Source organism: Ptiloglossa arizonensis, chromosome 9 (genome assembly GCF_051014685.1).
Source record: "Ptiloglossa arizonensis isolate GNS036 chromosome 9, iyPtiAriz1_principal, whole genome shotgun sequence".
Classification (NCBI taxonomy): Eukaryota; Metazoa; Arthropoda; class Insecta; order Hymenoptera; family Colletidae; genus Ptiloglossa; species Ptiloglossa arizonensis.
This window is the reverse complement of record NC_135056.1, coordinates 22,155,737-22,700,266: the sequence shown is the minus strand read 5'-3', so window position 1 is coordinate 22,700,266 and position 544,530 is coordinate 22,155,737. Positions and strand designations below refer to the sequence as shown.

At 47.6% G+C, this 544,530-nt stretch overlaps 64 protein-coding genes and 6 long non-coding RNA genes across 148 annotated transcripts in view; 49 read left to right on the top strand and 21 right to left on the bottom strand.

Annotated features, from left to right (window-relative positions):
- LOC143151689 (cell adhesion molecule Dscam2) overlaps nucleotides 1-39,699 on the top strand; it is a 65,032-nt gene extending 25,333 nt beyond the window's left edge. Inside the window, exons 3-26 of one of the 4 annotated variants that reach the window (XM_076321041.1) lie at nucleotides 4,105-4,425; nucleotides 4,794-4,955; nucleotides 7,613-7,762; nucleotides 11,991-12,316; nucleotides 15,779-16,028; nucleotides 20,122-20,266; nucleotides 21,109-21,371; nucleotides 21,980-22,141; nucleotides 25,892-26,233; nucleotides 29,300-29,605; nucleotides 29,820-30,119; nucleotides 30,463-30,594; nucleotides 30,881-31,020; nucleotides 31,167-31,330; nucleotides 31,693-31,907; nucleotides 32,852-33,445; nucleotides 33,524-33,793; nucleotides 33,879-34,333; nucleotides 34,693-34,966; nucleotides 35,035-35,181; nucleotides 35,270-35,424; nucleotides 37,580-37,799; nucleotides 38,195-38,285; nucleotides 38,484-39,699. In XM_076321041.1, the coding sequence (XP_076177156.1) occupies nucleotides 4,105-4,425; nucleotides 4,794-4,955; nucleotides 7,613-7,762; nucleotides 11,991-12,316; nucleotides 15,779-16,028; nucleotides 20,122-20,266; nucleotides 21,109-21,371; nucleotides 21,980-22,141; nucleotides 25,892-26,233; nucleotides 29,300-29,605; nucleotides 29,820-30,119; nucleotides 30,463-30,594; nucleotides 30,881-31,020; nucleotides 31,167-31,330; nucleotides 31,693-31,907; nucleotides 32,852-33,445; nucleotides 33,524-33,793; nucleotides 33,879-34,333; nucleotides 34,693-34,966; nucleotides 35,035-35,181; nucleotides 35,270-35,424; nucleotides 37,580-37,799; nucleotides 38,195-38,285; nucleotides 38,484-38,748 (5,849 nt within the window). In that variant the 3' untranslated portion in view covers nucleotides 38,749-39,699. Of the gene's footprint in view, nucleotides 1-4,104; nucleotides 4,426-4,793; nucleotides 4,956-7,612; nucleotides 7,763-11,990; nucleotides 12,317-15,778; nucleotides 16,029-20,121; nucleotides 20,267-21,108; nucleotides 21,372-21,979; nucleotides 22,142-25,891; nucleotides 26,234-29,299; nucleotides 29,606-29,819; nucleotides 30,120-30,462; nucleotides 30,595-30,880; nucleotides 31,021-31,166; nucleotides 31,331-31,680; nucleotides 31,908-32,851; nucleotides 33,446-33,523; nucleotides 33,794-33,878; nucleotides 34,334-34,692; nucleotides 34,967-35,034; nucleotides 35,182-35,269; nucleotides 35,425-37,579; nucleotides 37,800-38,194; nucleotides 38,286-38,483 lie in introns of all 4 variants that reach the window. The other 3 variants (XM_076321040.1, XM_076321042.1, XM_076321043.1) reach the window with 3 other exon arrangements.
- Nucleotides 39,700-40,677: 978 nt separating this feature from the next.
- On the top strand, nucleotides 40,678-43,948 carry LOC143151701 (actin-like protein 6B). The gene is given in 7 exon segments (XM_076321060.1): nucleotides 40,678-40,922; nucleotides 40,925-40,964; nucleotides 41,053-41,247; nucleotides 41,929-42,366; nucleotides 43,151-43,491; nucleotides 43,560-43,655; nucleotides 43,738-43,948. Coding segments are annotated over 7 exon segments (1,446 nt in total). The 5' UTR covers nucleotides 40,678-40,751; the 3' UTR covers nucleotides 43,903-43,948.
- A 329-nt stretch (nucleotides 43,949-44,277) lies between these two features.
- Cln3 (CLN3 lysosomal/endosomal transmembrane protein, battenin) lies at nucleotides 44,278-49,203 on the bottom strand. The gene is made up of 8 exons (XM_076321046.1): nucleotides 49,021-49,203; nucleotides 48,227-48,961; nucleotides 47,624-47,808; nucleotides 47,026-47,184; nucleotides 46,251-46,587; nucleotides 45,901-46,050; nucleotides 45,672-45,812; nucleotides 44,278-45,589 (listed from the first exon to the last, which is right to left on the bottom strand). The coding sequence occupies exons 2-8, from the start codon at nucleotides 48,416-48,418 to the stop codon at nucleotides 45,449-45,451; spliced, it is 1,305 nt and encodes a 434-aa protein (XP_076177161.1). The 5' UTR covers nucleotides 48,419-48,961; nucleotides 49,021-49,203; the 3' UTR covers nucleotides 44,278-45,448.
- Nucleotides 49,204-53,215: 4,012 nt separating this feature from the next.
- Nucleotides 53,216-54,936, top strand: Trm7-32 (tRNA methyltransferase 7-32). 2 transcript variants are annotated; one of them, XM_076320394.1, is made up of 5 exons: nucleotides 53,216-53,584; nucleotides 53,652-53,711; nucleotides 53,808-54,007; nucleotides 54,078-54,472; nucleotides 54,545-54,936. In XM_076320394.1, the coding sequence occupies exons 1-5, from the start codon at nucleotides 53,568-53,570 to the stop codon at nucleotides 54,854-54,856; spliced, it is 984 nt and encodes a 327-aa protein (XP_076176509.1). In that variant the 5' UTR covers nucleotides 53,216-53,567; the 3' UTR covers nucleotides 54,857-54,936. The 2 variants fall into 2 exon arrangements, with proteins under 2 accessions (XP_076176509.1, XP_076176508.1); XM_076320393.1 differs by having other exon boundaries at nucleotides 53,217-53,584; nucleotides 53,652-53,721.
- Nucleotides 54,929-57,836, top strand: LOC143151344 (uncharacterized). Of its 4 annotated transcripts, none has more exons than XM_076320391.1 (4): nucleotides 54,929-55,201; nucleotides 55,290-55,506; nucleotides 55,595-56,719; nucleotides 57,106-57,836. In XM_076320391.1, exons 1-4 carry the CDS (start codon nucleotides 55,142-55,144, stop codon nucleotides 57,513-57,515), a joined length of 1,812 nt encoding a protein of 603 aa, XP_076176506.1. In that variant the 5' UTR covers nucleotides 54,929-55,141; the 3' UTR covers nucleotides 57,516-57,836. The 4 variants fall into 4 exon arrangements, with proteins under 4 accessions (XP_076176506.1, XP_076176507.1, XP_076176504.1 ...); XM_076320392.1 differs by having other exon boundaries at nucleotides 55,290-55,530; nucleotides 57,228-57,466; XM_076320389.1 differs by having other exon boundaries at nucleotides 54,941-55,201; nucleotides 55,290-55,530.
- A 121-nt stretch (nucleotides 57,837-57,957) lies between these two features.
- On the top strand, nucleotides 57,958-59,042 carry LOC143151366 (putative U3 small nucleolar RNA-associated protein 11). Of its 2 annotated transcripts, none has more exons than XM_076320439.1 (2): nucleotides 57,958-58,046; nucleotides 58,204-59,042. In XM_076320439.1, the coding sequence occupies exon 2, from the start codon at nucleotides 58,212-58,214 to the stop codon at nucleotides 58,971-58,973; it is 762 nt and encodes a 253-aa protein (XP_076176554.1). In that variant the 5' UTR covers nucleotides 57,958-58,046; nucleotides 58,204-58,211; the 3' UTR covers nucleotides 58,974-59,042. The 2 variants fall into 2 exon arrangements, with proteins under 2 accessions (XP_076176554.1, XP_076176555.1); XM_076320440.1 differs by having other exon boundaries at nucleotides 57,965-58,038.
- On the bottom strand, nucleotides 59,037-60,508 carry LOC143151369 (uncharacterized). Its single transcript, XM_076320442.1, has 6 exons — nucleotides 60,370-60,508; nucleotides 60,014-60,248; nucleotides 59,802-59,936; nucleotides 59,642-59,728; nucleotides 59,482-59,572; nucleotides 59,037-59,379 (listed from the first exon to the last, which is right to left on the bottom strand). Exons 2-6 carry the CDS (start codon nucleotides 60,093-60,095, stop codon nucleotides 59,091-59,093), a joined length of 684 nt encoding a protein of 227 aa, XP_076176557.1. The 5' UTR covers nucleotides 60,096-60,248; nucleotides 60,370-60,508; the 3' UTR covers nucleotides 59,037-59,090.
- A 2-nt stretch (nucleotides 60,509-60,510) lies between these two features.
- Nucleotides 60,511-61,407, bottom strand: LOC143151370 (uncharacterized). The gene is made up of 3 exons (XM_076320443.1): nucleotides 61,161-61,407; nucleotides 60,909-61,057; nucleotides 60,511-60,749 (listed from the first exon to the last, which is right to left on the bottom strand). Exons 1-3 carry the CDS (start codon nucleotides 61,402-61,404, stop codon nucleotides 60,543-60,545), a joined length of 600 nt encoding a protein of 199 aa, XP_076176558.1. The 5' UTR covers nucleotides 61,405-61,407; the 3' UTR covers nucleotides 60,511-60,542.
- LOC143151371 (uncharacterized) lies at nucleotides 61,152-62,173 on the top strand. The gene is made up of 3 exons (XR_012993304.1): nucleotides 61,152-61,638; nucleotides 61,727-61,854; nucleotides 62,038-62,173. It is a non-coding gene; the product is annotated as an uncharacterized LOC143151371 (long non-coding RNA).
- Nucleotides 62,174-62,321: 148 nt separating this feature from the next.
- On the bottom strand, nucleotides 62,322-63,543 carry LOC143151368 (uncharacterized). Its single transcript, XM_076320441.1, has 3 exons — nucleotides 63,471-63,543; nucleotides 63,076-63,363; nucleotides 62,322-62,719 (listed from the first exon to the last, which is right to left on the bottom strand). The coding sequence occupies exons 1-3, from the start codon at nucleotides 63,541-63,543 to the stop codon at nucleotides 62,322-62,324; spliced, it is 759 nt and encodes a 252-aa protein (XP_076176556.1).
- A 528-nt stretch (nucleotides 63,544-64,071) lies between these two features.
- On the bottom strand, nucleotides 64,072-69,055 carry LOC143151365 (uncharacterized). Its single transcript, XM_076320438.1, has 6 exons — nucleotides 68,958-69,055; nucleotides 67,457-67,545; nucleotides 67,086-67,271; nucleotides 66,856-66,945; nucleotides 66,057-66,225; nucleotides 64,072-65,646 (listed from the first exon to the last, which is right to left on the bottom strand). Exons 2-6 carry the CDS (start codon nucleotides 67,530-67,532, stop codon nucleotides 64,527-64,529), a joined length of 1,641 nt encoding a protein of 546 aa, XP_076176553.1. The 5' UTR covers nucleotides 67,533-67,545; nucleotides 68,958-69,055; the 3' UTR covers nucleotides 64,072-64,526.
- Nucleotides 69,056-70,008: 953 nt separating this feature from the next.
- Nucleotides 70,009-75,827, top strand: LOC143151694 (uncharacterized). The gene is made up of 5 exons (XM_076321049.1): nucleotides 70,009-70,184; nucleotides 72,142-72,311; nucleotides 73,059-73,286; nucleotides 73,773-73,977; nucleotides 74,300-75,827. Exons 1-5 carry the CDS (start codon nucleotides 70,108-70,110, stop codon nucleotides 74,802-74,804), a joined length of 1,185 nt encoding a protein of 394 aa, XP_076177164.1. The 5' UTR covers nucleotides 70,009-70,107; the 3' UTR covers nucleotides 74,805-75,827.
- On the bottom strand, nucleotides 75,400-99,017 carry LOC143151690 (uncharacterized). 2 transcript variants are annotated; one of them, XM_076321044.1, is made up of 7 exons: nucleotides 98,563-99,017; nucleotides 97,630-97,834; nucleotides 94,689-96,082; nucleotides 79,855-80,091; nucleotides 78,851-79,779; nucleotides 78,486-78,768; nucleotides 75,400-78,138 (listed from the first exon to the last, which is right to left on the bottom strand). In XM_076321044.1, the coding sequence occupies exons 3-7, from the start codon at nucleotides 95,989-95,991 to the stop codon at nucleotides 77,951-77,953; spliced, it is 2,940 nt and encodes a 979-aa protein (XP_076177159.1). In that variant the 5' UTR covers nucleotides 95,992-96,082; nucleotides 97,630-97,834; nucleotides 98,563-99,017; the 3' UTR covers nucleotides 75,400-77,950. The 2 variants fall into 2 exon arrangements, with proteins under 2 accessions (XP_076177159.1, XP_076177160.1); XM_076321045.1 differs by having other exon boundaries at nucleotides 78,866-79,779; nucleotides 98,563-99,014.
- LOC143151699 (uncharacterized) lies at nucleotides 83,383-85,188 on the top strand. 2 transcript variants are annotated; one of them, XR_012993408.1, is made up of 3 exons: nucleotides 83,383-83,556; nucleotides 83,677-83,989; nucleotides 85,081-85,188. It is a non-coding gene; the product is annotated as an uncharacterized LOC143151699 (long non-coding RNA). The 2 variants fall into 2 exon arrangements; XR_012993407.1 differs by lacking the exon at nucleotides 85,081-85,188 and having other exon boundaries at nucleotides 83,677-84,594.
- On the top strand, nucleotides 85,186-93,218 carry LOC143151697 (uncharacterized). Its single transcript, XM_076321055.1, has 2 exons — nucleotides 85,186-87,925; nucleotides 91,865-93,218. The coding sequence occupies exons 1-2, from the start codon at nucleotides 87,721-87,723 to the stop codon at nucleotides 92,218-92,220; spliced, it is 561 nt and encodes a 186-aa protein (XP_076177170.1). The 5' UTR covers nucleotides 85,186-87,720; the 3' UTR covers nucleotides 92,221-93,218.
- Nucleotides 97,434-100,913, top strand: LOC143151702 (uncharacterized). Its single transcript, XR_012993409.1, has 2 exons — nucleotides 97,434-100,368; nucleotides 100,483-100,913. It is a non-coding gene; the product is annotated as an uncharacterized LOC143151702 (long non-coding RNA).
- A 141-nt stretch (nucleotides 100,914-101,054) lies between these two features.
- Nucleotides 101,055-109,308, bottom strand: LOC143151685 (uncharacterized). Its single transcript, XM_076321036.1, has 17 exons — nucleotides 109,011-109,308; nucleotides 108,411-108,928; nucleotides 108,008-108,334; nucleotides 107,754-107,919; nucleotides 107,273-107,481; nucleotides 107,028-107,117; nucleotides 106,734-106,906; nucleotides 106,441-106,640; nucleotides 106,385-106,391; nucleotides 105,597-106,030; nucleotides 104,776-105,272; nucleotides 104,202-104,528; nucleotides 103,195-103,351; nucleotides 102,919-103,127; nucleotides 102,763-102,852; nucleotides 102,538-102,695; nucleotides 101,055-102,464 (listed from the first exon to the last, which is right to left on the bottom strand). The coding sequence occupies exons 1-17, from the start codon at nucleotides 109,189-109,191 to the stop codon at nucleotides 102,134-102,136; spliced, it is 4,074 nt and encodes a 1,357-aa protein (XP_076177151.1). The 5' UTR covers nucleotides 109,192-109,308; the 3' UTR covers nucleotides 101,055-102,133.
- Nucleotides 109,309-110,353: 1,045 nt separating this feature from the next.
- Ref(2)p (refractory to sigma P) lies at nucleotides 110,354-112,668 on the top strand. 2 transcript variants are annotated; one of them, XM_076321048.1, is made up of 4 exons: nucleotides 110,354-110,936; nucleotides 111,026-111,867; nucleotides 111,938-112,227; nucleotides 112,390-112,668. In XM_076321048.1, the coding sequence occupies exons 1-3, from the start codon at nucleotides 110,765-110,767 to the stop codon at nucleotides 112,214-112,216; spliced, it is 1,293 nt and encodes a 430-aa protein (XP_076177163.1). In that variant the 5' UTR covers nucleotides 110,354-110,764; the 3' UTR covers nucleotides 112,217-112,227; nucleotides 112,390-112,668. The 2 variants fall into 2 exon arrangements, with proteins under 2 accessions (XP_076177163.1, XP_076177162.1); XM_076321047.1 differs by lacking the exon at nucleotides 112,390-112,668 and having other exon boundaries at nucleotides 111,938-112,323.
- Nucleotides 112,331-114,112, bottom strand: Mrps29 (mitochondrial ribosomal protein S29). Its single transcript, XM_076321050.1, has 6 exons — nucleotides 113,958-114,112; nucleotides 113,487-113,810; nucleotides 113,311-113,403; nucleotides 113,103-113,239; nucleotides 112,684-113,031; nucleotides 112,331-112,618 (listed from the first exon to the last, which is right to left on the bottom strand). Exons 1-6 carry the CDS (start codon nucleotides 113,968-113,970, stop codon nucleotides 112,382-112,384), a joined length of 1,152 nt encoding a protein of 383 aa, XP_076177165.1. The 5' UTR covers nucleotides 113,971-114,112; the 3' UTR covers nucleotides 112,331-112,381.
- Nucleotides 114,113-117,738: 3,626 nt separating this feature from the next.
- On the bottom strand, nucleotides 117,739-120,894 carry LOC143151684 (uncharacterized). Its single transcript, XM_076321035.1, has 10 exons — nucleotides 120,805-120,894; nucleotides 120,713-120,760; nucleotides 120,318-120,605; nucleotides 120,042-120,226; nucleotides 119,946-119,996; nucleotides 119,864-119,900; nucleotides 119,471-119,801; nucleotides 119,185-119,375; nucleotides 118,520-118,918; nucleotides 117,739-118,431 (listed from the first exon to the last, which is right to left on the bottom strand). The coding sequence occupies exons 1-10, from the start codon at nucleotides 120,892-120,894 to the stop codon at nucleotides 117,856-117,858; spliced, it is 2,196 nt and encodes a 731-aa protein (XP_076177150.1). The 3' UTR covers nucleotides 117,739-117,855.
- On the bottom strand, nucleotides 119,776-150,394 carry LOC143151698 (uncharacterized). Of its 4 annotated transcripts, none has more exons than XM_076321058.1 (5): nucleotides 149,898-150,335; nucleotides 149,041-149,160; nucleotides 148,116-148,381; nucleotides 121,035-126,067; nucleotides 119,776-120,951 (listed from the first exon to the last, which is right to left on the bottom strand). In XM_076321058.1, the coding sequence occupies exons 4-5, from the start codon at nucleotides 121,167-121,169 to the stop codon at nucleotides 120,907-120,909; spliced, it is 180 nt and encodes a 59-aa protein (XP_076177173.1). In that variant the 5' UTR covers nucleotides 121,170-126,067; nucleotides 148,116-148,381; nucleotides 149,041-149,160; nucleotides 149,898-150,335; the 3' UTR covers nucleotides 119,776-120,906. The 4 variants fall into 4 exon arrangements, 3 of the variants coding, with proteins under 3 accessions (XP_076177173.1, XP_076177172.1, XP_076177171.1); XR_012993406.1 differs by lacking the exon at nucleotides 119,776-120,951 and having other exon boundaries at nucleotides 121,767-121,813; nucleotides 122,917-126,067; nucleotides 149,898-150,338; XM_076321057.1 differs by lacking the exon at nucleotides 119,776-120,951 and having other exon boundaries at nucleotides 121,767-126,067; nucleotides 149,898-150,338.
- On the top strand, nucleotides 128,659-137,077 carry Pde8 (phosphodiesterase 8). The gene is made up of 20 exons (XM_076321034.1): nucleotides 128,659-128,670; nucleotides 128,742-128,772; nucleotides 128,881-128,966; nucleotides 132,260-132,319; nucleotides 132,448-132,638; nucleotides 132,726-132,785; nucleotides 132,884-132,950; nucleotides 133,073-133,240; nucleotides 133,365-133,579; nucleotides 133,656-133,819; nucleotides 134,365-134,495; nucleotides 134,638-134,742; nucleotides 134,823-135,025; nucleotides 135,135-135,413; nucleotides 135,477-135,603; nucleotides 135,700-135,840; nucleotides 136,104-136,265; nucleotides 136,323-136,452; nucleotides 136,635-136,702; nucleotides 136,829-137,077. Exons 1-20 carry the CDS (start codon nucleotides 128,659-128,661, stop codon nucleotides 136,904-136,906), a joined length of 2,478 nt encoding a protein of 825 aa, XP_076177149.1. The 3' UTR covers nucleotides 136,907-137,077.
- Nucleotides 140,890-149,464, top strand: LOC143151696 (protein lethal(2)essential for life). Of its 3 annotated transcripts, none has more exons than XM_076321053.1 (4): nucleotides 140,890-141,050; nucleotides 142,924-143,175; nucleotides 147,943-148,164; nucleotides 149,247-149,464. In XM_076321053.1, exons 2-4 carry the CDS (start codon nucleotides 142,924-142,926, stop codon nucleotides 149,337-149,339), a joined length of 567 nt encoding a protein of 188 aa, XP_076177168.1. In that variant the 5' UTR covers nucleotides 140,890-141,050; the 3' UTR covers nucleotides 149,340-149,464. The 3 variants fall into 3 exon arrangements, with proteins under 3 accessions (XP_076177168.1, XP_076177169.1, XP_076177167.1); XM_076321054.1 differs by having other exon boundaries at nucleotides 140,991-141,190; XM_076321052.1 differs by lacking the exon at nucleotides 140,890-141,050 and having other exon boundaries at nucleotides 142,905-143,175.
- A 3,935-nt stretch (nucleotides 150,395-154,329) lies between the features above and the next one.
- LOC143151208 (aquaporin AQPAn.G) lies at nucleotides 154,330-156,589 on the bottom strand. The gene is made up of 6 exons (XM_076320118.1): nucleotides 156,513-156,589; nucleotides 156,278-156,450; nucleotides 155,770-155,913; nucleotides 155,465-155,698; nucleotides 155,274-155,354; nucleotides 154,330-154,993 (listed from the first exon to the last, which is right to left on the bottom strand). Exons 1-6 carry the CDS (start codon nucleotides 156,529-156,531, stop codon nucleotides 154,787-154,789), a joined length of 858 nt encoding a protein of 285 aa, XP_076176233.1. The 5' UTR covers nucleotides 156,532-156,589; the 3' UTR covers nucleotides 154,330-154,786.
- A 730-nt stretch (nucleotides 156,590-157,319) lies between these two features.
- LOC143151245 (odorant receptor 82a-like) lies at nucleotides 157,320-159,102 on the top strand. The gene is made up of 5 exons (XM_076320201.1): nucleotides 157,320-158,113; nucleotides 158,366-158,465; nucleotides 158,540-158,650; nucleotides 158,742-158,897; nucleotides 158,970-159,102. Exons 1-5 carry the CDS (start codon nucleotides 157,320-157,322, stop codon nucleotides 159,021-159,023), a joined length of 1,215 nt encoding a protein of 404 aa, XP_076176316.1. The 3' UTR covers nucleotides 159,024-159,102.
- Nucleotides 159,103-160,931: 1,829 nt separating this feature from the next.
- LOC143151682 (uncharacterized) lies at nucleotides 160,932-165,718 on the top strand. Its single transcript, XM_076321033.1, has 16 exons — nucleotides 160,932-161,728; nucleotides 161,987-162,086; nucleotides 162,162-162,272; nucleotides 162,368-162,523; nucleotides 162,595-162,642; nucleotides 162,775-162,790; nucleotides 162,965-163,098; nucleotides 163,185-163,273; nucleotides 163,539-163,620; nucleotides 163,762-163,870; nucleotides 163,942-164,024; nucleotides 164,102-164,907; nucleotides 165,061-165,160; nucleotides 165,240-165,350; nucleotides 165,439-165,594; nucleotides 165,665-165,718. The coding sequence occupies exons 1-16, from the start codon at nucleotides 160,932-160,934 to the stop codon at nucleotides 165,716-165,718; spliced, it is 2,952 nt and encodes a 983-aa protein (XP_076177148.1).
- Nucleotides 165,719-167,435: 1,717 nt separating this feature from the next.
- Nucleotides 167,436-173,492, top strand: LOC143151681 (uncharacterized). Its single transcript, XM_076321032.1, has 9 exons — nucleotides 167,436-168,238; nucleotides 168,467-168,566; nucleotides 168,669-168,779; nucleotides 169,601-169,756; nucleotides 171,248-171,444; nucleotides 171,708-171,807; nucleotides 171,910-172,020; nucleotides 172,916-173,071; nucleotides 173,143-173,492. Exons 1-9 carry the CDS (start codon nucleotides 167,436-167,438, stop codon nucleotides 173,191-173,193), a joined length of 1,785 nt encoding a protein of 594 aa, XP_076177147.1. The 3' UTR covers nucleotides 173,194-173,492.
- A 789-nt stretch (nucleotides 173,493-174,281) lies between these two features.
- Nucleotides 174,282-176,760, top strand: LOC143151387 (odorant receptor 4-like). The gene is made up of 5 exons (XM_076320469.1): nucleotides 174,282-175,099; nucleotides 175,361-175,460; nucleotides 175,563-175,673; nucleotides 176,483-176,638; nucleotides 176,710-176,760. Exons 1-5 carry the CDS (start codon nucleotides 174,282-174,284, stop codon nucleotides 176,758-176,760), a joined length of 1,236 nt encoding a protein of 411 aa, XP_076176584.1.
- A 523-nt stretch (nucleotides 176,761-177,283) lies between these two features.
- On the top strand, nucleotides 177,284-179,665 carry LOC143151241 (odorant receptor 82a-like). The gene is made up of 5 exons (XM_076320192.1): nucleotides 177,284-178,373; nucleotides 178,638-178,737; nucleotides 178,829-178,939; nucleotides 179,172-179,327; nucleotides 179,400-179,665. The coding sequence occupies exons 1-5, from the start codon at nucleotides 177,388-177,390 to the stop codon at nucleotides 179,448-179,450; spliced, it is 1,404 nt and encodes a 467-aa protein (XP_076176307.1). The 5' UTR covers nucleotides 177,284-177,387; the 3' UTR covers nucleotides 179,451-179,665.
- Nucleotides 179,666-180,574: 909 nt separating this feature from the next.
- Nucleotides 180,575-182,401, top strand: LOC143151680 (odorant receptor 10-like). The gene is made up of 5 exons (XM_076321030.1): nucleotides 180,575-181,392; nucleotides 181,620-181,719; nucleotides 181,796-181,906; nucleotides 182,085-182,276; nucleotides 182,351-182,401. Exons 1-5 carry the CDS (start codon nucleotides 180,575-180,577, stop codon nucleotides 182,399-182,401), a joined length of 1,272 nt encoding a protein of 423 aa, XP_076177145.1.
- A 1,132-nt stretch (nucleotides 182,402-183,533) lies between these two features.
- Nucleotides 183,534-185,381, top strand: LOC143151227 (odorant receptor 10-like). The gene is made up of 5 exons (XM_076320154.1): nucleotides 183,534-184,351; nucleotides 184,581-184,680; nucleotides 184,774-184,884; nucleotides 185,108-185,263; nucleotides 185,331-185,381. The coding sequence occupies exons 1-5, from the start codon at nucleotides 183,534-183,536 to the stop codon at nucleotides 185,379-185,381; spliced, it is 1,236 nt and encodes a 411-aa protein (XP_076176269.1).
- An 875-nt stretch (nucleotides 185,382-186,256) lies between these two features.
- On the top strand, nucleotides 186,257-188,113 carry LOC143151679 (odorant receptor 82a-like). The gene is made up of 5 exons (XM_076321029.1): nucleotides 186,257-187,083; nucleotides 187,306-187,405; nucleotides 187,482-187,592; nucleotides 187,836-187,991; nucleotides 188,063-188,113. Exons 1-5 carry the CDS (start codon nucleotides 186,257-186,259, stop codon nucleotides 188,111-188,113), a joined length of 1,245 nt encoding a protein of 414 aa, XP_076177144.1.
- A 1,598-nt stretch (nucleotides 188,114-189,711) lies between these two features.
- Nucleotides 189,712-192,006, top strand: LOC143151000 (odorant receptor 82a-like). Its single transcript, XM_076319700.1, has 5 exons — nucleotides 189,712-190,529; nucleotides 191,016-191,115; nucleotides 191,199-191,309; nucleotides 191,727-191,882; nucleotides 191,956-192,006. The coding sequence occupies exons 1-5, from the start codon at nucleotides 189,712-189,714 to the stop codon at nucleotides 192,004-192,006; spliced, it is 1,236 nt and encodes a 411-aa protein (XP_076175815.1).
- Nucleotides 192,007-192,711: 705 nt separating this feature from the next.
- On the top strand, nucleotides 192,712-195,483 carry Or26 (odorant receptor 26). The gene is made up of 5 exons (XM_076321028.1): nucleotides 192,712-193,517; nucleotides 194,453-194,552; nucleotides 194,934-195,035; nucleotides 195,138-195,293; nucleotides 195,355-195,483. Exons 1-5 carry the CDS (start codon nucleotides 192,712-192,714, stop codon nucleotides 195,406-195,408), a joined length of 1,218 nt encoding a protein of 405 aa, XP_076177143.1. The 3' UTR covers nucleotides 195,409-195,483.
- Nucleotides 195,484-195,728: 245 nt separating this feature from the next.
- Nucleotides 195,729-197,862, top strand: LOC143151233 (uncharacterized). Its single transcript, XM_076320161.1, has 5 exons — nucleotides 195,729-196,531; nucleotides 196,633-196,732; nucleotides 197,365-197,475; nucleotides 197,556-197,711; nucleotides 197,792-197,862. Exons 1-5 carry the CDS (start codon nucleotides 195,729-195,731, stop codon nucleotides 197,840-197,842), a joined length of 1,221 nt encoding a protein of 406 aa, XP_076176276.1. The 3' UTR covers nucleotides 197,843-197,862.
- A 455-nt stretch (nucleotides 197,863-198,317) lies between these two features.
- Nucleotides 198,318-200,567, top strand: LOC143151218 (odorant receptor 82a-like). Its single transcript, XM_076320131.1, has 5 exons — nucleotides 198,318-199,120; nucleotides 199,223-199,322; nucleotides 199,947-200,057; nucleotides 200,132-200,287; nucleotides 200,369-200,567. Exons 1-5 carry the CDS (start codon nucleotides 198,318-198,320, stop codon nucleotides 200,417-200,419), a joined length of 1,221 nt encoding a protein of 406 aa, XP_076176246.1. The 3' UTR covers nucleotides 200,420-200,567.
- Nucleotides 200,568-200,968: 401 nt separating this feature from the next.
- LOC143151677 (odorant receptor 2a-like) lies at nucleotides 200,969-202,814 on the top strand. Its single transcript, XM_076321027.1, has 5 exons — nucleotides 200,969-201,771; nucleotides 201,864-201,963; nucleotides 202,356-202,466; nucleotides 202,536-202,691; nucleotides 202,764-202,814. The coding sequence occupies exons 1-5, from the start codon at nucleotides 200,969-200,971 to the stop codon at nucleotides 202,812-202,814; spliced, it is 1,221 nt and encodes a 406-aa protein (XP_076177142.1).
- A 942-nt stretch (nucleotides 202,815-203,756) lies between these two features.
- Nucleotides 203,757-205,352, top strand: Or35 (odorant receptor 35). The gene is made up of 5 exons (XM_076321026.1): nucleotides 203,757-204,568; nucleotides 204,681-204,780; nucleotides 204,872-204,982; nucleotides 205,075-205,230; nucleotides 205,296-205,352. The coding sequence occupies exons 1-5, from the start codon at nucleotides 203,757-203,759 to the stop codon at nucleotides 205,350-205,352; spliced, it is 1,236 nt and encodes a 411-aa protein (XP_076177141.1).
- Nucleotides 205,353-205,439: 87 nt separating this feature from the next.
- Nucleotides 205,440-213,156, top strand: LOC143151675 (uncharacterized). The gene is made up of 19 exons (XM_076321025.1): nucleotides 205,440-205,459; nucleotides 205,581-205,743; nucleotides 205,823-206,664; nucleotides 206,762-206,861; nucleotides 207,118-207,228; nucleotides 207,374-207,533; nucleotides 207,601-207,837; nucleotides 207,990-208,070; nucleotides 208,142-208,233; nucleotides 210,043-210,063; nucleotides 210,123-210,138; nucleotides 210,187-210,197; nucleotides 210,545-210,635; nucleotides 210,809-210,897; nucleotides 211,257-212,095; nucleotides 212,192-212,291; nucleotides 212,625-212,780; nucleotides 212,849-212,901; nucleotides 212,975-213,156. Coding segments are annotated over exons 1-19 (3,183 nt in total). The 3' UTR covers nucleotides 212,976-213,156.
- Nucleotides 208,307-209,974, top strand: LOC143151231 (odorant receptor 10-like). Its single transcript, XM_076320160.1, has 5 exons — nucleotides 208,307-209,129; nucleotides 209,229-209,328; nucleotides 209,435-209,545; nucleotides 209,686-209,841; nucleotides 209,918-209,974. Exons 1-5 carry the CDS (start codon nucleotides 208,318-208,320, stop codon nucleotides 209,972-209,974), a joined length of 1,236 nt encoding a protein of 411 aa, XP_076176275.1. The 5' UTR covers nucleotides 208,307-208,317.
- LOC143151230 (uncharacterized) lies at nucleotides 210,045-211,157 on the top strand. 3 transcript variants are annotated; one of them, XR_012993264.1, is made up of 4 exons: nucleotides 210,045-210,111; nucleotides 210,187-210,274; nucleotides 210,391-210,635; nucleotides 210,716-211,157. It is a non-coding gene; the product is annotated as an uncharacterized LOC143151230 (long non-coding RNA). The 3 variants fall into 3 exon arrangements; XR_012993265.1 differs by having other exon boundaries at nucleotides 210,045-210,122; XR_012993266.1 differs by lacking the exon at nucleotides 210,716-211,157 and having other exon boundaries at nucleotides 210,391-210,704.
- Nucleotides 213,157-220,245: 7,089 nt separating the features above from the next.
- On the top strand, nucleotides 220,246-221,813 carry LOC143151229 (odorant receptor 10-like). The gene is made up of 5 exons (XM_076320158.1): nucleotides 220,246-221,119; nucleotides 221,177-221,276; nucleotides 221,345-221,455; nucleotides 221,532-221,687; nucleotides 221,760-221,813. The coding sequence occupies exons 1-5, from the start codon at nucleotides 220,314-220,316 to the stop codon at nucleotides 221,811-221,813; spliced, it is 1,227 nt and encodes a 408-aa protein (XP_076176273.1). The 5' UTR covers nucleotides 220,246-220,313.
- A 1,547-nt stretch (nucleotides 221,814-223,360) lies between these two features.
- LOC143151311 (odorant receptor 10-like) lies at nucleotides 223,361-224,941 on the top strand. The gene is made up of 5 exons (XM_076320332.1): nucleotides 223,361-224,169; nucleotides 224,245-224,344; nucleotides 224,423-224,527; nucleotides 224,660-224,815; nucleotides 224,888-224,941. The coding sequence occupies exons 1-5, from the start codon at nucleotides 223,361-223,363 to the stop codon at nucleotides 224,939-224,941; spliced, it is 1,224 nt and encodes a 407-aa protein (XP_076176447.1).
- A 1,121-nt stretch (nucleotides 224,942-226,062) lies between these two features.
- On the top strand, nucleotides 226,063-227,949 carry LOC143151674 (odorant receptor 13a-like). Its single transcript, XM_076321023.1, has 5 exons — nucleotides 226,063-226,874; nucleotides 227,200-227,299; nucleotides 227,400-227,510; nucleotides 227,664-227,819; nucleotides 227,896-227,949. The coding sequence occupies exons 1-5, from the start codon at nucleotides 226,063-226,065 to the stop codon at nucleotides 227,947-227,949; spliced, it is 1,233 nt and encodes a 410-aa protein (XP_076177138.1).
- A 1,188-nt stretch (nucleotides 227,950-229,137) lies between these two features.
- Nucleotides 229,138-231,821, top strand: LOC143151185 (odorant receptor 4-like). The gene is made up of 6 exons (XM_076320078.1): nucleotides 229,138-229,521; nucleotides 230,167-230,600; nucleotides 230,670-230,769; nucleotides 231,074-231,184; nucleotides 231,300-231,455; nucleotides 231,549-231,821. Exons 1-6 carry the CDS (start codon nucleotides 229,147-229,149, stop codon nucleotides 231,600-231,602), a joined length of 1,230 nt encoding a protein of 409 aa, XP_076176193.1. The 5' UTR covers nucleotides 229,138-229,146; the 3' UTR covers nucleotides 231,603-231,821.
- Nucleotides 231,822-231,897: 76 nt separating this feature from the next.
- On the top strand, nucleotides 231,898-234,225 carry LOC143151179 (odorant receptor 4). The gene is made up of 6 exons (XM_076320074.1): nucleotides 231,898-232,321; nucleotides 232,831-233,264; nucleotides 233,365-233,464; nucleotides 233,634-233,744; nucleotides 233,856-234,011; nucleotides 234,102-234,225. The coding sequence occupies exons 1-6, from the start codon at nucleotides 231,953-231,955 to the stop codon at nucleotides 234,153-234,155; spliced, it is 1,224 nt and encodes a 407-aa protein (XP_076176189.1). The 5' UTR covers nucleotides 231,898-231,952; the 3' UTR covers nucleotides 234,156-234,225.
- A 388-nt stretch (nucleotides 234,226-234,613) lies between these two features.
- Spg11 (spatacsin) lies at nucleotides 234,614-242,399 on the top strand. 5 transcript variants are annotated; one of them, XM_076320067.1, is made up of 23 exons: nucleotides 234,614-235,048; nucleotides 235,131-235,449; nucleotides 235,521-235,687; nucleotides 235,752-236,108; nucleotides 236,200-237,003; nucleotides 237,083-237,255; nucleotides 237,329-237,603; nucleotides 237,677-237,829; nucleotides 237,913-238,140; nucleotides 238,242-238,433; nucleotides 238,493-238,612; nucleotides 238,687-238,861; nucleotides 238,955-239,178; nucleotides 239,254-239,414; nucleotides 239,477-239,795; nucleotides 239,889-240,057; nucleotides 240,136-240,489; nucleotides 240,555-240,710; nucleotides 240,788-240,936; nucleotides 241,009-241,116; nucleotides 241,249-241,539; nucleotides 241,611-241,930; nucleotides 242,031-242,399. In XM_076320067.1, exons 2-23 carry the CDS (start codon nucleotides 235,171-235,173, stop codon nucleotides 242,230-242,232), a joined length of 5,376 nt encoding a protein of 1,791 aa, XP_076176182.1. In that variant the 5' UTR covers nucleotides 234,614-235,048; nucleotides 235,131-235,170; the 3' UTR covers nucleotides 242,233-242,399. The 5 variants fall into 5 exon arrangements, with proteins under 5 accessions (XP_076176182.1, XP_076176180.1, XP_076176178.1 ...); XM_076320065.1 differs by having other exon boundaries at nucleotides 234,615-235,007; nucleotides 235,085-235,449; nucleotides 240,133-240,489; XM_076320063.1 differs by having other exon boundaries at nucleotides 234,615-235,048; nucleotides 240,133-240,489.
- LOC143151184 (uncharacterized) lies at nucleotides 237,926-395,434 on the bottom strand. The gene is made up of 2 exons (XR_012993256.1): nucleotides 394,658-395,434; nucleotides 237,926-238,130 (listed from the first exon to the last, which is right to left on the bottom strand). It is a non-coding gene; the product is annotated as an uncharacterized LOC143151184 (long non-coding RNA).
- On the top strand, nucleotides 242,532-243,025 carry LOC143151186 (uncharacterized). Its single transcript, XM_076320079.1, has 2 exons — nucleotides 242,532-242,800; nucleotides 242,865-243,025. The coding sequence occupies exons 1-2, from the start codon at nucleotides 242,584-242,586 to the stop codon at nucleotides 243,023-243,025; spliced, it is 378 nt and encodes a 125-aa protein (XP_076176194.1). The 5' UTR covers nucleotides 242,532-242,583.
- Nucleotides 246,488-317,964, top strand: Retn (retained). 2 transcript variants are annotated; one of them, XM_076320054.1, is made up of 9 exons: nucleotides 246,488-247,859; nucleotides 272,368-272,571; nucleotides 272,898-273,248; nucleotides 296,062-296,134; nucleotides 309,835-310,018; nucleotides 312,762-313,147; nucleotides 313,914-314,250; nucleotides 314,337-314,533; nucleotides 314,603-317,964. In XM_076320054.1, the coding sequence occupies exons 1-9, from the start codon at nucleotides 247,755-247,757 to the stop codon at nucleotides 314,785-314,787; spliced, it is 2,022 nt and encodes a 673-aa protein (XP_076176169.1). In that variant the 5' UTR covers nucleotides 246,488-247,754; the 3' UTR covers nucleotides 314,788-317,964. The 2 variants fall into 2 exon arrangements, with proteins under 2 accessions (XP_076176169.1, XP_076176168.1); XM_076320053.1 differs by having other exon boundaries at nucleotides 272,898-273,257.
- Ada (adenosine deaminase-like protein) lies at nucleotides 316,967-320,084 on the bottom strand. Of its 5 annotated transcripts, none has more exons than XM_076320055.1 (7): nucleotides 319,882-320,079; nucleotides 319,621-319,751; nucleotides 319,324-319,515; nucleotides 319,003-319,240; nucleotides 318,793-318,928; nucleotides 318,440-318,540; nucleotides 316,967-318,351 (listed from the first exon to the last, which is right to left on the bottom strand). In XM_076320055.1, the coding sequence occupies exons 1-7, from the start codon at nucleotides 319,918-319,920 to the stop codon at nucleotides 318,160-318,162; spliced, it is 1,029 nt and encodes a 342-aa protein (XP_076176170.1). In that variant the 5' UTR covers nucleotides 319,921-320,079; the 3' UTR covers nucleotides 316,967-318,159. The 5 variants fall into 5 exon arrangements, with proteins under 5 accessions (XP_076176170.1, XP_076176174.1, XP_076176173.1 ...); XM_076320056.1 differs by having other exon boundaries at nucleotides 318,161-318,347; nucleotides 319,882-320,084; XM_076320057.1 differs by having other exon boundaries at nucleotides 318,235-318,370; nucleotides 319,882-320,083.
- Nucleotides 321,955-324,860, top strand: LOC143151006 (maspardin). Its single transcript, XM_076319709.1, has 8 exons — nucleotides 321,955-322,165; nucleotides 322,347-322,516; nucleotides 323,037-323,171; nucleotides 323,245-323,350; nucleotides 323,451-323,571; nucleotides 323,755-323,863; nucleotides 323,940-324,188; nucleotides 324,260-324,860. Exons 2-8 carry the CDS (start codon nucleotides 322,418-322,420, stop codon nucleotides 324,338-324,340), a joined length of 900 nt encoding a protein of 299 aa, XP_076175824.1. The 5' UTR covers nucleotides 321,955-322,165; nucleotides 322,347-322,417; the 3' UTR covers nucleotides 324,341-324,860.
- On the top strand, nucleotides 326,146-329,235 carry LOC143151395 (major facilitator superfamily domain-containing protein 12). The gene is made up of 7 exons (XM_076320489.1): nucleotides 326,146-326,588; nucleotides 327,259-327,583; nucleotides 327,652-327,934; nucleotides 328,000-328,114; nucleotides 328,180-328,548; nucleotides 328,608-328,861; nucleotides 328,943-329,235. The coding sequence occupies exons 2-7, from the start codon at nucleotides 327,397-327,399 to the stop codon at nucleotides 329,061-329,063; spliced, it is 1,329 nt and encodes a 442-aa protein (XP_076176604.1). The 5' UTR covers nucleotides 326,146-326,588; nucleotides 327,259-327,396; the 3' UTR covers nucleotides 329,064-329,235.
- Nucleotides 340,779-349,879, top strand: LOC143151423 (uncharacterized). The gene is made up of 3 exons (XM_076320523.1): nucleotides 340,779-341,020; nucleotides 341,063-341,719; nucleotides 349,594-349,879. Exons 1-3 carry the CDS (start codon nucleotides 340,779-340,781, stop codon nucleotides 349,877-349,879), a joined length of 1,185 nt encoding a protein of 394 aa, XP_076176638.1.
- On the top strand, nucleotides 349,788-371,596 carry Inr-2 (insulin-like receptor-like). Of its 3 annotated transcripts, XM_076320848.1 has the most exons (11): nucleotides 349,789-351,078; nucleotides 359,624-359,798; nucleotides 360,079-360,325; nucleotides 362,438-362,543; nucleotides 363,255-364,652; nucleotides 364,721-365,040; nucleotides 365,110-365,475; nucleotides 365,544-366,079; nucleotides 366,151-366,646; nucleotides 366,754-366,998; nucleotides 367,062-371,596. In XM_076320848.1, the coding sequence occupies exons 1-11, from the start codon at nucleotides 350,376-350,378 to the stop codon at nucleotides 367,711-367,713; spliced, it is 5,244 nt and encodes a 1,747-aa protein (XP_076176963.1). In that variant the 5' UTR covers nucleotides 349,789-350,375; the 3' UTR covers nucleotides 367,714-371,596. The 3 variants fall into 3 exon arrangements, with proteins under 3 accessions (XP_076176962.1, XP_076176963.1, XP_076176964.1); XM_076320847.1 differs by having other exon boundaries at nucleotides 349,788-351,078; nucleotides 364,721-365,475; XM_076320849.1 differs by lacking the exon at nucleotides 349,789-351,078 and adding an exon at nucleotides 353,698-354,035 and having other exon boundaries at nucleotides 364,721-365,475.
- Bbg (PDZ domain-containing protein big bang) lies at nucleotides 379,013-414,650 on the top strand. Of its 2 annotated transcripts, none has more exons than XM_076320061.1 (11): nucleotides 379,013-379,431; nucleotides 384,630-385,070; nucleotides 385,141-385,593; nucleotides 385,659-387,334; nucleotides 388,026-388,120; nucleotides 401,803-401,874; nucleotides 408,860-409,450; nucleotides 409,522-410,369; nucleotides 410,452-412,870; nucleotides 413,012-413,167; nucleotides 413,396-414,650. In XM_076320061.1, exons 1-11 carry the CDS (start codon nucleotides 379,429-379,431, stop codon nucleotides 413,563-413,565), a joined length of 6,924 nt encoding a protein of 2,307 aa, XP_076176176.1. In that variant the 5' UTR covers nucleotides 379,013-379,428; the 3' UTR covers nucleotides 413,566-414,650. The 2 variants fall into 2 exon arrangements, with proteins under 2 accessions (XP_076176176.1, XP_076176177.1); XM_076320062.1 differs by lacking the exon at nucleotides 379,013-379,431 and adding an exon at nucleotides 384,534-384,550.
- Nucleotides 414,470-416,483, bottom strand: Mrpl24 (mitochondrial ribosomal protein L24). The gene is made up of 5 exons (XM_076320077.1): nucleotides 416,057-416,483; nucleotides 415,790-415,975; nucleotides 415,518-415,720; nucleotides 415,247-415,433; nucleotides 414,470-415,169 (listed from the first exon to the last, which is right to left on the bottom strand). Exons 1-5 carry the CDS (start codon nucleotides 416,150-416,152, stop codon nucleotides 415,083-415,085), a joined length of 759 nt encoding a protein of 252 aa, XP_076176192.1. The 5' UTR covers nucleotides 416,153-416,483; the 3' UTR covers nucleotides 414,470-415,082.
- On the top strand, nucleotides 416,333-418,384 carry Fibp (acidic fibroblast growth factor intracellular-binding protein). The gene is made up of 6 exons (XM_076320075.1): nucleotides 416,333-416,839; nucleotides 416,947-417,148; nucleotides 417,247-417,474; nucleotides 417,549-417,776; nucleotides 417,879-418,133; nucleotides 418,209-418,384. Exons 1-6 carry the CDS (start codon nucleotides 416,755-416,757, stop codon nucleotides 418,285-418,287), a joined length of 1,077 nt encoding a protein of 358 aa, XP_076176190.1. The 5' UTR covers nucleotides 416,333-416,754; the 3' UTR covers nucleotides 418,288-418,384.
- Pdhb (Pyruvate dehydrogenase E1 beta subunit) lies at nucleotides 418,380-421,231 on the bottom strand. Its single transcript, XM_076320076.1, has 5 exons — nucleotides 420,917-421,231; nucleotides 420,733-420,795; nucleotides 420,130-420,336; nucleotides 419,386-420,016; nucleotides 418,380-419,293 (listed from the first exon to the last, which is right to left on the bottom strand). Exons 1-5 carry the CDS (start codon nucleotides 420,923-420,925, stop codon nucleotides 419,142-419,144), a joined length of 1,062 nt encoding a protein of 353 aa, XP_076176191.1. The 5' UTR covers nucleotides 420,926-421,231; the 3' UTR covers nucleotides 418,380-419,141.
- Nucleotides 421,232-424,960: 3,729 nt separating this feature from the next.
- Cadps (calcium-dependent secretion activator 1) lies at nucleotides 424,961-436,861 on the bottom strand. 6 transcript variants are annotated; one of them, XM_076320073.1, is made up of 17 exons: nucleotides 436,432-436,861; nucleotides 436,312-436,353; nucleotides 434,339-434,682; nucleotides 430,946-431,425; nucleotides 430,722-430,889; nucleotides 429,947-430,438; nucleotides 429,448-429,860; nucleotides 428,913-429,374; nucleotides 428,372-428,731; nucleotides 428,010-428,249; nucleotides 427,404-427,882; nucleotides 427,007-427,174; nucleotides 426,476-426,927; nucleotides 426,243-426,401; nucleotides 426,049-426,165; nucleotides 425,739-425,977; nucleotides 424,961-425,636 (listed from the first exon to the last, which is right to left on the bottom strand). In XM_076320073.1, the coding sequence occupies exons 4-17, from the start codon at nucleotides 431,360-431,362 to the stop codon at nucleotides 425,432-425,434; spliced, it is 4,371 nt and encodes a 1,456-aa protein (XP_076176188.1). In that variant the 5' UTR covers nucleotides 431,363-431,425; nucleotides 434,339-434,682; nucleotides 436,312-436,353; nucleotides 436,432-436,861; the 3' UTR covers nucleotides 424,961-425,431. The 6 variants fall into 6 exon arrangements, with proteins under 6 accessions (XP_076176188.1, XP_076176186.1, XP_076176183.1 ...); XM_076320071.1 differs by having other exon boundaries at nucleotides 427,007-427,163; nucleotides 427,579-427,882; nucleotides 436,432-436,860; XM_076320068.1 differs by having other exon boundaries at nucleotides 427,007-427,173; nucleotides 427,580-427,882; nucleotides 436,432-436,860.
- Nucleotides 436,862-437,079: 218 nt separating this feature from the next.
- Nucleotides 437,080-442,334, top strand: LOC143150881 (beta-1,3-galactosyltransferase 5). 3 transcript variants are annotated; one of them, XM_076319434.1, is made up of 3 exons: nucleotides 437,080-437,260; nucleotides 437,489-437,886; nucleotides 438,001-442,334. In XM_076319434.1, exons 2-3 carry the CDS (start codon nucleotides 437,754-437,756, stop codon nucleotides 439,110-439,112), a joined length of 1,245 nt encoding a protein of 414 aa, XP_076175549.1. In that variant the 5' UTR covers nucleotides 437,080-437,260; nucleotides 437,489-437,753; the 3' UTR covers nucleotides 439,113-442,334. The 3 variants fall into 3 exon arrangements, with proteins under 3 accessions (XP_076175549.1, XP_076175547.1, XP_076175546.1); XM_076319432.1 differs by having other exon boundaries at nucleotides 437,080-437,420; XM_076319431.1 differs by having other exon boundaries at nucleotides 437,080-437,886.
- Nucleotides 442,335-443,119: 785 nt separating this feature from the next.
- On the top strand, nucleotides 443,120-444,964 carry Rpn7 (regulatory particle non-ATPase 7). The gene is made up of 5 exons (XM_076319435.1): nucleotides 443,120-443,367; nucleotides 443,681-444,032; nucleotides 444,114-444,442; nucleotides 444,515-444,683; nucleotides 444,751-444,964. The coding sequence occupies exons 1-5, from the start codon at nucleotides 443,223-443,225 to the stop codon at nucleotides 444,923-444,925; spliced, it is 1,170 nt and encodes a 389-aa protein (XP_076175550.1). The 5' UTR covers nucleotides 443,120-443,222; the 3' UTR covers nucleotides 444,926-444,964.
- A 152-nt stretch (nucleotides 444,965-445,116) lies between these two features.
- On the top strand, nucleotides 445,117-446,320 carry LOC143150884 (transcription elongation factor 1 homolog). The gene is made up of 3 exons (XM_076319437.1): nucleotides 445,117-445,449; nucleotides 445,569-445,711; nucleotides 445,791-446,320. Exons 2-3 carry the CDS (start codon nucleotides 445,596-445,598, stop codon nucleotides 445,921-445,923), a joined length of 249 nt encoding a protein of 82 aa, XP_076175552.1. The 5' UTR covers nucleotides 445,117-445,449; nucleotides 445,569-445,595; the 3' UTR covers nucleotides 445,924-446,320.
- Nucleotides 446,321-446,398: 78 nt separating this feature from the next.
- Nucleotides 446,399-448,660, top strand: Jwa (PRA1 family protein Jwa). Its single transcript, XM_076319436.1, has 4 exons — nucleotides 446,399-446,921; nucleotides 447,008-447,228; nucleotides 447,346-447,456; nucleotides 448,334-448,660. Exons 1-4 carry the CDS (start codon nucleotides 446,722-446,724, stop codon nucleotides 448,447-448,449), a joined length of 648 nt encoding a protein of 215 aa, XP_076175551.1. The 5' UTR covers nucleotides 446,399-446,721; the 3' UTR covers nucleotides 448,450-448,660.
- Nucleotides 448,661-448,996: 336 nt separating this feature from the next.
- On the bottom strand, nucleotides 448,997-453,591 carry LOC143151525 (uncharacterized). Of its 3 annotated transcripts, XM_076320776.1 has the most exons (11): nucleotides 452,913-453,591; nucleotides 452,430-452,666; nucleotides 452,298-452,354; nucleotides 452,080-452,240; nucleotides 451,732-452,004; nucleotides 451,593-451,653; nucleotides 451,129-451,520; nucleotides 451,011-451,044; nucleotides 450,847-450,929; nucleotides 450,603-450,772; nucleotides 448,997-450,500 (listed from the first exon to the last, which is right to left on the bottom strand). In XM_076320776.1, the coding sequence occupies exons 1-10, from the start codon at nucleotides 452,950-452,952 to the stop codon at nucleotides 450,614-450,616; spliced, it is 1,497 nt and encodes a 498-aa protein (XP_076176891.1). In that variant the 5' UTR covers nucleotides 452,953-453,591; the 3' UTR covers nucleotides 448,997-450,500; nucleotides 450,603-450,613. The 3 variants fall into 3 exon arrangements, with proteins under 3 accessions (XP_076176891.1, XP_076176890.1, XP_076176889.1); XM_076320775.1 differs by having other exon boundaries at nucleotides 448,997-450,534; nucleotides 452,080-452,354; nucleotides 452,913-453,588; XM_076320774.1 differs by having other exon boundaries at nucleotides 452,080-452,354; nucleotides 452,913-453,585.
- A 185-nt stretch (nucleotides 453,592-453,776) lies between these two features.
- On the top strand, nucleotides 453,777-456,009 carry LOC143151527 (uncharacterized). Of its 3 annotated transcripts, none has more exons than XM_076320780.1 (6): nucleotides 453,777-453,956; nucleotides 454,312-454,731; nucleotides 454,798-454,999; nucleotides 455,060-455,290; nucleotides 455,359-455,565; nucleotides 455,660-456,009. In XM_076320780.1, exons 1-6 carry the CDS (start codon nucleotides 453,921-453,923, stop codon nucleotides 455,968-455,970), a joined length of 1,407 nt encoding a protein of 468 aa, XP_076176895.1. In that variant the 5' UTR covers nucleotides 453,777-453,920; the 3' UTR covers nucleotides 455,971-456,009. The 3 variants fall into 3 exon arrangements, with proteins under 3 accessions (XP_076176895.1, XP_076176892.1, XP_076176893.1); XM_076320777.1 differs by lacking the exon at nucleotides 453,777-453,956 and adding an exon at nucleotides 453,957-454,231; XM_076320778.1 differs by lacking the exon at nucleotides 453,777-453,956 and adding an exon at nucleotides 453,970-454,108.
- A 110-nt stretch (nucleotides 456,010-456,119) lies between these two features.
- Bent (projectin protein bent) lies at nucleotides 456,120-524,060 on the bottom strand. 36 transcript variants are annotated; one of them, XM_076320736.1, is made up of 109 exons: nucleotides 523,666-524,060; nucleotides 517,992-518,553; nucleotides 517,677-517,698; nucleotides 515,220-515,382; nucleotides 514,947-515,088; nucleotides 512,894-513,029; nucleotides 512,444-512,647; nucleotides 511,809-512,110; nucleotides 510,936-511,153; nucleotides 510,450-510,855; nucleotides 510,189-510,361; nucleotides 509,936-510,106; nucleotides 509,783-509,862; nucleotides 509,526-509,691; nucleotides 509,130-509,288; nucleotides 508,430-508,480; nucleotides 508,098-508,115; nucleotides 507,354-507,398; nucleotides 507,226-507,261; nucleotides 507,094-507,147; nucleotides 506,952-507,008; nucleotides 506,775-506,822; nucleotides 506,586-506,657; nucleotides 501,380-501,430; nucleotides 501,229-501,267; nucleotides 501,080-501,133; nucleotides 500,918-500,974; nucleotides 500,756-500,812; nucleotides 500,572-500,628; nucleotides 500,418-500,474; nucleotides 500,032-500,076; nucleotides 499,908-499,949; nucleotides 499,577-499,732; nucleotides 498,604-498,786; nucleotides 498,317-498,331; nucleotides 496,882-497,061; nucleotides 495,371-495,415; nucleotides 492,995-493,036; nucleotides 492,195-492,233; nucleotides 489,505-489,652; nucleotides 489,158-489,394; nucleotides 488,924-489,060; nucleotides 485,331-485,456; nucleotides 485,108-485,252; nucleotides 484,886-485,025; nucleotides 484,663-484,807; nucleotides 484,435-484,576; nucleotides 484,243-484,367; nucleotides 483,813-484,166; nucleotides 483,528-483,734; nucleotides 483,135-483,443; nucleotides 482,433-483,023; nucleotides 482,038-482,343; nucleotides 481,651-481,953; nucleotides 481,122-481,406; nucleotides 480,731-481,042; nucleotides 480,279-480,581; nucleotides 479,899-480,180; nucleotides 479,500-479,799; nucleotides 479,083-479,385; nucleotides 478,421-479,008; nucleotides 478,040-478,342; nucleotides 477,671-477,972; nucleotides 477,300-477,579; nucleotides 476,910-477,215; nucleotides 476,555-476,829; nucleotides 476,179-476,485; nucleotides 475,210-476,091; nucleotides 474,829-475,128; nucleotides 474,453-474,734; nucleotides 474,070-474,369; nucleotides 473,678-473,980; nucleotides 472,935-473,393; nucleotides 472,723-472,845; nucleotides 471,750-472,637; nucleotides 471,374-471,676; nucleotides 470,393-471,274; nucleotides 470,046-470,301; nucleotides 469,626-469,951; nucleotides 469,231-469,533; nucleotides 468,776-469,160; nucleotides 468,338-468,543; nucleotides 467,791-468,251; nucleotides 467,174-467,708; nucleotides 466,868-467,062; nucleotides 466,285-466,768; nucleotides 465,816-466,068; nucleotides 465,391-465,725; nucleotides 465,173-465,288; nucleotides 464,815-465,099; nucleotides 464,596-464,735; nucleotides 464,258-464,521; nucleotides 463,576-464,192; nucleotides 461,120-463,444; nucleotides 460,924-461,057; nucleotides 460,643-460,850; nucleotides 460,422-460,574; nucleotides 459,968-460,194; nucleotides 459,582-459,872; nucleotides 459,139-459,510; nucleotides 458,960-459,016; nucleotides 458,436-458,605; nucleotides 458,252-458,351; nucleotides 457,986-458,128; nucleotides 457,749-457,905; nucleotides 457,356-457,673; nucleotides 457,164-457,277; nucleotides 456,828-457,078; nucleotides 456,120-456,727 (listed from the first exon to the last, which is right to left on the bottom strand). In XM_076320736.1, the coding sequence occupies exons 2-108, from the start codon at nucleotides 518,302-518,304 to the stop codon at nucleotides 456,876-456,878; spliced, it is 26,571 nt and encodes an 8,856-aa protein (XP_076176851.1). In that variant the 5' UTR covers nucleotides 518,305-518,553; nucleotides 523,666-524,060; the 3' UTR covers nucleotides 456,120-456,727; nucleotides 456,828-456,875. The 36 variants fall into 36 exon arrangements, with proteins under 36 accessions (XP_076176851.1, XP_076176850.1, XP_076176886.1 ...); XM_076320735.1 differs by having other exon boundaries at nucleotides 456,834-457,078; XM_076320771.1 differs by lacking the exon at nucleotides 492,995-493,036 and adding an exon at nucleotides 508,696-508,854 and having other exon boundaries at nucleotides 456,120-457,078.
- Nucleotides 501,562-506,377, bottom strand: LOC143151422 (uncharacterized). The gene is made up of 34 exons (XM_076320522.1): nucleotides 506,369-506,377; nucleotides 506,232-506,288; nucleotides 506,121-506,174; nucleotides 505,936-506,034; nucleotides 505,834-505,890; nucleotides 505,699-505,755; nucleotides 505,562-505,618; nucleotides 505,417-505,479; nucleotides 505,220-505,321; nucleotides 505,118-505,174; nucleotides 504,975-505,031; nucleotides 504,842-504,898; nucleotides 504,713-504,769; nucleotides 504,576-504,632; nucleotides 504,442-504,498; nucleotides 504,319-504,375; nucleotides 504,189-504,245; nucleotides 504,044-504,100; nucleotides 503,905-503,961; nucleotides 503,759-503,815; nucleotides 503,633-503,686; nucleotides 503,483-503,539; nucleotides 503,325-503,390; nucleotides 503,182-503,238; nucleotides 503,053-503,109; nucleotides 502,903-502,959; nucleotides 502,767-502,823; nucleotides 502,632-502,685; nucleotides 502,500-502,553; nucleotides 502,296-502,394; nucleotides 502,169-502,222; nucleotides 502,007-502,060; nucleotides 501,839-501,895; nucleotides 501,562-501,715 (listed from the first exon to the last, which is right to left on the bottom strand). Exons 1-34 carry the CDS (start codon nucleotides 506,375-506,377, stop codon nucleotides 501,596-501,598), a joined length of 2,079 nt encoding a protein of 692 aa, XP_076176637.1. The 3' UTR covers nucleotides 501,562-501,595.
- Nucleotides 524,061-532,847: 8,787 nt separating the features above from the next.
- Nucleotides 532,848-542,828, bottom strand: LOC143151528 (Na(+)/H(+) exchange regulatory cofactor NHE-RF3). The gene is made up of 2 exons (XM_076320781.1): nucleotides 541,380-542,828; nucleotides 532,848-535,699 (listed from the first exon to the last, which is right to left on the bottom strand). Exons 1-2 carry the CDS (start codon nucleotides 541,806-541,808, stop codon nucleotides 535,346-535,348), a joined length of 783 nt encoding a protein of 260 aa, XP_076176896.1. The 5' UTR covers nucleotides 541,809-542,828; the 3' UTR covers nucleotides 532,848-535,345.
- LOC143151529 (uncharacterized) lies at nucleotides 535,720-541,360 on the bottom strand. 3 transcript variants are annotated; one of them, XR_012993356.1, is made up of 2 exons: nucleotides 541,115-541,360; nucleotides 535,720-536,428 (listed from the first exon to the last, which is right to left on the bottom strand). It is a non-coding gene; the product is annotated as an uncharacterized LOC143151529 (long non-coding RNA). The 3 variants fall into 3 exon arrangements; XR_012993354.1 differs by lacking the exon at nucleotides 541,115-541,360 and adding an exon at nucleotides 539,373-540,724; XR_012993355.1 differs by lacking the exon at nucleotides 541,115-541,360 and adding an exon at nucleotides 539,723-540,724.
- Nucleotides 542,829-544,530: the final 1,702 nt, after the last annotated feature.

Below are 544,530 nucleotides of genomic sequence, written 5' to 3'. Positions count from 1 at the left end.
CGCGAACGATCGCGAAAACACCGGGAGCGGAAATTTTGAAATCGAACCAACGGGTGCGCGGCTCGCCGACGGAGTTTCGAGTCGAATCGCCATCGATAAACGTCTTGCCCGTTTCTGGATTCGCGCGGGTTTCAGCGACGCGACGGAAAAGCGGGAAAATTGCGAGAAAATTGCGGGAAAATTGTGGGAAAAAGCGCGGCCAAAGGGGCAACGAAACAATTCAGCCCGAACCGCGGCTCCGCTCGCCCCTTCCGCTCTCGGTCCCTCTTCAACGGTCACCCCAGTTTCCCCTTTAATTGTATTCGGAGTAATTAACGATGGATAGCGTACAACGAACAATATCTACGGCCAGACTGTATTTACGGCACGGCAGCGCGACGGTGGTACTTTGTACGCGGACCATACTTTATCTCGCGATTGAAAATAATTTACGATTCGCGTTGCGACGCAGCTTGTAATTAGAATGCAAAATGAGGCGGAACGACGCGGCGCGCGAAACTGGGGAAACCCGGAAAACTCGGGAACGGCGACGCGGTTCCGGGTCGAAACGATTATGGGAGTGGCGCGCAAATTGCCAAATTGACGGCTCGCGGCCACTTTTTATCGCGATCGCGAGCAGCTTTTCGCGCATCGAAGGCAGATTTGGCCCACCGGTTTCGCTCGAACGAGGGATACTCGTGATTCGCGCGTCGAGCCGACCCCGACACCGACACCGACACCGACACCGACACCGACCCCTCGCGGAACTCCCTCCGCGTCCGGTTTTAACGGCGTCTGATTCGAAACGACGCGAAATTTTCACACGTCCGCGCGCGTAATTTTTATTAGCGGACTCGCGTCGCGAAACGTTAAGTGAAGAAATTAGCCGTATTTTAACTAGGCGCGACGCGGTGCGGCCTCGCGAACAGCAGACGGTTCTTAATAGGACCGCGTACGCGCTCGTTTGTCGGAGAACGGGGAGAACCGGGAGAACCGGGAGAACCGGGAGAAAAAGGTGGAAAAATTTCACGAGGAAAGCGCAACGATTATTCGTCGCGCGTAATTTTCTTTTCTTCGATTCGTCGTGTTCGTTGAAGCGAGGAGCGTTCTTTTTACGCGGGTTTTCCGCGCCCGTGGCCCCGCAACCGTGATTTTATTTTCTCCCCGTGCCGAGTAGGGAATTATTTTCGGATCGCGTAACCCTCTCCTTGGCGACGCGACTCAGCGAGGGTCGGGGTTCGGGGTTCGGGGGTCGGGGTTCGGGGGTCGGGGGGGATCGGTGGTTTTGTTTCGTTCTTTCGGCCCCACCGCGTGTTTTGGCTTTTTCTCTTTAGCGCGTCGAGGGTCGCGTCGTTTCGTCGTCCGCACCTCCGGCGAGACTGGCTTGCCGTTTCGATCGATATTCCATTGTATCGGAGCGTTCGAGTATCCCGAAGAATTTCACCGTCTCGTAACGACACCGATGGTATTATGCTAATTCAGCGCGTCGACGGTACGCGCGATGCCGGCGAGCGATAAGCTACGTACACCGGGTGGCTGGCGAGGGTAACGGGACGGTGGCCGTTCACCGCTTTGAAAAATCTCTCCAAGGGGTCGGTCGAAGTCGCCGCGCTCGTAACGCGTTTCTTTCGATGGCCGCGCGCGTTTCGCAAACAGGAAAGGTACCGACGTTCGCGACCTTTCGATCGTCCGGAAGAGGAATTTCTCGAGCATCGGGCCAACGAGGCATTAATCGCGGAGATTAACTCCGCCGAGGAGAGGATTAAGAAAGTAACTCTCGCAGGGAAGAAACTCGACGGCCACTATCCACTGTTAAACGGTTTACGGAGGAGCGACACCGCGAGTTCGTCGAAGGCTTTCTTCCCCGTACTTTTTCGTCGCTTCTCGTTAAACGGTCCTTTCTTCGCAGCTGAGAATCGCGAGCGAGGTTCGACCGTGTCGCCTTTCCCCGGTTTAGTTTCCCGTTCACTGTTGCGATTATCCGGTAGCTCTGGAAATTGCATTTCGCGCTTGCTTTTTCGACGCGAGGATTCTTTTGGTCGCGAGGGACTTTCCTTTCGCGATCGAGGGGCGAACGACGGTCGGTCTTCGAACTCGTCGAAAGACGAAAGAAACCGTCGAAAGTTTGTACGGGGTTCGATGCTCGAAATTCGATATTTCGGTAAGGGCGTCCGGTTCGAAAGGAAAACAAGTCGCGCGCTCGAAAGATCCGGCAAAGCTGGTCGTAAGCCGCTTACGATAACGATCGGTTCGGCGGGCGGACTCGACTCCTTCCCCGAGGTCTCGAGGGGAGAGGGTCAGGAGACGGCCGCGTGCACATTCCTACCGTATTGCGATCCATTTGCGCGGTGCTCGACGATATTGGAAATCGACGAGGAATCGATTTCGCGCGATAACGCGAAAGACCGTGGGTCGGTCGCGCGTAGGCTCGCACGTACGAGAATGCGAAAGGCACGAATCCGTGGAATTGTCAGCCGTCCTAGACTCCGGGGATCGACTCGGCGAGGAACGCGGTCTTTCCTCGCGTTCTCTCCCTTTTCCCGCTTCGTTCGCATTTCCACCATTTTCTCTCCTCGTCCCGCGTCGTGCCGAGGGCGAACCACCCGCAGTAATTTTCTCCATTTTGCGATTCGATTTCCACCGATATTGCTCCCGTCTCGGTAGATTCTTCCATTCGATGGGACGAAGACGTCGCGTCGAGCCTCGAACCTCTCTCTCGAGAGAGAGGAAGAAAGGCTCTCGCGAGGCCGACGACTAATTTCATCGTCGATTTCTCCCCATTTCTTTCCCCGAATCGACTCGTGGTTCGAAACACGGAGCAAAAGCTCTCGTTCCTCGTACGATATCGCGCGTTCTCCGGCGCGCGCGTACCTGCGGAGGGACGATCGGACCGCGCGACCGCAATCGGTTGGACATTGCGCGGCACGACCGACGGAGAAATTAACCGCGATCCGGATCGAACGATCGTAACGATGCGCGCGACGCGACGTCGAGCGACGCCAAGCGACGCCGGTATCGCGCTGCTGCATTGCGGCTAACTTTGGGATTCGAGTATGGGAAATATATTCGTATTTATGTAGGCGCTTAAGTCGGATTAGCCGAGCGAAACGCGGGGATAATCGCGGTCGGTGGTATCGATCTCGACGAGCCGACGTTGTTCGGACCGACGCGATTCGACGAAAGGAATTTCGCGATCGTCGCGATTTTCCCGCTCGCGAACGGTTCCTCTGGTCCGCGTCCGATGAGAAAACGCGCTCGCGAACGGTTCCGTCGTCGACGGGTTCGCGAGGCCGACGCCAATTTCGTGCAGCGAACGACGATATCGGGTCGCGACGGAGCGTCGCGGCGTCGCAGCGGCACAGCGGCACAGCGGCACAGCGCCACAACGCCAGAGCGGCGCTGCACCGTAACGCAGCGTGCTCTGTAATTAATCAGGAACGCGAGGTGCGACGCGAGAACACAGGGCTGCTCCCTGCAACGCGGCGCAACGTTTACACACGCTCGATGCACCGGGCTGAAATACGCGCGCGATCCAACCGTCGGATACCGGCCGTACCCTGGGACCCCGGGAAACGGAGAGGGCCGCCGAGCCCGTAAACGCCCCGTAAACACCCTCGAGGTATAATCGCGAACGCGAACTCTGGCGCGCGATTATCGGGGGAAAAGGGTGAAGAAGAATCGTACGGGTTTCGAGGAACGACGGGAGAAAGAGTACGGCCGTCGAGCCGAAAAACGCTCCTAAACGGTGCTCGCCGACGTCGAACCGATCTCTCGAGTACGCCTCCGTTTTACCTACGCGGGCTACCTACGGCCGATCCCCGAGAAACGACCGCTCCGAGAACTTTTCTCTCCAAGGAGAGAGATACCGCATTGTTCGGGTATCTCGCCGACCTCGTTGTTTCGTCCCTTCCTTTCGTCGGCGTCCTTTCTTCGCGGCGTCGCGTCGCGTCGCAGCTTCGGACTCCGCGATAACCGAACGAACAAAGATCGAGCGCGATCGATCTCGGCGTTGTTCTCCGTTTCGGCGACGATTCGAAACTTGTCCGCGAACGTAGATATAGATACGGTTCCGAGGGCGTAACGTTACGGTCGTGATCGCGGTCGTGGTCGTTTTTCGTGTTACAGGACGAGGAGTGGTGCTGGACAGTCAGGGTCCGGTGTTGATCTCGGAGCCCCGCTCGTCGATCGAATTCTCCAACCAGACCGGAACGATGATCCATTGCTCGGCCCAGGGTAGTCCATCGCCGAGGATCGATTGGCTGATGGGAGACGGGTCGCCGGTGCTCCCTATACCGCACATCCGCGAGATGCTGGTGAACGGCTCGATGTACTTTTTGCCGTTCGGAGCGGAGAGCTACCGACACGACGTCCATTCGGCCGTCTACAAGTGTCAAGCCTCGAACAGCGTCGGGAAGGTGTTGGGCCGTGAAATTACGGTAAAGGCCGGTGAGTAGTTTCCCCAGTTTCCCTCGTTTGGTCTCCTTTGTCGTCGAATCGATGCGAGATTCCCTTTCGCCGAGAGGGAAACCGAAGGAACGCGCGTCGGGACTCTCGTTTTTACCGGAGCGAATTCGTTCCCGCGGGCCGGAATCGGGACGAGGGAGAAACAGCGGAAGAGGAATATTTTCCACCTCGCCGCCCAAAAATCGTACAATACCGCGGGTATCTCGTCGCTCGTGAACGCGATCGGCCGTTCGAAATCGCGCCCCGACGAACGCATTTTCGCGAACGCACGCGCGCGCGCGCGACGACAAAGACCTTTCGCTTTTCTCTCGGTAGCTCCCTCGACCGAACGATCCCAATTTTCTTTCCAGTGGTCCATCAGAAGTACGAGGTCCAAGTGCGAGACGTTTACGTCCTGGCGGGCAACACCGGTGTGCTCAGGTGCGAAATACCGACGTTCGTTAAGGAATACGTGGCGGTCACGTCCTGGATTCAGGATTCCGTCTTCAACATCTTCCCCACACCGAAGAGCGGTGAGTGATTCGCAGACCCGTCGAGCGCCCGGAAATCGCGACATTGCCGGATTCGTTCGCGAAGTCAAAGTCTTTCTACTTCGACGCGGTGAAAACTTTCCTCGAATGGCCGAAGAATAACGCGAAGATGCGAGAGGAAAGGAAAAAAAGAAACGGACACCGCGAAGAACGAACGCCGCGTCGCCCGATAACGACGGATATCGATTTATCGTTCTTGCGAGGACGAATGGAAGTTTGCCGACGGTTTTCAACGACGTTGTTCGTATCGTCGGTAGTTTGCGGCACCTTTTGCGCTAAAATACGGTTTCTCGCTCGTCGTCCGGAGGAAAGCGAGGAAAGTTGGAAAAATTCCTTCGAAGAGGTCGCGCTCGCGATCGCTCGTTGTTGGAAATTTCGCTAAACGCGTTCGTAGAAAATAACGCTTCGTTCCGTCGATCGATTCGGTAGTACCGTTCCGCCCTCGACTCGAGCGAAACGAGCGTCGCCGGATTCGGCGCTCCCCGTCGAAAAACGAAATTTGACAACTTTTGCTTTCGTCGTTACCCTCCTCCGGTTCCTCCTAGGGCGGAGTTTCGAAAACGATCGAAAATCGCGTTTCGTCGCGTTGCACCCTCGTTCGTTTACCGGAACCGGACGCACGGTCGTCGCGAAGGGTTCGCGACGCGTGCCAAACCCGATCGATTATCGGCGCAACGCGAACGCGACTCGACGAATCGGGAACGACGCGACGATCGCGCATCGAGCGTCCGCGCGAAAATAAACAACGATTGCCGCCGGTGCGTCGATACGGGGATCCAATTGTCCGCGAGACTCGGACGAAACGTCGAGAAAAGAAATACTCGGAATCGTATCTTATGGCACGTTAACGCGAACGCGAACGACGATACGCGGTGGCGTTCGGCGTCGGTACGCGGCGGCCTATGCGCCTCTAATACCGAAACAATACGCGGCGTTCGGGCGGTGTTTCCGTCGGAATGAAATGCTCGAGAGACCGAAAGCGCGGTACGCGCGCTATTCGCTCGCCCATCCGTCCGTCGTTGTACTCTCGATTTCGCGTCCCAGGCTGAAAAAATAGACGGCCGGCGCGGTACGAACGAGTCCCGGTGCTTTCAAAATTATTACACCCGGGTAAATGGCATTTCGGCTCGTTAATGGGTATTAAAAAATGTTTCGTTCGACCCTGCCGGAAATTCGCTATCTCCATTCATCCGTATTTTCATTCCGCGAGAGCGCCGGCACGTCCCGAGTCGGGGAACGGGCGCGATCCACCGAGTCTTGCAGCGAGATTAAATCCCGCGTAATCGGTTGCCCTCTCCCTGTCTATGGCGTCCCTTTTCGGGCAAAGAGCACTCGGTACCATGGCGCAGCCAGGCTCCTATTCTGCCGGTCTGCACACTGCGGCTTATTCGAGCATATTATTCCGCGTGTACGTGCAAAAATATTCGCGCGGCCGAACGTTGGTTAAATCCTGCGCCATCGGCCAAATAGACGTCTGTCGTTTTCCCTGGCGCTGTTACCGGTGCGTTTCCAGAGCCCTCCGCCGCAGTCCATTACACTTATTAGCGCGAAACTTCCAATCGCGCGGTTGCGATCGACTTTTCCTCTCGATCGATGGAAAGAAATCTCCCCGCGAGTTCGCGCTCGTTCGTTCGTTTGGGTCCGATTTGTACGAGTCGAGAACGTTTCGCGATTCCTGCGTTCCCCGCGGGACAATTCGATCGGACGCGTCGCGGCGCGGATTATCGGCTTTTTGGATCGTTCGCGGTCATTATTCGTGGCACGCGGTCGGGAAAGTTTCTTCCCCGGGTGCGTAACGTACCGTACCGCGCGTTGGATCGATCGCCGCGCGGACCGACGAGCTCCCGAGTAAATCGTTGCCAGACTTTTTATCGCTCGCGGACCTCGAGCAACCGGCGCTCGATATTTTGCCAGTGAACGCGTCACCGACGAAGACCGATCCGAGGAAGGAACCAGCGGGACGTTTTCTCGAGAATCGCGCGCAACGGACGGGCCTGCAAAAACCGAACGAAGAGAGTTTACGCAAAATACGTATCGCGTTGGCCGGGAAACGAGAAACGCGTCGCGTCGCGTCGCGTCGCGTTTCTCTTTCGTCGATCGACTCGGGTCCCGGTGAATCCGCGACCTTCTCGGATCGTTGGGACGCGTCGAGGACCGAACGAGCGCACGGAATTGACCGGTTGGCCGGCAGCGAGCTTCGAGGTCCCGAGCTTCGAAGCCCGGTCGTCCAGCCGGTGCCCGGAGGACGGCAGCGTTCGTCGCTCGAATTTTCATTTTACGGGTCCGTTTAACGGCGCCGTCGTTAACGGCGAAGCCCAGTTTCCAAATCATTTTCCGCGAACCTTTCGGTGTTCGTCGATTTACGACGCGCGCAGCGGCGCCGCGGACAACGGGGAGAATTTCCCATTAAAGAAATTTGCATATTAATGGAAGCGCATCGCGCGGTCCACGGTACCGGAACGAGCGCGATCGAGTCGGAATTTCGATTAAAAAAAGGGGGATCGATGGATGCGTGCACGCGCGGCACCCCGAGAGGGAGGGAGTGAGGGAGGGAGGGAGGGAGGGAGGGAGGGAGGGAGGGAGGAGCATGCGCGCGTATCGGGCGCATCGCGGAATCCGTGATACGGATCTGCTTTCAGATGGGAAATATCATATGCTGCCGACCGGAGAGCTTCTGGTTTTCTCGATGACATCGGCCGATGCGAAATCCAGTTATCGGTGCCGGACCGTGCACCACGTCACCGGCGAAACCGTCGAAAGTTCCTCCCACGCCCGACTCGTGATGAGTGGTAAGTTTCGGACATCCAACGCCCTCGCGAACCCTCCAACTTTCCCTCCAACGATCCGTGTTTCGCGCCGATCGAGTTCCGACCGCCCCTCTCCTCCCGGAAATTTCCAACCTCGACGCCGTCCCCGAACAGAGGGAGAAATCGCCCTCGGAGGCGTCGGCTGCGTCGGCACTTTAACGCCGACGAAAGAGCGCGAACAACCCCCGTTCCTATCGAGCCTTTCTCGAGGATAATCCAGGGAACGTTTCGCGCATCTACTTAAACGCGAGCGTTTATACAACGATCTCGCGCATACCTTTTGCATAATAAATCGTAATGCATTGTTGCGCGTTTCCCGTGGCAGCGGGCACCCTTACACGCACCCGTACACGCGACCGTACACGCGACCGTACACGCGACCGTACACGCGCTCGCGCCCTGTCTTCTTCCTGAATAAATCACGAGCGTCCGAAATGCTAATGGCCGAAACGTCCGCGCTCTCTCCCGGTCGTCGGTGTTTCCGCACCGCGACCAAGTGCTTCCAGTCGTAAACAAAATCTACCGACGTCGGTGAAAATACAAACCGATTCGGAGTGGCTCTCGGCTTTGCCCGGCTCCTCTATACATCCACCGTCTCCGTGGTTCGCGAGCCCAAACTTTTATTCGGAGCGCGGTTCGTGCAAACACGAATCGAAAGGCAAACGTTTCGCGAGGTCCGAGGAATCGCGATCCCGATCGCGATCGAGGCTTCGCTCGACGATCCTGGCCGCGAACGCGATGGCTCCTCGGCGCACCGGATCCGACTCGTAAGACGCAAAATGGGTCGAACGCGGATGAGCGAGCTTGGAACAATGGGCCGACTAACGACCAAAGTGCAACCCGAGATGCTTCGCTCTTGGCCGGTTGCGACGGAGAAGCCACCGAATCGAACGCGAGACGACCATATTGTTCGTTGCTCGCGAACGACGAAATCAGGGACCGTTGTTCGAGAAAGTCGAGACGAATTTGCGCGAAACGGAGATTGCGAGAAACGCGAGGTTTTCTTTCAACGGGCCGCTCGGATACGACGACGACGACGACGACGACGACTCGAAGATTCGATGGAAACCCTGCGAGCGGTTCCTCTCGTTCTCCCAGTCGTCGCCATTATCCACCCTAGCGTTTATTCGCGCCCTCCTCGCCACCGGCGCGTTTTAGGTAGACCCTGCGCTTTTTAAGCCAGGTGTCCATTAAAGAGCACGGCCGCCGAATGGACCGCGAATCGTTTAAAAACCGCTATTTCTCGAGCCGGAACGCGACGGTGCATCGCGGTCTAATGGACCGACCCCTCCACGCGAGATACACACCGCGCGCGTTTCCCTTTTCGATTTCCGAACGAACGTTTTCCTTCCGCGTACCGACGAACATTTCTCTCTCTTTCTCTCTCTCTCTCTCTCTCTCTCGGTCGACGGACCGGGAAAACGTTCAACGTTCGTAAATTCGCGAAACGAGGCGAGCAATCCCTTGGTTCGCGCGCGTTTTACGATACCCTGGTGGGCTTTTTGCCGGTCAACGACGGAGACGGGAAAGAAAGGGTCGTCGGAGCGACAAAGGTGCGAGCGACCGCGGCGAGGAGAAGGCAAACGGGCCGAGGAAAGGGGACGTAGCTCCGTCGAAGCTTGGAGGAAAACGCAAAGTACGATCGACGGTGCCAGGCCGCGGTCTCCTCCGATCTCGTCGAGCCTAACCGATTTCCTTTTCGATTTCGCGGTTCGACGCCGCGATCCGTCGATACCGAAAACACCCATCGGTGTTCTCGAGCCTGTTTTCTCGCCAACGGTTTGTTTACTCGGTCGTACCTTTTTCTCCGGCGCGTCGCGCTCGTTCACCGCGACGAATACGGGTGCGCAAGGAGGGAGGAGCGAGTAAATATGTACCTTCGGTCGCGAAGAACAAACGACGAGTGCCGCGGCGCCCGACGACCGACGCTCGCCGTATTACGTTTACGCGCGGACCGCTGCGAGTCGAATTCCGGGGCAAAGTACACCGAGCGGGCCTTTTTCGCTCTTCGAACTCGCGGATCTTCACCGAGAGCCTCCGGACTCCTCGCGGTATACGCGAAACGACGCCCAGGATTTAATCTCGACCGGGCCGAAAGGAATCGGGTTTCTCCCTGGCCGCTATTCCCTACGAATCGTGGATACGATTGTACCGAATTGCGGCCGGCCGATACGCACCGAGGCCGAGGCCGAGGCACGTGTACACCTTGCGCGCAAATTGCGCCCGTGTACCGCGAGTTGCGACCCGAATTCGGAAGCAATCACCGGCTGGCGTTAAATTACGCGCGTCCTCCGTCTGCCGTCTTGTCGACCGATCGACGAACCTCGAACGATGTTTCCTCCTCGGTATTTCCGTTTCGTCCGCATTTTGGCAACGGAAACGCCTCGCCTCGCCTCGCCTCGCCTCGCCTTGCGTCGCCTTGCCTCGCGCGATATACATTGTACGGCTAATTAGCGACAACTTTGTCACGGGGAAGTTGCTTGTTCCGAGTAAATACGCGAGAAAGACCGGAGCCATTTGAAATTCTCTTTGCCGGCGACACACGCGCCCGGTGTATATTTAATAGAGTCTTAATTGGAGTCGACGGCTCGAAAGGTTTAATTGGACATCGTTCCGTCGCGGTTTCCGCTCCCTTCGGACGCGTTTTTCCCCTCGTTCCGGGCCGAGTCGGGCCGGCTCGCGTTTCGCGTGCCCTCCCTCTCGTGGATCGAGTGCCGCGAGAAAGGGCGAAGCCTTTGGATTACGCAGTCAACGACCGATGATTCAAAGGATACGAAGATGTTCGTTCGAGCACTCGGTCCGTTCGGTCGCTGTTCCGCTTAAACGTCGCGCTCGTGCACCGGCCGAGTACTCTTCCTCGATACCGGTCGAGTTCGCGTACTTGGAGATCGCTCGTCGCTGTCGCTTATTAATTAAACTTCTCTCTTCGCTGTTTAACTTTTTAACTACCGTCGCGGGAAGAGCGTTCTCGGGGGGAACGGTTTTCGAATTTTTCGACCGGGCTTTCGAGTTTTCTCTCTTCTTCTCGACTTTCGTTCGCTGCTTTCCAAGAAATTTTTACGCCTTCGAGAGGAATATCCGCTCTCGAAGCGGCACCGTCGACGATCTCTTGGAGGATCGCGAGCTCTAGCCGAGTCGCGAAAGTTTGTCGTCGCGCGACGGCGACGGCGACGGCGACACAGGGTCGTCGCAGGTTCGCTTCGCGTTGCGAATTATTTCCGTCTACTCTGCTCGCGAACGACCCTTCTCCCGACCAGCAAACGGACCTTAACGATCCGACCTCGCGAATCCTCGAAAGAGATCAAAGAGTCGACGGTCATCGACGCGCCACCGAACGATCGCTCCTCGAAGCGATTCTTTCGATTCGAATATCGACCGACCGACCAACCGGATGCGCGCGCGCGCGTGTCCCCGTGTTTTTCGCCGGACGAACATCCACGCGAACGATACCGACGCCGACGTCGAGCTGCGTAAGTCGGATGCCAATGGCGTAAAAAGTTTTCGAGCCACGTATACGTCCACGAGCCGCTGGAACCAACGCGAGTACGAACAAGGGTGTGGTGGCGGGGCGTTGCTGGAATATGGCAACTGGAATTGCACACTGGGACGCGTGCAACAGAGAGAGAGAGAGAGAGAGAGAGAGAGAGAGAAACAGCGCGGGCGAGAGCGCGAGAGACGGTTCGAGAGTCAGCGAGAGAAGCAACGAGGAGGAAGAGAGACCGAGACAGAGGCGAGCGACGATCAATACGCCATCGGCTTAAATTACAATAATAACGCCGACCGGACAAAGCGAGCGCGCCATTATAAAACACCGGAACCGTAAAAAACTCTAGCGTCGCAAGGTCCCACTGTTCGACAAACTGCATCCGGTGTTTAAGCGTCGTCGAATCGCAAATAAAATCGCCGTTACTTCGGATCGTCCTCGGGGCCCGAGATTACGACGCGCGGGACTCGAGAAAGAGCGCCGTTTCGACGACCGATTACCCGACGATAATTGAAACCCGACTGGAACCACACCCCACGCGAGGAGTTTGCGTTTTCTCTCCGCGAAAAGAACGTCCCTTCTGCAAAGAAACGTTGCGGTCCTTCGACGAAGGGACTCCGGAACGACGTATCGTTCTCGACGTTTCGCGTTTCGCGTTGCGCGTTTACGTCCCGTTCGATAATTTGGACAAAGCGAAACAAGGTTCTCTCCCGTTCTACTTTTCAGATCAACGAAAACCGGTACCACCGCGATTCAACGAACGAGTCAGTCCAGCGCCGATACGGACCGGGGAAACGATCGTACTGTCCTGCATCTCTCAAGGAATACCGCCTCCGATGTACCTCTGGTTTCGCGAGTCCGTATCGGGCACCGCGATGATCTTCAATTCGGAGCGAATTCACGCCAGGGCGGGTGTGCTGGTGCTGCAACCGGCCAGAGCCGAGGACGCCGGACGCTACGTCTGTCACGCCAACAATACGGCCGGTTCCGAGAGGGTCGAATTGGAAGTCTCGATTATAAGTAGCCTCTCCATTCACCTGGCGCCTCAACAGGTTAGTTCTCGGTATCGTCGTTCCGTCGACGCGGCCACGTTGGCTCTCGCTCGTCGAGAATAGTGGCTCGCCTCGTCCTCGAACGACGTTGCTTCGATCCTTGCTTCCTTTCTTCCGTATTTTCAGCCAACGGGAGGACCGAGGTCTTCGAAAGCGCGTACGAACGCGCGAACCGCGCGAGACTCCGCGATCGATCGGGCGCTGGAAAATCCAGCAACTCCTCGAAAAAATTCGCTCGCTCTCTCGTTCTCCTCTCCGTCGATTCGACGCCTCAACAGGTTAGCATCCTGTTCCCCGACGATCGGATCTCGGAAACGAATCGAGCGATTCCGGAGCCTCGGTGCTCCACCCTCGATAATCCTCTCTCGTCCTTGGCGAAATCTCCGAGTTCTCTCTGTCTACACCGTCGGAGGTTCTCGATCGTTTGTTCCCGATTTGCTCGCCGGGATGGTTTCGCGCGATGGTACGGCATCGAGCCGGGGACTCCCGATTCTCGGACGTCGTGGGAAATAAATTCGCGAAGGACGCGGTCGTTTCCACGGCGACGCGAAAGGGTCGAGGTTCTCGACGATAAGTAGCTTCTCTTCGTCCACCCGATACCTCAACAGGTTAGCGTTCCTTTATTCTATTTTGTAAACAACTCGAGAGGTTCTTCTTCTCCTCCGACGGTGAGTTTTTCTTCGCGGCGGTCCGTCTCGGCTCCCGGGTCGCGAGGCTGGCGAAACCGAGACTTCTCGACGAGCGTCGATTCCGTTTCCAACGATTCCGCGAGCTGCGTCGCTTCGAGACTTTCTCGAGTCGAGGAGAACTCCTGCCGCTTCGACGAGCGAGACGGACCTCTTCGAACGAATAACGCGAGATCGCCCCGGAACGACCGTGCACCGAGATCGGTGCTACCCTTCGAGGACTCGTTCGATCCCTCCGAGAGAAGAGAACGGGGATCGGAGAACATAGTCGATGGAACGACGTTCGTTCACCGGAAGCTCCTCGCGCAACTTTTCCCAGTAATCGGCAAAGAAACGCTTATCGCGGCCGGACGGATTCTATCCGCGTATTGGCTGCCGTTCGCGTCCGACAATTTCCTTCCATTAACGCGTTCCACTTGCTCGATGCTATTCCTTGAAAGCATCCAACGCGCCTTTTCGATGCGCGACGCTTTTAAACGATTCCTCCTCGGAACAAATTTTCGATCGACCGTTTTAACGGAATCAACTTCGCAGGTGGAAAAAGTTACCCGGAACGGGTATCGGCCGACCGTGGAAATTTGCTGGATATTGTATTCGCGGCGGTGCGCGATGTAACCAAACATCGACGACGACGCCACCGATTCGTCCGTATTCCCCGGCACCCGGTACCGAGAATTACGCGCGACTCGTCGCCGCGTTTCGGAGCACGATCTTGCCGCGATTGCTCGCGCGCTAATTTTTTCGTCCGAAATTCGATCGATGACCCCTCTTGGGCGTATCGACGCGCCTAGCGAGAGATAGACGAGCCCGTAAAGAGAAAGGGATCGAGGTGAAACCCGACAACGCCTTCGATTGTCCTTTTTTTTTCTCTCTTCGCGCGACGCTTCTCCTTTGGCCGCCTCCGAAGGCGCCAACCCGCGCGTCTTACTTTCCATTCCTTCTTCTTCCGTTGAATACCGTATCAAAGGATATTTAAAACCGTCTTCGGCTTAAAAGAAACTTTTCTTCGGTGCCGTGGAATAAAAGCGGCCAGAAACGAAGCAGCGCGACGCGACGCATCGCGACGATATTTAATAGTCGCGTGAATTCGATTCGACGAATTTTTCTCGACTCGTCGCTCGTTCCGCGGCTAATTCCGGCCAGGTGCGAATCGGTTCTCGCGGTATTCCAATTCGGTTTATCCGGTGGCTCGATCCGATCGGTTATTGCGACCCTTCCGGCCGTGTAAGAAGACCGTGTCCTCCTTCCTCGGTGGTTGGAACACGCTCGATATGCCCGAGGAATCTCCGGCGATCCTTTGACGTTCGAAACGCTTTCGAAATTCATAGCCGAAGGGCGCAGAGCGCAGAGCGCAACGCGAACCTGGCCAGAGTACACGGAGCAGCCGAATGCGGCTCCACGTCCATCGATATATCGGTGGTAATCAGGGCGCAGAATCGTAGTTTCCGTATCGCGCGTCTCGCTCCTCGGGCCAAAGCTTCCGCGTCAATTCCGGTCGAAGGAACCTCTTCGATAATAGCTACGATCGAGGGGGGATTAACTCGCTCGAGAGGTATATATTGAAATGCAGTGCCGGTAGGGCGTTCCGTTTATCGCTGCGAGGTAAGACGGGTCCGACCGGTTCGAGCCTTTTCTACTCGTCGCTCTACGAATCGAGGGGCGAACCTTCCTCTCCGTCGATGCATCGATCCTACGAGCCGAACAACGTCGCGACTGCCGTATTCCTCGCGTCGTTTCCAACCGACCTGCGTGTATCTCGTTCGGACGTCTCGGCCGCGGAACCGTTCTCCGTTAACTCTCGCAGGAATCTCGGAGACGCGGTAGAGACTCGCTCGAACGGTTCGCTCGCGTTCCGTTCACGATTCTCGTCACCGAGCCGATCGAAGGGAGACGACCGACCGACTCGAAAGCAATCGAGCTTTCGACGCTGGACCAAGAAACACTCGGCGAACCGTTCGATTCGCCGCCCGTGTTCTCGCGTACGCGTTTCCTCCGAGCGATTCTACTCGTTAAAAGCGAAGATTTTTGCGATCCGTCGGCGACGCGAGGGAAATCGAAACGCTGCGTCGTTATTCGATGGAAATGCCGTTCGTCTCTCGCGACAGGTCTACTTATCGCGTTCCGCGCAACGAGTAACGATCCCGTCGATCCATTTCCGTAGCTGCGAAACGGAATTCGACGCGGAGTTTCGAGTTTCTCGACGGAGGCATCGCTGGACGCGTCGATCCCTCGAACCCAGCATCGAGAACGAGACGCACCGGGTCGAAGGAGCTACGTTCGCTGGCTCGTTAACGCGTTTACGTCTCGAGCGAGAACAGAAGGAAAATTGTTCGAAAAGAGGGAAAAGCTGGTGGGTAATATTAGCCAGGTTCGTTACTGTGGGGTGCCGAGTGGCTGGAAAGCCGAGGATCGTTTCGTTGGAATTGTAGGGGTTTCGGCGGTACCGGGAAATTAACCGATGCTCGGTCAACACCGGGACTCGGCTCCTAACTTTTTACAACGCGCCCTCCGATGCGCCCTCGGATCCATCGATTCGACGAGTTTCGAGCGTTTCGAGCGTTTCGAGCGTTTCGTGCGTTCCTCGGTCTCGAAACAACTTTCGACTGGCCTCGCCTCGCCTCGCGGGTAAAATATCAAAGCGCGTTCGCGTTCTTCTTCTCGGTAAAAGGGATTTCCTCGCCTCGAGAGAGGAAAGAACCGTGCCGGGGGATTAAAAGCGACGTTTACGGTCGAACGTGCGCCGGATATACCCGTGACGAATCGATATTTGTTGCAGGTCACCGTCGACTTGGGGAAAGACGCCGAATTTCAGTGCTCCGTCACCGGGCAGCCGGTTCCGGTCATCTCTTGGACGAAAGACGGTCTTCCGGTGAGAGAGGGGGCTTCCGGTAGGAGCAAGATCACGGGAAACGACGGCTCGACGTTGCGTATATCCTCGATCGCGAGGGACGACAAGGGCATGTACCAGTGTTTCGCGAAGAACGACTACGAGATGGTTCAAGCGACCGCGGAGCTTCGTCTTGGGGGTGAGCGCGCATTTTGAATACTCGTTGATGTTTCGTTCGGTGCGTGGACGGTGGGAGGAAAGTGGCGCGAAAGTTGCCGCCGCGAACGGACCCCGCCCCTGCGAAATTAGCTTTACCCGGAGCTAAAAATTTCAGGTCAATGAAAACGCGCTAGTTACCCGAGGAACTTTTCGAGCGTAACGCGTAACACGGCGACGTACTAAAATCGCCACGACGCGACGGGGACACCGACGACGACGACGACGACGACGACGACGACGACAACGACGACGACGACGACGACGACGACGACGACGACAACGACGACGACGACGACGACGACGACGATGGCGAGGGCAACGGCGACAGCGACGGCAACGGCGACGACGGGAGTCAAGACGGATTAGTATACCTAAGCGCTCGTAACCCGGTTGCGCAACTTTTGCCAACTTGTATAAAAGTTTCGTCGGAAAATAATAAGGCTAAATTAAAGCTATTACCGGGTACGCTGTTAACCAAGGGCCGGGGACTGTATCGCGAAACTTTCGCGACTGGCTGCAGTTTTTATCGGTCGTTGCGAAATCGAGTCCGTTAAACGCGATAAAAATATACGCGTTACGAGCAGCTTTTATCCCGCGGGGTCCTTCGAACGAGTTTGAATATTTTTAATTAAGGGGAAAGTTCGGATTCGGTCGATTCGACGTTCGATCTCGTCTTCGGCGATTTCCCATTCTCCGTCGCGACGAAAGACGTCGGGAACGGTGAAATATCGAGCCGAGTGGGAAATTCCCCGCACCTTTGGCTCTCGTTCCGAATTTCACCTGGAACTTCTCTCTTCGTCGCCGGGCCGCACTGGATCGCAACGGATCGCAACGGATCGCACCGAATCGCACCGAGTCTCACCTGTCCTCGGAATATCTCCGTCGAAGAGACGCGGAACCGAATTCTATCGTCGATCTCTTCGTCTCGCGCGGATAGATCTCGTCTGTTCTCGCGCGCAGCCGCGATTCGAACTCCTCGAGGGGAAAGGCGAGAGACGCAACCGCGACGAAAAAAACTCCAGACAAGGGAAATAATAAGAGCTCGCCGGGGAGAGGAACGAGGAGAAGAAGGAAGAGAGCAGGAGGCGGAGGAGCCGGTGGCGGTGACGGAGCTGGCAGAAGAGGAGACGAAGACGAAGACGAAGAGGAAGGAGACGGATAGCGCGAGGCCCGATCGGGAGGGTTCCGAGTGGAGGAGAAACGAGGGAAAAAGAAAGAGCCGGGGAGAAGCGACGAAATGAAGAAAAAAAACTGCTTAACGAGGGCGATGCATAATGGAGAAAGGAGAAATCCACTGGCTGGCGTGCCGTGAAATAAATACATACCATTTGTCTTAGTCACGAGAGTGGGAAGCCCGGCGAGGCGGCTGCTAGCTCGCGGAATGAAAGAAACTCGACGCTGGCGTCGGGGCGTGGAGTATGGACGGTGGTTCGGTAAAAGTGTTGGTGCCGCTCGAAATTCCCGCGCAAAAACCACGGGCTAGGATGAATGGCGCTTCGAGCGAATACTTCCGTTGCCGTCTTTAAAACCGTGGAACGAAAACGCTGCTTCCACGTGACATAATCCATTACCTTAAACGACCCTGTCGGTGGACCGTCTTGAGTGCGCGTACCTACCGACGCCCGTTTACGTCCTAGCCTCCTCGCGTACGCGTCGCCCCGAACCATCGAGAAACCTTTCTCACCCGTTGGATGCCCCGACCACCGACGACGGCTCTTCGTTTACCATCGACCGCCCTTTCCTCGTTCTCGTTCTCGCTCTCGCTCTCGTTCTCGCTCTCGTTCTCGCTCTCGCTCTCGTCCCTCGTTACTCTCGACCGACCGTGGCCCCAAAATTTACAAATTTCACGCTCACGGAAACGAATCGAACGAACGACGATCGAAACGGTCCCCTCCGCTCCGCCGAAAACTATCGCGATCGGTCGACACCCGCGCTACGTCGATACTTTCCCAATGTACAAATGCTCCCGACGGGTCGATAATTACTTTCGACGATTTCGAGTCGAAAGCGTCGAAAGCGTTGCTCGCTCTCGAACCGAGCTAGGAAAAATCGAACGAGCGCGTACCTCTTTGCCCCTCCGTTCGAGTTCGTTTCTCGGTCGAACGGTCGCGTTGCGTGGAAATATTTAAACGTCGAAGACGCGCGCGTTGCGCTCGTTGTTTCGTATATTTTTCAAGGCCGATCAGTCGCGAGAAACGTCGGTGCTCCGTTCGAAACCAACCTTTTAAATAATTCATGCGTGCGCCGAACGGGATTCGAAAACGTCGAAATCGCTCCGAATGCCTATCGCTTTGCGAAACTCGAAATAATTGGAAACGGACTAATCCCCCGGCGTAACAAAGGGAAGGAATCAAAGCGGCAAACTTTTGTAACGATGCCGGGCCGAGGGAGGACGGATGTACGCGCGTAACGTAAACCGTTTCTATCCGGTATTTTTCCCGTTTACCTTTTTTCCCCATTTATACGTCCGGGAGAGCGGAATCGTTTACGAAACGTTTACGAAACCCGCGTACGACGAGAGCAAAGAATTCGAAAAAAATTTGTCGAGTTTCGGCCGGGGCTAAAATTATTCGGGAACGCTTTCCGTCCGAGTTGCGCGATAATTTCGCGGAATGAAAAATCTCCGTTCGGTTATATCCGCATCGGTTCGGTAGGTAAATTATCTCGCGTAAAAAGTGTAAACCGGTTCGGTTCGCGAGCAGAGGGATGCGAGTAGCGTGGACGATATATCGGGCAGCCGGTAAAGTTTTCGGTAACCGTGGTGCGGGAGGAACAACGACAACGAGCAGCCGGCGCGCGTACAATAATACGAGATTCGTAAAACGGGGCGTGGCCTTCGGCAATACGGGATCCTGATTTACGCCGCGTACAAACAGCCGCGCAGCTCCCAGCCTCGGTTATTGTCGGCTCTATAATTTGGGGTTAATTCACTAGGCGGCACTCGAGTTCAGGCGTCAAACCACAGATCGATAGTTCTGTCCGCGTGCAGGGCTTGTCGTGTAAATGTTGCGTGCGTAATAGCTCGCCTTGCGGCGACCCAGGATCGTTTCCACGGTACCTCGGACCGCTCCTGGTGCGCCCACCTGAGCCTGCAGCTGCACCGCTCCAGGATTTCGAAATTCTCCCCACTGGTATCCCATCGGTCGCCGTGCCGTACGAATTTGCGGCTCGTGCTCGCGGCCCGTGCTCGCGGCTCGTGCTCGCGGCCGGCCATTGGCGAGACAAAAACGAAATTCCGCATCGCGACGTTTCACCGTAAAAACCGACCGTTCGGTAGCTCTGAACGCGTTACCCGTATACATACCAAACGAGGCGAAAGCGCGATTTCGAGCCGGAAGCCATCGATGTCTCGGCGTTTGCCAAGTGGTTGCGTCCCGAGCATCGATCTTCGGCCGTTGGGTGTCTCGTTCGATCGCGTCCAAGGGGTATCCTTTCTTCCGAAGCGGGAGGACGCGTTCGATTCGAGGAGAACCGCGTACCGCTGCGTACCGGATAAGCGAAAAAGGTACGTACGTTCGAGAACAAGTCGAGAGAGCGCTTTCGAGACTTTCCTCGAATACTGAGTAGCACGAGATGACACGGGCTTCCGTGTCGCGGCAGCTTCGATTCGAAATTTCTCGCATCTAGGAAGGGGAATACCCGATCGCGAATCCTCGCGAATAACGTGCGCGCGAATTTACCCGTTTATACCTACCGTATACCCACGCAGCATTGAATCGTTTCGAAGTAACGATGGATTCTGGGTGAATTCCAGCGCGATCGATTTTCCGGGTGAAATTGAAACACGCTGGGCCGGCGTAACGTTACCGGAAACATCATTTAATTATCGGTCCACGGTGTATCGGTCTCGCTGGAGATACCAACCGCGCGGAGCTATCGGGAATTACGCTTTCGTCCGTTTACGAAAGGACAATGGAGAAACGCAACTCTTCGTTTTCGAAACGGTTCCGTTACGATGCCGTCACGTTCCGAAATTGAAACGTAAACGTAAACGCGGGGAATATCGTTCGTCGCAGGGAAACGTTTCGACGACGATTACGTTCGAGTTTAATCCGTAACGGTACGTATTTCAGACGCCGCGCCCCAGCTTCTCTACAAATTCATCGAACAAACCATCCAACCCGGTCCTTCGGTCTCGCTGAAGTGCATCGCCACGGGAAACCCGACGCCGCATTTCTCCTGGACCCTCGATGGATTTCCTCTTCCGCAAAACGACAGGTAAGAGAAGACGATGTCTCTTTCCGCTTGCCGGGAACGGGTGGGAAACGTTAAGAATCGAGAGGGTGCGCGCGTACGTGCGTGCGTGCCTGCGTTCGTTGCGTTCCGCGAGGAACGTTTCCGAGCTCAAAAATCGATGGATGGTGTGTACACAATTATTTTCGGTTATTAAACCGGAGGTATTACCATCGACGGAAAATCAGACCGGCTCCCCGTTATAACGCGGCCCCCGTGGGAACGGATACACCTCCCCGCGGGCTTCGATTCTCTGAACCAATTGAGGGGAAAATTACCAATCAACCGGTCTCGGTCTAAACTTTTTCGAGCCGCTCGATTTAGAACGATAGATTCGACGAGGCTGTACACGCGTCGCTCGATGATCGACCATCGCGGTCGCGCGTTCTTTTCCTTTTTATTCGTCTTTTCGATCGCCCGATAAACCGGATAACTTGGAAGAAAGCGGCGAACGAGAAAGACGCGAAAGAAGGTAGAGTTAGGCGCGCAACGACGATACGTAGCTGCGAGGCTGTCTCGAGACGCAACGAACGTCGGCAATAATTCCAACTACCGGAACCTCGATTATTCGCGTCTGTTCGATTTCCCGTGCCTCGCGAGTACTCGCGCCCGTTTTCCGTCGTCGCTCCTCCCTCGGTGGAGTATCTCTCGACGTCCTCGAAGACCGAAGGTTCGCTCGCGAACGCATCCGGCCGGTGGATGCTGCTACTCTCCGGCTGTTTCCGAGCACGCTCGAACAACGACGCCACCCCTTTTCGATGCCGAGCCGATCGAAACTAACGCGGAGCGTACGCGTCGTTTTCTCAGCCCCGTTCGTTCGCTCGCAGGTTCATGATAGGTCAGTACGTGACGGTGCACGGTGACGTAATATCGCACGTGAATATAAGCGTGGTGCACGTGGAGGATGGCGGGGAATACCGCTGCTCGGCGACGAATCGGGTGGCGAGGGTCCACCATTCGGCTCGTCTCAACATTTACGGTCTGCCCCATGTACGACCGATGGGGAACTATGCCGCGGTGGCCGGCGAAACCACCGTCATCAAATGTCCGGTGGCCGGTTTCCCGATCACGAGCATCACGTGGGAGAAAGGTCAGTGATCGTGGAAAGCGTTAAAGCCGACGCGTTCGAGTCCGCGTCGATCCTTTCTCGACCGTTCTCGTTTTCCCGACGACCCCGTTGCAAAGTACACCACCGCGACCTCTCGAATCGCCCGCCGCTCGATTTAACGGAAACCGAGTCGAACGAAACCACGCCGCGCGAGGATACCGATGAAATTTCACACAAGAAACCGAAAGTATCGACCGAGCGAACCCATCGATGCCGATCCCTACGGTGCTCGAAGCTTTCGGCACCGATACCCTCGGATTTCGTATTTTCCTTTCCTCGAAGGAGAGAAAACTCCACGTTTTCTCGAGCGTTTTCTCTCTCGAACTTTTCGAAAGTTTCGAACGGCACCGGCCGTGTAACGTTCTCGAGGCGCGAGACACCGTCGCGCGTCGATTTACTCGAGCCCGGGCTCGAACGGAGAATCGAATTTATCCTTCTCTCGATCGAACCGGGCAAACGTTGGACGTCGTTCCCGTACTCGGAGAAGAAACACTCTTTTCTACTCCACTAGTACTTCCATTGTTCGGACTCGGTGCGTCCAGAGATCGGTCCAACGAACTGAGAAACGTTTCTTCTTCTTGGAATCGCAGACGGCAAAGTGTTGCCGACGAGTCGACGTCAGGAAGTATCCCCGAACGGAACCCTGGTGCTTCATCGCGTCGACAGCAGCACCGATCACGGTGCGTACACCTGCACGGCGAAGAACAAGCAAGGTCGTTCCGATTCTCAGACGGTTCACATCGAAGTGAAAGGTAAAGTTTACCGTTCTCTGTCTTTTCTTACGTTTTACCGTACGCCCTCCGCTTCGATTGGAACAGCAGCGCCTCCGTATTGTTCGCGTTTCGATGGAACGTCGTTGTCGATTTTCTCAACCGGTACGGCCTGTTGTTCCAACCGAGCGAAACGAAACGAAACGAAACGAAACGAAACGAAACGAAACATATTTGTCGCGTAACCGATTCTTTTGGTATCCAGTTGTAACGCGTCGACTCGATACGCAACCGTGAAATTTTTGTTGGATCGATAACGGTTTCGGATCGACGATTTTTACGCAGGGATCGCGCCGAGCGGTTTTCACAGGTCACGTACAGGCCGCACGAAACGCGTGGTCGAGCTTAACGAACGCCACGAGTAGGTACGTACGATCCAGAGGACTGTGAAATTGCCCGTATACCTACGCGTCGTACGCTCTACGCTTCCGTATTGCGATTCCGCTCGAGAGTCGAGAGGACAACGCTCGCGTCCCGGCGAGCGAGGAAAACGCCGGAAAGGAAAAAGAAATACGCGTAATGGTAATCGGTTTAAAGGGATTTGGAAACGGAGGAGATCGGAAACGTCGCTCGAAATCGCTCGACTCGCGAACAAAAAAAAGAAAGGAAAAGAAACGGGGTAAGAAAAGTTCGGTGGTCGAGCGCGCGCGCGCAACGATTTTCGTTTCCGCGACGATCGTATCGATCGATTCGAGGGAGAAAGTTTCCTCGGCAAAGCCCCCGGCCCACGAGCCGAGACTCCTCGACGGTGAAACCGAGAGAGAGAGGACGAGCAGCAGGTTGTCCGGCGGACCGTGTTCAAATAAAATGTCTCGTGATTCCTGTAATTTTCAGTACCGCCTAAAATCGATCCGTTTAGCTTTCCTGACAATGTTCAAGAAGGCACGCGGGTACACGTGACCTGCGTGGTCAGCGAGGGCGATTCACCGCTGAAGATCACCTGGCTGAAGGACGGCAGGCCGTTGAGGCACGGAGAGGCGAGCACCCATCAGATCGGCGAGTTCGATCTCGCATTGAGGATACAACCCGCGTCCACGGCGCATAACGGCAACTATACGTGCGTTGCGAGCAACGACGCCGCCAAAACGTCTCGCACGGCATCGCTATTGGTCCACGGTACGCAGGGACGAGCACGATTTCCGCAGGAACGGTTTCTACGTCCCGACGATTTTTCTCGATTCGACGACGCGTATCCTGTACCTTGGCCGCGACGATACCGGCGAGCTCGTTATCGCCGGTCCATCCCGGTCCTCTCTCGATTCAACCCGCTGCCTCACGATCCCTTGGACGACTCTGCGGGCCGTACCCGTTCGCATCGATCGGCCATTATTTCTCTCGATGGGCCCGCGAACCCGGTCTTTTCCCGCGCGCAACACCCGATGGAATTTCAACGGACGCCCTCCATCCGTCCCGTCGCTTCCCTTCCGCTCGTACCTATTGCTCGCGAGTCGATCGCGAGTAAATTCGTATCGCGCGCGACGCGATTCCCCGTTTACGGGGGAACGAACGGCTGCGAAACGGACAGGAGAAACGAAGGAAAAAAGTGTCCGGGGATCGTCGATATTAATCATCGCGCGGCACTCGACAGGACCTCTCGACCGGTGGAAACTCCCCGTGTAAAGCGCGGAAGATCAATCGTCGGTGCTCTCCGTCCTCGGGCGAGGACTCTGCGAATCGCGGAGCTCCTCTTTCTCCTGCTCTCGCGTCGCTCTTTTCACGCTCGTTTGCACACACGTGTACACGCGCGCGTCCCTACGCCCCTGCGCCCCTCTACCCACGCTCGAATCTTTTTTTCTCCGTCTCGCCGGGACGGCCAGAGTCGCGCGTCGCTTTTCCTGATTTTCGTTTCTGTCGTGCGACGGTGAGACGGGGTAGCGGGGCGACGGGGCGACGGGACGCTCGGCATTAAAAATCATTCCCTCTTCTCTAGACGAACAAATCAGCGCGAGCGGAACGAACGAAACTGTTGCCTGCGCGGGGAACCTACCCACTATCTACGTACGTACGAAACGAACGGCCTAAGGGTGATTTTAACGCGTTGCGCCGTGACGAGCGGCGAACCGAAACAGCATCCTCGGTTACGCGCGTCTCCGCGCGGACGCGCAGCACGAGTCGTCGCGATCATCGTCCGATTCTTTTCTACGGAAACATTGAAATCGTCTTTCGAATCCTTGGGCTATCGAAACGAGCTCCCTTTCTCTTTCGAAACGCGAATGCTTACCTCTTTGAAGGTTATTCGCGTACGCGCCTTATCCCTCGTACGGTTTCTCGATTATTCTCGAACAACCGGCGCGTTCTTTTCCAATAGCTACGGGGCACTAAATGTCCCGTCGGAGCGCGTATCCGTCGTTGGAACCAACCGGGCGAGTCGTTATTATCGTTCGTGTCGGCGAACGTCACGGCGGTAGCGACGGTTCCGCTCGAAAAATTGTTCGGAAGTGGAAAAGAATCGACGAAGCGATCGATTCCCCGAAGCAGCGATAAATATTATCGACGAGAAATTCGAGGAAATCGACGACAACGTCCAGCTCGACGGAAACGAAACGGAGAGATATTCGGGATTAAATGCGCGACGCTCGGAGCTGTTGCAAAAGGGATATCGAATCTTTCGACAACGTTCATCGTCGAAAGCGAGTTCTTTGTTGCGTCGGTGGATCGTTATTCGTCGGCGAGATAACCGCGTCGAAACTGGTTGCGACTCGGTCGATGTTAATACGATCCTATTCGTCGAACGATGCCCGCGTAACGACGCGCACGGCCGAGTCGATAAGCACCAGCGTCGATGTTATCGCGTTACGTTGGCCCGCGGTCCATTACGGGAAACGTAATGCGAGGACCGCGTCCGACCGAGGACCCCCGTAATCTTCGATAACCCGGACGCGTCCGAAGCGATTCGATCCCTCCAAGAAGAGGACGCTGGTTCGGATCGTCGCGTTCCACCTACGCGCTTAAAGCGAAAATACGCGAAATTGCGCGCAGGCACGCTTTCGTTTATTCCCGGATAGGATACGTAGCGACATTTTCGTTTCTGTTTGTTCGTTAACGGAAATCCGGTTCAATCGTAACGTTATACGCGCGTCGTGTCCCACGGGTGAATACTTCGATTCGTCAAGGTGTACCGTGTGCGCGTGTGTGTGTGTGTGTGTGAGTGGGTGTGCGTGCGTGCGTGCGTGCGTGCGTGCGTGCGTGCGTGCGTGCGTGCTTGCGTGGCAACAGTGTGTACGCGCAACGGAAGCTGTGCGCGTTGCGTTGCAACCGATGCGGGGATGGTACTTTGAAAACGAGGTCAAAATCGTTGATTTTTGCAACAGGACGAAGACAAAGGTTTGGTCACACGGATCGTATCACGATTGTTATTTATTTTCATCGAGACGATCGTACCTCGGCAAAAGGTGACAACTCGTTGAGATCGAGCCGAGCGTTAGTACGAACGAAGATCGATACGATACTTGGAAAATGTCAACTCTCGCGTTCTTTTTTCGATTTTGGTGGGTCTCGAGGAGCGAATTTGCACCGCGAACAGGCTCGAAACCGAGGCTTTCGAGACGGCGAAAAGCAGGTCGATCGCTTTTAGCGAACGACGACGGCGAATGTTTCTGAAGAGGCATCGAGGAACGGTGGACATCGGCCGACCGAGTCTCGCCAGATTCGTGGTTACGCGTAAGCGCGTAACGCGTAGACATCGATCCACCGATATCGTGGGCTCACAGCTTGATCTTTTTTTTTGTGCAGTTCCACCTACGATAGCTCCCTTTAGCTTTAACAAGGACCTCTCGGAGGGTGTGCGTGCTCAGGTAACTTGCATGGTCGAGAAGGGCGATCCTCCGTTCACGATCGCCTGGTCCAAGGACGGCGAGCCGATCGCCGGGCCCGGTCCACTTGGTTTCGGCAACTCCGGCATAACCGGACTCAGACACGCGCAGGCACCCGCCGGGCTGCGCGTAACCAACATTGACGCCCATTCCAGTACCATAGTTATCGAGCGCGTCAGCGCCGCTCACACCGGCAACTATACTTGCTTGGCGCGCAATTCCGTGGCCGAGGTCCTCTGGACGGCCGAGTTGATCGTTCGTGGTAAAGTAGACCGAATGAAATCCGAGCCGCCGGTTGAACGAAAGCTCGTCAAACCAGACTCGTTCGCTGTGTAAATGCCGTTTTCACCACCTTTCGTTTACACGTTTTTCTTGCACCTCGCAGCGCACCTTTGTCTATCTTGTCCACGTACGAGGCGATTTATCCGGATACGAGAATCGAGCGATCGTTTCGAGTTCGTTCCGTCCGATCGGTGTATTTTCGGACCTTTCGTAACCATCCTCGAGTCACAAATTACGGCCAGCGCAGAAAATATACGAATAACGCGCATCGCGCGCCCCACTTTCAACCGTGGAATATTCGTTCGAACCGATTCTCGCTAAAATCAATATTTACGGGGTCACCGAGGTGGTTTCGATACCGCGCGTACCTACATACGCTACGTACCGCAAATTCCATCTTTGTAATTTCTTCCGCGCGCGTTATTAATATCGATGGAAAGATACGCGTATCTCGGTCGAAGAAAAACGATTCGGAAGAGAGCGATCGCGGTGATTCTCTCGTTCCATGGAATCGGTCTACCTTCGTCCTCGACGACGAACGGGACGGTCGCTCGATCCGTCTCCGATAGATAACCCTGTATAAATTTATATTCTATATCGTTATCGTTATCACTGTGTAATCACGCGTAAACGCAGCCGTGCAGCCGCAGCAGCAGCAGCAGCAGCAGCAGCAGCAGCAGCAGCAGCCGTAGCCAACACCGCGCGTGTTCAAAGTATCTAGCATGAGATTTTCTCCGAGCACCTAGGGCTGCGAACTCTTTCGTTCTTCTCGGTTGACCGTAACGAATACGGATTCGTCGACGCGTACGCGGAAGGGTCGATCGATCCGACCTTGGTCGATCGCGATAATCCGGAGCTTGATATCGTTTTTTCGTGGTTGTCGCGCGACGAACGAATCGAGTACAACGCGATTATAGTTTCGCGGGGTTGGGTCAGGTTTTTCCGTTCTCGTTCGAACGATCGTTCGATCGGAATTATCTCCCGCGAATTCTGGTACGCGGTAAATCGAATAGAAAAAAAAAACACGCAGCTCTAGAATCGATATTCCGGACGATCCGCGCGAAACGCAGCAGCAGCAGTAGCAGCAGCAGCAGCAGCAGCAGCAGCAGCAGCAGCAGCAGCCGCCCAGCCTGCAACGCGACGCACCAACGCACTCGAGCACCGCACAATACGTTAGCGTTTCACCATGGCCACCGTACACTTTGTCTATATAGTTGTATACTTCACAGACGCACCGTCTATGAAATCGCACCGCTCCTCGTCTTCGAATTCGACGAGGTGCCGCGATCCTGGTTCCCGATCCGTCGATTCGCGCAAAAGTATCGACCGAACGGAACGAGGAACGAAACGATACAAGTTCGATCCGTAGGGGAGTTGTTACGACGACGCGGAGGGCCACGATCGCGGTATTCTCCGAAGGAGAGAGATTCTGCATGAAAGGGCACCAGCCACTTTTGCGAAATTCGGCTTCGGCGTAGCACCACTTCAACTTGAATTTTGAACGAGTATCGGCAGCAACGGTGGCGGCGGCGGCGGCGGCGGTGGCGGCGGCGGCGGCGGCGGCGGCAGCGATGGCGGCAACTACGGTAGCGGCGGCGGCAGTCTCGAAGTTCAATTTCGAGTGCCGACTCTCGGCTCGTTCACTTAATCAGCACACGCATATATGCACCGACACCTTCCGTTCGTTCGAATTTTCCCCTCCTTTTTCTTACTTATTCCGTACGGTCGATCGTAGAACGTTTGAAACCAATAGCTTTCCGCGCGGCACTCCTCTCGTTGTTCCTCTGGAAACATTACCATTTAGTCGACGACGACGACGACGACGACAACGACGCCGACTACCACGATGACCAGATCCCGACATTTCCAGGCGACGCGGCGAATAATTCGTTCGAACGACTTTGGAACCGAGTCGTCCGTGTAGCTACGTACACGCGCGTTTCGATGTGTCGCGATAAAATAGGCAACAGAGCCGGCCCGGACGTCGAGACCAGCGTCCCGACGATTATTCGCCACTCGCGCTCTCCCTCCGGTAATTCGTGCAACGACGATAATTATCCCCGCCACGTATACTTCTATAAGACGCACAGAAGGCCTTGTTCCCCGTGTGTATGTACGCAAATGCACAATCACCGCATTGTTTTTTAATCGAAATGTACGCACAGCACCGATTTTTGCATCGTTCTACTTCACTGTGGTCTCCGTATCGTGTTTATCCTTCTCCCAGACCCGTTTCTACCACGGATCGAGGAAAACGAATCGTATGTCGCACCGTTCTCTTTCCACCTTACTCGCTTTTTCCGATCGTTTTCTCTCTTTCGATCTTGTCCATCCTCGGGCGTTTCCTCGTCCGTTCCTCTCTTGCCTTCTTCGCGCGACCGAGAGACAGAGAGAAGACAATAATTATTCGACGTATTTAACGATCGATACAATCCGCCAAAGTTTCCCCGTTACTCGAGAGTCTTTACAAAAAGGAACTTTCTTCTTTTCAAGCTCTTCCTTTACTCCGCCCCCAACCCTCTATTTGTCCGTCCGTCCGTCCGTCTCTCTCTTTCTCTCTTTCTCTCTCTCTCTTGCTCGCTCTCTCTTATTTGCTCGCGCGCGCACTCTTAAGTCACGTCTTTTGTTTCACTTTGCGCTAAAGTAGGAAGTTGCAGTAGGCCAATTCGAGAACTTTGCTCTTGCCTTGGCGCAATAAGCTTGGATACGGACGCGATGGCATATGGAAACGTTGCCCCTCTCCGAATAATAGATACCGTTCTCGAAAGTGTTTTCCCGGTACGATTAACGAGGGATCGTTCGCGTTCGCGTTCGCGTTCGAGCTCGTAAGAAATTTTACAAACTAACGACCGCGACCGCGATAATTGCGCCGGCGAGAGAAAAACGAGAAGGAAGACGATGGTCCCCGGAATCCGATTAAAACCGGTCGAAATCTGCAAGTAAAATGGGAGGGAAACGAGAGGAGGAAATTTCCAGATGCCACCGCGTCGTCGACGCGCGAAACACACCGACGCAGGAGTAACTAACGACCGGTGTTACGAAACAGTGCCACCCCGTTGGGTGATGGAGCCCCAAGATGTTCGCGCGTCGGAGGGAATGTCGCGGCTGATGCTTCACTGCCACGCGGACGGGTTTCCGCCTCCGGCGGTCACGTGGCGCCGCGCGAGCGGCAAGAAACCCGGCAATTATCGCGACATCATCGCCCACGAGCACACCCAGGACCTGAGGATACACTCGAACGGTTCGCTGGTGTTCGGCCGGGTACAGGAGGATCACGAAGGGTTCTATTTGTGCGAGGCGGTGAACGGGATCGGCGCCGGTCTCAGCAAAGTCGTGTACCTGACCGTGAACGGTGAGTAATCTTCCTCGACACGCGTCGTGTTCTTTCCGATCGTTCGAAAAGCAAGCTTTACCGAGCTTTACGTACGCGTTGCGAGCAACGTTTCGATCGCCCGATACCACGATTCCGTCGCGATTTCACTTTGCGGGAGGACCTCCCGCTTCTCCCGTATGAAATTCTCCCCGGCTAAAGACCGATTATCGTTATTCCGGATTATTCTGTACAGTACCCGCCCAGTTCGTGGAGAAGCATCGTAATCAAACCGCGAGGTTAGGCTCGAACGCTTCGCTGCGCTGCGAGGCGAAAGGCGATCATCCCTTAAAAATACTTTGGAAAAAGACTGGCGCGCAGCTGGAGCAGAAACTCTCCGACTACCGTTACACGATGAAAGAGGAGAACATCACCGACGGTACCATCAGCACTCTCGGATTCATCAGCACCAGTCGAGAGGACAGCGGAAAGTATTTTTGCATCGCGTCGAACGCGTACGGACGCGACGAAATGACGATTCACCTCTACATACAAGGTAAAACCCGTACGTCCTGCCGGAAGAAAAAGATAAATAGAGACGAACAATAGACGCGCAAATTGGAAACGCGAGCCCCGATAAGCCGCGAGAAAATTTACGGAAATCGAGAACGTTTTCGAGTTCTCGCTGCTCGCTGCTCGCTGCTCGTTGCTCGCGTGTAATTATCGCAAATACGTGTACGAGGTACGTACGTTCGTACGTGTGCTTACGTAATTTAACGCGCTTCCGTGCACGAGCGATTAAAGACGCGATTGATCGTTAACGATAGAAGCCGAGCGAGCGAACCGTGTACCGTAACGGCTAACGAAAATGATTTTTTTCCGTCGGAAACGGTGCGCAGAACCGCCGGATTTCCCACGGAATCTTCACGTAATCGAGAAGGGTAGCCGCTACATCAACGTTAGCTGGACGACCAGCCAAGACGGAAACAGCCCGATAACGCAGTACATCGTCGAATACAAAACCGACACCGGCAAGTATCTCGTTCGGTAATTTTTCGCAAAATCAAATTCACGGCAAACGAAACTACGAGTCTCGCGTGTCTACTTTCTTTTTACGCCAATTGATTCGTAGCGCGAAAAGTTAAATTGCGCTCGAGAACGATCGTCGAGGATATTAAGGTCGAAATTTCCTCTCGGTGTAAATTTATGGACAAGGACGTTTTCCGTTAGAACGGTACGATAAAACGCTCGAACGACGGAGCTTCCAGCGTGCTTCGAATTTGTCTCCTCTCGTAATGGAAGCGATTCGTTTTACAGAAGTGTGGCACGATCACACGTTCCACGCGACGGTGCCAGGTACTCAAGCCCACGCGCACGTGACAGGCTTGCGTCCAGCGGTCACTTATCAGTTTCGGATATACGCCGAGAACGAATTGGGTCGAAGTCAAGCGAGCGACGTAAGTATCGCGACTCGATTTCGGTGCTTCCGTTCGTTGGCAGCGAAAACGTTGCGCCGAGCTGCGATTTTCTTCCTCGATTAAAAATCAAACGAACGGACCACGAGTACGGAGGTCGCGTAGGTGTACCGTGTCGCTCGTTTCAGATTTTGGAAACGACCACGGAAGGGGAGAAGCCCGGCGGACCGCCGCGAAATCTCAAGGTGGACCCCGTCAGCTCGACCAAGTTCAACGTCACCTGGGATCCGCCCGATCACGATTTGTGGAACGGGGAGATACTCGGTTATCACGTCGGCTACAAGGAACATCGGTAACGATCCGAAATAACGACCGATACGTTGCTCGTAGATATTCGATGTTTTCCGGTAGCCGCGATTTTCTCCCTCATTTCGCCGAGAAAGCATCCGCGCTTTGAAATATTTTTCGAACGAGATAGAGTTTACGATTCGAACGAGAGCCGAAAATTTCCCTTCCTCGAACGTACAAGGAACGCGCAAACTCCGATTTTTACGAAACTATCGATATTTTTCTCCCGAGAGCGTACACGCGCGCGCGTTCGCGAACGAAGCTCGAACAACGAATCCGTCTTCGTAGCCAGCTTTCGCGATTCGATCGACCGACTCGCTCGCTCTTCAAAATATCGTTGTGACTAAATTTCAGCGTGATGTTCAGGTTGGCAGCGGACCAGTACACCTACAGAACCGTGGAGAGACGTATTTCTACGGCTAGCGTGGCCTTAGGCCTGGCAAGAACCTCGATGCCCGGTAGACAATATCAGCTGATGAACTTGAAAAAGTTTACGCGTTACAGCGTCGTGGTACAAGCTTACAATGCGCTCGGGCAGGGTCCTATGACACCGGAAGTGGTTGCGACGACTCTCGAGGACGGTAAGGAAAGACAGTCTCCCGGATGGTCTCGAAATAAATACTATCTCGAAATAGATTCGATCGATGGTTGGCGAATACTCGACGCGGCCGTTCGAACGAACGAGAACGAAATGTCGTGTCCCTCCGAGTATCGAATATTCGATTAGCGGTAAATGTATCGGAGTCGAACGTATCGAGATGGGCCGGTATTAGCGGGAACAGATTTAACGAATACGATTCGTTGCCGCTCAAAAATTCATGAACGGAATAATACTCGTGGCTCGCGAGCCTATCGTGGATTCCGCTATGAATACAAACCACCGTACGTTCGGTCGACTTCCGAATAAATAATAAATTCAACAGCGAGCCCGAGCCTCGGCCCGAGCCCGAACCCGAACCCGAACCCGAACCCGAACCCGAACCCGAACCCGAATCCGTACCCGAACCCTAACCCACACCCGAACCCGAACTCGGACTCGAACCCGAACTCGGCTGCCTGGAACTAATCCGGTTGCAAATAAGTTCTTTAATCCCAGCGTCGGCACGCTCGGTGCCGTGAATGTGGCTCGGTTAAACACCAGAGTGCTTTCCGGGCGTGAAACTTGCACGGAGAAGTGTTTCTTACGGATATCCCGTGGTTTCGCGAAATAAACAGATTCCGCGTTAAACTTGTTCAACGTGTACGTTTCTCGTTGGATTTTAAAGCAGGCTCGAGAAGCGATTGTGCTCGAGCGGGAAACGTCAGCCGCGCTACGAAAATATCGCGGAACCGTATCTTTCCTCGAGGAAATAAATCGTCCCGTCGAAGAGGAAAGGAACGAAAGGTAGCTCGCGGAGGAACGGTTTGCACGCGTCGCGAATCGTTCGTAAGGAAAAACACGGAAATCGGGAATTCTCGTAGCGGGGCGACTGGTCCCGTACGTGTGTACGTTCGATTTACGATACCGACGAAATATCCTCCTCAGTGCCGAGCAGTCCGCCCCAAGACATACGCTGCACGGCGCTCTCCTCGCAATCGCTGCAGGTCTCTTGGGACGCGCCGCCCGATTCCAGTCTAAACGGAATCCTGAAAGGCTACAAGGTGATATGGGAGAACATGGACGGGCTGACCGAGTACACCAAGCCGGAAACGAAGATCACCAGTGCGTTGACCGTCGTGATTCAGAGCCTGGGCAAGTACACGAATTACTCGGTCCAAGTGTTGGCCGCGACGAGGGCCGGGGACGGTGTCCCGTCTAAACCGAGGTACTGCGTCACCGAGGAGGATCTGCCGGAGGTGCCGGCGGGTGTGAAAGCGGTCGTCAGCTCCGCGACATCGATTATCGTGTCCTGGCAGCCGCCCCTCAGAAGCAACGGGAACATCACCTCGTACAATCTTCATATACGCGGAGTCGGCCCGGAGGGAAAATGGTACAGACAGGCGCTCGCGGCGCATCAGACGAGCTATCAGGCCGAAAATTTGCACAAGAGGAATCAGTACGAGTTCAGTATCGCCGCCGTTACTTCGGTGGGCGAAGGACCGCAAACTCAGGCCATCACGGTGTCCCCCTCGAGCGAAGGTAAATAGGAGAACGGCGCGCACCGCGCACCGCGACCAACGAATAAACACGGTTATCGATCGTTTTCGTTTATTACAGTCCGGGCAGCGATATATTCTTTCGGGACGGTGCTGATCGTTCCCTGGAAACAAGACGCGACGTTACCGTGCCAAACCGTCGGGAAACCGGAGCCATCGGTCACCTGGAAACAAAGGGGCCAAACGGTCAAGTCCTCCGCCAGGGTCTCCTTGTTACCGGAAGGCTCGTTGCAGATTCTGAATCTTCACAGGGAGGACAGCGGGAATTACACCTGCTACGTCGAGAACCGTCACGGTTCCGATCAAATTACGCATCGTTTAACCGTTCAAGGTTTGGGCCGATTCCCAACGTTCCCATTCGACGCTAGAGAGAACACCGCGCACATTGATCGCGTCCCTTCGCGATCTTTTTACAGTTCCGCCGGAAGATCCGTTGCTCCACGCGACCAGCGCTACGAGCAACTCGATCAACGTTCAGTGGAAGAACGGGGACGATGGGGGAGCGCCGATCAGAGGTTACATTCTCCATTACAAACGAGAGTCCGGTGAGTGGGAGGAGATGAAAGTTTCCCACAAAATCAACAGTTTCGTTCTCTCGCGGCTCTGGTGCGGTAACGACTATCAAATGTACTTGACGGCGTACAATCGGATCGGTATGGGCTCGCCCAGCGAAATCGTGAAAGCCACGACCAAAGGTTCAAAGCCGGACGACTCGCCGAGCAACGGGGAGAAATTCGTTACGGTGAACGTCTCGTGGATCACTCTTCATCTGAGCATGTGGAACGACGGGGGATGCCCGATCACTTACTTCGAGCTCGAGTATCGAAAGAACGGGGAAGACATTTGGACGTTGGTGTCGAACAACATCGAGGTACCCGAAACTTGGCAAAACGATCCTAATCTAGCCCGATTGGTCTCCGCGTAATCTTCGAGACGTGGACGTCGGGTCGAGTCATCGATCGGTGAGCACTGTTCGACGTAACGCGATCGTAGCTACGCGGAACGAAAGGAAAGACGTTTCGTTTCGTCTCGCAACGCGTAACGATGCTCGAGCTTATGGACCGACCCGACGTTCCTCTTCTCTTCGTCGAACGTCTCTCGTATCGTCGAAAGACTCGTCGAAGAGAGAAACCTACTCCGTGCTCGCTCGACGGCTACTCGAGGCGATCGAGCCGAGTCGCGATAATTTCCTCGATGTTTACCGTAACGGTCCGAGTATTCGTTGTACAGGTACAAAAGACGTACACGCTCAGCGAGCTGCAGTCTGGAACGATCTACGACATCCGAATAAGGGCGCACAATAACGCGGGTTTCTCGGTCGCCGAATATAGAATAACGACCTTGCAACCTCACACCAGCAGCACGGTTCCGGCTTTGGAGATCGATCACTACATACCTCAACATACGTCCGTGTACTCGGATTTGAAGTTGATTATACCGTTGATACTGAGCTCGCTGGCGGTTATCGCCGCCGCTGGCGCAGTCTTTTACTGTTTCCGGAAACGTTGGTAGAAATTCTCGCCGATTTTTGTCCGCGACGTTCGACGACGATGACCGTAGCTCCGTTTATAGGGGAAATGGCGAGTCTCCACGACGCCCAAACTGCAGCCGCTTTGGACAACAAGCAAAACATGGAGCAACGGGAGCAGTACTACGCCACTGTGCGCAAGCCGCTTCGCTCGCCGATACACGAGATGGCTACCCTGGAAAAGATTCCAGGTAAATCCGTAAAAGATTTGTTCCCTCGTTGAAAGAATCCTCGTTGATCGAGTCCTCCGTGTATCGCCTACGTTAAAAATGATTGCAGAGTACTCCGAGGACATATACCCGTACGCGACCTTCCAGCTGGAGGAAAGTGTCCCGCCAGGAGGCGACAGTCGTTGTAATTCCGCCGCGCCTCTTCAGACCTTCGTTTACCACGATCCTCGTCTATCCACCGCCGACACTCTTCAATTACGAGAGGTATCGTCTGCCGTTCAGTTTGCTTTTGTCGTTCACGATCGCTTTCCACCATTCACCTTTCGTGACTGCGCAACCGAGAGCATCGAGCCACGTACCGGGGAAACACACTTGCGTATGTACACCGCATGCTGCTCTTCCTTCGACCAGCCACGCGACCGTCCGACCATCTCGGATAACCGAGCCGCGATAGACGAACGATATTTTCGGATAGAAGCTCGTACGTCGTGTGTACATCGAACATTACGGTTTCGAACAGATCGCGCCGATCGTTCGCGACTTATGGGATCAGTAGTATACTCTGATGTAAAATCGAACGATTTTTCCTCACCGTTTCGCGTCAAACTTACTCAACGAGATTCAAAGTGTGCAGAAATGTTTCGATGACGCGTCGAGAGTACCTACGAATCTTGGAACACCTTTGCGAAAGATTCCTTCTAACGAGGTTGCCGGCGACGCACCCTGTACGTATTATAACGTTAGAACGAAAATGGTACGTACATACGATCTTTTATCTCTTTCCAAAGGAAACGTCCCTCTTGTACGGGCCACGGAGGCAACGATTTATCGTACGGCAAACGAGAATTTCGAGCACTCGACGATTAGCGTTCGAACGATACCGCGTACCTGCGTACGTGTACGATGATCGGAAAAATGACCGTTGCGAAAACTCGTTGCGCGTCCGTGGCTCTTATCAACGCTTCGCTTCCTTCCTGTCGACGGCATTGTGTGTGTTCCCGAACGTACGAAAAAGAGAACCAACGATGAACGACACGTAACGTCTAGCGAGAAAAACGGAAAGGGCGTTGGACGGTGGGAGCGACGGGTGGGAAAAGGGAACGTAGAAATTCGTTTCAGCATGTTGCACCAGTTTCTGCTCCAAACGCGTCACCGTACAATCCCAATCGCATTTCGCATTTCGCATTTCGCATCTCGCATTTCGCATCTCGCATCTAGCATCTCGCATCTCGCATCTCGCACTTTCGCATTTCACAATTCGCAATTCGCGCGCACGATCCGCCTGGCTTCGGGGGACCGTTTGGAAACGATTTCTTCTCCGGCACGACGATTGTTTGTTATTTTTTTCCGCGGAGTAATTCGAGACGTCGAGGAACAGACGTCGCGTCGCGAGGAACACGCGTCACCGATGGCGACGGTTACCGACGTTTGGCAAGAAACGCGGTAGAAACGCGCGGATCGAGTAGAACAGATGTGCATCGTATCGTAGCGAATCGATCATTGTGACTGCTGGTCCCACCTTGCTTCGTTTCGCATCTGTCCCGATCAGTCCATCGAGGAACCGCAACACCGACGCAAACGATACTTCTCTCATATGTATATTCGCCATTCTACGCACATATCTCGCCAACTGTTATCATAGTTCGTCTAGTTGTAGCATAAGAGACGCTCTCCGTCGAATCGTCTTGCGCGACTGCGTTCCTCGTTGCTCGACAACGCATCGAGAAGACGACGGACGGTAGGATCGTGGCCGGATGTAACCCGTTCCATCTCGGTCTCATTCTAACACCTGCGGAGAAACGATCGTGATGTCGCGAAAAGTGTTTTGCGGAAAAGGCAACGAACGTATCGTCGACCGATCGATATCAATTGGCAAGATTGACATTGACCCCGGACGCGTCTCGAATCGACGATGGCTATGACCAAGTCGATGCAAGAATCGACTCGAAAGACGCGAGAAACGGTTCTTCCCTGGCAAAGTTAAAACTGTTTCCCGTGTTTCGACGAGACCAGCGATATCGTTTGTTCTTCGGTACTGTCCCGGCGCGACAATTTCGATCGGTTTTCCCTCTATCTTTCGTTTCGTATTCGTCGCTAGCGTCGACCGCGAGGAACAGCGAACGCGCAATTCGCAACGTTTTCGTTGTTCGACGAACGCGCAAGGCGGCGCAGAGTAAAGGCCTCTCGTTCTCTCTCCCTCTCTCTCTCTCTCTCTCTCTGTCTCTCGTTCCTGTAACTTCTCCCCGGGGCCAAGTCGATTCTTTCGTTGACTCCATCGTCGATAGTGTCCGCGGAGCGAATACCGGTATCGGGAAGAGCAACGGGGCGATCGTTGAACGAGACGATCGGTGTAGCGCGTCTCCTCGTTTCCTCGTGCGATGTGCCAATTGATCGAAGAAACAATTCCGTCTGATTGCAGTCGGATTGCAACCGGTACACTAAGGTGCGCGGAGGCCGTTCGTCCTCTGCGCCGTTGCACAAAACGCACAAAGTCAGTCAGGGCAAGTCCGAGTCGGAGGAATACGACACCCTGGGCTCGGATAGCGACACGGAAGTCGGGACCAGCAGCCGAACCGAGTCTTCCAATCACCTCGTCGATTCGCACCACTCGGTGTCTGCGGCCGACTCGCGTGTCCACAGTATGCAATCTTTCATCCTTCTATTCGGTTTACGCCTTCTATCTTTCTTCTCCCCTCACTTTCTGATCTGTCTGGTTGGTTCGATCCTTTTCGTCTCGCGCGCTCCTCGCGCTGCTCGCGTTCCCTCTCGGGATCCTTGCGTTCCACGATCTACGAGAGGGTAACCGAGCCAGGAGAGGAGTCTCGCGAGATTTTCCACGCACCGCAGTACCACCGGAAGTCCGTTCCCGTTGCCTGTTTACGTTCGTTAGAGTGCACCGAATACGTGACCGCGAGCATTTGCAAGCTTGTTGTTTGTAACGCGAGACGTTGGAACGAGATCGGGGAGATAGAACGCTTCGGGGACGCTCATCCCCTCGTTCGCTGAGGCAAACCGGCCCGTTTTCTGTTCGCAGACTTCCTGTACCATGGACCAGAATCTAGCACGTCTACAGAACCCTCACCGATTTTTGAGAGAAAATCGTTTCCTGGAAGGGGAAGACCCAAGTGAGTTCGAAAACGGTATTCGTTCGCGTCCGTCGGTATTGCGCGCTTCGGATCGGAAAAATCGGTTGCGTCGGCCAGTTGCTCGATCGACCGATTCTTCTTCTCCGAGTGTGTACTCGAGTCGCGGCGAATGCTTTCCGAGGCCTTCCAGCGACGGTAACGACGGATAGGAATAATCGAGACCGTGTCTTCGAACAGGATGTTACAGTTGGCGCGTCATACCAGCGAGGAGACCCGTTCCAACTTCGGCCCAATCTCCGGGTTTGGCAATCCCAAGCACCAGTCGAGCAATTCCTGTTCCACTCGGGACCAGGAGCGTGACGGATCAGGAAACCTCTTCATCCCCAAGCTGGACCCACCCACGGGGTTCTCCGACGCGTTTGAGCTAAGCGAGGCCGAATGCGACCTGGATCGCGGCCGCGGTAGCCAACGAAACGCCCGTGACTTCGTAATCGCGGTGTAAATAAGTGTAGAGCCTACGGTGAAACCTTCCTCCACACGATGCTGCGCGAAACTACGAAACGAACGAAAACCCCCTTTCGATTCTTTCGATGTAAAAATGAGAAACGAGAAAGGGAAAATGGAGAAAAACGGGAAAAAAGGCGGAAAAATAGCGGAAAAAAGAAACCGCGGTCCGTCTTTCGTTAATTACACCGGCCACCTATGGGCCCACCGAACAATGTACTCCCACTGTTCGTGTTCCTGGCCTACGTTGATGGGAAGGTGTCGATCGTTATCCTAGAGAAAACGAACATATCGACTCTACTACATATGTGTTCTTTCGACTGCCAGTTTGTTCGAATTTGCGCGAATCCACGCCATCCGACACCGCCGTTCGCTTTCGGTATACGTTCAAACATACGCGCATAGCTACACACGTACACACATACGCGCATAAACACGTATGCGTAGATTTTGCGTCGAAAGCGACTCGGTGGGAATCGCGCTGTCCCTCGATCGCGATCAACGATCGAGAGACCGCGTCTTGTTCTCGAACGAATTTATCGACTGTCGTTTCGTTCTACGGGCAACAATTATCGTATAAGAGATTTCACTCGTCCTAGTCGACGGAAGTAGGATTCTTTGGCCGGTTATCGAAATAACCAACATTCGACGAGTCTATTTTCCGCGATAAAAGGTACAACTTTCGCTGAAAAAGGCTCGAGTCGTTCGGTCGATGCATCGATTAACGCGAATCGTCCTATCGTTAAGACTAGAGTGCGGTAAGATCACGGTAAACGATTTCATTTGTATCGAGTGCATATCCCAGCGAGCAATACGCGGTTTGTTACGTGTTTACTTGGTCTTCCAATTCCGTAGATCGTTTTATCTACTTGTTCGATCGATTTCACCGTCGTCCCTTTTCACACGCGAACGATACTCGCCCGGCACGATACGATACGATACGATACGATACGATACGATACGATACGATACGATGGACGCGAGATCCTTGGATCCCGGAGGAAGCTCGCGCGCGATTGCTTCGCGTTTACGCGACGAGTGTATTATACGCGTATAAAGTAAGAAAATTACAAAGATAGACGAAATAAAAAGAAAATGATAATCGTCGTTGTCATCGGTGTCGTTTCAATTGCAAGAGACTGAAACGTTTAGTAGCGAGAAACGTGTAGCGTAAACTTACCGTTGAAAAGAAAAAAAAAAGAAAAAAAGAATATTGTCTGTAAGGTGTCTATACTACCATGCTAATTGTACGTACTTGTACCTCATCCAAAGCGCGAACGCGGAACACGAGAGGGAAACGAGATCGCGTTTCCCCGCGTTTTCGAAATCGCGCGTCGATTAACGATCGACGGACCGATCGGACACGATAAGGAAACCGGAAACGAAAAAGGAGCGCCGTTGAATTATCCGAGCGTTCTCGAAACAAGAGGAAACCGTAAGGAAAAGCCATCGAGTCTGTACATCCGTTGCATCGAATCGGTTCAACGTTCAACGCCGCTCGATCGTTCGTTCGGCGAAGCGACGATGATTTTCGAGTCTCGTGCTCTCGTTACGTCGAAACCCGGGTCCAGTATTCGGCACCACGGCGGACAAAAGAAGAGATATGGATCTGTTGACAAATCGTATACTTTATAATATATGAAAATGATTTACCACGAAACTCGTACTATTGTGTTTTAGACGACTTTAGATTGTTTATATTCTATTTACTTTGTAAAATATACAACACTAATTCCATAAATGGAACCCCCACTGTCTCGTTATTATCCTTGGCACCGATCGCGAAACGATGAGAGAAAAAATAAGAGAAACGCCGAGTAACGGATAATCGAACGAACAACGTTTCCGCTTAATCTCGCGCAATCCTCCGGGAGAAAAGCTCGTCCGCGACGCGACGCGACGCGACGCGACGCGACGCATCGCGGCATTGGTCGAAAGTCCTCTCGTAAACGCATCGCTGATCGATCGCGCTTTGTCCTTCTCCCGATCGTCCGTTCGAATATGCAAAAGGAACGAACGCGAACGTGCACGCGAACCTCCGCGCGAAGCTGCACGCGAACGCGAACGCGGGGGAGGACGGAGGCTCGCAGAATCCTCGACGTACCATCGAGAGAAGAAGGGGTGTATGGACCGGTGAGGTCGAAGAGGGTTGCCGAGCATGCGCGGACCGACCGTTTCTCTCGGATACTATGAGCGGTGGTGTCTACGGTGGAGGTATGTGCTACGCGGTCCGGATTTTTCACGATAAAAAACGTGGTTAGCCGGTCGACGACCAGCGTTAAGTGTTACGATTTTCTCGCAGACGAGGTCGGTGCTATCATTTTCGACGTCGGACACCAGAGCCTTCGCGTTGGTTATGGCGGTGAGGACACGCCGAAGGCCGAAATTCCGACCACCCTTGGAATATGGGAGGACACCATCGAAACCCCGGACGGCACTCAGACCGTCAGGAAGCAATACAACATCGACGTCACGGCCATTCAAGTGCGAAAGAAGGGTACGCTTCTAATCGTAATCGACGAGCGAAGCGTTTCGCTCTCCTCGCGACCGGTTGTCCCTCGATTATTTTTCCTAGCTCGCAACGGTAGCAATTTTTAACGCGTTCGAACCCAACGGACGCCCGCGATCTTTCCCTTTCCCCGAGGGGAACGGTTTCGAAATTCTTTCGACGCGATTCACTCGTTACGTTTGGAATTCCGCGATCGAGAGAAAAGAACGCTTACGACCAATAACGCGGTAACAACGATGCTACGAGCCGTATATCGAAACGAGTTTTCCGCAAATTTTTCGAAGCCCGATCGAACGACGATTCGAGCACGTACAATTACGCGGCAACGCGTTCCGACGAACCTTCCAACGATCGGAGCCGAATCGTTACGACCGGACCGCGTGTTCTCCCACAGGAAAGAACACCGAACAGGGGTACGCGATCCGGTCGAAAATCAATCGGTCGACTATTTCTATCGCTGGTCGTCCATGGCTACCAATCGGTGGTACTCGATCGGTATCGGCGATCGGTATTCCGCCAACCACGGTCGAGCGACCTTACGAAAAAACCTGCGTCGCGGTTTTAACGAAACTTTGCAAGACGGAGGAGCCGAGAGGATCGTCTACGGTGTTTCGTTGAAACGGACGCGCGATACTCGATGGGAATTTAATTCGGTCGCGTTCTCCGCAGATATGGATTTGATCAGCCTGATGCAGGACGGCATGATCGAGGGCTGGGACATGTTCGAGCGGCTAACGGAGTACACGTACAAGCAACGTCTGCACGCTCTCCCGGAGCACCATCCGATTCTGATGACCGAATGCCCTTGGAACACCAGGCTGAAGCGGGAGAAACTGCTGGAGCTGATGTTCGAGAAGTTCAATGTCCCGGCCATGTACATTTGCAAGAACGCGGTTTTGGCGGCGTACGCGAACGGCAGATCGACTGCCATGGTCGTCGACAGCGGGGCGACGCACACCAGCGCGGTACCCGTGCACGACGGTTACGTGATCACTCAAGGAATCGTCAAGAGTCCGTTGGGCGGTGACTTCGTCACCATGCAATGCAGGCAGTTCTTCGAGGAGAAGGACATCGAACTGATGCCCGCCTGCCTGGTCGCCAGCAAAGGCAAATCTGGTTTTCAACGATAACCGCTTCGCGAGGAAAATAGACGTCGTCCTCGTTTGGGAAACGGGACCGATCCCTCCTCCGGAAATAACTCGCAGAGAACGCGGAGCAACGCGATTCTTCTCACGGAAGCGTGTTTCGCTTTCAAAGTGGCCGATCTCTCCTATTCGCTCGCGAATCCGATTTATTTCCGGATCGGGAATCGAATTCTCTCCGATCGTATCGCGAATCACCGGACCACCCTCTGCGACTCGAAATTTACGTCGATATCGATGCACGAGTCGAAAATTGACTTTGAACGACGCCGGACGCGCCGAGAAAAAAGGACCGATCGTTTCGCGCGACGGCGGTCCTCGAGCGCACAGAGAGAGACTCCCGGTATCCGCTTGCGAGCACTCGCGTCTCCCGTTTCGTTCGACTCTTTCCCGATCGCGTACTTTGCGTTTCGTTGATGCGTACTCCGTGATCGAAGCTACGACGAGTACGCGCAACGTTCGAAAAGTACGTATCGCTCGATACCTACCATCGATGCGTCCACGACTCGTTCGTTCGCGCGGTCCCTCGCAGAGCTTTCCTAGAAATATTCACCTACGTGCGCAGCTACGCGAATCACGCGGCGAAAGTACTCGTTTACTTTCGAGCAAAACGTTCGATCGCGTATCGTAGACGGAATCGAATTTCGGTAGCAGTCGCATCGCATCGCATCGCATCGCATCGCATCGCCGTGGTAGCGCGGTAGCGTTCGACGTTACAAAAGGAAAACAATGTTTAACGAATTGCACAGACGTAGTACGGGAGAGGGAGCCGCCGCGTTGGACGAGAAGAGCCGGTCCCCAACCGTCCTCCTCCTGGCTGAGCTACATGGTCCGCGAGCTGTTGCAAGACTTTCAAACCAACTGCCTTCAAGTGTCGGACAGCCCTTACGACGAGGACATGGCCAACACCCTGCCGATGAAACATTACGAGTTCCCGACCGGGTACAACGACGATTTCGGCTCGGTGAGGCTGATGATTCCCGAAGCGTTGTTCGACCCTAGCAACGTGAAGGGTGTCGGCGCCAGCATTCTCGGGGTTGGTCCGCTGGTCACGACGAGCGTGGGTATGTGCGACATGGACATCAGACCCGTAAGTAGTGTCTCGTACTCGTATCGGTCCACGATAGAATTCGATCTCGAAACGAATCGTTGCTTCAGAGCCTGTACGGGAGCGTGGTGGTCACCGGTGGCAATTCCTGTCTGCAGGGTTTCAGCGAAAGGCTCAATCGAGATTTAGCCAGCAAAACTCCGCCGGTGAGTGGACACAGATTTCTAAATATCCACCTACGTTTCGTATTAAGAGCCTCGTCCGATGCTGATTCGCCCCATTTCGCAGAGCATGAGACTGAAAATAATAAGCGCGAACAGCTCGAGCGAGCGTCGCTACGGCGCCTGGATCGGAGGATCGATTCTCAGCTCCCTCGGATCCTTCCAACAGATGTGGCTGTCGCGACAGGAGTACGAAGAGTCGGGGAAGCTCATACTGGAGCGTTGCGCGTGATCGCGCCCGAAATCGATCAAAATTAATTCTAGTTATTTTCACAAAGTGTCTACCCGTTTCCCCGGGTCGTTTCTTCGTCGCGCCGGGCAGCCCGGTGAACTCTCGCGCGTCGAGAGGGACGATCTTCGAGAACGCGAGAAACGAGAGACGAGACGAGAGACGATTCGCGGTCGTAATCGCAACGGGACGGTTACGAAATACCAGAGATACGCGGCGTCTACGAAACGATTGTCCGAACGCGAATGGACAACCGTCTACGGAAAAAGAATAAACGCAGTTCCTAATCGATCGAAAAACGTTACGTTCGTTGTACGCTTGCGTTTACGTCGTTGGCTTCGATTTCGATATCTGGGTCGGGCGAAAAGAACTCGAGGATCGCGAGAAAGAATTTCGGCGTTTTTATTCGAAACATGGTCGCGGCTAGCGATGTTTCCGAAGCTGCCGGGTAGTCGTGGTTCCGGTTCCACGACGACGGACACACGTACATATAATATATATATATATATACGGCGTTGCGGCAATCGCGACGCAACGTCTCGCGTAGAAATGCGAGCGTACGCGAGGCGCGCAAAGGTACGTACGGAGTGCAAGCGTACCTTTGCACGCGTCGCGATAAACGCAGAGAACGGTATTATCGGTAGGTACGCGGAATCGCAGTACGCGCTCGTACCGCGTTGGTTCAACGCGGGAAATCGTCAAAATTTTCCCAGTCCTCCCGTTTCGCGCCGATACTGCGATTGTAATACTTTCGCGTGCTCGAACGACGCGCTTTCGAGGAAGAACGCGCGTCGACGCTTCGCGGACGGAATTGCTCGATGAGAATCGGTCATCGACGATAGACTACGTTTACGGAAAACGCAAAAGCGAGAGAAAAAAAGGTTCGAGCACCGTAACGAAAACGATATACGTATTCGCGTCACCTGTGAGACGAAATCGGAATCACGTGCGCGCGATCGCGAGCGGTAACGAGAGTCGCGATCGAGCTCGCTGTTTCCTTCCATCGATAAACACTGTTCGCGTGTTACGCGCGAGACCGGCAAACGATCGAAATTACGTTTCACCGGACGTACCGGTGTCGTTCGCGTCGCCGAACGACCGACAATTCGACGACGCAACGCTTCGCAGGCAAAAGTCGCGTTCGCGACACTTGTACGAATCCGTATCCGCCGATCGAACTGTCCGAGTTTTCTTTCGAACGTACGGCGAAACGGACGCGGACTCGAAACGCAACCGTCTGTAAGATACGCGCGCAAGCGCAAGCACGCGTATCTTGTTCCTAGCCTTTTTCGATCGTTTGTACCGAATAAATGTCCGAACAATCGAACTCGAAAAGTCTAGCCAGTTTGAATTTCGTTAGCGGGAAGGTCGGTGTACCGCATCGTCGCGAGCGTCTCGCGATTCCAGGGAAATCGAAAGGGGCCGTGTCCCCGGTTACGGGGTCCGAGGACGATGCGTGCTCGTTATCGCGGCCACGAGGCCCATCGATGAAAATTCGACGACAAATGTCCCGCGATTCTCGTTCGATGCCGTCTTCCAGCGACCGCCTCTAGCTGCCCAGTCGACTCGGACGTGGCATTTTGCAGATCGCGTTGTGTACCGGCATCGACAACCAGCCTGCCAACGCGATTCCAATCGAATCGGCCATCGAGGCAATTCCCAAGGAAATTTTCCGATCCGCTCTCGGAATCTGTCGAACAAACCAAAACGCTTTTTAAGTATCGCGCGAAACTCCGTAGTCTCGTTCGACGAGAAACCAGCCGGTGGCTTACCTCCGTGGACATCCGATAGAACGTGTTGACGTACGCCCCGCCACCGAGAAGTCCTTCCCACAGGACGAACGCGAACACCAGCCAAATGCTCGGCATGTAATAGTACAGGGTCTCGAAGAGCAACACGATCACGTTGACGAACTGAAAGAATCGCGATCCAGTTGAATCTCGCGCGTTCGATTCGAGTGGGTACCGTAGCTGGAAAGGACGCGATTCGCCGGCTCGTTACCTGCAACACGGCCATGATCCAGATTTTGTTGATCGCGACGAGATTTACCGACGATCTCGAAACGAACACTCCTATTTGATAATCCACTTGGAGCCAACGGTACTGCTCGGCGTGCGTCAACCACATGTCGTCGAATTCGACCAGCTCGTACTGGAAATTAGTTTCGCGCGCATCGATGAGAAGGTCGTATCGACGATAAGAGGGAACGAACGGCTCGGCTCGAACCTCGACGTGCAAGACTCGCGTCCCGCTCGACGATAGGTTTCGAGCGATCTTCCCGTAGGAAACGAACGGACGACGATCGAGGCTTGCACGAGAACGAGCGAACCGAACCAGAGAAACGATATTACCAATCCTTGGTTAATGAAATACTCGAAGAGGTAGACGAGCCCGAGCGGTATCATGTACTTGAGCAGCCCCGGCACCAGAACGATCTTGTCTTTGAAGCTCTTCCTCGGAACCTCGATGATTTGCTCCTGACTGTCGATGCCGTTCTTGGTGATCGGTACACCGGACTGGGACGGATGGACCAGAATCAACCAAAAAGTGACACCTTGCACGATCGGTACGATCAACATGAGCAAAAGCGTATCTTCGTTACTCAGGAACGTGGTGAGAGCGGCATAGGAGAGCGCTCCTATTATCCCGGCGCCTCCCGTACCGGAAGACCACGTCACGATTACCTGTCTGCGAAACAACGAATCGAGTTCGATCAGCGGGCAAGAGGAAGGGTTTCGAACGGGATGGAAATCGGTATACGGGGCGAGATTCGATCGAGATCGAAAACCGTTCGTTTCGAACGGAAACGTTCCCGGAAGGGCAACACCGATCGACGGTTGCGCGTCTCTGTTTCCGTTTCCGCTCCTTACCGCGGATCTTATCGCTACTCTCGTCGAGCATCCGGGTAAACGTTGACGCCGCGAACGATGCGTATGGTTGCGCTCGCGCGCTCGCGATTCCCGTTCAAGATCGAACGCGCTTCGATCGAGTGCTCCCGACCGACGGGTAAAGGTCAACGGGGCAACGAACGATCTCGCGCGAACGCGTTGCGCTCGATCGGGAGACGTTCCTCCCTCCGAATCACCGAATCGAACAAACCACGTCGAGGATCGCGCTCGTACTTACTTGGGATACCGGTGGCTGTAACTGAGCAGCGTAACTTCTCCCAAACCGGAGGAGAGCGACGTCAAAACGACGCCCAGAATGGCGAGCCATTCGGTAGTGCTCAACGACACCACGAGGAATCCTGCAGCGGAAAATAACACACAGGTAGCCAGTCGAGCACTGTAATTAACGATTCGATTAATCGATTAGCGTATCGTTCACGGGACAAGCGGCGACGTGTCCGTTTGCGGACACGACTCCGTCGAACGAACGAACCGCCGTGGCATCGTCGGGCAAACCTCTCCGACAGCACTCGGGACGGATCTCGGCCGTCTCCCGTGCTCGTTCGATCTCGCGAAACGAGCTCCGCCGTTACCCGTATTTACTTTGCCCCTTTTCTCGGCCTCTCTCGAAATCTCGAAATATCGAAATCTCGAAATCTCGAAATCTCTCGATCCCGAACGTAAGTGGCCGCGTAGACGCGTACGCGTACGCGTACGAAAGCTCGACGAGGCAAAAGTAAATGCGAGCGCGGTCGGTCGTTGGAGGTACGGAGGTGGGCGCTCGCTGACTCGTAAATCGTACTCGAGAGGAGCGAGCGGAGAACGATGGTACTCACTGCACGTAAAACGGGAGGAACGGCGTTACGATCTTCACCGCCAACGAGGGAAGGATGTCCGCCAGGAGTATGGCCCCGGTGGATAGGGTGTTGCAGGAGCGAATTCCGGTGGTGTTGGTCGCGTTGCTCGCGTTGCTCGCGTTGCTCGCGTTGATCGCGTTGATCGCGAACGTCTCCCCGGGATCCTTGGTCCGTAGAAAAAAGCGATCGAAACGATCCATCGGTTAATGCGGTATCGTTGCGCGAGCCGTGAAATCATCGCCGATTCCTCGTTTCTCCGTAATTCGGTTCAGCGACGTTATCGGGGCCGGTATCTCTTTTCACGGACGTTACCACCTCGAACGCGCGTCGTTTTACTAATTTCCGCTGGTTGCTGTTCACGGCTTACGCAACCGGTTCGCGTTCCGAGCGATTCCGCGATGCCGGTCGATCGTACGATTGTTCGAATCGCGCCCATAGATTTCCCGATGACGCAACGAAAATTCCCGCGCGTTCGCGAGACGGGGAAATTCGACGCGGATCGGAGCTGATCCTCGACGGTATCTCGCGAGTATCGCGAACGCGAGAAAAGACGAGACGGTAGGGTGCCCTCGAGGTACTCACCGTGGTGCCGAACTTGCTCTCGAGGATATCGTGGGCGGCGCTGAGCATCACCACGTATCCGTAATTGTTGCAGAGTCCGAGTAACCAGAACGCGGCGAGATTTCGCCACCGCGATCGAACGGATACCGATTCCTCGTTGAACGCGAGGTTCTCGCGTCCTTCGGGAACGGGCAACGTTTTGCACTTTGCCATCTCTTTCCTCTGCGTCCGCGTCGGATCTTTCCTTCGTTCCGACTCCTTTCTTCCTCCGAACTCGGAGAAACGGTTCCCGAGTGGAACCAGTCGCGCCGATGCACCGCTTTCAGCGTTCGAACGCCGCTCGAGACATCCTCGAAACTATCGAAACTATCGAAACGCGGAAGCTTCTCGCTCGAGTCGGTTACCGACGATTCCCGCGATTTTCACCGGTTGCTTCGTCTATCGAGCTCACCCGCGATATCGTCGACTTCCTCCGAGCGAGGAGATTCCCGGTCCGTTCCCTCGCGGACCGGCGAATATCACCGATCGTCGCGATACGTACGACAACGAGCGACCCAGCGAGCCTCGAAACTAGCGGGAGGCCCGAATCCTCCCTTCTCTCTCGATCGAAACGATCCTCGTACTCGACCTCCGAACGAGACGGACGAATCGATCACGGGAATGCCCGCAACGGCGATGGCTTCCGAAACGAGTTCGACGCACCGACAACCTCGAGGTCGACGTCGACGTCGACGACCACGACAACGCGCAGAAACGCTGTAAAAATAAATGAAAAGTCACTTCGTAAGACGATGCATACTATATGCGGTACACACTCTTTCCCTGGCACTCCGTCCGTTTAGTTGTCGCGAATCTCGGCGAGCTCTGTTCTCTTCGCGCTTCTTGTTTCTCCTCGTACCGCGATCGACGATATCGCGAAGGAAGGCTGTTTCGCAGCTGCGATCGTGGCACGTGGTTACCGCGACGAGTTTCCAGTTCGAAATAAATAAGCTCCGAGCGAAATCGGCCAGTTATAGAGCGACGTTACGAGCGGGTGCGCGAACGCTTCGCTCGCCTCGCCTCGCCTCGCCTCGCCTCGCCTCTCCTCGCCCCGCCACGACGCGACGCGACTCGACGCGAAGCGACTCGGCCCGATTCCGTTCGCTCGATCTGTCCTCAAAGCGTTTCTTCGTACTCGTCTCGACCGAACGAGCGCTCGACCCGCTCGATTTTTTCCCGATTCACCCACTTGCCCTTCGATCTTTGCCACCGTCGCGTCGCGTCGCGTCGCGTCGAGTCGCGTCGAGTCGCGTCGAGTCGCGTCGAGTCGCGTCGAGTCGCGTCGAGCCGCGTCGAGTCGCGTCGTATCGTTTACGATGCGTCTTCCACGTGCTACGAGCAACTTTGCTCGACCGTAGGAAAACCGAGAAACGGGAAATCGGGACCTTCTCGAGCCCATCGGCGTTACCCTTAATTTTCTTTCTAAACGATAGCTCGGTTCGTTGAGAAGAAAATACGAGCAACGAACCGCGATCTTTTTCTCGACGAGGCCGACGCGCGCCAACCTTGGACCGAAATTCGTCCTAGGGTATATAGTATCTACGAAAGCGCAGGAAACGCGAATCGAGAAACACGAGACGTTACGCGACGCGACGCGACGCGACGCGACGCAACGCAACGCGAGGCGACGAGACGAGACGAGACGAGACGAGACGAGACGAGACGAGACGAGACCGGTAATTTTTCTTAATTCCGTTTCGCGACAAGGCGGTCAATTAGCGTGCCGCTTTCGTGACGAACACGTGCAACGTTGTTTCTCTCGACGCGAGCTTTCCACGACGGACGAAGGTCGAACCGTGGACGAACTGGACGTGTTTATCGCTTCTCGTCGGTCCGCGTCCATTGTCGGCGAACGGTCATCGAGGCCCGAAAAAGACGTTCGGCGCGCCAGTAAGACTCTTCGTTTACCTTCGGTTTTGGAAAATATTAGGGAAAGACGCGAAACCGTTTGGAACGGCGTTGATCGGCGAAGAACGCTTCGTTGCTGAGAACCGATAACGGGGAACGCGATTCATGCCCGGCGTAACGATTAGAATCGCGACTCGAGGAACGGCATTGTTCATTGGTCGTTCGTCGTCGCTCGAAGCCGTCACCGAGCGGAAGGATCCGGCGTCGTCGAGGTTTCCCGAGGTGCCATTACGGAAGGTCGTCGTAATTGCGTTTCCTACGGTTCGGCTTTATTGGTCGGAGCAATGTCAAACGATATTAATTCGGAGCAGCGTGCTTCCTAGAGAAAACAGTGTCAAGGTTGCCGACAGACCTTCCTTGCACCGTGCATAACAATATTTCGTAGTTTTCTCGGAACTCTGGTTTCGGGCAAAAATATCATTCCGTCCTGGTTTTTCGCGCGAACGGTCGAGGTGTACCGTTCGCGAGTCTCTCGAACACGCGGACGAGCCATCCGTAAACCTCCGAGCGTACGCTCCGTTTACGGTTAATACGATCGTTTCAACGACAGTTGTAAAGCGTGCGCGCGGTTAGAGAATAGGAGCTAGTTGCACAATTTACGGTACGACGCGGTCGCGTATCGTAACGCCACCGCCACCGCCACCGCCACCGTCACCGTACTTCCAACAAGGGCCTCGGACGCGAACGCTTTTCGTCCAATAATTTCGACGACGGACGCCGCTCTTCGTACAATTTTTCAAAGTTCTTTCACCCTCTCGAACCGTTTCTCGCTAGGAACGAAAAATTGCGGTTCCCGGTGCTGCGCGCGAAAATTACGTCGAAATAAAACCCCACGTCTTCCGATTTCTTCAGCTTCGAAAGAAACGGAAGAAATATCAACGTTCATTACGAGAAAACACCGAGCGTGCTCCGCTTGTTGTTTCGAACGATACCAACGACGATAATTACATCGTTGAACGCTGTTTACGCGCGAGTTGAAATCTCTTTCCGCGGTGGTTCGCTAACCACGGTTCAACCACCGCGTCGAGAATTTTCACCGATTCGTTCGCGCTGGATCGCGAGTCGATGCACGTGTAATCTTGTTTTTGCGACGAAAGATCGATAAGAAAAGTTGGTCGATCGTAAGAAGAAACGGGGTGAATCCCTGGCCCCCCTGGCGATCCGATCTCTCCTCGGCAAAGTTTCCTCTCTTCGGAAATTACGGAACGATTCGTCCCCGGATCTGCAACGCGCAGCTAGCTATCCAAATGCAGCGTTTCGAGAGTTTCTCGACGCATCTCGGCGCGCGCGTTCCAGCGTAAATACATGCGTCGATAAAAAGTTAACGCGCGTCGTTTCGACGCGCACCGATCCAATTCTATGTAGGATAATAGAGCATCGGTTCCGTGACGGGATTAAGAACGGCGACGGCGATGATTAACGGCAGATAAGGGAAACCGATAAAAAAATTCTGTTTCTTCTGGTGGAATTGTTTACATTTCTGTTGCCGTGGTTGTCGAGTTATCGCGCGCGCTAAATACCAAGGTCTCGGTAAGTCGATAATAAAGAGTCGCGCTGGAAAACACACGTCGGGACGCGTTGTTATTGAACGTATCGTCGTTGCAAAACGATCGCGTTCGAACGATAAATCGGTGGCTGAAAAACGTCGGCCTCGTTTGACGTTCGTCGCGCGTATACTCGTTGCGGGAAATTGTTTTCTCTGTTGTCGAGGATGCTCGTACATTGTCCAAAGAACACCGTGCAACGTTCTTCGTAAACACGTATCTGCGTTTTATCGGCCCGAGAAACGTTTCGTTGGACGTGCGCGTGGTATCTGCGTACACGCGTACACGCGTACACGCGTACACGCGTCGCCATAGAATCGATACTACGGCCGGGGGAGCCTCTTATCGAATTTCCCGACGAAAAACAAGCGTATCGGTGACGCGTGTCCGTTGAAATCGCTCCGTCCAGTCACTCGCGAAGATTTCGGAAAGCCCGTCGTTGGAAAATAGATTCGATCGACGATCCCGGATTCGTAACGAAATACCCGATACGCGATATCCCTTAAATTACGGTAACGAAACGATCGACGCTCGAATCGTGTTTACGGAAGATTCGCTTTCGTACGAACGGAGGGAAAAACGAAAAGGCCAATTTCGTTTCGAGCGCAAAATAAAGATAACTCGAGCACGACCATTCAACGAACGAAATGTTGAAACGAGTGAGCAGATACATCTACTTCCTTCTTATTAAAGCGTTAACGTTGAATAACGGTACATCTGGAATCACAATAGTCGTGATCGAGACGCACGTTTCGAATTGTTCTCGATCGATGGGTGTGCAAAATTTGCACTTGAAACGAGTCGTTATTAATGGGCAGCGTTCCGATATATTTTAACAGCTTTGTTTGCGAACGCGATATACGCGGATAGATTCGTGTATTATGGAACAGAGGTTCGAGAGTAAACGGAACTTTGAAAATTTTACGAAGCGTTCAAATTCCATTTACGAAAACGAACGGGACCCGTGAAAACTTGTTTACTTGATAATGTTATCGCAAACGGTCCACGGGGACGATTTTGGCGGTTCGGTAGGCACGCGGTTCGATACAGTTCCTAGAATCACCGTGCTCGAACGAAGAGATCGCTTCGAAACCACTGAAACTTTACAAGCTCGATATTTCGATTTCTCGTCCGTATTTCCGATCGCTAGCGAAATAATTAGTTTTCGGTCCGTATCGATAACGTTGACAGCGTTACCGTCGTCTGTGCGCACCGAGATCCATGTACGTATACGTACGTAGAGTGCACGGTGTTTGCCTCGCGAGAGTCGAGTCGCGCAACTTGAAATTCCGACCTTGCGAGATATCGAGTGATTCGTGGCGCACTCTGTTCGCGACTGTGCAAACACTGTACAAGGTGAGCTACGAATTAAACGTTGCGGGTAACGCTTCTTCTTGTTACTAACCTCTCGCGTCCTCTTACCGTTCCAGAGCCAAAATGCAACGTTATCGATTCAGAATGGAGCAAGGTTTCGGAATAGCATCGGTTACGGCGCTGTTAGCGATCAAAATTGAAACGATCAACTTCGGAAAATACTTTGCGTTTCATCGCGGACGAGGTACTCTGTATTCGCGAAATAATGTAAAGTGTACGTAGTTTCGTTCGAAATTAGTTGGATATTTTAAACGGCAAGTTTATCGCCGAATCGATGAATAATTAAAAGCTAGTTCGACGAGCTACTGTTGCGCTGTTTTCCAATTCTTGTCCAATTAACCTATAAACGAGATAAACGAGTAGCGTTTGTAATTGTTGTTTATTTAATTAACCATGGGAAAAACATCGAAAGATAAGCGCGATATATACTATCGACGAGCGAAGGAAGAGGGTTGGAGAGCAAGAAGCGCTTTCAAATTGCTCCAAATAGACAACGAATGTCGTATCTTGGATGGTACGTATACGGTAATATCGCATTCGTCTTCAAGTTCAACTACAATATTTCGTTTCTTTTACAATAGGTGTGAACAAAGCGGTAGATTTGTGCGCTGCACCTGGCAGTTGGAGTCAGGTTCTATCGCGTAGGTTAAAGTAAATATGCTCGATTCGAACAATTCTGTAATAATTGTACATCGTGATACGATACGTAAAATCTTTCAATGTTTTTCTCTTCGTAGCGAAAACTATGAAAAGGCTTCGAAGATCGGAGACGCCAGAGCTCCGAAAATAGTTGCCGTCGATTTGCAAGCTATGGCGCCGCTGGAAGGAGTTATACAAATTCAGGGAGATATTACCAACACTAACACGGCGGAAAAAATTATCGCTCATTTTAACAACGAGCAAGCAGATTTGGTAGTTTGCGACGGAGCGCCCGACGGTACGTTTTCATTAATTTACGTCGTCTCTGTCGACGTACGTCGATGGCATTAACGCGCGACTATTTACAGTTACGGGACTCCACGATATGGATATTTATATTCAGTCGCAATTATTGCTAGCTGCTCTGAATATCACCACTCATATACTTAGAAAAGGAGGCACGTTCGTAGCAAAAATATTTAGAGGAAAGGATGTATCGCTTTTATATTCTCAGCTAAAGATATTTTTCCCTTATGTTTATTGCACGAAGCCTAGCAGCTCGCGTAACTCGAGTATAGAAGCGTTTGTGGTCTGCAAAGATTACTCACCGCCCGAAGGTTACAAACCTCATATGCTGAATCCTTTGCTAACGCACAAGCCGTGCGATTTTAACGACCTCGAGGGAGTTAATAGAATCGTTGTTCCATTTGTCGTCTGCGGTGATCTCGATCAGCTCGATTCCGACACCTGTTATCCTCTCGATGTAAGTTGCTTGCTTCTACGTATGGTAATTCCTGTACAAAATCTACTTCTCTTATGCTATTATATTTTATAGTACGAGGGAAAGGAGTACAAATACCATGAACCGGTACAGACACCGATCGCGCCACCCTACGAGGAAGCATTGTCCTTACTAGAAAACAGAGACACCGATTTTAGAAAATCCGATGTTAGCGTAGTGATAGACAACTTAAATTCAATGTCCATTTTAGACTTTAAGAAGAAAGCGAAGCAAATACGTAAAGATACGAGCGAAAGAAAATTGATGGAAATCGATACTAAACGAAACAACGGTGAGGACGTGTTGGAACTTACCGAATCGATATCCGCTGAATTATCTGAAAGCAAAAATTCCGATAATGTGTAAAAATTTTCGATTTGTTCGACAATCACTAACGATAACTTTATTATTGCATTTTGTAAATAAAATATTCTTTTTATGCGTCATTATTCCATATGTACCTTTGTTAATTAATTATTAATCCGATACAAAATAATTCACTGCTCGATGTAATTTATTTTACAATGTATTTTACTATTCCACTTTCGTATAAGTGTTTAACCGTGACACGTATCGAAATACCCTTTCCGTTATTGTTGTCGATACGATACTCTGTACTTCACGACGCAGCATATAGGTGACTAGAATGGAATGGTAAACATTGAATCGTCTCAGTTACGACGACCTCGTCCAAATATGTCGCTAGTCAAGGTATTTATCGAAAGATTTTCTAGATCCGATTTTAAGAGTTTTCTGCAATATACGGTGTTATCCATTGTAAAAATGTTACGTTGAACAGAAAGGCCGGACTTGTTGCTTCTGCAAGAAATTATTCTGTTGCGTCCGGTGCTGCGAACTTCACGAGAAGAGGAAACATTCGAATCGACAACCGAACTGTCCGCTCTGCGCGTCCCAGAAACTTTCGTTGCGAGTGCTCGAGGATAAATTGCTGCTTTGTCACATAGTGACCAACCATCTTCCTCTGTATTGCTGTTTGTGCGGTGAAATTTTCAAACGTAGCATTGATTTGGAATCGTTCGGTAACTATGCGTCACACGTGCGAATAATTGAATATTGTTCAATGTTGTTTTCTATCGATAACAGGCACCTGCAAGTGGTGGAAATCTCGGCATCGACGTTCACTGGTTTCCGACAAAAAGTCCGTTCTGGGAACACCGTATGTAACGTCCGAAGGAAAAGAATCGTCCATAAACATCGAATACAATGGCAACTTCCATTCACTGACTTCACCTCCGGAGCTCTATAGAAACACAAGCACGCCCATGATCGTCGGTCAAAAGAATAGTTTTGACTTCAAAACACCTAGTGTCCCGAACTTCTCGCTGAAGACATCGAAAATCAATTCTGCGTCGTTGGAAAGCCAAACTCGTAGCGACTTTCAAGATAACTCGAAGAGCAACTACGTGAGCTTTCCGAGTTCCGCAACCCCCAAGGAGTCACCGTATTGTTCACTGTCCTCGAGTCAGAAGAACCAGAACAACTCTGGAAAATTGGATATCGCGAAGGAGCAGAAAGAAATGGACTCGAACGAGTGCCGCGTCGAAGATATGGAACTGACCAACGTGGAGGGTGAAATTTTACTCGACTCACCGTGTTTAGAAACGTGCGTTCGAACGGAGATACGATCGGACTCCTTGAAGAAAGTCCGATTTTCCGACCAGTACGAGACTCCGCCGGGACTCGGCGCGATCAGCGCTTTCAATGCCACGGAAAACGAGGAATACTTCCAAGCATGCGACACGTTATTGGGGATGAAGGACTCCCTAGAGAATTCACGAATGAAGATCTACGAGCAGAACGCGAAGAACACGGAAAAAGAAAATTCCAGCCCGAACGGATCCAATGTGAACGTCGGCCAACAATCGTCCGGATCCTCGCGCGTGGTGATGATGGTGGTCGTGGAGAACAATTCTACCCTTTCTACCTCCGATATTATAGATTCTGGTTTAAGAAAGCTGGAACGCATCGCTTCCGAAGGCCATATCTCGACCAACAGTCGCAGCTCTCCTGGTTGTAGCAGCTCCATTACGACCGTGGACAGCTATCGTACCGTTTCGTGCCGTGACTGCTACTCGACGTCAGGTCAAATAATTCATTCTGCCCGAAGAGACTCGAGCTCCTCGTCGAACAGTAACGAGAGTAATGGCTCCAGTGGACTCTTCTCAGCGTTCACCAATGCAGTGAGAACCGTCATAAAGAATTTATCTGGTACATACACATCTATCGTCATTCTTTTTCGGGAGAGAATCGACTTGGTTCATGGGGAACTCGTCGCCTTATTTTTATTCTCCTAAATGCCACGAGAATTAAAAGTATTCTATTACTTTGTCTACGCGAAAAATTTCTAGTTAATTAACATCTTACAAATTTTTATCTTAAATTATCGGGTATATAGTATTCAAGGTCCGAAGATCCGAATCCGTTATGTATCCACGGGTGTGCGATTAAACAAGTTATCGTTGTCGCCGCTCAAAAGTGTAGGAATGAATTCTCATTAGTGGGTAAAGTGGTGAGAGGTCCTCCAAACCATTCGTCGGCCGGATTATTATTCCAAATTTCATTCTTTCTTGTTCGATATTTTCTTATTTGGTCAGCAGGCGGGGATGTCTCCACAAATGTCGAAAGGGAGCAGATCTCTCGGGGAGAAGACATTCCAAGACCGTCCAACTTGGAGACATTCAACCCGATGTCGAGCTTGGTGTCTTCTCTTTTACAGAGACCAGGGAAGCGTCCAAGAGATACCGTAGAAAGCTCACCTACGCCACAAAGGCAAATGGACTTTGTCGTTCCTCAAGTCGAGCTCAGAAGTCCGCTTGCTAAACGACCCCGCGGATGGTACAGAATCAAGGCACGAGAACCAATAGCAAGGATGCGAAACAGTCGACATACGTCTCCGAGAGGTGTATCCTCCGAGACTCAAGTTTTTCATCAGGGATCATTGTCCGTTGGGAGCACTGTTCTTCCTCTTCCCTCCAGGGCGCACCAATCCACGCAAACCGAATGATATTAAATGCCAATTAAAGTTTTAAATTATTTACGACTTTCAGTTGTTCACGTCTATACAAACTACATTCTTGAACATTTATCAATTGTAAGAATCCAAGTTCTAAACATTTCAAATATCTCGTACAACTTTTAAGGATTAATTTTTTCATACTAACTTTTACCAACAACGATGAACGACATTTAAATATAGAATTTTATGTTTATATAAAATTTATTCCATCGATACGATGATTACACATCGATTGAAACGATGGTAGTAATTGTATGTATTTTATTTCACTTGAATCGTAGATTGTTGTTTTTCTAATTAAATGTTCGTGAGAAAATTGAAAAAATACTTATCTCTGTTAATAAAAACATAAAGAAATATGTGTTTAACGTTATTGCATTTTAAATGTTACTTCTACGAAACTGCTATGTAGGTGTCAGGTCGATCGGAATGTAAATCCTACGGTGCTTGTCTCAAAACTTAACCTTTACTATTAATCGAGGTTGTATTCAGCTGCACCACGATATTTACGGTAAATTGGTAAATATATTTCTTTTTAAAAGATTCGAATTTTCCTTCATCGAAACGTGTTTTCAATTTTTTTAAATTGTACAAGATTTTAAGAAATCTATAAAATCACTTTTTAACTAGCGCGGATTTCTATTCGAGCAGTAAATTATTTATTCAATTCTTTCAGGTCGAAACATGTCATCGTGGAAAAAAGCAGCTAAAGCGACACAGAAAACTCACCGGGAAAGGCATCAACCGGAATCCCGTAAACACTTGGGTCTTCTAGAAAAAAAGAAAGACTATGTCGCCAGAGCTAGGGATTATCAAGAGAAGCAACAAACGTTGAAACTTTTGCGTAAACGCGTTCTTAATAAAAATCCGGATGAATTTTACTTTCGTATGATCAATTCTAAAATTGAGAACGGAGTTCACAGAGAAAAGAGCAAAGACGATGTTTCTACGCCGGATCAAATACAATTGATGGAGACCCAAGATATTCGATACGTTGCTTACAAGAGAAATATTGAAGCAAAAAAAATAGATAAGCTTCAAAGTGAACTTCATATGATAGACGTTGCTAACGAAACTAAAAATAAACACATATTCTTTCTCGACGATTCCGAAGCGGTCGAAAACTTTGACATTGCAAAAAAGCTAAATACCCATCCGGCATTAATATCTAGACGTACAAACAGGCCAAAGTTTAATAAATTAAAAGATATGAAACTACCAGAATTGAACGAAATTACTTTAAATAAAATTGAACAGAAAAAACATATGGCTTATAAAGAATTGCAAAAAAGAATCGACAGAGAGCAGGAGTTGACCATTGTGCAGCAAAAATTAGAAATGCAAAGAGCATTAAAAGACAAGAAAATTACCAAACCCAAATTATTGTCTAAAGGAACAAAAAATTCTGCTCCCATCTATAAATGGAAATTTGAAAGGAAACGATGATGTATTATTTATTTATAAGTGGACTTCTTAATACATATTACTTTTAAGGAAATAAATTTATCCATGAATGATGTAACTTTTTTATTAGCTCATGCTTGTGACTTAATAGTCATAATTTTAATCGATATCCACGATCGTTGCAGATTCGGTTCCTGGTACCGTTATTACCTCCACATCTCGAGTCGTATCTTCATTTTTAGCTTTAGTTGTCATCATTGTCGTTGTAGTCGTCATTGTCATTTGACTACTAGACATTGCGGATGTCGCTCCTGTTTCGTTCGTTACTCGAGTCGTGTCATTTCCCGACATCATAGACATCTCCGTTGATATACTAACGCAGTCATAATTTAATCGCCAATGTCGTTTCTTAGAGAAAATGTCCAATCGTAGGCAAACCGTAATTGACCTCATTGTAAAATTTTAAAACCATTTAGTCGGAGAGAAAGATTAAGTTAATTCAACCAGTGACAAAAGTTGTAGAGATTACATTCTACTAAATGTATCGTACCTGGAAAATCGATTAAGCTCTAAAACGTTTACACACGCAGTCGAGAAAAGACATCCTGGTACGTTGAGGCAAAATTTAAACGGTTTATGATCTGTAAAAATATAATTAAAAATTTATGATTTCATAAGGAAAATACTTGTTAAAGACGTCGTACTGTTACCCGTGACACTTTTGGTCTTTATACTGTTGGAATCCAATGTCAGATCCATATTTAATCCATTTCTTTGATAAGTGATATTCACGCACACTGTGTAAAACGATATTTACTTCAAAAAACGGTCATTACCAGAAATTCTAACGATACAACTTTAAGAACTTACGATATTTATCGGCTTTCGTGTATAAAATAATAACATTCTGGCAACAAGAACACAAATACCTCATTGGACAGGTACAATATTTTCGAAACGTTGAAACCGTTCTATAGGTCAGGAGCTCGTTCGAAACGGGAAAACCTAACGACAAATTACATTTTTTATCAAACAAGATTAGACATCAACGTTGTGCGGAATAAAAAATAAGAAGAACGAACTGTTTTCTTTAATGGCACCAGACCATTGACAGAACAAATGGAAGCAAAACGAAATTAGAACACTGTATATTCTAGAATTCATACTTGGAACGTTTCAATGCACTTTTCCACTATGGTATATTCTCAACTCTCTATTGCATAGATAGGTTGTACGTTCCATAATTACAACGAGCAGCATCAACGATTGGTGTTTCACCGAACAATAGAGTCAGATTCGTTCGCGGGTCGGTGGTTACTGTACAGAACAAATAGTTTTCAAATGTATAATACTTTCTTATTGGTCTCTTCTCCTCCGGGTAATGCGTATCGTGTTTTTAAAACATACAAGTATCTTAAAAAATCTTTATTAAACTTACAACTCCTTTATCGAAGTAAGTTGTAACAATTAATAAATAATAAAACTATTACACTATTCTTCCGAAAAAGATATCATATATAAGCATCGTTACGATGCAAGGATAATAGCAACGTGCGATTGTATTACTGATAATAAGTTGGTCACGCTGGTCACGAACAGACTCAAGTTTCCTTAGAAATCAAGTAAATCGTCGTCGTCGTCGTCGTCATCGTCGTCGTCGTTGTCATTGTCATTGTCGTTGTCGTCGTAATCATAATTGTCCTCATCCTCATCATCGTCGTCACCTGGCAAGAATTCTATTTGACCTAATCCACCTCCGTCCTCCGGTTTTACCAGAGCTAAGCCATTAGAGCCGAATCTGATGCAATCTAGGCCAACCTAAAAATATACGCATTATGAAGAGTACTCATACACAAAACGTGTAAACGGAAGCACTCTCTCTCTCTCTCTCTCTCTCTCTCTCTCTCTCTCTCTCTCTCTCTCTCTCTCTCTCTCTCTCTCTCCCTCTTCGTAACACGGAAAATTTAAACGGCTTACCTTAAACATAGTGGTCTCTCTGAACTTCCCCTCCATGTTCACACACAGATGAATATTTCTACCTTGGAAGTATATGTTGTAGAATCTGACGCAGGCTTTGATGATTGGTATTCGTGGTACTGGTACGCATACTGGCCGAGGATTCTTTCCTAAATCATAAAATACTCGTAAAATATGTAAAAAGGGATTACTTTTAGTAGCGAAGATCTCTCAATTTTGAATCCTACATAAGTATTTTACCAATCAACCTACCGGATACGGTTCTTGTGTACAGTACTCTATCGTTCATTGAAATTTTTGCTGTAAAGCTGAACTCGTCCGGTTCGTAAGTCACGTTCACGCAAGCCTTTTGCTTCCACGTGTCGTATAAAATTCTGGAACAACAACTACAAACACCGCCACCGCATTGACAGGGACCTTGCCTCGTCGCAGTCACCTGGGTAGTCGTGTTCGAAGTGGAATTCGTCGCTTGCTTCAGCACCCGTTGCAATTCCATCAAGTTTTTCGTGTCGTTGTCTTTCGATATCAATGGTACAGTTTTGTTTACGAAAGTTTGTGATTTCTCTTCGGAATGAATGGCCATCCTCTGAGAGGTGGCTTGAATAAAAAGGAAAACGAAGAAGAAGAGCAACCAAACGATCCTCATTGTTCGACCTTGGTCTCGGACTCAGTCGCTGCGAGAGGACATCTTTATCGGAGTGTTCCTTGTTGGACGATTGAAACTCGACTGGTCGGTTAACGGACATCTTACTCTGACCTCGTTTTAGAGGAGAAATTGAGGTTCGATGAGAACTGCTCACCAGCATTTTATTTTCTAGCGAATCCTCGGGACGGCGTTCCGTTTAAGGAGAAGAAAGGAGAGGGGCCGAAACGACAGATTGAAAGTAAATGCGTTCAAAAGATGTGGTCCCGTTTGGTTTGTACAAAATACCGTTTATTTGTTCAGGTAAGGTTGTCTTACTAGTACTTACAACATTCTACTTAACGTTACAATATCAAACGCTTTCGTCTAATAAAAAACAGTCAAAGTTGGTAATTTTATAATTTGGTTATTAATTGTACAGGCAGAGGTTTGTTATTGCTACCTATGTTTATCAACTATATACATATTCTATGTGTGTACCCGTAGATGAACGTGGCCCGATCTACTTACCGAGATGACCACTGGCCTCTGCACGGAAGAAGGTTGTCGACCTTTGGCTTAAAATAATGCCAACATATAGATCGTTTAATTAATCTTATAGCTACGCTTACGTACAATTTCGAGAAAATGCATAAATATAGATAAATAAATATGAATTGTCTAAACTAAAATTGAGTTCTCGTATCAGAGTGTTTTTTTACACGTCCAGGCATCGTATAACAGAATTTAACGGATCTTTGCAATTAACCGATATGGCTCGTAGATGATGGTTACAACTTGAGCTGACCAATTAACGTCTCTTCTTCGGGAGTCAGCGTCGACGTGTAATTGACATAAATTTCAAGATCTTGCTGTTCAAAGTCCACCTCATCGTACTCTTCCGGTACGCTTACTTCCGGTTTGCTTACTTCTGGTTTGCTTACATCCGGTTTCGTTTGCAAAGCTTCGGTATCGGAATCGTTCCCGGGTTTCGACCAAGAGATACCATCAGCTCCCACTTTTACGCAATTGAAGTGCAAAATCAAGATCGGGGAACCAACAATTCGAGTCTCCAAATCGATGCAAGTGTGAAGATTTCTCCCGACGGTATACATGTCGAAGAAACGGATGCAGAAGCTCATGAAAGGTGCGTAGGGCATCGGGGCGCACAACGGCGGCGGATTTTTAACTGCAACGTTGGTAAATACAAGTATTATACATAGACAGTGATCAAATATTTTGTTCCATTTATAAAGATCTATAGGAAGCGGTGAGTTGGAAATGTTTTATAAAAAATAAATTCTCTCAGGAGGTGGCGTTTTCCAAAAAACAATTTAGGACAAAACGCTACCTTCTTGGAAACAATATATCTAAACAATTTTTCGAACGAAATAATCGATATTAATGTATACTTGATCCCCGGATATAACAATTGCGATCGAGTAAGTGATTCGTTGGATTGTTTGTAGAATGTATGGATAACCATCGCGGAAGTGTTTCCTAATGTCTCTACGCGTAGCTGAGCGAGCGTAAGCGATTACTTACTGGAAAAAGTATTGGCGTAGATCTCTCTCTCGTTCATGTTCAACGTCATTTTAATAGCGAATTCGGCGGGATCGTAGGTGAATTTGGTACACGCGCGACGATTGAAGTTGATGGCAGTCATATTGACGCCGGTACAGCAGGTACAGGTGAGTTCTTCGCACTGGCACGGCAAACCTCGAAACGCGACTTTGGCGTTCAAAGGATCTCTGCCAGAGTCTTCTAATTCCGGTTTCAGTCCAACTCCGGTTTCCGGGTCGTAATAAGACGCATTGTATCGACGGATGTCTGCTCGTTGAAACGTTCACGGACAAACAAGTTAAGCGTTGTGCCCGATATTAAAATTAATTCAAACTTGACGTACCAATATTGTGCATTACCTATACGATGTTTTTTACGGTGGAGCGTAGCGCTGCAAATGCTCTGTACCGCGAGGAACAACACAAAAACGTTCAGTAACTTGGCCAACATGATGTCTGCTAAAGGGAAACGTCTGTCGCCGATCGGTTCGGTTGGAGTACTGAAATTGGGTTGGGTTTCGACCGTAGCACGATGGTTCCACGTTCATTAATTATGCATAAACTTTCGATGGAAAGTAAGATTGGGAGGTTCGAAGGGACACTGCGTTCCTGCGATCGGTGTTGCACAATTGTACGAGATTTTTGAATTCTAACCAGTGTTCCAAATTGATCAAAGTTCCTACATCCAGCGATAGAATGGATCGCGTAGCATTTAAACCTTACCGGTTAAAAATTATAACGAACAATTCAGTTAAGATACGACTATCGAGAGATTAGAACTATCGAGATCGCAGCGATAAAATTAAAACGAAAAATCATTCGACGACGTATGCGATAGTAAGGAAAAATTTCGATAAGGTAAGTATAAAATGTATGAAAGTAATTAGTAAATATCAACTTTGCGACTTGCGCGCATTACCAGTTTTTCTAGAAATATCGTAAACCAGTGAAAATGAAAAAAAAACACAACCTCTGTGAATGTATCTGTTTATTCGATTCGTTTAAGTATGGGTTGAATAAATTAATTAAATAAGTACATATAAATACGTGCCCCTCTTAAATAACATTAAACTAATCGAGTAATTCGATATGGCCTGAAGTCGCAGACAATACTCGCGACTCGTTCGATCGTATTTGATCTTCGTCTTTGTATTTCGAACGCTCTTTCTCTGTTTATCGACAGTGACTTGTAATACGACAAACGAGCAAAGAAAAGTAAAAAATAATAAGAAACAAAACAAGTTATCAGTCTCCATATTTCTTAATCTAGCCAATGACGATTCGTTAATTTGACAAAATCGTTGAACAACGAAGATCTTGTCTAATCGACTCATCGTTTAAAGGATTTGAAAAGTCTCGTCTGGTCGCGTCTCGTCTCGTCTCGCAAGGTTTCAGTTATTCTATGACTGGCGTGGAAATAGACACAAACGGAGTTTAAAACCTCATAACTTTGCTCTGTCGACCGCTTCTCGAATACCTGCTCCTCGCTAAAAGTCCCGAAAGACCAAATCCGTAATCGGCATCGTCATCGTCGCCGTCGTCGGCATCGGTCGTTTGATGATTCTTCTTGACCTTGCCCTTCTTGCCATTCTCTTTTTCATCGTATACAAGCGCACTGATCACAGCATCCTCTGCATCGTCGTCGTCATCGTCGACGTCGTCGTCGTCGTCGTCGTCAACAAGATCCTCGACTTCGTCACCCTTTTCATCTTCGTCCTCGTTATTCTCGTGTTCTTTCTCGTCTTCTTCCTCTTCGTCGCTATCGTTTTCGTCATCGTCGTCGTTTAAAATCTCTTCGTCCTCGTCATCGTCGTCATCGTCGTCCAAATCAGTTCCCAATATGTCGTCGTCGTCGTCTTCGTCCCCTTTCACCGGTTTCCTCAAAGGTTTCTTCTTTTTATTTGTTTCGTTTTCGATCGCGTTGATGCTGTTACTCGCGATGCTAGGCTTCTTCTTGCTTACTTCTGACATGGTTAGTTTGTTCGCGGGCGCTTTGGCAGGCTTCGCGTGCGCAGCTATTTTATTGGAAGCCTCGGTGACAATTTCTTCGGCTTCGTTCGATATCGCATCCGTTATGGGGAACTCTGGGCCATTTTCCTCGGTAATGTCCTCTTCTTCGGCATTCGGAGACTGATTGTATTCGTTTTCCCCTTTTTCATCGTCGTTGTTGTCCGCCACACTGTTTTCAGCGGTGGACGGTTCGTGCGATTCCAAGGGAGGAACTGAAGTTGGCTTGGTCAGGATCGGGATCGTGAATTGAAGAAGCGGCGCAGCCGAAGTGGGCTTTGGTTTCTTCGTGGACGATTCGTCGTCGCCGGTTATAATGTCCAGGAGAGCTCCAAATCCAAGGACATCCTCGTCGTCCTCGTCTTCGTCCTCGTCCTCTTCGTTCGAAGAGTTTGGCACGGAGTTGACTAACGGTGTGTCTCCTTCGTTGTCGTCGTCCTCGTCGGAACCCAGACCGAAGAAATCGTCGTCGTCGTCTTCCGGGGCTTCCGCTTCGACGACCGGAAGCGGCTCAGCCGGACGCAATTTCAAACCATCGGGGCCAAATCTAGGAGAAACGATCATTTTTTCAATATAATGGCACTTTTAATGTGAAATTCTATCATCGGAGAAAACTATTAAAATGTTAAATGCAAAATATTTACGCGAAAAGAAACATTTGAACGATCGTTTGGAGAAATTACCAGAGACGAATGCGTACAATATTAATTTACAATGAATATTTATCTTTCAATTGAATGAAATTTTATCCTGTTTAAAATTTACTTAAAATATTTTTTTAAATGTTTGAAAATAACAAATGTACCTACGTATTGCATATAGGTACATATATACGCACATTAGAGAAAACGTGACCAAGGGGTCTCGTAATGTGTTTCTCGTAGAAAGAATTTGTTTTTAAAGAGGAAGAAGGGAAAGTAAAAAATACAATACTAATAATAATATTCCCATCGTTACCTGAAGCAGCTTACGCGTAAACTTGCTTCGAGTTCGGTCGAGGACTGCAGCTCTAGTCCGAGACAAGCTTTAAAGTGGTTCTTAGCGTCGCGTTGAATCGAATAAATTCTTCCACAGAATTTTGTGAAACCTCCAGGCAACGGGACGCACACCGGCTTCGGATTCTTGCCTGAAAACCCGTCGCATCCAATCCGTTATCGAGAAACCGTGTACATACGTACGTAGATTTTCGACTTTTTAGAAAACGCATTCCTTTGCACGATCAATGTTGAATGTATCGATGACTTTCACCTTCGGGCACGACCAATAAAAACGTAAATCGACTGGGCGATTCTTACGAGTTATAAATACCTTTGCACTGACGCGACGTCCGGTTCTCAATGTTTGCGTATCGAGAAGGAACCGATACGTATTCTGGTGTCGCAAATCTACCACGAACCTCGAATCGATGATTGCACGCACTTTGGGTGAAAGTTCTCACCCACTTCCTGAACTCATTGTTAGAAGAGGACCGTTCGAACGAGCGGTACAATTAACACACTTTTCACGCGGATAGCTTTTTTGGGAGCGCGAGAAGCATTCGAAGAGAGTCGGCAAGTTACGTACCTACGTGTATTAATTTAAGGAGAAATTTTTTCATAATTTTCTTTTTTTCCAAACCCGATTTCGAGGTTCGTAATAGAGAAAATATTTTCGAAAATGTAAAGTAAATTCGTTACTTTATAGACGACCGAAATCATAATACGTATGTAGGTGATCTATGAAATAGATAAAATCTATTTTAAAACAACGTATTTACCGTTTACGATAGTGCTGGTCAAAATGTTGTCACCGAAGCTCAGCTGAACTGCTAAATTGTCCTCTTGCAAATATTGCAAAGACGCGCATCCTGGAACGAAAAACACAATCGAATTATTTAAGCGGTGAAGTAAGTGTAACGCAACACGAATAAATTCTCTCATTTTTCCAACGGTTATGCTTTCTAATAGCTTCGTTCTATTGCCTTCGATTAAATCGCACAATAATTACCTGGCCCCTGCAACTGCACCAGCGGTATATGGAAGTCTCTGCAACAATTGCATATGTTCTCGTTGCAGGTACAGTATCTGTTGACGTTGTCGGTCGCCTGTTTCAGCGATAACGTCGATATTCCGACGTTGCTTTGCTCGAAACCATTAGCATTCTTGATCCATCGTTGCACGGCCCTGTCATGATCTGTAAATTATAACGAATTCCAATTTCTCTTTCGTTCATAAATTGTTGAGTAAAGCTTGCCTTAGACGAGATTAACTGTGGCAAAATGGTTAACGCAAGGGCGAAAAGGTCACTCTTTCGCATAGTTTACGGACTAAATTTTAAGCCAGATTCCAAGAATGTTACAACAGGTGAGGGAGTCTTACCGATAACTCTGCCGTAAGCAGCAAATGCGATCAAAAGCAGAATCAGCAACAACTCGACCACCGTCGACAGTCGCATCCTTTCGTTCGTTCTGAAAATTAAAGTTTCCAATGAATGTCACCTGTAACGCGTCCACAGTACCTACATATATGGGTATACTAAACGAAAAACGCTTGTCCGTCACTTCCGTTGTATATTCGCCGATGCCGTGCAATCGACGACACTCGACGATTTTCAATAATCTTGCGGTTTCGCAATATCATTTGTCTCTCAAGCTGAACGAGATTCTCGTGAGATTCGAATTCAGGACTTTTTTATCTTAAGGCTTCGACGTTTATCCTGCACCCGCCCTATTTTCATTTTATTTACCGTTTATTGCTTATTTAATACACGAGAGAACGTACACGATAATAATATATTAAACTAGTGAGAGATTACTACGCGTGTGGTGGCACGTGATAAAAGTCGTTGTACTCGAATCGTAAGCTCTCGTTCGAAAAGCAAATCGACCAATCATTTCCACGACAAACAGTTGAAATTTGAACGTTTCGGTTGTTATATTCGACAATAATAGCTGGGCCCAACAAGGCCCAACATGTTCCACGGTATACATATTTATCCAGTGTATCGATACAGTTCGTAAGTGGTTTCTGTGAAGTTGGTCGATCGAATTATCGGTGTCCGTAAAATCGTTCGAAGAACCAACAAAGTACGCACGCGTGTACGTACGTATGTATATACATATACGTACATACATCGAGAAATAGGAAAAGTAACGGAACTTGTAGCGTGTCGCGCAGAGACACCGGATGCCGTAGAACTTGGCGACCAATCCGAGCGTGGCCACGTGTTACGCTCGTTAACGAAAACGGACGAAAGGGTGAAACGCGATTGTTTCGCGGCGGAGCAATCATTTCGAGCAGAAAGCACGCGGCAGGGAGGATACGATTTTTTCCACCGGTTTCAAACGGCGAACTCGCGCGCCTCGCGTCTGCCGTCACCGACCGGTTGACCTAAATCCCGGTCACGGTCAAAGACGCCTTCCGAAGAGTTCACCGTTCAGCTGGTTACATACCTCGGTAATGCGACCAAAGAGGCGCACGGTCGCGATTATATGGTCACGTCGCGGGAACCGGTGATCGGTTCGCCTCGGTATGTATATTCGTTCGACCTATTGTTCCGGCTCTGTAATTACAACACCGATAGCTTTGCGAAAAAAAACTCGATCGCATCGATCTCTCAGGGGTTTCGTGTTAACTCGAGAATCTCGGCGTACAAGCTCATTCGGCAATTAAAGGAAAAGAATGAACTCTTTACGATTAGGTAGTCGTGTACCACGGTGAACTGAAAAATTAAAGCGATTACTTGCACCTCGAAGAACTAAATTATCGAAAGCCAGTCGCCGGAAGGATTTCCAATTTCTCGATTGCATCGACGATTAAAATGAAAACAACGTTTGGGAAACAAGAAACTAGTTAAGTTAGTAAACTAGTTTAAACTCACCTGTGCGATGGTAGAAGAAATTCCAAGTAAAAATTTTATTGCAAGCCAGCTGATTCTTCGGAAAAGATGTCTCTCCTCGTCGCACCCTTCGACTCTTTTTTCCGACTCTTCGTCTTACGGAGGCCAATGTCTAACTGAAGATGCCGCCCAACTCCCCCCAAAGGTTTCTTTAAAAGTCGGTCAAGCCACCACCACCTACCGCGGCCGACGCTACGATTATTAAACACTCTAATACGCTCTAGGTAAATAAAACGACGATTCCCCACCAACAGGGATCACTCGATGATCCAAAGAGCCTCCCCCGACGCGATCCTCGTCGACGCGTCAACAGGAGCGGCGCGGAAGTCTGCTTTTCGTCTCTCTTTGAATCGGGTATCAGGGTTAAGTATGTACGAATAAAATCGTATGCTTAATTAACATCGGCAAAATTGAACAGATAAATTGATTTTATTCGATCGGCTCGATTAATTTCCTTCTACCGTATTTGATCTTGAAAACTGACATTCGGCGAAAAGTTAACCGGGTTCGAACCAATACGATCGCACGTTGTTCTCCAGTGGACGTACTTTTATTTTTACTCTCGACGATAAAGAACGATACGAATAGAAGCAAATAAATGTGTATCTATTCGTACACCGTTCAACGCGCAAACCCCAATCGCCTGGTTTTGATCGTCAGTTCCACTTTCCGGCAATTTCTCCCGCCATAAAATTATATCGTCGCAAGGTGTCCACGGTGCATCCACAATGAGCGATTCTTCGTTCGTCGAACGTGTAGCTCGCTTTTACGTCTACGTTACAATTAACGTGGACTTTTCATCGACCTTCGAACCAATCGGTGATCGGTATCACGTATGCAACGATCGAATACAAACGTTTGAACGTTGATCCGTTTATCCGAACGATCAACGTTTCAAACTCGCTATGGACACGCGAACATTGATCGATGAATCATCATCCGGGATCGGTTCGCGTCATTTTTCAAGCCACGCAAACGTTCGTTTGCGAGTTAAAATCCTCCGAGTCGCCAGCCAGTGGCCGTATTTTGGTGGTCAAGGAGGGGTCTTTCTCCGGTTAGTGGGTCGAAGAAAGTAGTGATCAGGAGTGGTTTACCTTGGTTAATATTTGTTCAACGGCATGGAGATTCCACAATGGAAATCGGACGTCAAAGGGTCGCGCAAGACCGGACAATTATTGTCGACGATGTACGCCTGCCACTCCACGTGATGTAGGTACTTTAAGATAACGCGGACTCCAGGGTTCTAAATCGTCTGAGATGGTAAATGACGCGGATCTGGGTCAGGAAGAGGAACGAGTTTTTACGTAATGTCACGGGATAATCTGCTCTTTGTAGCACGAAAAACACGATCCCGAAATAATGGCGCACGCTACTTCGCGACGATGTTAATTATTCTCAACAAATACGTTTCGTTCAGTGTCGAACCGTGACCGCAATGATTTTCTCTGTTCAACCGGGCATACATTTTTCCTTCCCCTTTCGTTCAACGTTTTCGTTTCGAGTACACGTACGATCGATCTCGAAAAAAGCGAAGGTACGCGAACCGAATTCGCGAACTTCATCGAGCGACTCGACGAAAACATCCATTTTGTTTTTAAGTCGTTTCGTCTCGACGACGATATCGGTAAATCTCGGTCGAGAATACCTAGCTCCGACTTACCACGATTATTAACTCAAATGTTATTTTTTCCTCCGTAAACAAAATAAAATAAAACCAGTTGCGCGATTGGACAGTGAGTAAATGTAAATTAAAATTAACAGTCTGGTTTAAAAATATTTTATCGCAATAAGTGGTACATACCTACGTACGTGTGTATAATATGTGTCCACGTACCATTATAATTTGGAAAGACAAATACCTGAAACATTTTGCACTTGGACCTTGACAAAGTTCTACGCGATAACTTTTTAACTTTTCAGATGGCGTATCTTTCGTCCGTTTGATACTCTGACAACTTTTTGCGCTCGAAATTTAGCCAGAAAGATACAGAGAATTAAGAAATTGCGATAAATAATGATAATTTATACGTTTCAAAAGTAAATTTGGGAGATTCGGTAACAAAAGTTACCAAACGTAGATGGGAAAAAAGGGTGCTTCCACCAGATGTGAATAGATGGTACACTCGCATTCCGGGAGATTTGATGGACACTTTAATTACTCTTGGAACACTTTCGCATCTTGGTTTTTGCCACATTACTTCGCGTTCGTTACGGATGATCGTTCACCGAGCCATTCCGTGTTACGCTCAATATACTAATATAATTATTTGTAACAAAAATCTTACGATCTTAAAAGAAAATGTAACTACTTCTATTTATATACGATTCTTATAGTACACTCGTTTTACCCGTTCCAGTCTTTACAATATTCCCCGACCGTATAAGTACGTACGATATATTCTGCAATTGTAAGTAATAGCTAAGTATTGTAAACGTATTGTTGGATAGCGATAGGATTGTTTCAAAGCGACGACGAGGCACAGTAACGAAAATATGAAATCGGATTTTAAAAAATATAGCTACGCATTACAGATAGATACGTGTGTATAGAACGCGAGACCTCAAAGTCCTAAGGGCTATAAAGTAGCACAAGGTTGGAAAAGATTTCGGTCTGGTTTCTCGATCCTTCGAAAAGCAAAATGATCGATCTACTGTAGAGAGAAATGTTCACTTTTACCCGTTAGCCGATAAAATCCTGACCGAGCAAAAGAAAAAAAGAAACTCGCGAAGAATTCGCTCGTGCGATGAAAATTATCAAAGAAAACGAGAAAACGGAAATGCTTTTACTGGCAGGTTATAAACGGTATCCATCGTCGTTCGAAAAGAAGAAGGTTGGTTTCTTTCTTGTCGGGGCCCGTGGGGCCCGTGGGGCCAGACCGGCCGCAGATGGGACGGTTGCGTAGTATGTAAGTCCTCTCTTGGTACCAGGTTGCCGAAGGAGGTCACCCGGTCACCCAGATGAGGTTCCTTGCCCGTTGTTACCTCCGCACCTCGGCCAATGGCGTGGCACCTCAACGTCGCCGTGGCCAATCCTGTCGCCAGTTTTCGTGCCGACCGCCGACCGATCGCCGATCCGAGACTCGCGCCCGGCTTTGTGCCCAGATTTAAGCTCCTTCCTTGCTGGACAGGATCTCCAGCCTCTTCAACGTGTGTATCCTTTTGACAGTTCCGACGGTAACTTCCACGGCGTGCACCGACGGACTCTGCGAGGATCTTTCGTCCCCGAACCCGAATTCACCACCAAAAATCACGGAAGCGACACGATGGCCGCGAGATCCACGATTCTGGTGCTACTGACCACCGCCGTCGTCGCCGTGTCTTCGGCTGGATTTCTCGGTGAGCGGATCAGCTATTCGATCGTGGAAACGCGTCTTGTGTGTTTTTTGTCTTTTCTTTTCTTTTCTTTTTTTTTCGAAAAACCTTGTCACACGCTGGAAAGAATTTGCGGAGACGTTCTGCTCGATGTATAAATACATTCGAAATAGGTGGTATCGGAATCGAAGCGTGATTTAGAGACGATCGACGACACGTGGGTAAGCAAACGTATATTATTCGCATAACGATATCGTGGTCTTGTTCGTGGAACGGTGACGACCTCGGCTTTTTGACGTAATTTCGAGCGCGGGTTCGGTCACGATTTCTCCCTGCCGCGTTATACTTTTCAACTTAACGACCAACCGTTCTCGTTAACGAGATTTTCCTCGCGATGTAGGTACATCGACGCGGTACGTACGTACACGCTTGCGTATTTGGTAAACGAGCATCGAGATTCAGATATACCGGTAGCAATTTGTTTCGGTAAAGCGAGAAAGTTCGCGAACGGAGGAATCTTTCTTACTCGTCGGCGCGGAACGTTTATCGCTTGAGCGTTTTCCGAACTTGTTTTCGGCGGTGGAACCTTCGCGAATTAGAAAGAAACGGAATCGGTGTCAACCCGCCGAGAGAAAACTCAATAACGTCGACGGTAGTTGGTCGATGGAAAGCATAACGATTTTTTACATTGACTTTCGATCGACGACTTTCGTTGCGTTCCAATTTCTCTTCGCGAGTTTCTCTTATGCACCTTTTATTTTCCCTCGACAGAGACGCTGCTCTCCTGGGACCTGCCGGATGCCGTGGGGAGATCCTCGATGCCACAGTCGCAATGCTTGTGCCAGACTTCCAATTGTTTGTGCTGCGTCGACCTGAATCTAACGGCGACGATCGACTTGGGCGGTGCTGCCTGCATCAACGTCAAACAGAAGGAACAGAACGTCTCGTTGAACTTGAGCTACGGTGACAATCCTGTGCACAATGCCACCATTAAGATCGGTGAGCAGAATATATCTATACGTGAAAGTCTACTTCCTTCGTTTCGACAAGCGCGCCAAGTGGCCTATCGCGAACTCGCTTCTTCTCGAGCTACGATCGAATGGAAATAACTTTCGAATATCCAATGCGGATTAACATTTGACATTGTCAAAGTATCCTTTAAACTTTACAAACCGGAATATGTCAAGCGTTGGAGTTTCTGCGATTACCTCGACAATTTACCACTCAACTCAAATGTTTGACCGTAATGTGTACACACGTAATCGTTCTCTATTAACTCGAATGGATCCATTACCTCTCCGAAATCGTCTCGGTACGAATTATCGTGACCAGGAAAAATATAATTTTTTCTATACAATATTTTTTTCGTACAAGGAAACTTGTAATATTTTTAAGAGGTGGGTAGAGTTTAATACGCACACTCTACGCTCTGCGTATCCACCGAGGCGTTTATAGATTACAATTATTAATTCTATTTCTTCACAGCGGACGCAGCCAACAAACCAACGTGCATGAACCTCCTGTCGGACCTGGCGCAGATATGCGCGAAATTTACATCGATCAAACAAACCGATGCCGGTTACGACGGATGTCTGGTGATAGAACCCGCATTGCTGGGTACACCGCAAGCCACCTACCACATGGGATGTTTCAATTTTAATCGAGTTGTGCGACAAATCGAAGTGTCTGCGTGAGTACGATTCTAAAACCTGTACGCGATCGGATATTCGGTACTTAGGGTTTCCGAGTAATACGGAAACGATATTCTTGTCGGTGCAATAGAAAGTCTAAAACCTTGCTTAATCACTGCGTGTTGCGTCGTCCGTAAGATGCGTTTATTTTCTTTCGTTTCGGTAGTTAGTATATTCGATATTCGTCGCGTATTCGACGAGCTCGCGTTTCAAAACTCTCCTAATCCGTGTGCGGTTTAACGGATTACAAACGTGTTAAAACCCGATGCGCGTTGGCATAAACGTCCACCGTTAATTCCGTTTACTAAAATTCTTTCACAGCATCACGGAGACCACAGAGGCTACCGAGAGCACGGAGGAAGACGAGGAAACCCTGAACACCGAAGAACTCATAGCAGCGGTGACCGCCAGCGCGGAGCAAGGTATAGCTCTCTTCTCCCAGTGGTTGGGTCTCAATCTGAATCCGAAATTGAACCTGACAAACAAGAACAACAATCAAGTGACCAACCAACGAGCCGTTGCGCCCGCAGCATCGAGATCGGCTCGCAATCATTGGGACCAAGAGGACAAGAACGAGGAGCGGTTCAAGCAGCTGCTCAGTGCCCAGGATAATGTCTTGAAGGGTTCCGCGACGATAGGTCGATCGATCGGGGCCGAAACGACCTTCGTTTACTCGAAACCTCCCGAATTATTGTCGGAAAAAAATTCGATCGAAAGACGGGTCGACGAGATGAAAATCGCGCCTCAACATCTGGCCGTGGTGCCGAAAGAATCCAGGCGGGGTGGTAGAGCGTACAATATACATCAACACGTCAACGAGATCTGAGATCGTTCGTTTCCTTCGGACACGATCGACCGAAAATGAAAATCGTACGTTCGTAGAGATTAGGGTACCTCACGTAGACTGTATTCCCATGATGTGTTAGCCAGAGCTATTATCGTTGCGTCTTGTACGTTGTTCTGTGTTTCTTTCCCCGCCCGCCCCCACCCCCCGTTACTACTCATTCGAACGAAATTCCTTCGATTTTTAACATTTACCCAATTACGTATGCAACCAATCAGGAGAATCCAACGAACGTCTACGCTTTCTCACATCGACCGGTGTGCAAGAGTAACGTTCGTCTACTTTGAGGAGGCTGGATCGAACGCGTCCCCGTCAGCTCCGGCAGAATGATCTCTCGCAATTGTGATCGTTTTCTTTTTTCATGTCCGTAAAGTTTACTTTATTCAAAGCATTTTCAACTATCTATTTCCTTTTTTCTTCTCGTTTCTTTAAATTTACCGGAGGTTCACGTTTTACGCAAAAGAGAAAAATAAAGAAACAAAAAATGGAAAAGAAAAGGAAATTGAAACCGACTGGAAAGGATGTGGCAACATGGTTCTCAGGGGAACGCCGCCGTACGCGATCGTCGCACGCTCGATTCCATTATACAAACTATTTATTTGTTTTCGATCCCGCATAGTAAGTATAAAATACAATAACATTTCCAAGCATTCGTGTGCATGTGGCAACGTTGAGTTATGCTCACGCACTGGCGATAGAAACACGAACATTCTCGGGAATTCAAGTTTTCAATTTAAAAAGAAGATAACTAATCGCACGTGTACAGAAACGCGTATACGTTACACGCACGAGTTGTATAGATTATGGTAGATCACGGAATGACTTTGCAGAGAATAAACTCGCTGTTCGAACGATCGATTCTATTTGAACAAGAAAAGAGCTAATCGTGTTCTTTCCGTTTCAATCGTTGATAATATTGCGATAAAATTTCGGATCAATATTTGTAACCGTGCTTTGTGACATCGTCGTAACGAAGAAGATTAATAAAACCAAAAACAAAGGGTCCGTTCGCTTTGTTCGTCCCCTTATCTTTCCTATTTTTCTATTAAATTTGAATGTTAAATTTGAGCGACAAATAGGTAGCACGATCGCGCTTCTCCCGTTTCGAATAAATTAAACTGCATAACCGTCTTACGAGAGCTATCCTCGATTACTACGTAAGTCGTCAGGCATCGAATAGCGAGACAAAGGAATGATATATGTGTGTATAATATATACTTGGTGCGAATCAGGAAAAGCGCAGATTGCGACTTTGACACCAATGGTATGCATTCTTACGATCACATTCGTCGTTCAAACGTTGAATTTTAACATAATTAACGTGGCTTTGATCCCTGGTAGACAAAAGAGTTACCGCCAACGCCGCCAACATCGCCAACTTTGTTCGCTATTTCTGTTCCTCGTTTAAAGGACCAAAATATCAAAGTCTACGTTAACGCTCGAAAATGAAATGAAAAATCTCGATGTTGGTATTAATTCAATTCCTCTGTTCGAATCGCGGTAAGTGTCGTCGAGGAGTAATATCGCCGAAAATGCGATATCGTCTTAAGACTAATTGATTATTGATCGATTGACCGCTTTCGTTGACTTTGTTACCGTCTTGAAAAGTCAATATAAGAAATATATAATTTTGTGTGTGTGTGTGTGTGTGTGTGTGTGTGTGTGTGTGTGTGTGTTTGTGTGTGTGTTCGTGTGTTCGCGTATTCGGGTGTGTATTTTTCTCGTTTTCCTTTCGAATATTACAGCTATAAAATAAGGAGTGGAGAGGATTGAAAACATTTCCTCGAAACGAAATATTACAGGTGGACTAGATACTAATAACATTTCTCGCCTTAAAGTAAATGCATTCCGCTCGTGCCGTCAAAATATATATAGTTCTATAGATATGCGTTTTCTTTTTCGTGTTCATTTCATTCGTCTTGTAGTAAAAATATTTTTTGGACTTCATCTTTGGGCGATCATCGTTAACTCTATGCATAGTTAAAAAATAATTCGATTCTTAGTTGCAACGACATGGAAAACTTTGGGGATCCTGTTACGTGCATTCCATTCGATCAGGCCATTCGGATTGCAGCTACATATATCGCGGGTATCGATCGTTCATGCGTTCGATATTGCAACACTCGAGCAACATTCGTAGCGAATCGCGCGTGATTCGCCAGTTCTCGTTTTACAAAAATAAATCATCGTACGCTAGTTATTAAATCGGAACACGTCGATTATTCTCTATCCGTATCCGCTTCGTTCGATTCAACATCGCGATCGCTTACAAAATAGTCTCCTTTCACCGAGGATAGTTAAAAACGCGAGTAGATTCTGGAAAAATACACATCTTTTGTTTTGTAAAAAGTGATACGAGAAAGAGTTGCGTAAGTCAGAGTCCTGAGCGATCTCCTTACCTCTTTCGGGATAATATATAGTGACTTGAATAATTATCGAGAGAACGATTAAAAGTTATCGATAAATATATCGGTACATCGAATACGACATCACAGGATTACATCGTGTTTTCGTTTGTTCGTAGCTATCGGAGTACAAGTAATTCGCCTCTTCGTTCCAAACGATCACACACAGAGGCATCCAAGTCGTTTATTTCAACGATGTCGCGCGCTAACATTTTAAACTTTTCGAGTCTCATTTTGATTTCAAACAGCTTAGACTGTATTATGCTTGAATGTATATCGCATTGGCACTGAAACGAGTTATTATCGATATTCGTTTTCGCACTTCCACCGGAATAAGGGTCTCGTTCAACGAACGTTGAAATTATTGCAACGCAAAATGTAACTATCCCGATATCTCTTCAGGTTTTACCTAGGACATGTTTTAAAACGCACGCGTAGAAACAAAACTATCGTTAATTGGAAGCATCGTGTGAGACGGTTCGATTGAAAACAACCTATAGAAGTTGACCCAACTTGTTGCAACGCGAGGTCGTCGCGGTCGCGTTTTTATTATTGCCAGCAATAATAATCGATACGTACTCGCAGGTGAGAAGCATCTGCGAAGTATATGTTACGGACCTCTATGTAAGTCGATTGTTTGGTCTTGGCGTGCATCGACAATGCCTAAATACAGAGTGGAAACGCAACGCTTTCGCGCGGAATGTGGAATCAAGATCAAACTATTCATTTGACTTGTTGGCGTAGTGCAGAACCAACTGGTGGTAACGTCAGGGAATCCCTCTTCTTTCTGTTCACGCGACGTCCGACGTGCAAAACGACGTCTCCGGCTTTCACCGACTTGAACTCCGCGATCGCCTCGGCGTGCGTCATACCGTGAAGAGGTTTCGAATTTATCGACAAAATTTCGTCCCCTAAAAAAATGTTTCGTTCGTTTCTTAGTCGATAGCGATCCAACAATCTATTCGAGGATATCGAATAGAGATCCAATTAGAGGATCAAGTTTTTAAGTAATTCTAGAATGCGAATCGAGTATCGAGTACTGTACAGCTACACCATTTATGCAGAAATACTTTTATCTTTCGAACGATCCCTTGGGCAACCATTGGGCGTTATTTCATTCGACTCGAAGTTATAAGTTACAAGTACGTAAAAAATATTCGATCGACGCGATATTTATTCCTCCGGATAAAGCACGATCGTTTGTCGCACCGCTCTACGAGCGGAGTATAGCGAACGATCGATATTGAATCGTTGGTACCTTCTTTGACAGTCCCAAGGTCAGCAGCCTGACCATTTGGAAATACGGTTTTCACGTAGATTCCCATATTCCCTCGGGGGCTGTCCGTGCCGCCAACGATACTGAAACCGAGTCCTTTGTGTCCAGGACCCTTGTAGAACCTAGCAGTCAGTATGGTGAATGACGCGCCACCCTTACCGGGCCTTGGTAGGGTGCAAAATCTCGACTCTTCACCCTCGCCAGCTTCGTCGATGTCTTCGAGTTCGGAGTCGGTATTCAGGCCTTCGTCCGTGTCCTGAGTGCCCTGCGAAGAAACGAATCGTCCCGATGCCAATGATCAATGACACCGATGACGGAGGAAACTGTACGTGTCTATCTACGATTACCTTCTCTGTACTCACTTGCCAAGTCTTCAAACCGGAACCAGAGGAACTAGGAATATTGGCAACGCTTCTGCTGTTCATCTTTCTGGTTGTTCTCTTCCCAGGACTTTTCTCGGCCCCCAAACTGGAGGGGCCGTCCTCTTTGTTCGCGCAAGCCGTCCCGGGCCCGTTCGAGTAATTGTTCACCGAGCCACCTACTTTGAAGTCCGTCACCCTCTTTCGGGGCGTCACCCTCGGTATGTGGATCTCTTCGAAGGAGGGCTCGGATTGATTCCTACTCTTGACGTTCTTCTGGAAGTGGACATTCTCGTAGGAATTGTGATCCCTGGTCTCGGAGTTGCTCCGCGCCAGATGCCTGTCCGAATGCGGAGCGACCGAGGAGGTCAACTCCGAACCGTGGCTTCGCTGGAACCGGACGTTCTCGTACGAGTGATCGTAGTGATGTTTACCGGCGTCGCGATTCTCGGAATTGCTCCGTTGCAAAACTCCTCTGGATCGCGGGCAACAGTTCGGGGACGATCCGGCGGTGAACAGCACGTTCTCGTAGACGTCCTTGTGGCTTCGATCGTGACTGAGAACCGGGGAATCGTAGGGGGCACCGGTCTGCGAGTACGTGAACGTCTTACCGCTGTTGGCCAGCGGGCTACTGCAATCCGGAGTGTTCGGCACGCTGCCCTCCGCCAAGGTCTCGAGGTTCTCGTGAAACGGATAAGGCGGAAGGGACGTCGGCTCGCTGGAGTCGTAGCACTCGCTGTCCAAGTTCTGACTGGACGAGGAGGTCAACGGGCTCGGCACATAGAAATTCGACGCCGTGTCCTTCGGCGAGAACACCTCCGTCACGCTCAAGGCCTTCCTCTTTCGGATCCCGGCGTTTATTTTGCTGAATTTGCTGCGCAGAACGTGCTGGATGTCGGCGATACCCTTAGTAGTGCCTAGAAATCGTGCCGGTTAACCGGCTCGTGAAGTTTCTCCCTTCGTTCGATATCGTAAACGCGCGATCCTCTTACCCGGCAGCCTTAAGGAGCTGGTCTGCAACAATTTCTTCGGCGAATTGCCATCCTGAAGACTCTTCGCGGCCGGGGAGGACTCTCTGCTAGCCGGGCTAGATCTGACGGCTTGAATTACACCCTGAGCCGTTCCGCTTTGTATCAAAGCCTCCTGAGGCTCCGAGGTCTCCTGCACGGAACACCTTCTCCTCAGTTTTCTCCATCGTTGGCTTATACTCTTGTTCCATAGATTCAAGTCTGCAAGATAAACGAGCAACGTGTAAATAGAATTATCAGAAGTATCGCAATTAAAAGGAAAAATAAAAGAAAGTACTGTTTCCGAATCGTCTCGCCAGACGACACGACAGGAAGAATAGCTTAGATAAGTGGCGCCGCGCGAGTTATTGCGTCGTGTTGTTATTTACCGATTAGCCATAATAAAGTCCGATGGTGTCGTCTCGTCTTGGAAAGAAGAGAGATAAAAGCGAGCGAAAACGAAGACTCCATCGATTATTGATTCCGCGATGGTGCTATCGAATTGAAATATCGTTCGAAATCGAGACGCGACGTGCGAGGTGAATCGTAACGTTGAAGAACGATATTGTCTACACTGTATCTATCTGGAGTTTGAAAATTCCAAAGAAACGTATTTGTCGTGCGATTACAATTCAATATAGTCTCCATGTTGTCCTCCGAGAATCCACGTAGACGTGCAAGACGAGACACCGATCGAATCTTGTTTCTTTCGCCGATTCTTGGGCGGGTCGCGCCCCTTCGACTTCCTCTTCCTCCTCGTAGGGTGGCCGCGGTGACCTTGAGGCAGACGCGCTCATAACCAGCTCGACGTTTTTCTCACAGCCGCGGCGGAGGAAAGTCAACGTGTCATGAATTATCGATGGAAGCCGATGACGAACGTGAACGCGAGGTCGCTGAGTTTGCACGTAACGTTAATTCGTTTAAACGCGTTCGCGATTGCAGCCCGTTTTTTCCACGTCGAGAACGAGATCGTCTCGAGACGAGGCATTCTCAACAAGACGACGTATCACGGCCAGAACGACAATAATTGCGTTAAAAAATGAGCTACAACGACGACTACGACAACGACGACGACGATGACAACGACGACGAAGACGACGATGGTGGCGGCAACGGCGACGGCGACACCGGTGGCAGCGGCGGCTATGGCGGTGGTGGCGGCGGCGGCGGCGGCGGCGGCGGCGGCGGCGGCAGCGGCGTCGTTGCCCTCGACGATTGTTGCGGACACACTGGGGCGTCGGTGACGGCTGCACTCGCCATTATCCGGAGTTACAGTCATCTTGCAAAACGCACTTTCACTTCTCGACGCGTATCTCCGGATGCGCCCGGCTTCACGAGGCCTTTTCCGTTTCGTTGCGGCCACTGGACGACGCGACGCGACGCGACGCGGCGCGACACAACACGCTTCACATTGGAACTCTTTTCTCCGATTACGAATAAACTTTTCCTTTGCTAGTTTACCATTGTCCTTTACAAACAACAACCTTGCAAAAATAGCAGAAACGATTCGCGATGTTTCATATTTTCTATCGTACTCGATTTGCTAAAATAAAGGACTCGTAATTCACGCTTTATCCAAACATTCGATAGAGTCGTTAATTTTCGTCAGGTCGTTCCATTCGCTCGGATAACGGGAATCGAGACCGACACTCAACGTAGAAACAGCTTGTCCAGCGTGACGTTAATTAAAATTTGCCAGCATCGGTGCGAGCTTTATGCAAATCAGTATCGATTGCACGGAAAACGGGGAATTTACCTTGAGCGAGTCGACCGATAGAGCGTCAAGGACAGTTCATCGTTGTCGCGTCATTCAACGCGCGATCCTCTTATTCCGATTCATCGATGAGATTCGATTCGTCCACCGCTCGATGCGATCCCGAGTTTCTCCCCTAGGTATTCGTCTTCAGAGCATAAACTTGGACAGTTTGTAATCGTCCGGATGCAGAAACATTTGCAACTCTAATCGAAGTAGTTCGGCGTAGAAATAGAAGAATCCGAGAATAAACGCTAGCATCATCGAGTTCGAAGATGTGTTGAAAAAGAATATCAAAGAAATCGGTAAAAACACGAAAATTTCAGCAAAGGGATTCGAACGCGACGGCTGAACTGGAATTTCAAAAACTAGCAAGTCCACACTGTACGCGGTCTCGACATGAACTGAAAGACTGGAGGTTTACGGTTGGCCGTGTGCGTAAGGCATTACGTGCTTGTGCGTAACAGAGTCCACACACGTGTGCGGCTCCATACCTGTGCATACAGGGTGGCGTGCAAGTAACCATCGTATCCCGTACGGTCCCTAACCCTCCAGTTTTTCACGAGACGAATTCCTGACATAACTACGGAATGACATTCGACCATTAAAAGGTTCGTACTCTTCCGTAGCGTTGCTTGTACGCGCACAAAATTTACCCTAACGCGTCGACAACTTGGTTACCAGATCGATTCGAGCGCAAAATGAAAATAAAATACTCGTATATAAAAGCTTCTCGTAACGAGACTTGTACGACGAGTAGTACGTTACTCCTGCGCAAGAGAATTGTAACCGCGATGGAAAATTCGCGTTTCAAAGACTGCTCTCTGTAGATCCAAGCAGCGAAAAAATTTTCCGTGGAAACTCAACGAAATCTACAACCGTTTAATTTCATATCGCGGACTCCCGAGTCCACGTTACCCGTACATCGCGCTTCTTTCCTTCGCGTGGCGCGCCGACCCGGTAGTCCTCAGTGATCGTGCGCGCTGTAATCGAACATTTAAACCGGGTACTGATTTTTTTCACCGATACACCGTGTATGTCACCGTTGTAGACCGATTGTGGGAACCCTTCACCGTGTGTTGGTGAACGTTTTCCCTTCGTTGCACGCGCACATTCGCGCGCGTCGCACGCTCGCGTTCACGAGGGTAAGGACGCGCGCTCGAACGTTCGTGTGCGTGCGTGTACCTATTAATGTGCATCATGGCTGCGTGCACACCCCACATGCAATTCTACTCGTGCGGCTCGTGGTCAGGGTGGGACGCATTATTTTCTACAATAATGCGAATAAGCGTTCTTTGTTTGGATCGTGTACGAAGGTGGTATACATTCGGGTCAGGGGCTAGGAACCAAGCATGTTCGAACCACTCGACCGAGCAAAAAGAGAGAAAGTTCTGTAAGCTGGCTCTCGTTGTGTATCGTTAGCTCGATCGTTTACAAATTGTTTCCGTAACGGTAGACTCGATTTTCTATCATTCGTGTGAGACAACAGGTCGAGACGAGGAACGATCGGCAACACCCATCTTGCTAAATTTCTGTATACTCCAAGTACGTCAATTTATTCGTAACCGCGTTAAAAATCTCGACGTAGTTTCTATAATAAGTTTAACTTGCAATTCTGCATCCCATAATATCGTTTGGCGTTAGAGTGCTCACGTCTGGTAAAAGTTGCCATTGTAACGCTATTACGACTCGCAAAACTGAAGGCAGGTCAACGCGAACTGTTCACGTGGCCACCTCTGTACGAACCGTATGACAAACATACCACTCTATATTATCTTACGAGTCAAAACATTCAGATTTTATACAGTGTCTCACGTTTTCGCGATTTTTAAAATACAATACATTATCGGTAATTTGGTAGTCTTGCGGTCAGGAACTGACTCTTCTGCAGCGGTACGGAGAAATCACCGACACGATTTAATCTCTTAACAATGGTACGCGATATACTCTTTGAATACTCCGTTTCTCTCGAAAAATATGCGTTTCGTTTTCAACTCCGGTTTCTCGCGAGTTAAAAGTACAACGATAACGAACGACTAACATTGATTTTCAAGGTTCTGGGTATTCGTAAAAGTTCACATCGAACAGAGTAAATAGATAGGTACGTCCATCGTTCCTGCTCGACCTACGTTTCATTAAGAACTACCTCTATCTCGATATCACCGATGCGACATTTCAATGGCAATTTAAGACGTATATTCCTAAACGAAGATTATCTTAAATGGAATGCAAATGTTGGCTAGTGATCAACGATGGATGATCTATGCCTGCGACGACAATGACGCACATGCGGCAACAGCAACTGCAGCGCTGTCCGGCATACAGAATCGATCAGCGAGTTGCAGTGTTTATGCGATAAACAAGCTGGTTTGTATAATGAGTACCGACGGTTTCAATGATTTTCTCCGAGTAAACGAACTGTACGAACGACGAGTTTTCGACCCGAGTTACGCGTACGTTACCGTAACAATTTGTGAAATCCAAATATAGGAAAAAAACGACGTAGTTTCTGTACGCCGATAGACAGCTATAGAAACGATTTAAAGACACGTAGTAGCATACGCGCACGTCCGATCAAAGGGGAGGGAAGTTGTGTATTACGTGTGCGGTGCGGAGCACGTGCGTGAATGCGCATGAACACGTGGGAGGGAATACGGGAACGTTCGGTGACTAAGTGACACGCTGTGCGTGAGGTCAAGCTGAGAGAATGTTTCGGGAACTTGCGAGACTGTCGCTGTCGGTTATCACAGCGTAGACAGGTCGTTCGATCCGGCTAACTAATTAATTCTAACGTTAATTCGTATCTGGTCTTTCCTGGCCGTACGTCCGGTCTCGACCAGCAGCGTTTGTGAAAGTAGAAGTACAAGGTGTATTGCGAACAAGAAAGTAGTTGACAACGAATTTTATGTGGGACTTGTATTTTCGATCGAATACTGGCTCTACGATTATTCTTTCGCGCGTTTTTCTGGAAAAAAGTTAATCTGTATACGTACCACGAAGTTGAAAATAAATTTGTACGTCATCGTTGATTCTTCGTTGTTGCAACACGCTAATCTTTACTGTGTACATCGTTGTAGTTTCGTCTTTACGTCTATCGGTTTGAAGTTTTTTTTTACTTCCTCGAGATATCGTATTCGAGACTTCTATAGCGGTACGTCGTAAGCATAGATGCTACCGAAGCCGTTGATCGTTAGAAACTTAGAGACTTGCGTTTTCTTAGAATCTTCCATTATCTGCCGAGTTTTCGCTACATTTTCTAGAGCTCGTCGAGCCAAACGCCATCTTGTAAAAAAACACGATCGAAGCTTCCGAAAATCACGAAAGAATTTTCAATCCAGAAAGCATTCGTTTATCGAGAGATAAACACAACGTGAATCGCTGTTAAACATGCTCGAGATCGATCTCGTTGTTCGTACAAATTGAGCGCGCTCGTAAATTCATTTAAGTATTTTTCCCAGCTGGAATCCTCCGACAACGATTAGATTTCAGAGAACAGCAAGCAGAATAAACGTCACGAGTGCGAACATTCTTCTTGTATACGCATATCAACACAGAGCGCAGTCGGCCGAAGATGTTTATTCAAAGTGAACGCACCGAGGGAGGAAGAGAGGAAGAAAGAAAGAGAGATAGATAAAAAGAGAACGAGAGAGAACGTGGTTGGAGAGACGGTTCGAACGATAAGGGGCGCAAGAGGCGGGAAGAAAAGAGAATGGGACGCAGCAGGAAAGAGAGAATAGGGGCTCGTAGATGCACAGTCGCAATTGAAAACGCGTAGTCTATTGCCTGTGAGGAATGCGTGAACGATAGAACCGCTTTGTAAAGTGACCAAAGGAAGAGACAGCGATAGGTAATTTGTTTGCGGTCTCGAATTTTTCACGCGGTACAGTATCTGAAATTACGAGACTGGCTGCGAGTGGAAGGAATCGTTCCAACTACTCCCACTTCCACTCGGGCTTGCTGAAAGTTTCGTGAGTCGACGAATTCACGCGTTGCTAGTATTTTTGTTTCCCGCAAGGTCGATGACGCGTCTTACGAGCATTGCTCCGCGCAAGCCACTGATAACAGTATCGTTTCTCGTATATATACACAGTTGTTGTTCCGAGTCGTTGTGTTCGGAACGTATCGCAGGCAGGGCCGTTACACGGTTCCACATTCTAACACCGAAAGATCTATTTCGACAACTAGAAACAACTAACGTATACGTATCTTTGTTCGGAACGAACCAAGATTCGAGACAAAACATCGGAATAGGTATTGCGACGATAACACCAAAGTAGAAAAAAGTCAATTTACGGGCGAATTGTACGAGCGATATGCTCTCTCCCTTTCAATGTTTATCCGTGCAGCAGCCAGTTTTGTCAACGGTGTGAATAGTTTGAAACGTGTTCGCGGAATAATCAGCTAACTGTATGCAGACAATGGCCGAGGCCACTCTGTACGCATCGTTGGCTCCAATTATGCAAAGAGTTCTCAACCTGGCGCCGCTGTCGCGGTTATACGTATCCACGTCTCTGCAGATCAAGCCTCTCGAGCATCGAACTCTCTAATTCGACGAGAAAAGTAAATGGGATACACTGGGTGCGAGCGAGATAAAGCAACATCGAACGATCGTCGGTCTCGCTGTGTTCGGCGATCGATAACCGTAAACGATTCTTATCGCGCGCAGAACGAGTCGTCTACTCTAATGAACATTTTTACTTTTATATTCTCCAGTGTATTTTCGAAAACGTATTAACAAAAAATTGGCCATGTTTACTCAACGACGATCGATCGAAACACGACCTCGTTCGGACTATATTCGTAATATTTCAGAAGCGATTCGAAAGACGTGTAATAAAAACTACGGTTTAATTTCATTGCGTGCTTAGAAATGCTGTCTTCCAGGACTAAACGGAGAACAGCGAACAAATTTCATCTATTTGTTTCTTAGATCGTTACAACTTGGTTCCGAATTTGCGACGACTGAAATTAAAACATTGCAATTCGATATAATGACAAATATAAAAATGTTAATCTCAGTAGTGAATGAAATTCGATCTCGCGTACGTTGAAGATCGCTCTCGTCCGCGAGTGGTTCGGTCCTGCGAATCGCCAGCCAGCTCGCTCGCACGGAAAAATCAAAAACAGTAACAGAGGTGTCTTTGATCCATTTATACGAGAAAAAATTAGCAACATTCAAATGAGAGATATAGTGACGGTACTTTGCTACAGCTGCACTGCGCGTGTGTTTACTCTCGAGAAAGACTCCGGCAACAATCTATTCATGGATGACCGATTGAACTCCAATACTCGACAATTTACATTTATAATTTTATGCATACGCCGCTGCATAATTTATAATAATTTATAATGTTCGAGGTAGAATTTTATTTCAATATCGTAAAACATTGTATGCCTTTGTGTTCGTAATAGTGTCGAAGTAAGTAAGTTGAACGAAACGTTAATGCGACACCGATTCGTTTTAAAGCATTGGGTTTTATGCTGAAACAGGATTTGCGAATGGCAACGACAACGCATACGTATTCCATTGAAAATATGCGGACTATACGGGCTCACGAAACGATTGTTTCTGCTGGAAATTTCCTGCGAGTCTCGATGTTTTTATAGACGGTCACGTATTCGACACTTTAAGCTGTATTGTAAAACCGGTGCGTGGAATTTCTGTCTCCACGCTTCTTACGAACGATTCAACGATCGTTTACGATTTAAGATTCTGAACGAGATGCCTGAACTACCGAGAGAAAATTACTCAATCTTGCGCAACGTTTACAAATAAATGAAGTAAAAACGGACGCTGTCGAAGTTTGTCGAAGCAAACCGTGAGCTCAGCGAAAACGTGAATCGTTTGTCATGCGACGTTGACCTTTGCAACCTAGTTACGGTTCCGTAGCGAGAGGCGCTTGCGCGGGCGCGCACGCCGCTATAAAGAATGCAGAAATTATGTGCGAGTGCACGATGCGTGACGCAAATGCCTGCGAATACCTTGTTCCCCGTTTCCGGACGAATTATCGCGGCCTTTGCAACCGAGGAAGCTCTCGTTAGAGAAGGCTTACCGTTAGAATCGATACAGTAAAACATTGCAGAAAGCTTAAATATTTATGAACCGCGCCCCATCGTGCCGTGAGTGTCACCGCGAAATGAACGAAACAAGAGAGAAACGAGAAAAGGAACGAAACATTCTACGAAGTGGTGTACGCATGTATACGAGGCACAATGCTTTCAAGTGGTCGTGCGCAATCGAGAACGGGCATGCTCGTCGGTGTCAACGTTCGCTAACTAAAGAACAGGATCATTCCGCAGGAAGTACATACTATCTTTATACACCGAATTTCAATCAGTCCTCGCACTCGACCGCTCGCTCGCTCGCGGTTCGTATCCGGTCAGCAAACGATCGAACGATTCCGATGGATACGCGCTGTTGCTTACCAAGCGATTGTGTACCTTACGAGCTGGAAAATGGATAACGGTGTGCGGAGGAACGCGCCAAGTTTGCTTGGCTTTTAAACGAGAGTCGACCCGACTTTCGGACTTTCTCGTGTACGTTAAATTCTGTAGCATTTGCGAAAGTTACCGCTAATTTTATCGATAAAACCGAAACTTTCGATGCAGTTACTTCTTTCGATCGACGTTTATTCAGTTCGGTGCTCGCGTTCCCTGTATTCGCGCAAAGTTTAAGCAATCTGAGATAAAACGCGATGCGCGAATTATTTATTTACGATGGAATAGAAATTATCGCTGCATATCTATTGTTCTTTGCACAAATATGGATGAAAATTTTTATCAGGAATATATGGATACATAAATTGCCAGCCTATCTCTGCGCGCTACGATAATTGATGTTCAGTGAATCGTCGAACAAAGACGTCCGATTTAAACTGTCACTCGTAACGAACAAAGGTCGCTCGATTTCCCTTTCGTTCGAAATACTATATTCGCGTAAATGGAACACTCGAATAAGTAATTATCCGTTTTCCTTTTCGTGGATCGGCATACGTATCATTACCCAGTTGCGTCGCTCCGAAGGTTCGACGTTTTGCAGTCGTGCTGCGTCTCTCCCCCATGGGAATTTTATTGTCCGCCTTCTCGGAATTTCATCATCGCACTCCGCCGCTGCGAGAATATACGCATACTATAATAATTTCGGGGCTGACGGTCGCCATGAATTGAATTACACCATTGCCATGGCAATTTGTTAGCTTGCCGTGTAATTCGACGTGTGACGTCACCCGGTTGACTCCCGACATGCGGGCCGTGAATTCTCCGTTCGAACAAAGAGCTCGCGAGGTAACGGATCGATGGAATTATGTGTGCATACAATACCAACAAAGATCTTCGAAAAGAAATAATCGACCTCTAAGATTCTTGATTCCAAGAACGAGTAGACGACCAAGATCGATATCAGTTTGAACTTTTGTACATTTCAAACAACATAATACGTCTTTGAAGCAGTTAAAGAAAGTCGCGCAGGCTTATTAAATTTATTAGCCGTTTAATTGTCAATTAACTTTTGTGAGAATCGGTACATGTTTTTACGATATACTCGATTTAGTTACGATTTGAGAATTTCGAAAAGATTAGAATAATAAGTACCAAGTATGGCAAATCTTGATGAAAAGAGTTTTGATTCCATGGGCAATTTGATAAGGTTTCGAATGTCCTCCAGTCGACGCATTAAATGTCAATTCAATTTATGTTACGTGCACAATAGTTCATTCTTCGCCTGTATTATATTTCTTTTATCTTTATATTGTACGCCGAAGGCCAACGACCTGTTGTTAAACGAAAGAAAATGAATAGAATTGTGCGAGTCGTGCGTATTCCAGGCGCGCAATTCGAAACAACGTAAAATGACACTCTTTCGCCGTATAAGGACACGACCCGATGCGACCATTCTAGGACAATACGACCAATAATCTTTTCTTCGATAATGACTCTTTCCAATGGAATAGAACGCGATAAGTAGGTGTCCGCTGGATCAGTATGCCGTCTCGACTTCAATGAGTTACTATTTCTTCCTTCGATTTAATATCGACCGTCTTTCAACGATCAAAGGCTACTTAATTACACGCGGAACAACAGATATTTTTTTCTACTTTTCATCGATGGTCCATTTCTTGATCATCGTTCGGAGAACTTTCTAAAAAGTAAAGAACGATTTATCGCGTTTCTTACGTGCAAAACCGCAGCGTCTGAAACGATTCGATATGGATATACTATAGGATGAGTCTAAAATGCCGTGACAACGCTTACAGACACACTCTACGTCTCGAAACTGCAAAGAATCTGCAAATATTATCGGTTTGTTTAATTACAGCCATTCAAAGTTATCTTTGACTCCGTAGTAATTACCGGTTTTGGTTATTTTTCAAAATATACCTCACGTATCGCTTATAGATATCTAGAATTCCGACAATCATCGTCGCCATGATTTCTCAATATTTGTTCCAACGATTCCCATATCTACTCGAGAATTGCTAAACACGATTCTTAGATCTGTACGTTCATAGAACGAACCTGTGTAGATTTTTCAACACTCCGCGAAAGTCTTTTCTTCGAAAACTGGCACGACGAATAATCGATTCGTCTCTACTCTGTTCTTCGCTTCTACTCTAACTCGAGGCACAAAGCAACGTTCGATCGATTAACTTGACATTATCGCGTAACGTGCATGTATAAATAGCGGTAAATGGGGAGAGTTATTATCTCGCGAAGATTCGAACAAAAGTCAATGATTCCTCTGAAATCTGGTCGATTCTCGAACCGTACGGAGCATGTGAGATCGTCTCGCAACGCTTAAAATCGAGACGAAGTCTTACCACGGAACTTTAAGTCTTCGTCGTAATTCCGTCGAAGGTGTTCTAAAACTAAATTCCTCGTGTTTCCCGTACCACCGTGAGCCAAACTCTGAAGTTGGGCGTGAGAAAGTTTCCCCAAAAAATAACGAAGCACGATCGCCGCGCGCGCAGACGCAGACGCAGACGTAGACGCGGACGCAGACGCGGACGCAGACGCACGTATCTACAGTTTGAATACTCGTAATTAAGTGCATAACGAGGCTTGTTTACACCGAGTCGGGTCCTCGTAATCTCCAGAACCGCTTAATCTGCCGTTTTAATCGGACTCTTCTTGGAACGGAATTTATGGCACGCCCATGGTGCACAATAGCACAACGATGCATCTTCGTGCTGGCCAGCCTTTGATAGAATCTTGGACGGTCGGATAAGATTGCTAATAATTTCGTTTAAAACCTTGAATATTCGAATAGATACTTACACGACAATTCGAGACGTTCGACCAATTAATACAAGTAGCGTTCAAAATAATGAAAATATTAGAAACGAAAAGATTGTCCTGAATCTTTTCAGCGCAAGATGAGTACGAAACTAATCACAGCCAATGCACTTTACGTTTTTCATGATCTGTTAATTTATGCGAACATATGCAAACGATCCGCGCAACTGTAAACAAATATTGCAAACAAATCATTACTATTTTCAAATTAGTCTGTACGATCAACTGTTTCAGTATCGATTTTCCGATCGTTTCGAAGAGCGTATTCTTTTGTCGATTAATTTACCACGGTAGAAGCAATTGTTGAAATGAAATATCGACGAGAAAAAAAAGAAACGATCATCGAAGACGCAAATTTCGCTCATCGCAACGCAAAGCGAGTAAATACGTTTGAACGCGTCCAGGTGAAAATGTCAGCCATTTACCACACGGTCGCTTCGGTTTTCTCTCACCTTTGCGATCGCGTATCCGCTGTGCCTCTTTCACCGAACAACGATCGCGTAATAAATAACTTTTCGTAAGAAGACCGTACGGACGAAAACACGGAACAGTTATCGACTGGTATCGACGAACGGTGTTCTTGTTCGAAGCTTACAACGATACTCCGAACGTCGGCGATATTTCCGTCTTCACCCCTGGATCCACCTGATCGATGAAACCTTGCGACACGAGTGCCGTGGTAAAAGCCTCGAAAAGAACACTCCGTCGTTGATCGATTCCACGAAACTACCCCGTTGGAAAATCTATTCGTTTGAAAAACCGAGCGGATTCGCGAACCGAGTATCGGGCCGTGGTTAACGATCGGCTTACCGTGCCGGAGCACGACGTCTTACGTAAACTCGTAAAATTTCACCGCTCGAGCGAGGAAAGGTTAATCAAATAATCCGATGGATCGCGGCTACCATGCTTCTCTTATCGAAGAAAAGATCTCTCTCACCTTTGTTGTCGCAGACGTCGCAGAGCACCATCTCCGTCAGGAAGAACGGGCTCGCGTGTGCATCCGATCGCGTGATCACGCCTGCACTGGGGACACTTTGCTCTCTCGAGCGAAGGACGCCGCTCGACAACGCTGTAACGCGTCGAAGAGGAAGACGACGTGGATGAACGCGGCGCGCGTATCGAGCGAGTTCGATAATGCGCAACCGGGCCGGTTGAAGGACCGGCGCGTTCCCGAGTGGAACAGGAGCGCCGAAAGAAAAGAAAACCGGGGAAAAGGTACGAAGAAGGAAGTTCAAACGGGAGCGATGCTCGCGACTCGAAACCGCAGAATTCTTCGACGAGAAAGAGGACCAACCGGCACAAGATAGGGGAAGAAAAAATCGGGGTGTGGCGATAAGGGTCGCGGTGGGGTGGATGGATGGGTTGGTCGGCGAAGGAGAGGTGAGCGGGGGTGAGGTTCAGCGGAAGGGAGGGAAGGTGGAGGAGGTAGAGTAGGGGAAGGATACCGACGCGCACGCGAGTCCCGCGGGGACGATCGGTTCGATCGTCTTGAAAAAAGTGTTGGCTGTTTGACAGCTAGATTTGCACTGAAGAGCAACTTCGGCCCATACGCCGGGGGCACACCATGGGTCTGCTGGCTGTTGGAGGGGCGGGGTGAACTCTGCGTTTTATTATACGCAGACCATGGACGACTATGGAGGGGCAGGAAGGACACCGGATCAATATTAGGGCGTAGACTCAAAGGCAAGGGCCGTCACCCCGTCGGTGCACCACACCACCGTCCTCACCACGTGCACACTTTGTGTAGCGAAGGAAACTCTTGGGATTTTTGGTGCATCGTAACAATAATGATCGATCGTTCGTGAAATCCTTATCGAGTTTAATTGAAAGACATCTGCGGTCTTTCGATTAGCGATCTCAGAAAACGATTTATCGTTTTCGGAAAGGGTTCGGTGATGGCCGATGTTGCAATTTCTCGCATGCAACCTCGCGTAAACACGACTAAAAGCCGCGAAAGCCGAGCGGAAATTCTCTAAATTCTTTAAACGATTCCAACTATGAAAATTGTGGAAAATGAACAGTTCTCTTCGTACGATTGCAAGAGAATCGACGTTTCGTAAAAATTTATCGTTCCTCGCGTTCCCTGTAATCATGACGCAAGGTGGAATAAGTATACGCAAAACCCGTTGAACGATCGACACAACTTTTTACGCAATCATTATTCCGAATCACAGCCTGCGCAAATCGAATGCGAGTAAAAGCTGCCGCGCCGATGCGCAACCAGATTTAACCGCAAAAAAGCAACTCGAAAAGGCAATTGAACCGATAGGGTATTATTGGACTTTTAATAAACACTGTACATACATATCCGGTATTTACGAAACATTTGTAGCATTCAAATATTGTCGTCAAGTACATAAGTAATTACATATAAAAACTACATATTACGTATGCAGTTTTCAACGAACTGTATTCAACTTTGGTTCGAACGAGCAGAAGAAATAATAGAAATGTGAATTACATTATCGTATATTTCTATTTTTGTACCGAGTCGTTCCAGAAAATTTGAATTAATTAAATTAAAAGAACGTAATCGAACGTAAAAATTAATTTTCTCCGACGAATATATAAAATTGAGAAATCGTTAGTAACGATTTACGAATACTTGCGTATACTTACAGAGAATTACGTGCGTTTGCGACTGTTGGTCGCATTTCTTTTTTAAAAAACGAACTTGGGAATCGTATTGTTCGGTTTCTCTTTTCCTTTCGATTCTGTTTAGAAGCCTATCCGAAATCGGTAAAACGAAAAAAGTTTCCCGTGGAGGTATTTCAACGTGGGTAAACGTATCTCGATACGTGTCACGCACGTAAGCTGAGATAAAGTAAATCTATACGTCAAGAGATAAACCGTAGATAAGAATTGCGAAGCAACGAGTACAACCTAGGTTGCCACCCAGGACTTTCATCACGGAATCAATGTAAATTGCTGACGCTGGACAAAATAATCGTACAACATGATAAAACTAATACGCAAAGTCAAAATTTCTTTCGAGAAAGCTCTGCCCCTTTCGCGGTGGATTACAAACTCAAGTGGCGAGACGATGTTATATAATAAACTAGTCAGCGCGTAGAAAACACGAACAGTTGCCGTTTACGCTTAATCCCGCTATTTAGTATATACATATATTTATATATATATATGTACAAAGCGAAGAGCCCGGCGTGTCTGTTCCTTTAGCTAAATCCATAGGTTGGGACATATGTTAGGGACACGCTACCCTGACCTGCGGCAGTAATACGAGCGGGAGAGGGAGCATCGAAAAGTCTAAAAATAGGGGTACCTTAGGGCAGGGGATTAATGGCCACGCCACTCGTAATTTTAAAACCTTGGCAAACGTTGCTAAACCAATCTAGCGGCTCGCATCTATACAACGCACCCTTTAAACCGCTTAAAATCTCAGCCCCGTCGGAATCATGGAAATGGCCAGCACAAATTTCAATAAATCTCACTTGACATCGAGCAGCATACGTCGTGTGCATTGGTCGGCATTTTACGCAAGCACGAACACACTTTTAAGAACATCGAATCGTCGTTTGAACCAAAGGTAAGCATTTCAATTTCGTTGGTGCAGTGGTTCGTCGGACAGAATAGAATCGATCGAACTGTGTCGCTGTACGTACATACCGAGATTTGAATCTAGATATTTCCTTTTGCCGAATAATTGAGCCATCTGTCCCCGTGGACACACTCCTTCCGCTGAATCCCGATACCGTACAAAGATATCTTTCATCCGCGTTACGTACGTTGCTAACAATAACTATGACTCGCTCACCTTTTTTCTGATCCTCGTTATCGGAATGAAGTTCGACGTCGTGTAGTCTCATAGATTGCACGAATCCCCTCCAGTGGCTCCTCGATCGTCTTCTCTCGTTGAAATCGCATTTCAGATCTGCCAATTGTTTGTCAGATTCCTTCAATAATCCATCGAGTATATCCGGTCTATCGAGTTCCCTGATCCTTGACTTTGAATCGTTCTCTGCACATCCAGAATTCGAGTACACAGTCCGATCGGGCGTCAGCTTCGCGTCCGGTTCAACGATCTTCGATTTTTCTTGGACTCCAGCGATTTCGTCGATATCATCGCCGACGGTACCATTTGCGTCACCGTTGAGTCTGTTTTTCCATTCCTTTCTTTTTCGCGCCGGAGGACGTGGGTGCGCTTCCTCCGCCTGTTTTTTTCCTCTCTCGTGTTGCTCGGAATCCACGTTACTCCTTTGCGAAGATGCCTTACTCGACGTCCTGCTGTTCACTTCTTTGGCCGTTTGTTTATTCGAGGAGACGTTGCGTGGATTGTTGTAGCGATCCTTCGTCGACTCCCGATTGCCCCGGGACGCCTCCAGCAGTTTCTGAGCCAGTAATCTCGTTTTGTTAATTTCCGTTCCCGGTTTTTTCTCTTGTTTCTCGAACTCGTTCCTTTTCACGATCCTTTTCTCGCTCGAGCATTTCGTCGCTGTTCGCGGAGAACTGTCGGACGTTTGAAACATTTGTTGTATCTTCAATATGTCCGATCGAATTTTTGCCGAGGAGCTCGAGAGCTCGGTCTTCTTGTTCGGCGTCAAGGACTTTGCCTCGATCTTGATCGCGGTCTTGGAACACCTCTGAGCGGGCGGGGTGTTCCTGAGTCTTTCCAAATCCTTCAAATCGGCCAACATGGAACTCGCCGTCCTCGCAGTCCTGTTGGAACCGTCGATGGCGATGGTTCTCGGACGATCTCTCTCCGTTCGGCCAATTTTTTCCATCGGTATCAGGGTAGGATCGACGAACACCGTGTCCCGTATCTGACTGATGTTCCGCAGCCTCGGCGCGCTGACCTTCAGCCCGGTCGTCCTCATAATGACCTTCTCTACGGACTCGATGTCCCTTTCACGTCCCAAGCGTCTTTCTTCGATCAATTTGGCGCGATGAACGTCGATTGCTGGCACAAACGGACCACGATACACCGGTCCGTTAATGGAGGAAGCTGGCCGCGAATTGGACACAGTGTTGTTCGGCCTACTGGTTCGGAGCGGCGATATCCTTACCAGCCTGGGCGCATCCCGTGGATCGTCCGTTTGCAGACTGCCTCTGTACACCATCTTTTCCGTTCTGTCGGCTTTCCCCTATTGGCTACCGCGTTCCAGTCTTTACGATCGTCGAAAAAGTCATCCTCGTTCACGTGTCTCCGGCCTGAAAAACAGTGAATTCCAGTCTATTAATGGAAGCATTGCCTGCCCCTGCGGGAACACGTACACATATAGATCCTACTTAAAGATATATTTAAAGCATCGTGGTATAGAGATGTAGATCACCGTCTTCCGTTTCCCGTGTTCGAAGATGGGGAACCTCGTAGCAACATCGAGCTACGGGGATCGACAAAATCGTTTCCGTTTCTCCAATTCATCGAACGCAATGCCGTTAAACCTTACGAGTGGCCGATGGGATTCGCACGAAATCGAATGCTCGCAATACCTTGTACAGTTTGAGAGTCCTTGAAACTCTCGAAAGTCTCGAATGCCTTTGCAAAAGGATAAACGAAAACGCTAAAGTTTTACAGAGTCGTTCACGACGCGCAATTAAGTGTACGCGTAAACGGAGAGCAGCGAAACAAAGTTGAATTTTCAAAATAGTTTTAATTATTTCCAAGGCCACCAATCTTGTTTCGGTCTCGACACATTTTTAAATCGACCCAGAAAGCCCCTTGTTTTGTATCCGGTACTCGGCGAGTACATACCATCGATGTCTCGTTCTACCTACAAGATCGATTCTAATGTTATTCGATCGGTAAGGAACACCAGGAATTCCTCGATCTCGTCGAAGATCTCGATCGACATCGAATCGATCGACCGATAAATTCGAACGGAGCAGATTACTCCTGTCGGCGTGGGTCGTTTGGCGTTTCCTCCACGTTTCGCCTCGCGTAACTGTTAATCGACGTAAATTACAATCGAGAGAGAACCCAACCAGTATTCGTGGCGAAGGCTGCGTCTCAGGAGTCAGTGGGTGTCACCATGTAGGCAGTGACCTGGCCATCTTGCGACACGTACAGCGTATCGGCATGTAGGTGTAGCGCGCGCTAATGCGACAGCCCGCGGCGGCCGTTTTCAATGCATATCTGCTTGTAGCGTTAATCGCTCTTAACTCGTGCATTCTAATTACGCGAGATGGGACGTCGAGGGTGACAGTTGACGATCGAACGGCCGTAAATGGACACCGAGACCGATCACACGGAACGGTCGTTACGTTCGTTCGCTTCCATTAGGATCTCGCGCCGCTTTGTACACCGGTGTGTCGCACGGCCGAGCAATTGTTATGCCGCGAGTATCTCCAGCTCGCGATTCGTTACACAACGCTCTGCGTTTTATCTTTTTCACCGGACGATCGTAGCCAACAATCGTCCGTCGATTTCAAACATATTACGCGCAGCATTCGTTTCCTCGGTACGAGTTTGTTACGAGAAAAGGGAGAAATCGTCGATTTTAGATGGCGCGCGATTTCCTTTTTTCTGCTTCGGCGAAAATTTGTAACAACAGCGGTTATCTCTTGCTGCGATTCGTTTGTACGTAGATTGCGTCAGCGAGCGGATCTGCAATCTCGTTTACCGTAAATAAAATAAAATCCGGAAAATGTCAATCGATATAGAAAACATGGCCAATTTTGCCTTCGTTTGCGTCGATGCGGTTCGCAGCAATTACGGTGCTAACGAGCCATAAAGGAAACCATAATAATTTACGTACCGTTTCCGCCGTTGACAACGTTTTGTGACGCGAGCTTGCTTGCAATGTACGCGATATTCAGCCGCGCTACAACAACCTGGAACTTGGCCGTATCGTCGATATCATAGCTCCGTTACGCGCAATCTTCTCTCGTTCCGTTTTGTTGCAGAATTCTAATAATGGAAACTGTTCTACGCCCAGATCCGGAGCTAGCCTCTTGTTAGCTCTGCAACAAAAAATTCATGCATTTTCCATTAAAAGAACGCCGCGCGGTTGCTGGCTTGCTCGCTCGGACGCTCGCTTTATTTATCTCTCTCGGTGCAGAAAACACGCATCCGTCTCATTTCTGGTTTTTACCATTTCCCTTTGTCGTCGCGTTTTACTAGCCTTTCCTAGGAGTTGGGGGACCTTCGCGCTTCGCGATACCGATTTGGGATCAATCGAGAGGAGTTTTTCGTTATCGATTGGAGATCGATTGCCGGTTCGGTTAGCCGGTTCAACAGGAGCGCGATCGCAAGCTTGTCTTCGATGCGTAACCCTTCGTGCTTTCACCGGTTTATCGTGGAAGAGAGATCGCTCGGAGGTATACATATTTATGTTGAGAACTTAGCGGATCCGCTTCCTTCGACCAGTGACGGCTATCCTCGACAAACTAGATCGATCCCGTGCAAGAGGGCGAGAACTTCCAAGCAGGCCAGGAATTATTCTATTTTTACGCGTGATGCTGATAAAATTTCAAGGTTCTCGCGTATGAATATCGACTACCTTTACATAAAAAAAACAACGAACAATTTCGATGCGGTCGCGAGTCACTGTGTTGTTTCGCAGAAAATAATTCATTTTCGTTTCCGAAAGAGCACGATTTCGTCATCGATCGTAACGAGGAAAATAAAATATCTCTGTACCGGAGATGTGAATGCAAAGTAACCGTATCGGCTTATAAATCGAACTCACCTAAACGGTTCGATCCCACGGCGAACAGCTGCGCCACACACCCTTCTCTTGCCCCGCCCAACTCCCCCGATTAACCACCCCGAGGAACACCGGACGACCGAGTTCACGCGGTAATTTCGAATCGCGTGCGCTTATCGAGAGGAATTCTCGCATTATCGCGTCGCAAGTACCAACACGAAAACTCTCCCTGTGCGGCAACAGCCGCCACACACGTGCCGCTCTTTTCCAGTTGAAAGCGTATACCTCGAACGACGGACGCGCGATCGTCACCGGAGCCTGCCAGTCCCTGCAAGTGTCCGCGCACGTACTTCCTCTGTTCGGTCGAACCGTGATTACCGGAGGAAACGCATCGTTCGCCGTCGAGACGCCACTACCGACAGCACCAAGTTCCTTCGTGCTGTTAGGAGCACTGAATGGGTTTGCCAACGACGAAACGTAATCGCGTTCACAGCCCAGCTGTAGGTACACCACTCTTTTCCTTTCCTTTCCTTTCCTTTCCTTTCCTTTCCTTTCCTTTCCGTCCGAGCCAGTAGAGTACCAGAGGATCCCCACTATGTGCACGCGCAAAGCACGAGAGTACTCCCACGCGACACCCGGTATACACAGCTAGACTGCGACTGGCATTGAAAAGGAACGGAGAAGCCAGATGCCCGCCAACTGTCAAATCTCCTTGCTGGTCCTTCGAGACACGCGAAATCTCCCCATTGCGCGCGACTTTTCGTCCACGAGATTTTCTTAAACATATTTCGAAAACATCGCGACCGCGTTCAATATTTTCTACCGTATGAAAACCTTAATTAGAAAGATACGTAATTCTTCTCAATTATTCTTCGAGTTACAGTTTCCCGTTAATCGCGTTCCTTTCTGTCCAATTACTTTCTACTCGTACCGGAGGATGTCCATCCGAATAGTTACTGCTGAATATTATCGATAAACCGTGTTTCACAAACGCCGGTCTGTCAATGTAAACGCTAACATCTACCCACGGTTCCGAAAATAGTAACAAGCTTCTCGGTAGCCGCAATGGCGGATTTACGAGACAAGCGGATCAACGCAACGTTTCTTCGCCGTAAATTTCTCAATAAAATCATTCTCAAAGCCAACGTGTTTAGGTGTTCTTGCAATTGCGCATTAAATCAATTTTAATTAACCTTTCTTACGATATTGCAGCTCGTTTTCGGTACGACAAGCCACGCACGTAAATATTGCGGTCGCCAAGGGACGATTAAACATACACATATGTGTGTACGTAAATAGGTATGTATCTACGTACACCTTTGTCTCTCGATCGAACTTTCAACGAAACAGGCCTGTCACCGTGCATCATTGTTCGCCTTCTGACAATAGTCATTATCGGATTATTGTTTCCTGGTTTGCAATCGTTCGAACTATCATTGTTGCCGAGCAGGTAGAAGCCGTGGAGCCAGTCTAGCCGGCATGCAGCGCGGTAATAATGGCATTCTGGACAAGCCCAGAGATGACACAACCTGCCAACAATGACTGCCACGTGTATCGGGATTAAACAGCGAACAACCTCTTTTAAAATAGGATACCGTTGATCGTCGATCGCGATAAATTGTCCATGGAGTGGACTGAAGTTGTAAAACATCGGGTCGTCCGGTCTCGAAACGGAGCGAGATAGTTGGAAGGTTACGATCGTGCAAAGCCTACGAATTACGTCTTTTCCGTCATTTTTAATCAACACTTCCCAACGACGGTCGATCATATCGATGACGATCCATTCGCTGTCCGAGTGCACTTCGTTTAGCTTGTCCGCGGTTCTTTTCATCGACGAAATAAAGAAAGGTAAGTCGCGCTTCTATGGAACGGTAAATACGAATCGTCGCTCGTATTTGCCTCTGACAGTTGAGATTCAGCCGACTATAATGAAAGATATTCTCGTTGTACATACATACATAGGTAGTAGAGTTCGGCGGCAGGGGATCGCAATGCGCGCGTGTAACTTTTTCTAACGAGGCAAAGGTCACTTCCGGTCATACGGAAAGCGGAAACGCAGCGCGTGCTCACCCGTATCCGGCCCCGGAGTTGCTACGTATGCTGGCTCGGTAGGCTGGAGTCTACCTTTTGCTGTAAGCTGACGATGCACCTTTGTTTACCCACGAACAACTATACGTACGTTCTCCTGGAGATACTGTAACTATACAGCCCCGAGGCTAATTTTACTTCACGTTACCTATAACTTTAATGGTAAAATATTCGTAATGCGCTGCTCGAAGCAATTAAATAATTCGAGTAGTTGATGCATATTACCCTATATACGCTACATACAATATTGTTGTTTTTCGAACAATTCTACACGTTTAGTAATAAATGTGAGTTCACAAACTGCATTTTAACAAATTACTTATTAACATATATAGAGAGAGTAAATCGTCAGATACGTACCGGTCAAATATCTCACTCGAATTCGAAGATGTAAGGGAAAGGATGCAAAATAATTTAGAAAAACTTTGGAAAGACAACATTGATAATATAATTTTTTCGTTATTCGCAAAGACGTGTTTTTCAGAGTTACAAAGTTCATCGATGTTTCTTCTTCCTTCGTCGATAAGAACGCCAAAACTATTCAACGATTCGATTACGAAAGATGAACCTAGATACATACGTGCGTACTGCGAATCGTGAAATTACAAAGAATTTTATTGAAATATTTAGAAACAAATTTCATACGTTTCCCAAAATATCTTTTTGTCGTAAATAACGAATGGAACGATGGGACTAAACGATGCGATGAAACTAACGAGGTCTCCGTATTTTTACCATCCAGATAGTATACATACGTAAATGCTGTTGGTTCGATTCACGTGGGAAGAAAGTCACGTGGGTGATTATTTCTATCCAAAGGTCGTAGGTGAAGCCTTTCGCACGAATCTATTTATGTAATTGCAATTATTACGCGATTCGTAGTGTTTACCTTAGATAATACCATTATTCCAATCTCTTTGTAATATTCGCAATTAGATTGTAGCCCGCAACGAACGAGGCAATACAACCGAAAAGACAATTCTACGTGTCGATTTAAACGGAAACTATAGAATAAATTGTTTTCGTAATCTGCCTTTTCCGTTTTCGAGAAAATTTAGCTCGAAACTCAAGATCGTTGCGTTTGTTCACAATCTTGCAAATCGACCGCCATAAAAACCAACTCGTGACCAAAAAGTACATGTGTACGTAAATCGAATCTCGTTGGAGTACTCGCGGGAGAAACGATACGTGGAAATTTGCAACTAATTGCTGGCGGTCCGACGATGTTACCGTTGCACGAAGTGAAAGCGATTTCATGCCCTGAATAGGAATACATAACGAATTAACAAGGCGAGCCTGTTTATCGTCAAAGTTTCATTTTTGCGCGTAATTTCGTGGATTGGACATGGGAGCACCAAATGCATCGTTTCGTGGCAGTTTCGACGAAATAAAAATCGTGCGACTTGTCCGGTTCTCGATCTCCGATAAACGTATAGAACATTCCTTGGTTCGGTTAATATTAAACGTCGGTTTACGATAAACGTACACACATACATATAGAACAATCTCGGCTCGTTGATATCCGTTAACTCGAAATATATATATTTAATTTGCGAGATTTCAAACTCGTGTCCCTCTTTCTGTTCGACTTCCACTCGAGTTTCGCTCGTGCGGTCTCCCCCAGTATTCGTACAAACTCGGAATTTTCTCCGTATTTACGATCCCAAAGTTTGTAATACATCTTTTCGAATACCAGTATAAAGCATCCTAAGACCACTCCGCCGGCCAAGACAGCTAGGATTGGCGCAACGCCGCCCAAAGCAACCACGGGGTATTCGTTCTCGCCCGAAATGGTTGTAACTTGAAACGTTTTTCTCAGCTTGTTCAGTACTCCGTTATCTTTGAATCGTTGCAACCTGAAAGTATTTGGACGAAGATCACGATTCATTTCAGAGACGAATTCTCAACGACGAGGTATACATTATTTACTGATAATTTACTAATCCCGTGTAAGGGCTGCCCTTATTCAAGACCAGCGCCAAACTGTCGAGCTTGCCAGCTTCTATGTAGGCAACTTCGCAAGGCACACGATCCATGGCGTTTTGTATTGCCTCCGTTACGTAGAACCCCACTTTCTCGGAACAAACCTACGACAAAAGGAGTATAATATTCTTATAGCGTATTTAAATTAAAGTGAATCGTTCGCGAAGGTACCTGTTGAAAGGCATCCGTCACGGTCAAAGGTAAGTCTTGCTTCCCCTTCAATAGCCTCTTTAAACTCATCGACACGGTGTCGTTGGCCGACTAAAATCAACTCACTTTATTTTACACCCTTCGATTCGTTTAACGTAATCGTAGTGTCGTGCTTACAACTATCATGTCGTAATCTGCGCTATTTTTGAACGTGATCAACTTGTACGAGCCGTGACGCGCAAATTCCTCGATAGTGGAAAAAGGCAGGCTGACCGTGGAGACGGTCAGAAAGCTGATCAACGAAGCGGAATAAGCGGACAAAACGATCACCGCTGCCACGAAAATCGAGAGAAGAGCCATTCTCAACGAGGACTCGTCCGGAAACTCTGGAGGAAAGTAAGAACACGATATAGACGAGGATTCTCGCGAATATCCACGCCGTTGATCGGATACCTGACACGCTCTGCTGGCAAAAAATCCCCCAAACGTTTATGTAATTGTCCGCAATAATTTTCATCGCGATTCGACCTCTCGTCTTCATAAGCGTTAGAAGAATCGGAGCGGACACAATTGTACACATTATCGCTGCCCAAATATCTATTTTGAACGTCTGAAGACAGAAAATCTAGTCGTTACTATCGCGTAATATAGTATTACGTACATCGGCCACCGATTCTCGCACGAAAAGGGAAAAGTTGCACGAGTCGAAAACAACGTTGTTGACTCGACCTACGTTACCGTGTTTCTTTTTTTCAAATACGTGACAAGTTTTTCGAAAAAGTTCCGACGAACAGACTCCATTGTCCCGAGATTCGTTTGTTTTACGAAACTTTGTGAAACGTTTTCGACGAAGAATGATCGTTGACTATACGCACACGGACTATCGCACCGGACCGCGTAAAATTAACCGTTATCGCTCCAAGTGTGCCCATCATCGGGCACCATAGATATCCAGCGTTCTGCTCCGAGCGTGCGTGTTAGGCACCCTGCCGACGAACTTATTTCTTATCAATTTCGGCGATGCGATAAAAAAAAGTTTTCTAACCGCAAATTGTATCCCAACGAATGTTTTAAAAGTTACCACACATTGGTCGATCATAAGTAATCTATTAAATATTATATATTACTTCCGAAACGAATTACGATTGCCTTAAAACGATTCGAAGGTCGTTACTTGCGCGTCATCGTCGCATTTAAATTACGAGATTTTTCTAAATCTCGCGAGCAAGCATGTGTCTACCGGAAATAAGTTGGAGTTGCCGATAAGTCGAAGCGATAAGAGTTAAACCTTTCGTACTCCCTATAGGATGTATGGATTTCTATTATAATTTTTTATCAATTTTGACCAAGGGGCTCGTTTCGAACGGCTCAACGATTATCGCTTGTTGCCTAGAAAGCTTGTTTCCGTCTTACGATTACAAAATACAAAAGTATAAAATAGTTCCGTTTAGGACGAAAACCTTGAAATAGGCGGACCACTGGACAGAAGAGGCATCGGGTTTCTGAAAGTACACTTTGTTGCGCGACAGAATCAATGGTATCGTAAAGTCGACTACGTTCAATCTATGGTTGCTCAAGCTGAACTCTCCAACGCCGAAATCGACCACCCGCGACACTACTTCGCCTATCACGCCTGTCCAGGTACGGTTCTCCTCGTTCCAATTACCGTACACCTCCGAGGTTCCCATCACTTTTATCGTGAAATTCATCGATTTGCTCAGCTCTTGCAGCACACAGCCAAAGAACTGCGTAACGGCTCCGTCTTTTATCGCAACGAACGGGGATACCTTGAATTCGATACGATTGTAAATATTGAAAAGGTATAAAAAAAAGACAAGTTTAAATCTTGGAGAAAGAAACGCGTAAGCGCGTGCAAAAAGCAACGAAAAAAGATCGACGTTGCATTCGCACCAGCGTGCCGCGTTGCCATCGTAAATCATTCCTATCGGTGAATCGTTTCGGTTGTCGCGACATCCGAGACAATCATCGAGCAAAAATAAGTTCAGACCTCGGCCGTAAATCCCATACACTCACCTTGACGTACGCTATACGAATAATTTCACCGTGCATGTTGCTCCTCCTCGCGTACAGGCTGCTGTTCGTTCTTAAACCGAATTCCCCACCAGGTTTCCAGACGGCCAAATTAAAAACTCTGGTGAGATTATCGCGCAACGCGTACCATTCGGTCAGATACGGCAGATCGTAACAAAGTACCAACATTTCGGTGTTGAACGCTAAATTGAACGGATTCCCCATTGGATGCCGGCAGAAATTCTTCATAGGATTCTCCCGGTACGGTAGGAACATCACCAGCCAAATGGGAAAAGAGATATCGATGCGTCTAGTGATCATCGCGAACTCGCTCATGGTCTCGTTTGTGGTGAGAAGGACGACGTACAATGGACGCACGATGTAATCTTGCTGTTTCTTGGTTTCGCGCAACAGATCCGAAAAGTTGACAATCGTGGTCAGAATACCTCTACGGGAGAACGAACGAGACCATAATTGCGTCAGTGTCGTTACGTTAAAATCTGAAACGATAGTTGCATCTTGTTAGTCGGGACTATATCGGACGTTCTATCCGTTATCGAACAAAATCCAAAAACGACGAGCGAGATATTGCCTTATTTCACGGCTTTTTGCGGAATACCTAACGGGGCGTTACCTAAATCACGGTCGGTAAGCGCTCGTAGTAGTTGCGCTCGAATTGTTTCGAAAATCATTCGAGACCGCAAATTCTCGAGGGTCTTGAATAATTTCGAATCGATCGAGAACTTCCGGTTTCGATTAACATTCGGCTTACAGTTAAACTCGTACATTTTTATCCAAACGACTTTCAAGAGTAACAAACTTACCGATACAATTACTGTCGGAGTGTACGATCACGATGCAGGTGGTTCCATAATAGTTGTGAACATCCGTAATTAGGAATATGTAATTATAAATATCGTTTACATCCACCGGGCACGTAGAAACGAACAGGAGCAGCAGCGCGATGGTAGCGTAGGGAATGAACCGTGCCATCTCATGGCAACATTTATTCGTCGAATTACCTCGATACGATCGAAATTGTCCCAATCTTGTTAACTCGACCAGTCGAGTTCGATTAACTTTGGTAAAACGTTGCCAAGCGCAAACTGACCGAAAAAACCTATCGAAATTCTTTTCCCTCTCACGATGCCCGACCGCTTCTAACCGATAACTGACTATAATAAAAAGCAGGCAACCCGTGACACGGACATTTAAATTTATCGAATCTGTGGATCTAGCGTATAAGCGAGGATAGTACCTTCATTACGAACAAAACACAATGTCACGCGTTATGTACTGTTTGCGCAATCACCCAAGCTACGTACAGATTGCACAAAGATCAACCCGCCGATAAAAATATAAATTATTACATATGGTTTCGTAACGCGTCGGTTATCGAAGGTTTTCACGGGTGCAGTCGTTCGGTACGTTTGCGAAAAAGAACCTATCGATAAATAATCCAAAGACGGGACATATAATAGGTACTTACGTAGATACATACGTTGTACGTTAAAGGAGAACGAAAAGAAAAAAAAAAATGGATCGTAACAACGTGTCTTTCGGTCAATATTTAATATCATTCGTGTTAAATACGAATAGTTGAAAAATTCACTCGTGCGCTGTGTTGTGCATATTAACGAATTTAATCGAACAATCAATCGAGTCGACCAAAGTATAAAATTCGTTTATACTTGTCGTAGCATATCTCTGTTAATAATAGTACAAGTGCCAAGACAGCACCAGAGAAGAAGACTATCAGCACAGGTACAACGCTACCGAATCCGACCGGCTGAAACTTGGTTTCCTTCTGGAAGTTTACCTCGTCCTTGAAACGGTTCAGTACGCCGCTACTCAGTAATTTCTGTAGGCTGCAACGCAACGATAATCATCATACTTGAGTAGAAACGCCTCTTCTCGCGACGTTCGCTCGACACCGATCGAAAACTTTTGCAGACACTAACTGATAATTCAGAACCGAAGTGTATTGATTACCCTTGGACAGAATTATGGACAAGCTGTTCACACGACCGTCGCTGATGGTTACGACTTTACAAGGAACGTTGAGGACCGCCGATTTCTTGCGTATTTCGACATTATACCCGGTGTAAAATGCCAACTTGTCGTTGTTACAGACCTAAAAACGTCCAAATTGAAAACTATGGAATTTTGTATTACTTTCCGAAAATGATTGGGTAGTGAAAAACGTAAAAAAACGTAAAAAAACGTAAAAAAAAAAAACAAATACATATATTTACACGATTGAATCCACTCTCCACGTCTCTCGGCAGGTCGTCCAATGGTTTCATCAACTTCATCAAACTCATTGAGAGGGGATCCTTCGAATTCTGAAAACGACATTAATTTCGGATGTAAAATACGATTAAAGTATTCGTAACACCGTGCAATCCCGTTTAACAGGATTGTAACGCGATCCTGAAGCGTGGCAAGCTAAAGTGAAAGCACATCGCATCGAAAGCGTCCGTTATCGGACAAAACTTACGGTGATCGTGTCGTAATCCGCGGAGCCTTTTACCACGATTATACTGTACGAGCCGTCCTCGATGAATTCCTCGATCGTTCGGAAGGGTGGTGTCGGGATACGAGCCGTTAGGAAGCATATCAGAGCCGCGGAGTAAGCAGCGGATGTTACTATAGCGGTAACGTATATGGTGAAGTAGGCCAGTCTCAGTGACGAATTCCGCGGAAACTCTGGAAACGAAACGAAACGAGACGAACGTTTATTCGTCGACACGAACGTTACCTCCGTAATCGGATGAAACTCGATCGGTCGCTCGAGTTCACCGAAGAAGGTTCGTTGACTCTTCGAAGCGGAGAAGTGAACCTGGCATCGCGCGAAGATACTAGTTGTTCGCGGACACGATTCACGGTGGAGTAACGGGCTTGAGAGTCCAAATCGCGTTACGTCGAATTTCTTAATTAATTAGGTCGATCGAGTCTCGCGTTGAAAGACTCAAAGTTACCTGAGAGACCTTGTTGACAGAAAATACCCCAAACCCGCAGACATTCCTCGTACATCGTATACGGTATCACGTTGTGCGAATCTGTATAGGATCTTATGCAAGCCAAGATCAACTGACCGATCATTACCGTCACGAGAATAGAGATCCATACTGCGAGGCTGAAGGTCTAAAGGATCGGTCGGGTGACGATATTATGCGTACATATGACTAGGTAAGTAAGTACGTACCTGCGTAGAATTTTGCGTTAGGAATACCTTGTAATAAGCGAACCATTTCACCGCAAAGGACTCCGGTTGCTTCATGACCAAACCGTTTCTGGTGGTCAGCAAAGGAATCGTGTAATCGACGTAATCGAGTCGGACGTTGGTCATCGAGAAATCCGACAACCCGATGTCCGCCTTCCCCGAAACCACCGTCCGCATTGCCCCGCTCCAACGTTTCGTCGACGCATCGAAGCTTCCGTATTCGATCAAGTTGGCCACAATTCCGATAGTGAAGTTCAGAGCGTTCTCGAGCTCGCTGATCACTTTGCCGAAATATCCAAACACTTTGTTGTCCTTGACCGTGAGCAGCATCGAACTCTGGGAACATATTCGACACTCTGTCCAACTGTCCTACTCGATTCGCCCATTCGCATTGTACCGCCGCGACACTTGCCTGAACGGTGACACAGCGCAAAACTATGCCTTTCAAGTTGTTCCTCCTCTCGTAGAGGCTCAAGTTCGTAAGCATGTCGACTCTTTCCGCCGACTTCATCGAGTATCCATCGGGACGCCACTTGGCCAGTTCGAACGTCTCCGTGCTATTCCCATCCACGGAGAACCATTCGCGAAGTACAAAGTCGTAGGGACACATCGTCAACATTTCGTCGTTAAACGAGAGATGAAACGGATTTCCCGGATGGTTGTAACAGTAGTCGCGCGTCGCGTTTCCACCAGGCGTAGGCATAAACAACACGAACCATGCGGAAAACGACATTTTGAAGGACTTTGTGGCCTCCGAAAACTCTTCGTATGCCAACGGGCTTGGTATCGGGACCACGATCAACGGACGAACAATGTTGTCGTAGAACCTCGACAACGCGTCCATCTCTCCGAACGTGACGCTTAGGGTGGCGATGTTCTCTCGTTCGAGCATACGGCACAGTGTGTGCGTCATATGCCTTATTATCAATACTGGACAACAACACGGAAATTTAATTAAAAGACGAAATGTGACTTATTTCGTATTTAAACGGGAACTGTTTCAAATTCGTACCGTCGACGTCTTTGTGTCCATCGTTCGATTGCACGAAAAACACGGCAGAAGTCGAATAATAGTTGCGAATTCGTTTTATCAGTGGAAAAAAGAACGCCTCGTTGGTATAGACATTTGCCTCTCCCCCTCCTGTTAAATGGATACCGAGCGAAATAACGTTCAAGTACGCGACGAATCGCATTGTATTAGAGTTCCTCGGCTTCAATTTTTTAACAAGTGTTACCGAACGGTCGCACCAACGCGTAGAACGGAAACAACTGAATTTCCCGTAGATACAGACACTTTTATGCGGGGTAGACGAACATAAAATATTCGAGACGCGTTTGTGGATAACGCGAGTTTCTTTCGATACAAGTTCAACCAGATACGACGGATAATAGTCTGACTACAAGCCCCGTAAGCAGAAACGGGTGTCGCTCACGCGATCAAGTTGTTCTCCACCGCACCGCAAGCCGTCTTACGGCTTCCCAAGTTGTAAGAACAGCGACAGCAATTATATTAAATACCAAACAATTTCGCACATATCGATCGAACGCATTTGCAATAGATGATCGTTCGACGAATTCATTTCGAAAGCCCCCGAGACACGTCGACCGCACAGAAAATGCATTCCAATTTTGCGACAACTTGATACGAACCATCACATCGATCTGCACTCCATTAGAAAATTGCATCCAATAACGATTAACTAGGTATTCAAATACGTTGGTAGCCTATTTACTACACCGATAGTTGTTTGAACGTACCTAACGATATCCGATAAACCTCCGCGATAATAATTCAAAGTTGTACAAATTACCTATTGTTAGGTATTCGGTTTTATCGCTCGTTCGAACGAGAAAAATGTATACGCACATATGTGTGTATGTGTTTCAAATTTGTATATTTCGAGCCACAATGACCGTAGGTACCTAAGTACTTACTCGAATGAAATTATACTCCATTAAAATAATTAACAACAAGGAAAATGCAAAGACAGACAAGGAAGGTCAGAGTCATAGAGAGGAAAAACGAGATACTGTTCATTTGTGCATACTGTATGCATAAGCACTATCGTTTAATCGCAAACATTCTGTATCACAAAAACATTAATCGTTTTTGTTTAAAGCTTCAAAGCTAAGCGTTGAATGCAAGGAGTCGTAACTAAGGATTCGAAACGTAAAAACTGTTGAATTATTTAAGAAATATGAAGAAGAATTCGAAAATATCGATTATATAGATATGTGTACAGTACAAAAATGGATGACGGATGATAATTTACAATTAGTTGCGTGTATCGTGAATCATCGTTTCTACGCAGTAGTCACGTGTGCATCTGTCAAATTTCGCGTTTCATTCAAATATGGCGCCGATTAGGGTTTCTAAGAAAATGTATCATTAGTTCGCGTTGAATAGAATAATTTTTACTCGTACGGTAAAATTTCTTCTTCGACAATAGACGATCAAGATAGTATGTAAATATATCAGAAGAAAATCGAAACTGTATTATCGAACTGTATTATCCAAGACGCCATTTTCTATAAACTACGCAATCATTTGTGAAAGGTCCAGTACTAGCTGTAAGTTATAAGAGAGTCGTAACAGAATCAATAGGACATACGGAAAGCAGAATTTGACGAAAGAAGAAGTTGCAAATCGATAATAACAATATTTCCGTTACATTTGCGGGAGTGTACCTTATAAAAATATAATTCAAAGTATATCGATTTGCACGTTACGCGCATTTTGTCATCAAAGTATACAGTTCAGACATAATGTCTGTATTACGCTTTAAAGTGTGTTTAAAGAACAACGATGGCTCTACAAACGAAGCTCGACGATTCAACACTATCTTTAATAGCCAAATGACTTTTACGTACATTTATGACACGATAATAGGGCTTTTCCCTAAACTTCGTAATAAACGCATCGCAATCTTTTGGATAGGTAATTTTTATATATAATACAATAATTACGTTATTCTCCAATGATTCGGTGTCCGTTTAATAAATATAACTGGCTTTTCAATATTATAGATAAGGACAATGATGAAATTGCAATGACAAATGACGAAGAATTAAAAATTGCTGTGTCGGATATGAAAAATGATCTCAAACTGCATTTAAAAGTGTGCTCACAGGACATGGAAGTAGTACACACCAATGTAATATGTGATCATTGTCAAAAAGAAATTAAAGAACTTCGATACAAATGTATTCAATGCAAGAATTATGATTTATGTTTACAATGCAACGCGTTAGGTGTACATCCTGATCATTGTACGGTTCGTATGCCACAACCAGTAGTACAGATCAGTCGCATTGGTTGGTATTTGCTTGATCATCTGGAAGGATGTCTTACATTGAAATGTGAAAACGTGGCTCATGGAGACAAATGTTGCAATCCATCTAACTTGATTGATCTTTCACATTTGCTCAACGAGCTTGGTCTTTCTTGGGTTATTGTGCGGATAAAAAACAGCACAGCACACTCAAACGATATCGATTGTTGTAAAGAAATGCAGAAATCGAAACGTGTCAAAAAGATTGAAGGCTTATTGGAAGGAGGTATTATTACGCACCTGTTGCGTTTTATTGAATCGAAACTAGGGAGTACTTTCGATACTTGTCAAACTAATGGGGACGAAGAGGAAGAGAAGTATAAACAGAAAGAAACTACTAATGAGAGTGTTGCTGAAAAAGTTCCCACTGCTGACAATAAAACAGATATATGGAATGTCGCATCAGTTTCAAATGTGGACACAACTAGTGACAAAACTAAAGAAAGATCGGAAGTATGGACTATCATAGATAAAAATGATGCATCCGATATTAGTCTTGCATCCTTAGATCTCTCTATGAATGCATCCGAGACACAAGTGAGATATAAAATAATTAGAAATAATACATATATATATATATTTTCATATATGAAATATTTTTGATTAGGTTCCCACATTGGCATCATCAGCCCTATCGGCGCTAAAAGATCAATCATCGAGCCAGAAAATGTATCCACTATTTGAGGAGAGGACAGCAGAAGAGGAAAGAACAGTGGAAGTAACAGAAGAGAAAGTGGAAAGAGGAAAACCATATCACAGCAATCAAAAAATTTCTGAAGCTATTGCTACCATGCTTAAAATGGGATTTTCAAATGAAAATGAATTTCTAACTCATGTACTTGAAAGCCAAGACGGTGACATTAATAAAGCTTTAGATTTACTCTAGCTCTATACACAGTAAGTAAATACACACAGTAGTATAGTTCATATATTACAGATATTCATCTATTGATTTAATGTACCGTTAAAATCAATAAATCAGTGGAAAGCAAATTTTGAAGACACTTTTTAAGTTTCTTACAAATCATTTTTATTTATACATAATGATGTTCTATATAGATTTACAGCGCAACCAAAGTTCAAATGGATTTCTATTGGATACTAATTCTAATTCTCTTTGTCCTGCAGTAGTAATATTCCTGACCCACTTTCGATCTTTGTAGTACTCCATAATAGTAGCGAACTCGTTGCAAGAGTAATTTTCGACACAAATGGGAAGAAAGGGATCTAAATAATCAAATCCTTCGTTACCAAGCAAATATCTTGGATATTCAGATTCTCTGTCTAACTGTAAATAGAAGTAATTTATAATTAAACTTTGCTATCGGTTCGATCGTATCGATGATTGTATACCTTGTTTGCCTTTGTATCCACCGATAATACTGCAGCACCGTTACACCAATTATAATCCACGCTATTAAGAAACGTCGTGGTCAATGATATCTTTTCGGGTGGTACAAATACATTGTTCTCATCTTTTATCGAAGTGTGTTTAGAAGTAAACGCGTTAAAGCCATCTATGACAACTAACGTTCGGCATTTTCCTGCTTGACTAGCTTCTTTGAGTTCATTCACCAATGCGTTGACAATTCCGCAAGCGAATTTAATTCGATTTATCCCATAATCGATTACATCAAGAAGCGGTTCTCCGCATTTTGTACTTTCTTGGTCGGTCCATGTGTAATCTTTAGACATTTGTAACTATAAAATAATGAACCAAGCAGTTACTCTAATCCTATTCGATAACAAAATCAATATCGTTTACTACTCACGTTTAATGTTGATAACAATGACGCGTTCAATTGTTTAAAATATTTCAACCACTCTCCTGCATGTACTGGTAAATCTAGTTTATCCGGCATCAATGGAGAACTTGTAATATTCTTTGGAAATCGAAACCATGTTTGAGCTAAAAGCATAGAAAGAAGACATTACGCGCGTTCTATAAATTTGCATCGCTGCGATCATAATTTATCTTACCCGCTGGTACATGAAGCACGATAAACTTCTTTGCAAGGCCATAGTGAACTAAATGCATTAGAGTTGTTGTCTTTCCAACGCCGTTTATACCATCTATTAAATATAATTATAACGAAAATATCTTGTAAACTATACGTGTCAAATTGTAATTATAATTATAAAATTGAAAAGGATACAAAGAACATATTTGTTGATAGACTTTGTATAATCGGCTTGTTCCATATAGGATATTGTTTCGATCGCAGGTTTTCTAATCAACATGGCATACTCTGCAAAAACCTTGATTTGTTGCTTCCATTCATTAGGTACATTTCCTTGTAACAGATTTTGCACATTCAAGGGTACTGTATAAATTCGGTTCAAGTGAATATTAACATGATTCGGAGGATACGCTTCTAGAGTACGAAATGGCTCTACTTCCGTAGTTTGAACTTTTGTTGCGGCAGCTGTCACAGATGTCCGTCGTCCGCTCGTGATACACGTTCTTCGAAGTAAGGAATCTAACAGAATGAAAGATACGTAGGTAATAAGCCTCACAAGGTGTAAACTGAATATTTACAACGGCACAGTTGTAAGTATGTGCTAAAACATAAATGGATCCAATCTTTGGTGAAATTACAATAAAATTAATAAATAATTAAACGTACACACAGACATCATGTTATTTATGGAACTTCATCAAATTCTTCATAAAATCTTTTCACCGACTAATTAAACGCCGAAAGTAGCAAACAACAAACCATATTTGTCATAGATAAATAATAACTTTCATAGATAGGTATCTTTTGCAGCTGTAGCGGAACACTGAACAGCGCTACGAACGTCGTAACAGGAAAACTAAACGAGACCTCGGTTTCATTTTCGTGTTTTCTTCATATGTAGCCTTAAAATAGGTTTATACGACAATGATTGTAACAACGATTCAAATGTTTGAAAATCCCAGAGACCTCTTCGTATTCGACTCTGAGTAATACTCACGCGTTTTAAATAAAAAACGCAATTTTTATACGTATCGTGTAAATTATAAGATTTAAATAAATGTTAAATTAATGTATCCAGTAAAAAATTATTACTTCTCATGTTTTAAAACTATACTTATATAAGAAACATGTCGGTAACCACTTTTTACTTCGAATCTCGATCAAAATTAATTTCTGAAGGCTAATTAATCATTTGTAATGCATAAATAAGATACATATTGTAACATTAATGTTCGGAACATACGTAAATCCCACAGAGGAACAAACATTCACTGAAACCGTTCAACTTCACAGATTTCGCAACATCCTGATGTTTATTTATCATAAAGGAGGAGCAATCGAACAAAACTTGGAACTTTTCTTTCTCGTTCTTCGATTCATAATTTAAGAACGCATAATAGGGAATAAAAATAAATAAAAAAGAGAAGGGAAGAAAGCTACTCGTATTACTCGATATAAACGTATTGAAACGCGTCAATGTTGCATTCATATCTGTAATGCTATCCGTAGTATAATGCTATTATTTCTCAAGGTCTATGGTATATTTTGTCCGTGACCCGTGTAACACGAGAAATTATTCCCTTCGTTGTTCTTGTTATATTTCGACTACCTGACCGCGACTATTATCGACCGCGATGATATAGTTGTATACAATTGATAGAGTTGCCATTCTGAATCGGAGATGTCACTTCTAATCATTGGTACTTTAGAAGGGTCGGAATTTCAAATTGTGCGACAGTAACTCCCGTATTATGTGATATGTATCTCTTTTATATATCGTCGGTGATTAATTTTTCACGGACTCAGCTTTAATTTCTACACCTAATAGCCTTAATATTTTACTTTAGTTTCTACCGATAATGTAGGAAATGATGAAAATTGTAAATTGGTTCGCGAATTCCAGACGCGTGGTACACGATAAAGCATGTTTACCATGTTATTTTATGTCTCGTCTGTACTCTTTACTCTGTAACGGGTATCTTATATTCCAAGAAAGGAATGATCGAACGACACTCGGATTTTTAATGTTTTTTCTTTTTCTTTTGTAGTTTGGAATTGCATCGAGGGAAGGAAATAACAAAGGAAATAAAGGAAACGATTGTGTTACATAAGAACTTTTCTTTATCGTAATTTCAGTACTGGCGACCACTTTCTTAATCCTTTTTTTTCCACTTTTTTCTTCGTTTAACTTATTTTATTTGTTCTCTAATTTTAATTTGTACTTGTTTTTCTATGTTTACTTTTTTGTCACTGCTTCGTTTATTTTCTTTGTTACTGCACGACTGTATTTAATCACTAACCAACTTCATTTCTATTTTCTATCATGCCTTGACTTTAGGTTTCTCTTAGGTTTTTCTCGTCGCATCCGCCATGGGATCTTTAGTTAAGCTTAGAATAAGTTAGTTTTAAGGCCACCATGTACAAATATCTGTCATCTGCCGAGCAATTAACCAATCTTTAGTTTAATTTTGCTCGCTTCCTCGTCTCACAGTCCGGCCACCTCTGCTTGTTGCATAAGCAAGTGACCGGCCGTGGAGGTGGTCCGAACGGTCGATCGCCGTCACTTCCGGTGCGTCCGCTTCCAGAGAGAACATGTTACGAACGCAGGAGCAGGCATTTTTGCCGGTCTCTGTGGAAGCCTCCAGAATAAGACCCTCTCCTGGTGAACCTCTCGTGAATCAGGTCCACGCTTAGCGGCTGACATCGGAGTTGGGAGAAATGGGACACTCCTTTACGAAGTGGATGGTGTCGCTCGTTTTCTCTCGAATCGGACTCACTGAGGAGAAACGGGATCGAGCTAGTAGGACCAACTCCACGGTTCGCGTCGCGTCTTTCCCTACTTGTCTTAAATTAAAAAAACTTATTTACCTTCGTATTCTTACGTTTCATTCAAATATTCGGACATTCGTACGGGTTACAAAAATGTTCGGTGTTACAATATTACATTGTAAGAAAATTTTTATATCTTGATAGGAGACTATGTAAATTATGAAAATATGTACGGAACATTTCTAACGATTGCTTGTAAAATCGGTTAATAAAATAATTTTGCGCATATATGGTACATGTGGCGCCATCCGTGGTAATTCGCCCAAGTTTGTCGAGGAATAGTGTCTTTTTATATCGCTAGATGTCGACACAAGGACGATTTTCACGTTCTAGCAGATTTAAATCGTTTTTATACATAAACGAACAACTATATAGTACTTTAGAGACCTAACTTCGATCAATTCGTACCGTAGAATCACTGGCAATTGAAAAAGTTCATAATTCATCATAAATTCTTATATTATGTTAAAAAATTATTTATGTTATTAAACTTAATGTAAGAGATATATTTAACGGCTCAATTATACAGCTCGGACAATGAACGGAGACAATTTTGCGCATATATTGTACATGTGGCGCCATCCGTGATAATTCGCCCAAGTTTGTCGAGGAATAGTGTTTTTCTGTATCGCTAGATGTCGACACAAGGACGATTTTCACGTTCTAGCAGATTTAAATCGTCTTTGTATTTAAATGTTCTGTACATGTGTAATAATTTAAACAATCTCCTACGAAAATAGAAGGGTAACTGATTATACTTCTAGAAGCTGTGAACAATAAATTACGAACTAGATTTTCTGTAGGCTAAACGTAATCTCGAACAGTGGCAACTTTAACAATTTGATCAAGATTCGAAGTAAAAAAAAGATCAAGATTCGAGGTTAATAATATATTTGACGTAATATAAGAATTTATAATGAATTATGAACTTTTTCAATTGCCAGTGATTCTACGGTACGAATTGATCGAAGCTAGGTCTCTAAAGTACCAATTAGTTGTTCGTTTATCTATAAAAACGATTTAAATCTGCTAAAACGTGAAAATCGTCCTTGTGTCGACATCTAGCGATATAGAAAAACACTATTCCTCGACAAACTTGGACGAATTATCACGGATGGCGCCACATGTACCATATATGCGCAAAATTATTTTATTAACCGATTTTACAAGCAATCGTTAGAAATGTTCCGTACATATTTAATAATTTACATAATCTCCTATCAAGATATAAAAGTTTTCTTACAATGTAATATTGTAACACCGAACATTTTTGTAACCCGTACGAATGTCCGAATATTTGAATGAAACGTAAGAATACGAAGGTAAATAAATTTATTTAATTTAAGACAAGTAGCTTTCTTTCTTTTTCTAGTTTAACTCCACGACGATTCGGTGTATAGTACAGTGTGTGCGATCTGGACGTAATACTGAAAATGCGTGCAGTCGATCGAATTTGCTGTACAGCAACGTCAGCGGTATCTTTTATTTTTCAAATAAACGATAATTACTTTAAAGTGAAATTTCAATGTAAATCGAATAATTCTTCGTCGCGGATAATACCGAGCTAATTGGCTCCGTTATTGTATATTAGGAACAACTTTTTTTAAGGAAACGAAGCTACAGTTCCAATTTTGTTACAATGTATTTGTAGAAATTTGTATACAATTGTACTGGCACTACATCCATAGTTACCGGTGTTCAAATAGAAAAAGTATCGCACGCGTAAAGCATCGTGTTAATATTCTACAATATTCGTGATTTCGAATTCGCTGAGGAAGGGAGGACGGTAAGGTTTGTTCTCGTGCAAATGACTCGCTGGTATATTATCGTTCCGGCGAGGTAACGGTGAGGATAATAGTTCGGCATCGTTCGAAGCAGTCGTTGATTTTGTTTTATCGACCTCGAGCTGCTTCGCTGCTGAAAATGATTCCATCTTTTCGAAAACGTATCGAAGACCTTTCCGCAGTAGTTGATTTTCATCGTAAATTTTCGAACGAAGAGAATCGACCACAAGGACTTTGCTCCTGATATCGTTCAACCGAAGCGATGCTTGTTTCAACTCGTTTTCGGTTCTCGATCTTTCTTGCACCTCTGTGTGCAACAATACGTCGTTGCCCGATAATTCTTCCTTTAATTTACCGTTGGAATTGATTATGTCCAATAGCTGTAATTCCATGTCGAATAGATTCGTTCCCTCGAAGTTGCGTTCCTTCTTCCTCTTCTTTGTCTCCTTCGTTCGGCTGGAACTTGTTTGAAATCTCCAAAGTCTCTTCAGCGGACTACTCTTTAACGATCTACGGTTCAGTCTGTCCTAAATCCAAGTTTTTGAACGGTTAAATATATACGCGGGAAAAGTACGATTGCTTTTTGAAATAGAAAGAAGGCGATGGAAAACTTACCAATCGACACGTTCCACGTTTGCCATTCTTCGATACGGATTCGGAAATTTTGTTTCTTCTGAATACCTCTCTTAAAGAAGCGTTCTTCCAGTTTCGTATAAATCGTTTCTTCGTCGAGTTGGTGTCGACGGTGTCTCCACGCCTCCTCTTCAAAAGCTTCAAAACGACTTGAAGTGTGTTGATGTGTATGCGATTCCGGGCAAGATCCATGTGCGTGAGCACACCGTTCGTTTGCAAAAGTTTCACGATGGCCTCTGCACCGTGTTTACCAATGCCACAGTGTTTCAGGCTCAACGATTTCAACCAATAGTCGATGTTCAACGCGGTCGTTAATCGTTCGACGCCATTGTCCCCGAATTTTGGATTCTGGTTTAAAATCAACGTATGCAATCCCTGCAACTGAAAGATGAAATTAAAAAGGCACAGGTGGGATGTTTCGGTTTCCGATCCGCGATTCGGGTGTGTGCGAACACGAGGGTCGAACGGAAGGTAATCGTTTCGTTAACGGCTACCGCGACTATTTCACTCGGTGGAGGGACGATCGCGGTGACCGAACTAACTGTTTTCCAACGATTCGTCGTAACCGTGACGTTTAACGAAAGTTACGGTAGACGATGAGGTGATTACTTTCCGCGTAACCGTCGCGACAGAGGCGAGCAGCTCACCTGTTTCGCGGAGTGTTCCTCGCGAGACCGGAGGGAGGATTCCGTCCAAACGTTCTGCAACAAATCCGCTCTCCTCCTCTTTAAGAAGAGGGAGAGACTCGTGGCGCTTCGGTTCGAGAGCCGACATGCGGAGAGGTTCAGTACGCGAAGATTCGAATTGTTTCTCAAGCAACGCAGCAACGAATCGCAACCTGACCGATCGACGGAAAGTAAGAATGAAATATCCGTGGAAGGAACGAGTCAGGGAAAAGATCGTACTCGTTGGATCGGAACGAAGAACACCGACCGATGTCACCGATACGGCATCTCGTGAGCGACAGGTGCGTGAGCCTCTCGTTGTTCCTTAGACCGAAGCAGAGGACGTTCAGATACCTCGGCGTCAATGGAATCCCGTCGAGGGTGATCGAGGTGAGTCTCGGTGAGTCTCTCGCGCAAACCGCCACAGCGTCGACCAGGCACCGCAACAGGAAGTTCGTGTACAGGATCGGCCAGGATCGATCCTTACCGCACAGCCTGGACGTGCGCGATCGAAATGACACTCCGCGTTGCAGATCTCTCCTCTTTTCTTTTCCTTTCCTTTCCTTTCGTTCGTTCGTTCGTTCGTTCGTTCGTTCGTTCGTTCACCCCTGATCTCCTTTTCCCTATCCCCTCTACCCTTCTCTCTCTCCGTCCAACTCACCGGGCCAGGCGATGCCCCACCTGCAAGCTTAAACTTTCTGCGAGTAGTATCCGAAAAACTAAACGAAATGTGTCTCGCTTACGTAATTTTCTCGTACAGAAAAATTGCAATTTCTGGCCAATCGTTGAAATCACTAAAAATACCTTACACGTTGCGATATTTGTCTACGGATGCAAACATTTCTGAACCGAGGAATACGTCTACTTCGTAAAATGGAGATTTTGCTAGCGGTAACCGGAGAAAGAATAATTTCGATCGAGGAAATTTCAAGGGAAGTTTAAGCTTGGGGAAGCAACGATCGCGAACAAACCTTCGGGACCAATTTCCATAAAATGGAATTTGGTATCGTTTTTTCAACAGTCGCTACGAAATTCGAATACGTTCTCGGATCTTCCAAGTAGGGTAATTACCATAATTTCTCGAGCTTCTCTTCCGTGTTTACTTTCTCTCGTACCCTTTTGTACGGACTTCGACTGTACATATTAATTTTCGAGAGGCTTCGATTCTCCGCAATGCTATTCAATATCGGAGACCAATGCGTCAGACCTACGCGGTCCACGCGAAATCGCAAACAGTTGTCTTTCAAGTACGCTTGCACGGCAGATAGTGGTTTTACACACTTTCGTTGACACAGAACCTTGTTAAAAAGCGTCGTTAGTGTTACACGGCAACTCACTTCCCGATGGGACGTTAAACCTTCGGGACTAAAATCGTTAGCGCTCTTAGATACCGGGAGGAAGAGCTACCGAACGATGATCAATTATTGTGGCGTTACGTTGGCTAGGAAAATATTTTACATTAATGATGAAAAACACGACCGAATGCACGAATAATTGCTGCTACGCTGACCGATTGAAAACTACGTTCCAGTCTTACGTGTACACGTAACTCGACCAACTACGGTAACATTGTATTTGTTCGAATTATTTGATTTACCAAACCTTGTATAACCAACCAAACTGCCTATGAGCCGGTGTCCTCGTCTCTTTGCTAATCTGCATAATTTTTCCCACGTTCGATATCTTTCTCATCGATCGATTGCTTCATCGTTTACAACTTTGACATAAAATATTTAATAGTCTCGAACCCTTAAAACGAAAAATTCCAAGTGTCATTTCTCGGTAAAATTCATCGAAAATTGACAATTTCGGATTCCTGAACATTTGACTACCATCGTCTTCTTTGTTCGATATTTCGCTTCGTGCGCGTCGCTGGTGAACTTGCAACGATGCGCGACGAATCCAAAAGATACTTGTTCCTGGAACATTACAAAATTCTCAAAGCAAGGTAAAGATAAAATCCTCATTATTTAGCCATCTTCTCGATAACGTGTAAATTCCTTACCAACGGCACTTTGCGTCGAAGAAATATTCAATCTTTAAAAATGGATTACAAGCTTGCCGACAAAATAGAAAACTACGAAGATACCTTGATCGCTTCTATCGATTCTTTTGTACTCAACGTTGTTTCGATCGCGATTGTCGATCGATCGTTCAAATTTATGTAATAAAATTGAACCGTTGAACTCTCCTGCGAAGTCGCAATGTAATTATTTACGCGAACACGTAGACACACGAGTCTCTAAGATGTTTGAACGATATCAACGCATAAATGCAACTTACGATTGAAAATCGAGGAGCCAACAGCAATTATTAATAGCCACCTGCATAAACATTCGCGTACACCTTCTTCTTCTTGACACGATAGGAACGACCTTGTCTGTCTTTCTCTTATCAAATCGCGATGATGCGAGAAACTGGTTCACCTTTCCGTTTCAGTTCCACCAAGAGCAGAGGCGCGCAATTCCTGCATCGTGTCTTTCGTTCGAAATCGATCCTAAACGTTCGACTTGTAGGACAACGAAGGTCAACGATTACCAATTAAGATCGAATAACTCGCAACGAAACACCACGGAAAGGATAAATTTTATTTTACGCGTACAAGGGTCTCCTGGAACGAAAGCAACCGTGTAACGAGTACATCGATATTTCGAATCGAAAGGTACAATTATATCTCGCGTGGAAAGCAACGTGCAAGATCCATCCGTTCGTAGGAACGCTCGTGCTCGCGTGTACGCAACCGATGGTGCATATTGGTAAAATGTTATCCGTGAGATGCAAAGTTCCGTGTAAGGCATAAAGAGTGGAACGGTCGCAACCGGTACAATGGTTCGCGAGCAAAGATAAGTTACGTCGAGGAAACTAAAGCCCTCCCAGACGCGTAATCGCTTTGTACCACCGCGGTCTGTCTTCGCGCTGTGTAAACTACTACGGGTAATAATAGCTAACGATAATTGCTAGATCTTCCTGGTATTTACCACGCGCAAATTCTAGACACCTTCTATTCTCTTTGACTATCACCGAGCTTGTTACGTCTCTTCGCTTTCGTGGACCTCTTTCTCGTTCAAAGAGAAGAGACGTTCTCGTTCAGAGTTCTCGGACGTATGTGTATTATTCTTCGACCGATCGGTAAAGGGAAATACGTAACGCGACGATTCTTTCGCGAAGAGCGGATATTTTCGAAAAGGAAAAAGAATAGAAAAAAGAAAAGGACGTATCGCGCACTCTTCGTTTTTCGAACAATCGAGTTCCTTCTCGAATTAAAATTTCTCTCCTTTTCACGGATGCTTCAACGTTTCCCGAGTATTGTTCAGCGCTGTCGATTTTCCAGTTTCTGCGAAAAGAAACCGAATCGGTCGTGCAGGTACGGCGCGTCGCGTCGCGCCGCGGCGTTATTAGCCTTTCAAATTGAACAATACTTTCAAGGAGATTCTCCTGAATGTTTCGTAACGCGGTATTCGGAATCGAGGTGCACAAACCTATCCGGCGTCGTTGCGTGTTATCGCATCGATTGCAGCCTCTCGTGTCTTTGAACGTAGGTAACTGCGAATCGAAGAAACGATGTCGATCTTTCCGAACGAAAGTTACGGCGGACCGGTTCGATCGATCGACTACAATTATCTTTGCCCGATAATCGCGATCGATTCTATCGCGTTCTCTAAAATAATTTTTAAAGACTAGAATAGTTTCGATCGAACGATTTTTGCTCCTTACCGATATTCCGTGTATTTCGATGTATTTTCCATGTTTTTGGTACCGGCTTGGTTCGAAACGTTCTCGCGAGTTTCCCACCGAAAGAGCCGCGGTAGTTTTTCGAGCGTCGCGCGGTCGTGACTCGGTTCGCCGGTAGATAGGTATCTCGAGTTTCGAGACGTATTTCGCTAATAACGTCAACGTTATCGTACACTCGACGACCGATCTACGGCGTCGACGCACTCCCGGAGCGAATAAAATATTTGGCTAGGCACTCGAAAGAAGAGGGGAGAGGGCCAAAGGCATCCCGATTCGTAGTCTCTTCTCCTCGCGCGTCGACCTCGTGAAATCGCAAACTTTAGTCAGTAGTTTCGAGGCCACCGTGCCATCCACAACTGGGTCTAGCATTATTAAAACATCGCGCACATCTCCGAGCACCGTGTCGCTTAAGAATGGATCGACGATCGCGCGTCTGTTCACGGTTCATCGGTGACAATAGCGTCGACTCGTTCGGTTCTGGTCGTCGTTGTTCGATCGCGACAACGAACCGTCCGTTCGGTGCAGTGATCTCGTGAGGTGCGATAAACGAACGGACGGACGGACGGACGGACGGACGGATTCAATTTTTCATCGATCGATAACTTTCGTCTCCGCGTAACGCGCCTTCGAGTTTCCTCTCGATTCCTCGCGAGTGAATATTTCTTTCTTTGGAAACGATACACGTGTGTCGAATTATTTACGGAAAGTGGCTGTTTTTGTTTCTCTTTTCGGCGACCTTGGAGTCGAACTCTCCGGGGAGGGTAATCCGTTCGATGTTGCAAACGCGATCTCGATCGCTGCGCCTCGATGATTTCTCAACTTGGTCCGCTTCCAAAGGGAACGACCGTTCATTGACAACCTCGAACGCTCGGAACGATCGTACCGATTCGCGCATGTACCAACTGGATTCTAAATTCCCATGATATGCACCGAGAACGTGTTTGCGTTCGTCGACGTGTAATCTTCGATACGTCGTTCAAGGTGAACGGACAAATTTTGCGCGAACGGCGCTGGTGCGATCTTGCCGATCCGAAGGGAGTTTCCCACTTCTTCGGTGGAATGCTGCGCTTCGGATGCAACGTAAGAGTTTTTCAATTCTACGTAGACCTAGAGCATCCAAGTTTTCCAACGGAAGTAACTTCCCGGGTTGGCTTTATTTTCGATCATTTTTTCATTCGCGAGTTCCCGCTGTACCTCCGATGTCTCGAACGTGACGAGTCGCTATCCTCGAGGGAGGGTAGTTTACGGTAGCTTTTACTTTCGAAACAATTTGGAACTGCGATACACCGCAACTGTATTTCCTAAGAGATTTATATCAACTTCGAACGTATCGTTTCACGATTACGTACCCACGCTGCGACCAATTTACAAATAACGCTTCGTCGCTTGCATTCATGAATATTTATATCTCGTGTATTATGGTTGTCGTTGGTTGCGTCGTTTCCACGCTCGGTGTTTCCTTTGCTACCAGCAGTCTCGAACTCGTTCGACGACATTGAAGAGGGACGTTCGATTTCTTCGCGCCACGGAACCACATGTATATCGAAATCTCGTTTCGAATTAATTACGCGAGCCACGGAGTACTTCCTCCTTGCAAAATCTATACCTTTTGCGACCACGCGTGCCGATTTCATTACCCCCCTCTCGAACGCGTAAATGTGAACGTTATTCGCGCGCTTCGCCTCGATGTAATGTCGTTCGTTGGCATTATCGGAAGTGGTAACCTCGACGCTATCGATCGAACACCCGACAGCGACCAATTTTGTCTAGAATCGATCCGAACGGCTCTCGGCGACCATGTGGAAGAGGACTAAAGGATTCTGTGCAAAGTGAATACTTGCTCCGAGGATGGGATGCAAGCCCAGCGTGCTAGTGTGCTTGGAGGCCAAAGGCGACACGGAGAAAAACGAGGCGTTGGAAACCGACGAAGAGCAGCCAATTGCTGCAGGTATTTCATTTCTCGCCTCTTCTTTCGACAATTTTTCCTACCAGCGAACTATCCGTTGCGTTTTCTTCTTTAGTTTTCGATAAAGACTCTTCCAGGTGATACATCTTCACTGAAGAAAGGGACTTTGGTGTGATCCGCGCTCGAAAAGATCTCGAGAGTTCACCGTTGATCTTCCGTCGCGCAAGTTTTGCTTCCTCTTTCGTACCAATTCTCTCGCAAATAATCGATAACTTTCGTTTCACGTGTCAAGTTAACGCGTTTACGGACCTTTAACCGTTCCACGGGTATCGAATCGAATCGGTTAACCTATCCAGCTCCTGCGAGGGCACGATTCGGAAATTTTCTTTTTTCTCTGGTTAAGGTGTCCCGCGGCCCGCTAACGAGATACCGTTACGGTAATCTCGATTGGTTTTCTTTCGTGGGGATCGCGTTCGATCGTCGAGCGCGTTATTTTCGATGTCTCCAGTCTCCCGACGCAACAGGGAAAGCGGATTCTTCGACTCCCGGCGGGCATAATCGATCAATAAAAATAAATTGCAACGCGCCTGGGGTATTGCTGCGTCATCAATGCGTACTACGGTTCGCGAAGGTAGCCGCAGAGTACGTAACGTACATACTTCGGACGAACAGTGATTCTCCTTGACCTAGTCTACGCTCTGACCACGCTGTAGTCTTGACTGGAGTCGACTGTTCGCAACGTGAATTAATCGGGCGTGTACGATCGCGAGAAGCAACGCACGGTTCCGTCGAATCTCGATCGTTGCGAATCGTTCGGCACGTGCAATATCTTGTTGTCAAGGACCGATCGAACACCGTTACTCTATCGAGTATCCCTCGAGGGTATATTTCTAAGCAGGGCACCGTCGTGGACCGACTGGACACTAACTTATTTTCTACCGTTCGAGTTCTCGAAATCTTGCCTTTCGATGGAACGTTTGCTCTTGGTAATTGCGAATGGACGTTACCTCGACCTTTTTTTTAAAAAACGAGACCTTTCTATTAGGGAAAATAGTTTTCGTTGAACGTCATCGTTTATTCTTCTCTGTATTTACTTCTCCATCTAAATCGATTCGATCATCGTTCGAAGCAAGGACAACGTTCTTCCAACTTTCTTTCGGTGTCGTTACAATTTCTTTCTATCGTCCTTTCGTTCATCGCTATCTCTCTTTACCGTTGTTACGTACCCTTGAATAAATATGTAACGCGATTATTCACTCGAAAATGTTAACGACATTGTATATCTTTTCCAAATCTTATCTCACGCGTACGCGGTACTCGTTCAATATTATTGATCGCGAATTAATTACTCGGCACTACGTTCGATTTAATTGCCGTTTGAATGGCATTCGAAAATCTTTCGAGATAATTTGCAATTCAACGTATTCGTTGTTAAGCAATTTAATGCCAGAGGCGCGCACAATGGTGCGCAAATACCGAGATACTATATTGATTCTTTGATAAGACTGCGTATATTTGGGTCGATGGTTATGAATGCAAATCGGATACAGATAATGTCGGATGGCAATTCCATTCGGACCTTCGCGAACGCGCATGCGAATTAGTTGCGCGATTCGTTATTCAATGGGCGTTGATATTTAATACCGGGGAAATAAGCTTTCGAGGTGTTGGGACGTGACGACTATCTTCTAAGACGATCCGTAATTCGCGTAAAATTATTTTTTACAAATTTAACGAAAAGTGTAAACGATTACTTTGCTCTTACAATTTTGTTGTAGCTGTGCGGCAACTTTGAAAACTCGAAAATTTAACTTTCTCTTAGATGGAAAAAATAATTTTCCGATACAATGGAACACCATGGTTGAAAAGAACGCGTCCCGTTTAATTTGAACTAATGTTCCGTTTTCCGCATCGAGCAACGTGTTTACGTAAGTAACGATCTTTAATCAGCGTACGAGGATAACTCTCTTAACGGATACCTCTGACTTCGAGATTTTATTCAAGCACGATTTTCTTTGCGCGTGTTCGTATTTAACGAGCGTGTAGGTATCGTACCGCGAGTTTCTTCGACGACCCTATATCTCGTTCCTGAGGCCACTCACTCGCGAGCAGAATTTTAACCCGCAGAATTTGGTTCTCCCGGGCAGTCGTTGTCTTCGAGCCGTTTGCAACGCATCGTTCGGTGTGTGGGCCGATTTTTTCCCGTACTTTCGAACTCGTGATTTTAATATTCAACGCGCTCCGTTCGCTTGCAGCTGTCGAGTGTTATTTACATAGAGTTCTTTCTCGAGAAACAAAAAAACAAAAAAAAAAAAGAAAACGTGTAATATGGAAAAAGTGAACGGTGTAATTCTCGGTGTAACGTTCAAATAAACTTACGAGCGGAATATACTGTTATTCGTTTTTGTTTCGATCTTACGTTACAGCAAAGATAGTGTGCCTCGAATGTACGTGGACGAAGAAACGAGTAATTTTATTTTCACCAGTCACTTATTTAAAACGCATATATTTTGGACAATCCCGTACTGCTAACAAAGTAATTAGTCGACCGATGCGTATCGAGACAGTGGCGTAATTAACGTTGCTAAACGATTGAGTCGTATTGATCGTTGCACTTCGATTTCGAAAAAATTCGAGCGACACGACGACAACGATTTTATCGTATGTACGTTATCTGTTTTGCGTATACTGTAAAATTGCATCTTTAATTTGCAACGTTAAAAATAAACGTTCCTCGATATTATAATATTTCTTTTTTCAAAATGATATCATTAAATGTATTTGCACAGGATTATACGATACATTTCCAAATAGTTGTTTTCGTACGGGCAATAGTCGATTGTTACATCGATCGCCAGTCACTATACTTTCGTTGGATATTCGAACGCTACGAACTAGCGTCGTTAACATGAAGACGCAATTAATAAAATATCAATGCACATCTGTACCGTTGCGAAGTTAACAATTTAAAAATTCACATGGCATCCCCACCGAACAAGTATTTCTTTCCTAATCAAGATGAAGATACTTTGGAGGACATGTTGCTTAACGATGGTACGTAAAGAAATTTCTTGTCCGTTCCTCCAATTCTGTTCTACTTCGAAGAAGAATACCATTGTATCGTTTCAATAATAACTTCACCATTGACCGCAGAAATTACGCGAGGGCGAAAAACGATTAATACGTTTTAAAATGTAATTCGCATCGTATGTTCGTACGACACTGGGATTAAAAAACTGGAAATCGATTCAATCGATGATCGTAAATAGCAAGTGTCGATCAAGAAAGTATGTAGGTATCTTTAAAACGTATTCTACATTTTGGCTAAAAACAACCGTGTGCTTGTCCCTATACTGTGCTCGCTATGTCCAATTAAGACGGCCTACTTTCGATCGATTATCTTTAAACTCTGATCCATTCGAATCGCTGAACGATCCTGTCGTAAAACGCGAACATAAGTTTTGCACGCTCGATCTCGTCGAACACCCCTCTGAAACACAATAATATTCGTAGAATCGTTTGCTTCTCGTTTCAACGAGAAAAGTAACTAAATTCTATCCAAACGAATAATTCTACGTCAAATTATTTAACTTGGAAATAAGAAATCAAAATTAGCACGAAATAACATTCTCTGCGAAACGAATCGGCCTGCCAGTTCCTGTTAATTAGGTATACGGAGAACTTTAGAATGTTCTTTGTGATCGTATCGACTAAATTAATCTCCACTCGGCGATAGAGATTAAAAACAATCATCGATCAGTTTCGTAAACTAGTTTTAATTGTCGATCCACTGATCTAGAATCTTCTCGTGGCATTGTATGCGTAATCCGGTTCTTAACCTATCGCGTTATTATTATCGAAATATCGATTGATTGCTCGGCCAATAAATCGATTTGTAAAGCGTATTGAAACACGGCTTACACACATCGATTGTACGAATTAATCTCCGATCGATACCCTCACCGTTATCAGATACCGCTAGACTTTTAAATTTTCACTTCGAACGAATTACAAAATTACACACGTATGTCTCTTTTAAGGGAAATCGGAGTACGATCTTTTAAGAGGCAAGCCGTCGTTCGAAGACATTACGGATGCGGACCAGGATGTCGACTATCCAATAACCGTGAGCAATTAATTTATACCGTTATTTTTCTTTCGGTTTCTTTTGTTTGGTTCTCAATTTTTTTTTTTTTGCTAGAAAGGATCGGTACTGCGAACGGTAACCGATCCTATTCACGAAATATGCTGCAATTGTAACGACGCAATGGACGCTATCGTCTATGCAACGCTTCAAAGTGTTGAACTCGTGAAAATATTGCTGCCGCATCGATATCACGATTCTTGTAACTGCAATCAAAGATAACGGAGCAGAAGTGATGCCTTAGTTCGTATTTTTGAAGGCAGACAAGAGACAATCGAATCCAAACTGTTTCTTGTTACTACTTCTCGAGAAATATTACACCGCACTAACGGCGATTAATACACAATCGATACCTTATGGTTTTTCTTTTATTATTACGCCCGGGGAAGCAGTTGCAACAAGATCACGATACAGTTTCGTTTTACACTTGTATTTTTAATAATCTTTTCATTGTGCCGCGTTTGTATCGCAAACGTGTATATAACCGTCCTTTTTCGTTACTCCGATTATTTAGTATTTTCCTTAATGCGAGGTAAAAATCTGTGTAAAATTCTTTACACGAACGTTGTATCGAAGCATCGATCACTTCGTCAACTTCGAGTACGAAAAGAGGTCGAAGGGCTGAAACTGGGCCATCGATTACCAAACAGGAGAAGGGAGAATCTGAACGGGAATTAATAGAGGAAAGGGATAGAGAAACAATACAGCCGACTGGGGGAAAAAAAAAACACGAAGCGTCAGTCTTTCCATTTTCCACGCAGCTTAACCTTGCGATCCATAATTATACCCTTTGGCAATACCATAATCGCGAACCGTTTCATTCCGTGCAGGTGCACGATTCCCAACGTGTCGCGCGGTCTTGTGAAAATTGCATCGTATGTTTTCATTGAAGTTTTCATCGACAATAGAAACTAAGTCGGCTGCTTAAACATTAAACGGCTCGGCTCCTGTCGAGCTTTGATTATAGGTCTAGCAAACGGTGTACATGTCTACGCGAAGGGTAGAAACTGGTAAACGAATTATTAATGATCTCGGTGCATCCTTTCGTTTCCCTGGTGTGTGATCGAAATCGTACATAAACAGGGTATAAATTGCTGTCCGTAGACAGTATATAGACACAACTGGAGCGCAGTCTCAGGAATCGACGTCTTGCGTAATTCGTCGTCGACGAAGAGAAGCTTTTGGAGGTGTCACCGTTCGTGTTTCGAAACACCGCGAAGCGCCACGAAAACGCAACGGTATTTACTACCGCACTAGTCGTATCTGTGTGGCAACGGGTTGAACGAAACATGCTTTTCTTCTTAATTTTACTTTCGACGCAACGAATCGACCAACGTTTCACGGAAAAGAATTACACCGAACAACTTTTTTGCTCGGAAACTTTGTCGCGTACAATTTTTTATTTTGCGCGATCGTTGGCGGACAGGCTACGCTTTTTTTCTTCTCGAACGTTTTTTTTTTAAATTCGTTTCACTTTGTTTCAACGTCGTTTAATAGGAATGAGTCGATACTCGGATTTAGCGGTTTTATTGCGATCTTACCGTGAACAGTTGTTTATCCGCTACGTTTATCGGGAGAAAAATGACGATACCGTTTCTCGCAATGCGAATCTATTATCGACTATTTATACGATACACAAACACAAATAATAATTGTACGAAGGTACTCTAGTTCTCCGGAGAAGCTTCGTTATCGGAAGATATACGGAGGCTTCTGCTTCGGATAGTATAACGACGCGTAGCGAAAGAACGATAATCTGAACCCGCGACGCAGCGTGCCCTATCAGTGTCGCGATGGACGTCCGCGAACGTGTTCTCCGATCGACGTACCTCGCCCATCGATCTTTCGCGCTCTCGGTGTTTTAAACGAAACCAATATACACGATCGGTAAATTCTAGCTTCGATTAACGATGCAAACGAACGATATTTACGCCGCGGACGCAGGCTAATTGCGATCATGGAATTAATTTCGGAACAACGATCGAATAGATCGACCTCGTGCCAACAGTTCTGTCGTGATAAAGTATGCGTTATTGTCTACCGGGTGCCTGTTGATCGCGTCGTGACAATCAACGACTCTAAACGCGTCGGTTAATGAGCGATTAAGAATGAACGAGAAAAGACGATCCACGCAAACACCGATATACGTTTGTCATACTACGGACTGTACGAAGGACATTTACGAAGAATCGCCGGGTCCGTGGTATAGGTGGATTTTCGATGTAATGTGCGGCAGTGTTCGGAAAAAATGGTACGCGAGACAGTACGGAATGAACGTACACGAAATAATTTCGACTCTCGTGTCGCCAACACAGGTACGATCCATTTGTTTTCTACAACTGACCGTATTCTACGTATTAAATAAACGAAGTACGCGTTTACCGCGATATCGGGAATGCAAAGTCTCGTTATTCGCGATAACGTGCGACTGTTGTCCTTTCGATCTCGAAGAGATCTTTTCTTTCTTTTTTCGGTGTTTCGATAGAAATGAACGATGCGAATGTAAAATCAAGAATCATTTTTATTCCAATTACGCGAACACACGACGTATAAACGTATGTACAGTCTCGACGTTCACAGTTTACGCAAAAGGACGACGTAATTCCGAACGTAATTCAATTTTTCATCATTGCGCAGGCATATTACGTGTTCGAGGTACGTTCGTGAACGGTCCTGACAACGATACGAGATCGTTACAGCGCGACACGACTCGATCGTACCTCCAACTTGAAACGTTTTCGTGCGCTCAGAATAAAATTCGCTACCGAGGGATAAATGATTCCCTTTCCAGCGTTTAAGAAACAAAACGGAACGTCTCTTGTAAACTGTATCGACGTTAAATTGTCGATCGATCGAAATATTCCTCACGGTCTCGTCCTTTCGTCCTTTCTCGCAAAACGGCCAACTTCGTTTTGTCACGAGCACTTTGTCTTTCGATTCGCTTGTCTCTGCGAAGCTAGCTTTAACATCATGCATAGGTTATACTACGAGCGCACAACTTTTAAGATCGAGCACGGTAGTAAATACGAATGAAAAGCTCGAGATCTCGATACGAGAGGATCATAAATGTGAATGAATCTCCACGTGCGCGACGACGTGTGAAAGTAAACAATACTCGACTCGAGTTGGAATCCAGCAATAACGAGTATACATTAGCGGTACATTCGCTTTTAAAATTTTAAATCTTAGCGGTGGAAGTATTTTAATTTCGTGCTCAGAAGTTAACGATCGGTACATGCGATCCGCGAAATTCGTTATCTTTTCGTGCATTACAGAAAGGACTGCAAGATATCGAGGATTATCCGTTAACGAACACTGTTCCTAGTCTCATAAAAGTAAGTAGTTCTTCTGGGTATCCGTTCTATCGGTACAATCGAGTGTCGATGATAATTTATGTCGACGTTTCTGGATTTATCGAACAATTTATTATTATTGATTTCGAATCGAACTCCTCGAACGTCAGATATTGTTGGTCTTCTTCAAAGATGACCAGCAAATGGATATTCTCGCTGCCTCTTCGAGGAGATTGGGGTGGAGCGTGACGGTAGCGAAAGACGCGGAAAAAGCGGTCGAATTTTTCCAAAGTCGGATCCACGAGCTAATAATCATCGATCGTCGAGGACAGCGCGACGTGGAGGCCGACACAATTTGTAGGTACGGTAAAATATCGACGGAGATTTTTATCGAGCACCTCGAAGAATCGAGAGATTCGAATTAATAGATCCGATTGGTTCGTTTCAGAGCGATCAGGGCCAATTCTATTTACCACAATTCCGTTATCATAGCTCTTGTGAAAAAATCGTAAGTTAAAAATAGTAATTTTTTCGTTGAACGTTTCTTTGTTTACGCAGTACATTTCGCATTATCGTTTGATATTTTTCCTCTGGAAACTTCCACAGGTACTTCTTGTATACCGACAAAGATAAAATCGTGGCACTGGACTTACTGGAAACAGGATTTAACGGAGTGAGTAGTCATTAGAACTGTCGTATCTCTACGATATACGGAAAACACAGATTAAACATGGACGGTTGTTTTTTTTTATCTCAAACGGATAAAAGTCGTTCGTCCTCTCTTGTATTTTCTAGGCATTGATGGAATGCTCCCACGAGGGTATACTAATAAACGAATTAGTGGGAATTTATACTAGCGCGTTACTGCCAAGAAGTCAACTTGCGGCTGCCAGCGCGCTTTACGTAGCTCTCGACAGATGCCGTGACATGGTACACGTGACGAACGATAAACACATTGTACAGGTAACGTGAGTAACGAACAATTTCTTGATTGCGTTACCTAAGCAAGTGGATGAAACTGCTTGCACCGTTTAACACTCGCGGTATTTGTCATGACTATATTTATTATTTTTTTCCCTCGTTGCAGTACGTTAATAAAATCAGCGAAAAGTTACTAGGCTATAAGACGAGCGAAATGTTAGGGAAGAACATAGGGGAGATAGTGTATTACGAGAACTTTGTTCTCATGGAGCAACAGATCAGCAAGGGTCGAGAATTCGAAGGAAACATGAACTGCAGACGGCAGAACAACCGAATGCTCGTTATCAACTGCAGGGTAATACCTTTCAGTACCATGTTGAAGTAAGTTGTTCGAAACGCAATACCGTAAACGCTTTCTATTGTTCGCTAGTTGATTTTCATTGAACTATTCTCTCAGAAAACCGACTCACTACATATACATATACGACACGACGTATCTGTCGGAAAACATAAGCCCCCTTAGTCCGGTTCCTGTCACGTCGCAACCGCTCTTCCCTAAAGTGAGTGTTACACAGACAACACCGAGAAGGCCGTCCGATGTCAGATCTAATACTACCGAGGGTAACGTCTCGTTCCTAGTTTTCATTTATCTCACGTTCTCCGGACTTTCGGTTTACTCGCTCGTCAAGTTCGCTCGAAAGCAAAAGTAAAGTAGAATAACCCGATAAATTCGACACCGTTCTTCCCAGCTTTTTACAACGCCTTACGATTCGCAACGTAAAGCAACGATAACGAATCGCTGCCGAACGTTGAAAACGGTGACCAATTTATCGTAAATGTCCGAGCCAAAAATCTAATCGATCGAATAAAACCAGTCGTATTGCACGCATCTCCGGTATCTTAAATTTCGATCGACACATGGAGCTAAAAATCAGGCCATTGGAGATTCGTTGACACGTTGAACGAGATTTTTTTTTAATGTAAGGATAACCGGTGCGCGCTCGATATCGGTAATCGTCTATCACGGTCGTAAATACGCCCGTAGAGTTAATAAACAGAGCGAACTAGGACAGCTGCCGTGGTCAGTGATATTTGCCCGATCTCGAGACGATCGTTGCACGATCGAAACTCGACGGTACTAGAAAATCGTAGCCTCTCGTTTACAGGCCGTAGACGATCCAGTTTGCAAAAGCTACACTCATTGCAATTAGAAGCACCCATCACGAAAGTGATCACCCTCCTCTCCAACGCGATCACAGAATCCACGAGCCCCGAGACAGCAGCGCAAATCGATAAGGTATTTATAAACTTTATCGCTATCCATTTCCATTGAAAAAACTGTTTGCATTTGTACGATACAAAGGTCGGTTCTTTGTTTCTCGCTGCAACACTTGTTTACCTAGAAATGGAACTTGATTTTAACTCGATGAGCCTTTCAGGCGATAGAGATGCTCAAAACCACCGAATTGTACGCGCCGAATCTTAAGGAGGATAGAAACTACACCGATCCGGTAGCGACTGATCTCGTCGGAGCGTTGCTCGCCGTAAGCATTTATCAATTTCATTAAAAAGTATCCGTGTCTCGCGGATAATTTCGACGTTCAAATATCACTGATGGACGCAGTCGCCGCGAAGGACATGGGAATCGAGGAGGTCTTCGGCGGAATCTACGCGACAGAACGCGATCAAAGCTATCGCAAATGCTTCGACCACTTTGCGTATGCAGGTCAAGGGTTTCCGTGGCTCTCAGGAGATCACGGAAATACTGGAGAGATGTTTCGAGTGGAATTTCGATGTATTTAAGCTCGAAGTTCTAACAGAGAATAGGTACGAGTACTCTCGAGTATGTTTCGCGATAAAGATTCTACGCTACAATTTTCCATTCTTTGTTCTATCCTAATTGTACCTAGCTTTTCATCCGTGCAATTCGTTACAGGCCGCTACTCTTCTTAGGAACAACCATCATGAATCAGTTTCGCGTACCAGCCAGATTAGACTGCGACGAAAGGACTTTACAGAATTGGTTGACTTTGATCGAAATGAATTATCGGGCTGAAAATACTTATCACAATTCAACCCATGCTGCGGATGTTTTGCAAGCTACCGCCAGATTTATGCGATCCGAGAGACTCAAACAAATTCTGGAACCTTTGGACGAGGTCGCGGCTTTGCTTGCGGCTGCCGCTCACGATGTCGATCATCCGGGCAGATCGAGGTAAATGCGAATTCTAATTTCAAACGAACAACCGGAAAAAGATTCAATTCGAACTCGTTTCAGCCAGTTTCTCTGCAATGCCAACAACAAGTTGGCGATTCTTTACAACGATACGTCCGTGCTTGAATCGCATCACTCGGCCCTGACGTTCAAGTTATCGTTATCAGAGGATAGCGTCAATATCTTCAAAGTGAGTCTTGCGCAAAATCGATTAACTTCGCGAGTTGTGTACTTATTTAAGAGGATCCAGATGCAAGTAGGACAAACGAGATATTTGATTTTCTAGAATTTAACACGGGACACGTACAAATTGGTCCGTCAAAACGTGATAGATATGATTCTGGCTACCGAGATGACGAAACACTTTGAACATTTGGCAAAATTCATGAACGTTTGCAGCTCAAGGATTGGAGGTCCATCGATAGACGTACGAATGCTTTTCTTCGACAACGACGTACCTACGTAGATTTCAACTGGCTTTGGTTTCACTCCACATTTATTTTGCCTTTACCAACGTATCAATAGTATACACTGTTTAACTAGTTTTACGTTTCGAGCCCGGTTGTGGGGCAAAAAAATGTATTAAAGAAAAAACAACCCGGTATAAAATGCACGGAAGAATAGTATAAACACTATTACGCGCGTACATTTGTCGATCGTATTGTTGATGTCGATAAAATTTTAACACAGGAGTATGCGGATTCCTTGGACATGTCCGTCGTGCTGCAACCAGAAAACGTACTATTGGTCAAAAGAATGATGATCAAATGCGCGGACGTGTCGAATCCGACTCGACCATTGAAGTGGTGTCTCGAATGGACCAGACGAATCGCAGAGGAGTACTTTAGTCAGGTAAAATTTACTTTTGAAACATTTTTTCCAAAGCTACTTTTAATTCTTCTTTCGTAGACCGACGAAGAAAAGAAATTGAAGCTGCCCGTCTTAATGCCGATGTTCGACAGATCAACATGCTCGATACCAAAATCGCAAATAGGTTTCATCGATTTTATCATAAACGACATGATCGAAGCGTGGGATGGTTGGTAACAATTTTTCTATATACGAACCCTTTCGATGCTAATTGTAAGATTTGTCGATTCGATGTACGCTGTATAAGCTTTGTAAGCTTTGTACAATTCAAAGTGTTTGTTGCAACACCCAAAGGGTTAACAACGTTTTTAAGATTCTACGAGAGTTGCGCGACTATTGTTTTTGTTTCAGCGTTTATCGACATGCCAGAGATTGTGGGGTACATGCAGCAAAATTACGAAAAATGGAAAGAATACAATGTAAAGATTTCTAATTTTTAAATTTCTTTTTAGCCTATATATCTATACATACTCTTGAAACATTTTTTATTCGATTATTATGTTTTACCGTCTTTCGTTAAATTATCATTTTATCATTTTAAACAGGAAAAAGGCATATCGACTCTACAGGATATTGAGAAACTACAAATGTTACCCGAATTGCTCATACATCGATTTACGTGACTCATCGAAAAAAATCGATTCTCCCGTTTTTTTCGTCCATCTCTACAGATTTACGCTGCGAGTTGCGTAACGATTTGTAAAATATCCGTAATATTTAAGAATAGAGTAATGTCGCACAATACGTCGTACGCTTGTAAGTTTCTTTTTTTAGCAAATATTATATGTAAATTTCATTCACGTTCAGTGTTCTTGTTCCAATCGCTCCTCTCTTATCCCAACTCTTCGCAAAGTTTAATTTTAAACTCGTGGCACCGCGGAATGAAACGGCTGGTCGTATAAATACTTTGTTTATTCATTTCTTTCCCTGAATGTCAACGTACAGAATTTCTAGACATTGCGTGCACAACATTTTCAATTTTAGCGATTTAAAAGTATACTTTGCTACCATCCAGATGTACTACTATGTACCATCCAGATAAATTTTAATTCGTGTTTGCCGTTTTAACTTTTCATCGAATTTTCGAAAACTCGCGCTACATTTCTTTAATACTTAACAGTTGTATTATCTTTTCTTTCAAAGGAAGGACTTGGTTTTACTTTTAAATTGAAAACTCGTTTATGTCGGATATTCACTTTATTGTTTCTCAGCCAATAAAAGAAGTTCGAGTACTAATAGCTAGGTGTTGCAAAACGTTACAGTACAAAATAGGATGTAATAAGTATGTTCGGATCGGCAAGAGGTTTTAATGCATAATTTTTATAAATTTTTAAGAGAACGACACAGATTTTTGCAATTAAATAGCCCGTTTTTGTATACGATGCCTGCACGGGGGAAACAACCTAATTGAATTTCTATGCTGCCGTAGGTAAAGCATCGAATATGCGTATGCATCATATTTTAGGATCTAGCAACAATTTTCGTTACCGTAACGTAAGCAACGGAGCAAGACGTAGCGTAATCGGTGAAAGCCATTGTGCAAATGTTACAAGAATCGATACAAACATGTTACTAAGTCACAGAGTACAAGGGAGATTACAAACACTAATTCACAGTATGTATTACTTATTACTTTTGTATATGTGTACCATCACACGCAGAGTAACCATTATGGGAGTATTCATTTGGGTGTATTCGTTTCTCTATTTGGGCACCCGAATAATCAAAACCGAATCGTCGTTTTATTCAGTATCAAAGAGACACGTAGAATTTTCAGCCTAACAGACGATAGAGACAGAGATTGATTCACGCATATTTTCGTAATAACAAAGATTTGAAAAATCGATCAGATTTGCCTGACAACACTTAAAACATGGAAGGTCGGATAAGTATATATTTGGTTTTATCGATTAACGTATTTCTGGTAGATTACGCGTATACCTAATCGTTATTAATCATATTAATCCTATTATTATCACTATATAATGCCGCACAATATTAGGTACTTATCTTAAGTATCTCAATATTAGGTCAACTTAAAAATAAATTATATACGTACACCCTGAACAGAGTAGTGTTTCTCGAGCTAATACTAGATTAGAACCGGTAACCAGCTAAAGAAGAACCAGGTAGGTGAAATTCGGACGTCCTTATCTCCCTTCGTGAAGCGGGGCTTGGCTATGTTTATATCGAAGGAAAGTATGTAAAACTGAGAACCTATCAGAGCGAATAAGGAAACTGCGATCGAATGAGAAACGGTTAACATCTAACATTTAAGATTAGCATTAGCGTATTAGCATTAGCATATTAGCATAAGCATTAACATTAATATTAACATTAACATTAGCGTATTTGCATTTGCATTTAATCACCGGGTGCGTTTCATTCGTAATATTTGGAGTAGTGTTCGATAAATTTTTGGCATTTTCTTATTTGTGATTGATATACTATTCGCGGGGAAAATATTGATTTAGAGAAAGAAAAAATTTTCCGTAAGCCAGTAGACAACTAATAAAACTGAAAACACGAAGTGCGGACGAACTGTTTAAATGCTGTTTAGATACATTGTATATAGTACACAAGGGACACGTTTCTGAAACGACAATCGACATTTTACGCGTAAATTTTTTATAGAGATCTTACAAAATTTGTCAAGCAAATGTTTGCTTTCAAAGTTGACCAAAAATAATCAATTTGTTATGCAAGAAGTCTTTCGAAACATCGACCGTTTATTCGAATACAAACATTGAATTTATATATCGTAAGAAAACGCGTATTAATATGCGAGTTGGTTCAAACAAAATTTATACATTAAATAAATTAATTTTTAGTACATGCTATTCTTGAAAACCGTTCCGTCCAATCTAACGATTGTGTTCTAAAATATCCGTCCACAAGGGGTTAAATATATTATTAAGGGTTAATGTATATATAAGCATTTATATATATATATATATATATATTAGTTTTGAATTATTATTTAAACAAAGGGTCTTTTTTTAACGGACTTTGGTCAACAATATGTTTCTTACAACATATTTTATATTCCTTCTTGGCTTTTCGCTGGTTACATGTTATTCGTTCGATATTACATGTATTGCGTTCGATACTATGATAAAAAATTTAAAATTTTACTTTTTACTTCGGTAACTCATTTATAATTCGAGACATTGAGACATTGATTGAGGCTCGCTCGATGCAAGCAGTTTCGAAAGGTGGTGAGCGTAACTGCACCGGCTAGAGAAACACTACTATATGTCTATTTATCCGCTAACAAGCGCTTTCTCCTGTAAATTTTGTTCTTTTAATCGTTCCATTTTCATCCTCGGTAGAAGAGACTTTCTTGGTTTCGATTGTATTGTTGGCTGACCAATATTTATGTTCAGTTTGCGTTACAAATGCGCGGGGTGTTAGCAATAACGGTATATTTATGTAACAGAATTTTCAAATGCACAATTTTCGTATTTATATTGTACGTATTTTACTCACACTTGTCGCTAAATAGAAAGAAATTCGCCAAATAACACGTACCTTAGTGAATAACATACAACGCTATGACATAATACAGTATCGTGAATAGTCGATAATCGATTAAAACATAAAATTCTAAGAAAATCTTTTTTTTTTTTTTTTAACGACGAGAATCGAATAGCTCGAGACTCGTCATTTTTTTTTTCTTTTTATTTTCTTCGCGACACTTTCTTACGAAAACTAAGATTTGTTATTATCTCCACCTTACATGTATGCATTTCATATCGTAATGTATATATGCGTTCAGATGTCAAGACTTCCTCCTCTTTCGTTACCAGTAAATACACATTGACTGTAAAATCGAACGAGGTTACGGTGCAAGATCACACTGACTGATATATACATATACATCGTGTTTGTTACGGTGAGATTGTGAAAATCGAGTAGTCAAAGAGTACAAGGCTGGGATATAGCTCGAAGAGATCGTTTACTGGATCGTCAATGTGCATAATGCGAGTAGACATCGGGAATTGTTATCGTAGCTCGAAGCTAAGCACACGGTGTGCTTCTAACAGCTTGGTTTCATTTTGGTAAAAATCAAAAAGTAAACGAATCCGTTTGGTGTGCGATAATCAGATGTAGTATTCTAATTAACACGTACACCCACGTTAGTTAAAGAATGGACTGCTCGCAGCAGATACACCCGAACCTCTCTCCTACAACAGTGGAAGATATGCAAACTGATCATTGCTGAGGCAGCAATCGTGTGGTACACGAAAAGTGAACGCTGTACGATCTCGATCAGTATGCATTGGAATCGTCCGTTTGTCCATTACTCTATCTCTTTCTCTCCCCCTCTCTCTCCCTCTCTTTCTCTCTTTGTTCTTGTCTCGATAGAAATGGGAATCGCCTGAACGAGAAACGATTCGGGAAATTTCACGAAGCGTCCTTGGCTCTAGCAATGCTACGACACCTCCACAAATTTAGGAGAGTAACAGAAATGTCTCATCGTGCCAAAATTATCAAAACACTGAATCACGTTGGGTACTCGCGAGAATCCACAGCCCCTCCTCGCGCCTTTAACATCCATTGGGTATATCTTTAGACGGAAACTCAGTGTGTACGTCACGCGAACATTGTGGGAGTATTGGAAACTTCGTTGCCTCTATGCGTGGGCATTGGGGCGCTTCCTCGAGAGCGCCTATTTAAGCTTCTCGCGTTTCGGCGACCGAATCAGATAGTCGCATTCCGCGTTCAACTACTTTTACGCTCCCGACGTTCCCGCAAACAGACACGGTAGTAATTCTGTTGTTCGTTTGTGCTTATAATCAATCGGTCTTGTGTTCTTGCTTTCCCTTGGCTAAACAAACGTATAATCAACGCTCTCTACGAACTAGTAACCTAAAGATAGTGAGAATCCTAAGCGGTACTTAAAGGCTAGTACACATCTACCACGATTTATACGCATTCAAAGTGCCCGTACGTGTTACCTAACTCTGAAGGAATTCAATCCTTAAACCTACAAGACGGTGTGTGCCCTCTTATTACCTGTCTTCCTTATCGTCCCTCTGAATTTCGTTCGTCTTAACCGTGAATGGATGATGTTCAATGCGATTGATTTTACAATCGCCACTTAACCACGCCCATACGATATGCTTTCCTCTCGCTAACTCTAACAAAGTTTCGCGCATAAATATGTATATATATATATATATCGAGAATACGTTTTATTTACTCGTATTTTGTAGTGTTAAACTTAACAGATGACTTATTCGTTAAATACGTCGAAAAAACAGTGATTTTTAACAGCTAAATATCCGTTACAATACCATACAACGCGTTCAGTCACTTCCTTCTTTATCGTTACTGTTTCTTTTTTCTCTCTCAAACCTGGATGTCTTCAACTTTGTCTTTACTTTGACGATCACCAGTAGTTTAATGTCGAGACAGTATACGGTCAAAGGACGTATACTTTTTTTCTTCGACTCATTTCTGAAATAACGAGTAATTTTCATGTATCTCTTGCGTTACTGTAGTCGACGTCCCTTGTGTACGTGGGTCAGATTTATTATGTCTTCTAGCAATCTTCGCACTTCACCTATTCCACTAACGATTAAAATGTCTTATTACCGTGTTCTCCTTTCTCTAAATCTAGCTCCTACGTAAACCTAAAAGCTAACGCGGGTTAAGTCTGCGTGCTCGATAGAAATGCATCGTTTTATTTTACGCCGCGAGTGGTCGATTTGCTTAACGCAACGCGTACCGTTTACACCTCTCTAGCTTTTTATTGTTCGACACGATTTTCTAATTTTAAATTGACCGTCTCCTCATTCGTGAACATTCGTAGAATACGAGAAAGTTCGTCGTTTTTTCAAGTCAATTTCAACGAGAGAACAAAAAAAATACGTTCAACGAGAACGATGCCATTTCAAGTTCGTTTCTGCTACGTCGTTGCTAGAAATGTTGTTCTTTGGTTAGTCCGGTATACCCTTTTTCATTGATATTATTGTTCAAGTAATCGCGTAAACATCGCAAAATACAACGGATATTATTGTCCAGTTTGCGTCGTTATTAATTATACATATCATTCGCGTGAACGAGGAGTCGTTGTTGGGAATATTTAACGAATCAAACGCGTATCATTGGAGCAATGCTTTCTATGAATCCGCTATCGACTGGTCTCCTAATCATCTGCTATGCGTACATGTTAGATATATGTATATATATATTGTTGTCGAATACGTTCGAGGAGACACGTAAACAGAAATAGTACCCCCAGGAACTTTTTACAGTGTCTCGGCGGTTCTCGTGTATTTTTGGTTTCTTATTAGGATATATGGTGTCTGGTGTTTGAAATAGGTAGATCTGCAGGATCGTGACCTCTTGTGATAACGAGGTACGCACGAGTAACACGTTCGTGCGTTTTAAGCTGAACAAATCTTGAATCTAGCACGCTTCAAATCTTAGCCCGACTCTTAATCATCAGACTTCCGCGACGTAGGTCGTTTTCATGGTACATTAATTTTCAATTACGAAATTTCAATTACGTCGCACGCATTTTATCTTTACATCGAGCAATGTTTTGTACCTTTTCTCCTCGCATTCCACGTTCCGTAAGCGAAAAGCAAGAACTAACCGAAAGTCTGTTTCGTTATTGATGGTTCCACAGATGTCCGTGGTTCCTTTAATATTTCGCGACTGGTGGGACGATTTCGATCGACCAGTGTCCAGATTGATGGACCAACATTTTGGCAGAGGACTGGACCGAGACGACCTGATATCGAGGTTTTCCGACCTCAGTTTAAACAGACCTCTGCGTTCGATTCTTGGCAACAGTTACTACCGTCCGTGGAGGAACGTCACGCGCCAGCACTCGACTGGATCTAGCACGGTTCAAATCGACAACAAAGACAACTTCCAGGTTGGTGACTCGATCGTTTTTAAGAGAAAATTGCGAGATGTAGACCGAGAAAAAGACTTATCTCTTCGGTGCTCGTGATTCTTCGATTTCGGACCGAACTCAAAACTTGCAAAGCTCCGAGATGGTATTTTCTGGGATCAGAAGCATATGGATTCACAACGATCCAAAAGTAGATTGTTTCGACATTGATCTTTCGCTGTTTCGGTCGATATAGTGGCACTCGACACTAAATGGTTTCGTAACGTGTGTCATGGTGATTCCGATGTCGTTTTATTGTTCTGGGTTTACTGTGAGAAACTATTGCGCTACTTAAAGAATCGTGAACCATATCCATAGTTATCACTCGACGGTACGAACCATACGTATTGTCTGGGACAACATGTATGGTTACGAATACCATTTACGTCGAGTGGTAACTATGGATACGGATGGAAATACGTCGATCGAAAAACTACGGCCACTAATAAGATATTATTGTTCAATTTAAAAATTTCTAAGACAGTTCGATAGTTTGAATTTTATGAGAAAGATACTTTGGATACTTTGGATACTTTGGATTCTTTGCAGAATTTGATAACACTGGATCAATTTCAAATTTTTCGAGCAATTTAAATGGCACGCGTTCTCAAAAATTCCGAGCCAATTTTATATACTGTTACTTTTGCCAATTTACTTCTTCCGATACATAAAAATGTGTTAAATTCGTTTTCAATGCAAGATCTAAGCAAGGATTACGTGTATTCTCTATTGAATGTGTCGGATGTTTTGTTCGAGGTTATCGTTCAATGTTGATAATATTCCATATACAGTTGCCGATCGTCTCTGAACTGTTGTCAAGTAGCCATAGTAGTTTGCGTAAAATTATTTCGCTCGAGGAGGGTATCTCTATTTTACGCGAGAGTAAATCTATGCAGTGACAGATTTAAGTTGGTGAAAATTTCGTATTGCACGGAACAACTCCGTAGTGGCACGATTATCAACGTTCACAATGATTTTTCGATAACTTTGACTTTACTTGTTCAACGTTTATCGCAAACAATATGTCGCTGTCGTTAATAGAGTGAAAAGATACCGTTGCAACAACGATGTTCGATCGTACAGTGGAAATCTCACAGGTGAAAATTGAAAAGAAAAAAAAAGAAAAGAAAAGAGAAAAGAGAAAAAAAAAAATTTATCTATCAGGCGTCACTCTTCTACAGAACCGAACGATTTAAAAATAACAGAAAGCAATGGCAAATAATCGACTTTCTTCCAACTGATTATGGTACAAGTTTCATCATCGCGGTTGCTCGCTTCTAATGGTAAAACTTTGACCAAGTGTATAGATCACTCGTGAAGTTGTTTCTTTAAATCTGAAGGTAGCTTCTAACGCGATTTCAAGCGTTGGGGATACTCCTCAATATCGTTATGCATCAAACTTTGATGGGAATACCATGACTTCGAATAACTCCGTATATACGTATGTTTGAAATATACGTTAGGCTAAATTTGCTATTTTATCGTTTATAAATTTTAAAGTCCAGTATCGTCCTTGTGCGTAGCACTACAAAGTTTACAACGACTATCCCATAACTTTCCGAATCAGAAAGTCATGGGATAGTCGTTATATTCTTATCGGTAGTTTGTAGAGACTCTACAATGGAATTGATTTTGAATGCCTGGATTGGAACGAGAGCGTAGCGTTTACCAGATAATTATTGCTAATGGAATTATATTAGTAATGCCAAATATCAAATATGAAATTATATATTAAGGAAAATTCAAAGTGGTGCTAGTCGAGGAAGGTGCAACGAAACAAACAAGGATTTTGATCGAATCAGCCGAGAAAGAATGTTTTCAACGGGATCGAAGATTTGTCGCGAAAGAAGCCAACTTTCAAAATTAATTTAAAGAAAAAGGCACTCTTCTCCTGCTTCGCTTCGTGAAAATGTTCGAAGAATTGGATATTTTGTCTCTTTGATTACGTGTCGATGTTACAATTGGAAACTGGATAAAACGTTCGCAATGTATTTTTATCTCTGTCTCGAGCGTAAAGTGGTTAAGCGTATATAAACTCTCTAATTGCGTCTAGTACATCGACAGTGCGCGTCCGTTTAAATCGTAACTTAGTAACTCGGTAATGATTTTAACATGTACATCGGCCACGAGCTAATTGTTTACAATATGCATAGAGCTGCTAAATATTTTTCCTGCTCCGTTAATATTTACTTTTGGAGTTCCCGGAACGGGAAACGAAATACGTCTGTGTCCCCCCCTAATTTTACGAATTTCCGTGGTTGATTAAGTTAGGCTGAGAGAATCTAAAGTGAACCTTTTCCCTTTACTTATTTTACTCCGAATTTTACGAATTTTACGAATTTTACGAATTTTTACGAATTTTTCTTCGAGGTTTATGGTTTGGAAAGAAAAGAATCCGCATTCGCAAAAAACGATTTACAAAAGGAATGTGAAAAATCGAGCAACGAGACAAGTTTTGAACATAAAGAACCTAGGATGGTATCGGAACGGTGAATAAAAAACGAGATCAACAAAACGTTTTAAACTTGGACACTACTATAAAAGAAAATACGGTCTGCTGATCATAAAATATCAATAATGGATCGAATCCGAAGGAATGGAACAGAGATAGAGGAATAATTTTCGAGGAGTGTAGTTAACGAAACGAAGGAGAAAATTGGAACACCAGAAGGCCCGAAAACCGATTCCTATCTCTGGCGCTACAACTGCTGCTACTTCTACTACTCGTCGGCATTTTCTTCGCAGGCTGCATGATATGCGGTCGTGATGCGGGAAAATTTTCTCTTTTTTGCTATTACTCTTCTAGCATTCTTCATTAATGGTTCATAGTGAATGAAATAGTAGTGCGAGTCGAAACGTTTCGGGTCTACTTTTGCGTGGGAACCCCCTCGATGAAGAGAAGGGTGGGGAGGGGAGGGGAGAAAGTGTAGATCGATTGGGTAAAATCAGGTCTCGAAAACTACTATTCTTTTGAGGCGACTCGAGTAACGTATATCTCAAAAATCGTATAAAAAGAAAGTACACTCCGATCGTACGCGGTATTCTCCGACAGACACGCTTCAACACCGGAAGTACGTTCCTAAAAATCACAGTTTAACCGGCTTTTGCCACATTATATTTTATCTTCACGACTCGGATAATAGAGCACGTGTGCGTGCACGCTCTTCCTTTTGTTGTTCACTTCCGAAAGAATTTCTTTTGTTACGTTCGATTACAATTCTGAACGACGCCAAATAGAGACTCTTTAAAATCGGAGAAAATTGGATCGTGTCGCGCGAATCAGTCTTCCAGTTTTGTAAAAAGAACCGAAAATGTGTGTGTTGGCGGAGCACCCCCCGAAACGGGGGCGCTGCTCCCGGGGCTAAAACGGCTCTTAAAACTTTCGGATATCTCCCTTTCCGCTATGTGTATTAATAATCTCTATATAAAAATAAATGCTTCTCGAATGATCAACGACAAGATCATAGAAAATGATTCCAGATACGAAATTCTATGTACAAAAATGCAGACGACGCGATGTGTCCCTGTGTATGCGCAGCGGCACTCAAGTTGTAAAATATTATATATTAATAATCTCTATATAAAAATAAATGCTTCTCGAATGATCAACGACAAGATCATAGAAAACGATTCCAGATACGAAATTCTATGTACAAAAATGCAGACGACGCGATGTGTCCCTATGTATGCGCAGCGGCACTCAAGTTGTAAAATATTTCTTTTCTTTTTGGTCTCTTCTACTTTGTTCGAGGTTCGAAATAAAGGATCGATGGGCTCTTTCGCTAACTTTCCTCGAAACCACGCTCGCCGGGTTTTCAGGATCCCTCGAGGATCACCTGAAGAACCACGGTTCGCTCCCTGCTTAATTCTTGTTTCTCTATAAGTTTTTTAAGCGAAATTCCCAACCATCGAATAAAAATCAACTTTATCGACAAAAAGAACAGGACTGGCGCGGATTAACGCGCTACGTTTACTTGTGGTAAAAATATCACCTACTTGTATGTTTGCTCGCGTCTTTTCTGTTGAAAGGAAAAAAGGAACAGTGTCACACAAGTAGGTGTGCTTGATAGCTACATCTTCCCGGTTTCGCTTCTATGCAGCAACTGCTATATACCGAAATACGCCAAAGGTTACATGAACAACGGAGAATCGAAGGGAACACCAGAGATTGTCCGTCGTTTCCTACATGGTTTGCGAATGGAAAACTCCAACGAACCTCGTTATTGGGGACGATTACGCTCGATTCGAAATATCGGAAGAACGGATTATATTATCCGGCGCTTGCCGAGTATATTTGCCTCAAAACGATTGCGCGTACGGTAGCTAAGAATTTCACGGTGATCAAGATTTTCCGGGGCAGGGAACCTGTTTTGTCAAAGCGAACAGGCTACGTGCACGTTTTGGAAGCAGGCGAAGCTGCCTCCCGCCCGCTAGAGCGGGTGCGTGTGCGCGCGTGTGCGTGTGCGCGTGTTTGTGTACGTGTGGTCTATCGTTAATTTAAAATGCGGAAGCTCTTCTTGATGGGTGTACGAATGCGACAATAAAAGATGGTAGTGGTACACAAACGGGTCCAGTAATTCGGTCTTGGATTCAACGGTGGATCATATTTTCTTCATAGCTTACGCGTATTGATTGTATGCAACATTCTGTTGTCGGGGAAAAAATCTCCTACTTGTCAAAGGACAGACGATATATCGTTTTACATCTAGACGACCTAATTTACTCTCTGCCTTTGCTTCCGATTTGTAGGTAATATTGGACGTTCAACAATTTTCGCCGGAAGAGATCACGGTGAAGACCGTCGACAATAACGTTATCGTCGAAGCCAAACACGAGGAGAGGCAAGACGAGCACGGATTTGTCAGCAGACGCTTTGTACGCAGATACGTCTTGCCTCCATCTCACGATGTGATTAACATTACCTCGAGCCTTTCTTCGGATGGTGTCTTAACTATCACGGCACCCAAAAAGGTAAGAGACGAAGAGGAGAAGGGCCCGGAGCGAATCGCGAAGATTCGCAAACTAGAGCCGCGTTAAATGATCCTCTCTTTTTAAAAGTTTCTTTTTTTTTGGTTTCGGTTCTGTGTCTTTTTCAATTCCAATGTTCCGTGTGCCCTTGTGGTAGATATTCGTTTAAAGAAGATGATGCCGACGATTTACCTCGGTCAAGCTACGAGTCTGCTCTAAACTATAAAAAGAATATCTCGCTGTATTAAAGAATTTCAAGTGGATGAGGCACATTCGTAGAGTACTAACGCGTTTATCGACTTTAACACGGAATTCTAAGGAGCTGCTCCCGACTTGACTCAAGTACTCCGAACAATGAAACGTAGAAGAGTTTTGTCACAACGACAAAGACGAATTCAAGACCGGTTAAAATCGATAAGGTTCAACTAGCGAGTGCTCCTCATCGAAATTTTAATAAATCGATACTTTTTAACTCTCTCCTTACTAAGCAGACATCATGAAAATGCACTATACAACCTATTAACGCAGGATAAGAGATATATATATATAATATCCAATCTATAGGCCAGAGTGCCGCTACATTTCATCAATTACGTTTATTCTAGATTTCTCGCGAATTTTTACATTGAGAATTAACGTTGAAATAATATCAAAGTATCGATCTTCTTCCGAAACGGATCGTTGCTAGAATTTACAGATATTCGGTTTTTGGTCAAATTTAGGGCTACTAAGAAACGAATTATCCAGTAGCGGCACCACGAGCCGCAATTTCTATCTAATTTGCATGTTCACTTTCAAGAAGCCACCTCTTTCTTTTATACTTCAACGTAAGGAAATGTAACAACATAATTGAAATACGTCGATGCAACGACCGCTTACCTAATGCATGTGTCTCGAAGTGTTGTTCTCAAACAGTTCGAAATGTGAAGAAATTTCAAACTAGTCAGACCAATCTATCGTTGCGTACGGATTGTTCAAGCACCGACCCCGTAGGGTGCACTATAAAAATACAAATATATACAAGCCTCGTTGATTTCGTTCATGAATTTTCTACGTTTTAGTAAAATTTTGTTACTATTTTTTAGGGGGAGATACCTAGTGGAACCGAACGAGTGGTCGAAATCGTGAAGACAGGAGAACCCGCGAGCAAACCGATCAAAATAGAGACTACCGAATAACTCTACATCTTTATGTAATCGTTTATAATAGCATAATGTTGTTCAGTATTCGGTAAAAATTTTCTAATAATACATTACTGTAAACTCAAACCGATATCAATATACAAGTATTTTTACATCGTTAATTTAAAATACAGTTCCTCGCAACACGATAAATATCTATACAGAAATAATGAGACCGACAATTTATATCGCATTTACTAATACGCAACCGTCAAATAATATGTACTCGATATTACTTTCATTTTACGATACATAGATTTATTTTATGCAACTACCTGAAAAGACGTACAAGTGCAACATCTGCGGTACATAATACTGTAATTGTAAACTGCGCGTACATTGCGGTGTAGTTATTATATATGTATACAGTTTGTTACACCGCTTCGTAATGAAACATCTACGCAAACGTCGGACAAATATCGTAGCTACGCGTCACACATTTGTACGTAAATTGAAAGTAATATAAACGAAGCCGGCCACAATATTCGACGCAACGGACCAATAAAGATACCGAGAAAATAAAAATGCAATTTGAACAAATTAAGAAATACCCACGGTAAACTGTCGCGCTCCGCACCGGATCCCTCTCGTCTACATTTTAACGTCCTGTTGTCAGCAGCCTGGTCGACCACATAAAAGAATCAGAGATATGCTCACTGGTTGGTGGGTCTTCGGGTGTTCGTTACGTCCAAACTGAACAAAAGTTAATTTGCGAATGCGCCGAGTCGAGCCGGCCGGCCCTCTTATATAGGCGTGCGGCGTCGCAGTGTCGAACGTTCGAGACTTACACCGGCACCCGACTCATAAATGCGCACATTTCTCCATACCAAAATTTCGACACTTTTACCATAATGTATTCTCCAACCGCCGACACGATCGTGATCCTCTTGTCGAGAACTGTCATTCTATATCACACTTATAAACATTTTTACGCGTTCACCGGAATAAATACGAAAATACCAAGTATTGATCGGTGGATGCGCGACGGGATTTCTGGCACGTTCCACTGCTTGAGCCCCACCATAACCTAACCTACACAAGTCTGTGTTTCCTCCTTCTCTCTTTCGGACGGTAAAACGGTTGGTCCGCGTGTGTGATGTAAACGAGCAGTCTTACTACGCGCGTATTTATTTGTTTTGATCGTTAGGTCGGAGACTAGGGCTGCTCCAAGTGCGTAGTTTCTGGAATCAAGGACAGTCCGAGGTCGTCCTTAATTGCGACGGTTACTACGAGACGATTTTTCGACTGTTTTTGTATCTAGAGCCTCTTCTAGCGTATTTACCATTAATTACGTTGACGTTACGAAATTAACGTACACGTCAGGCAGTATTTTTGGATACGTTCTGCAGCATCAGACTACATATGTACGTATGTACGAACGTACATATGTACACGCATATGTATGTACATACGTGTGTCATCGTTCGTCGGACTGGCTGCGAACGATGTTTTTTCTCGATCTTATAGGTCTCCGACTTCGCGAGATAAGAATATTCTCAATACTTTTGTGGAAGTAAGAAGGGAAACGTGTAACTTTAAAACAGTACGTAAACGGTAACTCGTCATAGAATAATGTGGCAATATCGCGTAAGGGCATCGAGGATCTCGTTCACGGTACTTGTAGCCGAAGGGGCACGAATTTACGACGTAAATCGGCCGTACGACGCACATCTACCAAACTGCGCAATTATCTAAAACTCATATTCGCTTTAACCGAATTCTGTCGAGGCAGGGATTGTTACGAGTTTTAAGGTCATCCGAAGGCGCGGTCATGATGCCGACAGATGACGCAACTTGTGTTTACAAATACACCATAACTGCGAGTATCGTGACGTGGCCAGCGTTTCGAGATTATTTAACATAGTGGACCGTAATTGAAAAAAGTTACATTTATGTTAATAACGAGATAATATTGTACTGCGTTTCAAAATTGCCATCGACCTTATACACCGCATACATATTATTGCGCAATACATACAAGTTCTTCGCGGCAGCGTAGCTTTATCGATTTTCTTTGCGCATCTTTCGGTCTGTGAGTACCTACATATATATGTATATACGTATCGCATCTAGAGAACGCATAATTAGTTACATATTTATTCATGGGAATGAGAATCGTGTCTCATGGTCGAGATGCTTGCCATCCGTACGAAGAGGAGTCTTTGTGTATTACCCGAACGCATAATAACACGTCTAACGGAGCAGGATTAACTTTGGGACAAGGGTAAGGAACAACGTACTCCTTTGCGGAAGCGAGTACAATGATGCGCAGATGCTTGGACAGATTCGCAGGCACAAAGGAAGCAGAAATAGGGCAGACGTGCCGGTTGATACGACCAGGCAGATGCAAACTGTACGTTTGGGGAATTTCGGGTGCGTTTTCGTAAATGTACGCAGAACCGTGCCTAGGTAGTTTGATGCCCGAGTCACATTGGAAACCCAGACTATTTACTTTGCCATAAATATACATAATATATACATATAAGAGTATTTTAATTTACACCGTAAAGAGAACGGGATTTCATATTCGGGGAAAAAAATCCGAAGTAACGATCAAAATCATTTTAGCAAACGTAATAGTAGTGTTGGAGCAGTTGGTGTAATTTTTCCCATTTTTAAAAGCGACCTTATAAATATAATGCTCGACGAAGCGATATATGGACAAAGAGAATTCAGAAATGTTTTGTAAAACAACGCGACCAAGGGATAAATATAGAACCTGGAATGTACATACGTTTATATGTATATAGATATGTATCTATGCACACAGGCAACGCACATCTTAGCGTGACACGTTGCATCGTGACAATTAGCGTTCGCTCGGCTCGTGGCTCTTCAAATTGCATTTTCTTAGATACTGTCACGTGCAACGACAGTCTCGTCGGTCAGATATCGACAACGCTTTAAGCGTGGAATTATCTTCTTTAACGCACAACCGTCTGTTAAAGCATTCTTCGATAAGGTTTACAGCGAGATATTCGCGCTACGATCATCATTCTGTCTATGTAGTTACCGTAGAACGTTTATACGGACGGTTAACGAAGAAATTAAGGAAAGAACGATATCTACTTATTATGTACATACGTGTACACATTGAGAACCATCGGACGACCAGTTTTACCTTTATCACAAGTGACTAAGTTTGCTCAACTGATAATTTTGCTGTGAGAATTACTTTCCAAATATATTATTAATCACTGTTTTCAGTTTCTACTTTAAAGTTTAGAAAGGGTAATACGCAAAATTGTACTCGTCTGTTGGAGTCGAGAGTGTTCTATGGGTACAGCAGGTAATCAATAGTTGCACCTCTCGAGTGTTATACATATATACTTGTATATGTATATACATATATGGAACATCTGACTGTATAGTAAATACGAGAAATTTCTGTTTTTACCGAAGCTTGCACTGCATTCAAGCACTGCATCTAGGTTTAGTAGAGCTCTGTTGAAACGTCAAAGGTGTGTTCAGCATAAATCAAGTGATAAAAGTACACAGTGCATCTAAATGATCATGGACTCCTATTATTTTTTAAATGCGTAAATATGTGATCAAGTGCGTTTGGCTAAACTAAAATGCAATTAATACGATATGCTGTTGTTGCAAGTAGTTTGAGAACTTGTGAAGAAATTTTTTGTATCGTTTATGATAAAATAGCGACAGAAAAGAAACATATTACGAAAATACAATTTTCTTCGACAGATTATAAATTATACTTTATACTATATAAATTGTACTATAATTTATACCATTGAAAAAAGTCTAACCCGTTTAAAAAAACAAATAATTATAGGTTTCTATCCGACGTTAGCCCCAGCAATTTATGCAGTGCCCAACAACGTATAACACGAGGGAAACAAAGTTTGTACCGTAGCTGTTTTTACACACTACCTACGGGAAATTATACTTTGCCTTATAGTTTTTTTTACCATTCGTACAACGAGTGCTATACATATCTAACGAGATTACTTTTAAACGGTGCACAGATGTTTCTGCAATATAAAATTCAAAATTGTAACACAGCTGCAATTTCAATCTACAATTTTGCGATTATTTATGAACCGTCTCATTATCGAATCAATGTCTGACCAAGTCAATTTAAACTGTACCCCTTCTATACCAATTACTGTCACACGATCTGTAATACCGATCTCGTGAATATTGGTATTACAAGTTTGGAGCGACCTCTTTATTCAAGTACGGTGATTCTGAGAAGTATATTCAAGACGTAGAAAAGTTCGATGAAATATCGATCACAGGTGAGATTTAAAACAGACATTGCAGATAATACATATTTGTGTCACTTTCAACGTTATCGATTTGAACGGAACTAAAATTTTACCTATATTGAGTCTAGGAATTAAAACTAAACGCGACGAAAATTAATACACAGCACAAACACGCCCTCGTGCGAATGTAACAGATAGTTTTGTTGAAAAAATTATCTAGAATAAGATATTCTGACTTCCTTGGGAAATGTTCTTTTTTTTCTTTAGCAGTTCGTCGAACGTTAATATCGAATGTAGGTATTTCGTTCGTTCCTCACTTTGGTCACCACTGCTACTTGTGTAAACAAATACCGGCCGTGTAGCTGGTTCGAACGGTCACTTACCGTTCTCTGGTAGGTCCGATTTAAGGGACGGATGTTTCATGCTCAAAGCGTGCACGGCAACATCTTCGCACCAAAATGGTACTCATCATCGGACGAAGAAGGACGAAGAAGTTTCTTATCTTAAAAGATAATATTTCGCGTTGGTTCGGGGGTCCTTTAACATGGAATAAGACAAACATTCGTAACGCAATGAGGCTCGGTTCGAGAATAATTATTTACACATAGCAATGCCATGCGCTCGCATAGACCCACCATTAAATTGTGAACGTAACTTTAATGCGCTTAAAAAAATTCATTTCCTTGGTTTCCTTCTCTGCTTCCTTTCCTTTATGTAACCTTAAACTATGAGACAAAAAAGAAATATTGAAGTTTTGTATGTTTGATCGTTCCTTCCTGAGAGTGTAAGACACTACAAAGTACGGATGTAAGTTTATTCAAGTAATATACATAGGTGACAAGACATTTATTCGTTAATTTAAATAATACTATCTGTTACGCAGGCACGCGCGTGTATTTGTGCCATTTATGGTAATAATTCTGATTGCTAATAAAATAATTAATTCTCGGATTGTTTCAATTTCTGTACTTAATAGCACTGAAATTTTATTCCAGTCCGAATCGATAACGTTGAATGTAACATGAAAAGAGTAAGGAGACTCGCGAGCCCCTTGTCCGAACGATATTTTGTGCAATATATTTGCGATAAGAATAGACGTGTCTATACGTAATAACGTTCTTTTTACGTGAATGTTAAAAGAACATATACTGCGTACAATTTCGCACCTTATCGTCGTTGAATCGTTACGTTAACGATATGGTGTGCAGCATTATTCTACTTAGTTTTTACTACTTCGAGCATTTCTTGTTTAACATTTTTATTGGGGGAATTTAAATTGCCATCGTGTTCTGAACTTCTCGCATTCACTTCCATGAAACTATTATGTTCATCCGGCCTCATGACCGCTTTTTTCTCCAAAAAAAGAAACTGGTAGGTATACGTTCCAAGTAGAGCTCCTACGGTTGGTCCAAACCAGTAAATCTGAAAAAAATTAAATTAAAAAATTATTATCGTGGCTCGTAATCTAATCTGTGCAATAATGAGCGTATGCTTGTACGTCTATTTTCCTGAATCTACAGAGAACCGGCATCGATAACGACAATGTAGAAAATCAGAAGCATCGAAGATCGTGTTCTTTATCGAGAGCATTGAAGATTAGAACGAAAGTAACTACAATAGATTATATAAAATGTGGCGCAAAGATGATTTATAAATTTCCGTACAAGTTAATAAATTAAACGATTAAAAGGTTTTAATTTACCCATTGATCCTTCCAATCCCCCTGATAAAGAGCCGGGGCGAAGCTACGTGCAGGGTTCATGCTGCAACCGGTGAAGGGAGCCTGAAACGAATAATATTATTTTAATGTATCGTTGTTCACGATTTTTTAAATAAATAACCGATCACACGATTCCAGAAATTTTAAGGAATTCCAACGAGAAGAACATTTACCGCTGCGAGTGAAATGCCGACAACGCAGAAGCCAAACTTGAGCGACATAGAATCTCCAAGGTGTGCACATCTAGGGTCCCAAGTAGCGCATGCTGTGCAAAGTATAAAGGATGTGCAAAAAATTTCGATCAAAATCGCCTGCACGGTACTGACACCGTTATAAACGGCAGTCACGCAGAAGCCTGCTGTCGAGTTTACGTGTCCATCGTTGAGCAACTCGGTTGGGGTTACAATCTGTACGAGTAGAATTGCATTTCAGTCTGTGCATAATCGAAACAATATCCGCGTTTAACTATAATTCGCACCATTAGCATTCCGTATCCAATAGTAGCACCGATGAATTGGCCCAGTACGTAAACAATACCCGTTGGAACGGTTTTAATGCCGGCAATAACTGCCCCGATCGTGACAGCTGGATTAAAATGTGCACCACTTATGTGACCCACCATCTGCAAACAACGATCGTGTTCTCTATAGTCGTAGGAGAATTATCGGAGTGTGGCGGACGAGGTACGATCAAGAAACCGTAACTTTTCGGTGTAAAACCACATTCCCGTGTACAACGCGTAATTAACGAATAACGCGTAAATTTTAATTTACTTATGGAGATGCATACGTAATTCGGGTTCAATTAATGGTTGAATTTTTCGTTTTAGAATCGTTATAAATTTCGAAATACAAAACATTAATCGAAAATATTCTTTTCCGAATGAAACGAATCAAATTTCAAACAAAATTTGATATATCTTTTAAAGATATTTTTGTAAAATTGGCTCACTCGGTCGGGTTTCTTAACGAATCGAATATTCTTACCATGATCAACAAATTGACGGTCATACCGAACGCTATAGACATCTGTAGTTGTGGAGGCACTGCCCCCAAAGAACCGATGCCTCCCATACAACCAACAAATAAAAGTACCGCGGTGCCTACTACTTCCGCCATGAACATCGTGACGGTACCCTTTTCCATGGCCCATATTGATTCTGAAAAACACCGAGAACCACTTGAATGTATCGTTATTCCTTGATCAATATCAAAAACTCACTCTGCGATTCGTCCTCCATGGTATACGAGCAAGTCTTACGCTTAAACTAAACAGCTACCGTAACGCTACTGTTGTAATAATCGCCATTCGAATTACTTTGTACAATACTGATCGGTGGATATCGTCTTTCGCAATATTATATGGAAAAAGAACAGACCTTATCGTTGAGTGTAACGATACGCTGCTTTCTTCGTCGAATCAGTGCTCAACCGTATAGCTTGACAAGGAATTTAAAAAAAGCTATCCGTGCTTCTGGCATTGCATTATCACCGAGGTAAATAATATTACGTAACCGCCGATTCTGATCCGTATCCTTTAGTTTCAATTTAAACTTAAAGCTCGACGAGGAACCACACTGTTTTTCGCGCAGGAGTGACGCGATCCTTCCCGTTGCTGCATTGATATTTCGAGGAACGACTAACAAAATAATCGGTTGGAGTTTCCGCCATCCCGGATAGGTTATAGAAAATCGCCAATATACTGGTTAAAAATCTGTTAAACTTGAAATCGTTTTTTATTCGTGCGAAATTGCTTCCAGACCGTAAATCGCCAGCAATTGTACTTCTAAACAACACTGTAAATTACACCGTTGAACTCTACTTCCGCAATTTACGGTCCAATATATCTATTCTGAGTATTAAGTCGATTTCTTCCAATTTAAGGTTGTATGAATTGTTCGCGGAATATTGTCATGTGAAAGTTTTCACGCAAGCGCCAGTGAACGTTGTCCGTCAACATTGCCGCTAGCGGGGCACTCTCCAGTCACGTTCTACCGATCGGTGAAGAGAATCGTTGTCGAGTGACGCTATGGATAACAACGGGAATTTACATTTTCGGAACGTTCGTTACGAATCGGATGCCGATTACACGATTTTCGTCTCTAGAATCTTGTTGACCCCGATCGGCATGTGGCCATTGTATAGAACCGACACGTTCCTGAACAACGTCAAAGGATTCCTTCACGTTGGAATGGTGTTCGGTCTAATGTGTTTCTTACTGATACCTCACATGATCTACACTTTTCACGACTACGGCGATTTGTCACAGGACATGAAACTTTTCGCGACCCAGACGTTCAGTTTCTTGGGAATCGTCAAATTTTGTACGCTAATCCTGAAGAGAAAGCAGATCGGACATTGTTTGATGGAAATAGAGACGCAGTACAGGGATATCGAATGCGAGGATGATCGACAGATTATGATGAAATCTGCAAAGATCGGTCGATTTTGCATGATAGCGTACGTGGGCCTCTCTTACGGCGGTGGCTTGACCTATCACATCGTCCTACCCTTCATGTCCGAGAAAATTGTTAAGACGGATAATACCACTCAATTTCCTCTGCCTTACCTGAGCAACTATGTTCTCTTTGTGATCGAAGGCACACCCCTCTACGAGATGACGTTCGTTTTGCAAATGTTGATCAGCACCATGATAATGTCTAGCAATATCGGGGTTAATACTCTAATCGCCACCACTGTGATACATTCTTACAGTTTATTCGAGATAGTTAACAGGAAAATTGAAACTTTCTTCGAAGACAAGAAAGATGACTTGCACAGACGTTTTAAGGGCATCGTTCGACATCACACGAAGGCAATCGAGTAAGTTTGTTTGCGATGCATTAAATAATACGGTTTACTCAACGACTACGAATAGCAAACTATATTGTGTAGAGTGGTTGATAAAAATAATCATTATTTTCGTGTATCGTCGACATCTATTGTTCAATTTAAAGGTTTTTCCTGTGGCAAATATTCATTTAAGTATCATACGTACCATTCGTACTTTTTTTGTTATTGTGCGTGTTTCGATTGTAATTGTTACGATGCCTGAACACTATAAATGGATTACAGATTTGCTGACATGATCCAGAAAGGATTGAGCGTAGTGTTTCTGGCAGAAATGGCTGGCACAACACTCATATTGTGCTTTCTCGAATATGGTGTGATTATGGTACTAAAATTTCATATAAAAAAATAAACAAATCCAACAATTACTAGGTTACTTTTCTTTCACGTTATTCTTAGGAATGGGAAAAACATAAAACATTTAGCACGATAACACATTTTCTTCTGATGTCATCGGCTTTCGTAAACGTGTTCATAATATCGTATATCGGTGATCGACTCAAACAGGAGGTGACTTTTTCTATAAATTGCACTAACAACGAATCGGTGATGGAAATTGAATTTTCACATCGATGTTCACGGTGTTTTATTTGTCATAAAGAGCCAGACAGTAGGAGAAACGTTGTACTTCATGATGTGGTACGATCTTCCCAAGGATATAGCTAATAATATAAGGATAATCATGCTTAGAACCAATTGTCCGACGATTCTAAGCGCTGCCAAGATCTTCGATCTCTCGCTTCGGACATTTTGTGACGTAAGTTTTGATACGATAATTTAAAAAATACTAGTGAGAAAAAAATGTGGAAGAAGGAATGAATTTTTGCAGATTTGTAAAACTTCGGCGGCGTATCTAAATTTTCTACGTACAATGTCGGCATGAAGGTTTCCGAGAGAGAACAATAGTCGAACAAATGTAATATTTACAAAACGGTATCGATGGATCACAAGTATGATATTCACCATTTCATTTTACATACCTAATTGTCGTTCAACTATATAGCATATTATCAGAATAAATAGGAAACATTTGGGTGACCGTGCGACACTCTCTTTACGCAAAGATGTTAATATTCCTCGAATAATTTGTTAGAAAAATACTAGAGAAATTAATGTTGAAATTTATTCAGGATATTCTCTATTCTATTGTGAATTTTTCCGATCTTCGAAAGACGTGTATTTAGACGTACAACCTTTTACACTCGTAACTCATTCGTAATTCTTTTAAATTTTCGAGACAGTGAAGAATATTCACAATTTGCACGTTGAACAAAGTTGCAACTGTGTAAACAACAAGCACGTTGATAATACTAGTATCTATGAATACTTTAACATATTACTTACAACATTTGCTTTGAAGTTTCGTAAATCATATTCAGGAACTATTGTTCGTACCACGTGGGTGAGATTTGCAAGTAGAGTTTATTCATCTTGAAACCAATTCATCGAGCGGGTCTTTAAACAAGACAAATACAATATATTGGGTTCTTTCAGTCCTCGATGGCTACAAATTTGGAATTTATGGCTATAAACAATTCCAGTATTGTCTCAATTAAAAAGCCCAGTGACGCTGAGTCCAATTGCAGTTTTAACGAGAAGAAATTTGAGCACAGTAACAGGTTCGCTAATCTGTGGGATTAATTCAATAAAAAAAGTCAGACTTCGTATCTATATTGAAGCAATCACGTTTGATATGATTATACGATTAATCTGCAATTTCTTTTCTTTATATTCTAAAAGATTACTCCCGCTAATAATAATAATAATAATAATAAAATAATAATAATAATAAAATAATAATAATAATAAAAATAATAATAATAAATAAAATATCAATTCCGAAGCAATCGTACGATCAGAATGACAAAGTTAAAATGAATAATTTAAAACACATTCAGTACTGTAAAAACTAAATCTGAACAATCTCTTTTTAACCATTCCTATGATGGAATGTTGTTGCGGCGTAAAGTGGACAAATTGGGACTTGTTTCGTTACAACACCTGCAAATGAAATTCACGTAATATACCATCTGATAACAAAACCCTGAACTAGCGCTCGTGGCAATAATATCGCGTTTCGCAATATTATTTAAAAAGAACTTGCCTTATCGATGAGTGTAAACGATAGGTTGCATTCTTCGTGAAATCCGTGCCCGATTGTTCAATGAAAAAATTACAAGCAATTTCATATGGTTGGCACTTCAATATCACAGAAAACAAATAGTACATCGTATAAGAAATATAAACGATTCCGGTTGATATTTTAACTTTAACGTGACTTAAAAATTATTAAAAATAAGGATTGTCTTTTGTGCAAGAGTAACGTATTTTTTTTTTTGTTGAAGTACCCACAGCCGTGATATATCGTAGGACGGATGACAAATAATCGGTTGCGTTATTACCATCGCGGCTACACGACAGAAAATCACCGAAATACGATTAAACGTTTTTCAAACTTTGAATCGCAATTTATTCATGCGAAATCTCTTACTACCTGTACTTTGCCTGCAATCGCAGCACAAAATAACAGTGCAGCGTAGATCGCAACGCGCATTTTGCTTCCGTAGTATGCAATTTCTAATATAGTCGTGCTGGTATTAGTTCAATTCCCTAGAATCGTTAAAGCACGTTACAACGTCTTAAGATTACAACGAATCGGCCGCGTAAAATTGTTCTACGAAACTTATCACGCAGGCGCCAATAGACGCTCTCCGACAATATTGACGCTCGTTGTTTCCAATCGCTTTAGCGATCTGTTACGAATCGGTAAAGAAGAAGATAGTTTTGCAACATGACGCGAAACACGTGGAATCAAAATTATCGAAACGTTCATTATAATTCGGATACGGATTACACAATTCTCGTTGCCAGAACGTTGTTGTCACCAGCTGGCATTTGGCCGTTGCGCAAAGACGATTCGGTGCTACACAGAGTCAAAATATTTGCACAGATCGGGACAATTTTTAGTTCGATGTGTTGCTTACTGGTACCACACGTAATCTACACCTTCCACGAGTGCGAGGATCTGACGCGGTACATGAAGGTAATTGCCGCTCAAGTATTCAGCGTCTTGGGGATAGTGAAATTCTGGACAATGATCATCAATAGACAGGAGATCGGTCGGTGTCTGCGGGCAATGGAGGTACAGTACAGGGACGTGGAGTGCGAGAAGGATCGACTCGTTATGAGGAAATCCGCAAAGATCGGGCGAATGTTCACGATAATGTATCTGAGTCTCTCTTACGGAGGAGCTCTACCCTATCATATCATTCTGCCCTTCATGTCCGAGAGAGTCGTAAAGAGAGACAATACAACGCAAATACCTCTGCCTTACCTGAGTAACTATGTTTTCTTCGTGATCGAGGATTCGCCGATATACGAGATGACGTTTGTTTTACAAATGTTGATCAGCACCGTAATACTCTCCATCAATACTGGAATTAATAGTTTGATCGCCACCATAGTGATGCATTCTTGCGGTTTGTTCAAGGTCGTCAACAGAAAACTCGAAAGTTTCCTCGAAGAGAATAACAATGACTTGCGAACACACCTCAATGGTATCATTCAACATCATCTGAAAGCAATCGAGTAGGTTACCATAATATATTAGCAATATAGTTATGTGTTGAAACATCCACAGTAAATTGTAATGCCTCATGATTGATCAATGAAATTACTGTTTCGAGTTAACAATCTTTACATATGTGTGTAAAGTTCTTCGCTCGTACTTTAAAATAATACTTTCTCATCTTTATACGTTGTAGCAAATATTTTTCTTTTCGTTACCACGTTCGATTTCTTTGTGTCCAGGTATTATTGTAACTTAACGATAGAAATGTATTGTAGATTTGCCGGGACGATTGAGAAAGCATTCAGCTTGGTGTTTCTCTCGGAAATGATCGGCTGCACGGTCATCGTATGTTTTCTCGAATACGGAGTGATCGTGGTACTGGGAGAGAATATTTAGAAACATCAAAGTAAATTCGGTTCTACGTTCGTTCATTTCGGGGATATTTTTTAGGAATGGGAAGACAGAAAAACATTCAGCACGATAACATATTTCATTCTGATGACATCGATCTTCGTAAACGTGTTTATATTATCGTTTATCGGTGATCGTCTCAAAGAAGAGGTGACTTTCTTCGAACAAATTCCACTAAAAAGGTTTCAATCGCGTAACGAATAAATTTTCATATAACTTTTTGTGTCATTTTATGCGTTACAAAGAGCGAGAGAGTAGGAGAAGCATTGTACTTTATACCGTGGTACGATATTCCAAAGGATATAGCCGATAATATGAAAATGATCATACTTAGATCTAGTCATCCGACGCATTTAAGCGCTGCTAAGATCTTCGATCTCACGCTTCAGGCATTTTGCGATGTAAGTTTTGAAATATTAATTTCTATATTATTAGCGAAAATACTCGTGAATGAAACAATGAGTTTCCTCAGGTTTGCAAAACTTCAGCGGCCTATTTGAACTTCCTACGAACAATGACGGCATAAAGATGCGTAAGAGGGGGTTGTACGCGAAGACATGTGATATTTTTGCGATGTTAACGATGAAACACGGTGTTAAAATATGACACTCACCATTTCCACTTCGTACATTATTGTCATTCAACTGTATAGAATATTACGGAAATACGTAAGAAACATTCAAACAGGTGTGTAACATTCTATTTGTCTAGATATACAATTTTCATAGGATAATTTATTTGAAAAATGATCGGTAAAATTAATGTTGCGATATAGTAAAATTAATGTTGAAATTTCTCAACGATATACTATTCTTTATCGGGAAACGTTCGATCTCTGACAGGCTGGTGTACACAAACGTATAACTCTTTCCATCGAGTACAGCAATCGCTCGTAATTATAGTCGCTCTTGGATCCCCAACTCACTCGCAACCATTGCAAACTTTCCAGAGAGTGAAGAACATTCGAAATTTTCAAGTTACTCGACACGTTTGAAACTGTATTATCGGTAGGGATCGTGATAATAAAATTGTGCACTAACGCTTTAATGTACGTATTGTTAGTTGTTACTCGAAATATCAAAAGTCTTCGTAATCGTTCGACATTTACCGTTCAAGTATGACAAAAAGACAGACACGGATTTCTATCTAGAGTCAGAACGACTACTTTGAACACATCGATGTTCTTATCTCGAGACGGAACACTTTTAAACATACAAAAGAAACATTAAAAACAAACTCGAGAATATATCAAACAAATTCTTTATATCGCAACGTATACACATGTTCGATTTCTCTCGATAAAATAGATGCCGTCTCGTTACAACACGTGTAAATCAGATTCACGTAATACATCACTCGATTACACAACTCTGAACTTGTTTCGATGGCATTAATATCGCGATACTATTTAAAAAGAATTTACCTTATCGTCGAGTGCAACGATACGCTGCATTTTTCGTCGAATCGGTGCTCGATTGTACAGCTCGACAAAAGAGTTGTAACCAATTTGGAATGATCGATTACGCGTTGTATTATAACTTTAACTTCGATTTAAAAATCGGCAAAAATCAATATTGTTATTTTACGCAAGGACGATGAATTTCTTTCGTAAGGTACAACGTGGCGTGTTATAGCGTAGCCCAGATGGCAAATAATCGCGGACAGGTTGCAGAAAATCATAAAAAAGAAAGCAAAACGTTTGTCAAACTTTGAGTCGCGATTTGTTCATGCGAAATCGCTCACTGTCTGTATTTTGCCCACAATTGCGGTACCAAATAATAGTGTAGCGTAGATCGTAACGCGCATTTTGTTTCCGTAGTACTAGCAATTTCTCATAGAGTCGTATTGGTGTTGCTCGCGGCAAATTGTCCTAAGAAGTTTTTCACGCAAGCGCCACTGGACGTTCACTGCAACCATCGTCGCTCGTTGTTCTTTAGTCGCTCCAGCGACATCTTACGAATCAGTAAGGAAGAAAATAGTCTTGCGACATGGTGGAAAATACCTCCAATAAAAGCTATCGGAACGTTCATTACAAGTCGGACGCCGAGTACACGGTCCGTGTCGCTAAAACGTTGCTGACACCACTTGGCATCTGGCCGCTGTACAAGCGCGATTCGTTTCTGCAAAAAGTCAAAACGTTCGTTCGAATCGGAGCAATTTTTAGTTTGATGTGTTTCTTATTAATACCTCACGTGATCTATACCTTCCACGATAGTAAGAATCTGGCGCGATACATGAAAGTAATCGCCGCGCAAGTGTTCAGTCTCTTGGGGATCATCAAATTCTGGACGATGATTATCAATAGAAAGGCGATCAGAAAATGTTTGACGGCGATCGAGGTACAGTACAAGGACGTGGAATGCGAGAAAGATCGATCAGTCATGACTGACTCTGCAAAGATCGGCCGATTGTTTACAATAGCGTATCTGAGTCTCTCCTACGGAGGTGCTCTACCCTATCACATCATCTTACCCTTCATGTCCGAGAAAGTAGTAAACAGGGAGAATATTACGCAAATACCTCTGCCTTACGAGAGTAACTACCTATTCTTTGTCGTCGAGGACTCACCGTTCTACGAGATTATGTTCGCTTCGCAAATTTTGATCAGCACCACAATACTGTCCACTAATACCGGAATTAGTAGTCTGATTGCTACGAGTGTGATGCATACTTGCGGTTTATTCAAGGTTGTCAACAGAAAAATCGAAACTTTCTTCGAAGACAATACGGGTGACTTGCACAAACGTCTTAATGGCATCATTCGGCATCATTTGACAGCAATCGAGTAAGGGAGCAATAATATATATTCTACAATATAATTAGTCTCAAAGAAATTATTGTTTCGAGGTAAACACCTCGCAAACGTATAACAATGGTTTTTCGTCGATGAATGGGAAACACACTTCCCTTTGTTATTAACAAGAGAAATGGATTATAGATTTGCTGGGACGATCGAGAAAGTATTGAGCACAGTGTTTCTCTCGGAAATGATCGGCTGTACCATCATCATATGCTTTCTCGAATACGGAGTGATTGTGGTATTAGAATAGAGTATTTAAAAGTACCGAGGTAAATGATTAGATTTTACGGTCTTTTATTTCGAAAATGTTTTTCCAGGAATGGGAAGAACGGAAAACATTGAGCATGTTAACGTATTTCATTCTGATGACATCGATCTTTGTGAATGTATTCATAATATCGCTTATCGGTGATCTTTTGAAACAGGAGGTGATTCTTTTCGAACAAATTTCACTAAAAATGCACCAAGTGATTCAATTTTTATATAATAATCCTTGATATTTTATTTGTCGCAAAGAGTGAGAAAGTAGGAGAAACATTGTACTTTACACCGTGGTATAATCTCCCCAAGGATATAGCCGATAATATGAAAATGATCATACTTAGGACTAGTCGTCCGACGAATCTAAGCGCTGCCAAGATATTTGATCTCTCGCTTCAGGCATTTTGTGACGCAAGTTTAATACGTTAATGTAAAAAATATTAATAAGAAGATACGAGATAGATGAAATAAATTTCTGCAGGTTTGTAAAACTTCAGCGGCGTATTTGAACTTCCTACGTACAATGGCGCAATGAGAAATTGAAAGAAGATTCTGTACGCGGAGAAATGTGAAATTTACAAAGTGCTAACGGAAAATAGGAACTATTATTGTTAAAGTCATCTTACACTTGATGTGTTGACACTCACCTACTTAGAATGTTAAAATTCATATCAGATTTATTTAACAGTATAAGTAGAAAGATACTTATCGACAAAATCTAGTCGTCAATGTTTTTGACTCAAGGTTAGTCTTGGAACGATTATCATAAAATTAATCGTAAAATTTATATCCTGTTTGTTGTTCGCAAGTTCGATCTCTGAAATGCAAATGCATCTGTACGCACGACTTGTTCAGTCTGCTGTAGCACTTATTTAGAATTACAATCACCGATGCACTCGCTACTCACTTCTATCTCTTGCAGATTTTCCCAACAGTAAAAACTGTATGTACGTAATTCGTAAGTCGTCGAACAAATATATAATTGTATTACCACTAAACATCGTGATAATAGAATTGTATACAGATACTTCTATATATTACTTAAAATATATATTTTTTCTTTTATCGATATGCGAGTACACTGCCTTGCCTACAAATAATGTATTACTGCAACGCTGGCTACGCGGTTCTGTACTCGCTACTCGCTACGACAAGACTCTCCGTTCAGGACGATGGCCTCTCTTATACCTAAGGTTTGGGACCTGCGTGACCTAGGCTAGATGGTCTAGCTTTCACGGGCGGTTGCTAAGACGCAAACCAGGCGATGGGCCTAGGTTGCGTCATTGTCGCCGAGAAAACTCCACAGTCCCATCGGCTGATCCCTCCTTGCCGGATACGACCCCTCGCGTCGGGTCGCTTGTACCTTCCACGCTCACACACACACACACACATGCACGAGCCCTCGCTAACGCCCTACACTATTATCGAAATAAGTATTTTTTCTCGATTCTCTTGTTTCGATTTGTGTTCACCAAAACTGACCAGCCAAATGAGAGTTTGTACAATAATGTGTTCGCACAGAGATACTATATTGCACATACTAGAGAACAATTTACGGTACGAATTAAAGCAAGAGTTTGCTAACGTTATCTAGAAGTTCACTATCAATGAAACGAATTTCGAAAGTCGACGCACTTTATTCCTTTTCTTTGATGCATTAGAACACTTGCATCATAAAGTAACCACAAAAGCACGAACATTAGACGGAAATTATATTTTAACGAATAAAAACATTATAAACGTAGTAAGACTATTAGAAAGGCATAGATACACAAATCACACGCGGTTATCAACAATTGATCTTCGTTTTCAAAGAATGTTCGGAACAAGCGCTGATTCGTAATCCGTAATATTTAAATATATCTACAACGATTTAGGTAGTATCGGAATAGAGAATAGATATCAAAGACGCAACAAGGTATAGAAAGATCTTATAAATATCTAATGCCCCATTAATTGATGCACTCGTTTCCGTTGAGCGATAACGGCCGTTGCGCACTCCGTTGAAAGCGAACAAATCAATTTACCGATTCCCAATAGTTATAACGAAGAAACTGCAAATACACTATGAAGAAAGGTTAAACACTCCAAAAGAAGTCACTTCTATTTTACACGCATCAAAGTCAATGTTCCTCTGAGCAAAGTTAGGAAACACGCGCAGGCGCAGCATTCTTTCTCTTTAACGCGTTCGTGAAACTGCGAGCTTTCAGTATCGAACGAGTCTTCGAGTCTCGACGTCGCAAAAGTCAGATATGACACTAACAAACTCTTCGGCAATGGAGGAAGAATTTGAAAAATATGTAAATCTCAGCATTCAGTGGAATAGGTGGCTTCTGAAACCGTTAGGTGTTTGGCCATATTCTTCTAATATTTCACGAATACAGAGATGCTGTAATTGGTTCTTGAATACCCTATGTTACAGTTTAATAAGTTTCCTTTTTGTACCTTGCGCTCTTTATGTGATGACGGATGTGCAAGACGTATATAACAAAATCAAGCTTGTCGGACCGTTAAGCTTCTGCATGATGGCGTATTTGAAGTACTATTCGATAATATCTCATGGGAACGATATTCGCAAATGCTTTGAGCGTATCGAAACAGACTGGAGGATCGTTAAACACTCCGAGGATCGAGATATCATGATAGAGAACGCAAATTTCGGGAAACGATTAGTAAAGATATGCGCTTTCTTCATGTACAGTGGTGTTGTTTTTTACTACATTGCGATTCCAATCAAAGTTGGGAAAATCAAGGCTGAAGATGAAAATATCACCTTTGTGCCAATGATGTTTCCATTTTCGAGACTATTAGGTGACACGAGGTACAGTCCAGTCAACGAGATTCTCTTTTCGATTCAATTGTTAGGAGGAGTTCTGATTCACGGAATATCCGCCGGTGCCTGCAGCTTGATAGCCGTCTTCGCGGTACACGCTTGTGGTCAGATGCAAGTTTTGATATGTTGGCTAAGATACTTGAAAGACGGCCGAATAGATATGTGCAAAACGGTGGATGGCAGAATCGCGAGTATCGTGAGTCAACACGTTCGAGTATTACAGTGTGTAAAATTTGATCGGATACATAGTTTGTAGAGTTAAATGTCGTTATCGTGCAAGAAAATATATTTGAACATCCAGAAACTGCTTTGTAGAGTTCTCAAATGGACTATAGTATTTCGAGAAATTAAGAATTTTTTATAGTTCGGATCGGAGAAAACATTTTCATTGAAGACGAAAAGAAAAGTTAAATTAGAATACCGTGGTTTCATCATTGCTTGAAATTACAGATTCTTATCGCTCACGGAGAAAACGTTGCAACAAATATCGCTCGTGGAAGTGTCAGGATGTACATTGAATTTATGCCTTCTTGGATACTATATCATCAAGGTACGCCTGTAATGCGCAAGCAAGTTGTCGCGTTTAAGAAGTTTTAAATGACATTTTCTTATGCAAACCCGAATCTATGTAGTGGCACTTTGGGCGTTGCAGGAAACAGATTCGGAAGATTTCACCGCTTCCGTAACATACACCGTTATACTCATATCTTTCGTCTTCAATATATTTATATTTTGTTACATAGGCGAGATTCTCGCAGAATTGGTAAGATCTCCGACAGAGTGCAGAGTTACTTTTATTTTTACCGCACTTGAAAATTCTTTGCTTCTGTTGGGTAATTTGGGGTAATATGTGTCCCATTTACCAAAGAAGCAAGAACCAATTGCAATGCACAACTCAAATTTACCTGTCATAAACAACTCGTCGTACGCTGAAACATTACTTACATTTTCATACAAGTTTATGTACGCATGTAATTTCGACGAAGAACCATGTAATTATGAATATTTATTGATATTTCTCGGTACACAATCAACTGATCGGTCAACACCTCTAGACACCGATCGCAGTTACAGGATTGACCACATTAGGATTGTTTGTAATCATAATATGCCAGTTCTAAAATTTTCAAATACATGCATTTCCGAATAAAGACATGCTTGGACATATTTTCATTGGAAAAGCTTTGACAATCCATTGATAATGTTTTTGTAAATATACGATGAAGGATATAAAAATTTCCATACCGCATTACTGTCGGCACACTGATACGGGTGCAAGATCGCTTTGAAATTTTTGTCACTAACTTGCTGGTTCTCGGCTTCGATCATCCACGATATATAGTATACCGGTCAGTCTCCATTTCAAGACGCGTCGCGTTCCCAACAATCGCTACCGGCCCCGGTTTCAGTGTCATCAAAGATCGCGACTCTTCGCCTTGAAATCGGTAACAAACATAGTAGTGTATCAGAGTACCCATATTTTCCGCAGAGTGAGTTAACGTTGATTTTAAAAGATTACTTCCAATTAATGTTCGCAAAGTAGCAGGTATATAAAATATGCAAAGGAAAAATATTTTGTAACAGTGCGGAAAGGTTGGCGATATGTCGTACATGTCTGACTGGTATCAATTGGAAGGAAACAGGAAACGTAACTTCGTTTTGATGATTGCAATGTCCAAATCGTCGATGAAACTTACTGCAGGGAACATGATGGATCTGTCGCTCGGCACATTCGCTGATGTAAGTACCAAAAATTTATCATAGGCTATTTGTTGTTAAATTCGAGTATCAGAAATATCACGAATGAACAGGTCGTCAAGACGTCGGTCGCTTACTTGAATATGCTGCGAACACTGACGTAATAATTTTTCGAACTACTCGAACGATGCAGAAAACACACTGACGTGAAAGTTCCTATGCTACTTCAAGAAGGAACATTACTTGTACAATTGCAAATTTCACATATTGTATTGAAAGTTGAATGAAAATTACGTTTTAAGTACGGAAGTATTACTCCTTAATCCAATTGATATTTTCTTGTCGCATGCAAGTATTCATAATCTGCATAAAAAAAAAAGGAATGCATCGGAGAATCACACATATTAACTATTTCGGTATACGAATACTAACGATGAAAGGAACGATATACGTAGAAGTATACGTTTATATTTACCTTACTTAGTATGAGATGCTTTTAACGTAACGGATACTTTACTGATGAATAAAATTAGCAGAGTAGGTGATTTCACTATCATTTTGGGCCTCGCGTTCGAATCTCGTTCCACCAGAAATATTTTAAATTGATTTATTGCACTTGTTCGGGGACAACCACATTTGTATTTTTCAAAAGTAGAAACAATCAATTTGTCGATGTTCAAGAAATACCACTCACCGGTTCCAACTAATAATCGAAGAACCCGACAAATTGAAAATGCATTTCAAAGTATAACTCTTGTAGATATGTGTAGTCACTTTCGTTCGATAAGCATCTAACCCACGTTCTCTTCGAAAACGAATCATGGAAAACAAGCGCAGGCGCAATATAGTCTTCCTACAAACTGTCCGTCGACTGCGAACTATCAGTATCAAACGAGCGTTCAAACTTTGAACATGGAAAATCCAGACCCGCCAATATCAAAATCTCAGTCGTCGGAACACAAATCTGAGAGAAATCTCGATCTTAGTATTAAGTGGAATCGATGGCTTCTGCAACCGTTGGGTATCTGGCCATATTCTTCTAATAATTCATTATTAAATAAATACTTTAATTGGTCGTTGAACGCCATATGTTATACTTTAATAAGTTTCCTGTTTGTACCTTGCGGCCTCTATATAATATTGGAAGCGGAGGATATCTATAGCAAAATCAAACTTTGCGGTCCGTTGAGCTTCTGTCTGATGGCGTACTTGAAATATCATTCGATAATCTCTCACGGGGACGATATTCGCGAGTGCGTTAAGCGAATCGAATGCGATTGGAGAAACGTTAAGCACTACGAGGACCGGAACATTATGGTAGAAAAAGCGAATTTCGGGAAACGACTAGTGAAAATCTGCGCTTTTTTTATGTACAGTGGTGGTGTGTTTTACTTCGCTGGAATTCCAATTAAAGTCGGAAAAGTCGAAGCGGAAGAAGAAAATATCACCTTTATTCCGATTGTGATGCCTTTTCCGAAACAAATAATCGACACACGCTACAGTCCAGCTAACGAGATCCTCTTCACGATTCAGGTTTTAGGAGGTATCCTGATCCACGGAATTTCCGCTGCAGCTTGCAGCTTATTGGCTACCTTAGCGGTGCACACCTGTGGTCAGATGGAAGTTTTGATGTGCTGGCTGAGACACTTGAAAGACGGCCGAATAGATATGTGTAAAACGGTGGATGGCAGAATCGCGAGTATCGTGAGTCAACACGTTCGAGCATTGAAGTGTGTAAAATATATATGCAACCTAAGATCTTATATCGTAGTTAATATGATCCGATACCTAGTTTTTAGAGTTAAATATTGTTATCTTGCAAGAGAATATATTTAAACATCTCGAAACGGTTTTGTATAGTTCTGAAACGGAACATAGTATTTCGAAAAATTAAGAATTTTTTATACCTCGAATCGGAGAAAACGTATTCATTGAAGACGAAAAGAAGAGTGGATCTAGAATACTGCGATTTTATCGTTGCTTGAAATTACAGATTCTTAGCGCTCACGGAGAAAACGATGCAACAAATATCACTCGTGGAAGTGTTAGGATGTACGTTACAACTATGCCTTCTTGGATTTTACATCATCAAGGTACGCCTGTATTGCGTAAGCAAGTTGTCGCGATTAAGAAATTTTTAATGACATTTTGCTATGAAAATCTGAATCTATGTAGTGGCACTTTGGGCATTGCAGGAAACAGATTCGGAAAATTTCACCGCTTCCGTAACGTACACCGTTATACTCACATCTTTCGTCTTCAATATATTTATATTTTGTTACATAGGCGAGATTCTCGCAGAATTGGTAAGATCTCCGACAGAGTGCAGAGTTGCTTTTATTTTTACCGCACTTGAAAGTTCTTTGCCACTGTTGGGGAATTCGGGGTAATGTGTTTTCTATCCAGTTAATTCTATAAAATAAGGAAAAAGTAATTGGAATACATGACCCCAATTTACATGGCCTATACAACTCGTCATATGTCGAAACATAATTTTTCATATAATTTTAACCACGCACACAATTCCAACGAAGAGACACGTAACGTAGCACGTATCCGTTTTAAGCGCCGAGAGGAGTGTTCATCACGCACTGAATAGAAAATGTTTACATTTCACATTATTTCGTATGAAAGATTCATCGTAGATTGGGACTCATTCGAAAGTAAATGTGGTCAATCATAACCGCATTGGTATTATTTCGAATCGTTAAATGACATTTTTGAATTTTTCAAATATGTGCATTTCCCAATAAAGACATGCTTGGACATATTTTCATTGGAAAAGCTTTGTCGATCCATTAATAATATTTTTGTAAATATACGATGGAAGGTATATAAATTTCCATACCGCATTACTGTCGGCGCACTAATACGGATGCAAGATCGCTTTGAAATTTTGGTCACCGACTTGCTGGTAGTCGGCTTCGATCACCTACGGTATACTATATGCCGATTAGTCTCCATTTCAAGACGCGTCGCGTTCTCAACAATCGCTACCTGTCCCGGGTTTAGTGTAATCGAAGATCGGGACTCCTCGTCTTGAAATCTGTAACAAACGCAGTAGTATGTTAGAGTCCCCGTATTCTCCGTACAGTGAGTTCTATATTGATTTTGAATACCGATTTTAAACGAATATTTCCAATTAACGTTCACATTGTGACAGGTATATGAGATATGAAAAGCAAACATATTTTGTAACAGTGCGGAAAGGTTGGCGATATGTCGTACATGTCTGACTGGTATCAATTGAAAGGAAACAGGAAACGTAACTTCGTTTTGATAATTGCAATGTCCAAATCGTCGATGAAACTTACTGCAGGGAACATGATGGATCTGTCGCTCGGCACATTCGCTGATGTAAGTACCAAAAATTTATCATAGGCTATTTATTGTTAAACTTGAATATCAGAGATATCACGAATGAACAGGTCGTCAAGACGTCGGTCGCTTACTTGAATATGCTGCGAACACTGACGTAATCATTTTTCGAACTACTCGAACGATGCAGAAGACCCACTTACGTGAAAGTTCCTATGCTACTTCAAGAAGGAACGTTACTTGTACAGTCGCAAATTTCACATATTTTATTGAAAGTTGAATGAAAATTGCGTTTCAAGTATGAAAGTATTACTCCTTAATCCAACTGATGTTTTCATATCGCATGCAAATATTAATAATCTATACGAAAGAAGGAATGCATCGGAGAGTCACACGTGTGAACTATTTCGGTATACGATTATCAGTAATGAAAAGAGAGATATGTAGTTTCTCAGTTTAATATTTGGACATTCGCATACTTTTAAGTTTAATGCTTTATATCTTCTAAATTATTAAAATATTCAGTCACTAGTTTTTTACCGTATTGACTTCTTTACGATGGATAACAAATATATAAAGTTGATTAGTTTTTATTTTTCTGTTGTCTAGAAAAATATAAGCTAATATGGTAAAAAACTAGCGAATAAATATTTTAATAATTTATGGAAATATAAAACATTATACATAAAAGTACTAAAATGTCCGAATATTAGAATGTCTACTTTTACGTACAAATGTAATGTTTATATTTACATAACGTCGTAACAGATGCTTTTAACGTATTGGATAATTTATCGATGAATAAAATTACTAGATTGAGCGAATTTCCCATCATTTCGGGCATTGCGTTCTAATCTCGTATCACCAGAAATATCTTCGCGAAAACTTTATTACGAATCTTTTCCACTTCACAGAACTCAGCGACACAAGGACTCGGCACGTAAGTTATTTATAAATTGATTCATCGAACGTGTTCAGGAACAACCACATTTGTGTGTCCCAAAAATGGGAACAATCGGTTTATCGATATACCACTCACCAATTCCGACTGATAATCGAAGAACCCGACAAATTGGAAATGCGCTACGAAGTATAATACTTATGTATAATCCGTCACTTTCGTTCGGTACGCATTCAAGTCCACGTTCTCTTCGAAAACGAATCAGAGAAAACAGGCGCAGGCGCGACATTGTTTTCCTGCGAACCGTCATTCGACTGCGAGCTTTCAGTATCAATCGAGCGTTCAAACATGCAAAACTCGAGTTCCCCGATATCGAAATTTCAATCGTTCGAACACGAATTTGAGGGAAATGTGGATCTTAGCATTAAGTGGAATCGATGGCTTCTGAAACCTTTCGGTATCTGGCCATATTCTTCTCATATTTCGCTATTAAATAAATGCTTTAATTGGATCTTGAACGCCATATGTTACGCTTTGATAAGTTTCCTGTTTGTACCTTGTGGCCTATACGTGATTTTGGAAGTAGAAGATGTCTACAATAAAATCAAACTTTGCGGTCCGTTAAGCTTCTGCCTGATGGCGTACTTGAAATACTATTCGATAATCTCTCACGGGGACGATATTCGCGAGTGCATTCAGCGTATCGAATGGGATTGGAGAAACGTTAAGCACCTCGAGGACCGAAATATTATGGTAGAGAACGCGAATTTCGGGAAACGACTAGTGAAAATCTGCGCTTTCTTCATGTACAGCGGTGCCGTGTTTTACTACATTGGAATTCCGATAAAACTCGGAAAAGTCGAAGCGGAAGAAGACAACATCACCTTTATTCCGATTGTGATGCCTTTCCCGAGACAAATAATCGATACGCGCATCAGTCCCGCTAACGAGATCCTATTCTTGATTCAGATTTTAGGGGGTATCCTGGTTCACGGAATTTCCGCTGGTGCTTGCAGCTTATTGGCTGTCTTTGCGGTGCATACTTGTGGTCAGATGAAAGTTTTGATGTGCTGGCTGAGACACTTGAAAGACGGCCGAATAGATATGTGTAAAACGGTGGATGGCAGAATCGCGAGTATCGTGAGTCAACACGTTCGAGCATTGAAGTGTGTAAAATATATATGAACGGTACAATCGTAAATCGTAATTAGTTTGATCGGATACGTTGTTCGTACAGTTAAATATCATTATAGCGCGGAAAAATATAGTTGAACATTTAGCAATTGATTCGTAGAGTTCGGAAATAAAATATACTATTCCGAAAAATAGAGAATTGTCCATAGCTGATCGAAAAAAACATTTTCATTGAAGACGATGAGAAAAGTTGAACCAGAGTACCGTGATTTCATCTGTGCTTGAAATTTCAGGTTCTTATCGCTCACGGAGAAAACGTTGCAACAAATATCGCTCGTGGAAGTGTCAGGATGTACATTGAATTTATGCCTTCTTGGATACTATATCATCAAGGTACGCCTGTAATGCGCACGCAAGTTGTCGCGTTTAAGAAGTTTTGAATGACATTTTCTTATGCAAACCAGAATCTATGTAGTGGCACTTTGGGCGTTGCAGGAAACAGATTCGGAAGATTTCACCGCTTCCGTAACATACACCGTTATACTCATATCTTTCGTCTTCAATATATTTATATTTTGTTACATAGGCGAGATGATCGCAGAATTGGTAAGATCTCCGCCAGAGTGCAGAGTTAATTTTATTTTCACTGCACTTGAAAGTTCTTTGCCACTGTTGGGGAATTCGGGGTAATATGGGTCCCTTCCGGTTAATTCTAACAAAGAAGCAAGAAATAATTGAAATACACGACTCCAATTTACATGCCATGAACAACTCGTTGTACGTTGAAATATTACTTACATTTTCATGTATATCTATGCGCGCATTTAATGACAGAGTCGTGTAAAGTAGTACGTATCCGACTTTAAACGCCGAAAGAAATGTTTATTGCTCATTATATAGAAAATGTTTACATTTCACATTATATTATATGGGAGTCAGTCGACCATAACCGCGGGAGAATCGTTTTGAACTACTATATTAAATGCCATTTTTGTTTGGACATATTTTCATTGGAAAAGTTTTGTCGATTCATTGATAAAATTTTTGTAAATACGCGATGAAAGGTATAAAAATTTCCATACCGCATTATTGTCGGCACACTAATACGGGTGCAAGATCCTTTGAAAGTTTGGCCACTAATTTGCTGGTACTCGGCTTCAGTCTTCCACGATGTATACCGGTCAGTCTCCATTTCAAGACGCGTCGCGTTCCCAACAATCTCTACCTACCCCGGTTTCAGTGTCATCAAAGATGGCGACTCTTCGTGTTGAAATCGGTAACAAACATAGTAGTGTGTTAGAATGCCCATATTTTCCGCAGAGTGAGTTAACGTTGATTTTAAGAGAATACTTCCAATTAATGTTCGCAAAGTAGCAGGTATATAAAATATGCAAAGGAAAAATATTTTGTAACAGTGCGGAAAGGTTGGCGATATGTCGTACATGTCTGACTGGTATCAATTGGAAGGAAACAGGAAACGTAACTTCGTTTTGATGATTGCAATGTCCAAATCGTCGATGAAACTTACTGCAGGGAATATGATGGATCTGTCGCTCGGCACATTCGCTGATGTAAGTACCAAAAATTTATCATACGCCATTTGTTGTTAAGTTCGAGTATCAGAAATACCACGAATGAACAGGTCGTCAAGACGTCGGTCGCTTACTTGAATATGCTGCGAACACTGACGTAATAGTTTTTCGAACTACTCGAACGATGCAGATGACACACTTACTGTGGAAGTTGCTATGCTACTTCACCAAGGAACATTACTTCTACAGTTGCAAATTCCACATATTGTATTGAAATTTGAATCAAAATTACATTTCAAATATGGAAAATATCACTCCTTAATCCAATTGATGTTATCGTATCGCATGCATAAAGAAAGAATCCATCGCAGAGTCACAAGCGGGAACTATTTTAGAATATCGATATTAACGATAAAAGGATCGATATACGTTTAAATGTAATGTTTATATTTACCTAACTTGGTATGAGATGCTTTTAACGCAATGGATATTTTACCGACGAATAAAATTACTAGAGTAGATGATTCACCACTATTTTGGGCATTGCGTTCTAATCCCGTATTATCAGAAATATTTTCACGATAACCTTATTAGTCATCTTTTTCCACTTCACAGAACAGAACGATATAAGGGCTCGGCACGTAAGTTATCCATAAATTGATTTATTGAACACGTTCAGGAACAACCACATTTGTGTTTTCTAAAAGTAGAAACGATCAGTTTATCGATATTCAAGAAATTTCACTCACCGATTACGACTGATAATCGAAGAACACGACGAATTGAAAATGCGCTACAAAGTACTTATGTATATATGTACAGTTACTTTCGTTCGGTACATATCTAAGCCCACGTTCTCTTCGAAGAGGACTCAGAAAGCAAGCGCAGGCGCGACATTGTTTTCCTACAAACTGTCCGTCGACTGCGAGCTTTCAGTATCAATCGAGCGTTCAAACATGCAAAACTCAAGTTCCCCGATATCGAAATCTCAATCGTCGGAACACGAATTTGAGGAAAATGTGGATCTCAGCATTAAGTGGAATCGATGGCTTCTGAAACCGTTGGGTATCTGGCCATATTCTTCGAATAATTCACTATTAGATAAATACTTTAATTGGTTTTTGAACGCCGTATGTTATACATTAATAAGTTTCCTGTTTGTACCTTGCGGTCTCTACGTGATACTGGAAGTAGAGGATGTCTATAACAAAATCAAGTTTTGCGGTCCGTTGAGCTTCTGCCTGATGGCGTACTTGAAATATCATTCGATAATTTCTCACGGGGACGATATTCGCGAGTGCATTCAGCGTATCGAATGGGATTGGAGAAACGTTAAGCACTTCGAGGACCGAAACATTATGGTAGAGAACGCGAATTTTGGGAAACGACTAGTGAAAATCTGTGCTTTTTTCATGTACAGCGGTGCTGTCTTTTATTACATTGGAATTCCGATCAAAGTCGGAAAAGTCGAAGCGGAAGAAGACAACGTCACCTTTATTCCAATTGTGATGCCTTTCCCGGGACAAATAATCGACACGCGCTACAGTCCCGCTAACGAGATCTTCTTCTCGATTCAGGTTTTAGGTGGTATCCTGATTCACGGAATTTCCGCTGGTGCTTGCAGCTTATTGGCTGTCTTTGCGGTGCATACCTGTGGTCAGATAGAAGTTTTGATGTGCTGGCTTGGGCATTTGGTAGACGGTCGAGTAGATATGTCGAAAACCCTGGATGGCAGAATCGCGAGTGTCGTGAGTCAACATGTTCGAATACTAAAGTGCGTCAATTCTAGAACAGTAAACCATAATTAACATAATTTGAACGGTTTTTCCCGAAATGTCGAAATTACTCTCGAGTGTGTAACTGTATTGAATTTGTAGGATATCTTAAAGTAGAATTCTCGAAACCATTGTACCGGCGATAGAATATCTCGAAAATAGATAATCGGAAAAAAATGTTTAGATTGCAATTGAAGTGACAACGAAATCTACAACTCGGTTAACAAGCCATACGTCTGTAATTCCAATATTTTTAATTGTAGATATTTATCTCTGCTTGAGAAGACATCGACACAAGTGTCTCTCGTAGAAGTCTCGGGCTGCACATTAGGAATATGTCTTCTTGGATATTATATTATCACGGTACGCAGTGCACCGATATTGTTATTTTGAATAATCTATAATAATGTTTCTACAAATATTTCTGTTCATATTCGATTATTTGGCATTTCAGGAATGGAATTCGAACGATGTAACTGCTTCTGTGACGTACACCGTAATACTCGTATCTTACATCTTTAACATCTTCATATTTTGTTATATAGGCGAGTTCGTCGCAGAATTGGTAAGATTTTGTACCGAAGAAATCTATAAAAATATTTACAATGTAAAGTCGATGTCCTTTGGTACGTGGTTCGGAGCCTGTTGTACCTTTTTTGAAACAAATGCTATAACTTCAGAGACTTTGTTCAATGTATAGACATCTAGAATAGAATTTAGAGGGAAGGATTCAATTTACGTAAATGTAGTTTGTAATGTGGTATCAAAGGTTACAAAAAAAAAGTGTTCTGTAACAGTGTAGAAGAATCGGTGACATGTCGTACATGATCGAGTGGCACCGGTTACCAGGAAACAGGAGACTTAGTTTGGTCTTAATAATCGCAATGGCCAATGGAACGATCAAACTTACAGCTGGCAATATGATCAAATTGTCTCTTAGCAGTTTCAGTGACGTAAGTACTCAAATATTTTCGTAGCCTATACATAGATATAAGAATAACAGGAAACATTTTTTGAACGATTAGATTGTTAAAACATCAGTGGCCTTCTTAAACATGTTGCGAACATTGACTTAAAGTGAACGAATAATGGATTTCAAACGATTTGTGTAAAAACTGATGTGCCACGCTACTCTACAAAGTAATGTTTGTATTTCTGCATACATTTATCGTTTCATCTTGTAAGCATCGTAAAAATGATATTTGACGCAACGAGGAATTCTTCTTTGTTCTATTTAAAATTCTGTATCAATTACAGAGAAGAGATGTCTGGATGTAAAAAATAATTTTTTTCGAACTATTATACTATACTCAGTGTAATTACACTATAACCACGGTAGATTATCTCTGTGGTTGAATCAACCGTCAATGATGAAAGATGTGGTACATTATTAACGGACCTTATATTTTTATTTAAGTTACATGATATAGTATTCCCCCGCAGGTCGCAACGAAGTTATCCTCACAACTTTCCGAATTTGTCGATACGATTGTGCAATCCATGAGTCGCGATGGACGGTGGCTCAAAATATTAGTAAGTCATTGAAACAGAAAAGGGAAATTTGTATATTTTTTACTATATCGTTATACGATTTTAAGTTAGACAAGAACTGTGTATGTAACTAGCGAAGATCAAGGAAGAAGCACCCAACGATAAAATTTACTTGCATTCCACTCGCCCTTACAGTTATCTATTTGCTACCACTGTATCTAGCGATAGTAAGCCGAAATTTTATCTTAACAAATAACGCAGGAGAAATATTTAATAAATACAGATGTATCGACATTTTTTGATACATACGAGAGTGATTTTTACTTTTCTTAATGTTATAATATTAGAATAAAGAGTACGTATCGTAAATATAATACGCAGCAGAAACAAATACATAGAACCTCTTAAACGGTCTCAGGGTCTGGCATCTACCGGCGTTTAAAAAATCAATTTATCGAAGTTCGAGACCCTTCATTCTACCAATCGCATTCATAATGCATAAACTGGCAAACCGTGAATGCGCTTAAAAGGAGGCTCAAACCATTTGAATAAAGTTTCTTTCATTCTGCACACTCGTACGTACTACGTACGTAGTATATAATTCCTTCTGAGAGAAATCGGACAGTCTGCGCAAGTCCAAAACAGTTTACCAGCGAATCGTAATCGAACTGCCACTTCTCGGTGTTCAGCGAGTGTACAAGCTTTAACAATGAAAAAGATAGAAGCCAGCGAACCGATGTTTCTAGCGACGGAACGCGACTTTGAGAAATGTGCAAACTTCAGCATTCGGTGGAATCGATGGCTTCTGAAACCATTGGGTATCTGGCCAAAATCGGCCAATATTTCAAGAATAACCAAATTTTTTACTTGGTTCATAAACGTCGTATGTTACGGATTGATAAGTTTTCTGTTTATACCTTGCTCTGTCTACGGGATGTTGGAAGTGGAGGAACTATACAATAGAATCAAGCTCTGCGGTCCGTTGAGCTTTTGCGTGATGGCGTACTTGAAATACTATTCTCTAATCGCGCACGAGAGGGAAATTCGAGAATGCGTTGAACGCATCAAATGGGATTGGAGAAACATTGAGCATTCCGAGGATAGAAAGATCATGCTAGTTAACGCGAATTTCGGTGGACAATTAGTGACGATCAGCACATTTTTCATCTACAGCGGTTTCGTTCTCTACTATATCGCGGTACCGATTAAAATTGGAAAGATCGCAACGGAGGACGAGAATCTGACCTTTATTCCAATGGTGTTTCCTTTTTCAACGTTTATAGCCGATATCCGGTACAGTCCTACCAACGAGATCCTCTTTTCCATTCAATTTTTAGGAGGTGCTCTGATACATGGAATTGCAGCAGCGGGATGCAGTTTGGCCGCAGTTTTTGCAATTCATGCTTGCGGACAAATGAAAGTTCTGATGTGTTGGTTGGGCCATTTGGTAGACGGTCGAGCAGATATGTGTAAAACAGTGGATGGCAGAATTGCGAGTATCGTGAATCAACACGTCCGAATACTGAAGTGTGTAAACAAAATTTTTAACCATCTGTAAATTCTTCTTAATTTAATTCGAAACGTATTTTAAGACGTCAATGGTTACGAACATGCATGAAAACGTGCTGAAAATGTAGGATCTTATATCCAAAATAGTTCAGAATTAAATTCTCTATTAGAAAACATTAAGAATGCTAAATATATACATAGAGAATAAGTGTAATATTTTTTGGTTTAATTATTTGCAATTATAGATTTTTATCGCTCACAGAGAGAGCATTGCAACAAATATCTCTGGTGGAATTCGTGGGATGCACATTGAATTTATGTCTTCTTGGATATTATATCATCATGGTATGCATGTTGTGCTCAAATATATGAAACTGACTTTTTTATAATACGAGTATACATTTACGTTTTGACATTGTAGGAGTGGGAATATGTTGACTTAACTCTTTCTACGACATACGCTATACTCCTGGTGTCTTTTCTCTTTAATATCTTTATATTTTGTTACATAGGCGAGCTTGTCGCAGATCTGGTAAGATCTTCACGCAATTACAAAATTACTTTTCGTTACAACGCACCTGTTGAAATGTTCTCTGCACTACAATGACTATATTTTTCAACGATCAAGATATTTCGATATCTGTTCCACTAAATTTACATAAACGTATGTTGATTATAAGATGTATGTACAAAGTATACCCTGATTCAAGATAAATGTTACATATTCGAGAACATTCTTGCAACAGTGCAAACAGGTTGGCGAAATGTCCTACACGGTTGAATGGTACCGATTAAGAGGAAACAAAAGGCTTAGCTTCGTTTTGATAATAGCAATGTCAAATTTATCGAGGAAACTTACTGCTGGAAATATGGTCAGCTTGTCGCTTAGCACATTCGCTGATGTAAGTATTAAAACATTATTATTGAGTATTTATCGTTAAAGTGTATATTAAAAAGGAATATCACGATCGAACAGGTTATCAAGACATCGGTCGCTTACTTGAATATGTTACGGGCATTGACATGATATCTTTCCGAAATAGTCAAAGTTTTCGGTTGAAATATTTGCGGTAAAGGCTTGCGTACCCTAATACCAAGGAACATTACTTGTATCGTCGTACACTTTTATCGTTGTACCTCAAGTAGAATGAGAATGACGTTTCGTGCATGCCAAAATTATTCTTTAACCTATTTACGTTTTCATACTAGTTCTAGACATTAATTCCATAAAAGAAAGAAAATTAACATAGAACTACACATTTCGAACAAATTAGTGAACTTGTTGACCATTACATGTTTTTCATTTTAGACACATTGACCTATTTATTTGGACACAAAAATACATACTGACGAATAATTTCCTCGACACAGTCGATGTATTTCTCACTAAGAAGAGAAAAACGAAGAAACGAACGTACTTTCTGTTGCGCAAGTCGTAGAAAATTTTTCAGAGTATCAGATTCTTGGATTTTGTAGCGCATTCTTTGAAACGGACCCTTGTGAAAATAATCGACTATAAACTGATATACGTAATACACGTTTTCGATAGTACGTAAATTCAGACAGGAGCAAATTTAATTCGAAGTGAAAGCAAGAAATAACTATTGGGTATAACGTGTCAATTTTTTATTTCCCAAAATGTTTTTTGGTATAATTAAAATAACTTCGTCATTTGAAATAATGATAATTTCAAATATGAGAATTATTTCATTATTTCTCATTCTAAATACTCGTGATAAATGTTGACTAATGTTCGACTAATTTGGATAATAATCAATCGTAGTTCGCAAAGTTCGTTGGTCACGAATTTATCGGAATAAAAGTTTCTTCGTACGTCACACAACATATATTAAAAACTAAAATACCACATATCACACCGCATTAATTATTGTATAATCGTAATATGTATTTCGACGATACGAAAACATCGATGATCGAAAACCGCCATCCTTTCGTTCGCACTTATAATACATGAAGTAAAAAGCTTGGGTTAGTAAGAAGGGTCGAAAAATTATTACCTTTATTCCGTACACTCCCACGCTTGTTTGTATTCCCTAGCGCAAAAAATAGGAAATCAAGCGCAGGCGCAACATCGACTCCCTGCGAATTGTCATTCCACTCCGAGCTTTCAGTATGAAGTGAAAGTTCGAGATTTAACGATGCAACAGTCAAGAACAGAACTAGCAAAATCACAGTCAACGGATAGGGAGTTCGATAAATACATGAATCTGAGCATTAAGTGGAATCGATGGCTTTTGAAATCAATAGGTGTCTGGCCGCTATCGTCTAATATTTCAAGAACAAAAAGATACTTCAATTTGATGTTAAACGCCATTTGTTACTGTTTGATAAGTTTCCTTTGTATACCATACATCGTCTACGGATTACTGGAAGTGGAGAATGTCTACAACAGGCTCAGATTGTTCGGTCCATTGAGTTTTTTTGCGATGGCGTACTTAAAATACTATTCTCTAATTTTTCACGAGAACGATATCCGGGAGTGCGTTGAACACATTAAATGGGACTGGAAGAACATCAACCACATTGAGGATAGAGACATCATGGTGGCTAACGCAAATTTCAGCAGACAATTAATGAAAATCTGTAGCGTTTTTGTGTACGGCGGTTTCGTTATCTACTATATTGCAGTACCTATTAAAATCGGGACGATCGAGGCGGAGGGCGAAAATCTGACCTTCATTCCGATGCTGTTTCCTTTCTCAAGATTCATAGTCGATCCCCGGCAGAGCCCCGCCAACGAGATCCTCTTTTCGATTCAATTTATAGGTGGAGCCCTAATTCATTGCATTGCAGCAGCAGGGTGCAGTTTAGCTGCTGTTTTCGTGGTTCACGCTTGCGGACAGATGAAAGTTTTGATGTGTTGGTTGGGTCATTTGATACACGGCCGACCAGATATGTGCAAAACCGTGGATGGCAGACTTGCGAACATCGTAAAACAACATGTTCGAGTACTGAGGTACGTAATGAATCCTTTAAAGTTTCGTACATTGTATTTCATTCGATTCGAAGCGTATATTTAAGAAATTTACGATTATTATGGTGCAAGAAAGTCCGTTGAAAATGTAGAGAATTCTTAGCAATGTTCTAAACTTGAACCCTCTCTGTCGTAACATTAACAATTGGAATCGAAGAAAATGATAATACTAAATATAGGATATTTTAATTTGACTGTTCGCAATTTACAGATTTTTATCCAATACAGAGAAAGTGCTGCGACAAATATCATTCGTGGAATTTACAGGATGTACAATGAATTTATGTCTTCTTGGATATTACCTTATCATGGTACGCAAATATTACTTAAACAAGACCCACAAATGTCTAATGACATTCTTATATCGAACTGTAAATATACATATTTGACTTTTGACAATATAGGAATGGGAATCGAACGACTTGGCTATTTCTGCAAGTTACATCGTAATTCTCATGTCTTTTCTCTTCAATATTTTCATATTTTGTTATATAGGCGAGCTTGCAGCAGAACTGGTGAGACCCGCATATGCTTCTAGCACTGTTCTTATTCCAATGCACTCAACACTGTCGTGTAGATCTGTAGCCATGTAGCCTTTTATGCTAAAACGTTACTGTCCTTCGACAAAATTTTTATTGTCTGTTGCGCTAATTGTAAGCACTCGTAAAAGGATGTATACGCAGAATACGTATAGTGCAGCGATAAATTGAATTGAACTAAAAAAATATTTTGTAACAGTGCAAAAAGATTGGCGAAGTGTCGTACATGGTCGAGTGGTATCGATTAACAGGAAACAAAAGGCTTAGCTTCGTTTTGATAATAGCAATGTCAAATTCGTCGATGAATCTTACCGCTGGAAATATGGTCATTTTATCCCTCACCACATTCAGTGACGTAAGTATCCAAACACTGTTATTGTCAGTTCATCTGGAAATTAAAGTCAAACATCTCGAATAAATAGGTTGTTAAAACATCCATCGCTTTCTTGAACATGTTGCGCGCAGTGACTTGAAAATGTTTTTGCTGTACTCGAAAAATGCAGTTGAAATATTTGCCGTGAAAGCCGATATACCATAATTCTAAGGAACATCACGTGTATCGTATATATTTATTGTAGTATTGGTAGTTGAATGAGAATCACATTTTAAGCATAGAATTATTATTCCTTATCCTATTCTTGTTTACGTATCACTTGCAGGTATTTGTAATATAAAGAGAATAATTGACATGTAAGAACACTCTTCAAAGAAATGAATGGACCACGTCTGTGAAGTATTTTGGTACGTCAACTTGAATCATGAAAGGAGTAACGCACGCTCAATACTACAATGTTATTGTAATTAATAAAATAATTGAAACGTGTGATCGCACGATTATTTTGGGCAGTGCATCGCAAACATGTTCAAACATTAAAATTTTCACTGAATCATTCTTATATGCTGGCGAATAATTCCCTGGCCACATCGACTGTATCTCGTTAAGAACAGAAGCCAAAAGCAAACAAAATTTTCCGCTGCATAAATAGAAATAAATTGTCCAAATTAAACTAGAAGCACGTAACGTTAATCGTCTATGAATAGCGCGTACGACACTTGTTGAACGGTGTGCACATCTGTGTTCCGATGGCGTCTGAAAAATCAATTTATCGATGTTCAAGAATCATCATTTTTCCGAACTAATTTATAATGCATAAAGCGGTAAACTGAGAATGCACTACGAGGAACGATTCAACCCTCTGGAAAGAATCAGTTTCGTTCTGTACGCTTCTCAGTCTGCGTTCATTTCGAAGAGGAATCGAGACATACGCGCAAGCGCGACACGGTTTCCCTGCAACCGTCATATCGGACGGTAAACCTGCAGTAGCGAACGAGTGTTCGTGGTTTAACGATGGAACAGGTAGACACGACAGTACCAAAATATCTCACGACGGAGGGAGAGTTTGAGAAATACGATAAATACGTGAATCTCAGCATTCAGTGGAACCGATGGCTCCTGAAACCGATAGGTGTTTGGCCAAAATCGCCCGATACATCAAGACTAGCGAAATGGTTCAACTTGCTCTTAAATGTCGTATGTTACTTTTTAATAAGTTTCCTTTTTATACCTTGCGGCCTCTATGTGTTGTTGGAAGTGGAGGACGTCTACAATAAAATCAAGCTCTTCGGTCCGTTGAGCTTTTGTATGATGGCGTACTTGAAATATTATGCGCTAATCGTTCACGAGAACGATATCCGTGAATGCGTTGAACGCATTGAATGGGATTGGAGGAACATTAAGCATTCCGAGGACAGAAACATCATGGTGGCCAGCGCGAATTTTGGGAGACAAGTAGCGGGATTCTGTACCTTTTTCGTGTACAGTGGTTTCATTTTCTACTATATCGCGGTACCCATTAGCGTCGGAATGGTCGTGGTGGAGGAGGAAAATCTAACTTTTGTTCCAATGACGTTTCCTTTCTCAACATATATAACCGACACTCGACACAGCCCCGCCAACGAGATTCTCTTTTCGATACAATTTTTAGGAGGAGTCCTGATTCACGGAATTGCAGCAGCTGGTTGCAGTTTGGCCGCTGTTTTCGCGGTTCACGTTTGCGGACAGATGAAAGTTTTGATGTGTTGGTTGGGTCATTTGGTACATGGTCGAGCAGATATGTGTAAAACCGTGAATGGCAGAATCGCGAGCATCGTGAGTCAACACGTTCGAATACTAAAGTGTGTAAAACGTATCTCTTATGAGGTGCACCTCTGTATCGTAATTAACTTTTTTCTCGTATCTTACGGCATGTAAAAGTTATTGTTATTGCTTGTGAAAATTTATTATATTCTATAATTTGAGGCAAAAGTATTTACGTTGAAAAAGGAAAAACAAAGTATCTCCATATTGGAAAAACAAGAGAGACCATATGATTCTGATTTCGATATTTACAATTGTAGATGTTTGACACTCATTGAAAAAGCTGTGACACAAATATCTTTCGTGGAAGTCTCAGGATGTACATTAGGTATATGTCTACTTGGATATTATATTATTATGGTAAGTACGGGATGTGCTAACATTTTAATACCGCGTCATTTCGTTTGTGCTTTTATGCGGCATTTTGACATTGCAGGAGTGGAATTCGAAAGATGTAACTGCTTTTCTGATGTACACCGTAATACTTATATCTTACATCTTCAATATCTTCATATTTTGTTATATAGGCGAGCACGTCGCAGAACTGGTAAGGCTTTGCGGTTACAGAACCCGTAAAAGTTTTCGCACTTTAATATTAATGTTTTTCGGTAAATTACTTGTCACTTATTGCACAGTGAATACAGTAAATATCTACTTTGAGACAAACGCTACATCCCCGAAGAACCAAATCTAGTTGTAGAACCGAATCTAGACAGAGAGTTTCATTTAACGATTATGTAATTTTTAACGAGGCATTAAAGGATATGAAAGAAAAAGTATCTTGTAACAGTGCAAAAAGGTTGGCGAAATGTCGTACATGATCGAGTGGCATCGGTTACCGGGAAACGAAAGACTTGATTTAATCTTGATAATTGCAATGTCCAATTCGACGATGAAACTTACAGCTGGAAATTTCGTTAAATTGTCCCTTAGCAGTTTCAGCGACGTGAGTACTCAAAATATTTCCATAATTTGCATAGGCACCCGAATAACAGAAAATATTTTTCAAACAATTAGATTGTTAAAACATCGGTTGGATTATTAAATATGTTACGAACATTGACTTAACGTGCAAGAGTAATGGATTTCGAACACGTATTGTAAAAGCTGAAGTTCCATGTCTCTTTAAGAAGCACTATCTGTATTGTTATACTTCTACTTGTCTGTGGGAAATGTAATAATGTTTAAAGCATTCAGAGACTGTCATTTATCCCATTCGTAATTTTATATCATATAATGGCAGCTTTACTTACCTAGATAGAAAAATGATTTATATATAAATAATTAATGAACCGGTATGATTGTTTCACTTAAAAAATGAGTTAACAAAATTATTACGTACACTGTTTAGGAAAATGTTCAAATTATCGAATACTTACGTGATATGCGGATTAAAAAATACGTTTTAATCGTATTAATGCAGCAAATAAATATTCTACACGCAACAACACAGTATAAAAGAAACCCACGCAAACTTGATTGCCTATAAACGAATGCATTAAACATGTTGCGTCGTATCGGAGCTCAAGATTTGTTAATCGTAAAAAAATTAATTTCTCGATATTTGCAAGTCATCTTTGCATAATTCTTATAATGCATAAAACAGAAACTTGGATACGCATTGCAAAAAAAAATCAAAACTCTTGATTAATGTTTTTCTCGTTATGCATACACCTGCATTGGCAATTCCTTCCGAGAAGTATCGTGAATAGAGGGCAGACGCAACATTATTTTGCTGCGAACCACCAACAAACAGTGAACGATCAGTTTGAAGCTGTAACCGATGCAAATATCGGAAACGAACGAACCGAAGTGTATGTCGATTGAGCACGAGTACGAGAAATCGATAAATCTTAATATTCGGTGGATACAGTGGCTCCTAAAATCGATGGGTCTCTGGCCAAATTCGTATAATATTTCACGAGAAGAAAAATTCTTTAATTGGTTCCTGAACACCCTTTCTTACAGTTTATTAAGTTTTCTTTTTATTCCTTCCGGTCTCTACGTGATAAATCTACGTAATGAAATTAAACTATACGATCCATTGAGCCATGCTGCACGATGGCGTATTTGAAATATTATTCGATAAGCTTTCATGAGAATGATACACGCGAGTGTATCGAATGGATCGAATGGAACTGGAGGAAGCATTTTGTGGATAAAAACACCATGGTAGCTAATCCAATTTCGGAAGACGATTGACGAAAGTCGGTATCTTTTTCGTGTACAGTGGACTTGAAACACTGATCGACTTTTTGTTCATAATTTTCGTTTTGTTCTCTTACGCGGAATAAATCATTCGATTCACTCGTACACGATTACTGAACTTTTGTACAGCAATTTTCGTTTCTACAATATTTTTTCAGTACCAAAGTTCGGAATAGAAATTACAATCGCAACACAATGAGAAAACAATCCACAAATTGATACACCGACCGTACTGGACAGCGTCTGAGCTCGTGGTCTATTGACGTTTGAAAAATCAATTTATCGATGTTCAAGAGTTATCACGCTCCTCTGTACACTTATAATGCATAAAGCAGCAAACTGGAAACCTGTCACGATGAAGGGTCGAACCCTTTGAAGCGCAAGCGCAACATTATTTCCGTGTGTACTGTCATCAAACTGCGAGTTTTCAGTATCGAGAAAGCTTTCGAACATTAACGATGCAAAATGCAAGAACGGCCAATACGAAATGTCTATCGACGGTGCACGAGTACGAGAAATCGGTAAATCTCAGTATTCGGTGGAATCGGTGGCTCCTGAAACCGATGGGTGTCTGGCCACATTCGGCAAACGTTTCACAAACGGAGAAATGCTTTAACCGGCAGATAAATGCCGTTTGTTACGGTTTGATAAGTTTCCTTTTTATACCTTGTGGCCTGTACGTGATGCTGGAAGTGGAAGATGTTTACAACAAACTGAAGCTCTTCGGTCCGTTGATTTTTTGCATGATGGCGTACTTCAAATATTATTCGTTGATCTTCCGTGGGAAGGATATTCGCGAGTGCCTTGACTGCATCGAATTGGACTGGAGGAACATTAAACACTCGGAGGATCGAGAAATTATGGTAGCGACCGCAAATTTCGGGAGACAAATGGTGAAAATCAGTACATTTTTCATGTACAGCGGTTTCGTTTTCTACTATATCGCTGTACCCATTAGCGTCGGGAAGATCGTGGCGGTAGACAAAAATCTAACCTTCGTGCCATTGGTGTTCCCTTTCTCGAGACTGATAGTCGATACCCGGTACAGTCCTGCCAACGAGATTCTCTTTTCGATACAATTTTTAGGAGGAATCCTGATTCACGGAATTGCGGCAGCTGGTTGCAGTTTGGCCGCTGTTTTTGCGGTTCACGCTTGTGGACAGATGCAAATTTTGATGCTTTGGTTAGGTTATTTGATCAACGGGCGTGCGGATATGTCGAAAACCGTGGACGGTAGAATAGCAAACATCGTGAGTCAACACGTTCGAATACTGAAGTGTGTAAAATGCAATATTTGTCTGGTTCGTTTCTTTCGTCGCAAATTCTGGGAGAAATGAAACGTTTTGTCGTGCATGTAATCAAGGTCGTGTCTATTTTGACCTCTGGGGCACGAACGAAGCCCCACTCGTTTTCTATTCACTTTGCGATAGATACGTACACATATATGGATGTTTTATATTGTCTCGTACAGATATTTTAATTTCGAATTTAGTGCAGATAAAAAACATTATTGCGGACTTAACAATAAAGCGTTAAAAGAGTAAATTTTTTGTTTGCGTCGCTTTGTTACGACCTTGAATGTAATTGAATCGCAAATGGAATAGTATCTATAAAACAGAGTTCTCGAACCTATCGTACGTATAATTGAATTTTCACTTTTGGGAAAAATATATTCATAAAATTGGTAACGGAAAGAAGTAATAAGATTGCAGAGATCGGGAAATCGATCGCGTTTTTCTAATTTCAATATTTACAATTACAGATTCTTGGATCTCACGGAAAAAGCAATGTCGGAAATATCTCTCGTGGAAGTTTCGGGATGTACATTGGACATATGTCTCGTTGGTTATTATATTATCGCGGTATGCGTGGAGTGCGCAATCCAAATGGCACTTTCTTACGCGTATACATACAATTATACATATTCGGCATTTTAATATTGCAGGAATGGAATTCGAAGGATTTAACTGCCGCCATAACGTACATTATAATACTTATATCTCTTACCTTCAATATTTTCATATTTTGTTACATAGGCGAGCTCGTTGCTGAACAGGTGAGACCATATAATCGCAAAATATGTAAAAGTCTTTGCACTTTAATATTAACACATTATACGCCGATTAGATTTCGGGCGTCCGAAACGTCAGTATCGAAGAATACATAGTATGTAAAAAAAAAAACTGTGTAACTTTAGAATCCTGCCACCTGGCGGGGCCAGCGGTCAAACGATAGTTCAACAATCCTGCCAAATGGCGGGAATGGCGTACAATGTGATAATGCTTTCGATATGCGGTACAACACCTGTTGCGTCGAGAATATGCAGTTTACTTCTTTGCGACGAATGCTATTCAGACTCTTTTTAGTATCTCGACAACTAGAGCTACGTCTAGAAAAAAAAGTTTCGATCAATGTTAATACAATGTGTAATACAGTAGTGAATTATATGAAAGAGATAAATACCTTGTAACAGTGCAGAAAGCTTGGCGAAACGTCGTATATGATTGACTGGCATCGGTTACCAGGAAAGAAAAGATTGAGCTTAGTCCTGATAATTACAATGTCCAATACGACGATGAAACTTACAGCAGGGAATATCATCAAGTTGTCTCTTACCAGCTTTAATGACGTGAGTATCCAAAATATTATTGAAATTTATGTGGACGTACGAATAATGAAAAAAACATTTTTCGTATCGATAGGTTATTAAAACATCGGTTGCATTCTTGAACATGTTACGAACATTGACTTAAAATCCACGAATAATGACAGTCGACCATTTGTATTGAAAACCGATGTGCTATACCGTTCTAACAAAGATTGTTTGTATCGTATATTTTTAATGTTCGATTTAATGAGAAATTTTTTTAATCACCGGAGATTATTGTTTACCCTGGTCACAATTTCATATTACTTACGTGTATTAAGTGTTTGAACAAAACAAATGGTTTATGCGCCACTATGGCGCTCACTCACATTTGGAACACACGTCGAATAAAATTATTTATGTGGACAATCCCGTGATCGTGTTGATCAATGTTTCGGTCACACTTATTTGAACGACGTGTATCGATATGCATCTAAAAAAAAAATCACCATCATACGTATATAATATCCATTCGATAAATGTTCTCTGTTCTCGCTTAAAAACGCTAGACGAAAAAATAATTGTCACTCACTTCGGAGAAAATTTGTCCAAAGATCGGGTACCGTACACGGTATTCTTGCCAAAAACTGCATACGTTTCTCTTTAACCGGTAGGGCATACATACGTTCGAAAAGTAATATATTCTCGCAAGCATTGATCGATCAAGTGGTGTTAATGCATCGCAGATATATATAGCAACATATCGTGGTCAAAAGGAGAAAAAAAATTCGCGCACGCGCCAACTGTTGTCAGAGCTAGCTTTCTCGTGAATTAATTCGTTCACTTGCCGACTGGCCTCTACGAAACGATCATGTTGAACTCGTCCCACGGGAACCCTACGATCAATTTCTCTCACGTTCAAGATTACGAGTACACGATACAGATGAATCGTTGGTTCCTGAAGCCGATAGGAGCCTGGCCCGAGGTAACCGAAACTACCTGGACCGAGAAGATTCTCGCGAAGCTGTTGAACTTTGCTTGCCATTCGTTGGTCATTTTCACGTTCGCACCTTGCGCGTTGTTCATTCTGTTCGAGGAGACGAGTATGGAGGCAAGAATGAAAGCGATCGGCCCGATGAGCCATTGGCTGATGGGCGAGCTGAATTACTGTTGCTTACTGATAAGGACGAGCGACATTCATCGCTGCTTGAAGCACATCAACGAAGATTGGAAGGTGGTCAAGGGGCCGAGGGATCGCGAACTAATGCTGAGAAACGCGAAAGTCGGTCGTTTTATCGCCTGCATCGCCGCGCTGTGCATGAACCTCGGTGTCTTTTCGTACAACATACTCACAGGCTTTCGTAAGACGGTGTTTCATATCGGTAACGAGAGCTATTCGATGTATCGATTACCTTGCCCATTTTATACGAAACTAATGGACGTTCGGTTCAGCCCGATCAATGAAATCGTCTTTGGTATACAAATGTTTTCCGGTTTCATCGTTAACTGTGTTACGGTGGGTGCTTGCGGTTTAGGCGCTGTATTAGCGACGCACGCTTGTGGCCAGCTGAACGTGGTAATGTCCCAGTTGGACAACATGGTAGACAAGAAGGGAGAACAGACATCTGCTCGGGACAAGTTCGGTTTTGTCGTGGAACATCATTTACGCGCGTTAAGGTATCCTTTGTAACTTCTACACGTTTCTATAATATTTCGTTGATACGGTGTATCGACGACTTAAAAATTTCGTAGACACGAGAGTCGATTGAAAACTGTACAGCTCAACACAGGGGTGTATTAAAAATTTGTATCTTACATCATTTTGTCGATATAATCCCCTTTCGAATGTTTACGTTGCAGTCCATGGATGTTGCAATGGCTTGATTCCTCCTCGCCCGGTCCGCAAAATATTCTACTACGGCTGCTGCAATTTTATCGGCCGACGAAAATCGTTGTCCTCCCAGGTGGTTCTCAAACTTTGGAAATAAATGGTCATCGGTACTGACAAATTCTCCCGTAAAGAGATTAAGATCAGTTTCGTAACGAACCAGCAAGTCGACGCCTGGAACCGAGCATTTTCGGTTCAATTGTCAGAAACTGAAGATTCCATCTTGTAGAAATTGTTGATATTCTCAATTCGATGCTCAAAGTGTTTTCAAACTGTTCGTAAGAGATACCTACAGCCTCTGTTATTCCTCGAACTTGAATTCGCCAATCTGGCGTGGTTTCTTCGATGGTAGCAATTGCAAATCCTTCACTGCGAGGAGCATCTTCGATGTTGTCTTTCCCATTATTTGACAAGATATTCCCAAAGTGTCGTATCGCTGCACGATTTTAATCATTTTCGAAACGCTCGATGCAAACTCTGTTTAAACAAATTTCAGAGTAGTTAACAATTGGAATATTGGTGGTAAATTTGGTAGATATTTTAATAACAATGTATCTAACTTCGCAAAAAATAACTATACGTCTAAGTAAATGGTCTCTCTCTCTCTCTCTGTATCGGGCCCCAAAGTTTTCAATCCGCTCTCGTGGTACGAATAAGCTTAGTTTTCACAAATGATTTTACGTAGAGTTAGTGTTATATTTATTTATGAAAATATCAATTTCAGTCTTGTGTCACATACAGAAAAAGTTATGAACCTAGTATGTCTCGTTGAGTTAGTGGGATGCACGTTGAACTTGTGCATGCTCGAATATTATTTCCTTACGGTACGTTTAATATTTTGGAATATGGAGATACAAGTAACTCAGTGTCGAGCAATTTTGGTGCGGATAAAACAATTTGCTATTTAGAAACACCTTCTAGTAAGTCTTCGATCTTCTTGCTTAGCTGGAGTCAAAAACGAATTTAATTAGAAAATGAAATCGAAGTGTAATTCAAAAGGAAATACTTGGATGGTTCAAGTGTTTCGCAGTGTGTAAAAAATAATAATAATTTAAAGTTCGATCACGTTACCTATATACGAAATAGATACGATCGCAAGATATTCAAAATATTAAGAGACAAAGAAAATAAGTACAGATTATGTATACTACACAGTGCTTCCACCTATTTTCGTGTAACTCCTTATTTGAATATATTTTTTCCAGGAAAAATCGAAGGAAACCATAGCCACGTACGCTATTTTGTACGCATCCATGACCTTTAACATATTTATATTTTGTTATATCGGCGAAAGAATCACGGAACAGGTAAAGCAAACGTAAAAAATCGATACGTTCTTCGATCGAGAAAGAACGTCGTGTATTCCAATTTGTAATCCTTATCGAAATACCAGTATTTTTCGTTGATAGTGCAAAAAGGTTGGCAAAATTGCATACATGACAGATTGGTATCGTTTACCTCACAAAACTGCTGCTGGTTTAATCCTGGTGATCTCAAGATCTAGCCTGGTGACCAAAATCACTGCTGGAAAATTAGTCAATATATCGATCGCAACGTTTGGAGACGTAAGTATTGGAACGTAAGAATTACTCTTAATTCTTTAATCCGAAACATCGATGTTTCCAGGTATTTAAAACGTCTTTTACGTACTTCAACATGCTTCGAACGATAGCAATGTAGATTTGTCGCATTGTTGAAAAAGGAAACATTATGTGTAAATCCGTGTAGGTTCGTTATAATAAAAACAAAATAAATTCTCAACGTTGTCCGATGCGTGTATCTAAATATTTACAAGGCATCGCTTCACGGACACCCAACCCGTGCACCTTCCAAAACATGGTTCCGCTCACTACTGCAACATGTTGCATTGTCCAGGTAAATCGATCGCTGAACCGTCGTTCACAGAAATGTGCGCAAGCGTTAAACCAAACGCAACGGAGTCGTTCTGCGGGGAACATTTGATTTACTAGTAGTTTCTATACCTTCGATGAGCAACTATAATGATCAGCGAGTCCGTGGTCATCGAGGCGAATCTCGAAAATTTCAGCGATTACAGCTTGCAGTTGAATCGATGGATCCTGAAACCGATCGGCGTTTGGCCACCATCGCGGTCCACTTCTAGGATCGAGAGAATGGTTTCTCTCGTTTTGATCGTCGTTTGTCACTGCGCGATATCGTTCACGGTAATTCCCAGTGCGTTGCACATCATCCTAGAGGACGAAGATATTTATTCGAAACTGAAGTTACTCGGTCCTCTGAGCCACTGGTTCGTGGGTGGCTTGAATTATACAATGTTGTTGACGCGCAGCAGAGAGATACGCTGTTGCGTGGAGCACATGGAGATGGATTGGCGCATAATAACGAGGCTGAAGGATCACCGGATCATGCTGCAGAACGCGAAATTCGGTCGCCGCGTGGTCTGCTTTTGCGCGGCTTTTATGCAGCTTGGAGTTTTGTCGTACTGTACGGTAACTGCGCTCACCACGCAGGTGATTGTACTCGACAATGTAACCAAAATCGTGCGACTGCTGCCCTGTCCAGTTTACAAAGAGCTCCTGAACGTCGACACCAGTCCCACGAACGAAATCGTACTCGCCTCGCAATTTTTGTCCGGTTTCATCGTGAATTCGAGCGCGGCTGGTACTTTTAGCCTCGCCGCTGTGCTCGCGGCACACGCTTGCGGCCAATTGAACGTTCTAAAGACCTGGATCACCGAATTCGTCAACGAGTCCGATGGCCACGACAAACACGTCTACTTTAACGAAATAGGAGTGATCGTCGAGCACCATCTGCGCGTTTTGAGGTAAAATTAAACTTATTTACTCGTTTTTGGGTATCTTTAATGGAACAGAGATTTACATATAAAATAGCCAGTTCTGCGATTCCTATGCATGTTAATTGCAGTTTCATATCGCGTATCGAAGATCTGATGAATCGGATATGTTTCATGGAATTATTTAAGTGTACACTGGATATATGCATGCTCGGTTATTACATTCTTATGGTACGCTAATGGTGTTAATATACATATATATATACATTAATATATCGTTTAACCCGGACTTTGAAATATGTTGAATGTTGAAAAATTGTTTCTTTTTTGTGTGACATATCTTTTCTACTTTTAAAGCACAATGGGCGTCTCGAAAGATGTTCTCCTGCCAAGCTTTGACACTTGAACATCGCTATTCCTCTCAGTTTTAAAGAGTGTCTAAAATTTCCCATAGTATGAAAATACGCGCTAAGTCATCCAGTTGTGAGAACTTGTGATTTTTATCTTTTTTGTTTTATCTTCGGCGAAGTATCCTTTCATTAACGAAACATTCCACATGAATATAAGACCTGATGAGATCGAAAAGATCGAATCCTGATATATAAACAATCTCTGTTTATCGCCAGTCCAGACCCGTGAGCATATTTCGAGACTATATCGTATCGGTAAAAACGTCTTGTCGTTGTGCAATCCATTGTTGCACTCTCGCTCTAAATAAGAAAAATTCGTACTCAAGAAAGGTGAAATTACTCACCTTCTCGTAACTTTTCAGGGCGGAATAAAGTTTTACATTTTGCATCGATTGTTGTACTTACAACGTACCAACGTAACGACCAGAGTGGTAAAATTATTTAGTTTTTCAGGAATGGGCCGATCAGGATATTAAAACTCTGACCATATATTTCGCTATACTCGTATCTATGTCTTTCAATGTTTTTATAGTGTGTTACATCGGTGAAATATTAACAGAACAGGTAACGAACGTTTATACGGAGCGATATAGATGCAACCGATTAAAGCTGTAATCAAGACTGACACTGTAAATTCCTAACAGTGCAAGAATGTTGGCGAGGTGGTTTACATGACAAATTGGTACTATTTGCCCGATAAAACTATTCTCGATCTTATATTGATCATTACGAGGTCAAGTTTGATAATTAAAATCACAGCTGGAAAATTAATTCATATGACCATTTACACATTCGGCGATGTAAGTATGAATGTTGTCGTTTATATCGGTACACGACTCGTCGAACCTTGTTGATACCATAAAGTCGTTTGTTGTTCCAGGTGATAAAGAATGCTTTCGCATATTTAAACATACTGCGCCAAAGGACGTGACACCAATTCGCGTATTAGCATTACTCATATGTATATCACATTTGTGGATATGTTTGTCACGATTTCAATGTTGTTTATAAAATACAATGTTCCAAACTATATTAAACACTAACAAAGTATATTTTTCTAACCGTGTAGTCACATTCCAAGCATGTAAAATATGGCACAAATATTTTATACAAACTCATAACATTAAGTGGAGGTACGACGACAGGTTTCTCGCGTACATATGTACGTCGAATAAACGTATCATCGGTAGTTTCGATGCACGTATTTCACTAAAAATTAGGTTTTTATGCGGTATAACTATCCACCGCGATGAGAACAGCCGCAACATGTTGCACTGTCCAGACAAATCGATCAGCGAACCCATCGTTCGTCGAAATCTGCGCAAGCGTTATTCTGCCTTCTACAACGATACATCTCATTTAAAATACTCGATCAGTAGCTTGTCGAGCTTCGATGAGTAACCACGATGATTAACCAATCCGTAACCATCGAGTCGAACGTCGGCAGTCTGAGCGATTACAGCCTACAATTGAATAGATGGTTTCTGAAACCGATCGGCGCTTGGCCACAATCACGATCCACTTCTAGGATCGAGAGAATGATTTCTCTCGTCTTGATAGTCGTTTGTCACTGCGCGATATCGTTCACGGTAATTCCCAGTGCGCTGCACATCATCCTGGTGGACGAAGATATTTACTGGAAAATGAAATTACTCGGTCCTCTGGGCCACTGGTTCGTGGGTGGTTTGAATTACACCACCTTGCTATTGCGCAGCAGAGAGATACGCTATTGCGTGGAGCACATTGAGATGGATTGGCGCATAGTAACGAGGATGAAGGATCACCGAATCATGTTGCAGAACGCAAAGTTCGGTCGCTACGTCGCGGGCTTTTGCGCGGCTTTCATGCAGCTTGGGGTCTTGTCGTACTGTACGGTAACTGCGCTCACTACGCAGGTGATTGTACTCGACAATGTAACCAAAACCGTGCGAATGCTGCCCTGTCCAGTTTACAAAAAGCTCCTGAACGTCGACACCAGCCCCACGAACGAAATCGTACTCGCCTCGCAATTTTTGTCCGGTTTCATCGTGAATTCGAGCGCGGTCGGTGCTTTTAGCCTCGCCACTGTTTTCGCGGCACACGCTTGCGGCCAATTGAACGTTCTAAAGACCTGGATCACCGAATTCGTCAACGAGTCCGATGGCAACGACAAACACGTCTACTTTAACGAAATAGGAGTGATCGTCGAGCACCATCTGCGCGTTTTGAGGTAAAATTAAACTTATTTACTCGTTTTTTGGGTACCTTTAATGGAACAGAGATTTATATATAAAATAGCCAGTTCTGCGATTCCTATGCATGTTAATTGCAGTTTCATATCGCGTATCGAAGATTTGATGAATCGGATATGTTTCATGGAATTATTTAAGTGTACACTGGATATATGCATGCTCAGCTATTACATTCTTATGGTACGCTGGTAATCGTCTTACGATATGTACATATTAAATATACGGTGTACTTTGGAATATATATCTTTTTGTGACAGAATGCGTTTTCTACTTTCAAAGTACAGTGGTGTTTCGAAAGATGCTCGCCTGTTAAGCCGTGAAATTTGAACATCGCTATTCCCCTTACCGTTAAAAAGTGCCTAGTACGTCCCAATGTAACAAAGTACGCACATAGTCGTCCAATCGTGAAAGCTTGAAATTTTTATATTTCTTTGTTTTATCTTCATCGAAGTATTGACTCATTGACGAAACGTTCCTAATGAAAATAAGACCGGACGAGATTGAAAGGATCGACTCCTGATACGTAAACAAACTCGAAGCGCGTTTATCGCCAATCCAGAACAGCGAGCACATTTCAAGGCATTATGCTATTGGCAAAAACGTCTTGCCATTGCGCAACTCACCGTTGCGCTATCGCTGTGAATAAGATTTCGTATTCCAAAAAGGTGAAATTACTTGCCATATGTTTGTATTATGTAATTCCTTGAACGTGAAAACACTTGTTTCTGTACTTTCTCTTTGCCGAATAAACTTTTACATATTTTATCGATTATTGTATCGTACTTACTGCCGTTTTTTTTACAGGAATGGGCCGATCACAATGTTCAAAATCTGACCATACATTTCGCTATACTCATATCTATGTCTTTCAACGTTTTTATAGTGTGTTACATCGGTGAAATATTAACAGAACAGGTAACGGAAACGGAGAGATGTAGACGCAACCGATTAAACCTATATTTAAGACTTATCCTGTGAATTCCTAACAGTGCAAAAAAGTTGGCGATGTGGTTTACATGACAAATTGGTATTATTTACCACATAAAACTATTCTCGATCTTGTATTGATCATTACAAGGTCAAGCTTAATCATTAAAATCACAGCTGGAAAATTAATTCATATGACCGTTTACACATTCGGCGATGTAAGTATGTACGATTGTCGTTTATGTCGGTGCACATCTCGTCGAACCTCATTGATGCGACGGAATCGTTTGTTATTCCAGGTAATGAAAACTGCGTTCGCGTATTTAAACATATTGCGCCAAACGACATGACACAAATACGCGTATTATAAGTACCACCTATTTAAATGTCATATTTGTGGATATGTTTTCACGATTCGAGTATTGCTTGTAAAATACAATGTTTGAAAAATGTTAGACAATAGCAAAGTATACATTTCTAACCTTATAATCACGATACAGGAAGGTACGATACGCCACGAATGTTTAATACACACTCACGATATCGAGTCGATGAAAACCATTTGCCACGTGTGCCGAGTAAACGTGTCACACTTGTTCCACCTAGAAATAAGTTTGTATTTGAAGTAACTATTCGTCGCGATAAAAAGGGGCTGAAGAATCGACATTAAGAGAACGCGATATATGCATTGGCGTATACGCAAAATTCACGGACTTGGAAGCGCGCTATTCCTGCTTTCTAAACGTAACTGTGTTTATCAACTGACTGTCTGGACGAATCGATCAGCGAACCCTATCATTTGCAGAAATCTGCGCAAGCGTTAACCCATCCTGTATAACGACCCGTTCCGTTTCAAATATTCGATTCAGTAGCTTGCAGAGCTTCGATGAGCAACCACGATGGTCAAACGATCCGCGATCAACCGGACGAATCTTAACAATCCGAGCGATTACAGTCTGCAGCTGAATCGATGGTACTTAAAACCGATAGGCGCGTGGCCGTCATCGCGATCCACTTCCAGAATCGATAGAATAATTTCGATCGTTTTGATTGTCGTTTGTTACTGCTCAATATCGTTCACCGTTATTCCTGCCATACTGCACATCGTATTTGAAAACGAGGATATCGAAAAGAAACTAAGAGTTCTCGGTCCTCTGAGTCACTGGTTCGTTGGTGGTATCAATTACACCATGTTGCTGATGCGCAGCGAAGAGATCCGATGTTGCGTAGAACATCTGGAAACCGATTGGCGAATCGTAAAAAAGGCGGAGGATCAACAGGTGATGCTGAAGAACGCGAAGCTCGGTCGGTACGTGGCGGGCTTTTGCGCGGCTTTTATGCAGGGTAGCGTTATGTCGTATTGCCTGGTTACGGCACTAGCCACGGATATCGTTCGAGACGGCAACGAAACCAGGACAATACATCTGATGCCCTGTGCATTCTATAGAAAGGTGCTGAACGTCGAGAGGAGCCCCATGAACGAAATTGTCCTCGTCTCGCAGTTTCTATCGGGGTTCATCGTGAACTCCAGCGCGGTCGCTGCTTTCAGCTTTGCTGCTGTCTTCGCAGCTCATGCGTGCGGCCAGTTGAATGTGCTGATGAATTGGATCACCGAGTTCGTAAACGAGTCTGGGAAACGACCAAAGGAGACCTACGGCAACGAGATTGGAATAATGGTGGAGCACCATCTGAGAGTCTTAAGGTACGGTCTTGGATTTTTCTCGTTTTTATTGCCAGGAAAAGAGACGCTCCCAACTGATCAACTTTTGCGATAATCGTTTATATTAATTGCAGTTTGATATCGCGCATTGAAAACGTGATGAATCGGATATGTTTTTCCGAAATGTTCAAGTGTACACTGAATATATGCATGCTTGGCTATTACATTCTCACGGTACGCTATAGGTGCTAGAATACGTATTATAATGTAACATATTGTATACGTTATTTTGGTACGCAATGATGCTAAAAATTAAGTACAATTTTACAAACATTCATTCTATGTACAGCTCGCTTAAACTTACCATAAAGAAATCCCATTTCCGAGTAACAAATACGCGTTTCGTTGTCAAGGCATCTTTCCTTTTGCCAAAGCACTTATCGTTTTGCAACGCCATCTTGCATCAACACTGCGAACAGAAAAATTACATACTCAAAATATACGATATCTGTGACATAATCGTCTTAGTTTTTTACATATCATCACTTTGTTCTTAATGCTTTTTATGTACGATTTTGAAAAGCACCTTCGGGCCATTGTAAAAGGTAAAGTATTTGTTTTTCTAGGAATGGGCATATCGCGACTTTCAAAATCTAACTACGTATTTTTTGATAATGATTTCTATGACTTTCAACATGTTTATAATCTGTTACATCGGTGAGGTACTGACAGAACAGGTAACGAAGATGCGTAGGTGCAACCGATTAAGAACGAGGACCGAAATTCACCGAGTGAATTCTTAACAGTGCAAGAAAGTTGGTGAAGTGGTTTACATGACAAACTGGTACTATTTGCCCGGTAAAACTGTCCTTGACTTGTTACTCATTATTGCGAGGTCGAGTGCGGCCATTAAAATCACCGCCGGAAAGTTAATTCACATCTCTATTTATACTTTCGGCGATGTGAGTATGTTTGTTGTTTATATCGATACAATTCAATTGTTATTAAATTCATGGGATCGTATGTTATTTCAGATGATGAAAAGTGCTTTTGCATATTTAAATTTATTGCGACAAAGAACGTGATACGAATGCGCGTGTCGGAGAAATAGTAACACGTGTAAACTCGTAGATAGATTTGCACGATTTGATACAAAATGTATGATAACAATGTGAGTTATAAACTGCAACGATTTAAAAACCATTAGGTAAAAACGAATTGTATTCTTTTATCGTTTTGTCGTTTGGCACTATATAAGATGTTTTGAATTTTAATTGACCAACTACGAGAGCGTGTAAATTCTATATTATACAGAGGCACTTAAAATAAAAAAATCAATTTACACATATAAATATAGGCTTTGGAATCGCCTCGTTGGCGCGCTTGTTATTGAAGATCGATTAAAAACCAAACTAAAATGAGCAGCTGTAGATTGAAATATTAAAAAGCAAATTCTGGTATACAAGACGTACAGAGCATCGAGTACAATGATAATCGATTAAACAAATTGAATGTACTATCGATAGATTAACCTTGGAATCACGACAATAATACACGATGGAATTAAAACGATTCTGACTTATTTTGATTGCCTTTATATTCTATACACTCTCAAAGACTAAATTAGAAACACTCTAAACTTAAAATTCTTATAAAAAGTTCTTTGTAATCGCGTGAACGAAACTCGTGCCTTATTAAACTGTTTATTTATTTAAGAGAATGTATACCGTGTGATTTACAAAGTATATAATAATAATTTTAAACTTCCGCTGTGTAATCTGTTCTTATACATTTTTCCAAATTCTACGGTTACATAGTTCTTATCGGTAATATCGTTCAGCGTCGTACTCTCACTAGTAATTCGGAGAGTTCAACTGCACTGTCGTATCCTCTCAAGCTATCCTATTCGAACAACACGAGACAAAGCGGTAGGCACATGCGCAAAGTTGATCCTTTTGGAAATCGATGATCGCTCTGCACGTCGTTGCATCTGTCAGTCGAGTGTACACTTTCCACTGACTAGTATCATGATGGAAATTACGTCCGTGGCCGACACCTCGGACAAGGATTGGATATACAGTGTCCAAATAAATCGTTGGATATTAAAGGCGATCGGTGTCTGGCCGCTTTCGTTGTGTGTCAGCACAACGGAGAAAATCAATTCAGTGGCTCTCGCGTTAATCAGTGCCTTTCTCATAGGGTTTCTTCTCGTTCCGTGCACTTTGAGCACCGTACTCGATAATGTGAACGATCTGGATGCGAAAATAAAAATGATCGGCCCGCTCAGTTTTTGTGTAATGTCCGCGATCAAGTACTACGTTCTCGTTACGCGCGGTGCCAAAGTAAGCAAATGCATCGGAGAGATACGCTCCGATTGGGTACGAACCAGTTCGGAGCATCGTGATCAAGATAGGAAGATCATGATCGAGAGCGCCAGATTTGGCAGGTCTTTGGCCCTATTTTGTGTGGGATTCATGTACTCCGCAGGGTTCTTTTATACTATCATAATGCCATTGTGCAGCAAAAAAACGGAAATCATAAACAACGAAACGGTCAGATCTCAGGCTTTCCCGATCTACCGTGGTCTTTTGGATCCACGAACTAGCCCCTCGTTCGAGATCGTGCAATTGATGCAATGTTTGGCCGGGTTTGTCGCATACTCGGTTACCGCTAGTGCTTGCAGTCTGGCTGCTGTGTTTGCTGTGCACGCATGTGGACAATTCAGGATCCTCGAGGTGAAATTGGACGAGTTGATTAACGGTGTAACGGTAAAGAGCGATTCGAAACTTTCCGAGCAACGATTGAGCGATATCATCGAGCATCATCTACAGATACTTCGGTAAAGAATTAAAAGATATTTTCGAAACACGGGAAAGCGATTTGTATCGAATCGGCTATAGGCGCTCCTCCTGAGAATGTAATCGCAATGAATGTAATCGGGGATGTTCCAGTTTTATATCTCAAATTGAAGAACTTCTGAACGGGATATGCTTGGTCGAACTCGTCGGGTGCACGTTAAATATATGTTTTCTAGGATATTATTTACTCACCGTAAGGAGTATAACCAAAATATTATGCGTTACCACTGGATTTAACCTGATGTTTAAATCACGATTAACAAATTTCGTTGTCAGTTTTCTAGGAATGGGAGAAAAGTGAAACTATAGGAACATTGACCTATTGTATGTTGCTGATATCTTTCACGTTCAACATTTTCATACTGTGCTATATAGGTGAAATTCTGTCCGAACAGGTAGTTAATGTAATATAAATATCAATAATAATTATTAATCCTTACCTAAAGTTAAATATACGATACTCATACGTTTCGCTTTAATGGTACAGTGTATAAACATCGGCTTGTCGGCATACATGATCGATTGGTATTATTTGCCAAGAGAAGAAGCACTCGGTTTGATACTGATATTCGCCGTATCAAACTCTTCGATGAAGTTAACGGCTGGGAAGCTGGTCGAGTTGTCTCTTCCCAGTTTCTGTAGCGTAAGTAAATCAAATTACATTACACGATACGCGAATATGTTTCAATTGAGATCTTCTTATTGTAGGTAGTAAAATCGGCGTTGGCATATTTGAGTCTACTTCGTACGCTTACAACGGCGTAGAAAAATTTTGTTCGATTGCCCATTAACGAATATACGAAACCGCCGAAAAACCACTTTTATTGAAATTTATAAAAAATTTAGACAACTATGAGTACCCTAGCGTACAAGTATAAGAAATATTTGAGAATATTACCTTTTTCCGTTCGCAATGAAATTTAAATTCCTTGCGCAACATTTTCACTTTGATTTCAAAATTATTCAGCATACGTTCAAATAATATTGTACAAGTGGTTTCAATCGTATTTTCTTTCTTCGTCCCTTCCCCTCAAATATATATCACGATAAACAGAGGGATCAAAATTGCCTTTTGTTTACTGGTCGTTCTGGCACTCTGGTGAACCCATCGATAGCAAAACCACGTTTGTCACACTGCTATCGATCAGGAAATAAAGTTTGGTTTCTTCGAAACGTTACCGTTGCGCTTGCGTCGACCAAACCTGTGCGAACGTTGGTTCTGAGTGGTTGTTCAGTCGGCGACGCGCATCGTGGGCGTGAAGATGCGTCAATCGACCAACTTTGACGACCACCTGTGGAACAACCATTATGAAAGCGACATACAGTACACGTTTCAATTATTCCTATGGATTCTGAAGCCGATCGGTATTTATCCTTTCATCTACAGCCGTGCAAACAAGCTCGAGCGAATGGTCTCGGTGGTGTTGATATTTGTATGCTGCACTATCGTGCAATTTGTCATCGTACCGTTCGGGTACTACATTCTGTTCTACGAGAAAGATATGAACGTGAAGATTAAATTCCTTGGTCCGCTCACATTTTGCGTCACATCGTTCTTCAAGTACGGTTACCTGAGTCTGAAGGGGCCAGTCTTCGAGCGCTGCATCGAGCACGTGGAGAGAGACTGGCGATTTTTGCGTGACCAGAATCATCGTGCCATCATGATCAGACACGTGACCATGAGCCGGAATCTCCTCACTCTGTGCGCTCTATTCATGTACCTGGGCGGCCTATCCTATCACACGATTATGCCGTTATTGTCCAAGAGGAAAATCAACGAAAACGTCACGACCAGACCGCTGACTTACCCCGGCTATGAAGTGTTTTTCAATATCCAGGAGAGCCCCACGTACGAGATCGTATACTGTATGCACTGCTTCTACGTTTTGGTAACCGGTAATATCACGATGGCCGTGTACAGTTTGACCGTGATCTTCACGAGCCACGCTTGTGGACAGATAGAGGTACAGAGCTCGCGATTGGAACACTTGATCGAGGAAAAGAGATCGGCGCCAAAGATCACGCGCCATAAAGACCGTATAGCGATCGTCGTGAGAAATCACGTGGAGATATTAAGGTAAGATTGATTGGTGTCGATTGCACCATTGAAACGGTATCGATCGTACATAGGTTTTTTATAATAATATGTTAGAGTAGGAACCATGAAATTTCAGATTTATGAAAAACGTGGAGAAAGCGTTGCAGGAGTTATTGTTAATGGAAATAGTAATGTCTACTTTATTAATATGCTTACTCGAATATTACTGCATAATGGTAAAGAAAATGGTGGAACAGCGAGCATTAGAACCCAATTAAACAAGTGTTGATCGTGTTGGGTTTTTTTCGTTCGAATGTCGTCCGTATGAATTTGCCTGTATGTTCGAGTCAATCATTAAACGTTGCACGCATTCGAACGAGAAGAACTTAACGCGAAAGTATTCGTCTAAGTCAGCCCTTATTGCACAACTCGAAATTAAACGTTTACATTATTTTACTATAGAAAATTACTACAATCATTAACATCCTTTAGGAATGGGAAACTAGCGATTCGGTCGCCATACTAACGTACGTTATTCTGCTGGTTTCTTTCACGTTCAGCATAGCTATATATTGTTACGTGGGCGAACTTCTTCTTGGACAGGTATTTTGAGAAAACACGTAATCGATTTCGAGGCTCTATTCGTTCATACTCTGGTCACTTCGTACATACTCATTCGTCACCAATTTTTGAACGTAGACGCGAAGTTATTTAACCATTGGCATAATAGGCATGAGTCTTGTATCAGGGTAGCAAAATTGCATCGGCTTCCTACGAAACCGATTGGTACAATCTGCCAGGAAGGACAGCACGCGGCATCGTTTTGTTGCTCGCTGTAACGAAATATCCACCTAAACTAACGGCTGGCAAGATATTTGATCTGTCGTTGAATACGTTTGGCGTTGTAAGTCATTTTTATATCGTAGATTAATCGCAAAAGAAACTTTTAATAATCGGTGCTTTACTTATTTTTAGGTGTTACAATCGTCGTTAGTATATTTGAACATGCTGCGAACGGTCACCGATTCTGTTTGAAATTATTAAGTAAAAATTATACTTTAATCGTACATAATTTGTCTACCGGTTATTCAGCGAGCTGTTTAACTGGCGTTGAAAAAATTATGTGTCGACTGCTTTCAATAAATAGAGTAGAATTTACTCTAGTTTTTCAGATCTATAACAATGATTGTTATCGAACAATCACAAAGATAGGTAAGAATCGAAATTGATGTATGTTTATCGATTGAAAAGATTCTTAATTATACGCCAATCTTTGAAAGAGGGAAAGGGGGTGAATTTAGAATCGATAATAGGATAAAAATGTCACCATATAACGTCGTCATATAACGATATATTCATACCAGTTTGCTTTGCAGATTGTATCGTGGAAAACGTATTCGTAATAAATTCTAGATATATTTGCACTCACGCTATTAATGATCAACGTAATTCTCACTTATAATGTACATTTTTCGTAATTAGAATGTATGTAAAATACAAGACGAAAATTGACAAGAAATCGCGTATGATTATCGACGATTGCTTCCTCCTAGATTATTCCGCAGTCACTGTATAGTATGTCGCGTGCAGATCACGAAACAAAATCACGTATACGCGCTTGCGTTCTAACAATGTTGACCAGCAATTTTCTGCCACGACGTTCAGTCGATGGCGTGCAGTTGAGGCGTCACCATGCATGATCGATCATACAACCGAGTCGACGACCACCCGAGAAACTCTAATTACGAGAACGATATAAACTATACTTTGGAAATGTGTCGATGGATCCTGAAACCAATTGGCATTTGGTCGTACGTCTACAGTCGCACTAGCAAACTAGAAAAAGTTACTTCGATCGCATTATTAATCGCATGTTTCTCCTGTTTGTTCTTCATCATTGTACCTTCCAGTCACTACATCTTTTTCGTCGAGAAAAACGTACAGACAAAAGTGAAGTTGCTCGGTCCAGTTGGTTTCTGCGTATCGTCCGCGATCAAATACTGCTACCTTGGTCAAAAAGGTGCAATCTTTGGACGCTGCATCAAACACGTGGAAAAGGATTGGAAGACGGTGGACAGCCGCAGTGATCGTACCATTATGTTGAAGCACGCGTCCATCAGTCGAAATCTCATCACCTTGTGCGCCGTTTTTCTTTACAGCGGTGGCATGTCGTATCACACCGTAATGCAATTTCTGTCCAAAGAAAGAACGAAGAGAAATTCCACCATAAGACCGTTGACGTATCCAGGTTACGACGCGTTCCTTGATACTCAGTCCAGTCCATCGTACGAAATTGTGTTTTGCATTCACTGTTTATCCGCCATGGTCATGTACAGCGTTACAACGGCCGCTTATAGCTTGGCCGCGATTTGTGTTACACACATTTGTGGTCAGATACAGATCCAGATATCACGATTGAAAAACTTAGTTGAAAAAAGACAAGGGAAAGACAGCCGTCGTATCACTTTGGCCAACATTGTTCGAGATCACGTCGAAATCTTAAGGTAAGAAGCCCTGTTGCTTTCAAGATACTGAGCATTGATTTCTCTTATATTTGATGAAAAGTATGGACGTTAGAAAGCCGCTTGCACTGGACATTTTAGATTATCTAAGAACGTTGAAGAAGCTCTACGCGAGATATGTTTGACGCAAATCGTGGAGTCTACGTTGATTATATGTTTGCTCGAATACTATTGTTTGGTGGTAAAAAATTGTATCTATCGCAACTTAGGTTAAACTAGCAATTGGACATATCGTTTCTTCGTAATAATGGAGAGGGAGATGTTCATCGATGTCATTGTGTTTCTAGGAATGGCAAAATAGCGATGTGATTGCAATTGCCACGTACTTCATGTTGTTGATCTCCTTCATTTTCAATATATTGATATTTTGCTATATAGGCGAAGTTCTATCGGAACAGGTAATTTACGAAGAAATCGCGCTTAATTTAAGTTTCTCGTCAACTAGATCGTGCATTACTTCTACAAATTTTGCTCGTCAATTTTTCCTCGAACTTAATTAAAATTGGTAACTGCTATAATAGATACTTGATTCAATCAGTGCAGCCAGATAGGTCCAGCTGCCTATGACATCGAATGGTACAATTTGCCGGCAAAGAAAGCTTATGGTCTCGTTCTGCTGAGTGCTATATCGCTCTACCCGCCAAAAATTACTGCTGGAAAAATATTCGAATTATCTCTAAATACTTTCGGCGCGGTAGGTGACTTATTCTGAAATAATATTCCACGTTCGGAGGAGGACGGACAAAGACTGAAAACCTAATAATTTGTAGGTGTTAAAGTCGTCGGTAATTTACTTGAATTTACTTCGAACGGTAACCAATTGGTAAAGGAACTTTTACTTTTTTTCTATGGTGATGAAACTGTTATTATGTAGTCAAGCTAAATTTTTTTACAGATTTTCTATACGCCGCATTCCGTAAGACACAATTAGCGAAAAGTATCTACATGAATTCTGAGTCTTAAGGTAATAAGTAGGTAATGAACGATTTTGGTAACGGCTAATGAATGTTTACGGTTAATTACCTATTTTTTATTTTAGTGGAAACAAACGTTGACGTCTTCTAATATATATCTTATACCGATGTTTCTGACGACATTAAATTATTCACACCTATGAAATCACAGAGGTATGCTATCAGTATACGCCTACTTCAGCACACACGAAATAATTGCTGCTACACGCTGAAAATAATATTACAACGATACGTTGTATTCGACATTGTTTCGCTCTTTTACTTTTCAGTTACTTCTCTCACTTTTACATGAAAATTGGCTCCAGTATGGATCAATTCTATGGAGATGGATCGAAGGTTTATAGGGAATGTAAGTGCGCTCGTACTAAACGGCACAGGACAACATTGATTTCGTTTCCTCGATTGCCATATAAAAATTTCTAGAAATATCTAGAAGAATCTTCGATACTGCAGATAACAAACATTAATGGTCGTACAACAAGACACTTTGTGCAAGATTGTTGTAACTTACTTGGTCAGTAACAAATAACGTCCTTTATATTGGTCTCTTGCTACACGGTAAAATGCTTTCATTCGAATTAAAAATATTTTCAGATTTTCTGCATGTATGAAACTTCTGCTCATCGCATTCGAGGAATAATGTTTTCCAAACCAAGTTTAGTATATATTGAAATTATCATTGGAAAGAAGAAGCTAAATTCTTGACATTGTTTGAGCGTTCTTCGAATCAATACGAAACATACATTCTTATAATTCTGATCAGTGATAAGATATACGTTATACGTCGATAATATGCGTCGATAGGAAATACAAATGGCAATAACATACGTAAACTATTACAATAAAGTTTACTTGCCGGATCATACTGTAGCAGAAATATAAAAATTGCATTATCGAACGAATGGATGACAAACACTTCGCAATAGTTCACCGGCGCTTGGACGCTTTCCTCGTCATCTGACGGCTCTATAAATAAAAAATGTGCAAAAAATTGCTCACCGCTATCGATGATTATATACCACTGTAGTTGTTCTGACCTCGCATGTATTATATACTTTGCACGTACTTTTCGTTTACATTTACGCGCTTGCGTTCTATCAACATTATACCATCCATTGTGTGTCGTATGCTTCAGTCTGGTGCACGCACTAACGTTGCCACCATGTGCGATCGATCGTATGAACGAAGTGCCGACCAATTTAAGAACTCCAATTACGAACACGATATAAACTATGCTCTAGAAGTGTGTCGATGGGTTTTGAGACCGATTGGCATATGGCCTCTGATTTACGATTGCAATAGCAAATTCGAGAAATTCGTTTCGATGTGCTCACTAATAATATGTTTCTCCTGTTTACTTTTCTTCCTTATACCTTTCCTTTACTACATGTGCGGCGACGGGAACCCAAAAATTAAAGTCAAATTGCTCGCTTCGATCATCTTTTGCCTAGCGTCCACGATTAATTACTCTTGTCTTGTCGTAAAAAGAACACTTTTCGCACGTTGCATCGAACACATTAAGAGAGATTGGAAACTTGTGAACGACCCAAATCACCGTAAAATCATGTTACGACACGTTTCTATTAGCAGAAATCTAAGCGCATTGTGCGTCACTTTCCTTTATAGCGCTGGATTGTCGTATCACATCGTGATGCCATTGTTCAAGGCAAGTGCAAAGGGAAATCAGACCGCAAAATCCAAATCCTTAGCTTATCCTGTCTACGATGCGTTCTTTGATACTCGATCTAGTCCAACCTACGAAATCATGTTCTGTATTCAATTCTTTACCAGTCTTATGAGGCACAGCATTACGCTCGGTACATTCAGTTTGGCAGTGCTTTCTGTAACTCATATATGTGGACAGATACAGATACAGATATCACGTTTGGAAAATGTAATTGAGAGGATGCAAGCGAGCAATTATCAACGCAACTTTTTGGCCATTATTGTTCACGATCATGCCGCAATCTTAAGGTAAGCAGTATGCCGATTAATGATAAGAGTCGCTTATTCCTTTTACACTTTTCCAATAGTGCGAACGTCTAAAATCGTTTTCAATGAGTATTTTAGATTTTCGAAGAACATTGGAAAAGCTTTGAGCGGGATTTGCTTGATACAGATCGTAGGGACTACATTGATTATATGTTTGCTGTCGTATTATTGTTTGAAGGTAAACAATTAAAATATCAAATTCTCCATAGTTATGCGAAACATTTACAAATAACATCATATTTTCAGGACTGGCAAAGTAAAAATATGCTTGCGATAACAACACATGGGATTTATTTGATCTCCTTTACTTTTAATATACTGATATTTTGTTACACGTGTGAAATTTTGACCGAACAGATACTTACAAATGTATAACTTCTGATTTATATTTTTTAATTACATTCAGAATTTTTAATCATTGTAAAGTCTTCTCGTGCACTTTATCGATAAATTTTTGGTCAAACTTTGTTAAAACTGATTGCCTTTATAATATATACTAATCTTTTATCAGTGTAACCAAATTGGTCCAGCCTCTTATGACATCGAATGGTACACTTTACCGCCAAAGAAAGCTTACGATCTTATTCTCTTGAATGCCATATCACTTTATTCACCGAAACTTGTAGGCGGGAAGATAATCGACTTATCCCTGAATACTTTCAGCAATGTAGGCGCTTTCTTCTAAATTTCATTTATTTTGTAAACGATGATCTTTTACAATTTAACATTTTTCAGGTGTTGCGGACGGCAATGGTCTATTTCAATTTACTTCGGACACTTGCTGATTGGTAAAGAAACATTGTTTCGTTAACATTGTCTTAGTGCAATTGTCATTGTGTAACTAGATTATATCTTTTACAGACATTCACTTTATTTGTGAAACGTATTTAACGATATGTAACCACATTAATTAAGGGGGTTTCTTCATTTGTCGAATCAAGAAAATCGACTTTCTTTTTGTAACGTTTTCTTATAGTTCAATCTCCTGAGATTCGTGTGCATAAAATATTATAAAAGGATTCAAATAAAAATAACGGAGTGTGTCAGAGAATGGATGATTCCCGGATTTAGAAAAATAAGTTCTTTCGAAATTATGTTCTTTAAATCATTTGTCACATATTATACTATTTAAATTATATTTTTGTTTGTCAAATTGTTTTTTTTATGTATTATTCTGGTACGAACGATAATCACACCCATATAAATTAAAATTGTCCGGAGGATGAATACAACAACCCCGCTTACGACAACCATAGAGGCCAACCTTTTTTCGTACATCAAAAATATTTAATAACTTAATAATTATGAACACACGAAATGTAGATCATAAATATCGATCGAAAAATGATGTTTCAAATGCTAATATACCCTTAAGGATTTACTCAAATTCATATAATCTTGAATTTTATAACGATAATGACTGTCACATCTTATTAATTAATTCATACTTTCAATGATAAGCTGTACTCTATTTCTGAGAACGAATTTGGATATTTTTTAACATATTCTTCACTGATGCATTTAATCAATTTATACTGTTCGCACTGATGTAATCATAAAGGCATGTATCGTTTGGTCTATGCGTTTGGAATTAGCGTTTCGGAAGTCTCGTTAATAATGTACCTTGACGAACAATTGCATTGTTCTGACTTACGGTTACAATCTCTTTTACAGAACACTGGCAGCAATTTCTACCGAACATGTAGAAGGTTTGCGGAAATTGCGGATCATCGTAACATTGTGACAAAGCATATCATTAACACACAGAAAGCAACCAATGTATTTACAATTTTACTTGGACGAGTACGACCATTACCAAAACAGAGAAGTATTGAGTTCATTAGTTGCTCTAAGAAAGTTGCTTAGCGAAATATTGATGACACATTACGGATATACTATACCTACGTATCTACAATTAAAAGGTAATACAAGAAACCGTTGTTGGCACGTTACAAATTATTCTATTATACGAACCAATTACACTGACCAACAAATTGAAACTTTATTTCTACTTTGCAATAACCAGTGACTGATTCTTGTAGAGCCAGACACCTCACATCAGAATCCGGAAGTCTCATTTTCAACAAAAATGAGATATTACGTAGTTCCTCTGCAGAATTTTTGTATTTTGACGAAAAATTCTGTACCTAGGACAAAAAGTTTACCCTGGATCGGATTCAGCAGACATTTCTAAAGAAGCAACTCCCTGGCAAAAGTGTGGGAACGACTTACCTTTCGAGCAGGACGAGAAAATATTCATCGACAACACGTGTACAGTGGTTTGCCATCTGGTCCCTGCTACTCACTTGTTTCGATTCGACAGGGCCGTGACTATGGGTAACCAATGCCGAGAGTTAGGTTCAATGCGGCATTCACTATGAACTTTCTTCTAATACTTCAGGGCTCTTTCCTTTTTTCTAATATATTTCTGTAAATACCAATCATTAAACTATGATGTACTCCTTAATCAATTTCAATTAACAGAAATTCCATTAATGTGATATTCTAAGTTCGCAGCCAATTAGCTCGGTACTACCCGCGACGAATACTTATCGTTCGTCGCGAATAATACCGATTACCAGGTCTCACCACGCGGAGGTTGCTGCGAGCGGAGACCCGGAGGGAGATAGATGGAATCAAAGTTCCATCGATCTCCCTCGATACGCGGTACAAACGAAATTACTAAACTCCAGAGATAGAAGGAATCAATGTTCCTTCGATCTCCTCGTTTAGTTCTGCCGAGCAATAACATTATGGAAAAATGAGGCAAAATTGGGAAAGACGCGACGCGAACCGTGGAGTTGTTCCTACTAGTTCGGTCCCGTTTCCCCTCAGTGGGCCAGATTCTCAAGGAAATGCGCGACGCCGTCCACTCCACTAGAGGAGTGCCCCGTTTCTCTCAACTCCGCAGCCAGGAGCCACGCAGAGCGTGGACCCGACTCACGGAGGATGACGAAGAGAGGGTCTTATGGAACAAGGGCTTCCGCAGGGACCGGTGCGAACACCTGCCCCTGTGTTCGCAGCATTTTCTCTCTCAAAGCGGACGCACCAGAAGAGACGGCGATCGACCGTTCGGTCCACCTCCACGGCCGGTCACTTGCTTATGCAACAAGCAGAGGTGGCCGGACTGTGAGACGAGGAAGCGAGCAAAAATAAGCTAAAGATTGGTTAATTGCTCGGCAGATGACAGATAGTTGTACATGGTGGACTTAAAACTAACTTAGTCTAACTAAACTAAGAATCCCGCGACGAGGGAGTCCTCTTCGTTCTTCGTTTTCCGATTCGCCCAACTAAAAGAAACTTAAAGTCAAGGCGTGATAGAAAATAGAAATGAAAACATGGAAAAACAAGTACATACTCTAATCAGAGAACAAAGAAAATAAATTAAACACAGAAAAAAATTGAAAAGAACAATAGAATTGATTAAGAGAGGGGTCGCCAGTACTGACCACCGCCTATCGGCGGCCAGTACCGGTTACCAAGATGGCGGCTTCCCCTTCCATACACCTAAAATAGAGCCATCCGTCGACCTCGAAGGCTCCCTGTGGAATGAAATTTTCAAAAATCGGGGGCTCCTTATATACCCAACACAAGGTCACTTACCGTTACTTCGATTGTTTTTGTTCTATCTAATCGAATATTTCAACAAACTGATGGCTTTTAAGCCATTATTTATACCAGGACATTGTTGATAATTGTTTAAAGAATGATCCTACCACGATTGTTAATAATTATGATGAATAAACATCAAGATATTGCGAAATCTGCGAAGCCGAACGGTTTCGATAAATGTTGGTTCTTCTACGCGATTGTTATTAATATTCACGCATGCTCCCAATATTAATCGAACAATGTGCATCTTATTTATGCAGTACAAATGATTAACTAACTTGTAGAAATTGATTTCGATCGAGATTCGAAGTAAAAACATGTGTCTTAATGTTTTAAAACGTGGAAATTAATAATTGTTCATTAGGTACATTAATTTAACTTTTATTTAATTCTTATAATATACACAATACGCGTAGAAGTTGTATTCTTTAGTCAAAGGTGTCAACATTCAAGTTACGAAACACGTTTTTACTTCGATTCTCGATCAAAATCAACTTCTATAAGTTACTTAATCATTTGTAATGCATAAATAAGATGCACATTGTTCGATTAATATTGGCAGCATGCGTGAATATTAATAACAATCGCGTAGAAGAACAAACATTTATCGAAACCGTTCGGCTTCGCAGATTTCGCAATATCTTGATGTTTATTCATCATAATTATTAACAATCGTGGTAGGATCATTCTTTAAACAATTATCAACAATGTCCTGGTACAAATAATGGCATGAAATATCATTTAGTTGAAGTATTCTTTGTCCACGAAGGAATTTTTCGTTGGGGACCAACTGACATTCTCAAGGCTACACGTATCGATTATCGATTCACAAGTATGCATTGCAATGATTTTTCTATCTAAAAAAGCGATTCATTGAATTTCGGCTCTTTTGAGTAAAAAATACAACTCTTACGCGTATTGTGTATATTATAAGAATTAAATAAAAGTTAAATTAATGTACCTAATGAACAATTATTAATTTCCACGTTTTAAAACATTAAGACACATGTTTTTACTTCGAATCTCGATCGAAATCAATTTCTACAAGTTAGTTAATCATTTGTACTGCATAAATAAGATGCACATTGTTCGATTAATATTGGGAGCATGCGTGAATATTAATAACAATCGCGTAGAAGAACAAACATTTATCGAAACCGTTCGGCTTCGCAGATTTCGCAATATCTTGATGTTTATTCATCATAATTATTAACAATCGTGGTAGGATCATTCTTTAAACAATTATCAACAATGTCCTGGTATAAATAATGGCATGAAATATCATTTAGTTGAAGTATTCTTTGTCCACGAAGGAATTTTTCGTTGGGGACCAACTGACATTCTCAAGGCTACACGTATCGATTATCGATTCACAAGTATGCATTGCAATGATTTTTCTATCTAAAAAGCGATTTATTGAATTTCGGCTCTTTTGAGTAAAAAATACAACTCTTACGCGTATTGTGTATATTATAAGAATTAAATAAAAGTTAAATTAATGTACCTAATGAACAATTATTAATTTTCACGTTTTAAAACATTAAGACACATGTTTTTACTTCGAATCTCGATCGAAATCAATTTCTACAAGTTAGTTAATCATTTGTACTGCATAAATAAGATGCACATTGTTCGATTAATATTGGGAGCATGCGTAAATATTAATAACAATCGCGTAGAAGAACCAACATTTATCGAAACCGTTCGGCTTCGCAGATTTCGCAATATCTTGATGTTTATTCATCATAATTATTAACAATCGTGGTAGGATCATTCTTTAAACAATTATCAACAATGTCCTGGTATAAATAATGGCTTAAAAGCCATCAGTTTGTTGAAATATTCGATTAGATAGAACAAAAACAATCGAAGTAACGGTAAGTGACCTTGTGTTGGGTATATAAGGAGCCCCCGATTTTTGAAAATTTCATTCCACAGGGAGCCTTCGAGGTCGACGGATGGCTCTATTTTAGGTGTATGGAAGGGGAAGCCGCCATCTTGGTAACCGGTACTGGCCGCCGATAGGCGGTGGTCAGTACTGGCGACCCCTCTCTTAATCAATTCTATTGTTCTTTTCAATTTTTTTCTGTGTTTAATTTATTTTCTTTGTTCTCTGATTAGAGTATGTACTTGTTTTTCCATGTTTTCATTTCTATTTTCTATCACGCCTTGACTTTAAGTTTCTTTTAGTTGGGCGAATCGGAAAACGAAGAACGAAGAGGACTCCCTCGTCGCGGGATTCTTAGTTTAGTTAGACTAAGTTAGTTTTAAGTCCACCATGTACAACTATCTGTCATCTGCCGAGCAATTAACCAATCTTTAGCTTATTTTTGCTCGCTTCCTCGTCTCACAGTCCGGCCACCTCTGCTTGTTGCATAAGCAAGTGACCGGCCGTGGAGGTGGACCGAACGGTCGATCGCCGTCTCTTCTGGTGCGTCCGCTTTGAGAGAGAAAATGCTGCGAACACAGGGGCAGGTGTTCGCACCGGTCCCTGCGGAAGCCCTTGTTCCATAAGACCCTCTCTTCGTCATCCTCCGTGAGTCGGGTCCACGCTCTGCGTGGCTCCTGGCTGCGGAGTTGAGAGAAACGGGGCACTCCTCTAGTGGAGTGGACGGCGTCGCGCATTTCCTTGAGAATCTGGCCCACTGAGGGGAAACGGGACCGAACTAGTAGGAACAACTCCACGGTTCGCGTCGCGTCTTTCCCAATTTTGCCTCATTTTTCCATAATGTTATTGCTCGGCAGAACTAAACGAGGAGATCGAAGGAACATTGATTCCTTCTATCTCTGGAGTTTAGTAATTTCGTTTGTACCGCGTATCGAGGGAGATCGATGGAACTTTGATTCCATCTATCTCCCTCCGGGTCTCCGCTCGCAGCAACCTCCGCGTGGTGAGACCTGGTAATCGGTATTATTCGCGACGAACGATAAGTATTCGTCGCGGGTAGTACCGAGCTAATTGGCTGCGAACTTAGAATATCACATTAATGGAATTTCTGTTAATTGAAATTGATTAAGGAGTACATCATAGTTTAATGATTGGTATTTACAGAAATATATTAGAAAAAAGGAAAGAGCCCTGAAGTATTAGAAGAAAGTTCATAGTGAATGCCGCATTGAACCTAACTCTCGGCATTGGTTACCCATAGTCACGGCCCTGTCGAATCGAAACAAGTGAGTAGCAGGGACCAGATGGCAAACCACTGTACACGTGTTGTCGATGAATATTTTCTCGTCCTGCTCGAAAGGTAAGTCGTTCCCACACTTTTGCCAGGGAGTTGCTTCTTTAGAAATGTCTGCTGAATCCGATCCAGGGTAAACTTTTTGTCCTAGGTACAGAATTTTTCGTCAAAATACAAAAATTCTGCAGAGGAACTACGCAATATCTCATTTTTGTTGAAAATATGACTTCCGGATTCTGATTTGGGGTGTGTGGCTCTACAAGAATCAGTCACCGGTTATGAAAGGCTTAAAATCGTGTCGGACAGTGTTATTTTTCCTCCATCGCGTCCAGTTTTATAATCACGCGCAACTAACGCATGTAAAGATTAAGATTTGCTAATTTCCATTCAATAGTTAAATTTAAAAAGTACAATCAAAATTCCGAGTTTCAATTTCGGCAAAATAATTACTTTCTCACCTTGCCTCATGAACGCAATCGAAGAATCCATGTATTACACTTCGTGAAACGCCTGATTTTCCACTGTATACACGCGACCTGGGATGCAAATCTAGTCTGTCCCTTTTGAATATCATCGATCATCGATAATCAATGTACTTAACAAGAAGATAAAGATCTGATCAAAGCCCTTATCTTGTCTTCTTAATGTCTCTCTTACAAAACTGCTAAAACTATTTTAAACAACTCCACGAAAAATGTAAGCGTCAACCATTATGCACTTTTACTATTTACACTTTTCGTTAACACAATGCGTTTAAAATAACGTTTTACTTTTATATAATACATTATGTCTAAACATCTCACAATAGATTTTGCAATTCGAATAAACTTTAAACACTTAAAACGTGAGTATTTTACATGGATTTATACAAAATATTAATCCATGGTAAATTTTGTTTACATATTTCTGGCTTATGTACATTTTTATATGATAAAAAGTAAATGAAGAATACTATGAGAGATTCTCATTGTACGTAATGTTAGGATTACAAAAATAACACAACTGCCGTTACTTGAAGGATCATTTGAATGAATATGAAATAAACAGGCAACCAGGCTTACGATAAATTAAAATAATGTACGAAAAATACTGTGATAATAAAATTTACCGATTGAATCGAGCTATGGTAGAAATGTACGAGTGAAATATTCGAACGCACGGTTGAACTACCTCTAACCATAGATTCCGAGTCTTGTCTTTTTCATCATTATTCGATCTAGTCTGTAAATATAGACGGTACAAAAAATCTCTTACTACCATCGACCAATTACTTACTTCCGTGTTGCTGCTAACTCACATGCAATATACAATACTTGTGTAATCACATTGACGCGCTTGCGTTCTGACATTATCCCGCAACTTCACTCTGCGCCTTTCTGTTTCCAACGTGAATCGAAATTGTCGCGATGGGTGATCGATCACACAACCGAATTATCGAGCATTTGAACTCTCATTATAAAAATGATATAAATTATACTCTAGAAATGTGTCGATGGGTATTGAAACTGATTGGTATTTGGCCACTCGTTTACAGTGGTACCAGCAAATTGGAGAAAATTGTTTCGATCGTTTTACTAATAACATGGTTCTCCGATTTATTGTTCGCTCTCGTACCTCCTGGTCGTTACATCCTTTTCGAAGAAAAGAACCTGTATATCAGAATGAAGTTACTCGGCCCAACAAGCTTCAGTCTCGCATCCACGATTAAATACTGTTACCTCGTTTTCAAGGGACCAATTTTCAAACGCTGCATCGTTCACGTTGAAAGAGACTGGAAAATGGTCGATGATCCAACTCATCGTATCATCATGTTAAGGAACGCTTCCTTCAGTAGAAATCTCAGCACTTTGTGCGCCGTTTTTCTTTACAGCGCTGGATTAGCGTTTTATACTGTGATGCCATTCTTGTCCAAAGGGCGCATGAAAGGAAATCAAACCGTAAAGCCATTGATTTATCCTGGCTACGATGCATTCTTCGATACTCAATCTAGTCCAAACTATGAAATCATATATTCTATTCAGTGTTTTTCCGCCTTCATAAGATACAGTGTTACGGTGGGCGCGTTCAGTTTGGCCGTAATATTTGTAACACATATTTGTGGACAGATTCAAGTACAGTTAGCACGATTGGAAGATTTCGTCGAAAAGAAGGAGCAAGAATCGCGTCTTAAGCTATTGGACATCGTTATTCGAGATCACGCTAAGATTCTGAAGTAAGAGTTACCGATTCCTCCTACCTATTGTATAATACACAAAAATGAATATTTTAGGTTCACTAAGAACGTTGAGAAAGCTTTGAGCGAAATATGTTTGACGCAGATCGTGGAATCTACATTGGTTATATGTTTGCTCGAATATTATTGCTTAAGGGTAAAAAATTAACATATCGATTTCGTTAAAATTGTGTAAAGTGATTATCGATGTTACCGTATTTCTAGGAATGGCAAAATAATGATACCGTCGCAATATCAACGTATTTCGTTTATCTAATTTCTTTCACTTTCAATATATTAATATTCTGCTACATAGGTGAAGTTCTATCCGAACAGGTATTTACAAGTACATGTATCGTGTTCAATTTATGTTTTTACAATTGCACTGTTTGTTGCTATATTCTTTCACCAGTGTAGTCAAATTGGCCCAGCTTCTTATGAAATCGACTGGTATAATTTACCACCAAAGCAAGCATGTAATCTTATTCTCGTAAATGCTATATCACATTACCCACCAAAACTTACGGCCGGAAAAATTATCGAGTTATCTCTATATACCTTCGGCTCTGTATGTACTTTTTTTTATAGTAATTGAACTCAATCCGAGAATGACGATTGACTAAATGAATCTGATTTTCAGGTGTTGCAGACTTCGATAGTTTATTTGAATTTACTTCGGACGGTCACTACCTAAACGGTATCAAATATTTCATTTATATTTCTGTCGCGATGGTATTGTTATTCTGCTATCGTATAAATATTTTACAGATTCTCTAGTCCCCTCATTCAGGGTACGTAATTAGTGCTAAATGTTATAAAAATTAAAGCATCTACCCAGATTCATATAGGTAACACTGAATCTTACAATGGTAACATGTGTGTAAAGTTTATATTAAATAAATCGTTTTCGTAGTATATTTTATATTTCATCTCTGTTATGTGTATCTATCTACACTCTATTTCTGGAAACGAATACCTATATCTTTTAATATATGTTTCACCGATGCACTTAGCAATATCAATTTTTCACACTGACGCAATCATAAAGACACGTGTTCAGCTTGTCTTTGAGCAAACGTGTAAAAATTTCATTCGTAATGTAATCAATATTGTACGTTATCCGCCCGTGTCTCATTTTTGCATATTTGCGATTATTACTCCTTATTTTACAGGAAAGTAGCTACGCTACGTTCGAAACGTATTAATAAGAGATGTAAGTACAAAAAACATTGAAGCACGTGGTATAATGATCAAGCATATGATAAACGAATAGTTATCTGTAAATAGATGATCCCCAATATTCGCGATTTTATATAAACTATTGAAAGCTCTTCTGGAAAAGAAGACCCTTGATAACATTTTACTAATCGCAATATTAAAATATCTACCGACACTTAAAATGGGAAAGCCGTCAAAATATCTACGAGCGTATTAATCTTACAAACATAGAAACATGTTAAACACTGCGGTCAATTAAAGCAGATTGTTACTTTATGGAAAAGTTTGTCTCTAATGCATATGTATGTATATATGTACACGATAGAAAGTAAATTAAACATTCTTACGGATTCTCTGCATGCATAAAAATTTAAAGATCTATGTATGTACCTTTAACGAAAATGGTGCTTCCTATTATCTACAGTAGATATAGAACCAACGGTACAGTTGCTGATGTTCTCCTCACTTAGGAAATTCTACAAATCGAGGAATAAAATATTTATTAGATCGTGTCGGTACATTTAGTCAGCCTTGAGTATATATTGCATACAATGATACGATATACAAATTAATGTAAATCTTGTCATTCTACACGTGTACACCTTTCGAATACGAAAGGTAATATGGATTAATGCAAAATACGAACGCAGCATACATTAATGATATCGAAGCAACGAATCAATGATAAAGACGGTAAGGTGTGTAAAATTAAAAATAAAATTTACTTACTGGATCATTGAATATCAGAAATACGAAAGTGACATTATCCAACCGACGAATGAGAATTTCCTTGCATGGATTGCCTGCATGGTCTTCCCTCGTCATTCGATCTATTCCATAAATAAATACTGTATAAAAAACCGTTTTAGAGTATCGACCATTGCTTGCCCCTTTCTTGTTTTGAACTCGCGTGCATCGTACAATGCATGAGTAATTACGTTTACGCGCTTGCGTTCTATCAACATTATAGCATCCACTTCGTGCCCCATCGTTCAGTTTGCAACGTTCATCGCAGTTGGCATCATGCGTGACCGAAGCCACAATCGAATTGTCCAAGTCCAGAACTCCCAATACGAAAATGATATAAATTATACCGTAGCAATGTGTCGATGGGTTCTTAAAATGTTAGGCGTCTGGCCACTCGTTTACAATCGTACCAGCAAATTCGAGAAATTTTTTTCGTTCGTTATACTGATAACGTTTCTATCCAATTTGATGATCGCCCTGATACCTCCTTTTCGCTACGTCCTTTTCGTAGAGAAGAACTTGTACATCAGAGTGAAGTTGATCGGTCCAGTCGGCTTCTGCCTGTTGTCGACTATAAAATACCTCTACCTCGTTGTCAAAGGTACAGTATTCAGACATTGTATCGCACACGTGGAAAATGACTGGAAAATGGTGGACAACGCCAGGAATCGTACGATTATGTTGAAACATTCGAACATCAGCCGAAAATTGATCACCTTGTGTGCAGCTTTTCTATACACCGGCGGTGTATCGTATAACACTGTGTCGCAATTTCTTTCCAAAGGAAGAGTTAAAGGGAACACCACTTCAAGGCCGTTAACTTATCCTGGCTACGATGCATTTCTCGATGTTCAATCTAGTCCAAACTATGAAATTATATATTCTATTCAGTGTCTCGCAGCCTTCATAAGATACACCGTTACGACAGCTACGTTCAGTTTGGCCGTAATTTTTGTAACACACATCTGCGGACAGATCCAGGTACAGATAGCACGATTGGAAGATTTTGTCGAGAAGAAGAACGAGAAGGAATCGCGTCTTAAGCTACTGGACATCGTTATTCGAGATCACGGTGAGATCTTAAGGTAAGAGTAATTAATTCCTTTTACACATTTTAGAATGTACGAGTGGTAACAAATCGCCAAAATAGAATATTTTAGATTTGCTAAAATCGTTGAAGCAGCTTTGCGTGAATTATGCTTGACGCAACTCGTGGAGTCTACGTTACTTATATGTTTACTCGAATACTTATGCTTGAAGGTAAAAAATTTGTATATCCATTTCCTCATAGACACACATTTATTTAACAATATTTATGGTTTGTATTCGTATTTCTAGGAATGGCAGAATACTTTTGCAATGTCGACGTATGTGCTCTATTTAATTTCCTTCACTTTCATTATAATGATATTTTGCCACATTGGTGAAATTCTATCCGAACAGGTATTTACAAGTACATATATTGTATTCAATTTATGTTTTCACCGTGCTCTCGTTACGTGCCGTTCTCACGATATCGTTTACCAACTTTTTTTAAACCGACTACTTCTATAATAAAAATTATCTTTTCATTAGTGCAGCCAAATTGGGCCAGCCTCTTATGAAATCGACTGGTACACTTTACCAGCAAAGAAAGCTTGTAATATTATTCTCATGAATGCTATATCACTCTACCCACCAAAACTTACAGCCGGAAAAATGATCAAATTATCCCTATATACCTTTGGCTCTGTATGTGCTTTTTCCTGTGATAATTGAACTCGATCTGAAAACCATGAATTACTACATGAAAATGTTTTTCAGGTGTTGCAGACTTCCGTAGTTTATTTAAATTTACTTCGGACGGTCACTACTTAATTGGTACCAAATATTTCATATATATTATTATTGCGATTCAATTATCATTCTTCTATCAAATTAAGCTTTTTACAGATTTTTTATATTCTTGATTCCTGGATCATAATTAGTGCTAAATGTCAACAAGAATCAGTGTCCATCGAGATTCATATAATATTGAATATTCTATCGAAAACATCTGTTGACCGGTTTCATTAGCGACTAGTGGAGTTTGTATTAAATAAATTCTCTTCTTCAAATATTCCTTTTCTTCGAATAACCAGATACGTTTCTCCGAAAAATCTCCGATTTTGCGTCTTCATTTGTGACATCTGTGAATACACCACTTGTATTAAATATTTTAGGTTTTCCAAGAACGTAAAAGAAACTCTACGCGAAATATCTTTGACGGAAATCGTGGAATGTACATTACTTATGTGTCTGCTTGAATACTACTGCTTGATAATAAAAAAATCAGAATCAGAATCTGCTTAAATTTAAAATTTAATATATCAGATTTATCGTAATTAATGGAAGTGTTTACCGATATCATCGTGTTCCTAAAAATAGGAAAATAGCGATGTAGTTGTAATAATCGCGTAATTCATTTTGGTGATTCTTCACTTTCAATGTATTGATATTTTGTTACATGAGTGAAATTCGGTTTGAAGAGTTTTCTGAATCAATAGGAAATATATATGTGTATATATGCATAATGTACATATATATACATTATCTATGTAAATACATTCTTATAACTTTTATAGTTGTTAAAACGAATAATGCAGGCAACATGCATCAACGAAGTATATAAACATCGTTTTGTATGTTAATCGTATTAAATCGACCAGGCTGATAATAATCAGCGATAAGGGTGAAAATACAAGAGTTACATTATCCAGCGGACGAATGACAATTCAGTTAGAATTGTTTGCGCTTTCCCTTCTCTCATCGTTCGATCGCTCTATGAATAAAGAATGTGCAAACTACTGTGTACAACTGTCGATAATTATTTCCCCGGGAAGTTGGTCCGCACTCGCGTCTGCTGTGCAATACGCGTTTAATCACATTTACGCGCTTGCGTTTTCACAGTCTCATAGTGTTGCGTCGTTCAGTGTACGGCTCAGGCTTAGCTTGTAAAAATGCACTACCGACCACGCAACATAGCTGCCGATTTCCTCAACAACTCTAACTACGAAAATGATATAAATTACGTTCTACAGATGTGTCGATGGGTTCTTAAATTTCTTGGCATCTGGCCCCTAGTTTATAGCCGTACCAGCAAAGTGGAAAAAGTTATTTCGGTCGCTTTACTGATAACGTGTTTCTCCGATTTGTTGTTCTCTCTCATACCTCCCGGTTGCTATATCATTTTTGAAGAAAACAGTATGAATACCCGAGTGAAGTTGCTTGGTCCAGTTGGCTTTTGCCTGTCGTCCACGCTTAAATACTGTTATCTCGTTCTGAAAGGAAAAGTTTTCGCACAATGTATCGTCCATGTAGAGAGAGACTGGAGAATTGTGGACAATACGAAACATCGTAACATCATGTTGAAGCATGCATCCATCAGCCGCAATCTCATCGCTTTGTGTGCCACTTTCCTTTGCACTGGTGGTATGTCGTTTCAGATAATGACGCAATTCTTTTCCAAAGGAAAGATTAAGGGGAACTACACTGCAAGGCCGATGATGTACCCTGGCTACGATACACTCTTCGATACTCAATCTAGTCCAACCTACGAAATCATATTTACCATTCACTGTTTTTCCGGCTTTATCAAGTATGGCGTTACAACGGCTGCGTTCAGTTTGGCTGTAATTTTTGTAACACACATCTGCGGTCAGATACGGATACAGATTGCACGATTGGAATACTTGGTCAAATCGAAGTTGACGAAAGGTACTCATCGAGATCCTTTGGCCAATATTGTTCGAGATCACGTTGAGGTGTTGAGGTAAGAGACTCTTGAGATTTTAATGCAAGTTTTACCGACAACAAGTGACGCTTTCTAATGTGTTCGTATTCTTTCAAATATGTTCGTCAAAATTTTTTAATTTATCCTAGCTGTTACGATATCAAAGTTATTTAAAGCTTCGAGAATACGATGAGGAAAAATTTTGTTCGTTGAAAAATGTTGAAAACTCCTTGGAAATACGTTTCAATATTTCTAAATATTACAATGCTCTAAATTTCAAAAAAATTTGATACGTTACTTCGAAATGTGTCCGATTTCGTAAGGAATAATCAATCACCGTAACCACTTTCGATAAACATTTTAGGTTTTCCAGGTACATTGAAGAAGCTTTGCGCGAGATATGTTTGGCGGAAATCGTGGAATCTACGTTAATTATATGTCTGCTTGAGTACTATTGCTTGATGGTAAAAACAACATCAATCAGAATCTAGTTGAATTTAAAATTTGATATATCAATTCCATCGCAATTAATGGAAGTGTTCATCGATGTCACCATGTTCCTAGGAATGGGAAAATAGCGATGCGATCGCAATAATCACGTATTTCATTTTGCTGACCTCCTTCATTTTCAATATATTGATATTTTGTTACATAGGTGAAACTCTAACCGAAGAGGTATTTATAATTGATTCGTATTCAATTTGTATTTTCTAATTACGTTAAGCGTTTCCAACGATGCTGCATCGTTTTCGCGTATTTTTCTTACAAATTTCTTTTCTATCATTTTCAAACCGATTGCCGCCGTAATAAACAGTAATCTCCCATCAGTGTAGCCAAATTGGTCCGGCCTCGTACGAAGTCGAATGGTACAAATTAGCGCCAAAGGAAGCTTGCGATCTTATTCTCCTGAGTACCGTATCACTCTATCCACCTAAACTTACGGCTGGAAAGATATTTGAATTATCTCTGTGTACCTTCGGCTCTGTAGGTACTTCCTTCTTTCTTATCTAATTTGAATTATATTGGGAAAAATAAATGATCGCTAAAGATTATTTTTCAGGTGTTGCAGACTTCCGTGGTTTATTTAAATTTACTTCGGACAGTCTCCAATTAGTACTAAATACTTGTCGTGTACTAATATCGTAATGCAATTGTCATTGCGCGATCAGATTAATCCTTTACAGATTATCGGAATTAGTGAATTTTGCATTAAACGTATCGTTTTCGTTGTAAATTTAATCATTTGTCCGTGTTATTTATATTTATGCTTTGTCATTGCAAACGAGTATTGATATCGTCGCACTTAACTAATCTAAACTCTCCACATTGACGTAATCATATAGACGTGTGATCGGTGAGTTACTTTTGATCTATGGTTACGTGAGCAGGCTTAAAAAGATTCCATTGGTAACGTAACTAATAATTTAAGACATCTACCTGTGTTTTAATATTCTATCTTTGCGGTGTTACTCCTTTCTGTACAAAAAACTAGCTGCATTTTGATTTTGCTCGTGTATAATTATATCGCTTTATCCGCCTAAACTTACGGCTAAGAAAATATTCGAATTATTTTTAAATTTTAAATACCTTCCACTCGATAGGTGTTTCCTGGTTTCTGACGTGAATTCGTAGTGTGAACGATGACGTTTGAACGCTGAAGATTATTTTTCAGGTCCTGTAGACTTGGATAGTTTATTCGAATTTACTTCGGAGAGTTACCGAATATCTCATACGTATTATCATCGTGATGCTTGATATTCTTTAACATATCGTTTCAAGAAAGGTTTTAATTCATTCGCAACACTCGTACTGCCCGGAATTCAGCTCGAACATCTATACGAAGTACAGAACAAATTGGACGATAAAGTTACAAGTAAGAAAACATTTTGCAAACGTTCGGTCAACGATAACTTTAAAACAAAATGTACACACAAAATATACCCAGTATACTTACCTGTACTTTGGAAATATTTAGAAATAATATGCAAAGTACACGTGAGCACTGTACAAAGGTATATAGAAGTGGTAAACCGGTCGAAAAGTAAAAACGCTTAATCCTCGTGCACTTATGCATATGCTATCGCTTCGATCTGTTCCATTCTCTTGGGCATCGAAGCACGACTCTATAGAACCTCAGCTTTTTCTGTAATTCCGTACTATTACTTCTCTAACAAGTAGTAAATCGATTCTAAAGTGCAATCAGTGAGATGTACGCACACAGCAGCGTTGCACGGACGCAAGCTCGATGACCTTGCAATCAATGCTGCTGGTCGCTGGTAAACAGTCGTTTTCGAGTTCTGCATCGGCGAACATGATCGTAACGGTCCCCGTGCAAAACGGGAACGCAGCGAAACCGTTAAATCTGAATTACGAGAAAGATATCGTTCACGTTTTAAAGCACAGCAGGTGGATTCTCAACACCCTTGGGATTTGGCCATCTCTGCTGAAAGGAGCTAGGCGCTTTCAATCGAATATCGTGTTTGGAATCTGTAACTCGGTACTGTTCTTCGCGATAGTACCGTGCCTCTTGTACATCGCGTTCGAGGTAAAGGATAAGATGTTACAATTGAAACTTTTTGGTTTCCAAATATTCTGCTTAATAACGGTGTTGAAATACTGGGCTCTCACGATGCGTAGACCGAAGATCGAGGACTGCATCGAACAGATGCAGACTGATTGGAAGCAGGTTAGTAACTTTGTTAATCAAAATTCACGAAAGACTGTTAATTGTACGCAAACTGCAACAATACTTGTACGATGTCTCCCGTGTATAGACAAATTTTTTGGTCCTTGTAGTATACTATATGTACGATCCACGTATCAAAGTTCGTACTAACGATACGTACAGATTTTCTTGTATCTTGTAACTGGATTGTTCTACCTTGGAAGAACAGAATCTCGATAGTTGCAAGAAATGGGTTGAAAATTTGCGTAAGAATCAAGATCATGAGGGAACCATCGAGGAAATCGATCAAATTAGACGGAATCCCATTTCCACGATATATATCCGCTACCTATGGTCTACGCTCGATCTCTTATATTATCGTCGCTCCCATACAAATGATCTGCGTTCATCTCGAATCAAATACTTTCTTTTCTCTCGTTTCTATCTAACCAAGCGTGGTCACATTCGTGTGCAAGTATCGAAGCTGCATCTATCGAGATTCTACTCTTCGTGAATTTGTAATGTTTTCTATGCTATTGTATTTTTATCTTCTTGAACGCACAACCCCGACGAACATTCAAAGAGTTTCATCCGAGACACGCACAAAATTGATTAAAGTCTCCCGAATCTCCCAATAAATCAGGGAAACTGGAAACAATGTGGCAGGTGGAGTTGTTCAGAGATCGCGAATTGATGCTAAAGTACGGGAATATGAGTCGAAATCTGACGATAATCTGCCTCGTGTTCGTGTATACCGGTGGCAGTATCTACCATACGGTTTTGCCATACGCGATCGGCACGTATATCGATGAAAACAATCGCACGATCAGACCGCTGGTCTATCCCACGTACAGCGCTCTGATCGATGTGCAAAAAAGTCCAGTTTACGAATTAGTGTACGTCGTGCATTGCATGTGCGGATACGTGATCTATTCCGTGACGATCAGTGTTTGCGGATTAGCCGCGTTGTTCGCGACGCACATTTGCGGACAGATCGAGATCGCTTTGTCCCGTTTGGATAATCTCGTTGATCGCGAGCAGAACTCCAATCCGAGAGGACGATTAATAGAAATCATCGAACACCACCTACGAACATTGAGGTACCGTTTACGAATACCATAAAATTAATCTATCGTTGGGCAACGTATATGTATTACGCACCATTGCAGATTTTCGGCAAAGGTAGAAGTAATTCTTCAAGAAGTGTGCTTCTTGGAATTCCTTTCCTCTACTTGCGTGATATGTATGGTCGAGTATTATTGCATAATGGTGCGCTGACGATCATCATTTTGAAAATAAGATTACCTTTATTTCTAATTAACGCGTCAAAAATAGTGTACGACGGATACAGTACTCTGCGAAAGCCTCTACACCGCGATATGTAACGCGTCGTTGGTGCTTCGATGAACCGTAAGATGTTAGAGTAATCCGAGTGGTCCGCGACTTTCGCAGAGTACCGAATATCGTATTTATACATAAAATAATCCAATTGTTGGAATCTTAATACGTATTTTGCACAATTTCGTAAATTTGTTGCTATCGAAAGTTCACGAGATGTTAACCTTTACGACAGGATTGGGAGGAGGGAAATACGATTGGCCTTACAACGTATACTCTTATACTGATATCTCTGACGTTTAATATATTTATACTGTGCTACATTGGCGAACTCTTAATGGAAAAGGTACACTTTATCGTATATTTACATAAGTCATTTATACCAGTGGGTACGTACGATTTCGAAATAATATCGTTTGTTTAATTTTGCATAAACCAGTCATCATTTTTATACACTATAGAGCAGTAGTATCGGAATATCGTGTTTTACGATCGATTGGTACAATTTGCCCGTCGAAACGATACGTAGCCTCGTCCTGATCATCGCCATTTCGAGTTCTCCGGCAAAGATCAGTGCCGGCGGAGTACTCGATTTAAACTTGGATACTTTTGGAAAAGTGAGTTTTCGCAACTATCCGATTCGTGTCGCACAAGCATCGAAATCACTCCAAATTTAATCCAAAACTATTAAGACGAACGTTTCCTTACAGGTCCTTAAAACTTCATTGGCTTACTTGAGTTTCCTACGAACAGCCATTGCATAATAAGCAATCGTTTTAATAGTATTTTGTATAATAAGAAATAAAGAAACCCGTACACGTGAAAGAATGTTTTACCAACTAGACGCAATTCACGGTGTAACTATGTATATTCTACGCGCCAACTCGAGTCAACCCTTCGATTCGTTCCATTGTCTTCAGCTTCGAAGCACGACTGTATAGAACGTCAATTTCCTCTACAATTTCATTGTCGTTTTTTTAACGAGTAGCAATCAATTCTAAAGTGCGATCGGAGAGATAGGTACACAGGCACAAGAGCGTTGCACGGGCGCAAGCTCGGTGACCTTGCAATCGATGAACAGTCGTTTTTGTGCTCTGCCTTCGGAAACATCGTCATGTCAGGTTCCGTTCGAGATCGAGACACCGACAAACAACGAAATTCGAATTACGAAAAAGATATTGTTCGCATTGTAAGACACATCAGGTTGCTTCTCAGCTTTATCGGTATTTGGCCAGCTGTGCTCAGAGGAATTGGCCGTTATCTACCGAATATCGCGATTGGAATCTGCAACCTGCTGCTGCTCTTCGCGATAGTGCCATGCTCGTTGCACATTGTGTTCGAGTTAAAGGACATAACGCTGCGCTTGAAACTTCTTGGTTTATTGAGCTTCTGCTTAACAGCGTTGTTCAAGTACTGGGCACTCACGGCGCGTAGACCGAGGATAAACGACTGCATCGAAAAGGTGCAAATCGATTGGAAGCAGGTTAGTAATTCCGCAAACTAGAATTTTTTACATACGTACTGTGTATTCTTTTCATTCTCGCAAAAGACGAGACTGTTAATCGCTCGGGGAGCAGATGTGCCTCCCAGGTACAGCTAAATTTCTCGACTCTTGTGGTGTAAGTGTGAAACATATCGAGGAAATGTCGCAATTCCGATATTTTCGTGTCTTGTAATTGAATTTTACGATGCGATACAGTAGTGCTTCGATAGTTGCAGGGAAAAGAGACTTTTATCCGAAACGAAAATCTTTCGTTTGAAATGTCTCGTGTTGTCACGCGACATCGTTTCTTCTATTCGTGAACGTAACATTGTGGACAAAGTTTGCATTCGATTAAAGAGGTTGCATCTATCGAAGTTCTCCTCTCTCGGTACATTTATAATACATTCTACGACTATGTACTTTCGATCCTTCTGAACGACCTCCACGATTCGATGAACCGTCGAAGAATTTTCTCCGATACGCGCACAAAGTTTATTAAAATGTGACAGGTGGAGTTGCACGGGGATCGCGAATCGATGCTAAAATACGGGAGAGTGAGTAAAAATCTGACGATAATCTGCCTCGTGTTCATGTATACCGGTGGCACTGTCTACCACACGATCATGCAATACGCGATCGGTACGTTCGTCGATGATCACAATCGCACGATCAGACCGCTGGTCTATCCCACGTACAGCGCACTGATCGATGTGCAAAAAAGTCCAGTTTACGAATTAGTGTACGTCGTGCACTGCATGTGCGGGTACGTGATCTATTCTGTGACGATCGCTGCTTGCGGATTAGCCGCGTTGTTCGCGACGCACATTTGCGGACAGATCGACATCGTCTTATCCCGTTTGGATAACCTCGTTGATCGCGAGCAGAACTCCAATCCGCACGAACGACTAATAGAGATCATCGAGCATCATCTACGAACATTGAGGTACCGTTTACGACATCGTCTTCCATTGATCTAATCGATCATCGAGCATAGAGAGATCCACTAATCTAATCGATATTGAGTGCATTACATCCCGTTCCAGATTTTCAGCGACGGTAGAGACAATTCTGCAAGAAGTGTGCTTCTTGGACTTCGTTGGCTCCACTTTTATGATATGTCTGCTCGAGTATTACTGCATAACGGTGCGCCAACAGTCACGACTTTGACAACAAAATTACCTTTACTTTCTATCGCACAGTACCGATTACGGTATTTTCGTATAACGCATCAGACTCTTAGAGTCTGGATTCGTATTTTGCATGATTTCGTTCAGTTCGCACTGCTCACGGTATATTTAAACATTTACGACAGGATTGGGAACAGGGTAATATGGTTGGCCTTACAACATACACTATGCTACTGGTATCTTTGACGTTTAATATATTTATACTGTGCTACATTGGTGAACTCTTGATGGAAAAGGTACACTTCGTTGCATACTTATTTGAGCAATTTATACTATTGCGTGCTATTTTTAACGATATCGTGAATTTAAATTTTTCATAAATCAATCGTCATTTTAATATATTGCAGACCAGTAATATCGGAATATCGTGTTTTATGATCGATTGGTACCATTTGCCCGCTAAAACGATACGTAGTCTTGTCTTGATCATCGCCATATCGAGAAATCCGGCAAAAATTAGTGCCGGTATAGTAGGTGATTTAAACTTGTCCACTTTTGGAAGTGTGAGTTTTTACAATTATTCGATTCATACTGCATAAACATTGAAATCGCTCAAAATTTAACCAAAGATTAAGAGGATCGTCTATTTGCAGGTTCTTAAAACATCATTGGCGTACTTGAGTTTCCTACGAACGGCCGTCGTGTAATAATTAATTAATTATTTCGTTGTTTTAATAGTTGTTTATACGATAAGAAATAGGGAAATTTTTCTCGCGCAACAAAAATTTGTTCCCATTTAAATTCGATTAATAGTGTAACTGTATTCTACTCACCGAACAGAAAAGATTGGCCCCTTATTAGTTGTTCTTTCACCGGTAAACCATGAATCCCACTTGTACAATGTCAGCTTGATGTTTTATTGCGGAAACAAGTAACACGTGCCTTCTGGTTTGTCCTTCCTACCTTTCGTGTACAATGGATAAAAAGAAAGTAAGCCGTAAAGACGAAAACTAAAGTACCTGGAAAAGTAGTTAATAACTATATTGGGTACACTAGTTCAACATTTACGCCATGAGTGATTGTTAAGAGCCAAAGTGTGCTTCTTCAAAAATGAGATTCGTTTTCCAAACTATAGATTAACATCAATTTCATTGCTAAATTTTCACTGCTTTATGTTTGATTCGATTGTATGTGAAATTAAAATGTTGTAACAAATTTCCGTGATTTTGTAACGAACCTATATTGTTCGCGCCGTGTAATTTGATTTCACGTAGCTCCCTCATTCGTACAAGTTGCAACTATTTCACTGTAGATATCGCGTAAGAAAATTCCCTAGAAACGTGCATACCTAGATTTGACATCTCCGTCACTAACGAAACGTCAAAAGAAATGTAATGTTTATATCATTGCACGCGACAGTTAAAAAATGTACTTTTATACGTCGTACGTACGGCTTGTGTGTACTGTATGAGTATATAATTACTTGTTTATATTTCCCTATTAAATAACTACGAAAACGTGTTCAACTATGCAATAAAGCAAGAAGTGGTTTTATAGAGGTGCGAAAATATAACAATGAAAATTTAATATACGACAATAGGTAAAGTTTCTGATATTTTTTTTAATGTTTCTACAGACTGTAATAGAAAAAAAATGCAAAATTAAAGTATGCAGTTTTTCAGCAAAACATTGGAGCATTTGTTGTAAAAAATTATCGGTATCATGGCAGAAAGAACGGTAGGAAATTTGCCAACTATATGTTTCAACGGAGAATTTGCAGCAATTTGGTCTGGCTGGCGTTCATTAAGGGATAGAGAACTTGTCAGAGAAGCCTCTGCAAAAGGCACGCATATTAATTTTGCGCATCAGTGTTTAGCTTATAGACGAAATTGCTCTATCGAAGATGCTCAGAATTATTTCAATACAGAGGTGGAAATCTGGATTACCAAACTTTTGAAAAACCACCAAATTTACAGGGCTTCTCATATTCTACAAAATACGGTATATTAAATTAAAATTATTAATTTTTAATATCTACTATTATTGATACTTGTATGCTTTTTTTTCCATAGGGAAAAAATCCATTGGAATATATATTTGAAGTTTGTATAAACTCCAAGGATTCTGCGTTAAGAAATTATTTATCGGAATATTTAATAAGTGCTGCACGTTTTGAAAATGAGTACATAGATTCGTGGAATATACTAAAGAACATCATAGAGTATGAGCAAAAATCCATGTAAGTTTCTTCGTATGTGTTAATTTTGGTAGAGTAAAAAATCTACAAGTACCAATTTTTCTAGGATTCAAGACGGTTTAAGCTCTTCTCTTTGTATAGTAGATATTATAAAATTACCAGAAAGTGTAAAGCAAGCATTATGTACGGAATTATATTTTTCTATAACCGAAGAGAGTCTTTCGATGAATATAACTAATACCGTGCTGTGGGATTATTTACTATCGAATAGTAAAATTGAAATGATAAAGTTTTGGATCGATACTTATTATAATGGTAATGCGATCGAAGAATCAAACGGTATTAATGAAAAACACAAATCTTTATTTACCACCATGAATATACTACCAAATATGGTCGAAGGCATTGATTCTTCGAACGCCAGTGATCTCGCGAAAGATCTAATTAAAAATCATCTCTGCGGGTACGTCTCCTTTTACGGTATATTGATACATATGGAATAAAACTATGGTATACGCATATTTGTTTATTAATTTATTATATAAATGTATCAGGTATGGAGTATTTGTACAGAAAGAAAAACAGGATATGAAATTAATGTTGGCCCGCATTTTTGGCAGTGGAATGACACTAACAGAATTTAATATAATATTGTCGCGTAAAACATGCAATATTAATAAGACTGAATTTTTACAAACTATCGATAAGGAACTGTGTCTTGCACATTGCTTAACTGAAAAACATACGCAAGAAGATGAACACAGAGTTTTGGAATTATTCAATGTGTTAACGAAAATGTGTGAAAGTCAAGAGGAATTTGAAGATATATTGATTGAAGGAATTTTCAGAACAATTTACTATCTTTCCGACGATGTAAACGAATTTTTAAAACAAAATTATTTGGTAGTTTTAGTATTAATATTTTCTTATTTATCTAAAGAAAATACAACAAATGGCCAAACCGTGAATACTGAACTAAAAGGAAATTTATTAAAAAATATATTCACGAGTAAAGACGATTTACAACTGGGCCCTTATAGCATTTCGAACGAAGTTCTTCAAAATACATTAAAACGTGTGCCAATTCTTCAACATATTATAGAAAATAAACCAAGGAAAGAGATCACAATGTACGAATTATTGGACGGTTATAAAAATTTAAATGTAAAGCAGTTATTTAAATGGCGCTTTAACAATGAACAAATGCCTAATTTCTCTAACGAAACTCTTGTTAAAAAGTACGGACATACCGAAGCACTAACGTATGAATATTACTTGAAAGAAGCTCGCCCGAATATGGCTGTGCTTAGTTTAAAGCATTCCAAAGGAAAAGAAGTTAGATACGTATCTTCTAGAAGGTAAAGAGAATTATGTTACAGTATATTACTTTTAAAATTGAAAAATGTTTGCTATATACCTATAACATATTGGTTTCAGAAAATGTAAAGCAAGTCTTTATGCACATATTCTTGCTCTACGAAATTTAGATAAACCAGAAATAGTCTGTAGTTGTATTTCTTTTATCGAAATATTAGGTATTAATTCAGAAATGTTGAGACTCCATGTGACGGCGGCCAACTATGTGCAAAAAGAGATTAATGTTCCCATTGGTAATTTTTTCATTTTCTTCAAGAAACGAAACTCGAGGACTTTGTTCAATATATCGCATTTTTAAACTTATAGGAGATTTATTAGAGAACGTAATGTACAAAGACACAAATGATATAAAAACTGTAATGTCTTATCTTGAAAATAGTTTTCAAAAAAATTTGACCGAAGATTTAGTTGAAAACAGTCAGCAATTTATAATCGTACTGAAATTATGGGATGTTCTTGTACGATTTGCAAAAGCACACAATTATTCTTTACCAGTCAGTCTATTACAATTTTTAGCGAATCAAAATCACTGGTTTGAATTTATTTTAGTTTGTCAAATCTTTGCTTATCCTTTAAGTCAGGTAATAATTTTATTTTTATCTAATTTTCATATTAAATAAAAATCAAAAATACATATTGTATATGTTATTTTAGGTATTGGAAAGTACTAAACACTTTAAAGATGCAATTGTAAGAGAGCACTTGTTGACTTGTTTAAGTAATACGAAACTTTCAAAATTACAATCAGCTATTCATGATGATCAAAAGATAAAATCACGAGATGCTAGACAATCGCTGAATTATAAGGTTAGAGCGAAACAAATTATAAATTACGAATATCAGATGTGTATAACAAACACGATGAAATATTATAAATCATTATTACGAAGCAGGCTTCTTCCGTTTCTGGTTCTTCAACATCGTCAGATTCACCAAGCACCTCCGATTCTGGTAGTATATGTAAATATCCCGTAAATGATGGTATCTGTTCCCCAAATGATGATTTATGGCTGATCATTCTAAAATGTCATCAAAGTCCAGATCCACCTGGTGCACTAATAAATGCATCCCGGTTAACATCGAGGCCTTTTCTCACGGTTTTGGCAACCTGTTACGAAGTATTTTAGATTGATAATTTCTCTATTTTTACAAATTGTAGCATTTCTGTTAATATTAATATAAAAAATGTACAATTTATATTTATTTTCTCTTATTTTAGCCATCCGCAATAGCAGCATATTCTTATTCATGGATGATAATATCTGCTGCGGATGAAAATATCACTTCTGAATACAAAGAATGTTTAGAACAACAGATATGGACGGCCGATCAAGTTTTAAACTTACTAGATAGAATGGTGACGTGTGGATACATTGGTATTCTCGATAGAGCTTACAAAATTTTTATGCCTGTAAGTGTGTACTTATGTACATTAATGATGCAAACGTTTTCATTGATGTTATATTACAGGAGAGTCCTATGAACTCGTTTTTTGAATTCCTGGCACAATGTACAAATTATGGAAATTTTAAAACTTGTCAAGAAAATCTAGTGGAATTCAAAACCCAATGTTTAAACCTGAAACACAATGTATGCAATAGATTTAAAAATAATTAATTCTGTGGTATTTCAATGAAACGAAAAATTATTTTTACGTTTTTCAGAAAGTTATGGATTGGAATTGTTCAGACAACACGTATTTGGAAAACCTATATTGGGTTGCAATCGTAGCTATTAAATGTGTTATCGCAACACTCGCCCATGGCCTTAGAAGTACGCATTTGCAAATAAAATTTCTCGAAGCTTTAATAAGATGCAATTTTAGTGCAGATTTACCAGGTACAATGATCTTGTGCATGTTAATGGTTTACCGAGATCAAGTTATTTTAGTAGAAATGACTAATTTTTAAACAATTTTTCGATACATTACAGTCTGCGTGCCAAATTTTCAACGGTTTTTACAAATTATAAAAATTCTTCAGAAAACCAGCGTCACGTTAAATTTCACAGCTTTCACAATGTTAAATAACGTGTACGACTTTGATCCAGAAATTCAAAGATGTATCGATGCTTTACTAGAAACGAAAAATTATAACAGTGCGTTGGAATTATCGAAGGTAGCAGAGTTCAATTCATCTGATATTATCTTGGCACAGGTACTGTACTAATATGAACTGGTTTTTCTCAACTTTGATTTCAATTCTAGACTAATACATTAATAATATTTATAGTATCGAAATCAATTGAAATACTATAGCCAAAAAAATGATAAAATTGAAAACAAATTTTGGAACGAATGTGCACTGAATTTCGAGAAACATAACGTTTCGTACGAAAAAGCTGCAGAATTTTTCGTCGAACATGCTGAAAAAGTTGTTTCTCATAAAGAAAGGTACATTCCGTACATTCCGTTAAACAGTCCAAGATTAAATAATGAATACATGTTGTTGGCAGATATGAAATATTGCGCCTGGCTTTCGAAATATTAAAAAATGTTGGAACGGAACAACAAACTGTCGACACACTGGAAATAGCAATGTGGAAATCGTGTATATTAGCCGGACCAGAAAATATACAGTTAAATAGTGGAGATTATGTTTTCAATAAATTAAAAACCGAATTATTATCGGGCTTAAATAGGGTACAATTTAATTGTACATTGAATTACTCGTACGAAAAGAATGCAGCTGAAAGTTTGATTAATAAATTAATCGATTTAGGTGCATTAGATATTGCATTGAGAATTAGTACAATTTTTAATTACAAACATAAGGTACGTTTATGCCAAGAGTTGAGCTTTTTTACTTTAACGAGGTATCGACCGATTCGACAATTAACAATGTTCGAAATATTTTCTTTTACATAGGATTTACAAATTTTAATGTTATGCTTGAGTTTGGCAGAAGGTGAAATTACACCAAACGAGTTAACTTTTGAACAAAAAAGTTTTTTGAAAGAAGGACACGAAAGTAAACAACAGAAATACGGTGCTTTAAAAAATCGCGGTTTGCGAAGGTTGTCATCGTCGTCTTCGTGTAATTATTTCGTTTATATAATTACCGTAGTAAATTGTTAAATGCCGTTTATTTATCGTAAACGATTTATTTTAGTAGTCGCTTTAAGCAACACGGAGAAAATAAGGAAAACAAAGGACGAAAGCGTTTACAAGATCCAAATGGAATGCTTATCAATTTTAGAAAAATTATACAACACTTTGAAACATGGATCAGAGACATGTTTGAGAATTGTATTATGTTACAAATTGGCAATACAGTTAGGAAAAAGTTACCATTCGTTGTTAATCTTAAAGAATCCATTTCAATTTTTACAAGAAATCGCGGAATGCAATATTGATAATAAATCTGAAGTTTTTAACGATATAATTATCGCGTACAAAATAAGTAACGATACGGTTGCCGCATTTTTGGCTGAAAATATTACAGCGAACGTGACGCGCGCTATAGAAGGTAAGCAACAGAGTTAGGTACGGGGCCGGTGTAAGACGGTATTATAAGCGATTGTTTCTTTACAGGTGGATACGAAAATAATATGTTTTTGTGGGGATATTCTTTGAATACGAATTTCCATATAATTATGGAATTGTGTAACGACGTTTCGCTTCTCGGCTGGCAACTTTTAAAGACGGCAAATAAATTACTCGGACATTCTCACGGTGTAAATAAAAACGGTATTACAATGAAGTAAAATTGTCATTACGGATCCCTGATATTTGAATCAGACGCCTAATTTTCCCTCGTTATTCAGTGTCAACTTTAAAGACAGCCGTAGAATTATTAATACGATCGCACGATTGTTTTACAACTTCTTGTAACATGGAGGGAATAGCATCGATATTACGTAAATGTCAAACTCTCGCAAATGTTTTGCAAAATTTTAAGTTGTGGGCATTACTGGTAGGTAAATGTTTCGTAGAACGCAGAGTAAAATAATGTTTATACAGTTATTAATACATAATATCGTTCTAGGTGCGGCTCGTGACAGGTGTCGGACGTTTTACAGAAATGAATTACGTATTTGAAATATTGAAAAACAACGATCAGTTTGAATTCTTACTTGGAAAAGGATTAGATAAGGTTTTCTCGGCGCTTACTATTTCACAGAAAAAGAAAAAGAAAAAAAAAAACTGATATATTCGCTAGAGCTATTAAATCGACTAAATACGTTCCACGAACGTACAGTGAGATACAATGGAAAATATGTTACAGGTGACGGGTCTAAAAATGGCACTATTGGAATTCTTGAAACGTCACTGTCCCGAAAACAGGGACCTTTTCACTTTGGTAGCGCTACATTTCCAACTGTACCACGAAATCGCACTCATGTGGGAAAACGAAGCAAAGGACGCAACGAAAGCATTGATACCGGAGCCGATAAAAAATTATGGAAAATTATTTAGCACTCAACACGAAATAAAATTAGCCAAAACTGAAAATGTTCAGAAGCAGCTGCAATTGGCCGTAATAAATTTTACTCACGCAGCGCAGTATTATTTGCAGGTAAACTTTTTGTCGATTCGTAACGCGAGTTCCTCGTACCGACTGACTAATAGCAGTACGTGTTTTTGCAGGCGAAGAAATTGAACCTTGCCGGTAAATGTTCCGATCAAGCGCGATTAGTTACTCTCCAACTCTCGCTTCTTAACGCAGTGTCCAACAATCAACAAGTAATTTCGATACTCAATTTAAAATCGGAAGACATTGACGGAATGTTGTGTCACATTTTAAATTTCTCTCAAGCTCTCGTCGTTGCACACGCTTACAATTATCACGTAGACTGGGCCAATCAAATATATTATCACTACATATTGAACGATAACACGAAATATTTAAGAGATTTCATAGCTATGAAAAAACTAACTCCCGGTCTGGTACAAGATTGCGCGCACAGGCAAGTTGATCGCGATTAAAGAAACGATTTAAAAAATGAATTATCGATCGATAGAAGAAGGTCGATCTTTGTAATTTCAAGTGACTTTGACGTCTCGTAGGTATATATCGGAAAAGAGCATTACACGTACAATGGCGGACAACATGAGAACGCTAGTGTCCGAAATATCGGACGTGGAATGTAAATACATGTTAGCGAGTCAATTGGGATTTAAGAACATCGTGGAAGCGATGCTGGATAATCCTATGATAGATGCGTACCTCAAAGATACTGTATGGAAAAAGGGTTGTAATACCACTTGAGTGTATTACATTACACCGTACACTTATTGGAAACACTCGAGTAAATGGAACTTTTCAAGTACATCGAAGTACGAAACCACGATTCTCCAGTATCGTTGAAAAATAAATGTTGTAAATGTAAGTTTTATTATCGTTTTTACACGAATAAATATTTTTCTGTATCGCAATTTCTATCGTCGATCGATTCGAACGATATCGTATCTCTTCGTATCGCGCGTACACAGCTACGAAGAGTATCGCACACGCGTGGATGTAAATTTTCATTTATTTGAAAAAAAAAAAAAAGAAAAGAAATTTATGCATACGGCGTGATAACTCGTACGAAATAACCGATAACTTCGAACGGTAATCATGACGTACGAAAATGAATGTTACAAAAGCAACGCTCGGCGCGGAGAAGCGGGAAAAACGGCAATCTCGAAATTGGACGCGTACACGAGGAAATACGGGAAAAGATTCGACGAAACGTCATCGTTGGGAGTCCTATCGAAGAAACAAATAAAATTGATAAAACTCGTTCGCGAGTTGATAGAAGCTATCGAAAAGGAAGAGACGAACAAACAACAGGGTAGGAATTTTCGGTTTTATCGAGGCTCGGACAAAAATTGCACGATTCTTGTATTTATTCGTAGCGTTTCAAATACTCAAAGTGTCCAACGAAGCGATAAAAGAAACGATATCTAAATTGCAAGATTCGATGAAAATGTACAAAGAAAACGTGAGATCCGAAATCGCGAAACTCGATATCTTGAGCACGGACAGACTTTTGAGCATCGATTACAGTTGCGTGTAATTTATCGATGTACTTGCACGATTTTTACGTTTCATTAAAATACTCCGAGTTGGACGTCGCGGAGTACTCTATTTATTTTCGCGGATGGTTCGGTTTCGCTCGCTACTTTTAACGGCGGGGAAATTCGATTTCGGTTCGAATCGATAACGTTGAACGCGACGGGAAAACGGGAAAGGCGTTCGTCTTGTTCGTGGCGCCCTCGACGGGCAAACGAGCAAGTTCGTAGCGGAATAATTTGTTCGTCCGGCGATAGACGGCAGCACCGAAACCGGTGCGTCGTTGCTCGAATCGCAGGTAACGTTCGAACGGGAGTTCTCCGCGATATTCAAAGTCGAAGAAAGAATCGTAGTCTGGACGCGAAGCCGAAAGAAACTACGCGGTTCTGGATCCGCGCGAGAATCGCAAGGGTACCGCGAATCATCGCTGTAGCTGGATCGCGTTCGAAAATCGAAGGACGACGATTCCGCGTCGAATACCGGTGCGGAGTATTTGCGGGCGGTGGTTACGGGCGGGAAATATTCGTACGGTCCGCGAGGAAGGGTGGCGATCACCGCAGGGCTCGTGCAGGGGTTACTCGCGCGTTTACGATCGTACCGGTCGGCACACGCGGTACGAAGAAGCGTTCCGGGCACGTACCATCGGCAAGATTAACGATCGAAACGGTGGTATGCCCGAGGGGTATTCTCGCAGGTTGGTTTTCCACTTTCATCCCCGGCGTTTGTAAATTTTCGCAGCGGGACGGTGAACTCGGAACGGATCGCGACACTCGAGACGGTTTCACCCTCCGTGGGGCCGAGCTCGAGGAATTCGTTTAATCGGTCGGGCGATGGGTCGTTGCGGGTCTCGCGGGAAAAACGCTGGTCACGTCGCGCGAGCAGCGTTTCTCGATCGGTCCCCGTTGCTGCGCTCCACGAACGGTCGACGATGACGATAATTAACCGCGATTCATCCGGCCGTAATGCGATCCGTCCGCGCGCATCGCTGGCATTTATCAGCGGCGATTAATCGAAGCTTTCCGTGGCCGCGAGTTCGAAACGGTCGGGCGTTCGCATCGACGGAGGCTGGAGTCATTAATAACCGATACCGAGAGCCTTCGTTCCTGTCCCGCGTTAATTCGACGTATCGAATCGAACGACACACCGGCGCGCTCGTTAATCTTCTTCCCCGTTCGGTCGCTCGAAGCGATTTATTCGAGGAAGGAACGACCAGCGCGAGCGGACGAGCGGGCGCGTTGTCTCTCTTTTCCTCGGTCGCTCCTGGCCGCTTTATCGGGCTTCCATTCGCGAGACCGAGCTCGCCGAGTCGCGGGCCGAGCGTTTTCTTCGACGATGCGCCCTCGATCCACGTTTCGTCGATCGACGTAATTTCGTCGAACGGGAGAATCTTTCCTTCGGTCCACCTGAGCGCTCGAGCAGCAATTTTCCGAAAGTTCCGATGGCTCCGGTATCGGTCGCTATTAACGAAAGGTTAACTGCGCGAGGATTTTGGAACACGGCTATAAATACCTGTAATAAAGCGCGCGATCATCAATCTTCGACGGTAATTTCGGTTCGCAGTGGCGACATTTGCCGTCCGGTTCGGTCTCGTTCCCGCTCCCTCGTCGTCCCCGTGTTCTCGCGCTTTCTAGGATAATTAATGATCCCGAAAGCGATCCGCTCGCGGTCGTCGCTCGTCTCGTTTCGGGGCGATCGTTGTTCGGCCGGGTCGGTCTCGCCCTCGCGATTCCGGTCGATCGCGGACGAAGGGGTCGGTCCTCCGTCGAGACGTCGACGCGGAGACGAGAACGAGAACATTCGAGAAGAGGAGCGAAACGTTTACGAAAGGTCGCCAACGGCCAAGGATTACGGACGGAATAGGGGAACCGCGGCTCGATTTGCATAGACGGTCCAGGTGTCGCGGCGTCTTCGCCCGTTCTTCGCACCCGTCGATCTCTAATTATCCGGAAACGGGGGAAAAAAAAAAACAAGAGCTACCTTCCGTCCCCCCCCCCCCCCCCGGAATAACACGAAGGTTCTCGCGCGACAATCGAGCGAACCCGTAGCCGCATTATCTCGCGAATACGGAAGCGACGAAAGCTGGAATTTCCGGTCGATTCGGCTCGCTAACGATGGGGTGGTTGAACACCCCGTCGGGACCGGGAACGACTCGCGCGACGATCCCCCCATTGTCGAGCTTTTTCGCCGCAATCCGCTCCCCGATTTGCACAATAATGGACGCTTCGCCGGCGAACGGCAAATTAGCCGAGAGTAGAGAGCCAGCCAGCCCTCCGATCTCTTCGATCGGCTCCGGAACGGCACTCTTTCCCTTCCGGTTTCGAAGCAACGTTCCTCGCTCGTTTCTTCGCTCGGAGCAGGAAAACTCGTCCCGATCGGCGTCGAGTCCGCTCGAGCGAACGAAATCGTAAATCGCGAAGAGGAAATCGTGCACGGTTGCAATTATCTCGCGGTCGGTCCGCGAGGTCAGAGGGGCGGATCTTGACCGCGCGCGGCTCGACTCGCGTTCGGCTCGGCTCGGCTCGGCTCGGCTCGACTCGACTCGACTCGAGGCGGGTTGGCGCGGTTCGTTCCTACGATCCATATACCCTTATAAAGGATCGCGTTTGTAAATCATAAAATTCGCAGTTTCGCACGGTCTCGAGTTTGCCCAGCCCTTCGTCCCCCCGTTCTTCCCGTTCTCCCCGGTTCCTCTCTCGGAGGTGGAGAACCCTCTCCGCGGGCTGCAATTACCCGCAATTTGTACTACGAGCACCGTATACGCCATCTTGGCCGTATACGCGACGCGGAGCGCATGCAGATGCGCGCGTACGAACGCGCGGGAGAGACGCCGACGAGCGGAGGACGAGAAGCTGCGCCGAACGAGAGACCGGGGAGGAAGGGGAACGAGAACCGGAGGGAGAGAGGGAACGAGAGACCGATCCGTTTCGCGTTTTTCCCCATTTTTCCCGTACGTTTCACGGAAACGCGGGAAAGCGAACGGTGGGTGTTCGATCCGTCGTTCGATTTTCCCGGCGGTCGTTGGTCGATCGTTTTTTTCGCGGTCGATCGAGCGTCGTCGGTCCCGGTGAAACGAATAGCATCGTATCGCCTCGTATCCCGCGTTGAAACGGAAACGAGGGACGAAATCCCGTCCGATCGCGGGTAAAATCTCCGTCGGTCGAGGCGCAGGGGTCGTTATCCGATAGGGTGCTCGAGAGAGGTAGGGGGACGCGGGAGAAAGAGACCGAGAGGGGAGCGTACGGTCGAGGGACAAGGAGGAAAGCCGAAGAGGGAGGTGTCGATACCGGGCGTGACCGTCGGTCTACCGCCTACCGCGACCCGATACGCCGGAGCTAACCGACGGCGTTGGCGTCCCGGGCCTCCGCCCACTGGACGTTTATTCCGCCTGCCTCGCGTCTATCTGGCCCGTCCGACACCGAACGTTCGAACCCTCTCGCGAGTAGAGGGGATCGCGAACCGCGGCCGAGCTTTCGACCGTCAGATCGCAAGGGGACGCGAGTGTGCGCGCGTCAGCTCCGTCTTCCGTCGTTCGATCGTTTCGTCGTCGTTTATCTCCGCTCGTTTCTCGTTGCTCGCTCGGCTCGCGATGTCGAGGAAACACCGAGAGAACGGGACATCGCGCGCCTGAACCACTCTACACCTCGACGATCGTTTCTCGTCCGTGTCCTCGCGTACCAACGCCTCGCCTCTCGCGTCCTCTTCCTTCCCTCTTCCTCTCGGTCCCCTCCCCGTTCCGTTCCATTCCGTTCCGTTCCGTTCCGTCTCTCGTTCGCTCGCTCTCTCTCTCTCTCTCTATCTCTCTCTATCTCTCGGTTCGGTTCGGTTCGGTTCGGTCTCCCCACTCGCGACCGTCCTTTCTTCCTTCCTTCCTTCCTTCCTTGGTTCCTTCCTTCCTTCCTTCCTTCCTTCCTTCCTTGCTCGCTTCCTTCCTTCCTCCCCGAAGTGTCAGTCCCTTTCGGTATCGCGGTGTGCGCGCATTACCATCGTACCGTACGCGCTTCGGGTACGTACGCAGATACGCGTGCGCGTCGTTCGATCGTAAACTTTCCATCTTTTTTCTTGTGCGCCGTGGTGTCCGATCTCTCGCGATCGACGACGACCTCTCGCGTTCGCGACGGAGAAAGCTCGCGCGGATCCGCGTGTGATTGTTTCGGCTTGGTGACAGCTCGAGAACCCGGATCGTAAAGAGTTCGCGATACGAAGAGGTCGAGGAAGCCAACGCCGGGGTGACGATCGACGCGGAACGAGCACCGGACGAGGAGCGGACGAGGAGGACGGTGCGATCGAGCGCAGAGGCCAGGGACATGTACGCGGAAAACGGTGATCGGTCCCGGTGCCGATGATACGCGATACGGTCCCCGGGGTTTTTACCGGTAACGCGACCGCTTACCGACCGAGTCACGGTTGATCTCTTCCGCGACACGTGCGATCGAGCGGCCGGTGGCTCGTCGAAAAAAAACCGAGCTCTCTTGGCGCGCGTTCCTCCCGGACGGTGGAATCTTTCTTTCGGAGACGGTGACGGTGACGGTGACGGTGACGGTGAGCAACGGATCGGAATCGCGGCAGCTTCGCGTACCGCTCTTCCAGTTCCTCCCGCTCGAGAGAATACGCGGTGGTGATCGTCGGCGTGCTCGATCCTGCGAGGAGGGTGTATCTCGTGTCGCGGCGACCGCACTCGCGGTAAAGCAGCCAAAATTCGGGTGAAGAACAGAGAACCGTTGCCATCCTACGCGATGGAAACGAGCGACGAGTATCAAGACATGGGAAATCCCGGAGGAGGGGTGGCGATGGCCAACATACCCATCGCCCACCATCGACACACTCCCGACAGCCCAATGGTGAGTGCGTACGCGCGTACATTTACACACGTTTTCCTCCAGCGACCGTTTTTCTCCTCGAAGGTAAATTCGTCGAGCTCGTCGTTACCGAGAATCCCGAAGATCGCGAAGCGAAGCGACGCGTCGCGACTCGTCGCGACGAGCGGACTTTGGGCTCGCGGCGCGATGGAAAATAACGACGGGCGATCGATCGAATCGACCGACGATGAAGAACGCTCCCGTGTTTACGTATTTGGCTCGAGCCTCGCCGAAAATACAGCGAAACGCCGCCGCGTGCCACGAGCCGCGAGAAGGGCGGCAGAGTTTACAAACAACCTCGGTCTCCTCGTCCAGTCGTTTCGATCGCGGCGAGTCGCTCGCCAATTTTATACGCGCACGTCCGATACCGGATCCGCCTTCGAGTCGCGGATTCCTCGATCGTTCGCACCCAGCTGCGCGCGTACCGCCGAAACCGTTTCTTTATCTCTATCGAGCTCGAGGATATCGCGACTGGAAACTTGCGTCGAACGAAAAAACACAGACGCGTAATTCCCACCGCGTGTTGTTGTTGTTGTTGTTGTCGTCGTCGTCGTTGTCGTCGTCGTTGTCGTCGTCGTTGTCGTTGTCAGTCGTTCTCGTTCCGGTTGTCGAGGCGCGCGTTCACGGTCGATCGGGTCGTGGACGGTCTCGGTCCTCGTTTCGATTCCAGCGAAGAAGCCGTCGCGATAGTTTTCTTCTTTCGTTTTCGAGGAAACGGCTACGAGGTCGCGAACGAGTTTCAAAGTCCGCGTGTTCGTACGGTTCCTCGTCCGATCGACGTCGAGCCGTGACGTCGTCGATATTCGTGAGTCGTGACGTCACGCCTCTGGCTATTAGCGGCAAACAGAAGCTCGATATCGATCGGGCGTAAGTACTTTTGTTTTCCGGGCGAGCGTTGACGTCATCGGCAAAGTACGCGCAAAATGTCGTTCGTTTGCCGAGCAATTTCAGCCGGGTGTCGCGCCCGATCCTCGAGCCCCGTTCGACGAAAATCGTCGATCGCGAACCCGATAAAATTTATCGCGCTCGATCCGCGAACGAACCAACGAACCAACGAACGAACAAGAGCCGATAAATCGCGAACCAATATCCGATCGCGATTTACACCGATGGAAACGTCCAGTTGCGCTCGTAACGCGGTCGTTGACGGTTTTTATCTCTCGGTCGTTTCCTACAACGTACAGGGCCGCGCGTACCCGGGTCCGAGTTTCCATCGGATCCCTTTTCGCGGCTCGCGCGTCGCCTCGCCGATGGATCGATTCGGTCCGAGATCCAGGAAGCCTCGCGCTCTCTCGATCGTTACCTCGATACGTTCGTTTCTAAAAATACCATCTTCGCGACAGCCCCTTCCACGCGTCGGATACGTTTAACGAATTTTACGTAACGCTCGGCATCGATGCGCGTACGGGAGTACCCACCTACCTACCTAAAACGGATCCACGCGAGGGAAAAAGTCGTCCGTTGCTCGTACCGATAATAGCCGTGTAAACAACGACGATAAGAGCGGGTTAACGAGGGTTTCGTCCCGGAAGGTCCTTATCGGTAAATGGTCGCGCGGAGATGCATCGCGAGCGACGTCTCGTCTCGTCTCGTCTCGTCTCGTCTCGTCTCGTCTCGTCTCGTCCCGTCTCGTCTGGTCGCGTTGTCGTTGCGCCAGGAGAGAGGTGTAAACACGGTCCAGCGCGATGCGATCCCTTCTGCGCGCTCGTGCGCGCGAGTCCGTGTCCCACCGGCACTCGATGGCTCGAGTATTTGCACGCAGTGCCGCGGGAGGGGTGCAGCGTCGCGAAAACGAAGACGGAGAGAGGGGTTGCCGGCCAGCTAAGTAAAAGGGTACTCGTCCTTTTGCTCGTCCCTCTTTTTCTTCCTCTTTGTTCGATGTTTCTCGGCCGTCGGGTCCTCGTTTCGTCCTTCGTCTCGGTTTTTTTCCGCGACTTTGGTTCCCTTCGACTCGCGCCTCTTCTCGTCCTCGTTTCGATCCTCCGGCGATCGTCCCGAATCGATGGTTTCTCGACGAAAAGAAGAAAGGTAGAAAGGTGGAAAGGTAGAAAGGGAGAAGAGCCGGATGAAACCGCGAGAACGGAGATGTGCGGACGAACGCGAGAGAGAGAGAGGGATCGAGCGGAGGAGCGAGAAGAAGGGAAGGGGGTCGGCCGGGTTCGACGTCGGGCAAACGATGTGCAGAGCGCGGCGCAAGGGCGGGGATTCCCCTTTCGGCCAATCGGATCGAGCAGCGAGTGCGCTCGCTTACGCCGCTGGCCTCGCTGTTTCACCTGCGGACGCCATGTCGTGACGTCGCGTCTCGTTACGCCGGGACCAGGTAAAACGTGTGCGGTACCATCGTCGTGGCAGTGCCGCGAACGCCACCGTACGCACCGTTCCGAGCTTTTATCAACGAAATATCTCCTTTTCGCGAAACAGAGATCCCACGTTTCCTCGATCTCGACGGACGGTGTCGAAATTTCTCGATCTTCCCTCTCTCGACCGAGGTTCGATCGAGAATCTCCGCGTCGACTCGAGAACGTCCTCGACGCCGAGCCGCGCCGCGCCCGAACGCTTCGGTGTTTCTTTTTTTAGAGGCCCGGTCCTGCTATTCCCCATTATCCTGCTCGAGAATTGCGCCGGGCCACGGTCCTAGCCCCGACTCTCGAAGGGTTGCGAACTATTATTCGCCCGTTTTACGATAGCCCTATAAAAATCTCGTAATTAGATTTCGAAGGTAATATCCTGCCGGAGCTCTCGACCCTTGGACGAGCCCGGCCCGTAGAAAGACCGAGCTCAAAATTGCAAACGCCGGTTTCTCTTTTTCTTTTCGTTTCGCGGTTGCATCCGCAACGGCCGAGAACTCTCGGACCGCAAGCTGGCTCGTTCCTCGAACGAAAACGCGCAACTGGAACGAACATCGTCCACGGGATCGAACGTCGCGACGATTAAACGCGCGTCTCTCGTGAACGTTCCCGTTCCCTCGTGGTTCTTCGCCGACTCGGAGAAGAGACAATTTCGACGCGAGAGAAAGACCGTTTCGAAATTCGCCGACGAATCGTAGCGAGTCGCGATCGAGGGCGGAGCGAGAGAATCGATAACGATTTTCGCAACCGACGCAGCCACCGGTGCGTGGGCGATTTTATCGGCGCGCTCGGGATTCGCGGACCGCGCGCGCGCATTCCTCGTTGCAGCTGCAACCCGCGTGATCGCGATCCAACGCGGCGAGCGCGTACCAAAAGCCCTCGATGGTGGGGAATCGCTGCCGGCCGCCGGACGACGCCGAGGGGGCGGAGGACCGAACCAAATGAAGAAAAATAAAAAATACCGAGGACCAGCCTGAATCGCGATTGGTCCACGCTCGGCCCGCGGTCACGCCCGCTTTTATTTATGCGCCGAGCCGCGCAGCTCCCTTCGACTACGACGCCGACGCCGACGCCGACACCGACACCGACACCGACACCGACACCGACACCGTCGCGACGCGATATTCTCCGCTCCGATTTCGATTTCCCTGGCTCGCGATGGAAAACGCAATGGCAACCCACCGATTACGATGCACGGCCAATAACGATCGACACGTGCCACCGTTTACTCGGTGTAGCGTGCATTTACGCGACGAACGAACGCGATCCTTTTTCGCTCGAAACGCTTTCGTCCGTTTGTTCGATCGGTAGCTGCCCTTCGTCGACGTTTCCACTTCGTTCGAAAGTATTTATCGCTAGCGACGACCGGCAACGATCTCGGTTGCGTCCAAAACGTTTCATCGATGCATTTTTTATTCGAATAGTCGAGAAACAACGGCTCGGCTCTTTGGACTTTAAAACGGTGCGGCGGCGCGTTAATCGTATTCGAATTCGTCGAGGCGACGATCGCGAGTATCGAGGGCTTCGTATAATCGCGCTCGGTGTTCGGTCGAGCGTGTCGCGAAAGTCCGGTTCGAGGCGCGATCGAACGAAATATCGTAAGGATTACGCGCGCGTCTCGTCGAGTTTCTCAACCGCGGGTCTCTCCGCGAAGCCATCGAACGTTTCTTCCGGTACGAATCGCGAGCGAACCGAAGAAACGGAATTTCGGCAAGGTTTCGTTCGATTTCCGATCGATCCGGCGCGAGATCCGTCCCCGCTCGGGGTATTCGCGAAACGCGCGGAGGGGCCGAGGGGTGGAAAGGGGACGGAGAGGACGAAACGACGTCGGATCGGATTTTCGATAGGAACGCGTTGGTCGGGTCGGCGGGTCTCGGGTCGGTTTGTTTGTTGTCTTCCGTGAGTCAAGTGGGACTCTCCAGTGGGTTAGCACCCAATTGGGCATCGCACCCCGTCCTGCCTCGGAGGGAAAGGTACGAGCGACCATTAGCCGAGACTTATAAGGTGGCTACCGCCACCGAGGTGGTCGTAGAGGGTCCCCTTGGCTGGAAAAGACCCCATGCAGGTAATGGGCCCGGCACGAGCCTACCGATTCCCCTTCGAGGAGGCCCGTATACGCCGCCCGTAAACTCGCCGGTTCCACGGTTAAGCCGATTTCACGGGGAGCGGAAGTTTCCGCGAAACTACCGTTTCTCGCAACGAGCGGTTCTCTGCGCTCTCGCGTTGCGTCCCTTTGTCGCCGAACGGGCAACGAGGAATCGTCTTTCCTCTCTTTGTTCCCGTAAACGCGGGCACGGTCGAGTCGCGCTCGATCGCGTATGGCGTATGGCGTATGGCGTATGGCGGGTGGTCGCGGGTCGCGAGTCGACGGTAACCTCGAAAAGGGAAATCGTGCGTATTTTCGGGTGTGTGCCCCTACCGGCTCTCGGTTGGGATATTTAATTTGAGCCACCTTGCGTCGTATCGCGCGCGGTCCTAAGTAAACTCCGACTCGATGGACTCTCTCTTGCGCGCTCGTCGACGAAGAACGCGCGGAGGAAAAAGGCGAAACGGGTTTCATCGTCGAACTCGTGCAAACACCGAGAGCTCGGAGACGCGCCACGATCGACCACGAACCCTCTTGTTGACTCTTCAACTTTACTCGCGCCTTTTGCTCTCTCTTTCTCCGACGGTTCTCCGTTCGCGTCGGTCCGAGCGAGAGTCCTCCGCTCCTCTCGGTACACCAGCCTCGTTCAGGTCGGTCGGGTCGTCGACTTCTTACCTGGCCGGTTCGTGGAACCGCGCGAGAAACGGAAAGACTCGTTTAATTTAATTTTGTGCGCGTTCGATGAGGCAAACTCGGGAGACGATTCCATCTCGGACGAGAGAGGACGGGGACCGTCCTCGGATCGACGGGGAGTCGCCGCGAACATCGAGCGGACACCGAGCGTACCGCACCGGCGCGATCTCTCGGCTCTCGATCGAATTCGGGATCGCGGCCGAGCATTGTTCCGTCCGGATCGGGATATCTCTGGGAACTCGCTCGCTCGTTGCCGCCCAACGGCTCGCGGTACCGAAGCCGCGTTCCGCGAAAAGGTCGCGGTTTCCGAGTTATTAAAGTACGATGATTTATCGCGAAATAACTTTGCTCGATACGTTCAACGGACGCGAATAGTTTCGTTTGGCGAGGTTGACCGTAGCTCCGTCCGTCGTAGGTTCGTTGGTTCGTTCGTTCGTTCGTTCGTTCGTTCGGTGCTCAGCCGTGTGTTCGCGAAACGTAATGGTGGTTTGCGCAACCGATACACTTTGCGGCCGAATGCACGCGCGCGCGTACGAGACTCGCGCGAGGGATGGCTGCCCCGAGTCGAGTGCCAGATACTAACTCGCTCGTTCGCGTATCATTATCCGCACCGGTGCGGTGCTTGGACAACGTTGTTGCAATCGGCGCAATTATATTTTTACGATCCGAGCCGAGGCTTCTATTCCGTGACTATTAATGCCCGAACGGTCGCCTCGGTGTGCCGCGATCGGGGAGATCGCGTTTAGGTTTCTAACCTGAATACTCCGCATCCGAGAAGGCGATTGTTTTTCTCGGCGTACCGCCGTTTCGATCGGGGCCGATCTCGCGGGAATGCCGTGGAAAAAGGAGCGGCCGAGAAACGATTTTAGCAACGGTAACCGATCCTCGGTGTTCTCTCGGAAATTCGTTTCCATTCTCGAAACTTTTTCCCCGATCTCGCGCGTTCAAGATCCACCGTTGCCGAAAATATCGACGATCGTTTCGATTCGCTTTGGTCGTGGAATTTCACGTCCTGGTCGTCGTCGTCGTCGTCGTCGTCGTCGTCGTCGTCGTCGTCGTCGTCGTCGTCGTCGTCGTCGTCGTCGTCGTCGTCGTCGTCGTCGTCGTATTTTCAAAGAACGTTCAAAAACAAAAGGATTAAAGGGGAAGGAACGAGACCTTTTAACATTATCTCGGGCGATCGGTATTCTTCGAAGCCATCGACGAGCCAACGAGTCGCGCGTATCCGAGGATTACGCTTCCTTTTCTCTCGCCCTGTTCAAACAATAGGAATAATTTCGTAGAAAGTGGCTGTCGCCGGTCAGCTCGGTCCGATGACTTTATAACTTCTGCAAGGACGGAAAGCCGTACCTTTTTTCCTTCGGTGACGTCACGACATTTTCATTTCCGAGGATGCTCGACGCGTAGCAGGTAGTTCCATAAAGTTTGCCATTTCTTCCCGAGGTTCTCGGAAACGGCCGGTCGTAACGAGCTTTCTTCACGGATTTTCGAATCCCGAGTGTTCGAAGGTCGTCGGGAATTTTTATTTCCCCGTCGTTACCGTTCTTATCGGAAATTGTCGTTTTTATTGCGTCTCGTTCGAACAACGGCGCGTTGTTCCCCCGAAACGTCGCCGACGTCTCGATTTTCCACGAATCGAAGCACGCGCGCGGGGACGGCGTTCCAGATTTTCCACGAAGCGAAAGTCATCGAGAGAGTTCGTTGCGCGGCGTGTATAACGGTAGTAAAATATTATGCCGCATCCACCTGCGTTATTGGCTCTTTTGTAATAATTATCCGCGCCCGGTGTACAGTCGGAACGAGTCTCGGGCTACGACCGAGACCGTGTTATTACACGAGTATAGATATTTATTGTATCCTCGATCGGATATAATAATCGTTCTCCCGCGGTAATCGCGAACGAACGAATCGGCAGCGCGGTTCGCGCGCGCCCTACTTTCGTACGAATAAATCCATGGATCGCGGCGGTAACGCGCCGGCTTTGTCGATGTCTTCCGTAATGGGATAGTCGCTCGTTCGCTCGTTCGTTCGTTCGCTCGCTCGTTCCCTCGGAGGATTACGCGCGGCAAGAATATCTCCCGGTCTTTTCGTTCGAACGAGGACGCGTCGTTTCGCGTTTGCGGGGACTTCGGTTTCGCGCCTTGGTCGTTAATTGCGCCGTTTCTTGCACCGGGGATAGCCGACTCGTCCGCGGCCGGTTCGATCGCAGCGGTGAGTTTTCCAGGGAGGTTGGGACAATTTACGATTCGATCGGACGGCAATTACGCCGGGGGTACGGGGACCGTTTCGAAGACGAGCCGATATCGGGCCGACACGAAAGATCGAAGGGTCCGAGGAATTAGCATCGTACGACTATAAGTCAGGGGACGTTCCGTTAGAGGGTAGGATTTCGGGAGGAAAGGGAAGAGTTGGAAGCAGTTTGCCTTCGCCGGGGAACCACGTCGAACCAACAGTTTTCCGTGATGGGCGGCACGATCGCGGGCCTAGATGGACGAGGACGATATCGATAGTCATTGTGTATCGAGAGCCCTCGTATCTCTTTTGGGATTATCGATCGAGCGACCCTCGCGGTTGGGGGTCTTAAGACGGTCGTAGGCCCCGTTATTCGCCTCCCGTGGACGGTCTCTCGACCGTCTCGTCGTTTCCTTCCTGACCGTAATTCTCCGTTGTTTACGCGCGTTCCACGTTGCTCGCGTCAACGAACAAAATGCATAGGTGCGAGAAGGAGACGCGCACGAACGAAATTTCCGCGCGTTGCACCGAGTCCGAGAAGACGTTCCTCCCCTCCGTAGCCCAAGTATCTTGTTTATTTTCCCGAGGACTCCCTATCGTATTTATGGAAGATCCTTGAGCGTTCTTCCGACGAATAACAGTCCAGCGTAGATATTACTTGGTAATTTTTCACGCGCGTCGGTGAAAATCACGCAGTCGGCTATTTTTTCCTTTTTTTCCTTTTTTCCTTTTTTCCTTTTTTCCTTTTTTCCGTCTGGGGTCGGCGCGCGTTCGCGCGTTCGCGCGTTCGCGCGTGCGCGCGTGCACACGTGCGCGCATACACACTCGCAGTCTCGCAAACTCGCAGGCTCGCGGTCGTTCCGGGCGACGACGATATTCCAACAATCGCGCAACGGTACACGCGCGGCCGCATTGTGTCGGCCGGCAGTCCGTCGTTTGTTCGTCTCTGCGGCAGCGATTGCATTCTGCCGGCAGAAGGCATCATTGTCGCCCGCGGAATACAATTAGCAGTAAATTAGCATACGCCATCGGGGCCGATAATAAAATCCTGCATATTATAACGATTGCATCGGATCTCACAATGCCGTTGTCGACCACAAATTATTAATTTAATGGCCGAGAACCGCACGGGCCGGCTACTCGAGAAGTGGAGTGAGGGAATTACGACTCCGGGAAGCGACGCGTCCGAATGGAAATTCTCTCCCCGTGCGGCGCGTTCCGCGTGGAAAAAATACCCGCGACACCGACTTTGTAACCGAGTAACGCGCTTCTTCGTTTCCCTCGAAATTGCGCGCGCGCACGCGGGTAACGTTTCTCGCGAGAGCCACCTGTTGTGTCGCGCCACATCGCGGCTCGAAGCTGCCCGCGTACGGGTAGTTTTTTCCTCAGGGGATTCGCGGTTCGCTCGCGCAAACGCGGAGAACGTCGGGAAGCGGTTAACGGTCCTTGGCAGCTCGGGGTACGCGGCTCGAACGGACGGATAAAAAGTAATCTCGGGCCCGAGAAGAAAGGAACGGTCGATGTTCCAGAAGGAACGAGAGGAGAGGGAGATATTTCGGAGGTTGCGCTTCGGGCCCGTGTCGCGCCATCAAACTTCGGAACGGGGGTTCGCCTCTTGACGTCTGGCGCGAGTTGCGTTCGCTCGTAAAGGCGTCTCGTAACTCGAGGCGTTATAGACATCGTCGGGGGTATATAAACGTCTCGTCCTATGTACTTACCGCGCATCCTCTCTCCCGTCCCTCGGCCCTCCTGCGCCGGGTTGCTTATGTACCGTCTCGCGAGTACATACCACACTCGCGCGAGTACCGAGGCGAACGCTATCCGCAGAATGCGCGTAACGGGCACTCGTAACTCGGGAGACGCGTCTTTGTAGTGGCGCGGCACTCGCGTATACCGTATCGGCATTATCGGCGTATACTCTGGACGCGTCGCCCGTTTCTTACGCGTTCGGACGTCGCGTTACGGAATGCGGCCGTAACGTACTCGTAACTCGAAAAACGTTGTTACGGCTGCTGCGGCTGCTGCGGCCGCTGCGGCCGCTGCTGCTGCTCGTCGCGGAAACTACTCGCGCGGCGGTAATGGCGCGGCGCGTAATTGGCCAGGGATTTAGTTGCGAGAGAGTTACGCGCCGCGAGTCCTCGAGACGTCTTCCCGAGCCCGCGAGTCCAGCAACGGCCGAATCGCGAATATTATCGCTCCGGGTGTTTCACGGCGGTTTTAGCACCGGACGGATCGATCGGGGACGCCGAACAACCGAGAAACGGAACACGGAGGATCGAGAAGGTACCTAGCCGCGTACCGGGTTTCGTCCGAAGCGGAGAAAAACGAAACCGTCGAAACGAAAACGCTCGACGAGGATAAATAATATAAATCTTCGTGACCGACGCGCAACGGCATCGGTTCTTCTCGGAAGCGAAGCGCAATCTCGGTAATATCTCGCAACGTATTTTAGCCCCGGGGACCAGCGTTCGTCCCGACGTTGCATCTCGGGTTGCTCCCGCTACCGACAACGTTTACGGCGCCGATACAAAGTTCCGTGACTCACGAGGTTGGAGCTCCGCTGAAAGCGTACCTCGCCGAGATATCCAAGATGGAACTCGAACGAGGTGGAACGAAACGGGGAAAGATCGCTAGGGAAGGATCGTTTCGAACGCATCGCTGGGGGCTGCCAAATCGCGCCGCCCCGTACCACGTTCGACGTTCCACGTTCCACGTTCGACGTTACGCGGCCTCGGGATTCGGGATTCGGGATTCGGGATTCGGGATCGAACGGGGATTGGAGGAATTCACCGGCAGTCCGATTCGCTCCTCTTTCCTCTTCCTGGCGTCTTTCCCAGAAGCAGGACATCGCGCCAACAGGAACAAAAGTTCGCTCGGCGAAGGATCGACGTAATCGTTATAATTAGAGATCGTAAAGCGTCGAAGAGAGCCGCTCGCGCCTCGATGAGAAAAGAAGGGCGGAAGGCGTTCGCAACGCGGGCCACTCGACCGAACGAAACTTTGTTCAACCTCGACGACCATAATTCCGAGGCGATGCACCGCCGGACGCGTTCGCAAAGTAAATCCCGTTGATCGCCGAGATCTCGCGAGAGGAGGAATTTTTCGTCCGCGATCCGGAACACCGGGGGAAGATCCTCGATTCTCGGCTCTGCGCCCCGAGAGAGGACCGACCACCTCCGGTAGGTTGCGCAGCTGCGACCGACCGAGAACCCGGAGAAGAGAAACCGTGCGAGGGACTCGCCGCTCTTCCGCTCGAGCGCGCAACTTTTTCGGTCCCCGCCAGACCGGGAGAGAGACTCGACGGGTTTAAAGCCGCAATTTGTCCGGTCGAAAGCCGACAATTAATGTAATTACGCGTTCAATGAGAATTACCGTGCGTCCAGCGGGGCTACCGCGGCCAGGGGCCAGGGGCCAGGGGCCAGGGGCCAGGGGCACGGGCACGGGCACGGGCACGGGCACGGGCACGGGCACTGCCAGGGCCGCGGCCGCGGCCGCAGCCGCTTCTTCCTCGCGATCTCGGATTTTTTGCGATCTCTGTTCGACCGTAAAACGAGAGAAGAGGAGTCGGTCGACGGAGCGGTATTATTTCCCGACTCGGCGTTCTCGCGGGCAAGGGCGAGCGTTCGCGCAAGTGGCACCCGGCACCGTCGAGGGGGCTCGAATTACCGTACAAAGGTAAATTTTCACGGTGACGGATGAAAAATTTGCGGCCAATCGCGTTCAGCCGCGCGCATCGCGTTGCAATCGTTACGGGCTGAGCTCGTATAAAGCTGCATATCAGCTTAAGGGGGGGTAAGGCTAACTCGATTAGTCGCATTATTGGTATCGGATAATATGCAGCGCAGGGGTTCCTACGGTACCGGGGCATATTAGTAACAGAATCCGTACAAGGCCGCCTCGTTTGATATTACCTACCTCACCGCGAGCGGTGGAGAGACGGGTGTGTTGCGTTTTCTTCGCGAGTAAACGGCGTACGATCGACCGCCGCCTAGACGACGCGTACGCGCGCGCGTACACCTACCTACGCGTACTTGTGCGCGTATACCTCGTAAATCGAAGCGTAAATTACGCCCCGGGGAAACGTATTGCCACCGTCGAGACGTCTCGGAAAAATATCATCCTTGTAAACTGTTTCGCGCTCCTTTTATCCGCCGCGATCCGCCTGACAAATTTCCGCCATTAAGACCCGCGTTCCACCTACTACGACTCCGAGCGTCTCCTCGGGATCTTTTATTTCTCCGCAACGGCGCTCTTAAAATATTTCCAGCCGAGAGAATTAAACGTTACAACGGTCGTTCGCGAACGAGATCCATCTATCGAGGAGAGAGGGAGGGAGGGAGGGAGGGAGGGAGGGAGGGAGGGAGGGAGGGTGAGTGGGAGGGAGCGAGCCTCCTCTTAAAAATAGAATCTTTCCTCGGGATCATCGAAGAAGACGAAACACCACCACGTGCGGGTGCACCGGGAGACAGGATCGACTTCGGAATGGTTTATTTCCGGCGGATGCGAGGAACGAGGGACGTTTCTCGGCCGGTTCGAACCTTTGGAGTCATCGATGGTCTCCGAGCGCCCGATGACGATTCCTCGCGTGTTCGTGTGCGTGCGCGGCCGGCAAAGGGCAACGGGTCCGCACGCACGAGCTGCGTGTCCGTGAGGTCGCGTGCTGACACCGCAACCTCCCCAACGCGCAGACCTTAAGTCTGTGGCGAGAAGCCCCGTGTTTACGGTATCTCGTTTCTTTCTCGTTTACCTCCTTCGCGCCCTGTACGCGAATTTCTCGGCCGCGGCGACTACTTTATTCGTTCGCTCGCGTCGCGGCTAATCGTTGCGCCCGCCGAAACGGGCTACCAAACGAAGCGCTCGTTCGACCACCTATCTCCGTCTCGCTTGGCACGAGTCCTCGCAGAGATACTCGTATCGCGAACCGATTCGATTCGAAAGACTTCGCGAAAGGCTTCGGTTCGAGGAACGATTCTCGACGGCGATCCGCAATTAACGCGCCCGTGCGAACAGAGAGCGTTTCGTCTTCGTCGAGTCTCCGTGGTCTCTAGACGGTAGCTGAGTAGACACCGCGTCCGCGTTTCCTCGAATTTCGTTGACGATCCCACCGATCGTATTCGCGTTCGTCGTTGGATGTTTTTCCATACATCGTCGCGGTTCCCGCTCGATCGCTCCTCCTCGAATACTTCGGTCGTTAAAATAGCAGCGGCCAGTTTGTCTCTACGTTCTACATCTATACGCGTAAATACGGGTACGCGGTCGTGTTTGACGCGGCAACGTCAACAGCACCCTGGAAGCTTTTACGGGCCAATATGTCACCTCTCTCTCGCTTTCTCGCGCATCTCCGCGCGTGCTCCGAACGAAACATAGTTTACGGACTCGCAGCGACCGCGCTGGCGTGCTTTATTATAAACACGCCTTTACGCGGTCTCCTCGAAGCCGCTGCCGAGCTCGACGGACTGGAAGGACCACCTCGGTAGCAGTCTCGTAACACCGATTCAACGCGGTTACGAGCCGCGATTTATGCGCGGTGTCCCGTTTCGTTCGATCCGTGCGAGTCGAACGGGAGGAGAAATTTCTTTTCCAGAGGGCCGCGCGGGACGATCGAAATTCTCTCTCTCTCTCTCTCGCTCTCTCGACACGGGCGACGATCCGAATCCGGTAGGTCGCGCGCGGCTCCTCTCGCGACGAGTGATTTATAGTTAGACGTATAGTTCGAGACTAATTTACGGTCGAGCGACGTTAAAAGTAATTCGAGGTGGCAGTTCCACCGGTAGATCGGCGTATTTCGTTTAAAATTGTCTATGGCGTCGAAATCGGTGTCGGCGAACGCGGCTGGGAAAAAAACTCGGCCGGTCCCTCGGACGCGGTGCAACGGTCGTTTCGGCGGTTCGACGAACGCTTCGCAAAAGCTCGACCGGGCCCGTTTTTCGACGAAAGGCTTCTCCCGTCCGTGACCGTTTCCGTACCGCATTCTCGATTTACGAAAATTCTTACTCGGATTTTCGCGGCGAAGAAACACGCGGATCGCGTTTCTCGCGGTACACGGATGTATCGTGTACGGTGCAACGTTTCGACTCGTTACTCGGAGCCGTATTCGATACTCGATCCGCGATGAACCGCTCTCACGGGACGAGCGCAAGGTTAAAGAGCCGTATAAAGTTATTCCACGAATTTTATCGGGACATTGCGTGACTGCGGATGTTCCTGAAACGTTGGTGGCGGTTAGTCCGTATAATAACCCACACAGGGATCGTCTTTGATCTCGTGTTTAGGTTACAGCGTCCCCGATAATTGGATTAATTAGCGTTTCTTTTTTTTTTTCCTTCTTTTTCGTCGACGGGATCCCTGTAATCTATCGGAGATTCTTCTCGGTAGCGGGTCGAACTTCTCTCGCGCAACGAGCGGTTTCGGCTCGAAGCCTGGTTATTTCCCTTCGAGAAACGATCGATCCACGGTGGGAAGTATCGCTCGTTTCGCGGTATCCTTCCACGCGAGTGAACGTGGATCGCGGGGACGTAAAAAATGGGGGTCGAACTCGGCCGGTTCTTCGATCCGAATCGCGCGCCGAGATCGACGCGATCTCCTTCCAGGTCGGTTCGCGACCGCGCATACGCGAACGACGATTGTATTATCCCGGTAGTTAATGCTATTTCGCGAGGCGAGTTTGACGAGTTTACGACGCGATTCTACGAGGGTACAAAACGGATGGACGGACGCGACCGACCGACCGACCGACCGACCGACCGACCAACCGACCGACCGACCGACCGACCGACCGACCGACCGGCCGCCCCGCGTCGCCCTCTCGGCCTCACCGGCGTCGTTGATTTATGCCCGACGTTACCTTTGCCAACGGATTTACATCCCGATATTTATTATTCGCAATATTATCGCGCGCAGCTTTATTGCGTTAGTCGAAAAGTCTCGAACGCGACGGGTTCGCTGTCCAGGTTGTGGCAGGAGGGCCTCCGCGCGTCGCTGGTCGTTCTTTTTCTTCTTTTCTTTCGCTTTGGTCGGAGTGTCTCGTTCGCGGTGCCTGCGGCCGTCACGCCCGATGCGATCTCTCGAAACGGCCGGCTTTTATCGAGCCACGACTCGAACCTCGCATTTGTCTCTCGAAAATCGCGAGGAGAGCCGCGCGTCGCGTTCGAACGTCGTCGAGCCGCTTCGAATTTCGGGGTTCGAGCGGTGTTTCGCGTACCGTCCGGGAGACCGTCCAGCCCCGGCTCGAGGCGATTCTACCGAAAATTCCACGCTATCGAAAACGAGAGCCTTCCGCGAAGGGAGCCCGGTTCCGCGCGAAATGGTCCTTTTCTCGAGGAGGCGCTCGTGTATCGTTAAATTAACGTTAAATAAACGGTTACGCGGAGGCGTAATTTCGAGCCGGGCTCGATTTCCGTGTGTATCCGAGCCGGGTAACCACGGACCGATTATTCGTTCAAGGATCCAAAGGAGCCACTGTCGGCTCCCGTTCTTTCGGCTCGGACACGCGATCGGCCATCGTCGTTGTCGTCGTCACCGTTCCCGCGTCCTCCTTTATTCCCTCGCGCCGACCGTTTCGCACCCCGGCCGGCTCGAATTCGACGAAAGACAAAGGGTACCTTTTTCTCCGGCCGAGGAAAATTTGAAGAAAATCGTTGCAACGATGACCCGGTTGCTCGCCGGAAGCGCTACACTCGTTAAATCGTATTTATCGCCGTCCGAGGGCTTGCGCAATTTCCGCGATCGACCGCGAGAGATACGACGACGTTCCGTCGCGTCGTAAATTGCGCGCGGACGAGTATTCTGCCTCGAAGCGTTCGTTTCGTTCGAAAACCTGTGCATTTCGAGAAATCGAGGACGAACGGAAGGCCGAGGAGGCGACCGAACGATCGAACGATCGATCGTTGATTCGATAGACGGTGCAATTCCCGGTGAGAAGGCAACGCGCCGAAACGTGGAGCGATTTCGGAAGGTTCGAAAGACGGTGCGCGCAGCGGGCACGCGCTGACTCTCGTAACGGCGGCGCGTTCCAAGGTCAAGGCTATTTCCTTCCACGAGCATCTGGTATCCTCTCTTGCTCCAGTTCTTCTCGAAAACCTCGTCGGAAGGAGCGTTGCGCGTGTTTGGAGATAAAGTTGGCGGTAAATAAACAGATCCAGGGGTATCGTCGAATCGATTCGAGAGATCGAAAAACGCGAGTATTTACTCGATCTTGTACCGCGTACCGCGTTTCCCTTTCGGCTCGATTTCTCGCTCCGATTCGTATCTGGGTTCGTATCTTTCGGTAGAAACATAGGTAGCGAGGAAACAGGGGTGGTAATCTCGGCCGGCTGCTTCCAGGATGTTCTTCGGCGAGTCGAGTGGAAAATGTTGCTCGTCGACGGTGTTTCTCTTATCTGGGAATGCGTCGCCGATAACTCGGAAAAATTACATCGGGAACACTTAAGAGCGGGCAACCGATGATCGCGCGGTGCTTTCGGTTTCCGTTCTCGAAAGAGAAATCGATTCGATTTCTACACCGATGCTCCTCCCGTTGGTTTCCCGAGTCTCGAAAAACGAGAGCGGAAACGCGTTCGAATTCGAGCTCTCGGAAGAAGAAGATCGCGTCGACGTCGCGGCGCGTCGCGTCGCGTCGCGTATGGGCAAGCCTCGTGGGTGTTGGTTAAAAATTCCTCCGATATCCGATGTCGTTGGCATTATTTCGAAACGCGCGCGTCGTCCCGGTCGTCGTCTCGGGGTCGCCGCGACGATCGATCTTACTTTTCGTTCGGCAGGGTTTTTATTTTATTTTCGTAGCGATGATAAATGCGCGGATTACGCGTTCGGAGCGAGCACCGCGAGGTATCAACGTTCAACGGTTCTTTGTTCTCGTCCTTTATTTTCCGGAGCGGTGGTCGGTTGTCACGGCCGGGTGGGGGTCGTTACGCGCGTATTTACACCCCGATTTCGAACGGAAAACAACGAGCGTCGTAAAAGCCGTGTAGCCGCGCGCGGAACGGGAATACCAAATATTTGTCGATGCCCGAAACAAAAGGTTCCGAGGAACGCGAAAGCGCGCGATTCGCCGTAACATCGAAAAACAATGGGCAAATCCGACGGCGGCTCGCGTCGGTAAGCTCGTTAAATTCCTCGAACGGCTTTCCAGTGATTCGTTCCGTTCTTACGAGCGCCGACCGAGGGAGAGTCCACAAGCATCTCGGTTATTCTAGGTTATGGTCTAAGACAGACGCTTTCGCGGAAGGAAAATCGGGGATTAGGACAGAGGAGGCAGAGAGAGGCAGAGGGAGGCAGAGGGAGGCAGAGGGAGGCCGAGAGAGCCGGAGTTAGGCCGAGGGAGCCGAGGAGCCGAGGAGCCGAGGAGCGAGCGAGCCGATCATGTGGTCGACAGATGGTGGCCTCCCGGTTCGTTGACAATAGATTTTCGGGATTTCCCGTTTATTCGAACCGTAGGACAGTTTCTACGAGACGTTGGTCGGACGCGTTAACGAATCGTTCCTCGATTCCGTGCTTTTCGTCGCTCTCGGTTCGCCTTTCCTCGGTTTTCCTCGTAAATCGACCGCACGTTCTTTAAGTACGCGAGTCCATTTGTCCCGCCTCGCGTTTCGGGGCGAAAAAATATTCCTTCTCGCGAGACGCAACGCATTCCGAGATAAAACGGAATTCACGATGTCTCTATAGAGGGTGTCGTCCCGAGGCAGGGCTCTTCCCGACGCCGTCTCGATCGCCGATTCGTGATACGCGCGAACGACGCTGGACGAGATAAGACAACGGCGCAGGGTGCTCGAACCGTTTCGCTCTAATGGACATTCCGTGCATACTCTCCGGGAATCTTACGTTTTCCATCCGGGCTTCCCGTCGAGGTTCGTCGCGATTTTTCGATAAACCGAACCGCATCGATGGAAAGCCTCGGGGTGCCGGCCCCTCGACGAACCGAACGAACGACCGAGCGTTCCTGCCGGAGAGACGGAGCGTAAAATCGCATCGCGAGGTTGTCCGTTGCGTAGCTCCGTTGGTAGCACGTGGTCTGGTACGATCGTTCGTGTCGGGCGCCGATGATTTCTCGAATTCTGTCCCCGCGATCCGTCCGTTGGAGAACGCGCTCGGCCCGCGTTATAAATAAAGTTTGCGCCTCGGAGGAATAATAGCCGATAAATTAATCGGAAATACGAATTCGTCATTGTCGCGAGCGCGACGCGTTCGACGCAACGATGCTAAATATCCGAACGCGATGCGGCGCGGTGCGGAGCGGTGCGGAGCGGTGCGGCCGGTCGGATCCCGAACGAGCGCTATTATTTATCGAGCCCGACGACCGACTCTCCTTTCCCGAGAAGCTTCCGTCGCGGCGGATCGACGCGCAACCTCGGCCGCGTGGGAGGCTCGCGCGATCTTTCGAGTCGCCGGTCGAGAAATCGGATCGAGAGATGGCGATACAGAAATACCGAATAGTTGTCTAAAAGTGTGTGACGGACGGACAGCTGGCCGTCATTAAAACCCCATTAGCAAGGAGCTCCCCTCTGGACCGCGTAACGCAGCCCCCGAGTTCTAACAATATCTCCTCACGACGCTCCGCCACCACCCACGCTATTAATATTGCTCTATACCCAGCCTCCCCCTCGGCGGGCAACGCGTCACACCCGCCCTCTCGAACACTCGCGTCCTCCTCGCGCCCTCCTCGCGGCCTCCTCGCGGCCTCCTCGCGCCCTCCTCGCACCGTTCCTCCGCGGAATTCGCATGGACGCGCCTCTTGGATTTAGATGACAATTATTGCTTCGTTCGCGCTCCGACCGCCTCCGTTCTTTGTGCCCCCGACCGCGAGAGAATGCCTTTCACCCGACAACGTTAACGAGGTAGTTTCGCGAACAGGTGTATTCGGCCGTCGAAGTCGATCGAGGACGCGATACTTTTCGATGTTTTCCCGATGGGCCGCGCGATCGCGGCTACGGAAATAAATGTTACGCTCGGTCCCGTGCAAAATTCCGGGCGAAATAAAGAGGCGTCTCGGGTCGCTCGACGAGCCCGATCGATCGATCGGGCCGGTTCTTCGAGTGGCTCGGCTCGACGCGAAAAGACGAAAGACGAAAGATCGTCCGGCCGGGTTGACCGAGTCGCTGTCCGTCGAACCGCGGTTCTCGAGGAAGGCGGGAATGTGGGTCAAGTTCGAAATAACTATACGGTACCGGAGACCTCTGGTCCGGGCGGCGCAGCGCGTCCGTCGCCGCTTTGGTGTTTACTCGGTCCGGAGCGCGGATCGCGGACCGCGGACCGCGGAACGCGAAGCTCGATCGTTTCCGCTGGTTCACGGGGGAGGTTTCTTTTTCTTCGTTCGGTTCGGGGCGGGATCGTCGGCAGGCAGGCAGGCAGGCAGGCAGGCAGGCAGGCAGGCAGGCAGGCGCGGTGCGGTGCGGTGCGGCGCGGCGTCGAGAGAAGTTGCCAACGATCGACGGTTGTTTCACAATGTCGTCGATACGGTCGGGTGGGGCGAACTCTCTCGACGGAACGAGAGTCGAGTTTCGGTCGCGCAATTTGTCGGGCGGCGTTCACGCACGGGGTCCGTGCGCAATAAAACGGTAAAAGGGTCGAAAGGCGGGAGGAGCGAGACGCGGTCGTGGCGCTTTCGAACAACAATAAGAGAGACGGAAGGAGTCGTCGAGGCCGCCCTTTCTCGCGTTTGCTCGCTCCAAGACCGAAATAAACGTTGCTCTCGGGTCTCCCGCTCGCTCTTACGAGGGACTCGGTGGCCGAGAACGACGGCCGGGAGGGGGCTGGGAACAAGAGGGAGAAGGAGAAAGAGATATCGGGGCTCTCTCGCCTTCGGTCTTTGTAGCGGCAGATCAAACTCGGCGGGTCATTAATTAAATCTGGCGGAGCAGCCATCGTCCGTCCGTCTTTCCACCGCGTCTCCGATTTACTTTACACGAAACGCGCCACGGTTATAAATATGGCTCTCGCGATGGGGACCCTTTTCCCCGAACTTGATCTTGCGGACCGCCCTCGGAGCCCGGGATACCGTACGAGCTCTCTCTCCCCCCGACGCGACGCCGATCGGGAGACAGCTTTTCTCGCGACGAACGTTCGAGTTCGCTCGAACCGATCGGCCGCAGAGTTCGACGACGGATACGCGAATCTCCGTAGCGAAATTCCTCCCGGCCGCGGACGCCCGGAGAAACATCGGGAGGGGAAAAGTTTACCGCTTCTTTTGGAAGCGAAGTGCCCCCTGCCAAGGCCGAGGGAGGTTGCGTAAGACCGGATCGATAAAAATAATTCTCGCGTCCGCCGCGAGTGGTTCGAGATCTCGAATCTGGCGAACACGTGGAACGGGACGCTCGCAGAAGACGGAGAGCCGAGCCGCGCGGCTCGCGATCGATTCCAGTCGTTTCGAGACCGGCCGGGATCGAGAGAACAAGAATCGTTCCCCGTACTCGCGTTTTCGTCGTATCGGGATCCCGTACGAACGGTTCCGCTCCGCTCCGTACCGTGCCGTGCCGCGCCATGCCGCGCCGCACCGCACCGCACCGCGACGATGTTCCCCGACGAGGTGTCCCGTAGGAAGCTTCGCCTAAATAGACAGCTTTGATCGATGCGCCTTCCCGGCGATATTGATAAATAAAGGCGATTACAGCGATGACGATTCCGATGGTCAATGAATTTATATACCTGACAAACGCCCTGCCCGAGCCGATAAATCAGCCCCTCCTCCCGTGTCCTCTCGCGTCCTCCCGCGTTCTCCCGCGTTCTCCCGCGTTCTCCCGCGTCCTCCCGCGTCCAACCGCGTCCTCCCGCGGCCCCGGCACGACGGTGACCGCCAGGGGTAATCTCTCAATCTAAATCGATCGATCTGCCAAAACGACTTCGATTCGTAGCTGTTTATCATCGGCCACTTATGAATTTATTTCACGAGCCGCACGAGTACACGAGTAGGTACTCGATGCGTGTACGTACACGAGAGAGAGAAAGAGATCCGGTGATGAAGCCGTGATCTCTACGTGGGAGCACCGCAGGGGATCTCAACGGAACTCGTGTAGATACTTAAACTTTCGTTTTTATTGCGCGTCGATGAACGCCGGGTCATTCGTTAAATCGTTGCGCCGCTCGCCTCCGCTTCTCCTTCGATGCGACGAACAGGACGCGCAGGTAAAACGGCTCTTTAAATTTCGTCGTATTTCGTCGAACGATCGTTTAGAGTCGTCCCGGCTCTTTCGTCCAGCGTGGGATTCGCGTTCTTTCGCGCAAACTTTCTTCGCGAGTTCCTTTCCCCCGCGCTACCGACCGGGGAAACGAGTTCGAGGCGACGCGTCTTTGCGTTCGTCGATTCACCGCTTTTCCATTTTCCGTAAAGATATTTTCGCGCCACGAGGAGACTTTCGATAACGAGCGATACCGTTCACGTTCGAAACGATGGCGGTCGTTGGTTCGAGTCGGCCGATTCGGAAAACGATCGAGGATCGTTTATCGCGCGACGCGGTGTTCCGGCCGCGCGATGTATCTCGCAACCGCGGCGAGCTCGAATTAATCGTCCGTGTAATACGCCCGGAATCGTATCGTTTCTTCGTTTTTCGACCCCCCTCCGTGCACCGGCTTGCACCCGGCTTGCACCCGGCTTGCACCCGGCACTTCGTCACGAAGACACCCACGAGCCTCGAGGCGAGACCGTATAGCCTTTTTAGCTCTCGAGCCTTTAACCTCCGTTTAATCTCGTCGCGTTGCCGCGAAGCGAGCCGACTCGTCCGACCGCGCGTTGTTCTTTCGTTCTTGGTCCGCTCGAGAGCTTCTTTTCGCGTGGAAATTTTTCATCGGCTCGCAAAACCGAGAACCGTGACGAACGTTCCGCGTCTCGGGAATCGATTCGAGCTGTCCCGGCGAGAAAGATCGAACTCTTTGATCTTCCGTGCCGCGTCTCTTTTAAGAATCTTTCGTACCTCGCGAACGATACGGGCGCGCGTCCTTCGACGCCGAGTCGGCGTCGACGAAGATCGACGAGCCGAAAAATGACTCGAGCTCGCGCGTCCGCGTTCCCGATAGAGAGCGCAAACTCTGGAAAAGCGGAAGGTTCTCGACGAACGCGCGACGATAATTAGAAAATTTAGAGACGCGCGCCGTCCGCAGCGCCTCGAGCGTTTAGGCGATGATTTACCGGCCGCGGCGCGAGCGGACACGCGCTCGCGCGAGTCTTTGTTAACGGAGCCACGGTTACACCCGCGAAGCGTGCAAACTATAAGGTATAAACAATAAAACAATCGTGGAGCGGCGGCGCGGCGATAAATCACGGCGGACTCGCGGTTATCTGCCGCGGCTCGTAAGGGATAACGCGTCGCGGCCCGGTCTCCGGTAAATTTAGCTATTGTCGTGCCCGGGATATATTAAATCTCGTTAAAACGTCTTCATGAGACCGAGGGGCGAGTTCGGAGGAAGCGACGTCGCGGTCCGTACAGGGTGTCCGGTTCGAAACGGTTCGGTCTCCGTTTCGAACGATAGGAAAGAAAAAGGTCGTTGGCGAAAGTCGGGCGATTTCGAGTCAGGGGGACGCGATACGGCGACGGTAGTTTCTCCGTGGGTGGAGACGGCGGCGTCTAAAACGAGATCGAGTCGGCAAATGCCCCGAAAAGGCTGCGGTGCGAACGCGTTAAAAATAGCGTCGAAAATTTCGCGCTAAACGGTTCTCCGAGAGCGTGGATCGGCGTTGACGTTTCCTCGATGCATCGCGGAGCACAGGTGTTTGCCTTTTGCGGCAAAACCGAGCTAACGAGACCGAGCGGTCGTCGTCGTCGTCGTCGTCGATCGCGCGGGACTCTCGATCCGCGCCGCGCCCCGCTCTGCTACGCGCGACTCGCTCGGAACGTGTTTTCGGTAGGCGAACCTACGAATTATGCAGGGACGCGATCGTCCGGAGGTATTCCCGGTGACAGAAACGTGGGAGTGATTCTCTTCTTCCAGAGGAAGAGCTGGCCGCGCCCACTTGTTTGCCCGGGGTAACAACAGTTTTACCCGAAGCTTTGGGTGGTACGGCTTAAGCCGTACGGGGACCGCTCTCTATTGATTTATTCGTTTCATCTCGAGCGTGTATCGCGAACGAGAAGAAGAGACAAACTCGAAGAGAATAAATGGATTGTTTGTTCCTCTTAAAGAAAGTCTTTCGTCGAATCGCGGGAAGGAGGTCCGCGCGTTGCGAAACGAGTCGCGAACCGACTTCCTTCTCGTCTGGCGGTTCGGCGTATCGTGGGTGTCGGCGCGGGTGAGAAACGGCCCTCGAAAATAGGGGTCCTCGCTCGGGGATTCGAGCACCTACGCGCCGAACGAGACGTTCGCTCCGCGTCGAAACAATGCCAGACACCCCGATTATCGTAACGACGGGACCGTCCTCGAGCACCCTCTTCGATCGTAGGATTCGCGCGGCCCGGGAATACCGATGCGAGACCGTTAACCGTCGTAATTCGTGTCCGCGGTCCTCTCTTTCTCTCGGTGGGACTTTCTACGCGCGTATCTTTCGCGAAACGGCTGGCTCGCGGCGGACACCTTTCCGAGAAACTTTCACGGCGCGTCTTATCGGAAAGAAACTCGCGACGTCGACTATTGCAAAGACATCGAACGAACGACGCGTTAACGCGTTAACGCGTTCGCTGTCGGCTGTCCCACATGCGGGTCGGGACAGTTTTACCGCGGGAGTCCTCGTTGAATATGCAACAAATATTGGCCGTGCGATTCGACCGAAAGCTTTCTCGAGAGCGTAAAACGCTCCCGCGAACCGCTCGGAATATTCCTCGCCGCGAAGAATCTTATCGTCTCCTCGAGAGGGGAATTTCGACCGATTCCCGTTCCCGGTCGATGGATCGGAACTCGAAGGAATACGAACTCGTTTCGTATTTGATTAGGATTCCATCGACCGCGAGCGAGCGGCCCTCGTTGACCACCGCGAAGGGTCAATATTATCGCACGTGCTCGAAACGCCGACAGAGGGACCCCGTCCTTGTATCTGGTGGTTTTTTCCGACCCCCTTCCACCCCGGTTGATCGCGATTCCATTTCGAATCGGGGCCGTGGTTGGTACACCCTGCGCGGCACCTGCGTTCCACGGGTATATATTTATCCAACTCCGCGTCCGCGTCCGCGTCCGCGTTCGGCTCCGTGTCCGCCCTTTTCAGGTAGACGGCTCGGAGACCGCGACATTTGAATGCGCTCGGGGATTCGATGAATCTATTTGCATGTCGGGAGCCGTGGATAAAGAAGCCCGCGCACCGCACCTCGACGAGAATCGGTGAACCTCGACTATCGAGAACCGTTTTCTCGCTCCGTTGGGGAAAGAATCCCCGTTTCCGTCGGACCGGTCGTTTCTTTCTTTCTTCCAACGGACTCGTTCTCGTTCTCGTTCTCGTTCGCGTCGCGAAATTGGAGGGGAGTTTTCGTATCGACGAGGTATCTCGAAGGGGTTACGGAGAAACGCGACCGGCTGCGTTCCGTCCTGCCCGCAGCAAACGGTAATAACCAATAACGCGTCGCGATACGATCGTGAGAAAGCAATTGTCGGTTTCGCGATAACGCCGATTTCGAAGCCGAAGCAACGGCTTTCGCGACTCGGAAGACGAGGCTCGAAAAACGAATCGACCGATGGACGGGGAGGAGAAAGAACCAAACGAACCGAACGAACGGATATCGGTCGGAAAAATAATTATCCGTTCGCGTTCGTCCGGGTATTGCGATAAACCGTGAAGCGATTGCGAGACGGAATCGATTAACGACGAAGACGACGAAACATCCGTTTTTTTCCGTCCCGTTTACGACGTCCATTTCCGTTCGCAGCAGTGTCACTTTGTATAGTTTTATCTGGGCACCGGTGCAACACGGGCACAGCCGTAAAACACTTATGACACCCGTAGCATAATAATGCTGCCCGATAGCGGGTATCGCGGCGTATATAACGCGGCTCATTCGCCATTTTCCTAATTAATGTTTAATGCCTCGATATCTGCCCTCTTTACCCACGCGATTGCACCCGAACGGTCGATACAGCGTATCGATGTTCCCAGGGTTTCCTTCGACCCGAACGAATACCAAACGAGTTCGCCGCTTTCCGTTCGTTCCCCGTTTTCCCTCGGAATCTCGGCCGAATTTCGCCCTCGACCCGACCGATCTAACCGGAGCGCTCGATCTGCTTTCAGTCGCACCAGGAGGAGGATTTGTCGGATCCGGACCTCCAGGACGAGGAGAGCGGGGAGGAGTTACCTCAGCAGCCGCTTCAGGGTAACACGCACTCTTCGTCGGACAATGCGTCCGTGCCGGCCGGTACACCCACTCCATTAACGCACTTGAACAGTCTGATGAGCACGCACCATCCGCACTTTCTGACGAAGCTCAAAATGGAGGTCAGTGAGAAAAGAGCGTAGTTTCCGCGCGGTCGGTTGCATTTTTACGGCTCGGTCGATGAATCGTCGCGATTGAGTCGGAACGCGGACGCCGATTGAGAAACGAGGCAGGACGGACAATCGGCGGCGTCGGCTTCGGCGTCGCGCGACGCGCAGTTATCTCCGTTAATTCGCGGGTAAACTTGGTCGTGAGAAAATTAAGCTCGTCGAAAATTAAGCGTTCGTCGTCCCGATAAGAGGTAGAAGAGGATCGCGCGGGGCGATCCTCCGCGCTTTCGATGCAACCAGGCCCTAATGGTGATCTCGATCTCGCTCCTTTTCCGCAGCAAAACGACGTGGACGCGTTGACCGGGAAAAGCGGGCTGGAGGCCCTGCAAGCGGCGATGGGCGCCGGCGCCGCCGGCGGGTTCAATCTGCCGTTCACGTTTCCACCGCCGGCCGCGTTTTTAACGCCGCAGCATCACGCGCAGAACAGCCACTCGCAGTCGGCCGTGATCGGCGCCGGTCTGGGGAATCAGATGACGTCCTCGGCCAGCTCGCATTCCAGCGAATCGTCGCAGGGCAGCGCGCGAAACGGCGGCGAACCTCGGGAGGGCAGCAATCATTCGCAGAACAACTCGACGGGAACGAATCACCAGCAGCAAACCAGCTGGAGCTTCGAAGAGCAGTTCAAACAGGTGCGTCAGGCAAGTACCTAAGTTCTCTGTATACATCCGCGTTCGTTGGTCCCTTTTATCGGGGCATCGCCGACCGAGAGCCGCGAATCCTCGAAACGGGCTCGATATCGGTCACGCGAACGATCTCGCGAGATCGTTGAATCAACGACGTCGAACCGCCTTCGAGAGACGGACGCACCGCTCGGTGTCTCGCGATACGCTCGCGGACCAGGAGACCGAGCGACGTGGGCGTGTAAAGCGGTCGCCCTTTGCGGGACAGTGGTTAGTGCCACGAGGGACGCGTAATTATGGGCGGCGAACCTTCTCTCGCGCGGGAGGCAAACGCGCCGGGAAAGACTTTCCTGCCGCGGTGGGGGCTTTAATTAATGCAACGATGGGAGCTAATTATTATTTTTACACGACCGGGAGATAATTACCCGGCCGACCGGCCGGCCGGCCGGCCGCACGCCCGCCCGCCCCCCTGCCGACCGTTCCCGAACGGCGTGTTCGTCGACGGTGTTTCTTCGCTCGCAAGAAGAACGGGAACCCGAACGCGAACGCGAACGAGAACGAGAACGAGAACGAGAACGAGAACCAGAGAGGGGCACGCCGGAGTTATAGAATTAGCCGGACGCGCATCGCAGTCTTGTTAATGCTTTTTGTCCCGTCTCGTCGCGCCCTCGGCTCGCGCGGTGATTTTTGCGAGGCCCGTCGGCCCGTCGGCCCGTCGGACCGCTCGGTGGTTTTCGGTTTTTGCAAAGAGGGTGTGGTATCGGATTACCATTTAGATTGTTGTTCGCGCGCGGGCGATACTCCTCCATCGGGCGCGACAAACACCTACCATGCTCGAACGGTAGCAGGACGAGGGTTTCTTCCTTTCCTCTCCCGTTCTCGGTCTCGGTCTCGGTCTCGGTCTCGGTCTCGGTCTCGGTCCCTTTCCGCGTGGTCGGTTCGATCGGAGGGCTCGCGTATCGCCGATTAAAGCGCACCGACGGGAACGAACGCGAACGAACGCGAGGGAACGCGAGGGAACGCGAACCGGGGACGCTCGAGGGACGAAGGAACGAAAATGGAAGTCTCCACCTACTCGAAGAGCGGCGCCCGCGTCTCACGGATCGCATCCATCATTCCGGTGGGGGCGTACTTGCCGGGTCTTTAATCTTTCCTCTTCGCGGAGGACGGTGGTTCCTGCCCCTCTTCCTCGGGATCTCGGCCGTTTTTCGAGCCGCGGCAAGGATCTCGCGCAACGAGTACGAGCTCGCGCGGCAACTCGCGTCCTCCACCGCCTCCTCCTCCTCCTCCTCCTCCTCCTCCTCCTCCTCCTCCTGCCCCCTTTCGCGATCGATTCGAAAGGTTGTTCTCGGTCGAGCGAACCGATGGCCGCCACCGGCGTCGTCGTTTTATCGACCGGCGATAGGAATATGGAACGATGCAAATTGTTTCGCGACGATAAAACCGGGTCGACGGTTTTCTCGCGTATCGCGACCGAACGTGCGACGTTGTTTCGTTTGGTCTGTTGCGCGAACGCGCCCCGACGCAACCGAGTACTCGAAACGGAGTACCGGGCCGGGCGTCGTCGCTCGAGGACGAAGGTCCGCGTACACGGACCGTCCTACCGGTAGCCAGCGAGACGCCGACTCGTCGACTCGCCGAGTCGCCGACGCGCCGACACGGCGCTCCTCTTCGCGTCCGAGGTACGAGGTACCCCGACGTACACACCTACGCGTATCTCGGCGCGCATCGTCCCTCCTCGCAACACCGTTCGCTGACCGTGGACTCGGGCTACCACGACCGGTATAATACCGTACCACTATACTTTGCAGCCATTGCGAAATAACTCGTAAAGCTGCAAATTGCCGGGTATTTCGCTCCCATATACGTGTGCACGGCCGACTCTTTGCACCGTTTTCGCGCGAGTGTCGGTGCGCGCATCCACGAGCGCGAGTGCGCAGGCTCCGCGTATCGGAGGGTCGCGTTATCGCCGGCCACGTTGTCGTCGTCGGTGTCGATGTCGGTGTCGGTGTCGGTGTCGGTGTCGGTGTCGGTATCGACGACGCGAGCGGAAATCGTGCCGCGCGACACACGGACCGACGATAATACCGGGAATTGTTTCTCTCCGGTGGTTCGCGAGACAAAACCGGCCGAGTTTCGATGTCCTTGCGACGCGAGCGGCGCTCGGGCGCGAAAATTACTCGTCGAACGGTCTACGATCGCTAGGCGGGGGTAAAAGAAAATGGCGCGTCGCGATTTCGATCGACGATGCTCGTCGGGGAACGATTCCTCCCGGTCTCGACGACCACGAGGTTCGACTCGACTCGCGCCTCGACCTTCGAGAAGAGGTTCCCGTCTCGGAGAAACGAGTCTCCGTTCGAGTCACGACGTATCAATTAGTCGCCGGTCGATTAATAACCCTTCTCGCGGATTCTCTTCTTTTTTTCCAGTCCCCGGGATTCCCGTCGGTCATTATCTCCGTATTCCCGCTTATCGATCAATTAGCGAACCCATGCGCGCGGAAGCGCAATTACGGCACGGTGCAACGGAACGATCGTCGAACGAAAGCTCGTTCACGGCGAGGGATTTGTCCGAGCGTGTTCGGTTCCATTGTAGCACCCTTCGGTGCAACGGTTTGTTAATTCTCTCTCTCTGTTTCTCGCGAGCGCGCACGTTTCTTCAAAAGAACGACGACGACGGCGACGGCGACGGCGACGGCGGCGGTGACGGTGACGGCGACGACGACGAAGACCCCCCCGTTTCACGGAGAATTCTAACGCGGCGGCCGTGGCGAACTAATCCACTTACTCGGCGCGCAACACCTGCGTCGACTTATCCGTAAACGGTTCGCCGGCGTCGCTCTTTCCTCGTCGAGAAAAAGAGAAGAAACGCCGTATCGACCCGCGGATTGTTCGTGTTTACCCAATAATTGGACGAGGCTGTAGTAAATACGGCTATTAAGCTACCTACGCTTTCCGCGCGCTCGTTAGAAGCGAGCGATCGAAGGAGCGTTCCCCCTCGGTCCGGCCGCGTTCTCGCTCGTTCGCGTCTGTCTCGTGGTCGTTATCGAAACTACCGAAGGGACGTCGGCTCTGCCGGTGGAGCGGCTCCTCCCGATCGTACTCTTTCTCCGCTCCGCGGTAACGCGGCTCGGAACGAGGCGACCGGTCGCGTCCGGCGCGCAAATTTTCTACAACTTGGACGTTTAGCTCCGCTCGGAAGAAACGATCCTCGCAGCGGCGTACAATTCGGAGCGAGGTTTCCCGCCGTGGAAGAGACGCTCGGACCGCGAAATCGCGAGGAGAGAAATTGCAACGAAATTACGAAAATCGACCTCTCTCCGTGGCGAAAAGAAACAATAAGATTAAAGGGAAGCAACGTCCTGGTAGCCGATCCTCGAGGAGCGCGTCGGCGAGAGAGGGTGGGCCGCGTAGGAAGCGCGCGCGTGTTGGAATTCGGGGATGTCTCCATCGCGCGGAGGACAAACGGCCGACACGAATCTCGACGCCGTCGGAAGAGTTGTATTTTGACCCCGGTTAGCATACCAAAGCTGCATTATGTTACACGGAGCCGTGTGCTCGCTATTATAATGAATATCTTTGCCGGCCTATAAGCATATATGTAAAGCACGCGCGTTTCCATGGGGTGTCGGCCGGTCTCAGACAACGAGACGCGCCGCGTCGCATCGCGTCGCATCGCGTCGCGTTCTATCGAACGGGCGCGCACACATACGCGTCTCTCGGACGCGGCTGGTCCAGGAGGGAAAAATAGACACGGAGAGAGAGAGAGAGAAAAAGACTCGCTGGAGACGCGCCGCGCGGAGCAGATATCATTTGAATTTCAATGAATCGCGTGGGTGCGAGCGTCGCCCGTATTCATTCACGGTTCGCGTCCGTGCGAGCGTACGGGTGAATGGTTGAAACGCGCGACGTAGTCGAGCGCGTTCGCGCGCGTGTAAAATACCCTCCCACCCCCGGCCCGCGGCGTTCGCTCGCTCGCTCGCTCGCTCGTTCGGTCGGTCGTTCGCGCGGAAAGAGAAGAACGAACTTGGAACGGATCTGGTTTCTTTTTAAACGGCGCGTTCGCGCTCGGACGGGTACAAAGACGTTTCGCGATTCGAATCGCGGTCGCGAACGAAGATTATCTCCGATCGCTGTTCCCGTAATTCGTTGAACGTTCGCCGCGAGTCGAAGGAGCTTCCGAGCCGAAAGTTTCCGAGACGTCGAAATTTTCGAAAATTTGCGTCCGCGGCGTTGTCTCCAGCGGCGTTATCGAGCTGCGATCTTTCGGCGCTGGTTAAACGGAGGCGCGAAGAACCGTGTACGCGGGTTCCGGTTCCGCGATCGCAGGTGTCGGGCGACGGCTTTGTTCGTCCGGGAAAAGCAAACCGAAGAAAAGGAGGAGCGCGGCAATTGTCGAGCCCGATGCGATCGTCCCTTTTTCCGCGGAACCGGAATTCCGTGGAAGTTACGCAGGCGCGCACGGACATTGCCACCTCCGGTCGAAAATTACACATAATCGGCGAGCGCGCAGCTGTCGAAAACCGACGCTTCGATCGCGCTCGCGAGACAATCCTCCACGGAGTGTCGCGTCGCGTCGTCGAAAGATCGGGAACTCTGGGTTCCTCGTTCCGTTCGAAGGGGAACCAATTTCAGCACGCGCGGTATCCACGAGGAGGCAGCCCGGGGGCGTCGCGAACGCGGGAAAACGTTGTCGTTCGGGATATTTGCGGAACGTTTGAAAACCGAGAACGGAAAATGGGAAGCGGAGATCGAGTGGCGCGAGAAACTGGATGTCGCGTCGCGCGGGGCAACGGGGACGGAAGTACGTCGTCCGAATAAAGAGGAGGAACTGAGCGAGGGCCTCGGGGGAGGATCGCGCCGCGCCGCGCCGCGCTCGCTTTTGACGCGACACGTGTCGGTCGTCTACTCGCGCGAGATCTAAGACCGGACCGGCTTCCGCTGATCCGAGAATCGGGCCTTTTAATGCGAGGCGAGTTTCGCGATTATAAATATCGGAGATACCGGGAACCCGGGGACGCGTCCAGACGTCTCGGAACGAAAACGACGCCGCGTTACGGGGGTGTGCCGTATCGTCCGCGGAGACCGAGCTCGCCGAGCGGACGACTCGTTCGAATCGAATACCGCGCGAGCGAGAACCACCTTCGGTGTCGCGGCGCGTACGCGTACGCGTACGCGTACGCGTTCGTCCCTGAAATTGGAACGACGGTACGTTTTAAATTACCGTCCTCTCGCGGGGAAGAGTTACGAGCCGTCGCGGTAGCTCGCAGCTGCAAAGGGCCGGGGTCGTTTCCAGACGGTGTCGGGAACTCGACGCGAGCGAGACGGAGAGAACCGACCGACCAACCGACCAACGAAACGACGAACCAACGAACGTCCCCGATCGCGGCACGCGACCCGCGACCCGCGACCCGCGACCCGCGTCGAACGCGTCGAACCTACGGTAAAACGGGACGCCGATCCCGCGGACGAGATAAATTTAGGAGATCTCGCCGCCGAGCGGCTGCTGCGGTCCACGTGCGGCGCATTGTCGAGCCGCCGATAATTTTAGAAGAAAAATAGGGAAACCTTTTCCGTATTTCGATATTTCCCCGTTGGAGCGAGGGCAGCCTGCGAGCCCTAACGTACGTACGTACGTACGCGCCCGCGTATATATAGAAAGGGTGCTTTCCTCCGAAACGCGAAGCGGAGCGAGCTATTTCGTGCCCCGTTTCCGAGAAACCCTTCGGAAATACGCGACGGATTCGAGGAAAGGGTGAGTCGCGGCGTTAACGCGGAACGCGCGCTGCGTCGATCGCGACACCTCCTTCGAGCGAATCGATCGTCGAGCGAGTCGTTCGGCTTTGTCCGTTCGTCGAGGATACGAGTTTCGATCGGATACGCGGAGCGCGGCGACCGAGCGGAGAAAGAAAAGAAAAAAAGGATCGGTTCGATCGAGCGTGGCGTCCCCGTTCGCAGGGGCACGTGCCGCGCTTTGCGCGCCGAGCCGTACCGGCCGAGCAATTTCGTCGACCACGCGCCGAGGTTGTTCGGCTTTTTCGCGAGCGGACACGGGAGTTACGAGTGCGAAAGCAATTAGACGCCGCCGATTCGTCCGAGCGGGCCGTCGTCCCTCCGGTCTCGGTTTTTCCCGCTCCCGCGCCCCTCGATCCCGCTAATAAGAGTCGAGCCGCGGCTACCGTCGCTTCCGCTTCTGCTCGAGCTGCTCGCCCGCGATCGCGTGCAACCTCGCGTGCATCGCGCAACGCGCAACGCCCAACGCGCAACTCGCCTCGGATACCTTATCCGCGACGAACATCTTCACCGCGAGGTCTCCTCCGTCCCGAGTCGTCGCCATCGCTGTTTCGGGCGACGCGAATCGCCGCGTTCCACCGATCGTATCGCGCGGTTTTTACGGGCTTTCGAAGCGTTCCTCGTTCGTAAAATCGAACGGGAAAACGAGCACCGATAAAGGATCGTTCTCCTCGAATCTTCTCGCTCTTTACGCGGTTTTTATCGGCAACCCCGAGGAACGAGGAGCACCGCGGTCCTCGGGCAAAAAGATTCGGACGTTCGAAGCGGAGGATGGAGTACGGACTGTGGTCGCGGGCACGACCGAGGGAAGGGCCGAGCGAGCACGGGCCCTCGAGAAACACCGTCGAGGGGATGATAAGATCGCGCGTCGTAAACCGTTGAGTATCGGGCAGCGAGTAGGAGCGAACTCGACCGAAAAGGAAAATACAGGAGCGTGGGACGGAAGCGGATGCAGCGACCGTAACTCGCTCGCGAAGCTAGCTCGCGTACAGGTTGGACCGCGGTTTCGCTCGATCGATACCGGAAGGTGAATTTTCGCGTTATCTCGGCGCACGAGCGGACGGAAATCGTCCGAGGTGCGAGTTCTCGGCAAAAAGGAGCATCTGGTCGCGCGTTCTCCAGGTGTTCGCGCTGGTTCGCGACGCGTTCCGAGTTCGCGGTTCGAAAGGAGGGTAAACTCGCGGTCCGTCGCTCGGTTCCGCGTTTTTCTCGGAAGGTTCTCCGTCCGCGTGTCCCGTTCGCGACGTGATTTTAGTCGGAGCGTCCGGGGTGGCGGGCGGTTGCACGGCCGCGCTCGAACGTTTCGCATTTGCAATGCAAAATGATAAATGAGATCGGTCTCTCCTCGGGGTACCTCGGGAACGGATCGACGCGATATCGGGCGACGAGAAGTTACGAGAGGAATCATTAGGGTATCTTTAATCGATCGCGCTAAACGTACGCGCACCGTATACTATTAACGGTCGACGAGCGTGACCTCTCCCCCTTTAATCGATCGCTGGTAACGACCGGTGCCGAGCGATCGAACTATCTCGAACGGTAATTAATGCGATCGACGATGAAAAATGATCGACGTCGGACCCGCTTTCGTTCTTTCTCCCTTCTCCGTTGTTTGCGATTTTATCGAGTCGGCTGAGCGACATCTCATTTACTCGAACGCGTTTTCGAGCGGGGGGCGCTCGATCGCGCGCGAAAGGAGTCTCGCGGTTCTTTCCGCGGTCGGGCTCGAAGCGCGCGCGGGCTCCTTAATATTCGCGTCGCGGCGATCGAGACGAATTGAAATCGTTCGTTCGGCCGACGGCGGCGGCGGCTGTTCGTTCGGCCTCCCGCGACTCCCGCGCCACCTCGCCTCGCGATCCTTTGTGCCGTGATTTAACGTCTCCCGGCGCATACCATTAACGAACCGATAATGGCTCGGAGTCCGAAGATCGTTCGGTGAATCCGTAATACGGTTCGGAGCCCTTTTCTCGCGTTCGAGCCGGCGAGAAAAACCAACCGTCCGCGTGAATTCGTTCCGTGCGTCCGTCATCGGGCGAAAGAATGCCACCGTCGTCCCGGACCGGCTTTCAACGCGAACCCTCCGTGCCCGAGCGCTCGGGCGCTCGAGCGACCGAGCGACCGAGCGACGCGGCGACGCGGCGACGCGGCGACGTCCGATGAATCTTCGCGCGTACGCGGAACGAAATCTTTCCCCGTAACCTGTCCCCGACACTTTTCGATTCTTCGCTTCCGCGTTGACAAATGCCGGACCATTTGTTCGGCGTCCCGCGACCCGTCCACCGCTCGATCCCTCGAACCTACCACCGTTCGATTCTCCTTTCGCCTCGTCGACCTTCTCCACCTCCTCCTCCTCTTTCGTATCGAACGTCGCCTCGAGAAACCGTTCTTCCGCCAATTTTCTGTCCCCGTTTCGCGATCCCTATCGCGAGGCCGCTTCGTACGCCACCTTTTCGGTACAAAGCGAGCGCTCGTTGTTCGAACGAGTCGGAATCGCTCCGACGATCGGGGGACAAATTGGCCGGTTTCGAGGAAATTGTCGGCCGTCTCGCACGCTCTTCCCCGCTTATCGAGCTCAATTTCGGGGCAATTAAGGCGAGGCGAGGCGAGGCGTGCCGAGGCAACGCGCGGCGTGTCCTTTTCCCACGAGCTCGATTCGATCGAACGTTTTCGCAGCGTTTCTTCTCCGCGCGACCGAGAGAGAACTCGCGAGTTGGTTCCCTTTGAGGATTTCTCGAGTTACGGAGAAACCGCGTTCGAAACGTCGAAGCGGCACGGTGTTTCGGGAACTCGTTTCGACGCGGCTCGGTCCGTTTAACGTTCTCCGAGAAAAGAAGCGGGCGAAAGAAGAAAGGGAGAACGGCGCGCGAAACGCGCGACGCATGGAAGGGAAAAAGTCGGGCAGGAAATAGCGGGAGAGGCGAAAGGGCACGGTTTAACGCGATATCGCGTTACACGGCGATCACTATGTTGCCGAGCCGGCTTCGCAACGAGCGTGTGCACGCGCGCGCGAGCGCGGTTGCCTTGTGCCCGCGTCGAACCTTGCGTGAATTCGCGACGGTCGCGTGCCACACCTGCGTTCGCGCGTTACTCGCGTTCATCGAACGGCCGGCTCGACACCGACCGTAGCGGAAAACGGTGTTTTTTCCGCGCGGGGCGTGTATCTCGCGCCCGTCTCGACGAAAATTCCGTCTCTCGAAAGACGATTCGACGGTTCGCGCGAGGGCGAACGCGGAGCGGAATGTTTCCGCGAAACGAACGACTCGGTCGCTCGTGTAATTCGGTCTCGGATGTTCCGTCCGGTGCCAAGACATTCGACTACTATGTAGAGAACTCGAAACAGAACGCGCGTAGAAAGCGGCGACGGAGCGATAAATATCCGGACGGAGAACGCGCGTTGGTTCGTGACCATCGACGAGCTTCGGACAAAAGAATATTGTCAGCGGTGCGGTCGCGAGGAGGGCCAGGCTCGTTAATGCCACACCGCGAGCATTGTTTCGAGCACGAAGCGTCGCGGACCGTTTCGCGGACCGTTTCGCGCCACTCTAAACGGTCGTCGTCCCGCGAAAATTTCCGCGTAGTCGAGAGACCCTTGCCTTCTCCGTAATCGGGAAACCTTTTGCCCCTCTTTTTGTCTCCCCTTTCGCATCAAGGAACGAAACGGACGACGATCGCGAGGTAAACGAAAGCGGTGTCGCGGTCGCGGTCGCGGGCGCGCGACGCGTTAACGTTGTCAAAGTCCGCGTCTTTGATCCGTACCCGGTTGGCGGGCGTCGCTCAGGGTTTTACGCCTACCGAGAATTCGCGCGGCCCCTCCGTCGACGGAGAAACGTTCGGAGTTTGGCTCCGTTCGTCGATTCGGCAGAGTCCTCGAGCAGCTGGTGCCCGTACCCTTCTCGCTTCGCTCCGAATCGCGGCCTCCGAGGGCCGAGAGGGCAAGCTCGCGCGCAGCGCGTCCGCCCTGCGCCGCGACGCGACGCGTGCAATTACGGAAACGGGAACGGCGTGCGTTTATCCAAAAGAAAGTGTCGCGCGAAAGACGTTTCGTTCGATGTTATCGAGGGGACGCGTCCACGGTATCTTCCGCTCGTTACCCCGATAGCGATCGTTCTCGATCGGGTAAGCGTCGTTCGAGGTGGTTCGAGGTGGTTCGAGGTGGTTCGAGGGCGCGGATCTCCGTGCTCGCCCGAGGGACCGGAAGCGAACGGTTTCGGGTCCGTTTCGGTGGGCGCGAGACTCGTCGCGAAAACACGCTCATGAAGTCATTAAGGCCGATGGATCGAGCGCGTTCGTTCTCGTTCTCGCGAAACCGCTCGCTGGTTCGACCGCTCGGCCGCCCGCACGGGGTAGGCGCGCGACTGTGTGCGTGAGCGCCCCTTAATGACGGGGTACGGTCCGGTATAATGCGCGGGGCGGTCTTTGGCGCCTCCCTGATCGATTAATCAGCGAATCTCGCCTTTATCCGCGGCGCGTAACCGCGTAATTTTCTCCTTCTCGGTTTATTAGGAGCCGATTAAGGGGGCCCTCTCTCCGCTTTCAGCCGAGGGGAAAGATTCGGGGCGGGAGAATCGTCGAGCCGGCTCGTCGAGCGTTCCCACCACCCCCGGGGGGAATAAACTCCGACACGGGTCTTAATTGCGGACAATGCGGGGCGGTTCTCCGTGGTTCGACGGAAGCGACTCGCTCGTATCGCGTATCGCGTATCGCGTATCGCGTATCGCGTATCGTTCTATCGATCTCCGTTTTTTCTATCTTCCCTCGTGATCGCGCTTCTCGCCTCGCGAGAACGATATAAACAAGCTCGCGCGTTTTGTCGTCAATTACGGTAATCGGCGAGGTTTCTCGCCCGCCGCCGACCCACCGAGGGGCGATATCTCGTTCCGTCCGCGAAACGGCAGGAAATAACTGTCCGCGAGATCTTAATCGGCACAAATATCAATTAGGATAAAATAATTACGGCCCGGGGCCGGCCGCGCGCCCTCTAATCCTCGACTAGCGTTATCTCGACAGGTATCTCGCTCGCGCGTAACGAGGGCCCGTTCTTTATCGTTGAATTAACGAGCTTTTCGCGGTGGTGCGCGCGACTTTGCTCCTCGAATCCCTCGGTAGTCGCGGGGAAGAGAGGAGGGTGGACGCCGCGAGGAGGGTGGACGCCGCGAGAACCGCAAAACAATAACTCGCGCGCCGAGTCGATCCGCCGAGAGATCGCTTACGTTCGCTCGAGGACCGGGGACCGGAGACCGGGGACCGGGGTTCGGGGAGCCTCCGAACCAGGGGAGAAGAGAGAGATCATCCCCGTGGTCCGCTCCTCGTCCGTTAATGCGTTGCCACGAAGATCTATGGACTGCCCGTAGTTTATATGCTAATCCGTAAAGAGTGTTAAATACTCGATCATTTATCACGCCATCGCTTCTTCTCCTCCTCGCCCTTCCTCCGTCTTTCTCTTTTCCCTCCTCCTCCTATCCTGCTTGCTTCTTCTTCTTCTTCTTCTTCTTCTTCTTCTTCTTCTTCTGCTTCTTCTTCTTCTTCTTCTGGTTCTTCTTCTTCCCTCTGGCCCGGCATTTGTCGGACGACCGTTCGAGCGGTTTCGAACGAACGTTCCTCCTCCTCCCCCTCCTCCCCCTCCTCCGCTCGGTTCTCTCGTTTCTAATCGCGCCTTCGAGGCCCCGTTTCAACCCCGCGACCGAGCGCAACGCGGACCGACAACGAGTAATTATTATTTTTCACCCCTTCGCACGACCACCGCGAGACCCTTTTTGCGCCCATTTGCTCCAACGAGTTCGCTCGTGGGTGAAGAGCGAGAGAGCGAGAGAGAAAGAGAGAGAAACGTCCGAGTACGCGCCAGTCCACGCTCGACCGGACAAAGCGGTTGTCCGAACGGGGAAACGAATCCTCCCGTCCATTTTTCACTCGGCAACCGGAACGCGCTCGTTCTCCCGATCGTTTCCGGGATCCTCGTTCGCGCGCGTCCGAACGCACGAAAATTTCATCGAAATCGTCGAACGTGTCGACCGCGGAGGGTGTTTACGGCGCCGCGAATTGGCAACTCGTAGCGAGATTTACGATTCGTCTCGGATAATCCAATAAGGCCGCGAACGACGAGGCGTGGGCGCGAACGATGAAAGTTTGCGGCCGATTTAACCACGCGGCCGGTGGTTACCGCGCGCGTGCTATCGTCCGGCGATACATAGGAGGAAAGTCGCGAGCAATAACGTCGCCGTCGAATTCGAGCACGTCGAACGATAAATCACGACCGTGGCCGGCGATCGTATCGGACCGCGTGGAAACTCGGACGACCGATAAATCTCGGACGAAAAGGACGCTCCTCGGGTACGTCGAGCGCGATGCGCCCCGGTACTCGCCAAACGGCGAACAAAAATTTCAATTATTTTTTACTCGCGCAACCAACGAACTTTTCCTACTCGGCTACTCGGCTACTCTCGAGGGCACTCGAGATTCGCTCGTCTCGCGGAGAGACGGAAAGCGAAAGAACGGACAGGGGAGGAGAAAGGGGGAGGGGACGACGGAGGCTCGTACCGGTATTCTAAAATTAAGCGTCTACAGGGAATCGGTCGGATGTCTCCGGTAACCGGTCGGTTTCCTCCCTTTCCCGCGAGAGAACCTCCAGCGAAGAGGGTTCGGTTTTCGCGGGATGGTTTCGTTCGGGCCGGACGGCCGCTCGCTCCTCGAAAAGTTCGATCCTTCGTCGTCCGCTTCCCTCGAGGGCGCGAACCTCGTACCGTCTCGCGGAATGCCGATCGCCGCGGTCCTTTTTTCCGGCGGCGTAGCCTCGAGGCTCGGTGCTCCCGTAAAATCGATTCGATCTCCCCGCGATACGATCCCGAGCGTTCGGTCGAGCATCGACGTCGCGACGCAGCCACGTGATTTCGAACACGAGACTTCGATCGATGGGGCTTCCACGAAACGCGCTGTCGACGACGTGGCGCTATTGGATCGTCGATTCGTAGAACGTCCGGCCGTCCGACCGTTCGTCAGTCCGTCCGTCCGTCCGTCCGGTCGGTACGGGCTCATTAGACCGCATTTGAGCTTGATTAATTACGTTTTCGACGAGGCCCGTCGTCCCTCCGGTCGAACCGGGACGAAGGTGCGCCTTAATCCGGCCTCCGTCGACCCTCGGCCGGTCGTCCGTATCGGCGATTTTGGAACAATGTTTAAGATTCGGAAGCAATAAATTATGTAGAAACGGCTCCCTGCGCTCAGGTAAGATAATTCTCCGACGGGGGAGAAGGAGGAGGTCGGATTGGCTCTTAGGAGGGATTAGAAATCGTCAGGTATACGGAGACACGCGGCGAGCAACGAAAGAAACGCTTTGTCTCTCGGGTCCCTTTCCTTCGGAGTCGAGGGAATATTTCCAACCCCCGGTATTCCCGTGAACCGGCGCATCCGCGACGCTCGTTCGTGACGCCCGAACGACGAGTTATCGCACGAGAACGCGGATTCGCGTGCGTGCGCGGCGAACGCGTTCTTTGGACGCTCGACCGCTCGGGGGTGCGATTCTCCGAGCTGTCCGCGACGGTGTTTCGCGAGGGAATTCCGCGGGAAACGTCGGCTGGTAGTTGCCGAACACGGGAAACCGGACGAGAACGAAAGATCGAGATAGCCAGCGTCTCGCGACGGCCACCGGAGAACGATAGGCGTGGAAGGTTTCCCGCACGAATCTCGGGCGTGTCGAGATAAAACCGAGGGTAGCGCCGCTCGGTGGGGAAGCGGCCCGAGGAAACTGCCCCGTACCGAGCGAGACGAAAACGCGTCCAGGGGGAAACGGAGAGCGCACGAAAAGTCTCCGAGCCGGGTTTTCCGGAGGCCAGTTTTCGACGGGAGTTCGCGTCGCGCGTTCCTTTCCGTTGGTCGCGTCCTCGTCCCCGAGAAATTCGCAACCGCCGCGTTCGATGGGACCGAAGGATTTCGAATCGCGTTGGAGGCACGCTCGAAGGAATTCCGGAGCACCGTTTCAGCGTGCAGCGTCGCTACGAAGAATTCCAGGGAGACTCGCACGAACATGCTCGACAAGGTGCGTTTCCAAGCACGCGATTCGCCAAGGAATTTCCGCGGTAGACCGCTCGAAGCGTTCCATCGGAAGAAAGAGCGTCGAAACGATAGGAATCTCGAGATGTTCGGGCTCGACGATCGTCCGATCGGGAGAGGATCGATCGAGCGTCAGGGATCGGTTCTCGGTAGAGGAAGAGTCGCGGTCTCGTTACGCCCGTGCGACTAGCGCGCACGAAAAGACGCCGAAATAGATTCGTCGGTCCGGGGGAGCGGGCCCGTAAACGAGCGGCTTGGCAAGGGGTGGGAAAGAGGGTAGGGGAACTCGAGCAGCCGCGAGATAATCGCGCGCGTTAAACTTTTATAGGTCCGATTTTCATTTATATGTTAAACACGTCGTAACTCGGAAGAGGAGTCGAACGAACGAACGAACGAGGGAGGGAGGGAGAGGGACTACGAGGGATCGAGAGCGGTGTGCGCGGCCGCGCGCGCGAGTTTTTCGATTCTCGCGGTAGGCTCGTTCGGTGCAGGTGTCGGTCCCCGGGTCGCAGGTAGGGATCCAGGGCCGCGCGGGACGCGCGGGACGCCCCCGTTGGACCGACTTTTATTTCTAACAAATGAGCGCCAGCTACGACGATGTAATATAAAAAGATCGGGGCTAGGATTATGCGCGTTCCGGCGATCGGCCGCGGGAACGGACCGAGGGGGAACACCGACACCTGATTGATCGTCTTTTTACGGCTGGTAAAATATCGTCGCGCGTAACGACGCGGCGAAAGGATACGCGGAGGACGGACACGATTTTCGGGGATTTCTCGTTTTTCCTCTCCCGAGGAGCGTTCCGATCCGTTTCCCACCGTTCGCGCCCGCGCGCGGACAACGCCGACGATTCGGAGGCAAAACGACGATATTAATTTTCGTCGTTCCACGGTGTTCTCGTTTCGTCGCACGGTTTCGATTCTCGAGAAAGAATCACGGTTATCCTCGTCGCGTCGTCCTTTCAGCGCGGCCAACAATACGACGCTCTCTCGAAATCCCTTTGACGTACGCGCCAACGTCGCCTCGGCTCCTTCTACGGCGAACGCGTGACAAATGGAGGCGGTGGAATACATTACGCGCCACTTATCCCTCAAAAATATCAACTAATAGGTGTACAGGACGTACAAATGAGAGGCGTCGAGGTGCGGACGAAAGGAAGAAAGAAAGGAAGAAAGAAAGAAAGAAAGAACGAAAGAAAGAAAGAAAGAAAGAAAGAAAGAAAGAAAGAAAGAAAGGATGAAGGAAAGAAAGAAAGCGGGCAAAGTCGTCGGTCTCGCGGGTATTGAAAGGAAAAGGTTACGGTGAATCGGTCGGCTCGAGTGGCTACCAAGACTTCGATAACGAATTCGGTCTCCGTTTCTCGACGACGGTTCCCGTCGATCTCGGTGTGTACACACGCGGCTTATTAATTCTCCCCTCTCGGCACGGAAGCCGAGAAACCAGTCGGTCGCCGGGAACGGCGAGCCACCGATAAAGATTAAACGACGCCCTAAATGTTGTTCGTTACGGTAATCGTTTAATCATCCCGCGATACGGCGCGGTATCCGAGGGAGCGCGACTGGACGTCGTTGTAAAACTCGTCTAAAATCCCATAAAGAGTCTCGGTAGGCCGCCTAATTTCGATGGATACGGTCGACGAACGTCCGGGCGGATATCTTTTACAAGAGCCGGCCGACTCACGAAAGTGCCAACCCGGTGGCTTTTACGAGGACCAGCGGCGGGACGCATTAAAAATTATTAATAAAAACGTTCTCATCGGCGTCGCCCCTGTAAACATCGCATTTTAGATGTCGTATCCGAATCGTAAAAGGGTGCTCGGGGCGGGGACGTATTTCGGGTATCCGCGGCGTTCGACCAGATCGAATCGACTTTGCCTCTTTACGAGCGAGATTCCGTCCCACGCTGGACAATGTTCCGGCGGTGTTGCGTTTCGCGAGGAACACCCGCCTCGAAGAGAAGAGAGCACGGTCCGCTTCCGGTTGTTCTACCTCTCGAAGGGCGCGGAGCGGTCGCTCGTTAGCGCGAGATATCGCGAAAGGAGGGATAATTGGTCGCGTTTAAATATCGATCGACGGTGTTAACCCGGTCTATCGGAGCGAGGGTCGTTACGCGTTCGAGGGTCGAGCGGGAGGCACCGCTCGGAAGAAGGGAGACGGAGACGGAGACGGAGACGGAGACGGAGCGGAGTAGATTGGTAGGGGGTAAGCGGTTGGCGCGAAAGAGACGGAAAGAGGTGTTCGGACAAATAGAAACGTTCGCTTCGCTCGGCTCGAGAGACTGTTCCCTGAGGTCGCCGGCTACATAGCGCTGTCGTGTAAACACGCGCTAACTGCCTCCTCTTGCCGACGCCGGCCGTCGTCTCCACCCGCCCCCGTTCGTTCCCCTCTCTCGCACCGGCACGGCTCGGCTCGGCTCGGCTCCGCTCGACTCCGCTCGACTCTTTCTCGACGATCTCGATCCGGGGTTTCGATCTCACCCGGTGTTCCGGAAAACCGGGGTCGTCGAACCGAGCCGAGTTTCGAAAAGTGGAAACGCGCTACGTATTTACATCGAGGAGGAACCTCGAGGATCCCGTAAGCGGCGCTATCCCGCCTCGAGTTTTTCGTCGAACGAGCCTCGACGGTACTCTCTAATTCGATCGTTAAACGCGCGCGTACGCGTCCCGAGCGTCGCGAGCCTCCGTGTATTTTCGAGCGTTTCGTCGAGACGCGGCGAGGATCCTTTCACGGTTCGATAAATTCCCATCGGTCGAGAATCGCGGAGGCACGAGGAACAAAGATGGCCGTTGATACGGGCCGGCGCGGCGGCCGGGAACGACCGCGCGTTCTGTGTGTTCGTTCGATTAGCACGCCGGTGCGAGTTGTTTCGTTTCCTCGTTAATAAGAGAGCCTCCCCTCCGTGTTTCTCTTCTTCCCGGACCGTGAATCCTTCTCTCCCCCCCTTCCACCGGCGACGACGCGTAATTCGAGCCGGACGCGTAATCTTCCCATAGACCGAGTCCCGGTAATTTCGCGGCCGGCCGCGGTAGACAATGCTCGGGCTGTGTTTCGCGAGTTCCTCGCGGTCGTAGACCTCCCCACTGCTCTCGTATCGGCTTCGCCTTTTCGGAGACCGGTACGATTCTCGACCGTCCCGCTGCGAGTACCGATCCCATTGCGCGCTCCGTTCGAATAAATTACGATATAAAATCGAACTCGTTCCGCGAGCAACGAAGAGAGAGAGGGAGCGAGAGTGAGAGGGAGAGGGAGAGGGGGTCCCTCGGGGTAGAAGCATTAATCGCGTTGCGCACGGTTGCGAGCGGACCGAGAATTCGATTGCAGCCGTGTTTCTCCGACCCCCCTTATCCACCCTTCTGGGCCATCGCTTTCGGGCCCATCCGTTCCTTCATTATTTACGTCTTGATTTATTATAATCGAAGCTCAGCTCCGTTTGATCCGCACCGAGGTGGGTCCCCTTTCTCTCTCTCTCTCGCTCGCTTCGGTTTGGTGCGATTCTCTACGGCTGGACGGACGGACGGACGGACGGAAGGCCGAGCGGCCGGGCAGCGGGCTGGCCGGCCGTCCGGCCGCCGGAGACGCGAAACGGTGCTCGTAGGGCGCGAGAAGGACGGGAACACCCCGGGACCCACGAGCGTACACGGCTTGGAAGCCGTATTTTACGTCGAACGTCGCCGAGTTAATCGATCTTCACCGCGCCCTCTCGCGCCGCGCAATTTTATCTCTCCGCCGGTTCCTTCCGATCGCGCGAAGCCCCCTCCCGCCCCCGGTCCGCCGCGCTCGAGATTCGCTCGCAACGAAATTGCAACCGAGCCGGCGAGGCCTGTAAATCTTGAAACCGAAGATCGGGGAGCTTCGAGGGAACCTCGTCGATCGCTCGAGGAACGCGACGACTCCGAATCGCGCGACGCGTTTTCGCGCGAATCCCTCCACGGGTTTATCGCGACATCGCGATCAAATTGGATCGTCTACCGAATTAAATTCCGCGATCGTAAATCGTACGCGCGGGCATCCTCGTTATCTCCGGGCTCGATTCCATCGGAGAAAAATACTCGAGCCGAGTATTTGTGGCTCGTCCGTGGAAGAAGTTACGGATCGACGCGAGCTCGCGAAACGGTCCCGAACCCGATACCGAGCGACCGGCGTCGTTTGCCCTCGAATCCGCGAGCGTGTCGCGTTCCCGCGCCGATATCGCGAAACTCGGTGTTGCGCAAACCGCGGATAAAGCCGCGATAGGGAATCGCGTCTCGATCCGATGACTAACCGCGCGCTCGCGCGTGCGCAATTAATGCCGACTCGCGTGTCGAAGGAAACATCGAACGAGTCGGCGTCGATCAAATATTTGCGCTTCGATAGAGAGCTGTTTGCCCGCGCTTTAGACCGGCGCAACGACGACGACCGAGAGATAAGAAATCGCGGAAAAAGGCGACTCGAGGGACCGTTCGTTCGTTCGTTCGTTCGTTCGTACGGTTTCCGTTTCTCGAGTCTCGCGCGGACCCTTTCGGGAGGTTCGCGAGACCGGCCGCCGCGTGGACACACGGACCCCGACCACCAACGATCTCGGGACCAACCAGCACCGGAGAAACGTGCGCGGGCTTCGGCCGAAACGCGCTGACGAAAAGACGTACTCTCTCGCAACCGAGAACCGGAGAAAGAGGAACGAAACGGGTGAAACAGTTCGCGGAGATTATTAGACGGTCGACGTAAAACGTGCTTAGGTGCGATTTAATATTTCCAGCTACGGGCATAAAATCCGTCCGTATCGGGACTCTCCGAGCGAGACGGGGGAGTGGAAGGACGCAAAGGGACCACGAACTTCGCTCTTTATGCCGGGGCTCTTTGTGACGCCGACATCTGGCGTCATCGAACGTCAACCTCCTTTTCGTTCCTTGTATTTTATACCCTTCGCCTCGTAAAAAAGTGCTCCCGACCTCCTTCGTCGCCGTCGACCGAACTCTTTATTTGTATTTCCAGGCCGGTTTCGGGATCGCGGTCTCGGCTCGTCGGCGACGCGTTCCGGTTATCGCTACGCTTTTTAATATCTCGATCCCGGCGTCGCGTTCCTACGAATTTTCATTACCCGCGAACGAATCGGTCCGTCCGACCGTACTCCTCCTCGAAACCCGAGGACCGCTTTCGAGGAAACGGGAGCGACGATCGAGAACGCGCCGCCGAGGTTATTCTCCGTGCTCGTAATCGTCGCACGATCCTCGCGAGGGGGACAAAGAAAGGACGCGGGAAGAGGCTTTGCGGAGGAATCGTTGGGAAAACCTGCCCGATTCCTCGCCGAAATCCCGTCCCATCGGACGGTCAAAGGAAGGCGAACGACCGCGCGAGGAAAACCTCCTACGGATTAGGGGTGAGCCTCTTCTCTTTCCGCGCGTCGATATCGCCGGGATAAAGCCGATTGATTTCGTCCCGATAATGGGAAACCGCGGACCGTGTGTCCGTTGCCGCGCTAAGGCTCTGCCCTCGGTTCGCGAACAACGTTTTCCGAGCCCGGAAACCGCCTGGAATCGAGGGGGCGTTCCGCTCCGAAACCCTACAAATTACCGAACCTCGGAGAAGTTTTTTTCAAAAAGATACCAACGTTTCTTACGAAGTAAGAAACTCGGCGAGCGACCGTACGAATTTTGCGTTTGGTCGCGCGTTCCCCGCGGAAAAGGGAACGATGTCTTCCCCGTACGGCACGATTTTCCGGGAATCGCAATTATCGGGCTCCCCGTCGTATTCGCTGGCAACGACCGCCGCTATTATCCCCAACCGGCGCGAAAACCGGCTCGATACGAACGAATATCCCCCCCGGTGTTCGCTTCGGGTACGCGTCGCGGTTTCGAACGCGCGAGCCACCGTTCGAGAATTTTTTCCTCGAAGCCGGTCGAGTCGACGAAACGCGGGAACGGCGACGAATTCGATCGATACCCGTGTCGTTACCGCGTTACGAGGGGCGCGACACCCTGGCTGCCGCCCCGCCTCGCCTCGCCTCGCGAACCTGCCTCGAACGGAGGATCGAGGGTGCCGCGAACGCGCGAAACCGAATGGAAACACCGGAACGTTCCCGAAGATCTCCTAGAAGCGCAACGCGACCGCGTACGTCGTTCGCATCGTAATAATTGTAATTGCCCGCGTTATCTTTAATGCCCTGGAAGCGGGTAATGGTAGCACCGCTATTATGGCCGCTCGTATAACGCGCGATCTTGATATCCCCCGCTGAAACGCGTTGCTCTTGTTCGGAGAGGACGCGAAGGAAACTCCTCGCGGTTGTCTTCGAACGTTGCGACGTTCCTCTTGTTTACGCGCTCCTCTTGCAAATTTTGCGACTAACCGTGTCCGTTTCTCATTAGGTTTCATTGGACGTAAATTAGACTCGCTCGTAGAAGCGTGGATAAAGCGTTCCGAGAAGCGCAGCGCAGCGCATCGCATCGCGTCGCGTCGCGTCGCCTCGCCTCGCATCGGCTCTGTCTTGACCTCGGCGACGAGCCGACCGCGCATTATTTAAGGCTGCACCCGTTTCCGTTTCGCTCGAGACACGACGCACCCTTATAAAAGCTTTTACGACCGGAAGTCGACCCCGTGTCTCGCGGGGGCGCAGGAGTGCGGACGTACTCGTCGTGCGGGTAGCTACGCCTTTCGCGCGAAACGTCCTTTCGCCGAACCGGTCTTTCCGATCCCACGGGCGCGGGTTCGGTGACGGTGACGGTGACGGTGACGGTGACGGTGACGGTGACGCGAACGCGAGTTGCGAGATTTCGAGAGCCGTTCTCGAGGTTCGCGATCTCTCCTGGACAAGAGGTTCGCATCGCCGGAACGGTGTACGTTGTTCCTTATCGGCAGGAAGAGCCCGGGCTATCTGGATCTCGGAGGCGGCAGAAAGAGCCGCGCATCGATAATTACCCCTCGTAAAGGTAACGACGCGTGGCGTCCCCTTCGGGTTCGTTCTCGTCTTCCGCGAATTTTACGGCGACCTCCCTTCCGGATCTTCGTTCCTTCGGCGGTCGTAAAGTTCATCGAGCGAGGGAGAAGCAGCGCGTTTCGCGAACCGGAGAGATTCGCGCAGCTGCTCGATACGAAATTTCCTCGATCGTTGCCACGTTCGGAGCGGTGGCGATCGGCAACCGACGCGTCCTCGCTCGAGCATAAATATTCCCATCCTCGGAATAAACGACGCGACGATTGCCCGGTAACGACCGTTAATCGTTTCGACGACAAAAAACGCAATTGCGTCCCGGAGGACGCGGCGCTAGCAACGAGCCGCGTACATCGATCATCGAAGCGGGTTGCGTCCCTCCTCTGCTCGCAGGGACGAAAGTAACCCGATCAACGTCGGCTGTATCGAGAATTATTATTCACCGGGCCGTCAGTCGATGAGAAGGAGAGGGCGGGGCCGCGGAGCATGCATCATCGAGAGCAAATTCCGCTCGCCTCTCTTTATTTTACGGGTAGGCGAAGGATAGGAAAAGAATACGGGGGAGAGAGGGAGGGAGCGATACCACCGAGCGGGAGCGACGGAGAGAAAGCGCGAAGCCGTTCTGCCCGATCTTCACGTGGCTGCCGTCAGTCCGCTTAACTGTAGATCAATCAATATACGCTGGTTGAACCCTCGGACTCGGTTTCCTCTCCGTCGTTCCCCGATCCTCGCCGTTCGTCCCTCTTGCTCCGACCTTTTACCCCGTCCTCTCCCTCCGGCTGCCCCTAACGAGCTCATCGCTCGCGCAGCCAAAGAAAAAACACGAGAAAGTGGTACAAAATGGCCCTTGAGAAATGCCGTTCGTCCATCCGTTCTTTCGTCCGTTGGTTCGTTGGTTGGTCGGTTCGTTCGTTTGTTCGGTCGTTTCGACGATGCCCGTGGACGAGATCGAGCGGAACGCTCCGAACCCTCGTTCGATTTTCCATCGCGGATACAAGACGACGATGACGCTCCAACGCGGATCGGTTAATTGCGCGCGAGCTTCGTTCGTCGCGTTCTCCCGATGAAAACGGGGATTCGCGGATTCGCCATAGATACGCGGGTCGCTTCCCTCTCGAGAACGACCCCTTTTACGGTCGCGGCGCGGCTGACGTCTCGGCAGAGAACTAGGCAGGATGAACGGTGGGACCGTGGCGGGAAATTAATTATTATTCACCCCGCGCGAGGTCGCGTTACGAGGCAACGCGGCGCGTTTCGTTGGACGAAATTTATCGTCGAAGCGGATCTACGAGCCGAGAGGAACGGGAGACCGGCGCGTTCGAAGGTTCGCCAGGATGTCGGGAAACGCGCGAATCGAAAGCATCGAAAGCATCGAAAGCATCGAAAGCATCGAAAGCATCGAAAGCATCGAAAGCAGCGAAAGCAGCGCGGCGGGTCTCGTTTCGTTCGTAAAACGGAAAGTTAGTTTTCGATGAATCGCGGTCGCGGTCGCGCTCGCGGTCCGGATCGCGCTCGAAACGACGCCCGTGACGGCGAAGAAAAGGAAGGCGAAAGGGGGCAGCAGCTCGTATTATAAAAGCAATTAGAGGGTCTCGGATTAGATATAGCACATCGTACATAACAAATATGATAATACGGGGCCGCTAGCCCGAAGGGAGTTTGGCTTTCGTCCGTTCGAAGAGGGGCGAGGGAGGAGGGGTTTCGGGTTATGAGGCAGGTTAAACGGAATCATTAATAATCGGGGCTAACTAATCTGCCTGTCGCTACGAGCACACTTGTTTCACTCCTGTTTTTATTAGCCCCGGCTCGAGTAACATTTTATTCGTGGGGCAACGGGGAACGATGGTGAACGCGCAATCGAGACGAGATAACGCGACGATGGATTTTACCGTATCGAATCGTCGAGGCATCCGCCCGCCCCCACCTTTTGGCTCTGTCATTTTCTTTCTCTTTCTTTCCGTTTCCTACGTCGTTCCGGCGATCGCGAGATATCGCAACGCGGCGTGTTTGCTCGACGGAAAAGTAATACGCGTCTCGAGACGTCTGACGCAACGTATTTACCGTTACTCTTCTGGCTCTTTCAGCTGTACGAGATCAACGACGACCCCAAAAGGAAGGAGTTCCTGGACGACCTTTTCAGTTACATGCAGAAACGAGGTGAGTCTTCCCCCGGTTGTAGGCGTCTCGCGAACCGGGCAAACTTTTCTTCGATCGAAGGTAAACGATCGACGCCAACGCCCGCAGACATTGGAACGGTTTTTTCGGCTCGAGCAACGGCTCGGCGTGCTCGTGTTTCTCGGCATCGGCGAGATCGTCGATTCTCGGCTGAATTCGAAAGGCAAACAACAAAGACGCGTACATCCTTCTTCGAAGCAAACACGCGAAACGACCGCGTTCGTTAATGCGCCACTCTCCTCGAGCCATCTCCGCGTCGCAGTTTATTATCGTCCGATCCGCGAATCATCCGCGGGAATTAATTCCGCAAATATTGATCGTTCCAATCGACGTCCAAGGCCAGATTCGTGGTCGCTCGGCGAGAGAATCCTCTCGCGAGACGAACACCGAGTCCCGTCCGCGAACGAGCTCGTCCCCGCATTTGTCTCCATCGCCTCGCCGAGGAGGCGAAGACGTATTACGATCTCTTGGCACGCACTCGCGTTCCGAGCGGGCCTGCAATTTTCTCATAATCCGGTGGACGTCCAACGCGGGACGCCTCCAAATCCCGAAACGAATCTCCGGATTTAACCTACGCGGGGACCACCTACGCTTCGCGAGACAACCGCTCCCTTTTTTTTGCGATCGACTTTTAATTTTCCTTCTTTTCGCGAACGCGAGTCGCGAGGGCCCCGAGCAGGGCCGAGCGGACAATTTTTCAACGGGTTTCCGCGCTATTTTCGATTCGAAAGCGTTCGCCTTTCTCGCGTTCGTCCCGCGCGTATTTCCGCGCGTTAATTTCCTTCCGAAAATATCTCTCTCGGGTTCCAGCCAGGGGAACGCGCGTTTTTCCACCGATCGGTCGGCCCGCGCTCGCGAGGAAATCGGGAACCAGAAGCGCGCGAAAAAGTAGTCGCGAAAACGATATCTACCGGTTCGGTTATTTATAGCTCGCGCACCTGTCGACAACCGTTGCATTGTTCGCGCGACGGTATTCGCGTCGTCGCGCGAACTTCGGAAACCGTGCCAAGGTATTTAGAATTCGGTGAACACGCCGCGCGACTCGCGTCCGAGCTCGGAGACGCGTCACCAGCGCGCGATTCGATCTCTCCTCGGCGCAACGAACTCTCGCGAGTCGCTTTTCCAATTTCCCTTTTCCTTTTCCTTTCTTACCGCGCGGTGCTCCCGCCTCGATCGCTTCGCCCTCCGTCTCTCTCGCGAGCTCGCGATACAATTTCGTTCGTTGGTTCTGCGTATCGGGGACGTTATCTGTGTAAATACTCGCCGATACGCCGCGCGCGCACGGTGCATCGACGCGTATTTTGCATGTAGCGCCTACATCGAATCGAACGATACGGGTTTTCGTCCGAGGAAACGGTCGTTACCTTCGACACTCGTCGCGGGGAGACGACGACCTCGGGGAAAACGATCCGTTCGCCGACGTATACGCATACTTTGCATCGTAAATCCAACGAGTTTTATCTCGCTCGGTTCTTCGCGCGTTCCGGCCAACGGAGACGTTCGCGTACGCGGACCAACGTCTTTCGATCCAACGACCGAAAAACGTACGCTCTTCTTTTCCTCCCGATCGGTTGCGTCCACCGAGACAATTTTTTCTTCCGAGTCGGGTCGTTCGAGCGCAGCTTTGTTCTCGGAGCGACGTCTAGCCGGACAAAGGGGAACGAACGAAACAAATATCCGGTGGCAACGACCGGCGTTTCGACGTTTCGACGGAGAAGGTTGTCGGGGTTGAAGGATTCGGTACACGTGTAATCGCGATCGTAAGGAATTCCGGTGATCGACGATTCGACGAGGGCCGCGTTTTGTCGTTGCGAAAATTACGAGGCATTATTCACGCTGTCTGCGGCGCGGTGGCGGTTAAAGGCGACGCGAACACACGTGCGACCCGCATCTCGTTTCCTGCGCACGTGGATTCCCGAGACGCTTCGCGCCTAGTCGAGTCCGAGCGCCTCGTAAACGTCCACGTGGTTAAAAGGTTCGATAACACGTTGCATCTGCCTCCTGCTGGACGAGCCGAAATTAGATTCCGAGACACGGTCGAAACAACGTAGCCGCGGAAACCTTGTCCTCGCGTCGCTCTTCGCCCGCGCGTACCATGCGCGGGACCGATTCTTGCCGCGATAAATAATCGAGAACGTTCCAAGAGCCGAAAATCACAGTTGCCCTGTGATCGGATCGAGGCCGCGAACCAACCGCCAAACTCTTTCCGTTACGTTTATTTTTCGCGACTCGGAATCGATGCTCGTTCGCTTCCGGTGCTCGGCGTTCTCCAACGAAACGCAAACTCGGCATCGTCGACGATCGATCCCCCGGACGACGCGGTCTTTACGAGCTCGATTATAAAATCGGCCGTGAAAAAATGGTGGACGGAACGAGAGAACAGAGGATGGAAGCTCGTGGAGAGAGGGAAGAGGGGAGGAGGAGGAGAACCCCCCGCGGGGCCCGTTATTGTGCCGACGCGAACAATGATTCGACGCTAACGCGATTCATAACACCTCGGCCGCGTCCGTGGGTATAAAAGACCATTCATCACATCCGGCCGCATTAGCCGAGCCATCGGGCAATCCGTGTTTGTTATCGACGCTCTCTGCGAGCGGCTATTTCGCGGCTATCTCGCGGCTCGCGCCTCGATCGATTTCATCGGCCGTGAATCGATCGGGATCGTCAACGAGAACGATTCGCGGAGCTTCGATTCGATAACCGTCGCTGAATCCTCTCCCCGCTCGTCGACGGAGGCAGACGCGATCGAGAAACGACGCATTCGCGATTCGAAAATCCAACGCGCGATTTGCTTCGACGCGTTCCCGTGGCTTCCCCCGAAGCTCGAGGTTTCGCGGTAAAAGAGCCGGGGGTCGCGGTCGGTGTAGGGGGAACGATAAAAATTCGCCACCGGGCCAGGAACGGTCGCGTTCGCAGATTCGTCGATAGGATCGAGAACGCGAGACAGCGGGCGCGAAGAACGGTCACGGAGCTCTCTCCGGCGTCTATCGAAGAGGAACGTTCTTTATTTATCGCGCGTATTGCTAGCACCTCTCCCGGCCGACCGTTATAAATCTCGAGCCATTTAATATGCAAATCCCGGCACCTACCGACAGCCCGGGGTCTCTCGGTTGCTTTTTTCATCGCGAACGAGTTTCAATCGCCGATGTAATTCATACTGCGGCGGACGACCGCGCGCGAGAGCAATGCCATTCTCCGTCGAATACGTTATTATCTTACTCCTCTGAGTCTCTCCTACTCCTCCTCCTCCTTTTTCTACTTCTCCTCCTCCTCCTCCTCCTCCTCCTCCTTCTTCTTCTTCTTCTTCTTCTTCTTCTTCTTCTTCTTCTTCTTCTTCTTCTTCTTCTTCTTCCTCCTCCCTCTCGCCGCGCGCGTTTCTCGTCCTCGAGGTCCCCCGAGTCGGCGGTTACGCGCCAACACTCCCACGAACTCTTTGGAGACCGATAAGAAGTTTTCGCGCTCGATAGGACAATGTCCCGTTCCGGCGTTTTCTTGTTCGCGCGACTTTGGAGAATCGAGACCTCCGAATTCGCGGTTCGAGGGGCAACGGTGATTTCGCGCCGAGCGAAATTCAATCGGCAAAAGCCTCGCGAAACCTTTCGGAGTCGAGAGGATAAGATTCGTTTTGAAAGTTCGATCGGAGAAGTGGAAGGGGTTGCGATCGGCGGCGCGGGTCGGTAATATTTTAACGGGCGGCGATCGAGAGGTCTGAAAGCGCGTTGCACCGCGTCCGAGTCGCGCGTCGCGTTACGATCGCTCGAAGAAAAATACGTTTTTACGCGCCGCGGGCAACGCGTTAACGGCACTGAGAACACGTGTTCGGCACGAACACTTTTCGCTACACACTTGTGAACAGGCACGCCGTGCGTGCCGTCTGCGTACACAACGCCGCGCGTTACACGGGGTTACGCGGTGATTCGTTCTCGCGCGCCTCCTTTCTTCTCGATACCTTGCGCAAAGTCCGGAGATTATCGCGCGCGGCGGCAAAAGCACGAGACCGAACCTTACGAAGGCGCCCCCGAGCCGCAATGTTTCTCGCGACGACGACGACGCCGACGACGACGCGTCATTCTTTTCGCCGTGGTTTCGAATCGTTCCCGCTCGAGCCGTCGAAAATCGAGCCGTTTACGGTTCCCGTGTCGCGCGGTCGTTCCGCGCGTCCGCGACGTCGCGTCCTCATACGTTAACGAAATACACGCGAGCGAGATCTCTTTTCTTCCCTGCCTCGTCCCTCGAGCGTCTTATTTTTTCTCGCGGTTTTCTTATTACTCGGTATTTTGTGCCGGGAGCACGTTCGTACGCCGTTACTCGATAACTGCGCGTCGTCACGGCATACCGCGACTAGTTCGAACGTTGAGTTCACCTCGCAACAACGCGAGCGAGGAACGTTTCTCGCGAAAATAGTTTCGCCTTCGTTTCGTACGACCTGGCTCCGCGTTGCGTCGCGTTTCGGACGCGAATCGGGAGCACGCGAGGCTAGGCGAGGCTAGGCGAGGCGAGGCGGAGAAGCGAGGAGAAGCGAGGCGAGGTGAGGCGAGGCGAGGCGAGACGAGGCGAGGCGAGGCGAGGCGAAGCGACGCAACGGAACACCTTTCTCGAGATCGCGGCGACGCGACCGAGGAATCGAACGCGCTCGACGAAACGAGGAGCAGCGGTCCGTCTCTCTCGGAGGCTTTATTGCGCAATAAATATTAAAATTCATACGGGTTGCACCTCTACCGAGAATCGATCTTCGCGCGGTCCAAAGGGACGGCTATAAAAGTCGAGAGGAGAGAGACGCTGCGCGCTCCACCGTGCCGAAAGGCAGCTCCTCTCCGAGACGACGCTATTTTACTTTTATTCGAGCAGATCCGTTCTCGGACGGTTTACGATCCCCGGCCGGTACGGCACGGTCGCTCGCGCGTCTTTGCGAGACGCGAGACGCGAGACGCGAGACGGGAGACGCGAGACGCGAGACTCGAAGCCTCGCGAGAAACGAGGCCACCGATCTTTGCTCCCGCGCCCGTGCAGATCGTTCGCCATCGTTTTCCGATTTCGAGATTTTCTCTCCGCGCGAGTACGAAACTCGCGTCCCGTATCTCGTCGGCCGGAGCTTCGAAAATCGAATCCGCGAACGCGAAAGAACCGCAACGCGGTTCCGCGATCTCTCTCCGGTCGGTCGTTCTTCGTCTCTCGCGTTTCTACCTTTATTTGTATCTCCGCGAGCCGCTCCAATGTCGTTTTATCGCGTTTACGACCTTGTCGAGCAAACGTACGAGCCAGCGTGGACGTTCGACGACGACGGACAGAGTCAATTCGGCTTGTCCATAAACACCCATCCACGGTTACCTCCATAAAACGAAATAAAGTCCTAGCGCTCGCGTCCCGACGATGGGCGGATTCTCCCCGTTCCCGCGAGTGATGGATTTCCTCTTTGACGGATCGCTCGTAAACCTCCTCTAAATGTTTTCTCGGAAACGGAGGGATGGAGAGAGAGAAAGAGAGAGAAAGAGAGGGAAAGAGAGAGAAGGAGAGAGCGGTCTCGCTCGCTCGGCCGTGTCTCGAGTCGGTCGACCTCGTCGTTGCCGGATCACGGATCGGACCGCTTAGGGCCACCCGCTGTTTTTAGAGGGTCTTAAATCGGGATTACGTCGGGATTACAGGATTCTGCGCACGGTGCGTCCTCTCTTCTGGTAGCGGCCAACGAGATCGCACCGAGAGTCCTCGACTCGACGCGACGGCGAAAACGATCCTTCGGTCGTCCCCTGGAGAAATCGAACGCGATTTCTATCCCGTCCCGAGATCGAAACCCCACGGGGTTCGGGTACGGGCACAGTTTCGTTCCGCGTTGGAAACGAACGTTGCGCGTGTTCGGCGTTGACCAGTCGTCCGAAACTACGGATCGCGACCGAGGGAAATCGTTCGGTTTCGATCGGGAGGTGCGCGGGGTGGGTTTTTCGGGCGGTGTACCGGTCGGGGAGGTAGGATCGCTCCGAGAAGAATTCGGAAATCGCTTCGCACGGTCGATCGTTCGCGAATCGGAGAAACGGTCCTCGACGGTCCTCGCGTTTCCGAGAAGTTTCGTGATAAGGTTTGATTAGCGCCACTCGGAGAACCCGCGACTCCTCCGCTCGGGCACGAAGCAAAAAGGAGCGAGCAATCATCGGCAATTATTCGAAATTTCCGAATACAACGACGTTCCCCGGTCGATGATTGATGCCTCGGAGCGAACGCGGGCCGGGCCGGGCCGAACCGGGCCGGACCGGGCCGGACCGGGCCGGACCGCGCGGAGATCATCGCGTTTTCGTGCAGAAGCACCGAAATTCCTCCGACATTGATTATTATAATGCGAATCCGTACGAGATCCGACCAACCGTCCGACATTCCGGTAGCCGATACCCGTTCGCGCGCCACGCAACCTCGATCGCGTAAATCGTGTCATTTTTCCGGCCGGCCGAATTACCGAGGAATTTCGCCCTTTGGCGAATCGGTCTCCTACGCCCCGAGTCTCGGCAGACGCCTTTGGAAAATTCGAGGAAACGATTCTGGTTCGAGACCAGAAAACGGAGCTCGATCTCGGAATCGCCGGTGCGCGGCGGGAAGCTTCGAAGCGATCGAGCGGAAGTGGCGGGCGGCGTCGGTACACCTGTCCAATTAGTTTCTCGCTCGTGCTCGAATTCGACCTACATTTTCCAGCGGCGGACAAGCGACCGGGTGGCTTCCAGCATCCGCGAGAGCGAGTTAGAGAGAGAGAGAGAAAGAGAGGGAGAGAGGGAGAGAAAGAGTCGGGGCGGCTCTCCGGCACGTTCCAGTGCTATAGATAGCTCGCGCACGCGAGCCGAGCGAAAAGCATTTAGCAGGATGACGTTCGCGCATTCTAGACGTCTCGACGCCGCCCGTTCTCGCCGATCATCCGTTACGTTCCCGTGACGTAATTGTCGAATTCTTGCCCCGACGGTCTGGCTTCGCTTCGCCTCGACTCGGGCCTTTTCTCTCTCCCCCCCTCTCTCTCTCTCTCTCTCTCTCTCTCTCTGTGTGTTTCTCTCTGCCCCCTCGCTCCTCTCGTTGCCGGCATGCGCGGTTCGACGGCCCGTGACAAGAATTATCGTCCCGGAGCGCGACGATCGATTAACGTCGGCTCGACCTTTTTCGCGATTCGAGGCGACTCTCGCGAAAACGCGTACCCGCGGAGGGTCGGTTCGAACGAGCGGAAGAAATCGGAGAACGGGTTCCGCGTTCTGCGGCCTCGACGCTCTCGCGGCCCGGCGTGGGAAGTGAAATACGAGCGTTCCGGACGGCCAACGGCCATTTCGATCCCGCCGGTTTAGTATCGGCGGGGCCGCTAAGTCCGAACTAATTTGCTTATTAATATTTCACAACAGCGCCGATCGCTCTGGGGGTTCTTGATATATCGCCTCCCCCACCTCGGTTCGCGTTCCCTCGCTCTCCACTCGAAGCTCCCTTCTTCCGTTCGAACCACCGACGCGAACGCGCGCCGAACCGCGCGTATCGTTCGCCGCGACGAGTCCGCGAAAACTTAGCCGAGGGTCGAGACGCGAGCTCCACCGAGAACGACGAGGAGGACCAACTCGGTTCGTTTATCGCGTTTCGAACCGTAATCGGTAGATACGTCGGAAGCGAGTTTGGTCAAAGAAGCGTCACGGTTCGATCGTTTCGCGAGAAACACGAGCGAGCCGAGCGCGAAGCGCTTCCGTCGGAGACGCGACCGAGTTACGCGCGGCGCAGCGCGGCGCGGCGTGGCGCGGCGCGAGGTTCGGGCGAAGGTAATTACCGCGCGACGAGCCGCTTCGCCGCGATTAACGTCGTTAAAGCTCGCAGCCGTATCGGCGCGTTTACGATCCCTGACGAATTCGCGTCGCAATAGAGCCGAGGAACGCGCCGGGCCGCGCCGAGCCGCTCCGCGCCGCGCCGCGCCACGCCGCGCCACGCCGCTCCGCACCGCACGCTCGGCCATGGAACCCGCGGGGATATTTGGGTCGCGACGCGTCGCGGTGGCCGTCGCAACGACGGACTCGAACCCTTGTTCTGGCAGAACGACAACCGCGAATCGAAAACTTATTTCCACGGAGCTCGATTTATGCCCGGCATCGGACAATAACGCGAGCCGCATCGACGTTTTACAGCCCTGTAAATAGCCGCGTCCGCCTTCCCGCCGCGGTTTCTCGGAAACTTCGATTCCCGAGAACTCGTCGGCGTTCGAGATCTCCGCTTCCTTCGATCGTTTCGCGCTCCGTATCGAAACGGCGCTCCGAGAGGAACAAAGTCGCGGGAGCGGTCGTTCGCGAAGTTTAACGCGACGTTTTACGTCGCATCGAAGCTTTGCCACATTGTTGGCAAGTGTCTGGCAGTTCTCCCAACCGCGGATACCTTCGCGATCGCGACCGAGGCGGAGGGTGGGCGGTGGGGCCGTCGCGACGTCCTCCTCGTTCTCCTTTTCTTCCTCCGTTCGTCTCGGAGACGTCGGGAACGCGAACGGAGAACGCGATCGATTCGCGGAAAAAACGATCGCGTTTTCCGACGACGACGAGGAGGACTCTGTTGTCGCGACCGAGGTCCCGAGGACGGTACCGGTTCGAACGAACTCGAATCGTAAAGTCTAGCGCGAGAAGGGGTCCGGTTTTTTATCGCTCGCGATATTATTCGGAGATTTTATCGTCGCGCGTATACGAGGTATCGAGTCGCGGGCCACCCAGGTCGCGAGTTCCATCGGGCCGATGGAACGAGGAAGAGCGCCCGAAACAAACTCGAGCGAACGAAGACGAACGAGCTGGAATTATTCCTTCGCGCGCCACGCCCTGCCCGCGGATCGTGTTTCGTCTATCTTTCGGAGCTCCGTCCCGATCCGCGTCGCCTCGTTCCTCGACGCCGACGCGGAAACCTATACCGGGAAACGAACGCGCGAGAGAAACGCGAGTGAAATTTTCGCGCGACGAAATTCCCCGGGAACGACCGTCCGGACGCCAGTTTCGTCCAATTCGACGAAAAGGTCGGATCGTTTTGTTTTCCGGGATTAGGCGAGGGGACTGGGACAAGATCGAGGATGCCACCCACGAGAGAGACGCGAGCCACTCCCGGGGTCGGGCCAGGGAGTTGCCACCGGAGATACAATTATTTGATCGGCGAGCAACAAGTGGCTCCGGGGTGGTTCGCGGGGGATCTTCCATTCTAGTCGGAGAGATTTCGATGCCTCGATAGAGAGGGGCTCCGACCGAAGCCCGATAATCCTGCTGCGGGCAAACGATATAGATGCCTACCCGTCGAGATCGCGACGCCGGGAAAACCGTAACCTCGGAATACGAACTTCGCCTCCGTAATATATTTATTTTCTCGGCGCCTCGACGCTCTTCCCGAGAGAAACGAACGAGATCCGAAGATCGGCTCGGCCGACCGGAACTCGCGTCGAGACGGACGAAGACGAACGGAAAGACCCGGGGAGGGAGAGCGGAGGCAGAGGCGAGACACGACGCAACCCCTCGACGTTCCATCGAAGCGACTCCCTCGACGGTTAACTCCGCTAAGACGGATCGTAAATTACGCCAATATTTCCGCGAAATCCTAACAAGATTATAAAGCAGATTGTAGCACTGTTCGCGGGAGCGGCGGTGGCGGCGGTGGCGGCGGCGGCTGCTGCCTCTTCCTCCGGACCCTTCTCGACGTTCGAGACCGAAGGGCTGCAGTCCGTCGTCGAACGAGGAAGAAGAAAAGAGAGGAGAGAGAGAGAGAAAGAGAGAGAGAGGGTGTACGGGGGACAGAGGAGAGGGAGAGAGAAAGAGAGAAAGAAAGATCTATTTATAATACGTTCGCGTCTTTGCAGGGGCCCGAGCCGGTGGAGGCCGTAAACGTCGCGTGTATTTCATACGAAACTCCACCCCCTCCCGGCTATTCCTCGCAATGCCAATCTCGGTCTTTCGCTCCTCCGATAATACCGAGCGCTAACAAAGTTAACCCGCGCCGAGAGAAACTCTCTTTCTCTCCTGGTCTTGCTCCCGCCTTTGTCGTTCCCTTTTTTCGCTTTTCTTTCTACGTTTCGTGCTCCTCGACGACGTTCTTCGGCGTCTACGCTCTCCTCTCGTCTTTTATTTTCTCCGCTCGAGGATCGCGAAACGCGAACGAGAAGAACGTTATTAAGCGAATACCGAGTGGACGATTTGGTTCGTTGATCCGCCGACGGGAATACTCGTTGCCGAAAGAGAATTCGCGCGGTAGCTGTTTTCGGTAATCTTCGCGTCGGATGCGCGAAAACGGTTCTCCGTTGCGAATAACGCGGCCGGCGACGAGAAAAATGGAAATTTCGACGAGAAATCGAAATCGTTGCCCATCGCCGAGTTCGAGTTCGAGTTCGAGTTCGAGTCGCAACGTCGAAGGTATATTCCGTTGCCTGTTCGTTCGATGGATTCCCTAGGGTCGTCGCGCGAGATTCTGGGAAAAGTCGTTTCGCGCGCGACCGAAAGGCCTTTAAAGCGGCCCCGCAGTTTCTGCGTCGGTTAATAAAGGCCTCCGACATAGTCGATCGTTATTGGATCGGGCACTCCCCCGGCCCGCCGATCCTGCCCGCCCAATATACTTCGCAATAACCCATAAAATGCAACATTTTGTTTCGTAAACCAATTACCCCCTCTCCGAGTCGCGGCGATCGGTCGGCCGTGGCATCGGGGCCGTCGATTTCGGTCCGATCGTTGATTTCGGTCCCACTTTGTCCGTATCCGACGAAGGGAGCACATTGCCGTCGCCTCGGAGGACCTCGATGGAATCTTTTACCCCTTTGGCGAATCTGGAGGCGATCCGGGCTTTCGGGAGTTCGGAAACAACGCGGCCCAGGGAAGGGCGAGAAAAGGCAGAAGGTGTGGAAAAGTTTCCCGGAACGTCGCAACGGCCACGCGCGTCCGCCCGATGCCCGCTCGGGATCGCTGAATATGCAACGGACGGCGAGCGGATAGATAAAGGTTTCGCGATAGCGCGAAAAGTCACGGGCCGCCATCGCGCCGTCGCTCCGCCGTGCCGCCACGGGTTACGCTTCGCGAATCGCGCCCGCGATAGAATCTCAGGGTCGTTGGCGGGAATCGAACCGGTCCGTTTTCCAGGAGAAACGGGCGGGACTTTGTCCGATATCGCGTCGCGATCGAATCCTTCGAACGAAACTCGAGTCTCGCGCGAACCGAGAGGTTAATAGGGCCGAGGGCGAGTCGCGGCGGCTCGCCTCGTGCGTCCCACCGTTCTCGCTCGCCCCTCCGTCTTACCAACGAACCGCGCAAAATTATGTACAACGACGGTACATAACGCCTGTACGCCGCTCGCACCGACCGCGCAACAACGGCCACCATCGCGGCTCGAACGCGACGGCGGTGGCGGCGGTGGCGGTGGCGGTGGCGGTGGCGGTGGTGGCGGTGGCGGCGGTGGCGGCGGTCATTATAAAAATAACTGCTGATTGGACGCCCTACCGAGAAAAGTCGTAATCGCATCCTGAAATGCCTCTTCTCTCTTCCCTGCGCCTTCGCCTCCGCCTCCACCTTCGCCTTCTCCCGCGGTTCCCCTCGCCGTTTCTTTCTCCTTATCTTTGCATCTCCGTCTCCGTTCTTCGCTCGCGGATTTCTGCTCGATGCCGAACAACGAGTCTCCGGCCACCGCCGCCGCCTCCTACGCGTTCTCGAGGTGTCCCTTTCGGTCGTTCGAAATTGGGCGACTTTGATCTTCGAGGTTTCTCGAGTTCGCGATCGGCAAGGGCGTGAAACGCTGAAACGTTGAAACCCGTCGACCGATTCGAATCCGCGGGACCGGAGGAACACGGGAGGTAGGGAAGAATCGGGCGCCATTTTGCGAGCGCAGCTTTTATCGCTGCACCCTATATAGGAGCATTATGCCCGGGTTGCCGGGTTGCGCGTATATCAACAATAATTGCAGGGCCAATAATAAAGCCGGAGGGGCCACGCTCGATAGCCCGAAATTGCCGGTTCCCCTACCCCGAGCTGCTACGTTTTATTGCCTCCACTCTCGAGAGCAGAAATGGCGGCAGCCCCTTCGTTCTTCTCGATGGCGGATAAACGATCCTACGATACGATGCCACCGGTAGCGACGGCCGCGGCCGTTCGACCTTCCCTGCGACGCGAGCGTTCGAGCGACTTTCTCGCGCAAACTTTCGGTACCCGACGCGAAATCGACGATTTCGAAAATATCGAGACGGCTTCCAGGATCGCTTCGAAAGCCGCGGAGCGTACCAGTGCCCGGTTCCCCGTCTCTCGCTATTATTATTGCAGATTTTGCTGCCGTTTCCGGTGCCTTCTCTCGATCTCGTTCCTCTCGCTGCTGCGTCGCTGTTGTCGTCGTCGTTGTTGTTGTCGGTATTACGGCGAGGCGTTCTCGTACGAGGAATCGTTCGCGAGCTCGTAAAGAGCCGCAAAGGAGAGCTCGCACGCGCGATAGTCACGAGTATTGCCCTTGTTAACGCCCCGTTAACTCGAACCTCTGGACAAACTCGTAAAATTTACCGGCTTCGAGCCGACGAGTCTACCGCGCGGTGTACGCGGCTACCGGTGAATTTTCGCGCGACCTCGGATCGAGTCGGATCGCGCGTGCGGCGCGATATCGCGATTAAGAGTAAAAAGTAAGGGAAACGAAAGGAACGTCCGTTCGACGTGATTCGACGTGGTTCGACGTGGTTCGACGTGGTTCGCCGCGAGGATTACCCGGGCGACCGAGCGAACCTCGAATTCGATAGCGCGCGTCGAACGAAATTATTTTGGTCCGTGCGCGCGCATATTTACGAGGGCAAACGAGTCGGATTATGGTAACGCGAAAGCTCGTAAAGCCGACGTTTACGCATAAGCGGAGATAGTCGCGAACGCGTCGCTGCTCCTGTTAACACCCCGTTAACGCGAATCTCGAACAAGCTCGTAAAATTGGACAACGCTACGGTGCGCCGAGTTATCGGAACGACGCCGACACCGAACCGATGTTTTCGAGGGGGAAACTACGCTCGAGATTCGTGGAGTTTTATCGAATCGAGGTAGCACCGAGACGCGTTTCTCGCGACGCACTCGCCGCGTTTACGATTCCGCGCGCGACGGGTGACGGGCGATGGGCGATGGGCGATGGGTGATGGGCGATGGGCGATGGGCGATGGGCGATGGGCGATGGGCGATGGGCGATGGGCGATGGGCGACGGACGACGAGTCTCTCGTTTCGATCCTCCCCCTGGGCCGACGACCCGACCCTCCGCGCGGTTTGTCCTCCTCTTTGTTCCGTTGGTTGCGCGTACGGGCGAAGAGATCGTAAAAGCCGCGATCGTTACGAATTCGTTATTGCTCTTGTTAACGCCCCTCGCTGGAAGCCTTGGACAAACCTCGTAAAATTTCACCGGTGCACCCTGCGTAAAACATCGTCGAAAACGCGGCCGAGTCGATCTCGCGGCGGATAAGAGGACGGGCGGTGGTACGCCTCCACCCGGTTCGGGTCCGTCGGTTCGGCGGGGTCGCGCGGAAGGCATCGATCGCGAGGATACGGCCGGGGAAATTTACACGTTTCCGATCTACGGCCCGAGCGTAGATCGTATTTCGTTCGGCACGCGACCGTCCGCGCGGATCGACCTTGTCCGCGTTTTTCCGACCCGGTTTCGACGCGCTCGAGCCATCGATCGTTCGACGCGTTCTTCGATATCCGACGAAATAAAGGTGCCGTTTCGGTTTCAGGGACTCCGATCAACCGGTTGCCGATCATGGCCAAGTCGGTGCTGGATCTCTACGAGCTGTACAACTTGGTGATCGCCCGGGGCGGCTTGGTCGACGTGATCAACAAGAAGCTCTGGCAGGAAATCATCAAAGGTCTCCACCTGCCGTCGAGCATCACTTCTGCCGCGTTCACGCTGCGCACCCAGTAAGTAGATCGGCAAGTTTCTCCTAGGAAAAGTCCCGCGATCGGGAGGAGGATTCTCGATCGCGCGAGCTTCGACCGGACCCTTTGCCCGGCGAAGGACACCTCGAACCGAGGAAATCGATGCGAACGAAACGCGCGCGGCTGGAATCGAAACGGGGAAGAGATCAAAGACTTCCGAGCGGCCGTTGTTTGCAAAACGTTGTATCGTCGTTACCGGTGGCTCGCGCCAACATCGGTCCGGATCGTTTGTGTGCTTAAGATGGTGGCTCGTATCGGGAGTCGGCGCGTTCTCCGCGAAACGAAAATATACGGAGCACCGCGGCACGGTGCGGTGCGGCGCGGTGCGGCGCGGTGCGGTGCGGTGCGGTGCGGTACGGCACGGGCCAGCTCGGCGCAAAAGGAGCTCGGCCCGAGGAAGAAGAACGCGTTATCGTTCGACCCTATTCGTCACCTGCCGGAGCCTTTCCGCGCCTCGTCCCCGACCGGCTTCGGGGATCGAAGCGGTTGTCAAAACAACGCGTCCGCTCCCGCTCGGGATTCGAAGAACGCGCTCGTTTCGTTACCGTCCGCGGCGGAAGTACTCGGAAAAATACGAGACAATTTCTCGGAATCGAACTTCCTCGACTATTATTAGTCGGAGCTTTCGCGGAGGTTTTCGCGATCGACGGGTTCGATGTCGCGCGCGTTTCGAACGAACGTAAACCGCGTCCGACGTCGCGTTCGGGGCGGAAAGACGATGTAAATTCGACGCTCGACTCGTCCCGCGAGCGACGCTATTTTCGTCGAGCGATTCGCGTCGCGTCTCGACGGACGCGCGAAGGAGGATGAAATTGATCGAGGGCCGAGAAATTTGTCTCGACGAAGACGAAGAAAGGTAACGCGTCGCTCGATCGAACGCGAGAGCGAACAACCGGCGAACGAACGAGCGAACGAGCGAACGAGCGAACGAGCGAACGAGCTCGCCCGGACGAAACGATTCGATCGAGTTTCCTCTCGGTCGAGAACGGATCCGGTGTTCCGGTTCCCCGGCCCGTACCACGGGAGAACCGAGGAAATTTTCATTTCGAACGATCGCGAGTAACGCGGGATAATACGAATTACGCGCGAAAATAAGCCCGCGTCGTCTCCGCGTGGCGTGCGTGACGCGCGACAGAACGTCGAGACGCTGGTGCATCCATCATTCCGGCAACCGGTTATCTCCGCCGGTGGAACAGGGACAGACGGAGGAAACGAAAATGTAAAAGGAGACGCCGGCTGCCGCAACTGGTATATCGCGGTGCTACGACTATATCGAGCCCCACGCGCCTCCAACGTGCAATTATTTATACCGCGAGGGAGGTAGCCGCGCCATTGTGCCGAAGGATCCGCGACGCTTTCGACAAATTCGATGCTCGCCGCCGAATGAATTATTTCCGAATCCCCGAACGGAACGAGATGGACGACGGACCCCTGTTCTCCGACTACCCCGCGCGATCCTTCCGTTCCACCGATTATTCACCGTCCCGAGATATCGCGTACTCTCGACGACAACGTCGGGCCAGCGGGAATTCGATCGTCGCCCGAAAAAAAAGATTTACGCGCACCTGGACGAGGACTCGCGTGCGCGCCCGAAACTATGCGTTGCGAGCACGCACGAGAAAGAAGGAAACGACGACGACGACGACGACGACGACGACGACGACGACGACGACGACGAAGAAGAAGAAGAAGAAGAAGAAGAAGAATAGGGAGAAGGAGAAGAAGAAAAAGAAAGGAAGGAAGGGACGGTGGAGGAGGGAACGACCGGGCCGAAGGGCTAGTTTCGGCCGCAGTCTGGCAGACAATCGTAAAAGCCGAACGATCCCTGCGCGAATTATAGGCCGCGCCGCGGCCCGCCACGGCCCGCCACGGCCCACCACGGCCCGCCACGGCCCGCCGCGGTTCCACTCGGAAGAATACGTCTATCCACGGACGTGTGTTCGAGCACCGTGCTCGCCGAGGGCTTCTTCCTCCGAGTCGATAGCGCGTCAAAATAAACAATATTTACGAATTACCCTTCTCCGTTCCCTCGGTCCCCTCTGTTTCGTCGAAAGAGTCGATCTCGGGTTGCGGTTTCTCGGTGGCTCGCAGACTCTCTCGCGTTTCGTTTCGTTTCGTTTCGTTTCGATTCCACGGTACGCTCGTCGCGAATAATTTTCATCCGCTTCGATCTCTTCCGAGCGTTCGATCGTCTCGCGAGAAAGACGCGGCACCTCGTAACGATTTCGAATGGAATTTCGTTTCGGCTCGCATCGCGTAGAACAAACATCTCCTCGGCACGCGAGAAGGTTAACGAGCGATTCCATGTCCAACAGGCTCGGCCGGTTCTCGGTCGATGCGCGAACGATGCGGCGATTCTCGTTGTCGGGGATTATTCGCTAGCCGCGATGCGGGGCGCGTGGTACAGGTGCGCGGTGCACGGTGCACGGTGCACGGTGCACGCCGCGTCCGAGAATCAAATCGAGCGAGTCGCGTCGCGTCTCGTCGCGTCTCGTCGCGCCTCGTCGCGTCTCGTCGCGGATCCGCCTTGCCAATTTCGCGACGTCTTTCTCCGTCCGTTGGTGACTCGACGCGGTTCGCTCGCCGATCGAAACTCTCCTTCTTCTTCTTCTTCTTCTTCTTCTTCTTCTCCTTCTTGCTGTTCTTCTTCTTCTTCTTCTTGTTCTCGTCGGAGAGATTCGCGGTTGCGTATTTTCGTCGAGATTTAATCCGAGCGTTTTTCCAGATACATGAAATATTTGTACCCGTACGAGTGCGAGAAGAGACGACTGTCCACGCCGGCGGAGTTGCAGGCGGCGATCGACGGTAACCGTCGGGAGGGACGACGAAGCAGCTACGGAGCGTACGCGGGCGGCGGCGGCGGCGTCGGCGGAGGCGGAGGCGGGGGTGCAGGGGGTGACGGTCTTGTGCAGAGAAGCCCGCACGCGCCGGGTTCCCTGGCGTTGCACGCGCAAATATCCCCGTTGTCGTTGGTGACGGCGGTGGCGGCCGGTGGTCAGCATCACGGGCCCCAGTCTCTGGTGAACGGAAGCGCCGCGCACACGCCGCTGCCCCACCATCCGCACCACCCGCAACATCCTCAAGGACCGCTGGGACAGCCACCGAATGCCGGTCAGTCGACGAGAAAGCTTCGATTTACGAACACGCGACTCGGCTTCCTTCGATGCCTTACCACCGAACGAAAACTCGGCGACGCGCGACCAGAAAAGAGACAGCTATCTCGAGAACGGGCCAGAAGAGGAGCGGGTTTATTTTAAATCGGTAGTTAGGGTTCCAGGCCTCCCCGGAGATGATGATGCGAGAGCGAAGGAGGTGTAATTGATTGTACGATCCTCCGGGAGACAGGCGTTAACGGATGACTCTCGCTAACGAGCATTCCTACCGCCCTACCCCTTTCTTCCTCTTCTCGCCCCTACTACGAGTCGCGCTTCGCCCCTTTCGCCCGTTTCGCCCGTTTCGCCCGTTTCGCCCGTTTCGCCCGTTTCGCCCGGTTCGCCCGGATCGCCCGTTTCGCCCGTCTTTTGCCACCCTCCGACGCGTCGTCGGACCAATTTCGATCGTTTTCCACCCCACTTGCTCGACGATCGGCCCGCCCCTCGAATTCGCGTTTGCGTCGAATCCGCGCGACCTCCTTCGGCTTCCCATACGACTTCTAATCGGATTCGTCGTTTTGCTTCGGAGGATATCGGCGGCTTCCCAAAGAATCGCGTTAATCGCGTTTCGCTCGGTTGTGCAACCTTTCAGAGGGCTCGATTATCCCTCTCGATGATCGCTCTTCGCGATCGAAGCCGCGAGATATCCAACCTGCTCGAAGGGTATCGAGAACCTTTCTTTCGAACGGAAAGTCCCCGATGTCTAACGACGAGTTCCCTCGCAGGACCTATTCCCGGAATGGCGCCCTCGGAATTCGAGGCGCGCATGGTCGAGTACGTGAAGCTGCTGAACAAGGAGCTGAGGAGCGCCGGTGCCGGCACGCCACCGCCGATCATCCATCGGCAAGGAAGCGCCTCGCCACCGTCCTCGACACCACCGAGGGACGGGGCGTTCAGCGCTCTCGAAATGTCCCGGCTCACCCTTTGGAACATGTACAACAACAACACCCTGTATCCGGGCGTTGGTCACCAACCGCCTCTCTCGCCCCAGCCCTCCCACTCCCCGGCACCTCCGACCTCCAGCCCGGAACCTCAGAGGGAAGCCCTCGACCTTGGACTCAGGTGAGCCTCCGCGTTCGCCGCTTCCTATCGGGGAACGACGGGAACGGTAACGTGTTCGTAACGCGCCTCGGTCGTTTTCTTCTCAGGTCTTCGCCAGTATCCTCCTCGCCGGCGAGACAAAGTTCGCCCTCTTCGGGGGGTAGCATGCAAGTGAAGAGGGATCCCGACCTGATCGGCACCCCGGGACCTCCACCGGCGAAAAGGTTACTCTCGGACGACGACAGCCCGACCGAGAAGAATACTCCGACCTCCGTAGGCACGCACATTAAAATTTCCAATCGAGGTAAGCGGACAAACCTAGCTGTCTCTAATCGCGGTGAAAGAACTCGCTGAACTCGATTCTCGATCGCAGGGGACGGAAGAAACGGCGACAATTCCCTGGTAGTCAGCATGGAGTTGAACGGAGTGATGTACCAAGGTGTTCTTTTCGCCCAAAGCGACACCAGAACCAACACCGCGACCAACAACAACAGCAGCAACAACAACAACAACAACAACAACAACAGCGCGAAAGCGCCGCGGAGCATGGTCTCGTGAACGATGCGCGCTCGCTCGCTCGCACGGACACCACACACACACACACACGCAGCCAGCCCACAATGTGTCCCGATACTCGATCAACGATCGCGTAGCGCGTAGCGTTCATCCGCAACGATGAAGCCCGCCTCGTGGCCGGACGAAACAGTCTGCCGAATACGGTTCGGTCGTCGTTCGAACGCGACGTCCACGAGTGTACAAATCTCGAAACCGATCGCGTCTACCGAGAAACGGTCGAAATTCGATCCGGAGGACGCTCGGGGTCTTGGTTCGTTTTCGCCAGGGTTCTTCCACTCGGCCGTTTCTCGTTTCGCGCTCGTTTTCGGTTCAATTTCTCTTCTCGACGACGACCACGATGACGAACGGACGACGAACCGAGCGTTCTTCCGTTACAAATTGTTCTTTCGTCGAACCGCCGATAGACTGCTCCGTTTCCACGACGATCGAATCGTTGTATCGTGCGAATAGTAACGTATGTATGACTCGTGTGCAATGAAAAAATGTCTTTTTTTTTAAATTTTATTTCTCAACGCCTTGCATTCCTTTCGTTCGAGGAATTCTCGGAAGCGTCGCTCGTCCAATGATCTCGTTCGTATCCTCCGTCGTTTCGCACGATCCAACTTTACGCGATGGAAAACCGATAAGCGAAGAAGAAAAAATCGAGAAAACGCGATAAAATAAATGTTGCACGGGCGACGCGACCCACGACCGAGAAACCACTCTCCGGAAGTATCCCGATCGGTAAGCGCTCGACCCAATCGGAGTCGCGCTCCGTAAAACGAACTTCCGTATCGAATCGATCGTTTGTCCTCTTTTTTTTATCCCTTTATCGTCGAATCGAAACAACACGTTAACTTATTTATTGCCGCCGATTTCTCGACACCTCGAAGCCAGAGCGTCGTTACTTTGTAGAAATCGGCTACCTTCCGATGTTTTATAGCATTTTAAATCGATACGCGTACAATTATTTTTACCGCAACTATCGACTGTCGTGTCACTGCGAATATTGGAACAAGAATGAGAGAGCACGTATACGCAAACACGCGCGCATGTATATGCATAGAAAGAGATCGCCCATCTTATCGTTCGTTCGTTCGTTCGTTCGTTCGTTCGTTCGTTCGTTCGTTCGTTCGTTCGTTCGTTCGTTCGTTCGTTGAGTGTACATAGTCATCCGGACTTTCCTTTTTTTCGTTGTTTTTCATTTGCAAGGCACGGAGCTCGGTGCGACGATATACGAGAGGATAAACTGTTATTATTACAACTACAACTACTAGTACTACTACTACCACTACTACTGCTATTACTACTACTACTACTATTACTACTACTTCTACTACTACTACTGCTGCTACTACTATTATTATTGTTATTATTATTATTATTATTATTATTACTATTATTATTATTATTTTTATTATCAACGTTAGATTTAGCGAAAGAGTAAAACTAGCGCATCACAATTTTTATTCTTCTACGCAGGACTAATTTTTATTTTCTTCGATCGGACGCGGTATTGGCGCGCGATCGTTCGACCTTGTACGTAATCGTCTCGATTTTCTTTCGTTTCTTTTAACTTCCCGACATCCTCGCGTTATCGAGTATTATTTAGCGCGAGAGGAACGAGCATTGGACAAAAGCATTTGCGTTCGCGTAGGATTCGAAGCTTCGAAATCGAACAACGGGCAACGTGACGCGTTTTCATCGACGTCGAAACTTGGACCGATTCGATCGATCTGTCTACCATGCGGGAGAACGCTGTGAACCGTGGAACACCGACAAATGGATTTATAAATGTATAAATAATTAGAACGTTAATCTTACATAATGCTTAGTATGTATGTATCGTAACGCGCGGAAAGAATCTTACGGAATGGACACACGCGCCTTTGAAAACGGCCGGACTCGTATTGCACGAAGCGCCGAAAACCGAGAGTAAAAAAAAAAAAAATACGCATTCTTTTAGTCATAATCGTTAGGATTACGTATTTAGCAAGGGTAAGATATTAGCGAGGGTAGCACGCGCGACGGTTATAGAATGGAACGTACGCTAAAGGAAGAGAGAGTTCGCGAATCTTCGCCAATCTCTGGACACAGGTGGACGAGAGAATGACAAATAAAGCCGATAATTTTCGATCGTCTTAGGAGGTACATATTTACGCGAGTCGATAACGATACGAACGAGAGGGATGAAACTGTTTTATTGTTTATAGCTCGAAGGTTAGGCCAAAAAGACTGTTACATAGGATGAATATTATATACGATACGGTAGAAATAATTTCTTATCATGGTTATTAAGAACGATATTATTGTCATCGTCGATATTATTATTACGACTATATTTACCGCTATTCCTAATCATTACTGTTAGTATTATCGCAGCTATTTACTATTACCACCTTGTTACGGTATAATAGCAAGTAACGGTTCTAATAAAAGTAACAAAGAAAAAAGATAAACTTTTCGCATTAAAACTAAAAACAAAAAAAAAAAATTAAATCCTCGTTACTCCCATTTTCTCGCACCGAAAGAGCGTGAAAATAACGGCGATGGTTTTCGTATCTGAACGAAGCACGCGCGTTGTCTCGCGTAGAAACGAAAATACTTATGTTCGCGCGACGACCATTTCGAAATTGAACACGATACAAGTCTTGCCTTTCGGAGATAGTTCGATGTCCTTTTTTTTCGAACGGTAATAGGTTTGCCACCGTTATTTTTAATTCGTTCCGAAATCGGAAACTAGCGAACGAAAGATCATTCGAAGCGCAGCACCGTAAAAAAGAAAAGAAAAAAAAAAGTAACCGAATACGCAAAAATACGCAATGTTGTTAATTTTGTCACGATCGATTGTGATTTTGGTACGAAGCATGCGAGACGATTGTTAATGTTTATCAGGCCGCGTGATACGCGCCAATTTATAGGTATTATTAATTTCTTCGTCGATACCGATACAAAAATGCAGCACCACATTTACAAGCATAATATTGTAATAATTATTATAAATGTTGTACATATTATATATGATATTATCGAAGGCAAAAACAGAACACTGATGACATTTAACTACTATAGTTCTTCGTAAGTAGCAACTTAGTTATCTGTAAATCTATGTAAACCAGCCCACGAATATCATAACAAATAAAATTGACATTACTTTTATATCAATAGTGCTGCTATCTCACGAGCCTTCGAATACGTAGAAATATATATGTATCTATACGTGTCATATATGCTGCTTGGTCGTGTTTATCGTCGTCTGTTGCGAATTCATTTTCTCGTAATAATTTATCTCCCAAATTTCATCGTGTGCTTGCAATTGCAACATTTTCAACATTTTTATATTCGGCGAATATCTTGCATACTTCTAGACGACTTTTACTCGCAGAATTTACGATCGAATTGTTCGATCTTGGACAATAATAAATTCTTCTCCTCTGCTGTCGCAAAAGCATATTGTACGGATAACGTACACAATTTCACGAGTTCTTCTCGGTCTAGATTAAACGTTGAGCCCGCTATTTCGTATTCTCTGGACAAGGACGTACGAAAAACACCTTTATCGTCTGTCTAAAAATTGGACGATACTCTTTAACGTAAATCGTAAAATTTGCATTATATGATGAATATTTGCTTAAATATTGACAACTTAACTCACAGCGAGGCAAACAGGATGTCCCGCTTCGTACAAATATTTAAAGTGATGAGATGCGTAAGAAGGTACCGTCTTACATTGAACGTTCGATGTTAGGCACAATTCTGAATAATACGTAAGAATCGAATTACATTTAATACTTTGGTAAAAACCTTAATTAACCCTTTCGCTACGACGATCCTCAGCATTTAAGTTTACGTCTTGCGCCTACAAAAGTTTCTTTCGTAATAATTTAAAAAAAAAGGAACTTTTCTTTAAAGCAAGATATTTATACATACGAAGAACCGTGGCGAGTGACTATGGTCAGTCGTCGTAGAGAAAGAGTTAATAAACTTTCGCGATATCAACGTCCTTACCTACAGGAATTTTCGTATTCAAAAGCATATCGAACAACTTATTCGAGCCCTGTAAATTAGGATGAATGCAAGTACAATGACCCAATCTGTCGGGCTTAAATTCGAGGATATCCATTGTTTCTATTTCATTTGGAATCTACGAAAAACGGATGACAAGGTATTTTAACTTTCCAATTGAATCGATTTCGATCCAAACAAATCAGAATTTACCTCCGCGCAATGGACGACTACTTTCAGACCAGCCATTCTGGCTTCTTTTAATAATTCTAAGAACGCGTCTCCGGTCATGGGATCTCCACTAAGATCGAGTCCTACGACGTATCGTGGGTATTTTTTAAAGAAATTTATCGCTAAATTTATGTTCTCCTCTGCTGCTTTATACCCCTGCTTACGGTTAATAGATATTAATAGCTTTACGAGTATGTCTGGAAATTCTCTTTCGCAAATCCTACAATACACAATAGCTGGAATTAAAAATGTTCTAGTTTTGCAACTTTTCGACGCAAAAACATTGTTATTAATTGCACTGACCAGAATGCTTTTATAATAGCTTCCAAATATTCTTGTTTCGACATTTGCCCGTCAACGGCACGTGGAGTGCTTCTGAGTTCAAGATATATTACATTATCCGTGGCATACTCTCTAATTACATCGTACGTAGAACTGAAAACTGCTTCTGGAGTTACCGTTAACGAATGTGCCATGTTGAATACATTAAAACACCTATGGGAAATAATTGTAAAATTTTCACTTTGATGACATAACGCGTAATTCTAACATGAATACGAATAAATAAAGTAAACCTGTATATAGAATTCTTGTTCGTACTCGCCTAACGATGAAAATTTTTCTATGTCCATGGCTATGTTTTTCCAATCTTCTGAACTGGGATTTTGCATTTTATACAGTTTTTTCAAAGTATCCAAACTAAGAGAGCCATTCAAATGGGCATGAAGTTCCTATTGGACGTACAAATAAATATTCATCTTCTAGTCCTAATTAAGTTATAAAATTCGAAAAATGCATTCTAATAGTACGTATTAACCTATACGTTCCAAATTGGTTACACTATCGACAAAAAATACATACCAGTTTTGGTAAAGAATGACAGAATTTTTCCAAGCTCATTCTAGAGGATAAAAATACTTTTCCAATGAAATTCGAATTATAATTTATCTTAAAACTCCATTTATAGTATACAAATTAATGGAGTTAACAAATAACTATCCAGTTAGTACAACGAATACCTTGAATATAATACAAAACGCTAATGAAATGGTGGTACGACTGGCTGCCAGATATCGAACCGAGACTAAGTTCGAAGCATGCATGCGAAGATATAATAAATAAAATTATTACATTCATAGGAGATTACATAAATTAGTATACATGTGCAGAGAATTTCTAACAATCGCTTGCAAAATAGCTTAACAAAATAATTTTCTTCAACATACAGTGCAAGTGGCGCAATCTGTGGCAACTCGTCCAAGTTTATCGAGGAATAATTTCTACAAACATCACTAGATGCCGACACAAAGACTATATTCACATTTTAACAGGTTTAAATCGCATTTTTACATAAATATACAAGTAATTGGAGTATTTAAAATGTTAAAGAACAATCAATTCATACTATGGGATCACTAGCAACTGAAGAGTTCCATAAATTATTATTATCGTCAAATGTATTTTTTACATTAAGTTCATTATCATAAAATAATTTTGCAATAAAGCATAAGAAATAATGATAATTTATGCAACTCTTCAGTTGCTAGTGACCCTACAGTGTAAATTGATTGTTCTCGAGCGTCTCAAATTCTCCAATTACTTGTTACATATGTTAAAAAGCGATTTAAAACTGAAGAACAGCGAATATAGTCCTTGAGTCGCCATCTAGCGGCCCAAATAGGGATCATTTCTCGACAAACTTGGCCCAATAGTCACAGATGGCGCCACTTTGACTATAAGTGAACAAAATTATTTTATTAAACGATTTTGCAAGAAGTTATTATAAATCCTGTGAATCTTGTATAAACTGTGCTTTTGTCCGTTAAATGTATTTTTTATATTAAGTTCATCATCATAAAATAATTTTGCAAGAAAGCATAAGGAATAATGATAATTTATGCAACTCTTCAGTTGCTAGTGACCCTACAGTGTAAATTGATTGTTCTCGAGCGTCTCAAATTCTCCAATTACTTGTTACATGTGTTAAAAAGCGATTTAAATCTGAATAACAGCGTATATAGTCCTTAAGTCGCCATCTAGCGGCCCAAATAGGGATCATTTCTCGACAAACTTGGCCCAATAGTCACAGATGGCGCCACCATGACTATTCGTGAACAAAATTATTTTATTAAACGATTTTGCAAACAGTTGTTGGAAATTCTCCGAATCTTGTGTAAACTGTTTTATTGACAACTCAGGGCCTATATTCGCTTTTTTACAGCTTTATATCGCTTTTTAACATAAATAAACATGCAATTGGAGTACTTAAAACGTTAAGAAAGAATCAGATCGTATTGTCACTATCTGTTTTATTAATTCTTTACTTGTAAATTATATCACAAACAATGCTCTAATTCAAAAACACTTCAAAAATTCTTACTATATATTGTTGATTGACATAAATATACCCTTTACACATGTTAATAACAAATGACTTGTATAAATACATCAATTGATTCAACCTAGGTTTCTAAAGTATTCGAATTAGTTGTTTGTTTGTGTAACTAAATAATTTAAACCTGCTAGAATATAAACAGGTTTGCCATCTAGTGACGTTAATAAACATTATTTCTCAACAAACTTGGCCGAGTAGCCCCAGATAGCGTTCCTTGACGGAACTAAACGAGAAGATCAGGACTAAAATACCGATCTCACGAGAATGTAGACGCCAGTGATCCTACAGCGACCTCTATTTTGAAGAATTATTTCAATCTTGTTGAAAATGAAAATGAACAAGTATAAACATTTACTATGGGTCAGATAGAGGCATAAACTAAGTCTTTTGTATTTCTTCTGCAATGAAAATAATAACCTATTATCGAAAATGAAGCCGGATATCTTTGTTCGTTTTAATATTGGTAATGTGAGAGACCTACGATGACATTTGCGCATGCGCAGTCATGGAGACATCTTCGATAATGCGTCAGTTTACACAAAGTGTAAGAGAGATGATGTATAGTGTTCGAAAGAGGTTGCAAAGTCGTTGACACTGTCGGTATATTGTCACGAACGAGTGATGTTAACGTCGTTTGACCTCTGATGTTACCGGATAACTTTATTGTTCTATAAGAAAACCTACAATAATCGAGAATGCTTACTACGAGCCACAATACAAAGAGAATCGTCGATGTAACCTGGTTTTGAGGTAGGTCCGACCTGCAACGTCGACTGTCTAATTTTAAGGATTGTATACTTTTTGAACGTAGAACTATAAATTAATTCTTGCCTACTTTGCAACTATTTTGAACAAATATCCGAACGGTTAACGAAATCTCTACTATTGGATAGTTCTGCTATCTTGTTTCCTTTTTTATTTATCTTTCTAGATATTGGTAACACCTAACACGAGCAGTTGCGTGACGATAAACCGTGTGGTCAACAGCATCGCGAGGGAAAAATGTCGTGTTCGAGTGAGTTGTCCCACTCGCAAGAATATCTAAGCTTTCGCAGCTCCATTCCGCTCAGAAAGATTGTTGTCGACATTGACGGCACTAAGGTAAAATTCGTCGACTTTATTTTCTCGAATTTACGTTGATTCGTAAGGTCGTTGATCATACGGTGAAACTTCAATCGCAAGTCTCAACGATGACCTCGTGATTATAATAATTGTAAACAAATCTCGCGTCCGAGGACGCAGCGAATCAACGTTCGTAATAAAGGAATGCGGCCACATGTCCCGGATTAAACGGATTTGATCGATTTGCTGCGTAGTGATAATTTTTTTCTGGAAAACATCTGGAATTTGAAATATTCCGCAGTTACGTATACACATATATTATACATTTCGTTTAAAACGAAAGTAGAAGTTTTACCGAATACGATTAACCGCTTTCGGAATTCGATAATTTTTTTTTACAAGAGGAAGTTATTTTATATTTAAATGCCGCGTTCTATATTTCGTAGTCGAAAACCGAAACAAGCGATCGATATTACCTTGTCGACCGCGAATCGGATGAAAATCGAAATTGTTTCGTTATTTTATCGCTTTCGAAATAGAATTAATATTTTTATTCCAGGGATGGAAAGTGTACGATTCCAGTCCAAAAACTATAAAATGCCCGTTAATTTGTCTTCCACCGGTCAGCGGAACAGCGGATATTTTTTTTAAACAAATACTGGGTTTGGCAGCCAAAGGATACAGAATTATATCGGTAAGCATTGGAAATATCGTAACGGACGGACGTATCGAAGTACGAGTTATTATTTTATTCTATTTTGCTTCAGGCCGAGCCACCGGTGTACTGGAACGTTAAAGAATGGTGCGATGGATTCCGCAAACTTTTAGACTACATGGAGTTGGATAAGGTGCACCTATTCGGTGCTTCATTAGGTCAGAACGTACGAACGAGAGCGCAATATTTGATCGTTGAAGTCGGACCGAACGCTCGAAAATCGAGATGTGCAACTTTGATCGAAATATTTACTTTCAGGGGGATTCCTGGCACAGAAGTTTACCGAGGTTAACGCTCACTGTCCTAGAATAGTGTCGTTGGTGCTCTGTAACACTTTTGCGGACACGTCGGTGTTCAGTTACAACGATTCCGCGGCAGTGTAAGTACATTGCTTTTCGATGGAATTGTACGATACTCTGGAAATGCATTGCAGTCGAACGAATACGTCGCTTTTCATCGTACGTTTCTCGCTCGTTGCGAGATAAGTGAGACGAACAACAGAACGCGATACGTTATCGGAAATGTTTTGCCGGAAACTATTGCTAATTAATTCGAATCGTAGGTTTTGGATTCTACCGTCATTGGTATTGAAAAAAATGCTTATGGGGAATTTCGTAACGGAGAAAGTCGACGGAGAGATCGTGGAAGCTATAGACTTCATGGTGGAAAGGGTGAATTGTATTTGTATACCAGTTCGGAGAAATACGCGAACGTTTTTAAAGTAATGAAATAATATGTCGTTCGCAGTTGGAGAGTTTAACGCAGCCGGAATTGGCATCTCGTTTAACGATGAATTGCGTAAACTGTTACGTGCAGCCTCAAAAGATATGTCATTTGCCTGTCACGATTATAGACGTTTTCGACGAATACGCCCTATCGAATTCGGTGAGGGAGGAGATGTACAAATGCTATCCAAACGCTAAGTTGGCGCATTTAAAGAGCGGTGGAAACTTTCCGTATTTGAGTCGGTCCGCGGAAGTGAATTTACATTTACAGGTACTGTACGATTTATTCCGAACGTAGAATTTCATTCGCATCGTGGTAAAAGCGAAACCTGTAATTTGCAGATTCACTTGAGACAATTCGAAGGCACGGAATACGCTGCCTCGGAAAGAACGAAGGCTGTAGCGCGAAAGTCAAACGGTTAGCATCGTATCGAGATGGAAAGTCGTCGCCCGGAGCCAGTCCACGTACACGCGTTCCTCTACTTTACTTTGCTGTTATCGATCAAGATGATTTTCGCGTCGTTATCGACGACGCGCACCTACTAGAACTCATGGTTAAAATAGTAATCTCGAAACAGTTGGACAAATATACTCGTTATCATCCATATTCGGCGCACCGAAGTATTCTATGTATACGTATAGCGATCGATCTTACGAAGCATTTTTATCGCGACGTTTGCGAAAACTTTGTATCCTTGTATTTTTTTTAAGGGAATGTTCGTTGACTACGAGGCACTTCGATTCGAAGACAAATTCGAAACGCCGGAAACGTTGTATAACGTTGTTCGTAATCGACCGATAGTGTACCATTTTTGGAAAAATGTAATTCACGTCGGGCAAGTCGAAAACGAAGTTAACGTCGGTGGCATATACATGTGTATTTGGCCGTTGATACCTCGTGTAAATAAACATATTTGAAATAAATATAATTTTGTAAGAAACACGCAAATATTTTTGGTAAACACGGTAACGGGGAATGAAGTTTCCTCGAGCGATCGTCTCTTTCGAGACGATATTTCGAGACGATCGTTGTGTTTTTTAAACGCGACCGTGTATATTTATTCTCGTCGTATCGTTCACGGAAATCAGGGGAATATTTGAAACGTGAAACATTTGGTGAAACGCGAAATTGGAAACATCTCGGAGAAGCTTACGGTGTAACGCGCTCGAATTCGTCGACAAATTGAACGCGTCGCGTTTAACGAAACAGCGTTGGCCGGTTTGCCTCGTTTGCGTTACCCGTGGCTCTAGCGGTGAACGAACTCTTGGGTACATCTCCAGCTCGCAAGACCGCCTAACCGAGAGACCGTACAAGAACTTGCTCGGTATCGATTTCTCTCTGTACGCGCCCGTTTGCGTTTCTCTCTCGCGAGCTCGGATTACAGAGTCTTTCCTGTCCACCTATGGGATACCTTACGCTCTCTCACAGACACACGCTACACGCACATTAATCACGGTCGTGCACCGAACCGCAGGCGTGTCGCCCAACTTAAAGTAGCTCCTGGACTGGGCTGCTCGGTGTCTTAACGCACCAGTGTTCACCCTCGGTGCGAGTATAGCTGCTCTATAAAAACCTCTCCCGACTGCAATTATAAACGAGGGCTTCCATCCGAACCGTCTTCGTGCTTCCAGCTAGAAGCCGTATCGTGGAAAATATATTTTTATTCGTTCGTCGTACGGCTAAAATTACGTTAGCGGGAAATTTTATTCGTCGTTGGCGTTGCTTCGACCGATTAACTTGTCTGGAAAATGTCCCTCCGTTCTTCGAAGAACGGTATTTCCGCGAAAGATATTCCCAGCTCCCGGACGGATAACGAAGGTTCGTTCGAGATTCTCGGCAAAGTTCGCATTCGAGGAATCGATCTCTTTGTCCCCAACTAGGATCGAGAAGCGTGTGTAACCTAGGCAATTCGAAGCGCGATAAAATACTCGATACCAGGCGAACAAATAATAAAATGCACCGAGAGGATAGCAGCGATGCGTCCGTTTTTTAAGATCGAAAGTTCGCACGATACGCGCGGCCTCGTCTATCCAGATTGGCCTATAATTGCGAAAGCAACGTGACTCGTTGCGCTCCGAATGGAGTTGCATCGACGAAAGGTTTTCCACGCGCGCCTAGACCGGAGATAAGATTACGCGGTTATCGCGCGGAGGCCGTACCCAAGCTACCGTCATCGAGTCGTCGATTCGACGGTAATTCCCGGCCCGCGAAGCGGGAAACGGCCAGCGTTTGAAAGTTCAGTCTCTCGGGTGCTCACGGCACGGATAGCCGCGTGCTCCGTTCGCGCTCGCACCTGCGAAGCATTCTACGCGCTAACCTCGAACCGTTTTCTTTCGTGGCCGATTTACCACGCGCTCGTGATCGCTACGCGACGAGGAAAGAGGAAACATCGATAAACGAATACCACGCGCGAGAGATAAGTTTGCGAACCGAATCGTTCGCGGTCGATCGATCGCGAATCGCATCGAGGCTAATAAGATTTCGGCCCGCGACGCATTTGCCCGCCGGTGTATTGCCTTACACGGAAATCGGTCCGCAGGTGAAAGGAAAGTTGCGCTTGCCGATTTCCTTCGAGAACACGGATGATAATTCCTCGCTGCGAATATTCTGCCATCGTGATTCTCGTTGCGCGTAACTCTTCTCGACGAACGAACGGATTAATAACGAATGGTGAGCGACTACTTAAGTTTTGCGTAATTTAAGAACGGAAGCGACTTCCGGTAACGTTAACAAACTCGGTCTCGATCGTTTTTCGACGTTCGCCAACGTCTATACGGTAATTTAAAAAAGAAAACCACGAGAAACCGTCTAGCCGTAAGACGCTAATCTTTTCGACGAGAACGTGAAAAGAATTTGGATCGAATCCGCTCGTAAGTACCGATACTTTTTCCGTGCGTTCGAAATGTGAAATGCAACGACTCGTTTGCGCGAATTTTGTGCACGTAGGCTACGCGGAACGCGAATATAAATTCCGTGTCGCGTTTCGAGTCGGCGGAAAATTGAACAAAGTTCCATCGAAGAAGGAGAAGGAGAACAATATAAGAAGGAAAATGTACACGAAGATAGAAAAAGTAGACTCGTGTCTTTCTTCCCCGTTCGATCGAAAGTTTCACGTACGGTGTTTCGCTAGCTCGCGCTTGTCTGTTTAAAGCGATATTTTCGAATATATTTCTCGAGTTTCGCAAACCGGACGTCGATCGCGCAACGCATCGTATAATTGCGATTCCGCGAAGTCGCGTGACGCGCTTCGGCTCGTGAGAAAGATTCGTTCGCGAGATACGCGGTCAGTCGCGACCACGTAAGTAACTCTGACGTTTCGTCGATTGATTTTACTCGATAGAATCGCGATCGACCTTGCGGAACGAAGAAATCTCGAAGATGAGGACTCCCTCGCGCGTCCAGAACGGACTCGGCTGAAACGCGAACACGAAAGGCTGCTTCGAGTATCGTCGAACCGATCGATCGATTTCTCGCGAAAATGGAAAACGATGGAGAACGGATGCCGCTGTTGGATAAGCAACTGTCCGCCTCGACCAAGTTCGCGTACGCGTTGGGACACATTTTCAACGACCTCGCGGCCGCCATGTGGTTCTCCTACACTCTCATTTATTTCCAGAGAGTCGCCTCGTTGGAACCGATCGCCGCCGGTGGTCTCTTGCTCCTAGGTAAATCGAGCGGCGTTCGAGCATCGAGAACGGTAAATTCTAAACGCGTTTCGTTCAATGCTTTCAAGGACAAATCGTGGACGCCTTCGTGACACCGATTTTCGGGATGCTGGTCGATCGTTACTGGAAGAAGAAAGTCTGGCACGTTATCGGCTCCGTTCTGGTGACGGTGACGTTCCCGGTGATCTTCGGCGGTTTCGTCGAACCTTCGAACACCGACGTCGTGTTCGTCTACGTGGTCAGCATCGCGATGTTTCAGACCGGCTGGGCGGCGGTGCAAATCTCTCATTTGTCCATGATCCCAGCGCTGACCGATTCATCGTCGGCACGAACGGACTTGACCGCCATACGGTAAAATAATCGCCGCGTCGCTTTTCGATTCTCCTCGATGACGATCTCGGTCTGTCTCGAAACAGATACTCGGCCCAAGTGGGAGCGGCGGTGATGGTCTACGTCGTCACGTGGATAGTTTTACCGACGAACGAGGAAGCCGTGGTCCGACTGGCTCAGAAAGACAGCCTGAAATTTAGGGTAAGCAACTCGATTCCGCGAACACTCCCAACGAACTCGACGAGACGAACGTTTTTCCCTTTCAGAACATCGCGTTGACGCTGACGCTGATCGGGGTGGTGGCCACCGTACTTTTCCACGTTTTCTTGAAAGGGCATCTGTTGGAAAACGTTGCTTCGCGCAAAAGGAACATCGAAGAAGCCAGACGATCGATCGATAGTTCTCAAAACGATCGAAGCTCTTGGGTCGGGACGGCGATTTTGTTGAGGGTAGCTATGCTGTACGTGGCCAGTAGGTTGTTCATCACACTGGCCACGGTTTATTTACCGTTGTACATAGAAGAAACGGACATCGATGGAAAGGAGGCTCTGGCGACCGTTCCATTGGTCTCGTACGTGTCTTCCTTCGTCGCGGCTTTAACGTTAAAGTACTTGAATAAATGTTGCGGCACCAAGGTACGTTCCACGCGAAAGAAACGGTCCTTGCGGAGAAACGGTGTTTCGTTGCTTTTTAGGTGTGTTACTTGTTGGGCACGCTTATCGGCATACTCTCCGCGGTGATCACGGAATTCGGTGGAAACAGCCCGACGGTGATTTACGTTGTCGCCGTTTTAATCGGAGCCGGAAGCTCGATCACGATGGTCACAGCGTTGAGCGTCACCGCGGAAATAATTGGTCCGCGTACGGAACGTAGCGCCGTCGTTTACTCTATAGTGACTTTCCTCGATAAGGTTGTCACAGGATTGGTCGTTATCTTTATCGAAAAATGGTGAGAAAACAGACGCTACCTAAGTTTCGATGGAGGACGACCGTACCGGTAATGTCTCGTTTCGCTTTGCTTTCGTTTCAGGAGGTGCACGCAATCGGAACTTTGCCCGAAGTACAACAGAGACACTTTGTCGCTCGTTTGCTTAGTTTCCATGTCTCTGGGTATCGTCACGCTTTTCTCCGTATCACGGTGCTCGACTTGAAGAAACGTTCACGACCGAGGAATCGCATTCTCAACGATTCTCTTTCGTTGTCGCGAAACCCGTTCGCGCGATCACCGATCGATTCGACGATTCGTTTTCACTTTCGTCCACTGTTTCGTACAAGTTGTAAGAGAGAAATGTAACGCCGAATAAAACTTTTCCAAAAAAAAAACATCTCGGTAGTCGCATATCGAGGCAACGAACGATCGATTATAAATTTCATCGTCGCGTCTCGAATCGAATTGAAATTCGAGGCGGCGCGGCGGTTGCGGCACCCTCGTCGCAAGATACTCGAGAAATCGTCCTTACCGACGCGTTCGAAGCTTCGTATCGCTCGCTCGCAGATGTCGCTGCACGGCCGCGGTACGACCCACGGAATTTTCCGAAGAAACGGATCGGTGCGGTGGCGGCGCAAAGGTACGATGACCTGCTCGATTTACGCGTTACGTGGCGGACCGTGGTTGCGTCGTAGAAGGCGTAAGACAAGATCCGTTGAATTCTGCGCGACCGTTATGCCTCATCGGACGATATAGCTCGGCTATCGTGTGGACCGAAACGATAGAGGCACCGAGCGAGGCTCGGGAAAAGAGAGGGGAACGCAACCTCCGAGCGAGCCAGTCGCAGAAAGCAAGGCAGAGGGACGCAGAGAAAAAGCATCGAGAGGGAGAAAGAGATACGCACCGTAAGGGGGAGATCACGGGGCTAGCGAGAGGGAACGCGCGCGCGCGCGCGCGCGCGTGTGCGAGTGCGATCGCGAGCGCGCGAAAGAGAGAGAGAGAGAGAGGGTGCATGTGTGAGTGAGAAGAGGGGGGGGGGAGTGTACGGGGACGAAGGCGCCTTGGTGGAGCACGAGGCAACGACAAACGGCGCATACATCGGCTCGTGCGAACATGGTCCGGAAGGTGCGCGCAAGGCTACTGCGCAGAGTCTTGTTTTGCTTGCGGCGCGACGAGGGGAGCACGGAGGCGGACGCACGTTCACGGGGCATGGCGTGGTGCGCGTTCTAGTAAACAAGTTGTGCGCGACTCGTGCGGGGAATCTGCGTCCCGGACTGATCGTGATTTTTCATCCGAACGAACGCGATACAGTCCGCTCGGAGTGAAGCGCACCGTACACGGGCTTGGATAGTTTAGTTTAGACCGCGCGTGCATTCGTGACGGCGCGACGTCGACGTGTCGTGGAATATTCAGTGCGGTCGGAACGACGAGAAGTTCATCGAGCTCTGGTGTAACTCGACTACCGCGGACCACCTCGTGCGTTCTCCGTCTGTTTGCCTGCCCCGTCTTTCTGTGCATGTATATATGTGTTACATACGTGTGTCGCGACTACTGCGTTACGGGTGTTTATATACGCGGAACAAGTGTTGCGTGCGTGCTGCTGCTGCTGCTGCTGTTGCTGCTGTTGCTGCTGTTGCTGCTGTTGCCGTTGCTGTTGTTGTCGCGTCGTCGTCGTCGTTGTTATTGTTGACGAAGTGTTGGCCGATTTTCAGCGTTATCGATCGACGTTTCGCCGGGAGCATCCGGGGGATTCTTCCTCCACGCTGATTCGGTAGGTCGATCTCTTGGAATTTCCTTCGAGACGCACTCTTGCGCGCGCGTCCCGACTCTATCGAGTCCTCGTCGCGCGACGACGTATTTTAGGAGCGCGAGCGTCGCGGCCCCCGCGATACAACCGACAAATCGCGAAATCGGGAAGCGGGTGCCCTCGATAGCTCTCCCTCGCGATCGAATTCTTGTTCCGTCTCCGCTCGCTGTTGCTCTCTCGCGGCGTTCGGGAATGCGCGCCAGAATGACCGACGAATTGGGCGTCCGCTTTTCGAACGTCTTTCAATTCTCATTGATCGCGTGCTGTCAGTCGGTCGTGGTGGTGCGTGTTCCTCTTCGCCAGCCACGTAGTACAGACCTATCCGCTTTCGAAATAACGCTCTTTGACACACGAACGCCGCTGAGAAAGTCTCGTTGCGCGCTAATAGAAATAAACGGTGAGACGCAACCGTTCGCGTGTAATTGTTCAAGTACGTTTCGCGTAACGTCATCATTTTTCCTATCCGCTTTCGACGGTCGTATATCCGCTCCTCCGTCGTCGTACTTACGTACGTTCGAGAGAATAAAGAAATTACGGTGCTCCGAGGAGCACGTGACATAAACTGAACAAGTTGGGTATCGTTCGAAAGATCTTGGCTCGAAGTTTCGAATTTTCCAAGTTCCAGATTTCCTTCGCTTTCGATTCGGAACTGATCGATCGTTTTTTCGTTAAAACTTTATCGAAATTTACCGCAACGTAGTTCCGTGACAAGATTCGCGTCGGATAAACAAGAACCGATAGATGCAAAAGTTTCGTCGGACAACGTTTATCTCGAGTTTACGCGCTCTTTCTCTCGCGTAGCGACCGCTGGTTGCTGGTAACAACGATACGTATTACGTGTCGAGATAGAAAGTTTCCCAAGTATTATTTCACGCAACGTGTTACATATTTTGTTTCAAAGTCGCAAACGTTTCTAAAACGTAATCGTTCCGTTTCGTGGAATAATTTCGAAGATAACGGATGCATCCGAAATAACGAAAGAGCGAAGAAATCGATCGATAATCCGAGGCGAGTATCGCAGTCGCGCGGTGCGAACGTAACGCGAACGTTTACGTTTGTTCGACTCTCGGTTATATGTACGTAGTCCCCACGTGGAGATTCGTGTCGTCGCGTATGTCCTATTACCGCGCAAACGTGATTCGCTACGGTACGTGTACGAAATTGCCGTTGTTTCGAATAAATCGATATTCGAACCGCGGAATTACCCAACGCGAAATCGTTCGCAATTAATCGTACGCGGGAGCGTTAAAAAAAAACAACGGCCCCCTCTTTGCGCAACGTTATCGAGCAAGAGAACGCTTCGTTCGGTTTTCGCGTGGTTGCTCGTCGATTAAATTACGACTCGAATTCGACGAGATCGTTTACCTAGGAGGATTGGAAGCGATCGGTCCGGTACGCGCTGTGAACAGATAAAAACGGAGGTGTTCGTTGGCGTTTGAGGTTACGAACGGTCGATCGTCGGGGTCTCCTCTCGGTAAAAGGACCTCGGAACGTCAATAGGCAGAGCGGCACAGCTATATCGCATTCCACGATATTTCTCTCTTTAGTCACTGACCTCGCGACTGCTCGGCCAACCTCGTTTCGTCGCCACTCTCGCCTCCTTGTTTACCGCTCGAGAGCGGCTCCGTCCACCCGCTCGGAAGCTTCCACGAAACTTGGCGAAATAGTTACCGACGCGCTCCCTTCGCCGACGAACGCGCGAATAACTCGCTATAGAATTTTTCGAGTCGCTTCGGCTACCACCGATTACCCGTTAAGCGTGTTTACCTCGTTTTCGCGTGTCCTTTCGTTCGCCGGTCCGATTCTCGGATCCTTCGGTAAGAAACGTGCTCTTTCGACTCGCGAACAACGGGGTGACCGTGCCCTCCGAGCGATTCAAAGACAACCGGGGGATCGTTGTCTCGCAAATCGTGGAAGAAACCTACCCTCCGAAAGCTCCCGACACGGGGATTATCCGCGCAAATCGGGCTCCATTATCGCATTGTCGACCGATTCGAGACACAATTTACGCTCGACGACGGCCACCGTCGTAGAGGATTCCGCGAAAAAACTACGGAAATAGAGAGCACTGGTTGCCAAATACGATAAAGGCGAAGACGATGTTTACATCCGGACGGCCTTGGGCGTACCGGGTTATTGTAATCGAATAGGCAGGCTCCTCCGTTGCGTGTCGCGTATCGCCGCGAGACATTCCCCTTGTTGCGCGATTAACGCGTTACATTCCGAACCACGGATGCCAGGGACGATCGTTGCCACTTCGATATTCGACCCTCTGCGAAACCTTGAAAAACCCTTTTCTCGTCGCTTCGTAAATCAATCGGGCGGATCGCGTTACGAACAATTTCAAACGGAACGAGAAAAATGGTCGTCGGAGCGACATTCGAACGCGAGGAGTTTAGCTCTGCCATTCGTGCCGGTTAATGCCGAAGCGGTAGTACCGCTCTGTACAGGGTGTTCGAAATGTCGGAGCCGAGTTTCCGCAAGTAAACACCTAAACACGGAGCGCTCGCTCGATATCGAAGTTTAGTCACGATCAAGGACACACTGTACTCTCTCGTAGGTCTTTTGTTCATCGTTGCGTAGGAGAAAATACGGTTCGCGCTTATCACCGCCGACGCGGACGACGATTCGAAGCTTCTCTTCTCGTCACTGCGAAAGCGCGTGACGTCAGACGCGAGCCGAGCTAAGTCGCGGAGACGAGACGCTTTCGGTAATACTCTCGTCCCGTCGATCGGACGTCGCGACGCGACGCCACGCCACGCCACGACACGCCACGCCGCACCGCACCGCGCAGTGACGTTTTCCCGATCGACTTCCACGCGCGTTCAACGAATCTAGTCTCGCCAGCTAGATTACGCGTTTCCGAGATACGTATCTTGCGCGATGTCACCGTGAAAAGCAAAACTTTTTTCGACGATTCGTTCGAGTAGAACCGATTCGACGAATCGATTCGAGAACTCGCACAGAAGCGAATACGGCCAATGATTCAATTCCGTGAGCATACGTGTGCGTTGCGATGGCTGCATCGTTCGCACGATTCGAGTTTCCACGGAGGTTCGACGCGAAAATGGAGCATTGAAAAATCGACTCTTCGAATTCGTAAAAAGGTGTACCCGCTCCGAGTATATTTTCGCCCTTTTTGTTCCCGTTAAGCGGCCTGCTTGTATCGGTCTTCTCGTTATCGTCGTCTTACGTTGTAAACACGGGCGGTTCTCCCGTTCGTGGTAATCGAGTAAACGAGTACGGCACCTGCATCCTGTGCTAAATTCTCGGCTCGAGACGCGAGTTTGCATTTGTCCGATCGCGTTCGAATTGCCTCTCGAAATTTTGTTACCGCTTTAGAAAGGGACGAGAAAGGGTAACCACGGTTGGCTACGCCTCGCTTCCTCCGCTGAAATCATCGACGGATTTAGAGTCGACTTAGATCGTAGCGATGTTCCAACCGTGGCTACCGTCGACGACGTTCGCGCTTCCGGCTCGCCAAAAGGTTCCCATAATCGATAGCGATGCGACAATGTTTCCCTCGTGAACGCTCGACGACGTATACGTACACACGTATGTACGTATGTACGTATGTACCGTGTAACGCCGTTCGGCTCGAATAAATATCCGGTTACCCGTTCGAGCGTCGGACGCGTGGACGATTAGCGCCGGGTTAAATCATCGATATCTTGGACGGATTATTAAGCGATTCGTTCGATAAGCGGGAATAATCGGCCGGTGGATCGGAAACGTCGCGAGCGATTTTACTCGGTCGATCTCGTTCGCTTCCTTCCCGATAAGAAAAAAGTTTCGTAATCGTAGTTATCGTTCGATCGGTGCGACTCGATCGGCCGACGGGACTCGAAAAGAAAGAAAAAGTGCTAAGAAATATGGCCGCCGATGAACGCGTTCGGGGTTTTATTTTATCTCGTAGCGTAATTCGTTTCGAACGCGCTGCGTAAAAGGCGATCGCAGAGTCGTCGTTTCGCTGGCAAAAGGCATCGAATGAAATTTTCACGGTAACCTTTGACGCGCGACGTTTAAATCCAGGTCTCGGTAGCGCGCGATGGAAATTTAATTTCGGACGTTTAAATTCGGCTATCGATATCGCGCGTGAATCGAAGCGAAAATATTCGAGGTTCGACCGAGCCGACCTCCTCCTCTCCCGTCCCCCTCCTTAGCTTTCGATAGTAACGCACGGTAGGTAATTAAGCATTCGGCGCTCGGCGCGTACAGGTCGCGGTCGGTCCGATAAAGGTTAACGACGACGCGCGAACGTTATCGTCGAATTTTAGGCTTTCGCCTACGATACGATCGAGCTTACCGAGCGGACCGACCGCGAGTAAATTCGTCGAAACGTTATCGAAATCTAACATCGGTCCTCGTATTATTCTTATTCGACGCTATTTAACGGAGTTAATTGGACTCCGTTAAGAGCGCCGGGTTCGAAGGACTCGGCGCGCGTAATTGGCATAAAATTATCGGCCGGTAAACGAATCGTCGCGCGTCTCGATATCCGTAGATTTCCATCGGCGCGTCGTAACCCTTTGTGCCGTATCCTCGATCGTAACGATCGCCGGGTAAGCGAGCGGTGTTCGTTCGCTTTGTCAGTGGATCGAATCGCGGGAGCGAACGCGGCGAGAAAGCCGTCGACCGGTCGGTTTGCATCGGCCCATCGTAACTCGCGTTCCCACCGGCGGCCCGCGCTGTGCTTCAATTTCTCGACGATCTTCCTGGAGATTTCTGTTTCGTAGTTTTCTTTTCGATCGTCCGTCCGTCCGTCCGTCCGTCCGTCGACGAGCGCACGACCGTTTCGTCGTCGAAGACCCGAGAAGCGAAAAACGTCCCGCGCGATACACGCGTAAATCGATCGTTCGATTCGATTTTCACGGGGCGCGTCGATCGTTGTCGATTAACCGAGCCGAGCGTCGGCGACTTCGTCTTCGTTACGGTCCGATGTATCTATTATTGTCGTACCGATCGGCAATTTGTGGAACACGAAACGTCAACTAGTCACCGATCGGACAAAACCGGTCGACGTTTATCCGCATTTTTATCGACGCGCACCCGGTCGGTTTGTACGGAATGTCGTTCTCGCGCGTTGGTTCGATACATCATCGAAACACCGTGTTTATTAATCGAGAACGTTTCGAGTATTATCGTCGCGGTCGATTCGAACGCTTTTCAACGACGGGTTACCGGGCGAACCGAGGAGTTTGTCGGTTACGCGTAGACGCTCTCGTTTCGAGTACCGTCGTAATTTCTTGAACGAGACAGAAAATATCGCGTTCGGTTTATCGACTGGATCGGGAAACTCGAACGGAACGAAACGTCGCGATATTGCGGCGGACGAGCGCCTCTTCGAAAATTGGGAGGACCCTGAATCGGAGTTGCGGGCCGCGGGGTGCAAGAAAGGGGGACACTGCGATCGGGTGGGGAGCGAAACAAAGGGTGGGGAAGAAGAACAGGTAGAGGAGGAGAAGGGAAGCCGTTGCTCGACCACTTTAAGTATGCAAACTGTGGCTATGTGTACGCGGTGGTGGCTGTACCTTTTCCACGAACTATATTTCATTCGAGCGCGTGTGTGGGTATACCCTTGCGCGATGGGAAGAGACCGTGCATTCCGTGCGTGTACTCGCGTTGTCCCAAAACCGTTCGCACGGTCCGACACGACGCGCGTACCCGAACGGGGCATCCAGGTTCCTCTCGCGCACGGTACGCGCGTCCATCTTTCGAATTGCCCTTTTTTTCTCGCGTTGCATCGACGTTGGACGATGCGCCGCGTCGGACGAAGAAACGCGCGTAGAATTTTCAACGAATCGAGGGAAAAGGTGACTCGAACGCGACTCGAACGAACGGCGAAAAAAAGAACGAGCTTCGTCCTGGGTTCGTTCGTTCCGAGAACGGGTCCCGAATTTTCTCGGATCGGTGTTATTTACGAGTCTCCGCGATCGCCGGTCCCAGATGCGCGCAAAGCTTCTCTCGGAGAAGCAAGCAACAATCGACGCGTCCGATTCATCTCGTTACGAATAATCCGTTTCCGTACGAACACACTCGGCCCGTTTTCCTTCGAATCGAGAACGTCCGATTCTCTTTCGAGCTCCCGCGGCAAAAGCCTCTCGATCAATCGGTCCCGAAAGCTCCCGGTCTCGACCTATTTCGTTCCTCCGAACGGTTTTTTCGCTCGAATTTTCCAAACGAAGCTGCTCGAGAAGGGGAAAGCCGCGCGCGCGTCCATCGGGTTACGCGGACGGACGATCGTTCGGAGATCGTACGGCGGTCTTTGCCTTTTTCCTGTGACGTTTCATCCACGACGCCGACGACGACGACGACGACGACGACGACGAGGACGGTTCTCTGTTTACGCGCGAACGGGGCCTCGACGCTAGCGAGCGTGCGCATGTACGCGCTCGCGTGTTCAGCCTTGGCACATATACGCGGTTGTGTGTCGGCCGCGCGAGCACCGCGTACCGCTGTGTGCCGGATTTTTGAAGGGCGACGAATCGAGAGAAATTCGAGCGCGGGGCATCGTCCCCTGCGTATTCCTCCTTTTTTCACCGCCGACTCGCAAACTACGCGACCGTTCGATTATTCCTCGCCGAATGGCCGACGCACGGAATATCTAGGCCGTCGAACGTCGTTATCGACTTTCCGACCAAAATGCGCCCGAACTAAAACGGTGTTCACCGAGCCCCCTACCGCTGCGAACCAGACGCGAAAAATGTTTGCAAACCAGTACGGAAAACGCGTATCGGCGGCGCCCGGCTCGAAAGAAACGCGCGAGGAATAAGAGCACGGTCTTCGGTTTAGCGGCGAAGCGACGTAAAAGAACGCGAGAGAAACGTACTCGCGCGTGTCGAACGTAACGCGATCGGCCGACCTCTGGCTAGATTTTATCGGAGCCGAGCGTCTTTTCGGCGAGTCGAGCGTCGTTCGTGACGCACATCCCGAGAAAAGATAATCGTCGGAATTCGGCGACATCGCCGCGCACGGATTCGTACGCGATCCTCGAACCTCGATCGAACCTTTCGAACGAGGAAAGAGTACGTTTCGTAGCCAGGGAAGAAAAAATCGGCCCTCGTGCGACGATCGATTCGTCGAGCGTGCCGCGTTCGTCGAAACGAAATTAGGTTCGCGTAAACGCGGAGACCAGGGACGCGCAACGCGCGGGAATCCACGCTCGGGAAAATCTATCGGTCCGTGTTTTCGCGCGCGAGCGAACGTTTTCGACACGCGGTACGAAGGTTTCTTCGGAATATTTCGAATCGTCGTTTCTTTCGCAAAACGAGGAGTCCGTGGAAGCATCGCACGTACGATTGTTGCGCGCGTTCGAAGAATTTTGATTCGAAAAAAGCGCGTCGCGTCCGGCAACCTAATACGCGGAGACTCGGGCCTGAAATTGTTTCGGAGAGGGTAAGCACGGCTCCGCGGTGTTTCGTATCGCACCTCGGTGTTGCGCGAGACGAAACGAGCCACCGTTGATCGTGTCCCAGATTATCACCCGGCTAGACGCACGGAGCGAACGATACGCGGTCTCGACTTTGCGTCTGGCTGTGAGCTCGAGGGGGTTGGGAGGGCGAGGGGGGAATGGGTGAACGCGTCGTTCCTCGAGAATCCGCGCAGCATCCTCGGAGAGTAAAGAGAACGCGGATCGGTCCTCGCAATCGATACCGAAACGTTCCAATTATCGTTACTCGGGCGACGAGGAGAGGATCGCTGCCAGAGGCCAAAGACGTTTGGAAATCGATTCGCTTCTACTCGACACGGATCTCGAGGAGTCTTTTTCGCGCGCCTTGACACCGATGCTATGGAAATCTCATCGCGTCACGGTGGGTCCGCGCCCGCGCCCGCATCCTCCTTGCTGCTTTCGCAACTCTTTTTCTCCGTGGAACGCGAAAAACATCAACCACGCGAGATATCGGTAATCGATAACCGAAAGTGGCCGATACGGACGGTCAAAGTCACGGTCGTCGAAGAAAAAGCAGGAAGAGAAAAAAAAGACGGAGCGATCAAAGGAAGCGATGCGATGCGATGCGATGCGATGCGATGCGATGCGGTAGGGTCCGGTCCGGTCCGGTCCGGTCGAATCGGTGCTGGAAACGGATAAAAAAAGAAACAGGCATGCGCGACGGAATGTGGAGCGAGCGATGTTTTCTATGGGCGATCTAGATTTCTATCCAGACTCGAAGCGTTGCGTAGGCGAAACGAAGAGGCTTCTCGTTCGGTCTGGCGGCGTGGCGCGGCGTGGCGCGGTGCGGCACGACGCGGCGCGAGCACTGCTAGAAAAGCCGGATACTCGGGTGCGCGTACGCGTACGCAAGCTGCGCGTGCGAGAGCCTGGCTGCCTTTCGAAGCGAGCGCGAGTCTAGCGTTTCTATTTCACCCCGCCTAGTGCGTCGTTGGTTCGGCCAAATCGAGTGGACTCGCGTCAACTCGAGCGCACTCTACTGCGCAATAATAGACGACGGACGCGGATAACACCTTGTCCGAGCCTACCGCCGCTCTCGATGCGTCACGCGCTCGCGAACGCGGACTCCCGGGATCCGAACGAACGAAACGGCGTTCTTTCCGCGGGGAAATTCCACTCTCGGATACGGTGGTTCGTTCGACCAGGGAACAACGAAGGTGGATCCCGTCGAATCGTGTCTCGGCGACATCGAGAAACACGGAACCGGCGGGAACCTGCCTACTCCCTTTCGCGGCTCGAACGAAAACGAGACGGAAAGAGAGACGCGCGGAGAAACCTCGTTACGAGAGACCGTGCTTTGCTCGAGAAACGGACTCGTCGAAAGAAACGGAGCATCCGAGAGAAAGAGTGGGAGGGAGTTACGATGACGTTGACGGTGACGACGACGATGACGACGACAGTGGCGGCGGTGGCGATGCTGGTCGCGGTGCCGGTGACGCTGGTGAGAGAGAAGCGGAACGAAGAACAAAGCGAAGAAAGAGGGAGGAAGGGAAAAAACCGTACCGACGATGGTCCAACGAGCATGGCCAAACCGAGCAAAACGAAACGTCTCGCTAGGGTATAGAACAACCACATTCCATCGCTACCTCGCGCCATATTTGAATCTTTCTCGCTGCCCCTCTCCAGCCCCTAGAATCTCCTCGTTCCGTTTGGTCCCGTTGCCGGTTCTCGGTGCGAGCAAGTTTGCCCGCGTTCGTCTCCCTCTTCGGAGTCGATCGGTCGTTCCCTTTTGGTCTCCTTCGGTTCCTTCCGTCTCGTCTCCTTTTTCGTCGATTCTCGTTATCCTTAGCCAGCGTTTCGTTCGACCGCTCGTTCCGCGAAGTTCGCGGTGCCCTTTCGACCCGGGTACCCGTACCCGATGAATTCGCGGCAAGGGCGGAAATCGCGTACGATCGCGTGCCGAGGGGAAACGCGATCGGCGCCGGTTCGAGGCCGCGAGAGAATATCGCAAAGGGGAAAAGTTCACCGCGAAACGGTAGCTTATCACCGTGGAACGGACCACGTCGCGCAGTTTTCGGGCTCGCCGTTGGATGGCGTGACTTCTGTCGTTTCGCATCCACCGACGGAAGCTGGCGTATCTCGAGGCTCGCGGTCCGAGCGATCGCTGTTTCGAAGGAACGCGCGACCACGTAACGACGGATTCCCATTGTCCTCGATACCGTTACCTTTCGATCGCGTAAACCGCGCGTAACGAGATCGATCGATCCATCGAATCGTTCGTTCGGGTATCGGTGGCCGTAAGATCGAATCGCGGTCGATCGTTTCCGAAAGAGCGTCGCGGAGGGTCTCGGTTTTCCCACGGTCCACCGGACTGTTGCGCGCTCTCTCGCGCTCTCTCGCGGTCTCTCGCGCGCGCGGCCCTGGAATTCCAGGTCGCGACGAACCAGGAACTCCGCCGTGGTATTATTTCGCCGGAGAAGAAGACGGTGCAGGTGGTAGGAACGCGGATATTTTTCTCCCTTCTAAACGACAAGGTTCGATCTCGCGAACGAAGCAACCTGTTGAAACGCGTCCCGTCGCTCGGTCGCTCGCTCGCTCGCGAGGCAACTTTCTTCGATCGCGCACGGTCGGCGGTCCAGTCGCGCGGGGTTAAAAATTGTACCGGTCGGTCTAGAAACGCGTCTCGGGAGAAAGGAGGACGCGCGGTGAGAATCCAACGCGAAGGAGGATCGTCGGCGCGGATGGTCGTCGGAAGCGGAAGATTCGCGATCCGGGCTCGAGCGAGAATACCAAAGGTCGAAGCGAAACCCGTTCCCGCGTTCTCGGATCTCGAGGGATCGCCCGTGAACTTTGCGTTCGAACCGCGCGAAACGAGGAAGCGACCGGACGTAAGAACACCTACGGGCGATAAAAGTAGGGAGGGTGGTGCGAGTTGCGGGGGTGAGGTTCCAGATGGTAGCGCAAGACCGCTCGTATCGCGACGGTGACGGCGATATAGGTGAGCGTAGTCGTGTCGGCGGTCGAGTGTGCGGGCGGGCGTGCGGGCGTGCGGGCGTGCGGGCGTGCGGCCGTACGGTGGGGATGGAGCCGGGTGTCGGTGGGGTATCGGAGGGGCGGGGCCCATCCTTTCCTTACTGCGCACTTTCTTACCCCTCCGCTGGTTCGCATTCAACCCTCGGCACGATCGGCGTTCGCGAGCACAGTTCGCTGGTAGGAAAAGGCGGCGGCGCGTGCTGGTTTCCTTTCCGTTTCTGGTTCTCGGTGCGCGCGTTCTTTCTCCGTTCATTGGACCGTCGTCGATCGCGTTTCGGGTGGTGCGTGCGTGGGTGCGTGCGTGCGTACGTGCGTGCGTGCGTACGTGCGTGCGTACTTGCGTGCGTGCGTGCGTGCGTGCGTGCGGACGGGCGGGCGTGCGTGCGCGCGGGCGCGCGCGCGTGTGGGTCGCGTGCGCGCACGGTGCACGCGTTCGCGCGACAGAAGACGCGAACCTCGGGTGCGCGTCCTTTCGGTTTACGTCCAGCGAGCGCCACGAGGACGCCCGACGCGTCGCACCACGGATATCGGGACACCGACCTCTCGCGTTTCCGGCCAGCCAGTCAGCCAGCCAGCTAACCAGCCAGTCAGCCAGCCTGCCAGCCAGCCAGCCAGCCAGTCGGCCAGCCTCGCCCGGTCGTCTTCGCGCGTACGTACGTATTCGCGAGAGATTCGAAAAGTTCGTGTTCTCCTCGTTCGAAAGGACCGTTCGGGGGATTTCGCGGCGGTAACCGATCGGGACACGAAACGGGGTTACGAAGCTCCGTGCACCGTTTCGGTTGCTCCCCGTCTCTCCTCCACCGACCGTGCAATACTCGGCGTTCGGTTGCAACGGATCGCTATCCGATACCGCCACCGTCGCTGTTTCGCAACCCTGGAGAGCGGACGATTCTGCGTTCGCGGAGAAACGTGGGCGGCGCGGTTCTCTCGCGAGGGAGAGAAAGCCCGGCTCGAAAGGCACGAGCTCGCCTCGAGGGTTGACGATGGTACGGGGAACCGCGATCGAGTCGCCGGATCGGGAGAAGAATGTCGTCGTCGGCGAGCAAGGGCGAGAGGGCGAGAGGGCGAAGGGGGTCAATGCACGCGCGGCACGGAATCGCTTCGTACTCGGAGACTCGGGCTCGAATCGGTGATCCGGTACGTTTCGTCTCGCGATCCACGCGCTCCGCGACGTGACTCAGCTTCCGGATAATTGGATATTAACCCGTCCTCTTCGACCTCCGCTTTTTCCGTCGACGTCGACGATACCCATCGATACCACCGACTGCATCGTTTGCCCTCCTTCTCTTCCTCCTCCGCCTCCGCTGCCTCCACCTCCTCTGCCTCTCCCTCTTTCCCCCTGACTCCGACTTGCCACTCTTCGTTCGCTCTTCGCCCCCCTCTACGTTTCTTTTCCAGGAAAAATGTAGACGCCACGATTGCGTAATTAACCGAATGCATCGTGTCGTCGTTTCTCCTCATCGGAGGTCGCGTCGATTGTTCGGGACGAATATAGTTCGCGGCGCTCCGCAAAGGCTACGCGAACTCGTAGTAACCGATGAGTAATCGCAGTTTCGATCGATCGCGATGCCTCTTTTCGTTTCGAGCGATTCGAAGGTCCGTCGTATCGGTCTTCTCGACGACCACGGCCGCGACGACGACGTCGTCGAGAACCAGACGCCCCGCGTCGCTGCAGAATTTTAATGGAAAGGTTCGTTCGCGCGAAGACCCGGTTTCGTTTCCCGTCGATCGGTCGCCGCGATTAGCGCTCGATCCTCGAAGGTCCGTGGAATTTCTCCTATTTTTTTTCCCAAATCGCTTTTTCGTGTTTCGCTGGATTCGTTGATTTCACGAATCCCGATCCAAACGAGGTCGATTTTCGATACTCGAAAACGAGAAAAAAATTCGTACGAACACCGAAATCGCGTTTGTCGTATTTCGAAATCCTTCGCCGCGACTCGGCTTCGAGCGAACAATTTTCGGTTGGAAAATTGTCTCTGGCTCTCGGCGTTGGTCGCGGCTGGCCGTGCGAGCGGCGTTTTCGTAATGCGCGTTGTTCGATCCGATTCTCGAAAACCACCGATGAACCACCGCGCGCGATTCTTTAGCGGTAATTTCGAGCGCTTCGCTCGTTGAGAACGGGCAATGGCTCGCGACGCGATCGCTCCGAAAATAAGTCCACTCGGGTCCAACCGCGACTCGACGCGTTCAGAAACAACCCGAATACGAGCTAAAGACGCACTTACCGAGTAAAATGCGCGAGCGCGCTCTAACCGCGGGAACGCGACGACCATAGGAAGCGCGTCGGTGCGCCGCGTTCAATCGCTTTCTCGAACGGAGAAGTTGGATCGGGCGCGACGGTGCTCCGTTTGAGTATGTTGTATCGCGCGAAAGCACAGAGTAGCTTCGAAAGGGAAGCGAACGTTTCTCGACTCGTTTCGTTTGCGCGCGATCTTCGTCGCGTCCGTTCAAACCGAACCGCTCCGTATCGTATCGGCGAGCGAGGGATCGAAGACGACCGGAAACGCGCGAACGCAGATTTTCCGTCGTCGACTCGTCGACGTTCGTTCGGTCGAATTTCGAAAGGGGGAATTCTTTTCGCGATCTCGGTGCAAGCCGCCGGGGGCGGCGTCGAATTTGCGGAATCCTTCGAGGAAGCTGCGTAGTCGCGAGGATTTTCGCTCCGAGCTACGGTATCGAGTAATTGCACGGCGGTCGAGAGTATCGCCGAACGATGTGGCGAAAGATTTGCCCGTTGAAACGATTCGAGCCTCCGCGAAACGAAATCGCGGCCGGTCGTTGTCGCGAGGACGAACGGAGCCCCATTCGTGGTTCGACGTTCCGAAAATATCGCCCGGGACGACGCTTCGAACGAAAACGTTTCCAATTGTGGGAAAAATGACGCGTTCCAGCGGCGCGGTTGTTTTTTTTGTCCTCGAAAGGTCGTTTAGTCGGATCCGCGGAAGCGTGAGAGAGCGCCGGGCGAACGCCGTACACGGTAATCGCGTTTAGAAAACGTATTCCGAGCGAACGCTCGGGTTACGGAACACGGCGGAGAGCATCCGCGCTGGCTAGGCATGTGGCAATGTTTTGGTCGACATCGATCGACCACCCCTTACACTGCGGCGTAGTATCGTACTTCCTTGCTTCTCCCGCCCGGTGTTCGCCCACCGCCCGCATAATCCACCCACGCCCTGGTTCGCTCAACCACCCTTGCGCGGCAGTGGCTCTCAACGGCGAACGCGAACCACCGAGAACCGAGTCGGTTCCCTCGTCCTTGGACGATTTCTCGATCGTTACGCGCGCAACGTCGTTTCTTATCCGGCTCGCGCGAGCTGTTCGCAAATTCCTCGCCTCGCGTTCATTTTCGATGATCGTACGAGGGTCGGTGGTTGGCGCCAAACGGGACGTTCTACCGTAAAAACGCGAACCGTTCCACCCGTTCGTTGGCGAATTTCGACGCGTCGCGCGCGAACCGATCGTTCCGACTGATTCGAATTTCGAGCGCGGTTCCGGATCGCGAATCGCCTCGAACGCGATCGGGCGATCCTCTATGCCCGGTTCGCTGTCGCGAAAAACGATCGCGGCGCAGGCGCGATGCACAGAGAGGGAGAGACTCGGCCAATTGGAATTTGCATCGCGGTCGCCGGCTCGGCGACCGAATAAACCGCGATTAATTTATTCGTCTGTCGGCGCCGGCAACGTCGTTGCCCGCGGAGAATCGCGCTCGCTCTCGCTGCCCGAGAAACGACGTTCGAATTCTTCCCGCGACGGAGCACTGCTGTCGGTCGGCTCGGAGGCTGCCGAAAGTCGACGAACCCGAGCGATCGCCACCGAGCGAACTCGAGTCGGGGACTTCGCACGGTTTCAGTGGTTCTCACGCGAGTGCCGCGTCGCGATCAAACTTTCGGTCGCGTAGGGCCGGGGTTCATTGAACGAGGGAGCGGTACGGGGCGGTGCGGGGCGGTACGGTGCGGTGCGGTGCGGCGCGGAGCGGCACGGTGCGGCGAGGACGCGATCGTTTCACGGTTTACGGTCGACGCGCGCGCTGGATGCTCGTATCGACAACGTGGGATCGTTTTGCCCGCGAAACGGCTGGCAATTTCGAAACGCTGCGGCCGCGGGAGCGCGAGCGCGAGCGCGAGCGCCGCGGCCCGTCACGGTATCGAAAATCACTCGACCTCGTTACGGTTTTCCGTGGAGAAACACGATGGCGGGTAGTATCGATCCTTGGACGGGCTACCGAAGGTCGATGGATTTTTTCGTTTCGGTCGGTTCGTAGTCGACGTGTTTTCCAAGAGGAAGGAAACTTTGTTCGTCGAAAGGGCGGTCGAAGGAGGCGACGCGTGGGTGTTATTTCGGTCTCTCGGTTTCCTCGATTCGATACGGGCCGTTCTCGCGTCGAAGGGCGTTGCGAAAGAAGTTGGGGTTCGACGAGATAATTGGACGCACGGCCGTCGAGGAACGCGACGAAGGGAGCTCTCACGGAGAAGACGCGCGCGCACCCTTTCCACGCGTATCTTCGTTCCGCGCGTAATGTTATTTGTACAACGATAGGAGACATTGCTCGTGTTTGTCGCCACTCAAGACCGGCATTATATCTCGTTACGTTGGCTTTTATCGCTCGCGGCACTCTGGCTTTCGAAACAAGCGGAGCCGTAACGAGTCGGTACAAAAGAGGAAACGAGAAAAGACCGAGGTAATCGCGGCACCATCGGCACCGCGACGACCGAACCCTCCCCCCGGAAACGACGATAACGAGAGGACCTCGTCCGGGTCTCGTTTTCGCGCCCGCGAACACTTTTCTCCGAGTTTCCGGTTCCATCCGCGACGAGAGACGATCGCGAAGATATCTTTCCTCGCGCGGCGCGTTCGGCTTCGACCCGCGAGAAGAAGCAACGGGGGAAACCGAAGCGGATCAACGGGCATTTCTCCGGCGGTCGAGTTCGCGTTCCCTCGCGGAACCGTGAACCGAGCGCGATGTGGAGCGAAAAATCCGCGCGGTGGAGAGAAAGCGAGCAGAGCCGAGTCCGCGCCGTTTCGGCGAGCGTGGCGATGAACGGCCGAGAACGAACCTTCTCGTAGGACGCGTTCGAAGATAGAACGCGGACCACGGAGAGAGGTACGAAAGAGTCGGTAGGCGGTGGCGGCAGCTGCCAGGAATGCGCGAACGCAGACCGCGTCTCGAGAGCGGTGCGCCGAAGCTGCGTACGGTTCGTTCGTTACCGCGTCGTGCTCTCGATCCGAGCGCTCGACGCAACGACCAACGAGTCCCTTCTTCGGACACTCGGTTACCCATCGACGAAACGGAGAGAGACGCGTGCAATCAGCGATGCCACTTTCCTCCTCTTGTTAGCTACTCGGAGCAAATTCCCGCGAGAACACCGGGAAATTGTCTCTCGAGCGCGTCCCTCGATTCGTCGCGTTCCGAAACGTCGTTCTTTACGTTCGGAACCGTCGAAAAAGGAGGACGGCTTCGGAGAGACGCGACTCGACTTTCGATCGCGCGACGAACGATTCGAAAAGTGCACGAGGCGGCGAGGCGGCGAGCGAGCGGGTGGGAGCGGGTGAGAGCGGGTGGGAGCGGGACGGAGCGTCGGCGCCGGCGGAGCGGCAAACGCGAGTACAAACACTTCGTAGTAGAACGTAGCCGCGCGGTGAATGAAGCCTGTGGCCCGTGCATCCCCCGAGCCCGCAGCTCTCTCCCACCCTCCGCGACCCGATCGCCGCACCGCACCGAACCGCACCGAACCGCACCGCACCGTACCGCACCGCACTCGACCGTCTTCTTCCTTCGAGCCCCGCGCTACCTCCGAACCCCGATGTATCCATCTTCCTCGTTTCTCGTCTCGCTCGATTTGCGTACTCGTGCACGCAACGCGGCCAGCTACGCACCTGGAGGGACGCGTAGACGCCTCTCCGAGACCTGGAAATTCCTTTCCGAATTTACGGTAGATCGGCGGTAATTTACGGCGTCGGTCGTTTCGATCACCGTCGATCCGAGCGAAATTCGTTCTTCGATCGAGTCCCACTCGTTCGCGTCTCGACGAAACCTCGAGAACTCGACAAAGGAGGGAACGGGACGCTTCGGTGGTAATTGCGCGTTCGAGTCCGCGCATCGCGTTACTTTTCAACCGTTCCCGAGTCTCCAGGGAACTCCTATCCGCGAGGTGGTCGCAGTCGGAGACGAAAGCGAGCGCGGGTGTTTTCGGCGAGCCGTCGCGAATCGAAAAATCCGGCGCCAGAGACGATAGGCGCTGATCGAGTCGAATCGATTTCAATTGGAAGGTTTCGCGGAGGTTCGCGTCGCGCAGACGTCGGCGGCAATTGTCGCTCGGTTCGTAGTAGCGACGAGGCTCGTCACCGGTCATCGTCTCGTTGACCGGGGGAGGTAAGAAGAGGCGGGGACGGCGGAGATTCGATCGAGCGGATCGGTCGGTACCGGCGCGCGTGCTGCCGCGTATACGGCTCGGATGACCCCTTCGTGCGCGGTAAACGAATTATCGCTCGTTACGAAGAAAAATGCACCTTCGATCGAATCACGGTACTTGACCCTAGTGTCATGGTAACCAGAACGGTGTTTCGCAAGCACGCGTCCGTCTCGACGGTCGGCTACTCTGTTTTCGAAGGTACTTAACGAGGGAACTCGACGCGCTGCGCCGGATCGTCCAGTTCGAACGGGTTCGACGATCGAACCTCGCACCGCGCCGCACCGCACCGCACCGTTAATGCGATTCCGACTCGCGTACGCGCACGGCCCTTACCGACTTGATCCTTTCTCGATCGTTCCCATCGCCGCGGGCTCTTCGAACCGTCCTCTCCTAATTGGATAAAAAATCGTTTCGTTCCGCGACCGTCTCGCGAACCGCGTTCGGAAACCTTCGAAAACGATCCTTTCCGTCTCTGCCGAACGTTACCGGCAAAGAAGCCGTACGAGGAAGTTGGATCGGGCCACCGTCTCCGTAGGGAGTGATTACGAATCGCGAGGTTACCGGATCTGTTGCTCGAGAGGAAGGAAACAGGCTCCACTTTCGGGGGTAGAACGATCCTCGAAGACTCTCGCGTCGGGTGGTCTCGTTTGGTTCGTTCGTTCGTTTCGGAAAAAGCCTTCGACCTCGCGATACCGCGAGAAAAGAACCGAAACGAACCAACGTACTCGCAGATCCTAGCTTCCCGCGGAACCGAGGATTCGCGTTTACATAGTCGACGAATCGTTTCCCTTCCGTTTCACCGGAAAAGCGGTACTCGCGAAAACGGAGCAACGATTTCACGGGCCGGTGGAACTGATATTAGATCGTCTCCGGCTATAAACCGTAGAACGAACCGACGCGACGAGTTCGCGGACGCAACGGACGGAGGAAACTCTCGAGGATCGAGAAAGTTCGCCCTCTTCGTTTCTTCGAGGGGATCGCGAATCCGAGCTGCGACCGACCGAACCAACAGAGAATTTACCGTTCCGTGTTCCACCGAATATCGTAGTAACCGTTGCGGGGGCGCGAAATTGATACGGGCCGAGAATTCTCGACAGACTTTATCCGGCTCGCGAATCGAAACGTCGAGGAAAACTACCTTTCCTCGTTTCGTTTCGAGTTTAGTCGTTCGTTCGAACGCGAGCAACGAGGCGATCCGTAGCCTTTGTACCCCGAAAACGTTTCTTAATCGCGCGAACGCGCGTAATTATCGTACTCCGCGAGAGATCGAGCAAAGCCGGAACGAGAAACGGCTTTGTGTTCTTTGAATCTGTACGTACGCGCGTTCAAACGAACGCTCGAATCAAAAGCGAGAAACGCGCCCGCCCGAACGAACCTCTCGAATCGAGGACGATCGCTCGGAGAGGTTCGCTCGCGCGCTCTTCCGTTCCGCGGTTTTCCAATTTTAGCCAAATTTATAGGCCGCGAGAGTCGTCGTTTGTATCGCCTCGTAACCGGTCGCGAGGAGCTCGACGAGAACAGCGTCCTTCGTTTCGTTCGCGATCGCGAACTCTCCCGGTCGTGGTTAACCGGACGGAAAAATTGCGAGTACACGGTCTTTCGTGAAAAAACAAAATAAATTATTCGGCGGAGAAAAAGGTGAACGAAGAAGAAGAAAAAGAAGAAGGAGAAGAAAAAGGAGCTCTCTCGTTTGGTTTCGCGGTGGATGGTACTTCTATAAAGTAAGAATATTACTCGTTCGGCAGGGAGCGTAAAAGAAACTCGATTGCCTTCGACCGCGTGGAAACGTCCACCGGACGTTGCATGCGCGTTTCTCGCTGCCTCGCTCGCCGAGAACCGAGTTTCGGATCTCGAAGGTCGTTCGCGAGTCTCGCCCCGGAAGCGACGTCGTCCCTCCTTTCTTTGGAACGATCGTCGCCGCGACGTCGAACGTCACCTCGTTTTACGATCCGCTTACCCGCTGCGTCGACGTCGCGAACAAACGGGGAACGGGAGAAGAATTCGAGAACCCGAAACTTTCTTTCCTCTTGTTTGCTTTCGAGCGCGATATCGAGTACATCGAGTTTACGAGTGAAAAAGGGTCGCTGACGCGAGCACGGTTTTCTGATTGCAGGACGATAAACGAGTCGGACACCACGGGCGAGGAGACGAGACGTCCGGAAGCATTTACATCCGCCTCGTCTCGCGGGTATCGCGGCTCTCGCGATCGAGATACGAAGAAAGAGAGACTAGAGACGGTGGAGGAAACGCGCGGTGACGGTGGCGGTAACGGCGGTGGCGGTGGCGGTGGCGGTGGCGGCAGCGGCGGCGGTGCCAGCGAGCTATCGATAATCCTCCTCGCGAGGACGAAGAAGACGCGCGGTTCGCGTCACGAGCGTAGAACGAGCCCCGTGGCATGATCGCAACGAGAAGAAGGAGGAGAAAAAGAGGCAGAAGAAACTCCACGGAGCGGGCGCGCGCGCGCGCCCCAGAATTCGACATCCGCCGCGAGTCGGATCGAGCCTCGTCGAGATCGCGAGCGGATCGATCGATGGCGTCCCTCGACCCACCGACTCATCGGTATCGTCTTTGCAGCGTAACCGGCTGATATTTACCGCCGAATTTTCCAACGGATCGGACCTCGTGACGACCAACCTCCAGAGATGCTTGCGATTTCGGAGCGGTGCGCGTTCTGAGCGGCGAACTTTCGACAGAGGAAACCCGCCCTGGGAACCGAAACATCCCGAGTTCGAGGAAGACGATGACCGACCACCGGGAAACGGTCGTTCCGATTTCGCTCTAGATCGGAGAACGTTTTGCTCGCAAGATAGAGCGTCCTCGTCGTCGTCGTTGCCGTCGTCGTCGTCCTGGCGAGTACATCGCGAGGAAAGTCTCTCGTTCCCGAGGAACGAAAGCATGAAGTCAGTGTGGTGCACGCGCAGCCTCGGTAGCGCAGCGTCCGAGCTCGAGTCGCTCGGCGCACCACCTCCGGATGTTTACGCGACAACCTTCGTCCATCGTTCGAACCTCGACACCGGGACGACCACCGTCGCTACCACCACCAACACCACCATCACCACCACCACCGCAACCACCACCACCATCACCACCACCACTACCACCATTGTCGCCACCACTACCACCACCATCACCACCACCACCACCACCACCACCACCACCACCACCACCACCACCACCACCACCACCATTTGCCACTGCCATTGTCCGTCGGGTGGTGGCATCCTCGAGTACACCGACCCGTCCCATTTTCTCGCGTCGACTCGCGGCTGCCGGACCACCAGCTACGACCTCTGCGATCGTCTTCGCGGACGCTGCGAGCCGCTGGACCATCGGACCACCGACGCCGAACCCGACGCCGACCGCGCCATGACTCTGTCCAGGACGTTCAAGCGCGGGGGCTTCGAGAGCGCGGGATCCTCCTCGAAGACGTGCGCTTCGAGCGTCGTGCGGTGGAATCCGCGAATCGAGAGATCGTTCCGCTGGACGATGCAGAGGCAAACGCCAGCGTGGACGATTTTGTTCCTATTGGTACTCGTGTTCCCCGCTCTCGCGGACCATCAGAACGGAACGTCGAGCGGTTCCCCCAAAGAAGAGGGAGGTGAGTCGCGAATCGTATTAATTCTGTACGACGAAAGGTCGCACGATGTCGCGAACGGTCGATGCACCGCGCGAAATATCGTCGACCGATTTCCTCCAATTCGCCCTGGTAAAACGAAACCTACGTACAGCGCGCTCTGCGCGAGCGTCCTCTTTCACCTCGGGGCGTTCTTTCGTTCGAGGTCGTCCGAGCTCTCTTCGCGACTTTGAAAAACGATACGCGCGAGATCGGGGGTCGACCGCGAACGGCTCGGCTCGGCTCGGCTCGGCTCGGCTCGGCTCGGCTCGGCTCGGCTCGGCTCGACCGAGAGCAGTTCGCAACGATCTACCTACCACCTTCTCCGCCGATCGCTCGATCGCGCGATCGCGCGCCAACTCGAAACTGGCGAGGTTCGAGGTATCTTTTCCCGCGATACCGAATACGAAGCCACGCCCCCGTAAATCGGTGCTCGCTTCGCTCCGATCCTCCACGGAGAAGAAATTCGTACTCGCGGATTCGAAAGAGGTCCCGTTCCCGCGGAGACGTCGCGATCGCTCGAAACTTTCGAGCCAACGAGACGAAACGACCCTCGGTTACTCGCCGACCGCGCCGCGATCTCCACCGAGAAAATACCAGACCCGCTCGCTACCCTATAACACGACCGTAACAACTTTGTCGTTAGCACGGCGTGTACCTCGATTTCCCTTCTTCGCCCGCGAGCGCGACGGCGAATCGCGAACGTTTCCTTTTACGCGGCTTTCGACCGCTATCTCGCCGAGTACGCGACGACTCTCTTCCCCTCGTATCGCCGATTCGCGACGAAAGTTTCTCGATGCCGCGTATTCGGCGCTCGAATTAAACTCCGGAAGGTCTGGTTGTTCGCGCGGATTCTCCGACGCCAGCGCGAATCGAGCGTCGCGATCGACGCACCGGGCGTTGATAAATCCGCGCGAACGACCAGCGGTGGGACGGCTCGCTAATTGGTAAGCGAGCGTCGATGCGAACGCCCGTTAAAATCATTAGGCGCTATAAGCGGCGAACGGAGTTTACGTTTTTGCGCAAAGGGGAGGAACGAACCCGAGCGGAAGCACCTACGGACGCGCGTGCAATTAAAGCGGTCGAGCGAAAACGCGGATTATTCTCTTCGCGAATACGGGACCGAGTCGAGCGCGCCTCCCCTATTTCGATCCTCGCGAAAATTTCAACCAGCTTTTCCGCGGGGGAAATTATTTTTGCCCGCGGGGATGGCCGGGGAAAACGCGCTGCTCTTCGGCTTTCGCGCAATTTCCCTAAAAAACTCGGATCCGTTGTCTTCCCCGCGACGAAATCGGATCTTGGATTCGACGAAGTACTCGAAACACTCGTTTCGAGAAAATCGGAGTCGAGCGAACGAATCCATCGGAAGGAGAGTCGATTCGATTCGGTTCGGAGCGGGTATGCAAATTTCGATCACTTTGTCCAGGTTTCGCGGATTCGCGCGGCTCTGGAACGGAGTACCGAATACGATTCCCGTGTGCGCCAACTCCGTTCCCGATTCGCTCGAGCGATAATTGGGTTGTTACGGGATCGGAGGCCGGCCGAGCCAAGAAAATCGAAAACGGCGACCGGCGGTCGACGGAACCTCGTTTCCTCCTCGAGGTTCTTTTCCTCGCTTCCCCGTGCGCTAGCGAGCGAAGAATCGACCCGCAACCCCGTTTCGTTCCAAGTCGGGGAAAATTGTGCGCGAACGATCGTTGAATTTTTCCTCGCTCGTATTTATCTTTGCCGAGCGACGAACAAACGGATCGATTCGTTCGTCCATTTTGCGTATTTATCGCGAAATTGGCGCTTTTTGCGAGCACAGAGTACACACGGAGCGAACAGAGATAAAAAAAGGAGTTGGGTAAATAGCGAAACGCGGCCGAAATTCGATCCTCGTCGAACGTATTCTTGGTTCGGCTCCGGCGGTGTTGTTTCTCGTCGAACGGAATTCGTTCGGTCGTGGAACCAAAACCGGTGTCAGTTGGTTAAACAGGATGTTATTTTCAATGTGCTCGTCGACGGACGGGAATGCAAATTGCTCGTGGCTGTTCGGTTCTCGTGGATGGGCGCGCGTGGCCACGCGCGCTACCGAGTCTCGCCGATCCTCTCGAACGCGGCCTCGCGCTCGTCGAGCGGAAGTACGTCTCGGCCGCGAGACACCTACCCTCTTGCCCCGGTGTTTCTTCCTCCTCTCCCCGCGACGTCGTCGAAACATCGCAAATTTTCCAATTTCCTTCGCGTTTTGGTTCTTCTTCCGCCGATTACCGAAAGTTTCTCGAGACCTCGAGACGAAGCTCGTCGCGTCGAACGCTCGCAACGTATTTGGAAATCGATTCGAGAAGAAAAACGAGTCAACGTACGGGACGATCGACGGCGTCGCGCAAATTACGTCGCCTCGATCGAAGCTACTTGCCGTTGAACAAATACGTTCGGTAATGGACCTATTTATTCAGTGTCAACAGGTTGAACCTCGTCGAGATACTCGATATCTTTGGAAGTACGCGGTCGCTTGTTTGGACAGCTTGCGGCTTCGACGACTGTTTCGTTTTCGAAATTCTCTGCGCGACGGTGAGCAAAGAGGAGAAGGGGGGATAAGAGGAGGAGAAGGAGAAGGAGAAGAAGAAGCATCGAGCGATCGGAACGCAGCAAAGTCGTAAAAAGGAACCCTAGGAAACATCGGACCGACTTTGTTTCCAGCGAAGGGAACGCGACGAACGTTTCCGCGTCGTTCGTAAGAGCGCGCGATGGAAATTTGGAAATTCTTTCGACTCGAAATTTTTCGTCGATACGGTAACGCGTCCAGCGGTTTCGTCGTTGGGCGCGAAAAGTTTTCCCGAACGTTCGCCTGGATATCGGCGCACTCTTTTCATCGGTCTGTTCGTTTGGTTTCTTCTCGCGATCTTTCGGAAATTTCGATCGGCGCGAGACGATGGCCCTCGTACTTTTCGAAAACCGTGGTAAATATAAAGTACCGAGAGGCTGACCGTTGTCGCGTTCGAGTCGAAGTTGGCACGCGATCGCAGTTTCTCGGCAACGAGATCGTTGTAACCCGGAGTCGCCGGTACGCGAGATTCCGATGGTCGAGGTGTCGTTGGCGGTTTCCGGTTCGGGGAACCAACGCGGCTCGTCGATCGATCGATCGACCTCGAACGCCGAAACGAGTCGACGCGAACGTGGACGCGGTTTTTGTCGTCTCTCTCTCTCTCTCTCTCGAAGAGAGAGGCATTCCCGCCGCGCAAGAAATTAATAACGTCGAACGCACCGGCGCGTTCCGTTTCGTCCGGGAAACCGAGTACCGCGACCCACCGAGGAGATCGATTCGAAACGCTCTCGGTCCTTTTGAGGACGAGAGAACCGTTACTCGGTCCTGGGAATTTCGTCCCTCGATCGGTCCGATTTCCGACCGGATCGCTACTTCCCGAACAAGCTCGATCGATCAATTACGTTCAATTAACGGTAATCGTATCGGAGAAGCCGTTCGATTCCTCCGCGGGCCGTGAGGGGTTCGAGGGTTCCCACCGCTTCGACCGAGTTTCCGGCCGAGATCGAAAACCGCCGCGTTTTATTCCCTCGTCAAGTTTTTCGCGACGCGAGGGTTGTTCGTTTTCCAGAATTTGGCGAGATTGTAGCACTCGGCAGCGTCGAATACCTCCAAAAATAGAGAGACGAGGAAACGCGTTAACCCGCGGTTATTTACGCGTACTCGAGTGTCGTTGTCCCGTCGACGCTAATTATACGTTCCTGCTCGAAAGGCGAGCTCGATTTCCGGCTGGCTCGTCGGGGACGCGAACTCGCGCGAGCGCGATCCGAGCGATACGTCGATCGTTCGAAATTACCGCGAGAAATTGGAAGGAACGCTGGCCGTAACGCTGCCCGAACGCGAACCGAACGCGAACCGAACGCGAGCCGAACGCGAGCCGAACGCGAACCGAACGCGAACCGAACGCGAGCCGAACGCGAACCGAACGCGAACCGAACGCGAACCGAACAAAGGAGAAGAGAAAGAGCGAGAGGGTGCGCTCGCGGCGACGCGACGGTCGGTAAGCGATTCACGTTCTGGAATGCGGCTCGGAACGAATTCAGGACGTCTTTGTCGCGAGCGGCGTAGTCCCACGGCCCACATTCCCTCGTTTTCGTGCCGCGCCACGTGTCCCGACGATCGCCAATGATCGCCAATTGCTCCGGAGCCTAACGTTCGAGCCTCGCCGTCTTCGATCTCGGTTGCGCTTTCTTGCGGTTCTTCGTTCGATTTTCGAGGCGACGAGCTCCGTTTTTTCCTTTACCCGTTGCGGAAAATGGCACCGCGACGAGCGAATCTCGATTCGTTCCGCGTTACAATTTCATAGAAGATCGTGAATCGCGTCGGGCGACGAGCGAGCATTTTCGAGGAGCGGGGGCGATCCTTTGGTCGTTCTCGAGTCCTTGGGCGTTTCGATTTCGGAAAGATGCGTTCCGTTGGTCGTCCGATACCGCGTCGGGCGTCTTTTCCCGGATCGCGGGTCTTCTCCTCGCGAGATTCGAAAGGGCTCGCGAAGAGCGAGTAGAACGAGGACGAACGATAACAATTTGGAGAGGGCTCCGCCTCGTTTCGGCCGCGGTCGACTCGGTCCCGCGGTCCCGCGGTCCCTCGGTCCCTCGGTGTCTCGGGACGTTGACTCCCGACGCGGGCGTGTTCGAGTAAAACAACCTCGGTTCCCAAAGTGGAGCGAGACGCGGACGAATCCCGCGCAGGATTTACCCGCGGAATAATTAACCGAGATAATTGCCCTCCGCTCGGTCGTTTTCCTCGCTGCTCTCGGTCTACTCGTAAATTTTCCATCCGACGAGCGCTCGCCCGTTCCGTTTCGCGATTGGACGCGTTTCATTCCTCGGGCCGAAAAATTCGCGCACTACCGGCCGTGCCGTTAACGAGCTCGAGCACCCTTCGCCTCGAGGGTGGTTTTTTTCCGAAATTGGCGGGCAACTTTTCGACGAAAAGGTTTCGAGAGCGATCGAAGGTATCGAACGGTGCGCGACGTCGTTGGTCGTCGGTCGTTGGAGCGTAGCCATCGAAGCCACCCCTCGTGCGCGTTCCCCTCGAGCGACGGAATCGACGTCGAGATTGTTTCGTCGCGGGAGTTACTCGCGTCGAAGGTATTCTCCGTTCGGAAATCGCGGGACGAACGAGGGAGCCTCGTTCCGGTATCCAAGGAACGCGCGAGGAGAGTTTCATCCGGCCCTACGCGGTCATCGTCTGGTCAAGGTCGACGACCCCGTTCGCGGCGATGCGCTCGCGCAGAAATCCGATTAATACGCGCCGAACGCGTTCCGACGAATCGATCTCGGGGCTCGTCGATGGCTCGCTTCTCATCGAGGAAGGTACTCCTCGCGGTACTCGATTTCTCGGTAGTCCTGGCGAGCAGTCTCTTCGAGTCTGCGATTCGAACGGGCTCGAAAGTAATACCATTCCGGTGGTTCGAGGCGCATCCGGGGACGATGAATCAGCGGATACGGCCGGTCGAGCATTTTGGCTCGAGCTCGCCCGTTTCCGCTTCCGATTACCGAACGCCGAAGGAGACTCGCGTCCGCGCGTAACGCCTTTTCGTTCTCGAAGCGTTCGACGCCTCGGATATCGAGTTCCCCTCTCGATAGGAGTCGTTGGACGATTCGCGAATCCTACGCTCGGGGCGTCGTTTCCCGCGGTAACCCACGCGTCGGTTTCGAACGGAACGTCGAGGATTTTTTCGTCGCGGAGACCGGTCGAGCCGACTCGTTCGACGACGATTTTACAGCGATGCCCGTCGCGCGTATCCCGTTCCCCTCCGGCGAACGAACGCGAGCGTAAATTCCGACGCGGATTCGAGCCGCAAGTACGATCCGTGCCGTACCGTGGAAACGTCGATCCTCGCGCGACGTTCGCGAGACGACGAACGCCCGGTACGAATCCTCGATGGTATTCGCGCGCGTAAATGTTAACCGGGAGACCGTTCGTCCTTCGCGAGGGTTTCCGTCGACCGTTCGAAACGAAGGAAAGAATTCTCGTCGATCGCGAGGCGGGCCCTCGTCCTCCCGAGCTCTGGAACTCACCGAGCCGCGAGGAGGGAGCATCATCGGGACCGAACGGCTCGGCCGAATCTCGGATCGTAACCGGTTCCGATGGAACGCATCGAGTGGCAATTTGTCGGAACAATGTTGTCGGCGAGAACGCGTGGTTAGGCTCGCGCGACGCGGTCCTCTCGCGGATCGTTTCCGAGGACCGGTTTCGCGGAGGGCGAAACGCGTTTGGACGGTCGGGGCGCGAGGAGAAGAAAATTTCGGGCAACCGATGTCGAAAGATTTGGGGAACTCGATCGTGGAAACGGAGGCGCGTCGGTATCGGTAGGCTCGCTCGCGCAGGCCATCCGAGTACTTCGGCCTTTGGGTGAATGGCTAATAACCTTGAGGAGAGCGTCTGGAATGCGGCGCCCGTTGCAACTTTTTAAACTGGCTTGCGATCCCCTCCGACCGGTCGCCGGCGGTCGATGCGGTCGCGGCCGGCGTTGTCGATCGCGAACGGGGCGTTGCAAGTTTGTTGCGATTCGCTCGCCTCGAGTCGAACACGACCGAGGCCGGCCGAGCACGACCGATCGACCGGATGGACTCTCCGAGGAGAGTCTACGTGCCTTCGAGTCGCTTACACCTGCTAACGACGCCGTTAATAGAACCGAACCACTCGGTGTATTAAGGAGAACGTAAATACCCGGACATCTCTCGGGCCGGGAGCTAGCCGACACGGCGAATTCCTCCTTTCTCTCTCTCCCGTTCCGCCGCCGCCACCGCCGCCCACCTCCCTTCGTCCCGCGCGGCGTCGATCGCGGGACCGCACACCGCGTCGAACCTTCGCGCATCGCTGATCCGCGTTGCAACTTTGCCGCACCGGAAGGGAATCGAGACTCTTCTTTCGCGTCGGTGAACGACTTTCGAACGCGAGCGAGTCCCTGGGAATCTCGAGGTACGCGGCCGAGTCGTATCGCGACACCTCCACCGAACTCCCTACGGCGGGCTCGCGATCGATTTCGGAGAATCGAGTCGCTCGCCGGGATCGCGCTCGTTCCTGCCGAAGGGCCCGTGGTCGCGAGTCGCTTCGCAACATCGTCCACTCGCCGGTGTACAATTAACCAACACGCGCGAACGACGCTGCGCTTCCCGATACATCGTATCTTTGTTCGAGCCGCGTATCGAAGCGTCGATCTGGAACGCGCGTCGAAACGATCCGAGCGCTGCTATTGACAACGGGCCGTAAGTAGGCCCCGTCCGTTATCGAGGAAAATAAAACGGAACGGTCGCGGCGCCCCGTGCAACGGACTCGCACCGCCGATTAAAAGAAGCTTCGAGATCCTCCTTCGATAGCCCCGCGGAGGAGCACGAGGAGGTCATCGATTCCGCGAAACCTAACGAGTTCCTTGCCACGAGGTCGCGGTAACCACCGTCGAGAGGTTAATTTTATGCGAGCCACGCCGCGGAATTGAGACCGACCGCCGCGATCTACGATTTCTACCGTCGTTTACCGAGTATCCAGACACGCGGCAGTTGCTCTCCTCGATCCTCCCCGTCTTTCGAAATTTTCCCGCGCGCTCGCGGACCCCTCCGAGCGATTACGCGAAACGAAACGATCGGAAGAACCGTTCCGTGGAATCGGCCGAACGCCACCGTTCGTTCTCGCGAATCTACGGACGATCGTCGCGACAAAAACTGGCCAAGTGGGCGTCCACGTAGGCGGCGCGGCGACGTTCGAGCCGGCCGGCTCGATTTTCTTCGGATTCGTTCAAGGAAAACGAGCGGCTTCGTTCGATCCCGGGCCCCCCGAGCTCGATCCTCGAAATCGAGTTCGCGCGGTAAACTCGGGGGCGTTGATTCGCCGCGTCTTGCGGAGCAGCGATGCACGCTCGGGACCCGAGAGCTCCGGAATTCGCGGAGACGGCTATTTTTGCGGACGAGCGAGACGAGGCGCGACGCGACGACTCTGCTCCTCGCTCGGGAAAGTTTGTCGTTTCGCGGTTCGTGGGCGTCGCGGCCGAGGGAAATCTTTCCCGTGGTACCGAGTTTCCGCCGGCGGAGGATGCGAGAATACCCACCCGCGGACGATTAACCGTGGGTCAAAAGCCACCGACATTCTAAATGCGTAGAAGCGGAGACCGAGCGAGCGGACCGCGTGCCTAGATCGAGTCGCTCGCGCGCCCTCGTGTTTATCCCAATGCCAGCCGTCGCCGCGTATTTTTAGCGCGTCCCGTTGCGATCGACCGCGCGTCGCGTTTCGTCGCGTCGCCTCGACGACGCTCGCTCGCTCCAGTGACAATGCCGAGCCTACGCACGTGGACGGAACGGGATCTCCCCGTGTTTTCAGATTCTTCGCCGCATTCGCCGACCCCGAACGAACCGCGCGATCGCCGAATCGACGATACAACGATCCGAGGGAGTCCTCGGTACGGAAACGCGAGCTCGAGCGAAAGCTCGACTCTCGTTTCTCCGAGGGGGAAACTTTCCTCTCGAGTAAACGATACGCTCGACGACGCGATTTCTGTTTCAGTGTGCCAAAGCATAGACATAAGAAACGGCGTGCGCAATTTCTCGAAACTGAAGGGATGTCGAATAGTCGAGGGGTTCGTGCAAATTCTGCTGATCGACAACGCCGAACCATGGGAGTACTCCAACATTTCTTTCCCGGAGTTGAAGGAGATCACCGGATACTTGCTGCTGTACAGGTAAAAAAAACCGTCCCTCCTAACGGACGAGACGATATCGATCGTTGCCGAGGAACGCGTTCTCCTCGTGGATGGATCGAAAGTTTGCCCGTCTCCTTAACGCGACTAGCTCGCGCGATAAATCCCGAGCGGTACGCGTCTCGGGTTCCTCTCTCCGTTGGAGGGTCGGTAAACTCGGTCGGTGCCGGTCGCGCGTCGTAATCGTCTCGCCGTTTGGTCGTTTCCTGTTCGCGCGTTCGCGGAACACCGTTTCACCGTTTGGTTTCCGTTGTCGTTGCAGGGTGGACGGGCTGCGAAGCATCGGTCGACTGTTCCCGAATCTGACGGTGATACGGGGCCATTCCCTCTTCATAAATTACGCCCTGGTCGCGTTCGAGGTGATGAACCTGCAGGAGATCGGTCTTCACAGTCTGACGACGATCGTACGGGGCTCCGTCCGTTTCGAGATGAATCCCGCGCTCTGTTACGTGGACACGATCGACTGGGACCTGATCGCCAAGGCTGGCAAAGGCGAACACGTGATCACGGTAAGTCGAGGGAAGACGGTTCGCCGAGGCCGTCCCGGTGGTATCCTTCGATCGAGTTCGACGCGCGTTATTTTCTCACCGGGAATTCCTTGGTCGAGGAGGCGCGCGACCCTCTCGACGAGGAGTATCGCTTCCGGGGGCGAGGATTTCGCCCTCGGTCGGAAGCGAGAACGTCGCCCGGTTTCGGCGTAAATCGAAGAATCGCGTTCCGGCTCCGCTCGCGCTCTCCCTCTCTCCCTTCTTTCGCGGACCGGACTATTTCTGGCGCGGACCGACCGCGACCGACCGTCCTCGCTCCACCGGAGTAATAATATCGTCGTCGTATCCGCGAAAAGGTCGTTCTCGAGTTCCCTCCGAACGGAACCGATCCGTAAAATCCTCGCGATCGTTCGCCGGTATTTCCATCGAGCGATCTACCCTCTCGAAAAGTAAATCTCGAGGTTATCGCGCGATTCGTTTCGCGAGACGCCGAAAAACCGTCCTCGACCAGCGAGGCTGCGCGCGAGTCTCTCTCCGCTCCGCTCCGCTCCGCTCCGCTCCGCGCCACGCCGCGCCGTGCCGCGCCGCACCGTTAATTCGTGAAACGAAACGCGCGGCCTTCGTTATCGCGCGCGATACACGCCTCGCGAAGCCCACGTACGCGCCGCGTGGCCTCCACGCCGCGGTTCGCGATTCGCGATTCGCGATTCGATCCGACTCGCATTTACGAACGCGTAATCGCGCGCGCGACCACCGCGAGGGAATATTCGATCGCGAGAGCCTCGGGTGCGACGAATCGCGCCGCCGAGATTCCTCCTCGATCGACGGGAAACTTCCATCGAGAATCCACGTGCCGTGTACTGCGCAGTTGGGAGACGAGAAACGCAACGTCATCGATGATATCGCGCGCGAAAGCTCACGGAGAGTCCGAAATATCGAACGAACCAACTCGTGGAAAACTCGAACCACACAAGTCCAACCTTTTTCCCGCCTTTCTTTCGCTTTTCTCTTTTTCCTTTCTTTTCTTTTCCTTTTCTCCTTTCGTTTCGAGAGGCTTCTTCGACTCCGAAAACGACGACTCGCGACTCGGACTCGTCGGATCCGATGCACGTTACGATCGAGAGATCGGTTTCCGGGCGGAGAGATTCGAATCTTCCCTGCGCGCACCTCGATGCTTCCTCGTCGATACGAGCCGGACGTTTCGCGAGGTTTCAGATTTAATTAGCGTTGCTCGCCGCCTCGTGGTTCCGGAGACGATAACATCGAAGAAACCGTTCGCGAATCGTTCGAATCGGAATCGAGTTTCGAAGGAACGCTGACGAGCCAATTCCGGCCAAATGTCCCGCCATCGTCCAGAAACTCGGTCGCGTCCGTGGCAACTTTTCCGAAAATTTCGATGGTTGTTCGTCGATCGAAACCGCGAGCGCGTCGAGTTCTTCGTCGAGTCTCCGCGACGTCGACGTCGACGGCGACACCATCGTCGCGCTCGCGAGATAAATCGAGTCTCGCTCTCTTTCGTCGACGCGTACGTTCGTATCGCGAATCGTTGTCTCTCGGGCGTACGTTACTTGTTTCGTTTCTTTCCTCGGGAAGGAAAGAGCGTCTCGTCGCGGGAACGGCAGCGATCGCGGTAGCGATCGATGAAACGTGACCGGGTCAGAGGGTTAATTAGTATCCGGCCGACGCGACGAGACGCGACGCGAGGCGACGCGTTGGAAAGATTCGAGGCTCGGGAGTTTTCGACTCGGCGCGATCGTGTTTTCGCGCGGTTCCGAAGATTCGGAGATCTCGATGTTGGAGAAAAGGTTGGGAGGGATGTTCGATCGGTGTAACGGAAACGGGCGGGAACGAAAGGCGCGGGAGAAGAGACTCGCGGAAGGTAAAAGTTCGGTAAGGCGGGTAAATGGCACCGCGACGATAAAAATGAATAATAGAAGGCGCCAGACGTATCGATCCGAGCTCGGTCTCCGCGGTACCCTTTGCCGTTGGTCGAGGAATTCTTTCGCTTCGCGCGAGGCCAACGACGGAGGCGAGAGCTCGCTGGCTACCGAGGGAACGCTCGCGCGGTCCACGCTCCGCGAAAACGAACCGTACGAAACCACGATCAACGTTGCCCCGCTTTTCTGTTCACAGGGAAATAATCCGAAGAACGGGTGCCCGTTGTGCGAGAAACATTGCCCGCAGAGACCGACCAAGCCCGGCGAGACACTGTGCTGGAACCAGCGACATTGCCAACAAAGTAATGCTCCCGCGCAACCGATAGGAACGCGGCTTGGGTCGAGAACCCCGGCCGGAAAGGATCTCGAGTTTCGGAGCCAGCTTGGCCCGACGACGAGTTCAACGACTCCCTGTCTACGCAAACGCGCCGCGATCATCGATCGCCGATGAGACCCCGTCGCTTTACGTCCATCGTCCATCCTCCATCCTCCATCCTCCATCCTCCATCCTCCATCCTCCATCCTCCATCCTCCGTTCTCGCGGAGACTCGAAAATCGAGACCGCGCGAGATCGAGCGCGGTCCTCCTCCGGCGTCGAGCCGCGAACGAACGGACGGACGAACGGCCGGATGGACGGATGGACGGACGCGTTTATCTTCGGACGAGCGCTCCCACGCGCGACCGACCCACTTGTCGCCAGCGACGCGATGTCGCTCGTTTCTTTCTTACTTCCGAAACGATCCGATGATTCGTCGGCCTTGCGGAAAATGGAGTCGGTCGGTCCCGATTCGTTCCGTGGGAGGTTCCGCGGCGTAGGGAGGGAGGGAGGGACGGGGTATCGGCGTAGGCGGTTAGAAATTGCCTCCGCGTCGAGTTCGACTGGCGAAAATTGTTTGGCCGTCGGTTTCGCGCATTGGCTGGCTCCGAAAGGTTCTCCCCCTCGACGAAGGAAACTCTCGCGGTTTCTCCGCGGTTGTTCTTTCCCACCGACTGACCGGTCTCTTCGATTTCAGTTTGCAGCCCGAGGTGCGAGAACAACGCCTGCGACGCGTCGGGAAGGTGCTGCCACGTCTCGTGCCTGGGCACGTGCACCGGCTGGACCGCGCGCGACTGCACCGTCTGCAAGGACATGATCACCGCCGAGAACGAGTGCACCGACAGCTGCCCGAACGGTCTCCTCGAGTTCATGAGTCACCGGTGCATCGACGAGGAGAGGTGTCGCCGCATGGAGAAGCCGCGGGAGGCCTACAACGTGAAAAACTATCCGTACAAACCGTTCAACGGTAGCTGCGTGATGGAGTGCCCGCCCGGCTACACGGACGAGGAGATCGACGGGAAACTGTCCTGCAAAAAGTGCGACGGACCCTGCCAAAAGGAGTGCACCGGGGTCAACGTGGACAGCATGGCCTCCGCTCAGAAGCTGCGCGGATGCACGCGCATCACCGGCAGCCTCGAGATCCAGATACGGGGCGGGAAGAACATCGTCAAGGAGCTGGAGGACAGCCTCGGCACCATAGAGGAGATCGACGGATACCTCAAGGTCGTGCGGAGCTTCCCGTTGATATCGCTAAACTTCCTGAAGAACCTGCGCGTGATACGCGGCAACGACATCGACAGCACAAAGTACTCCCTGGTCGTGATGGACAACCAGAACCTGCAGGAGCTGTGGGACTGGAGCTGGCACCGGGACATCGAGATACTCTACAAGGGCGAGCCCGGCAAGGTGTTCTTTCACATGAACCCGAAACTGTGTTTGTACAAGATCGAGACGTTAAGGGAGAAGGCGGGTCTGAGAGCGTTCGCCATGTACGAGGCGGCGGCGAACAGCAACGGCGACAAGGTAGCCTGCAACGTCACCGAGCTCAAGACCAGAGTGGGCACCAAGTCCCCGTGGGGCGCGGTGATCGAGTGGGAACCGTTCAATCACCACGACTCGAGGTCGTTGCTGGGCTACGTGGTCTACTTCATCGAGGCGCCGAACGGGAACGTGACCATGTACGACGGCAGGGACGCCTGCGGTGGCGACGGCTGGAAGGTGGACGACGTCGCCGCGAACACCAACGCCAGCCTGATGGAGACCTCGAAATTTCCCGGCCAGCTCGAGAAGAGGGTGCACACCCACTATCTCTCCCAGCTGAAACCGTACACCCAGTACGCCTACTACGTGAAGACTTACGCGATCGCCACCGAGAGATCCGGCGGCCAGAGCAATCTCACGTACTTCAGGACGATGCCCGAGGCGCCCGAGTCGCCGAGATTCTTGAAAACCTGGAGCACGTCGAGCAGCGAGCTCGGCATGTCCTGGTCCTCGCCCGTCAACAAGAACGGGAACTTGACGCACTACCGGATCTTTGGTCGATGGGAGCCCGACGACCCGAACTTTATCGACCAGAGAAACTATTGCGAGGAACGTAAGTGAAACTCGCTTGACACTCCGTCGTTCGGCGACGACGCGTACACGCCCGTTCCCTCTTTACAGCCATGCTGCTCACCGACAAGAAGGCGATCTCGGTCGAGGACGAGGACCGGAAACGAATGGAGGAGGAGGAGGAGGACAGGAAACGACTCGAGGAGGAGGAGAAGAAGCAAACGATGGCATCGAAAACCGGGACCTGCGAGTGCACCGATCGCGAGAACGATCAGTCCCTTCGGGAGAAGGAAGCCTCGAGCGCGATCGCCTTCGAGGACGCGCTCCACAATCAGGTGTACGTGAAGCGGAAACCGAGGACGAAACGGGACGTCGGCGAGGTCTCGTTCGTTCCGACCGCTCGAAAATCGAAATCGTTGGACCGCGATCAGGTAAGCATCGACCTCGTTTTACCTCGCGAACGATACCGCTCGACCGAACGATACTTTGCGAATCCGCAGCCGGTCGTCGACAAGATGGAGAACAACACCTACGTCGTGTTCGAGCGGCTCGTACCGAGCTCAAACTACTCCTTCGTGATGAAGAACCTACGACACTTTGCCGTCTACAACATCGAGGTGCAGGCATGCAGGGCGCAGGAAATGAACGACACCTACAAAAAGTGCTCCACCAAGAGCATGAGGACCTACCGCACCCTGGCGCTACAGACCGCCGACAACATACCACCGAACACGTTCGAGATGACCACATCCCGCGAGAACAACAGCCTGACGACGATGGTCACGCTTCAGTGGGAGGAACCGCCGCAACCGAACGGTCTGATAGTCACCTATCAAATCGAGTACAAGAGGGTGGACATTCAAAACGTGAGTAACGATCGCGCGGTGGACCATCGAGGATACCGAAAACGATTACCCGTTTTTTTCTTTTCCAGTACAAGCCAACGGTGATCTGCATCACGAGGCGGGACTTCACCAAGGCGGGTAAATCGTACGTTCTGAAGGGGCTGCAGGCCGGCAACTACTCCGTGAAGGTCAGGGCGACGAGTCTGGCGGGCAACGGGGCGTACACGCGGGTCAAGTTCTTTTACATCGAGGAACGGAACACGCTCGGCACCTTTTGGATCGTCTTCTGGTTACTGTTCTGCGTGGTTTTCGTGATCCTCTGCTTGACATCGTTCTACGTGTTGAAACGAAAGTACACCAGGAGCGTGGCGAACGCGACCCTGATAGCGACCGTGAACCCGGAGTACGTGAGCGCCCCGTACGTTCTCGACGAGTGGGAGGTGCCCAGGGAGAAGATCGAGATGCTCCGATCGCTGGGGAACGGTTCGTTCGGGATGGTCTACGAGGGCATCGCCAGGGACATCGTAAAGGGGAAGCCGGAGGTCCAGTGCGCCGTCAAAACGGTGAACAAGGACGCCACCGATCGGGAGCACATCGAGTTTCTCAACGAGGCGTCCGTGATGAAGTAAGTTGGTCGACCATCTTCCCGACATATCGAATCGTTCTCGTTCGTTCGTTCGTTGTTCTCTCTCGCAGGGGTTTCGACGCCCATCACGTGGTGAAACTGTTGGGCGTGGTGACGCGCGGGCAACCGACCTTGGTCATAATGGAGCTGATGGTGAACGGCGACTTGAAGAGATACCTGAGAAGCCACCGACCCGGTACCTGCGATAACTTCTCGAACGCGCCCCCGAAGTTGGAACGAATACTCCAGATGGCGATCGAGATCGCGGACGGCATGGCGTACCTCGCGACGAAAAAGTTCGTCCACAGAGACCTGGCCGCGCGGAATTGCATGGTCGCGGAGGATCTCACCGTGAAGGTGGGCGACTTCGGGATGACCAGGGACGTCTACGAGAGAGATTACTACCGCAAGGGAAGCAAGGGGCTTCTGCCGGTGAGGTGGATGGCGCCGGAGAGCTTGAAGGACGGCGTGTTCAGCAGCTACTCGGACGTGTGGAGCTACGGTGTCGTGTTGTGGGAGATGGTGACCTTCGCCTCGCAGCCGTATCAGGGTTTGTCCAACGACCAGGTGCGCGGCCGCGTTTCAACGCTAACCGATTCGCGGTACCGCTCGGTTCTGACCTCGGCTCGCCTCGCGTCGCGTCGCGCGCGCGCGCGCGGCATTTCCTTTCGCAGGTATTGCGCTACGTGATCGAAGGAGGAGTGATGGAGCGACCGGAGAACTGTCCAGAGTTGCTCTACGAGCTAATGAAGCGCACTTGGAGGCACAAAGCGACCCGAAGACCCACCTTCATGGACATCGCCACGATGCTCTTGAAGCACATCGACTCTCGTAACTTTCAGCTAGTCAGCTTCTACCACAGCACGGAGGGGATCGAAGCGCGAAATCAAACCAGATCGAACTCGCCGCAGACCGATCAGTAAGTAGGCCCTACATTTCCACCGGCGATACCGATCGTTACGATTCGTCGTCGCGTTCCCAGGCACCTGGAACTCTCCACGCTCCAAGACTTGCAAGAGGAGGAGGCGGAGGGCGAAGAAGACTCACCGTTGCGGCAAGATTTCGGGGATTTCGCCAGCTTCGAGCCAAGCAGCGTCAAGAACAGCTTCGGTTCTCGGTACAGAATGGACTCTTACGGCGAGAACTCAAAGGCCACCGTCAACTGTCGCAACACGAACTCCTCGAACGTGCCGTTGAAGGCGGGTTTCGACGACTTCGACGGGGTCTCCGGGAACTCGATCGCCTCGGACAAAGACGCGTTGAACCTCCCGTTCGTCGAGGACAGCCTGAAATCCGTAAAGAGTTCGCCGTTCGTCGACGCGAGGAGCGCCTCGCGGAGCAACCTCAGCCAGCTCTCGATGGGCAACAAGTCATCGAGCAGCCCGATGAACGTCAACAAACGAAGCTTCCTCGGTAGCCCGAATTCGTCGAAGCTGACCAGCCCGGACTACGAGAACGGCAGCCCGGAGATCCTCTCGGGCGTCGAGAAGAGGGAAACGGTGCCGTTGCGGCTCGATTTCCCCTCGATGGACGCCATCGACCTCGAGAAGAAGGACGCGATACCGTCGACGGTCGAGTACGCGAACAAACCGGAGACTTTGAACAACGGGTACATCGGTGGCGCGACCACGTAGTCTCGACGCGTTCGCGGTCCGAGTCGTCGGCAAACGATGCTCCGCGACTCGCATCGCGTTCCCAGTCGTCACCGTTCCGCTTCCTAACGCGCGGTCGTTCCAAACTCGAACGACCTTTCGAAAGGGCCAGTGTCCGCCCGAGCACTCGCGATCGAAACCCAACGACGATTCCGTTTTAGACTCGAAACTCGCCGCGTCGGTAGATTCTGATCGCGTAACTTGTATTTTTAAGCCTTCGTTCGAAGATCGGCCGCCCACCCACCTCCCACCCTCCGACGTTCGTTTATTTTCGCGAGAGCGGCAACCTCTCGATTTCGTCTCTCGATCCACGATCCTCGGTTAGCAGCGGACACTGGCCCCTCTCGCGCCGGAACGAGGGAAAAAGACAAACGGCACGTTTTCTTACCAATGGTGGACGACCGAACGAAAACGCGCGACGAGAGCGCCTCTGACGACCCACCGAGTTCGAAACCGGAGCCGATCGTGGCAGCCGTTTTCTCGGCTGCAAACCATATACGTAATCGCATCAAAGATTTATATTAATTAACGATTTGCGTTTTACGCGCGCGCACGGCCCGATCCCTTCGAAAGCGATCGGACGCTCTCGAATCTATTCCCGGCTACTTTCCCCCTAACCGCGAACGATCATCGTTCTCGACGCGTTCGTTCGTTGCTTCGGGAAGACGAGGATCGTTCCACGTGCGCGTACGTGTACATATTTTTCCGCGTGTGCGTGTGCGTGTGTGGATACATGGGTGTATGCGCGTACGAGTGCCCGCGTTCCGTTGCATCGTTGATAATTTAGAGACGCGGTTCTCTTGGTTCGAAACTAACCGTGACGAGGAAACGACGGCTTCCTTCGTTTTTCGTTGACCCCGTCGAAGCGGTGAATCGAAGTGGCAATTAGGCGCGCGTACACACTCTACACACCACACACGAGCACGCAGACAGGCAGGCACACAGGCACGCACGCACGCACGCACGCACACATCGCTACCAGAACGGTACGACGATTTTATACTCGACAAAGAACACGCGGAACGCGCTTAGCTGCCACTTTGCACGATTTTAGGCTTCTTCGCCGATTACTATTACCGATAGATTAGATTATTCGATGTTCGTTGGAGAGGGAATGTACCCGGAGACCGATCGAGCACGGGGACGCGGACGGTCGTCGCTCGTTCTCGATTCGGTCGCGTTTACAGGTATATTCGTCCCGATTGTCTCGGCGTGGACGCGAGAAACCGCATCCGTGATCGACGATTCCTTCCCCGGGACGATCGGGTCGCGTCTCCGCGAAACTTTTCCACCCCGATCGTGCAACAGAGAATTGCTCCATTGGTGCTAACGCGAGCGCATCGAAACGGATCGACGCCGTGGACTGGTTTTCTCGCGTCACGCCGCGCGCGATCCGTAGAAACGAATCGAACCGTTCGGAGGCACGATGTCGGTACGCTTCCGAGTAGACCAGAGAACCTAGACTGCCTTTAGCTCGAGATCGATCGACGGACCTAACGGGTTTCGAATACGCGAACCTGTTCGATCGTCGAATACAACCACCACCGCAACAACAACAACAACAACAACAAGAACAACAACAAGAACAAGAACAAGAACAAGAACAAGAACAAGAACGTCGTCGTGTCGGGAGCCAAACGTCGAGCAAAAGCGAGAGGAGAGAACACGATGCCGCGAGCAGCGACGCGATACGCGCTCGAGTCTAGACGTAACGAGCCTCTAACACACAAGACTGATTAGCTAATCCCATTTTATTAACGCCCGTGTTTGCCGAGTAAGTTTAACGTTATCGAACGAAATGGTAGAAGTTCCATATACACGTGTATACATATATTTTCTCATCTCTTCGCGATAGGCCATCCTCTTGTTTCTTTTCTCGTTCGCCGAGTGCATCCGCTCGAGACCCGCTGCGTCTCCCTCTTCTTTTTATTTTTCTTTTTTTTTTTGTTTTTCTTCTTCTTTCTCCTCCCCTCCCGGAGACTTACCGTCGCTCTAACTTTCTCTCCTTCTTCGTTTCTTTCTCGCGTCCTTTGCGCGCGACCGGCCGAAAAGACCGCTCCAACGACGGACGGAGAAACCGAGTTTCCGTTGGGACGCGAGAACGAAAAACGGGAAGCGAAGGCGTCGCAATGGAATTCGTGGGAACGAAACCGGCCTCGCGCGGAACGGCCGACGCGCATTTTTTCGTCGTTCGAAGAGTTTCGGAAGAAGAAAACCGGTATTCGATTCGTCGACGCTTACGGCCTTTTACCGTCTTTGCTCCCGGAACGCTTTTTCCGTCCTCGTTACCATTGGCTCGTGAAAACGTTACGAACGTTCGACGTTGAAGACAACCGAGAACCGAGCACCGTCGATCCTCTCTTTCGCTCGTTTCGTTCGATTCGTTGAAACGGGACGAGGGAAGAAATTGCCGAGGTACCGAGCGTTCGAACGTTCTCGCGAATCGCTGTATCGATTGCCGAGCGAGAAGCTGAACCGTATCGTAACGAGATTCGAGCACCAACGACCTAATGCAAATTACTCGCTTCGTTTGTAACGCTTTACACTGGTGTACGTTGGGTCGAAGCAACGAGAGATCGTTGAAACGCGTCAGAAAGGACTGTATCGTCCGCGTCGAGAGGATCGCGCGACGCGAACCGCTCGACTCGACTCGAACCCTCTATACTAACCTCGTTTCCCGTTGACCGAGTCCAAGTGCCAAGCCGGAGGATTCTCGCGAGAAGTCGAGAGGAGAGGCGCGCTCGCGATCCTCTTCGACCACCGGCCGAGCTTCTTTCGTTTTTCGCAAGCTCGCGCGGTCTCGCTCGTGACAAACTTTGATCCCCGTTCTCGGTCTCGGTCTCGCCGAGTCTCTCGCGCGACCGTTGCCGCGTCGCTCTTCTTTCTACGTTCGACTTATCCGCTCAGCGAATCGTACGCGCCGAGGATCGTTCGAAGCGCGTTGCCCGCGGACTCGTTCCTCGTTTCCGCCGAAGAAAGAAACGATCGAGCGAAGCCACGGGCAAACCCGCGATCGGTGCGCGGCGCACGAGCGAGCTCCTTTCGGTGAGAAATGAAACGCGAGCCGAGTTTGACGAGGAAACGGACGACGCTCGCGTGGCCGACTCTTGTATTATAAACAGTGCGAAGCCTCGCTCGTATTCCGAAGTATTTAGCGTAATACGGATAAACAGTTAACGCTTAGACCGTATGCATACTTTGTACGCGTGCAGCGATACAGGGTGTCGGTCGCGTTCCCGTGTTCAACGGAGGGGAGATCGCGGACGAGAAATATCGAACATTTACGAGGAGAAGGAACGTCCGCGAGCTTTGGCCGGAAAATATTTTTCAAAGCTTCGTTCTCGCGAAACACCCTGTACGCGCGTACACAGGCTCCGTATGCGTAAGGCGTCGTAAGATTAAAGCTGAAAAATGTTTCCTACGAAGTGACGAGTTCTCTCTATATCGTACAAAGTGGCTCGTGGCTCTAAAACGAAGTTTCTTAGGCCTATATAGTTTCGAGATCGTGTACGTATACGTATATTAAGGACGGAGGAATCCGATACGAAGGAGATATGCGCGTAACGTTACGAGAACGACTGTACGTGCGTACGTACGTTTGCGTGTACACGAGTAACGAGCAAACGTCGCGCGTCCGTGTACGACGATCGCGAGCAAGCGGATGTACGCGTACACGTGGATCACGGTAGCGACGCGAACGCGCGAATCCGATATACCGAGCGATCGCAACGAGACAGGAATTTCAACGGGCGACAAGGCTCGTCGGGCCGGACGCGTATCGATCGGCGAGAAGAATCGAACGAGCGTCGAGCCGCGTTCCCGAACGAGCGAAACTCTCGCGAACGAGTCACGCGGGAACGCGGGAACGCGGGAACGCGGTCCACCGATCCTCGACGAATACTTCGAAAGAGACGCGACCCTTGGGACTCGCGACTCGCGTTTCGCGATTCGCCTCCGTAGGGCAACAGACCGAACGGCTCACCCGGGCCTTCCCTCGTATCGAATCTTTCGACGAAAATCCATTCCTCGATATTCCTCTCGTCGCCTCCTCCTCCTCCTATCGACGTTCGCGTAATTGCGCGAGAATCCCTCCCGAGCGCGGAACGCGCGTCGAATCCACGCTGCTCGTTTTCGAAACGGTCCACGAGCGATCGCGCTCCACAGTTCGTTCGCGGTAGACGGACGTTTCTCTATTTTTTTTTTTTTAAGTTTTTTTCCCCCCTCTCCCTCTTTTTTTTCTTTTTTCGTAGTCCGTAAGCTACCTTCTCGTATTTCCTTTTTTTTTCCTTCCCGTTTTATTTCCGGGATCGAATATAGCATATAGGTGCGTCTACGCCTAGCGGAGTACGCGGTACGTAGTTTAAGATACGATATACGTCGAGGACTGTCCTCTTGTTCCTATTCCGTGTCGTTTATTTTTACCGTTAAAGGTTACAATTTACGTACGATTCGTTAGTCATAGGCGCGACACACACGGGTAACCTAAGATTGCCTTGCGACATTTATGTTTTTTAAGGATAGAAATACGTTCGAAGAACGGGCGAAATTCAACGGCACCCTTTCCTTCCAGCAAAATGTTTCCCTATTCTTTCGTCTCGTCTCGTCTCGTCTCATCTCAAACCTCGTCTCATCTGGTCTCATATCGTCTCATCTCGTCTCATCTCGTCTCATCTCGTCTCGTTTCGTTTCGTTTTGCTCGTTTTCGATTTATTCTCGCGTTCCTAACCGTCTCGACCGCCTCCTCGGTTCTGTCCGAAAAGCGATTTCTCACTCGCACACACGCGCACACATACAAACACAAATACACACACGCTCGCACACACACACACACACACACGACTGCTCAATATTAGATTGCTCAAGCTCTGTGTCCGGTCTGTAGATAACGCGAAACCGATCAGAGAAACATTGTCACAAGCTCCGTACCAAGAATTTCGAGATTTTCGCATTCGACGATGACGGTGACATCGCGGTGCACAAAACAAGGAAGACGACGAAAAATTGAACGAAGAAGCGTTTTCCTCTCCGACAGTAGTCTCTCTCTCTCTCTCTCTCTCTCTCTCTCTCTCACTCTGTCTCACTCTCTGTTTCGTTTTCACCTCGTTTCGTTCCGACATTCTCCCTCCCCGCTCTCCGCTCGTTTCGTTCTCCACTCCGAATCCTAGAATTTGTTCAGTTTTCGTGCGCTGTCTCGAGCGTAAAAACCAACCGACTTCCTCGGAGAAATCACTAATTTTTATAGGGATCTTGTAGCGAAGTTTTTCTACGCTGAACGTATTTTGCATAAAGACAAGCAAGAGTCGAGAGATATTTTAAAGTATAGAACGTACTGTTATATTCGACTGTTAGAATTATCGTAATTCTTAGTATTGTTACGTTAAGCCCGATCGGAAAAAAAGTCGACGGACGCAAGCCTGTTTCTTTCCCCCATCCTAGCAGCCCCTCTGCCCTATCGACAATTCTGCGTTGTTCCAAGCGAGCGCGAATGCGTTCGCGATCGTTTACCGAATTCTGTCGTCCCTTTACGTACACGCGCGTGCCTACTGTCCCGTTCGCACGGAGAAAACGGTACGCGAAGCGACCAACGGCTTCTTCGTAAGACGGGTGAACGTTTTTCCTATTATTTATTTTTTTTTGTATATACATTATTGTCGTATTTATTTGTCAATAAAGAGCTTGCGATACGCGGACACGAGAAAGTTTCATCACCGGCCTCCACCCTTGCGAACGCGTTTCGAGCACCGAGTGCTCCAACGATCGCCACGTTCCTCGAGATCGCTTCGAATCGGCGATCGGACGTTGTTTCGGCCGCGATTTTTCGTTATACCGCGTCCAACGGCGCAAACACGGATCGATCCACGGCTCTCGAAGCGAAATCGAGGTCCGCGCGCGTAATCGGCTCGACTACAATACCGAGGCGATGCCATTTTCGAGCAGTCCTTGTACCGCCGCGGCGTGGCCTACTGAGCGAGAAAATTCCTTTTCAGGACGAGCCGCAACGAGTATCTCCGAACGATAATCTCGAGACCCGCGACACGCCTTGTTTCGTAATCTCGTCGATTATCGCGAGGCCGAACCGCGACGGCGAAGCCGGGAGCGCAAGAATCGTCGTTCTCGCGGCCGAACGACACCTGGAAACCGGAGGATCCTCGGCGTTCGTTAGTTTTCCACCGAACGGTTTCCTTTCGCGAGAAGCTCTTCACCGTCGATCTCGCCGCGAGCAAAGGAAAGCGCCGCGAGAATCGTAAAACCTCGTCTCTCCCCGTGGACAGGTAAAACGAGCGGTCGTTTCTCGACGCGCGCGCAAACGCCTAACCCTCTCGATCGCGAGCGACGGATCCCGTCCTGTTCGCGACCCAGCCGCCTCGTCTCCGACTACCCGGTTAACCGTAATTTACCATTACAATTATACGATACGTTACGCTGTACGCAAAGTGGAGACAGAGTTTTATTTACCAAATACGAGTTTTTTAATAAAAGGCTTTTTTGCGAAGGACGATGTCTTCTCGTTTGTCTCCGGCCCCCTCCACGATTCCGCGTTCGAGGTCGCTCGGACTGAGGTGATTCGACGGGCGGGAAACTGTTTGAAAAAACGCGAATCCCGATTTCGTTTCTCGCTTCTCGTCCCGCGTCTCGGTTCTTCGGCGAGCGAGCGAGCGAGCGTACGCAGGCGCGCGCACGCGCGCGCGCCGTTCTCGGTGTGTCGCGCAACTGCAGCCCGCTCACCGACCAACCGACCTCGATTCCACGTTTCAAGAACGTGCCTTTTCGCGTCACGACTCGGAATCCTCGCGACCTTTGCGATCCTCCGTGTTCCACGATGACGATTTTACCGCCAAAGCTGCCTCGAACGATCGAGCTACGAATTCCAACCGCGAACGACCACCGAACGAAACCAGTCCGTTGGTTCGTTCGTTCGGGGTAACGAAAAATATTCAACCGTTCCGGTGGATATCCCTGCCGACTCATCGGCAACGATCGGAAACGAACGGACTCGAACGATGCGTAATTAAAATTCCGGCCACTTGCCGGACTTCGGAACACTCAGAAGTGCACCAGTACAAGGTGACGACCGATCGACGAGCGTACTCGATGCACTCGATGCACTCGATGCACCCGTCGCCCCCTCGTTCGCGAAAAGATCCCTCGCGTCTCACTGGAGATCGACGGATCGAAATTATCGCGTTTCGACTCGTTTCGCGCGATCCTCGGAGAAGATTCGTCGACGGTTCTCGCGTGATCAACGCGCGCGAACGAAGCCGATCTTCCGACCGAAACGACCGATCGAATGGAATTCTTCGAGGTAAGATCCATGGTCGAGGATCACGAGTACCGTAACGGGCGAGATGGCTCCGCTCGCGGTGCCGGTCGCGCGACAAAATGAGAAACTGTCGCAACGGTTACGGGCTTGATAATAGCGTGGCGTAACGCGGATTTAATTAGACACGGTCTCCTTGTAATACGAGTCCGGATGGTAAAGACTCGGAGAAGCCAGGGACCGGAGCACCGACGTTATCCTCCGTGGCGATCGTAGCCGAGTTTCGACGATTCGAACGAGCCCATCGACTCGAGAGCGTCACCGAAAACCAATATTCAAAGTTAGACGCCCGAAGAGGCGGCCTGGACCAGCAGGTACCGTTACTACCTGTTCCTCGAAGCATCTCCCGTTTTATCTCGGTACCTGCGCGAGAAGGAGGAGCAGGAGGAGCAGGAGGAGCAGGAGGAGCAGGAGGAGCAGGAGGAGCCGAAGGAGAAGGAGGAGGAGGAGCGAGACCCGGTCTTCTCTCGCGGCGAGCTCGACTCTCCTCGTTCCCAGCGCGTCTCTTCCTCTTCCACTCGAGCACCCTCTTCTGCCGGTTCTCGCGCAACCGCTCCTCGAGGGCCGCGAAATTTCGGGGTCGTTAACCCTGCGCGAACCAGCCGTTCCCGGAGAAACGTTTACCTCGCTCCTGTCGTTTCCAGAACCGTGTCCCGGCGAAGGTTCCGCGCGGGTTCTCCGTCGACGATCGACGACCATTAACACGTGAGCGCGTCGCGGTCCGATCTGACAGCCGATTGGACGAAATTTTGGAGCAGCGACGCTGCTCGCGAGACGTTTCCCTTCGATTCGGTAGCTGCGAATTTCGATCGGAAAGTCACCGGCCGCGTGCCTTTTGCTCCCAGCCCGGAGGCCTCGGCCTTCTTTCTCCGAAAGCGTGGAAGAGAGAGAGCCGTTCGCTCCGCGCGAAAAAAAGATTCGCTTTCGCGAAAGTCCGCGCGGCTGGTTTTCGTTTTCCCGAGACGTCCTTAGGTTCTCCGGAGTACAGCGTCGCGATCGAAAGTTACGGATACCGTCTCGGATGCGGGCAAAATCTTTTCCAGGGACGATCGGGATCGTGGGTACTCGTCGAGGAGAACAACGATCCTTTAGCAAAGATTTCCAACAGCCGAATCTTCCCTGGTTAAATAGTTGGCGCGCGATTCGAGGCTCTCGATAGAATGACCACGCTACGGTATTCCGAGCGGTGCGGCGCGACGCTTCTTCGAACGATCTCGTCGGAATCGGCAATCGGCGCCCGATCGGGATCGTCCTCGATCTTAAGAATCGATTCGGAGCTGGAAACCGTGACTCGGTTCGAGCTCGAAATCCAAAGTACGGGGTCCGATCGACGGTTGCGTAAAGTCGGTCGATCGCGCGACGAGAATAACGCCGTTTTCGAAACGAACGATCGATCTCCTCGATCTCGTCGACGAGTACGCGCGCGGATCGATCGTTGGTCATCGTTCGGAATATTTTCGATCGAGCGAACACCGGATGTCCTTTTCGAATCGCGCGACGCAATCGCGAGGCTCCGTTTGGCCCGATGCTCGATTCGTCCGTTCGCATCGATGGCTCGACGTCCACGCTGACCTTTTTCGCGACTGGTTCCGCGCGTTTAACCGTATCTTTCGTTTTCGTAGGAGGCACGAGGCGGAGGAGAGAAGAGCCGCGGGAAATGATCGACGCCGCGAGAAGCGAAAACGCGCGCACCTTGCGCCCGTCGCTCGCTCGCTCGCTCGCTCGCTCCGGCAACCCAGATCTCCGCGCGATGGAAATATACCGTTAAAACGCGCGACGGGCCCGCTTCGCGGGTTACTTCTCTCGGACGAATCTCGAGACCCCGTGGGTCCTTCCGAGCGATGGATCGCGGAACATCCGCAGAATTGCCCTCTTCGAATTTTCGTCTCCGACGCGACGATCGCCGGTGTTTTTTTCTTTCGCGAGAAGAGTTCCGTGGAACGATCGGCAACGCGTTCGATGCAAAACGTTACGGTTCGCGGCGCGGTTCCGCGAGCGAAAGTAACCGGGAGGGGGGAAACGATCGACGCCCGGTACGCGAGGAGAAACGGTTGTCGGACGATTCGCAAAATCGTTATCGCGAGGGCAGCTGGTCGAGGAACCGTGTCCCGCGACCTTGCCAGAACCGAGCACGAGAGGAGAGGATTACTCGCGGATACCGCGCCGATCGAAGCGGATCGAGACGCGACGCGAGTGGAAAAGGAACGCTCGTTGATCGTGTTCGCTCTAGGAATCGATGATCCCGAGGAACGCGAGCGTAAAAGTTCTCGGAGGGTTCGTCGTCGCGGTCGCTTTCGAACTCGAACGCGGGCTCTCCGTTGTACGTATCGTTGCGCGGCTTTTGCATAATTCGACTTCCGGCATTCCGAGGTTTTCGCCCGCGTGTCCACGGAGCGGCACGGTTTCGTCGGGGGAAAGTGGCCGTTAATGGGAAATAATCGACAACGAGGCTCTACCTGGTGGTGGATGGTGGGAGAGAAGATCGAGGATCGCCGGTCGGATTCGCTCCTCTCCCTCTTCGACGCGCGGTGAATCTGTGGTTTCGCGAAAGGGGCCAGTGGTGCGTCGGACACGTCTGACAGAATTACCCGCGAGCACTATATCGGTGAGAAGCGAATCGACGTAACTCGAGCATCGGGTTTTTATCGGGACGAACCCGGCTACCGGAATACCGACGGTCGCTCGGTCCTCCTCGCGTTTCCTCGATCGCGCGTTAACCCGCAAGCAGATTTTCCCCCGCGAAAGAATCGAAAGCTCCGATTCCACGGGAACTATTTTTGCAAACTCGAACTACACCCACGCGAAACCTTTCCTCGAAGGATCGTACCTGTCTCCGACTCTAACCGACCGACGATCGCGCGCCGAGAGGATTTCGAAACTCGCGTCGGCGGTGGACCGTCGGCTATCGTCGCGAATTTCGCGGCTCGAGCGAGGATTCGAGGAGGAACCCGCGCGGACCGCTAGACGCGCGGGAACGAGGAGAGGGTAATAGCACCGAGCGACGGAGAGGAACCCACTCCGAGAGTACGCCTCCGGCAGTTTTCTCCCGGCTCGATCGTTATGGAAAGTCCGAAGATAATACGGGACGTCGCCGCGGCGCAGAATCTCGCAGGATCGCCGCGTACGCGGCATTCTTCGCGAACCGAGAGAAACCTACCGCTTACGAATTTATTCGACTTGCGTCCAGGTGAAAACCTTCGACCCTGGTACGATCGTCGGCGTTCGGAATTCCCGCCGCGGCGGTTACGTATTCCCGCGTATTCCCTGACCGACGAGCAACGCCCGAAAACGCGCGTTCGCTCGCTCGCGGCTAGCGCGAGGACAACGCACAGGTGTAGCGCGGAATCTCGTCGGAACAGGTCGCCCCGGTAGCCCACATTGCCGAAGCGAGCCGCCGCGTCGAGAGCGATGGCTTCGAGACCGGCTCGAATCGCGTTTGTTCCACGACGGTGTCGCGCATCGAGATCGCGAAACCTCCGCGATGCGGCGCGGACCCAGTTTCCGCGCGACTCTCGCCCGTCTCCGTGGTTACGTTCGACCGAACGGTCGAAAATTCGCGAGTTTCCGTGGCTCTCGAGTCGGAAACTTTTTTTTCGCGCGAGCAATTTCGCAGGATGCTTTCCGTGCGAGCGGCGAATCGAACGGGGAATCGCGGCACGCGGAGCGGGAGGAAAGAGGTTGAGCGAACGGGCGACGCGGGTACACGGAGGGAGAACACCGGAGAGAGAGAGAGAGAGAGAGAGAGAGAGAGAGAGAGAGAGAGAGAACGTCGGGTGGCCAAGAGAGGAAGAGAGGGGGATAGCGAGACCGAGAAGGTAGAAGGGGCGGTGGGCGAAGGGGAGAAGAGGTAGCGGTACGGGGGGAGGGGTAGAGACAGGAGACGGTGTTTGTAATCAAAGGGGCGATCCGCGGCGCGGCGTGGAAGAAAGTCAGCCTACTGGCGAGCCAGTCCGGCACGGCGCGTTGTCCCGAATGCACGTCGAAGCATCGATTTCCGCGTGTCGTGGCCACGTGATCGAGCTCGATCGCCGCGCAGTTCTTTCTCAACGTCGCGTCGCCTCGCTACCGAGCACCCGACGAACCCGGACCCGACCGAGTCCCTCTTTCTAACGCGTCTCGCGTATCGCGAATCGAATCGATACCGCGATCTACCTACCGAGAGATCGAGACTCTAACGGTACACGGACGCGTGGCGCGTTACGCGATAACGCGGACCGCGCGATACCGGGAAACCGAGGAGATCGAAGAACGTATCACGTGGCCAGAGGAGCACCGCTGGATACTCGCGAGCGAGCGAGCGACCGACCGGCCGGTCGGTCCGTCCGTCCGTCCGTCTGTCTCGGTGCTCTCCTCCAGCGATGAAAACGAGCGACGAATGAATGGTGAGTACCGGTAATCGACGTGGGAACTGGCGCGAGGAGTTTCTCTCCGCGTTCGCGACTCTCGAAACCGGGTAACGCGGATCAGTAGAGGTTCGCGCGAGGTTCGAAGCCAACCGTTACCGAGGATTTCGTCGCGGCAGGTGGAGGAACGCGGGGCATATTGGACGCGAGGCGACGCGACGCGAGGTCTCCCGCGATCCAACCGGTTCGTCGCCGTCGAAAGAGCGCGTATTCCGCTCGATCGGCTTAACGGGGACCTCGAGAGAGCTCTACGGCTTCGAAGGCACCGAACGCGAAAACTCGTCGCGAGTCGCGAGTCGCGCGCTTCCGAGATACGAAATTACGAGTTTCTCTTAACCCCCCCGGGACCAACGACGGATCTACCGATCGGTCCGTCGACTCGTTCCGCGCCGGGTATAAAAGATTCCCGATAACGCGCCGGCACGCCGTTTCCTCCGGATCGACGAGAAATCTCGCGCGAAACCAGTTTTCGACGCAGCGGACAGCGCGGAGCCTTTGAAAGCCGATGGCATTTCGCGCTTTTTATCCCCGAGCGGAGAGACGGTGGCCCCGGGCTCTCTCGTTCCCTCGCTCGCTCGCTCGCTCTCTCTTTCTCTCGCGCGAGGCTCGCGATTTCCTAGCTCGGAGGTATTCCGAGTCGATGCATGGATAATTATTCCCGATCCCCGTGAAAGTTTCGACCGCGCGAACCTCGACGCTCCGGCTAGGAAGCGCCGCTTGCCAAACAAACGATCGTGCACGCGCCGCGATCCCTTTCCTATACCCGGTTTTCAACGCGCGAGTAACGCTCCGATGACACGCTGCTTGCTTCCGATACCTACATTTTTCCTTCGTTTCGTACCCGGTTGCGCAACGCTTCCGCGTACACGGCCGGTTTCTACGGGCTTTGGTCCGACTTTGGGAAACAACCGGCAGACTTACACCGAGAGAAACGATCGCGACTCGATCCGGATCGAACCACCGCGTTTATCAACGAACCAGGAACGAAGAGTCTCGACCATTTTCGACGACTTTATCTCTTTGAAAGTTTCGGTCGATCCGAACCGTGAAAACTCACCGAGAAGAAAACTCCCGTTGCTAAACGGGAGAGCATCGCGTTCGGTGGAATACCGAAACGTTTGCCACTCATCGTCGGAAGAGAATCGAAATTTTCAACGGCAACGGTTTTCCTTTCTAGAAAGAACGATCGCCCCGATGTTTCCTTCGACGATCGAACCGGTCGAATTTGGGGACGACCGATCGATCGAAGAGAATCCGAACGCTCGTTCGACGAAGCGATCTCTCCCTTGGGTTCGCTTCGAATCTTCGTGTTCCCCGGGGAAACGATAAATCGTCCGCACGCGCGAAATTTAATGCCGTTTTTCCAGCCGAGATGAACGCGCGGGGAATAGCCGAGATTCGAAGCGATGAATGGAACGCGGTGTCAAAATGCGCGTACCGTGACGGGGAACGCCGTGGTTGCGCAATTCTGCCGCATTGTAGCGTCGTTCACGGCTGGGAAAATGCAGAATTCCGAGAGGGGTTACGGGCCACCACTTAGCCGAGTGTAAACATTTCCGCGCGGAACGCTCGATGGTTCCGAATAAGGGCAACGACATCGGCTCCGTTGGGAAATTCGCGTTCGACGCGTCGAGACGTCCCCCGAGTCCCTGACGCGAGTTTTCCGCGCGTTCTCCGCGAAAGGGAGACTTCGTTCCTCGTGGATCGGAAATCAACGATCGCGGTTTGCTCCTGTTCCGCGTACGGAACGCAACACGGAACGATCGATGCGCACCCGATCGATCGCGTATTCCGTTCGCCGGTCGAAAGAATTTCGTTTCCGATCACGATTCCTTCTCCGTAACGCGAGGAGGCGCATCGATGGTCACCGATGGAATCGCAAAATACCGCGGCAGAAAATCGGAATCGATCGATCGGGGCTAAAAGTAGAATGCGTCCGTTCGAGTTAGACCGTTCGCGCGACCAGAATGGCGAAGAGTTGTAGGTCAGTTCGAGCGGTTTATTAATTCGGAGCAGGTTTAGCTGTCCCGGTTGTTCGACAAACCGATTACTCGAGAGCCGGTAATCGAACCGTGCATTTATCAGGATGCGGTACAGTTTTGGGTGTCAAGGCGGACGAGCAGTTAGAGGGCTCCCCCTGGAGGGCGAGACCCCCCATACCCCCCTCCCGCCACCACCGCGCGCTCGTTGCATCGACTCGGTTAATTTCCTCTTCGGAAGCCTTTCGCCATTCAGGAATCGCGCATTTGCGCAACGAGTACGGTTCCGTTGGTTCGAGCGGACGGATTTGGAAACCGCGCGACGCGGCGGAAGGAAAAAACGGTGCTATTTCTGATTTCCGTGTACGCAGAGCCTGCAGCTACTACGGCCTACCGACGGGGAATTCTAGCCTCGTTTACGGTAACGAGCCAGATCGTAAATACCGTACCGCGCTGCGAGCCGAGAACAACGTAACCATCGAGGAATCCCGACCAACGAACGTTTCGTTTGCCGAAATTCGGCCGGGAGATGGGAGCGGTCGGTGTTTTTCGCCGTGGATCTCGAACTTCGTTTCTGTGTCACGTTCGAAGCGGAATGAAGTTATCCGGGGCAGATCCGATCGATCGAGCGCATCTCGCGAATCGGAACACGGTTTCGTAATATTTTCACGAGGCTGCCGGTGCCGAGTCCCGAGAGAGCCAGCGTATCGAGAGAACGCGCCGGTCGGCCCTGCGGCTACGAATTCCGTTACGCGCACTTGTATGGTTCTTCGGCTTCTCCCGTCCCGCGCCAACCCCCTGTCCTCTACTCGCCAACACGTTTTTTACTTCTTTCGCCCATCCCGAGACGATCTTTCGCGATTCAATTTCGTCGGAATAACATTTTTTGCCCGATCCCCCCCCGAGAACGCAAACCACGCGGAGCGTTGGAAAAATACGCGGAGAATCGAGCCCGGATCTCTCGGTCGATCGCGGTCAACGGGTCGCGGAAACGATTCGCGACTCGAACGAAAATCGATCGTTACGATCGCCCGTTATTTTTCGGATCGTTGAAATCGGCGCGAATCGTTTCCATCGATTCTCTCGGCTGGGACGATTCCAGTGGAATTTCGGATCGGCGGCAGCGCCCGGGGAAGAAAGTCCGCACGATCGTTCGCGTTCGATGACGTAGAACCAACTCGAGGAATCTCGAAGTAACCGTTAACGAGCGCTCCGGACTTTTCTAGCCGGGACCTGTTAAGAAAGCCCCCTCGGTTCTCCCGACGCGACGGTTACAGGTATCTCGAAAGTCTTCGGAGCTCTCGATACCGACTACTTTCAGCGATCGAACCGCGCGTCGTTACGCCTCTCGGCGTTAACCGTGCAACCGCGACCACCGATAACGCGGATAATTACCGAGTGTCGGCGACGAGTCGAAACCGAACAACGGAATCGCGAAACAACCAACCACCGTTCTTTCTTCGCGAAACGATGGGAAAATTGTAAAAGGGACCGCGAAATTCCGGCGTCCTCTCGATGGAAACGCGGGTCGCGAGTGGTAATGAGATATCCGGCGTAGAAAAACCGTAAGAAATCATCGAGAAACTTTCTACGGGAGAGAAAGGGACTCGATGGTAGAAACCGATCGGATCTTCAAAAATGTTTACGCGCTATCGAAGAACGCGACCTCCGTGTTTCCCGGTTTTGGGGACAACACCGGGACTCGAGAGCCATCGCGCGTGTTTACGCGCGCCGCTCGATTCCCTCGAATTCCTCGACCTTGCCGAACCACGCGTCGAATATTCGCGTTCGCTGAACGCGCCGCTTTTGGCCGAACGAACCGACGAATTCGTTTTCGAAATCAACGTTCCGATATCGTCCACGTGGCGAGCTCGGTCGACTCCGTTTTCGCGAACGATCGTTCCTCGCCGGGTCGGGAACGAGAAAAACGGTTTATCCGGGAGACATCGCGTGCGCGTCGGGAGACTCGATGTTTCACCGAGTGAGTTACGAGGCTGGAGCAAAGACTTTCCATTCTCGCGAATCGCGCGAGAGGCTCGCCGTGAAAAGGACCGCGGTACGAAAAAATCGGCGACCGTGATTCGAAGAACCGTGGGGTTCGGAGAGGGTCCCCTGACGATCAGCTGATCGGGCAACGGTGACCCCGGGTCAATCTACTTTCTACTTCTCGCGTTCTACGGAAATCAAAGGCGGTAGGCGGGCGGAGGAAAGAAAGCCCGGCGCTCGCGGTGATCCCTTCTGGAAACGAGCGTACTTTCTCGCGACGAGAGGAGCGCGTTGTACGTATCGTTGGACGAATCGGGATGCCGATGAGTGAAAACGAACGGAGGCGGTTGAATAAAGAGTCGGTCGCGTCGCCCCTCGAAGACTTATCGCCCGGGGACGCGATCTCTCCGTCTCTCTCTCCCTCTTTGGACTTTCGGAAAAATATTCCCGACTATCGTGAGAACGGATCTCGCGAGAAAGATGCTCGTTTTTTTCTCCCTCTACCGACATCGCGACGCTCCGTCGTCGAGGCGCCGTTGATCGACTCTCCGATACGCGCGAACGGAAACGAAATCCATCGATCGAACGGTCGCAGAGCCCGAAACGAAAATCAGCCCGGGACGCGGCGGTGATTTACGTCGATGCGTATTTTACGTTCGTTGGCGCGATTCGCGCCGTAATCGTATCGTAACAGTACACGGCCAGACGGGAAACGAGCAGGTACGAGCGGAGAACATGAAAGTTCCGCGTTAAGTTGGTCACGCGAGTCAGCCGGCGTGTAGTTAAAGATCGCTTAATGACCGTTCGAGAAGAGGTTCGTGCTACGTGACACAGTTTGTCGGCGGCGTCTATTCGCCGCGGCGGATCGACGACGATCCGTGAGATTTCAGCGCGCGCACTCCAATTTCCCTCGACCGCGAAGATCCCGCGCGATCCTCCCGTTTCTTTGCCGGTCGCCGACGCCGCCGCCGCCGCCGCTCGAATTAATTTCGCGATCGCGAGAACCGCCGCTAAGAAATTACCTTCGAATCAACGGAGAAAGCCGCGCGACGATCTCGTTCGACGACTCCTCGCACCGAGGGTAAAAAAGATGGGAGAAAAACCGACGACCGTTTGCCCTGTAAAACGGACGAGTACGGTCGCGAACTTGCGAGAAAACTTGTCCGTCGATTACGACACCGATCCTCTACAATGGCGCGAACCTGCTTTCAGGGAGTGGCCAGCATTCCGGACTGTAAAGATCAGCAGCGGGCTCGCGATGAATGGAACGCTTTAGGAACGAGCCGGAAAATGGATGTCGCCAAGAGTACCACGGAGGACTTCGTGACGGTGGTCAATGTCGAGAGTCAACCGCCGCCGCCCCCGCCGCCGGAAAATTTCGTCACCGTGCTGTCCATCGGTAGCGGGAAGAAGGAGGACGAGCCGCTGCCCGCGACCTTGACCAAGAATCGACTCAACGGGCTCGACGGGCCCCTAGAAGAGGAGGTCGAGGTGTTCAGGCTACCGGGAGAAAGGCTGGGCTTCGGGCTAAAGTTCGAAGGAGGAAACAAGACTTCCGAGCGCGTCAGGAGGTTGTTCGTTCAGAGCTGCGCGGAGCAGAGCCCGGCCAGCAGGGCGAAATGTTCGTGGGGCACCTTGGGAGAGGGCGACGAGGTAAGCCGGAGGGACCACCGACCCTTCCCACCGTTCATTCGGAACCGGTAACCGCCGATCTCTTTTCCAGGTACTGTCGATAGACGGTGTACCGGTGACGCACATGACTCGATTGGATTGCGTGAGGAGATTGAAGGAATCGCAGCTGGTGATCAGGTTGATGGTCAGGTGCCGGGGAGCGCTCAGGCCCGAAGTGGTCAGCGCCGAGAAGAAGAGTTCCCCGGAGAAGAGCAAGGTGCCGCCGGAACTACCCTCCGCCCCACCACCGGTACCGCCGCGTAAGCTCAGGCAAGCCAGGGGCTCGGCGGACGGCGAGGCCAATCCGAGTCCCGTGAAAAAATCATGGAACGGAGGGAAATCGCGGCCCGAATCACGAAACGGTTCACCCGGTCGCCTCGATGGGAAATCGAACGGCGCCTACGAGAGCCGCGAGTCCTCCCCGAAAACGGCGAACGGATCCCCGAAGGAGACACCGAAAGGATCACCGAAGGAACGTTCGCCGGAATTCGCGAAATCGAAACAGGTTCGGTTGGTTCGCGAGCCGTCCGATCGGGCTCGTTCTCGTTGCTAATCGAGCTACGCTTGCAGGAACCTCCGGAAGCGATGGTGTACCTGGACGCTAGGTCGCAGTGCGGCTCGACGCACGGAAGCACCTCCGACGACACGGGAAGCTCCATGTCGACGGTGATCGATCGATTCTCGACCTTCGATCGCGTATCGACCGTGTCCACCGCCTCGACCGCTTCGACCGCCTCCGAGCAGCCCGGCGAACTCTCCCTCAGGACCGATCACGAGTTCGAGCGCGATTTCCCCTCCTCGAACAAGATCTGTCCGTTCGAGAACCTCGACGAGTACTCCTCGAATCCGCCCGACTACCTGCTGCGCCGACTGGCCAACTCCGAGGCGGTGACCCACGTCGAGTCCCGAGGCGAAGTCGAAAGGATCACCGCGGTGGTGGCACCGAACACGGTCCTGATCGAGGAAACGATCACCTTTCAGCCGCCGCTCAGCTTCCAGGACGCGCCGCTCAGCTACGGACACGAAGCCAGACCGGATCTCTTTTACACGGCCGATCTGGCCGCCGACTCGACCACGCATTTCAGGCCAATTAAAGACGACGTCGAGCTCGTCGAACGCGTCAACGCCGGCCACGAACAATTCCACGCCGCCGTACACTCCTCCCCGGACAACACGGAGGATACCTCCGCCGTTAGAACCACGGACAAGACCCCTCCGCCTCTACCGGCCAGGAATCACGTCAACAGGATCACCGTCAATCGAACGACCAACGACCACCGACCGCGAAAACCCACCGACGCCTCGACGCCCGACGCGACCGACACACTCGACGCGACCGACACACTCGACGCGCCCAACGCCTCCATCCTCCCCGACGCACCAGTTTTACCCCCCAAACCGCTACCCAGAAGGGACGTCAAGGTCAGACGAAAGAGACCACCACCCCCGCCACCGCCACCGCCGCCACCGCCACCGCCACCGCCGCAACCTCCGCTGCTGCCACCACCCCCGCCACCGGCACCTCCAACACCGCCACCGCCACCGCCAACTCCGCCACCGTCGTCGCAGACTCCTTCGTCCTCCGTCGCACCACGAGCGGAACTCGAGCCCTCTTCGAGTTTCGATCAAAAGGAACCCTCCTCGAGCCCGAAATCGGACGTCGACGACTCGAACGCGGCTCGCCCCGCGAACGGAAGCTTCAAAGATCCCGGCAACGAGAACGACCAACCGGAGAACGACGAATCCGCGGACAATTTCGATTCCCTCCCGGACGACGGACACAGAACCAACAAGGTGCTGGAGATAATCGAGATCAGGAAAGCGAAAGCGCTGACGAGAAACCTTCCGCGAAACGGAGCGGACGACGACGAAAGGAGAACGAAGCACTCGGCACTAGGGACCGGTCTAGCGATCTCCTCCGAAACGGAGAATTCGGGGGAGGAAAGCGACGAGGCGATCACGAGATTCAACGACTGCGTGGAAATCGAAGAGACCGCCGAGTTCCAGAGACGGGAGGGCGACGACGAAGACTCCTTTCGGTCTCTGAACGACGCGAACCGGGATCTACGGAATTTGGGAGCCAATCGGTCTCGAAACGAGCAAACCTCCATCGAGGAGAACGACACGAGCGACGAGACCGACGACGACGAGGACGACGAGGACGACGACGACGATTATTACTGGCAGAGTAACCTGGCCACGATCGGCGAGGAAGAGGAAACCAATTCCCTCGAATACACGACCGCGTAAGTTTCGTTGGCGTCTCGAACGATACTTTTCAACTTTCGAAGATACTTTGCGAAGGAAAAGTGGCGTCTCGCAGGGACCGAACTCTTTCCTCCTGGCGTCGAAAGGGATCGCGGTCACCTAGAGAGATACCTCGCGATTGCAAACTTCTCTTTCGCAACGAGTCTCGTGTATACGTAAACGAGGAAGCGTCGTCGTTGAAAGCAGATTTTTTCGAACCTCGAACAATATTCGAGCCGGTGAACGCGTTCGACTTCTCGAAACCAGTTTTCAAAAGAGAGAACCGAGTAGCGAGCGTCGATCCCTGCCGCGAGAGATACGCATTTTCTCGCAACCCGATTCGCTACGAAACTGGTCCTCGTTCCTTATTACCGGCTATCGAAGTGTACCATCTAGCCGATTTTACCGGAATACAGTTTTCGCGCCGATCCGCTATCTTATCTGTCGCGCGGCGTGATTGCACAGGAGGCGAGATCCGAGCGAGCGTACGCGCGACTCTAAGTAGGTGGAGATTTACGGTACATTGATTCGCGAGTATCCGGCGTAGCGGCCGGTACCGCGATGCATTCTTTAATTGCGAGCAAATTGCGCTTTCCGACTGGAATCTCCCCGGCTCGTCTCGATCTTCGATCCGGCGCGAATTTCGCACCGTTCGAGTAAAATTCTAATCGGATTTTTCTCGTTTCGCAGAGAGAAGGAGGGAAGCGACAGCGAGGAGAGCGCGACGGAGAACTCGGAATGGCAGGAACCACCGACGACCACCAACGACGCGTTCACCGGGAAAGGTAAGTGCGTTGAAACGACGTCTCGTTCGGTTCCCGACCGATCGAGATCGAAATAGTCCTCCGAGGAAGCCGCACCGAACGACCTAACGATAATTGCCACCCGTTCGAAGTTATAACGTCGAAAGAGAAGAAGAAGGCTGGAGCGCGGTCTTTCTTTCTCTGGATCGGTCGCTGTAAACGTCGAAAAGTTGGCGCGTGCCGAGACGGATTAAAACGCTTGTTCGAGGTCGATGTAAAATAATTACGGGGCGTGCTTGTTAAACTACGCGAGTCGGATAGGTTTACGTTCGTTGAGCGCAACTGCGCAAAAATGTTGGCGCCTTGGCGTCGATTCTCGCGGCCTTGAATCGTCGTTAATTTCCGCCAAGGATTCGACCGGGTCGCGGTCGCGGTCGCGGTCGCGGTTTCGCGACGAGAGGAGAGTAGAGAAGAGGAGAGGAGACACGTGCACGAGAGAAACGATCGTCGACGGAACGAACCTCGCTTTCGAGGAACGCAAACGATCCCGAGAGCGAAGCGATTTCATCGAACTCGGGGCGAAGGTTCAAACGCTCGCCGACGCGGAGAAGGAATTCTCCGTTGGCTCGGTGAACACGCGGCGTGCACGCACGCCCACGCGCGCGTCGCGCTTCATAAAGGTTACGCATTAATCTCGGTGCGTTACGCGCCGCTAAGGTTCTCCGGTTTCGCGCGTGCACGCCGGCGAGCATTCAAAACGGAGGTAGCGAGCCCCGAAGAACGTAAGACAAAGGCGTTGTTCGCTCGCGGCGCACCTTCGACGCCCAGGAATTCCTCTCGGGCCCGATACGCGCGCCAAATGGATCTACGCTCATTGTCCGCCAAAGATGGATCGCGAATCACGTGGGAAATCGTACCGCGAGATCGACGCGTTCCACCGGAAATCCAATACCGCGCACCGAACCGAGACCCGACTTTCGGTACCTGTCCCGAAGGAGACCCTTCGAAGCGGACGTAGACCAAGTTTCCTCGATTTCCTCGAGATCGTTTCCGTATCGCGATGCCGTGCAATCTTTCCCACCGTTACCTTCGAATCGTCGCGGTTCGGATAAAACTCGCGGCGACGAATTCCTCGAGAGTTACCGTACAAACGAGACCCACTTGTTTGCGCAACGAAGATAAGAAGGAAGGTTCGTTCGCGGACCGACCCGATGGAAAAGACGCGCGCGGTAATTGCCAGCCGGGATGTACCGGATGTCGATTATCGTGGGCGTGCGCGAACGCGCGCGATCGTTTACACTCGCAGCCTCGTTACGAACGGAGTCGCGATCCGGTAAACGTACGACCGAGAGTTTTCGCACCTCGAACGTACGCCTCGTGTTTCGGGCACGGAGCGTTAACGGAGAGAGGACGTCGAGAGGAAAAGCAGAGATAGGAATTCCTCCGATGTTCGCGTACGCGATCAAAGTTCCGTTCCGGTTTCGCGGTGCGTCCACTCGGTCGGAAGAGCGGTTTTCGTGGCGCGCGTTTCGAAATCCGGTCGCGAACACGGGAAACCGGGAGACTGGTTTCGATCGGCGATCGGGGCACCGCTCCCTCGAAAGCGGAGGCTCGAGGCTCGATCGCGGCCGGTGGGTGTGAGAACGAAACCGTTAAGAATAATTCGAGGAGCGAGGGCCCGGGTCGCGTTCAGGTAGCCGCTTCGCGCGACGACCAACCGGGAATCCTGTTAAAAGGCGAAACTTTACGACTCGGGGCCTTTCACGGAGGGGGAACGAGCGTTTCTCGCGTTGCCTTCGAACCGAGCCGAGTTAACTTTTCACCGTGTTTACCGAGACGAAACTCTCGAATGGTCGACATTCCTCCGTTCACCGTTTCGGTTCGAGGAAACGAGGGTTCGGTAGGATCGTCGAGGATGTTCGCGGGCGGTGTTGTCGGTGCGCTCGATCGCGCGAGACTTCCGACTCGCGGCGAAGACCGCGGTCTCGAGAGCGTGGGTGGCTGGTCAGGGTCCTCGGGGCCTGGGGGCCTCGAGGCCTCGGGGCCACGGGGCCGTTGGGAACGATACGGCGCTCGCTCGAACCCGGGGCTCGAGGGTTCGCCGTGTACCTTTGGCTCCGGCAGTGGCTGACCGCGCTCAAGGTCCCATTCCCCCTTAATCGGCTTCCTTTTCGAGATCTTTCGCTCGGTTCGCTCCCGATCGAAGAGAGCCCGCGTACGAGTACGCGTACCTTTACCGCCTCTGAGCCTCCGTACCGAGGAGACGGCATTCCACGGATGCAGTCTCGACGCTGCGCGCAGTATACTGACCTAAAGATAACCGGCTTACCCTACAATCGTCTCGCGTCGTTGTTCGATTATTCGACTACCCACCTATCCAGCGAGCAGCGAGCCGCGAACGCTATCGTTCACGGACGACGAGCATTTTGCGAGAGAGCTACCGGCGCGAGTCATCGCTGACGCGAAACCGCTCGGACGATTTCTCGACGAAAACGACAACGCCCGTTTAAGATTCGCGCGATAACTTCCACGGAACCGGTCGCGAACGACGATCGGTCGAATCGATCGGAGAAGCGGAAGGAACTCGCGAAACGTCGCGGTGAAACCGCGAGGTTCGATCCTCGATTCTTCCCCTCGTTTAACCAAGGAACCGAAATTGAATCGGTTTTATTTATCGCGCGGACATCCAGCGAGCCGACGATAAGGAACCGGTTGCTCGCGACTTAAAAAACGGTCGCGCTAATTGGCCGCGTTTCCTCCGTACCGAAAATCCTCGACGCCGACACGATACGAGTCCTCGCGGCGGTGAACATCGGACGTCGCGCGACCCTCGGGTCGCCGATATTCGATCCCCGTAAGAGATATTCGTTTAATAAATCGAACGGGACGAGTCGTACCCGGTCCAGGCGCGTACGAGCGAGCCGCGCGCGATAAACCCGTTGAAAAGCAAGGTTCCCGCGTCGATCGAAACGGGAATCGCACCGCGGCGGGCCGCGCTCGATCCCGGAAATACGTCGGCCGGTGTTCGATCGGCCCGTTCGAACCTATCGTCGATGGACGAGCAGCCCGTGACGTTACGAAACCGGGAGAAAATTCAACCGTAGGAAAAGAGGAAGGAAAAAGGTCGTACTCGTCGTTACGTCGAGAGAGAACGGAGCCGATCGGCTCCGTTCGGATCTACTCCGCGCCTACGTGCGGCCGATACGTCCGATCGAAGCGACGACATTCCAACGCGCCAACCCGGAAGGTGGCTGCGCACCGACATCGATTCGATTAGCTTCGATAAGTCATACTTGGACTCGTGCAAACACGCGCGTGCCCCGTGCCCCGGGGAATTCGAAGGATCGCCGCGGTCTAACGAGAGGAACGATTTCACCGTGCAAATCCGTCGCGAGAGCAATTCGATCGTACGAAGAGGTAGCACGCTCGCTGTTCGGGAAATACGACCACCGGTTTCGTACCAACGGTAAATCGAACGTCGAAACGACCTCGTCCTAGTCCTCGAGCGATCGTCTCGAAAATCCAAACGTCCGAGGGAACGTTCCTCGTCTCTTCGAACGATGTTTACAAACATCGACGCGGAGCGATTGGTATGGACGAGCGTGGAAAACTGCTCCACCGCGAACGAATGCGTAAGCGAGAACCGACCGCGCGATGCCGCGCGATGCCACGCGACGACCGATCTCTCAGCTCTTCAACGAGGACTTCCGCGCGCGCATCGTCCTTTCCAAGTATCCTCGAGGTTTTCGAACAGCGGGCTTTTCGCGCGGATCGAGACGTTCGTTTGCGGTTACTCTCGCGCCTCGTCGGGAAAACGAGCACCAACGGGCCCGTGTGCGACGATTCGCGACACGGAACGCGCGCACGCTCGAAGCACGCGGGGCAATCAACGTGGATTCTCCGCTCGCTGTACGCGGCAGACATTGCGCGAATGCCGCTTAGACATCGGGAAAAGATCGGTTTCTTACGAGGCTGCCGGCGAGGACAACGAGTTATCGATAACCTTCGCGACTCGACCGCGAGGAATGCTTTATCGCTCAAAAAGTTGTCCCCTGCTCGGGCTCAGGGTCGGACGTTAGATCGACGCGGCTAGGTATCCGAGCTAGGTACCCATCGATACCGGTGGGCTCCTTCCAGTTATCGCTCGCGGTGAACCATCGATCTCGGGAACCCTTCGACCCTTGAAAAATACTCGTCCGGGATACCATCGCCGGATTTAGCAATTTCGAAAAAGGGAAACGAACAATTCGCGAACGAGTAGATCGCGCGAGGAAAGTTTGCCGAAAGTATCCCGGGCGAGCCTTGGCTCCACTCCGGTGCACGCTGATGGTTGTCTCGAGCGAACGATACTCGCCTACGATAGCTCCTCGATTCCATCTCGCGATCGAAAAGATCCCGTTGGACTCTAATTGGAGGGTTCTGAGCCCGGACGCGGTAGGAATTCGTGCAAGCTGCAGATTCTCGCATTCCAGCGGTGCGCGCGGTCCGGCTTCTTCTCTCCCTCTCTTTCAGCGTTTATAGAGCTGCTCGCGCCAAGTTTGAACTCGCGAGCCTACCGTGCCGCTTCGTTCGCGAAACGGAAGAAGCTCGACCGGTTTCTTTTTTGTCGCGAGCCTCTTAGAACGCGACCATCGCGCGGCTCGCTCGCTCGCCGCCGCCACCGCCGCCACCGCCGCCACCGCCGCCACCGCCGCACCGCGAGGATTCCAAAGAGACCAGTGGTTCCTCGGACCTCCGCGCGCGAATCGAGACCAACGATATCGAACGACACTCTCCTTTTCCCGATTTTCACCGCGAACGCAACGCGAACCGAACCGTTCGGGATTCGCGCGTTCCTCTTTCTCATTTTTCGTCGATCCTCGTTCCGCGGCGTCCAGCGGCTGCGGTTTCCCACGAGCGCCGTCTCGACTTTGCACAGTCGACATTCTTGCGCCAACTAATCAACGACGCGTGACTCTCCTTTGAGCCGCCGCTGATGCGGCACGATGCTCTTCTCGCGGCTATCGACCACGTTTTCGCTATCCAGCTGCCAACGAACCTTTTACCGATTTTCGACCCGGTCCTTTTCGCTTTTCGCCGAGATCGCGATCGAAACGTCTCCGAATAAAAGAATCGATTCGTATGCGCGAGTCCGTTAACCGGTGTTCCGATTCGGCAGCCACCCAGCCGACGACCGTTCGACGGCCACGAAATTCTGGATACGATTTAAAGCCGCGTCCGACTCTGCGTGACAATGAGCGGCCTTTACAAGTACGCATCCGCCATTTACATCACGTTCGTCATTGTCAGGGACATCGGAGCGCGCACCGCGCCGCGCATGCAAATGTACCCCGGCTAGCGGTAAGTCGTACACGTTACGTGTTACCGAATAACGCGAAAAACGTTGAAACGTTACGAGCGCGAACGCGAACGCGAGCGACGTGCGCGCCACGTTGCGCGAGCGGGGACGCCGCTCGATCGAACAGCGTTCGAGCAACGGAGCTACGGATCGAGCACCTCCCGTTCCGTTTTCACTCGCCACCGCGCCCCTCGCGATCCTTCCGTACCGTAAAAACTCGCGGACGAAACGAAACGCGCTCCGATGAATTTCGTTTATTTCTAAATAGCGCGCAACTCGAAACGCAAAGTCGTACGCGAAACAATCGAGCGTATAGAAACGGCGGTGCGAGTACGGGTCTCGCGGTGCCTCGGTTTCGTACACAACCCGAGCGGCACGCTCGAACTCGAGGAAATTCGAGCCCTCAAAGGCCGGCTAACTTCTTTTTTACCGGCCATTCGACTCCAGTCGCCGTATGGCGAAACACTCGTCAGTGATGCTCAATTCCACCCGAGGGCGCTCCGGGGCCTACGTCGTTGCTCGCCGAATCGAGAGAATTCTTTTTACCCGACGGATCGAGTTTCCTCGAATTCCCGCCGACGAGGAAAACAACGCGACGCGAACGCTCGGGATACGATCGACGGTATCGAGATATCTTTCCGGACAAGGTCGCTCGTTCCGAGTCGCCAATTGCGCGCATCGAAACGTTTCGACGAAAATTACATCGTCGCGAACTTTCCCCTCCAGCGTTCTTGGCAAGCGCCGACAACGTTCCGCGTTCGGTGTTCTTGGGAAACTCGTGGTATCGTTTCGGGACGGACGAGAAACTGCGAAAACTTGTGCGTATTTTCTCCGAAGGGTAGACGCGACGATCGCTTGGAACTTTTCTCCGGACAAAGAGTTTCGATCGTTGGTCCGCGGGTCGATTTCCAACGATCGCGCGACTTTGATATTTTAACCTCCAATACCGTGTCGAAGCGGTATCGTTTCTCGAGGTTTCTGGAAATTTTCCGTGCCTCGTCGCCGACGAACAAAGACTCGGAACGTTGAACATTGCCGATCGCTCTCTCGCGTACTCGGTCGCTTCGTATCGAACGACGTTATGCTAATCGACGCACATGAGCGTACGAGTTTTCAAAACGTACTTGCAAAACGATTCTATTGAATCCTATCGCCATGAAACATTTATGAACCGCGCATCGCCGACGCGAAATTATAACATAAGATGCATGCTAACGTCGAGGAATTGTGTATGTACATACCCGAAGAGAATATCTCGTTGCAATGCCAGATGGTTAACAATGTTGCACATGTTCCTCTTGGAGATTCCTCGTTCGCGTGGACAAGAATCGCACTCGTTGAATAATACATCGTCGACGTCGAATTCGAACGAGAGTTGCTTCTCGCGATGGAAAAATTGCCGAGGGACCATTGTTTTGAAACTTAATCCGGCGCGTCAATGTCACGGCGCCGCTGCTTTCTCGCGGTATTCGCAAGGTTAACGACTGTTCCCTGCGAAAACGCAGCGCGAAGGTCCGTCGCGTGCTCGCGAGAAAATCCGCACGAAATCGTTTTCTCGAAACTACGCGCGAGCGACATCGCGACGACGTTGGTTCCTCGCGCGTTGGCAAGGTTAACGACTGTTCCCTCCGAAACCGCTACATCGCGGTCGAACGTTTCCGACAGGAGCGCGCTTCGTCACGGAGAAGCTGTACAGTCCGAAACGCGGACCGCGCGTCAACATTGGCGCTGCTGGTTCCTCGCGATTTGCAAGGTTAAAGAACTTCTCTCGGCGTAATCGCGTCACGGCGGACGATACTCGGGACGCGAACGATCGCGAAAAAGTTGATGTCACGGATCCCGCGCGATCGAGCTGCGAGAAAGACGCGAGCTCGGATAAACCCGTAACTCGGAACAGTCGTTCTTTTGGACGGATCGGGCCACGTTGCGGGCGCTCGAGGTTCGGTGGCCCGCGGCCATAGCAATGGCTCGTCGACGTTCGATCTCGCGTTCGTTCGCGGACAATAAAGCTGCTTCGAAAAGAGTACCTTTTGTCCGCGAGAACTCGCGCACGGAGAAAGAGACAGAGACCGAGAGAGAGTACCTTCCAAATCGATCCGATACACTTCCGACCTGTGTCGGAGATTGCACGTCCGGGCCGACTGGCAATAATTGTTTCGCGCGATCGATATATCGCCACGGATCGATATCCGCGGCGCATCTGCCTCGCGGCCCTTGCGGTCTAGCGTCTTATTGGTCATCCGATACGCACGGACACCTTTCCCCCTCGGATTTAATGTTCCGTTTGAATTAAAGCGAGCCCTCGAGCACCTGTTCTCCTAACGCGATTTATCATTTTTTCTCCTCGACGAATTAAACGCTTCAAGGTCGCCGTTGGCTCGTTTTTCACGCGCCCGAATTTACGTCTCGATCTTCGATCGGTCGAATTCGATTCGAACGAATCGATCGTTCCCGAACGTTGGCGGGAAAAAATTTAAAACGCGTACAAGGTACGGATACAAAAGGGAGAAAAGACACGGAGCGCGAAACGCGAAAACGTCTCGACTCGAACGAAACGAACAAACCCTCGTCCGGCACGCCCGACGTCGCCTCTGCGTTTCGAATATTCGTTTCGACGGGGAGAAAATTTTCGTACTTTCCGTAGCGGAGAGAGAAAGCGGAGCACGGGGCGCAAAGCTAGAGCACCGTTTCGCGAACTCGCCGTCCGAAAATCCTTGCGATTTTCGAGATCGGAAGAGCGATTTATACGCACGCGCGCGTTCACGATCCTATCGAGTTAACTCGAAGGTAACCTATCGAGAGTAAAGGTACCTCGGTCTCTCCGCGAGACCAGTAAGGAAGCCTCGTCATTGGTGGAAAGGGATGCCCAGCGATGTCCCAGGCAGAGGCAGAAAGGCGTTCGCCAGTCTCCTCTCGACGCTCGGAGTCAAAACGTTCCGGGGCCTCTCGTCCGTTTCGCCTCGCGCGTTCCACGCACTTGTCAAAATATTTTTCCGCGTTAATTTCGCGTTGCTCGCGACTGCTCGGCCAGCTCCACCGTAGCGATCGTTCTCGAGCTTCCGCGTCTTTTCGAACGAGAGGAACACCGAAACGAGGGTCGAACGCCGCGCGAACGTAAACGGTGAAATATCGCGAATTTTGAAATTCGCGTTCGAACGCGCACCGATTGTAAACAGACGGGGCCGTACCGGCGACATCGAGCCGGTTCCTCTTCGTCGAGGAAGATTCCTCGATTATCGAAGTGCTCGATTCCTGCGCGAAGAACCGCTCGGTCTTCCCCCGAAGGATTGCGACCGATCGGGGAGATTTTAAAACTCGACTGGCTACGAGGGATCGCTGAGCTGTTCCAGAAACCGCAGCTACCGAATGTTACACGAGAAACGCTCGATTCGTAACACGAAAAGGTATTTGAATATTTACTGCGACGGCGTCTCGATCTCCGTGTATTTGTTCAACTGGCGCGTCGGAACGATTCGCGCGAATTACGGTTCGGGAGCTCGCATTCCGATGCTAATAGCGAGCGAGAAACCGAAGCGAGGATCTCGTTCGCGAGGACGCGAGGCGACGCGCGTAACCTGCCCGGAAAATACTTAAACGGAGACTCTGTTCGAGGTACGCGCGATCTTGGAATCGATTTTTCCGGAATCGCGGTGTCGGTCGAATCTAACCGCGCGACGGACGCTCGAGCGAATCGTCGATTCAGTCGAAACCTCGAATCTGGAAGCCATCGACGAATCGAGTCGCGAATCAATCGCGATACCTGTCGCCGGTGTCGTATAAAATACGCTCGAAAGGAAAACCGCTGACGAGGTTGCCGTGGCAACGACCGATCGCCGGACTCGAAATTACGATCCGGTCTTCCGCGACGTCCGCGCATGCGACGCGAGAACGCTTTCAGCAGCAGGATGTGGGACATTAGAGGGAACGCGTGCAGTGCGCAGCTTCGCGGGTAAAAAAAGAATCTCCCCCGGACCGTGGGCTTCCATCCGGATCGTCGAAAAACTCCGGCTACGGGGAAGAAAAAACAACCGTTCGGAACGGTCTCAAGGTTTCCGGGCCGATTCGATTCCCCGTTTAATTCCCGTTAATGGTCTCGCGAGCGAGCGAACGACGCGAGGAAACGCCGGACGCCGTCCAACTACGGAGCCGTGGGGAGGAGCTGCGAACCTCTGCCCGAACCTATCGGGCGATCGTTCGTTGAGCAGATTTACTCGGAGGATGCTGTTGGAAATATTCAATTTGTCGCCCGCGTTGGCCTCGAAGCCACACTTTCACTCGCCACCCACTGAAAACCGCGACAACAGCTGCCACCCGCCCGGCCGCCCGCTTCGCTCGTTCCACGCCACGCGATATATTTCGAATCTCAAGGGTATATAGTAGACCACGCCAAGGGCTTCGGACGCCGGCAGCTGACACCGCAGATGGGCTACACCTGCCCGTGAGCGTTTCGTTGCTCGTTTATTCGTGAATCGCGACAAACACCTCGACGATCGAGTCCTCCTCCCGAACGATTCACGAGGCGGGACACCGATCGTCGGTTCGGAACTCGAACGCGTTATTTCTCCCCGCGGGGTAACTTTTTCGGGGAAATCGAACGACCTTCGAGGAAAGGGCGGTTTCCCGCGCGGACGAGAGCATTTAAATCCCTGGTACGCGAGACGAGGTGTCTCGGTTCGGATCGAGGGGTTTTCCTCGTTCGATGTTCGCGCGAGTCGGCTCAGGGCGGAGAGACGAGGCGTCGTCCGAGTCGAGGAAACCGCGCGGGAATAAAAGAGACGGGGTTCGCGTCGTAGACGGCACAATTAGCTCATTCATCGGACGCATCTCCGCGCGCGGCGCGTGCGTGCGTGCGTGCGTGCGTGCGTGCGTGCGTGCGAGCCTCTACGTATTAAATTCTCGCACGACGCGCACCGATGTGTTCGTTGGAAGAGCCGGGTCTGGTGTTATCCGACAGGCGCCAACTACTCGTTCGCTGTAACTCGCGAGATACATACCCTGTTAGCCCCGCGAACGATCGGGAGACCGTTTATTTATTCCGCTCGGTCGCGGCGTGCGTGTATCGCGTGCCCGTAGGGATCTCGCGCGCTCGCGCGAGTTCGAACGCGTAATGCTGGACGATTACCTCGAGGCGAGAACCGATTCGTCGTGGATTTCGGAAGCGTCGATAGCGCGAATTGGAGAGGTCCCACGGGTCGAGATCTCGATCGGAATCGGTCGCGGTCTCACCGAACTCGTCGCGTTAGCTTCGATAATGGCCACGGGTTACCGTTTCCCGAACGAGGAACGGGGATCGGCGATGCTTTTTGCGCGAGATTCCATCTCGCGTTAGACATTAATCGCCGATACGTCTTTCGATCGCACCATTCCGTAATTACCCGGATAACGACCGGGCTCCGGCGCGGTTTAATTGAATCCGTACTAATTAACGACGAGCTAATAATTGCACGAAGGCTCGCTTGTCGCTCCGTGACCGTGCTACGCCCGGTGATTTCACCGCGCTTCCTCGCTCCGCGGGTCGCGTTATGGGAATCATCGTCGGTCCGCGATACGCGCTTTCGATCGCGAACGAGTTCGAAAGATGCCGAACTCGTCCGATTGGAAACCGACGTCGCGAATTTCCCGCGAAACCACGCGAATCGTCGTTGAGGAGCAATTTCTTCGGTTGCGCGTAATCGGGCAAGTTCGCACGGGACCGAATTTTCTCCGTTTGGATGGCGCTCGGACGTGGTAAAAAAAACCGAGGTTTCGTCTCGGCGGACAGTTTCGATTTAATCGAGGTGGTCGTCGGCGCGTCGATGGGTCCCCGGTGCTCGAGTTCCTCCCCTGGCGTCGCGCCGGCTCGCTTCGGTGCCGTTTTCACCGGCAGCCCGCAATTTCTCGTAATTATTATGTTTATCTTTCTCATTCACTGAAGCCGGTGCACCGGTCCTTCGGTTCCCGGCGGATCTTACCGAAACGATTTCGCGGGGCTGTAGCCGCGTACGCGTCGACGCCGCCACGCGTCGACCATTACGTCGTCGAATGGGCGTTACGGGCCGATCCACTTTGTCAAACTCGATTTGCGCGATTCCCTTTCCGCGCGGACGGACCACCGCTCTCGAAATCTCTCTCACGATCGGTCGACCAATTATCGCGTCGCTGGAACGATTCTTACCGACGAAGCCGAACGATTTCGAGATCGGGCCGCGTTCTCTTCGAGTGGCTCGCATCCGCGGTCCACTTCGTCGAACACGATTCGCGCGTACCTCGTCCCTCGCGGACTCGACGAATTTCACCGGGCATCCTCGCGACGAATCGCTCGCGGTTCGCCGAGGGAAGAATATTCACCTATCGAAAATCGGTCTTTTCCTTCTCTTCCCCCTCCTCCTTGGAGCCGATTCTCCGCGGGTTATCGCGCGGAGAGGACGCGAGGTCGTTTGTGCGTCTCGACGCGGTACGAGTAGGGGAATCGTTCCGGCGCGGAGGAACGTCGTCCGGCGGTGAATCCGCGCTCGGTCGCCGCTAGCGGAGTTAGCTCGGACGGATTGTTCCGCGGCGCGCAGCGGAGGTCCCTGGAAAAGTGTAAAGGAAAGGGAAAGAGGAAAGAAGAGACGAAACTGCGCGCCGAACGGAGAAGACTCGACCGGAGAAGAAGCAGAAGAAGAAGAAGAAGCAGAAGAAGAAGAAGAAGAAGAAGAAGAAGAAGAAGAAGAAGAAGAAGAAGAAGGAGAAGTTAAGATGGTCCAGCGCGGGCAGCATCGGCACCGCAGCCGGAGGTGATGACCTGCTCAAGGCCACCCGCTCCCAACCTAAGAGACCGGAGAGGAGAACCACTCTTCTTATTTTTCGTTGCTCCGTTTTCTCTCTTTCCATCTTGTTCGAGGTCTCCCTCCTTCCTTCCGATTCCGTCTCGCTCGCTCGGTCGGCCTACCGGGCTGTCCTCTTCCTGTTCGCCGCCTCCTGGACTGGTTCTCTCTTTCTCCGCTCGTTCCCTCTGCCCGGAGCCCTTAATGTCAACTTCCCCCGGCCGGTCCTTTCGTCGAGTTTCTTCCCGTTCGATCGCATCGAGAAACGCGTCCTCCGAAATATGCTCGTATCTCTCTCTCTTTCTCTCTCGGTCGGCTCGTCTTCGTCGCGAGCGACCGAGGAGGTAAGAGCGCGTAAATTTTTACAAATTCGCGCGCGGGACGAGCGGCTCTCGCCGCTTCCGACCAAACGGCCCGTAAAATTGAAACGGACATGGAATTTTAACGGTCGATCGAGCCACGCGTTCGCGTCGATCATCGCGCGTTTAAGCGTACCGCGCCGTCGGGGGTTTACGACGCGCCGCAAGAAATCGTAAACCGACCGATATCGCTCGCTACGGCCTCGTCGAAGACCGTTCGTTCTCTCCCACCGCGCGAGACCCTCGTATTTTCTTCCGCGAAAAACTCGCGACGACGAGTCGCGCGATACGCTCTCCTTTCGGAATTCGCTCGAGTCGCGGACGCGAAAACGCTTCTTTTCGCGATCCAAGCGCGAACGAATCGTTCGCGTCGAGAGTGCAAAGTTTCGAAAAGTTCGCGCGCCTTCGAAGTTCCGATCGACGAACGAAACGACGTTTCGCGAAGACCCGGTACGCGATTCCAACCGAACCCCTGGAAACCGGAGATCGCCGGCCGGCGTCGGCCGAGCGGAACCGTCATTTTCCGAATCTGTTCGCGGTCGCGTCGCGAATCACTGAAATCGAATTCACTTTTCTCTACGGGCGTTCCGAAACGGGGGAGCCCACCGTCCAGAATCGATCGATATCGATCGGGTTCAAAGGTTTCTCGAGCTCGGACGGGGGAACGAACGCACCGTGTCTCTCGAGATACGGATCTGTACGGGCAACATTCGTCGAGCGATCAAGGTCGCGGGGAACGAACGAGAAAGAGCAAGAGGGCGACGGAGTGGTCGAGAGGGAAAGAGAGAAAAAGACAGACCGGTCGAGTCCCCGTAGCCCGTTTAGCGTTCCGCGTATTCCGCTTATTGGTGAATGGTGGTGCGACGGTGGGCTGCATACGGAAACGGGCGGTGCGCGCAGGGAAACGGAAAGCTCCTCGGTAGCGTTAATCTCGTCGGTACACGCTCGACGCGTGTCGTGCGTGCTCGCGGATTCTCTCTGCGCATCTGGATGTTTAATAAGCGACGGGTCAACCGGAGTCAACCGTGCAGCTGTGTCCACTGGCCAGCGGCTATTACCTCGACTCATTATCGCTGGACTCCTTCTACGTACGCGCGTTCCTTCTTTCGCCTCGCGAGTCATTTTTCTTAATTGAAACGTTGCAACCAAGCGCATACCGTCGCTCGCGATCGCGGATACTCCGTCGGTTTTTTTTCGCCTCGCGCGTTTCGCACTCATCCGTCTCTCTTCTCCTGTTTTCAGCACGGAACGACGAGGCAGACGACGACAACGGAACCGCGAACTTGGAGCCGGAGGCTGAAAATCTCAACGCGGGTAAGCGATACCGGCCACGGCGAAGCGCACGCGCGCCTCGAACGATGCTCGAGCGTATTCGACTCCTCTCCGAACGTTTGCGAACGTTTTCGGTGGTTCTCGCGACGAGCGTGGAAACTGCCAGCTTCCGAGTTCTCGAATCCACCGCTCGGTACGTTTTCTCGACGGACGAGCGCGACGCATCGACGAGGGGTCGCGATATCGGAGGAAATTATCGGCGGAAAACGAGGGATCGCGGATGGCTCGTCGGGGAAACAAATACGCGATGTCGGTTTTCGAAGCGTAGAACGCGCTCGTAATCCCGAGTCGGGTTTCGTTCGAAGCACGCTCCGAGGCGTCCGTTCGGCTCGCTCGGTTGAAAAGCGAACGCCGTGAATCGTGTGTCTAAACTTTCGAGGCACTCTCGCGTGGCATTCCGTTCTCGGAAGCAGCGTCTTCTTGCAAAAGAAAGCGATCGGAATGAATTTTTGCGAACCGGTGGGAGAACGTCGACTCGGCGTGACCGAGGATCGTCGGTTCGTTCCGCGGTACCGACGATCCCGGTAAGCCGCGAACGCTCGCCGGGTTTACGACGATGGCCCGTCCTTCGGTCGGCGGTGAAAGTCCGCAAGAATTCGCCCTCGATCGTGTTGCGAACTTCACATTGAGATACTCGTGACGTGTCACGAGCCCGTTCCGGCCCGGTAATGAACGCCTCGTGTCGACCACGGGACGAGAACGAACGAGGGACCCGAACCTATCTTTACGGACCTCGGAGTCACGATTCTCCTTCCCGCGCCGCGATTTCGATTTCGATTCGGAGCGAGAAAACTCCCCTCGATCGCATCGACGACGCAAACGGAGGCCGCGCGACCGGAAAAATACCGGCTTCGTTCCCGTTTCAAAAGAAATTGTTCGTTTCTCGGGCGTTCGATGGGCTCCCCGCTCGGCGAACGTTCCGCGAGACGATCTCGAAACGGAACGTTGCCCGATTTCCGACGCGTCGAGCACGCGTCATCCTCTTGTTTTTCTCTCGGCTTTATCGACGATTAGTCATCGCGCGTTTCCTTTCGTTCTCTTATCTGTCGATACGACTTACCGCGTACGAAACGAGAAAAAATTTCCGATAAGCGGTCTATCGTCAATTCACGAGATAAAAGAATCGTCGCTCGGGACCGTGAGATCGACGAGTCGAATCTTTCGTCGTTCGGAACGAAATTATTTTTTCCTCGCTCGTCGCTACCGGATCTCGAGCGAAGCGGTCGAACGTGGTCGATAACCGAGATTAAGCGCGGACGAAAATTGATCGGACATCGACGAATTTAGTCGTTACCGGGCGAAACGTTGAAAACGAACGTCGAGTTCCGTATCGTTTCCATCGAGCGCTTCTTTTCGCGACAGACGGCAGTTTCCCCGCGCGCGCGCAAAAAAAAAAAGAAATAGAAAAAAATGAATCGAATAAGATTGTCGAAGCGCGATTCGCTTCCTACTGGTTTCGCGGGGCCGCTCCCACGAGCGAGCGAGCGCACCGAGTCAGCGCGATCGGCGTCTCGAGGCACGTACGGGGACGCGCGCCGCCGGCTTCGAGTGCCAATGTTTCCGCATTCTGGAATCTTATTTCTGACTGCTGGAATATTCCCCGTCTAGTCGACGCATCGACAAAAATTGCGTCGGCGCAGCGCCGCGCCGTATTCGAAAGTTTCGCGCGGACGTTCGGGGCCACGGAACACGCGCGCGGTCTTCCTACTCGCCCGTTTCCCGATCGAGACGCCTCGCGACACGGAACTCGAAAGGGACTTGGAATTTTACAACGAGGAACCCTCTTTCCCGCGCAACGAGGTCCTTCGAGGCTGGGACGAATTTTGAAAAATAATCCTACCGACCGACCGAAACGCGTTCTCGCGACCGCGGCAAGTTACGGCGGCTCGCGTCGTGAACTTTACCGTGGTTGATTTACGAGCGAAACGAGAAACGAACCGTACCGCGTTCTCGAAGATCGAGTTTCGCGAAATTGCGCTTCCGTTGCCCGAGGCTTGGAAACGAGGAGGTCCGTCGCGGAGCGTTCCGGCCCAAAAATACGCCCCGTCCACGAAAGGTTAACTCGTCGGGCCCTTTGACCCGCGCGTCGACGCCGAGCGAGATCGAGCGAGATCGAGCGGGACCGAGCGAGACCGAGCGAGCCGAGCAAAAGGAAATAATGTGGGAACCGCGCGATCCCTCGAGAACCGAGCGTACAGAAACCGAGGAACGGTGGCCCCGCGACGACTGCCACGAAATCAACCTTTCCCGATTCGTCACCGAATCGGGCTCCGTTTCGCCATTCGGACCGACGATACTCTCGGACCACGCGCTCGCGATAAAACGCGTTTCGAATCCAATTCCTCGAAATGTACGCGTAGAAATTTCCTTTCGAAGAGTCTTCGAAAGGAAAAACGATCGAAGACGCGTTTCGGTCACGGTGCACGGCTCCGTGCAAAACAGGGGAATTCCGAGTACCGAAGAGTCGATACGGCCGTTGAAAAAAAAAGACGTTGCGCGAACGAGCGCGTCGGCGGTGGCTAAATATAACGCGAAACGGCTCGATAAGGGAGGCGCCGCGAAGGGAGGAGATACGAGAGATCGACGAGCTCGGGAACGGAACGCGGCGAGGAAATCCTTGGCGAGTTCGGTCTCGTATCGAGCGAGAGGATCGCGAGCGCGAGATTCACCGGCGAGAAACAGATTTCGCAATCACGGGCAACGAGAACGTTACTCGGTGGCTGCCGGACGCACCGACGGTACACGAACGGTGTTTACGCGACGAATTAAGCGCGAATAACCTAACCACAGCTCGAAACGAGTATCCGGCCGAGGTCCTCGAGCCTCCAGGGAAACGTGTCGACGACCGCGTCGCGTCGAGTCGAGTCGCGCCGTACGAAATCGACGATCGGACTCTCGGATCGATTACCACCGAGCCGTGGACGGTTTTCAATTCGAACGCGGTCGATTGAAATCACGCACGAGGATCGAGCGCGAACAGGCGGTTTCCCGGGTGGGTAATGGGCGAAACGTACGCGCAGACGCGGTCGAGGCCGTTCGTGGATCTGCAACGTGATATTAACCCTTCAACGCGGTTCGACGTATTAAGTTGCGTCCTACTTTTCTACGCCAAAGTATCCGGAGAAGACAATCGGTCTTTCGATGTACAAATCACCGGCCGCAGGCCGGATAATGGGCTCGAAATCGTTGCGCAATTAAGGACACGAAACCTCGCTTCTTCCACGCTACCGGACCGGGCGTCCGTATTCGGTGGCTTCCATCTCGCGACACGCCGGGGAATTTCGTACGCGGTTCGAACCCTCGGCACCGTTTCGGATCGGGAAGAGGTGGCGATATCGATCGTGGAAACAGGGGGAGCAACGTCGACGCGTCGAGCGAAAGTATCCGTACGCGAAGCTGGTGAGAAATCGATCGTCGAGTTGGTTTTCTCGCGTCGTCGGTGGGCACGGTTCGATTCGGCTCGAGCCGAATAAACGAGCGGTCGTTCCAGGGTCGCGATGACGCGACTCGAGGCGACAAAGGAACGCCGGTGCCGGTGATAAAAATACCAATTAACAAGCCGCGTACAAGGTTCTACACTTTGGAGACGCGTCGACTCCCGAGACGCGATTTGGATCTCCTCGCGTCAAGGACGAACGGCTTTTAGGCTTCGAAAAGAAAGCGGCGCGGTGCGGCGCGGCGCGGCGACCGGTGTTGCGACAAACGTAATTTCGCGCTCGCGCGCGTAATGACGTAATTTACGGTTGCAATCGGAGCAACCGCGGGTATCGCGCTCGAGCAGGCGCGGCAGATAGCGATAGACTCTCGGTCCTTGAATTCGCGTCTACTTTCGAGCGCGTTCGAGTCCCGATAAAAAGAAAATGGCGAGACCGCGCGTCATCGTTGAAAAATTCGAGGCCCGATTCCCCCGTAAAGTTCGCTCCGCCCACGCGAGTATCGTTGCGGTATCCTTTGAAACGATCACGGTCCCGACGTCCTTCGAAAGCGATTCCGTCGCTAATATCGAGGGTATCTGGTACCGTGGATCGACCGAGCCGTAAATTTTACCACGAAATCCGATCGGAGCTATCTCGACCGATAACTCGGCCGGCTCGAGAGATCCGAGCGATACCGAACCGCGGTAATAATGGAACGGAGGGTACTTCCCGTTCCCGGTATCGAACGACGATGCTCGACCTTCCGTTCGGCGACCCGACTCGGCCCTCGAACGATCCGCACCGGTGACGCGCGCCGCCCGATTAATCACCGAGGAACGTGTTCGTCGATAGCGCGCGTCACTCCGCGATTAATACTTCTCAACCTTGGAGCGACGGTGCTTTTTGCGCGTTCCGTTCCTCGAAGCGTACCACGGTACTCGGAACGATCGCTCGAGTCCTATTTCGAGCAACGGCTAATAGAAACGCGCCTAGATCGCGAGTTTTGCGCGGAGCGTTACGACGAACCCGTCGATACCTGTGCGCGTTCTCGAACGCCGGGCATGAAACGAGAGAGACTCGGGCCCGTGCGCGTTCACGATCGATGGATCGTTCGCAGCGTACGTACACCTTTGCGCGCGTTTCGCGGACAATCGTCGTCGGTCGAGGAAAGCCCGGAAAAGCCAGCGACCCGGCTACCTTCGATTTCACTTTGTTCGCGTTCCTCCGTTAAACCGGCCGTAAAACCGATCCCGACCTACATTTCCGATCCGGTCCGGTCCGTGGCGCAGCGTTCCCAGATACCGGGAATATTTCGTAAGAGACGCGGGTCTAGGGACACCGATCCCGAAAACGCGGGGCGACGAGGAGCACCGCTTTATCCCTTCTCTCGCGCGAACGCGTAACGCTCGATGTCGGCGGTAACCGCGGAAGCTGGCCTCGACGAGCAATGTCGTCCAGTCTTACGACAGCCTTCTTACCGGTAACAACGAGTTCTCTCTCGCTCTCTCGGTATCTCGGTATCTCGCTTCGCCACCCTTTGGCCCGTTTCTCTCCGAATCGGTTCGCGTACGCGCCTGTGCGCGAAACGTCTCCCGGACCGCCATGGGATCGCTCGCGAGGAACGCACCGCCGAAGGAACCATTTTTCGAAGGAACCGAGGTCAGTACCGCGATCGAACCGGGAGACTGCCGCGATTTCGAAACGACTCGCCCACGCGCGCGATCGCTCGAGAACGCTCGAGAACGCGCGCCGGAACCGAGTCGTTTTTACCTCGCTCGGCGAACGAACCGCGAACCGATCGGCGAACACGACCGCCGATGTTTCGACGCGAGCGTTCGAACCGCGAATCTCGAGACGAACGACGAGAAGAACTCACGATCCACCGAGGAAACCGATCGCGGAGGATCGAACGGACGCGGAAACCGGCGAGCGCGCAAGTTCGCGAACGATACTCGAGGTTCTCTGTTTCTGTTAAATGGCCGGAACGCTGTTGCCAGAAACAGGAAACTCGTAGGCGCTGTTCGTCTACGAATTACATAATACGCCGCCACCGCCGCCGCCGCCGCCACAGCCGCGCCGGTGAATGGAATTTCCGATGGCACGTGGTGGTGCATCGCGATACGGGAGGAACGCTACGGTTCGAACGCGTATCGCCGATCGGTTTCCTCGATCGGAAGCTAGAACGATTTCGCGGAAGATTCGACCGCGAAACCTTTCAAACGGTCGCGTCTACGAGCTCACCGCACCCGTTTTCTCGCGTTCGTCACCGACGCTGGAAATCCGGCGTCGAGACGACCGTTTGATACGGTTTCGAGTTCCCCGCTCGACCCGAAGCGCAACGGGAGGACGATCGAGGTACTCCGCGCCGACTCGATCGTCCTTGACCCGCGAAAATTCCGACACGGACGAACGTATCGAACAACCAACGAGTAACGTACGTGGGCACGAGTTTTTATTCGAAGGAAACTTTCGTTTCGCGAGTCTTACGCAACGGTATATCTATTCTCGCGCATCTACGCGCTCCTATTTTCTACTTTTCTTTCTTTCTTTCTCTCTCTCTCTCGGACGTGGACGATCTCGGTTGCGAGAGAGACGCGTCGACGAACGATGTCGCGTCTCGCTCGAAAATAAATACATCGAACCGAGAACGAAACGCCTCTAACTCGGTGAAAACTCGAAAGAGACGATTTCAGGCGCGACCGAGGTCCCGAGTGAAACGCGGAAGTCTCGAAACCGTCCCGCGAACTCGACCGGATTCGAAAGGTATTTGGAAATTCTGTTCCAACGGCGGTTTTTCCGCGATTCCGTGTCGAAAGAGCGACGCGACGCTGGCGCAGATAACGCGCGTCGGGCTTTATCAGCGGGTGCGCGCGTTAGAATGTAGAAATCCTTGGATTCGAGCGACCGGTCGCGAAAAAAGCGCGGATCCGCGCGCGATTCCCGCGCGGCGCGTGCTCGACCGAGCGAGCGTCGCGCGTGAAAGTAACGCGAGTTGCGTAAACCGGCTAAAATAGCCAGGACTTCTCGGGTTCGTTCGCGGACACCGCAACGGCGGCGTCGTCGTCCTTGGCTCGCGGAGCGGACCGAAAACTCGCCGAACGCGAAATTACGAGCGCGCGTTCCTCGAAGAGATCGCAAAGTCGCGAGGGTGGAGAGACTTTCGTCGAGGGGGTCGCGCGGTGTCGTTGGTAATTGCTGTGTTTCGCGATAGGCGATAGGCGAATGCGAACGCGAACGCGAACGCGAACGCGAACGCGAACGCGACGTAGCGAGTAACGCGGAGGAGATGTTTTTAAAACCCTCGGTCGGTGTTATCGCGGTCGGATGCCACGTTCCGTCGAACGCTCTCTCTCTCCCACTCCCGTTCGCGATCCCGTGCTTCGAAGCATATTTGGAACGGCCGAACGAGATCGCGAGCAACGACGCGCGTTGCAACATCGAGGAGCGCGCGGCCGCGCGGACCGACGATCGCGAGTTTGGAAAATCGAGCGAGCCAGGGACACCCGAATGTTCTCGCGGACGCGATTACGAGATCGCGGACGTGATTTCAGAGACGGTAAATGGTAGGATGGACAACTGCGGAGGCGGTCAACGCCTGCCCCCGGACGGGGACGAATTTCCAGCAGCGTACCAAGAGTTCGGCGGCGGCAACCAGCAGTACCGATTCGTGACGGCGTCGAGCACCGGGACGAGCAGGCCCTCGACGATTACCGCGAACGGCGGCCTCGCGCGCAACGAGACCGAGTCGTTCCTCGGCAACGAGGCTTTCAAGCTGATCGAGAGCAACCCGCTCGATAAGAACAGGCTCGGTCCGAGCCTCGAGAACCTCTCGCAGGAGCCGAGCAAGCCGGCTCTACCGAGCATCGAGATAAACGGGAAGACGAGCATCGAGACCCTCGAGACCGTCTTGGCCCGCGGAGACGACGGGAAAACTTACATCGCGGACGACTCGGTTAAAAAGACACCATCCGTGACCAACTACTCCGGCTACGGGAACCAGGGTAACGGTAACCTCCTGCTCGCCGAGAAGAAGATCGAAATCACCGGATACTATCACAAAGACGCGCCGCCGGTTATCGACGAGCACCAGGATCGACCGGAGAAGGAGACCACCGAGACGCCGCCGCCTCTACCGTTGACAGGTAACGCGCGAATCGAACGCGAATCGAACGCGAACGATTACCCGGAACCTTCTCCTTTTTCGTTTCCTCAGGTCCGCCCAAGATGGAGCCGACGCTACCCGCCTACGCGAGAACCGTTCCGAGCGTGGACGCACCGCAGAAGAAGTACTCGTTGAACGGGGAACTTCGGAGACAGGACGACAAGTCCGAGAGATCCGTCAGGGACAAGATCGCCATGTTCTCCTCGCGGAGCAGCCTGGACGGTCCCCTCTTCCCTAGCCCGGTCACCGTCGCCGCCGTCACGAACAACGCCAGGAGACTCTCCAAGTACAAGTCCACGGAGGACGTCTGCAGCGACGAGAAGAACAGCCCCGGATTGAAGGAGAGGAGCTGCTTCTTCGCGGACAGGACTCAAAGTTCCCTCGACCTGACCGACTCCGGCAGGAACCTCGGTCAAGAGACGTCGAGAAAGTACGGGCAAAGATCGCCGCCAGCTTCGATTCGCGCTTCGAAAACGTTCCCCGTGGTACCCCCGAAACCGAGCTTGGACAAATCATCGACCAAGAGCGGCTACGTTTCGAGCGCGACGCCGCCGACGCTCACCGCTCAGAACTGCTCGAAATCGTCCCTCGCGACGATCGCGTTGTCGCGCGCAACCAGCTTCTCCGGGTCCACCCCCTACGGCCAGGACCGAATCTCCGTCCCGAGCGAGATCGCGACCGGTTCACAGATATCCAGGACGAACTCTTTGGCATCGACCTTCAGAAGGCCCACCGAGGACATCAGGAGGACCAGCCTGAACCAACTGATCGAGCAAAGGAGGAGATCGATATCGAAGCTCAGGGGCCTGGTAATTCCGGAGAAGGAAGCCATACCCATCGACGCGCCCATCGTCGATCTACCCGAGATCAAGTCGCGGGACTCCATCCTGTTGCATCAGGTAAGCGCGTGTTGTATCGTTCACGCGGACCGGCGAGAAACGACGGTTTCCGTTATTATTGTCGTTGTTGTTGTCGTTGCAGCTGTCGAGAGCCAACATACAGGACAAGTGGGGTTCCCAAAGTTCCCTGGCGAGCAACGCGAGCACCTCGAGCGTACCACCGAAACCCACCACGACGTCCTTCAAGATGCCGGCTCCGCAGATCCACTCCAAGTACTCGCCCGCCTTTAAGAGGAAAAGCCTCGCGGTCTACGGTTCCTCCTCGACGAGTCCTTCGGTGAACGGCGGGAAAACACCCCAACCGTCCTCCGAGCCGCCGAAGAGCCTCGAGAGCATCTGCAGCCCGACGAGAAGCGACTACAGCTTCGAGTACGCGTCCACGGCCAGCTCACCCGAGGGGCTCCGCAACCGACCGAAAACCGCTCAGAGGAAGACGCGGATGGATTACGACGACTCGGACAACGATTCCGCGGTTAGCAGCTCCCAGAGCAGCATCTCACGGGGCTTCAGTCCACCGATGTCCCCGGTTCCCTCGGAGCGATCCACCGTCTCCTCCGAGAGGTCCTACGTGTCCACGGAGACAAACTATCGGCATCGATCTCCTCTGATCGCCGAGAGCCCGAGCAGAACCTACGGCAGAGACTCGAGCGACGTCGATTACACGAGCTCGAGCAGGTCGAGCGTACTCGCGGAAAGAACGTTCGTCTCCGAAAGATCGTCCTCGAGTAGCAGCGGTTCGGACCCCAGGTCGCCCCAGCCGCTGGACTCGACCAGCCCGCGAAACTCTCAGATACCTCAGAGGCAACTGAAACGGTCCAACAGCACCGAGACCAACTGCAGCACCTCCTCCACCCTGACCTCCGGTTCCCAAGCGAGCGCGGAATCTCTTTCCAGACGAGTGCTCAAACCCCAAAGCGTCGAAGCCATCAATCGCAAGAACATCTTGGCGAGCGCCAGGTGTCGAAGCGGTAGGGACCTCAACGGATCGCCGTTGATACAACGAAAGTTCCTCGACGAGGAGCGTCGCTCGAGCGCGACCACCGCGGAGAACGGCGACGACCTTCATCGAAAGAACCGCGCGAAACCCGCGACGGTCTCGGCCGCGCAAGACGTAAAGATCGCTTACATAGAGGTGACGGACGCGTTCGCGGAGGAGGAACCGAAGCTTCCTCCGAAGAGGAGCGTGCCGACCCCGGTGGTGCGCCCGCCAAAGTCCGAGATGCTCGAACCGTCCAACGATCTCAAGATGTGGGTGCGCACCGAGGCGAAGGCTCTGGCCAACAAACTCGAGAAGAAGAACCAGGACGCGGAGCTAGCCGCGATCGAGAAATCCATCATCGAGGAACCCCTCTCGCCGAACAGGAACCAGAACGAGTCCGATGTACCCAAACAACGATTCGGCCATCCGAACCCACCGACCAACAGACCCGCCCAAGAGGACCGGAACGATCTACTCGCGATTCTCACCACCAAGAGCAGATCCAGATCGGCCATACACGTAGACGAGGGCAGCTTCGGGAGATCCAAGAGCCAGATGAGCCTCGAGGATATTCTGAACGCGAAACCGGACCTCAAGTTGTCGCGTGCTCAGAGCGTCGAGGGACGAACCGAGAAGGGCAACGCGGTGATCCTCTCCGCCGCTCAGAGCAGGTCCCTCTGGGAATCCCGAGACGGTCGATACGCCAGGCGAAGTTCCACCACTTCCAACGAATCCTGGAGGGACGAGGAGAAACCGTTCGTGTCGAAGATACCGACCTTTGGTAAATCGAGATTCATCGACAGCGGCGACGAGTCGGCGATCTCGGAGCTAGAGAAATCGAAAACTCCGTCAAAGATACCGACAACGAGGAACCTCGGTCGACGAAGCGCCAGCGTCACGGACATGAAGAAGGCTCTGGAGAAGACGGAAACGATGACGGTGAACTGTTCGTCCGGGCAGCTGCCGAGTCCCGGTACCGGTAGCGGTTCCGGTGCGCACAACCGATTCCCAAGCCTGGACAGCAGCGTCGACGAGAATCTGTCACCGACGGGAACGGACGCGGACACGGACAGATGTTGCAGCGAACAATTCGGGAGCATCAGCTCGTTGGCCAGTAGCACCAGCCTGATCTCCCAGCAGGAGCTGGCACAGCTGGTGGAAGAGGCGAGCCTCGAGGAAGCTCGGGGCGCTCACGGTGTGATCGTCGTGCTCCTCCACAAGGAGAACCCCACCGGAAGCGTTGGAATAACACTGGCCGGTGGTGCCGACTGCGAGGTGAAGGAAATCACGGTCCATCGAGTGCTGGCCCATTCCATCGCGGACAAGGACGGCCGCGTGCAACGCGGGGACAGGATTCTGAGCATAAACGGAAGAAGCACGCGCGGTCTCACGCACAGGGAGAGTTTAACGGTGCTCAAGCAGCCTAGGTCCGAAGTCGTTCTGGTCGTTTCGCGAGCGAGGACCGAGGAGGGGTGCAACAAGTTGAAGTCACGAACCGCGAGCGTCGAAACTATCATCGAAGGTGAGGGACTTTTCTCGAGAGCGGATTCCTTTCGCGGCGACCGCGAACTCGAACGCGACCACGACCGCGAACGATCGAATCGACGGGGCTTGTTCGTTCGCGACCATTGAATCGACGATCGGGTGTGCTCTTTGTTCGAAGGATTCGAGACGAACGGTGTCGCAGAGGATACTGCTTGGGGACCGCCCTCGGTTGTAGCGGTCTACAAAGACGGCGCCGGTTTGGGATTCAGCCTCGAGGGGGGCAGAGACAGCCCCCTCGGAGACAGACCGTTGGTGATCAAGAAAATATTTACCGGTACGTTTGCCCGGAACGATCGAGAAAACGCTCTTTCGAACGAAACCGTTCCCTACGAATAGACGAATAGTCGATGGTAAGCGCGTCTCGTTCGAAAAAGCTTTCATCGAGAACGCGTTCTTCCACCTCGGGTGCTCCCCCCACGCGAATCGAATCGAATCGAATCGAATCGAATCGAATCGAATCTTCGCGTTTACGAGCCGATAACCATTCTCCCGATTTCCATAGGAGGTGCTGCCGAGAAGACCGGTGCCTTGAGAGCAGGGGACCAATTGTTGGAAGTGAACGGTAACGATGTAACTCGAATGTCGAGGATCGAAGCATGGTCTCTGATGAAGAAACTACACGACGGCGAAGTAAACCTCCTAGTCAGGCACCCTGCCACCAAATCATCGTGAACGGTTGTCGATTCGACTTCGAAACGTAACGCGCGGGTAGAATCGCGAACGGTACGGTAGTATACGCGACCGTAGGAATGCACGATCAACGGAACGGAACAAACGTATTTCGACAACGTATCGCGTCTCGGTAGACGATTCAAAATACGCGGAACGATGCAATCTGTTCAAGAATCGTGACGTCTTTTGTAAGGTTCGAGTCCCTTGGTCCGACCGATGGAACGATACAATGTATATCTGTATACATACGTAGACGATCCCTTGGCCGAATTCTCGTCTTCGAAATTACGTTCTATTGCCAGCGTTTCGTTCGTATTTTCTTCTTTTTAAAGAATAACGAATATTTTGTTGGAACGCTATTCAGAATTTCCAAATATCTTGCTTCCGTAACGAGGTAACGTTGTTAAATAATTGTTCGGATACCTCGATTTTCAGGGAGATCGTTTTTCTTCTTATTTCTTTGTTGCGGTACCCATCGACTATAATTTATACCTTTTAACGTTGTTCTCGATACATCTAATTGTAGCAAAAGGAGGAGCGCTTGTCCTAATTAGCTAGTATTATCCTCCGCTGCGATCGTAACGAAGAAACAAACGAGCGTGTGCATCGACGCGCTTCGGTCTAGCAGTTGCGTGTTCTACGCAAAATATTACGACGCGAACGAAGAGATGGATTTGTAAATAAGAATAATGTGCAAAAATTCGAGGTGCAACGCTTCTAGAAAAACGTGGCATGTAATATAAACGAAAGAAATGTTAATATAACCCATTACGTTACTGGAGTATTTAAATGTAGACTGACATTCGTTTCTAGATTTGCGTTTGTTAAAAATCGTGCTGTGATATGTATGTGTGTTAATAATAAAACTAACAAGCGTTAATAAAAATAAAAAAAAAAAAAACAATCCGCAATAACAAAATATTTTAATCTAATATAGGTATTTACAAAATATTCGATTAATCGCTTGATTCGTTAATGTTACGCATGCTTTTCTTCCCCACTACATATTTTCTATGCACGATTCATGAATAGAAAACGCTGCGATGTAACTTTTCTCGATAATAAATCGTGCGATCGAACTGCAAAGGTATTTTAGTGTGTAAAGTTTCTTTTACAACCGTATTACCGTGTGTAACTTCGGTTTCGTCTATATCGGACGACACGCGATTTTTTCCTATTAATTTACGTTGAAAAATTCAAACAACATTCCTTCGATAATAATGAAAAATACTTTTATAGACGAAAAATACAAGCAAGTTGACCAACCTGACGCAACTTATAACTTATGAAAAAAAACACATCGATCGAAGCGGCTTATTTTCCAACCTGGGAAGTAAACAATGTACGCGACCTGTCCGATGTGTGTTAAAATAATTTAGTAGCAACTTCCGAAGACGACGACGAAATAAAATACACGTATTTTTACGCGCGTGTAACACTTCCTTCTATATTCTCGATGAACGTTTTCTCCTACATTGCCAACTTTATGAAAATTATTATTTATACGTTAAATAAAATCAATACCAATAATATTTCATTGGTACGCGATCCTCTTTGATATTCATTTTATCCATAATATCCATTTCGAATGTTTTCAACTGACCCTGAATATTGAAAAAATAAAAGAATAATAATAATTGTCCATTATAAAAAGCGATACAAAATTACAAAATTTGTGTACCTCGAACGTCACCTTCTTCACATCTTTTTCCGTAGTATCCTTCTCTTGTTCTTTGTATATTTCGGCGTATTTATAATCCTTCGTTTCCTCGCTCGACGGAGGTATCGGAATTATTCTACCAGTCCTGCAAGACACTCGTTCGTGACTACCGTCTTCCAAATATCGCCACTCTATGGACGTAGGCATTCTGAAATGCATAATTTTATATAAATACGTGCGTACGATCGTACGTTGCGTCTATTTCCTCATAAAACGAACGCATCGTACTTACAAATCGGAAGGATCCACTAGCTGGACTTGCGAAGGAACCAATAAAGGTTGTTCCATCTGGCAATAAAGACCCGGAAACGTTTCGGTTTTACCGATACACTCCAACTTTGTATTAAGTCCTCTTACGATAATCCAATTTCTTTCTTGTATAATATCTTTCACGAATCCCTGTTTGCCTTTATCGCGACCGTATAATACTTCCACCTGAAAAAGTAACATTTTAATAGCGCGTAGCAATACATTGTACAAAAATAACAACAAAAAGCAACATACGCGATCTCCGCGAAAAAAACTCCAATTCTTGATAGGTTCAACGTGAACAAATTTGTGATTTGCCAAGGCCTTGTTCTGCTCGTGATACGGCAACGTCCATGGTCGGAAAATCGAAAAATGAAGTTTTTTCTTTTGTATCGTACGCGGAAGATATTGTGGCTTACCACGTGGGGTTCTCCAAAACACCTATATGCGAAGTAAAATGTAAACACGGAGAAAGGAACTATAAGCGATTGGAGTATGTCCAAACTAAACTAACTTTCTTACTTTTTCGGTGACACGATTTATGTAGCGGTCTGGAAGATTAGAGTACTTTTTAGACCAATTACCTATCCTTGCAAATAAAGTATTCGTAAACTTCATTCTTTTCAATTACAAGATAAGATTAAATCGACAGTCTTATTCTTTATAAATTCTCAAAACGTAACCCAGACCCAACCTCAAACTTTACACGCGCAAATCAAACCGACGTAAACTTTAATTAGCTTACGATGAAGAAAGAAGCGACCTCTGTTTAGAACATCGAAAACTCGTTCTGTTACATCGTTTGTGTTCTATCGAATTTATCGATCTCGACAAGTATGGTAACAATATGTTAATAAAAAGAAATCTATTTAAATTGCTCGTCTGCTAAAACTCGTCGAAACACTAACGGCTGTAACGTTGGATATGAACTTCTGTTCCACGTTCTATCACCGGCGAGTCTATTTGGTCCATGGTATCGACTTCGTCAATAGTTGCGGCCTACTCTGTGTGTTTTCGTGAACACCGATAAATTGGAAAGCGCTTCTCCGATGGATAGCATTAAAGCCATATAGACTCGGTTGATATGTGCGTAATATGTGTATACACGTAATACTATGTATGGAATCGGTGTGCGGTAAATCCCGTTTCTGGGTACAACGCAATTCTTATTCTCTTCTATCGAACACAATCTGATCGATTGCTAACAGCGTGTATTCGCAATGTTGTCGGAGGTTGATGTATTTATCAGCAACTACACTCTTGTCGATCCTGAGATATATCAACTTTGGGTCGATGGTCATACGTGTGAGTTTTGTAAAGAAATTGAAATTATCTCGTTCACTTTTACAATTTGAACATACATGGACCATCGACGGTACACCGATTTATTTTGACCGCTCTTAATAATTTAGCAAGCGATGCAGTCAACATCTTGCATCAGCGTGGAGTATGCCATCAAACAAATGCCCCGATCGAATTAGTAGCTTCCGATATTCTCGATCATTATCGGACTTATGCTCTTCTGGAAAAACTACTTCATACTCCTACCAAATTGGCGAGTGAGCAACTCGCGTTTCAAATAGAACCTCAAACCAGTCAGATGCTTATCGAAATGTAAGCACTCTTTTACCGCGTATGTAAGTACATTGTTTACATCGACAGTTAAGTAGTTGTTCTTGTAATGCACGTTTCTTGTCGATCACGACGAATAGGTATTACGAATTTAACGATGTGGTCATCAGAGAACTATTAGGTAAGAAATTAACATCCAAAAGTAGAAAAGACATGGACGAGGTGTCGGAAAAGACAGGAATTACATTAAAAAGTTGTCGCAGGCAGTACAACAATGTGAAGAGAGTGTTCAAAGTTGTAGAAGATTTGCCAGGTTCTTTGGCTGCCAATATTGAGCAACATTTTTTACTTTCCGAAGACCTTTCCAAGTAACGAAAAGAAAATGATTAATACAGGTTCTTTATATTTGTACCATTTTATATTAATATCTACAATCACTTAGGCGATACGCAGCTGTGGTATTCATAGCGTGTCTTCGATTCGAAATGAACAAAAGAAAGCTCCAATTTTTAACGTATCCCGATTTATACCATTGCGCCAACAGTATGATGTCTTCGTGGACGTATCGCTGTGTAGGATCTGAATATTTTGACACGGATTTAGATAGAGAATTCTTATTAGAACTAGCAGATTGTAGGATACTACTGGAACACGATAAACACCACAAGCAGTACGTTTTCTTTTTTTTTTTTTTTGGAAAATGCATATGAAAATGATGTACCCGAAAGGATTCTTTGCTTTTTAATACTTAAGAAATTTTTTTCTCTTACAGCTTAGTATGCATCAAACTTAAACCTATGCTTCTGGAACGTTCGTATCAGGAAGTGGATGCAAATTTTCGTTCGTATTCCAGAGCGATACTAGGAATAGGCTGTAATCTTCATCGTTCCAGGGATCTAAGATTTTTCTTTCTGGAACTGGTAGAAAAATGCATAGAACCGTGGCGTCAAGTTAACTGGACACACACTGATCTCAGAAACTTTTTATCGGTTTATACTCAATGTGCGCTAGATATGGATGTTCTCAGGTGCAAAACAAGCTCTTACGAAACAAACGATTATCACAAATTCGTTGCATTTAAGTTAATTATCTCCTTTTCCAGAGATGGGGAACTAAGAGATGCTTTTGAACGCTATATGACTGTTGTAACGTGCTGTTTACTACGTATGTATCACACATGACTATTGGTAGAAGAAGAAGACGGTGTGCAGAAAATAAATACAATTGGCAATGATGGAAATTAAATTTTGTGAAATGAAATAAACTCGACAAATTGTACGTATACTGCAATTTATTAAGTTTCAGTAATAAATAATTCATAAACAAATGCAGCATGTTTATGCGCCCATTTCGTATATATATATGCTGATGATGTACGACTTTACAATTATGTCAACGTATTACCGAATACGTTTACCGGATTGTCTTCGAGGGAAATTTTAAAGCAGAAAAAATACGTAGTTGTTAATAACTCTTATATATGTGTGGCAGTAAGTCAACGTTTCTCAATTCGTATTCAAGAATCGATACTTTGAATTTGTATTAAAAGCAACAATATTATTTTGCTTCAGCAACAAAAACATTGAAACAATTTGTTACACTATTCGGAGATTATTACAATGTTCGATCGATTTGAATGTTCGACCAACAGGTACTGCTCGCGTATCATATATATGTATATGTATGTGTATGTGTATGTATGTATGTATATATATATATATATATACACAGCGTGCGCGTTCGCCGCACACTAAAGGGACGTACGAACAGCGCGTCGTTTTCTGTATGTTCATATATTTGAAGATCACGGTATGTTTGAACTTCCGCGAATTAAATTTCATTTTAATCGTGAAAACGATTCTCTCTACTAATTATTTTATTACCGTTAAACTTTGTACTTACTCTCAGCTACTTACTCTCTAGCTAATGAGGAATCTAAAGGATACCATGTTGAGAAGGGATGCAAGGATTGTGAGAAATTTGAAGGAAAGACAAACGGGAAATTTTAATTTTACCTAGTGAGCTATATAAATAGTTACTGTACCAAGCCGAGTACTTTGTTTACGGCGTTTACTATATCGCTCATTTGCGGCAAGGCTGCAATTTCTAGTGATTTGGTATAAGGCATAGGAGTATCGACTCCAGTAATACGAACTACCGGAGCGTCAAGGTGGTAGAATGCTTCGCCTGCAATCAAACGAAACTCGTTAGTCGATGTTAATTATTAATAATTATCATTACTATTATTGATTATTAACTATCGAATCGTCGAGACTTACTTTCAGAAATTCTAGCACTAATTTCTGCTCCAATACCGCACTGCGGCCAACCTTGTTCCACGGTTAAAATATGATTCGTTTTCGTTACCGACTGTATAATGGCATCTATGTCTAATGGTCTCAAAGATCTAAGATTTATTACTTCTGCTTCTATTCCCTTTCCGGCGAGTTCATTCGCTGCCTCGAGAGCTTGCTCAACAGCCTTGGAATGTGCCACCAATGTAACATGTTTGCCAACGCGTTCAATTTTCGCTTTACCAATAGGCAGTATGAACTCTTTCGACAATGCCTCGTCAGACATTGGATATTGAACACCGTATAAAATTTCATTTTCTAATACAACGACAGGATCCGGATCCCGAATAGCAGCTTTTAATAAGCCTTTTGCGTCTTCGCTAGTGTAAGGCGAAACTACTTTCAAACCAGGGCAGTGGCTGTACCATGCACCAAAGCATTGAGAATGTTGCGCCGCTACACCTGCTGCTGCTCCATTTGGTCCACGAAAGACAACCGGTACGTTTACTCTACCGGCAGACATGTAAAATGTCTTGGCTGCAGAATTAATTATCTGATCGATCGCTTGCATAGAAAAATTGAACGTCATGAATTCGCAGACCGGACGTAAACCAGCCTAAAATGTATAATCATGTAAAAAGTACTAAAAAGGCAAATAAGAAATTTGCTTGCTATATTATATAAACTATACATGTCACAGTATCGTATAGAAATAACACGTTAGCTTACCATGGCAGCTCCAACAGCGATACCAGCAAATCCTGCTTCCGTAATAGGAGTATCGATCACACGTTTGTCCCCATACTTTTTCCAGAGGCCTCTAGAAACTTTATAAGCTCCATCGTACAATGCCACTTCCTCCCCGAGCAAAAACACCTTTTCGTCCCTTTCCATTTCTTCGTCCAGAGCCGAATTCAATGCATCTCTTACCGTCATCTATTGAAATCGAATGCGACATACCAAAGTTAAACGTATCAATATTTAACATTGTATTTTATATTTTGTCGCGATAATGAACGAGCATAATAAAAAAGTGTAATCGTAAATTTGATATTTTTAAAGTCATCGCGAAATCGTTAGAATTAAGAATCAGTGACCTTTGTTGCCCTTCATCATATAGCAACCGATTGAACAATCCTTTGCCGAATGAGTAAAGGAAATAATTTAATCCGTTAAACAAAGACGACCAAAGTATGGAAAAATGTGAATCGTTCTTTATTAAAAAGTTGTTATTGTCGCGAAAAGACAACTACGTGAAAAACTTCTCACGTTCGAACATAAAGGTTATGTTCCAAAGATGAATATAAGTGAAAAATATTTTAACGTTCTTACCTGCTGTGCGGCAGTCCATTTTGACGTCGAGAACGAACGTCGCGCGGTTATTCTTAAGGCAGACTAGAAACAACGACGAAGAATCAGAAGCGTATTTCATTTATCTTTTTAAATTGAAATTGAATGTCATACGTTTTTTAAGATTTTAACTCGAGTTACACTTTCCTCGAGTCGTGATATTTACCGAAAACATTATAGGCCGTCGATTTTTTTAGGTAATCCTCGAATCTGCGGACGTTTCAATCGATCGAAATGTTCTTACTCGTTACTCGTGTGAATTATCAGGGCCTCTGGCTCAAGATTCTTTTGATGTTCGCCACGGACCGAAACGCGGAACGGTACTAGAGAAACTCAAGGTCGGTAGGCGATCTCTTATGAAACACGTTTGCCTCAGACTATACTCTATCTTTACGACGACTCTTTATGAGTAGTGGAGGAAAAGATTACCAAACGTTCCACACAGTCTGTCGTGTCTTCAGTGCTTCCCACGCACTTGCTTCTTCTATACAATTGACTTACCTATAGGAAACTACAAGAATTACGATTTGACATCCTCACTAATAACGACAGTGGTCAATTAGACGCGCCACTTTTTTTGTAGCCAATAGTAGGCAGCAAACTTATTACGTAGCCAATCATGATACACTTTAATATATACGAACGTGTAACGTTCGCGATTATTTTCGAATATATCGAATACGTCGATGCTGTAGAAGTATCCAAATTATACAAAAATAAAATAGTACTACTTTTTCCTCTGTTTGCGATCGATCATAATTTCCACCGAATCGATAAAATTTATGATTTTCAAACGATATACATACATGTGTGCACGTGCACATATACTTACGCAATTACTGCCAACGATACCTGCCACGTCGGCTGATTTACATTCGATTAAGCTCAATATCTTGATTGTACGATCGAAGAACGAACAAGTAAGGGGGGGCGCGTACGAAAATTCGGAACTTGTTGCGCGTGACTTTTAACGGTATTACAAAGTGGGCGTCAATGTAGATTCGTATGCGTATATCGAGCTTAAGTACAAAATAGGATTATAAATTTCAAAGTCTCGGTCGATATTGTACCGCATTTTACGAATAACGAACTACCATTGAACTTTGTCTAAAATTATGATCGTCGAGTGCCAGAAAGCGTAAAAATCATTGAAAACCCATTGATCGACAAAGCGCCCGCCGATAATGTTATGAATGGGTGATGCGATTACGAAACTTACTTAACAATCCTTGGAGCAAGGAGACAAAGTACCAACATTAGCACATTGTTTATTTACAAAAAGTATTCGCTCTTGGTACAATGACAATGGAATATGAAAATGCGTATCGAATGCGTGCGTGAGAATTGTTTTTATGGAAAATGCATACATGGTTAACATTCATACGAGAGCATTCTAAACGAAGACACTTGCGTTGTGATTATGATTCGAATTTATCGTACAAACTACGAATTAACAAATAAAACGATTCTCGATGAACGTATATGAATCGAATGACATCGTGACACCGATCTTGTGCAGACATTCCTCAAGAAGGAGATTAAATTTGGGTATACGTTCTGAACCGTATTTCTTCTTTGTCGGACATTTTATTAACGAGAGAACAACAATTGCATAGAATTTTAATCGAATAGAACACTGGCTAGGGTAAACGACCCTCTCTTTGATCGTTAACTAAAGTTACGATAACGCAATGGAGGCCAAGTGATCTAAGGGAACGTAGAGAGGGCCCAAAGTGTGGGGTTGTGTGTGTCGTGTATGTGTGTCTCTAAGGTACTTGCTTCTGTCACATATCTGTATCTGTATCTGTATCTGTATCTGTATCAGTGTCTGCTTTAGAGTGTTTGTATGCGTATGCGGGCGCGTGTATGTGTGTAGGGGTTTTCTTTCGTGTGCGCCTGTATACCTGCGTGCGGCTATCGGAAAAGAGTCGAACGAGAAGGATAAGAGGAAAGTGTGCTACGAAACCGTAGGGGCTGACGAAAGGTGAAGATTGGGAATGGAGCGAGAGAGAGAGAGAGAAAAAGGAGTAGGGGGTGGGGGTTTGGGTGGGGGTGGGGAGGACAGGAGGGGAGAGAGTAGTACGTACTGGTGCAGGAGTACTATCGCTGGAGCAAAAAGAGATCCTTCCTTAATCGTTCTAGTCTAATTAATCATAGATTACAAGAGAATTATCAATAGTAAGAATAATAATACTTATAATAACTGTAGTACCGTTAACATCTCCTGCAAGTGCGCTACAACGATTTAACTTTAGTTTTGATAACGTTCAACTACTCACGGTTGTACGTTTTTTTCATCTAGCGTGTCTGGGTTCAAAAAATGCCCTTCTCGTTTAGCGTTTAAATTATAAAGTTACTCATCTTCAAGGCCTCGATTAATCCCTTTTAGCGTTTACTTCAAGAACGTTGATCGCTGTGGCGAACGATCGGAACGAGGGGAAGCCAGAACGTTTCGGGAAGAATCAAATTCGAAATCGTTTCTCTCTCTCTCTCTCTCTCTCTCTCTCTCGAGTTCCCCGCGAACCGTCGAACGATCTCTCACCGCGGCTACACGTTCACGGTTTAAAAATCGATAAAGAAGTTTACAAGAGCGAATGGAATCGCGTTCTTCCTTCCTCTCGTTCCCGTATCGTTTATGTTTTCGAATTCCATCGAAACAAGCAACAACACATGTATGTATATGCATGCGCGTATATCCCTGTACGAAAGTACGAAATGCATCTTTGATATGACAGAACAAATTGCAACCGACGCTGTGATCCTTCGAATACCGGTATTTGTACATGATAACTATACGCGCGTAACGTGGACAAAATTTCTGCCGAGAGTAACCTAAGAAATGTTTACCCGCAAGTTGAATCGAACAGAAGAGAGTTTGGTAATTGCTCGCTGACACGAATCGCGTATCGTACATTACAATTGGACATATCACGAGACGAGACTCTCGCTTCAACGTGCTAATTTACACGATATAAAAATCTCCTTTTCTTCGTATCCATTTTTTTTTTTTTTTTTTACTAAAGTATGTACAAACAAACCGCTACTGGTAACTGTTTCCGAATGCAGCACGCATTTTTCATCTCCTAACGAAAGAACATCTTCGCGCAAATGTTGCGCGGTTCGTTAACATCTAGAAACGACAAGCATGTGCCGCCTCGTGCGCCGAACAAGAACAAAGACGATGAAATTCGGTGTTTGCTTCGTGCCCTGGTTAAAGTTGTCAATTGATGCGTCGATCGGAAGACGAGTGACAAAATCTTTCACATTTTCGGCGTTTCGTTCGTTCGTTCGTTCGTTCGGCGATTCGAGACGTTTCGTTTTCACCCGTGCATGTAAAGCTTTCCGTAACAATGAAATTACTGGTTAGGGGGTCTGAGGTAGACGAGAAATCTCGGAGAGATCGATGCGACGCTTCCGTTTGTAACGCTTCGCTTGATCGCGCGATCGATGCTTCGTACAATTTTGAAATCATTGAGAAACTCGCAAATTCATGACTCGCACAATCGGTAAAGAACGTCGTGCGTTTTCAAGATACAGATATGGATACGGACAAAGACGAAGACAAGGGATAGCGTTGGGCGGGGATCGAAACAGGTACACGAGTAGGGGGCAAATACAGAGACAGGGAGATACGTAGTAGATATATCGTAGACAGGACGAAATTCAACGAGCTGGGGCCTCTCGTAGAATGTCCAAAACGAGCCAAAAAGGCATAATTTTGTTTCACACGGCACAAACGCTTAACTCGAATGTTCGTCCAATAGCAACGATCCTATGAAATCGTTGGAGATACTATTTTTAAACGATCGGAGAAATTTTACTCGAGAAACGCGCACGTTTACTATAGCCGAGGCATCGTCGGTCGATTGCCCGAGATTTTCAAGAGGCTGTCGTCGAACAGTGTCCTTGCGCTACTGTCTCTCGAAGGCTCGCGCGTTCGAAAGGACGCGCAAGTAGCAAGGTTTTTCGTTCCGTCCCGACTATAGTTCCCGTACGTTGTAAATTGTAATCGATGATCGCGTTTTATCGAAACAAGTGACTTTACGCTAGTTTCCGTTTCGATCGCCGGGACGAGGATCGATAGAAACGATTCGAAAGAGGAAATGTAACGTTTCTCTTGGACGAACGGCCGAACGTGATCGAACAACGAAACGAATTTTTCTCGAAATCGTGCACAGGACTTTCGGAAAATAAAATACGAAAACTCGCGTCTGTGCCGAAGCGATAGAGTTGTGTATTCTTTCGTTCGATCGTAGCGAACGACGATTCTCCGTCGACGAATCGTAGCTCGGACAAATGTCCAAAACGTACTTTAGACAGTCCCGCCATCGAAACTCTCTCTCGGTGTGTATGTACAATATGTGTAGACAAAGGAACGCACTAGTCGAATGTAGAATTATCGGCAGAATACTAAAAATTGTAACGGCAACGATGACGATGACAGCAATCATAATAACGATGACGGTGAAGGTGACCACGACGACAACGACGACGACAACAACAACAACAACAACAACAACAACAACAATAATAATCATAATAATAATAAGGATAACGATGACGATGATAATGATTATGATAATATTAATAATAGTAATAATAATAATAAGAAGAAGAATAAGAATAAGAATAATAAGGGTAATTATAATAATGATAATAATAATAAGGATAATTATAATAATCAGAACCAACTGGTTCCACCGAATTTCGTAGAAAGGCCACCGATGCCCTTGCCGAACATACTTCCAACCTTTCCAACAACGTTCGAGGTGACGTTGCTGATGTTGGACACGTAATTGGCATCTTCGCCGGCCATGTTTTCGACGACCGTTACTTTTGTCTTGGGCCGCTCCACCTCGTCGTCGTTGCCGTTCTCCGAAAGCCCCCTGTGAAACGTGGAAGAACAACGAATGAAAAGTTTGTATCCGTTCGAACCGAAACGTCAATATACGATGCAACGTTGTATATTTGGGAGCACGAATACTCACTCTTCGTTTTGAGCGCTCATGGTTAAGGCACAAGTCGCTTCTTCCGTTTGCATCCTCTTAGATATAGTCTGATATGTCATCGAATTGAGTTTTTCCTCCATGACACCCTGCAACTCGAAGTCCGAGTAAATCTTCTTCACGATGTGGGCAAGACAGGTACATTGATGCAAGTGTAAACTATGATCGAGCCTCTCGGACAGCCAGTTGCACAGCATTTGGATCTGCGCCGTGTACCATTGCTACGGAAACATATAAATCGATGAATTCGATTAGGAGTGTTCGGAGAGGTAGATCGGGGTTTGTCACTTACCTCGAAGAACGTCAAAATCCACAGCTCGTCCAAAACTTTACCACGAATTTGATCCATACAGTTCCTCGTAAAACTGACGTAGGCCTGTCCCATTTCTTTTCCGCTTCCGGACACTTTCTGAAAAAGTTTTCACGATATTCGAGAGGTACGATTCTTCGGGCTCGACCGCGATTTAAAAGGAGACGATCGCTTACCGTAAGGCTGAGAATGGAACCTATGAAGGATCCCTCGTCGTAACGAGACAACTTGGACAAGGTCGTTTCCAGAACCGTGACCAGCTTGTTGATCATCCCTTGGGTCATAGAAGCCGACGTTTTTTCTATGAGATCGTCGATCTTGGAATGGTACTGGTGCTGCGGGGCAAATCAAAATCGATGCCGTGATCCCGTTCAGTGACGAACAATGAACATCAATTACGTTAACTTACCACGTCGACGCCATCGATGGTACAAAGGTCAAAGCTTTGGTTTTTAGCGTCCAAGATAACATTCACCATTGCGCACATTTCCGACGGTATGATGTAATCCGTGGAGGTGAAGGTTACACCTTTTTTGAGCCACTGTTGGAAAGCAGCGTCCGTTCGTTGGATGCAAGATTCGATCATGTCGCAAGCCATTAATGTTAGCCTTTGCTCCAAATGTTGTCGAAACTCTAAATCCGGCCAGTGAAGATCACTGATAAAAGACTGGAGGGCGTCCAGTTTCCAAAAGAGCTCCTCCGAAGTGGCGCATCCATTCCCTTTTATTTCCCAACGTTCCTTCTCGAATCCTTTCTGAATCGATTGAGCGATCGACGTCTCCATCAGGTCCACGTAACGTACGACCAACGGTGCGAAAGTGTCGCGAAGGTGCTGATGAAACCTACCGTTCTTCAAATTGTCTACGAGACGAAACGAAACGTAAGACAAGTTACGGAACAAATGGACGAGAACAAGCGGAAAAGAAAGAATCGCACGTACCGTCTTCCCTCAGGTAATCGTTCATTACTTTGAAGAGTGGAAAGCTGTCCCAGGTATCCGGCGGTTGTTCGGCGAGCACCTTGTCCATGTCGACTGCGAACAGCGACCAGAAGATCTCGGCGTGCTCCACCATAAGATCGCTAAACCAGGCGAACGCCTGCGGTACAGTGTAGTAGGAGCGGATCGTGAAAATATTGGACGTCACACATATACGGTGGATAAGTTTTGGTCAAACTCGAGGTGATGGGGCCGTCACCTCGAGTAAGGAATCCTCGAGCGTCGAAGCGTCAATGTGGTAAAACATTGAATGGAGAACGATCGAGGAACTTGGAGCGAAAGAAACTCGCCGAGAGACGTTCGGATCGCTCGTTTGCAAAAGCGTTCCTGTATTTCGGAAGCGGAGTATTCGTGTACCAAAGAAGAAAAAGATAAAAGCGCGGTTCGATCACCGATGCGCTCGCGTTCGAGTTTCTTTCACCGTTTACTGGACTTTCCGGTCCCTTGTCCTTTCCGTACGATTGTTCCTCTCGAGGATCCCGAAGAGCGTGATTCGGTTCTAGAAATCCAACTAATACCTCCGAGTAATGCTCTCCGTTTTGTTGAAGTAAATCGACACACATTTCGGCGAGTTGTATGAGATCCGCGAGCTTCTTGTTGGGCGGAACGCACACATCGCCGCTCAGATCGTCCTCGATCTTCGCTTCGGCGGAGAGCTTGGTATAATTAACAAGAGCCGCCGTTTCCAGGCAACTTTTGATCAGAGTTTTCACTTCTTCCGTATCGACGGGACTGACGCCATCCTTCATCATTACCCGCTCTAACAACGACAACGTAGCCTTTACCGCACCCTCCGGTCGGCCGAACGGGAAGCTATACCTGTTCGATTACCCCGTGCGTTCGGCCGATTAATTTTCGATGATAAATCGCCCTTAAAAAAAATTAAAGGAAGAGAAAGGAGACAGAGAGATATAGAGGGACGATGGTAGGAGGGGGGTAGTGTTACCTAAAGTTGGTGATTTGTTTCTCGAGTATCTGTCTCAGTCTTTCCTTGATATCCTGAAATTTGTCCTTCTCTTCGTGAGTGATGGACACAACCCTATCGGTCCTGTTCCCGTACACGTGAGAAGCGCAAAAGGCGAAACTATAATGCACCAGAGTCGGATCTATCATGAATCCTCGATCGAGTCTGTCCAGCAGATCGTTCAAGTAGCACAGATGCCGAAAGCAGCCGCGCACCCCGTATCTGTAGATCGTGAAAAGAGAAACAGCAAAATAGCCCGTTTAAACGACGAGATCGCGGATTCAAGGTTCTCAAGATCGGTCAAAGAACATCTGTAAATCCATCCACGAAACGGATTACGTTACCTGGCGCAATATTCGTCCAAAACGAATAGCTGACCGGGAGAGAACCAACCCAGAGAGCAATACGGATCGTTCAGTCGGTAGTCCAGGATCAAGTTTTGTAAAAATTTGAACAGAGCGTGATGATCGAATTTGCAAGGATCCGCGCTTATATAGTCCTCCATTCCGTGCTTCTTCGCTCTGTCGGCGTCGCCCTGTATTTTACTGATGGTAGAATTTTTGTCCGCGACCGAGACCGGTGGAGTTGGCTTGTGCGATTGCCCGGTTGCTCTGTACATGACCATTACCCACGTCTGGCACTCGTTCTCGTCGTCCGCGGCAAACACAATGTTGTCTCCTTCGCGAACGGCGTTGAAGTAATACCTGAAAAGCGTAAAATATTTTAGAGAACAAGCGTAAAATATCACGCGCGATAACGATTGCTCTCTTCTAGCGTCGAATAGCCAACGACAGCGGGGGAGAATAACTTTGTCGTTAAAGACTGGTCTCGCGAGACCGGACTCGAACAGTGCTGTAGCGGTTGTCGAAACTTTGAAATATTTACCTTCCGCCGTCCAAGTTCGCGCTAACCATAATTTTGGCAGAATCGGCTTCGATGTAGTCGACCGTGTAACCGTCCAGTTGCATCATCTCCGACGGCTCGCTCCTTCTTTCTTTGTACGAGCACATCGCGAACGTGTACTGCGAGACCTGAACCAACACGTGGTACCTCTTCTTCCACTTCTTCCACACGGATTTGCCTATCGCGTAAAGGTAACCACAATGTTTCATGTTGAAGGGCTTGTCCATTCGACAGCCGATCCTTATTCGAAGATCCTGATCCGGACAGTTCTTCGGTACGGTCATCTGATACCATTCTGGTTGCTTGGAAGCGAACGGGGGCGTTATGATAACCTTTCCCAGCTCTTTGTCCTCGAGCGCCAGCATCGCAGAATTTTCGGTGTAGAGTCGCACTTTGACCACCGGTAGCGGTTGCATGGTGGTGAAGTCACCCTGCGTGTCCCACCTGCGAAACGAGGAAAGAGTTTGAGAGTGATCGAACGATCGAACGATTCAGCGATTCGAAACGGGATACTCACATAGGTTTCGAAGCCTCGGCGTGATCCGTCTGCAGCTTTTTCCTGCAGTTACTCTCGACTTCCATCGTGCAGTAAACGATTTTGTTCGGTGGCAAACTCTTTAAGCCCCTGACCTCGATGACAACGACGGCCAACTGAAATGTCAGGCCTACGTCCATCTTGGTCAGTTGTGGTTCAGAGTCGACGGAGTCGCCCTCCAACTTGGATGGGGAACCCTGACCGCGGCAGCGGGAGCGCTCACGACGATGGTTGTAGCGCTTCAGCTTCTGCAGTCCGTACCTGCTGTCTATCGAACCCTTGGAAACTGGTAACAGTTCCAAATTCGACATAAGGACGTTGATAGACGACTTGAGCTCCTCGATGTAGAGCGACTCCATCTCTTTTAGCAGGAACTTGGGCATGAGCTTGCGATTCTGCGCAGAAAGAAAGATCGCGATCAACGAACCGAGATCGACAAGAGGGACGTAACTGGGAACGCGAAAGGTAAATAACTGGATACCTTTTCCATTTCGTTCACCCTTTGGAGGCGACCGTCCAGCTCCCTCCTGATGGCGGCAGCCTGTTCGTCGGCTGAGTCCAACAGGAGGGCGTTGAACAGAAGCTGGTGCTCGAATTTTTTAATTCCAAGGATCTGCTGAAACATGTCGTATAGCTGCTCCTTGGAGAGTATCATGTCCGAGATCAAAGACTGTTGTTGCATCCTGGAGGGCCTCTTGGTCTCCTCGTCACCCGTACCTTTCATGATACAATCGAACTTGGCCAGCCAGGACGTAAGGACAGTCTCTTTGCTCAATCCGTCGATTTCCGGGAGGCGACGAACACGCATCTCGATGTTCTTCTTGAATACCTCGCGGAAGTCGAGCTGCGAGCAAGCACCGCCTTGCACCATTTCGATCACTCTGTCCGATGTTAAAAATACGTCGTAGTAATTCTTAATAGCGTTGTGAAACGCTTCGTCCGCCATTATCTGCATTTCACCCTTGAGAAAACTCTGCGAATCGTGAAGAATACATGCTTTTAGTTCGAACGTCGATTTCCCATTCGGATCGGATCGAAACGAATCGAATCGGCAACATTCGGCTAAGTCGCAAAGGCGAAGGTTAATCGTACACGAGATAATTCAAGTGTAAGACGGTTAGGTACGGCTTCCGCAACGCGTAGGCCTCTCTCGAAAGGTTTCTTACGAGCTCTCTCCCTCGTTCTCTCTCTCTCTCTCTTTTTTTCTCTCGTATTTGCCGCGATTCGATTCGATTCGCGTTCAATTCGCAAATCACCTGAAACCGAGAGCATATCGTCTCGAGTTGTTGCTTGTTCACTTTCAGCTGCCGCTTCGTCATGTCCAATGGTTGTTTGGCGTTGAACGGATAAGCGATACACCGGGATACGAACACGTAGAGCTGTATTCTGGTCTTCCTCTCCTCTTCCTCGCGTTCCTGTTTGTCCTGTAATGCGCGATAGACGGTTGAAAGACGTCGATAACGGGAAATTGTATCCTCACCTGTGGGTCCGCGTCGGTTTTCTCGCTGGCGACCGACGGCGAGGGACTGTTGGGCCTCTGTGAGTAATTAGCCGCGTCCTGCGCGGCGGACATCGACGGTGACAACGAGTTCCTCGCCGCGGATAGATTCGAACCGTCCAAACCGGATCCGGCATCCTGGCCGGCGACACCACCGGCGCGAGGAGTCCCGATCGGACCGTGACTCGATCCTCCCGGAGAGGCGGTCAGTCCCGACGTCAAGGAGCTCACGCTCCCCGAGGCGGGACCGCTCGCGCCCCCGAGGCCACCGCCAGGTCCGATCTGTCGACGAGAACCGTACGAGCTACCGCGGACTCCTCCACCGGCTCCACCGGCCCCGACATCCTTCGCGTCCTTCTTCTCTTCGTCGCTCTCCTCCGACGAACTTGGATCTATCATCCTGCTCCCCTAGGACCGACCTCCCGCACGGAGGCCCACCGTTCACGAGCCCGTCCTCGATATCTGCGATCGAATCAATTCCTCCTGGTAACTCGACCTTCTCGCACTCCTCTACACGGACAACTATACGTATAAAACGCGCGCTAACGCGTATCGGGGAGAACTCTCCCCGTTTCGCGACGCATCGTCGAGCAACCGGACTGGGAGATCTCCCGTTTCGCGCCGCGTCGCGCCGCGCCGCGTCGCGCCGTGTCGCACCGCGCCGCGCCGCGCCGCATTGTGACGCGTTAATCGAGTTTATAGAAACCTGAAACTAAAAATATTAACGGCAGTCACCGAACGAGACTCGATCTTAGATTTACGTAAGTGTCCTCCCTTCCGAATTTCGATCGAACGGAGTTCGCGAGATCTCCTTTCTCGGCGGTTTCGCGAGAAACGTTTGCAAGTTATTCGATCGAACGAACGTAGAGTTTCTCGCGAGAATCGTCAATGAAACGGCCCAACGGTATACGTTCAGGGAACTTTGCACCGCGATAACGATGACGACGGTGAAACGATCGACGATAAACTCGGTCGATGATTCGAGAGAGACGCGACGAGTTTTATTTTTAAATCCCGCTTTTAATAATCCCCCCTGTTACAGGAGTCGTGGAAGTTTCAGCGAAAGGCAAGTTATCGAGCGCGGTTCGCGAAATGTACACGACGCCCAGCTTCTTCCGGTCAAGTGTAACTCGGGGGGGTGTTGGGAAAGTGTCGAGAGAAGGCTCGAGTCCGCTCGGAGAACACGGTTCGATTCTACTTGCGCGACGAAAGAAGAGCGAGAAGATATTTCTTACATCGAACGGTGAAAGAAGAACCGTAACGGAAGGAACGCGGCTCGCGACTCGCGAGTCGGACGAATCCGTATATCGGTGTTCGAGGCGATTCGTCTCGACTTGACTCCGACAACCCGTATACGGGCTCTAATGTCTAACCCAGATATGCAAATATTTCTGGCGCAACGTCGATAAGTCGTGACGCGTCGAATGGCTCGTTCGAGTTCGAGTTCGAGTCCGAGCTCCAATTCGGGGACGCGGGGTTCCTCCGTGTTTCGCGTTCGCACGGATAGCTACGCTTTAACGTGCTCTCGCTATGCCATAAATAGGCGTGCACGTGCTTCGAACGAGAGCGTGGTTTCGTTTCGTTTCGAAACGCACGCTCACCTCGACGATCGGTCTCGAGTTTCTCGTTTTCGAGCCCCGTTCTTCTCTCTCCTTTATCGCGTTTCTACGAGAGGAGCGATTTTCGAGTACCCGCTGGCCATCGAACGTTCCAATCCTGTCCTTCGACGTCGCGGATCCGCCCAGAACGACGATCTTTTTCGTACATTCCGCTCGACGAACGAATCGATCGAGCTACGTTCTCTCGGTGAATCCTTTTAGCAAAAAACCTTATCGAAATTTGGAACACGATCGAGCGAAAGAAGATTTCGCCTTATTTTGTAGAATTTCGCGTTGGAGGCGGTCCTTACCGATTCCAAATGGGCCGCGATCGTTTCGCGAGAAAACGACGCAAGTTTTAGCCGTGTATTTGATCGTACTCGTGGTTTCGTTCCGCAACGTGAGATACTCCGAGCACGTAGCACGATCTACTTCCGTTAAAATCGATTCGATAAATTCGTAGGTACGTACGTACGTAACCCATCCCCCGAGGTAGTATCCGCATCGAGTCACGGAACGACGTAAATAAGTAGATCGATTCGTACCGTACCGCATCGCACCGTTACGAGCGCGTGCTACCTGGACTGGGACGAGTTTTCCCCTCGAAATTTCAATCGCGAGATTATTTTATCCGCGCGAGTCGCGGGACGTCGAACGTGGACGATCGCGTGGATTCGAGGTACGCGAAGAGTCGCGCGTTCAGGAAACTCGGTGAACGCGATAAATCTACAAATGAAAACGGAACGCGTACTCGTGCACGAATATCGAGCGTTTTCAGGCTTACCGTCGCGTTGTGTCGCGTCGCGTCGTATCCGTTTCTTCGTCTCTGTTCTCGTTGGCGGCAACAACGGTAACCGAACGACGAAAAAAAAAGAAAAAAAACACCGTGGTACCGAACGAACGAGTCGATCGACGAATCGGGAGAGCGAACACGGATAATTTCAACGACGTTCGAATAAGCGGAAAACTTTCTCTCTCGGTATCGTTAACTCGGTTCCGATTAGATTGGCTCGACGTGGTTCCCCGTACGCCAGCTCTTCGCCTCTCCTCGTTCTTTCCTACGTTCTCGTTCTCTTTCTACGTACGACGATAAAGGGTCTGACGTAAAGGAAGTCCGACGCGGAACGAGGGAACGATGAAAATTACGAGGAGAACTCGGCGAGGGTCTCTCGCCTCGTCCGTGAACTACGTTCGTGTTCCTTTTCCGTTGTTAAGAAACAAGCGAACGATCGATGTCGCGAACTGCTCCGGGCTCCGATCACCCCTGTCTCGTTCGACGAATGGAATGGAAGCACGTGTATAGGTCCGTGCTTCGTTATCGTCCCGTATCCTTCCCACGCATTCGTTTCGACCGATTCGCGTCGTCACGTAACTTCGATTCGCGTCGTATTGTCGGGAAATACGTTCGCCACGAGGTAGCTAAACTTTGCGACTTTCGATCTCGATGGACGTTTCTCTCTTTTTCTCCCCCCCTGTTTTTTTTTTTGTTCTTTGCTTTCGAGCGTAGGCGCGCTTCGATGAAACTCGAATCGAAAGTTTGGAAACGATCGACCGAGACCGTGGCGAAGGGACGAGAACTCGAATTCGACGATCGACGCACGCGAAAGCAACATTTGCATACGGGGTTGGGTGTGTCGAGCCATCCGAAAGATTTCAACGACGAATCTACTTGTTGGAACGAAGTACTCTCTTTTCCTCGCTCTCTCGCTCTCCGTCGTGGATGCGCGCGCACTGTAGCTTCCGCGATCGTTATTACGAAGAGCAAGGGAAAACCAACCTTTTTTCAAGCAATGCGCGGCCACGATGACCCTGAATATCGGCAAATCATCATGCGTTGCTATTATCGCGTTCGAACACACTCGTAAATTCTTGGCCGGTTGTACTCCTTTTCCGTGAACGGCGGGGGGGGCTCTTGTTTTCCGCTACTCGGACGGATGAAAGGAACTCTCGACGATCCGCGTCGAATCAACGTAACTCGGCGGCCTCTGCTCGTCAACTGACCAACCACCGAGACGATACCGATGACGCCGACGCCAACGCCGACGCCGACGCCGACGCCAACGCCGACCCCGACGCCGACGCCGACGCCACCGGGGAGGCACTTGCAGCGGCAAGGACGATCTGGCAATGTTGCAAAGAACGAAAAAAATGGAAATCGAAGAAACAAACGCGAAGGAGGATAAACGTTGACGATTCGAACGTCGAGAAACCACCGGAGAATTTGAATCTCGATGGAAGGAAAGGGAAACCGAACCCACGCGAACGAAACGCGAAACTTCGAACGAACGTTGAAAGTGTTCGATTTAGATACATAGATCGGGGAGAAACGAAGGTAAAAATAGAAAAAGGAGTCGCGCGAATAAGACGGAGAGAAATCGTTGAACGAAAGTGAAGTTGGGAAATCGGTAAACGAGCAGAAAGGGGGTTGAGAATTGGGAAGAAAAGTTTCGATGGAAGTAAGAACGGGGGGTTGGGCGGTGGGGATGAAACGGAGAATGGCGTGGGTGTGTCGAAGAAGGGGTAAGCGGTGGTAGGGATGGCGTAAGATGGATAGTTTCTAGGCAGGGACGAAATGGCAGACATGGCAGTAGGCCATCGATCGGGTGCGCGCGGTTGTCAATGGTGGTAGTTCCAGGAGCGAGTCGTGCAACGCTGTTGCCACCGCTGACGATCCGATCCTCGATGTCGAAACACTCCACATTGTAATACCTTACCATTGCTTACTCCTCTTTCTGTTTCTCGATCTCAAAGATTTCGTCTTTATTCTCGTATATTCCAGTCTATTCCCGTTAGATAAATCCACCATAGACCAGCGTATGCGGAGTAACTCGTATGGCGTATCCTCACTGTACTCTCTCTCTCTCTCTCGCTACCTCGTAAAAAGAAACGACCAGGACGAAAAATCTCGACTCCGAATGCTCGAACGTTCGCAACCCGTTTATGCAAACACGGTCGTTCAAGACCCGTCTAACGTGTTGCGCAAAATTGTGTACTTTTGTCGCTCGAGCATCGTCCTATGCTGTTCTGTGTGCACGCAAGATCGTTTCGGTAAAGTAAAACGATCGCGGAAAGGTTGCGACGATTCAAAAATGTTCCAGCAACTTTTTTCCAGCTTTAGCTGCGATAAAAGACAACCGAGATCGGGACAAAGTATCTTATTCGAGTAAGATCGGAGGCACGTTTTCCTCATATTTCGGCCAGCTGCGAAATTATTTACGAAACGAACGCATTCGCCGAGCATTATTTGCGAAGGCGCATGCTCGGGAGCACGTGCAACTGTACAGCTGTTAATCTCTTATTACGCGACGGACGTCGAAATCGCAAACCCGACTCGTAAGATGTTGGTTGTCGGTGTCGAATAGAAAACGGAGCATAAAACGGTTTTGCATCTGTTCTTCTTTCTCCCGATAGTATTCTCGTAACTCGTCGAGATCGTCCTGTAGCTTTGAAAACATTCGTGACCTAGGACGAGGTTACGGCTATTCGCTTTCTCAGAGTCAGCGCGATTGCCCGAAATTCTGGCGTGGTGCCAGCTACGGAAAAATAGGTTATCGATCGATCGCTCGTACTTTCAGCTATTAAGCTGCAATCTCAAATTCGCGAACGAAACCGTCCTGCGTGAATTCTTACGCTTTTCAACGTTCTTTTCCTATCCCTCTCCTGTCTTCTTTCGTCTTATATTTTGTTTCCTTTTTGTTTTGTTTTGTTTTTGTGTTTTTTTTAACGATATTACGGGATCATTTTACTTACTTTTATCGCCTCAAAAGCCCATCTAACGTATAGAACGCGAATCTGAAAATTAAAAGGATAGAGAGTGCGCGCGCGTGTACGAATGTACGTTCCATGCGTAAATATATGTATCGAGCTTACTATTGTAAAAATTTCCAAATTGATTCGAGACTATGCCCGGCTATTCCAAATGTCCGACAAATGGTTCTATTTGTTACGATTCCTCGATTGTAAACATGAAAATCAATAACCACGATTGTCAATAATCTCGAGAAACAACGTGACGCTCGATTAATCCCGTTCCCGGTTTGCAAGGAACAAACGAACACGTGCAAGCGCATGCGCATGAATTGAACTAGCTGCGCGTAGGTATTAAGAGAATTTTCTATCAAATGCAGACAGCCAATGGGAACGCGACTTCGAAATAACCAACGGAGACAAATCTTTTATTCGTTTGCGTATCATTTGTTTATAAAAAACACAGCGATCGGAATAAAAATTATACCCGAACGAGATACGACTAATATTTATAACTATGAAACGATCTTGATTATTTCGATTCTCCTATAGCGGAACAGTACGGTGGCACTTTCACTATTTGCTACCAGTAAACTGGTCCAACGATGGGTCAATGACAATGTATATAGGAGTTGGCGGCGGATCGAGAAATTGTAAAAAAAAGATCGACTGGATAGCCCTCTTGGTAACGAGTACCGAACTTGCCGTTATATAGTAATACGATAGCTACGACCTCTCGAAGGAAAAGAAGCAAGCATCTAGAGAAACCCGTGATGGCCAGTCGCCGCGGAATCGAGAACCATCGAGATCAAATGCATCGAGACAAGGTGAAACGCGGCGAGACGAGACGAGATTTTCGGTAAAATCGACGCTGATTGGTGGCGATCGAAAACCCGATGGCATCGATACAAGATTTATCGATATCGCGGCAACCAAGAAACGAATGCAGGAGGTAACAGTAGTGACGATCTTTGTGTGTCGATGGGACGGATGAAGTTTACATTGGTCGCGTACACGAATACGTGTTTGCCTTTTTTCGACGGAGGGAAGAAACGCGCGCGTGCCGAATTATAATGTTGTTGCGTGACAAGATTGGCACCCATTGAGTGACGGTGAACACAGAACTCACGTACAGCGAATTTAAGTGACGGTAATCACCATCTGTTCCATTCATGTCCAGAATCGAGGCTGAAGAGTCAAGGGAGAATTCGACGGGTTCGTGGATCACCGTTTCGAACAAAGCAACATGGAAGTAACCTGTTTGCTGAAATACCTTTCGATCCGCTTCAAGAACATTTTTTTCGCCGCAGTGGCGTTGGCGAGGACTCGCGACGAACGAACCACCGTTCGAATCGTTGGATGATAATCGATCTATAACAATGTAGATCGAGAAACATTGATTCCAGAGAAAATAAACGGGATAAACAGGCAGCGAGACAGTCGTCATGCATCATTTATTGCATCTTCGTAGTCGTCCTTTACAAACCCTTATTCTAGGACTGATCGGCTTAACTTTTTACGCGTATTATCGCACCACTTATTACGATGTCCCTCAGTATACTGTACCTCGAAATATCAGTAAGTATTATTTCCTGTTTTTTCTCCCTTTTTGTACTCCTACATCGACTTACTTTCTTATCCAATGTTTTATTTGCTTGTGTACGTTTTAAGGAATGTTTTATCGTCGTACAGGTCGTTCTACGTATCGAGAGGTTTTGAAACAACAATTAAACGCGAGTATAGAACAACACGTTGTAGTTCCGCCGAAATCTAAATTACACTTGGGTGTTGGTCCTTACAATCTACAAAACACTGGCAATCTTTCGAGTCCTGTGGTTACGACGTCTTCTACATCTTCGAGCTCTCAAACTCAATCTCTTGCGAGCGTATCAGTTTCTAGTTCCAAAAGAAGTAGCGAAAAGCCACCGTCGCGAGTAGAAAAAGTAATAAACGAGACCAAAGAAGCTACTGCAATTTCCAATGAATGTTCCGCACGCGCTATTTACGAAGCTGGTCACACAGTACCGATACCAGAGAGATGTCCAAACTTTGGCAAAGAAATGGATCTGGTTATAATAGTGATGTCTGCACCGGCTCATCTGGAGGCTCGAATGGCAATACGACAAACGTGGGGACACTTTGGTCAGAGAAGCGACATTAGTATCTTGTTCATGTTGGGTGCGACTCTAGACTCCAAAGTCGAAACAATTTTAAGAAGAGAACAAAAAACTTACAACGACGTAATACGTGGACAATTTTTAGATTCCTATTCTAACTTAACGCTGAAAACTATCTCTACCCTGGAATGGGTAGATAGTTACTGCTCCAAGGTTAAATTTCTTTTAAAAACCGATGACGACATGTTTATTAACGTTCCACGTTTACAAGCTTTCGCGACAAGGCATGTGAAAGACAAGAACGTAATATTTGGTAGACTGGCTAAGAAGTGGAAACCGATTAGGAACAAAAAGAGCAAGTACTATGTCTCGCGGACGCAGTTCAAGCACGCAGTCTTTCCAGATTTTACTACTGGTCCGGCTTATTTGCTGTCTAGCGACATTGTACGCAAACTATACGATACTGCATTGGATCAAACGTACCTCAAGCTCGAAGATGTCTTTGTGACTGGAATCGTCGCGGACAAACTAGGAATTAAGAGGACGCATGTCAACGAATTTTTGAACAAAAAGATATTGTACAGTGCGTGTAATATTCAACGAGGTATCAGTATACATATGGTCAAATACAGCGAACAATTTGATCTTTGGAAAAAATTACTCGACGGCAAGAGTAAATGTAAGTGATAGATATTGATTACAATCAAAGTCGTACGCTCGAGATTTCCAAACCGACCGGCAAATTATGCGTCACTTCATTCGCTTACCGTATTCGATATTAGTTTCTTTCGTCGATTCGACGCTCGTTCGTACTTCGCTGCTCGACTCTGTGGCTCGAATAATATTATTTTTCTGTTCTCCTATGCAAACAGAATGGATTGTGTTTAGACGATTTTGTCGACCTTGTTCTTTGAGAATCAAGGAAGAATGGGAACCGAGATTTGATCCGATTGCTGTGTGAAACATGCTCGACTATACAATGTAATCGTATTAATTACGTCTCATCTTAGCAATAACATACCTACCAGAGTAAATTATTATACTTGAATGACGCGTGTAAAGAATCGTTCGCAATTTAATGCCTTAACTTTCCGACACTTGTAACGTATCTATCTAATACATATTCGTACATACATACATACATACATACATACATGCAACTTACCGGGATATAACTCCCGTTTACTATTAAGCGGTCATTGCGGTGAAAGTGTACGCGTTCTCCACGAAAGATGCGTCAATCGAGAATATAAGGCTGTTTCTTTCTTCGAAATACTTATTACTTGTTCATGGTCCAAATAATGTGTAATGTATTAACATTTTAACGCAATCACGGATTCGATTCTGCGTTTTTATAGTGCCATACGCGTAAGGGGAATGTTACAATCAGTTCCTTAATTTTTTTTTTCATATTTGTGAAGTCTCGTCGAACGATTACGTAATGTCGCGTTTTTAAATATTTCCTACAATGATTTCCATCGCATCGAAAACGAACGTTCGGAAGAAATCCTTGTAAACGATTGCAAATGTAACAAGAATCGAGACAATCGGGCCAAGGTATTCGTTACTGGTACATGAATACAACGTTTAAATTCCGATCAATAACCTTGGCATACTTTTAATGCTGTCGGAGTTCGTTAAATGAAAATAAATTTTAATTGCAATGCGAATTTAAACGACACGTTTAATTCTTATCGCAATTCGATTTGACGGGCGAGAATAAGTAAAGTATCTAGCTTCTGTTTTTTGTAAAAGAAAACGAGCTAACCGACTTACGATATTTCGGGTCTTGCAAAGAAATCAAGATTGCGTACAAAAGTACGTGTGATACGAGCAGTCTGTCAAAACTCGAAACTGCGCATACAGATAGGATTATATATCTGCAGAAGAACGTTCATGCAAGTGTACGGTGTACTGTTTTCGTGATATATCGAATTCCAGTTTGTTGAGCCCCGACAAGATGACGACTTTTTAAAAATCGCGCAACAACTATTACCGACATTTCCTCTTGAATTCTCTGGATAAACTGAATAGTGTAAAAAGTAACAACAATGCGATAAAAAGACATTAACTTGGCTAATTTTTTGAGCGCATACGTTAGAAACGACGAATATATGATAAATGATGTCGTTTTTATAGCGGCATTTACACGAGAGAAAGTGTCCTACCTTCGAAAGGTCCAGCCAATTTTTAACTTCGAGTTGCAAGTTAAACCTGAATCTTTAAAATAAGGGATAACTAGCAAATCGTTTATTATCGTGGATTTATGAAAAGCCAGACAGTCGCCGATGTTGATGAATAAACTGCGCCTAACGTATTTTAATGGTACTCGCGCATAGAGCGTTTCTGGTACGATCTTTCTCAGGAGGAAATTCTTTTGGCAGACAGTCAGACAATCGTCTTCTTTTCTAAGCGCCATTTCTTTATGCTCTCTATAAGATTAGTATATGTACATTACGAGTCTCTCGTATTCTCCCAACTTTTTACCTAGCCTCGTTCAAATAGTAATGTAACGTAAGACTTCTTCGACATAGTTGTGTCGATTATATGTAAAATAAATATTCAAACACGCTCCGACTTAAAGCTACGATTAGACGTATTCGCGTCGACGAGAATTATGATTAGAGTATAAATCCAAGTTCTAGCCTCTTTCAGAACCATGAACCACCAAGACTTTCGAAATAATTCGAACGAGTGAACCTCTTGGATTAACCGGGTTTTAATAGTGCATTAGCCTGAATATAGACGAGTCGGGTGAGCGTGTTCGAATATAAAGATGTAAATTGTTCCTGTGTTGGGAGAAGACTCTGACAGAAACAAGTCTGCTTCTCGTGAGCGCTATCAAAAAGTAAATTCTTGAATCAGTAATGTTGGAATTTGTAAGGAGAAAGATTAACTTTATCCTTCTCGTTAGATTGAGTATAGAAGTAATTTATTCTATCGAAATCAACGAAATCGCATTCCATGAGAACTATCGATGCATCGTATATCACGAACCTAATAATAATTAAAATTTTTCATTTTATCTTTACCTTTTGGAATATACCATCTTGAGAAGTGACTTTTCGTAAAACGACTATAAAAAAATATCACAACATTACTGATACACGAAGTGGTAAACGTATCGTATGAAAAGAGAACACGAGACGTGAATTTTAGGTTGTGTCGTGCATAGTGTTATGTATGCGAGTAATATACGAAGCACGAATATGCGGCGCAACAAAAAACAATTTAGAGATTATGCCTTCCGAAATGACCGATGTCGATTCGCACCAACGATCGTACGATAAACGATTATTATTTGTTATATGTACATTCCATGACGTTGCTAAACTAATTACAGTTCTCGAATGATTTGCATTTTATTTTTATACGGTTCTATTGCGCAAGTGTTCTCTTGTTAAATCACACGAACGTGTAATCGATACCCAATGTTCGACGATTCCCTACGCCCAGTCATCGTTTCGGGAATCAATTCCTCGATGAAACAGTTGTTCCTGTTTATACCTTAAATTTATTGCAAAAATAGAATTGCGTCTCAATTTGAAATTACTACTTTATCGCAGGAAATGATGGAAAACTGTAATTAGAAACGAGAGTGTGCTATCGTGTTATAAAACGAAAACGTCAGATTTTCCAACTATACCCGAATACTGATTTACAAGAAAACAATTACTTTCCACCTTCGATTCGAATCGTTCACATACACGAGTAACGAGTTTCGTTTAGTTTCGGACGCATTAGCGCCAATTGGATAGTATAATTCACGGACGCGTGATATGTTCGATTCGATGAAAAACTGAAAGAATCGTCTAGTATTATAAATTGTATGAAATCTGCCTTATTTTCCAGTACATATTTTCAAATTGTACGAAATGTAGTGTAAATGAACGAATTTCGTCAACTTAATCCCCGTTGTACGTTTGAACTTGTTACAAAGAAACCCAACTTTTTTACGATTTAATGATTCTGCAATCGTATTACCGCTTCGTCTATAATTTATGAATATATATTTGCAGAAACATTCATGGTCAATCTCGTGTTTGCGCTAAATGTAAACTATGTTGTGTGCATTTTTGAAAATTTTCAGTTTTGTTAAACAAAGAAACTAAATTCGCGTTCTATTCATGTTGTATTAGCGGTAAAGACGGTCGCATTGATATTATTTGTAATTGAAACGAGTTAAAACCATCAAGTTGAGCCTCACAAAATAACCTTTTTTTTTTTTCGTTTTTATTTATTGTACTTTCGCTTGTTGCATCATTCCATATCTTTAAAGTATGAGAGGTAAATGTCCACACAAGTTTTGAAAATTTGAGATGCACATGCAATCAAATTATTTTACCGTGGTCATAGCAAACCAAGGATAAAATGTACAAGATACGTATATTGGTAGGTAAATGGATAGATATAAATTTTCGCTGGTACGTGAACCACCATTGGTGCCTGAAATGAATGCCCTTGTATCACCATTGGCGTTCATTAAGTGATTCTTACTATGAGAGAAGAAAGTTACCAACACCCAGCACCAACCAAAATGTCTATCCAAAAGAAGAGTACTTGGTTGGTTATCAAATCTTCACGGCATGAATCAATGTTCGCGGATAAACACCGCGTTATGTACACGCGCCCAATTATATACAATACCACATGTAAAGGAGGAGAAATGTTTAGGGGATTCCATTGGTGAACAGTATTGATCTAGATAGACATTGTCTAGTCTGTGCTTTGCAAAGTACATACAAAGTGTCGGTTCATTATTTTTATCGGTAGTTGTAATTATAATATCAATTTATAATGCCGCTAGAAATTCTGGAAGAAGACGGTTTAGAGAAAAACCCGAATTTAGAGTTACCTCAAACAACGTTTTTGTTAAGTCTACCGGAAAATAAAAATGATCCAGCCTTAAAAAATAAATTGCTAGATGCCATTAAAGCAGAAAGTGAGACTGCATCTTTTTCCGTAAAATTATTTGCTTCAGTAAATTAATTATTTAATCAATTTCTAGTGATAATTCATTAATATTTAATGTTTTGAGTTTAATTAATTCGATTATGAACGATAAAATTAAAATTGTTCTTTTATAACATTTACCCTAACCTCTTCATAATTGAATTTCTTATATGATTTGGGTTTTAAATTTGCAAATAAATATTGTTAAATTTTCTGCTTATAATAATAATAATAATAATAATGGATCTCTTTGGTTGCCGACTTAATTTGTCACAAAGCATATAATTTTTTACTTTCTATAGATATGGCTCCATTTTATGAAGAAACATGTATAGCTTTGGATTGGAAAATTGACGATACCCTTCTTTCTGAAATGAAGGCACGCAATATAGAGCAATTAAAAGAGCTGGATGATGCAATCGAGGATGCTGAGAAGAATTTAGGTGAAATGGAAGTTCGTGAAGCAAATCTTAAAAAATCAGAACACCTTTGCAGAATAGGTGATAAACAAGGTGCTATCTCCGCGCTTCAAAAAACTTATGATAAAACTGTATCTTTGGGACACAGATTAGACATTGTATTTCATAATATTAGGATTGGATTGTTTTATTTGGATCATGATCTTATTACAAAAAACATAGAGAAAGCTAAAAGGTATAAAAATGTTAAAGAGTAACATTATTTGCTAAATACTGACACATGTTTCTTTATATTATTGATATAATTTCATTATAGTTTGATAGAGGAGGGTGGTGATTGGGACAGACGAAATCGTTTAAAAGTATATCAAGGAACGTATTGTATAGCAGTTCGTGACTTTAAAGGAGCTGCAAATTTTTTTTTGGATACAATTAGTACATTTACAAGCTACGAGTTAATGGATTACAATACATTTGTCAGATATACCGTATATTTGAGCATGATAAGTTTGCCTAGGAATGAACTTAGAGACAAAATTATCAAAGGTTCAGAAATTTTGGAAGTACTTCACAGTAATCCAGATGTCAAAGATTACTTATTTTCTCTATATAACTGCCAATATGCTGATTTCTTCAAGAATCTTGGTACTAAGAAATTTTATTTATGGAGTAAAACCTGCATCTAGAATACATAATAACATATTAACTTATTTTTAGCTCGTGTCGAAGACTTACTACGAAGGGATTACTTAACATTTCCTCATTATCGATATTATGTTAGAGAAATGCGTATTCTTGCATATACGCAACTTCTGGAATCTTATAGGTCTCTGACACTGCAATATATGGCAGAAGCTTTTGGTGTTACAGTAGAGTACATTGATCAGTACGTTTTATAACTTTTTTTTTAATTATTGAAATGCACATATAACACTTTAATCATTTTTTTGCAGAGAATTATCACGTTTTATCGCAGCAGGAAGATTGCATTGTAAAGTTGATCGTGTAGGTGGAGTAGTAGAAACCAATAGACCAGATAGCAAAAATTGGCAATATCAAGCAGTGGTCAAGCAGGGAGATTTACTGCTTAATAGGGTGCAAAAACTATCACGTGTCATTAATATTTAATTACATACAAAAATAAATCACAACAAAACAATTTCAAACCGTGAAATCTTTTTTCCGTGCTTATCATTCTTTTAGACCAATTTGTATCATACTTGATCTTAATTTTGTATCAAAGATTTTCATTATAATTACCAATTTTTACGATAGAATTACACGTATTAAATTTCATCGTTGACAAATAATGTGTATATTATTATTCTAACCTGTTCTACAAATTTTAAATTGTTATTTAATTCTAATCTACGTTATAACATAATTTACGAGACGACACTGTATATATTTCAAACGGATAACGTTACGAAGACTTACAAGTGTGAAAAATGAGCTGTGAATCGAAACAATAGTACGACCGTTTACATTTTACCATATTACAATAGTCCGATGTCATTTCAGATAGTAACAGACACTTTCAGTCATTTTGTGGCATTAGTAGGTTCAGCATTCTGAAGTTTACACAACTACTATTAGTACATTAAGTTCGTTCACAAAAGAAGATAAATTTAGATGCCTCGAACCGTTTGACAGTAAGGGTTTTAATAATTACTAAATTGAAACTAACATTAACATTGACACGATTACAATACATTATTTTCAACAACTTACGCGAAACGGATTTAAATCCCAGTAACGATTATATTTCTAGAAAACGAAACATTCAAAAACTGTGAAAATGGGTCGCAGAAAGAGCAAACGACAAGCCCCGCAAAGAAAAAAAGTTATTGAGCCAATGGATATACAATTTACGTGTCCATTTTGTAACCATGACAAATCCTGTGAAGTTAAGATGTAAGTTTTATTCCTTCGAAAGAAACGGTGCCTGCCAAAACAGATTTATGTATGTAGTATTTTTACATTGTGTTTTTAGGGATAAGGGCCGAAATACAGCCAGAATTTTATGTCAAGTTTGTTTAGAAGATTATCAAACTACCGTTAACGTATTGTCAGAACCGATTGACGTATATAACGATTGGATCGACGCATGCGATGATATTAATTAATCGGTATAATTATAATTTGACACGATGAAATTTAACGTGTCTTTTTACGTAGTAGACTCATTGTAAAATTCCTAATTAATGCTAAGAATTAATTACATCATACGAAGTATTTTACGAAAATCTATTTTAACTACAATGGACCAACATTATTGATCAAAGTTTATACATAATATTGTTACACGTGTATCATTCAATTTAATATAATACTTATGTCAATTAGAATAACTAAAAAATGAAGTAAATATTTTTAAACGGATAAAAATAAAAATATATGTGCAGAAGAAAAGAATTCAGTACTTATTTAATACCTATAAAATTACACAAACATTTACATTTGCCCTTCTGTATATTTTGATTTAATCGATCAAGCTTTATTGTTGCTCAATTTGTGTGTTGACCAAAAGATTTTTTAAAACGCGCGCTATGTTCAAATTTACTGAGTAAAGAATCACGTGAAGCCTATATTGTTCTTCTATGTTTGCCACTTGACGGAAGATAAGGAAACGCGTTAAGATACTAGATACATACATATGTCAGCTTTCGAATCGGTATCAGAGTAACTATTCTCTTTGAATTCGAATAAATAAAAAATAAATATTTGTTGCCTTGTAAAAGCAGAAACTGTATCTACGACACAATTTAATGGGTGATTTATCATTGATCTTGTAAACCCTGCATGACATTTGTCTTGTGGTCGTCATCGTCCAAAAATACTAAGGGACAAAACGGGCGAAGATTAACTAACGTGGGAAAGCATAAAATTGACTCTACAAATTTATTTTACAAAATATCACAACTATGGATAAAGCAAAGACGATAAGTGAGGGCTGGGGACTTCCACCTCCTCGTAGTTTTAAGGATTTTCTTTCGGAAGTGTCACGTTTTCAGCTACCCAATTTTAAAGATTTTGAGAAATGGGGTAACAGAGTAGCAAATAATCTTATTTACTATCAAACCAACTATCTTTTAACATCCATTATTATTGTACTTTTGGTGGGGTAAGTATTATGATACTATTGAAAAAGTTTTATTTTGTTTAAATTTATATATATTTTTATAATATTATACGTCTCTAATTATTTAGGTTAACGAATCCAACAAAGATGCTTTATGGTTTGTTAGCGATGTCTGTAATTTGGATACAATATGTATTTGTATTTTATGAAACCGAGGGAATGATATATGAAATTAAAAGACAATATCCAAAACTGCAATCTATTCTTCTTGTTATTAGTGCATGTTATGCAATCTACAATATAAATTCAATTCTCCTAGTGTTATTTAGCCTATTATTGTCAATTGGTGGTACGTACACTATAATTTTATGCCGAAGTAGAATTTCTTTTGCTATACTTCTGGTTACAAAATTATCTATAAGAATATCACTTTGAATTAATCTATTCATTCTGTTATTAATTTCAGTGACTTTTATACATGCATCATTGAGATTAAGAAATCTTAAGAATAAACTTGCTAACAAAATAGAGGGTATAGGATTAAACACACCAATGGGTGTTTTCTTAAAATATTTTGGTATGAAAGAAGAATTTCTTACATAAGTTTCTATTGTTTGGTCGCTAAGAAAACGTCTACTTTCATCTGTACTTACATAATTATGAATATATACATATATTGTTGACATATTAAATACTATTATTAAGCTTAACTTTATTGGTATCCAGAACAGAAAAGCTTTTAACATATTCTGTTGTTGTGCTTTTCTAGTTAAAATCAAAAAGTGAGTTGGAAAGCATAACAGCTCTATATTGTTGCTTGTACTATTTTTAGAGTAAATGTACTTATATTGTAAATGTAAACTAATGCAAATATTCATTGATATATTTTAACAGAATTTTCATATAATACTCGAGCTATTAACTAATAACTAAATTGCAAATAAGATACCAATATTGAAAATAACAGTAAATTATTAAAAAAGTTATCCAATAATATTAATGTTCAACAGTTTTTTGGATAGTTTTTCTCTTCTCTGTACAAAATTTGAAATGTATGAGAAAAAAGGTAATTGATGTCAATAACTGTTACAAATCATATGTAACATGTTTCTCTAGTTATGATGTACGTTGTATAAAAAATAAAAAGTATTCAAACCATTAATTAAAATGTTTAATGGTATATATTTTTGAAAGATTACGTATTTGCACTAATTTTATTTTTATTTATGTATTTATGTATATTTATTTTCATTGAATGTACTTGTACAATTTATATACATCACTTTATGTTATGCGAAGATAATGATATCGTCAATGTTTGGTGCATGAGAAAAAGCACCGATCCAACTAATATCTTAGTGTAATACTAATTACTTTTTGAGGCTCTATGATCATACTTTTGCATCAATACATTACTTATTCTTATATCTATATTTTTATATTTCATTATATAGGAGATGAGACTGGTATAGTCTTGCGTGCAGAGACAACATATGGCGCTGAATATTCGGTATCAATATTAGCAACTATTAGTACTTTTATAAATTTATGGGAAAGTATTTTTGAATAGACATCATGACGAGAACAATGTATTTTAAAACTTTCATAATAAAGATCGAAATGTATATAATAAAATTCCACTAGAAAATATTAATATGTGTATGAATAAGGCATCTGAGAATTTGTAAGTTAAGACTCAAATGCCTTATAGATCAAATAACTGATGCACGCACGCACGCACACAAAATAAAGCTACACAGGCATATACATACATACATATATATATATATATATATATATATATATATATATATATATATATATATATATATATATATATATATATATATATATATATATTTTGCATTATATACTTTTGCATTATACATATATATATACTTTTGTATTACACATATATATATACTTTTGCATTATATATATATATATATATATAATGTATGATAGCGTTATACAAACAATTGTCACTTGTACAGATCACATGGTATGCAAAAATTTCTTGCATTTAATATTTTGTAATGTAACTCTTTATGCTAACTTATCATCTTTGTACTACATTAATGTAAATAAACGCAGCAGCTGAAATATTTTATTAATGGTCATTTATTCTTGTAAAATTTGAAGTTTCCTCAAAGAACGAGTGTTGCAAAATATTTGTTTAAATATCTTGTACATTTTTTATTTAAATTAAACACTTGAACATTAAGATTCTTAAGCAAATAAATTCTTAATACATAAGTCATAATTATAAAAACATAAAACATAATTTCCTGGTATTCTACATTAAAATATAATAGAAAGGATATTTATTACTAATGTATAATTTATCACAAATATGTCAGTATTTGTCGGTGCCATTCCAATTATTTAACCCTCACATAGTTGTGGCTTTTCGGATGTAAATTTATGAGGCTTGACTGTACTACTTGATACACGATATCCCAATCGACGCTTATATTGAAACAATATTTTGCTTAATTAGCTTCATGTATATATTTAACTCTGCTATATGTATATATAGCAGAGTTCAGTGTATCGCGAGTAACGACGCATCAGCGTTCATCTAAAATACATCAAAGACGTATAATACTATTTTATTATTCAATTTGTATGAGCTTTACAAGAAACATATATTTTCACAGTATTTGAAAAGTCAGAAAAAAGTCATACCTTTACAGATCTAATAAAGGGTGAATATAATTATGACAATATTCGTTAGATGAAAAATACAATAATAGAATAAACTGTAATATATATATATAAATATTTATCAGGAACTATTTTAGTGACTGAAAATTGCATAAATACTTCTATGGTATTTATAAAATTGCAACAAAAAGAATTTAGAAAACATTATCCCGTAAAAATTTGGCATCAAAAAGAATTAGTTTAAAGGGTATTAAAGAGAAATTATATAGAACATTTATGATCCGATTTTAGCTGTTCACGGCCGGCTATCCGAGGGTTAAATATTACACGTTGACAGAGAATCTTAAATTATTAATAACATTGTAAAATACGTATTAATGAATTTATCAAATCTATTAATTCTACTTTATAATATGATTTTTTATGGCAATAATGCATATAGAGTTGTATTTCAAAGAGCTGTTTGTTTTAATCCAAATACATGGCATACAATTTTCTGAATTTTGTTTGGCACCTGCTGATAAGTAAATTTAATTTAAAGAGTATTCCTTTTTCTAAATAGTAGATACCGACGGTAATTATATTTGAACACAATAGATGATTTGAAATATTCTTAATGAACAGATTCATTTAATCGTCAAATATATTGTAACAATGAAAAAAAGACTTTCAAAGTTATTTGATACTTATACATACTATTGTTATGGAAGTACAATGGTATATTTTATAGTTAATGTTAACACTTCAAATAAATATATCTTGTTATTTATTTATTTAAAAAATGATTCGATTGCTATAATTCTTCCGCTTAAAAGAATTTAGGAGGCATTATTATTGTAATACCAAATAATGGCAAACACAGAAATTGCAATTGTACCTAAATACGTAGCTATATGTACTATTTGTTTTTATTGTATAGTATTCTTTAAACTGAAGATATGTTGCAATTGGTAGCTGAAAGAAAATAAATGCAGCATATGATCTTGTTCTGCAATAATTAATAATAAACTCTATTAATTTAAATTACATTCAATATACTAAAACAAAATTGCTTACCTAACATATTACTATAATTTTGTTATAAATACTGTGTTTGCTGGAAACAAAATCGTATCTGACAAATGTATTTCTGGAGGAAGTTCTCCAATATTTGTCTTTGGAAATGGTACCAAGTAAGTATGATCGGATGACATAAAACCCAAACTTTCCATTTTATTTATAAAATCCTAAAAAAATAAAAACTAATATATGTTTTATTGTGCTACTACTATATTTTAGCAATATAATTCACAAAACATACTTCTATTGTATCTGCTGCACACATTGATAATGTTTCTCGTTTACCATTTGGCAATCTTAAACAGAGTCTTACAGATTCACTACCTGTAGAAAAATATTTTAATTAATCTTAAGAAGCGATTTACGTGACAACATATACACTATTAAAATGTAATAGTTTCTTACTAGTTTTAATCTTGTTCAAGTCACACGATTCATCCTAAACAAAGTGTTATAAATTAATTTGTGTTGATACATGTTAACTGAAGTAATACGTTTCTTTAAAAAGAATTTATAACTATACCTTCGAATTTATGTTCTGGTTTGGTTTCTTTAAATCTGATTCGTTCATTCTTCGCTTTTTATTTATATTTTCAGAAGCATTAATTGATGTACTTGTACTTGTACTTGTACTCGTACTCGTACCTGTATTTGCACTTGTACCTGTACCTGTACCTATACCTGTGCCTGTGCCTGTGCCTTTGCCTGTGCCTGTGCCTGTTCCTGTTCCTGTTCCTGTTCCTGTTCCTGTGCCTGTACCTGTACCTGTACCTGTACCTGTACCTGTACCTGTAGTTGTACTTGTACTTGTACTTGTACTTGTACTTGTACTTGTACTTGTACTTGTACTTGTACTTGTACTTGTACTTGTACTTGTACTTGTACTTTGAATGTTTGTTATACCATTGTGACTATCTGTAAGCAAAACAGCTTGGATAGAAGTGTAAATTTAAAATATGTTGATCATATTTTACAGACACTACTTACCTGAGTCATTTAAATTATCAATTACATGTTCGGAAGTTTTAGTACTACTACTACTACAATCCTGAAAAATAAAATTTACATTTTAAGCAAATGAAAGATCATAATTTAAAAATTTCAGTTGTAATGTAGGAAATCATACACTCATTGTTGAATTAGATACAGAATTTTCTTTTGTTGTTGTTGCAGTGCAACTGTTCCACTTTTTGGAATTAAATGAGTCGCTTGATTCACATTCTGGTGATGGATGAGTACTTAGCATATCGTTTAAAGCGGACATTAAAATATCAACTGTAACATGATTGTAAATTTGCATACATTCTCCTGTTCTAGGATCAATTACTGCCAGATAGGGATATTCAGATACATTGTAAAAATCGATGTAGCGCTTCCCATCGCTAGTATTTGACAATACCTATTTAGAAATACAAGCATTGAATATCTACAGTATATATTAAAATTAAAGTATAAACGTTTTACTACAACTTACTTGCCACAAAACAAAATGATCCTTCACAATTTCTTGAATCTGTTGATTCGACCATACATCTCTATTAAGAATTTGGCAGGCAAACTCTTGAGAATTTTGAATATTTACAAGTAACCAACGATTTAATGTCTTGGCATGTTCACGAGCTTCCATAAAAGAACCTAAGAAGAGAATGCTGCATGGAGGTCGAAATAAATCTTCCAATCTCTTTGACTTACGTTGAGAGATTTGTTTGACTCCAGTTACTCTATGAGCCATTTCTTCTTCTTGGCGTTCTATATACAATATTTTAATACGTTAGTATATAAGACACAAATTATCCAATATTAAATAAAATTAGTAATACTAACGAGTTTCTACTGCAAAATCTCTAAATCTATCGAATACATTATTCGATAACCTTGGAAAAGAACAAACTGGATCAGATGGTACTAATATTTCTTGGGTAGGTAAAATAGGAGGTCTCACTTCTGGTTCAGGATTTACAAGTTCAGATGTTTGACCTCCCTCAAACATTAAGCTTATAGCAGCTTCCACATTGCCATCAGTTAATGATAGATACTGACGAGCTGTGGTTTCACTCTCTCCTAATAAAAAAATACATATACATGATAACAAACTTATCATTAATTGGCACATAATTGTTAACACAAGATACTTTACTTGTTAGTAAATAATAATAATAAAAATAGTATGTCTATATTAAACAATCATAATAACAGTAGTATATAATGAAAATAAGTTGCATCAAACGATAACAAGTTTTACGCAAAGATAGTTGAAATTTTGTTGCAAATTTATGGCATTAACCTACGTTTCGTTGCAATACTTACCCGTCACTTCTATGAATTTTTCAATAAGTTCTGCCTCCATTATATCTCCAGATTACAAAGATAGTTGTAATAAAATGTATTAACGTCGATGTAACTCGTAAAGCAATATCAACCGGTTGACATCTCGAAATACGCACGAATCTTTCGGTGCATCCAAGAAGATCACAAATTCAATACCTTCAAGTTTTTCAACTGTAACGACGCGATACAACTGGATGCAACTATTTTCAACACGTAAACAGTTGTCTAGACTGCAGTTTCCCAGATACTAGAGTTTTGTTTTTTCGGACAAAATATCAGCGTACGCGCGATTTTAAAGCTCTTTCCAATGATAACTATGTTGATTTTCAATTTGTAACAAGTCAGTACAGTTACGCGTTCTGTGTATACACGTGTACATTAATTTTTATCGTTTATGGGGAATGCAGTAAATCAAATGTATCTCTTTCTCCTTTACAATAAGCTTTTATTTGTCACTCGAATGAAACGTTGAACCAGCGGTTCTCAAATTTGTCTGTTCCAGGGCTCTTTATAATCCTACACATCAATGTCCTCACAAAGCTTCCGTTTATGTGGATTTTATTTATCAATGATTAAAATAGATACCTATTATTGTGCAAATATTTATATATGTTATTTGTTGTTAAGAAATGCAAAATATATGTTTACGTTCATAAAGAATACAAATATTTCAAGTATTTTTAGTGTATTTTTAATTTTAAATATATAATTATATTTAAAATATTTCAAGCGTATTTTCATTAGACACATCTTTTCCTTTCCTTCAAACATTTTTCTGATTTATACAATCCATTAATTAATCTAATTACGAAGGAAATAGCCAGTGAAATAGTATATTCATAGAGCGAAAAATAAATCGATCTATTTTTAAAGATAATTTTCTATAAAGATTGCTTAATATTTCGACAAATTATTCAGGTTTCCTGTAACTGCAGCGATTGGCTAGAGTTTCTTTTATATCACCGAGTAGAGAGAGAAACTGTCTGCATGGATCCCTTTGTACTACCCTTGTTTCAGCCAATGGTGCGTAATAGAGAATGGTATCCCTGGTGTGAGATATTTACTAAACTTTTTTCACAAAAAACCCTGCTACGTTCGGTGTATTGCGAGAATAATATTGACAAATCGTCATGGATGAAATTTTAACTTTGATTCTCGATGATTACCAGATCAAAGTAAATAAGGGACAACTTGCAAATAAAAGTCGCTATTTTGCATCCCTTTTCTCACATAATTTCAATGATTCTCATAACAAAGAATACGTTATTAATTATGATATTTCTCACACTACTTTACGGGTTCTTATACTTACTAATTATTATAAGACATTTGTATACATCTTTTTATATACATCAAATTGAATCTTTCGTGTTTTTAGAATTTTGTCGACTGGATATGCAACGATATGGAAAATTGTGTAGTCGCACATGGTCGTTTTTTGAAATCTTGTATGAGAAAGTTTGTAAAAGAAAATTTGATGGAATTATTAAATTTGTTACAATTGAGCGTACTATTTACGGTCGATGAATTAACAAGCGATATTCTAGATGTAATAGATATTAATTGGTTGCTACCAGAGAAAGTAATAGATGTATGGTTAATAGCGCAAGAATTAAACGTAAAGGTATTGCAGGACATGTCATTCGCCATATGTTTAGACCGTTTTGAAGAACTTCCTTTACATTCTCTCGTTGAATTGACCAAAGATAACATTATTCAGCTGCTTCAAAATGTTAACGTGAGATCTTCTATCGAATACTTGCGTCTTATAAGAAACAAATGGATACAACATCATATGGTAATAATTAATACTCGTTTATTACATAGTATTTTCATAGTGTATTTTAAAATATTTTAATTTTAGACATCGGTCTTACCAGATGTGAAAGAGGAAAGACAAACCAAGTTTATACACTGCATTCTTACGCGCGAAATGAAGTTATTTGTAAACAAGGAGCCATGCTTGTGTACTTGGAATGAAAATGATTTTTCTAATTCTTTTCTACTCGAGTCTGGATGTCAGATGTTTGGATGTCAGATGTTTGGAATGCAAGTTGCTAGTAGAGGTATAAATTTTATTATTTTACATTATAAGAAAAATTTGCAGTTATTTAAAACAATTTTAGGTTTCAGCATATATACAATTGGAGGAGAAATAGGTGCTCTAAGTGGGAACTTTAACTACTTGATTCTTTGTTATTCTCTAATATCCAAAAAGTGGTATTACCAAGCAGTGTTGCGATTTCCGAGGAGACACATGGTTGCTGCGTTTTTGAAAAATAAATTAACGCTCGTAGGCGGCGTAGGAAGGTATAGATTAAAATTGGTTACGGTTGATATTCTCGATATTCATACAGGTAAAGAATAATATGAAACTGAGAATTTTTTGTAGCTATACAATTTCATGTATCATATATAATTTTAGGTAAATGGAAGGAAGGTGCAGAAGTCCCTATAAGTTTTACCGAGGTTCCTCCTTATTGCGTTATGAATGGAAAATTGTTCATAATGAGAACATCAGTTTATATATATGACCCCGAAGTTGATTACTGGCAAATTATATCGATTAACGAGAATTCGATTGGACACAATGTACATGCATTAGTCACACATAAAACGCTGTTCTATTACTGTTAAGTAACGTTTTGTTTTTATAACAAGAATATAAGTGATTTTCATTCGTTTTTTTAAATAATATTTAATATTACTGCAATGTTTTTATTCAGATGGCGCAATTTCGAAGAGAATCGACGTTACAGGTTATCTCTTAGTTTGCGAGAAAGAAGAATGTTTAAAACAGTGTACGGAGCACGTTAAGATACTTAAAATGAATATCGTACACGAAGATGAATCGTATCAATTAAGATACGCGACTGAATTAAATTTAGGCATAATGTTACTGACTGCTCGAAGTGATGATAAACACGAGTATTTACATTTGCATACCCAGAAGAGCATAAATCGTTTAAAGACGTTTATGCACAAATCGTCATCGTTTAATGTTATTGATCTCGACACTTTATACGACACTGTGTAATTAAAATTTTTTGTACCTGCATATAAAACAAAATGTTTTACAAAATGAAGCGTGATTTTTTTTCTGCGTTATTTGTCCGCACCTTTAAACGTTTGTGAATAACACAGTGCAAACGATAGAGGAAGTATTATAATGGAAAACATTCAAACTTTTATATTTGAATCATATTTTATTTATCGTAAATTTTGTAACGGAAGCAGTCTTCAAACAAGTATAACACGACAGTGTGTACGATTACATGGAATAAGGACGTACATCTCGACAGTATTAGCTATTCTGTACAGTCATCCCGGCAAGAAATGTCACGAGATGTAACGGTCGAGGATGCTGGTTATCCTGCCGGATCGACTGTAATGATTTATCGTTTTAATTTCATACTGTCGTTATGCGTCATTGGGTACTTAAAATATGGTAATTCGTGTATACAGCAAAGCTCGTATTAGCGTATAGATTGCGCGTGCTATCCGTGTATTATTCGACGTCTTGATTCTTCGTTCACCATACAACGACACGTGTTTTTTTTTGCGATATGATAAGCACACAAAAAGAAAATACAGCGTTCCATGATAATTTACATATAGAATAGTGCGAATACAATAGTTTTCCAATTTCTCTTTTATACACGAACCTTATAATACCACCTATCGTCGCGATTATTCGCGAGTCGCAAATTTTTACAGTCCGTTTTAACATTCTCTCTGTCCTTTATTATTTTGTTTCTTTTCTAATCATTGTTCTCTCGATAACATCGTAGAAGCTGAAAAGAGACGAATTAGAAGGACGAAATGATCGAGAGATTTACAAATCCGATTGTGATATTGGACAGTATGAGACAGTAAAAAATAGATGAATCTCACCCAAACCTTGTCATATTGTGATCTTTGTACGTATCGAAATCAACGATTTCACTGTTCGCTAGCGTTGGTGACGTTCAGAGCGAAAGCGGCGTTCGTCTCGCCCTTCTTGCCGATCGCACGGGCAACGTATTGACCGACGTCGCTGGCTGTGCACGATTTGATACGCAACTCGAACGATTTGTCACCATCTGAACTGAAGAGGTACCTGCTGCTAGTTTCCGGGATCGCTTTTCCATCTTTCAACCACGTTACTGTATGCACCATGGACACAATTAATGTACGTTACTATCGTCTCGTTCGTTCTCAAAAGAAAAATAAAGAAAAAATAGTCCTTACCTTTCAAAGGCGCGGTTTCAGTCTTGCATGTGAACGTAACCGACTCGCCTTCGCCTACCGTTGCAGATTGCGGGAATGTCGTGAAGACTGGGCTCTTCGGTTCCTCGTTTGGAACTGCGAGTAAAAGCGATCATAATTAAATGGCACGTATGTAAAACGGGGGATCAAAGGAGTTCAGGTTCGCCAACGTACCAAGTACGTTTAACGTGCACGACGAGAAGCTCTCCCCTGCGTCGTTGAACGCTTCGCAGGTATAAGTGCCGGAATCCTCGGGGAAGATCTCGGCAATGTTCAATTTATAGATATTCGCCTCGTTGCTGTACTGGAAGTCCTTGCTAGGTTTGATCTCCTTGTTATTGTGAAGCCAGACCACATCGAACTTCTTGGCACCGATTATTCGACAGCTCAGTGTCACAGCTTCGCCGTCCTTTACGAACATGCTCGTCAGATGATCCACGATCTTTGGAGGTTTATCGTCGGTCTTCTTCTTCGAGGCCGCATTCGCGCTCGCTGGAAGGAATCGTTTAGCTATCGAATTTTCTTTTCGTCCTGTCGATAACGACACCTCGAAACTCGTTTACTTACGTTTCACGGTCAGCTTGCAAGTGGTAGTTACGGTACCGATGCTGTTGCTCGCTTGACACGTATATTCGCCCTCGTCTTCGGGGAACACTTCATTGATAACAAGAGTCGCGACTCCCGCTTTGTATTTCAGATCCATGATACCGGACGAGCTTAGCGTCTAAAGGACGATACGTATTCGTTCGATCAATACGCGTTGTTAAGCAAGATTTTTATTCGTTTAGATGCATTTTTCTTTACCTTGCCGTTCTTGGACCAGGTAACTTGCGGTTCCGGATCACCGTCGACTTTCGCGGTAAGTTCTAACTGTTCTCCATCGTTGATGGTAAGATCGGTCAGCTTTTTCGTGAACTGTGGCGCTCTCATCGAATCATCCGGGGGATCTTTGAGAGTTAATAGCAGAAATGGAGCAGATAAATCGTCAGCTTTATCGGGTTTCATTGTTTCTCGATCGTACATAGATATTTTTCTTCGACGAAAGTAACAGTAACGCGTTGTTTACTTACAAACTAGTTCCTTAGTGGTACTTCTGGAACGAGATGGGCTGCCGGTGGCGTCGAGGCCGTATTTCTTAGTGCTTCGTTTGTCCGTACTGGAGTCCGTGGCCTAAAATCAAATTATTCGATGCGTGTATCGAGTGTCCTCGTCCCGATGGAAATCGATACGTTCGCGTCTTTCTTTAATCCTTACTTTGTAGGAAGAGGAGGTCGTGGAATTTTGCTTATTGGTGGAACTACTGTAGTTGGAGGATGTGTGGCCCTGCGTGGTGGTGGAACTGTACCCGCTGTATCCGCCGGCTTTGTGAACCGTTATGATCGGCGGTGGTGCCGGTTTCAACGGTTGCTCGATAAATCTTCGATCTACGAAAGAAGTTGTTACGTTTGTAATTCGGTTCGTGTGCTAATCGATGCGACCAACCTTCCCAATTCTCTTGTTAACTGTCATTGTTTTAACAAAAAATAGGAACGTTGGCACAAACTGGACGGGAGTTGTTGCAAAACGCCGGGACAAGGCTAAAATTAGTTGGCAACGGAAATAAGTGACACAGGACGTGGAGTGTCGGATCGCGATTCTTAAAAGTTTAATGGATTTCGAGTGACGACTGATCGAAAGGTGGACGATTAAAGAAAGAGGTTTTTTGTTCCGCAGAGATGCACAATTAGAATGGTTCTCAAACAGGAAACAGGGCTTCACTCAGGTTACGATTGCTCTACCTCCGGAATGTAGGAGGTCGTGCGCTAATTTAACTTGCTCCTCGGTTTCGCCAGTGCCTACAAATAAATATTCGATGAGTCTTATCATAGAGGCGCGAAAAATTGTACGTGTCGTCGTTTGCTTTTCGAGTACTATCTTAGATCGATTCTGGATTTTCAACGATCCGTTCGATCACTACCTTCGACGATGACGACGCAAGTGGTCTCATCCTTTCCGTGTTTGTTGGTCGCCACGCAACGGTATTTGCCGCTGTCCTCTGGTTTACAGTCGATTATCTCCATCGTCACAACGCCGTCCGCGTGCGTCATCGCGTAGTGGTGCTTGGAAAGTTCTTCCCTGTCCTTGTACCATTTAACCGTGGGTGGTGGATTGCCGCTCAGGCAGCAAAGAAGTTTACACGTTTGTCTGACTTGGATGACGCGAGGTCGGAGCAGGAAGGTGAAGCTTGGCGCCGATTCGATCGTCTCCAACCAAACGTTGTAGCCGAGCGGTTCTCTTCTTCGGACTGGATGCAATTCCGGTCTGTACTTCGGAATCTCAATAGGTAACGCTGAAAATCGAAAGCGACTGTGGTACGAACGTTCGAAAGAGATAAACGAAACAAATAGGATCGAAACGTACGTTGCACGTTCAGGAAAACGACCTCCTCTCTGTAACCGTAATGATTCTCCGCTCTGATCACGTATTCTCCCCTGTCCTCTAGCTTGACTCTGTTGATGATGAAGGTGTAGTCGTCGCCGTGGTACCGTTTCATAAACTTGACGGACTGACGGAGTTCTTGGTTATTATGGAACCAAGTGAGGGTCGGATCGGCAATGGCTATCACGCGACAAGTGAACTTGACGCTCTGGCCCTCGTATGCGAACGCGCTCGTAGGCTTGATGACGAATCTCGGCGCCGCTTGTCGTCGATCTGCAACGAAATCGAACCAACGAACCGGTCAACAACGAACGATCTTGAATAATATCCGATCTTTGATTCGTCATCATTGATTCGTTATCCCTTACCGAAGCAGGAATCGTAAATCTTGTATTTGTCGATGAGCAATTTTCTGAGCGACGAGTACTCGGCCAGTCGACCGATCGGGAGAACGTATTTGTCCCAGTTCTCGTACTTGGCTCGCAGTCTGTCTCTGAAGCGGAGGTATCGGCTGCTCGAGATCGCTTTAGTTCGGTCGCTGTGGTCGCCGGTCAACCACGCGTGTAGGAGACATTCGTGAGCAGTCATACGTTTCCTGAAAAAGCAAACGTAACGTAGCACGTACGCAGTACGATATCTTGGCGCGTGTTCGGTCGTTGCGCGAGTCTCCGAAACGGATACGAGTAAAGTACGGTAAAGGGTAAGGATGATATCGGTAGACCGTTCGTTTCGTCTCGTACGGAATTTAAAAGAGAATGGTCTGTGCTCTGTCCTCGATTTTTGCGCCACTAGACGCTACCGGTAGCTAACGCAACGACGTACTCTTTATTCTTGACGAGCAATCGCCTGATAAAGTCCTTGCCCTCTTCGGAGACGTCACGGAATGCTTCTTCGTCGAAGTCCCAGTCGCAGGCCTTGACGTTCTTCAGAGTTTCGATGTCGTTGTCTCCGGCGAACGGTGAAAGGCCGCTCAGTCTGCGAGAAAATAAATTCAATTAGACCCGATCGAGTAACCACCGAAGACAGAAATCCGTTTCGCTTACAGAACGTAGGCCAAGACACCGCAAGCCCACATGTCTGTGTAGAACCCGACGGGTTCGCGTTCGACGATTTCGGGAGCGGCGAATTCCGCCGTGCCGGTGCTGATCTTCACCACCTCGTTGGGATCGAGTTTCGTGGCTAAACCGAAGTCGATCAATTTCACGTTGGTGCTGTTGCGCGTCTGGCACATAATGTTCTCGGGCTTGATGTCTGTAAATACGAACGAACAATTTGGCTTTCGTTCGTTTCGACGGATTTACGTATCTAGGTGGAGACAGTTTACCCAAGTGTATGATGTTCTTTTCGTGCATGTGTTTGACGGCTTCGCAGATCTGCCTCATGTAATTGATCACCTCGGCTTCGGACATGGTGTAACCCTCCGCTGTGATTCTCTCGAAGAGTTCACCGCCGGACAGGCTGAGGAAACAAAATATCGAGGAAGTTGCAAACGGGAGCAAGGACTTTCAGTGTATACTTACAACTCGAATATCAGGACCATCTCGTCGTCGTCCTCGAACGCGTCGTGAAGGTTGATCAATTTCGGATGATGCAGTTGGTTCATTATGTCGATCTCCTTTCTGATGAGTTCCTTCTCCATCGCGTGGGACACTGGAATAAATTTGGCGGCGAAGATGTTCCCGGTGGCGCGTTCGCGGCAACGGTGGACCACACCGAACGCTCCGGTTCCGATCTCTTCGAGGATATCGTATCTATCGTAAACGGAGATGTGTTTTATCTCAACCGGCTGGGGCACGTATTTGCTGTAAATATCGAAGACGAATTGATCGTAATCGCGTGGTTTCTCGTCGCTGCGACCGCGAATCCTCTTCCCGGTCTCGTCCACTTTGTACTCCTTCTGTTTGAACTCCCTCTTGATGGTGCCCTTGGTGGTTATCAGTGGCGTCACCTCGCTGGGATCGGATCTTCCGTAAATGTTCTCCGCGGAAACACGGAAGTCGTACTGGTGGCCAGGACTGAGCCCGGTGACCGCCATCGAGCAGAATCTGGTGTTTCCTACACGGATCCAGCTGGTCATCGGGTGTTCCCGTTTCTCGACCAGGTAGTTGGTGATGTTGCTGCCGCCGTCCCAGACAGGTGGTTTCCAGCTGAGCGCCAAGGAATCGTGACCGACGTTGTCGATCTGGGGGAACCTGGGTGGGTCCGGTCGGTCGCTTATCTGGATCTTGATGATCGCGGTGTCCTGTCCGAGGTCGTTCTCCGCCGTGATGCGATAAGGTCCGGAGTCGATACGACTGCCGTCGATGATCGTGAGTACGGCGTGCCTCTCCTTCACCTCGACGGTGTAATGTCCTCCGGATTCGATGGTCTCGCCCTCTCTGACCCAGGTGATCTTCGGTTTCGGGTAACCGGTGAACGGTATCTTGATGACGACGTTGACGCCCTTGTCGAAGAACGCGGTGTCTCTGAACCTCGGTGGAACGTTCAGTTTCGGTGGGGTCTTGATCATGAGTTCGCCCTTCGTTGATTTTACGCCGCACTTGTTCACGGCGCGACAGAAGTACTCGTCCGCGTCCTCGCCGAACACGTCGTGAATGATCAGGTGATGCGTATCGCCCTCCGAGTATATGTTGTACCGCGAACCGCAGACGATCTCGCGAGCACCCTTGAACCAGGTGATCGTCGGTTTCGGAATACCGATAATCTTGCACTGGAAGTGCGCGTTGTGGTTCTGCACGCAGTTGACTTTGTGCAGAGGTTGAACGATCTCCGGTGGTTTCGCCGCCTGAGGATCGGTGATCTTCACCGACGTCGAGGCCTTCGACTCCGGGCCAAGACCAGCGGCGTTCTGCGCGAACACGCGGAACTCGTATTGTCTGCCCTCGATCAAATTGGGTATGTTGATCTGCGTGGGTAGGCAGATGGCGACGTTCACGCGCTGCCAGGCCTGACTGCCAACCTCGCGTTTGTCGATCCAGTAACCTTGAATCTTCGAGCCACCGTCCGTCTCCGGTCTGTCCCACGAGAGATTCACGAAGTCTCCACCGACTTCGGTTACCTTCGGAGTTCCCGGTGGACCCGGTGGATCGAACGGTGCCTTGGCCTTGATGGGATTCGTTCCCTCCAACGGCGGTCCCATTCCGTTGTCGTTCACGGCCATCACGCGGAACAGATACTCTTGTCCTTCCGTGAGACCTTGAACCATGAACGTCGTGTCCTTGCAGAAGGACGAAACGATGATCCAGTGAGAGAGGCTCAGGTCGCGACGCTCGATCACGTAATGGGTGACGCGCAAACCGCCGTCGACCTTTGGCGGATGCCACGATAGAGTGCAAGTGTGTTTGTTGATGTCCGTGACGTCGAGGGGTCCGGTCGGTGGTCCCGGTAACCCGGTGATGTACACGTTGAACGAACCGCTGACGCTGCCGCTGTCGTTCGAGATCGAGAGATTGTAAGCACCGGCGTCGTCCTTTTGAATGTCCTTGATGAAAATGATCAGATACTCGTCGAACACGGTGTACTTGATGTGCGGGGTTTCGGCGATTTTGTGGCCGTCCTTCTTCAGAACGATGTCCATGGGCTGATCGCCGCTGTAATAGATCTTGATCTTCGTGTTGTCGCCTTCGGCCAGGTATAAATCGTCCGGCATGCGCTCGATACGAGGCGGCGTACCGATCTTCAATCGAGACGTTGTCGTGGCCGTGCCGAGCGGATTCGCGATCTGGCAACTGTAATCGCCGTTGTCCGCGTCCCAAACCTCCGATATGACGAGCCTGTAAATTCCATCGAACGCCTCCGTACGGAAACGGCCACCTACCGTGATCTCCCTGCCGTTTTTCAGCCACCTGTAATAATCGTTACGAGTTCACGAACAAAGTTATCGAAAGTAATCGTGAAAAAGATCCCGAGTCCTTGGACCATGAGAACCGTATCTCTCATTTCGAAAATACACACGCGTGCATAGATAGGTACGAACCTGGCTGTCGGTAGAGGTTTTCCAGTGGCCTCGCACTCGAATACGAACGTCTTGCCGAGGGGTACGTTCTGACTGATGGGCAATGTTCTGATGAATTCCGGTTTCTCGCCTCCCTCGACTTCGCAGACCTTGACGGGAGTGGTGCAGGAGCTCGGTTCGGATCTTCCAGCGGCGTTCACCGCGAAGATTCGGAACTCGTAGTCGCCGCGCTCGATCAGATGCATAACGGTGTATTCCGTGTCGGTGACGTTGTACTCGTTGCACTTTGCCCAGAGGGCGCTACCGACTTCCCGTTTCTCGATCACGTAACCCGTGATACGGCTACCGCCGTCGGAAACCGGTGCCTCCCACTTGAGGTCGACGTAGTTCTTGCCAACTTTGACGACCTGCGGCGTGCCAGGTGGCGATGGCACGTTGAACTTGCTCTTCAGCTTGAACGGCGCCGAGGGTGGACTTGGTTTGCTGAAACCAGCCGCGTTCTTCGCTCGTATTCTGAACTCGTATTCGTGTCCACTCAACAGATTGTAACAAATGTAGGTCGTGTCTTTGACCAGGTAGTCGTTCGCCACTCGCCATTGAGCATCGTCCGCCGGATCGCGGAATTCGACTTTGTAACCCTGAATAAGAACGTTGTGAGACAATTTGTTCGTTTCGTACGCGGAAGGAAACTCGTTGCACTTACCTGTACACGTGAACCACCATCGGATATCGGTCTGGTCCACACCAGAGTGGCGTTCGATGTATCCCAATCGATAACACGTGGCTGTCCGGGTGAATCGGGTACCGTGAAGGGGAATTTCGCGGTGATTGGTTCATCCGCCTGTAACGGCTCCGAGATTCCGTATTGATTCTCCGCGCGGATACGGAAGTTGTACTTGCGATTTGGTTCGAGCCCGAACACATCGTAATGCGTGTTCCTTACGAAACTGCTCAGTTTCACCCAGTACTGAAATATCGTTCGCGTCGTTTGTTACTCGGTCCTAGGATCGAACGTTTATTTCGAATAAAAGGAGAACTCACGCCAGCCGGATCCAGTTTCTCCACGATGTAGTTCGTAACGGGTGAACCGCCATCGTCGAAGGGAGGTTTCCAGGACAGCGAGCAAGTTTCCGGTGTGATGTCGGAAATATCCAGAGGAGCTTGCGGCGGAGATGGTTTGTCTGTGAAGAAAATCGTTTCGTTGAATCGTTTCGTCTCGAATCGTTTGAAACGTCGGTTTCTAGGAACGAATGCTCTCACCGACAACGAGAACCTTGCACGAAGCAGAGTCTGTGCCGACAGTGTTCGTGAGATAAATCGTGTAGTTTCCTGTATCGGATCTCTTGGCTTTCTTGTTGATGAATTGCGAAGCAACGTCCGTGGTGTCGAATTTGATTCTGTCCCCGGTAAGAACCTCTTCGCCGTTGATGGACCAGCTTGGTCTCGGCTTTGGATTCGCCGTGTACGGGACTGTTATCGTGAACGGTTCTCCGGCGATCACGGTCATGTCGCGGATGCTCAGATCGGACGTGATCTTCGGTGGGACTGGAAGCGATTCGATGTCGTAAGTATAAATCGTCGATCGCGTTAATCGCGATTTGTCTTCGGGGATACTCACACGGCGGTGCACTGGCTCTGATCACGTCGGAATTGGAACTCCATGGTCCACGACCGGCGGCATTTTCAGCCGCTACGCGGAATTCGTAGTCGTGATTTTCGATGAGTCCAGTTACCCTGCAAGAATACGAACAGTTTCGCGTTAATCGTTTCGACGAGTATTTCTTTTGGAAATGCCGTTGTATCGTAATTTGGATCGAACGTTAACGCGAACGTTACCTATAGGTAGTCTCGTGAACGAGAGACGGGGTGGCTTTCGTCCATTTGTCTTCGCTCAACAGACGTTTCTCGATAACGTATCCGAGAATAGGTGATCCTCCATCGTGACGAGGCTTCGTCCACGTGATCGTGATACTGTCTTCCGTTGTTTCAACGCCTTTCGGTGTTCCGGGTGCACCAGGTGGATCGAACGGATGTCTGGCCTTGATCGGATCCGTCGTTGTGACCGGGTCCGAGGTACCGTATTGATTCTCGGCCATCACTCGGAACTCGTACACGCTGCCTACCGTCAGGTTTCTCACCCGAACGAACGGCGTTGTGACGTAGCTGCTCACCTGATTTCGAAATCAGAGAAGAGAAACTTAAACTTCCGCTCAACTTACAAATATACGCGCTAACGCACGGTACGCGTTACGTCGACGAACCTTGGACCAGGTGCCTCTCGGTTCTCTCCTCTCGACGACGTAGTTGGTGATATCGGCACCACCGTTGTCTTTCGGCGGGTTCCAGAATAACGTGAGCGCATCTCCACCGAATTCGTCAGCGTGGAGGTTCACCGGTGGATTCGGTCGGTCGAGAACTTTAACGTTCACGGTGGCCGTGTCGAAGCCCGAAGAGTTGCGCAACTGGAGTCGGTACTGTCCACCGTCCGAACGTTTCGAGTTCTTCACCACGAGACTACGAATAACAGTGAATTAAACGAGTGTATCGATTAAACGAGTATGGAACGAGATAATATACTTACGACGTGAGTACGCGCGAAAATGTAGCATAGAAATAAAAATATATCGAAAAGATACACGATTCAAGACCGGTAAGAAATATGCTTAAACGCATAGAATATTTATGCGTTTGTATACGTCGTTGTTACTGTACAATTTCCAGCATATATACCTAGCAAAATCGTCGGTCAGCTGTTGATGTACGCGCGGGTCGGTTTCATCTTTGATGACGTCGTTGGCGAACCAGGTGGCGGTGGGTTTGGGGAAGCCGATGTAAGGCACATGAATGGAGAAGTCCTCGCCAGCGCGAACGGTGATGTCGCGAACACCACCGAGATCCATAACCGGTTTGTTCGGTTGTTCCTCGATAACGATTGGATTGCTCTGTCTGCTGGGATCGCTGTTGCCGACATCGTTCACAGCGATTACCCTGAAGAGATACTCCTCGCCCTCCGTCAGTTTCGGTACCGTGTAAACGTTGGTTGGTATCAGGGCGCCGTTCACGTCGTCCCATTCGTCTTGAGCTCTGGTCTTCATTTGGATGATGTATCCTCTGATCTTGGCACCGCCGTCGCTGCGAGGCGGTCGCCAGCTGAGCGTTACCGAATCCTTGGTGATTCTGTCGGGCTTCGGTGGTTCAGGAGCATCGGGACGCACTGGAAAAGTAAGAGTTTAGTAATTGTAAGACCGGAACGAAACGAAACGAACGAACAACCGAACAATCGACCGGGAGATTTTTCCTTCGAGACACTTACAACGTTGATGTCCGGCAGTGATCGGTTCGGTGGGTTTGCTAGGTTTGCCAGGTCCGGCTTCGTTGACAGCAATGACTCTGAATTCGTACTTGGACCCTTCGTGAAGGTCCTGTACCGTGAATGTTGTATTCGGGGTAGGATAGTTGTTAACCTTGAGCCATTCGCCGCCACGTTCGCGTCGTTCCACGTAGTATCCTGGATAACGATAAAATGGCTCTCTTAGACAAGGTATGGTTTCCCAAATTGTGAACTACACGTGGTAAGGTAAAGACGTAAGCTCCAAAAGAGAACGAAACTCCCTCTCACCAGTAATGGGCTTGCCACCGGTGTTAAGAGGTGGATTCCAGAACAGACTGCAACTGTTGGGCGTGTATCCAAGGATCTCGGGTTGACTGGGCGCGTCCGGTGGATCGTACGGACTCTTGGCGATGACTGGTTTGCCTTCCAAGGGTTCGGATACGCCGTACATGTTTTCGGCTCGCACTCTAAAGACGTACTTCTTGCCTTCGCTGAGCCCTTTGGCGGTGTAGCTGGTTCGTGGACAGTATCCAGGCGTTTGCCGCCAATTATCGACTCCGTAATCCGACACTTCCACGATGTAGTTGGTGATGTCGGATCCACCATCGTCCAGGGGTTTGTTCCACGATAAGGACACGGATTCTTGCGTCGTGCCGGTGTACTGGAGCGGACCTTGAGGCGGTCCTGGCCTGTCGACCACGATCACCTCGATCTCCGCTGAATCTTTTCCGTACTCGTTCGTAGCCGTGATCGTGTAGATTCCGCCGTCTTCTCGGACCGATTTCTCGATCGACAAGTTCGTACGGTCGCTCTTCGTTTCGGTCTACGAACAATACGATCGAAATTATTGTAAAAAGTTGTTATAAATTTGTTGGAATTATTGTAATCGCGTGTTCTTTTCTTACCGTTATTCGAAGAGTTTCCAAAAGAGGTCTTGCGTCTTTGGTCCATTCGATGGTGGGAGTCGGCGCACCGGACAGTGGAATGTTAACGTTAATCGGTTCTCCGGCACGGACTTTGATCTTGCGTCCGATAAGCGCGTCCAGGTTCAATTTCGGTTTCTCCTTCATCGGTTTCGCGATGAACACCGAGGAGGTGTCGCTGGGCTTTCCAGATCCGGCAGCGTTTATGGCCGTCACTCGGTACTCGTATTGGTGGCCTTCGGTCACATGGTCATCGTAGTACTCCGCGTATCTAACGGGCTCTTTGTTCACCTTTAGCCAACGACCGGTTGCTCGGTCGCGTCGCTCGACGTCGTAACCGATTATTTTCGATCCGCCGTTGCTGAGCGGTGCCGTCCATCTGATCTTTATGTGATCTTTGTCCGCGTCGACGCATTCCGGTTTTCCGGGTTGTCCAGGCGCGACTGAAAGAACAAAATTTCACCGTACGGAAACAGTCACGGATTCGCGTTGCGTTTTCAAACGCTCGAGATTCGGACGAGAAAATTACCGAATTGGTTCTTGGCAACGATCGAGTGGTCGGTGGTCAGCGGATCGGAACGTCCTTGAAGGTTCTCCGCGCACACTCTGAACTCGTACGTGGTACCTTCGAGCAACCTTGGTACCGTGGCATGGTTGTACTTTGGATTAACGTGAGTTACCGCTGGCACCCAGCCACCACCGTGGGTCAGATCGCGTTTCTCGATCACGTATCCACTGGAAAAGACGGTTCGAAGTCGGTTAGTTTCGTGGGTTCTCACCGAGAAGCTATTACATATTATATATTAGGTTGTTCGGAAAGTCATTTCGTTTTCCAAAATGGAGAATATATAATTGAATAAAATGTTTGTACACTCTAAAAAAATCGTGTTCCATTTTCACCAAAAAAAACGGAACGACTTTCCGAACAACCCAACACATGTATAATATTCGTTTTAGGTGCACTTACGTGATCTCGCTACCACCGTTATCCTTGGGCGGCTTCCAAGACAACGTAACGGATTGACTCGTGATCTCTTCGTACGTCAGAGGACCCTCTGGCGGTCCTGGCCTGTCGAGGACGATCACGTTGAAGCTACCCTCGTCTATGCCGCTGCTGTTCTTCAGCAACAAGTGGTACAATCCAGAATCGGATCTCTTGGCGTTCACGGTGTGAACGATGGTGTGATAACCGATCGAGGTAACAGTTGTTCTCTCGTTGGTCTCCAGCTCTTTGCTTCCAACGGTCCAAGTAACTTCCGGTGTCGGTTCACCGACGAAATCGATGTCAGCGTGGAAGATGAGTCCAGCCTTGATTCGTATATCTTGCAAAGGCGTCTTGATCTTCGGTGCCACTGAAACACAAATTGCATTGGTAAAAGGTTTTCGAACGGATCGGTAATGTTCTTTTTCGACGAAACTCACGGTAGCGAGGTTTGGCGGTGATGAGGTCGCTCGGTTCTGATGGCTCGGATTGTCCAGCAGCGTTCACGGCGATCACACGGAATTCGTATTCCTGTCCTTCGGTTAAATCGGGCACGGTTGCGTTCGTCTGTTTCGACGGAACATGAACCGCGTTCACCCAGTAAGGACTACCCTTTTCTTTCTTTTGTACGATGTATCCTGTGATCGGAGAACCACCGTCGTTTCCAGGTGCTGGCCACTGCAAGTCGACGTGGTCTTTGTCCCAGTCTGTGATCTGTGGCCTTCCGGGTGCGTCGGGTTCGTCTAAATACATTTCGTTACACGTATGTAATAAATGAAACTAAATAATCGAACAAATAAAAATCAAACGCAACCGAAAACTATATCGTCCTTACCGAATTCGTTCTTGGCTATGATGCTCTTGGGCGCCTCGAGCGGATCCGATTCACCGATGGTGTTGACGGCTTTCACGCGGAAACGATATTCCTTGCGATGCGTCAATCTAGCCACTTCGTGGCTCAATATCATGCTCATGCCAGCATCGGACCATGTGCCGCGAGACAGGTCCATCTTTTCCACAACGTAGTGCAAGATGGGACTGCCTCCGTCGTCCAGCGGATGTCTCCAGGCCAAGTGGCAACCTTCTTTGGTGACGTTGGTGATCTCGAGTGGCTTCTGTGGCGGTGAAGGCCTGTCGAGGACGGTAACCCTCGCGCTCGAGCTGCGAACACGATTAATTCCCGTTCGGTACCAGTTCACTCTTTCGAAGCAACGACTGTGTTGCGTTCGTTATCGTTTCAACGATCGAAAGTTACCTGAATTTTCCGTGTTCGTTCTCCAAGGTCAGTGCGTATCGACCGGTATCGGAACGTACGGAAAATTGGATCTCGAAGGTGGTCTCGGTATTGGTGGTGTACATCTCGTGGCGAGAATCGGCCATTATTATGGCTCCGTCCAAAGTCCATGTGGCTACAGGTTTGGGAGAAGCCTGGATTGGAATGATGTAGCTGATCTTCTGTCCAGCTCGTACGACCAAGTCGCTTAGTGCGTGCGGGTCGAAGGATGGAGCAACTGTAACAAAAATTGTGTTATAATTAATTATCGTTTTCATCGATTTCGTAAATTCGCGAACAAAGAAAACGAAGAACGTTGCAGCACTTACGGAATCGTGGTTTCGCGACGATAGGAGAGGAGGCCTCGGAAGGTTCGCCAGGACCGGCCTTGTTAACGGCGATCACTCTGAACTCGTATTCCTGACCTTCGACCAAGTCGGGAACCGTGGCACTGGTCTTGTTGCCCTCTATTTCTACGGCCTTCTCCCATTGTCCGAATCGAGGTTTCTTCTCGATAATGTATCCCGTGATGGGCGATCCACCGTCTTTCTTAGGCGGTGCCCATTCCAAGTCAACGTGATCTTTGTCCCAGTCGGTGGCGACTGGTGCTCCGGGTTTGTCGGGTTTGTCGTACGGATCTTTGGCAGTGATCGTGTCCATACCGGTGAGTGGTTGCGATTCTCCTTGTTTGTTCACGGCGCGTACGCGGAACTGATAGTCGTGTCCCTCGATCAAGTGATCCACGTGAGCGGAAGTCGACGAGGCCTCCGCAACCGGTACCCATCGCATGTTCTCCGTGTCCATCTTTTCCACTTGGTAATACTGAATTTCCGAACCACCGTCGTCTTTCGGCGGTCGCCATCTCAGATTGCAGCCATTCTTCGTCACGTTGTCGATCTTTAGCGGTCCTTCTGGTGGTGCTGGCACGTCGAGGACGTTTACATTCAGCGTCGCGGTGTCTCTGCCGTTGATGTTTTTCGCTTCTAATGTGTAGACACCGGAATCGGAACGTCTGGCTTCCATTACGCGCACTTTCGTGTTGTAGTCCTCGTTCACGATCTTGATGCGTTCGTTCGCCATGACCACCGTGCCCTTCAATGACCAGGTCTTGGTTGGAGGTGGTTCGCCGCTTACCGGAACGTCGAAGTCGTAGAAACCACCGGCTTTCACTTTTACGTCCAGCATGTACTTCCTGTCGATCTTTGGTGGAACTGAAAACGATTTGTTTTTATTATAGTGGATAGCGTTCGAAATTACATTGCGCGATAAAAACGATAGCGAAGACTGGGAGTAAACGCGTGTACACTTACGGTTCTTTGGTCGCGCCAAGTGCGATTTGGAAGCATCGGAGGGTTCGCCGGGTCCGGCTTTGTTAACCGCCCTAACGCGGAATTCGTAGTGGGTGCCTTCGACGAGGTCGTTGACCTTTCCACGAGGTACGTCTCCTTCGACTTCCGCGCACTTCTCCCAGCTCGGGCTGTACTTGTCTCGTTTCTCTATGATGTAACCGGTAATGGGCGAACCGCCGTCCTCTTGAGGACGACTCCATTCCAGTTCGACAAAGTCCGAGTCGTAGTCGCTGACGGTCGGCGTGCCAGGTTTTCCTGGTTCGTCTGGAAACGATCATCGAAATCACCGTAAAGAATGTTAAACGAACGTGATCCGATTCGAAGCACAAATACTCACCGAAGGGATTCTTTGCTTCGACGCTTTGCATAGCTGCGAGCGGTTCCGATTTTCCGTGCTTGTTGACCGCTCGGACCCTGAATTTGTACTTGTGTCCCGGTGTAAGTCCTTCCACTTCGAGAGACGTCACTGGTCCGTCGGTTTCACCCGCAGGTACCCAGCGACCAGTGGTCTCGTCCATTTTCTCGACCACGTACTTCTCAACCGGTTGTCCGCCGTCGTCCTCCGGTGGTTTCCAGTTCAATTTGCATCCTTCGGCGTGCACGTCCGAAGCTCTGAGCGGTCCTTGAGGTGGGCTCGGTCTATCCAGGACAGTGACCTTCACGACCGCCTCGTCCATACCGTTTATGTTCTCGGCGGTAATCACGTATTTGCCCGAGTCCGCTCTGGTGGCCATTCTCACGCTCAAGCTGGTGTTGTAGTCCACGTGCTTCACCTTGATACGTTCAGTGGGTCTCACTTCTCGTTTGTTCAACATCCATTTCGTGGTTGGCGGTGGTTCACCGGTAACCTTCACGTCGAAGCTGAAGTTCTGACCAGCTTTGATTCTGACCTCCACCAAATTCGTACGATCGATCTTCGGCGCTTGGTTTCGCGGTTTCGCAATGATCGTTGGCGTCGGATCGGAAGGCTCGCCGGGGCCAGCTTTGTTTACGGCTCGTACACGGAACTCGTACGGTTGGCCTTCTATTAAGTCGGGAACAGTGGCCGATGTTTGGTCTGCGGGCACTTCGACGGCTTTTTCCCATTCGCCGTATTTGTCCTTCTTTTCGATTATGTAACCGGTAACGGGGGATCCGCCATCGTTCGTTGGCGGGGTCCAAGCGAGATCGACGTGATCTTTGTCCCAGTCGGTGGCTCGGAGATCTCCAGGTTTACCCGGTTCGTCTGGAAAGTTGAAACGCGAAGCGTTAAAGGGATTACCTGCCGTTTATTTTCCATTCTAATTGCCGAGTTTCATTCTCGAACTTACCGAACGGATTCTTCGCCAGAATAGCGTGTTCCGCCTCCAGAGGTTTCGATTCTCCCTCGGCGTTCACTGCGCTCACGCGGAACAAGTATTCCTTGCCCGGCGTCAATCCAGTTACCTCAAAGTCTGACGTAACGCAAACGCAAGTTTTATTTATCCATTTTCATGGTCGGTTATACACACGTAGTTCTCTGTAGGAAAAAGATTCAACTTACTAGGTTCTGTGGATCGACCGCACGATACCCAGCATCCGGTCTCTGGATCCATTTTATCGATTTGGTAGTACTCGATCGGGGTACCGCCATCGTCTTTCGGTCTCTTCCATTTCAGTTTGCATCCCTCTTTGTGGACGTCCGAAACTTGAAGCGGTCCTTCCGGTGGCAACGGTTTGTCCGTTACCGTGACTTGCACGGTCACGGAATCCCTTCCGGACGAATTGTGAGCCGTGACTGTGTAATCGCCGCTGTCGTCGCGGGACACGGGACGAATACTGAACTTGGTACTGTATTCCGTATTGTCGATCTGCACCTTTCTATCGGAGTGCAGAGGAATCGCACCGTAACGCCACTCGATGTGCGGTGGTGGTTCACCGATCACGTTAGCGTCGAACCTCAGCAACGAACCAGCGGACAAAGTGACATCCCGTAGGTTTCGTCGATCGATCTTGGGTGCCACTGAAACGATGAAATTTATACGTGACGGACCGATCGATCGTTAGGTGCCAAATAGAGATTATTTATAGAGCGTTTGGTGCGATACCATTTGTTAACATAATTGTAACGAAGTATATTTGTCACGAGGATACGTGTTCGTTTCGTCTCAGGGATACGATACGATACGATAATGAAAAAGTATTGGACCAGCGCCACAAACGTTCAAAGTTATCGTGTACTTTAAGCTCCTGTTAAGGTTAATGTATCGCAATCGTGAAGTATTCGTTGTGTTCGCGACTACTTACAAAATCGTGGTTTAGCCGTAAACGTTTTGCTGGCATCGCCAGGTTCCGATTGACCGGCCTTGTTTACAGCAATCACGCGGAACAGGTAATCGTTGCCCTCGATGAGCCCGTGAACGAGCGCTTTCGTAGATGGCGTCTCGATTTCCAGGGCTTTCTCCCACATTGTGCTGTATTTGTCTTTCTTCTCGATGATGTATCCAGTGATCGGTGATCCTCCGTCGCTGACCGGTTCTTTCCAAGTAAGCTCAACCTGGTTGGCGGTCCAGTCGACCGGTTCCGGTGCACCAGGAGGACTTGGAACGGCTGAACGAATATTTTTTTCAATTAAATACCAGTGTACACGGTTTTCTTACCATACAAATTTCTTTCTTATTCAATTCGCAAGTACGTACTGAAGGGATCTTTGGCTACGATCGAACTGAAAGTCTCCAAAGGTTCGGACTCTCCTTCCTTGTTGAGCGCTTTCACTCTGAACTTGTACTCGTGTCCAGGTGTCAGTCCTTCCACCTTCATTTCCGGACCCATTGTTTTGCCAACTGGTAACCAAACACCAGTGTCTGGATCAAACTTCTCCACGAGATACCCCTCGATAGGCTCGCCGCCGTCGTCTTTCGGTTTCTTCCACTTGAGAGTGCATCCCTCTTTGTGGATATCCGACACCTCGAGCGGTCCCTCGGGTTTACCAGGCTTAGCTGCGGAGAATTTATGACATCAATTCGTTTTCTTACCGAATAACGTCTCCGTTGAAACAACGAAACTGGTGGACGACACTTACAGACAACGGTGACTTCGACCTCGGCGGTGTCAGATCCGTGCTGGTTCACCGCTGTGATCTTGTATATACCGCTGTCCTTGCGTTCGGGTTTATCGTTGAAGAACTTGCTGTTGTACGGAACGTTTTGAATACGACGGAAGGTCGTCACTTGAATGCTCTTATTGTTGATGACCCAAGTGACGTCCGGTGGCGGTTCGCCGATAATTTTAACGTCAAAGTGGAATCCTTCGTTTTCGCGCACCGTGATGTCGCGCAAGTTCTTACGGTCGATCTTTGGTGGTACTGCGGAGGAAGAAATGAAGCGTTACAGAAAACGAACGAGACAAAAAAAGAGAGAAGAATCTGTCGCGTTGAAACTAATCGAAAACGTTCTTACGTCGTCGACACTTGGCTGTGATGGGTTTGCTGGTGTCGGATGGTTCGCCAGGACCAGCGGCGTTTATGGCCTTTACGCGGAACTCGTACTCCACGCCCTCGTCGAGATTATCGACGCGTCCTTTGCAGTCAGGTCCGGTTTCGAGAGCCTTTATCCACCGTGGACTATCTTTTTCGCGCTTCTCGATCACGTATCCGGTGATTGGAGATCCACCATCGGTCAATGGTGGAGTCCATCTTAGATCTATGTGATCCTTGTCCCAATCGGTTGCTTCTGGGCGACCAGGCGGGCCTGGTTCGTCTGTGAGAAAAAGATAGATACAGAGACATTAATCGTTGAACATTCATAGGTATCGATCGAGGGTATAAAATTGACGCTAACCGAATGGATTCTTCGCCACGATTCCATGATCCGTTTCTAACGGTTCCGATTCACCTTCCGCGTTTACAGCGGAAACTCGGAACTTGTACTCCTGCCCAGGTACCAAATTTTCCACGACCATGTTGGGTTCCTTTGTGCGTCCTACGGGGATCCATCTTCCCGACTCCGTGTCCATTTTCTCGACCACGTAATGATCCAACGGTGCACCACCGTCGTCCAGCGGTGGGTTCCATTTGAGGGTGCATCCCTCTTTGTGCACATCGGATACTTTGAGAGGGCCTTCCGGTTTGCCAGGTTTGTCAAGAATCAAAACTTCGATCGAAGCTTCGTCCTTTCCGGAGCTATTCTCGGCCTTTAGGGTCAAGGTGCCGCAGTGAGCTCTTGTAGCCGACGTCACTATGAACTTCGTTCTGTAGTCCTCCAGTTCGATCGTCAAGACACCACCGGATTCCTGCTTAGCCTTATTGAGGAACCACGTCTTCGTTGGTGGCGGTTCGCCGGATACTTTCACGTCCAAGCGTATGTGATTACCAGCTTTGATCGTGATGTCCTTCAAGTTCGTGCGATCGATCTTCGGCGCGGCGTAGCGATCCTTGGCGACCAAGCTATCGCTCGGTTCGCTGGGTTTGCTCTGGCCACCCTTGTTCACCGCCTTCACACGGAATTGATACTTTTGTCCTTCTACGAGGTCCTCGACACGACCCTCTGTCTTGTTTCCAGGCACTTCGGCCGCTTTTTGCCATTTACCGTATTGATCTTTCTTCTCGATGATGTATTTCTCGATCGGTGCTCCGCCATCGTTTTTCGGCGCTTTCCATTTCAGATCCACGTGATGTTTAGACCAGTCCTTGAGATCTGGCTTACTAGGAGCATCGGGTTCGGCTGTGATTTAAAATAAAAGAACGTTCAGGCATCTTTGACAGGAGAGCGCAACGTAAAGATTACGATCGATTAAAATTATAAACTCACTGTAAGGATTTTTCGCCGTAGTCGGAATTGCGGTTTCCAAGGGTTCAGATTCGCCCTCGGAATTGACAGCCTTTACTCGGAACAGATAATCCTTGCCTTCGTTGAGGCCAGTGACGTCTGCTTCCGGAGTTTTGCTCGTGGCGCAGGGTACCCATCTTCCGGTATCTACATCCATTCTCTCAATCACATAGTGATCCACTGGCTCGCCACCATCGTCGTCGGGTTTGTCCCATTTCAGTTTGCATCCCTCTGCAGTGACGTCCGACACTTCGAGAGGTCCTTTTGGTTTGCTGGGTTTACTCAACACCTAAAGTCACAACGAGATCGTTAAAGCTCAATGTAACGCGATTATGGTACTTTGTCTCGACGAACCTACCTGGATCTCAACGTCTACTTGATCGGTGCCGCTATCGTTCTTGGCGATGACCGTGTACGTACCGGTATCGGATCTTTGGACTTTGGTTATAATGAAAGTGGTATGGTACTCCTCGTTTTCGATTTTCAGACGATCCATGCTCTTGAGCACGGTATCCCCGAGTTTCCACGTGACAGCTGGAGGAGGTTCACCTTGTATGTCCGCCTCGATTCGTAGCAACTGTCCCACTCGCATGATCTTCTTCTGTAGATTTTTGCGGTCGATGCGCGGAGCCACTGTACGGAGAAAGAGATCGTTCGTTATCATCGATCGCAAAGAGGCGAGAAGTGGTAAATAACAAAATATTTGTGCTTACAGAATCTCGGTTTAGCCACGACGCTTCTGGAAGTGTCGCTGGGTTCACTAGGTCCGGCTCTGTTAACGGCTACTACTCTGAACTCGTATTCGTGACCTTCCTCGATGCCGTCGGTGACTTTGGCAACTGTGCGGTCACCTAGAACCTTGGCGACGTCTATCCATTGTCTTGCTTCCTTGTCTCTCAACTGTATGATATACTTTTCAATGGGTGCACCGCCATCGTCTTTGGGTGGCGTCCATTCGAGATCGACGAAATCCTTGTCCCAGTTTTTGATTTCTGGACGGCCAGGTTTGCTAGGTTCGTCTAGAAAATATCGTGTTCGTTATAGTGTTTGCTCGATTCACATCGCGCCGATACGAGAACAAAGTTAAATGCGTCGAAAAGTACCGAATGGATTCTTCGCGATGATGGACTTCTCCGTTTCCAATTCGTCGGATTCACCCTCTCTGTTCACCGCCTTTACGCGGAATTTGTAGGGTTTGCCCTCTTGGAGTCCGGTTATCGTGGCTTCCGGTTCGACGGACTTTCCACAAGGGATCCATTGTCCGGTAAGAGGGTCCAGTTTCTCGATCTCGTAGTACTCGATGGGTACACCACCGTCGTCTTCGGGTTTCTCCCACTTCAGTTTGCAGCCGTGTTTGTTTACATCGGATACTTCCAGAGGACCCTGAAGGGAGTAAAATCGTTTAAATTGAAAAAATTGTAGAAGATTGGTTCGCGTACAATTTATTCGTACAAATATTCCAAGATGAAGGTACCTTTGGCTTGGTTGGTTTACCGACGACCAATATTTCGACCTCGGCCGTATCTTCGCCCACCTCGTTCTTTGCTCGAATGACATATTTTCCGGAATGTGCTCGTTTAGCTTTCAATATGAAGAATTTGGTGTTGTAATCGATATTGTCGACACGTATCGTGTCGTCCGATACGAGCTCTTTGTCTTGGAACATCCAGGTTACGGTTGGAGGTGGTTCTCCGATGATGTTCACGTCCAAGGTCATGGTAAGACCAACTTTTACGGTTATCGGTTGCAAATTTGTGCGGTCGATAAATGGTTTCACTGCAAAGTTTTCAATTACGCATGTGCGATATTTTCAATTTCGAATAAAATCGGAGATTGTACTTACGGAAACGAGCCTTGGCGGTATGAGGATTGGTAGGCTCGCTAGGCTCGCCAGGACCGGCTTTGTTGACGGCTCGGACTCTGAACTGATATTGATTTCCTTCCACCAGTCTGTTGACAGTTCCTACGCATTTCGGGCCTTCGACTTCAGCAGCTTTCACGTAGGCGGTACCAAGCTTGTCTTTCATTTCAATGATGTATCCGGTAATGGGTGCACCACCGTCTCTTATGGGCGGTTCCCATTTTAGTTTGACCATATTTTCGGACCAGTCGATGATCTCTGGAAGACCAGGAGCGGCAGGAGGATCTGGAAGAAACATTGAAAATGTGTAATCTCAATTGCGACCAGTCTTTCGACGAAAATTTTTGAAAGCGTTCGACGTACCATACGGATTTTTAGCGATGATGGCAGTATCTGTCTGCAGAGGTTCCGATTCACCCTCCTCGTTTACAGCCTTCACACGGAACTCGTATTTTTTGCCAGGTTCCAAACCGGTGATCGTGTGCTCCGTTTTCTCAGGATCAATGACACCGGCCGGCACCCATCGGCCCGTGGTCGCATCCATCTTTTCGATCACGTAGCTGGACAAGGGCAAACCACCGTCGTCCCTCGGTTTCTTCCATTTCAATTTGCATCCTTCTTTGTGGATGTCCGTCACCTCTAGAGGGCCCTCAGGTTTTCCAGGCTTGTCGAGAATGATAATTTCGACGTCAGCCTCGTCCTGTCCCGAATCGTTGACAGCTTTGATGGTATATTTGCCGCTGTATTTGCGACTGGTGTCGGTCAAGTGAATCTTCGTCAAATAATCTTCGTTATCGATTTTGATGTTCGCTCCAGTCTGTAGAACCGCTCCGTCAAAGTTCCAAGTGACTGTTGGCGGTGGTTCACCTTCGATGTCGACTTCCAGTCTCACCGATTGACCAGCTCTTACTTTAATGGTCTGCAATTTGTCGCGGTTGATGTGTGGTTTCACTGAAATGAGAAAAAATACGTTCGAAATTCTGTCCCTCGTTGCTCCAAAACGAGAATCTTGGGGAGACACTCACGGTATCGTGCCTTCGCAACGTGTGGTTTGGTTGCATCACTGGGCTCCGATGGTCCAGCCTTGTTCACAGCGCGAACACGGAATTGGTAAACCGAGCCTTTCTTCAGGCCCGTGACACGTCCTTTCGGTTGAGGCGAATCGGTCACCGTGGCTTCTTGCCACTGGGTAGATGGTTTTTCCTTCATTTCGATAATGTAACCTGTAATGGCAGCGCCGCCGGTATTCTTTGGCGGTTCCCATTTTAAGTCAACGTGATCCACGTCCCAATCCTCTAATTCTGGTACACCAGGCTTACTGGCTACGTCTGTGAATCATCGTGTTCAAGTGTAAAAATTTGTTATCACCGACAGTCACATTGTTGCATTAATATTCGAACAGTCAGCTAGAGCAATGAAACGTACAAAGAATGATATCTTACCGTAAGGATTCTTTGCAAGAGTCGTGCTGTCGGTGACCAGTGGTTCGGATTCGCCTTCTTCGTTGATGGCCTTTACTCTGAATTCGTACTCGTGACCTTCCTGGAGACCTTTAATGTCCATTTCGGTGTCCGAGGTACGTCCCACGGGTACCCATCTCCCGGTGGCTTTGTCGAGTTTCTCGACTTGGTAACTGGTAACAGGCTTGCCACCGTCGTCCTCCGGTTTTCCCCATTTGAGTTTGCATCCGCTCTTGGTGACGTCCGATACCTTGAGAGGACCCTTTGGTTTTCCAGGAACGGCTGTTAACGTATAACCATTGCGTTGAATGTTACGTCACGCGTTCGATGGTAAAATATAGTATCATGTATGTGTTAACGGTCGAACACGTTCAGACTTACAAAGTATCGTGACTTCGACTTCGGCCTCGTCTTCACCGTGAGGGTTCACAGCTTTTATTTTCCACACACCAGTGTTTTTACGCAGACAATCGCTAATGGTGATCTTCGTATTATAGTCGACGTTTACGATTTCGATATTTTCGCCGCTCTTCACCGCTGTATTGACGTGGTACCATGTAATTTCTGGTGGTGGTTCGCCGCGCACGTCAACGTCGTATTTGATCGTCTTGCCGGCACGTACGGTGATGGGTTTCAAATTCGTACGATCGATTCTCGGTTTCACTGAAACGAAAAGGAACGTGATAAACCATCGGTGGGTACGTAAACCTTACAAAGTACGTAAGGTGCAAGATTACGTCTAAGAAAAAACGAATGCTCACGAGCTTTGTGTTTGCAAATTTGCATTTTCGATGCGTCCGACGGAGGAGACGGTCCAGCCTTGTTCACCGCAATGATTCTGAACTGATATTCTCCTCGTTCCTTCAAATCGGCTACTTTGGCTTCGAGCTGATTACCAGGTACCTCCATAGCTTTCTCCCAGTCCGGTTTGTAGCGATCTTTCTTCTCGATGATGTATTTTTCGATCGGTGAACCGCCATCGAATTCCGGAGCGGTCCACTTCAAGCTTACGGATTCGTTGTCGTAATCGGTGATCTCTGGAGTTCCAGGTTTCTGAGGTTCGTCTGTAAATTGAAGACAGAATATTTAGTTGCCACGAACGATAAGTTTTTACCATAGCATCGGTCGAGCCGTGTTAAGCGAGATCGAGAAGCTTAACAATTCCTAGGTACTTTGTATAGAAGTTTTTTTTGAGAAAATTCAATCGACCTACCGTATGGATTCTTGGCAATGATTGGACGTTCGCTCTCAAGAGGTTCGGAATCGCCTTCGTCGTTGACCGCGGTAACGCGGAATTTGTATTCGCTGCCAGGATTCAATCCAGTCACTTCGAATTCGGTCAATGGTGAATTGCCCGGGACCTTTCCCACTCTAACCCACTTGCCGGTCTTTGTATCCAGTTTCTCGATTTCGTATTCCTTGATCGGAACACCGCCATCGTCCTCTGGTTTCTGCCATTTTACTTTGGCCGATGTAGCGGTGACATCCGTCACTTCCAACGGACCCTTCGGTGCATCCGGCTTTCCTGAAAAACGAACCCGATCGTTAACCGATTTGACGAACATTGAAGGATGGAAGCTCTTCTCGAACGATCGAAAGCTCACCGAGAACCGTAAGCTCCACGGTCTCCTCGTCTTTGCCATTAGCGTTCTCGGCAACGAGGGTGTACTTTCCGGTGTCTTTGCGCATCGCGTTCACGATCGTGAAGTCTGTATGATAATCAACGTTTTCGATCTTGATGCGCTCCGTGTTCGTCAGAGGGATGTTGTCTCTCCAGATCCATTTAACTTCTGGAGGTGGTTCACCGGTGATGTCAACGGACCATTTATGCGTGCGACCGGCCTTGATGATTATCGATTTGAAGTTTGTCCTGTCGATTCTCGGTTTCACTGAAACGATGTATTATTATTATTATTATTGTACGGGTAAAGACTATTTGGTAGTAGAACATAGAAAGAAAACTTTAATGGACATTGTTAGCCAACCTATATCTAGACAGTTATTTTCATCAGTTGTTGCTTTGTTTGGCATATTAGGCAAAAAGAAGGAAATCTCCCAAGTGTCCTAGGTAGAACATTAAGTTTAAAAAGTTCTACAGTCAAAGAGATCGAACTAAAGGAAGGTTGAACTTACGATTCTTGTGCTTGCAAAGATGGCTATCCGTAGGCTCGCTAGGCTCGCCAGGACCCGCTTTGTTGTGGGCGCGGACTCGGAACTGATAAACCATTTTCTCCTTCAGACCCTCCACCTTTACCTCTGGTGTGGCGTCGGCAGTTTTCGTCACTTCCACCCAATCGACCGAGAATTTGTCTTTCATTTCGACGGTGTAGTGAGTGATCGGTCTTCCACCGTCGGTCTCTGGTTTCTCCCATTTCAAGGATACGCTGACGTTGTCGTAGTCAAATATCTGTGGTTTGCCAGGTTTACCAGGCTCGTCTGATAGCGAAACACAATAGCGTAATTAGAAATTTTAAGTTCGTTTACGAGTTGGAAGGAAATCGAAGCGAAAAAGTCGTTTACCATAAGGATTCTTGGCAAGAATGGCTTCGTCGACCTCCAGTGGTTCGGATTCACCCTCCTTGTTGACTGCTTTTACACGGAACTTGTACTTCTTCTTAGGAGTCAGGCCGCTGAAGGTGAAGGAGTCTTCGTTCGGTCCAACTTCTCCAGCGGGTACCCATCGTCCAGTATCCATGTCCATTTTCTCGAGAACGTATCCGGTGATATCGGTGCCACCGTTGTCCGCGGGTTTCTGCCATTTCACTTTCACGTGATCGGAACGCACTTCCTCCACTTTCAGCGGTCCAGTTGGTTTCCCTGGTTTATCTGTAGAAAAATGCGGGTTCTTCGTAAATTGGATCAACGGAAAAGAAATGTTCGTCCAAGGTGGCGATCAACGATAAACGAAAACATACCGAGTACAACAACGTCCGCGATACTCTCGCAGGTTCCAGAGCTGTTCGACAAGACCAGTTTGTATTTTCCCGAATCCGGTCTCGTGGTTTTTCTCACGGTGAGCACGGTATTCCTCTCGTATTTGTCGATGGTGATCCTTTCGGCGGCGTCTTGAACCAGTTCCTTGTCCCCGAGGAACCAATGCACCTCTGGTTCCGGTTCACCGCCATACTTGATGTCGTACTTGATAACTTGACTCTTTTTGATGATGAGGTTCGTGAGACCCTCGCCGATGATGAACGGTTTGACGAAACGACTCTTGGCTATGATCGGTTTCGTGGCATCGGAGGGTTCACCGGGACCGGCTTTGTTCACTGCTCTGATTCTGAATTCGTACTGGGTGCCTTCTTTCAGGCCATCGATGGTCCCTTCGGTCACGTCACCCTCGATCTCTTTGCCCTTCACCCAATCCTTGCCGAATTTCTCTTTGTATTCGATAATGTAACCGGTGATCGGTGCTCCACCGTCGTTCTCCGGTTTCGACCATTTCAGATCGGCGTGATCCTTGTCCCAATCGGTAACGTCCACGTTCGAGGGTTTACCAGGCTCGTCTGCCGCGGAAAATGAAAAAAATCATGTAAACGCTCGTACTTTGATTAAATACGATTCACGATAGGAATTGATCATTAGTCGTAGGTATCTTTTCTATTCTTTCAACGTACCCCATGGATCTTTCGCCAGCACCGGTTTGCCGAACATCGCGGGTTCGCTGGAACCGAGCTTGTTCACCGCCCTTATGCGGAATTTGTATTCTTTCTTCGCGATGAGGTCTTCAACTTTGTAGACGCACTTCTCGCCCGGCATCACTTCGCCGACGCTGTCCCATTGCGCCTTTAAGCTAAGATCGAGACGCTCGATCACGTATTTCGTGATCGGAGATCCACCATCGTCCTTCGAAGGCTTGAAAGACACCACGCAGGAGTTTTGGAAGACCTCGTTCACATCGACATCCAGGGGCGGTGACGGCACGTCTGGTCGAGATTTACGAATACGATGAATCGAAATTATACAATATTACGACAATTATATAATATAAATATTCCTACAATAATTACCTTGCATGTTAATGTTCACGTCCTTGATTTCCTCGCCTTGGTTGTTGCCAATCTTCACTTGATAAACACCAGATTGATCCCGTGACGGTTTCTTGATCTTGAAGGTGATCTTATCCTCACCGACAACCACCTCGACTTCCTTTAACGGCAACGGTTTACCATCTTTCATCAGTTTAGCTTCTACCTGACTTTGTTTCGTGCCCTCGACTAGAAGAGTGAAAATATCGTTTCAATCGGTTCGCGAGGAAGAAGCACGCCGTTGTCGAAGAAGGACCGCGAACTTACTTTTGAAAGGAACAACGAATACAAGCGGCGCGCTGCAAGGTCCCTCGACCTTGTCGGGAACCTCGACGATGGGCTTGCTCTCGCCCTTCTTAACGGTGAGTTTGCAGCTGCTGGATAGTTGTCCACTCTCGCAGGTAATTTCACCGTCGTCCGTCATCTCTACGCCATTGAAGACCAACTGGTGTTTGCCACCGCCCAGATTCTTGATTTCTATCCGCTCGTTCGGCTCGATCGGTTGGCCATTGAACTTCCACACGGCCGGGGCAGTTTGGTCCTGAAGTTCCACGTCGAGTACCAACTTTTCTCTTTCCACGGCCACCGTGTCCTTCAGTTTCTTGTTGAAACGATTCGCATCTAAACAATTCGTTTACATTAGACGAACATACCCACCGACAAATCGAGATCATTTTCGAATCAGAGTTCAACTCACAGCTTACGACTATTTCGGCCTCGGTCTTGTCAGCGTTGCTCACGCAGGAGTAGAGGCCAGCATCCGTGACTTTTACATCCTTGATGATGAGTTTCCTCTTTCTACCGTCTTCTTTGATTTGTACTCTGCGGAAAAACAATTATGTACTTTCGTGAAGATTTCCACCACTGTCTGCAACCGAGGAGCCATTACCTCTTGTCGGGTACGATCTCTTGGTCACCCTTGAACCATTTCACTTCGCCACCGGCGTCGTCCAACTCACAGACAAGGGTCAGAGTTTCCTTCTCTACGAGCTGTTGGTGTTTCAGCACCTTGACGAACTTGTAAGGGTATTCTGCGCATACGAACAAATATTTTACATTCTTAAGGAACGCGATGCACAGGCACGGATACGTATTAAAAATTCCAACGACAACGTACCAACGACAGTGAGGACCGTTTCAGTCTTGTCGGTTTGTTTGTTAATTTTACAGATGTATTCGCCGCTATCCTCGAGCGTGGCGCTTTTAATAGTCAAACGACAAACACCGCTCATGTCCTTCGATATGCTGTATTGCTCGCCGTCCTGAAAGAAAAATCGATCGATCGTTGGTAAAATTGTTTGAAATTTTCTCACGCAACTTTAGAACCGTTCAACGATTACCTCGAGTTTCGTTTTTCCTTTGTACCACGAAACTTGAGCGAGATTCGAGCTAACGGTACATTCCATGTAAACTTCGTGTTTGGTGTAGCCACTCGTCTTCTTCGAGAGTGGTTTGGTGAACGTGTAAGTCGGATCCGGTTCTAGATAAGAAAAAACGATCGATCGTTGATAGACGGTGACTCGGTTGGGATAACAAATGGTAAAGAATTCGTCGAGTCTGACCTTCGACGGTGAGGAAACCGGTGCTCGAAATTCCTGAGATCTCGATGGTGTATTTGCCGGTATCCTCGACCTTTGGATTCGTGATGATGAGCTGATAGCAATCCTCTTCGTTCTTGAATTTGTACTTGGCCGAAGGGAATAGTTCCTGAAATGGCACGTTGCGATTAAAATGTCGAGAATTGAACGGTTACGGATAAACGTAACGTAGGAACGTTTCACTTACGTCTTTTCGGAAGAACCATTTCGGTTTGCAGTTCGGTTTCGAGAAATTCGCCTCGAATACGACCTTCTTGTCTTTGCCTTCCTTGGCGTATTGATCCACCAGCGGTTTCAAGAAGCTCTCTTGTTTCTGCGAATAAGAGATGCCCGTTAATCGTTGATCTATCGGAGAAGCTTCACCAGTTACATCCAGCAAATGCTGTCAACAACGACAGCGTCGCTAGGCATACAAGGAAGAAGAAGAGTTAGAAGATTTGAAAAAATCGAAGGCGAACGTGGTGAAAAGATATCAGCCACGTGGTGTCTCGTCCCAGCGAGTGGAAAAAAATTCGTACAAAATTGTTCGAAAAAAAGCGGAGAAAAAATTGTGATCGACGAAGACGTACTTTCTCGAAGTGCTACGAAGGCTTCGATCGTAGCATCGAAAACGACTGCGACCCGGAAGTTCTACCAAAAATGTACACGGATCGTGTAAAAAATGATTGGTCGCAAAAAGTTCCATCGCAAGACAGATGCCGAAGAGGATGCGACTTGCCACGATTAGATTACGAGAAAGAACAGAATCGACAGAGGTTCGAAGCGTTTTAGAGAGACCGTACGATTGCGCACAGCTTTAAGGGGATAGAATTGAGAACAGACGAAAAGGATGAAAGAAAGATAGTGGGGGGAAAACAGACGTGAAAGGATAAAGAGCAAGAATTCACGAGTCGACTAGTCGGCGGGAGGCATTGTTACATTGATAGCGCGTTCGGATCCACCGTAAGTAGATCTGCAGAGAGACAGAGAATGTCCGGGATAATGAATGTCTCGTGAAATGAATTTTAGTCGAGAGATCGAGTTGAATAGTACCGAGAAAAGAGCGAGAAAGTGAGAGAGTGAGAAATCATGAAATTATATTGCATGGTATCGAGGAGTACGAGATCCAACCTCCGTCTTCGTGAAATGGTGCAGGGTCGGCCAGTCGGGAATTAATTCGGCCAGAGAGGGTCTACGAGATCCACTACTCTATAAAACAACAAAATTCGTCTGCGGTCACAGGTCTGATCGAAAATATCGACTATAATCTTCGTTATGCGTGTCCGATTTTAAGCAAAATTAAGCACAAGAAACACACGTACGTACACCTTTCACGTTTATAACAGAAACAACGATCTTTTTTTAATGTATGGAGCGGTGGAATTTAGCGATTGCTCGTGTAAGGTATCACGTAGGTAGATATTAATGTCAATGTTTCCACGTAGGGTTTGAGAAGCCGAGTTTCTCTAAGAAAACAAAGCGCAGGCCAAAGCAGGTTCAAGTATATCAAAGGATCGCGAGAGTTTCGTCGTCGGCACAGCAACCCGAAACAAAGAAGCTACAAACGCGACGAAAAATCTCGCGATCGTTACGCGTCCTGTACGCGAAGAAGAATTTTCATTCTTCCGATTAGAGCCAATTATTGCGAACAAGAGTGTATCGAGTATCTCTTCGGATTACATCCTTCGTCGGTTCGATGTAATCGTTCTAAATAGGTGGAAAACTTCCCTCTCTCTCCCTCGAGAGAGAGAGTGCTCTGTAAATATGCTAGTAATTAATTACTGAAGCCTTGCGGGACAGAAGTGTAGGCGTTTTATTCTCTCCTTCGAAGCTTTTAACCCTTTGGGGACGTGGTACGTATAACGCCGACTCGACCAACCGGAAACTCGTCGAAATACCATTTAAGAAGCCAGACGCAGAGACAAAAGAGACGAGAAAAGAATTTCTTTTTCTTTAACTCTCACCGATACCGATCCAACGTCGGTTGCAAGTTCCTTCGACGTACGCGACAACGCGTTGAACGTAATTTTTACCCTCGCAGGGTACACATCGCGAGCCCAAAGGGTTAAAGTGCAATCGAGCGCGTGGAATTAAGAAAATGTTGCTTAAGATTTTTCGCGAACCTTCTCTTTGACCGTCGTCGCTAGTATCGGCCAGTCGGCGATTAGCTCCTGCAAACTTGGCCTGCGCTGAATGTCGAAGACGTCCTGCATGCCCGGCACACACACACGTCCACGTTAGTGCCACAGTTATATACGACCAGCGACATCGAATTTTGGATGACCCCGATTTCGTCGAAGCTTTCCTCCGAAACGAAACGTTTCGACTCAATTTGAAAATAGTCGCGCGCGTTTCCATTCGCCGCGCGTCGTTCTCGGCAGGTCGAGGGAACGATCGAACTTTACGAAAGAAATATACTCGAGATAGCTAGAACCGAGCCCGTACGCGTTTAATTCGTATCGAGGCCATCCGTGTTACAACATTTAACATTTAGAGATAATGCTTGCTGCCAACAGTCCGTGCGGGTTACACACAATTTACTGACGCATAGCCGAGCGTATCTAATGCATATCACCAGTTAATAATCTTATTTTTGAACAGTGGTCTCTATTCGATACGGTCCGTTCTCTCCATGCATTGTTAACGATGATCGTTTACCGATGAGAACATTCAATGAGAATGCCGAATGGATGGTATTGTCGTTAATTTCTTGGTTAATGAAACAATTGGTTAATGGAGATAAACGATTACGTGAATATTTACGATACGATCGAGTGCACCGAATTACGGTTTTGAGTGCAGCATTAGCTCTAAACTAACGTGTGTATATGTGACAATCGTGTTTAACATGTGCCTGCGTAAATTAGAGAGGAGATGATCGGTCTTGTCGTCGAATTTCAAAATGTCCGAAGTAAGTCGGTCGGGTGTGCGTAAGTCGGTAATATGTGTTTTATTAATCAGACTTTTATCTTTCCGCAATTTTGTCCCGCGAACAACGTTCGTTTCATTTCGTCGCAACGATCGCGTTAACGCGGTTAAAATTGCAGAAAGTCGTGAGGGACGATTAGTGCGTCCGAGGTGAGTCTCGTCAGAGTCGGATTAGGAGATATCTACAGGGGGATGATGCCTGAAAACCTTGAGCCAGCTCCAGTTAGTTTCACCCTTCTTGTCTAGAGAAATTCGAAGGACCTCCTCACCCTCCGTCAAGATCACTATTTCCTCCCCGTCTTGATACCAGCTCCTTCCATGCATCTCGCTGTCGTGCAGCGACTACGAAGACAAACGTACAGAGAAGAAAAATGCCAAGAAAGAGTACGCCATTGAATCGATCGATTCTACCGATAAGTCGCTTTTCCGTCGGATACAAAGGGACAACGTAACCGTTCCGTCTCGACGTTATCGTAGATACTTACCGAATGCCGAATCGTGAGAAAACGTCTCGAACGATCGTCGAATCCTCGACTCGACTCGACTCGAAACTCGACCCCACGTCATTATTCGACCGACTCTTATCGTATCCGACTTCGTGCTTGGACTAATTTCCAATTAAACGACAAGCAACATTCTTTACACCAAATAATCGTAGGCGCATAGCGTATCGAGCTGTTATACGACGATCGCAAAGTGTTCGAAAAGACGACGAATTAAATGCAACAGATTTACAATTAATCGACATGCGTACCAATGTAAAATAGAGAAAGCCCCTTCGAGATATGCCGTAATATTGTTTGCAAATTCTCATCGGAATTATTTCTTGTTTGTCTTCGTCGGACAAGGATCGTCGAAAATTCAAATACGCACCCTCTCCACTTTCTTCAACGCTGGCATCGGTTTCTCCACTTCCTTCAAGTCCACCTTCTCCTGTTCTTGTTCCTCTCTTGCCCATTTCTGATACTTTCTCTTTTTCAGCATAGCACGGAAGTCCATACCACTGGCGTCTGGAATCGAAATATTCGAGAATCGTTTCCGCTTCGGTGCTGCTTCGACGAAAAGTCGAGAAAGACGATTCGAGAACCGCGTACGAACGAGCCATACCGGAAACGTAGAGTTGCATCTCGGCGGAGTCCTCGCCATGGATGTTGCTCACGACGATCTTGTAAGTGCCCTCGTCGTTCGGTTTCGTCTTCCTCATACAGAGGGTGATCGTATTGGTCTCCGTGTCCGTGAGGAACTTGAAGCGGCCACCTTCGATGATCTCGGTGATTCCTTTGTAGAACTTGAAGGTGGGCGCGGGCGAACCCTCCACCCCGACCGTGAGATACGCCGTCGAGTCTACGGGGTAAAGAGATTTTTATTAGTTTTCGTTTACGGACATCGACGAAAGGACGACCCTCTGAACTTAATAAAATAAAGTATGGACGATCAATGGAAGAAATTTGTACCTTCGACGGCGGAATACGATTCCTGGACATCGACGATTTGAGGCGGTCCCGCTGGTCCAACATCTCGAAGCGGTGTGCTCGGCTGATTGATCTTATTCTCGAGGTCCGCCACGCTGGGTCTTCTGACGTCCGCGCTCGGACGACGACGCTGTACCAATCAACCATCGATACGTTAACCAATCGTGCACCCCAACGTTTCGTTTCTTTCTTTTCTTTTTTTTTTATCGAACATCGAAAGCATTCGGAAGAAAAGCGAGAAGGCAGAAAGTACGCGCGAGCGCACAACTTCCGTCGTCTTACCTGCGGCACTCGAGTTTCCCTTATCTGTGACGAAGAACGATCACGTCGATTCGTTTGGTGAAACTCGAGGACGAAAGTCATGGCCGTCGTTCGCTAAACGGTGCTCTCGTGCTGAGTCGGGATGCAAGCGATTAATCCGCGCGTTAATCACGCTGTTAATTCACGTCGGTTAGTACGAAGCGTTAAACCGCTAACAATGTTAGCCACGACGTTAATTGAATCGAAGCCGTTAAACGAGGCCAGCTGATACGTCTTTCTTGGCGTGCCTACGTTAGCGAGACAGGATCGATTGGCGCGTTGCGAACGCTTCGGATGAATCGCGTTCGAATTCCGTGGTATGGTTTCTTTAGCCACGCAGAATTCAAGGGTCCTTGCGCGTCAGCTACCGACTCGAATTTACGTTCGTTCGTGATCTACGAAGCGTTCAACGATACATCCGCGTTGTTCGATATCGGAACCCTTGAATACGCGTAGCTGAAGGGAAAGGTCAACGCTTGTAGAGATTCGATCACCCCGGTTTTGTTTCTCGTTCGAATATTTGAAATACTGGTAGAAACCAGGGTGATCGGGGCGACACATACGTATACGTAGATGATACGGGTACACATGGGACACATATAAACAATAGGTTGTTGAGTTACGTGGAGAGGATGTTCTGCTTCGTTGATGCCGAACACTCGTGAGTTCGGCGCGCAATTGCCAGCAGTTGATCAGTCACATTGATTAAACCTATTACTACGAGAAATAAGTATTTGGACAAGATCCGTGTCGTGACACGCGAGAAACGAGCTTCTTTGCGAAACGAGAAGTCGGTACGCACGAACACCTTGGGTACGACACGATGGTGGACTACCATCGATTGCACGCCGCGTCGATCGACGTCTTCGACGTTTCTCGATGGATTGTTACGGTAACGATCGCAAACGAAGCGATGAAAAATCTACCGTGGTGACTCGAGACATCGATCGACCCGTCTTACGCAATTAGACGCGATATAAATTACGGTGCGTGCAAATAAAAAATAAGCCGTTCGATTGAGATTACACGGTGCTCGTCGAACCATCGAAGCGATCAAATTTCGTCCGTCTGCGAATCTTTCATTTGCATCGCTCGTTCGATAAAGAAAAAAAGAAAACACCCTCGATACGTAAACGCGTGACGTTTACGGAACTCCTCGATTTTTCGTCACGCCATCGCTGTTAGATACAATTGTTAAACATGTTCCGCGTTTCGTTTAGATACAAATGTGAGAACAACCAACAATATGGGGAAACAAAGAGAGAGTGAGAGAGACACAGTTGACAATTTCGAGGAACGAGTGTAGGAAAACGGAAGGCACGGTTCGAGGTAAGTGGGGAGCGGTATGAGATTGGTGTTACGATCGACACAATTTTTCCACCTTTTCGTTTTTCGATCACCGTCGTGATTGTACGCAACGATTAGGATTATTTACAAGAAGGCACGACGATCCGCATTAAAAACAAAACACATAAGAAAACTGTCCGCGAAAGTTCGCCGTGACGATGGATTTCACCGCGGACACATATGGTGAGCACGGTAAATATTACGTTTACACAGATACGATGTCTCTCGTTGAGAATTAGTTCTACGTACAATCGTTTGCCACGAGAACAAGCAAGACACGTTTTTAATTTACACGTAAGTCGGGGGCCCCAAATGCGCCGCAGCGGTGTTCCCGGTGCAAAAATTATACGTATAGTATAATTTGTAGTAGTTAAGATATGTAAGTAGTTAAGAACCGTAGGGGCTCGGCCGTTGCCCGATCAAAGCGCTCGGTTACCACTGCGGCTCGTCTGACACCGAACGACCGATCGCTACTTCAAACATTGACGGTGGTATTTACATAAATTTACACACAAAAAGAAGAAATAAATATAAATCTCTCTAGACGGTTCAAGCACTCCGATTGAGAGTCTCTCGTTCGACAAACAAGTCTCTTACCACCATCTAATCACTACTGTTTCGAATACGCAATGTATTCGCTCGAACAAAGCAAGCGTTTACGCTAGCCGCGGGTCGTTTCCGTGGCAAATAGCCTCGCGCCGTGTTTAGTCGGCCGAAAGCTACAATTATATTAAATAAATAAATAAATACGGATGACCGGTTATCGGCGACCAAACACGAGAGCTCGGCTTCTCGCCGAGAAACGCCCAGGAAGCTCGACGAACGCGTTCTTCTCGAATTATGTACAAACGCATTGCGAAAAATTCGGAGCTTTTGCGACACGCATCAAAAGAAACAAAAAAATATAAAGTGTTCGAGATACGTCGCGTATATATACACATATAGATAGATATATATATATATATTGCGTATATATACACATAAACATGGCATACACGTACGACAAAACAGTAATTTGGGCTAACCTCTTTCCCATGCACTTCGCCAGGACGGCCGGACTTATTCTGTACGTGGTGCGTGAAAATGAAAAAAAAACAGAAGACGAAAGTAAAGACAGAGAAAAGAAAAAGTAGAAGGTGGGGCATCATATCGGGGGGGGCAGTGGGCAGGGGGCAGGGGGGTATCTCGAGCTCGTGGGGGATTACGGGTTGGGGGAGGGCCTTTTATTGTCAGTGTGCTCTCTCGAACACGCGTGATTAGGCCGCGATGGTGAAAAATAAATAGCGGGGGTAGTGGACAGCAGCGGCGGTAGCCCCAAAAAATTCAACTAAAAAAAAGAAAACAAAAGGTTGTTGCGTGGTCGCAGAATTAATATTATCGGCGCTCCGTGATGGTATTGCGGCAGTTTCTTTGCTTCCTGCGTCTTTGGGGGTGCGGGAACATTCGGCTGGTTTTAGTTTCTCGCTGTTAAACTGCACTTTGGATCTGCGAAAGTCGCTCGAAAGAAACATTTACCAGGCGAATAAATATTTACGGACGCGACATTCTTTCACTGGGAGGTAAAGAGTTTGCCCGGTCGGTTCGATCAACTTCCGCAGAGCTTTTTCACGGGATATCATTGAACACCTTTTCTGGGCTCGGGGTGGGGGGTGGGGGGTGGCGACAGTCAGACTGGGGAAAAAAAGAAATATACAAAAATATCGTTCAAAGTAGTGGGAAGACACAGAGGTCCAAAAAAAATGAGTAAGAAACATGTAAATAAACGTGTCGCAGGTGATGGTACTTTGGCAGGTAAGCTTTGTGTTATAGCGAACACAAATCTCACCTTGGTGTCCCACACCTCGCCGGGCCGCAACCTTCCCCCCAACTGCAAAAAATTACATAGGCGTAGGTCAGATGTCCGTGAGTGTTTTTATTCGTTGCGCGGTATCTCCTTGCGACTCTCGTTGCCGCGGCGCGATAACCGCTCTCGTTGGAGAAGCTCGAGCGGACCGACCGGAAATTCGGGGATGAAAAAATAAAAGTAAAAAATAAAAAACTCGGGGAGAACTACGACTATGGAAAACCGTTCGCTTCCGATCGTCGGGGCGAGTTCTTCTTTGCTTCTGTGGTACGCGTTGATGGAAGTGTACGTTAGGGGCGACAGAGTGACAAAAATTTCACAGAATAAACTAGGAGAACGGGGTACGGGAAAGACGAGTAAACGAGAGTGAACCACGGATCGACACGTTCGCTGCCACTGCTTCGCTCGTAGTGCACCGTTTGCCAGTAATTTTGCAATAATTTGATTCGATGCATGGCACGCTTTCAACTATGCGCGAATAAAACGCGTTAAAGAGACCGAGGGGGATATTCTGTACAACGGTTCTGTAAAAAAGTGGTCGTAGGTGTACAGGTGATACGTGGCTGCGAACTTGTCGAAAAAGAACGTCACAAGGTTATCGGGGTACAGTCCCGAGGACTGCGATCGAGGGTAGACGATCACAAGGTCGGTGGAATTATTCCAGGATCGCCTTACCGGGTTTCGACAGTGCGTTTGCAGTATTGGCGGTGCGATTGATCTTGCGGTAGAATATCTGCGTGCACGCCAGCTGATGTAAGTGCTATTAAATCAGCGGACGTGGCGTAAAAAATTAAGTGAAACTTTAGCGGGGCAGTTTGCCGCGCGTTCGATCGCTAATCGTGATCTAGAAAGACGCTGGGAAATACATCGACCGAATTCCTCGTCGTTTCGACGCGACCCGTTTCTCTCTCGCCGATCGAGCTCGATGATCTTTCGTCGGACGTGTATCGGATCGCGGCGCGAATTTTGAAGAATCGAGAACGATCGGGATCGCACGGACTCCCGTAAATCTCGGGGAGCGGTCTCCGCCAAGAAGACGAAGTCGTCGGTGGAGAAATTCAAAGGGGCTCGAGGAGACCCGAGAAAATCGGTCGAGAAATTCGTGGCGCGTCTGCGAGCTAACGAGCACGAGGGAACGAGATACGGCCAAAAATAACCAATCGCGGAACGACATGGTGTCCATTGGATCGTCAGAGCTTTTGATTAATCGACGGCAAAAGTATTAAATGTACGTTACCGTAAGTCCGAGTTGGCCTTTGCGTCCGGCAAATTGATAGTTTTGTCCGAACGTTGGCAATGGATAACAAGTGTTCGGGCCGCGTAAAATGCATTCCTACTACGAGTAACGACGGTATAACCGCCGCTCGTATAACACACCGAGTTAGCCCCGCACGATTCACGTGCCGTTAGATGTTTGTCGTTTGTCTAGGCATTTGTTAACGCCGATGGCTGTCCTTTTGCGACAATGCTTGCCAAAATGTAATCTACGAGCGGCGATCTATGCCAGAGGGAATTCGAAACCTTGTATACTAATGATTTAAGATCGGCTGGATCTCGGGGCCCGTCTTTGCGCCAGACACGCCTCGAATTGTTCCTCCATCCTCGTTATTATCATTATTCATTAATATTATTATTATTATTATTATTATTATTATTATTATTGATATTATAGTCACCATTGCGATTGTTGGTATTAATATTAAATGGTGATCGTGGTCAATAATTGAGTAGACAGTGCGCATAGACTCGGTTGCAGCAGATCCGTGCCAGGTGCAATGGTGCGTTGGTGCAATGGTGCAATTGGTGCATTCTTTTACGTCAATAAGTATTACAATATAGAAGAAACGAGCCGAGGTTCCACGCTGGAGCCAAACGGTGGCAAACAATCGCGAAACGTATCGTTTCGTTTCGATCGCGTCGGGTACGCTTCGTTCCGGAAACTCGACTCGCTGCTCGACGATCTCGCGTCCAATCGAAACCGATCGCGAAATCGATACCGTGGGAAACGAACCGTTGGACGCGATTTCGTCGGACACGATTCTCGGTGAGTAAACTGATAAATAATGGTAAAGAGTGGTAGCGATGAGCAGGCAGGATTGAACGAAGAGAGAGAGTGAGAGAGAGAGAGAGAGAGAGAGAGAGAAAAAACGGTGTGCGTGGATTCCGTGGAAAAACGACAATATCGTGCGTGACACAGGTGCAAAGGTTCTCTTCGTTCAACGTTCCGGTGAGTGTGTGCGTGAGACATAACGTGTAAGTAAAAGTAAAAGACCAAGTGAGAATGAAATAAGTGCATTGGTAGTCGAGTAAGGTTGCAGACGAGGCATTCTCTTTCCCATTTTCAGTGATTTCTCTCACCTTGCGCTCGTCCACCACCTCGCCTGGTCGCAGCTTCCTATTCTCCTATGAACCAAACGGTCGTTTACTAATCTGTACATCCTCGATAAATCTGTTGTGCATGCGTGTGTGTGTGTATGCTCGCGCGAATGCGTTGTTCGTGAACACACGTATGCGCGTCGTGTACATATATTCCTCGACGTTTCGGCCAAGGCAACGAAGACAACGTCGCCCCTCGGCCGTCGCTCGTCGCGATATCGCGATATCGCGCGACATCCTCTTAACAACGGAGAGGGGAACATCTCCGTAGTCGCTCGCTGCTGGCGAGCGTTTCTTTTCTCGCTGGAATCTCGTCTGTCGTCTCGAACGACAGAGGACTCGTGGCTGGAATGTCTCGCGCGTGGAGAAAGGATTCGGTGGAAGGGTGTGTATGGTTTTCCAGAAGCTGGGCTGTTTGGACGTTTCACGAACAGGGTGCTAGACTAGCTTTCACGCTTTGCCGACACTAACACCGACGCGCACCCCCGAATCGGGAACGAGTCGGGGGCTCGCGTCATCGGGTATCTAGCTCTAAAGACTATCACGAATGGGATCACTATATAATCGACATCACTACGAAACTCAAAAAGAAAAAAAAAACTCCAACAGTTCTAGGGCTAGCCAGCAGTAGCCACTGATCTACCTACGTGTTCATCTAGTTTCTTACGCGAGCTACGGTTCTCTATGTTCTTGGGTCTTGATCCTCTTGCTCGTGGGTTACCCTCGATCTCGATTTAAGAAGAAATCGTACGGCAACGCGTTCGATCGAAGATCGAAACGTCCCCGTCTCCGAGTAATTTCTACTCACGCGCAGCGAACGTTCAATTGTAGTCGAAACCGAACTCGATCTCTCGGGATTGAAACTCGAGATCGTGGGTAACTTGCGAGCGTTCCGCTCGAAACGTCGGTCGATTTGCTCCGTTAGACCGTTACTTTTCCCAGCCAATTTCGTCACCGGGCCAAAACGCGATGATACATGCCCCTTCGAAAACCTGCTCGCTCGTTTATGATCTATTACCGATTTCAGTTTTTGGACACGCTCGGTCGCCTCCCGCGAAACCAAAAATTTCTTAGTGAGTAATTACACAAAAATAGGCCCGAACGCGATTATTTTGGGCAGGCATTGGACATCGCGAGCTATTAAGAACGTTGCTTGGCAATCTGACAGAAGGATTCTCGATTAACAAACTTTGGAATATAATACGGATTTCGGTGATCCGAGACGGATTCGATTTTCCATCGTTCGGAGGAGATCAGCTCGGAGCAAATCGTCTCACGTTTCGAGACCGTGCGGACGCAACGATACCATCCGCGTTTGGTCGAATTTTCGAAATTCCCGGTTACTTCGAAGTTCTCGCGGTTTTCGCCAGCAAAGGGACCACCGTGAACGGAAATCTCGATCACCGCGAGGGATATCGTTGCACCGCTCCAGCCAATTGCCAAAAAAGTAGTCGATATACCTTCGAGTCGCAAAAAGATAGCTCGTAACATACCTCGTCACTGATGATCAAACTGGGTCTGCGACCCAATTCTTCGGGTGGTATCAATGAACCACGTCGACTGCTGGTACCGCTACCGGGTATCAGAGAACCCTTTCTGCTTCCAGCCGGGGTCACGTCCTTGATAACTTCGATCTTCGGTGTCTCGGGTGCTTTGATTTCTGGCACTTTCGGCTACGGTCACAGGAAAACCAACGATCAATTACGCTCGCGTTCGGTATACTCGATAGGATTAAGCAACAGTTGAAGCGAATCGAGCATTTTTCATCGCTCTGGCAGTTTACGTGCGCGGATAACGTACTCTCGCTCGAAATTTGCCAAATATGATAATTTTCGTTACACTCTTTCGTTTCTGCAACGAGCGCGAGCTCGATCGATACTTCTTCCCTCCACCGATACTCGAATGTAATCGCAATCGTTGTTGTTCCTCGCTGTATCATATATCCGTAATTCAAGGTACGCGTTACGTAAAGTAAGGATTCTCCGTTGAAAGAAATGGAATTTTTCGAAAGTACGTGAATCGCGTACGAGCTGCCAGAGCGGTACGGCGATCGAGTTTACCAGGTATCGAGAATCGCAAAGGTGTATCGCGGTAAACGTCGATGATGGAACGCGATCACGATCGTCCGGAGATCAAGACTGAATCGAAACTGATCTCTCGAATCGCTCGGTGAAATCGAAGGGAGGAGATACCGTCGCGGCGGGCAAAGGGGCCGGACGCAATAAGACCGAAAATAGCGATCGACATTTTCTCCATCCTCGTTTCCACTTTGAAAAATCGGGGACCCGAGGGGGGTGATATACGAGCAGCTATTTGCCAAAATAGTTCCCCCTCTGTGGCCGTAACACGGATGCAAAACGAGCGGAGGAGGCGAGGCCCGCGTGCGAAATCGGCATCGTGTGCCGCGGCGGCGCGTAACGGCCTACGGGAACATTTATCGGTTGCCAAACTGTGATTTTACTCGTCCGATTATTAAGCTCGTTCTCGTATACGGTCGTGTCGCGTTAATTGCGGTTACCTGCGAATCAAACGCGGTGGCGGCCACCGAGGGTATTTGCGTCGTGTGCGCGGCGATGATCTTCGATCGAGGAATAGAAAATTACACGAGGACCGTTGCCAGTCCGTAACCATGGATTTCGTGTCACCGTGATCCGATGACCCTTTCCAATCTTTTTAACAAGATTTCGTTTTTTCACCGTAACGATATATTTCACGACGGATACGAAGAAGGAGTGATCCGCGGTTCTCGCGAATTGCGTCCCGCTCCCGATGCATCGCTTCGAAGCTTACGAAATTTTGACGAGCCTCGATCGAACCGCTTTTGGCCGGGGGATTGCAAAATTCTTACATTTTCTTGGATACAGCGGCGGACAGCGATTTGGCAAAATCGTTTTCTCATTTTCGTATTAATAACGGACGATTACTCACCTTAGAGTCGAATTTCTGCCCACCCGCGTGAAAAGAAACATCATTAGTAACTGTGACACTGCGAGACTTAGACTTAAGAAGATTGCACGGGTTTTTCGAACGGGTGATAAACGATCGGACAGCTTGATTCAAGAGTATTCGGTCTTGAAAAATTCTTTACCGCGATTTAACGGCCGAGTTCGATTTAAAGTGTAAATATCCCCACTTTTGAATCACTCTGTGCGTCCACGATGACACCGAACGCGATTGGGTTTCCAAATAATGACAAGAGCGAGTTTCTTTCTTACCTGAGTGGCCGGTCTGTCGAGTTTAGTTTTGTCACGGGGCACGTGGTCACCGAAATCGAACTCCTGAGGCTTCTCCAGTACCGGTCTTTCGTAATCTGGAATCTCCGGAAGCTCGTAGCTTTCCTTGGTCGTTTTGGTTGCCTTCTGCTTCTTCACTTCGGCCTTCTCGGTCTTCTCGGTTTTCTACGCGTCATCGGATATCGATTAATTCTCGCGACTAATTTGAACGGCTGTCTTGTATTTCGGAGTGTTAAAATTCAAGCCGTTTGCAAACAAATTGTAGATAGAAGAACATTGACGATAGTGAAGAAGAGGGTAAATTCGATAAGCAAGTAACTTTTTAGTTGTTTCGTCGTTACGAGATGGATAATTTCTCTCCATTCGAGATTATTTCACGGTTCGTTATAAACTCGTTTTAATTAGTCGAGGCTGACGACCAGTCTCGTACGGTAGCGGTGGCTACCGATAATCAGTCCTGTTATTACATTAACGTGGGTGTTCTTTTTTTAAGTGATTAGACGTCGAAGAAAAGAAACCATTTGTAGAAGCTTGAGCGAATCTGTGAGAACGAAAGGAGCCATAAGATGGTTACGACAGTATCGTTGTTATCGACGACATCGAAAAGAGACACTAAGAATAAGCGTGGATAGTTGTCGAAGTAGAAGAAAAGGAAGAATAGTATCAGAGCGAAGAAGAAAAGAGTGCAGATGAAAGTTTCGTGATTCTATAAGTATGAGAAGAAGAAGTTTTCAATTGTTAGCAAAGTGAATAGAAGACAGAGGAAAATAAGAAATATTGCGAGAAAGAATGTTTTGTGAGAAATTAAGAGAAATGTGAATTGTTCATAGTCATAGAAATAGTAGACGTTTATCGTAGATCGAGAGTAGACGAAGAACAGTCAATTGATTCGTTTTCAACGTATAGATGCGCAGAGATAGAAGATAATTATTTTGATTCCCTTTCGCAGAGATACCTTCAGATCAACCGTGCCGTTTTCAGCCTTTTGAGGCTTTTTAGGCCCCTTGGAAACCGGTTTTAGTTGAACGGTTTGAAAGCTCTCGGCTTTAATATCGTGTTTCGGTGGTTTACGCAGTCTTGATTTCTCCTCGGCCGTGTTGGTTGTCTGTGGCTGTGTTTAATATTATCGTTTATTCGAGATAATCGTTGACAGTGCGTTACTCGATACGTAACGTTACTTTATAAGTTACTCAAAGAGTGGTAAGAAGGTTCGTTCGTTATTTAGAGGCAAGTCGGTGATGTATTTGTGAATATATGTACGCGATGAGAATAAGTAAAGTACTCACTTTGAGCTCCACTTTGTTCAGAGTCTTCTTTTCCAGTTCCATCTGTAATTGAAACGAATAGTTGTAAGTTAACGCAGACACAGTCGGTACACGGAAGACAGTATGTCGTGATCGTAATATCTACCTTAGTTCCAGCTTTGAGACTGAGTTTCCTGGCTTGCTCTTCTGCCTGCAAATAAACGGAGTAAACGTTAACGAAGGAGAACCTTTCGAAACATTCGAACGGTTAAAAGTTGTGAGCGACACTGTAACTTAATGATTTGTTATATTCTATGTTACGATGATTCGGACTTAGTCGTTGCTGGAAATAAAGATTGTTACATTCGTTGTTACGATGATACAGGCATAATTTCCGCTGAAAAAAATACAAATATATGTCTGCGTTCTAAATATACGTGCTGTCGCTTAGTTTGCTCGATGACAAGATGACAAGATTATGTTTTCGATAGTTAGGTGTGTGGTGTGTATTACGCGTAAATTTGCGTGAAACGAGAGATTGATTTCATGTACCTTCGGTTGTTCGGGTTTACCGAGTGTAGTTTTGGGTTTTACGACGGGTTCTTCCTTCTAAAAAAAAAGGAGTGTTGTAAAAAGTCGAGTTTACGTCTGTAACGCGCGTGTTAACAGTTGTGTGTAAATAACCGTAAAACTTTTCATCGTATACCTTTGCCTCCTCGGGTTTACCAAGAGTGGTCTTAGGCTTTACGATGGGTTCTTCCTTCTAAAAACAGGAATTTTTTTTTTAACGAGACACGTTTACGATCGTAACGTGCGTGTAAACCAATGTGTGTAGAAAAAAAATCAAAAAAATCGAAAAAATCAAAAAAATGTAACGTGTTGCAATATACCTCCGCTTCCTTGGGTTTAGCAAGGGTGGTCTGAGGTTTCGTAGCGGGTTCTTCCTTCTAAAAAAATGTACGCGTCACGTGTAGAGTTAATGCGTGCAATTTGTACGCGAAAAAAAATTTGTGCACGTAAAAAAAAAAAAAGCTTAACATAGTCTCATGTACCTTCGCCTCTTGAGGTTTACCGATGGCAGTCTTGGGTTTCGGAGCGGGTTCCTCTTTCTAAAAATTAACAGTCCCGTGTATCTTATTTGTCAATAGCGTGTCTTGGAATCTATACAAAAATGACTATACTATATGTCGTGGTAGAGTGTGTATTTTGTGTACCTTAGGCTCCTCGGGTTTACCGGGAGTGGTCTGTGGTTTCGCGGTTTCTGTCTTCTAGAAAATAATTACATCGCGTAAGATATTTGTAAGGGCGAAGTCAAAACGATCAACGTATTGTGTATTTCTATATGCGTGTGTGTTTTATGTACCTTAGTTTCTTCGACCTTAGGTTTAGGTTTAAGTACCTCCTAAAATGAATACATCGTATCAAATTAGAGCGCACCGATGCGTCGCGTTTCTAGTGTAGCGTGTGAATTTACAAAAATGCACTTATGACAATACGTAGTATCGCTTGTGTACCTTCGTTTCCTCTTTTGTAGTGGACTTGGCTTTAACGGTGACTTCCTCCTTCTAAAAAAATATGGAGACGATAAAATATACTCGTATCACGCTCTGGATTTTGCGTTAGTGTAACACGTGGACATGATTAATCGTAATCACAGCAATCGCAATTTCGTTAGAATTTCCCAACACTTTCGAAAAGGTGGGAACTTTGAATAAATAATTGCAATTATATTACTCGAATGCGATATTTGTGCATGTCACGTGTATTCGTTGCGCAAGGAATGTTGCGTGTACCTTCGTTTCGTTGGGAAATGTGTCCTTCTCTTTTGAGTCTAACGTAGGTTCGTGATCCTGAATAATATTCGTACGAATGAATAACAAATACAATACATAAAAAATAAAACATAAACGAATGGAAGTAGTGCAAAAAGCTCGTGAGATGTTACAAAGTATTGTGTTCTTTATTCCCTGTACCTTTGAACCCTCCGTTGATTTTGTCGATGATCTACGTCTCGTGATCGGTTCTTTCTTCTAAAATAGTAAACAAAAAAAGTTAAAAAAAAAAACTACCCTACACGTTCAAAGACTTAAATGGTTGAAAAAATTTCGATGAGAAAAAAATTGTAAAAAAAAAAAAAATACCTTGCCCACGTCGTCAACTTTGCGAGAGATAGGTTTTGGTTTTGCTACCTCTTTCTAAAATAATCAGAGTAATGAATGTTTGCATTAAAGTGTAATAACATTAAGTGTGTGTTTATATAGTGTAACGTGTAAGTACACGTGAATTTCCATGAGTGCGTGTACCTTGTCTGTTTCGGTTCTTTTACGAGTTGTTTTTATTTTCGGTTTAACCTCTTCCTAAAAGTGTGTATAGATATCTCAGTTTAGTATTTACGCGTTAATACATATGCGAATATATTTCTTATTCTACCTCTCTTTGGTTAGCCGATTCAACTAACGGCGATTGCAATTTCGATTCCACGGAATCAGTTTTGTCACTCGAGTCGTTCAATTTTGGTTTCCAAGTATCCTAAAATGTATTCAATACAAAAAAAAAAAATTAATACAAAAATATGCATTTCGCGTTTTACAGATGTAGGTGTATATTCTAAGTCTACGACGTGTAAATGTGTACCTCAGGTTCTTTGTGTTGTGTTTGTGATAGGTCTGTGGTGATCTTTTTCGGTACCTAAAATAATTAAATATTCATTGTTTGAAACACAGTGTTCCCGCGCATGGTAACTTTCGTTTGAAATTTATTATGTACCTCCTTCCAAATAGGTTTAATTTCGCGATCTTGCGGCATATCCGCCCAGATGTCCTACAAAATTATTTTTTTCCCCGATTACATTTGTTTACGCGTGTAAATCTGTCGCGTTCGAATTGAATATACTAATAATACCTCTATTTCATCGTTCGACTCTTGTACGTGTGGTTTAAGAGTTGATTTTGGCGCGTCCTGCGAACGTAACGCATGTAAAATAATGATATTCCACTTGTGTGTACTTTATTTATTTATTTTTAAATTACACGCGTACCTCGATTTTACGGATAGATTTAATTTCACGATCCCGTGGCCTATCGGTCCAGATGTCCTAAAAAATGTTTACTCCATTATATTCGTTGTTTCGCGTAAATCTATTTCACGAGATGCGTACGACAAAATAATGCGTTCAGTGTATGTATACCTCTAATTCTTTATCTAGTTTCTGCTCCTGTGGTTTGCGGTTAAATTTTGGAGTCTCCTGAAAATGTGTTTCATTAAAAAAAGGAGAAAAAAAAAACGATTATTTAAGATTTCAGTGCGTGCGGATTACCTCGTCTTTTTTAATAGATTTAATTTTATTATCCTGTGGCCTATCTGCCCAGATATCCTAAAAGTAATTTTACGAATAAATTTGTTTTCTTGCGGTCAAAACGAACAGAGAATTTGAATGTCTACACTGCGATGGTGTACTACCTCGATTTCGACATCTACTTTCTCCGCGGATGTTGTGAGTGTTGGTTTTGGTGCATGTGACGTTTCCTGAAATAACCTCTCGTTTAAAAGATATGATCATTGAAAATAAAATTCCTTTTTCAAACATTTTAACGAAGTATCTTTATTACGTATTGTACCTCGGTTTTTCTAGTTGGAGTGATTTCGTCGGTTTTCGGTTTATCGGTCCAAACATGCTACAATTCACGACAAACATATAATTTAGTGTACCCTTGACAAAGGTATGGTAAAAGTGTATATGAAAATCTGATAAGTGTAATTTAATGTACCTCTACATCGTGTTGTTTACGCGCGTCTGACTTAACGAAAGGTTTTGCGTTATCCTGAAACGAGAAAGTGTGTAAGAAAGCTGTGCTTTCGATATGCGAGCTCGTATTTAGTATTTTCAATTGTACCTTGTCTTTTTTAATAGTTTTTACTTCGCGGTCCTTTAGCCTATTCGCCCAGATATCCTAAAATATTTTCATTCTTTAGTATCGACTTCTAGTGTGATATTAGACAGTAGAAAAATCATTGAAAAAAAAAAAACAAAATTGGCTACCTCGACTTCGTCACGTGGTTTATCAATGAATGTCTTTGCGATAGGCTTTAACGCATCCTAAAATAAGCCAGACAATTTAAAACGTACCCCACTATTTTATCACGTGTGTGTGTGTGTGTGTATGAATGTTTGTTTGTACCTTAACTTTCTTTATAGATTCTACTTCGCGATCCTTTGATTTATCCGCCCAAATATCCTAAAATATTTTTGTCAATTTAATTGTCAAGCTTCTACGAGGCATTGTACACAGAAAAGATCGTAAATAAAAAAAAAAAATGAGCTACCTCGAAAGAATTGCGTGGTTTATCACTGTGTGGCTTCACAATTGGTTTCAACGCATCCTAAAATATATCGTGCGATTTAAAATGTATCCTACTTTATTACGTGTAATGTGTATCGATTTTTTTGTTGTACCTTGACTCTTTGTATAAATTTTATTTCGCAATCCTTTGATTTACGCGCCCAAATATCCTAAAATATTTTTATTGTTTAATCGTTAAGCAATACATAGAAAAAATTATAAAAAAAGTGAACTACCTCGAAAGAATTGCGTGGTTTAGCAGTTTGTGGCTTTATAGTAGGCTTCGACGTATCCTAAAATATGTCGCGCGATTAAAAATATGTACTAATATTCTATTACGCGTAATGTGTGTATCAAATGTTTATTGTACCTCGTCCTCTTTAATCGATTTTATTTCGCGATTTCTTGATTTATCCTCTCGAATGTCCTAAAACGTTTTTATTTTTTAATTTCGATCTCTCGAATGACATTACACATCACAAAAATCAAAAGATAAAAGTTGGCTACCTCGATTTCATCGCGTGGTTTTTCGATATGTAACATCACGGTAGACTTTAACTCATCCTAAAATATGCCATGCGATTAAAGACGTATTCTACTTTATCACGTGTAATGTGTATCAATTTTTTTCTGTACCTTATCATTTTTTATAGACTTTGTTTCGCGATCCTTTGGCCTATTAACCCAAATATCCTAGAATACGTTAATTCATTAATATCGATTCATCGTGGTGACATTATTCGTTATAAAAACGATCGTTAACAACTACCTCTACTTGGTCATCTAGTTTGTGCGATTGTGGCTTAAATTTAGATACCAGTGTGTCCTATGAAAAACAAAAAATTTGTAGTGGAAACGATGTTGTCGGTGATACGATAATGCAAGTGATAATATTATAGAAGTGTCGTGTACCTCGCCATTTCTAATCAGTGTACTCCTGTATTCACTGACATGTGGTGTAACGGTGACCTAAAATAATTGTTAATGCTTATAATACGTAATAATGTTGCTAACGTTATCGATCAAGGTGTGAGCGTGTTGTGTGTTGTGTACCTCGACGTCTTTGATTGATCTGCGTGTATGTGGCATAAGATCGTGTAACGACTCGCGTGATTCCTAAAATCATATCCTCATAAGTAACGAAGAACGACTGCGAGGAGTCCGACTAAAATAATTCATAACGCTTTAGCTATTGTTTGAACAATCTCTACCTTAATATTTGGCTTATCGCGAAATTCGTGTGTAACTGATACACGCCTCGACTCTGGTGTATCCTACAATGACACGAAAATGTAATCGATACGATTCTTTATTGTTCGAGAAACAAGTACTTTCAATTGTTGTGAAATGATATACCTCTACTTTTACCGTGGTAATATATTTGCGTGTTTCGGGAACAAATTTTGGCGAGTCCTAGAAGACAAAAGTCGCGACATTAACGAAAAGAACGCTCGGTAGAAATTCATAAAGTCTGACAGTTGTAAATTCGGTACCTCTCTCTTTCTAATGGGTTTTATTTCGGGGTCTCTTGGCACCGATGCCCAAATATCCTACAAGTATGAATCTCTATAAGTATTTTTACTATTGGCGATAATATTAGATCGAGTTACTCTCAACGAATCGTTTACCTCGATTTCGTCATCCAGTTCGAACGAAGCTTGCCTAACGTTTTCTTTGGGTGAAGTCTACAATAATATTAGTGATACGAATACGTGTTTTAGCAATCTTACCGATGCAGACTGTTTAAACGATTCTGATAGTAATTTATCTACCTTGATCTCGAATTCCGATCTTCTCTTAAACACGTGATACGTCGAATACGGTTCATCCTGAAAGGATGCGTTGCGTTTTAATTTATTTTTGGACGAGTCGCGTAAATGGTTCGCAACGAGTACATGTAGAGTGTTTTGTGTACCTTTGTGTCTTGTGCGGGTGTAATTGTGGATATGCTTGGAGCCCTTTTACCCGTCTAAAAATGTAAAATAATAAAACAAAAATCGTTGGATTCTTTTCCCGAAAAAATCACGCTCCCTACTTCTGTTTTAAACTTCTTTGTATTCGTATCTTCGAATTGCTCTTTGCACTTTCGAAAGCGTACATAAAAACAAATGTTTAGTACTAGACACTACCGGCCCTCTTACGTCATTATTAAGAAGGTCAAACACAACACATAGTACTTACTTTTTTGTATGAAAAAAAAATTATCTTTTTCTGTTTAATTTTCCAACCAAAGAAAACCAGTTAGCACGACATACCAACGATTTGTCGACCGTGTTAATGACAAGATCTCGATACGGAAATAATCAAATTTAAGGACGATACGAACAAGTTAAAACAACAATTCACATAATGTAATATCTATCGAAATGAACTTTCTTACCTTTTCGGCTGTCACCTTCTTCTTCTCGACGATAGAAGATCGCCGGCTTTCGGTCTTGACTTCCTCCTCGCTCTGTTTACACATAAATAACGAATTATTAGTACAATTTTCTTACTATCGCTTAGCACACTGGAAGTGTTGTGTGAATGTTGTATTATTTTGCTGTTTAATTAGTCAGTGATCGTATACCTTTTGAATAGAAAAGCGTCGCGGTGTTGTGGTGCCGTCTTCGTTTATCTACGTGTATAAAAAAAAAAGGTAAATAAACGTTTGGATATCTACGAGGGAATTGAACGTTTGAACGGTGATTGTAATTTCTTGGAGTACGTGTTCATTGAAAGAAGTAAACGTGAAACAATATTTAACCTTTTCTTCGGTCGACACCAGAGAACTTCTTCGGCTTTCCGTTCGCAATTCTTCGACCTGTGAATCATATGAACATAAAATATTAATAATGTGACATCTCTTTCCAACAGTTTGTAAATAATTTAAGAAACGCGACACGTACTCTGCTAATGGACTGCTTCCGAGACACCGTTTTCTCTGCCTTTAACACAGCTTCCTGAAATGAAAAATCGTAACATTACGTAAAGAATAACATTCAAAAGAATATAATAACACAATTCGAACAAGAGATTACCTCCTTCTTTTCTTCTTGTTTCTTTATCACCTTTTTCTGTAAATAGAAAATTTATTCACTCGAATTACAAGATTCTCGTTATTACGCCAAGAATACTTTTTAAACTCTCAAAAGCACAAAACAATTACCTTCTCCGCTTCCTTCTTTTCCTCAATTTTCTCTTCCGGTTTCTTCTGTTATATATGTAAGAAAAAAGACAAAGGACCGATATTAATATTTTCAATTCGTCCGTTAATTGCCACCCTATGGTAGGCAATGATTATATTCCACAATATGCTTACCTCGTTGTCAACATTTCGTAAACATTTCCGTAACCATGATTTTTAGCATTATATTTTCTAAGCTACTTATACATTCTAAAGACAAACACAGAGCACAGACAATACGAAACATGCTGCACGTTTAAAAAGAATACAGGTAAAGTTTTTGAGGAAAGTTTTATAGCCCAGCTTCTAAGGAAAGGGTGGTAAGAATTCTGTAAAAGCGCTTTGGATCGTTTGAGAAGTTCAAGTATTGTATTGCGTGTAAATAAAGCAGCGTTGGTGTATGTGTGACGATTTAAATTGGCTGAAAAGGAACGATGCAAATAAAAATCGCTGAAATTGATACCAAAATTCATTAGTAGGATCTGCGCATTAGTAAAGCTGAAAAAGAGAGAATAGTTTGTTTAAAAAAGCTGAGAATAGCGTTTCGCATACCACTCACGCATTATTTCACCGCAATGTAACCGCGTTAAATATTACTGTCGAAAAGCAATAAGGCGTTCGCATAAAGCTCATGTCTATTAATTCTTCGCAATGCAGTCGAAAGACCGATCTAATCGTTCGAGCGCATACTCTGTCAAATTTAAGTGTTCGATACCAATCACTCACCTGAAGAACTTCCAATTTCTGAAACAGAAAAGAGAAAAGTCTCGTTAGTAACTATCGCTATAAGGGAGGATGCTGTATACTTCCTATTGTGGCCGTTGTTTACGAAGTAAGTGCGTATATAATTACTTTTACTGCGTCGTTCGTTAACTTAAATAAACACACAAGGACTAAATCAAACCAAGGGGACATAAAACATTGTCAACCACAAGGGGTGTACGGAAAATAATGATTTGGTATTACCAATATCATATAGTGTACGGTGGATGAGTTTTCGATAATTGTTTCGGTTGAGCGTTTGCTTTCAAAATAAAAAACAAAAAATTGGTTCGTACCTTCTTGGGGCCAGGTGCGTCGATACCGTTTTGTTTGTTGTCAGGTATGTCCTTGAAAATAATTAAAAAAAATCTTGATACATTTTTGACACTTACAAAAAAAAGAATTGTCCATGGAAAAAAGTTATGAAAAAAGATAGTTCAACGCGCTTCTCTGTAGACAATTGAAAAGAGCGCTAACGTGGAAGTGACGGAAAGATAAGTCGAGATAAAAAATGATCGAGAACAGATGTTTGTGTAAATATGTGTTGCGTGTGTATGTGTACCTCCATTTGTGAAACAGTTTCTGAGTCTGGTTCTTCGATAATCGGCTCCGCGACGCTGGATTCGATTACACTCACCACTTCCTCCTCCTCTTCCTCCTCTTCGACGACACTTTCCTCGTAATCGTCTTCCTCGTCGCCACTCCAGACCGGACTATTCACCTTTTGTATCGCAATATCGATATGCATTTCAAATGAGCCGAATTATCATGCGAACGAAACGAAAAGTTAAATCGTTTTACAAATATCGTGAAATCGTTTCTTTTTTTCGTTCCACAGTTATCGTTCCTGTGATTGTGTTTCGAGTGTATATGTAAGGAGCGAATGTAACGAATGTTAATTACGTGATAATTCAAACACTAGGGAGAGGGGACACAAGAAGTGAGTAAAAGAAGCCCTTTCGATCGCAGACTGCGCAATGACAACAATAGTCTTACCTTCTCTTCTTTCTTTTCTTCCTTCTTCTCTACCTTCTTCTCTACCTTCTTTTCTTCCTTCTTTTCCTCCTTCTTTTCCTCCTTCTTCTCCTCCTTCTTTTCCTCTTTCTTTTCCTCCTTCTTCTTCTTTTGCTTTTCCTCCTCTTCTTCCTCCTTCTTCTACAATACGCACAAGGAATTGCATGCAACATTCAGGGGCAAGAACCGTTTGACGATGAACAGGAATTTCGTTTTATAAACATGGTACGTACAAGTTTCATTGTTACTATTCACTGAGGTTTCAATTGACAGGATTAACATCGACAAAACGTGTATGATATGGATTGTAACGTTGAACGAGAAAAGAATAATACCACATTTCTTATCTAAACGTACCCCGTTCCCTTAATTTCTTACCTTGACAACCAGTCGAGCGGAAGATTCGTCTTGACCGAACTCATTGCTGACCACAACCTTGTAAGTTCCGGAGAATGAAGTGTTGGCGGACGTAACGGTTAGTTTCATATCCGTGCCGTTAAAGGATATCATGATGTCCTTGTTGGACTTGATTACCGTCGAGTCTCTGCAAAAATAAAGAAACATTTCGATCCGAACAAAAGTAGGATAAAATACGGATAGGGTTCACGGGGTAGAAATTGATCGAATTAACTCACCTGTACCACGTGATGGTCACTTTGCGATCCTGCTTCGAGAGACTGGCGACCAGTTCGATCGATTTACCTTCCTCGATCGTCTGAAACCCGATGAAAACGTTACTTCGAAACCGATCGATCGTACACGAATTTTCACGAGTTTAAAAAACTTACCGCAGACTTCAAACCGGACGCGATCTTGGGTTTCTCGCCTTCGTCCATGATGTCCGTGACTTCCACCACCTGAGACGTTGCTTCTCCCTTCTCGTTGCGGGCTACCAACTTGTAGATACCTTTGTCAGTCGCCGACACTTGCTCGATTTCTAATTTCACGGCAAACTCACCCTGCGGATAAAATAAATTTCTTTCTCTCCTCTTTCCTTACGTTCGATCTTTCGATAAACGGAAAAGATTCTCGATCACGTACCTCCTTAACTTGTTCCACGTGCACCTTGTGCCTGGTATCTTGCTTAACGGCTTGCGTTTCTTTGAACCAAGTGCAATCCGGCGTGAACTTGGAAAGGACGTGACACTCGACTATGACCGTCCTCTTCTTTACGATTTTCACTACTTTCGGTTTCTCCTTAATCACAGGTATAACTGGAATCGCAGATCATACAAGTGTAAATAGTTGTCGTGTAACTACAATCGACGACTACGATCGAGATGACGGAAAAGATGGACTCACTTTCAACGTTGAGCGTAAGATTGGCGTTCAGTTCGCCGAGAGCGTTTTTGATGTTGCACTTGTACAAGCCGGAATCCTCTGGGCCGGGATCGTTCAAAGTCAATTTAATGTAATAAATATCTTCCTTTTCCTGTATAATACTGATCGAGATTTTCGATGACTCTTTGACCACCTTGCCGGCGTGGGTCCACACGATTTCGGGTTTCGGGTTCGCTTTGACTTTGCAGTCCATTATTACCAATTTTCCCTGATTTTGCGACTGTATGCGTGGCTTCTCGACGAAGGTCGGACCGTCGCCTTCCGGTTCCGGCTCGGCCTCGATGTTCAGATTCAAATTGGCGTTACTTTCGCCGTATTCGTTTTTCACGTGACACCTGTAGGTGCCGCCGTCCGGTGCCGATGGGTCCTGAAACGATTTCGATTATCGTCGATAAAGTTGATACGATCGTGAGTTTCAACGGTTCGCGTTGAACGGTCGTTGCTTACCTTGATTTCCATAATTAATTCGTAAACGTCCTCCTCGACGTTCTTCGTCTTGATCGAAATCTTGGACGATTCCTTGACAACGTTGGTCCCGCGGAACCACGTGACCTCCGGTTTCGGGTTCGCCTTGCACTTGCATTTCATCGTGATCAAGGTACCGGTTTCGTTCGGAATGATACGTGGTTTCTCGACGAACGTCGGCGCGAAACCAGGTCCTTCTTCTGCGTCTTGGGAAGATCCACGATTAGGCACGATCGCTAGCCAAGGTACCGTACTTCCGGCGGTGGTCGTGTATCGACCGGAAAACGGTCACCCCGGGTCGCAATTTTCATGAAAATTGCGATCGGGACGCCGAGAGAAACGGTTCGCTCGGAGACCCTTTCGTGGATTAGCGAATCTCGAAGATGTTAGTTTACTGCGATTCTCGATCCGTGTCTGAATTTCCAAGCTCCTCGGGCTTTCAAAATTCAGATCGAGATCGACGAGTTAAGAAGCAACGAGAGAAGGACTCCACGATTAGTTAGCGATAGCGCAACGTACTTACCTTACTTACCGCGGATACGGTGCACGGAAAAACCTAACTCGTGTTTCGCGCGCGATTCGTAAATCCGCGCGGGAAAACGGCGTTTCCCTCCCGAGGACAATTTCGAACGATTACGATAGAAAAGAACGTGTCGGGAGATGGAAGAACGAGGCTCGAGGGGGCTTCTCGTTGGTCTCTCTGACGATTACGGAAAATAAAAATAAAAAATGTATACAACGTTTCGAAAGATTGCATCGTCCGGCGCGAAGGGGTATAAATAAGAAAAATGAAAGAGAACGGTGGTAAGAGGAACCAACGAGAACCGCTTCTTTCTTGCATCGAGGGGGACTTGCCTTGGAAGTTGAGGGAGATGTTGGCGTTACTCTCGCCGAAGTTGTTAAACGCGTTGCATCGGTAATTCCCACCGTCGGCCTTGGTCGGATTCGATATCTCGAGCGTGAGCAAATAAGTGTCCTTGCCGGTCGCCTTGCGTGACATCTTGACGCGTTTGCTGTCGGCGATCGGTTTCTGGCCTTGGTACCAGGTAATGTCCGGTACCGGATGGGCTTCCAGGATACACTCCATAATTAGGATGTCGCCCTCCTGTCGGATAGTCGGTTTCTTCGGGAAACGCGGCGGCTTACCGTCCGGTATTCTGCGTGTAATCGATACGTGAAACACAGATCGTTAACGACGATTCTCCGTCGCGCGGAGATCGGATCTGCCGCGATCGATCCTTCGTTCGTCCATCGAGTACCGTGTGCACCGCGTCGCTGGGACATTTCGGAATACTCTCCGTGCGTCTGCGTTCTCGAGCTTCGCGAATCGAGGGAAAAAGAAAAGAAAAAAGAAAGCGAGCGAGGATCCCGGTGACCGTCGAAGTACCTCGTCGAACTCGAGCGAGTGTTCTTTCGACGATGGTAAGAGTTCTCGAAAGTCCAGCGACGCAACGACCGGCCAACTCGAGGACATTGCTCGACGTGCATACTTTAACTTGTCGCCCCCCTCGAAGTTCAGATTAATCGTCGCCACTCCTTGGCCGTGTTTGTTCTTCGCAACGGCTCTGTACTCGCCGGCGTCGCCTTTCGCCACGTTGTCGATCTTTAATCTAGCGAGATGGTAGAGCTTCTGATCGAGTTCCAGGGACATGTTGAATCTTCCCCCTTCGTTCACCTCTTCGGTACCGTGATACCTAATTCGTGCGCATCAAAACCTGCTGCATGCTGAATGCTTTTCGACTAGTAGTGACGCGATTCGGGAAGTACGCGACGATTCGCCAAGGAAATACCGTTACTCGTACGTTATGGTTCTTTTTCGATCCATTCGCTCGAGATACTCGGGGATAGTTGGAGCATGCGTGTCGGGACAACTACGAAACGAGGCTAAAGAGAGCCGCGTGTTTGCGTACTTCCGCGTGCACGGGAATAGGAAATCTTACCACTTGACACTCGGTTTTGGATCGCCGACTAATCGGCATTCGAAGGTGATGGTGTTACCGTCGTCGGATTGCCTTATTACCGGTCGTTCGGTGAAGGTCGGTTTAATACCGTCGTCGGGTACGGGCGCCTCGTCGCCTACGTTGACACAAACGAATCTACGTGTCGAGATCCCTTTACAATATTCTTTCGTTACGCTTAATCCCTTCGCACCCTTATCGTGGTCTCGTTTAACGCGGATCGTGTCGATTTCGATCGTCAACGATATCTTCAACCTGGTTGCGGAAGGTTTAAGCCCTTCGATCCAAGGTCAGAGCTACGTATCGATTCGATTTTACCGCTGCGCATCGTCGATGCTGCTTTACCGAACGTGCACGAGCAAAGATCGAGCTCGCCACGAATCACGCGTCCTGTGATCCTCTTGCTCGGTTCTCGACCGATCGCTCGCGATTCTATTTACAAGGTAATCGCAAATTTTTCGTCAAAGGTACGATCGATAATCGAGTACATCGTGGACGTCTGTCCGCCCGCCCGCCAGGCCGACATCTCGTAACTTAGGTTGCTTTCATCGACATTGTTTTATTCGTTTTCGCAAGACGTACGCTGCCATCGCTCTTTCTCCTCTCTATTCGCGATCCTCGCGCGAAAAGTGTCACGGATTACGAACAACGCGCGAGCTTTCGTTTCGCGAAACGTTCGCGACCGAACGGTGTCTACGAGAGAGTTCAACGCTCGAGAAACGTTAACCGGAGTCGCGCGTTCTTTTTTCCTTTACGATATCAAGCGATTCGAGCACAGTGAATCAAGTTTCGTTGTTTAGTCGTTTAGATTTTCTACGACAAAGAGAAGCTCGCGTACATTTACCACTCCACGAAAATCCTCCATAAACGCAACAGTTGGTTAAGCACGTTACACAACGAGTAATCAAAGTACAGTGTGCGTTTGTTCGGTTACGAGATCGAGTCTCTTTTATTAATGTACAAATTAATCGCTAACTCTCAAAGAACACATCTAAACGTGGGGGTGAGCTTGTGAACACATGTGCGCGCGCGCGTGTGCAATTTTTTATTATGACTCTCGATTATTATTGCATGATCGCGGTGACACGGACATTGCGTCGATGATCCACACGGCAAACATGGCTCGCGCGAATGAGAAATATAAAAAAATGTACGTGATTGCAGCAACCTAACGAAGCGTCAGCACGAGGCCGATCCGCGTTCCGTGGCGCCGATCGGATTTTTCTCGAGTGTCGTGGCACCGATCACGGTACCGATTTTTGGAAACGGATTGAAGAAGATCGGGCGCACTGGAACGCGAATCGAAATTAATTCGCGATTCAAGCAGCATTTCGTTACAGACGTTAATCAGACTCGGATTCTGCAGTCTACGCTCCCTCGCGAACGGTCCTCTTGTCCCTTTTTAGTCGTTCGACAAAGTTTCAACCGGGCTGTATATCGTCGCTCCGTCGAGCAGACAATCGATACGTGCTCATTGCTCGACCGAGATAAACCATTAAAAAATAAATGTCAGACGTACGGATGGAAACAGAGAATGGAAGAAAGTATCGAAGAAAAAAAAAAAAGAAGTGAAAAGAGGCTGGACCAACGGAAAAAATAAATAATAAAACAGCGTGAGAGTTCAATGTGGACGGTACAAGAAGTAGGACAGACATTGAAAGTGAAGTCAAAGACGTAAAGTTGTAGATAGGATCATCGATATACATCCCGAATTAGTAGAGCCAAAGAAAAGTGAAAAGATGGAAGCCGGTAGATCGGTTTGCATTTGTTTCGTGGCCGTGTAGGTACATCCGGTGGTTGCAAAACGTGGAAAATGTTCCGAGAAGGACGACGAGTGACGATACACGCGCGAAAAGAATAAAACATATACGTGGGTACGCGTACGCGAGATACGGAGAAAATCGACGGAACGCTGCTTTATAAGAAAATTAAGCGTGACCAAACAAATGTAAACTGCATCACCGGTATTCGAGTACACAGGTAGCGACAGATGGTTTCTTTTGTTTTTTTTTTGCCGATTTAATATGGTACTTACTGTCGAAGTTTAAGGAAATGGTAGCGTTAGACTCGCCGAGCTCGTTCTTCGCGGTGACTTTGTATTTTCCAGCATCCTCGACCGTCACATTTTTTATTTCCAGTGTCGCGAAGTACGAGTGACCATCTTTGTCGACGGTTAGCTAAAATTGGACGGCAGATTGAATAACGAAGCATCGAATTCGGTTCTAAATTTAAACAAAACTATTACGACTCTGGATGATTCGTAATACAGTGGACGAACAAAGACTGTAATCGATACGAGTTGGCTAACCTTATGCCTCGATGAGTCTTTGACCATATTTCCATCGTGAAACCACGTAACTTTTGGCGTGGGATCGGCTGTGATGCGACATTCGAAAAGTAGTCGTTTACCATCGTCTTCTTGTCTGATAGCAGGCTTTTTCGCGAAAGTTGGCGCGATGCCGTCTATTTGTCTGCAAACGCGGATCAAAATTTTCAAATAGGATTATCAAAATTTTCATTCGCTGTAAATTATCACGCAACACACTCGTCTATAATATAAGAGTTAACAATGTCGTCGTGTTTATTTCACGAACAGCGACCAATCTTGCAATGTTAACAAGTAACCGGCCACCTGGCCAGTGGAACGGGTCGATTCTAGATCGGGCGCAACAAAATTTCTACGAGATCGTAAAGTTACGGTGACTCGTTAGACAGTCGCCAAAATATCTTCCGCGCAAAGACGTTTCTTGTCGCGTTTTAGTTACGATTCTCGTTACGCATCGGAGATCCGTTCACGAGATATAGAAACGAGACAAAACTTGGCAAGACGGAGAAACCATTTTCTACGCCCGCTGACTTCGTTAGAGGATTCACTGTGATTTTCTCAAGCCCGATGCCAGAAATAACTTTTGTTTTGTTTAGACAGCACTGTCTACGAACGAACGATATCGCACTACGACCTCGTTGTTACCTAGCAGGAAGAGAATACCCTAATGGCTGATTTCACGGATGCTTCGACTATTAAGAGCCACTTTCAAATTCGAGTTTAACACCCTCCTTTCGTTCAAGGAACGTTTCATCTACGAACCGGCTTTCCTGGAAGATGTTGCGTCATCGTCGACGCCATTTTACGAAATGTTTCGGAACGTTACGGTCGAATTGTGTCGGTACGATCCATTAAGCGGAAACGATATAAGATGACATTTACCCAACGGGTGGAAAGCGACGTAACTTTTAAAACGTTTTAAAAACGACACGTTGGACGACACGATTCGACCGGAACGTCTCGAGACCACTTGTACTCTCGGTACATCAATATCGAAATACGAAACGGTAACGTTGCTTCTCTTCTTCCCGTACCGTTCAAGGGTTCTCTCCAAATATACAAAGTGCAAAGAGCCGATTACAAATTAATTTACCGCCGTTGTAACGGTCTCCCAAGAGTGGAAAAACCAACGAAACGTTACTCGATCGTTTGTACGCTCGTGTAGCCAATATGATCGCGCGAGAGTAAAACGCGGTAGCAGACGTCAGACACGTCGCAACTAACTTTAGCGAAGAAGTAGGCTGCAGCTGTTTCCTCGGACTTCCACGGTACGGTCGATCGGTCGATTGGTCTCCGTGGAACACGGTTAGATTTTAAGAGAACCAACGTAAAAGATTCCATTCGTTTCGATAATTGTTTTCACAGTAGGTTCGGCTCGTTTCCCGTTAACGCGGTGTTTTAATATTCGGGAAGGTTTCGCGTTAAAGGCTCGCGTTACTTTTAGAAATTTACGGGAATCGCGTCTGTCGATCCGATCCGAAAATACAACGCGTCCCGTCGGGCGCCTCGTCATACCACCCGGAGAACCAACTTTCGACCCAATTTCTATTTATCCGCGAAATTCAAGCAAACCCTCGATGAAAAACAAACATCTCTTCGCGGTGCTTTTAGCGAAGTCTAAACCGATCGATTCTTTCTTCGTCGCGTTTCTTCGAGCCGGCCGGTATACACGAGCCTATAAAAATATCTCCGAGGATCGCGTTATACGCGATACGTGACGTTTGAATGAAAATGTTCGCAGAAGACGCATCGGTGATAATTATAAGCCCGTTCCCGGAACAAATGTCGCCGGTTAAACGAACACAGAATGAAAATAGAGAAGGTGGGGCTCCCGATTCTATTTCCACGTTGACCAGTCAGCACCGTATGCGTGGGCAGTGGAAGAAAATTGAGCGATCGGTCAGCTAGAAGAGGCATAGCTGTTGGTTTCTCTTATCGGACGCGCGAGCGTTAGCGCACGTGAACGCACCCAAAAATAGCGAGCATTCCGCGACGGTTATTTTTACTCAACCGCATTTGATGTGCACCTAAACATTATCGACGAAACTGGTTGCGTCCCGATCGTTCGTTCGACGATCCACCATAAGAATCGTCGTACGATGTTTCATCGTTAGTCGAGCATTCGTCGAACGGTTAGTGACGGTAAAGTAAAAAATCGAGCGGAAAACAACCATTTGTAAGACACAACACACGCACACATCCGCGAACACGTTCGCGAAGAGCAAGCGGAACACTCACCCTTCTCTAACCGGTTCCACCGCAGCTAAAATCACACACAAAAGAAGAGCGTAATAAGCGAGGCAAATCAATCGTGAAACGCGCGTGAGATTTAAATAAGCGTTAAGAAAAACAATAGCGGTAATTAAGAAAAGAAAAGGTAGAGCCCAGAGAAGCGACAAACTGTCACATCTTTCAAAACCGTATGATCGGCGGACTTACTTTTCCCTAGGCTCGTCGACAGCTGGAAAACAACGAAATTTTGTTTCAATTCGGAAGGTGTCGATGCGCGAGAGAAAAGAAAAAAAAAGAAACAATCTCGAATTGAATACGCGCGAAATGTAAAAGTTAAAATCGAGTACCGTATCACTGTACGATCGGTAAGGAGAATCTCGAGACCCGAACGGAAAAGGTCAAGAACGTCTTTATCGATGGAGTTATATTTCGAGTAACGAGACCTTACGTAACGTCGAGTGGTACGATAGAAAAAGAAATCGCTTCGAATCGGTAGGAAAAGCCAAGGGTGTGTATACTCACGACTGAAATTAAGGTTAATCGAAGCCGCGACCTCGCCCATCTTGTTCTTGGCCTTGACCTTGTAGAGGCCAGCGTCGGTCTCGATAACGTCGTCGAGCTCCAGAACGACCATGAACTTGTTCGTCCCGATGCTCTGGATCCTGAAGTTCGTCCTGGCATCCGGGCTGAGCTCGGTTTCGCCGCGGAACCATGATATTTCCGGTTTCGGTGAGCTGACCAGCTGGCACTCGAATATCAACCGGTTCCCGTCGTCCTCCTGCCTAAGCTGAGGCTTCTGGGTGAAGCTCGGCGCGAAATCGTCGGCGACCCCCATGGCGTCGGGCCGCCTTCGCACCTCCCTTTACCGTAAATTTCACGGGTGGCGCGCCACCCTTCTCCCTTTCCGATCGAGAGCTCTGCCGCGGCTGCTTTCTTCGCTTCTCTTATCGAAGAAAATTTCGCCGACCTCTTTAGGATTGGTTCAAACGGCGCCGGCCCGCGGCACCATCCAACCTATCGTGTTCTCCCCTCGGTTCGCGAGGATCGCGACGACCGCCTCCTCTCGACAGTGTCCTCCTTACACCTAATTGATAAGCAATCGTTTCTTTCAAAATGGACATGTACGGGCTATCCGCAGATCCGCGATGGGACTAACGCGATGTCGATGCTGTCGAGGATACCGGCTTAGAAGATTTCGGTTTCGATCGTTCGCTTTTTGCGCGTGCACAAACGAAAGGGTAACATTTCGTTCGAATAGTTTTCATCGAGTACTTTAACGTCGAATCGATTCGGGAGTAGTCGACGTGTAATCGCAACGGTCCCATCGCTATCTCGGATAGATGAACAGATTTATCGTAAATACGCGACGTAAGCGAAAGGGCGGTGATTCTCTTTGGAAGATATACTTCTTTGAAGATACTCTTTGGATCTCGAGTACCGTGAAATCGTTCTTTTCGCAGCGGTACCTAAATAACTCGCAATCGCGCGCGACATTCGGATAGCGGCGGAAGTTCAATTTTTCACGCGTTACGCAACGATATCGAATTACCGAAAGTTTACAACGTCGGACGACCGTCGTCCGTGTCGCGGATTCTGTCTCTCCGTTTCGCTCGGATCATCCGAGCTTACGGGCAACTAGCTTTTATAGTCGTTAGCGGTTCCGTGCGTCGTTGAATGGAAGATTAATCGCTCGAAAGATTAAGAAGTCGGACGCGAGTAAGATTTGAGGAGTTTCCAGTTTCAAAATCGCGAGCAACGCGGGCCAAATTATTATATTTCACGCGTTACATCCAAATTCGAGAAATGATATATCGCCGCTAACAAAATCAAAATAGAACTTTATGTAATTCAACGAAAACCACTTCGTCCTCGCGGAAGTTTTTCGCTCGTACGCTCCGAACGATTATCTTGAAAATTTCGATCGTTAAGGTACGGACGGTTGTCCGTATCGTTGATACGTTTGTCGAACGTTGCTCGAGAAACGTCGATTTTCAATGGTCGATAGGCTCGATTTTCCAGCACCGTCGACCCTTACTTTCGATCACGGGGTAAATCGATTGTTCGAAATACGCGACAATGACGATACAAGGGACGCAAAGCTGCAGAAAAACAACCGGAGAACGACGGATGGAGATTGACCGTGACGAATGGCAAATTTCCGTGGAATCCGTGACTCCAAGCATATTTTCCAAGACTTCCAAGGCCGAACAATGACGCAAGGTCTCTATTATTAATACGGCTCTTGGCTCGAAAATAGGTGGACCAGTTATCTTGGTAATCGGTTATTATGTTTGGCATCTAACCGTGGAAACGTAGACATTTAGGTCGCGATACAACTCGCGAATCGAACAAACATTTTCGAAAGCTATCGGAAACGAGACTCGAGGAAACGGAAGCTTTCTCCAGCCCTTATTTCCCACGGGCGCAAGTTTTCCACTCGCGAGTATCTGCAAACTTGCATTCGGATTCGTTGCAATCGTGCGCAACACGATGCACAATAATCGTACGATCGTCGAAGCAGAATCTACTGGTAAAAGTAGATTCACTCCGTTAACGCAACGCTCCCCGAGAACTTGCCATCGAACAAAAACGGCAAAAGTCGTAGGAGAGCGAAAATGAATAAACGGCGGCGTGCAACGTCTGATGGGCCGGAGAAATGCAAAGCAGAACGAACGGACGAAGTGTTACAACGTCACGGTAAGACTTGGCAACGAGCCCCGAAACATTCTCGAGATTGCTATGCTTCGTAACAACCGTTCTCATTCTATCCCTTCCCAACCGTTTCATTTTCATTTTCGTCCGGTTTCGTTAACTTCGCGCGACCGATTCCTGTCCGATGAGATTGGGCGTGTGCCGGGAGTGCGCGTGCACGTCGTCGGCGTTTATGAACGCGAGTCGTACGAACCGATCTCTTCCAACCAATCGGAGGAAAATTGTCCAGCGAATCGTCGCGACGTTACACTCGCAACGAACCGGCCAACGATTCCGAAAGACGCGACGAGAAAGAAGAATACGAGAGGGTAGTTGGAATAAAACGTAGAAACGGCACCAGAGAAATACGAAATAGTCCGCGACTTCGTATCGGAAAACGATCAGGGTTAACGACCTCCATTTTCGGCCGACCTTTCCGAACACCGAGTTCCTTGCTCTTTGTTCGAGAAACACTTTTGACAGGAGGGTTCCGCGTGTGCCAAGTAAAGAAGGGAATGACCGAAGATCGAAAGGGACGTTCGAACACGGTAGGTATTGCACGATCGCCTAAATATAACTGAAAATTTCAAGACGCCGAGCTTCGCGCACGAACGAATACCTCGCGAAATTGCAACCTCCGAGCGAACGTTCGAAGCGTTTTACGATCGGAAACGTCGAGACGCTATTGTCGCGTCCTCAAAGCCTAAATCGATCGACGAAGTTAACGATGGCCGCGTTTCGATTCAATGGAAACTTTGGCAATCACCTAGAATCGGAGGTCGCGGTTGACCGTCATAAAAATAGTCGGTCGTTATACCGACTAGCCATTTTTATGAATGAAAGACAACCAATGGACCGCGATCGGGGGTGAACAACGCGCCGCGATTGCTCCGCGCGACGAACCCGTAGCTCGAGCAACGATACTCGAACGATATCGTGCCGATCGGAAAAGGAACACTGGGATCGCGTAAAAGTGGAATTTTACTTTTGACGATCGGTCGTCGAAATTAACGAGCGAACAGGTGTTTCGCGCCAACGTCTGCGCGCGCGGTCTCGATATTTTCGGGACGGTGTGTAGAAACGAAGCTTACGACTTGGCATAATTTTATTGTCTTCCCGCGATGTAACGTATTCGATGACAGCTTGACCTAATAACAAGTGGCACAATGTAGATGCGGTTATAAAAAGAATGGAACGAATGAAACATTATGTAGCAATGACGAGACGAAAATATCGCCTGCGAAACGGTGTCGTGGCGTTCGTTGGTCGAGCCTAAACGTTCGCGTCTGGTTCGAATACGTTTAACGCCCAACGAGCTACGCGTCCTCCCTTACCTCGAAAACGAACCGACCACCGGATCGGAAATGGACATTATCGAGAAAACGTTGTTCGTAATTCGAAGCCGATGTTCGAAATCGAAACGGAAGTCGAGAACGAGGGAGAGGGAGGGTACCGAGAAAATCTACGAGATTTATAATCCAACAGCGCGGGACCGTCACGAGGGAGTGATTCACGTCTCGAATTGCGGCAACGGGAAGAATATTAGGTCATCGGAGAAGCTAATACCGAGATAAACTTACCGAGCGCACTATATCCGACCTAGAAGTTAAAATTATTGGTCGAGGTATGCGTTCCGGCGCACTCTTCTCCTGTCTATACTACTATTTTCACGGCATCGTACCCGTCGCAACGGCTATTTCCGTAGACTGACTCAAAGCCACGCTAACACGAGTCGACGCCATCGAAATCCTATATCGACGTGCCCGATTTATTCGCGAAGACGAGGGAAGCCTTTTCTTACCCCTACCAACGCCGACGCGAAATATATCGCGTATTACTTATCGCGATACGTTACTCGTCGGAGCGAAATCCAACTAATCGTCCGGTAGAGAAATCTACAGCGAACGATATTTTCTCGAATGTCGTTAAACGTAAATAAAAACGTACACCAAGCGTAAACAACGACGAGCCGTGTGCCCCTTTCGAAAGGAAGGGGAATGTCACGAGGATCCCACGGAGGATCGGTGATATACGCGCGAGGGAAAATATGACTAATCGAGCTGTTTTTAACCGAGGTTCGTCGAGCGACTAGAATCGACAACGGTTAAAAAAAGACCAGCGATATATCGAACGAAATGATTCGACAATGACAACCGACGTCCAAAAACAATAAGTTAGTCATCCCGTGCTAATTTCAACGGGCTTCGACGATCAACAGGTGTAATTTTGCTGGCTGGCCGACCATGAAGTCTATAAATATCGCAAACTCGAGCACGTCGAGTGAAAAGATCGGTGAAGAATTTTTGACAGATCGAATCCCCCTATGATCGATACCGCGATAAGTGGCGCCTTAATTGGTTCTCGCGTTACCTTTTACGGACGTTCGTCCAAGAATTCACGGACGAGAAACGGGCGTCGTTGCGTTTTCTTTTTTTTTTCTTTTTTTTCGAGAAACGGTTCGTCGACGAGACAAAAGAACGAGGGTGAAAATCGATGGACACGGAGACGAACAAGCGAACGTAGAGGCGACGAAGAGGCGAGGATCCGAGTGATGGACGAGCAAGTCGGTGGAGACACGAGAGGACGGTCGAAACGGAAGAAAACGTGCTCGCGGAAAATGATCGAAAACGACCAGTGAAACGACGACCCGTCCTCTCCTCCTCACGTTACGTCTTTCTAAAAATAAGTGGACTTCGAGCCTAGATACCTAGATAGTAGTCTACGAATAGTTCTTGTTGGTTGGACGCGACGAGACTCGTGGCGATTTGTCACCGAGCCGCCGAGCGATTGTTTCGACGATCCAGGAAAGAAATCGTCACCGTTCGTCCGTAGTTCGCGTGGATTCACTTCTCGCGTACGACACAGCCGATTGTCCTTAAAGAGACACACGTGTCAAGGTCATCGGATCGACGATTCGCCCGCGTTTCGAAAAGCTGTGCGTTTCTCCAACGAGTTCGAGCCTCGCGGAATTCCGTAGCCAACGCGCGGAACGTACGCCGCGGAACACACTCGAAGCACTCGAAAGAGGTAGATCGTTCTCAAAGGTAGCGCGCACCGAGAAGAGGGTACTCGAGCGATACCACTCGCGCAGCTTCCGTACGGCACAAAAAATCGCAAGTTTTTACACCCGTGTCGGGAAACGAGAAAACGTTACGCACCCTTCTGGTCCAAAGATCTCCGAGACTACGAGATAGGATTGCACTTGGTCGCGTGCCCGCCAACGAAACGAAACGTAACACTTTGAAGCACTGCTGGCACCAGATGCACACGCGATTCACCGTGTAGGCGAGGGACGAAACCAGGGGGGGAGGGTGGCGGGTGGAAAGGGGTGAAGTCGCGGGTGCCAAAAAGGGAAAAGGGCGCACTGAACTTTACGTCCGTTCTCGGTCGTTCGTTCGCTCGCTCTCTCGTACGCTCTCTCGTACGCACGCAGGCACGCGCTCAGTCTCGCTCGTTCGTTCGTTAGCTCGCTAAAAAATCCAGCGTGTCAAACAGGGGAACTTACTTGAGACGGTTGCTCAAATGTATCCAAAGTTCGGGTACGATGGCCCGGCGTGATAGAAATCCTATTGTGTCTTCCGACTGCTGACACCTCGGGCAGGCAGAACGGTCGATCGCGAGAGCGATGGAGTGGGTCGAGCTCGCGGCCCGTCGACGAGATTCTCGCGCACTTTGCTTCTCGAAGGGTCGTAACGAACGAGGAAATAAAAAATAAATAAAAATTACGAACAATTGAACTCGGTCGTCTTCGTCTTCGTCTTCGTCGTGGTCGTGGTCGTCGTCACTGTGTGGTCGTCACTCGGTTTATACAGTTTATCCTGCTCGTTCGGCCCTGTCTCTCTTGTCTCCCCTTTTATATCGGAGCGCCTGTATTGGCCGTCCCAGTCACCGGGGCCCCGCGCGCCAACTAACCGCACGAAATACCGCCGTGACACCTCGAGGTGGAGATCAACGTTAACGCGCGTGCGCGTGCGCGGGCTCCCCCGGCGTATCGCCGCGCGTACCCGCGACCCACCCCGCCCTTCGACACCCACGCCCTCCTCGTTCGAGGATCGGCTCCTGAACCTCCGACGCCACCCTGCTCCTGCGCTTCCTGCGCCTCCTCCGCGATCGAACCAACCCCCGCCCCTCTCGGATACACCGTCACTCTCACCGTCCACGGATCCACCCCTTGACGCCCGCGTACCGTTCTGCGATGCCCCGACCCCTTTCCGCTTGGCACTTCCGTCGCTATTGAACTTGAAACCTTGTAATTAGCGGGGACGCGGAGAATATTCGTTCCTGATGAACTTGAAACCAGACCGCGAGAATAACGACGCCGACACCGTTCACCGAGAAAGTATGCCCCGCGACCGCCCTCCGACCATAAATAGCTCTCACTCTCGCTCTCTCTCTCTCTCTTTCTCTCTCTTTCTTTCTCTCGCTCGCTCTCTTTCTCTCTTCGCGTTACTTTGGAAATTTCACACGGTCACGCTTCGACCGATCTATTTACATTGTCCCGAGCGGCGAGGTTTCGTCGTTCGAGTTTCGAAAACCGGGGATAAGATACAACGGAGCCGGGTAATTGTCAAACGATCGCGAACGTTCAAGGCGGACCGGGCTGAAAAAAGCAACCGAGGAGAAAATAAACTTTACGGTGGATTAATTGCCGATGCGGCTAAATCAGTCCGATGACGGTTCGATCGACGAAGAGAAGTCAGCGTTGAAGAATTTTACGTTGACGTACTCGGATCGAAATTAGCATCGCAAGGCGTGACAATGTAGCCCGCCTTTTTTACGAAACGCGTCACCGCGATGCGCGGGTTTGATCATCCTCGTTGGTACACGGCCGAGGTGGGCCGCGTCGGTGTACGGCGTCGCGACGCGACGCGCCGAAATTTTTCCTCGACGATGCCCGTGCAAAAGTAGAAAGATGCCCCGCAGCGGGTGGGAAATAGAACACCGTCCGAAGAAAAAGTGGGTCTTGGCCAATGTTCCCGACGAAAATAAGTTTTTCGATCGCATCGGCGATTCGAAGGACCGATCGGCTTTTTTGCCATTGAGCAACCTCCGCGTCGATGTAACGTCGCGCGTAGCAACCTTTAATCCCAAAGTCACGATACTCGTCGCGAGTCTCGGTTTTGCCGAGCTTATCCCAAGATTCTGTGAAACATTTTTGGCCGCGATTCAAGACACCGATCGAGCCCACCGTGTCGATATCTCTGCTCAAATTTTCCGTGGTTCTCGTCTGACTAACACGGCACGTATTTACTCCCGGAACCGAGTTTCTCGGGCAGCTTCGCTCCGCGCTACCGAAACGATTCGATAACTCGACGATTCCCAAATCCTACGCCCGTATCTTCATCGGAGAGTATCGTGAGAGGGTTTTATCGATTCGAGATCGACGAAAGTATTATTTGCGCGCGTGATTCGAAGCTCGAACGACCGTGGTGCGATCCAAGGATCTCGAACGCTGAAACACAGTTGACTTTCTCTCGTTCGAGAAAGACCGTGCGAACGCGTCCAGATCGTTTGCATTATTTTTAAAAATGCCACGTTCGGACTTGTATTTTTAGGGTGTTTCGTTTCCTCAGGGATTTCCAGTGTCGGATCCGTTTCGCGATTCGTCTTAATAAACGGTGAGAAAAATGAGAAAAGAGACGAAAGAGAGTCTCTTCGTTACCCACGCGAAAACTGTTACAATATGTTTCTCGGTGAGCAACGCGCGAGAAAGATGGAGAGGGAGACGCGAGCTCGAGGGAGAAATCTCGCACGCGATGCCGAGATACGAGTCTCTCTTGGTTCTGGCAAGCCAAGGCACTTTTCTAAATATACACGATCGCCCCTCACCGCTGAATCTATCTTTGCGTATTAGAATCTATACCTAACGACCCGAACACTCGTACTTCCACCGTTTTACGGATCGCTACGACGCGATGTTATTCAAGAATCGATCGAGCTGCTAATAGCCGCTCGGTATCGAAATTAACGTTCTTCTCTTTTCTTCCTAGCGACTTCACGGACGCTCTTTTTGGCTCCGTTGCCATCACGAGCCACCGTGACGACCACATTCTATCGTCGGACGTATCGTTCGAGTCACCCTTCGCGACGTTTGCGTCACATTTTCGAAAGCCCCGTGGTGCGTTAGGTCGCGTGTACTCAACGATTCGAAGAATTGGACGAGAATCAACGAGACGTTTCGGACAATGCGTTTGTTTCGTCCGTGGGCCGAGATGTTCGCACGATTCGCGACGACGACAACGTTAAAGGAATACGCGCTCGAAAACGACCGTGAAAATTTGACCTGGAATAATCCGAACGAAAACAACGATACGCCAGAATCGGAATTTTGCGCGGTGATTTACGGCGAAGAGTATACGGTTCGCCGCGGGCAAATAAGCAAATTCACCGTGCTGCGTAAATCTCGTGTTTTCGCGGAAACGAGCGCGCAAGGGTCAAAAGAGAAAAAAAGAAAACCGGAGAGGGCCTCGGCATTGTGAGCAACGCTCCAACGGTTTACGTTACGGTAATGGGACTTTCGATTTCGTAAATGATCGAAATCTGGTCGGATTCTCGGGCAAACTTCGACAGAGAACGCGCGTCGCAAAAACGGAACGCCGTTGCATCTTTAATCGTTTTTGTAAAGCGTACCTTTCTAACGAGTACGCATCGATTCTCGTCGTTCTCCCAGCGCTTACTATTCGTCCACTTTACGTTTAACCATTCCTGTTTACCGACCTCGTTAAAGATACTTTTGGATATGGCAAATCCCGACAAGAATCGATCGCGAGGAAATTGAAACGCAGAAACCGTCGAATATTTTTTAGCAACGCAACAACGCGCGTTAAAGTTTCGGTTACCGTCACAGGCGGACAGACGAATTCGAGCGACTCGAAATTAGGTTCGAAAAACACGCTGATGACACATCCATAGAAACAACGGTAAAACAATGGAAGTTTCTTCGTCCGAAGTATTCTTCTTTACCCTTGGGATTCGTGGAAATTTTCTTTTCGCTCGAAATCGTCAATCTCGGTGAAATTCGCGAACCGACCTCTCGTCGCGAGTATTCTCTGTCTACTGTTTACCAATCTATTGCGTTATACGTTATACGTTACACGTTACACGTTACACGTTACACGTTACACGTTACACGTTACACGTTACACGGTACACGTTATACGTTAGACGTTATACGTTAGACGTTATACGTTACACGTTACACGTTACACGTTAATACTTTGATAAACGGAAAGCTTTCTCCGTGTCCGTGCATTAGGTGCCAATACGGCGGACTAGGCGAGAGCGATTACGTTTCTAGACTCATCTCTGCCCTTTTATCGTTTACGCGATTTAATTATTTTCGCAGGTCGGTCGCGTTATCGAAGCTAGAATGGTCTCAGGACCACTGGTCTACGTCAACGTGACACGCGGCATGGCATTCCAAGTTTGACGTATGACCGAGGAGGAGACTCAACGTCACGCATTCGTTACCGAGCGAATGAACCACGTCGCTAGAATTTCTCGCACTTTATGCTCGAAATATTTTTAGTACGCGTTACTTTTAGCCCGGGATACGAAAAAAAAAAAGAAAAGAAAAGAAAAAAACAGAAGTAATATCGCGAGTCTCCCGGCTTATTGCCTCTCGATTCTTTTATTCCAGCAAGCGTTGTCCTCTCTTGGTTGCCACGTTCTTTCGCTTTTCTATCGCGGTATCGTAGCATCGTTTCGCTACTGGTGTATACGCGATCGTTCGCGCGAATACGATCGGCCGAAAATTAATTCTACGCTTTCGACTCGTTTATTTACAAATTTCAACCGTCGAGATACGTCGCGAGTGTTCCAGACGATCGGTGAGATCGAAAATCGCGAACGAGCTCGTAGAAGTGTTTATCTCGCGCGTGTACGATCGGCGCTCTCATGACCGACCTAAATACAGTATCGCGAGGCAATTCGCGCGCAGAGCCGTGTGTTTATCTCCTCGCATCTTTACAGTGCCGCGTACTTTTGCCACGCGAGCAACGTTTGCATTACGTTTATCGCGGACGCGTTCCGCAGCTTCGTCCCGATCCACCTGACGCTCGATACTCGTTAAAACGAGAAACTGGCTGCGACCGGGACCGAGACGATGGTGGTTATAAATTCACGACGACGTAACCGTGGATGATCACTTGTTTGTTCGATTTGTTCGATTATCAGATTTTGTTCGAGCGAGTGGACCCAGAGTGGGCGAACGGCTCGAGTATATGGAACAGCCGATCTAAACTTAGTCGTTGGTCCGCTCTGGAAATAGATGTTATGAGTGCGAGGACAGGACAAGATACCGGCCCCTATTATGCGTACAACCGCGTATCACGAACGACCACCTCTTGCTCCACCCTGGGACCGTGGATTCCTCGAAGAACACCTGCTTTCTTCTCAATAGAGGTACAAGTTCAGATGCACCGAACTCGTACGACGTGTGCGCGCCACGACCGACCGAGAAAAATATCGAAGCTATTTGTAACTCGTCGTTATCGCCAACCACATCTGTAAACAACGTTACGGTCACCCGAAGCAACCGAGCCTTGGACACGCAACCCTGACGAAACCCCGGGGATACGTGACAAAAGACACGCTGTTTCTTTTCCTCCTCTGTTTTTCGACCTACTTGAAGATTCGTCGGAACCGTCCCGAGAACAAACACTTCTCGAGGGACTTTTTTTAAAACTCGTAATACCGTTTCGACTAACCTGAAACTTCCATACGCGAAAGAACGAGAAAAGGATAACCCAGTCGGGTAGATTTTTCACGCAACGTGAATCCTGGTACAAATTCCCTAGCATTGACCCGCAAAGTTGCGCGACGGTTGCACATGGCGCTTAAAACACACTTCGGCTATAAAAGACGCGCGTCTACCGTTTACGAAAGTTTTACGCTAGGAGTACGCGAGCCACGGTGACGAAACCTTTCCGTCGAGTTTTCTCGCGCGTGTCCAACGATTTATTTAGCGAGCCGATGTCTATTTCGGGTGAAATTGCATCCGTGGCGCGTTAAAATTAAAATCGCCGCTTTGTAATTCTCCGAGCATCTCTCCGGGGTAACGTAATTGGGCGCGGGCGTCGCCGGATTTTTAATATACGTGTCACGTTGGGAACAAGATCGTTGAATACTCGAGGTGAGTCGTAAACAGCTTCGCGTCGCAGCGAGTTGCTACGCCTCGCGAAAGAAAGAAAGAAAAAAAAAAAAGATACGCGGTGAGGATTTCCGATCGAGTCGAAATTCGAAATTTTTATCGATGTCGTCAGAGTCGTTTCGGCTGCAACTCTTCGCCCGACTTCGCCAAATAAACTTACCGCCGAACGACTTTCTCTGGTTCGGGTAATTCGCAGCCTGGCCGAAATCGGCCGAGGGAACCGCGTTCGCGCGTGTACACGCACGCGTGGCACGCGTGTGCGTGTACCCGCACGAAAATGATAAACCCGAGGTCCAAAATTCTGCGATTCTGCATTTCTTGTCTCTCTATTCTTAGTCTACCGCACTCCCACGCGGTTACTCAATACCCTCGGACGCGTATTATTCCCTCGACACTGTACAATCTGACAATTCTATAACAGATTCAGAATGTATCTCGAAATACGCGACACAACACCAAACGCGTACGCTCTAGAGCGAGCGGATCGAACGTGTGCTGAAGTAAAATTCTTTCGCGCGAGCAATTACTTTCGAGAGAATCGATTTTCGAAACGCGACGAGTTCTATTTACTAGCTTTTCCTTGGTCAGGGGCGCGCGAACCAGCATTTGCGAAACGTATCGTTTCGTGGTTGATAACTCGTGGAAAGAAAGTTCACTGTACATTATTAATTTATTCGTTTAAAAGCGATCGAGTCTACCGTACGGTTCGAGACACCCTGTATTAGGTAACGAACAGGTTATTAACGTAAAACGCGAGTTAACGAGGTTTAGACGTTTTCCAGAACGAATACTTTCCTTATCGGGATCTATCTGATCTGTGTCCTTATAAACAAAGGGTTTGCGTTCGCGTAGAAATAAGTATCTAAAGTTTCCGGCATTGTTTTTGCATGTATTCCACTTCCAGTACTATTAACTTCCATCCGATACACCAGTATAAATGTATATACTGACCCGAGCTATCTATCGTTAACAAATCTTTAATTTTTTACGCTCGAACGCTTTCTCCAATTTTCCTTTGGAGCTTCAGTTAAGTACCAAGTTTCGATGGCAGGTTAACGGTTAGAGTTTAAAACTATTGGGTCGTTCGGAGAGTAATTTCGTTTTCCAAAATGGAGAATATATAATTTAATCAAATGTTTATACACTCTGAAAAAATCGTGTTTCATTTTCACCAAAAAAAATGAAATGACTTACCGAACAAAACAATAGAATTTAAAATGTAAAATTAAACATACCGTGATTAAGAAATCAAAATTTAACCGTCCAGTCGAACAACGTTACGAGTAAATCTCGGTAGAATGATTTTTGTTCGAATAAAATTCTGTCCATTTCCAGTGACATCTGAGCTGAGTACAATCTCGACGCATTTCTAAATACCGAGAGATATCATCGTAATGTTCACCTTCCTTGGCGTTGGTTGCGCAATAGAAACATTAATTAACGAATCGTAATGATAATTGAAACGGTGAAGTAAGCATCGTGTCGACAACCCGGATGTCGGTATCGTCGCGATCTCCGTATAGGCATCGTACACGTGTAATACGTGAATTTGCGGCGATGGTATAGTTTATGGCAAGGTATCGCAAGATTCGGAATCCGACTCGATATCGAGAGTGGTCGAGACGATCGGCACGATTCCAAAAAGCAGGCAATCCCCGATAATCTCGAAATAACGAGAACCTCGCCCCTTCTCTCACGGCATCGCGAAAACGAGCCGCACTTCTGTTTTCCGTCTTCGTCGCGCGAGCTACGTGACAGTTGCTCCCTCTCGTTCTCACCCACGGCTACACGACCACCGATATTTTTGGTCGTGGCGCGACGAGGACTCTCCTATGGTCGGGCGCGCGCGTGCAACCGAGACGACGAATCGACGAGTCGGAAAGAAAAGGAACACGGAGACGTTGGGAATCGAGGGAGCGAGAATACGCGCGAGCTTGAGAAAGAAAAGGGTGGGAAGAAGGAACAAGGAGAGCGAGCATCATCGTGAAAACGGTTAGCGCCGTCGGCGTAACCTGAGAGCTTCTCGGACCCCGCGACCATATATGTCCGCCTCTCGCTCTCTCTCACTCGCGCCAATCTTAAGCCCGTCGCGGCTTCTCGCTCCCACCTACGGTAGAAAACCAACCTTCGTTGGCCTCCTCGGTCGCTTTTTTCATCGCGTCGCCGATACGACCCACCTCGACGCTGTTAATTTACCGCTAATTTACTATGACCGATCCTTTCGCGTGCAACGTTGCATCAACGGCTTTTCCTTTCTCTGTTTACGAACGTTATCTGTCATTGCACCGTTCAAAAATACGCCAACCACTCGTATCTCTCTACCGTTGATCGTTTCCGTTTCATAGATCGCATCGTCTCGATTGTTTTTTACGAACGTTAAAACACCAGTAAAAATTCCGTACCTTTATCGATCAAAGATTATTCCCGAGCAACTGAAAATACACACCGGTGTCGAGCAGTTTCTATCGCTATTGCATCACTGTTTTCCTTTAATGGATTACATTTTAAGGTTGGTACACCCTTGTAATCGTTATTTAACGCACACGATAACGAAACAGTTGCGAATACAGTCCGCATCGTAATTTTTCCTACAATATCCTTATATTTGCAATGGAACGAACCGACGTGCGTTAAAAAAAAATAATAATAATAATAATTCTTACTGCATTTACGTAGGTACGAACACAAAGTGGTTAATACGGAGTGGATTGTTACCTTTACTTCGAGCAGCTTTTTAATCGATCATTATTCAACTTGTAATTTACTTAGGCACGAACGTCGTTGAATCATTGGCTCGTAAAATGTCCATTCCATTTTTTTCCCGTTCTTTATCGTTTCCAATTTTACCGTTTCGTAGTATGCACTTAACGGGTAATACGGCTACGGAACGAAACGTCCGTATCAAGTTTTCCTTCTGACGCGAATAATCTAGACGTTGTTCCAACGACGGTTATATCGTTTAAATCGATTTATGAAAAAATACTATTTCGATTCTTGTACGAACTCTATCCTCGATCGATAAAATCGGAGAACGTTGCCGCTATGGGGCGCCACTTGCTTGACGGTGCAGCCTGCTCAGTAGTTCCTACAATCGCCGTCGGAGCGCTTTTGAATCGATCCATTCCCGGACATTTCTGGCGTCGTTAATAATTTTAATATATAGTTTTTATTCCACTTCCAAGTCCCCAACTACGGCAGTGTCCGTTCGATAGCCTCGTTGACGGGTCCATTAGCTACAATTAGCAAATTTTGATCGTTCAAGGACCGAGCTATTTTCACCGTACCATCTGGCAAACCCGTCATTTCCCGAACATCGCAGTTTCATCGTTATCGTTCCTCGCTTATTGAAATTAAAACGGGAATTCAATTAAGGAGGGATCAGCAACGAAAATTGTAACAACTTTCACCATCTAAGAGAAAAACTATACTTTGCTACAGTAACTGTTGTTCATCGACGACCACCGTAATGAAATTTGTGGAAAAAAAAACATGGGGCGCGACGAGGTGACGAGAAAAATAAGAGCAACAAACGCGTATACGTACAACAATATTTATACACAGATGTACGCGGTAAACGTAATTTGACGAATAACGTGCGGTTAAGTCGTCTTGTCGCCAAACATAATGCTTAAAGTTAAATTCTTAAAAATAACATTGGACATGTGTGCAATAATCGTAACAATGTGTGTATTTGGACCTTACGCAGGATGTTTATATACATTTCAAGGAACCGGTGCAACGGTTCGCGCGAGAACTTTGCTCGATTTCAGGAACGCGTCCTCCAAAATGTTTTCACAGGCAGAATTGATTAATGGTACGCGTTAATTTCATTTTTAGTCGCGACAGAAATAAGTACCGCGAACCGGCGCCGAACGCATGATTTATCGCCACCTGTCGATATTAATTTTTACGCGGGAGAAGTCGTTACGGTGTTCCTGCGTTCTTAAACGACATTTTAATCGTTTCTTCCGATCGTTGCACCGACCTTGACGCACGAAGATCTAATATTTACAGAAGCGAGTACCGTTATGCATCAGACCTCGCAAAAGTATTGCGATGGAAGTAAAACAAACAAAAAAAAAATATTTTAGAGAATTTACACAACACGCTGGGCGTAAAGCCCGAGCAAATAGATCGCGATGGACAATCTTCGAAATATTCGATCGTTCACCCTGATCGAGAACTCGATCGGTTCGCGTAGTCGATTAGCGAAAAACGAATTTTGGTTCGTCCGATATGCGTTGTTATCGGTGCACGATAAAAGGGCCGTTTGAGATTTTCGAATATCGGTTCGCAGAGTTCCCCGGTTAAGCGAAATTTAACCGGGAAAAACGATTATTAGATATCTCGATTTCCGTCCCCGGAGGCTTCGAAACGGTGTCTCCGTGTACGCGTGTACAATTAATTTAAAACGATTAAGAAAAAAACCCATCTTTATCGCATCTCGAGTGAAAAAATAGCGTTCGTTCGAGTTACGAAAGAGGCTGACGATCGTATCGATCCTAATTATCTCGGACAATAGACGCGTTGTATAAAACGTAGTTTCAACGATACGAAGAAATCGCATTTTAACCGTGGGATGCCACCGTGTACGTAACTACTGTAAAGTTTCCAGGAATCGTGTATCAATATTCGTGTTACGTCCTTGACGAATGCGAAAGGTGGCATCATAAAGTCAACTTATCGATCGTGCAATAAATGCGATACATCGACGGTGTGCAACGCGAATTACGTGACCAGAAAATATCTTCACGAAAATAATAGGTACGCCGCGAAATTGCGCGACGTAATATTCCGCGGAATACCTATGGATCTATTGCGGCAGTAACAACAAAGGATGATTTTTCGTTCGGTTTCCACTTGTTACGACGTGTGTTCACCGTAAATTTACCGTGACCGAAGAAATTGTCACGGGACGGAATGCGTGCAGATTGATACGTGTACGTGTCGTACGAAAAAGACAAAACAAATAGTCTCTAAGTATTAGCGCAAGGTACGAAGCACAACGCAAAAGGATCACGACGACGATAATTGAACATTGCACAACGGGTTGTCGTAATATTTAGCAACGTCGACCCGAGCCGGTATCCAACGTTTTCTGCGGGGTCCTGCGACGTCCGTAGACGAACGTGGAAACTCGCGCGAGTCTTCCCACTATTGTGTCGTCGTGTTCCTGCCGCGCGATGTTACATTTCTTAAATTACATAATGCGTTCGAATGTTGGTAAAGCCTCGCGGTGTACCAAGTACCGGCGATCGGCTCGGGGGGATCGTCTTGTTCGCGCGGGGGCTCACGGGCCACGTAACGAACGATTTCGTTCGGTGGATCGGGACCAGCCAAGGCGAACTTGCCCGAAACTGTTCGCTCCTCGAAACTGTGTACGTTCGCGCAACGTACAATATACATACGGGAACGACGCGTGTCCTGAATTTGATAACAGATAACAGAAATTAGCAATGACGCGACGCGAGGCGACGCGACGCGAGGCGACACGACACGACGCGACGCGGTTGTGCGTGGTGGCAACGTTACACTTTCTCCCGCGTCGTCGTGATCGTCCTTGGACCGCGCAAACTCCGTTCTAGTAGGTAGTGGGACAACTATAGCCTACTGGAACGAGAAATTTCCATCGTTCGATCGATCGATCGCGAAACGCGTTAAAAGATTCCTACGCTTGCTTTCGTACGCATATTCATCGTACGCTTCGGTCGGTCCCCGAGGAACGCATCCGCGTATCTTTCGCGGTCTCTGTACGGGAACCGGTTCTTCCGGAGGGACTGAACCTACTTCCGGGGTACCGGAAGTTACTCGAGACGCGAGACGACGAAGCATCGATGCGGCTCGATACGGCAAAAAGAACCAGCGTATCGATTTGCCACTAGCGAGCATCGTCGAGATTGCAAAGGAAAGAAGAAAAAAAAAGAAAAAAAAAAAAGAACGATACCGACTACCGGCTAGGTACCGAGGGACAAGAAAGAGCACCGCGACCGGAGCATAGCCGATAAAACCGTCGAAACGAAGCTGGACACGTCGGTTATAACTTTTGCACGATGTCGAACTTGTCCTTGAAACCGATCGACTCCTTCTTCGGGTCGTATTTCTTGCGCGCGGCGAGCTGAGCCCTCAGTTCCTTGGCGCTCATCTTCAGGTTGAGGCCCTGTCGTGGCTCGTTGCCGCCGACGCTACCGTTCTCGGTGCCGTGCACGTGACCCATCGTAGCCGTCGACGTCGTCGTCGACGTCGCGTCGTCCCTGATACCGTTCCCGTTCTCCCGACCGGGCTCCTCGCACTCGCTCTCGTTCTCGCTCCTCGTCGACGTTCTCGTCGCACCTGCCGACACGGTACTGCTCTCGCTGTGCTGCGATGCGTCGTTCGACTTTTGCACATTCTGAAAACAAATATTTACCATTTAACTCCTTATTGCGCGCGATCGTTCCCATTCGCGATCGACTCGTCGGCGACGCGGCTAAATACGCGCAAAGGAACACGTATCTGCCTTCGATTCTCTGTCAAAGAAATCGTATTAACGAAAGTCAAAGCTTCTCGATGGAACCGACAACGTTTCTCTGAAAACTTTACAACAAGCAACTCCATTTACCATTTTACTCTTTATTGTGTACGATGGTTCCCATTCGATCGACTCGTCGGTAACGCGGCTAAGTACGCTCAAAGGAACACGTATCTGCCTCCGATTCTCTGCCAAAGAAATCGTATTAACGAAAGTCAAAGCTTCTCGATGGAACCGACAATGTTTCTCCAAAAACCTTACGACAAGGAACTCCATTTACCATTTTATTCTTTATTGTGCGCGATGATTCCCATTCGATCGACTCATCGGTAACGCGCTTAAATACACGTATCTGCCTCCGATTCTCTGCCAAAGAAATCGTATTGACGAAAGCCAAAGCTTCTCGATGAAAACAACAACGTTTCTCCAGAAACCTTGCAACGAGGAGCTCGATTCCGTCGAACGGAACGACCGTTGGTACCAACTCGGTGTACACGAATCGCTCGCGGACCGATGGAACAATTCGGTCCTTTCGAAAGAGATTGATCGTCGTTTGATTTCACCGATTCTTCGTACAATTGCCGAACAAAGGTACTGACGTAGAGCTCGCTAGAAAGGGACACGAACGGTATAAGAAACTCGCGTCACGTATCAAGGTCGATCGCGCGCGGCGGCGGTGGCGGCGGCGGCGGTGGCGGCGGCGCGCTACTTTTTTCCCAAACATGCGTTTCTGTCCGGACTCGAGATCGAGCACGTCGAAGGAAAAGAATCGCGACTCGCGCGGATCGTCCCGCGTTACCTTCGAAAACGTTAGATTCCCGGGTTGGGGTTTGGACGCGCGTTACCCGGAACGACGGCGAAGCGAATTTTGATCGATCCGTTTTAAATCTCCGACCGTAGAAACAACGAGATGGCCATTGACGGCCAGCCTCGAAGCGAGAAATCACAATTTTTCGTTGCACAATGCCGAGTATTTCGTTTCAACGCACACAGATGGAAAGTAAAAGCGTGGACACGTGGGTCATTAGTAGACGTTACGTCGCGCTGTTCTCTCCTCGTTGGTAACGTACGGAGGACTCGAACCGACTGCCTGGCTATCGATTCGTGCAAATTTACGTGCACCGTGAACACGGAAAAGAACGAGAAACCGGTGCAACGCGGACGCGAGGACGGAAGAATGGACGAACGAATATACGATACGAAGATTGGACGAGAGCGGTTAAAATTCGAGGAAACGAAAGTGCGAGTCGTTTCGACGGTACAGGAAACACCGAACAATGCATTCGGGAGTGTAAATGATACAAACAACGAGGATGATAACACGACTCGCGGGTTAAAAACAAAACACATAATTCGTCGACGAAACTCATAAACGACCTTGGATCCTGATGCAATATTCCGAACGGTACTTAAAGGAATTCCATCGAATAGAGGCAAGCTCGACGGTAGAACCGGTTTTAAGCCACAGACCGTTTAAATCTCTTCGAAATAATGTTAGTCGGCTGTCCGCTCCGTGCGATCGGATCGCCCCCCGGAATTAAGAAAACCGATTCTCGCGTAGGAAGTTTCTTCCATTCGCGATCAGAAGCGTTAACCGACGACGAGGATCGTCCACGGTTCGCGTTCAACGTGCGTTGGATCGCGTTCGAAAACGAAATCGCGACGGAGCGAAGAAACGCAGCCATGTACGCGCGAGTACATATGTAATACTCGTCACGCGCAGGCAATAACGCTGTCATCGATAAACGCTCGACATCGAAAGAAGCCAACGCTCGACGCGCAAAGACGGTGTTTACGCGTCAAGACGATGCATAGACCTCTCAATAAAATTCACGGAATCTGTGTCACGGCGTTGCAGCACCGTCACCGGTATCCCGTGATTCGATTATCTTCCATCCAACGACGATGACGTTTCGACGCACGATTCCGTGTAATCGTAAACTCGGCCGTTAGAAACTCAGGGACTGGAATCGACGAATCGCTCGAGATCGTTATCGTTTCCCTTCGAAAAACGTGTTCGTAGGTAACCGATCCGATCGATCGATCGTCCGTTCGAGACGCAACGATTCCTAATGGATACCGTCTGTCGCGTTAGAACCGCGCGCGTCCCCTTTATTTACTTTCGTACCGACTGGAAAATACCAACGACGAGTCTACAGGACCGAGAAAAATTTCAGCTCGAGAGCCGTGCATTTAATTACATATTCTCGAAGAGGGGAACACGATGCATCGGCCGGCCCGATTCTTTCCAGGAGGGGGATCCCCGTTATCTGCATACATATTCAGTCGTGGACACGACTGTCTTTTTGGCACGCTTTCTTCGAAAAATCGCTTCGGCCCGAGACACGGAAATCGAATAAGAGCGGATAACGGATTTTTAAGGCTAGTCGTTGCCGCGACGGAATTTCACCGACTTTGCCGTGACATCGTTAACCTCCCAATAAGTCACGCGCGATAGAAATGCCCCCCTTCGACGAGTCCACCTATCGCCGTTCGCGATTTCCTTCCGATCGGACCGTATGCGCAAACGCTGAACGTAACTGTAGCAAAATTCGCGCCGATTTTACACGAATCGGTGGACTTAACCTTAACGAAAAATCGACAAAGATCGTTCGCCCGTTCCGCTTCGAGGCGAACGGTTTTCCCTCTCGTTTTTGCCGGCGCTGTGTATACCGTACGCAGTTGATAGATTGCGCAATAGAAAACGGTGGCAGGAAATTGACTATCCTGTAGAGAGGCGATCAATTATACGCCGTACGGGTGATCGAGTGCACGTCACGTGCATACGTAGAATTCTTTTACAGGCGAACCAGAGTTACGTTTCGTCGAAATGTTCCGAATTAACGCGCGAGCGAGCTGGGAGATAGGTTTCGCGACGCATTGGCTCGACAACGACCATTCCGATTACGAATTCTGTGCGGCGAGCAACGTCTCTTGCTCGTAACTCGGTCGATTGCCTAAGCGCAAACCTTAACTCGTGGTCGCGCAAAGACGCCACCGTTCGTAAAAATCATCGTTTCCGTTATTTTTTCGGTTCGAGGTTGTCTCGGCGCGATGCACGCGCGTACATTTGCGTACGAGTACTCGTAACGCGAGTATGCGTCGCGAGTACGAAGAGGGGGACGACGATTTTCGCGATGCGTCTTTGATCGGTGGGACGCGAAATTTACGTAACTTTACGCCGGTAAAATCACCGGAAATCCGGGGAATCCTATCGGTTGCGGAGGAATCTCTCGATCGCGAGATAAACTCGTACGATCGGACTCGTGGGAGCTGGCAAGTATCGCGGAAAGACGATCGAACGCGGATCCCGTGAAACGCGAATTAAGGCCAGTGACGCGTTGCTTCTGCAAAAGAGGAACTTCCGACGATTAACGCCGTAATTGTTACATCCGAGAATGCTCGTGGCGGTGATGCACGGTTACCAACGGGTATGCAGTCGTTTCACCCGATAACCGAGTTGCCGCGCGAGCTTTCGACAAATTTCTTCGCTCGGGCGACCGATAAACTAAAAAAAAAAAAATGTTTAAATTCGAGAAGGAACGCAACGAACCTCGCGTCACGTACACGTGCACGTATCTTATCGTTTACGAGCGCGGAGAATGAGTCACTCGATGCTCGCGAGCGCTCACCTTCGACCAACTAATCGCTCAAGAAATCCGTAACTGGAAAATTGGTTTTTCTAATAACTGCTGGTACTCGAGAGGGGGGAGGGGGGTGACGAACAGTCGTCCTTGAGAAAGCGAGACCGTTCCACGGTTCCTGAAACCTTGACAAATTATTCCCAAGCATTTCGCTCTACTTTACTTCTCTCCCCGAGCTGAGATTCTTCTCGATCCGTGACGCGATGGAACGAATAGCGTACGAACGAAACGCTCGATGAAATATTAAATTTCAACTTACTCTCGCCCGCTTTATGCGCCGTAGAAAATGCAAGTTGTTTTAAAACTCGATGCAAGTTTAACGGTAACGATACTTTTCCGTTCGACGTATTTTCTCTCGCGGAACCTTTCGTTTTTCGGTAACGTTTTTCCGCGCGTTTCGGGACATCCTGCGAATACGTTAGACGTAGGTAGAGAAAAAAATGAAAGTTTGACTCGAACGGTATCAATTGTTGAAAGTAACGGAAGATAAATTGAAACCGTCGCGTAAAGAACGAACATTTGCGGAGGCTGTGATAATGATATCAAGAAGTTCTGCGAGTATTATCATTGGTGTCGCACCGGACGAGACAAGTGTGTACACGATATTATATCGTGCGTTTTCCCTCCAAGTTGTACAATACATATAAAGAAACGTTTAGCGACAGTATACAAAAGCTTCGAACACTGCGAACGTCTATTTTTACATACGGAGACTATTGTACTCTCGCAACATCTGCCTTGCCCGAACCAACCCTGAAAACTTTTTACACGTCCCGTTTATTATTTTCCGATCGTTTTCAATTTTATCGCGCAACTGCAATTGCACCGTTCCATTTCGAGGGATAATTTCCGATGGTTAATTTTTGTATAGAATTTTCTCGTTGCTGGATGATCCGAACAGGATCTTTGGCGTCGATGGATAGTCTTCTCACGCCCGTCGAGGGTTCGTGTTTCGTGCGAGTCATCGAACAAGAACCGTCGCTCGATAAACGAACTTTCTCAGGGTTAACGAAGATCTTTTTGTGCCAGCGGTTCTACGCATCACTCGAATGCCACATCTCGCGTAACTTCGCCGAGTCTTTTTGTCAGTGAAAGAGAAAAAATACGAACTCTCCGTTTCTACTTATTTGTTCGACCGTTCGCACACGTTGAGGCCGCCGTTCCACGTATGGCGTGCTAATTTTTTTTTTTTTCTCGGCTCACTTCTGCCTCCCCAACTGGGGTAAACACAGATGTTCAAGCCGCAGGCAGATCGAAACAGTTAGATACGTAAAAACCGCCGCTACTTTTCCTCGATCGAAGAACAGCGATCGTTTACGACACAATAACGATCAAATGAATCACAGCAGGAAAGTCTTGAGCAAAATAATTTATGCGATCGAGAACCGACTTCGGACGTCCAGGATACGATGTTCGAGTTCGTGAAACGTGTCAAGTTGGTCGCGATACCGAATAAGAACCAGCGATTCGTTGAACGAAAAGGAAATTTCGATGCGCGTATGCATTAAATCGATCAAATTGACGCGTATCGTGTGATTCACGATCCAAAGATACCATCGAAGTGAAAACAACATGCACGTTCCCCGCAACAGTGATAATTACGAAAAAGAATACGCGTATTTGAAAAGCAATAAATCTATCGTCGGCTTACGAGAAGCGAATAATTTCTCGAAATAGGTGCCTCTGAGAGCGAAGAACGCGACAGACGCGTGGACAAACTCTTCGCGTATCTGTTACAAACTATCGCTCTCTGTCAGCGGTCGAAGCGAACCGCTGGACGAAGCAACAGGTGGACACTCTCAACGATTCGAAAATCCAAGTTTCAACGACTTCGCTAAGATTTTCGCGTACTGCGCAGCACTTTGAGGATCGTGATTCGACAAATTTTGAAAATTCAACGAACGGGTCGTACGTACCTCATCGATGGAAGCATTGCTGTCGTTGAGCTCCTCTTCTTGTTCGACACAGTTCGGATTCTTCTCCGGGGTCTTGATTACCTTGACGTTCGCCATGGTGCCCTTGATAACGATGTTGTTGGCCCTGAAATATTCGTCGGCCTCCTGATCGACCACCAGGAGTTTCGTCTCATTGGCGAAGGCCTTTATGCGTTCGACCACCTGCTTGTGAGTCTCGTTCGCGATGTTTATCTCGTTAACCTCCACAATTCGATCGCCCTGTTGCAAACCTGCCGCCTGACTCGGTGAGCCGTCGTCCACTTTCCCGATAAACTGGCCGTTCTTTCCTTTCTCCGCGTGCAAATTGAATCCATAACCGTCGAAATCGTCCCATTTGACGATATGGCAAAGCCGTGCGGTCGGAACGTTATCACCCTTCAGGGAAGACATGCCTTCGCCCCTCGTAGTGTAGCGCGTAGAACGAAACGGAAACTGACCGCGAGAGAAGCGGAGACAGGACGACTACCCGAACGAAAACGAAGAAAAGATAATACACGCGCTGCTACACGCGGATGACTACGAGAAAGCTCGCACACGCACGCTGTGTCGCGCACTACGATCGGTAACGAGGAGATTTTCTGCGGAAGATCGACGATCGAGGCGCGGCCTTACGGTCCGTCCGTCCCTCGTGTGACGGGCTGGCTGGCTGGCTGGCTGACTAGGCGACTAGCACGGCCTCGCCGATTTTCGTCCTCACCTGCCACGAGGCGATTATTCGAATCGACTGGCGGTACGCACCGTCGTGAATCGTCGTGGATCGGTGAATACGACGAGCATGGGGGATTGGAAACTTTAAGGTCGGTTCACGCGTACGCGAGGTGTCACGTGCACCAATGGCCGCAACCGAGTAGCCACCACCAGCTAAAATCCTTCGGAATACGTATCACGAATCTATATGTATGACCCGATCTCCAAAGCGATACGTTCCTCGACACAACGCCGAAGGAATCCACGCGACACACTGTCGCTGACTTTGGTCAGAAACTAAGGGACGTACGGAAGAAGGGAAAGAGTGATGAATCTGTGAAAGGGAGAGGCGAAAAGAATGAAGGAAAATACAGCGGTACCGTGCTGGTTTCGTGGAGATCGAATGATTTTGCCGCTGTCATTTGCGTCGTTCTAGCGACCGAGACGATGTTCCAAGTATGGAAAAACAAAGTTTCCATCCGACTCCGTTGCTTGCAGAAGTAAAGCTCATCGATCGGACTGCTCATTAAACACGGAAACATTTGAACGTGAAAGCTTACTATTCTTTTACGAAATTGGCCAATACTTATCCTTCGTATATGGAATTAGTTGCTGATACGAAATATGTGAGAATCGTCTGCTCCTCGTAGCCCTCTAGCGGTAAGTTGTAAAAGCATCGGTACTTGGCGATCAATTCAGCACCACCTGTTGACGAATCAAGGAAATATATCGAAACCTTTGATCGTGTTCAACCTGTTTAAGAAAACATTAGGAAATGTAGTCAAAGTCAACGGGTTTGCGAGCTAACAAATATACGCCGCGTAGTTTGAGCTTACGTTATCCCAAAGTATTCGGTGTGATCGGCAAGAGCGGATTCCTTTCCAAAAGTAAATATTTTTCAAAAAGAAATCGCCTCGATTCCGATTGTATCTCGTATTTCTGAACACCCTGTACGTTTGTACATTGTAACACAAAAATATGTTCGTACTAATTCACACGTTATTACTCGTCATGCTTATTTTATAGGACAGAAAAGCTAGACACCTGTTGCGCGACGCGGGTTTGGTGAATCATGGGCGCGTTAGCGCAGATGGAATGAATCAGGCTGCGCGGTCATGCTTCTTGCGGTAGAAAATCATAACAATATACGAAATAGGCAATACAGGACTTTGAACGATTGAGAATGAGCCAGAAAGACGGACGATCGTACGTTGCGAGGAAACACCTTATACCGTTTTATCGGCCAACGTATTGACTGTTATATTGGCCGACTTTGATTACCCATCAAACATCCTTCTCATTACCTAGAGGCCCTACACACGTGCACTTGCATGAATCGTGTACGTACGGATACTCATTCCGTATACGTGTATACGCGTACAATTTGTATAGAACAAAGCGTGCACGTCGACCTTTTAGTACGAGTGAAAATGGACTTTGCAGTAAATTTTTAAACCGAGATAGGATATCGTATTGGAGATAAGGTTTCGCATTTCAAGAGATGGAAATTCGCGGTACGATAAAACGTTCCAAGAATTTTGCATACATTCTAATATCCGTTCTTGATACGAATTAAGATTTATCGTGGCAATATACAAGTTGAGAATAGATTCGCGGAAAATTTCGTTTATTTGTACAAACTAAAATAAGGTCGCGCGTATACGAAATCACGCAAATTGCTGTTACGGTCGGGACGAAAAGTAGATGGCCTACAACGGAGAACGTGATGTAATCGAATAATCGTTGCAGTTCGAGCCTAACAAACAAGTACGCGTATCTCGATAAAGAAAGGTAAAATCGTACGATAACGCAACGATGACGAATCTATGATAAAATAAATGAGAAACGGTGCAACCTGCGACACACATAATCTTTCAATATTTGTGGAGCGATATATTTCTCTCTCGATAAAGATTTTGCTCCGCATTGAAAGAATTGTTACAATCGTAACGACTCCGTACATTGTATCGATGAAATTTGTAAAACAGTTTCCGTGTGTACGTGCGGATAGTTTAAGCAATCTACGATGTGCACCTACGATTTACGAATCAGTCCTGCATCAACATTATATCATTACGAAATCGTAAGAATACCAATATGCCGTGATTATGGCAACCGCGTGCATTCAATCATGCAGCTATCAGCTTCACCGTTTCCGTTCTCTCGACAAACCTGAGCTACGTCAACGTTTGATTATATTGCGTAGTAACCAGTTTATTTGAATTTAGAATTCTTCATCGATGTAACGATTCCTATTACTTATTTCGCAGTACGTTGTATGTCACTTTACCTCTCGAGCGTAAAAATGCAAGACACTCGCAAGAACGATGAAAGCGTAAAGACAATGTTCAACGATTTGAAATTATCTTCAAATGGCGCACAATGCGCGAAACTTTTCTCTCGTTGAGATGTTTCTACGAAAGGA

What these genes read in the sequence shown, in the direction of transcription:
- Cln3 (XM_076321046.1), bottom strand. Translation starts at nt 48,418, where the DNA reads ATGGCAAAGTGCAAAACGTTGCCCGTTCCCGAAGGACGCGAGAACCTC. An exon ending in ATTTCATTAACCAAGGATTG is followed by an intron (nt 46,051 to 46,250) that starts GTAATATCGTTT and finishes ACTAATTTCCAG; the next exon opens with TACGAGCTGGTCGAATTCGA. An exon ending in GGATCATGGCCGTGTTGCAG is followed by an intron (nt 45,813 to 45,900) that starts GTAACGAGCCGG and finishes CGATTCTTTCAG; the next exon opens with TTCGTCAACGTGATCGTGTT.
- Trm7-32 (XM_076320393.1), top strand. Translation starts at nt 53,464, where the DNA reads ATGGGAAAAACATCGAAAGATAAGCGCGATATATACTATCGACGAGCG. An exon ending in CGAATGTCGTATCTTGGATG is followed by an intron (nt 53,585 to 53,651) that starts GTACGTATACGG and finishes CTTTTACAATAG; the next exon opens with GTGTGAACAAAGCGGTAGAT. An exon ending in TTGCGACGGAGCGCCCGACG is followed by an intron (nt 54,008 to 54,077) that starts GTACGTTTTCAT and finishes GACTATTTACAG; the next exon opens with TTACGGGACTCCACGATATG.
- LOC143151344 (XM_076320389.1), top strand. Translation starts at nt 55,142, where the DNA reads ATGGTAAACATTGAATCGTCTCAGTTACGACGACCTCGTCCAAATATG. An exon ending in CAAATATGTCGCTAGTCAAG is followed by an intron (nt 55,202 to 55,289) that starts GTATTTATCGAA and finishes TACGTTGAACAG; the next exon opens with AAAGGCCGGACTTGTTGCTT. An exon ending in CGTCATAAAGAATTTATCTG is followed by an intron (nt 56,720 to 57,105) that starts GTACATACACAT and finishes TTATTTGGTCAG; the next exon opens with CAGGCGGGGATGTCTCCACA.
- LOC143151366 (XM_076320439.1), top strand. Translation starts at nt 58,212, where the DNA reads ATGTCATCGTGGAAAAAAGCAGCTAAAGCGACACAGAAAACTCACCGG.
- LOC143151369 (XM_076320442.1), bottom strand. Translation starts at nt 60,095, where the DNA reads ATGAATTCTAGAATATACAGTGTTCTAATTTCGTTTTGCTTCCATTTG. An exon ending in CACGAAAGCCGATAAATATC is followed by an intron (nt 59,729 to 59,801) that starts GTAAGTTCTTAA and finishes CGTTTTACACAG; the next exon opens with TGTGCGTGAATATCACTTAT. An exon ending in GAGCTTAATCGATTTTCCAG is followed by an intron (nt 59,380 to 59,481) that starts GTACGATACATT and finishes TTTTACAATGAG; the next exon opens with GTCAATTACGGTTTGCCTAC.
- LOC143151370 (XM_076320443.1), bottom strand. Translation starts at nt 61,404, where the DNA reads ATGGAATTGCAACGGGTGCTGAAGCAAGCGACGAATTCCACTTCGAAC. An exon ending in GTACACAAGAACCGTATCCG is followed by an intron (nt 61,058 to 61,160) that starts GTAGGTTGATTG and finishes TTTATGATTTAG; the next exon opens with GAAAGAATCCTCGGCCAGTA. An exon ending in GAGAGACCACTATGTTTAAG is followed by an intron (nt 60,750 to 60,908) that starts GTAAGCCGTTTA and finishes GTATATTTTTAG; the next exon opens with GTTGGCCTAGATTGCATCAG.
- LOC143151368 (XM_076320441.1), bottom strand. Translation starts at nt 63,543, where the DNA reads ATGTTGGCCAAGTTACTGAACGTTTTTGTGTTGTTCCTCGCGGTACAG. An exon ending in TTGCAGCGCTACGCTCCACC is followed by an intron (nt 63,364 to 63,470) that starts GTAAAAAACATC and finishes CGTTTCAACGAG; the next exon opens with CAGACATCCGTCGATACAAT. An exon ending in CTACGCCAATACTTTTTCCA is followed by an intron (nt 62,720 to 63,075) that starts GTAAGTAATCGC and finishes CCAACGTTGCAG; the next exon opens with TTAAAAATCCGCCGCCGTTG.
- LOC143151365 (XM_076320438.1), bottom strand. Translation starts at nt 67,532, where the DNA reads ATGCGACTGTCGACGGTGGTCGAGTTGTTGCTGATTCTGCTTTTGATC. An exon ending in GGTGCAGTTGCAGGGGCCAG is followed by an intron (nt 66,946 to 67,085) that starts GTAATTATTGTG and finishes TTTTCGTTCCAG; the next exon opens with GATGCGCGTCTTTGCAATAT. An exon ending in TTACGCGTAAGCTGCTTCAG is followed by an intron (nt 65,647 to 66,056) that starts GTAACGATGGGA and finishes CGTTTCTCCTAG; the next exon opens with ATTTGGCCCCGATGGTTTGA.
- LOC143151694 (XM_076321049.1), top strand. Translation starts at nt 70,108, where the DNA reads ATGGAAATCGGACGTCAAAGGGTCGCGCAAGACCGGACAATTATTGTC. An exon ending in CGCCTGCCACTCCACGTGAT is followed by an intron (nt 70,185 to 72,141) that starts GTAGGTACTTTA and finishes TCCTTTTGACAG; the next exon opens with TTCCGACGGTAACTTCCACG. An exon ending in CAATGCCACCATTAAGATCG is followed by an intron (nt 73,287 to 73,772) that starts GTGAGCAGAATA and finishes ATTTCTTCACAG; the next exon opens with CGGACGCAGCCAACAAACCA.
- LOC143151697 (XM_076321055.1), top strand. Translation starts at nt 87,721, where the DNA reads ATGAACCGCGCCCCATCGTGCCGTGAGTGTCACCGCGAAATGAACGAA. An exon ending in ACAGGATCATTCCGCAGGAA is followed by an intron (nt 87,926 to 91,864) that starts GTACATACTATC and finishes TTGTTGTCGCAG; the next exon opens with ACGTCGCAGAGCACCATCTC.
- LOC143151690 (XM_076321044.1), bottom strand. Translation starts at nt 95,991, where the DNA reads ATGGTGTACAGAGGCAGTCTGCAAACGGACGATCCACGGGATGCGCCC. An exon ending in CAGCTCCTTAAGGCTGCCGG is followed by an intron (nt 79,780 to 79,854) that starts GTAAGAGGATCG and finishes CACGATTTCTAG; the next exon opens with GCACTACTAAGGGTATCGCC. An exon ending in CCTTGGGACTGTCAAAGAAG is followed by an intron (nt 78,139 to 78,485) that starts GTACCAACGATT and finishes ACATTTTTTTAG; the next exon opens with GGGACGAAATTTTGTCGATA.
- LOC143151685 (XM_076321036.1), bottom strand. Translation starts at nt 109,191, where the DNA reads ATGCGATTCGTCGCGTACTTGAACGTTATTTCGCTCGGTATCCATTTA. An exon ending in CGGATTACGACACGATCACC is followed by an intron (nt 107,118 to 107,272) that starts GTAAGTTTTGTC and finishes TGTCGTTTTCAG; the next exon opens with AATTCGAAGGATCCCCTCTC. An exon ending in CTCCGACAGTAATTGTATCG is followed by an intron (nt 105,273 to 105,596) that starts GTAAGTTTGTTA and finishes CTATCGTTTCAG; the next exon opens with ATTTTAACGTAACGACACTG.
- Mrps29 (XM_076321050.1), bottom strand. An exon ending in CGTGCTTCATGTACCAGCGG is followed by an intron (nt 113,240 to 113,310) that starts GTAAGATAAATT and finishes CTATGCTTTTAG; the next exon opens with CTCAAACATGGTTTCGATTT. An exon ending in CATTGTTATCAACATTAAAC is followed by an intron (nt 113,032 to 113,102) that starts GTGAGTAGTAAA and finishes ATTATTTTATAG; the next exon opens with TTACAAATGTCTAAAGATTA.
- LOC143151684 (XM_076321035.1), bottom strand. Translation starts at nt 120,894, where the DNA reads ATGAGAAAGATATCGAACGTGGGAAAAATTATGCAGATTAGCAAAGAG. An exon ending in GTATTCCTCGGTTCAGAAAT is followed by an intron (nt 119,997 to 120,041) that starts GTTTGCATCCGT and finishes AGGTATTTTTAG; the next exon opens with TGATTTCAACGATTGGCCAG. An exon ending in TTTCTGTACGAGAAAATTAC is followed by an intron (nt 119,901 to 119,945) that starts GTAAGCGAGACA and finishes TACTACTCGCAG; the next exon opens with AAAGTTTAAGCTTGCAGGTG.
- Pde8 (XM_076321034.1), top strand. An exon ending in ATGTCGACTATCCAATAACC is followed by an intron (nt 128,967 to 132,259) that starts GTGAGCAATTAA and finishes CGTGCATTACAG; the next exon opens with AAAGGACTGCAAGATATCGA. An exon ending in GAGGCCGACACAATTTGTAG is followed by an intron (nt 132,639 to 132,725) that starts GTACGGTAAAAT and finishes GGTTCGTTTCAG; the next exon opens with AGCGATCAGGGCCAATTCTA.
- LOC143151698 (XM_076321056.1), bottom strand. Translation starts at nt 131,960, where the DNA reads ATGCATGATGTTAAAGCTAGCTTCGCAGAGACAAGCGAATCGAAAGAC.
- LOC143151696 (XM_076321052.1), top strand. Translation starts at nt 142,912, where the DNA reads ATGGTTCCACAGATGTCCGTGGTTCCTTTAATATTTCGCGACTGGTGG. An exon ending in ACAACAAAGACAACTTCCAG is followed by an intron (nt 143,176 to 147,942) that starts GTTGGTGACTCG and finishes TCCGATTTGTAG; the next exon opens with GTAATATTGGACGTTCAACA. An exon ending in CTATCACGGCACCCAAAAAG is followed by an intron (nt 148,165 to 149,246) that starts GTAAGAGACGAA and finishes ACTATTTTTTAG; the next exon opens with GGGGAGATACCTAGTGGAAC.
- LOC143151208 (XM_076320118.1), bottom strand. An exon ending in CCGTCAATTTGTTGATCATG is followed by an intron (nt 155,914 to 156,277) that starts GTAAGAATATTC and finishes CGTTGTTTGCAG; the next exon opens with ATGGTGGGTCACATAAGTGG. An exon ending in TCGGCATTTCACTCGCAGCG is followed by an intron (nt 155,355 to 155,464) that starts GTAAATGTTCTT and finishes TATTCGTTTCAG; the next exon opens with GCTCCCTTCACCGGTTGCAG.
- LOC143151245 (XM_076320201.1), top strand. Translation starts at nt 157,320, where the DNA reads ATGGATAACAACGGGAATTTACATTTTCGGAACGTTCGTTACGAATCG. An exon ending in CATCACACGAAGGCAATCGA is followed by an intron (nt 158,114 to 158,365) that starts GTAAGTTTGTTT and finishes AATGGATTACAG; the next exon opens with ATTTGCTGACATGATCCAGA. An exon ending in CGCTTCGGACATTTTGTGAC is followed by an intron (nt 158,898 to 158,969) that starts GTAAGTTTTGAT and finishes GAATTTTTGCAG; the next exon opens with ATTTGTAAAACTTCGGCGGC.
- LOC143151682 (XM_076321033.1), top strand. Translation starts at nt 160,932, where the DNA reads ATGACGCGAAACACGTGGAATCAAAATTATCGAAACGTTCATTATAAT. An exon ending in CGCTTCAGGCATTTTGCGAT is followed by an intron (nt 162,524 to 162,594) that starts GTAAGTTTTGAA and finishes GAGTTTCCTCAG; the next exon opens with GTTTGCAAAACTTCAGCGGC. An exon ending in CATCATTTGACAGCAATCGA is followed by an intron (nt 164,908 to 165,060) that starts GTAAGGGAGCAA and finishes AATGGATTATAG; the next exon opens with ATTTGCTGGGACGATCGAGA.
- LOC143151681 (XM_076321032.1), top strand. Translation starts at nt 167,436, where the DNA reads ATGACACTAACAAACTCTTCGGCAATGGAGGAAGAATTTGAAAAATAT. An exon ending in CGCTCGGCACATTCGCTGAT is followed by an intron (nt 169,757 to 171,247) that starts GTAAGTACCAAA and finishes TTCACGATTCAG; the next exon opens with GTTTTAGGAGGTATCCTGAT. An exon ending in TTGGATTTTACATCATCAAG is followed by an intron (nt 171,808 to 171,909) that starts GTACGCCTGTAT and finishes TGGGCATTGCAG; the next exon opens with GAAACAGATTCGGAAAATTT.
- LOC143151387 (XM_076320469.1), top strand. Translation starts at nt 174,282, where the DNA reads ATGCAAAACTCGAGTTCCCCGATATCGAAATTTCAATCGTTCGAACAC. An exon ending in TTGGATACTATATCATCAAG is followed by an intron (nt 175,461 to 175,562) that starts GTACGCCTGTAA and finishes TGGGCGTTGCAG; the next exon opens with GAAACAGATTCGGAAGATTT. An exon ending in GCGAGATGATCGCAGAATTG is followed by an intron (nt 175,674 to 176,482) that starts GTAAGATCTCCG and finishes ATTTTGTAACAG; the next exon opens with TGCGGAAAGGTTGGCGATAT.
- LOC143151241 (XM_076320192.1), top strand. Translation starts at nt 177,388, where the DNA reads ATGCGCTACAAAGTACTTATGTATATATGTACAGTTACTTTCGTTCGG. An exon ending in CAACATGTTCGAATACTAAA is followed by an intron (nt 178,374 to 178,637) that starts GTGCGTCAATTC and finishes TTTTAATTGTAG; the next exon opens with ATATTTATCTCTGCTTGAGA. An exon ending in GCGAGTTCGTCGCAGAATTG is followed by an intron (nt 178,940 to 179,171) that starts GTAAGATTTTGT and finishes GTTCTGTAACAG; the next exon opens with TGTAGAAGAATCGGTGACAT.
- LOC143151680 (XM_076321030.1), top strand. Translation starts at nt 180,575, where the DNA reads ATGAAAAAGATAGAAGCCAGCGAACCGATGTTTCTAGCGACGGAACGC. An exon ending in TTGGATATTATATCATCATG is followed by an intron (nt 181,720 to 181,795) that starts GTATGCATGTTG and finishes TTGACATTGTAG; the next exon opens with GAGTGGGAATATGTTGACTT. An exon ending in CGCTTAGCACATTCGCTGAT is followed by an intron (nt 182,277 to 182,350) that starts GTAAGTATTAAA and finishes ACGATCGAACAG; the next exon opens with GTTATCAAGACATCGGTCGC.
- LOC143151227 (XM_076320154.1), top strand. Translation starts at nt 183,534, where the DNA reads ATGCAACAGTCAAGAACAGAACTAGCAAAATCACAGTCAACGGATAGG. An exon ending in CAACATGTTCGAGTACTGAG is followed by an intron (nt 184,352 to 184,580) that starts GTACGTAATGAA and finishes CGCAATTTACAG; the next exon opens with ATTTTTATCCAATACAGAGA. An exon ending in GCGAGCTTGCAGCAGAACTG is followed by an intron (nt 184,885 to 185,107) that starts GTGAGACCCGCA and finishes ATTTTGTAACAG; the next exon opens with TGCAAAAAGATTGGCGAAGT.
- LOC143151679 (XM_076321029.1), top strand. Translation starts at nt 186,257, where the DNA reads ATGGAACAGGTAGACACGACAGTACCAAAATATCTCACGACGGAGGGA. An exon ending in CAACACGTTCGAATACTAAA is followed by an intron (nt 187,084 to 187,305) that starts GTGTGTAAAACG and finishes TTACAATTGTAG; the next exon opens with ATGTTTGACACTCATTGAAA. An exon ending in TTGGATATTATATTATTATG is followed by an intron (nt 187,406 to 187,481) that starts GTAAGTACGGGA and finishes TTGACATTGCAG; the next exon opens with GAGTGGAATTCGAAAGATGT.
- LOC143151000 (XM_076319700.1), top strand. Translation starts at nt 189,712, where the DNA reads ATGCAAAATGCAAGAACGGCCAATACGAAATGTCTATCGACGGTGCAC. An exon ending in CAACACGTTCGAATACTGAA is followed by an intron (nt 190,530 to 191,015) that starts GTGTGTAAAATG and finishes TTACAATTACAG; the next exon opens with ATTCTTGGATCTCACGGAAA. An exon ending in GCGAGCTCGTTGCTGAACAG is followed by an intron (nt 191,310 to 191,726) that starts GTGAGACCATAT and finishes ACCTTGTAACAG; the next exon opens with TGCAGAAAGCTTGGCGAAAC.
- Or26 (XM_076321028.1), top strand. Translation starts at nt 192,712, where the DNA reads ATGTTGAACTCGTCCCACGGGAACCCTACGATCAATTTCTCTCACGTT. An exon ending in GCGAAAGAATCACGGAACAG is followed by an intron (nt 195,036 to 195,137) that starts GTAAAGCAAACG and finishes TTTCGTTGATAG; the next exon opens with TGCAAAAAGGTTGGCAAAAT. An exon ending in CGATCGCAACGTTTGGAGAC is followed by an intron (nt 195,294 to 195,354) that starts GTAAGTATTGGA and finishes CGATGTTTCCAG; the next exon opens with GTATTTAAAACGTCTTTTAC.
- LOC143151233 (XM_076320161.1), top strand. Translation starts at nt 195,729, where the DNA reads ATGATCAGCGAGTCCGTGGTCATCGAGGCGAATCTCGAAAATTTCAGC. An exon ending in CACCATCTGCGCGTTTTGAG is followed by an intron (nt 196,532 to 196,632) that starts GTAAAATTAAAC and finishes TGTTAATTGCAG; the next exon opens with TTTCATATCGCGTATCGAAG. An exon ending in CCATTTACACATTCGGCGAT is followed by an intron (nt 197,712 to 197,791) that starts GTAAGTATGAAT and finishes TTGTTGTTCCAG; the next exon opens with GTGATAAAGAATGCTTTCGC.
- LOC143151218 (XM_076320131.1), top strand. Translation starts at nt 198,318, where the DNA reads ATGATTAACCAATCCGTAACCATCGAGTCGAACGTCGGCAGTCTGAGC. An exon ending in TCAGCTATTACATTCTTATG is followed by an intron (nt 199,323 to 199,946) that starts GTACGCTGGTAA and finishes TTTTTTTTACAG; the next exon opens with GAATGGGCCGATCACAATGT. An exon ending in GTGAAATATTAACAGAACAG is followed by an intron (nt 200,058 to 200,131) that starts GTAACGGAAACG and finishes AATTCCTAACAG; the next exon opens with TGCAAAAAAGTTGGCGATGT.
- LOC143151677 (XM_076321027.1), top strand. Translation starts at nt 200,969, where the DNA reads ATGGTCAAACGATCCGCGATCAACCGGACGAATCTTAACAATCCGAGC. An exon ending in CACCATCTGAGAGTCTTAAG is followed by an intron (nt 201,772 to 201,863) that starts GTACGGTCTTGG and finishes TATTAATTGCAG; the next exon opens with TTTGATATCGCGCATTGAAA. An exon ending in GTGAGGTACTGACAGAACAG is followed by an intron (nt 202,467 to 202,535) that starts GTAACGAAGATG and finishes AATTCTTAACAG; the next exon opens with TGCAAGAAAGTTGGTGAAGT.
- Or35 (XM_076321026.1), top strand. Translation starts at nt 203,757, where the DNA reads ATGATGGAAATTACGTCCGTGGCCGACACCTCGGACAAGGATTGGATA. An exon ending in CATCATCTACAGATACTTCG is followed by an intron (nt 204,569 to 204,680) that starts GTAAAGAATTAA and finishes GGGATGTTCCAG; the next exon opens with TTTTATATCTCAAATTGAAG. An exon ending in TAGGATATTATTTACTCACC is followed by an intron (nt 204,781 to 204,871) that starts GTAAGGAGTATA and finishes TCAGTTTTCTAG; the next exon opens with GAATGGGAGAAAAGTGAAAC.
- LOC143151675 (XM_076321025.1), top strand. Translation starts at nt 205,440, where the DNA reads ATGAGTACCCTAGCGTACAA. An exon ending in GCGAACTTCTTCTTGGACAG is followed by an intron (nt 207,229 to 207,373) that starts GTATTTTGAGAA and finishes GTCTTGTATCAG; the next exon opens with GGTAGCAAAATTGCATCGGC. An exon ending in GATCATGCCGCAATCTTAAG is followed by an intron (nt 212,096 to 212,191) that starts GTAAGCAGTATG and finishes TGAGTATTTTAG; the next exon opens with ATTTTCGAAGAACATTGGAA.
- LOC143151231 (XM_076320160.1), top strand. Translation starts at nt 208,318, where the DNA reads ATGCATGATCGATCATACAACCGAGTCGACGACCACCCGAGAAACTCT. An exon ending in GATCACGTCGAAATCTTAAG is followed by an intron (nt 209,130 to 209,228) that starts GTAAGAAGCCCT and finishes TGGACATTTTAG; the next exon opens with ATTATCTAAGAACGTTGAAG. An exon ending in GCGAAGTTCTATCGGAACAG is followed by an intron (nt 209,546 to 209,685) that starts GTAATTTACGAA and finishes TGATTCAATCAG; the next exon opens with TGCAGCCAGATAGGTCCAGC.
- LOC143151229 (XM_076320158.1), top strand. Translation starts at nt 220,314, where the DNA reads ATGGGTGATCGATCACACAACCGAATTATCGAGCATTTGAACTCTCAT. An exon ending in TCGAATATTATTGCTTAAGG is followed by an intron (nt 221,277 to 221,344) that starts GTAAAAAATTAA and finishes CCGTATTTCTAG; the next exon opens with GAATGGCAAAATAATGATAC. An exon ending in CTCTATATACCTTCGGCTCT is followed by an intron (nt 221,688 to 221,759) that starts GTATGTACTTTT and finishes TCTGATTTTCAG; the next exon opens with GTGTTGCAGACTTCGATAGT.
- LOC143151311 (XM_076320332.1), top strand. Translation starts at nt 223,361, where the DNA reads ATGCGTGACCGAAGCCACAATCGAATTGTCCAAGTCCAGAACTCCCAA. An exon ending in TCGAATACTTATGCTTGAAG is followed by an intron (nt 224,345 to 224,422) that starts GTAAAAAATTTG and finishes TCGTATTTCTAG; the next exon opens with GAATGGCAGAATACTTTTGC. An exon ending in CCCTATATACCTTTGGCTCT is followed by an intron (nt 224,816 to 224,887) that starts GTATGTGCTTTT and finishes AATGTTTTTCAG; the next exon opens with GTGTTGCAGACTTCCGTAGT.
- LOC143151674 (XM_076321023.1), top strand. Translation starts at nt 226,063, where the DNA reads ATGCACTACCGACCACGCAACATAGCTGCCGATTTCCTCAACAACTCT. An exon ending in TTGAGTACTATTGCTTGATG is followed by an intron (nt 227,300 to 227,399) that starts GTAAAAACAACA and finishes CCATGTTCCTAG; the next exon opens with GAATGGGAAAATAGCGATGC. An exon ending in GTGAAACTCTAACCGAAGAG is followed by an intron (nt 227,511 to 227,663) that starts GTATTTATAATT and finishes ATCTCCCATCAG; the next exon opens with TGTAGCCAAATTGGTCCGGC.
- LOC143151185 (XM_076320078.1), top strand. Translation starts at nt 229,147, where the DNA reads ATGATCGTAACGGTCCCCGTGCAAAACGGGAACGCAGCGAAACCGTTA. An exon ending in TGCAGACTGATTGGAAGCAG is followed by an intron (nt 229,522 to 230,166) that starts GTTAGTAACTTT and finishes ACAATGTGGCAG; the next exon opens with GTGGAGTTGTTCAGAGATCG. An exon ending in GCGAACTCTTAATGGAAAAG is followed by an intron (nt 231,185 to 231,299) that starts GTACACTTTATC and finishes TATACACTATAG; the next exon opens with AGCAGTAGTATCGGAATATC.
- LOC143151179 (XM_076320074.1), top strand. Translation starts at nt 231,953, where the DNA reads ATGTCAGGTTCCGTTCGAGATCGAGACACCGACAAACAACGAAATTCG. An exon ending in CATCATCTACGAACATTGAG is followed by an intron (nt 233,265 to 233,364) that starts GTACCGTTTACG and finishes ATCCCGTTCCAG; the next exon opens with ATTTTCAGCGACGGTAGAGA. An exon ending in ACTTGTCCACTTTTGGAAGT is followed by an intron (nt 234,012 to 234,101) that starts GTGAGTTTTTAC and finishes GTCTATTTGCAG; the next exon opens with GTTCTTAAAACATCATTGGC.
- Spg11 (XM_076320065.1), top strand. Translation starts at nt 235,171, where the DNA reads ATGGCAGAAAGAACGGTAGGAAATTTGCCAACTATATGTTTCAACGGA. An exon ending in CTCATATTCTACAAAATACG is followed by an intron (nt 235,450 to 235,520) that starts GTATATTAAATT and finishes TTTTTTCCATAG; the next exon opens with GGAAAAAATCCATTGGAATA. An exon ending in TTTTTAATTACAAACATAAG is followed by an intron (nt 239,796 to 239,888) that starts GTACGTTTATGC and finishes TCTTTTACATAG; the next exon opens with GATTTACAAATTTTAATGTT.
- LOC143151186 (XM_076320079.1), top strand. Translation starts at nt 242,584, where the DNA reads ATGACGTACGAAAATGAATGTTACAAAAGCAACGCTCGGCGCGGAGAA. An exon ending in AGAGACGAACAAACAACAGG is followed by an intron (nt 242,801 to 242,864) that starts GTAGGAATTTTC and finishes ATTTATTCGTAG; the next exon opens with CGTTTCAAATACTCAAAGTG.
- Retn (XM_076320053.1), top strand. Translation starts at nt 247,755, where the DNA reads ATGGAAACGAGCGACGAGTATCAAGACATGGGAAATCCCGGAGGAGGG. An exon ending in GCGTTCACGCTGCGCACCCA is followed by an intron (nt 310,019 to 312,761) that starts GTAAGTAGATCG and finishes GCGTTTTTCCAG; the next exon opens with ATACATGAAATATTTGTACC. An exon ending in GGGACAGCCACCGAATGCCG is followed by an intron (nt 313,148 to 313,913) that starts GTCAGTCGACGA and finishes GTTCCCTCGCAG; the next exon opens with GACCTATTCCCGGAATGGCG.
- Ada (XM_076320055.1), bottom strand. Translation starts at nt 319,920, where the DNA reads ATGAGCTTGGAAAAATTCTGTCATTCTTTACCAAAACTG. An exon ending in GTCATTCTTTACCAAAACTG is followed by an intron (nt 319,752 to 319,881) that starts GTATGTATTTTT and finishes TACGTCCAATAG; the next exon opens with GAACTTCATGCCCATTTGAA. An exon ending in GACATCCTGTTTGCCTCGCT is followed by an intron (nt 318,352 to 318,439) that starts GTGAGTTAAGTT and finishes TCCAATTTTTAG; the next exon opens with ACAGACGATAAAGGTGTTTT.
- LOC143151006 (XM_076319709.1), top strand. Translation starts at nt 322,418, where the DNA reads ATGTCGTGTTCGAGTGAGTTGTCCCACTCGCAAGAATATCTAAGCTTT. An exon ending in TCGACATTGACGGCACTAAG is followed by an intron (nt 322,517 to 323,036) that starts GTAAAATTCGTC and finishes TTTTTATTCCAG; the next exon opens with GGATGGAAAGTGTACGATTC. An exon ending in TACAACGATTCCGCGGCAGT is followed by an intron (nt 323,572 to 323,754) that starts GTAAGTACATTG and finishes TTCGAATCGTAG; the next exon opens with GTTTTGGATTCTACCGTCAT.
- LOC143151395 (XM_076320489.1), top strand. Translation starts at nt 327,397, where the DNA reads ATGGAAAACGATGGAGAACGGATGCCGCTGTTGGATAAGCAACTGTCC. An exon ending in ACGGACTTGACCGCCATACG is followed by an intron (nt 327,935 to 327,999) that starts GTAAAATAATCG and finishes GTCTCGAAACAG; the next exon opens with ATACTCGGCCCAAGTGGGAG. An exon ending in GTTATCTTTATCGAAAAATG is followed by an intron (nt 328,862 to 328,942) that starts GTGAGAAAACAG and finishes CTTTCGTTTCAG; the next exon opens with GAGGTGCACGCAATCGGAAC.
- LOC143151423 (XM_076320523.1), top strand. Translation starts at nt 340,779, where the DNA reads ATGGTCGTCGGAAGCGGAAGATTCGCGATCCGGGCTCGAGCGAGAATA. An exon ending in AGACCGCTCGTATCGCGACG is followed by an intron (nt 341,021 to 341,062) that starts GTGACGGCGATA and finishes TCGGCGGTCGAG; the next exon opens with TGTGCGGGCGGGCGTGCGGG. An exon ending in TCGCCCGGTCGTCTTCGCGC is followed by an intron (nt 341,720 to 349,593) that starts GTACGTACGTAT and finishes TTCTGATTGCAG; the next exon opens with GACGATAAACGAGTCGGACA.
- Inr-2 (XM_076320847.1), top strand. Translation starts at nt 350,376, where the DNA reads ATGAAGTCAGTGTGGTGCACGCGCAGCCTCGGTAGCGCAGCGTCCGAG. An exon ending in AAGGCGAACACGTGATCACG is followed by an intron (nt 360,326 to 362,437) that starts GTAAGTCGAGGG and finishes TTCTGTTCACAG; the next exon opens with GGAAATAATCCGAAGAACGG. An exon ending in AACGAGGCGTCCGTGATGAA is followed by an intron (nt 366,080 to 366,150) that starts GTAAGTTGGTCG and finishes TCTCTCTCGCAG; the next exon opens with GGGTTTCGACGCCCATCACG.
- Bbg (XM_076320061.1), top strand. An exon ending in CGACGCGTTCACCGGGAAAG is followed by an intron (nt 388,121 to 401,802) that starts GTAAGTGCGTTG and finishes TCCTGTTTTCAG; the next exon opens with CACGGAACGACGAGGCAGAC. An exon ending in CGTCGAAACTATCATCGAAG is followed by an intron (nt 412,871 to 413,011) that starts GTGAGGGACTTT and finishes CTTTGTTCGAAG; the next exon opens with GATTCGAGACGAACGGTGTC.
- Mrpl24 (XM_076320077.1), bottom strand. Translation starts at nt 416,152, where the DNA reads ATGAAGTTTACGAATACTTTATTTGCAAGGATAGGTAATTGGTCTAAA. An exon ending in CTAGTGGATCCTTCCGATTT is followed by an intron (nt 415,434 to 415,517) that starts GTAAGTACGATG and finishes TATGCATTTCAG; the next exon opens with AATGCCTACGTCCATAGAGT. An exon ending in TGAAGAAGGTGACGTTCGAG is followed by an intron (nt 415,170 to 415,246) that starts GTACACAAATTT and finishes TTCAATATTCAG; the next exon opens with GGTCAGTTGAAAACATTCGA.
- Fibp (XM_076320075.1), top strand. Translation starts at nt 416,755, where the DNA reads ATGTTGTCGGAGGTTGATGTATTTATCAGCAACTACACTCTTGTCGAT. An exon ending in TTGGGTCGATGGTCATACGT is followed by an intron (nt 416,840 to 416,946) that starts GTGAGTTTTGTA and finishes TTAATAATTTAG; the next exon opens with CAAGCGATGCAGTCAACATC. An exon ending in CTTTCCGAAGACCTTTCCAA is followed by an intron (nt 417,475 to 417,548) that starts GTAACGAAAAGA and finishes ACAATCACTTAG; the next exon opens with GCGATACGCAGCTGTGGTAT.
- Pdhb (XM_076320076.1), bottom strand. An exon ending in TCGCTGTTGGAGCTGCCATG is followed by an intron (nt 420,017 to 420,129) that starts GTAAGCTAACGT and finishes TATACATTTTAG; the next exon opens with GCTGGTTTACGTCCGGTCTG. An exon ending in TAGTGCTAGAATTTCTGAAA is followed by an intron (nt 419,294 to 419,385) that starts GTAAGTCTCGAC and finishes GTTTGATTGCAG; the next exon opens with GCGAAGCATTCTACCACCTT.
- Cadps (XM_076320073.1), bottom strand. Translation starts at nt 431,362, where the DNA reads ATGATAGATCCAAGTTCGTCGGAGGAGAGCGACGAAGAGAAGAAGGAC. An exon ending in AAACAAATCACCAACTTTAG is followed by an intron (nt 427,883 to 428,009) that starts GTAACACTACCC and finishes GTAATCGAACAG; the next exon opens with GTATAGCTTCCCGTTCGGCC. An exon ending in ATGAGCGCTCAAAACGAAGA is followed by an intron (nt 425,637 to 425,738) that starts GTGAGTATTCGT and finishes CACGTTTCACAG; the next exon opens with GGGGCTTTCGGAGAACGGCA.
- LOC143150881 (XM_076319434.1), top strand. Translation starts at nt 437,754, where the DNA reads ATGCATCATTTATTGCATCTTCGTAGTCGTCCTTTACAAACCCTTATT. An exon ending in TACTGTACCTCGAAATATCA is followed by an intron (nt 437,887 to 438,000) that starts GTAAGTATTATT and finishes ATCGTCGTACAG; the next exon opens with GTCGTTCTACGTATCGAGAG.
- Rpn7 (XM_076319435.1), top strand. Translation starts at nt 443,223, where the DNA reads ATGCCGCTAGAAATTCTGGAAGAAGACGGTTTAGAGAAAAACCCGAAT. An exon ending in AACATAGAGAAAGCTAAAAG is followed by an intron (nt 444,033 to 444,113) that starts GTATAAAAATGT and finishes ATTTCATTATAG; the next exon opens with TTTGATAGAGGAGGGTGGTG. An exon ending in ACAGTAGAGTACATTGATCA is followed by an intron (nt 444,684 to 444,750) that starts GTACGTTTTATA and finishes ATTTTTTTGCAG; the next exon opens with AGAATTATCACGTTTTATCG.
- LOC143150884 (XM_076319437.1), top strand. Translation starts at nt 445,596, where the DNA reads ATGGGTCGCAGAAAGAGCAAACGACAAGCCCCGCAAAGAAAAAAAGTT. An exon ending in AAATCCTGTGAAGTTAAGAT is followed by an intron (nt 445,712 to 445,790) that starts GTAAGTTTTATT and finishes TTGTGTTTTTAG; the next exon opens with GGATAAGGGCCGAAATACAG.
- Jwa (XM_076319436.1), top strand. Translation starts at nt 446,722, where the DNA reads ATGGATAAAGCAAAGACGATAAGTGAGGGCTGGGGACTTCCACCTCCT. An exon ending in ATTATTGTACTTTTGGTGGG is followed by an intron (nt 446,922 to 447,007) that starts GTAAGTATTATG and finishes CTAATTATTTAG; the next exon opens with GTTAACGAATCCAACAAAGA. An exon ending in TGTTTTCTTAAAATATTTTG is followed by an intron (nt 447,457 to 448,333) that starts GTATGAAAGAAG and finishes TTCATTATATAG; the next exon opens with GAGATGAGACTGGTATAGTC.
- LOC143151525 (XM_076320775.1), bottom strand. Translation starts at nt 452,952, where the DNA reads ATGGAGGCAGAACTTATTGAAAAATTCATAGAAGTGACGG. An exon ending in AAAATTCATAGAAGTGACGG is followed by an intron (nt 452,667 to 452,912) that starts GTAAGTATTGCA and finishes TTTTTTTATTAG; the next exon opens with GAGAGAGTGAAACCACAGCT. An exon ending in ACCAGAACATAAATTCGAAG is followed by an intron (nt 451,045 to 451,128) that starts GTATAGTTATAA and finishes CACTTTGTTTAG; the next exon opens with GATGAATCGTGTGACTTGAA.
- LOC143151527 (XM_076320777.1), top strand. Translation starts at nt 454,064, where the DNA reads ATGGATGAAATTTTAACTTTGATTCTCGATGATTACCAGATCAAAGTA. An exon ending in TTTCTCACACTACTTTACGG is followed by an intron (nt 454,232 to 454,311) that starts GTTCTTATACTT and finishes TCGTGTTTTTAG; the next exon opens with AATTTTGTCGACTGGATATG. An exon ending in AATGCAAGTTGCTAGTAGAG is followed by an intron (nt 455,000 to 455,059) that starts GTATAAATTTTA and finishes AAACAATTTTAG; the next exon opens with GTTTCAGCATATATACAATT.
- LOC143151422 (XM_076320522.1), bottom strand. An exon ending in AACTAGATGACCAAGTAGAG is followed by an intron (nt 504,899 to 504,974) that starts GTAGTTGTTAAC and finishes AACGTATTCTAG; the next exon opens with GATATTTGGGTTAATAGGCC. An exon ending in AATCTATAAAGAAAGTTAAG is followed by an intron (nt 503,962 to 504,043) that starts GTACAAACAAAC and finishes GGCTTATTTTAG; the next exon opens with GATGCGTTAAAGCCTATCGC.
- Bent (XM_076320771.1), bottom strand. Translation starts at nt 518,304, where the DNA reads ATGGGGGTCGCCGACGATTTCGCGCCGAGCTTCACCCAGAAGCCTCAG. An exon ending in CGTCCGGTTTGAAGTCTGCG is followed by an intron (nt 509,863 to 509,935) that starts GTAAGTTTTTTA and finishes ATCGGGTTTCAG; the next exon opens with ACGATCGAGGAAGGTAAATC. An exon ending in AACGGTCCTCACTGTCGTTG is followed by an intron (nt 484,577 to 484,662) that starts GTACGTTGTCGT and finishes TCGTATGCGCAG; the next exon opens with AATACCCTTACAAGTTCGTC.
- LOC143151528 (XM_076320781.1), bottom strand. Translation starts at nt 541,808, where the DNA reads ATGTCTTCCCTGAAGGGTGATAACGTTCCGACCGCACGGCTTTGCCAT. An exon ending in GCAATGCTTCCATCGATGAG is followed by an intron (nt 535,700 to 541,379) that starts GTACGTACGACC and finishes ATTTGTTTTCAG; the next exon opens with AATGTGCAAAAGTCGAACGA.